This window comes from Sorex fumeus, unplaced genomic scaffold (genome assembly GCF_029834395.1).
Source record: "Sorex fumeus unplaced genomic scaffold, SorFum_2.1 ptg000015l, whole genome shotgun sequence".
Classification (NCBI taxonomy): Eukaryota; Metazoa; Chordata; class Mammalia; order Eulipotyphla; family Soricidae; genus Sorex; species Sorex fumeus.
In genome coordinates, this window is record NW_026606072.1 from 11736918 (window position 1) to 12313633 (window position 576716).

Consider the following 576716-nt stretch of genomic DNA (forward strand, 5'->3'; position numbering starts at 1 on the left):
TTAAGAAGCTTCTGCACCTCAAAAGATACAGTGACCAGAATACAAAGACAATCTACAGAATGGGAAAGGATATTCATCCAGTACCCATCCAATAAGCTGTTGATATCATGATATACAAAGTACTGGTTGAATTCTACAAGAAGAAAACATCCAACCCCATCAAAAAATGGGGCAATGAAATTAACAGAAACTTTCCCAAAGAGGAAATCCGAATGGCTAAAAGGCACATTAGAAAATGCTCTACATCACTAATCATCGGGGAGATGCAGATCAAAACAACAATGAGATATCTTCTCACACCACAGAGACTGGCCCACATCCAAAAGAACAAAAGCAACCTGTGTTGGCATGGATGTGGCGAGAAAGGGACTCTCCTTCACTGCTGGTGGGAATGCCGACTGGTTCAGCCCTTTGGGAAAACAGTATGGATGATTCTCAAAAAATTAGAAATTGAGCTCCCATTTGACCCAGCAATACCAGTCCTGGTAATATATCCCAGAGAGGCAAAAAAAGTACAGTTGAAATGACATCTGCACTTCTATGTTCATTGATGTACTATTCACAATAGCCAAAATCTGGAGAAAAACTGAGTGCCCGAGAACAGATAATTTGTTAAAGAAACTTTGGTACATCTACACAATGGAGTACTATGCAGCTATTAGAAATGATGAAGTCATGAAATTTACATTCTAGTGGTACTATAGTGGAAAGTATAATGCTAAGTGAAATGAGTCAGAAAGGGAGGGATAGACATATAAAGGTTGCATTCATCTGGGAAATATAAAATAACAAAATAGGAGAAGACTAACACCCAAGATTAGCTGAGATAAGTACCAGGAGGTTCACTCCGTGACTTGGAAGCCAGCCACACATGTTAAGGGAAAAGGCAGCTCAGATAGAGAAGGGAGTACCAAATAAATGGTGTTGGGAGGATCCTCCCAGGATGAGAGATGCATGCTGAAAGTAGACTATAGACTGAACATGATTTCCATGCAATGCCTCTTTTGAAAACCACAGCACCCAAAAGGAGAGAGAAAACAAAAGGGAATACCCCGCCACAGGGGTGGAGTGGGATGTGAGGGATGGGGGCGGGGCTGGGAGGGATACTGGGAACATTGGAGGTGGAGAATGGGCACTGGTGGAGGGATGGGTACTCAATCATTGTATAACTGAAACCCAAGCACAAAAAATTGTAAGTCTACAACTGTGCCTCATGGTGTTTCACTAACAAAAATTTTTTAAAAATTAAAAAAAATAGAAGTTATGAGGTTTCTACCAAAAGAGAAGGCCTTTTTCCTTTTTCCTATGGCAGGCCTTTTTCCTTCGTGTAGAACCTCTTTAGAACGCACACTGTAGAATCTTCTCTCTCAAAATACTTGCCTGCAAGTTATTTCAAAAATGCCTCTGGAGTCAAACAAGTTTTAGAAGTCCTGCCTATCATCTTACTTTGTACATCAGAATGAGTGTAAAGATGATAAGGACTCTGAAAATTTCTGTGGTAAATAAACCCAATTCCTTTTTTTTTTTTTGAACCCAGGACTGGGAGGTAGCACCTTGGTCCTCAGCACTGCTGTGGCACCCAGGTATCCCTAGCACCATCAGGTCTGAGGGGCATTGAATCCTCAAACCTTTGTATTCAACCACCTGCCCCACTGGCCAAGATTGCTAACAGGGCTCCCAGGCCTCCTGAACAGTTCTTGGGAGGCCACCATTTTTTTTCTTTAACCAAATATTTAGCAAGATTATTTGGTTCAGGGCTGGGTTTTTGTTTTGTTCTATTTTTAGCTTTGGGGCCACATCCGTCAATGCCTGGGGGTTACTCCTGGCTCTAAACTCAGGAATTACTCCAAGAAGTGTTCAGGCGACCATATGGGATCCTGGGGATTGAATCAAGGTTAGCCATGTGCAAGGCAAAAGCCCTACCTGCTGTTCTATTTCTCCAGCCCCAGGTAAGAATGTTTGATCTTTGAATTCTTTCTCACAAAACACTGTATTCCTGAATAACATGAGAAAGAATGTTATGAAGATCCATTAACTTTTTTTTAACTTTATTAATCACTGTGAGATATATCTTTATTAAGCTGTTCATGATTGGATTTCAGTCATACAATATTCCAACACCCATCCCTTCACCAGTGTACATTTCCCAGTACCAATGTCCCCAGGTTCCCTCCCATCACCACCCTTCCCCGTACCCCCCCCCCCCCGCCTGACTTTCTGGCAGGCACTTTTCTTCTCTGTCTCTCTGTCTCTCTTGCTCTCTCAAAAAGCAATTCACTCATTATACTGAAGAGAATGAAGAGGATAAACTACTTTAAATACAGACACACAAAATAAATTCTATTCGTTACATTATTAAATCTACAGAAGTGATAGTCTCCCTTCATATGAACTAAGCCTCTTCTATAAAGCTCCATCATAATGAGGTATGGAACACTTTTCCCCCATAAAGATCATCATTATAGGTCTAGAGAAGTAGAGGGGAGAGTTTGGTACTTACTGGTAAGTCAACTTTAGAAACAGAAAAAGTAAAGCATCTATCTTTCAGCAAGACTGTCCCCTTTGTACAGTTCAACAAAACTCAAGGCAGTGATGAAAATGTGGTTAATGGTTTCCATATTGGACAATATATCTTTATTCCTTTCTATACTTTAATCCATGACATGTTAGGCAAAGGCCCAGATCATCTATATTGTAATATGGAAACTGAAAAAAAAAGCAGCTTTATGTTAGGATTGTAGGATTTTGGAGGAGGAAAAATTTTCTCTTTAGTTGAACTAAAGCACACTGTAGAATATTCTCACGTAACCTTTCAGTATCTGTACTGCATACCATAATACCCAAAAGAGAGAGAGAGAGAGAGAGAGAGACAGAGAGAGACAGAGAGAGACAGAGAGAGAGAGAGAGAGAGAGAGAGAGAGAGAAGAAAAGTGTCTGTCATAGAGGCAGACTAAGGGGTGGCAGGAGGAAAACTGAAAACATTGGTGGTGGGAAATGCACACTGGTGGAGGGATGGGTATTGAATCACGTGTGACTGAATCTCAATCATAAATAGCTTTGTAATTGCGTAGCACAGTAATTGAATTTAAAAAAGACTTACGATAGTAAAACCCTTACACACATATGCTGGCTCATTTTCTTGTCATTATTAAGGTCTTTGTATAATATTCCTGAAGGGAGCTGCCAAAATGCAAATACAGGGCAAAGAATCAGTACAGAGGTTAAGACGCTTGCATTGCAAGTGGCCTGTTTCGATTCTCTGTGCCACAACTAGTTCCCTAAGCATGACCAGGAGTGATCCTTGGGCACAGAGAGAAGACTAAGCCCTGAGCATACTATGTGTGCCCTTCTCCAAAATATAAGAAAATACGTTGTAGATAAAATTATGTAGTTGCATTATCAAGTGAAGAACGCTATTGCACTAGATTTATGAACTCCATGATAGGGGACAGGTTTATGCGGAATATGAACAAATTATCAACAGTAAAGAGAACTGATCATGTAAGAGCTTAATGCAGTGAGAATGACTGAGTAGCTAGTTGAGAAACAGGAAGTGTTGGAGGCAGGAGGGTTAGTGTAAAGGTATTTTTGGATGGGAGGGGAAAGAAAATGAGAAAGATAAAAGGTTCTGGGAACAATTTTTGGATCATTTGGAAACTATTGTAACTTCAAAAAATTTTGTATTCTCCTCCCATTAAGTAAACCTTAAGGTCAGAAATCACAAAATTCTATTTATCTTATTCTCCCATCCTCAAACCTTAAGTATATGGCACTAAATACTTCATGCTATTTGCACTCCTCACAAGGCTATGAAGATGGGGCTTCTGGGTTTTAACCTAAAATGAAAGCATAAACTTCAGCAGAAGAAGATGGTTTGAAGTTTCAGAAAATTCTGTACAGTTCTACTACAGCTTCAGAATTGAGGAAGAAGGCCATTTACCTTTCTCAGAATACGTATATTTTAGTAAGTGAATCCATTTATTAATAAAGAATGATTAGGGGCTTGGAGAGATTATCATTGGAGTTAAAGTTTTATAACAAGTTTCATGGCAGCTCTAACTTGGCAACGCCTACATACTGATAGAAGTAGTTCACACACACATACACATAAACAAATATATATACATATACACACATGTGTATATGTATGTTTATTGGATCGATATAAAATTTAAGCAGAGGCTCTAGAGAATAAGAGAAAAAAGAGAAAGAAGAGGAGAGCACTACTTGTATATGCATGAAAGAAATAGATCCTGTATTTACTTCAAACTAGAACTAGAAATAATATTGTATAGGTTATTATTAGAGGTTTCATTCCACACAATAGCAAAATATCATTAAAATTTACTTTCTTTACCCAAGATTAAAAGCCAATAAATATATATTATTGAAGCCAAAGCAAGAAGAAATATCCAGAAACTAATATGTACAGAACTCAGGCAAGGAATTTCAATTAACTCCCTGCCAAGGTAAATACAGATTAATCAAGAAAGTCTAGAGTTCTTTTCAGGATAATTTTTTAGAGCAAGATTAACATCTTTGAAGTCCTCTAGCAAAGTTTCTTCAAAGTCAAGGAATGAACCAGAAAAACAACTGTTTTCTAAGGTCTCTGCCATGTGCACTGTCATTGTTAAAATTCAGTTTGTAGAAATGAGAATTTATGAGGTAGAATCAACCATAAGTAATAGCTGCATCTCAAGCCCTCCATTAAACCATGTCAGTTCCTTTCCACTGTGTGTATTTATTATAGGAAGGTCCCAGTGATATGGGAGCTTAATATTCTTTCTACTATCAATCTGCACCTATATTCGGTTGATGAATCACTTTAATATATACTAAAGAGTTGAAAAATAAAAATCAATCTATGCCAATCAATAGAGCTATGGGAAGAATTCCTATTTCTGCTTTGTTAGACTACAAAGGGAAATTCACTTGTGTTCTAAAACCGTATTAACATACTGAAAGTAGACTGTAGACTGAACATGATTGCCACTCAATGACTCTTTTGCAAACCTCAGCACCCAATATGAGAGAGAGAGAGAGAGAGAGAGAGAGAGAGAGAGAGAGAGAGCAAAAGGGAATGCCCTGCCACAGAGACGGGATGGAATGAGGGACTGGTGGGGAGGGAGGGATACTGGGATCATTGGTGGTGGAGAATGGGCACTGGTGGAGGGATGGGTACTCGAGCATTGTATAACTGAAACCCAAGCACAAAAATTTGTAAGTCCACAACTGTACCTCATGATATTTCACTAATAAAAATTAAAAATAAAATAAAACTGTATTAAATAGAAAAACTCATAATGTAGAAGCTAACTAAGCTCAGAATGAATCACAATCACTGCCCACCACTTATAACTGAAAGCAAAGTGAGCCTGGGGTTCCCCGTCTATTACATCGTGAAATCCCAGAAAAGTCAGAGAACTTATCCAGCCCACAAAGATGTTATGGCTGAAAAGAAATTTGGAAGCCAGATATCAGGACTGTGTGCCTTCCACCTCTCATATCCCTATTCTTAGCTTTCCTTGAGGCACCTGGCTCTGAAGAAGCACCCTGAGAAGAACTCCAAAATGTTCTGATTTGGCAGATAGCCTGAACAGATGGTCTGACCAGAAGCATCTTCCCCTGACTCTGACCTCCACAGACTTGGAAACCTCTGACTTGAGCCCCTCACTGAGATGAGTCTTAGAAGATTTACTTTTGAAAGTGGGAAGGGAGTAGAATGTATTATGCTTAATGGTATCAGCAGATGTTGGCAATTAACATGATCACAAAAATCAGATCATCTGGTCTCAATACTTAAGAGCTTGCTTCAAAGGACAGATAGAGGTTTATTCGGGAAAGACAAGGTTAAGACTAGAGAAATTCCAAGGCAGCACAGTTTATCTCAGGGTATCCCAGCATTCGTTTCTTGAAAAAGGGCTAGAGAGATAGTGCGGCAGGCGAGGCACTTGCCTTGCACATGGCTGACCTGGTTTCAGTTCCTAGCACACCACATATTCTAGGAGTGATCTCGAGAGCAGAACCAAAAGTAATACCTGAGCACCACAAGGTGTGACCCGAAAACAAAAAGAAAAAAAAAAAGATCATTCACAACTACATCACTTTTGAGCTTCTAAAACATCACTGACTCCTGACTATTTTTCTGCATAAGAGGGATTTACTGCATAAGAAAAATAATAGCCTTCATAATAAGTTTTCATTGATACTATTATATATGAGGAGAAACACCGTTTTTGAAAGTTGACATCTATACTACCTCTTTAGGTTATCTATGGTAAGATCCATTTCCTTAAGCAAAAGCTAAAAATTTCGTCCCATTCTTAAGAGTAAACCTTTACCTGTATTAAAAGAAATTCTCACTCCTCTATAGTAGCCAAAGTTCTCACATTTTGTTGTGATAGTGTTGCTCCCCTAATAACAATCTCCAAACTAAAATAGCACTGCCTCACTCTTCAAAGCCTGGAGTCTGGATACTTCCCTAGGATACCTAAAATACTCTCTTTTTAGTGCTCTATGGGTTGGATCCTCTCATCCTCCAACTTGCTAACTATCCCCTGAATTTTCCTGGCAATCATTTTCTAAAATGCTTCACTACTTAGGAGATGGGTAATTAAGACCTGTGGATGTCTCTCATAAACTGCCCATACCTTTTCTTGACTCCAGCGATACAACTTCCATTATGTCTGTACTCTGCGAAGTCTGAAACGATGGCATCACACAGTCCTGGGCTTCGCTCATCCCCTCCATGGTGTAAGGGCTGCATTTAGCCTGCAAGCAAGTCAGACCCCTAGCATTTTCCATCCCCATCTGCCTTGTCTCAGTTGCATGGGTCAAAAGAAATGCAGTGCTAGCCACCAAGTCTGCTTTATTTTTCTAGTAACCACATTTGCATAGTAAAGGGGTGAAATGAGTGAGATAAGGGGCCGATTTTATGGAACCTGGCGAGATAATACAGCAGGTAAAGTGCTTTCCACATGCTGCTGACCTGATTTTGATCACCAGCACCCCTTATGGCTCCCTAAGGAACAATTTACTTCTGTCCCTGTGTTCAAGGTTTACTCCTGGTGGGGTTCAGGAATGATTCCTAAGCACAGAGTCAGGGCTAAGCCCTGACCACGACGGGATGTGGCCCAAAAACGAACAAGTAAAAAAAAATAAAAAGATTTAGTCCAAAATATCCAAGTGTAATCAAAATGTCAAGAATTTTTCACCTTTTTTCTCTACTAACTTTTAAAATCCAGTATATATTTGACCCTTACAACTTACAAGTTTGAGGCATATGTGTGTGTGTGTGTGTGTGTGTGTGTGTGTACTGCACTGTAGCACTGTCCTCCCGTTGTTCATCAATTTGCTTGAGCGGACACCAGTAACGTCTCACAACAAATTGTGAGACTTGTTGTTACTGTTTTTGGCATATCAAAACGTCACAGGTAGCTTGCCAGGCTTTGCCGTGCAGGCGAGATACTCTCGGTAACTTGCCAGGCTCTCCAAGAGGGGAGGAGGAATCAAACCCGGGTAGGCTGCATGCAAGGTAAACACCCTACCCCCTACCCGCTGTGCTATTGCTCCACCCCATATGTGTGTGTGTGTGTGTGTGTATATTTGTATTCACGGTCACGGTCCTCCCGTTGTTCATCAATTTGCTCGAGCAGGCGCAGTAATGTCTCCATCATGAGACTTGTTGTTACTGTGTCTGGCATATCGAATACGTCACAGGTAGCTTGCCAGGCTCTGCCGTGCGGGCGAGATACTCTCGGTAACTTGCCGGGCTCTCTGGAGGGGCGGAGGAATCAAACTCAGGTCAGCTATGTTGGCCGCTTGTAAGGCAAACGCCCTACCACTGTGCTATCGCTCCAGCCCGTGTGTGTGTGTGTGTGTGTGTATATATATATATATATATATATATATATATATAGAGAGAGAGAGAGAGAGAGAGAGAGAGAGTTTGTTTGTTTAAAGTGTTGGTCTGTAAGTTTCATAAAATTTCCAAACTTAAATGTTTTCCAGTGACTGAATTGGTGTCAGTATTTGAGTCTCAGTTCTGTCTGCTGCAGCCTCCCTCAGGAAGGGCTCCTTCTCAATTTCCCATCCCTTCAGATTTAAATGCTGCTGTTGCACTTCTCCCTGCCTTAGTGAAATTCCAAAGATGCTTGTAAAATGTTCTTCTTTGAATCCCATAGCGTTTTCTCCCACCAGTGGTCCCCCTGACCATTTCCTTTCACATTTCCTTTCATATGTCAGACTGGTGCCCTCCCTTCCTCTCACTTTGGAAAACCTTAGTGCTTGTGATGTCCCAGCCTCCACTTCTCGTCACAGGAAGTTGACATCTAAACTCGAGTGACCTTAATTCCTTTCCATTCCAGCCATGCACATCCAAGGCTACCTTTAGCTTTTATCATAAACTACTGAACTATTCCACATCTCCAAACACCACCATTTGTTCTTGGGGCTTTCCTTCCTTTGACTTCAGTGCCCAGAGATGCTCTTTTCTCCCGATTCACTGCCCTAAGTCCAGCCTTACAAATCAGTTGTCGCCCCTGAGCACAGAACCAAGAATAGTCACTGAGTATGGCTAGTGTTGTCCAACCCCTCCCCACATGCCCCAAATATGGTCTATGTGCTGAGGGTTCCAACTCATTAAATTATTAGAACCTCAGACCTGGTGCTGAACCTACAAAAAGAGAGTAGCCAGGCAGCCTTGAATTGGTGCAGATCTGGGTTCCAGGACATCTACAGGTAGAAAGCAGATAGGGCTATGAGTGAATTTTTTTCACAACAGAATCAGAGAACTGGTCCACTGGGCTGAGCTGAGCCTTGTAGTGAGACGTGTGGATGGGGGAGTGGGGATGGATGGGGTAATGTGGGGAATGAGTGAGGGGCGTCACTGAGACAAAGGTGGAGGGAAATGGAACACTGGAGGAATGTTTTGGAGCACTGTAGTCATAAAAGCCTATCATTGACAGTATTGTAAAACTGAATCATGATGACTTAAAAAAACACTTAGAATAGATAAATAAAAATAGGTGCTTCAAGTGCTTCCAGAACTATCGATTCAACATCTCCCTCCATATTAGGGACCACAGCTGTCCAAACTGGATGGGGTCTGCTAGGAAAAGAGCTATAATAGACCTGTTACAGAACATAAGCACAGGTATGTTCCACTCAATGACCAATTACTTGAGACAGACCTGATGCAAAAAAAAACAAGAGTTTTGTTCAGACGCTAGCACGCTGAGAGGCTGGCAGTTTGTTTTGTTTTGTTCTTTAATTTTTATAAGTGAGACACCATGAGATACAGTTGTAGACTTACAAATTTTTGTGCTTGGGTTTCAATCATACAATGTTCGAGTACCCATCCCTCCACCAGTGCCCATTTTCCACCACCACTGATCCCACCCCGCATCCTCCCTATCCGCCCCCGCCCGCCTCTGTGGCAGGGCATTCCTTTTTTTTCTCTCTCTCCTTTTGGGTGCTGTGGTTTGCAAAAGAGGCATTGGGGGGCAATCATGGTCTATAGTCTACTTTCAGCATGCATCTCCCATCCTGGGAGGATTCTCCCAACACCCTTTATTTGGTGCAACCTTCTCTATCTGAGCTACCTTTTCCCTGGCTGGCCTCCAAGCCATGGAGTAAACCTCCTGTTATTTATCTCAGCTATTCTTGGATGTTAGTCTTCTATTTTGTTCAGCAGTGAAGGAGGGTCCCTTTCTCACCACATCTGCGCCAACACAGGTTGCTTTTGTTCTTTTGGATGTGGGCCAGTCTCTCTGGTGTGAAATGATATCTCATTGTTGTTTTGATCTGCATCTCCCTGATGATTAATGATGTAGATCATTTTCTCATGTGCCTTTTTGCCATTCAGATTTCTTCTTTGAGAAAGTTTCTGTTCATTTCATCGCCCCATTTTTTGATGGGGTTGGATGTTTTCTTCTTGTGGAGTTCAACCAATACTTTGATATTCTTGATATCAATCCCTTGTTGGATATGTATTGGGTGAATATCCTTTCCCATTCTGTAGATTGTCTTTGTATTTTGGTCACTGTTTCTTTTGAGGTGCAGAGGCTTCTTAGTTTAAGATAGTCCCATTTGTCTATCTCTGTTTTCACTTGCTTGGCCAGTGGCATGACATCTAGTGGCAAGATACTATTACCTTCAATGTCATGGAGAGTTTTGCCAACTTTGTCTTCAATGTACCTTATGGATTCTAGTCTGATGTTGAGGTCTTTAATCCATTTTCATCTTACTTCTGTACATGGTGTTAGGCAGAAGAGGCTGACAGAGTTTTGATCTCAACAAATCTATCTTACTCTCAGGTTAAAGGCTAGTGGGTTACAAAGGAAAACAAAGAAGAAACTTATAGCAATGGGTAAGACCTTCTGAGGGTCCTGTTGTCATCAGTGGCTTATGAGTCCTGTGGTCTATTCTCTGAAAAACTTCATGTCAGCATAGGTAAGCAACCATTCATCGATGGGGTCTGCTAGAGGATCTTTCTAGAGGATCTAGTGACCATTCATGCCATCCCTGGCCCCATCCATAACTGGACCAGGTTTAACATCATACAATGCTTAAAGGCATCTTTTAGGGTAGAGAGAACAACTAGGGTAGAATTCAAGAGATGATAAGAAGCACACATGTGGGGCTGGAGCAATAGCACAGCAGGTAGGGTGTTTGCCTTGCATGCGGCTGACCTGAGTTCAATTCCCAGCATCCCATTGGTTTCCTGAACACCGCCAGGAGTGATTCCTGAGTAAAAAGCTAGGAGTAACCCCTGAGCATTGCTGGCTGTGACCCAAAAAGCAAAAAAAAAAAAAATCACATATGTGAAAAGCAAGATGGAATGACTAACACTCACTCACTGACATGTCTATTATGGAATGGTTAGTCTTTGCCCCAAAATGGATATGCTAGAATCGTAATACCCAGCACTTCAGAAGGTGGTCCAACTTGGAAATATTTGAGTCACTGCACATGAATTAGATGAAGATGTGAACTTACTGCAGTAGGGTGAGGACCTAATTCAACTGGCCAGTTGCCATAAAACAAGGAAACATTTGAATACAAACACCTGAGAGAACTGCATAGACAACTGCAGGTCTGCCACAGGCCCGGGAAGCACCAACAATAGCCTGAGTGGAACCTTTCGCGGCCTCCTGATACCTCATCTCAGACTCTGACTATAGAACTATGAGCCATTTATCCTGTGTGACAGAAAAGCAAACGGTACTTCAGGGCTTCATGACTCAGACTCCTGAAGAAGCAGAAAGGCAAGACACCGAAGCTCCCTCCTATCTAGGCAGCGTCAGCCCGATCCACAGCAAAGAAAGAAGCGGTCCATTGGATGCGGCTGGAGAAAAACAACGATGCTCAGCCTCTCGGGGAAAGACGGGATGCAGCCAGTCTTCCCAGACGCAAGTGGGAGGCAAAAAGAGATATTTCTGCTGCAGGCTGAAAATAGGGGTCAGGCTTCCAGGAATTAGAGCCAAGCAAGCTAATAGGGGCATTCTTAAGAGCCTGGTGCTTTTGCAAGAACCAGCCTCAGGAACATGAGACTGATTAACTTGGGCACAAGGTCATTTGAAATCACAAACAGAGTCAGAGCCACAGTGAAACTGCAGCTAAGAATGCTGGAATCTCTGGAGGGGGAAAATGCTCACTCAGAACATCTGGAATAGTGGAGGTCGGGAGGATTTACTCATATCTGAATGATGGTGATAAGATACACAGTCAAGGGGCTGGAGCCATAGTACGGTAGGTAGGGCACTAGCCTTGCATGCGGCCCACTTGGGTTCAATTCCCAGCATCCCATATGGTCCCCTGTGAACTGCCAGGAATAACCCTTGTGCATCGCCAGTTGTGACCCAAAAACGAAAAAAAAAAAAAAGACACACTGTCAAGACTATGTTTTTTCCAAGTCTATGGAGGAACTGCTCTCATGAAGAGGAGCAAACTTGCTTCAATAACTTGATTGTAGGTTGAAAACCATAGATTTATAACTGAAAGAGCAGTTTAATGGAGAATTAGAAAAGACTGTTCTCTGAATGGGAAAAAAAAAAACTAGTTCCTTAACAATTCACTGACTATCCTCCTGTTGTTCATCGATTTGCTCGAGCTGGCCCAGTAACGTCTCCATTTTGAGAGTTGTTGTTACTGTGTTTGGCATATTGAATACTCTCTCGGTAGCTTGCCAGACTCACGTAGAGGGGCGGAGGAATCAAATCTGGATCAGCTGGGCTGACTGCGTGCAAGGCAAACACCCTACCGCTGTGCTATAGGACACCAACAATTCACTGAAGGAGGAAGAAATATTCAAGACATTGAATCCCTACCATGCCCTGGTCTTTCCTCTCAGGATCCTTCAATGCAGCTGTGCAGTGATGCCTTTGGGTAGTCGAGTCACCTATCAGCTCACCCCCACCATCTCTGTCCACTTCCCTTGCCCTGCAATCTGTATTGGGAAAAAGTCACCTTCTCTTTTGTCTAAAACATGGCCCATAGATTCTAAAGCACTGTCATACCAGTATATAACCTTTATCTCAGAGCCATCACCTTTTAGTAGACAAAAAGTAAAGGAATAACGTATATTACTGTCATCTCTAATCAAGACTAAAGTTCTCGGGGAGGGGGGATGCTTCTTTAACTCAATCCTTCATGGACCACAGGTGAAGGAAGTCAGGGAGTTTGATCCATCTCTGTCTCTGGAGAAGTGGCCTTATTTTATTTGCTGCTAGACCTTGTCCCAGCCCATTCATATTTAATAAGCATTAAGCCAGGCCCTGTGCGCCTTCCAAGGGTCTACATTTTCAAGGCAAAGCTCTCCTCCACCCTCCCAGCCATGAAGGTCTGTCTATTCCTCCTATGACTGTTCACTTAAAATTAATCGTTTTCTCTTGAATTCCCCAGCAACTTTGCCACAAAACCCAAAACCAAACTACAGCACACTTTAGCATACAGGCCACGGTTGCTGGGATTAAGGGGTTTCCAAGGTGGCCAAGCAAATAGCAAATTCTGTGTGTGTGTGTCTGTGTGTGTGTTTTAAGCCATACCCAGTGGCACTTAGAGATCACTCCTGACCAGGCTGAGCAGACTGTATATGGTGAGGAGGAATTTAACTCAGGTCAGCTGCTACAAGGCAAGTAGCTGCTATATTATAACTCTAAGCCACAACAAGCCACTTTTAGCTGAACATTAAAAATTCCTGTTCTTGGGGACTGGAGTGATAGCACAGCGGGTAGGGTGTTTGCTTGCACACAACCAACCAGGGTTCGATTCCCAGCATCCCATATGGTCTCCCAGCACCGCCAGGAGTAATTCCTGAGTGCATGAGCCAGAAGTAACCCCTGTGCACTGCCGAGTGTGACCCAAAAAGAAAAAAAAATTCCTGTTCTTGGGACCACACTGATAGTACAGCGGGTAAGGCAGTTAGTTACCTTACACATGGCCAACCCAGGTTCAATCCCCGGCATCCCATATGGACCCACCCCAAGCACTGCCAGGTAAGGAGTAATTCCTGAGTGCAGAGCCAGGAGTAACCCCTGAGCATCTCTGGGTGTGACCCAAAATGCCAAAAGAAAGAAAAGAAAAGCCCCTGTTCTTGGGGGTAGGGGCGATGATAGAATACATACCTCGCATGCGAGACCTTGGGTTTGATCTTCCACTCCACCAAAGAGAAAATAGCAGTAAATCCTGTGCTTCCCTTGCCGGTCCATACCCTGTTCCGCTGGGGCAAATGTCCTGTAGGAGCCCGGGTCGGCCCCTACTCCACCACCCCGCAGGGAAAGGCGTGCAATGAGGATGCTGTGCGCACTTGTTGTTCCCGCCTCCAGGGAGACTTAGGAAGGTTCCTCTAAATTAAGCCCAAGCCTTTCCTAACATATTTTTCTGCTGCTAATTACTGAGCTAAGTTTTTTGTCCCAATACTATTCAGATCTGGTTTATACTGGTTGCTTTCAGGTGTTGTGTTTTGTTTTTTAAATTCTGATCATTTTTCTTGATTTTTAAAAGCCAATTAGTGTGATTTGTTCCTTTTTTATTTTATTTTTTAAAGTTTACTGCTGCATTTGGCTCAAGTGGCTGCTTATAAATAAACCTACTCTGATTCACCTACTCTGTGTGGTTTAGATCGTGTTTTGACAAATCCTGACAAAGTAAAAAAGGAATATGAAGCAACTAACTGCCTCCACTTCAGACTTAACTTAAATTTTATTCTTGCTAATAATAATCAACCAGGTTAGAAACACTTACAAGAAAATTTTCCTGATTTCTTTTCTAAATTCAATAAATGTATCACGCCCTTTTGAAAGTAAACATACTCTGTGTAAGTTGAATTTATAATTTAGTAAGTTAATAACAAATTTATTCTTTTTACTAGAAAATAACATTGGAACTTATAAATATTTCACACATACCTGAACCCCTATTTCATTTTTCATTTCATTTCATCATCCTGTTAATCGTCGATTGCCTCGAGCAGGCCCCAGTAACGTCTCTTTCATCCTAGCCCTGAGATTATATTCACGGCTCTTTAGGAGAATGAGACCCATCATTGTTACTGGTATTTGGCATATTTGGTAGGCCACGGGGAGTTTGCCAGACTCTGCCCTGTGGGCAGGCTACATTCGAAAGCCTGCAAGTTTGTCCAAAGTAGGAATGAGATAATAAGATGTCATAAAGAAAAGTTCTGATAAGATGTCGCGCGGCCGCGAATGCGGGATCTGGATTTTATAGTCTCTGAGTCTTGGCCGCTGATGGGATTACACGGCGCCAGGGGGCCAGGTGGTGGGTGTGACCCCCGCCTACTGGAATTTGGAGGATCTGGGTGGAAGATGCTCGACTCCAATTCGAGTAGGCTTGGAGGTCTCGGCCCCGGAACCCGCGTGGCTTTGTCCCTCTGCCGGTACCTTCAGGTGTGCGGAGAGTGGTCTCAGCATGGTGGTGGCTGGTCCTGGAGGTCTCCGGCTGCCGTAGCCCTGGCCGGGGCGGGGAGGAAAGCTCAACCCCTATAGTGCCCTTAAATTCATTTCACAATAAATTTTAAAAATCAAGGGATAGGAGCGGTAACATTTTTGCCCATGATGAACACAATGCGTTGTATCAGAAGGTGTTGTTCTGAGATTTCATTTCTTCTATAACTTTCCCTGCTCCCTCCCACATCCCTCAGACCAAGAATTCCCTTATATGCTTTAATAACCTCCCAAAAGAATGCTTTCCACGTGAGTAGAGGGAACAGATTTTGTAAAAGTAACACCAAGTATTGGATGTACAAATTTTTGAACCCTGGCTCATTTCTAGTCACAAAACTTTACATAAGTTATTTAGTCTCTCCGAGACTGCTTTCCCCATCCATAGCTTGAGATTTAAAAAGTGTCTCCCAAATTCATGTTTTTTTCTTTTTGGGTCACACCTGGTGATGCGCAGGGGTTACTCCTGACTCTGCACTCAGGAATTACTCCTGGCGGTGCTCGGGGGACCAGATGGGATGCTGGGAATCGAACCCTGGTCGGCCGTGTGCAAGGCAAACAACCTACCCGTTGTGCTATCACTCCAGCCCCTCTCCCAAATTCTTAAATAGGCATACAAACAGCACTGTACTTTAGGTTGGTTTGCCTTTCTGTTGTCAGGGATATTTTTCAACTGTGGAGGGGTAGAATTTCATGGGCAGATTTTTGTTAAGTAGGGATTGATGAGGATAGGATGTACCTTTGCATACTGCATATCCTAGGCCTTAGGCTAAAGAGATCAGAACAAGGGCAAAAGCACAAATGTCAATTTAACTTCCCACCCTTTTCCCCTCAAACCATGGAAGCCCCCTCCCGGAACCAGAAAAAAGCATTCTCGTTACCAGAGATTTGGGGGGCTAAAAAGCCTGTCGAACATTAGCCAGGTTCTTCTTCACATTCACTTCTCGTAGTTCAAACCTTTGACATTTCTTCACAAATGTGCTGCTTCTTTATGTAAAAGGTATAATAATTCCCTTCTCCGGTCACAGCTTTGGTTCTTCCATCTCTTGCAAATATTCCAATGGAGGTGTAAAAACTTATTAAAATGTGTCTGCTCTCCTTGTCTTAATCTCTTTGTCAGTTTAATTTTCAGACCAGCCTTGGACACGAAAAGGAAAACTTTTCCTTCTTTAAAACGGGAATTCTTAAGCTTTTCCCCCCTCTTGGTCCTTTTCAGCTAAGAAATTTTTATGCAACCCGGGTATATGGGTATATGAATTAGGTGTACAAGTCAAACTTTTTTTTTAATGTAGGAGTACTGTGATTTATTCAGCCATTGATTAAACTGCAAGTCAGACATTTTACTGATAACAAATCATAAATTTATCTTTACACAAAAAATTCTTTTCAGTTACATGACCCCATCTGGCCATTGTTTTAAGTGTCTGAAAAATTATTTGAGGTCTAGAATACACAGAACACAGGTAAAAGCCTCCAGGATCTATAAGACAATGTGTCATATACAGGCTGTTTTCATTCAGAGCTATAACTACACAAAGAATCTTAGTAAAGAAGTCTAGAATTTCTTCCTCTCCCTTTTCTTCCCCCCCTCCACCAGCCCCCCTCTCTCTCCCCTACTCTCAACTCAGGATCAAATCCACATCTTCCTGGTTTAATCTATTTCCAGGCCCCACTCGTGATTAAGCTGGTTTTTGTCCTTGAAAGTACAAACCTCACTCACAGGAGAATCAGTAAAAGTACATTCAGGTGTCTGTTCTAAAATCACGGCAGTTTGATGCAGCCCTGTGGCTACCTTTCTAGAGCTGGCCGAGTTCTCTGAGCAGCAGACAGCCTAGTTCAGGACTTCTTAGACCTTTTCCTCTGGAAAGCTTTTTCCTCCTGAGAACTGCAATGCATGTAAGAATGGCCAGAAATACTTTTGACTTGTGGCGCATTTGATTTTGAATTGGGTTTTGGTCGTTGTGCATTCAGAAACCTTTTTCTGGGGTCAGAGAAACAGTATAACAGGTAGAACACTTGCCTCGCATGAAGCCAATCCAGGTTTGATCCCCAGCATCTCTTATCGTCCCCCACCCACCCCCACCCCCAGGAGTGATTCCTGAGTATAGAACCAGGCAGGAGTAAGCCCTGAGCATCGCTAAGTGTGGGCCAAATTTAAAAGAGAAAAAAACAGAAATCCTTTTCTGTGGCCAAGGTTTTCGCACCCAGTCCCATGGTTCCAGAATCTGAGTTGATTTGGATTGAGCTGCGATGGACTTGCTTCTGACCTGGGTGAAATGTTCACCATTTATTCTCAGACACAGACAACAAAGACTGCCATTCCACTCAAATCTCATACCCTCAGACATCAGTAGTGTTCTGCCAGCATCTCAGCTCCTCTAAATGGTACCATTTCTCCCTGAATCCTCCCTCCACTGGCCGCCAGCAGCTTTGTGAAGATAGCAGGAAGCGGGCTCCTCTGCACACCCTTGCAGACTGTCACACTGCTGAGAAGGCCAGATGGGATCCTCCCAGCCCTGAGACCCACGGCTCCCGGGGGACTTACCAACACTGATGGGACAAGTCTAGAAAGTAGGAGAGACCCTCCCGGTACCAGGAAGTCTTAGCCTTGGGGAGTCGGACCTGCTGCAGGGAAGCCTGAGACCCAGATTTGCACTCCTGCCAGGTGTTCCCAATGCAAAGCAAGCTTGGAATTCACTAAACCACACGGATACAAAACAAGAGAACCAGAGGCCACGGGCAGTGAGCCACATGGCCCCAGGGTCTATTACTTGCTTTGACAGTGTTCAGATGGGGCAAGCCTGAGAACACCCCTACTTCCAGCCTCTGTTATCACAAAAGCAGGTTTTATGTCTGAGCTGGCGAATGCCTAAGAATCACATCAAAGGTTTTCATACAAAACTCAGATGCTTAAGAAGGTAAACTTTATTGTATGGTTTAAGTAGATGGGTCCAGATCCCTTCCCAATGTCCAGGCTTTTACCCATGTGTGACATCACTTGTACTGTCCCTTAATGCCCAGTTCAGTGTATGACATGCTAAGTCTTGTACCTTGCCATCTGCTCACCTCCACTGTCTGCTGGCCCATCTTGTCCCTACGCTGTTGTCCGTCTGTCCTGTTCTCTGTCCAGTGTACACATTCCTAGTTTGAAAGCTACAGCTGGCACCTGTCACCTGTGTCCCCTGGTGGGGTTGGTGGCTCTGTACCCATTACCTCTCTTAGTCTCCCATAGCCGCCTGCTCATGGCTGAGTGCCCTGTTGTCCTGCTATCTGTCTCAGGATAGGTGACCGCGCAGAGTGTGGCCTAGCTGGGGGCTTCCTTTTATCTCCTGCTGTCTCCCACCCTAGCCATCCCATTACCTATCTTAACTGGCTGCCTTTGCAGGGACCCACTGGGATTAACTAGGTACCTGTTGCTGCTTCTCCCTTCTATCCTCCAGCCTCTCACCTCCTTTCCTATTGCTCTTGCTCATTGTCCTCTGCCTGCAAGACCAAACTATTTATTTTTTGGGATTTTGGGGTCATACCCAGTGGTACTCAGGAGTTACTCCTGGCTCTGCACTCAGGAATTACTCCTGGTGGTTCTCCGGGGAAACATAGGCTACATACAATGCAAACACTCTACCCACTCTTCTATTGCTCCAGCCACCCCAAACACTTCTTTTCTAAAATATCTCCTTATTCCTGGACCACCAAGGGCTCACTGGTCACTTCCCCAAGGCAGAAGCCCCTTCAAGCCTCAGTCTTCTCTCATCTGGAGGCCTCCCGGACTGTCCTCTCTCCAGATTTCTTCTCTCCACTCATCTCCCAAGATGAGTCTTTGCAGGGCGGGAGCCACTGCTTCCCTGAGGTGGTCCTAGACCACGTATATCTTGAGAAGGTCCCAAACCAGTGCTGCCACGGCCTGTCCCAGGATGAGTGGGGTTAAGCCTGGCTTCCAGGACAGCCACCACATCCAGGGAAAAAGTTGAGGTGGTCAGTGCAGGCAGGCCTGCTCTACTTGGGCGAGGAGAGCGGTACCCTGGAGAGGCATGGACAGGGAGGACAACCCTGGCTCCCTCGCAGATGCTGTGCTAGAGACCAACTTCCCCAAAGCCTCATCCACCTTGGGATCTTCTGGTGCACAGAGGATGTCCAGGGTCCTCCGCACCCCCCTGAAATGTGACTTCTCTCCTACAGGCACTAAGTAAGTCCACAAACATGGACCCTCTCCCAAGCAAAGAAACAAAGATAAACAGTGTTTTTCCAAGATTCAAAACAGAACATAGTCAGAGCAACAGTACAGCTTGCCTTGGATGCTGCCAACCCAAGTTCAACTCTGGCACCCCATAGGGTTTGCTGAACTTCCCCAACTCCCCCACTTCTTCATCAAGGAGTGATCCCTAAGCTCCGGGCCAGGAGTAAGCTCTGAGACCTGGCGGATAGGACCCCCAAACAAACAAACAGAAAGAAAGAAACCCAAGCCAGAAAACATGTTCCCTCCTAAGAAGGTGGTAGCATCGCCACCTCCAGAGAGTGCTAAACTGGGTAGGGCAACCATAGGAGTAAGGGCTTGAAATGAGAACAAGTGAACAGATGTGGGGAGGAGTTCAGGGCATGTCTGGAAGGAGGGAATGCCTGTTTAGTCTTGGCAATGAAGCGTCCTGGAGTCAGAAGAGACATACACCTGGTCCTTGCTCACTGGGTTCTCATTGCCCTGAGACCTGAAGCTATTAAAATCCGAGCTGAGAAACAAGCATGTGTTGATTATTTCAAAATGAGCTCTTATGATCCCTCTTTTACTGGTCTGCATTTTTCTGGAGTATCAGCTCCAAACATCTCTGATGGGTTCAAGTCCTAGGAAGAAGGAGAAAGAGCCCTTTTCTCCCACACAGCCAGCAGGGGCAATCTGATACTGAGCACCTGTGATGAACGTGCTCATTTCCCTTCTCTCAGAATTCAGCAATTGGCACTTGTGAGCTCCTCGATCGGTTAAACTACTTAGAAGACCGGTTTCTTCTCATAGTTCTGACTTTTCTCTTATTTGGGGGTAGGGGGCACACCCAGCAGTGCTCAGGGGTTTACTCCTAGCTTTGCACTCAGGAATCACTCCAGGTGGTCCTCAGGGGACTGTATGGGATTCTGGGTCAAACCTGGGTCATCCATGTGCAAGGCAAATACCCTACCTGCTATATCACTTTTGTAGGAAAACATGGCTTTGCCCGTCCTCCCTGGCCTCTGGGAGCTTGTGTTTGTTGATGCCCCCTCAACCTGTCAACTTCCTTGTCTCCTGATCAGATCTGACTTGTAAATATTGTCTTTCTCTTCTTCTTACTTTCCTTTGTATGACTATTTCAGAGCAATTGCTTTTGTATGGATACAGGAAGACAGTTACAAAGACAAGCCTATGGCTTGGGAGTTGACTGACTCCAGATAATATTGCCTCCTGAACATCTCTCTTGACTTAAGCCTCAGTTGCCCTCACTTTCTAGGTCCCCCAAAGCAGGGTTCCAACGAGGGACTGAATGGACCCAGGGCAGGCAGTGAGCTAGATACCCTGACATCGAAATGGGCTGGCCAGAGTGGCATAATGCTTAACTAAATTAAGAGCTTGGTCATGGACAAATTCTGTCATATCCAAAAGTAATAACTATATTTGGGCCCTGCAGGGGTTAGGAATAATTGATCCGGCCTGAGCACAGTGGTCTGAGTCTGTAGCAAGATGTTCCCAGTAGAGTCACCCTACAAGTCTAAAAGTATCTATTTCTGTGTCCATACAGAATGGTAAATATAAGGAAGGAGAATTAAAGGTGTTAATCAAGTTACAGGTCTAAGGAGAGGAGAAACACCTTAAAGGCTGTTTTTTCCCTTGTGGGCTGCAGGTGGTCAGGAAGACAAACATTTTGATTGCTCTTCCCATGGGGAGGCGTGGTTGGGGGGATAGTGGTGAGAGAAAAGAAAAAGAGCAACTTTGGGGAGGAAGGAGGAAAGAGTGATAGAAATGGTGACAGGTACACGTAGATTGGAGGAGTCAGAGCAAGACGGAGGAAGAGAGAAGGGACACAGAGAGAGAGACAGAGAGTAGATTGAGTGAGACAGAGAGTTTGAGAATGATTGAGGAAGAGACAGAGGCAGACAAAGAGAAGAGACACAGAGTTAGAAGAGAGGGTAGCAAGTTGGAGAGAAGGCTGAGAGGAGAGAAGAGTGGCTGGGGAGAGTGGAGCGGAGTAACGGAGAGCGTTGTAGAGCAAGTTAGAGAGAGGGTTGGAGACAGCTGGGAGAGATGAGAGATTGAATAAACGGTAACCAGATTGGCCCTTGTTCTTTCTTTGTCCATCCAAGGCAACAGCCATCCCGGGTGGGGAACCAGCTCGAGAGCACTGAACGCGGGCAGGCAGAGAGAGCCGCCTGGAGAGCCCACGAACATCCTTTAACATGTTATCCCTGAGCAAAGGAGTTTTCACAACCCAAGAGTGAGGAAATTTCACAACTTTGGCCACACTCTCTGACTTCTCAAAACTCCAGGCTGGTTCTCTATAGTCACACAGATTGATGAATTTTAGTTCTCCCCAAGACTTAGGATAAAACAGCATCAATTTATCCATTGAAAATTTACCTATAGAGGAGTAAAATTAGAGATTCCTAACCCCTGTTCATGTGTGCTGCTTTAGCTCCCTCCGTGGGCCTGAGATGTGGCTCAGCAGTAGAGCATGGCCAACGCCCTGGGTCTGATCTCTGGTTCCATATGCCTCCCCGGACACGTACAAGAGCGACATCTGAGCTCCTAGCCAGCTGCAGCCCCAAAACAAAACACCTCTGTGAGGACAGATTTACTACAATCAAATTACACAAAAACTTTATAAAAGCCATGCCAGCCCCCAGAGTGAAGTGTTGCTACATTCCGACCTGCCAGTTCCCCTGGCTCCCTCTCCAGGAAGCCCTCCTGAGCTCTTTCAGCATGGCTGAGCCTGTCTGTCTGTCTGTCTGTCTGTCTGTCTGTCTGTCTCTATCTCTCATAGACTTGCACACACCTCCTTAATAGCCCTTTCTATACCAGTCTTTTAATTTATGTTTTATATCTCACTCCAGACTTTGAGCTGGATATTTCACCTACTATGCAACAATTGTTAGGCAAGAAATGCAGAGATGATGGTCTGTGTGAGCTGAGAAGCATGCTGGTTGGGACGGGAATGGTAGCCATTCTGAGTAACGGCAGTAAGGAGCCCTCTGAGAGGTGAGGCCTTCTCCAGTGTGGACAACATGTTGCCGTTGAAGGGAGGAGCCTCTAGAAGCTTAATGACGGGGTTTAATATCTAGAAAGATTATTCTGGCAGAGGCATGGGAGATGAAGTGAAGAGAGAAACTTCTAGTGAGGCCCGAGGGCAGGCTTAACTCCCTTCCTTCTTCCTCCAGATAACACAAACCATTTCCACAGGTGTCCTGGTGTCACCAGAGAGCAGTGAAGTGCCTTTCATTCAGCCTGTGGGGCTGGACTCAGACAAATGAGCCCGCAAAGGCAAGTGTCCCCATGCACTTTTGGTCATTATCTGGATACGAAACTCTGGAAACAAAAAACTGTGCTCTACTGAAAACATCCTACATGAATGTTGAAGCAAGAGTACAGAGGGGTGATTGCATTGCATGAAACTGACCATGTTCTGTCCCTGGCCCTCTAGGAGTGATTCCTGAGTGTAGAGCTAGGAATAACTCCTGAGCACTGCCAGGTGTGGTCCCCAAAACAAGCAAACAAAAGTCCTATATGAGTTCTCCATTTTTCTTAACAATACCAGGTTCTGTCTGATTGTTAAAAGTGGTCATTTTTTCCCTGTAGCATCTATTCTCATATCCTCATGTTTTGTCCAGTGTCTCTGATACTGTAAACCAGTTCTTCCCAAAGTGGTGAGAGCATCCCCAGGAGTGCTGGGAATCCTGGGGTACCATAGAAGTCTTAGGTGTAATTGGGAGACATTTTCTGTTTATTAGTTTAAGGTGATAGATTTCCTAGGTGGCGCTGAGTAATTTTTTTTTTCTGAAAATGGGGTAGTAGACTAACCAAGTTTGGAAACTTTTCTAAACTATGGCCACAAAATTGATATTCTATTTCTGATGCTCCAGGAATCTTGGACTACAACAAAATACAACAAAATTCTTTGGAAAGAATTTCAGAAGATCCAGAAATGCTTATTCAGTTTTGGAGCTATAAAACGTTCCACTCTTCCTTCCTTCCTTCCTTCCTTCCTTCCTTCCTTCCTTCCTTCCTTCCCTCCATCCTTCCTTCCTTTTCCAGAAATTATAATTGAATTGATATGCAATTTCTCCTTTTTTCCTGAAAAAAAAAACTAATTTCCCCAGAGGTGTTTTGAACCCTTTCCTATTTTGAATCTCTATTATTTTTAATCTCTATCTATTTTGAAGCTAAAATAGATCTGGCCTTTCTATTTAATCTCACACTGCAACTTGGAAAAGCAAGAATCAAGCCTCTCTGGAGAATGGATGTTGAGCTTTCTACTCACATGGGCTGAAAAAGAAAAGATCATCTCCTGTCCACAATGAGGAACTCAAGAAAGCAGTATCTGTCTCCTGACATGTGCGGCCTCTTATGAGGGGTGGGGGTGGGTGCTGCTGCTCCCATCAGCCCTGCTGTCACTCTGGTGTTTCTGTTCAGCTTTCCCTCCCTCTCAAGCAGGTGTCTGTGCACGGCACTGCCTGTCCCCGTGGGGCACACACAGCCATAAGGAGACTGTCAGTGAAACAAGATCTGTTCATTTAACTAGTGGCAGCTCTGTGCCACAGTTTCAGGTAGGAATAAATGATATCCCTCCGTTCATTCAACAGCCCCATTTTACACATGGAAAGAATAGGAACTCCCTCTGGCAGAAGGAAAACTGGAGCGCAGAGAGTTTATTCCACTTATTTAAAGTATGCAAGAAGTCAGCAGTCTGGCCCCAAATACACCTACTCACCACCAACTTCCCATGAGCAGAAACGAGCTAAGCAAATCCTGAGCAGGTTCTTCCAAGTTCAAATGGGTGTGAACTGATTCACTGGCAAAATTACGCGTTAGAGCAAATATGGGTAAGTTCAAGCTTCCATTTGACCTGCATAATAAAAATATGTGCATTAATGTATCTATATTTCTAAATGTATCTATATTTCTGTTGGAAAAAAATCCCCCTGGGAGAATAAGATGGGACTTTTCGAGGAACAACTGTGTCAGCCATTGAGAGCCTATTTCTCATAGACTCTGCAGACCAGCAAATTCTTTGTAGTTGTTTTCCAATGGCAGAAGCTCAGAGTCTTCCCTACTTCTAAGAATCTACTATATTTATTTTAAATCAAGATTCATATGTACATTACTATCCAAGGGGCACTGCCTTGGTCTTTTAAAATGCTATAGACGTCTCTCCATTTCTGCACTGTTATCTCACTGATGTGCCTGTTTTCCTGGCCTCCATGTGCCTTTTATACGGCTCATCCTTGCACACTGGTATGAGTAGATTACATGGTGCCAGGTCCAGCATAGATCTCCAAAATAGAACAGCGAAAATTTAAAACCAAACTCAGAGCCACAGTATGTTCTTGGGCAAATTGGGTCACACGCCTAGTTGATCCAATGATTGTAAACTTCAAGGCACTTAAGGAGAACTGAATCTCAGAAGGTTTGTTCAATTTTCCCAAAGTTGGGAAGGGTTTGGAAGGAAGATATGTTGGGGTCTTTGGAAGAGAGTGGGAAAACACTGGTGATGGATATAGTCTTGAAATTATGTGCATGAGAAATCATTATTAATAGCATTGTAAAACAGAATCTAAACTTCAAAGTATTTTAAACTGACCACAAGTATCATATCCAAGAAGAGTCAACTCACACCCAAATCTCTGGGAGAAGAGAAATTACTGTGGTCAAGTGCCAGCTTCGCTTTCCTGAATCAGAACTGTATGTGCAAGGGCCAGAGAGATGGTGCAGCAGGTAGGGCACTTGCCTTGCATGCAGCTGACCCACATTCAATCCGTGATCCACATTCAACCTGGGCATCCCAGATGATTCCTCTAGTACCACTGGGAGTAGTTCCTCAGTGCAGACCAAGTTGTGGCTCCAAACAAAAATAATAACAACAACAAAACAACAGAATTGTATGTGCAACAGTTGAGAATTTTATCTAGTTTTTAATCCAGTAAAGAGTTTTATCTACTAATCAGTGTCCTGTGCATAGTAGGTGCTTAATAACTGCCTGTTGAATCTACTCTAAGAGATATTTCAAATCCCATTATTCACTTATACCAACATTTCATCTCTCAAAGAATCCAGAGTTGTCATTAAAATCATTAATCTAGTGGAATTTTTTTCTCCCTAGTTTAATCACCAAAAGAATTCTTGTGTCTCTCACTAGTAAACTGTGCACCTAAGCTAGCAGACATGGATTGTGGGTATCATGTAAGCAAGCACTCCATAATAGAAACCAGGGACAGATAAGAAAAACCAAAATGCAGGATTGATTCTAGCCAAAAGTTTGAAAGCCTCTGTGCCCTCCCATAAGAAACTATCACTCTTAGGACTGGAGCAATAATACAGCAGGGAGGGTGTTTGCCTTGCACGCAGCTGACCTGGGTTCAATTCCCAGAATCCCGTATGGTCCCCTGAGCACTACAAAGAGTAATTCCTGAGTGCATTAGCCAGTAGTAACCCCTGTGCACCTCCAGGCATGACCCAAAAAGAAAAAAACAAAGAAAGCAACTATCACTCTTAGCATCATGTGGCAGGTCCTGGCAATTTCTGCCTGTGAAATATGGCCAGTTATTGCACTGATGGCCCCTTTCAGATTCACCAGGTCTCTGGGCTCCTTTTCATGTGCCTTTACAGTTCCTCCCATCAAGAGAGGAGGTTTTTGTACCTTCGTTTGATTCTCAGTACCACAAAAATAAAAAGGTCATGGCACTTCTCTAAATCTTTGTAATATTGCTGTTGCTTCTGTTGTTCATTTGGGATGGGGCCACACCTGACTGTGCTTATGCCAGGCTTACTCCTGGCTCTGTGCTCAAGGATCTCTACTGGCGGGCTTAGGAAGTTCTATTGGGTGCTGGGGACAGAACGCAGGTCAGCCAGGTGCAAGACATGTGCCTCGCCCACCGCACTATCTCTCTAGCATCAACTTCTCTAAATCTTACACAGGCATAAAAATGATAGACTGAGGCATGTTAAACTAAGTGAGCAAAACAATCGATTTGAGTCAGCCACAGCCTAATGGGAAGTGGTTTGGAGCTCTGTGCTGGCAGAAGCCAAGAGCAAAGATTTATACTGAGACGACACTTCTGTAGAGCAAGAAAATGATTGATGGGCAGCAGCTTAAAGCTTAGCTGGATGCTTATGACCGGCTGTCCTTAGGGCATGGATTTCATGCCTTGAAGTCACTGCAGGCTTGTGTTTCAAGGTGCTTACACAGGCCCCCTCCATCTCATTGAATTATATAGGGATGGGGGAAGTGTGATTATACTGAAAGAACTTATCTGTAAATTATTTCGATGTGTATGTTCACCACTCAAGGTCTGCCCCTGAACCTTCATGACTAGATGGTATTTGCAGCAAGCACAGCAAGTACAGGATTTGCAGCAGCTGCAGCAGAAGTAATGGAGCCTATGCTAGTAAAAATCAGAGCAAAAATCAGTCAGTATAGAAAAGACACCTGTTGCTGTAAGGACACCAGCTTATTAAAAAGTCCTCAGCAGTCAGCAGCTCACAAGCAGCCTCTACAGTTTTTCTGACAGATTCTGAAGGAATGACAGTGGCATGTGACTCACCTCGGATCACAGTGATACCGTAGTTTTAAAGGGAATCCGTATTCACCCCCTGCAGTACCCAATAGCCACACACTTGGTGGCTTAAAATAATCAGCATCTTCTTTTCTCTCACAGTTAGGAGGCCGGAAGTCTAGAGTTAGCGCGTCTGGCCCCAAGTGGTGGCATCTGCAAGGCTCTGCTCCCTCTGGCAGATGAAGGGGAAATTTTGTTTTTGTTCCTTTAAGTTTCTGGACGCCGTTGTCCTTGCTCGTCATGTGACTGTGCCACTCCATCCTTGCCTCCAAAATCAGATCCCTCCTGTCTGTCTCTTCTGCTTCTTTCTTCTTCTTTTTTATTGCCCACGATGTGATTCATTATCACTTATTATTCTATTCGGGATGCACCAGGTGGTGCTTGGGGGTGCTCCTGGGAGTGCTCAGGGGGCCAATCAGTGCCAAAGCTCGAACCCAGGATTCCTGCATGCAACGCATGCACTCCGGCCTTTTGAGGAGTTATCGCCCAGCCTCTATCGTTTATTCCTATTTATCTCCCCATGCCCCATTTTTGTGGTTGTTGTGATGCCTGACGCTCATACATTTGGGTACAATATGGCACCCACGTGTAGTTCTGGGGATCTCGATCTTCCTTCTTCTTGTAGGGATATGTGAGGTTGCCTTTAGGGACTCCCCTGTGTATCTAAGATAATATCCCCATCTGAAAAATTCCTTAATTTAAGCCCCTCTTCTGCCTCATAGCCACCTTTCTGCCATAAAAGGCTCTAGGGGTTTAGAACGCCTACTGAGGCAGCATTATTCAGCCTACCACAGATGATTAAGGTAATTAAAGAATGTGTGTAAGAGGGGCTAACACTTAATCAATAAGCTGATGCTTGGGGGGCATTAAGTGGATTTCTTATGGTTCTAGTTAGAGAGTAGGTAAATCAGGTGTTTTTAAGAGTCTAAGTTAAAAACTCTGACTTCTAGTTAAAAACTCTGCCTCAACCCTATGCTGTGACAAATGGCTCATAATCTTTTACAAATTGTTGCAATTTTTCAAGTTTTATTCGTGCATCTTATAATAATTTCCTCCCCCCAAACTATCCATTTGGAGTCTTCTAGGGAAACAAGAAAGGAGTCAAATTTAGCACATTGGAATTCTTAACCAATGCTAATCCAGTAACATTAGGGACCTCGCAAACCAAAACATAAAGTATTTCTGGGAGAAGGAGAGCTAGAGCTATCATAAAACACTACCAAAATAGCAGCTATAAGTCTGTACAAAACATGCTCAATGAGCACATGCTCTGTGTAGAACACTTACAGTATCAGAGAAGGTTAGAAATAATCACCTGTTGTCATTTAAAGGTAAATGACTCACGCAGGGCTCACAGAGCACATTCTGTGCAGTCCATGATCACTGTCATGACAATTGTAGACAAGGTACAGTCTTTGTGCCTAGGAATTCTTGCGTCTTGGATGTGCGATTCACATTTTGAGTTGAGAGAAACATGGCGAACTGGCCCAGTGCTGGTGAAGGACAAGTTGATAGGCAACATTCAGAGTTCTTAAAGTCCACCCATCAAAACCTTTACATGATCAAAACTTTGCAACTATGTGTCTCACATGCCCAATATGAAAAGGCAACTAGAGAACATTACTCAGCTCATTAGTGGTGACAGAGGAATCTAAGAACCCCTCAACCCAAAGAAGGAAAGGTACCAGTGAATTAATAACTGATGGGGAACAAAGAAGAATGGAGAAGAATGGAGGAGAAGAGAGGGAAGATCATCTGGCAGTGAAATAAGGGCTGATCCCAGTACATCATCTTTCTGGAGGTCGCCTCTGTGAGAAAGTAAATGTTCTGGAATGGAACAAGAGTCAGGGAATGTTGCAGGAATTAGTGTACAAGGGTGGAGGGAAGGGGAGGTTGTTTTCAAAAGTGAGAAGATTGGTTTCCTTGGCAGCATTTTATAGGATAGTCTTAAGGAAAAGTCAAGACTCTTAAGAGAACTTGAAAAACTCTTGTCTTAGAAATTGTGGGGTCAGTGGGCTATTGAACCTGAAAGGGTGTTTACACCTCTACCATCCACATGTGTCAACTCAAAGGTGGAATGGTTATAATTAGCCTTTTTCAAGTAATCTTTACTTTCTTTTGTCCTCTTCCAAATCCATTTTGAAGGGGAACTTGCCTCTCCAGAACAACTGTCAAATATCCTTGAGAAAATCTTGGTCAATAACAAATTCTCTTGAAATATAGCACAGCGGGTAGGGCGTTCGCCTTACAAGCAGCCAACATGGCCGACCCGAGTTCGATTCCTCCGCCCCTCTCGGAGAGCCCGGCAAGCTACCGAGAGTATTGGATATGCCAGACACAGTAACAACAAAGTCTCCAATGGAGACGTTACTGGGCCCGCTCGAGCAAATCGACGATCAACGGGAGGGCCTTTACCTTTACCTATAAAAAAATAAAAAACCACCCCTTCCCTTCCTGGCTGCAGATGGAAGTACCTACTCTTCTGGATTTTTCTCTTAATCTGGATCTCAAAGATTTCAGACTTATTCTCAAGTGAAAATAGGAAAAATTTATTTTACTGGTTATGTACTGGCCTGCTCCAGCATTGAGGTAGACACAAGGGAGCAGACCATTACATATAACCAAAAGTTCTTATTTGACAACAGTTGTAGACAATGATGGAGTAATTCTGACCAGTGGTAGAGCTCACTTCAATCCTGAACTCAGCTTTCTTGTAGTAGCTATGCTCTGGGCACTGGGGGTGCCTCATTTCTCTAATGACTACTGGTCCTATATTATCATGGTTTCCATATCAGTTTAAAGTTTTCAGTCAAATGACAACTAATCTTACAGTGTTTTCTGGCCAGAATTATATGACCATTTTAACTTTAAAAAAATTATATTACCTTTTAACAGTCACATTAGAATTTTTCTGCAGACATTTCTAGCAGTAAACAGAACCTCCTTAGATTTTAATGTAGCCTCTGGATCATAGAAAAGAGGATGCAGGGCTGGAGCAATAGCACAGCAGGTAGGGTGTTTGCCTTGCACGCAGCCAACCCAGGTTCTAATCCCAGCATCCCATATGGTCCCCTGAGCACCGCCAGGGGTAATTCCTGAGTGCAGAGCCAGGAATAACCCCTGAGCATCGCCGGGTGTGACCCAAAAAGCAAAAAAATAAAAAGAGGATGCAATCCATTCACCAACGTTAATTGACATGACAATTTATAGAACTGTGTTGGTGAGGATTCTGAGGCTGCGAACAGGCTCAGTGAAAAAGAATGCTACAATCAATCAGCTAGGTTGCAAAAGTCATACAAAATTGAGTCATATTAAAGTCAGCCTCACCGGAGTACTCTACATAGGCCCGATATTTCAAGTCCATCTCAGATCTATGGCCGACCTCCTATGATTTCAGATATTTCTCGGTCTGGAAGGAAAACATTATCTTGACAGTAATCCCTCCCTCCTGAAAATGAAATATTTAATTTATATCAAGTTAGGGCTTTTTGAAGGAAAAACCCTACACAAATCCAAAGCAATGCACCATCACTATCTAGATCACCTGCCCCTTATGGCATTGAAATTTTTGGGCTAAGTGCTAGGATCTGAGGTAGAAATAGATGGTTATCATGAGGCTAAAAAATTGATCAATAAGAATATTACATAAGTTTAATCTACAACTGAAGGGTTTTACATGCTCTATAATATTGTCTGGTCAAGCCTGCTCATTGCAGTGCAGTATTACATACTGTAGTTAAAATTTAGAAACAACTTGAGTTCCCACTGATGGATCAAAGAATAAAGTAATTGTGATGTATAGGTAGCTACACATATATATACATATATACACACAATTAAATACTATTCAGTCATAAAAAAGGAAAATTTTGCTATTTGCAATAACCTGAATAGATCTTCAAAACATTATCCTAAGTCAAATTTAAGTTAGAGAAAGATACATAGAACATATATTATTTTACTTATAATCATATATGTGTAATGTATTTTAGATGTGTAATCCAAAAATCAATAATAATACAACAATAAAAACAATAACAAAATCAAGCTCATTTATAGAACAGGTGGGTAATTATCACAAAATGGATGGGGTCTCGTGAAAGGGGTTGTAAAAATGGGTTAAGGTGGTGCCTGGTGAGTAAAAATAATAAGACTTTTGCATACTTAAAAGTTGGTAGTAGAGTGTCATCTTACAAGTTTTCGTGAAGTTTTTGGAAGATAAAATTGCAATTGTATTAACAGGTGTTAATTAGACTTATATGATAACTATCTCAAAATATGTACAAATATTAAGTCATGTCAGTCACTTGATACTAATTTTTATGTTAATTAGGTCTCAATTAAAAATAAAAAATTTTCAACCAGTGGCGTTCCATCATGATAAAAGATCTGCTCCTTAGGGGGAAAAATGAAGAGAAAGGATCAGGGGTAGAGCCCAGCATTAGAAGACTCGCTTGCCATGTGTGAGGCTCCAGATTCAATTCCCAGCACCACCTGGTGCCCTGAGCACCTGCAGGGTCCGTCCCCACGCACAGAGCCAGAAGTAGCTCCCCAGCACCACAGAATGAGGCACAAAACCCACCAACAAGTAAATAAGAATAACTAGCAAATGTTGCCCTATGTCCTGCTTCAGGGGATTGTCCACACTAAAAACCTGAAACTTCTGGAAGGAAAAGGACAGCTCCACTGAGAGGTCAGAGGCACAGCACCCTCTCTCCCCTGCTGAGGTAGTTGCATAGGCAGCGAAACAGATGTCACGACTCTGCCGAATCCCCAGGCCCTATTTTTTATATAATTTTTATTCTACTCTACCATATGAATAAGCAACAAATTTTAGGATCTAGTAAGAACAGGGATGAAAGTGAAGTTTGGCTATAGTCTAGGAGTGATTTCAGAGGCCCTGAACAGGGCAGGACTAAGGAGCTAAGATCCAGAAGAATAGAGAATAGGAGTCACACAGATGTGGAGTATTGGAAATTGTGGAAAGAGCCAAATTTCTACTTTTCTTCTTCATTTATTTATTTATTTGTTTTGGGGGCCACACCCAGCAATGCTCAGGGGTTACTCCTGGCTCTGCACTCAGGAATTACTCCTGGTTGTGCTCAGAGGACCATATGAGGTGCCTGGGATTGAAGTCAGTTCGGCTGCCTGCAAGGCAAACACTCTGGGCTTCTGCTTTTCTTTTCCTTTTTTAAAAAATATTTCTCCATCTCTCACTTTCTGATTCCAAGTTGGCTGCACACTTTGCTTTTGCTAACAGAACTTCTGCAAACCTGAAGTAAATGCAAGAACAGAGGCTCCCCAGAGGGTTCCCTCTCTAGCTGCTCGCGGGGACCATCACGGTCATGGTCCTCCCGTTGTTCATCCATTTGCTCAAGTGGGCCCAGTAACGTCTCCATCGTGAGACTTGTTGTTACTGTGTTTGGCATATTGAATATGTCACGGGTAGCTTGCCAGGCTCTGCCATGCAGGCGAGATACTCTGGTAGCTTGCCAGGCTTTCCAAGAGGGGCGGAGGAATCGAACTTGGGTTGGCCATATTGACCGCTTGTAAGGCAAATGCCCTACTGCTGTGCTATCGCTCGGGGACCATGTAGCCATCAAATGTCAAGCCCTCTGGGCTGACCTGCTATTGACAACATATAGCCTATTGCCCCCATTGTATAAGTACCACCAGAACCTCCAGCTGAGACTTATTGGTCCAACTCAGATCAGCCGAGACCACCAGGCCCAGAAGAACCACCCAGGCAATGTGCAGACTGGTGAGCTACCTAAGAGGTTGTTGGTTTAAGACAGTGTTTCTCAATATTTTCCCAGTCATGTCCTCCCCGGACAGGCTGTTTCCTTCCTTTGCTCATACCCATCATTCTGCTGACCACTGGATGCCATGACATAGTTCTCATTTACTCAATATTCACCCTTGGAATATCCTGAGCATCCACAGGGGACATATCATTGATTCCTTGGGGAGTTGGGTTGTCACTTGTTGCCTTGGCAGTGGGGGAGATTAAGATACTTGCCTTGCCTGTGGTTCACCCTGGTTCAATCCTTGACTCGACATATAGGTCCCCAGAGCATTTCCAGTTATGGCCCCAAATCATCCTCCCCCACAAAAATTCAAGGTTTGTAAGCTCAATGACTCTCTCCTAAGATCCACCCATTGCATGCAAATGTGTCCTGTTGTCCTGTTTGCACCATTTTGTGAGATTTAGAGTCTAGGAAACAGGCATAAGAAATATCCCGTATTAAAATGGGGAGTCACGGAGTCTGCACCAGGGTGCAATCAGGGTGCCCCAGAGGGGGCGGGCGAGAACCCTCCCCACCCCAAGGGACCCAGGCCCGGCAGCTGACCTCCACTACCCAACCGCTGCCACGCTCCAGGCCACTTTCCAGACTGTGCGGCCTCGACACATCATAAGACACCTCCTATCCATTTTCCATAATTACCACACTATGCGTGATGGAGTTCAGACAGTAGGCAACAAATCATAGAGAAATCATAGAGAAATATATCAGAGAGCCTGGCAAGCTACCGAGAGTATCCTGCCCACACTGGCAAAGTCTGGCAAGCTCCCTGTGGCGTATTCAATATGCCAAAATCATAACTATAACAGGTCTCATTCCCCTGACCCTGAAAGAGCCTCCAATCATTGGGAAAGACGAGTAAGGAGAGACTACTAAAATCTCAGGGCTGGGACTAATAGAAATGTTACTGGCGCCCACTCGAGTAAAACGACGGACAGTGGGATGACAGTGATACAGTGATAAACTGGGCACACTGGTGCTGGGAAATATACACTGGTGGAGGGATGGGTGTTGGAAAATCATGTGACAGAAACCTAATCAATAATGACTTTGTAATGGTCTATCTCACAGTGATTCAACAAACGAACAAATAATAAAAATAAATACTACCAAAAAAAAAGAAAAAAGAGAGAGATTTCCAGTATTCTGACCACTGCTAATGCCACAAGTAATGAAATTCATTTCAGCTGTCTCCAAGAAACTGTGGCAGGTTAAATTGCTCATTCTTTTTCCTTTACATTTTTATTTATTTTTTAAATTGAATCAGTGAAATACACACAAATAAATTGCTCATTATGAGAACAAGTGAGGTGTGGCTCAGTGGTGAGTCCATGCCTCATGTGTGATTGTGTGTGTGTGTGTGTGTGTGTGTGTGTGTTTGTACGTGTGTGTGAGAGAGAGAGGCTGGGGAGGGTTGGGTTGGATCCCCAGCACCAGTCAAAAAAAAAAAGAGTTTTTAAATAATCTCAGACCTTCACTGTTTTTGATATAAAAATCAATACAGACCCCCTTAGTGTTAATGGAGTTCACACAGGGGACATTGCTCATATCTGTAAACGTTCATTTCTTTGCAAATTATCCTGGAAAAGTACACTATGTGCCTGTTCCTAGGAGTGACATCTCTGCACGTCACTCTTTCCTTTGAAGGACACAATTAAAGGCATGAGGATAAATCTGTTTTTAAAAGCACTAAATAAGAAGGAAACCGTGGGTCGGGTGTATTAAGAACACAGTGCTCTCACAGCCAAAGAAAGACTCAGCCGAGTTCCCACTTCCTGCTTCTATCGCTAGTCCAGCACTCAGCAAAATAGGACGCTGACCAGTCTTCTGCACAAACTTCATCCCAAGGGAGAATCATCAGACTCAGAAATGAATTAAGTCAAAAACTTAAGTGTCTATTGCAACCAATCAAGAAACGCATCAGTTCTTTCTCCACTGCAAAAAGCAAACAGAATTTTACAGGCACCCTAATCTGTTAGCACAATTCAAAAAGTCCACTTGTGGGAAACATACACATTTGTTCCGCACACTTAGCAATTTCCTCCAGGAAGCTGTGGATATACACTGAACTCATTCTTGGGTTTGTCAGATGAGCCACTGCTCTTACGGTGATTGGGTTGTTGGGAGGAGATGATGAGGTGGGAAATATGTCGAGCATCTCAGAAGACCCTTTAAAACATCAGTCAAATGCCGGTCAAGATGGCCTGAAGATGGATGAGCACAAACTTGCCCTTGGCTGAGTTAGCCCTGGACTGAGCTTCCAGCAAATATTCTTAAACTATCTTTAGGGAGATGTTCAGAGACCAAATTAATTTGCCCCCAAGGCCCAGGTTCTGTGTGACATGACCCTTCCATATGCTCTGCCAGTTACCTTTCCAAGCATATACAGAATGGTGAGTTTTCAACTTGATCACTTACCTTCTGCAGCTAGGGAGCTTTTTAAAAGGCAAATAAAATTTTAAAAAAACCTTATTTCTACAGGTTCACCCCAGGCAATTAAGTTAGAATCTCTTGCATGGATCCTGGAAGAAAAACCACGTTAGAACATAACATTAAAGTCTAGCTCTGAACATACAAATATCAAATGAAATGGCCTTGAACCAAATCTATTTAATTCTAAAATTAAGGTGGGTTCTGATCTATTTTTTAACTTAGCCTGAACTGGAGGTCAGAGCTCTCATTCACTTATTCAGTGCATTTTACTACTACTACTACTACTACTACTACTACTACTACTATTCACCTAGAAAACATCAGACACTATGCCACTATGCTCGGGGAGCTGTGAGGACCTGGGTTTCATTGGACAGGGATGGTGGGGAGGGGGAGACCTCTTTTTCTTCTCTCACAGACCTCAGTCCTTGGCCTCCTCATCCTCAATCTTACACTCAGAGTCACACAGCCCTTGAGGTTAGGCGAGATTTCATCACTTGCCTTCATTTATCAAAGATAGATGGAAAATGATAAAGAAATTTTTTAATGAATCCTGTGAGTGACTGAGTAGCTTTTCCTCTTCTGATTGAACATAGAGATTTCCAGAAAGAACAGGAAAAAACAACTGACATTCCTAACCCTCCAAATTGCATGGAAATTCGGAAGTGACACATTCTCAGCCAGTTTCAAGCCAGAGAACAGAATGACAAAATAGGCCTCTGGCAGCATCTCCATGGAGGAAGTCTGTGCTAGAGCAGAACCTTCTACAGAAAAACATCTGTTCAGAGCACATACCCGGGAGCACATGCATGACCAGGGCTGGAGGGGGCACCAAGACCTCTCCGGAATATCGGAGGAGGTACTGCTCTTATAAAATGACAGGTAACTGTCTTCGGCCACATCAGGGTGTATCATTTGCACCTTTCTTTCTCATTAGCATGCAAGCATCCTCCATAATATGAGTTAAACAGGGCTGTTGTAAGGCACTTGCCTTGTTTGCAATCAACTTGAATAATTTCATCTCCAGAACCACAAATGGTTCCATGAGCACCACCAGGAGTAATACCTGATCACAGAGCCAGGAGTAAGCCCTGAGCACTCACAAAACAAAATAAGTAAGTAAATAAGTTTTAAAAATATATATTATGATATTATGTGTATACACACATATATATGTATGTATATATATATATATGTCATATATATGTCATATATATATCCCATATAGACAGGCCTTTTTTTCCCTGGGAAAGCTGAATCCTATAGTATACTATTTATGTTTTTCTTTCTATTAAACACAACCATGCTGCACTCTGTTCTGTGCTATTCATAAAGGGAAAACTGGACTTGATTAATAGTTCCAGTATGACAGCAGGGTGAGCTTAGAAAAGCCATTTAATCTGTTTGTTTACTTGCCTTGATAAGTAAAATACAGGACAATGGGACTGTCGCACTGTCCTCCCATTGTTCATCAATTTGCTCGAGCGGGCACCAGTAACGTCTCCATTGTGAGACTTGTTGTTACTGTGGTTGGCATATTGAATACACCATGAGGAGCTTGCCAGGCTCTTCCGTGCAGGCAAGATACTCTCGGTAGTTTGCCAGGCTCTCCAAGAGGGACGGAGGAATCAAACCCCGGTTGGCCACGTGCATGGCAAGCGTCCTACAGGACAAAAACCTCAGGATTGTTGTAGAGATTGAATGAAATGACCCAATTGAGCTTTGAATTCAGTGTCTGGCCCACAGGAGCTCTCAGCAAGTCCTCAAAGCAAACCCACACTCCAAAGGGGACAAAAACCAGCCACTTCAAACATCCAGTTTCCTGTGGCAGGGCCCTACAAGAGTCTCCTTATTTAAGACACAAAAAAGGGAAATCCCTGCATTTAATAAAGGATGGGCTGGAGCGATAGCACAGTGGGTAGGGCGTTTGCCTTGCATGCAGCCAACATGACCGGCCCGAGTTTGATTCTCCGCCCCTCTCAGAGAGCCCAGCAAGCTACCGAGAGTATCTCGCCCACACAGCAAAGCCTGGCAAGCTACCCATGACATATTCGATATGCCAAACACAGTAGCAAGTCTCACAATGTTACTGGGCCCGCTCGTGCAAATTGATGAATAACGAGAGGATAGTGATAGTGATCGTGAATAAAGGATATCTCTCAGATCAGCACCAATATGACAGGTACTGGGCAGGTGTTGGAAATATCCAGATGCTGACACGCCGAAACCCAGCTACCAACACACTGCCAAGGTGTCCCGTGTCCACAGTATCTTGTGGCTGCAGATCATCTGATCAACGGTAAGCCAAGTTTTGAGAAAACTCAAGTAGACAAATGGAGAAACATATGACTTCCTCTGCGTTAGATAATGCGCTTTTATTTCCAAATGTATTTTTCAGCACCATGCCTACCGAAAGGAAGTACAGTAGATGAAACAGGAGAAGTGAAATGGTGTGGCAAAGTCTGCATCAAAGGCAAGGAAGATAAAGATATGGAAGAGGGCACCCCCCTCAGGGCTTTCTGGGTTCAAGGACTAGCTCAAGAACTGGCCTCAAACTGGGGGTTATGGGGGCATCTTAAGTGGCATGTGCTCTACTTAGAGGAAACCATCCAGTCTTTGAAATCATCAGAGTGGGTCTTTGAAGCATGGGCAAAACACTTGGAACACCCAGGAAGAGACTTTTGTCAGCTCACCCTGTCACCAGAAAGCAAGTTCCTCAGATGAATGTAACCACTTGAACTTGCTTGGCAGGCGGAGTGTGGAAGCAAACTTGGACAAGGGAAGCATTTTTCTCTTCATCTTTAATCTTAACCTTTTCTTCTGTTGGCACCAACTAAAGGAATGGGTAAATTTAGACTGTGCTTCCTCCTGACATCTCTTAGTCAGTTGGCCACATCTCAAGCCCTAATGTAACAGAACAGAAGTCAACTTCAGAAATGGATAGGTCATATCAAAATAACACATAGGTGCTCAAATAGTTTGCCATATTCTGGTTGTCTGAAAGTGAAAACAAAAGGGAAAATAGTAGAGTGGCATATTGCACTGCACTGTAGCTCTGTCCTCCTGTTGTTCATCGATTTGCTCGAATGGGTACCAGTAACGTCTCCATTGTGAGACTTGTTACTGTTTTTGGCATATCAAATACACCACGGGGAGCTTGCCAGGCTCTGCTGTGTGGGCGGGATACTCTTGGTAGCTTGCCGGGCTCTCCGAGAGGGACGGAGGAATTGAACCCAGGTTGGCTGCATGCAAGGCAAATGCTCTACCCACTGTGCTATCGCTCCAACCCAGTGGGATCACGATCACGATCACGATCCTCCCGTTGTTCATCAATTTGCTCAAGCGGGCCCAGTAACATCTCCATCATGAGACCTGTTGTTACTGTGTTTGGCATATCGAGTACGTCACGGGGAGCTTGCCTGGCTTGAAGAAATAAAAAGTTCTCAAGTCTTGGGCCAGAGGAGCTTGCCTTACTTGGAACTGACTGAGTTCAATCTCTTGCACATATGGTTCCCAGAGCACCACCAGGAGTGATTCCTGAGCTCAGAGTTAGGGGAAAGCCTTGAGGCCTTCCAGGTGTAGCACAAACCTCACCCCCCTTTCAAAAAGTATTCAAGTCTAGTATTAGCAGAACCACTGTAAGTGGTGAATTAATTTTAAGAAATCAGGACTATACATTGTGAAAACAGACACATTCTCTGACTGACATGTTATTTTGTTTTGTTTTGTTTGAGGGTGAGCCTCTGCGGTGATCAGGCCTTACTCCAGGCTCTGTACTTAGGGATCACTCTTGGAGGGCTCAGGGGACCATATGTGATGCTAGTGATCAAACCCAGGTTAGCTGCGTGAAAGGCAAGCATCCTATACATTGTACTCTCACTCTGGCCCCTGAACATGTTATTTTAATTTAAAATGCAGATATGGACATCAATTTTCCAAAACTTTTCATCGAAGCTTCCCATTGTTCTTACAATTGAAAAAAAATTAAGATGAACAGTTTGTGGCAGGTCCCGGCTCTCTACTCAAATCTGTTCTCTGCTCCATATGTAAGACGGTGGCCTGCCCCAGATAGTAATCCCCAGGCTCTCCCACAGCCTGGCAGCATCAGCAATGGAGGTTTGGTCAATAGAACATTTGCAGAAATGATGGATGCCATTTCTGATCAATGCTTTAAGCTTGGGGGTGTTTCTCCTTTCTCATCCTGATTTCAGAGTCCATGGTAACTGGTTTTTATAACTTGCTTTTAGATATCTGGCCATAGGGTTGGCAGGTCAATATGACAAATGAAACAAAACAAAACTCTGGATTCCTGAACGACTGCACTGACTCCCTCTAACCTTGAGGGATCACCTTAGATTCCTACCTAGAACAACAAACAAGCAAATCCAACCCCATCTTCTTTAAGCTCTCTGATGCTTGGGAGGGCTTCCTGCTCGCAGCTCTCATAGCCCAATCTCACAATCGATATGGTCCAGTTTCAACTTGTTAATAAGGACTGAAACAGAGATAACTAGAAGAAACCATCTGGGTATAGAATCAGTCTCATTTATGTTACTTTCTGTCCATTTTGTATAATGCCTCACCACACCTCATTTGACATTTGTAAAAGCCCTTGTTTTTTATTTGAGACTTTACAAAGCATTTGATTCTGTTTCCATAGCAAACAGTTCACGCTCATGCTCTCATCCCATTGCGAGGTATTTAAGTTCTGTTCTTACAAAATAACATTGCTAGTATAAACACAAGAGGGAATACACTGACACTGGGTATGTCAGTGAGCCCCGAGCTACATTCCAAACTCTCCTCAAAACAGAAATTTTAAACAACTACCAGGTCTGAAACTCCCCCTGTGCCATCTGCCCTTCTGGGCTCTGCAGAGCTCCTTCAGATGTTAGCTGCAAGTCAGCAGGGCAGCTGTACCTGTGCAGTTTGGCCAAAGGTTGGTTAATGCTATGGTGTTGGGGGTGCACCATCACCCAAAGGCTTCCCAAGCTTGCTCAATGGGTTATAGTGTACAAAGCCCCATAAAGGTACTTGCATTCCACAGTTCAAAGCACGTCCCAAGGGCAGCCAAGATACTCACCACAGTCACAGAATCACAGAACAAAGGGGCATGGGTAGAGGGGGTTGGGATCTATGATGAATATGTTTTATTCACTGTCTTCCACACCTGGTAACATACACCTGGGATGGTAGAAACACACACAACAGATGGCAGGAGTAACTCACAAGCTGAAAATTCTCAGGGGCGCCAAGACTTGGTACGATTTGCAAGGGGAAAGGAGATTCCCTGCTCTTCCAGGAAAACCAATGAAGTGGATGGCAGTAAGGAGAGTTGCTCCTCAATTTGAGAAACATCAGGTGCAAGATGAACTGCTTTTACCTTCCAAGTTCCAATTTGGGATAAGAATGACATGCTCCAGGGAAATCTGGGTGGTGCTGACTAAACGTTCCATAACACCCACGACTCATCATCTGCTACAGTTGAACTGGGGAAATGATCTGAATCCTTCTGGCTAATGGACTGTGTTACTTCCAGTGAAAGCTAGTGCCATTCTTGTCACTGATAAAATCTCACTCTTCTGCTTTTGCAGTAATCTTGAAATTACAGGAACCAGATGGTGCAGCTACAAGATAAAGGAAGATCACCCAACTTAGACTCAACTTTACATGAGTGGGCATTTACACTCTGCTACCTCACACTACCAAGAATTCAGAATTACTCTCACCCCTGGACAGAGATATGACTCTACTTACTGATTGGAAGGATACCACTCAGTGGAAAAAATACACAAGGACACTAGAGACATCCTAACAGTCAGGAATCTGCATCTGATTCTTCAGAATCAGAATACAATGACTCTTTCACTGCATGGAGTTCTTTGAAAAAAATTCCAGGACTAGAAAGTTAGTATCATGTCAGAATAATTAAATTTTATGAAAGGAACTTTTTTTTCTTCCAAGAGTTCTTTGATAAGATATGCACATCCCAAGCCCCCATCAAAGACTTGAGGCAACAACATCAAAAAAGAAAATGAAAAAAAAAATCATCATTTTTCATATGGATAAATACATCCGCAACTCTAGAGCCTTGTGTTTATGTGTATGTATGTGTGTGTGCAGGGGTGGGTTGGGGTGTCAGGTCCTTTATAGGCAGAAGACACAACATATCTATTTTATTTTGTTCTGATAAATGGTAAGTGCCTCAGTCAAGACCATTGAACAGGGGCTGGAGTGATATCACAGCGGGTAGGGCGCTTGCCTTGCACACTGCCAACGCGGGTTCAATTCCCAGCATCCCATATGGTCCCCTGAGTACCGCCAGGAGTAATTCCTGAGTACAGAGCCAGGAGTAACCCTTGTGCATTGCCTGGTGTGACCCAAAAAGCAAAAAAAAAAAGACTATTGAACACTGACTCCATTTATAGAACACCCACCACACCATTACACCATTAGAGAGGAAGAGGAGGGTAGCCAGCCTTCAAATCAATAGAGTAGGAGTAGAAAACCTCTGAATGCACCACTGACCCACTGAGGGAAGCCTCGGCTCATTCCAACACCCTTCTCCAAAAGACGTTCTCTGAAGTCTGCTGATTCTCTAGGGGGGAAGACTATGGCAGACCCTGCACACTCCAGTTCCAGACACACCCTTGTCATTCTGAGCAGGGCCTCTGCATGGCAGGCTACATGAACAGGCCTAAGTGGGCTCTCCCTGCGATGCCTTCTTGACTCTTGGTGGGTAGGGATGGTGAGCATCAACTCAATTACCATGATCATTAGAACTGAAAAAAAGAGTAGATAAAGACGTCTGACTATATTGTGTCATCATGATAGGATAAGTTATTCCATTCTAAGACAGTGACACTAAAAACACATTTGGAAACATTTGTAAGTCCTCTACCTCAACACTATATCATCACTACATCATGTGACATCCTATTAAATCTGCACAATCCCCACCCAGCCTGGCAAGCCTGGTTAAAAGAAAACTGAGTAATGGCAATGCACATAGGTTACCAGAGCTCTGCAATTAAAGGAAAGGAGGTCCTTGAGGGGGCCTGTGCTGGCAAGGAGGAGATTCCTTAAGCAGACAAGGTGATGCCAACCACAGAAAAGATACAAATGATGCAACTCACATTCCGAATCAGCAGTGTGCATTCTTTTCTACCATGTGGCAGAATAATTGGTTCCAGAAGCTCAATCCCTAATATCACAGATTGTGTTTTCCCTCTCTTTAGATTATGAGATATGCCAGTGTCCCTTCTTTCAAAGAAAATCATCAAAATGTCTAACCATGGGTCCAGCACAGGGATGGAGAACAAAGCACAAAGGGCCACGCAGTGTAGGCAATGATCAGTCCAAATTAATGGCAGCCCCCAGCCCCCAGACAGCCCCCATCAGCTGCCTCTCCCACAACTCCAGTACCGCACTGGTATCCCTCTGGGCTGCTTTACCCTATTTAAGCACACTCCCTTTTCAAACGCTTATTTCAACCCACTAAAAAATGGAAATAGCAAATACAGTTCCCAAGTGAGAGGGAAACATGTCCAGTGCTTTTCCTCAGTCTCTTGTGAGAACCCCTGGCATCCTCAGCTCTCTGTGGCCCGGGGATGGATGACTGAAGCGATAAGGATTCAGCAGCCCTAAGGCTTCTGAGAAGTGTGTGTGTGTGGGGGGGGGGGGGGGGGCGGAGGGGAGGCGCATATTGAGTCCAAATCTTTCCTGGTCCTCACAATCCAATCTCTAGGCCATTTCTCAAGTCTTTTTAAATAGTTTGGTCATAAGATATCTCCTGAGACTTATCCAAAGTGTTGTGTTGCCAGCACTGATGTTCCATCTTTTAGAAGCGCTTTCTCTCTCCTCTCAGACATTACATTCTGGGAAGAGTTCACACACATTTAATCCACAGTCCCCCCACAAGCATGCAGGTGGGACCAACTGCAAGAAAAGTGAGGCAGGATAGTGTACGTACAGTGAGAGATAAGGAAATAGAGGGAAACTGAGGCAGGAGAGACTGGGGAGGAGGAAAGGGACATATTCATTCTTAGAAGTCAGGAGTAGATGCAGACAGAGGGTGCACTGTGCACTGCTGGGCATAATTGTGACCCTACCTTGGGTAGGCATTCCTCAAGTCCCAGGTGGAGAACCGGGTGACATTTCCCACATTTTCCCTCCTCAATTCCCCTCTTTGACTATATTTTTTCCTACTCCATAGTAATATGTTACATGTGTGCTATGAGTACTGAAAGTCAGCATCTTGGAGACTGGAAAATTGAATGACTACACCATGGGAGCTGTACTATGCCCAGCATATTGTGGAACTAGATCTAGATATAACTGAGTGTGAAGATGGACCAGAAAATTTCCCAGCCTAAGAAACTATCAAGTTTTTTCACAGCATTAAGAGATGATTTTTCATCGCATCAATGAACACTATCCTGAAACAAGCACATTTGTTTGTGACTATGAGTTGTACTCAATATTGAGGAGTGCAGTGGAAATGGTATAACTCAGACACTACGAGCGGCTTTGCCACTGGATAAATACTGAAAAATATATTTTCTTGGCTATCAAAATATTCATACATTTGACCACTTAATTTCTACCTGGAGACTAAATTCTTTGGCAATTTAACACCAGCAGAAAAAAGTATAGTAGAACTATATTTGATACTGGAAAATAAAAGCAATAACAATGTCAATGAGAAAAAATGGTTTTACAGGTTTATGATTAATTTTATTATAATGTACGACATGTCAATTAAAATGGGATTTTATGGGAAATGTGTGAATGCTTTGCATTAAAAGAAAAAACTTTTTTTTCCATAGTTTTTATGAGTAACTGGGCTAGAACTGCAAAAATCTGTATGTAGATATACAGGAAACAAAAAGATAATACTCAAAAGACAAAATTAGATGCATTAGAGTAATGAGTTATTTTGAACATAACACTATTAAAGGTAGGGTTACTCAATATCCAGCTGGTAAGGGGTTAATATCCAAGATATATAAGGCATTGGTAGAACTTCACAATATGAAAGTTTATTATTTTCTATTAGAATATAGGTAGAAAAAAATCCACCCCCATCAAAAAAATGGGCAGAAAAAATGAACAGAAACTTTCTCAAAGAAGAAATTAAAATTCCCAAAAGATTTATGGAAAAATGCTCTACATTGCTAATCATCAGAGAAATGCAAATCAAAACAACAAGGTATCATCTCAAACCACAGAGACTGGCACACATCAAGAACAAGAACATTCCGTGCTGATACAGATTCAGGGAGAAAGGAATCTCCATTATTGGCTGGAATGCGAACTCTCCCGAAAAGCTTCTACATATCTCCCTAATACCAAAAGCAAACAAAGGCACCACCAACAAAGAAAACTATAGGCCAATATCCTTGATGAACACGGATGCGATGATCCTCAACAAAATATTAGCAAATAGAATTCCACAACTCATCAAAAAGATCATACACTACAACCAAGTGGGATTCATCCCGGGGATGCAAGGATGGTTTAACATTCGGAAATCAATCAACATAATCCATCATATTAACAAAAGTAAAGATAGAAACCATATGATCATGTCAATAGATGCAGAGAAAGCTTTTGAGAAGATTCAGCACCGTTTATGATGAAAACTCTCAGCAAAATGGGTTTTGAAGGAACTTTCTTCAAGATAGTCAAAACCATCTATGACAAGCCCATGGCAAGCATTATCCTCAATGGGGAAAAAATAAGGGTCTTTCCTCTAAGATCAGGGACAACACAAGGATGCTCACTATCACCACTTCTGTTTAACATAGTACTGGAGGTACTTGCAATTGTGATTAGGCAAGAAAAAGACATTAAAGGCATCCAGATAGAAAATGAAGAAATCAAGCTCTCACTATTCGCAGATGATATGATACTATATGTCGAGAATCCTAAATCCTCTACCAAGAAACTCCTAGAAACAATAGACTTGTACAGTAAAGTCGCACACTATAAAATCAATGCCCAAAAATCCATGGCCTTTCTATACACAAATGAGAGAGGAAATGACATAAAAAAATAATCCCAGTCACAATCGTACCCCAGAAAATGAAATACCTTAGAGTCAGTCTAACTAAAGAGGTAAAGGACCTCTACAATGAAAACTACGAAACGCTACTCCATGAAATAAAAGAGGACACGAGGAAATGGAAACATATCCCCTGCTCATGGATAGGAAGAATTAACATTGTCAAAATGGCAATACTCCCGAAAGCATTATACAGATTCAACGTGATCCCTATAAGGATACCCATGAAATTCTTCAAAGAAATAGATCAAGCACTCCTGAAATTTATATGGAACAACACCCACGAATAGCTAAAGCAATTCTTGGGAAAAAGACATGGGGAGGCATCACCCTCCCCAACCTCAAACTCTACTACAAAGCGGTAATAATTAAAACAGCATGGTACTGGAACAAAGGAAGGGCTGCAGACCAATGGAACAGGGTGGAATATCCCTACACACAACCCAAAATGTATGAACATCTAATCTTTGATAAGGGAGCAAGAAGTGTGAAGTGGAGCAAGGAAATCCTCTTTAACAAATGGTGCTGGCATAACTGGAGTTATACACTTTTTCACTATAGAAAAATGTTTATGTTAATTTTTAGTGTCACTTAAAAACTACTACTTAGGGACCATGATTTACAAAGCCCATGGCATAGTTTCAGGCATACAACGCTCTCACTCTGTACCACCAACAGTCTCAGCGTCCCTCTTGCACCCCTCCCCCAATGTTATATGGTCTACTTCCACCCACCCACATTAAGTTTTCTATTACAGTTTTGGTCACATGTTTACAGTACTAATACATTTGGTTTTGGTCAACATGGTCACCTTATCTTTCCAATTCCAAAGTGTTCAAGACCCTCAACCAATTTCCTTTTTTAAATTTCATTTTAAAAAGTTGTTTACAATAATTTGTTACATTTAATATTCCAACACCAATCCCACCACCATTACACCTACTCACCACCATATATTGAATATTTCCACCCCGACCCAACCTTGCCCCCAAAGCAGGACCTACATAATTTTGTATTGCGTGTTATGAATAATCCACTAAAAAAGATCCCAAAAAGTTTCCTTAGAGGAAAGTGTGTGAAGATTATTATATCTCACCCTGGAGCCAGTAAGCATTTGTAAGAGAAATTACCAACATACACAAATGTCGCAGCTACATACTCCAGGAATTCTAAAATTTTAAACGCAGTCACACAGCTGAGGCTAATTTATTTATTTTTGTTTCTTTTTGTGTTTTTTGACTGGATGGTGACTTTGGGGTCGGGATTCATCTCTGTGGCATGTCCTTTGGTGTTACTCTCCTCTAAGAGTTTTATTTGTCATCTCTGGATCATAGCCATTAAAGAGCTTAGATGGTGCCAGAGGCAGTTCCTGGGCATAACTGCCAGACGACCAGAACCACAGGGAGATGGGGGAGGTCGCCCATTCCCGACTCTGTGTGAGCCTGGGGGGTTCAGTCACAAGTCCCGCATACCTGGTTTTTCCAGCAGATTCACTCAGGGATGAGGCTTTCCAAGCCTGTGGAGAGTGACCTTGAGCACTGTGGCACTTGAGTTCTGGAGGTTTTCAGCTGCTGGAACTCAGCTGGGGCAGGGAGGGAACTCACCCAACCCACTCTGGGTTACCACAGATTAGACAGCCTGGCTCAGGGTCTGAGGGATCTTCATAACCAATATCCTTATATCATCTCCAACTGTCATTCCTACCACCCAAAATGCCTGCGTTGGCATCTCAGCTCTGAAAACCAGGGCTAAGGGTTTGTCATCATTTGTTAACTTCCATTCCCTTCTCTTGTTTCTCCATATACTTCAGACAAGGGTTGCTTTTTGAAATTGTTAAGTCTGTCATCATATACATTCTAAATACCCTACTGTCTGTCTAAGCGAGCAATTTCTGAGATGTTTGGATTCGTTGGTCATTCCTGGCAGCACTCAGGGGACCATGGGACGCAGATCAAACCCGGATTTTTACATGCAAAGCAAGCACTCCAGTCCTTTGAACTCTCTCCTCAGTCCTTATTTTTCCCAATGTTTTTGTCAGATTTTCCTTTGCATATCTTGAAGTTCTTGTTGTATTTATAATTGTGTTATAAAGTCAAAGTCTACTTGGCTTTATAATATTCATATTTAGCATGTTTTAACCTTACATTCTGCTTTCTTACCTTTCCCTTATGTGATCAAATATCTTTCCTCCTTAGTAGTTGTTTTGACAGGGTCATATTAAGTCAGAAAATAACTACTTGCCCTTAACTTGAATTATCTTAAATGATGTTGAATTTTAAATTAACGATGATTTTCTTACAACAATTTGATGACTTCATCACAACATCCTGTAGAACTCTTGTTAGTTTTAAGTCTACTGTCATTCTGTCACTACCTTAGAAATAATAGGTCTCTTCTTCCTTATTTTCAGGTTAAAGACATTTTGTCTTTGATGTTCTGCATGATATGCATTTTTAGATTTATTTGTTTTCCTGAATCACAAGATAGACATTTTTTCAGTCACAAAATTCTCAACCATCATTTCCATACATATTTCCCCTTTTTAATTTATCACTTTAGGTATTTGTAGGACATTCTCATTTTAAGTTCCATGATTCTTAACATTTTTCCTATCTTGAGAATATGATTAGAAAATTAGAAATTAGAATTTTAGAAAATTAGAATCAGTTCTAATTTTCAGTTCCCTAATTTTTGTGTTCTATTCTTTATGGTCCTTAATAATTTTTAAACAATTTATCTTATATCTATTGAATGATTTTGTTGTAGGTGTTTTAGTTTGGTTAATGAAATGATTTGAAATATCTGTAGATCCTATTTACTTCATCATACAAGCATATATTTTTTAAAATTTATTTTTAACATTTTTCAACTAAAATAACATTAGTTAATATATTAAGTAGGTTTTTGGAGTAAAATTTCTATGTCAACATTTCTATATACTACATAATGCTCATCACCATGATCTATAATTTAAAATTGTGTGGTGATATTCCGTGATATTCAGTGGATATGAGGAATTTGGAGTTACTTGATTTGATGGCCTAAGTTGTTTGTCTGACACATGTTTATATGAGAGCAAATCCATCTTATGAATTTTTAGGAAAGATATTTGCTTTTTTCTGGTCCCTGGTCAAAACTGGTCTTCTAGGAAGGCTGTCCAAAAAAAGTAAAATAATAAAATGTGTGCTAAAAATGGAACCATATATGCAAATTAACATTTTCTAGAAACTACAGTCAAAAAGTAAAAAGAACTGGTGAGATTAGTTTTAGTTTCAATGAACACTATTTAACATATCAGAAATACTATTTTGACATGTCATCAACATAACAATTATGATCGAGATGGCTTATCTTTTTATTGTACTAAGACTGCAAAATCCTTTTTATTTGTATTCTTATTTTAAAGTTGGAGCATATCTAAATTTAGATGGTCATAATTCCTGGGCTCAACAATGGCATGTGGCTCCTAGCTATCATATTGGACAGATTCAGGTTTTGCTGGTGCATGGTTTGAGGAATACATGTTTTTAAAAACAATGCTTTCACTAGGGCTGTATCCCTTTACAAGTTTTAGATTTATGATATTTTAGCACTTTTGAGGCAATGTTTCTTATTCCTGTGTGGATATTAAATCACACCCTCCTAGATTTAATGAAACTAGCAACTCCTCTGCTACTCCCACCCTACCCAAGGGCAACTGCAGTTATACTTCATGTGCTTTCAACACAGTCTCTTCCAGGGACCTGGTAATATCACTTATTTTTTTTGTAGGGCTCTGAGGGAAAGGATTTTCAAGTTACCCAGTTCACTGCATTATAAAAATAAAAGTCCTGAAAGGATTCAGTCTTAATGGTCAAACAGAACTCACATAGTTTTAAGTGAAGTGAGTGTTAAACATAAAACAACCATTAAACCTACATGTTAGCAAAAATATAAAGTCTTCCTAAGGACAATTCAAAGGATATTACCAACACTATAGTAGAAAACAAATGTTTTAGATGCTAAGAATATACAATGAATACCTTTATAAAAATTAATTTAGAAAGACAATATGAATTGACAAAAACATCTTGAATTAGTTTTAAAATTATAAAGGTGTATTCTGATTATCCTTATGCTAATAAACTATCTTAATAAAAAGAATTTTAAAGAAAAATATAAATTGTCAAATTAACAAAGATGTGTACAAGTCTAAATTGCTCAATAACTATAAGAGAAAATGTTTTAAGTTATTTAATCATATTTTAAAACACCCCAGGGACACATCTGACCTGGGTTCAATCCCCAGCATCCATGCACTCATCCTGGAGTGATCCCTAAGTGCAGACCCAGGAGTAAGTCCTGAGCACTGCTGGGTGTGACCCAAAAGAACAAAAACCCCAAAACCCAACACTCTAGGCTCTAGTTAACAGTGTAAATTCTTAGATATTTTCAATAATTTCAATTCATGAAACATATAGTCACTCTCTCCCTGCAAATAGCCTTATATGAAAAGATCTATTGTCATCAACACCTGTTCCTGCCTGTTTCTCCAGGAGAATATAAGCTCCAAGGGGCAGGCAACTGTGTAGGTCACATTGATCATTGTGTGTCTCCTTGCTAGACCTACTTGAAGGACATTTTCTGAATTCATGCATTGCTAAATAAAACATCAAGGGCGTCTACTGAAAAACCACTAAAATACCCAACACTTAATAATAAAGTGGTTTGGTACAAAATAATTCCACAAAGCCATCTTAAATGTCAGCATGCACTAATTTGTGAATAAAATGGAAACAAAATTTTTATTTTCATTAGCAACAAATGCAAATATTTTAGGATAAAATTTAAAAGAAATAGCAGAAATTATAAAAAGATAACTACATTCTGTCTAAAGGACAATAGAATGAGGAGACATATATTCCCTGAAAGTGGAAGTTCATATTTTACCCTCCCCCCAAAAATCAATGTTCTACGAATTAATCCACAGACTAAATTTAATTTCAAATAAAAACTATTTTTAAAAACAAACAAATTAGGGGTTGGGGTGAGAGTATAACTGGTAGGGCATTTGCCTTGCATGCGGTTAACCCAGATTCAATCCCCAGTACCACATATGGTCCCCAAAGCATACCAGGAGTGATCTCTGAGCAAAGAGCCAGGAGTAAGCCTTAAGCACCACTGACTGTGACCCAAAACAAACCAAAAAATTTTTAAATGAAGAGACAAATTAAAAAGCATTATGAGTTAAAACTGCAACATGAAAATTCAGTAAATAGATATATGGAAAAGAAACCCAAATACATAGATAGAAAATGGTCAAGCATAGTACTGTCCAAAAATGCCAGTATAACTAAATGCATATACAACAGGATCCTAGTTTTGTAATTGTTGTTTCTTAAAAATAAAATCTTTCACAAATACATTTTGATGTTAGAAAAGCTACTTTAGGATTAAAGGATTATGAGTGTTTGATGCTGCTTCTTTATCTTTTCCTCTACTTTCTAATGTTTCAATAATGAATACTGCTACTTATACAACCAGGAATGAAGAAAAGGTGCACACACACATAAGAAAGTGTCCACACAGGCCACAAGTCCTGCAGGGGCTGGGCATGTTCTGAACTGGACGCCTTATCTTGGGTGGCCCCACACAACAGGCAGACACAGCTCAGTGGCAGGAAATACCGATTATCCTGTCAACGCTCAAGAGTTTCAAAACTGTGCCTCGCTGATTCCAGATGTTCTCGAAATCCAAAGTGCACTTAGGAATCTTGATGGAGCACCAGAAGGGAACAAAACAGACGGAGTGCCAATCCAACTGAGCATTACTTTAGTTTCATTTTATTTGAAAAGAAATTTACATCAAGTCAGTATTTACGCACATAACTTTATTTTCCATTTTAGTGCATATCCGCTAAGCAAGAATGATGTCTTCTCCTTCTTCTTGAAGGACTGGTGGCTTTCCTCTCAGGTCTTCAACAGAATGCGTCAAGGGCATTAAGCTAGCAAGGGCACATGCACTGTCCATGCATCTGCCCACCCCACACTTGACCTCTGTCACTTCACTGGGAAACCACCCACGAATCCTAAGGATTCATCCTGAGTCAAGATGCCAGGGCCAAGAATATAATACCAACAGCACACGAGTAGGAAGTAACAATCACTGATGACTGCTAAAGACATGTGCTGAGTGCACCCCATATTTTAAATAGCTCATGTCATCTTTCCAAAAACCCCCTCAGGGAAAGACTGACACCATCTCTGCTCACCCAGAGGAGAATCAGAGGTATGGAAAGAACACTCTGCTGGAATCACAGAACCAGAGCCAATGTACAGGGAAGCAGGAGATTGATTATCAGAGGACACAAAAGAGAAATAAGATCAGGAACAAAAGGCAAGTGTGCAGCTCAGGTGCACAGTCACCTATCCTTCAGAGAAATGAAATGAGAACAAGGCTGTATAAGCAGTAGTGGAAGTGTGAACCCACTGGGCAGCAAACCAAACTAAACAGATAAGAGGACAAGAATTAAAAATGTTTAAGAAAGCAAGAGAGGAAGTCAGACTAAGGCCATCATGGACAGACTGCAAGACCAGCAGGTAAAGGGATGCAGACCTGCATGGCATGGGCAGGGCTGAACACAGAAATCAAGAAATAGGGGTCAAGAAATCACAGAAATAGGGGTATGGTGCAGCCAGCGGGTCAATCTGTACCTGTGAGGCGAGTGCATCAGCAGCCTGATGGCACCATCAGACTTTTAATACCCCCAAATTGCTTTTGTGCCTTTGGTCAGACCCCAAAAACTTGGGACAAAGTTTACCAAGAAAGTAAACGGCCAAAAGTTAGGTATGTGGGAGACACACCCACAAACCACCTCCGGCTCAGCTATATAATTGGAGGCATGGCCTCTGTGGTTCCTGATTGAACTGCTTAATGGCCATGATGCCAGAAACTCAGAAACTAATCTCGGAATCCAAAGACTTTTGGCAGAAATGCATCCTGTTCCTGCAGTAGGTTACTGATGCTGGGCCACTCCAGGTGGGAATACGTTTCATGCCTTGGCCTGTTCCCCTTAGTGGCTCAGTGACCACCATCCTCCAGAGGACACTGGACAGTCAGGTTTGGGCCTACAGTGACGAGACATGCGGGGCCTCACCAGATGGGGGTGGAACCGGCCCTTTCTTCCCCATCCCAGAGAGACCCTGAGTCACTACTCATGGCCTCTCTGGCTCCTGATCAAGCTAATTAATGGCCATGATCCCAGAGACTCAGAAACAAACCTTGAAACCCAGCGACTTTTGGCAGAAATGCAGCTGGACCGCATACAAGGTGGCCACCGTCTCAGAGCTTATTGGAAAGCCAGGTATGATCCAGCAGTGATGGGGCAACTGCAGTATCATGGGAAGGGGGCTGGTACCGGCTCATAATTCACGCCCTACTGAGGTCACGAGTTGCCCCCCGCGAACAGCTTTCCAGCACGGCCATAGCTCCAGAGGCAAAAGGACTTAGTCCAGAGCCCAGCAGCTTGCGGCATAAAAGTGAATGGACCATGCGTTCAACTATGGTGCCATGCCTCCCTAGGAGGGAAAGGGTGTTGCTCCCTTCCACCTTTTTCCCCCACAACAGCAAGGTGGCCACCGCCTCAGAGCTTATAGGAAAGCCAGGTATGAGCCGGTGGTGACGGAGCAACTGCAGTCTCATGGGAAGGGGGGTGGTACCAGCTCGTCCTTCACGCCCTACCGCAGTCACAAGTTGCCCCCCACGAGCGGCTCTCTGGCACTGCCATAACACCAGACGCACAGACACCAATCTCGTAATTATCTTGCTCTTTGAAGAAATCCAAAATTGTGAGGCCGCTATTGCGGCCACACGAGATTATATGATTCTCATAACCAGTTATAGAAAATAAAGTACTTCACAATGCCTTTTCAGCAATTCTGATTGTTGGGGGGGGGGAAATTCTAAACAATAATGGTGCATTTTTTGTCAAAAAAAATGAATGTAATCAATGTAGAGAAGAGTTAAGTGGAAATCATCTGCCTCACAGGCATTGGGAGGGGTGGGAGGGGGGTATATTGGGGTTCTTGGTGGTGAAAAATGAGTACTGGTGAAGGGAGAGGTGTTTGATCATTGTATAACGGAGACTTAAACCTGAAAGCTTAGTAACTTTTCCCACAGTGATTCAATAAATAAATATAAGAAGAAAAAACATAAATAAACTATTAAAAAAAAAAGTAAGGTGGAGTTCATGCCCAATTCAATCAGCTAATCAGTGGCTGAATAAATAGCAGTACTCCTACATGAAAAAAAAAATTACAGAAAGGTCCACAGAGTGGAGGCAGTGTGTGCAGGTCAGATACCAGAATGTGAAACAAAGAAATCAATGGGTTCATCAGCCAAGTGGAAGAAATGGAAGTGCAGGAGTGGAAATACCTCTACTCTGGAAAAGCAAGAAGCAGATAGAGAAGGCACTGAGTTGTGAAGGAATTGAATCATTTCCTTTTAACTGTTATTGTAACTCTTGTGTGATGTCTTCCTGGCAACGCTGCCATACTAATTAAGAAATATGAACCCTCCCTCAGTGTCTAAACTTAAAGAGAACAGAATGAAAACACAACAGCTGCTGTCATTGTCCAGCAGGAAACCAAGTCAGTTTGGATGCTTGGTGAGTCTTGATTTTCTCTCAATCCTCTGGGTTTTTAGGAATTCTTGCTGAGAACAAGGTCTGATTACAGTGAAAACTATGCCACTTGAAAAAGAAGAACTTGGGTTTTTCTCTTGCACTATTGTCACAGCCATGATTAAAGGTCACCTTTGGAAAAACTTCCAGGGTGTTGAGATCATGTGCTCAGTGAACAGTGGCCATGAGGAACTCTCTCCCTCCAGCTCAAAAATAATCCATCACTCGCCATATGATAGATGACCACACACTGAAGCCCTCTGGGGACTAGCCCTTGCTTACATTTTCATAACCTTCATCTCAGAATGAATTCCCTATATTGACATCTTGGCAGCTCTAATCCTACTCAGATATGCCAAAAGTCTATGTAAGAGGATTAAGAATTAAATGACTTGCCTCCCCCTTGATGAAGAGCTTAGTCATGGATCATGGTTTATCTACCAACTAACACTTTCATGTTCAGGTGAGGCAAGGGAAGAAGCATAAATTGAATCATGAAATAATGATCAAGTTTGAAATAAGACAAGAAGACAGCTGGTTCACTGGAGAAGAGCTTTCAGTTCAAACCAGGGTAGAATAGGAGGCAGATACTGGTGACTTGAAAACCAAAGGACAAGGGAATGGGAGCAAAGATCATATAATCTTAATAAGATTTGAAAAAATGGCTGGAGCAATAGTACAGAGGGTAGGGCGTTTGCCTTGCACGTGGCCCACTCGACCAACCCAGGTTCAATTCCTCCACCCCTCTCGGAGTAGCTAGCCTGGCAAGCTACCAAGAGTATCACGCCCACACGGCAAAGCCTGACAAGCTACCTGTGACGTATTCGATATGCCAAACACAGTAACAAGTCTCACAATGTTACTGGGCCTGCTCGAGCAAATTGATGAACAACGGGAGGACAGTGACAGTGAGATAAAAACGAAGCGAAATTATTGTGCTAAGGTAGATGACCACAAGTTGTCGGGCTTGAAAATGAGCAAATAACAGTATCAAATACTTAGTGTTTAAGAGACTCTCCGAAATTTCCTATAGGGAACTTGTCCACTATTTATGCCATATCCTCCAATCAACATCCTTTTCAACAGATCTGATTGCTGACCATGTCGAATATTCTCAAGCACCCACAGGTTGGTTCCTCTCCCCCAGCTTCGTGCATGTCATTCTCCTCACCCATCAACCTTGCCCTTATTTCATCACCTGGATCAAGTCTTTTCCATTTTTTGCTGGATACAAAAATCCACATTTCAATTTGGTTTTCTTGTCCAGAAGGTAGAACAATCCACTAGGCATTTATCCACTCAAACATAATGATGATGATCATAATAGTTGACATTTATGGAGCACTTTGATAAATGTTAGACACTGCCCTAAGTGCTTTACTCAAATGACCTCACTTAAATCTTATGCACCCTTATGAAAATAGTATTTCTATGACATATGCTGAGGCAACAAAGGCAGAGGGAGGTTAAGTAGTCTGTCAAATGTTACAGAACTAGAAGGCAACGGCTGTATTTCAAGCTCAAGGAGTTGGGTGCCAAAGCCTTCATTCTTACGTGCCGCCATGCAGTGATATTTAGTGGTGCTGATGCTAAATGGTATAAAGATGCAGTAAGAGCAGGAGCTCTCGGGACATCGCCTACCTGCTCCAACACTCCCACAGCAAACTAAATCCCCCTCATTGATTACAGTTACACGACCAGTGGTTTGTGTTTACACTACTTCCTGATTACCTGAAAGCAAGATGTACGGACTGATAAAGACTCTCCCTTCCTATACCCCCAAACATACTTGTTATTACCAGCCAGGTGTCCAAGCAATGATTACAAGTGTGCATGATCATTTGTCACAAAAATCAGGAACTCAACTAGGATAACCAACATTCCATTGGTCCTGACAGTTCTGGTTGCTCTGGTATTGGTAGTGACTGTTCCACAAGTATGATTTGGGCTATAAATCAGTTGCCCACCCAACACTTACCCCATACCAGCCAGGGGGGGAAAGCATTAGTGATTCCCTGTCTTTTCCTCCTATGACCACTTCTCTGATTCATGTTACAACTGTGCTGTACTTGAAATAAGGGAGAAGGCTTTTAATACCAGGCACAACTTCTGAGCTTCTCTCTAGTAGTTCTGAAATGGTAAGTACATTAACTCAAGACTACAAAACATTAACCCAGTTACAAAACAGAGAAAAAAGATACTAACAGCGTTCGTTAATTGTAACAAAATACCAAACACCATAGAGAAGATGGGGGATCTGGGAATTTAAACTTATACATTCCTTTTGTTTTAAATTTTTTATTAAAGAACTGTGATTTACAAAGATGTTGATAGTTGAGTTTTAGGCATATAATATTTTAACACTAACCTCACTGTAAGTGTCTACTTCCCCCCACTAGTGTCTCCATATTCCCTCCCCACCTCAAACCCTGCCCCATCCTACATCATAAAGGGCAGACACATTATAAAGTTTTAGTGGTTGCAGCTTAGATCTCATGTTTTCAGTTTTTGTTGAGTTTGTGATTTGGACTCTGGCTCTAAGTGCCACTACCCACATCACTAGTTTAACTGAAGTCCTGATGCCTGTTCACCATTACTTCCTGTCCTCTTCTTCCCTCTTGATTTCTTTCTTTCTCTGTCCTTCTCTCTGGGGTCAAGAGTGATTTAGGAATCCCCCTTTACTACGTTTCCTCATGCCACAGATTAGTGAGATCACCCTGTGTTTGTCTTTCTTCTCCTTTTTTTCTTCCCTCAACATATCTTCCAGTTCGATCAGGTTGTGGCAAATTGCATGTTTTCATTGTTTCTTGCAGTTGCATAGTATTCCATTGTAAATTTCTCCCTAATAGTTCTGGAGGCTGCAAAGTTCAAGATTAAGATGCTGGGAGATTTAGTTTGTGGTGAGGAATTTCTTCTTGATTTTCAGCCATGTGACCTCCTGTGACAGTGAGGGATGACACAGGCATGCCCTGGTGTTGTGTCCTTTTTTCTTTTCTTTTTGGTTTGGGGGCCATACCTGGGAGAAGCAGGGCTTACTGCTACCTCTGTTAGCAGTTCTAGGGGGACTCTTCAGTGCAGAGGAGCAAATGTGAGCCCCCCATCTTCCTTTTCTTATAGGGAGACTCATCCATAATGGGACCTCACTTTTAACTTCACTAACCCCGCCCCCGCCCCCACCAATGGGCTGCCTGGATACTATTGCTTAGTAGGTGAGGGCTTTGACAAATAGATTTGAGGTGACACAAACTTTCAATCTCTAACACACACACACACACACACACACACTCTCTCTCTCTCTCTCTCTCTCTCTCTCTCTCTCTCTCTCTCTCTCTCTCAACCCATTCTGATTCCATCCCAAGTGGCGTGTAGTTGAGTTTCACTTCACTCAGTCACTTGGGAGGTGGCTTACCCTGGCCAACCTCTATGAAGGAGTCACACCCTCTACACCCTCTATGTTTACAGAGAGGGTGTAGCCTGCTACACCCTCTCATATCCACACAATGTGCACATACACACAAAACTTGTTTTTTCACACCTTTGCCCTCTTAAGAGTATTCCCTCAGAGCAATCCCTAGCAGAAAAGACCTGAAATTTCCACCAGGGCTCAGCTCCTCTTCCTCTTCCTCCCAACCCCAGTCAGCCCTTCCTCACTGAGCTTTGCGAATACAAAGGGACCTTCTCAGATCTTCCATGAACCAACATGAAGCCTCTTCTGTGTTTGTATGACTGTACATTCTTTCTGTCACCAGAAAGTCCTTATTCCCAAGCAGCTGTGGGGATAAAATTTTTCCCTGTCTATCAAATTTGAATCCACAGTGGCACTTTCCCAATTTGATGTGTATATGTCTTTGGAAATGAGTATTTCAATATTTCAATCCAGGTTCTTCTGTTATGGCTTACTCTCCAGCGAAAGTGCTCGCTCAGACCTAAGGAACCCTGCTATCCCCCCCCCCCCCAATCTCCAACTCTCCACTCCCAGGGGGGCGTCATACTGAGCAGGTCACGCATCAGAAATGGTCACACCCCTGAAGCTGCTGAGGCCGGTCCTGGTCTTAGAGGGAGGTAGAACTAGGGCTTACCTCTGCACAGCAGGAAGCCCCCCTTCTTCCTGTCCACCCTGAGGCCGCAGCCTGAGGGGTCTGTGCATACTGGAAAATCGGTTCCTCTACTCTGCTCTACCCTAGCCTCAAGGGGTCCAGTTCTCTGGGATCTGGTGGGCACCCATAAAGCAAGAGACGGCTTCCCTGTGGCACTGAGTCGGGCCCTGAGCCACACGGTCTGCAGGGCTTGTCTCAGGGAAGTGCTCTAACCCACCAGCATCCTGGCCCAGCGTGGGGCTGTGAGTACCCTGCTCCCCACCTCCCTGACTTCCTCCTGCCACATCCTGATAAGATTTTCTCCTGAGCTGTGGCCCTCTGCAGGGGGATGATGGCAGGAAGCACAAAAATCCCAATTTATCTTTCCTGCCCAGCCCAGCCAACGGGACATGGAGTTGGAAGCTGAGCATCCAAGCTTGGCGCGCCCACTTACTTGCTGTGTGGCAACGAGTCCATCACGTCTCCTCTCATGCTTCCATTTCTTCTCTGGAAGGGAGGGCCACAGTGAGACAAAGAGGAGCGACTCCGGGAAAGCACAGGGCATGCAGACCCACGGCTCACTACAGAGAGCCACTTCCCCGCCAACCCACTTCTGGCTGCCCCGTCCCTGGCCGGACGTCACCTGCTCTGCCCTGGAAGGTGCAGTGACTCCAGAGCGAGCCCGGGCTGGATATCGGCAAAGATGCTTTTCAGAAATTTGACTTTGCAATTTTTAACTACTGTCTTTTGGTTCTTCGAACCCCACACCCGGAATTGCTGGCCCACAGACCCTCCAGATGGCAGTCTCCTGCCTTGATGGCTCAGTCTAGTTCTTTTTTGGTTTTGTTTTCTTGTTTTGGGGCCACACATGGTGATACTCGGTGGTTACTACTGGCTCTACACTCAGAAATTACTCCTGAGTGAGGAACCATATGGGATGCTTGGGATGGAACCCGGGTGGACCAGGTGCAAAGCAGAGCTCACCTGCACTCAGGCTGGAGCTGTGGAGGATGGAGGGCTCGGGGTCAGGGGATTGACAGAGTGCACAGCTCTGATACCAATTTCCCGAGAGCCCTGCGATGCTGCCTGTGTTTTTATTCTGGGCGGGTTGGAAGGTTTGAAGGACACTATTGCCATTTATTTATATGAGTAAAACCTCAAGCAGCCCCATCCCCAGAAAGTAACCAAATTATGCAGAAAGGCAGAGGCCTATTGGACCTTTGGCTCCACCTCAGCACTGAGAGTGGCCATGCCAAGGGCACATGCCCTGTGGGGCAGGCCTCAGCCACGGGAGGAAGGCCTGGTCCTCTTGCTGGCACTGTTTGGTAGATGAGCATGCGAGGCAATCAGGGAGGCTTGGGCAAGCCCCTGGTGCTTCCAGACAACTCACAAGCACACAAATCCCTGCAGAGAGCATGGGTGAGTATGGAGAAAAGGGACACTAGTGGGAAGGCTGCATGACTGGCACAGTGGGGCAGGGCTGAGACGCTGCGTGGCATGGAGAGGAGAGGTGTTGTTCTGGGGCATGGCAGCAGGGTGTGTGTGTGTGTGTGTGTGTGTGTGTGTGTGTGTGTGTGTGTGCAGGGGAGCTGGTGGTGAGAGCAATGGGTGGCAGATGGGTGGCCTAGTGAAGAGAATGGCTAGATGTGACCAGGTTAATTTTATATTGTTTAACAAATCACCACAAACTTAAGAGCTTAAAACATGACACTATTATCTTTCAGCTCTGGAAGCTGGATGTCCCAGTCAAGGCTTTGGCAACATCGTCTTCCTCCCAGATAGCCTAGGGAGCTCTAAGACCAAACATGCCTTTCCAGTACTCCCTCCATTCCTTGGCTCATGGCCTCTTCATCTCTAAAATCAACATCACATTGTTTTCACCCGTTATCCTTCATCATGTCTCCCGTCACAGCTGGGAGAGCTCCTCTGCATCTGAAGACTTGTGTGATTACATTGAGACTTGTCTTATAAAGGGTACTCTCCCATTTTAAGATCTTTTCCTAAACAAATATGAAAAATTCATTTGACCATGAAATGTAAAACAATCAAAGTTTATAGGGTAAGGTATCTTGGGGAGTAGAAGGGGATGGGCTGTAATCCTAGTGGCTATCACTGTGAGGAAAAACAGTGGAATCAAATTTGGGTCTGATTCCAGAGTCCATGCTCCTTTCCAGAAGACAGCTTAAAACAGCAGCTAAGTTGAATGTGGTTGTGTCTTCTGGAGGCCAAATCAGAAGGGTATATAAATTTAATGCAGCTGCAGGCAGCCCGAATTCAATTTACATTTTAAATTAAATTAAATGGTGCTGGTCACTTTTGTTTATTGTTATTCATTTTTGCATTCCCCTGAAACTTGGCAAAACCTAGTCCTTCTGTTCAACTGCAATACCTTGTGATAATGCATGAACATCCACTTGTGGCTCCTCTTATTTAATCTAACTGAAAAATAAGACAGAAACCAGAGAACAGTGTTAAGATCGGCAATACATTGCTCATAGACTTGGACACACATTTCAAGTAAGAGCAAGATTAGTAAATGAACCTTGAACATACAACTTCCTTGCAAGAAGCCTGATGACTACTGAGGGGCTGTGATCACTGAATCACTTGGACTTTCTTTGGGCTGTGATCACTGAATCACCTCTGCAGTAGCAGATGCTCCTGTCTATGGAGATTTAGTACCTAAAGTATGGGCTGAGTCAATCCACACATCTTGAGTGCATAGGGAAATCTCAGTCCTACTCTCTCTCCCAACTTATCTCCTTGTTATCACCCCTTCCATGGACTGCCTAGCTCCAACTCCCTAAGTTCGATTAGCCTATCACACACTCTCACAGGGTAAGGTCACAGTTCCATTTTTACATTTATTTGTAGGCTTTTGATGGATGCTTTCCTAGAGTGAGAGTGAAAGCTCAAAATAAAACAACCAAACAATAGCCTTGTGTGTTCTTTTTTTTTAAGCTTTGGATCTGGGCAAACAGTGCCTGTCAGGTACACACTGAACAATTTGTTCAATGAAAGTTGACCAATGATATTTTTCACAAACACCTGGAATGGATGATATAAGCTATTAGTGTTACAAATGAGGGAAATGCACACACTGGAGAGTTAAATTACTTAAGTTGCAAATATCAGACTCACCTTCTTTTTCTCTAGTTATAAAACTCATTGTCATCTACACATAATTGATCATTAAATTCTTTTTTTTTTTTTCATTAAATTCTTAAATGTCACACAATCCTCTGTGGTAATACCACAACAGTGGATCAGAAGTACCATCCCCACAGAGCTGAAAGCAGGTGAGATGATCCGATGGGATGTCTGGATCTTGAAGGAGTAGCTCGGGCACTACTATCGAGAAAAACTTTCCCACCTAAAAAGCGACAGGGGAGTAGAGGGGGTAGGAGAAGTTACTGGCACCCACTTGAGCAAATCGATGAGTAACGGGAAGTCAAGTGATCAAGTGACCTAAAAAGCAATTGACCTACTCCAGAAGTATAACTAATAGATTTTCAATCTTAGTAATTCTCCACCATGTAATTGTTTCCAGTGTGGAGGGTCACATCTGGCTGTGCTCAGGGGCCACTGGGGCCATGTCAACAGTGCCGGAGGGCAGAAGGCAGCCATACCAGGGATCAAACCCAAAGCCTCACATGTACCAGGCATGTACTCTTTACCACTTGAGCAAATTTCTTTTTTCTGCTTTTCAGGGTTGGGAGGAGCACACCCAGTGATGTTCAGGGCTGACTCCTGGTCCTGTGCTCAGGGATCACTCCTGGAAGTGCTTCGGGATTATAATGGATCAATCATGGGTCAGCCACATGTAAAACAAGCACATTACACGCTGTACTATTTCACTGGCTCCCTCATTTGAGGGCATTTCCAGTAATTTTAAGGAAATGTTAAGAGGCACACAATTTATGTACTAGGATATTTAACACAACAAATTCCACATAACAGCTAAAGCCTTATGATCGTAATGCAGATGCAAAATATGTACTTTTAAAGAGCAGGTATACGACCTGAGAAAGTGGGTAAATAAGAATCTGAGTAACAGGGAAGTAAACTACTACAAAGCACTAGCATGGTTTCCATTTCGGTGGTGTGTATTTCTATCTACAGTGAGAAAAATGTTGCAAATTATTAGTCATCTGTAAGTAGTACAATTATGGGCAACTTATATTTCCTTCTACATACTGTATTGTCAGCTGTCTACCATGAACATATATTGCTCCTATAATGAAGAAAAATACCATTAAATTGCCATGCAGTTAATCGAAAACATTATCAGTTTTTCAATCATAATTTCTAAATGGTTTAGAAACAAACTGCTAGTCTTTTGAGATATTTTCCTTCTAATGTTGCTCCTTTGGGTTATTTATAAAAGGGTAAAGGCCCTCCCGTTGATCGTCGATTTGCTCGAGCGGGCCCAGTAACGTCTCCATTGGAGACTTTGTTGTTACTGTGTTTGGCATATCGAATACTCTCGGTAGCTTGCCGGGCTCTCCGAGAGGGGCGGAGGAATTGAACTCGGGTCGGCCATATTGGCTGCTTGTAAGGCGAACGCCCTACCGCTGTGCTATCGCTCCAGCCCAGGGTTATTTATAGATGGGTTATTTATAGGTTATTTATAGGGTTATTTATAGATGGTGAATACTTCAGACTTCCTATTTTAGGTCAAGCTTTGGGCTTGGAAGGTGTCAGTTCAGTCCTTAACAGGAAAACAACTGGATCAAAAACAATGACCTTTCTTTACATTTAAGTAATTTAGTTTATGCAATGATTTTTCTTGGACTTGAAGGGAGAACTTTGTTAGCAGGCTCAGCATATTCTCTGAAACATGAAGACAGGTGCAAATGCAGAGTCATACATAGCAAGAGTTACTTACTGGAGCAGAAGTGTAGGAATATCAGTCTGGGGATCAGTCTGAAGGAGATCCCCTTGCTTTTTTTATATATAACTTCAAGAAATCCTGGTAATTTCCTGTGAAATTCAAAGAAGGACCCCTGAAAAACTAAGAATTGGGCTTCCATCTGACCTGTTATTGGCACTTATCCCAAGGGCCCAGATATTCTATTCAAAAGACAACTGCACTCCTATGTTTACTGCAGTACTATTCACAGTACCAGAAATCTGGAAACCACGTGGGTGTCCAGAAATAGGTGACTAGATGAAGAAACTGGTAATATATGTACAATGGAATACTACTAGGGTGTAAGAGAAAATCATATAATTTGCCTTTATGTGGAAGGACTGGAGAGTATCATACCGAGTGAAGTTAGTCAAAAGAACTGGGAGGGACAGATACACAATGACGTGTAGGATCTAAAGAGACATAGTAAGGAAATTAAAAATGACCAAAGGCAACAGAATATCAGAACTGGTCTATGATACTATGAGATTACCAAAGGTAGGAAGCTGCAGCTGGACGCAGGAGAGTAGGGAGCAACCCTGAGACAATGCTGGTGGAATGAGGACAGTCTGGTGGAGGGTGTGCAGGTGCAATGTTGCAGACATGAAACCCTTGTTAATGAATAGCACTGTAAATTACGGTGCATCAAATTCAATTTAAAAAAAATTTTATGTACAAATTCAATGCAATCCTTATAAGGATACCCATGACATTCTTCAAAGGAATGGACCAAACACTCCTGCTGAAATTTATATGGAACAATAAGCCCCCACGAACAGCTAAAGCAATTCTTGGGAGAAAGAAAATGGGAGGAATCAGCCTGCCTAACTTCAAGCTCTACTATAAAACAGTAATAATAAAAACAGCATGGTACTGGAACAAAGGCAGAGCTACAGACCAATGGAACAGAGTTGAATATACTGACATCTCCTCCCAAGCATATGATCATCTAATCTTCGATAAGGGGGCAAGAAAAGTGAAATGGAGCAGGGAAAGCCTCTTTAATAAATTGTGCTGGCAAAACTGGACGACTACATGCAAAAAACTGGGCTCAGATCTCTGCCTAGCGCCATGCACAAAAGTAAGATCAAAGTGGATTTATGAGCTCAACATCAGACCGGAATCCATAAAGTTCACTGAAGACAAAGTTGGCAAAACTCTCCATGATATTGAAGCTAATGGTATCTTCAAAGATATCATGCCACTGGCCAAGCAAGTGAAAACAGAGATAGACAAATGGGACTATCTTAAACTAAGAAGCTTCTGCACCTCCAAAGAAACAGTGACCAAAATACAAAGACAGTCTACAGAATGGGAAAGGATATTCGCCAAATACACATTCGACAAGGGGTTGATATCAATGATATACAAGATACTGGTTGAACTCCACAAGAAGAAAGCACCCCATCAAAAAATGGGGCAATGAGCTCTGGAAAGAAAGATGGCGGCCGAACGGGAGCCTTGTGGAAAGCGGGTTTGAGCCGGGCTCGGGGGAGCGGCGGGGACCTCATGGGAAGGGGGGCTTTGTGGGCCGTCCCCCACGCCCCACCAAGGTCGCCAGCTGCCCCCCACGAGCGGCTCTCCGGCACGGCCACGGCCCCGGAGGCACAGGGACTTAGCACAGAGAACCAGCCGCTTGGAGCAGAAAAGCAAATGGACTTGTGTTGATCCGCGCCACCAAGCCTGCCCGGAGGGGGAAGGGAGTTGACCAGCCCGCCTGCTCCTCTCTGGAAAGATAGATGGCGGCGGCACGGGAGCCTTGTGGAAAGCGGGTTTGAGCCGGGCTTGGGGGAGCGGCGGGGACCTCATGGGAAGGGGGGCTTTGTGGGCCGTCCCCCACGCCCCACCAAGGTCGCCAGCTGCCCCCCACGAGCGGCTCTCCGGCACGGCCACGGCCCCGGAGGCACAAGGACTTAGCACAGAGAACCAGCCGCTTGGAGCAGAAAAGCAAATGGACTTGTGTTGATCCGCGCCACCAAGCCTGCCCGGAGGGGGAAGGGCGTTGACCGGCCCGCCCGCTCCTCTCTGGAAAGAAAGATGGCGGCCGCACGGGAGCCTTGTGGAAAGCGGGTTTGAGCCGGGCTCGGGGGAGCGGCAGGGACCTCATGGGAAGGGGGGCTTTGTGGGCCGTCCCCCACGCCCCACCAAGGTCGCCTGCTGCCCCCCACGAGCGGCTCTCCGGCACGGCCACGGCCCCGGAGGCACAAGGACTTAGCACAGAGAACCAGCCGCTTGGAGCAGAAAAGCAAATGGACTTGTGTTGATCCGCGCCACCAAGCCTGCCCGGAGGGGGAAGGGCGTTGACCGGCCCGCCCGCTCCTCTCTGGAAAGAAAGATGGCGGCCGCACGGGAGCCTTGTGGAAAGCGGGTTTGAGCCGGGCTCGGGGGAGCGGCAGGGACCTCATGGGAAGGGGGGCTTTGTGGGCCGTCCCCCACGCCCCACCAAGGTCGCCTGCTGCCCCCCACGAGCGGCTCTCCGGCACGGCCACGGCCCCGGAGGCACAAGGACTTAGCACAGAGAACCAGCCGCTTGGAGCAGAAAAGCAAATGGACTTGTGTTGATCCGCGCCTCCAAGCCTGCCCGGAGGGGGAAGGGCGTTGACCAGCCCGCCTGCTCCTCTCTGGAAAGAAAGATGGCGGCCGCACGGGAGCCTTGTGGAAAGCGGGTTTGAGCCGGGCTCGGGGGAGCGGCGGGGACCTCATGGGAAGGGGGGCTTTGTGGGCCGTCCCCCACGCCCCACCAAGGTCGCCAGCTGCCCCCCACGAGCGGCTCTCCGGCACGGCCACGGCCCCGGAGGCACAAGGACTTAGCACAGAGAACCAGCCGCTTGGAGCAGAAAAGCAAATGGACTTGTGTTGATCCGCGCCACCAAGCCTGCCCGGAGGGGGAAGGGCGTTGACCAGCCCGCCCGCTCCTCTCTGGAAAGAAAGATGGCGGCCGCACGGGAGCCTTGTGGAAAGCGGGTTTGAGCCGGGCTCGGGGGAGCGGCGGGGACCTCATGGGAAGGGGGGCTTTGTGGGCCGTCCCCCACGCCCCACCAAGGTCGCCAGCTGCCCCCCACGAGCGGCTCTCCGGCACGGCCACGGCCCCGGAGGCACAAGGACTTAGCACAGAGAACCAGCCGCTTGGAGCAGAAAAGCAAATGGACTTGTGTTGATCCGCGCCACCAAGCCTGCCCGGAGGGGGAAGGGCGTTGACCAGCCCGCCCGCTCCTCTCTGGAAAGAAAGATGGCGGCCGCACGGGAGCCTTGTGGAAAGCGGGTTTGAGCCGGGCTCGGGGGAGCGGCGGGGACCTCATGGGAAGGGGGGCTTTGTGGGCCGTCCCCCACGCCCCACCAAGGTCGCCAGCTGCCCCCCACGAGCGGCTCTCCGGCACGGCCACGGCCCCGGAGGCACAAGGACTTAGCACAGAGAACCAGCCGCTTGGAGCAGAAAAGCAAACGGACTTGTGTTGATCCGTGCCACCAAGCCTGCCCGGAGGGGGAAGGGCGTTGACCAGCCCGCCTGCTCCTCTCTGGAAAGAAAGATGGCGGCCGCACGGGAGCCTTGTGGAAAGCGGGTTTGAGCCGGGCTCGGGGGAGCGGCGGGGACCTCATGGGAAGGGGGGCTTTGTGGGCCGTCCCCCACGCCCCACCAAGGTCGCCAGCTGCCCCCCACGAGCGGCTCTCCGGCACGGCCACGGCCCCGGAGGCACAAGGACTTAGCACAGAGAACCAGCCGCTTGGAGCAGAAAAGCAAATGGACTTGTGTTGATCCGCGCCACCAAGCCTGCCCGGAGGGGGAAGGGCGTTGACCAGCCCGCCTGCTCCTCTCTGGAAAGAAAGATGGCGGCCGCACGGGAGCCTTGTGGAAAGCGGGTTTGAGCCGGGCTCGGGGGAGCGGCGGGGACCTCATGGGAAGGGGGGCTTTGTGGGCCGTCCCCCACGCCCCACCAAGGTCGCCAGCTGCCCCCCACGAGCGGCTCTCCGGCACGGCCACGGCCCCGGAGGCACAAGGACTTAGCACAGAGAACCAGCCGCTTGGAGCAGAAAAGCAAATGGACTTGTGTTGATCCGCGCCTCCAAGCCTGCCCGGAGGGGGAAGGGCGTTGACCAGCCCGCCGGCTCCTCTCTGGAAAGAAAGATGGCGGCCGCACGGGAGCCTTGTGGAAAGCGGGTTTGAGCCGGGCTCGGGGGAGCGGCGGGGACCTCATGGGAAGGGGGGCTTTGTGGGCCGTCCCCCACGCCCCACCAAGGTCGCCAGCTGCCCCCCACGAGCGGCTCTCCGGCACGGCCACGGCCCCGGAGGCACAAGGACTTAGCACAGAGAACCAGCCGCTTGGAGCAGAAAAGCAAATGGACTTGTGTTGATCCGCGCCACCAAGCCTGCCCGGAGGGGGAAGGGCGTTGACCAGCCCGCCTGCTCCTCTCTGGAAAGAAAGATGGCGGCCGAACGGGAGCCTTGTGGAAAGCGGGTTTGAGCCGGGCTCGGGGGAGCGGCGGGGACCTCATGGGAAGGGGGGCTTTGTGGGCCGTCCCCCACGCCCCACCAAGGTCGCCAGCTGCCCCCCACGAGCGGCTCTCCGGCACGGCCACGGCCCCGGAGGCACAGGGACTTAGCACAGAGAACCAGCCGCTTGGAGCAGAAAAGCAAATGGACTTGTGTTGATCTGCGCCACCAAGCCTGCCCGGAGGGGGAAGGGCGTTGACCAGCCCGCCTGCTCCTCTCTGGAAAGATAGATGGCGGCCGCACGGGAGCCTTGTGGAAAGCGGGTTTGAGCCGGGCTTGGGGGAGCGGCGGGGACCTCATGGGAAGGGGGGCTTTGTGGGCCGTCCCCCACGCCCCACCAAGGTCGCCAGCTGCCCCCCACGAGCGGCTCTCCGGCACGGCCACGGCCCCGGAGGCACAAGGACTTAGCACAGAGAACCAGCCGCTTGGAGCAGAAAAGCAAATGGACTTGTGTTGATCCGTGCCACCAAGCCTGCCCGGAGGGGGAAGGGCGTTGACCAGCCCGCCTGCTCCTCTCTGGAAAGAAAGATGGCGGCCGCACGGGAGCCTTGTGGAAAGCGGGTTTGAGCCGGGCTCGGGGGAGCGGCGGGGACCTCATGGGAAGGGGGGCTTTGTGGGCCGTCCCCCACGCCCCACCAAGGTCGCCAGCTGCCCCCCACGAGCGGCTCTCCGGCACGGCCACGACTCCAGGGCACAGAAACCAATCTCTTAACTAGCTAACTTTTAATAGAAATTCTTCCAGGGTCAATAAGTAAAATAGCAGAAATTCAAAACCGCGGCCGCGCTACCCTATTTTATTCTTAAACCAAGTTGTAGAAAGCAAATCATTTCACAACGCTGTTTCAGCATGTCTGATTGGGGGGTGGGGGGTCGTAAGCTCTAAACAATAGTTGTGCATCTTCTATCGAAATAATCTATCTAGTCAAAGTAGATAGAGTATTAACTAGAACTCATCTGCCTCACAATAATTGGGAGGGGTGGGAGGTGGGGGTCTATTGGGGTTCGGGGTTAAAAATGAGTATTGGTAAAGGGAAATGTGTTCGGTATCTACATGACTGAGACCTAAACCCGAAAGCTCTGTAACTTTTCCCACAGTGATTCAATAAATAAATAAATTATATAAAAAAAAAAAAAAAGGGGCAATGAAATGAACAGAAACTTTCACAAAGAAGAAATCTGAATAGCAAAAAGGCACATGAGAAAATGCTCTACATCACTAATCATCAGAGAGATGCAGATAAAAACAACAATGAGGTATCATTTCACACCAGAGACTGGCCCACATCCACAAGAACAAAAGCAACCGGTGCTGGAGCTGATGTGGTGAGAAAGGGACACTCCTTCACTGCTGGTGGGAATGCCAAGTGGTCCAACCCTTTTGGAAAACAGTATGGACGATTCTCAAAAAATTAGAATTTGATCTCCCATTTGACCCAGCAATACCACTCCTGGGAATATACCCTAGAGAGGCAAAAAAGTATAGTCGAAGTGACTTCTGCACTTGTTTGTTCACTGCAGCACTCTTTACAATAGCCAGAATCTGGAAAAAACCTGAGTGCCCGAGAACAGATGACTGGTTAAAGAAACTTTGGTACATTTACACAATGGAGTACTATGTAGCTGTTAGAAAAGATGAAGTCATGAAACTTACATACAAGTGGTACTATATGGAAAGTATCATGTTAAGTGAAATGAGTCAGAAAGAGCAGGATAGACACAGAAAGACTGCATTTATCTGGGGAACATAAAGCAACAAAATGGGAGACTAAGACCCAGGAGTGGCCGAGATTAGTACCAGAAATTTTGCTCCATGACTTGGAGGCCAGCCAAACGTGCTAGGTGAAAAGGAAGTTCAGATAGAGAAGATAGCACCAAATAAAGGGTGTTGTGAGGATCCTCCCATGGTGGGAGAAGCATGTCGAAAGTAGACTATGGACTGAACATGTTTGCCACTCAATGCCTCTCTTGCAAAACACAGGACCCAAAAGAAAAGAGAGAGAACAAGGGGGAATGCCCTGCCACAGAGGCAGGGTGGGATGGGGGGGATGGGGAGTGGGAGAGATGCTGGGACCCGTGGTGGTGGAGGATGGGCGCTGGTGGAGGGATGGGCACTTGATCATTGTATAACTGAAACCCAAGCACAAAAATCTGTAAGTCTACAACTGTACCTCATGGTGTTTCACTAATAAAATAAATAAATAAATAAAAACGAAATATGCAAATATATCCTTAGGTCAGAATATAATTAAATGGTTCAGCTTTTATGTCAAGAAAAATAAAGAAACAAGCATCAAAAAAAACTAAAGGCATTTTATTGAGTTATGTTGGAGAATATGCCAAGAACTTAGAGCTGAGAGTCTTACCTTACGAGGATGTTTCCTCACTGTTCTGATGGGGCTGGAATAGATTTCATTCTGTTCTCTTATTCCATTCCTGCTCTGAAATTCTATCACTAGAAAAGTGAAGCCTTCTTAAAAGCCTGGGGACCGGAGAGCAGCAGGGAGGTGTTTGCCTTGCACAGGGTTGATTCAGGTTAGCTCCTGGGCACTCCACATGACCCTGATCACTCCATATGCTCAGAAGTGATCTCTGAGCAGAGACAGGAGTAAGCCCTGAGTACTGCCAGGAGTGGCCAAAAATGAATAACAACAAAAACCCCCACAATAGCCTACCCTCTGGAGGGAAGCAAACACTGGTGGAGGGCGAGGTGATGGGAGCTGGAATGTGAAATATGTAATATGTATGAAACCCTGTCACTGATAATTTTGTGAACCACGAGTCCTAAAACTAAAACTTTAAATAGTCCACCCTCATCTGTGTAAACTCAAAAGGGGCACACACACAGCGGTGGTGGCTCTATCTCTCCCGCCGCCCGCTTTCGGTAGTCTCACCCTTCTTCCCCCACCCCGGGGAGGTCGATGGCGATGGGCAGGCAAAGGAAGGAAACGAGGGCCAGGCTGGTTGCTGTTAGTCGTAGTTTATTCCAATCCTCTCTCCATCCACACCAGTCTCTCTCCTCTGCCTCTGCCTCCTGCTTCTTCCTCCCCCATGCTACTTCATTCTCCTCCATCCCCCTTCATCCTCCTCCTCTGGGGTCTAGGTTCTGATCTTTCTTTCTCTTCCTTCTGATCCCCTTCTGATCCCCTCTTACAGTACAGTTAAATCCCAAAGCATGAGGGGTTGGGGTAATAATTACACATAGGTGTGGTCACAGTCAATAGGGGTAGAACTCTTTCCCTCAGGGAAAGCCACTCCTAGGACAGATCCTGGCTCAGCAGGATGACCCACCCTAGAGCAGAATCCTGGGGGTGTGTTTCTCCTCTCCTTGTCCGACAAGCATATAGGCATATAATATAAATCATTTTGTATGGATACAGTGAAAAATACCTTAAACTTATAAAATTGCCCTCCTAGGGCCATCTCGATCTCAGACTACAGTGCTCAGGCCAGATAGTCTTTCCCACCCCTAGCAGGATCCTAGTCTCATCGTTACTTTGGATCCTGACAGCATTTGTCTATGATCAAACTCTTAACTTATAGTTAAGAATCGTGGCACTTTGGCCTGGCCCATTTCGATGCCAGGGTAGCTCACTGCTTGCCCTGGGTCCATTCAGTCCCTTGTCGGGACCCTGCTTTGGGGGTGTTAGGAACTAAGGACAACTGAGGTTTAAGTCGAGAAAGCAGATGCCCGGGAGTGAATAATATTCAAAGCCAATCAAATCCTAAGTTACAAAGCATAACGTTAACAGTCTTCCTATATCTATACAAAAAGGATATTGCTTTAAAGTAAACTGTTCATAAGGAATAAGGAGAGGAGAAAGGCAATATTTCACTCACACATATAAAATCATAGATTTCTGGGAAACTGATCTTACAAATTAACAAAGTCTGATTAAGGGGAAAGCTGATTAACTGGGTGGGGAGGAGAGCATAGGGAAGACTGTTCACAGATAAACACAATGGAATGGAAGTGCCTCAGGAGCACTGTGATGGGTGTAACCAGATAAACCTAAGCTCCTTGTGGAAGAAGGACAAAGCAATGTCATCCTACACGCATCTACATAGCACAAACTCTAAAATAATACTCTGAAAGGAAGCAGCTTTATCAAAAAAAAATTAATTTTCTATTACTTAAAAAGTCTGGGTTAAAAAAAAGAAAAAGGAAAAAAAAAAACAAGAAGTCTGGGTCTCTATATCACCATACTCAAAGCTTCAGTGATTCTACCTAGTAAATATGATAAAATATTGAATTTTTGCTTACCTGATTCAACACTCCTCAGTGTATTATATTGCGAATAAAGAAGACTGAAAAGAAAAGGCTGTTTCACAGTATTGATTTCACCGTCAGAGACTGCCTGGGACATCAGGCTATCAAGTCAAAAAAGAAAGGACTGAACTGCCTTTTTGCCTGAAAGGAACATGCAATTCTTTGTGATTACCTCTAGTTCTGTCAATAGACTTTCCTTTCCTAGTTGGCTGTCAATAAATACACTTCTGAATGCAGTGCACAATTTATGAGCTACAATTTACCTGTCCATCAGAAAGTTTTGCTCTTATTGCTTAAGTTGCTCTGTTCATCAGAGAAAGAAGTTCTGCTCTGAGGCTAGTCTTGAGGCCATTGTGGAAATGAACCCTTTCCTTTGAAATGAGACACTGGTTTTGCTTCAGATTCGTTTTTTGAGGGAAACAAAAGTTTACATCAGGTCAGCTCAGTCTCAGCTCGATTTTCCTCCTGCTATAACCCCTTGCAACAACAAAACTAACACGCAGACTCTAAGCCATCAGGCCAATTTCCAACTTGAAAACTATCTGCCTCATGGCAGACAGATCTATACGTGCTTCAAGCCTCACTGGCCTCGGACCTGTTCTGGCCATTACCTGCATTCTATTTCAGTCCTATTGGGAAATTAAAGTGGCACAAAAATCAATATTTCACTTTGAAGGGAAAAGAGCTAAATTATCAGACATCTATACATTCCTTGGACTAGACAGTTCTTTAAAACACACTTGGCTAAATAAATTCCACAGTCCCAAATGAGGTAGGCACAGGCATTAACTGGAACAAGTGCCAAGTCTTGCTAGATTAGTCTTTGGCTAATCTCTCTCCAGCTGTTAAATGAAGGAAGAATTCAAGAGAAAATATATTCAGTGATTATCAGGTTTAAACTTTATCCGAGCACTGTAGACCATAAAGATTCTTCTCTCCTGTCACAGGTTGGACTCCCCAAAATTAAAACTCAAACAAAGTGGGCAGCATTATAGCCTATTCCCAGGAAGTTTGGGGGCTCACCTCAAGGCTCTAAAGCGCAATAGCAGACAGAAGGACGAGGCTACAGAAAACGTAGAAGCAGCTCCACAGCCAGAGGACCAGGTCAAGGGGCTCACACTGAATGAAATACCAAGTCCTTCTCAACGTGCAAGGTTTGGATAGAACGTAGTTTTGTCTTAAGGGGGAAAAGGAGACTTTAAACTGCTATTTTAAGGGCCCAAGCATCGTACAGCAGGCCGTGTGTTTGCCTTGCACATGACTAACTTAGGTCCAATCCGAACTTCCTACATGATCCCCCAAGCACCACCACGAGTAGGTCCTGGCACAGAGTCAGGAACAATCCCTGAGCACCACTGTGGTCCAAAACCAAAGCCAAGAACACCTTGCTACTTCACGTATCACAGTCCTCCCTATACAGATTCCAAAAGCAAAGCTTCATTTCCGGGGAATACTTTTCTCTCTTTATGAGCTGAACAGCTAATTGTTTCATATCCTAAATACAGTAAAATAAAGCGCTGTAAATTCTAGCAGGTTTCTGTTCAGAGCTAAGAACAGTCCCTGAGCACTGCCAGGCATGGCCCCAAACTCAAAATTAAGCAAATAAAAATTATTTTTTAATTCTAATATGAGCTTTGAGTATTACTCTAAAGAAATATTTTAAAGCTTTTTTTTTGGGGGGGGGGACAGGGTACTCTTTACACAATAAAACTCTTCAGGAATTAGAAATACTCTTTGTCTTGATAATGCTAGTGATGTTTCACTGGCACAGGAAAGAAACTAGAAATCACTAGGCGCCTCCTCATAGGATTATTTTACTGTAACTAATAAAAAATCGGAGCAAGTTTGAGAATTTCTGATGACACTAATGGGAATGGTGCCTCAAATGAAAATAAGTTAACAACAATAAAAAGCCATTCTTTCAAAATCGCCCTTTATCGGAGTAAAGCTTCTGATCTTTAAATGAAAAGAGAAATTAAAAAAGATGTGCTACCTGCAGCACTGGCACCCACAACAGCAGCAACACCTGAGTGAAGGAAACTTCACCTTTGTTTCTTTCTGTGTGTGTGTGTGTGTGTGTGTGTGTGCGCGCGCACACACACACACGCGCGTGGGGGGGGGGGAGGGAAGGAAGTTATCAGGGGAGGGGTAGGGAGGGAAAAAATCAAACAGATCAGTCAGAGGTGAGGTATCTTTGGAAAATTTAATCTGGACCATATTTTCTTTCTCTTACTGACAGCATCGAGTATTTCCACACTCTCCGGGTGCCACAGCCCACCAACGTCTCCCGCAGTTACACACTGCACCCAGCGTTCCACAGAAAGAGCAGACATTAGCCGTCCTTGCTTCTGAACGTGTCCTTAAGAATGCTGTAAAGGTTTCTTAAAATGAATGGCAAGTACAACAAAGTAAGGCTTTATTTTCTCCTCCCCCTCTTTTTGGTATTCCACACCGGAGGAATAAGGAAGACATGTCACGTGAGCGTCATACCCCGGGGACAGATGCTGGGTCCACCAGGGGTACCCGTGTCACTGAGGTCCAGTGGTCATAAGGAAGAAGACCTGTAAGTACTGGCCAGCCCGCCACTGCCCTGCATAGCACAGGGAGGTTCTGTGGGGTCACCGGCTGCTTCCCGGTGAGCACAGTGTTCCTGGTCAGCGGGACTGACAGCAGGACCGGGGCAAAGCACGGCCAGAAGTCTTCTGGCTGGCACTCCAGCAGCACAGGCTCGCCTCGGCGGGCCTTACAATGTGCACTGACAGGAAGACTACATGTAATTACTGAAAATGACGTGAGGAAAAAAAGTCCCTTTACTAATTCCCATATCAAATTACTAGAATGAAGATAAAAGCCCGTGATAAAACACATTTCTATGTCAGATTAAAGCTACTTCCTTAAAAGAGAACCTAGGTATCTGTCCCAATCTATTTCTGCCTGGTGCACGGATTTCTTTAAATGTACCATCTGAATAGCATTGTGTTTCCACCTTGTCGACGCATTGCTTTAAAAAAAAAAAGCAGCCAAACTTAACTAATTTGGGCTGCAGAAAAACATCTCAGACATGAACCCTTATCTTCTCAAGTATTAAGAGCACATGATTAAAAGGTAATTGAATGGTTTCTTTGCTTAACAGGAAACTATGCAGCTACTGCTGTCAAATCTCTCTCTCTAGTAAACACAGGGCCCCTAATAAATACAAAATTAAATCCTTCTGAGGAGCAGCTTGGTGGTTTTAATTATGTGGGATTTACATTTACTTGTTGAATTTTGTTGTACCAAAAAAAAGTGTTCTTTACTTCTTCATTTTCCTACAGAAGAGATTTCTTGAGCGTCTCAGCAGGCTCTCACACAGACGACAGGCTGGATTCCTCAGATGTTTCTGGAATGGGAGGCGGCTGCATGCCTGGGCTCTCAGAAGCCCTGCAGAAACTCCTGCAGCTGGGTGACAATCTCCGTGTCCACCGTCTCCATGAGGGACTGAAAACCTTGCTCTCCCAGGAGCTCCTGCTGGGCCTTGAGCTTCTCATAGATGAACTGCTGCAGCGACACTGTGTGCACGGGGTCCTTCAGGGCCAGCTGTGGGGTAGAGAGTCACACTGTCAGGCCAGAGAAACAAGACCCTTTTGACCTGTGCCGAGGAAAAGTCTGTGCAGCTTTATAACAAAGCGGCTTCTCCCTCAGCTCCTGCAAAGATTCTTAAAAAAATGAATAAGTAAAATGTGTGAAAGGGGTGTCAAAGAAAAGCTCAGGCAATTAATCCTAGCTCATTTCCCTAGGGCTTCTGAGCATGATTGGTCTGATCAGCCCACTTCTCAGTGGCTGAGAGTTCGTCTGCACAGAAGCATCAGCGCCTGTTGAATGGCTCCCAAAAGGAGTAGAACACGCAGAAAAGCACGTAGACATCGTTGCCCAGTCTTCACCTTATGAAGCCCCATGCCCCACTGTGGCAGCTCAGAGGGCAGCTGGCTCCTGAGGACAGGCTATCAGTTATAATGGACAGTCCCTGTGAAAGCCAGTCACACTCTGTAAGGGAGGGGCACTCTGTAAATTACTATCCCTGTGCTACTTACACCAGTAAATGAACCACACTTTGTGTGTGTGTGTTAGTTACACCCTATAAACTAAGCATACTCTACAAGCCAGTTATCCTCTGTATGCTATGTTGTGTATGTTTTCTGGTTAAAAAAGAAAAGAAAGCAAATAATAACAAAGCCGACAGACATGGCATTTTGGGGGGAAATATGTAACTTTATGTAAACCCGTAATTCTACTACCTAAAAAAGTCAACTACAGGCTGGTTCCTCAAACCCGTGTTCTTGCTGGCCTGTCTCTATTTCTTTTTCTTATTTTCCACCTGTGTTCACTCTTGTACAGGTATTTCCTACTATTGCCACCCCCCCCCATATCTTTAAGTATGTTTCATTCAATAAAAACTATCTTGCTTCACTAAAAAAGAAAAAAAATTAAATCAATACAATAGAAAACATTCTAGCCTCTTTAGACTATTCTATGCCTATGAATTGCACTTATACACAAAAAACCCCTAAATATACCATTAGGACTATTTTGCATTTGTGTAACTGCACCAAAAATTCTACATCAACACATTTAACAATTCTATGCAAGATGCAGTTCAGTGGTAGAGCACCTGGCTGGCATGTGTGTGAGGCTGTGAGCTTGACCCATGGTACTGCTGTTGTGATTCCCAGCATAAGTGTGTAATCTCCAGCCAAGAACTGGATCCCCCCAACCCCCTGCAAGCAAAGCAACTGGGAGGGCCCTGGCACCAGCGACATGCCATCTCCAGACACTGTACCAATGAGCACAATAAGAAAAGAACGACAGGAAAGAATTTTATTTATGCTATCATCTTTTTCTGTTTTAGGAATGTTGAAGCAATCATGCAAAGTTGAAATCCAACATCAACATATTACTGTTCCATGGTATTACATATAAAGACTTTCTCTACATTTCAGATTCCTTGGAAGATGTGTCACGAGGATAATTAGATTAAAAAGAACAATTATGACTCTTCATTCTTATTGTCAAGGTGTTATCACAATCTATACCAGTTGAAAAGTTGTAAGTTTTCACATTACAATGGTTACAACTGGTATTGTTAATATTAAAATGCATTACAACTAAATAACGAGTAGCACTCTACTGCTTTGCATTACCTGGTTAACTTTCTGGCACTGGCACCATTCGGTCCCCTAACCACTACTGGGGGTGACCTCTGAGAAAGATCCTGAACCCCAACGGGAATGGCCCCAAAACAAACCAAAAAGGGTACCAAGGTTAACTATTTTTCACTAATATTTGGGCGTGATTTTAGTTATATGTCGTAGTGAGGTCTCCACCCTCTTTAATACAATAAGTAATATCTGTTATTGCTCTGTATTGCTTGAGAGAGTATGTCCATTTTCATCTTCGACTTCTGTGCACTTTGTAGATGTCTTAAGACTTGTGGAAGCAGAGCCTTCATCTGCAGTTCTTGGTATTGTTCTTTCTTATCATCCCAGGAAATAATATTGAAATTACTCTTGCCTTAGATTTATCATGTGTATCTGGAATGGTTCTGTACAGGATCTGATTTCAGATTCATACCACGTCTGTCTCTGCCTCTCAGTTATAATTTATAATTATGTTTATTGTTTTAAAATCCATTTACTTTGGGCTGGAGCGACAGCACAGCAGGTAGGGTGTTTGCCTTGCATGTGGCCAACCCGAGTTCGATTCCTCCGCCCCTTTTGGAGAGTCCTGAAAGCTACCGAGAGTATCTCTCCCGCACCACAAAGCCTGGCAAGCTACCCGTGACATATTCGATACCAAACACAGTAACAGTGTCTCACAATGGAGACGTAACTGGGCCCACCTGAACAGCTGGAGGACAGTGCTACAGTGCAAAGCGGTGCTATGTACTTCGTTCAAACTGCAAACGTGGTTCAGCTATTTTGTCTACTTAGAATAAAATTAAGTATCAGTAAGAAAAGAGACTTTCTGTGTGGCCATATTGGACACTAAACCACATGCACATAAGGTCTTACAAGTGTTCAGCTTTATGTACAGTTCAGTGGCAAGAAACAGCTTAGCAATTGGCTTTTAATCTAGGCTTTCTGATATGAACCTTTTGCTCTCCATCAAATTATTGCATATACACTTTCTCACTTCAGTTCATTCTAGTTAAACCTTCCCTTGTAAGATGCACTGAATCTCTATAAAGCAACTAGAGAGTGATGTGCAGTCTAAGCAAATGCCCAAAGCAATTACTCCAAGCCCAGATCAGAGACTTCTTCGTGTTTGTTTTAGTATGGAATGTTCCTCACTGGAGTGATGAAATAGAAATCAAACTATTTATTAAACTCCCTACATTTATTAAATTCCCATCACAGGCAAGGCCACCGAGAGGCAAGGGCTATGCAATTCACTGACGTTTCCTTTAAAGTAACAAGGACAAGGCAGAAGATACAGTACAGGAGGGAAGGTGCTTGTTTCCACATGCCTGACTGGGGTCCAATCCCCAGCACAGTTGATGGTTCCCTCAGCTCTGCCAAGAGCGAGCCCAGAATTCAGAGAGGAGTATGCCCTGAGCACTGCAGGCGTGTCCTAAAACAAATACAAACAATGGGGACAAAGGAAGAAAGATGGCCTTGGGGATCCTTCTAGAATAGGGAGAACAGTGCCTGTCATGCTGACAGCACATTGGGAACACTTGAGAAACCTAAAAATGTTAATGGAACTGTCTTACTTCTGGTATTCTGATTAAACTAGTTTCAGGCACCAGATATTTTAAAGCTTCCTTGGGTTATTCTGTTAACTGAGTGGGAGAAACACTACTAGAGAAAAATTTTAGAAAAGCCAGTTTTAAGAACTAAGGTCTCAAGTGAATCCAAGAAAAACCTCTGCGGATTTTATATGATAGCACAGCGGGCAGAGCATTGCCTTGCATGCGGCTGACCCGGGTTCAATTTCTCCACCCCTCTCGGAGAGACCAGCAAGCTACCGAGAGTATCTCGCCCGCACGGCAAAGCCTGGCAAGCTACACGTGACGTATTCGATATGCCAAACACAGTAACAAGTGTCACAATTTGTTGTGAGACATTACTGGTGCCCACTCGAGCAAATCGATGAACAACGAGAGGACAGTGCTACAGTGCTACAATAAATTTTTAAAAAGTAAATCTAACACATGACACTCAAAAAAAAAAAAGGCAAGGAAAGAAGGAAAGAAGGGGCAAGGAGGGAAGGCACATAACTGATACGCTTTTAAAAACTATAGAACATTCCACTTGTAAAGAGCAGACAAGAAAACAGTATGAAGTAGGTTTCTTTCCCAGAAAAGGGGGGAGTCAATTTGAAACCTTTCTTCCATGGCTATATCTACTTCTCTGCAGTGTCCTCCCCCGCCTCCCGGGAGAAGGAGGGGAGTTGGGGCCACACCTGGAGGTTCTCAGGGCTTATTCCTGGCCCAGTGTACAGGGATCACTCCTGGTGGGCTCTGGGAACCACATGTGCTGCCAGGGATCAAACTCAAGTTGGTGGCACGCAAGGCAAGTGCCCTGTCAACTGTACTGTCTCTCGCCAGTTTTAAGCCAGCTGGCTACTTTTGCATTTTATTAGAACACAATCCATCTGGACAAAGTGTTTCCATTAATCAGCAATGAACTTCATGCGTAATTCATGACATTTTATTATAGAAACTTATCTCAAATACTGTATATTCACTCCCTATAGCTGACTGTGGCCCACCAGAGGAAGGACTTAGCAATCAGGTGAATAAGGGAGTGTTCATTCAGATCCATCTCACAGTGGGCCCAGAGGTTTGATGAATCCCGGGGGATTACGTCCCCAGTTCGTGAAAGCATATTTGTAAAAGACATGCTTAGCGCCATGCAGTATCTATCTCCACTCTGTCCCTGAATATGGAGTGAAAACTATTCGAGTGGGAAACTTTGAAAGGAAGTCACTGGAACTGCTGCTGCTTAAAGAAATGATAAACAAAGGCAAAACTGCCTTCCTGCCCCAGTTACAGAGACCAGTATTATCACATGGTCATGATTTCTTACCATATCCAGTCAGTGCAGACGGATTATGGAGAATAACAGCAGATAATCATATGCTTAACCTGGTGATGACTCAAACTGCAGCAACTGTACCAGATGTGGCTTCACTGCTTGAGATAATTAATACTTCCCCTGGTACCTGGTATGCAGTTCTTAATCTGGCAAATGCCTTTCTCTATCCCTGTGAATAAAACTTATCACTAGCAGTGTGCTTTCAGAAGGGAAGACCAGCAGTTCACTACCATCACCCAACCTCAGAGAGCTCTAGCCTTGTGCCATTTTCAGTTCTCAGAGTCCGTGAATTTTCCCCCCGCACAAGGAACCATACTGGTCAGTTACAAACTGCTAATATCAATGTCTGTAAGCATACCTTCGTGAATGCGCAAAAATACACAAAAATTATGTATCTCTTACAAATGAAAGGGTTAATTCAGCAGAGGAGAATTGCTTTTCATTTCACATTTGCAGAGTTGGGGATGCAGGGCTCAATCCCAGTGGTGCTCAGGGTAAACATGATGCTAAAGATCAAACTCAGGGTTCCCGTGTATAACGCACACACTCCAGTCCTCTGACTTATCTTCCCAACCTCCAAGGACTTATCAAATGGCTAGGATGACCCATTTTGTGGCTATTAGTCAACCTCATTTTCCAGACACCTCTGTCATTGCCCAAGGGGTCCACGATGACAGGGATGGAGGTTATACATGAGCTCAGCTCAGCACATGGGCTTCCATTTGAGTGAAAACACAAGTAGCATCACTCATTAATAATTCTACTACTCCACTAGCAAAATAATCGCTTTCTGTCCCCATACAGGTCTTAGGTGAAAAGGCATGCTTCCAATAGGAGACATAATAATAATCCCATCCCACTAAACGAACGATAAGAATGTCACCTGGAGGGCTGGAGTGATAGTACAGCCGGTAAGGCACGTGCCTTGCAAACAGTCCAGCCAAGTCGGGTTTGATCCCTGGCATCTATATGGTCCTCTGAGCCCGCCAGGAGTTATCCCTGTGCACAGAGTCAGAGGAAGTCCTGAGAACCACTGGGAATGGCCCAAAAAATGAATAAACACAAAGAATGTCAACAGATCTTGGTATCTTGAAATAAAAACTAAAACAACAGTTCTGCTTTACACATAGGTCCCTTGGATTTGAGTCCCAGTATGGTGCCTAAGCTCCTCCAGGAGCAACTCTGAACGAAGAGCCTGGAAGTAAGCCATGAGCATCACCGCCATGGCCCAAAAGGAGAAACAAGAGAAAAGAAAACGGAACGGACAGTCCAAAATAAAGGTATAGAAAAGTATGTCTGAAAGAGATCCTTAAGGTAGTAGACTGAATATTACTAGGCTCTGCGATTAAATTTAGCAGAAAACAAGAATATCCCAATCTAGGCAAGCTTAGTGTAGGTCCAGATCCTACAACAATAAAGGTCTATGCGACTCCACTGAGCAAAACATATACAGCTGAGGTGTTTGCTTAAGGCAAAAGGCATAGAGAAGGGGTATGAAAGAAGCTATCATTACATGACTACTTACAGAACCAAGGACTGTGACTGTCATGAGCTTTATTTTAGTATCTTAGTGGTTCTGTTTCCTCACAGAAAGCTCATTAAAAAACTTATGTTTTTAAGATATAATTTTAAAGAAACGCATTTTATACTCATTAATTTTAGTAAATTTCTACTTCCCAATTTACTCTGAAACTTATTAATGTCTTCATTTTTTTTCTAGATTTTGTTTATATTTTACTCACACCTTGTGAATTCTGAGTCCACAGTTTTATTTCTTACTTGATATTAAATTGTCTTAAGGCTATGAATAATTTAATTGAACCCATGTTTCTATGTGTAATAATATCACTGTGTTATAGCATCTAGTTTAAAATGACATTTCTTCTTTAATATGTAGTTTTTAAAACTTCACATTACTGATATGTTTTTCGATCTTTGTTTACTTTCTACTTTTACATCACTGTAGTAAAAAAGAATCACCTGTCCTATTTCTACTCTGGAAAATTAAGGGCTTCTCCAGTGAGTCAAGAATATGCTTCATTTTTATAAATGCTTCATGAGCATATTATAAATATGTATTCTATTTATGGGGTAATTTTTATATACAGCCATAAAAATGACTAAAATACTTAGATCTGTCACTATACACCCATGAAGAGATGATCTGAAACCCCAGTAAATAAGCAGACTGAAGAGCTCCCACAGACTAGCCCTGAGCCTACTCAGATGTCATGGGATGATGTGGCACCAGAGAATAGAGACACCCAAGAAGATAGAATAAACATTATTGTTGTCAGTTCTTTTTATTTGGGGATGGTAGTGTTTGGGGCTACACTGGCAGTGCTCAGGTGACCATAGGCGGAAGACAGAATCGAAGTTGGCTATGTGCAAGACAAACACCTAAAACCAGGTCTTTCTGTCTAGCCAGGAGGCACATCTTTTGAATACCAATAAAATATGCTGCCTTGGGACCAGAGCGATATTACAGTGGGGAGAGCATTTGCCTTGCATGTGGCTGACCCAGGTTTAATCCCCAGCATCCCACATGGTCCCCTGCATACCACCAGGAGTAATCCCTGAGCATCGCTGGGTATAATCCAAAAAAGCCAAAGGAAAAAAAAAGCTGCCTTTTGAAATGATCTTTTATGTTTCATGAAAGCATTTTTACCAATAATTTAGCAATAAGTATTAAATTTCTAGTAACGTGGCTATCTTTTTACACTTAAAAAATCAATTCTAAGGTATAACTAAATAAATAAGAAACTCGACTTCCATTTATCTTACCAAAATCAAAATGACTGTATAACAAATTATAATAGGATATTTAGGGGTATGCAACAAATAGTATTAATATGCAGCTATTGATGCATATTATTTAAAAAAGCCTGTTGGTCAGATATTTAGGTATTCATTAATATCTCAATTCCTCTATTTGCTTCCAGGAATACTAATACTCACATCAGCATATTCTGAGAAAATAAACCAAATGTGTGCCATAATACATCCATCCGATTACATGTGGTTACCAAATGACTGAGAATGGAAGGAGGACAAAAAGGAACACCAAGATGAAAACAAGGAAGATTTATATTCGCAATCTAAATGTCATCACTGGATATGCTCTCTGGGTTTTCTGAATAGCATTTATTGCTGCCTGGAGTCTTTATTAAAGGGGCAGAGAAATCTGAACCCTACAAGTGTGAGCCTTCTATAGAAAACACCTGCTCCTTATTGCACCAATCAACTCTGTGGTTCCAAGATGTGAGATCACAAGCAAATTTTATGAGAATCTAAAGTCTCTTGATTAAACGCTGTGTAAGGTCAAACTATTGGGTGAAGGACTGAAAAGTGTAAGGACTATAAATAGAAAATGCTGAAAGAGAACCATAAACAAGAAGGCATAATAATGTCAGCCAGTGCCTTCAAGCTATTGCAAAAGCTGGGATTATAATTCCACCCAAAAGATTGCAAACCAACAATAATTTCTAAAAATTACAGGATAGCAACTGGAGAGCCCTGGGTTTGAACCCCTAGCAATGCCCACTATGGCCCTGATGGCCCCAGCACTGCTGCATCTAACCACAAAACCATCCGTCCTATTGGTCCAGTATCCCTGAAAGTGGCCCGAGTCGAGTGCCCTGAGCACGGCTTAGGACCCTTCTTCCCCCAAAGACAATATACCGGAAATGAACAAAAGAATAAAACTTTTCACTCTGACCATCTCCTGATAGGAGAAAAATATGTTGAAAAGACTGCAATATTTTAACACTTGCATTATCTACTTTTGGAAAAGGAAATTCTAATTCTGTGTCTGTTTCACTGAAATTACAACCTGTTTGAAGCTATTTAACCTGGATAATCTTATAATTAACAGAGCTGCAACCATAGTTTTACTTTTCATGTAACAAAACATACTCAAAGGGAACACCATATCCCTAAGATATGGGTCTAAAGCATGGACATACTAGGCATGAAAGGGATGATTCTCACACCATGTCTATCATACACATATAAGACCCTCTACAACCTGCTTGTTTTGGCATACAGTAGGCAGAAGGCACCTAACACAAGTTTCCTAAGTGACACCCACACAGATACCCACTGTTCAGTCTAATAAAAATTAATAACTACTCCTGTGTATTGTAAAATGATAAACAGCAACCTTGGCACCTACCCGCTAAATGCCAATGCTACTGCCTTGAGCTGTGACAAAAATTTCTCCAGACAATGCCATAAATCCTCTGGTGGGCTTAGGACACGCAATTCAAAGTGCTCTTTTATAAAAAATCTATTGTTTATATGTGAGAGTAAATCTAATTCTACTGAATTTACTCAACGATCTAAAGTCATTTTAATTAGAGTTAAGAAACATCCATTTATTTGTTGCAGTTTCTTCCAGCTCAGTAAGTGGTGGGGAAAAAATTCTAAGTTGAAAGAAAGTTATAAATAACTCCTGTATAGTTTCTATAACAAAAGAATTCCTCTTTTATATTTACTTTAAAGTGCTTCAAGCGGGTAGCTCCATAAAAGTCAGAGGACTTATTAATCTGATCTTTACATAAACAAGCAGAACTGAGATACGAAGTGCATATAAAACGGCACTCAAAGACTGTCACAGACCAATTCACATAAAAATAAAAAATGGCTATGATATAAAGAATCCAAACCATTAATTTGTAAACTCTTTATAGCTAATAAAAACCTTCCCAGCCAAAAGAAATATCTGTGAACATATCAGCATATGTATGAGCACTGTAGCACTGTCCTCCCGTTGTTCATCGATCTGCTCGAGCAGGCACCAGCAACGTCTCCATTGTGAGACTTCTTGTTACTGTTTTTGGCATACTGAATACGCCACGGGGAGCTTGCCAGGCTCTGCTGTGTGGGAGGGATACTCTCAGTAGCTTGCCGGGTTCTCTGAGAGGGGCGGAAGAATCGAACCTGGGCTGGCCTCATGCCAGGCAAACACCCTACCCACTGTGCTATCGCTCCAGCCCTACATGTATGAGAATTAAACTATATTAAAATGGGTTTAAATTAACCTAAATAGACATTTTCTTTCTGACAATTTGACTGAATTAAAGTCATACACCTTATCTTTTCCAATACATACAGAGTAAGTCATGTACAACGAGCTATGTTTTGTTTTTTTCCATAGATACAGCTAGGGAAGACCATAAAGAAGCAAATGCTTTCAAAGCACTGCTCAAAAGAATAAGCTGTAATATTATTAGACTTAAGCGAATATCACAAATGGAAAATAAACCTGTATTCTTGGCATTAAAACAGTCAACCTGTACCTGACTTTCAAACAATACTTTTCCTTCTGTTTTCCAACAAGCATAAATGTTTTATTTTAAACTGAGGTTGTCAACAATTCTTTAGAACTGTTTAATTTGTGTGATAAATTACATGAAATGATTTTCAAGCAAGATATTCAAGTGTGCTATAAATTACATGAAACAATTTTTAAGCGAATCATGCTAACTTTATTAAAATATTGAAATGTTTAGGCTAATTCAATTCAGACAAGCGAGTCAACAAACTACAGCTTTTAGTTCTAAACTAAACTCATGCAAATCTGGCCACGTATCCAGTAATGGTGGCATCTGAAAACAGTAGAGGCTAGACTGGCCACAGACAGAGTTTAGCTATGCATCTTTAAGCTGATACCCATTTATTAAAAAAAAAATTCTATCTGGATGAAAGGTTTAAATCAAATAGTAATAAATCTAGGAAACCACACTTTTTTTCTTTTTTCTTTTAGAAACCACACTCTTAAAGAGTGGGGTAAATCATTTCAAGCAAGATAAAAAACTTGAAAACTGAGAAAATAAAAATATGCTGCTGACACAGTATGATTTGAAAATAACAGACTATCACTGAAAATCCAAGCACAAAACAACTTCTTAAAGAGCAGTGCAAATGTTCAAAGACTGATGGCATCCTCAACTGTTAGCAGGACATCATTAAGAAAGGGAATCTAATGGGGGAGTCCCACTAGCAGTTGGAAAACGCTATCAAGAATCAGAGTGGAAGCCATAATTTACAAAACTGAATAAGGGAATCACAAAACAGAGAAATTCTTCTAAACCATAATATGCAAGAGATGCTCCTGGGGCTAGAGTGATAGCACAGCGGGTAGGTGCCTGGCACACAGCAGACCCAAGTTCGATTCCCATATGGTCCCCTGAGCACCGCCAGGGATAAATCCTGAGTGAAGAACCAGGAGTGACCCCTGTTCATTGCTGACTGTGACCCAAAAAGCAAAAAAAGAAAAGAAAAGAAATGCTCCTAAAATAACATATCAAGACAAACAAACAAACAAAAAAACACCTATGCTTTTTGGCACACTTCATGTAAGATTCTTGGATTTCAAGTTGATGAACTGAGCCAAAGTGGTTCACTGACTGTCTCTGATGAATTTATTCTGTAATTAACTGCCCAAACCATGTATAAGTCAAATACACATTGCAATATACTGCATGGTTCCCAGGTGTGCACTCTTCTTTGCAGCAACAAGTCAACAAATTATTAAAAAGCAAAGCACTTAGAAAACAGCAAGTTGAAGTCAACATATACATGAAAGATACTAGGCTGATTTTTTTTTAATCACTAAAGAACTTATTCACCCTACTGATTGATGATAACTAGTGCAACCATAAGAAAACAGGCAATTTTCGTTAGTTTTGGGGCCATTCTCATTGGTGCTCAGGCATCACTCCTGGCTATGCTCAGGGGATCACATGTAATGCTGGAGGATTGAACCCGGGCCGGCCGCATGCAAGGAAAGAGCCCAGCTGCTATACTATCTCTCCAGACCCAGCGATGTGAATAGATTCTGTGAACTAGAATCAGGAGTCATACAGCACGAGGAAGTGTTCTACTAACATCAAGAAGAATCTTTCCCTTTCTCTCAATGGTAATGAATCTTACTGAAAGAATAACACATGGAATGAAAGACAGTTATTCATTATTCTTGGAAAATATAATGTCACAGAAGTTAAATAAACAAGAAGGCATTTCTAATGGAAAAAATGAGAACAAGTCATCCATCAAAGGAATATAAACAAGTGTCTGAAAAATGCACAGCATTACTATGTAGCAGGAGAGAATATATTAAACAAGTTACTACTTTACCTACTATATTGCCCAGGATCTGGCATAAAAATGCATTACTGCCTAGACATAGAACTTCAAAACTGTACCACTTTTCTGGGAAGTGAAAACGTTTCATTAAAAAAAAAATGCCAAATTCCCCTCCCCCTGTCTGCATAATCACATTGAAATATCTGCCATTCTTCTACACTCAAAAGGCTTGCGCAGGACTCAACTCAAAACTCTAGCTTATTTATTTTAGAACAACTGTTACCGCAGAGAATATTTACAATTGACACTAAATGTTTAAAAGACAGATTCAAGAATGAAGGCTTAAAAAAATTACTAATTTATACTTTTTCACCAAGAAAAATTAAGGGGTGGGACACAGCTCAAAGTACTATGTATGCTCGCACACAGGGGTTCAATCCTGGCACCAGAGGGTCCTGCAAGCACTGTGCTAGGGAGGGAAACAGGAAGAGGAGGGGGAGGAAAAAGAGTGAGAGAGGGGAAAAAAGTGTGTATCAGTGTGTGAGAAAGAAAAAAAAAAGGCAAAAAAAAGAATGCATAATATTACTAATTGGTGAACAACATTTAGATGACTATTACAAAATCAAATAAAACATGAAAATACACACATACAGAGATACCTAACTGCAATATAATAGTAAAGACAGTGGGAAAGGGCATTTAATATCATGTGCTTATTTTGTGTTTTAAATGAGATTATTTTACCATTAAAAAAAACACTTCAAGATCATAATTTCCTCAGAACAATCCTTAGACACTGCTAAGGACAATTCATTTAAAAACACTTTATTATGTTTACCTCAAAAGACGGATTTCTTATAAAAAGACATTTAGCAGTATTGATAACTTTTTGTTTGTTTGTTTGTTTTTTTAGCAGTATTGATAGCTTTTTGAGAAAAAGAATGAAGCAAAAGGAAACTCAGGAATAAAAGCGGGGAAAACCAGCAAGAAGACAGTCCAATGTTCACTGGCATGTTATCTGAGCTGTGTGCAAGAGCTCATGATCAATGTCAGTACACTGACTCAGCACCACTTCGCTTGAGTTTCCAGGAAAACAGCATTCTGGACTCCTCCTGAAGATTTTTAGTAAAAGCAAGTAAATAATAAAGAAACAGCGAGGATAACCGCTTTCTAACATTAAAAAATTCAGATATCAGCTATTTATCTAACTCAAGTTAAAAAAAAAAAACAAAAACCAGAACTCTCAAGGGCATTTTCAATAGAATTTTCTTTTTCAGTGTCTTTTGATTACTATGATACAGCCTACTGTGAAGGATCTTAACCTCTGTATCTCAAACTATTTTTTGATTAACATTTTCCCTCCATCGCAGGAAGCATTGCTATCACAGGAGGATGCCTAGTTATCAACTTGTGTCTTTATTACATCTCAGCTGGATCATCTCAATTCATTATTTCCTGTCCTCTTGAATTGCTTTAATGCCGCTTGTAACTGCAGCTTCTAAGAACAGAATTAACCACTGCAACAGTGCACTTCTAAAACTGGGGGCAAAAACACTGATGGAGGGTCATTTGTGCAGAAAGTTAAAGACAACTTAAAATTTTGAAATAGTTTTAAGTCAGTTAATCTGCCCTTTTGTGTTTTAGCATTTCATGGAAATAAAGATGCATTATTAGCAGCAGCTTAACAGTCAGTCAAGAAAAAAGGTAGAACGTATAGAGAAAAACAAGAAAATACTTCTATTTTAAAAGATTGGCTTCGTATGAAACCAATGTATTGAATTTTTTAAAAGAAAATGTAGGAACATATGCTAGAAGACAGATTGTAATGATAGAAATACACACTAATGGGCTAGAGTGATAGCAGAGCAGGCAGGGCGGTTGCCTTGTACACAGCTGACCCAGGTGAGCAGAGAGCCAGTAGGAAGCCCTGAGCAGCGCTGGGTGTGGCCACAAAACAAACAAAAAAGAAATATACACCAGCAGAGGAAATAGCAATGATAAAGACCAACAATCTACATATGGTGAACACTGGAAAATGTTATACTGCATGAATACAAAAGAAAGAGAGTGGGGAGCACAGGAATGAGGACACAATAATCTGAGCCTTTGATAATCAGTCTTGGCTGGGGCAAATAAACAATATAAGTGAAAACCACTTCAATAATGTAACAGCTTCCTTTGCAAACGAAAAACAATTATTTTTAATTATAATTTTCAAACTTGGGCTAGAGCGATAGCACAGCGGTAGGGCGTTTGCCTTGCACGCAGCCAACATGGCCGACCCGAGTTCGATTCCTCCGCCCCTCTCGGAGAGCCCGGCAAGCTACCGAGAGTATCTCGCCCGCACGGCAGAGCCTGGCAATCTATCCGTGGCGTATTCAATATGCCAAGCACAGTAACAACAAGTCTCATGACGGAGACGTTACTGGGCCCGCTCGAGCAAATCGATGATCAACGGGAGGACCGTGACGGTGAATTTTCAAACTTACTTAACACTATCATTTAAGAGGTAAGTTTTTATGATCAGGTAAAAACTAACTTCTAGACTTAGTGAAAACTATAGTGGTTAAGAGAAGTAAAGGGAAGCAGGAATGGAAGTAGAAAGGTCTTTATGGTGGCGTAATGGCACTGGAACCCTGCGGGTGGAGATGGTGAGTATACATACATATCTATATATAAAAAGTGTGCTGCTAAATAGCTGTAATTCCATAATATCATAAACCAATGATATATCAGTAAGTCAATAAAAAGAAGTTGCTTGCACTATCTCTAATCACAAGCTTGCAATCAATCTATCATTTCTTCGTAATCAATCTCTCTCTACCCCCCATTCCTTAGGTTACCCAAATTTTGATTTTCCCCCTAACGTTAGATTTAGTAGAAATTAGATAATAACGTACCTTGATGGAGACTTATTGTTTGTAGTAAAGTTCTCCAAACTTCTTGATCTTGTGAGTTTACAGCTTTCATTAAGTCTGGCTAAAATTGGGCCACTATTTCTCTAAATATTTCTTTTGCTACCCTTTTCTTGGGCTGGAGCAATAGCACACCGGTAGGGCGTTTGCCTTGCGTGCAGCCAGCCCGGCCGAGCTGGGTTTGATTCCTCTGCCCCTCTCGGAGAGCCTGGCAAGCTACCGAGAGTATCTTGCCCGCATGGCAAAGCCTGGCAAGCTCCCCGTGATGTATTCAATATGCCAAACACAGTGACAACAAGTCTCACAATGGAGACATTACTGGGCCCGCTCGAGCAAATCGATGAATAACGGGAGGACCGTGACCCTTTTCTTATTAGGGGAATTGGGAATTCAGATTTCTAATAGTTGTTCTTCTCCCATCCCCAGCACTTTTGTTTCACTACTTCATTCTAGATTAAAATTACTGCCAAGAGTAGTATTTCTTTCTACGAAATCTTAAATACAAAAATCTCATCCAGATATTTCACTCTTATCCTTAAAAGTTGGAGTATTTCCCATGTATCTATATAACATTCTTTTTTCTAGCTTTTTAGCATACGAAGTAGAGCTCTAAAAAAACTTCTAAAATAACTCTTCTACAGATTTTGTCATACGTACCGTTTCTTGATTACTTTCAAATGAATTTCTCCCCTCAGCATGGACTGTTGTTTTCTGTTGCTTTGTATGTCTGAAGTTTTCTATCAGATGCCAAGTACTGCAAATATTGTCTTTTGAATTGCAAAAGTTTCTTATTTTATAATCTTGAGTTTTGTGTTGGGATATGATTATGAGGATACTTGGTAACATTTTGATTCTTTCAGATTTTGTTTACAAATTTTGGCAAGCTCCGGGGACTGTAGCGATAGCCCAGTGGCAGGAGTTAGCCTTGCACTGGCCAACCTAGGTTTCATCCCTGGTATCCACTATGGTTCTCTGAGCCTGCCAGGAATGATTCCTGTGCACAGAGCCAAGAGTCAGCCCTGAGCACTGCTGGGTGTGGCTGCCAACCCCCAAATTTGATAAGATCAGAGTGATGCCTAATCTTAGTTTTGTTCTAGTGCTGAAGCTATAGTTCTTTATCTGTCACTGTCCTCCCGTTGTTCATAGATTTCCTTGAGTGGGCCCAGTAACATCTCCATTGTGAGACTTGTTGTTACTATTTTTGGCATATCGAATACGTCACGGGGAGCTTGCCAGGCTTTGCCGTGCAGGCGAGATACTCTCGGTAGCTTGCCGGGCTGTCCGAGAGGGGTGGAGGAATCAAACCCAGGTTGGCCAGGTCGGTCGCGTGCAAGGCAAATGCCCTACCCAATGTGCTATTGCTCCAGCCCCAGTTCTTTATCTAATACTTGGTTAATTTTCAGTTTTCCAAAGGGGATTACTCCAGTTTCTACTCAGCTATAAGAATGACTCCCTCAAAGAATCCCTGTAGATTCTTTATCTGGCCTGGGATAACTTCTGGACACCGACTGTGCTTTCTAAACACTTGAAGGCTCATAGGAGACCCATTAAAGATTCTCAGGCTTTTCTGAGGAGAGCAGTCCCTTCTCTGGCAACTCAAGTCAGTTTGCCCGTCTCAGACTCTCAACTTTATCTCCTCAAATCAGAGACCACTGGTTCCTTGTCGCATTTCCTGGAAACATTCTGTAGGCAGTACAATGCACCCCCTCTTCCTAATCTGCACATAGTCTCAAGGTGGTTATAAATACCTCCCTGAGGTCCCAGATGCGGTGGGTGCTGTCTCCCGCCTTCTCCAGATGGAATCCCAGTGACCATGAGCTTCTACAAGCATGGCTCTCGCATGCGGGTACCAGGACTATTTTCCGAACCGCAATGAGGCCACCCCGGCTCCCAGGCAACCTCTGATTCCAGAAGTCACGCCCACAACCCGCCCCCAGCAACATCTTACAGCACACAGCTGACATTTTCTGATATGCAAAGTGATCAATGGAAAGTAAATGATCTGGCATTTGTCCCTGAATATCAGGCTTTAATGGTGGTGGGAAAATCTGAGAAAAAGATAATGCCCAACCGAAATACATCTGGACTGTGTATTTAACTATGGTGCTATGTGGCCCTGGGAGGGGAAGGGTGTCTGTCCCTCCACCTGTCCCCCTTTGCGGCGGCAACATGGTGGCCTGCATCTTTTAGAGCCTAATGAGCAGCCAGGTATGAGACTGCACTGATGAGGCATGTGGGGCTTCATGGGATGGGAGGTGGAATTGGCCCTGCTCCCCGCCATGACAATGCTCTGGGTTGCCACCCTCAAACACCTCCTCCGACTTCTGACTGACCATGAACCCAGAGGCACACATACCAATCTCGAAACCCAGGGGCTTCTGGCAGTAATCCCTCTAGGTTTATTACTAAAATATCAGAAATTCAAGTTCACATGGCCGCTACTGTGGCCACATGACATCATATGCTCTTCCTAATCAGTAAGAGGAAACAAATTTTCTAATGATGTCTTTGTGGCAGGTCTGAATGTTGGGGAAAATTCCAAATAACAATGTTGGATCTTTTGTCATAATATTGAATGTGATCAATGTAGAGAGAGAGAGTAAAGTGGAAATCTGCCACACAGGCGGGGGGGTGGGTGGGATGGGGTGTATACTGGGGTTCTTGGTGGTGGAAAATGTGCACTGGTGAAGGGACGGGTATTTGATCATTGTATGACGGACTGAAACTTGAACTGAAAGGCTTTGTGACTGTTCTCACAGTGATTCAATAAATAAATTTAAAAAAATTAAAAATAAATAAAATAAATACCCGAGTTCAATTCCTCCGCCCCTCTCGGAGAGCCCGGCAAGCTACCGAGAGTATCTCGCCCGCACGGCAGAGCCTGGCAAGCTACCCGTGATGTTTTCGATATGCCAAACACAGTAACAACAGAGTCTCCAATGGAGACATTACTGGGCCCGCTCGAGCAAATCGATGAACAACGGGAGGACCGTGACCGTGACCTCCCTGAGGCAAGTCCACAGTTTAAATCCTAGCTGAAGAATTTCTGCTAAATAACTATAATACAGCCTCCAATATTAACCCCCCACATCTCAGTCTTCTGAACTAATGATATGGGTGCCATCAAACCCAAATAAATATGTAATTCTATTTTATTTTATGGGGCGGGGGGGCTGGATATGGAGATCATCCCAGTGGTGCTGATGGTATGTATACTCCAGGGTGAGATGCTCGGGTCAGCTATCTACAAAGCAAATGCCTTAACCCTTCGTCTATCTCTCCAAATCCCTATTTTCATTATTATACACTATTAAGTATAATCTTATTTATTGAGCACTGATACTTGCATATACTAAAACTTTTAAGAGAAAGTATGGCACACATCCTAAAATTTTCTACATGCACTATATTTTCAGCCTGTAGTAGTCATTTATACCAATTAGAACAAAATATTGACATCCAATTAAAATACTGCTTTGCTTGCTGATTACAAAGTTTTCTCAAAAAAGATGACCTACAGGTTGCACTGGCAAAGCAACACAAAGTTTACAAAGACCAAAATTCACATGTAACTACTTTAATGAATAAGCAATTTAATTCTTAATACTTTTATTTCCTTGACTTAATACAAAGTCCACTAGAGGAAGTGACTGTCAGAAGTAGGATAATTCCTGCTGACTGGTCAGCTGCAGAGTCATTTAGAAAGACTGTGCCTGTCTGATGCTATTTCTTTTTTCCCACTGGTATCAACAAGCTTCAAGATGAGAAAAGGACCAGTAATAATAGCTGATTTACTTTGAGAATAAAAACAAGAGACTACTCTTAAGTCTTAAGGCGAGGGAAATATACCCCTAACTTAAACCTCACCCATCTGCAGACAAGTTTTCAAAGACCAAACGGAACCAATACAGAGCAAGTCTCCATTTAAGGCAAAACCAAATTCAATTGTCTGCTTCTATATATTCACTTGGCAGATATTCTTAGAGTGCTTGGGAAATGACAAATGAAAGCAAATACTCATATTTAAAAAAGTAGAGTATGTAACACATGAATTTTTAAATTTTTATAGGGACTTGAAATGCAGTTTGACATTTCTCACACATGCAAAGTCCTGGGTTCAATTCCTGGCACGGCAAAATGTGAATTTTTTTCCATAAAGCTTTATGGAATTCGATCTGTATATCACTGCCTCAAGTCCCGTACACACACACACACACACACACACACACCCATGATGGGTACTGCTAGCATACCACAGTAGATTTGTATTGCTAAGGTTACATAAAACAAGTGAGACATGCAGTTAAACATAGCAGAGAAGATGCTACAGAAGTCCACGCGAAGCAACTATTCCTTTAACTGGGTATAGGCAGAAATGCTGATAAAGGAAGTGAAAAGGTGCCTCGTGAGGAAAATGGCAAATGAATAGGCAGAGAGCGCAGAAAGAAGACAAAGGGAGGGGCGAGAGCTATAGTACAGCAGGTAGGGCATCTGCTTGCACACAGCAAACTCGGGTTCGATCCCTGGCATCCCATGTGGTCCCCTGCATACCGCCAGGAATAATATCCTGAGTGCGGAGCCAGGAATAGCCCCTCAGCATTGCTGGGTGTGACCAAAAAACAAAAACACAAAACGAAACAAAAAACCAAAGAAGATAAAGGAAGATCCCAGGTGGAAGCACTAGTATGAGCTCTGTGACAGGCAAAAAGACGTGGTATGGAGAGATAAGTAGTTTAGTTTAGCTAGACTGTAGAAGACAGAATGGGAAAAGACAAAGACAAGCCTGAAGGGTTAGGGTAAGACTGAATAGATCTGTGAAAGATGATCTAGCAGGCCGACAGATAATACAGGGAATAAGGCCTTGCAACAATTTGGGTTTGATCCCCAGCATCACATATGGTCCCTGAAACACTGCCAGAAATAATCTCTGAGCATGACCATGCACACCCCAAAACCACACCAAAGCAAATAAACCAGCAACAAAATAGGATTAAGCACAAAACTATAACAGTAGCGGTTCTCAATACTGGATGTACCACTCTGCCCACCGTCCGAAAGGAATTTGAAGAAACACGTAACGGCTGGCTTTCAGACCAGAAGTTGAGTACGTTGAAAGCAGAAAGAAAAGGTGATAGTTTGTTCAATGGTAAAAACAAAGGAAAATAAAAAAATAAGTAAAATGTAGGTTATATAATGGAAAAGTGTCCATAAAAATATGGGCATATTATGCCACGAATATAGACACAAAGCAGATTCCTCAGGAGAAAAGGGATGGTTAGTCAGAAGAGGCTTTCTCCCAAATCTGGAAACAACCCGAGAAGAGGCAAACGGTTAAAGAAACTTGGATACATCTATACAATGGAATACTATACAGTTGTTCGGAAAGATGAAATCATAAAATCTGCTTGTAAGTGATGGTCACAAAGATATGCTAAGTGAAATGAGTCAGAAAAAGAGGAACAGAGATAGAAGGACTGTACTCATTTGTGGAATACAAAATAACATGAGATTGACACCAAAGGGCAGAAGACACAAGGGCCAAGAATATCGTTCCAGAGTTGGAAGCCTGCCTTATGAGCTGGGGGAGAAGGCAGCTGGAATAGAGAAGGGATCACTAAGACAATGATGGTTGGAGGGATCAGTTGGGATGGGAGATGTGTGCTGAAAGAAGATAAAGGACAAAACATTATAGCCTCTCAGTATCTATAATGCAAACGATAAAGCCCCAAAATATAGAGTATGGAGGAAATTTTCTGCCAAGGAGACGGGGGAGGGGGAGGACGTGTGTCTGGGGGAGGGGGGGAGAATACTTGGGGACATCGTTGGTGGTTGAAAATGTGCACTGGTGGAGGGATGCGTGTTTGATCACTGTATGACTGAAACTCAAACATGAAAACTGGTTTTTGTTTTTGCTTTATGGGTCACACTTGGAGATAATCAGGAATTACTCCTGGCGGTACTCAGGGGCCCATATGGGATACCAGGGATTGAACCCAGGTCATCCACATGCAAGGCAAATGCCCTGCCCACCGTACTATCACTCTAGTCCCCAAATATGAAAGCTTTGTAATTATATCTCACAGTGATTCCATTTTTTTTTAAAGAGGCTTTGTAAGAAAAGGATTTTAGAGGAGGGTCAGTTACAAATTAGGAAGAAGCAGAGGTGTGCCACAAAGGAGAGCCAAAAATTTAAATGAAATGGGGCAATTTGAGAAAAAGCTAAGAAGCTCTTTAAATTCAATGAGCAAAAAAGTTATTTTATTATTATTATTTTTGGTTCTGTGGCCACAGTCAAAGGTACTCAGGGCTTACTTCTGTCTCAGCTCAGGGATAACTCCTGGAGGGACTTGGGACCAAATGGGGGGCCAGGCACCAAACACGGTCACCCATGTGCAAAGCAAGCGTTCGGCCCTCTGTATTGTCCAGCTCCCCCAAAGAGTATTTTACACATTTTTCAAAATTGTTGGTGGTGGTGATTTAGGGGTTGAGCAGGGTGGGAAACCACATCCAGCAGTACTCAGGCTACAGGCTTACGAGTGATTCCTGGTGGTGCTTAGGGAAGCATAGACGGTGCCAGGGATCAAACCCAAGTTGGCGGCACTCAAGGCAAGTGCCTTATTCTTGCAGTATCTCTCCAGCCCTAAATAATTCTGTAGTTTGGTTTGATTATTCAATGTCATTCAGTGTCATTCAATGTCAAGGGTTCTCAAGGGGTAGTTCAGAAACTGCTGACCTGCATTATACTTTGTGAAAGAAGATAGCCTCTGATGCATCATTTTGAGACTACTAGTACTAAGAAAACACCCTCACTAAGAGCACACACACACACACACACACACACACACACACACACACACACACACACACACAGTAATCTTGTTAGTGGTGAACAAATACAATTATTTCTACTCGGTCCACTGAGTTTTTAGACAAATGGGAGCAGGTGGGCAAGCAAATCATTCTAATGATTCTCAGTGATGAACATCATTCAGGTAAAATTTATACTCCCCCCCCCCCCCATTTCAAGTCACTGTCACAAAGGGTATAACCACATTTTTTTTACTAAAATTTTTCAAAACATTATAAAATGTTTTTAATAGAAAGCAGGGTAACTTCCTTTCCAACAATGTACTCTACTTCAAAATTGTTTTTATGACAGGCTGGGTGTGGGGAGGGGGGTGATGGCTCGACCATATCTGGAAATGTCCAAGCGTTCTTTCTGGCTCTGTGCTAAGGAGTGATTCCTGGCGGTGCTTACGGGACAAAATGTGGTGTTAAAGATTCAAACTAGAGTCAGCAGGACAAAAGGCAAGTTCCTCAACCCCTGTAATATATCTTTCTCGCCTACCCAACAATGTCTTCTAGCTCTAGTTAGTAAAAAGACAGAGGAAAGCTAAAACTTGGACGAATAGTTTTCAGGGAGTGTGGATAAAAAGAAAAAAATGGTGGGGAGGGTGTGGGAGGAGAAAGTGAAAACAAGGCATTCTACTTGTTTTCAGAAGGGGATGTATCAGTTGATACTGGGGCAATTCCACACAACCTTTTTGCCTCTGTCTGACCAAGGCATGCTAAGGACTTACCAGAAATACCATTAAGACAAGATCTGGTTATTTATGAAACAAATGCAACCCAACCTAAGATCAGTCAATCTCCTTGGATAAGCCAGAGCTAAAGCAGAAGACACAGAGACTGGCTTATGAAGGTCAGGACCCACAGTGTTTGGCAGGGTTAGAAAACCAGTCCAGTTAGGCTGCAGGCTGGTTTATACAAGGTTCAAGTTAAGTTTTTAAAAAGTCAAATGTAAATATTCATGTCTGCAAAAATCTAAAGATATTACTATAAACCAACAAAAATGAAACCCACAAACCTCATTCACTGCTGATGGGAATGTTGTCTGCTTCAGCTTTTATGGAAAACAGTTTAGAAGCATCTTTAAAAATTAACAGGATTCATTATGACCCAATGATCCCAGTTCCTGAAATCTATCCCAAGAACACAAAAACAGTAATTCAAAGGGATGTGTGCACACCAATGTGCATTGCAGCACTTTCACCTCCTGATGGACCCCATCATCTTAGGACTAAGTTCACTGAGATATTAACCCGCCAAAAGATTTAGATATTCTGGTCTTTGTGACCGAAATCACTTGGCTTCCTCAAAGTCAGGATGGGCTACCTCCACCATCCTCCCTGTACTTACAGAAGCCCCAGCAGTCACTCGCACAAACCACTTCTGGCACCACCATGTAAGCTCATCTACTGGTCATGCTCCAACGACTCATAAATAAATCTCAAAAAAGATCAACCAGTCACCAAAAGTACCTGGATATCCGCTTCTGGCTGAAATATCTGCGGCACCCTGGGGGTGGATAGGTCAGCTCAGTGCCCGACCAGAGCCCCCCAGCAGCTGCTCGCTTCTATACTCCAAAATTGCCACCATGCCTCCCTCCAAACTCCATCAACTCAGAACTGAGTTCACTGAGAAATTAACGTGATAGAAATTTAGACTACTGGCTCAAGACGTTAGTGAAATCTCTGGACAAGAACAGTGATGGAAATAGGTCAAGGGACAAACATCATAACCTTTCAGTGCCTGTATTACAAACCATAATGCCCAAATGAAAAGAGAGAAAGGAGGAAGAAAAGTGCCTACCAGAGGCAGGCTGGAAGGAAGGGGCTGGTGGGGGTGGCGGCGGAACAGAAATGGGGACAGTGGTGGGAAATGTGCACTGGTGAAGGGATGGGTGTTGGAACACTGTATGACTGAAAACCGATCATGAACAACTTCGCAACTGTGTTTCTCAGTGATTCAATTAAAAAAAAAAGACATTCTGATAAGGGTCTGACATATATGTAAGGAAAAATTTACTACAAAGATCTATGAAATTTTTTTAAAAACAAGGCAATTTCAATAAATCTGAAGTTTAGCATTTTACGATAAACAAGGCTTTGGGGTCATGTGTTTTCAGTAAAGAATATGCTCTGCTAAAAAATTTACTGAGAATCAAGAGTCTAATTCAACATCTTGTACAAGTAATATAATTAAACTGTGTTTTAGGAGCATTTTCCAAATTTTGAAAATTTGGTTAGCTTACATTAATTAATTCAAGGAACAAATAGGTAGGTTCATTGATAGATGGACAGATGGACTAACATTTTCAAATCTACATAATATAAAAAACAGTGATTTTCCCCGAACTTAGAAACTACTTTAGTAACTTACCATTTTTTTCCTCTTATCCTGTTCTGTGGGTGGTTCTTCCTCGCCTGTTACTTTTGGTTCCTCCAGATGAGACATCAACATACAGCTACAATTTTTAAAAAAGTTTGAGATAAATTTAAAATGCCCATAACATACTAAAAATAAGCCCTCAAAATCACCGAGTTCAGTAATACATTGATGAAACAAAATGTGAGGAATAAATTAGGTAAACATTCAATAAAAAATTTAACCATGAAAAGACTTCTTTCAAAAGTTTTACCGCCAACATGATACAAAATCAATACACATAAATCTTTTGCATTTGAGTACATAATGAGCTGGAGGACACAGAAATTAAGAAAACAATCCCATTTTGAACTGAATCAAAAAAGATAAAACATATGGAAGCAAACCAGGCATTTTGAAATGGAAGATTTATACACGGAAGACAAAACTGGGACTGGAGCCACGGTACCACAGAGAGGAAACGTGCCCTGCATGCATACGGCTGGCCTGGGTTTGACTGACAGGAGTGATTTTTGAGCACCCTGGGTGTACCACACACACACACACACACACACACACACACACACACACACACACACGAGAATACATTCTGTGGTCATGCTGAAAAAATTAACATAAAAATTGGCACATTTATAGTACAGTCTATAGAAACAATACAGTTCATATCAAAACACGAATGGCAATTACCAAGGAAATAGAGGGGAAAAATTCTAAATTGATATGGAACTAGAAAAAGACCAGGCATAGACGAAAGAATATGCTTTAGTTGAATAAATCAGAGAGCGGAATTAAACCCTTGCACCTAAACTATGATTAAAAAAAAAAATCAGACCATAAAATGGACATAAAAAGGTTTTTAAAAAATGGTGCTGGCACATTCAAAAGAACAAAAGCAACCAGTGCTGGTGTGGATGTGGGGAAAAGGGGACACTCTTTCACTATTGGTGGGAATGCCCACTAGTCCAAACTTTCTGGAAAACAATATGGACAGTCCTTCAAATACTATAAATTGAGCTTCCATATGACCCCGCAATACCACTTCTGGGAATATATCCCAAGGATGCAAAAAAAAGCACAGTAGAAATGACGTCTGTATCTATATGTTCATTACAGCACTGTTCACAATAGCCAAAATCTGGAAACAACCCAAGTGCCCTAGAACAGATGACTGGTTAAACAAACTTTGGTACATCTACACAATGGAATACTATGCAGCTGTCAGGAGAGATGAAGTCATGAACTTTGCTTATAAATGGATTGACATGGAGAGTATCAGGCTAAGTGAAGTGGGTCAGAAAGAGAGGGACAGACATAGAAGAACTGCACTCATTTGTGGAGTATAAAACAACATAACCTGAGGCTAACTTCTAAGGACAGTAGATACGTGGGACAGATAGTTTGCTCCATAGCTGGAAGCCTGCCTCATGAGCAAAGGGGAAAAGGCAGCTGGAATAGAGAAGGGATCACTAAGAAAAAGATGGCTGGAGGAATCAGTCGGGATGGGAGATGTGTGCAGAAAGTGGATAAAGGACCAAACATGATAGCCTCTCAGTGTCTGTATTGCAAACCATAATGCCCAAAAGTAGAGAGAGATTATGGGGAATCATGTCTGTCATGGAGGCAGGGGGAGGAGGGGCGGGGAACGCCACGGATATTGGTGGTGGGGAATGTGCACTGGTGGAGGGATGGGTGTTTGATCATTGTGTGATTGTAACCCAAACATGGAAGCTTGTAACTATCTCACGGTGATTTAATAAAATTAATTAAAAAAAAAGGAAATTAAAAAAATGGTGCTGGGAGAACTAGACATCCTATGAAAGAAAGAAGGAAAGAAGTAGGGAGAGGGGAAAAGAAGGAGGAGAACTAATCACCAACACCACGCAAAATAATTGAAGACTTGAACACTAGACCAAAAACTATAAAATACATTAAAAAAAAAGAAAACAGAGAAAATATTCCGGGATCTTAACATTAAACTTGGAGAGTCAACTTCAAAGCAAGGTAAGCAAAAACAAAACTATAAACAAACAAGGTGGCATTAAACTAAGAAATGTGTAGATAACAAAAGAAACTATCATAAAATCAAAAGGGAAACCTAGCAACTGGAAGAAAATATTTGTTCATCACAGATGAGACAAGGGATAAAGAAACTGGCATGTGACTGACCAGCACCATTTATTGAAAAAGCTTTCTTTGTTCCACTGCATATGTTTAGCTCCTTTATAGAAGACAGACCTGTGGATCTGTCTCTGGACTTTAAAATTCTCTACCACTAATCTGAGAGCCCATAGCCTCTACTGTTGTAATTACTACAGCTTTATATATATGGAGACGGTGGTCCGATCCCGTTCGAAATTTTGGGACAACAGCAACATCAGTCAGGCAAAACCGTCGATTGAATATGATGTGGTCTATTTCGTTGTGGAATCGTCCACCGGGAGACTCCCATGTCCATCGTTTAGATTCTGCCTTCTGGAACTGTGAGTTACCATGAATGGTCTTGGTCGACATGATGAACTCAGACAGTCTCTCACCCTGTTGGTTCCATTCTAGGCCATGGGTCCCGATGTGAAGTTCTTCAGCTGATCTTCTCGGTCCTATCTTGGCATTAAAATCACCCACAATGATCTTGTAGAAGGTGTGGTCTTCTTTATAGAACTTCTCTAGCTCCATGTAGAACTTCTCGATTTCTCTTTCATCATAATGAGATGTTGGTGCGTAGACAACGAAGATAGAAACTGCAGGCAGTGAGCCACATCTATTCAAATGTAAACGTCCGATTCGGGTTGTTAGGCATTCGAATGAATCAATGCTCTTGGCCAAGTTTGTGTTGACAAGGACACCGACGCCTCCGACACCTCTTTTATCGCATGTTCCGAGGAACAATTCTTCTCCAGTGTCGAAAACGGCATGTTGAGATTCGTGCCTTCTTGTCTCGGTCAGACCAATGATGTCGTACTTGATCATTCGCGCTTGTACCATCAGGTCCTCGATGGATGCATCTGATGCTAGCGTACGTGCATTGAAAGTACAGACGATCATTTTTGTCTTCCTTCGTTGTGGCAGCCTAGGTCGGCCTTGAGATTTTGTCGGCCTCTCCTTTCTCATCCTTCTCAGTGCTGCCATGTCGGTGAAGCCTTCAGGGTCAGGTGAATGAGACCAGTTGTAGTTACTGGTTTTGGCATATCGAATACACAGCGGATAGCTTGCCAGGCTCTTCGTGCGGGCGGAATACTCTCGGTAGCTTGCCAGTCTTTCCGAGAGGTATAGAGGCTTTTGGGGTGACCTCTAATTACCCTTGTAGGTGTTACCATATTTGAACCCTATCAAATATGGTACGACAATTCCAGAAGACGGGTATTTAGTGTCTTATGATGTGTTGCGCGGCCGCGGCCGCGCGGGTCCGGAAAGCGTCCTGGAGTGTGGCGACGGCTGGGTAGTGGAAGTAGTGTGCAAAATTCTACTTCACAGAGCGGGGAGAAAGGGCTGCAAAGTTCAAAAAGAGAACTCCCAGAATGACCACCAACTGGGAACTCTTTGGTACTATTGCGGCAACATGGGAAGATGCCATTGTTGACAACATTGACGAGGAATACGATTGACTGGTTCAGCACCTCCATGAATGTGCGAGGAACGCCAAGAGAGAGATAGCCACAAAAAGTCGCCTATCTTCGAAAACTCTTGAGCTAATTCGCCAGCGTGGTTTGGCGCATGCCTCAGGCAACCGCAAGCTAACGTCCGAGCTTGCAAAGCAGTGCAGAGATGCGATCAAGGAAGACCTCAAAGAGAGAAGAGCAAAAGTACTGGTAGATGCGGCAGAAGCCGGGAAAAGTATTCATAACGCCCGCCTGTCTTTCGCCAACTATAAGACCAAGATGACTGCCCTCCGACGTCCTGATGGATCCATCACATCCTCCAGAACGGCAATAGAGAAGATTATCCATGACTTCTACTCAAATCTCTTCGATAGCCATGTCCACTTGCCGACATACCAAATTCCACAGGATGGATATGTCGTTCCCAACGTTCTCCCTTCCGAAATCCGACACGCCATTTCGTCGGTAAAGAAGCAAACAGCACCCGGCCCAGACAAGGTCAGACCTGAACACCTGAAGAACCTGGCGTCAGTACTCATCAATACACTGGCTCGGCTCTTCACTCGCTACCTGTCTGAATGCAAGGTTCCGTCCCAATGGAAAACCAGCAGGACCGTACTACTGTTCAAGAAGGGAGACATCCATGACATTGGCAACTATCGCCCGATCTGCCTATTGTCTGTCATCTATAAGTTGTTCACTCGAGTCATCCTGAATAGGATTGGCAGAACACTAGATTAAGGACAACCATGTGAGCAAGCAGGGTTCCGCAAAGGATTCAGCACCATCGACCATATCCACACGGTAACCAAGCTCATTGAGGTTTCTCGGGAGTTCAAGATGCCGCTCTGCTTAACGTTCATTGATTTAAAGAAGGCCTTTGATTCTGTTGAGACGGAAGCGGTCATTGAAGCCCTAGCCAATCAGGGCATTCAAGCCCAATACATCAGGATCCTCCGTGAGCTGTATTGCGGATTCACTACCAGGATCTCACCATTCTACAAAGAAGTGATCATTGACATCAAGAGAGGGGTTCGACAGGGGGATACCATTTCACCGAAACTCTTCAGTGCCACCCTCGAGAACATCATGCGACGACTGGAATGGGAAGGAATGGGAGTGAAGATAGATGGTCGGCAACTACACCACCTCCGCTTTGCTGATGACATTGTTTTAATAACACCAAACATCAGCCAAGCGGCACAAATGCTGGCCGACTTTGACCGTGAGTGTGGAAAGGTAGGACTACAGCTGAATCTTACGAAGACAATGTTTATGAGAAACAGCCTTGTTCCTGACGCCCCATTCGCTCTCAATGGAACGACCATCTCCGAATGCAACAGCTATGTCTACCTAGGTCGAGAGGTCAACATGACAAATGACCTGGCACCCGAGCTGCGCAGGAGGAAGAGAGCGGCTTGGAACGCCTTCAAGAACGTCGAAGAAATAGCTAAGAGGACGAAGAACCTCCGGCTCCGGGCACATCTCTTTGATTCCACTGTTCTTCCTCCATTAACATATGCCTCAGAGACCTGGGCCCTACGCAAACAAGATGAGAACGCCATTCAGGTCTCCCAAAGAAGAATAGAAAGAGCTATGCTTGGAATATCACGTTTCACTCAAATGAGAGAACGAATCCGGAGTTCTGACATCCCTCGATGATCAAGGATCAGGGACGCTGTCTCATTTGCCAAGGTGTCGAAAATCAGATGGGCTGGTCACGTAATGACATTTAAAGACGACCGTTGGACTAGAGCTGTTACTGATTGGATTCCACGGGATGTCAAGAGACCGCCTGGCCGCCCACCTAACAGATGGTCAGACTTCTTTGTCAAGATCATGAACGATCGGTTTGAGGCCCTCCATGTTCCCGGAGCGAAGAGATGCCATTGGGCTACACTAGCACTTGACAGGGACAAATGGAGACGTTACTGGCGCCCGCTCGAGCAAATCGACGACTAACGGGAAGTTAAGTGATAAGTGATAAGTGATATATATGATTCAAATCGGGGAAGTAGAAGCCTCCCAATGTTTTCCCTAGAATTCTGGAGTTTGGCTATTCCAGGACTTTTATTATTCCACGTAAATTTCAACAGCACTTGATCTTTGTATTTAAAAATGCCATGGGTATTCTTATCATAGGTACTGCAATGAATATAGTGCTTTGGGCAAGACTATCATTCTAACAGCATTAATCTTTCCAATTCATGAACTGGGGATGTGTTTCCATTTCCTTGTGCCCTCTCTTATTTAAATATTTTTAAAGGTTTTTTTTTATATATATATATATGATTTTTTAACCTTAATTTTATTAGTGAAACACCATGAGGTCCAGTTGTAGACTTACCGATTTTTGTGATTGGGTTTCAGTTATACAATGATCCAGTACCCATCCCTCCACCAGCGCCCATTCTCCACCACCAATGATCCCAGTATCTCTCCCACACACCCCCCACGCCCTATCCCATCCCGCCTCTGTGTCAGGGCATTCCCTTTTGTTCTCTCTCTCCTTTTGGTTCCTGTGGTTTGCAAGAGAGGCATTGAGTGGCAATCATGTTCGGTCTATAGTCTACTTTCAGCATGCTTCTCCCATCCTGGGAGGATCCTCCCAACACCCTTTACTTGGTGTTCCCTTCTCTATCTGAGCTGCCTTTTTCCCTATCATGTGAGGCTGGCTCCAAGCCATGGAGTGAACCTCCTGGTACTTACCTTGACTATTCTTGGGTGTTGGTTTCCTATTTTTTTACTTTATATTCCCCTTAACCTCTTTTTTTAAGGTGCCTCCCAGTACTTCCTTTACTGAGGCACAGTTGTGAAGGGTATTTGTTTTTTAATTTCTTTCTCTTCTATTGTAGCATTTGCATATTTGAAAGCCAAATATATGCAAATTTTTGCATATATCTGGCTTTGTAAGCTGCCACTTACTATTCAGGTCTATTATTTCTAGAAACTTTTTTTGGTGGATTCTGGGATTTTCTAAGTAGATTATCATTCTGCAGAGAGAGAGAGAGAGAGAGAGAGAGAGAGAGAGAGAGAGAGTTTAACCTCCTCCTATCAGATCTGAATGCCCTTCATACCTCATTCTTCCCCAACTGCTATGGCAAGGTCTTCCAGTATTACGCTGAATAGAAGTGATGAAAGTGGTGGGCAACCTCATCTCCTGCCTGATCTTAGAGGAAAGGCTTTCTCCTTTTCACCACTGAGTATAATGTTTGCTGTGGGTTTATGATAAAAGGCTTTGACTATGCTGAGTTCTTTCCACGCCCATTTTATTGAATGTTCAAATCCCTTCCTAGCACCATACAACACAAAAACCAAACCAAATAGATTAAAGACATGCTCTCAGACCTGAATCTGTAAATCACACTGAGGAAAACACAGAACACTTGTGACACTGAAGTCAAAGATATTGTCAATGATTCAAAACCTCTGGTTTAAAAAATAAAAAACATCTGAAAAATAAACTAATGGGGCTTTATCAAAGTGTTTCTGCTACTGCAAAGAAAACAATGGCCAAAATTAAATAAATAAAAACAAAAACCATCCCACAGGATATCTGCCCACCACCTGTCGAAAAGTGTTGATATATATAAGGCACTAGTAGAACTCTGGGGGGGACGTTTTTTTTTTTTTTTGTAACAACCCTATTAAAAAATGGAGGTGCCGGAGTGATAGTATAGTGGGTAGGGCGTGTGCCTTGCACACGGCCACCAGGGTTCAATCCATGGTTCCCCAAGTACCGCCAGAAGTAATTACTGAGTGCAGAGCTAAGAGTAATCCCTAAGCATCACTGGGTGTGCCCAAAAGAAGGGAGGGAAATGAAGTGAGAAATGAAGATAAATTGCTTTAAGAAGACATACAGATGGCCAAAAGATAGCACTGCACTGTATCACTGTCCTCCCGTTGTTCATCAATTTGCTGAGTGGGCACCAGTAACGTCTCCATTATGAGACTTGTTGTTACTGTTTTTGGCATATCAAATACACCACGGGGGGCTTGTCAGGCTCTGCTATGTGGGCGGGATACTCTCAGTAGCTTGCCGGGCTCTCCAAGAGGGACAGAGGAATCGAACCCGGGTCGGCCGCACGCAAGGCAACACCCTATCTGCTGTGCTATCGCTTCAGTCTGGCCAAAAGGCACATCAAAAAATGTCCTCTATCAACTTATCATCAAGGAAATGCAAATCAAAACAACAATGTGCTATCACCTCCCACCAGAGAATGGCATTCAACACAAATAACAAAAACTACCAGTATTGGCATGATGTGAGGAAAAGAGACTCTCATTCACTGTTGGTGGGAATACTGACTGGTCCAACGTTTTTGGAAAACAATGTGGGCGCTTCAAAAAACTTGGAATTGAGCTTCCGTATGTCCCAGTAATTCCCTTTCTGGGCACTCCTCGAGGCCAGGGTCCAGAAACTCAATTTAAAGAAGACATCTACACTCTTATATTCATTGAAGAACTATTCACAATTGCCAAGTATTGGAAACAATCCAAATGTTCAAGATCAGATAAACAAATAAACTGGTACATATACACAATGGAATACTACTCAGATGTTAAGAAAAAATGAAATCTGCTGCCAGGTGAATAGAGCTGGACAGTATTATACTGAATTAGTTAGAAGGAGAGAGACAGACACAGAATAAACTCTCATCTGTGGGAATGAAGAAGTAGAAGAGGGGAGTAACAAATGCCCAAAGGCAGAAGAAAGGGAGAACTTGTCTTCAGTGGGGGCGGGGAGGGTGGCTAAGGGACTCTGATACAATAATGGGGGGAAGCAAATACCTAGATGGAGGGTGTGGTGATGAAATAGTTCATACATAAAACCGTAATAATCACAGCTTGTAAATCCTGGTGCTGAAAGTTTAAAAAAAATTACATTCTGGCATACTAAATGGAATACTAATTTTCCATTAAAAAAGATGAAATTATACCTTTGGAGATAAAAGTTAATGGATCTTGAGACAATTATATTAAGTAAAATAAGCAAGGAAATGAAATACAATTACTAAATAGTTTCACTCAGATATAAATAAACAAATAAAAACTAAGTTATATGAATAAGTAAATGACTTAGCAAACAAACAACAAAACTTTTGTTAGAGGGATGGCAGTGGAATTTTGGTTGTGGGTATATATATGTATACATACACACACACACACACACACACACACACACACACAGAGAAATGTAAAGCTAAGCCCTTGTAATACACTAAAATTATACCCCAGCGAAAAATCAACTTTTAAAAAGGACCACAATTAGGGCTGGGGTGATAGCACTGTGCGTAGGGTGTTTGCCTTGCATGCGGCCAACCCGGGTTCGATTCCCATATGGTCCCCCGAGCACCACCAGGAGTAATTCCTGAGTGCAGAGCCAGGAGTAACCCCTGTGTATCACCAGAGTAACCCCTGTGCATCACCAAAAAGCAAAAAATTTAAAAAAATTTTTAAAAAGGGGGTCCCAACAAAAATAATTAAAGCAAGCTAATGAAGACTTTAAATCAGGGGCTGGAGCAGTAGTAGAGTAGGTAGACCCAGGTTTGATCCCCAGCACAACATATGATCTCCCAACCTAGAGTGATCGCTGAGCACAGAGCCAGGAACAGGTCCTGAGCACTGTTGGGGGTAGCCTAAAAACCCATTTAAAACCCCTGAAAACTAACACGGACTTCCATACCAAGCGATAGCACGGGGGGCTGGAGCAACAGCACAGCAGGTAGGGTGTTTGCCTTGCACGTGGCCGACCTGGCCAACCCCGGTTCGATTCCTCCGCCCCTCTCGGAGAGCCGGCAAGCTACCGAGAGTATCCTGCCTGCATGGCAAGGCCTGGCAAGCTACCCGTGCCTATTCGATATGCCAAACACAGTAACAGTGAGTCTCACAATGGAGACGTTACGGGCCTGCTTGAACAAATCAATGAACAATGGGAAGACAGTGCTACAGTGCTTCATAATAGTAGCGATGATTTAAATAACTTCATTGATAGGGCAAGAGGGATGATAACGCACATGCTTTGCATACAGGAGGGCCAGGTTCACCCCCAGGCACACTGTTCCCTAAACACCACTGGGCATGGTGATTCTCAGGGGGGTTCAGAAGTAGCCCCTGAATAGCTGGGGGTGGCCGCCAAAAATAAAAGTAAGCAACACCACCCCAAAACTGTTTCTTATGTAACAATAACTCTGCTCTGCTCCAAAAAACATTACCAAGCCAAGGAGAACTACTGCTGGCAGCATTTGCATTATTTTACTTGAACCGCACCACTGCATTTCACCATTAGCAGAGATAATAGAAACACAGCTTCCGAGTCAGACCACACAGGTCCCAGGGAGACAAGGAAAGAATATTGTCTCTTGAATCAAGTGAACAGAACAAACCTAATTCAGAATTTCCTAATTCAGAATAGTAGAATTTAGTCCTTTCTTTAGAGTCAGACTTTCCTAATAAAAACTACTATGACAACGGAAGCATGGTTTCTCACACTTTAGGGCAAGTACAAATGAAGGACAGTCCCGGTCTTGGTTTTAAGTGTAATTCTGAATTTAGAGGTAGGACAGGGGTCAGTGTTTGAAAGTTGCTCAAGCTCATTCTTACAGGAGACATACATGAGCATCCATCACCATTTCAGAACTAATTTATTCTGGAACCGGTGCTTCTAAGTCCGTCAGCACAAAGTGATGGGGTCACAAAGGAAGACATTGGAAGCTCTTAAAACAATAGTCCAGTCCTACATGGAAAGTATCATGTTAGGCGAAATGAGTCAGAAAGAACGGGATAGACACAGAAAGACTGCATTCATCTGGGGAACATAAAGTAACAAAATAGGAGGCTAACACCCAGGAGTGGCCAAGATTAGTACCAGGAATTTTGCTCCATGACTTGGAGGCCAGACACATTGCTAGGGGAAAAGGCAGCTCAGATAGAGAAGGGAGCACCAAATAAAGGGTGTTGGGAGGATCCTCCCAGGGTGGGAGAAGCATGCTGAAAGTAGACTATAGACCAAACATGATTGCCGCTCAGTGCCTCTCCTGCAAACCACAGGACCCAAAAGGAGAGAGAGAGAACAAAAGGGACTGCCCTGCCACAGAGGCAGGGTGGGATGCTGGGACCCGTGGTGGTGGAGGATGGGTACTTGATCACTGTATAACTGAAACCCAAGCACAAAAATTTGTAAGTCTATAACTGTACCTCATGGTGTTTCACTAATAAAAAACAAAAACAAAACAAAAAACCAATAGTCCAATCCCTCACTGCTCGGCCTTGGTCTCTTGCAACTTCAGTGCTTCTATCCACCCTAAAAGAGGGTGGAGTACGTATATTATGTTTAATGGACTTGACACAAAATAAGAAAATCATATTGTTCCTTCATCCCAAGAGCCATCTGATAATGGCAAATGTCTAGCAAAGTCTAGATCTCAGTTCGTGTTTTGTTAATTTATTCTGTTTGCTTGGGACTATACACCAGGCAGTACTCACGGCTTACTCCTTACTTCTGCATTCAGGGGTCACTCCTGGGGATGCCAAGATCAAATCTGGGTGAGCGGCATGGAAGGCAAAGGCCCTATTAGCAGTAACGTCACTCTGGCCCCCGAGTTTGTATTTTAGAAATGAGTTTCTTCACACTAGCTATTTAATGACTGCTACAGGTTTGAACTCTAAGTAATAAATCTGGATCTCTGAATCTTGACTTTGTATCAAATTCTTTTACTGCATCACAAAATCTGTCAACTTATTTGTATAAAAAAAACAAACAAAATTCAAAAACACCCTCTCGTCTGTTTTCCCTAAGCTAACAAGAGATGTTATACTAAAGTCAATTCTAGAAACAAATATTCACATATATTTTCCCAGTGACCAAGATTTACCTAGAATAAACATTTGTTTTTAAAATATATATCAACATCCATATCTTAATTTTAATTACTGCAATATACTGCACAAAATTATTGCAATATATATGTGTATATGTATATATGTTTTGCAATTCTACAGATTACATTAATTTGCACCTCAGTATGTATTCTCTATGTAGAAAGTGTGGGGAAATTAATTTTGCTTGTTTTGCAATTTATTATTTCAATCTGAAGAGTCATGTAACAAAGGAAGAAGAAAAGAAATGCATGGCAAATAAAAATTGAATTTTATTTACTTGAAATAAGACTACTTCATTTATAGCCAATTTGTTTTATACTCTAGCAATGAAAACAACAACAACAACACAATTTATGAGTCCTTCTCTCACATATTTTATTGCCTCCAAAACTACTAAGTAAATTCCATTCAATAAAAACTATCTTGCTTCATTTAAAAAAATTAAAAAGGAAAGCAAGGAATCTAGTACTAAGATGAGCAATACCCAAATGCTGACTATCTACTAATCTTAGAAGACAAGTTTTTCCAATAGAGAATCAGATCATCCATTGTCAAAGCAAATAAATATTTACTTTCCATTTACTATACAAACTGTTACTAAATTTCAAAATGCCTGCGAGAATAAGGTAATAAAGGCATACTAAAGTTCCAGACTAACTGTTAGAATAAGAATGATTTTTTCCTAAAAACCTTTCGTAGCCACCCCCCACCCCCATCAATCCCTGCCAGTCCTTCCCCCCCAGTCTCCCATCACGTCGTCAGTCATCCTGGTGGCACAATGGCACAAGCTGCACATGGACCCTGCACACCCTGTGGGGCCGGATTCAATACTCAGAGTGAACATGAATCACCTCAGGTGCGTGTTTACTGCGCTGGTTCCACGGCCCGATTCCTACACATTCTGATGGAACGAGTGGGACTGGGCATGAGAAAGCCACTTTTTAAAGCGAACACTCCCGGTCAGTGCACTGTCACTAGCTAGGAGCCTTTCTACTCCTCCCAATCATCTTCCACACACAGTTCAGGCCTACGCTAAAAAACCGCCAAGGGGTTTCCACTGATCACGTAACAGTCCAAAATTCCTGGCATTTTACATTGAGTTACTTGTCTATTTGGCTCCTATTTACTACATACTCCCAGAAGCTGTCTCTGTTCCCCAGAACATTTCCTTGCCTGTAGCTGGGTGGCACTGATCCCATTTCCCCTTTTGGCTCTGAGCTCTTTCAGCTGATTCCTCACATAGCACAATGCCTAGAATAAACACGACTAAATGAAAAAAATCATCTGTCACCAAGACTCTCAAATTGTGGTCAGTTTCATATGTCGACCTGATTAGATGACAGGGTGCCCAGAGATACATACTATTATGGGTGATCTTCTAAGAGAAATTCTGCATGAGATCAACATATGATACCAATAGGAAATAAAGCACTTTTGTTTTGCCCTGAGGCCTCAAAGATTTGAATTTTGAAAAGAGATGGGGTAGGAGGGAATTTACTCTCTCTGGAAGACTGTTTCCAAGGAAATATTGGTTTTGTCTGACTCAGATTTGTAACAAAATAAAAACCACTGGCTCTTGCCATCTACAGATAATGGAACTTTAAGCTCTATAATCACATAAGTTAATTCTTTATCATAAGTATGTAGTGCTTAAAGTATAAGGACTATAGAGTCTGGCAAATTCCCTGTGTTGTACCCAATATGCCAAATACCAGTAACAATGATGGGTCTCATTTTCCTAAAGAGCCTTGAATATAATCTCAGGGCTACGATGAAGGAGACGTTACTGGGGCCTGCTCGAGGCAATCGACGATTAACAGGATGATTTGTGATAGTCCTTAATAATTTTCTTTCTCTAGAGAACTCTAATAGACTACCTGTGCAGGTGGAAGAGAGAGAGAGAGAGAGAGAGAGAGAGAGAGAGAGAGAGAGAATTGTCTCTCTTTGTTCTAATTAAATCTATATAGAGACTATGAGAATCAAACAGAACCAAAAACACTAACTTTCTTTGCGTACTTAGGAAAAGGATATTGAAATTAAATTAGTTATGTATATATACCTACCTTATATTTCTTATGGGTATGTTTCTGAAAATCCATTTTATACCCTGAAGTATCATGGACTATAATTTACGGGGACTCTATGAAATTCACAGCATTACAGAATGGGAAGACTTAGCAGAGAATTCATTAGACGTCTCTTTAAAATTGATGCTGAGAAAGTTAGGTACTGGTTTCTCCACTATGTCTTCATATGCCAAGCAATGTATGAACAAGTGTGGAGACGAACTCACCAGTCCTCTGTTCCAGCTGCCTGTGCATGCATTCTAATGCCAGAGTCAGTTCTTTCTAGTCTATGTCCCTATCATGATCTCGTCTCCTCTATTAGCTTCTTTTAGGTCCAAAATTTTGCCTTCCAAACAAAAACTTTTTCTTCATCACTACTAAGTGCCCCATATTGAGTCTAATTCACTGGTTCTAGTGCACTTTATACTCTTTAAAATTATGACTGTTTGATAATTTTTAAACTTGATTTCTAACAATTTCCCTCCTCATCCCTTTAGTTCTGTTCTATTCACTGTATCTTAACACTACATCTTAAGGTAAAAGCATTGCTTTTATTCATTATTTATTTTCAATTTATTATTTTATTTTATTATTATTTTATTTATTCATTTATTTTTTATTCATTTAATGTTTTCAATGCGCTATAGATATCCCCTTCCCCAGCTCAGTATGTCAATATCAGCATTTCGAATAACCTGATTTCATTCTGTTTTGAAATTAAATACCACGTGATATCTATAATGTAGATGTAATATCTGAAAAAGTGCTGGTAAAGCCAGGGAGATGGCTCAAAGAGCTGGAACATATGGTTTCATTTCTTAGCACTGCCAAATATGGTTCCAAAACAAAAATAAAAGGTGCCCGTGATGAATTACTCAGGAAAATACAACAACCCTTCTCCATTTAACTCCATAACTGTCTTTGTTAGTTGAAAAAACAATCTGCATGATTTTAAACATAGAGGCAAGGTGGGATGGGGGAATGGAGGGTGGGAGGGATACTGGGATCCGTGGTGGTGGAAAATGGGCACTGGTATAGGGATGGGTATTTGATCATTGTGTAATTGAAATCCAAGCACAAAAATTTACAACTGTACCTCATGGTCTACAACTGTACCTCATGGTGTTTCAACTAATAAAATTTTTTTAAAAAATCGCAATTAATATGCTAAGTACATTTCAAATGGTTTTAAAAATATAATGTCAAATTGCTCATAAAATGATTAGACCAAAGTAGTCCAATTCAAAATTTGACTATAACAAAACTAATTTAAAAATAAAACACTAAACATGAGCCAAATGACAATTCTTTCAAAAAAGACAAAACTTTAGAATTTCCACATAGTACTTCTATGGTGACAGTGATCAAGAATCATGTAGGATGTATTCAATTACCCCTCTCAAGTCCAAGTGCAATTAATTTCAATGATTCACCTACTCTTTATAAGTTCTTGTTTCAGGATCTTCTGTCATGACATCGTGCAGACCCTCCACCGAGATGTTTATAATCCCACAGAATTTATCTTGGATAACACTGGAATGAAAGAGCAAAAAAACATTAAACTGGGACTCTTGGCAGATATTTCTCATGGCCCCTCACTCCCCGCCACACACACACACACACACACACACACACACACTCACTCACACAATCAATTATCCTCTTGAACATGAAGAAAAATTTTAGTTTTGAAATACAAAAAAAACTTTCATATTTTGTTAAAGCAGGATTGTATGTTGCATATAACAATATGCTTCACGAGATTGCTAGTATGTTTAAGTATCAGAAGAACAGACCAAATAGAAAAGAGATACTTTAATCTTCTCTACCTTAATAGTTCTGTGTGTAAATTTCATATCTCAAAAAATAGACAAAAGTACTGGGAGATTAAAAAAAATCAATCTTCTTCTAAAAACATTGTAAAGAAAATGAAAAAAACATTCATTGGGAGAAAATATATATAAAACATATCTGAAAAGGACATGGACACTGAATATATAACAAAATCTGAGGGCTGGAGAGACAGTACAGTGTGAGGGCTCTTGCCTTGCACACAGATAACTTGCATCTGAAGGGGACGGAGGGAAGCATATGCGTATCTAAAAAGATGTCTAAAATCATTAGAAAAATTAAAACCACAGTAGGATTTCTTTTTGTGGGCCTCACCTGGTGATGCTTGGGGCTTTCTCTTATCCCTGTGCTCAGGGATCACTCCTGTTTGAACACAGGGGACCACACAGGGTGCTGGGGATCAAACCCAGGTTTCCAGATCGTACAAGGCAAGCATCCTATCTGCTGTACTTTCTCTGCCCCACACCTTCCCCCCCCTTTCTTTTTCATGTATGTGTCTACATTCAAGGATCACTGTAGGCAGGGCTTGGGGGACCATATGACGTACTGGGGATTGAACCTGCGTCAGCAGCATGTAAAGCAAGTACCTGCTGTACTACCTCTACAAACAACACAGTAGGATTTTAATAAAATATAAAATTACTGGGGCTGGAGCAATAGCACAGTGAGTAGGGTGTTTGCCTTGCACGCGGCTGACCCAGGTTCGATTCCCAGCATCCCATATGGTCCCCTGAGTACTACCAGAAGGAATTCCTGAGTGCATGAACCAGGAGCAACTCCTGAGGAGTTGACCCAAAAAAGGGTGTGACCCAAAAAAGAAAAAATAAAATAAAATAACTAGGGTGAACAATGTCAAGTACTGGCAAAAATGAAAAATTAATGAACCTCTCCTAGCAAGGATTAAAAAAAAAATTTAAAAAATGGCACTTTATTTTTGAGAACACATGGCAATTTCTTAGCCTAAAAAACTCTATAATGAAACAATTCCAATTGTTTATTTAACCAAATAATTGTTTATTTAATTAAATAAATTGCTTATTTAACCAAAATTAAAACATGTATTTAAGTCTATATGTGAGCATTTATGGCTTTATCCATAATAATAGAAAATTACAAATGACCCATATGTACACCAGTAAATGAATGGATTAAAAGAAGTAGGACACAAGTTACTGGAATGGAGGCCAGCAATAAATTCCAACAAAGTACAGACATACATGTAAAAATCTGGATAAATGTTTAAAAAAAAAGAAAGCAATTATGCTAAGAGAAATGAGATTCAAAGGCTACCAAATAGCATTATTTTCTGAAGAAGAAAAATACTTGGTGGTTGCCAGGCAAAGGAAACTTTGAGGCACTAAGAATGTTTTATACTTTGAGCTAGGCCATAGTTATATACTGTCAAAACTACAGGCTTAAAAGAGTTTTGCTAAGTTTTGCTATGTTATCAAATATAAACCTGATACCAAAAACAGACATACAGCACACCACTGGTGCACTAAACTATCCTATTAAATCTGAAACTAACAAATAAATCTTAACTCTTGCTGTAGAGAACTTAAAAGGGGATATACTGTGTTTCCCATACTGCACTGATACAATGTTCAACAAGTGTTCCCAAGGTTCACCCCCCACCCCATCATTCATAAAGTTAAAATCTTCTGTCAGTACGTTCTAATGCAATCCTCTTTTGGAGAACTGTGTCACCATATAGGAAAAATAATAACAAGGAGATGTCACTGTCTATAATATTCTATTGCAGGGTATAGATGGATAGATGCTTTCTTTACATAAAAACTTAAAAATTTCTAAGGGAAGAACCACAATCTGTCTTATTTAACTCACTGAGAAATATCCTAAGAAAAAATAACTAGAAGAACAATAAATAACTGAATAAATATTTATTTTCTCCCTGCTACTATTGCGAGGGGCTGGAGCGATAGCACAGCGGGTAGGGCGTTCGCCTTACAAGCGGCCAACATGGCCGACCCGAGTTCGATTCCTCCGCCCCTCTCGGAGAGCCCGGCAAGCTACCGAGAGTATTGGATATGCCAGACACAGTAACAACAAAGTCTCCAGTGGAGACGTTACTGGGCCCGCTCGAGCAAATCGACGATCAACGGGAGGGCCTTTACCTTTACCTTTACTATTGCGAGGGTGACTATATACTCTCCCCAAAGACCAGGGGGTAGGAGACAGTTGGTTCTGGGGATCAAACCCAGAGTTGCACATGTGCTTGCCCTGAAAGCTAAGACACTGCACTAAGTTTACCCACTAACTGTGATCCGACTGAAGCTAGCTCATTTCTCCTTGTATATAAAACACAGGCTGAACTGGTGGGCTGGTATCTGGTAACAGTCATTTTCCCTTCCCACTGCAGAGCAAGAAATGCAACCCAAATTAATCATAGCATGCTAAGGCAGCAGGCTTGTAATTCTTTTTTTAAAACAGCAGCCACTGATTGCCAATAGTGTAAGAAAAAAGCTCTGTGAACTAGTGCTCTGTCCTGGGTCTCTGGGTCAGTATTCTCTAGGGATAAAATGCACACCCAGCTGCTCTCTCTACTTGAGGCATCAACCCCACACATTCTAGGAAAAACAGAAACATCATGAGAAATCAACGGAACTTCTAATTTGTGTGTATTCTCAAAAAGCTGATCATGGATTTTCCTAACACATATCTGGCAACCTGACTATGACTATGTTCTGACTATGTGGGCGAATGTTTAATTACAAGGAAGTGAAGAAGGCATGCATTTAATTCTAGGTTTCCTTTCAAATTATCATATAGATTTGTCAGTGCTGTGATGCGAAGTTCATCTCTGCAATATTCAAAAAAAATGAATTAGAAATATGCGGAATGACTAAATGATAAAGATATTTGAGCACTGGGTCCCAACACAGACATGCATGTTCATGAGCTAGACTTTCGAAGCTGAGAAGAGATTTTTGATAACCAAGCTATAGAACAGATAGCATAAAAAACTCCCACCAAAAGGACCATTTTTTTTTTTTTGCTTTTTGGGTCACACCCGGCAATGCTTAGGGGTTACTCCTGCCTCTGCACTCAGGGATTACTCCTGGTGGTGCTCGGTGGGACCATATGGGATGCTGGGAATCGAACCCGGGTCGACCGCGTGTAAGGCAAACGCCCTATACGCTGTGCTATCACCCCAGCCCAAAAGGACCACTTTTGCATAAAGAATAAGACTGTTTCAATGATCTTGCTGGAATCAAAATAAAGTTTGACAGATTTATGAGAGAAATCGGATGAGATCAGGAGCCTGACTGTGATTTAAAGGAAGTTCACAGACAGAATCACTAAACTGACCAAACTAAGTCAAGAAAATTAAGAGCAGGTTTTCCCCCTCTGGAGAAGCCCATGTTCTCTTTCTGTCCCCTCACGTTTCTCTAAATTTCTTTCAGTAAAAACTATTCTGCAAAGAAAGAAAGGAAGAGTAAAGAACAGCTAATGATATTCAGAAAAGCAAAGGAAGAAAAAAAAACAGGGGATGTAGGTCTGACCTCTACTCAGTCTGTGCCATGCTATTCAGGAAGAAACACTATTGTTCTGGCCCAAGCTTACTCAGCTTATAAATCAGTCAGGTGACCAGCACAGGAAAATGCTGCCATGTGATCAGGAGGCTCACTGCTCCCCTCCATACCCTCCCCTACCTTCAGCTTTATTTCTGCTCCATCCGGGAAGTGAGTCAACCTCAGTCAGTATTTTTTTTTCTTTAATGGAATGTTGGAATATGGCACTGGACGCACAAATGCAAGTGGCAGAGATCAAGTTGGGGGTCTGATGGCTAATTCATAGCCTGGGAAAAGTCTGCTCACCTATTCAGTGCTCCAGAACGTAAGGAACAGACTTCAAGAACACAGAGGCGGAAACTGACTATGGCCCAAACCGAAAAGGAGGAGAGCAATTTAGAACAAAAGAGTGGAAAGGGAGAAGTGAAGAGAAAGAGCAGGATGGGAGGGATCAATAAAAGTCCCAGGAATTATCTTTTTTTTTCTTCCTGCTACATCCAGCAGAGCTCAGGGCTTACTCATGACTCTGTGCTAAGGGCTCACATTCCTGGTGGCTCCAGGGAACACTACAAGGTGTCCTGAAATTGAACTCAGGTTGGCTGCATGCAAGGCAAACACTCTGCTGCACAATTATTCCAGCCCCCCAATACCTAATATTATCTTAAGAGCACTGAACTTCAAACCCCTTAAATGATGCACCTCAACTACTTCTCATTAAGTCTTCAGTTTAGGGAAAGTACACTCCCATAGGAATGACAATATAACACGGATACTGATCATTAAAAGGATCCGTTTTCATGGAAAACTGACACAGTATTAAGAAGTCACTGTTTTTCTCCTTTTGTATTTGTAAAAGGTCCCTTCAAAACAGATTCTCTGAAGGCGGTGAGTGGGGCTGGGAACAGGGGCGGGGACGTTGGGCTCACAGCTCAGGGTCTACTCTTGGCTCAGTGCCCGGCAGGACCATGCAGTAACAGGGATCAGACCGAGGGCTGCTGCATGCAGAGTATGCATTCCAGGTGCACTTGAGCCATCTCCCTTTAATTAATTAATGATAATTAAAAAATATTATCATTGGGGCTGGAGCGACAGCACAGCGGGTAGGGCGTTTGCCTTGCACGCGGCCAACCCGGGTTCGATTCCCAGCATCCCATATGGCCCCCGAGCACCGCCAGGAGTAATTCCTGAGTGCATAAGCCAGGAGTAACCCCTGAGAATCACCGTGTGTGACCCAAAAAGAAAAAAAAATTATCATTAACACGACAGAAAAGCTCTTTTCTCTCGTCTTTTCCTCATCCCTGCCCCTCCCCCTTCCTGTCAAGCTGGAGAAGGGTGTGCACAGAGGTGGTGGGGGACTAGGTGGTGCCTGGGTGGGCATACATGGGCATGCACTCAGGCGCTATCTCCCTGCCCCACCTTTTTTTCTTTTTTTTTAATTTCACTTTCTGACTCTGATGTGCTTATTACGCCTTCAACCCTTTCACAATGATTTTTCTGGTCCTCAATAAGCAACCTGAACACCTGAGGCACTGCTGGCATGTTTTCTCATTGTAGACAGCCTCCTAAGAACCTTAGATCTCATGGCATTAACTCCTCAGAGCTGGCCTGGGCACACACAACACTTACAATGGTGAGCACATATTCCCAATGCCTGAGTTATCAAGTCTCTTAAAAAAAAGAATCCCTAACAGGCATTGTTTATTTCTTCAGCCAAATGTCTTTTCCAAACAGTCTGTGTCACCCATTAATCATCTCCTTTTTAATGTAGTATTGCCTATAGTACAAGCTTTTGCTTGAAAACCACATAAAGAAAACGTTTCTTCTTATTCCATTCTAAATGTCATCATTGTTAAGGAGTTAATATGTTTGCCTTGCATGCTGCCCTAGTTTTAATCCCTGGCACCACACAAGGTCCACAAGTACTACCAGGGGTCACTCCGAAGGAGCCAGGAATGGCCCCTGAGAACCAGAAGGTGTGGCCTCAAAGCCACGCCCACTCCCCACCCCCATGAAGAAAGGTGCCCATGCCATAACCTAACATCTGTGAATTCTCCCTCACCCGCTCCCCTTCTGCTGAGCACCAGGGTCGTCCCCCTTACTTCTAAAGTAACTCATTTGGAAAGTAACTTACTTTCTTACAAAATAACTTACTTCCAAAGTATAACTGTTCACTTACCTTCTCTGCTACTACCCAGGATACTCAGACCTCTCCCCTGAATTAAGGATTCAGAAACACACCCAACTAATCCTGTCTCCAGACTTACTGCTCCTTCCGAAAAAGAGTGTAGTTTGTAAAGGACAAATGTAATATCAAAAAAGCCCTTAATATCCTTCACTGACTCCCTGATGCCCTTGGGAAATACATAAAATATGAATACCTTGGATCATCTGGTATTTCCTTTTATCTGCAAATATCACTCACCATCCAAACTTCAGTTATACTGAACTTCAGTTTTCTGAAACTCAATTTTCTTTCTTTCTTCAATCTTCTCATATTTTATTTCTAACCTACTTCTTTGCTCTCTGGGCTGCGCTAGTTTCTGTTTTTCCCTCTATGATTCAGTCTCTCCCGCTTCCACACATTCTACCTGACAGCACCTCCAAGTATGGTCCTTATCATACTCTACAATAACCACATATCTCCCTCTAGATTTCAAATTTTGCTGAGATGAAGAGCCATGTCTATATGCCCACAATTACAATCCTAAGCAACAGGACAGCAAGAAATTCGACGCAGGCACTCTGAAATAAGGCTGACTTAAAAAGCGTCACACGTTGTGAAAATATTGAACAGTTACTTAAACTATTCTGTCTAGGTTCTGTTGCCTATAAAGCATAGCTAGTATTACCCTACTAAGCGTTTTAAAGTATTAAATGTGATAAGTGAAGTATTTAGTAGAGTACTTCAGACACAGAAAGTTCAGCTTTTATTATTACCTAATACAATACTTATCAAAGAAAGTATTTTCTGAATGAATACACTATTCACAAATTATCTTTAAACATTTTATTAGTACTAAGCTCATACCATTCATCGTATTTTCAAATAAATTTTCTAGTTCTCTAAGGAGATTTTAATTTTGTTATGTCCATGTTATTGAAGTTTTCTTATAGCCAAAATTTAGTTGAATTATAAAGAAGAATGTTCAAAGAGTATGACCTGTGCCTCACGTTCAGGAACAATTTGTTTATGAAGCCGAATCTGTTCCAAAGCAGGGCTTTCTAGAGAACTTGGGCAAGTGTTACAAACTGAGGCCATCACATTATACCTTGCTGACTGATAAAAGCTGTAGTATTCAAGCCTATTTTCCCCTGAGTTTTCTGGAGCCTTTAGCTTTTGTTTAAATTGAACAACTTTGTAGATCAAAAAAATAATTAAAACACAAGCTAAGATGAAAAAAGCCAACAAAATGTCAAAAGCCTCATTCAACTTTTCAACTTCTTGCGTACAAACAGTTTTCCCTGACACTGGCGCCGCATCGATCGGTAAAGCACTGTTTTTTTCCAAGTTCCAGTTAACAGAAGTAAGCTGTATTTGCACAGGTAATACTGCTGTAGTTTCTAATGGCTTAGCAATGGTATTCTCTTGAGAAAACGTACTGGCAGGTGAAGTGCGAACTCCTTCCCAGAAAGTGACACTCTCAATGTTTTCCACATGTTTCCCACTTGTGGTTACTTTATGCCAGGCCATCATAAACGCAGTGGTCTTTGTGAAGAATGTGAAGAGATTTTACAGCCCAAGCTCTGGGTACATTTGTTGAAGATGTATCACAATTTGTAAACTCAGTCCACTTAATAAAATGCAATGCTCAGCCGCTCATTGAATGGGGTGGGGTTCTGACAACAGAAGTTTAATGTAATGGCTGAAGATGTTAGCAAGTCGAGAAGGCCCAATACTTTGCAGTTACATTTCCAAGAATTAGAATTTGCCTGAAGATGAGTCAATGAAGACAATGGCTTAAGGACCCTTGGATGTAAGTCTGTAAGATTATTAAATGACAGATTAAGGATCTTCAAAGATTTTCCCATGTTTTCAAAGGTATTATTATCAATGCTGAGTATTTTTCTATCCATGTAAAGGCAAATTAAATTCTTTAACAACTATGTTACTGCACTTAAATTTTTTAAAGCACTGTGACTTAAGACCAGATGTTTAACACTGGTAACTCTACAAGACCTCTTCCAACTTATGTTTTTAACTCTTGAATTTTTCAGGAGGAGATAACTCCAAGCTGACAAATCTTTTAAATGATTTTCAGACAGTCCTTTAAGATTATTATATATTTCAAAAGCATTTGATAGTAAGTTACTAGCTTCTAGATAACAAACAATCCAGATTTCCAAGCTGCTGAAAGCCTGAGTCTGATATCCTTCAACATTTTAGTGTTTGATAAATCAAGTATCTGAAAAGCAATCATATCAACAAAGCAATATCATTCCCCAAGACAGTGAAATGATTCCTTTGTACGTTAAAGCATAGACTAAAACTAAATTATTAAATGCTTCTCTTGCAAGAAAACTAGATTAGATTATAAATATAAATTTAACATTAGAAAGTTCCTCATAGATTCCAGAATGTAAGTTGTATAAAACTATTATTTAGATATAGAAAATATAGGCGCCTCTACTAACAGAGGCTTTTGGATATACACAGACAACGAAGCCCTCATAATTCACTTTAATTTATGAAATATATTATTCTACTCTAATTCAGAAAAAGTATACTTTAAAAAGCAAAATTCTTAGATATACCTGAAAGGCCTAAATTAGGACAATAATTTGTCTCCCAGTTCAAAGCTGGTGAATGGACTGACATACAAATATCTCTTTATGATATAATAGCACCAGACACAGACAACATACAGAAACAGTTGTAGGCAGGGCAGAGAAAAATGTAATCCATGCATAACCCTGTCTTTGTTTTTTTGTTGTTCGTAGCAGAACTGGTTACAAAAGAGAAGGTGTAACTTTAAACCAACAAGTTATTAAAATTTAAGTTTTAGTATACGAGATTTCTATATTCTATTTTCATTAGGAGCAGCAAACTATGCTCCCATGATCACATAAAATAAGAGTTTGGGCCATGTTCTACAATTATTAACACCTCCAGGCCATTAACCCACTGTTTAACAAAAAGATAACTCAAATTTAATGATACGCAAAATAAAATGTTTGCTAAGTTAATTAAAAAATAAAGCAGACCACAGCAGTAAAGACAACAGATGAGGCTCTACGGATGGCAGCTTTTGGATAGATGTCCCTTTATTAACCTAAATCCCTATTTTAATTAAATAACATTTATAATTATTGAAAACACAAACTCATAACAGATAAAACTCTCTAAAGTTTTTCATAAAACCAACTTATTTTTTGTTTTAGCTGAAAGTTCATATTGAAATTATCTTACCAAGAACAGGAAATTCAAATTATTAACACTCGGCTGATTCAAGTAAAGGTTTTCTTTCTAAATCTGCAGAGCGACATTTCTAAACTCCATCTCTTTCTGTGGCACTGTTGACCTCCACCCATCCACCTTTTTTTTTAAAGTCACAGTTTGCTCAGGAAACACCGCTCTTCACATTGGTTCCTCCACAGTCAGTGTGTAAAACAGAGGTTGCCATGGATACAGGAAACTGAGAGACAGGAAGCAATTTTATCTGTGTTTCAAAAGTATTGTTGTAAGGAAATCTCAGGAACCTATTTTCGCAAAATGCAGTTAATTTGAGTTTTCCTAATACACACACAAAATTATCATTAATTAAAAAAATAAGTGTATCTTTTAAAACAAAATCTGAAATTTTGAAATATTAAGAATAAACAAATACTATAAGCCCCAGCAACAGATAACTACTAAGTAGGAAAAGCAAGTTGAAATAGATATTGTTGAGTAATAGAATAATAATACACAAAAAACATAGTTTTGAATATACATTAGGGACTTCAACCTTATTCCTTACTAAAAATTAGCAATAGAGTGAGCAATTTCAAATTGTAAACACAATGTTGTTATTGTCCCCTGTGGTACTCTTTTTAATTAAAAAATCTGGACCTAAAAAATATAGATCTGGGCTTAGAGGCCAGCCGGGCATTCTGGGGGAAAGGGCGGCTGAGATAGAGAAGGGAGCACCAAATAAAGGGTGTTTGGAGGATCCTCCCAGGAGGGGAGATGCATGTTGAAAGTAGACTATGGACTGAACATGTTTGCCACTCAATGCCTCTTTTGCAGACCACAACACCCAAAAGGAGAGAGAGAACACAGGGGATTGCCCTGCCACAGAGGCAGGGGGGGATGGGGGGATGGGGGTGGGGGTGGGGGATATTATCCATGGTGGTGGAAAATGGGCACTGGTGGAGGGATGGGTGTTTGATCATTGTATAATCGAAACCCAAGCACAAAAATTTGTAAATCTACAACTGTACCTCATGGTGTTTCACTAATAAAAATTTTAAAAAAATATATAGATCTTTACCAATATATTACTTCAATATACTGCATTGAAGTGGGTGATAAAATGACATAAACTTGTTTACGAATTATTGACATTGGTATTTAGCAAGAAAAGTCGGGAAAAGCAAAAGAGGCACTGAAATTAGTCTGAATCATCAAGAAATGAATTTTTCCTGTGTATAAAATTTTAAGAATAGGATTACATTACATACTGCTTAGGCAGTATGTAATTCTAACTGCTTAAATTTTCTAATCTTAATTAATATTACTAATACATTAGCAATATTGCTAACACATTAGCAATAAACTTAAAATGTAAGTAATAAAATATAATGCATCATATATTATCTTGATAATGGGGCAACTTTATTTCACCTCAAAATAACTATTTCAGAAATTAATGTAAACATTTTCCATATAAAATGTCTTTACAAATACAGCACTTCCTAGGACAATAACAAATCATAAATGAAGGGTTTTGAACTGCTAAACCCCCCATCTGAATCTGAGTGGCAGGGTATAAAAGAATTTTAGGCAAAAGCTAAGCAATTATATAGAAGAGAATAGTTCACTGTTTAGAGTGAACAGTGGAAGCCTCCCCCAAAAAAGATTTTCATCTAGCAATCCTAGGGGAAGCTGGTATAGTTCTGGGCTGCTTGAGGCGGAAGCTTCTGCTTTCAGAGATTAGTTAGTCCTGGGAGGGGTGCAAGCAGGAGGCGTGTTGGCCTATTCTGGGGAGGAAGTACATTATATATAAAATGTTTGGAGCCAATCCCATGAAAAAGATAATATATAAACTAATTTGGATAACATAAAATGTTCTGAGTCTTTCAGGTAAAGAAAATAAATTATATTAAAACAATTTAAGCTTATCCTGGGAAGGGAATAGTGGGGTTAATTCTAGAAACCTGGGTGGCAGATGCATAGGCTAGATATTGCTGGGCTAAATTTGAGAGCCAGGATTCCTTGGTCAGTTCTAGGAACCGAGAGGCAGGATGGAGCGCTGGCGAGACCTCTCGTCTCCTGGGCACAACTGACTGAATAGCAAGAATCCTCTCAGCCTGTCAGGCCTCTGAACTGGGAACTTAAACAAGACATCTATTTAGGGGAGTTCTGCGAAACCTTTTCAATAAATGCTCATTGGGTAGCATCTTGATCACATGTAAATTGTAAATCATATGATTTACAATTCTCACAACTACCCTTTTGACTAGCTATTATTAAACTGACAATTTTATCACTAAAGATACTGGAAAACGACCCCTATTGGGGGGGAAAATGATATAAATTGGAGGTAAAGATGAAATGGAAGAAAAATTTCTTAAGTCCATTAGGTCAGTACTTCATGAACATAGAACATGGAATGAAGCATGTCTCGGAGCTTTCTCATTACATCACACAACTTAAGGAATTGCATGGAGTTCAGGACACACTACCCAAACTACAATGGCTTCATGCATTAAATGTTTTGAGCTGAAGGAATCTGAGAAAGCAGCAGGAGGAAGGGCACTCAAAGATGAGCTTCTCTTTGATGACCTCAAAGGGAATCAGGTCATAAACCCATCATGGGACAGGTGCCTGCCCTATGACAAGAGAAAAGAAACACCCTTTTCTCCAAAGACAAAAGTCATGCTAAAAAGAATTTAAACTTGTAAAGGCAAAATTATCAAAAGGAAGCTTAATTTTCATCTAAGCCAAGGACTCAAGAAAATATAGGAAAATCTTTTCCTTCTTTACAGCTTGGAAAAATACACAGAAAAGATTCCATAAAATCAGAATAAAATTATGTGTAAATAAAAAATTACAAAATCGTTGAAACATTAATTTTGCCCTCTGTTCCAATCTCCAAAGCAGAAAAACTTTTTATTAGATCTTACAAATAAAAAATTTCAAAAAACTACACCACGGGAAAATGATACAACAGAATGAATCTCCTATTTTTTCATAAAATAAAACTGAGGACTAATGTGATGACAACAACCAGACTAATGATTACAATTACCAGAGGCTGAGAGTGAATACATGCCATACACCTGACCTGGTCAATCTACACAATGTTCCTCGAGCATCATGGGGTGCAGCCCAAACCCCCACATACCCTCCCTCCCATAGGTTGCCCAGGTACACCCAGCACTGAAGAACGAAGAAGCCAATGAACCGCCAGCCTCTTTGGCCAGCAATGACAGTGGGGATCAGGCTTCCTAAGCACTTGGGAGCACACAACCCCCACCAGATATAAAATATATACCGACTTTATAGGTTGATATCCAATAAAACTTTGATATCCAGAAATTCTTAATTCAGTTTTCTATTCATCTAGGAGTTGCTGCTCTTTAGAGTCAACCAATCACTGCCAAACCACAGTAACCGACACTTTAACAATAATCTTGTCTTAAAATAATCTAATACTTTAGGTATCAACACATTCTGGGACTCGAACTCCGGTCGACCATGTGCAAGGCAAATGCCCTACCTGCTGTGCTATCGCTCCAGCCCCCAAACATTTTTTCTTGATCTACAACAGATCTGGAAGATAAGGAACTTATCACAGATGAATGCTAACAAGAGTAGCAAAGTGCAGGTCTCTGAATGTACATTTAACAATAATATTAAATAACACATTTGGCAAACTCAAGAGAAGTCAATAAAAGCCGTTTCATGAGATAAAATTACCTGCCAATTTCTTAACGAGGAGGTGGAAGGAACTACATTAAAATTTAAATTCATTAAACTACATTAAAACTAAATTCATCAAGAAAAATGAACACCAAGTCAGTGTATCTGTATGAAAAAAGTATTGGTAGATAGCATCTGCCTTCAAAGTTGGCACTGGTTACATCTGGAGGGACTGAATGGAGGATGGTCTTACAGCAAAGGAGGGAAAGCTCAGGAAAGTCTAAGTGGGAACCTTTACACAGTCAGTCAAAATGTTTGCTACAAAGCAATAGGAATAACTGTCAGAAGCTAGAATTAATGACTGAAAGTAACACATATTATTTATTAAGTGATCATATGAATTCACCATTTCAACAGATATCACATATATATTTATTCTCTAAATTATCCTCAAAATAACCCACAGGTGCCTTTTTGGATCAATGCCCCACTTTTGAAACATGAAAAAACTGAGGTGCTAAAATTTTAAAGCAATCTTATTCGATGATAGTTCTTTGTTAGTGATTTTTTTTTTTTTGGCATGGGGTAGGTTATGTGTGGGAGGACTGGGATGACAACTGCTGATACTCAGGGGTTCCTCCTGGCTCTGCATTCAGGAATTACTCCTGGTGGCGCTCAGGAAACCATACTGAATGCCAGGGACTGAACCCAGGTCAGCTGAACCCAGGTCAGCCATATGCACGGCAAGTGCCTTACCTGCTGTACTCTCACTTGGCCCCTATCAGAGTCGTCCCCCCTCCTGCCTTTTTGGGGTCACACCTGGCGATGCCCAGGGGTTATTCCTGGCTCTGCACTCAGGAATCACTCCTGGAGGTGTTCAGGATACCATATGGGATGCTGGGAATTGAATCCAGGTCAGCCGCATGCAAGGCAAACGCCTTACCCGCTGACAAATCCCTCCAGCCCCGAAAGTATTTTTAAAATAAGCTTAAAGTCATGTATTAGCTAGATCAGTGATAGGGCACAAAACCATATCTGTGAGGAAAGCACTGCATGAAGTCCCAAATTCACAAGCATTCAGGAAGTTCTTAGGGGATCAGGTAAAAAATAAACAACTGCTGCAAGATAACCACAATACAATGAACAATAATTTGCCTCAAAGGTGAAGTGGAATGTATTCTCAACACACAAAGTGCGTCCTACCACATACCAGGGACAAAAAACCTGCAGAACGTTTATTTATAGGGCTGACATCAGGAAGAGAGAGAGCATTTAAATTCTACGGCATGTTCTAAGGGTAAAGGAATTTGTATATGGAAGGGAAAACCAAAACTTTTTCCATAAGTTCTAAAACCGCAGCACTCTGCACAAGTGAGACTGGGGAAGGGAGTGTGTCTGGCTCTTCAAAAAAATTGCCAGAAGTTCAAATATGCATAAAAATGGGGGATGAGAGAGACAATGCATATATGGTGCCTTCACCCTGCACTCTCTAGGGGCTAATGCACCGAATATGGTTCCCTAGCACTGCTAGCTAGATGACTCACACATCCCCTCCAAAACATTTTATAAATTATACAACCGTAAAAGAAATCACCAAGGAAGCGTTCAGCATAAGAGAAGGAACACATGGAGGGTGCGGGATCCCAGAGGAAAAAAAAAAAAGAAAAAACAGGTTCCAAAAAGAGCCGAGATCACCGGCAAGTTCCAGATGGAGTAGGCGCCGCATCCCGCCTCCCCCACATGGAACCCCGGTGACCAGAAGCCTCTACAAACACAGCTCGAGTATGCGGGAACGAGGACTTTTTCTCAAAACCTCTCTATATACAAAGTGATCAATGAGAAGTAAACCACCCAATCTTTCTCCCTGAAAATCAGAGTTAAGTTTGGAGCACAGCCACAGCCCCAGAAACACAAGGACTTAATGCAGAACCCAGCAGCTTAGAGCAGAAAAGTGAACGGAGGATGAGTTAACCCAGGCCATCATCTCTGCCCAGAGGCGAAAGGGTGTTGCCCCATTCGCCCTCTCTTCTCTGGAAAGAAGGATGGCGGCCGCATGGGAGCCTTGTGGACAGCAGGTATGAGCCGGGGGTGTGGGGGGCGACTAAAACCTCACGAGAAGGGGGGGCGTTCCGGTCCGTCCTTCACGCCCTACTGAGGTCAACAGTTGCCCCCCTCGAGCGGCTCCCCAGTACGGCCACAGTCCCAGAAGCACAAGGACTTAATGCAGAACCCAGCAGCTTGGAGCAGAAAAGTGAAAGGACTATGCGTTAATCCAGGCAATCATTTCTGCTCAGAGGGGAAAGGGTGTTGCTCCCTTCCGCCCTCCTCCCTCCGGAAAGAAAGATGGCGGCCACATGGGAGCCTTGTGGACAGCAGGTATGAGCCGGGGGTGTGGGGGCGACTAAAACCTCATGGGAAGAGGGGCGTTCCGGTCCGTCCTTCACGCCCTACCGAGGTCACCAGTCGCCCCCCACGAGCGGCTCTCCAGCACAGCCACGGCCCCAGAAGCACAAGGACTTAATGCAGAACCCAGCAGCTTGGAGCAGAAAAGTGAACGGACTATGCATTGATCCAGGCCATCAAGTCTGCCGGAGGGGAAAGGGTGTTGTCCCATTCGCCCTCTCTTCTCTGGAAAGAAGGATGGCGGCCACATGGGAGCCTTGTGGACAGCAGGTATGAGCCGGGGGTGTGGGGGCGACTAAAACCTCATGGGAAGGGGGGCGTTCTGGTCCGTCCTTCACGCCCTACCGAGGTCACCAGTTGCCCCCCACGAGCGGCTCTCCAGCACGGCCACAGCCCCAGAAGCACAAGGGCTTAATGCAGAACCCAGCAGCTTGGAGCAGAAAAGTGAAAGGACTATGCGTTAATCCAGGCAATCATTTCTGCCCAGAGGGGAAAGGGTGTTGCTCCCTTCCGCCCTCCTCCCTCTGGAAAGAAAGATGGCGGCCGCATGGGAGCCTTGTGGACAGCAGGTATGAGCCGGGGGTGTGGGGGCGACTAAAACCTCATGGGAAGGGGGCGTTCCGGTCCGTCCTTCACGCCCTACCGAGGTCACCAGTTGCCCCCCACGAGCGGCTCTCCAGCACAGCCACGGCCCCAGAAGCACAAGGACTTAATGCAGAACCCAGCAGCTTGGAGCAGAAAAGTGAACGGACTATGCATTGATCCAGGCCATCAAGTCTGCCGGAGGGGAAAGGGTGTTGTCCCATTCGCCCTCTCCTCTCTGGAAAGAAAGATGGCGGCCACATGGGAGCCTTGTGGACAGCAGGTATGAGCCGGGAGTGTGGGGGCGACTAAAACCTCATGGGAAGGGGGGCGTTTCGCTCCGCCCTTCACGCCCTACCGAGGCCACCAGTTGCCCCCACGAGCAGCTCTCCAGCACGGCCACAGCCCCAGAAGCACAATGACCTAATGCAGAACCCAGCAGCTTGGAGCAGAAAAGTGAAAGGACTATGCGTTAATCCAGGCAATCATTTCTGCCCAGAGGGGAAAGGGTGTTGCTCCCTTCCGCCCTCCTCCCTCTGGAAAGAAAGATGGCAGCCACATGGGAGCCTTGTGGACAGCAGGTATGAGCTGGGGGAGTGGGGGCGACTAAAACCTCATGGGTCGGGGGGCGTTCCAGTCCGTCCTTCACGCCCTACCAAGGTCACCAGTCACCCCCCGCGAGCGGCTCTCCAGCACGGCCATGGCCCCAGAAGCACAAGGACTTAATGCAGAACCCAGCAGCTTGGAGCAGAAAAGTGAACGGACTATGCGTTGATCCAGCCCATCAAGTCTGCCGGAGGGGAAAGGGTGTTGCCCCATTCGCCCTCTCCTCTCTGGAAAGAAAGATGGCGGCCACATGGGAGCCTTGTGGACAGCAGGTATGAGCCGGGAGTGTGGGGGTGACTAAAACCTCATGGGAAGGGGGGCGTTTCGCTCCGCCCTTCACGCCCTACCGAGGCCACCAGTTGCCCCCTGCGAGCGGCTGTCCAGCACGGCCACGACTCCAGAACACAGAAACCAATTTCTTAACTATCTGACTTTCAGTAGAAATACTTCCAGGGTCAATAGGTAAAATAGCAGAAATCCAAAACCAACATTTAATTCTTGAACCCAGCTGTAGAAAGCAAATTACTTCACAATGCTTTTTCAGCATGTCTGATGGGGGGGGGGGGGGGAGGTAAACTCTAAATAATAGTGGTGAATCTTTTATTGAAACAATGAATCTAATCAAAGCAGATAGAGTGTTAACTAGAATTCATCTGCCTCACAGGGACGGGGAGGGGTGGGGGGTGGAGTTTTATTGGGGTTCTTCAGGGTAAAAAATAAGTATTGGTAAAGGGAAATGTGTTTGATATTTGCATGACTGAGACATAAACCTGAAAGCTTTGTAACCTTTCCCACAGTGATTCAATAAATAAATTAAAAAAAATCATGAAAATAAAATAAAAACAATTAAAAAAAAAAAAAGAAATCACCAAGCCTAAGAACTAATCACCTCTTATCCAAACTGCTTTATGGAAAAAGCAGTGAACAAGCAATCTGGCATCAACTGTCCATTCTCTTAAACCGGACCTATTTGTACCCTATTATTAAGTTTAAACAAAATTCAATTTAGAAACATCCACCAGTTCGAATTAGGCACCTGTGTATGGGAATAAAATCAGCTTACAATCCATAATATGAAACAAAAAATACACGTACACAGCCTAGGCCCCAAATAAGGTACTACAGGATTTTTTTTTCACCCAGTTAAATTGAAGTGATCAAAACCCGAAATTACTACAAACTGCATCACACTATACGCAAAAGAAAACATTCCCAACTAAATATAAAGAAAGCGGGGGTGGCCTTTGGGAGCCGCGTCCAGCAATACTTAGGGCTTACTTCTGGCTCTGGACTCAGGTTTCGCTAGGGATGATACTGGGGTCAACCACATGCAAGGCAAGACATACTGTCACTCTGGCCCTCTAACAATTCTTCTGCATCATTTAAGGGCATTATCTCATTCTTAGGCACAGAAAGTAATTTGGTTAGTGATTACTCAGTGAACAGTAGCTAAAGGATTTGAAGGTGAAGCTGGGACATAATTCGGGCTGAGAAGGGAGTTCAGAGGGCTAGAGGGCAGGCCTGCATGCGGAGGGGGCCACAAATTCCATCCCTGGCACCACATGGCCTCCCCAGTCCCTCCAGATGTGGCCCTGGTGGTTCCCACTTGACCCAAGGAGCATCTTAACAGACTCAAGCACCGAACCATCCCACACACAGTAAGGAGTGATCCCTGATCTTAGGACATGGATTGGGAGTCCCCGCATCGTGAAATAAAGTGTACGATCTGTCAAGTTTCTGGAACCAGAAGTCGTGGGTTAGACAGAACAGTGTTTAATGGTTTCCCCTAATGGTGAGTCTTCAGGCCCGGCAGTTCGGAAGAGGAGCGAGGAGGTTCTACTGCCACCTAGTGGTAGAAGCCAGGGATGTCGCCTCACAGCCTCGAACGCCCAGGGCAGTTCTCATGACAAATAATCATCTGGAGCAAAAGTTCCCAGTTCTATGTTTGAGAAAAGATACTTTCGGAGAGTATACTTTCGCATTTGAAAAACAAAGACACAAACAAGCAAAAAAAAACCCCACTAAAATAAGCGAAAAATCAATTCTTTTCCAAATTAGCTGAATTTAAAAAAACTATCACCATGATTTTCTAGATCTACTATTTCAGTCAAGTGGAAAAGTTACACTGCAAAACATAAAAAGAAACAGAAGCAAGATATTATCATTACAAGGAAAATTAGTCAGGAAATATCACTATGGAGGTGTGGGGGGGAGTTTCTCCCTACTCTAACAAGTACATAGTTGTAAAAAGAAGAAAGGCGTAAAAGGAAGGTGATCAAACACCTGACTGGCCAACCTCCACTCACTAGGGCAGCATTCCCCAACCTTTTTATCCCTTTAAACAGCACCTGTCCTGCACATCAGTCACATCCAAGGCTGCAGGTCAGTGGCTTTCATCTTTTCTGAGGTGTGGCACGGTAAGGGGAAAGATGGTTGGAGGGGCTGCACTAGAACACCTGAAAAGAACATCCTGAAGTCACGAGCCCCTGACTACGTGGCACGCTTGTGGGGCAATTCACTTTTTGGATTACTTTTCCAAGCATTCCATTGTCCATATGTAAATCTATGCTTCTTTAATCGCTAATCCATTAGAGACATTATAAAATTCAGTCAGGCCAGTGAACCAGACCAAAGACTTCTGCATAAACTGTAGGGCTTGCTCTGCATACGGAAGGCCTTGGTCCATCCCCACCACCACATGGTGTCCACAACACAAGCACTGTCAGGTGTGACCCAAAGAAACAAAACCTAAACCATAAATCAGATTCTTCACATTTTGATTACCGCCTTCTTGATAACTTAAAAATGACACGAATTCACTACTATCCAAAAAATTTTTACAAAAATTCACGACATAATAAAATTAAACTCTTATTCCCATAGCAAACTTCTCTCTTCCTAACATTTAAATCTGAATTTTTAATGTTTAAGAGAATTTCCAGTCTAAATAACATTATGCCTTCAGTTTATGTATAAGTTTATATACGTATTCATTTTCCTTATGGACGATAAATACTCACAGCTTTTATATATAAAGCCCTAATACAGTATTATCATTATTCCAACAGTATCAAGTCTGAAGGTTGGTTTTATGCCTTTAATATTAAAATACCCCCCAATATATAAAAACAAAGAAAATAAACATTCCTTTAAAAAGTTCAAATCAGGGGGCTGGAGCAATAGCATAGCAGGTAGGGTGTTTGCCTTGCACGTGTCTGACCCAGGTTCGATTCCCAGCATCCCATATGGTCCCCCAAGCACCGCTAGGAGTACTTCCTGAGTGCAGAGCCAGGAGTAACCCCTGAGCATTGCTGGGTGTGACCAGCAATAAAAAAAAGCAAAGAAAAAAAAGAAAAAGTTCAAATGAAAGTATTTTCTGGGCTAGAGCGATAGCACAGTGGGTAGGGTGTTTGCCTTTCATGCAGGTGACCCGGGTTCGATTCCCAGCATCCCATATGGTCCCCTGAACAACGCCAGGCGTTATTCCTGAGTAACTTCTGTAGGATGTTTGCCTTGCACGCAGCCAGCCCGGCTGAGCCGGGTTCGATTCCTCCTCCCCTCTTGGAGAGCCCGGCAAGCTACCGATAGTATCTCGCCCGCACGGCAGAGCCTGGCAAGCTACGCGTGATGTATTCGATATGCCAAACACAGTAACAACAAGTCTCACAATGGCGACGTTACTGGGCCCGCTCGAGCAAATCGATGAACAACGGGAGGACAGTGCTACAGTGCTACAACTTCTGTGCATTGTCAAGTATGACTCAGAAAGCAAAAAAAAAAAAAAAAAGGTATTTTTTTGCTTTGTAGAAATGATAGTTCTGGATTAGATAGTATGGGGGTTAAACTGCTTGCCTTTCAAATGACCAGCCCTGATTCAATACCCAGTACTATTTATGGTTGCCCCAACACTTCTAGGTGTGATTCCTGAGCAGAGGCAGGAGTAAGCCATGAACACAGCTGGGGAAAACCAAAAATAAAAAAAAACAATAAATAATAAAATAAAGTAGAAATTAAATGAACAAAATTTACAAAGTGTAGGACTTCCATCTATAAAGAAAAAACACTTTTTTAGTCATTAATCTGAAATAAATAATAAAACTAGGCAGCACAGGGGCCAGAGCAACAGTCTGGTGGGAAAGACACTTGCCTTGCACATGGCTGGCCTGCATGCAGTCCACAATCCCACATATGGTCCCCAAGTTCTGCCAGAAATGATCCCTGAGCACGGGCCAGGAGAAAGCCCTGCGCACAGCTGGGTGTGGTCCCAAAACTAAGCACCACAACAAAACAAAACCCCCACAAAAAAACAAAAAAACCTCAGCATGTATGTAGCATATGTTTTGGTTACCAGGAGGATAGTTCATGAAATGATATTTCCATTAAATGTCATATATTTAGTGTGTCTATAAGTAATAAAATCTGGTTCTTATAAAAAGTGAAAATTCAGACCAAAAAAAATAATGAGGTGAATACAATGACACAAATTGCAATGTTGCCACTCTCAGTCACATCTTTCTGTATGTAGACTTGCCACATCATCATCTACTAACAAAATCAGAATGCATGTACAAGCAAACAGTACTGTCCAGAGCATAGGGGAATTTCAATGGCAAAAAAACAGTACTAATTTTTTTTGGATGCTTTAAAAAATGCAATTTTAAAAAAACCACTGGCTTACCTATTATCTGATGGCAGAAGAGAAAGTAGAGCCAATGCTGAAAGTTTTCTTCTTTCGGGCTGGGTAATATTGTCCATACGATCAACCCACATTTCAATCATATTTCCTAAAAGTTGGTCCATCTGAAAAATAGAAAAAGGGGAGGGCTCTTAAAATATTTTCAATGTTATTTATTTTTTAAACAAATATTGTTAAAGGCTAAAGCCATGTAAGGTCTGACTGAAGTTCAATTCCAGGGTTGGAAAGGTAGAGCAGGTTCAAGGTGCTTGTCCTGCATGAGAACAACCCCAATTCAACCCCCATCCCTTCAAGCACAGTCAGGAATTACCCTTGAACAAAGGACTGCCAGGTATGTTTCCCTCTGAAACCAAAAAGTTCTATCCTATCAAACAAAGACCTGATTACCTGAATTTGGGGCAAACTCTGGTAGCAGGAATAACTGAGAAAAGTCAGAAAATGACTCCAACTAATCTGGAGAGCCAGCTAACTTGATTTCATGAGATTCCCTTATTTTTCCTGAAACTGTTGAAAAAGTTCTCTAAAACTTAGTCAAAAAAAGCTAATAGAATGCATTTGATTTTGATAAACTATATTTAGAAACTTTAACTTTTAATGATACCTTTGCAGCCAAAACTTTATATAAGTCACTATGCTTTTGATGACAGAATCAAGCATTTCTCACCCTAGAAATTTAAAAATTGCTTTGACTTATTTAGCACCAAGTCCTACAGTTTGAATAGTTGTTCCTAGCTATTCTAAGCTCCTAAATGTACCTTCTAATTGTGCTACTCCAAAGTTCAAAGGATCTGTTTAGAAAACTGAAAAACAAAAAGTTTCATCGTATAATCTATTCAACAAATATAATATTCATTAAGCTACTATTACTCTATTAATTAGCAGGAACTTAGCAGTGCTCAAGATTTACTCTTGGCTCTGTGCCAGGGATTGAACCGAAATCAGCTACATATAATAGACAAGCACTTTAGGGGCTGGAGCAATAGTACAGAAGGTAGGGTATTTGCCTTGCACACGTCTGACCCGGGTTCAATTCCAAGCATCCCATATGGTCCCCTGAGCACCGCCAGGAGTAATTCCTGAGCACACGAGCCAGAAGTAAACCCTGTGCATCACCGGGTGTTGTGACCCAAAAAGAAAAAAAATGACAAGCACATTAACTCCAAATTGCAGTATTTTAAGTTTGTTATAATGTAGCTGACTTAAAATGATTATGACTTAAGAAATGAATAAAAAGACAGAACAGGAAAGCTGGGGATATAGTTCAGCAATAGAGTACTTTCTTAGCATGTGTGAAGCCCTGATTCTCAAACCCCAGCACGGGTGGAGGGGAGGGGGTTAGTGTGCGGTGGGATGAGGGGGTAGGGAAGAAGGGAGGGTTGAGAGATTTGTTTTTTCCCCCAGGCAGACTGTAATACACATAGTGAAAGTAATGGATAATTTAACTTTGCTAGTATCAGAACAGACAGCAGAAGCAAGTTGTCCAATCAGATTATTACTTTTTTTTGTCTTTTTGGGTCACATCCAGCTATACTCAGGGGTTACTCCTGGCTCTGCACTCAGGAATTACTCCTGGTGGTGCTCAGAGGACCATACAGGATGTTGGGAATCAAATCCAGGTCTGTCGTGTGCAAGGCAAATGCTTTAACCACTATACTACTGCTCCCGTCCCAGAAAACTGCTTTTTTTTTTTGCTTTTTGGGTCATACCCAGCAATGCACAGGGGTTACCCCTGTCTCCGCACTCAGGAATTACCCCTGGCAGTGCTCAGGGGACCATATGGGATGCTGGGAATCAAACCCGGGTCAACAGCATGCAGAAAACTGAATTCTAATCCAAAACAATAGCGTAATATTCTTAAAATTTTTTCTGAATATCAACACCATGAAATAGAACACTAAAACAATATGGGAATGACAAGAAGAAAGAGGCATACCAGAGAACTGGGGATTACCTCCTCTAGCCTACAGAGAACTGTGAAATTATTTCCCTTCCATGTCTACCATTAATTTCCTATCAAAATAAATATGTCAACAAGAAAGGAAAGAGCAGGAATGTGTTTCATGGTCATAAGACAGAGCTAATGAGCACTCCAAATTGTTAACAGGGACAGCAGTTTAGATTAGTTAAGTTTGGAAAATACGACAAGAGGGGCCAGAGAACAGTACAGTGGATAAGATGTTTGCCTCGCATGTGGCCATTCCGGGTTCAATCTCAGGCATCCCATATGGTTCCCCAGGCACTGCCAGGAGTAATTCCTGAGTGAAGGCCAGGAATAAACCCTGAGCATCGCCAGGTTCACACCATCCTGCCCCCCAAAAGGAAACACAAGAGAATCCTATAACCAGTGGGGACCACAGGCCCAAATGGAATCATGGTGAGTGGAGAAAGAGCCAGTATGTTCATGTGTTCATAGTGATAAGATTCTCACACGACAGGATTTTAGAATGGGCTGGACTGCTAAATGAATCTGCATAAACAAATAATTTCAGCTCAGTAGAAATTTTGTAAGAGCTGTAAGCTACAAAAAGCACTAGAAAATCACCAAAAATAACTAGTAAGTTTTAGAAGAGAAAGGTTGGAACTTAAAAAAGCAAAGAAAGAAAAAATGAAAAACGAGAAAAGGTTAAATATCAAGGACTTGGTTGCTGCAACACTACTTTCTGTTTCTGCAAAAATATGTAAATCATTCATTTCCATCGTTAAATTCTTAAGTATTCTTTTTGACACAGTTTTTCCAATTTCTTTTCCAGTTTGTTCATTGTGAATAGAAATAACTGATTTAAAAATAAATTTTTGCTTTTGTATTCTGCTTTGCTAAAGTGATTTATTAGATATATCTTTTGGGGGGTGAAATAATTTAAAGCTATATCCAATATGGTCCTTGCTCTCGGAGAACCCAGCAGGCTACCCAGAGTATCCTGCCCACACAGCAGAGTCTGGCAAGCTCCCTGTGGTGTATTCGATATGCCAAAACACAGTAACTAGGATGGGTCTCATTCCCCTGACCCTGAGAGAGCCTCCAATGTGGCACTTGCTAAAATCTCAAGGCTAGGACGAATGGAGACATTACTGGTGCCTGCTCAGGAAATCGATGGACAAAGGGATGACAGTGATACAGTGATATCTAACATACAATGGAAGTGAATGATTTATAAAACGAAAATCATAAAAAATTGATGAAAAGACAAAAGCAGGTGGAAATATTTATCTTCATTCTAGGTTCACGGATTGAAGAGTTTAATGTCATTAAGATGTTCATACTAACCAAAGTGATCTAAAGATATACTAGAACCTCTATTAAAATCTCATTTACATGTTTTTGCAAAAACAGAAAATCTCAAGAGAACAGACAGAATGTCTTTCAAAATAAGGGAAAAGGCAGGGGCCATAGTACAGCAGGTACGGCACATGCTTTGCACATGGCTGACCTGGTTTCAATCCCAAGCACCCTACAAGGTCCCCGGTGCACCACCAGAGTGGTGGTCCCCAAGCTCAGAATTAGGAGTATTCCCTGGGCACCAATGGGCTGTGGCCCCAAAACTAAAAAAATTAAGAAAGGAAAAAGTCAGAAAACTCATACTTCCTGATTTCATCCTTTTCTACAAGGATAAGTAATCAAAGCAATGTGATAATCACATAAAGAGTTATATATAGTCTGGTGATACTGAAACAGATCCTTTACATACATGGTTAAATAATTTTTAACAAAGGTGTCAAGACAATTCAATGAGGAAAGAGACATTTTTCCCACACATGCCAATGGGAAAGCTGAACAGACACACACACAAAAGGATGACCTTGGACCTCCTACCATCATATACATGCACTATTAAAAAATCAACACAAAATCTATCGAAGGTCTAAATGAAAAATCTAAAACTCGAACCACTCCATGTGAGTCCCTAAAACACAGACACAAACACAAATACAAAAAGACAATGTATTCTGTAACAATTTCTTAGCAATGGCACAAAAGGCTGAACTACTAAAAGAAAAAAATTGACAACTGAAATTCTTGAATATTTAAAAAAAACTTTGCAGCACCAAATATGTCAACAGAGTAAAAGTACAGCCCACAGAATAGGAGAAAGTATGATCATGTTTCTGATAAGTTAACATCCAAAATAAGTTCTAAAGTTAAAAAAAAACTAATTCAAAAACGAGTAAAGAACTTGAATAAACATTTCTCCTAAGAAGATACACAAATGGCTTAAGAGCATGAAAGCACACTCAATACCACTAATCATTAGGGAAATGCAAATTTAAATTACAATGCTACACCAACTGATACTCTTTAGGCCTTAGGCCGTGCACTATGAAAAAAAAAGAAATGATATCTGTACACCCTTTATAAGAGCAGTTGTACTCATAGTAACTACATGTGGAAGCAACCTAAGTAACCATTCCTTTTTTTGTTTTGTTTTTGGGCCACTTTGGCTCATGCTCAGGGGTACTCATGGGTGGCTGTGCTTGAAAGACCAGATAGGGTGCTGCGGATCAAACCCAGGTTGGCTGCGTGCAAGGAAAGTACCCGACCAGCGTTACCATCTCTAGGGTTCCTAAATAGCCCTTTCTTAGGTAAACAATCAGCGGCATCATCTACTATATGGCAAATACATCACAGTCACAGTCCTCCCGTTGTTCATCAATTTGCTCGAGCAGGCCCAGTAACGTCTCCATCATGAGACTTGTTGTTACTATGTTTGGCATATCGAGTACGTCACGGGGAGCTTGCCAGGCTCTGCCGTGCGGGCGAGATACTCTCGGTAGCTTGCCGGGCTCTCCGAGAGGGGCGGAGGAATCGAACTCGGGTCGGCCATGTTGGCCGTGTGCAAGGCAAATGCCCTACCGCTGTGCTATCGCTCCAGCCCATGGTAAATACATACAAAAATATAATTCAGAACTGAAAAAGAAAGGAAAACCTGACATTCTCCAGCATGAATCTTCAGGACAGTATACCAAGTGGCATGTTAATTATAAAATTACATGCACAGCGGGTAGAGCGTGTGCCTTGCACATGGCCAATCTGGCAGACCCGACTTCAATTCCTCTGCCCCTCTCAGAGAGCCCAGCAAGCTACTTAGAGTATCTTACCCGCACAGCAAAGCCTGGCAAGTTCCCCATGATGTATTCAATATGCCAAACACAGTATCAACAAGTCTCACAATGTTATTGAGCCCGCTCAAGCAAATTGAGGAACAATGGGAGGACAGCGCTACAGTGCTACCATATATAACATTCACTGAATGTGGAATGTAGAATAGAAGCTTGTAGAAGAGAGGAAAGGAGGAGTTACTGTTTACTAGTATAGAGGTTGATTTTTCCAAGACAAAGCACTCTGAAGATAGTAGCCAGGAAAATGGCTCAAAGGGCTACCAGCGCATATGCTGCAGACAGGGACATGAATTCTGATCCTCAGTGCCACAGGATTACCACCACTGCAGGATGTGCCCACAAAACAAAATAACTCTGGAGATAGATGGTGGTGATGACTGAATAATATTATCAACACATTAAAAGTACTGAGCTAAAGGGGTATGGTGACACCAGCAGGTCAATCTTACCTGTGAGGCGAGCGCATCAGCAGTCTGATGGAGCCGTCAGACTTCCAGATACCCCAAAATTGCTGCTGTGCCTTTGGCCAGACCCCAAAAACTTGGGGCAAAGTTTACCAAGAAAGTAAATGGCCAAATGTTAGGTATGTGGGAGACACACCCACAAACCACCTCGGGCTCAGCTATATAATTGGAGGCATGGCCTCTCTGGTTCCTGACTGAACTGCTTAACGGCCATGATCCCAGAGACTCAGAAACAAATCTCAAACCCCAGCGGCTTTTGGCAGAAATGCATCCAGACCCATCTCTAGCAAGTGTTTCCAGCATACAGTGGAGAAGTGCCACTACCAGGATGTGCCGGATGGCACTGGGATATGTCCTGAGAGAGCAATCAGGCTACTGAGATGTATACCAGCCCCCTCACTTAAGACTGTGCACACCTGAACAAGTTACTAAATTTAGCCTTAGATTTCTCAGGTGTGAGATTAAGAGAAAAATACTATTATCTCACCGGTTTGCTATGAAGACTTAAAATGGTAAAGGTAAAGGTAAAGGCCCTCCCATTGATCGTCGATTTGCTCTAGCGGGCCCAGTAACGTCTCCATTGGAGACTTTGTTGTTACTGTGTCTGGCATATCGAATACTCTCGGTAGCTTGCTGGGCTCTCCGAGAGGGGCGGAGGAATCGAACTCGGGTCGGCCGCTTGTAAGGCGAACGCCCTACCCACTGTGCTATGGCTCCATTACCATTAAATATATTGTTATGAAAATAATTCAGAAAATTTTTTCTAAATTCAACTGAAGCAACTCTTTCGGCTATTTAACATGATCCCATCAGTTAAATTTAATCAATAAATGAAAGATCTCACTTAAGGCTAAAATCTCTGATTATTATAATTCTAAAATAGCATTTCAAACTTAATACTTCCCTATTCTGGTTTTCCTTCAAGGGGAAATATTTATATTTGTTTACACAACTAACCACAAACTTTCATTTACAAACCAGTCTACATTTTGGAAGTTATAACAAGTTATTGACTTAAAAATGTAAAAAAAAAAAAAAAAAAAAAGGCATTTTAAAAGAATGACCCAATAACCCAATCACTTAAGAACCTACTGCATATTTATTCCAAGGGCTGGTTTTTTTTACAGGCCATTCTTTGTAAATAAAACTTTACTGGAAAAGTCATTTACACACGAAATATGATGGTGGGTCAGAGAGACAGCAGAGCGTACAGAGGTTTAAGGCACTTGCCCTGGATGCAGTCAATTCATCATCGAAACTGCACCTAGGAGTGATCCCTGAGCAAAGAATCAAAGCTCTGCTGTGTGTGGCCCAACCTTCCCTACCTCACACCAAACTACGGTGGAGACTCACTGCATGGCATGAAAAGTTCATCAAAAGGAGTGAAATAGAGTCATGTAAAAGTATTTCATGTGAAATATTCCGGTTTCATTTTTTAAAATAGTAATACTTACAAACATGACTATCAACAGAAGTGATAACTAGGAAGTGAAGAGGAAGAAAGGTCCACGGGACAGTGGTGGAGGGACTTTGACTCAATGGCAAAAAGATTGGTGTAGCAGCACTATAACTGTGAGACAATTCCAATATTCTGGTAAACTATACCTCAAAATTTTTTTTTCAATTCCAAACACGAACAATCATTAAAATTTTATTCCATGACTATCCAGGATAAAATTCTCGATTCTGACAGCAAAATGTAATGGTTCAACTGCCATTCAGATTCTCTTTTCTTGTCTTTTCCCTGTTGAGTCAGCCCAGAGAAGGACACTCTGAAGACCCTCTGCCCCCAGAATTTCTCATCTCCAGAATTCCTGGAACCCACAACACAAGACTGCCTCCTGCTTTGGTGCTAGCTAGCCAACCCCCGCCTCAAGCCTCCTTTACTTCAATATAAACCCACCCTCAGCCACAAGATGGTGGCTTTCATTAGCCTCTCTAGAGGCCTGTAAGATCCACCCCGGGAGCACCCTCTTTCTATAAACCTCTTTCAGCCTAATTCTCCTCTCAGACTATGTTTCTTCCTCTCCACAACCCATTCCCAGACATTTCACTCCCCAGTTTAGGTATATTTAATTACTACATATACAAAACATAGATATTTAAATACTGTGAAAGTCTTTTACAGACTCGTTAAGTTCATCAAACGATTTCCAATATTTATATGGATAAAGATTTCTTTTCATTTAGGTGAACTAATTCTTACCTCCTGATTAAATTTATGCGCCATCTCATTAAGTAGTGAAGAAAAAAAGCTAGCGTTCTGTAGCAGGACTCGACCCATAACTCCAAGGTATGTTGACATCACTACAGGATATCTCTGTGCAATTAAAATATAGCACATGCAAAATTGTGTCAAGGAAAAAGTCCAATTTTTAAACAATACATAACAAAGTGAGAATCAACAGAACCATGGAATAATAATAATCTCCTTCATACCACTCTTCCTTTAAAGAAGTGCTTATATTTTCCTGAATTCTGACTTTATCAAGTATCTATGTACATATAGTACATATATTTATATACTCTCGCATATACAGAGAGAAAAACAGAGACAAATATTTAATATTTAAGTTCTTCTACTATGTGATATTTGTATGGAAGAATTATACATTAAATACCAAGGTATAGCAGAAGAATTTAAAATAATATTTATATGGATCTATTTAAGAGTACACTTTGAAAATAACCAGTAGCCTCATGTAAAAACTAGAATTATTCTTGCCATTCCTCTACTTCAAATTCTTGTGTAAAAATATGCAAGCATAAGTTAAAGAAATGACTTATCAATGGATCAGTACTTTTTATGTAGAAAAGGCAAGGCTGTAACTACTCTGAAATTTGCTTAATTTACTTCAAAACTGTCTAATAATTTTAAAAGCTTTCCATATACCTCTAACAAAGAAGAACTAATTTTCTAATTAAGCTGAACAGTTAGAACTAGAACTTAGAATCTAATACTATCCTAAGAATACTTACCTCCCCTTCAATAATGCCTCTAAAAACACAGGGTAGAATAGGTTGAAACATTTGCGGACCTAATACTGGGTTTACTTTGAGGGTATTTTCCACAACCTAGAAATCAAAAAGACACAGGGAATACTAAATAACACAAATAACTTTTATGCAAGCCATAGATATAACATATTAAATATCACACACAAATTTGAGAATATATACTAGATAGCACATCAATCAAGCACTGAACACACTTTTACAAGATAATCCATTAAAACAGGAACCTGAAGTAAAATTTCTAAATTTAGACACAACTATACATCTTACATAGAATTAAACTGAACCATACTCTAATAATAAAGGTAATGCTTTAGTGAGATTCTTATCTTTGCATTATAAACAATAAAAATTTACAAATGTTACATTAATAAAGGCAGTTCCCTAGAGCTGTAAAGGGGAAAAAGATAAACAACCCAAAACTGACAGAAAACATGTAAGTTGTGGTTTTCAAAAGTGAGAGCTGGGGCTGGAGCGATAGTATAGCAGGTAGGGCATTTGCCTTGCATGTGGCCAATACAAGTTCAATTCCCAGCATCCCATATGGTCCCCTGAGACCCGACAGGAGTAATTCCTGAGTGCAGAGCCAGGAGTAACCCCTGTGCATCATCAGGTATGACCCAAAAAGAAAAAAAAATGTGAAAGTCAGAAACTACCCTTTCTCCTGAAGTCCAAACATAAAGCTACATCTAACTTTATCAATAAATTAGAGGGAAAAAATGGGTATGTTAAACATATATTATATATATATTTTTTTAAATGAGAAAAACTTTCATGTGTAAAGTATTACTCAATCATGAGCATAAGCTGTTACAGGTAAAAATTCTGAAATATAAGTCACATTTATATGAGATTGGTTTCCCTTTCAACGAAGATAGAGACCATAAGTTTCAAAGTGGAATGGGATCTTCTTGCTTGTATAAGTTTGCTTATTTTTTAAGGGAAAGATGATGGAGCTGCAATGAGACCCAAGAATAACTCTAACACACCACTTTAGTAGAAATGAAAACCAACACCATTTGAGAATGGTGTTGGTTTTCATTTTGGGTTTAAGGTAGATAGATCTAGGTTTTCTTGTAAACTTCCAGTAATGCTTCCCAAGATTAACCACCAGAATTCATGATTGAGACACAGTATTTACTGTGCAGGATTATTCCCTGCTCAGTAAACTTTCAGCATCTCTGGTCTCTGCTCATTAAATGCTAAAAGCATAACACTATGACAATCAAATATGCCTCCACTGCATTTTCAAACATTGCCAATGTCACCAATAGCACCCCTGAATGACAATATTCTATAATTCTGAGCAAAAAGGAAATTTCCAATGTACTGTGAACCAAACACTGTGCTCTCCGAGATACAGATATTCTCTCAGATCTTTTAGCATCAAAAAATACAATTTCTAATTGTAAACAAAAGGAGATTCATAAGGGAATTAAATCTCTGCATCAAAGTGTTTTTTTAATTAGATTCAAAATAAAGACTAGGAAGACGTAACAGGGCAGTATTTTATCCATGATTTGGGAGTAAGGCTATCTGCTTGGTAAACATGTGGTCAACCCAATTCCCTTCTAAAATTCTCCAAAGAAGCTAGGGAGACAGCTCAGGGGGACATCCCTTGCATGCTTAAGGGCCCGAGTGTGAACCCCAGCACCACATGCCCTTCACCCCTTCACGGCACTGCCAGGTGGCCCCGCTAGTCAACTATCACAGAGAGTGGTCACAAGAACACGACTTAGGAGGAATTCCCACCCCCCAATTCCACTAAAATGCTAAGAGTTTAAAGACAGACAGGCATAATTGTAGGATAATACTGTTTTGTCCTTCCTCGGGTGGTTTAGGTTTATCAGGTCACACCCATTTCAATGCTCCCATTCTTTTGTTTATTGGTAACCACTTCTCTATGCTCTCTTCTCCAAACAGTTAATCAGCTTATTCCCCTAATGAGTTTCTGTTAATTTGTAAGGTCAGATCTTTCTATGACACTGAACTTATATTGTAAGTTAATATTGCCTTTCTCCTCTCCTTTGTCTTTTGAATAGTTTACTTTAAGGCAATGTTCTTTTGTTAAGACACAAGAAGACAATATTATGCTTCTGTATCGCCCCAGCTGGAGCGATAGCACAGCGGTAGGGCATTTGCCTTGCACGCAGCCAACATGGCCGACCCCAGTTCGATTCCTCCGCCCCTCTCGGAGAGCCCGGCAAGTACCGAGAGTATCTTGCCCGCGCGGCAAAGCCTGGTAAGCTGGGCACTTGATCATTGTATAACTGAAACCCAAGCACAAAATTTGTAAGCCTATAACTGTACCTCATGGTTTTTCACTAATAAAAAAAGAAAAAAAAACACTATATTTTATCCACTGTGTAGAAAATACAATAAATTCTGATAAATGTAAAAAAATAAAAAAAGCCTGGTAAGCTACCCGTGGTGTATTCATTATGCCAAACACAGTAACAACAAGTCTCAAGATGGAGACGTTACTGGGCCCGCTCGAGCAAATCGATGAACAATGGGAGGGCCTTTACCCTTTACCTTTATGTCTTTTGAATAGTTTACTTTAAGGCAATGTTCTTTTGTTAAGACACAAGAAGACAATTAATATTATGCTTTTGTAACTTGGAATTTAATTGGCTTCAGATACTATTCATTCCCGGGCATCTGCTACTTCAACTTAAGCCTCAGTTGCCCTCAAAAAAGCAGGGTCCCAACGAGGGACTGGATGGAACCAGGGCAAACAGTAAGCTATGTGTTACCCTGGCATCGAGATGGGCCTGGCCAAAGTGCCACAATTCTTAACTATAAGAGTTTGATCATGGACAAATGCTGTCATGATCCAAAAGTAACAACGAGAATAGGACCCTGCTAGGGATAAAAAGACTAATCTGGCCTGAGCACTGTAGTCTGAGATCAGGATGACCCCAGGAGAGCAATTCTATAAACTTAATGCACCTCTTACTGTGTCCATACAAAATAATTAATATTATGGATGCTTATATGTTTGTTGAACAAGGAGAGGAAAAACACAACCATGGGATTCCACCCTTGGGTGGGTGGTCCTGTTGAAAGAGAATTTGTCCTACAACCATATGCAAAAAATGGGCTTAGACCTCGACCTAACACTATGCACAAAAGCAAGATCAAAATGAATTAAAGATCTCGGGCCGCATGGGAGCCTTGTGGAGAGCAGGTCTGAGCCGGGGGTGGGGGTGCGACTGAAACTTCATGGGGGGACAGGCGTTCCGGCCCATCCTTTACGCCCTACCAAGGTCACCAGTTGCCCCCCACGAGCAGCTCTCCGGCACGGCCACGGCCCCAGAAGCACAGAAACCAATCTCTTAATTATCTGACTCTCAGTAGAAATACTTCCAGGGTTAATAAATAAAATAGCAGAAATCCAAAACTGCGTGGCCGACATCATTTAATTCTTGAACCCAGCTGTAGAAAGCAAATCATTTCACAATGCTTTTTCAGCATGGCTGATGGGGGGGGGGGGGGGAATAAAGTCTAAATAATAATGGTGCAACTTTTATCGAAACAATGAAGCTAGTCAAAGTAGATAGAGTGTTAACTAGAATTCATCTGCCCCACAGGCATGGGGGGTGGGGGGTTATTGGGGTCCTTCGTGGTGAAAAATAAGTATTGGTAAAGGGAAATGTGATTGATATTTGCATGACCGAGACCTAAACCTGAAAGCTTTGTAACTTTCCCCACAGTGATTCAATAAATAAATTTAAAAAAAAAAACACAAAAAAGATCTCAACATCAGGCAAAAATCCATAAGGTACATCGTTTATTTGTAACTACTTCTCTATGCTCTCTTCAAGGTCAGCAAAACCCTCCACGATATTGAGGCTAATAGTATCTTTAAAGACGACACTCCACTGACCAAGCAAGTGGAAACAGAGATAAACAAATGGGACTGTCACTGTCACTCTCCTCCCGTTGTTCGTCTATTTGCTAGAGCGGGCTCAGTAATGTCTCCATTGTGACAACTGTTACTGTATTTGGCATATCGAATACGTCACGGGGAGCTTGCCAGGCTCTGCCGTGCGGGCGAGATACTCTCGGTAGTTTGCCAGGCTCTGCGAGAGGGGCGGAGGAATCGAACTCGGGTTGGCCATGTTGGCCACTTGCAAGGCAAACACCATAACCACTGTGCTATCGCTCCAGCCCTAAACAAGTGGGACTATCTTAAATTAAGAAGCTTCTGCACCTCAAAAGATATAGTGACCAGAATACAAAGACAATCTACATAATGGGAAAGGATATTTACCCAATACCCATCTGACAAGGGGTTGATATCAAGGATATACAAAGCACTGGTTGAACTCTACAAGAAGAAAACATCCAACCCCATCAAAAAATGCGGTGATCAAATGAACAGAAACTTTTCCAAAGAAGAAATCTGAATGGCTAAAAGGCACATGAGAAAATGTTCTACATCATTAATCATCAGGGAGATGCAGATCAAAACAACAATGAGGTATCATCTCACACCACAAAGACTGGCCCACATCCGAAAGAACAAAAGCTACCAGTGTTGTCATGAATGTGGCAAGAAAGGGACCCTCCTTCACTGCTGGTAGGAATGCCGACTGGTTCAGCCCTTTTGGAAAACAGTATGGACTATTCTCAAAAAATTAGAAATTGAGCTCCCATTTGATCCAGCAATACCTCTCCTGGGAATATATCCCGGAGAGGCAAAAAAGTACAGTCAAAATGACATCTACATTTCTATGTTCATTGTTGCACTGTTCAAATAGGCAGAATCTGGAAAAAACCCGAGTGTCCGAAAACAGATGACTGGTTAAAGAAACTTTGGTACATCCACACAATGGAGTACTATGCAGTTGTTAGAAAAGATGAAGTCATAAAATTTACATACAAATGGTACTACATGGAAAGTATCATGCTAAGTGAAATGAGCCAGAAAGAGAGGGACAGACATAGAAAGATTGCATTCATCTGGGGGATATAAAGTAACAAAATCGGAGACTAACACCCAAGAATAGCGGAGATAAGTACCAGGAGGTTCACTCCATGGCTTGGAGGCCAGCTGCACATGCTACGGTAAAGGGCAGCTCAAACAGAAAAGGGAGCACCAAATAAAGGGTGTTGGGAGGATCTTCCCAAGATGAGAGATGCATGCTGAAAGTGGACTACATACCGAACATGATTGCCACTCAATGCTTCTTTTGCAAACCACAGCACACAAGAAGGACAGAGAAAACCAAAGGGAATGCCCTGTCACAGGGGTGGAGTGGGATAGGGGGGTGGGGGGTGGGGGGTGGAATACTGGGAGCATTGGAGGTAGAGAATGCGCATTGGTGGAGAGACGGGTATTCAATCATTGTATAACTGAAACCCAAGCACAAAAATTTGTATGTCTACAACTGTACCTCATAGTGTTTCACTAATAAAAATGAGAGAGAGAGAGAGAGAGAGAGAGAGAGAGAGAGAGAGAGAGAGAGAGAATCTGTCCTAGAAGCAGCATCCCCTGAGGGGAAGAACTTTACCCCTATTGATTATTGTGACCAAACCTATGTGTAAGCCCACCCCTCATGGTTTGGGGATTTAACTAGACTGTAAGAGTAGGCTGGGGAGAGAAGATCGAGATTGAGATCCAGAGCCGGAGCCAGGAGAGAGGGGTTCCAGATTGGGGCCCGGGAGAGAAGAGAGAGAGAGAGAGACAGGAGTGAATGATCAATCCACCACTTGGCCCTCACTTCCTCTGTTGTCTGCCCCAGGGCCCGGGCCACCCCAAGGAGGGGGGGATCGGCCGGGGGGTGGGGGGGGGTGGGGGGGGGGGGCCCAAGAACTGGGCAGCCAGGGGAAGAACCGCTGAAGCCACCCCCTGGCCGCAGTTTTTTTACAATAACTGTGAAAAAAATTAAACACAGAATAAAGGATGAATACAGGAACTTACAAGAAAAAATTCTCAAGAGGTAACTAGCTTCAGATTTCTCTTCTTTTTTTTTTTTGGCTTCAGATTCGAACTGAAACCTAAGTGTGCAATGAAAAAAACTAAAAAGCATCTCAATTTGTATCATGTTTCTCTTCACCCCGTGCCCCTCACCCCCCCAAAAAAAAACCTCCAGAAATAAGCACAATCACACTGTTGAAAAGCAGGGGAAAGCATAGCTAAGACTGAATAAAATATTTAAGAAACATTGTTAGATATACAACTATGTATATATGGGCAACTGACCTTCTCTCATACCTGAATCAGTCAAGTAGGCTGGGTTTCAGAGTTTCCAAACTAAAGAGTTTGTACAAACTCAGTTGTACAAATTACAATGAATGAAAGAACCCTACAGCAAAGCACATCATTATCAAATCCCAGAACATCAGGAATAGGAAAAAAATTAAAAGTTTCAGAAAAGAACAGCAAGAATGCAGAAGTGGGTTTAGCAGTGGAAGAAACTGTTTCAAGAAAATTAAAATACCTGGTGGGAGCGATAGCACAATGGGTAGGGTGTTTTCTTTGCATGTGGCCAACCTGAGTTTGATCCCGGGCATCCAGTATGGACCACCCATGCACCCCCAGGAGTAATTCCTGAGTGCAGAGCCAGGAGTGACCCTTGAGCATAGCCTAGTATGTCCCCACAAAAAAGTTATTTAAAAATGCCTAATGGACTAGTGTATTTAAATATATCAAATAGAGACAACTGCAAAGAACTTAGTACATATCAAAAATCACACGATGGCCGGAGAAATAGTACAAGGGTTAAGGAGCACAAGGCATATGCCAATTCAATTCCTGGCACTGCATAAGGTTCCCCAAGCACCACCAGGAATGATCCCTGCGCTCAAAGCTGGGAGTAAGCCCTAAGAACTGCCATGTCCAACCCCCGAACAATCAAAGTTACAATGAAAATTTAGCTCAGTAATTACACAGATTTATGCCAAAGAACAAAAGCAATCGCAACTACAGATCCCACCTTTGAATAGGAATGCAGTAATTATAGTGTAAACATTGAATAGTGATGTAGTTAAATACTGAAAACTACTTAGAGAATGAACAATAGAAGGTGTGTGAAGGGAGTCAGTGATCATCCTCCACAAGGGTAAGGGAAACCAGCAGCCAGATAACAGATAACAGATAACACATAAATGGCACTCCAAGACAGGCAGGCATATACAATCAGCAGCCAGTGGCTGCTTCTGCGCACGCACTTCATTCATACAAACATGTAAACAAAACACCGATCCAAAGCCCCGGCCCTCAATATGGATCAGCAATACAGAACAGCTTACTGTGATACATTTTCTTCATATTCGAAAGTACTATTATATTATCACTTCAAAGCTAAAATGGGGCCTTGGTATTTAATAATGTTAAAAACTATACCTAAGAAAGAAGAAAGCAATTTTCAAAAAGGTGTATGCAAAAAACAATTCTGGGGCCATACTACGGCCACACGACACATCAGAAGACACTCCCTACCCATTTTCCATAATTACCACACCATATTTGATGGGGAAGATGCTTGCCTTGCATGTGGTCGACCTGGTTTGATCCCTTCCATTTCCATGTGGTCCCCAAAGCCCATCAGGAGTGATCCTTGAGCACAGAGCCAGGAGTAAGCCATGAGCCAAACAAACAAACAGAAAACAATAATTCTGCTGACGCCAAAGATATCGTAGGAAAAAATGCCCGCCTTACACAACAGACCAGAATTAATCTTGGCAACTACACATGATCTCCTGAGCACACCAGAAGTAAGCCATGAGCACAGATAACAATCCCCTAGTAATAGTAATGATAATAATTCTGCCATCAGAGTAGGAAGTAAAGGCTGTGGAAAAGAATCAAGAGGCTTCTGGAAGATGATTGGAGGCTGGAGTTCACACAGAAACCCAGAATTCAGCCCTCTCATTACAAGTTTGAAGCAGACGTGAGTACTTCAAGATATGACCCCAAATGAAAAACCAAAAAAGAAAAGGAAAAATCAGAGTGTAGAACTGATTAAGATGATACAGAAAACGAACTGAGTTTACTAACAACAAGGAAGTCTTAGAAAATACACCCAGTCTTCGTGTTCAGTCCCACACCAAGTGTGGTGGTGCTTTTGATAAGAATGCTAACAGAATCTCACTCATAGCTTACCCTGACGGAGGGGGTGGATTATCACACAACTGAATTCATTTGGCCTCGTTTTACTTTCAGGCTCAAACTGTGCCATCATTTGGAGTGAGAACTCCTTCCAACTGAGTAATGGAACCTCATTCACTTTGTCCAGGAACAAAGCGGTCTCCCAAGTTTCCCTGGTTTACCGCTAGTCTAAAGTCCAGGGTCAAAGATGCAGAAAGTGTTCAGAGACCACTACTTAGGCTGTCTAGTGCTTTGCTGTCACTGTAAAAATACTTATTTTTGCTAAGTATTTTTCTCTCCATATACAGTGAATGTGGTATTTGGTAAATATTACAAAATCAGCAAATTTAACTTAAAAATTACAATATCTTGTATCACTTCCTTGACTTTTTTACATCTTTCTTTCATTATCTTTCTTTCAATACCTTTGTATTGTCGAGCTTACCAGGAATATACAAGTCAAGCGCTAAATATGAAAACTACTTGAGGGGCCAGAGCAATAGTACACTGGGCAAGGTGCGTGCCTTCCCTGCAGCTGACCAGGGTTCAATCCCCAGCATCCCATATGGTCTCTAGAACCCGCCAGGGGTGATTCCTGCGTGGAGAGCCAGGAGTAATCCCTGAGCATCGCCGGATCTGGCCGAAATAAGGAAAAAGTAAATAAATAACATAAAATAAAATCCCTGGACATTTTTGTCAGGCATCTATGCCACCTACACTGTATTTCATCTTTATGATCAACTTTTACTATACTTTGAATCATACACAACACAGATAAACACCCTCAAAGATCCATCCTTTTTCTCCGCCTCTTCATTCACTAGGTAACAACTCTTCCTAGCTGATCTTTCCACTGCTGTTTTACTCTTTAGAAATAAGACAATTCTAAGGACCGTTTTTCATTTATAGTCTCAAAATCACTTTAAATCTGTATCCAGAACTTGTCTTCATTCTTTTCTAAAGCTATACAGTTCTCACTTGATTTTCGACTGCCGATAACTAATTTTTTATGAGCATTTTGCTATTACAGATTCAACTTCAGCACAGGGTTTTAATTTATCCCCTTTCTGAATACATCCACCACAGACGGAGCTTTAAGATCCCTGCCAATGGGTCCGGAGCACCGGACAGCGGGCCTTGTACTATTCCACTTGCCTGCACACAGCTGACCCAGGTTTGATCCTCGGTAAATCCATGTGGTTTCCCAAGCCCTGCTACCTGTGATTGCTGAGCACTGCTGGGTGTAGCTCTCCAAAATAAAATAAAATAAAATCCCTATCACAACTGCAGACTTTTCATTTGTGACGGACATGCAAATAATTCTCTTATTTTGCATTTATTTGATATATAATGGAAAAGAGCATTCCTGAAGTCCAAATTACTACGTTTATATCCCAGTTACAATACTTACTAGCTGTGTGACCTTGGACAAAGTATTTACCACTTTGTAATTTAATTCTGATCTGTAAAAATGGGGAAAAGAACAGTACCATCGTCACAGGTTTATGTGAGGATTAAATTAATTCGATATTGTATACTAAAAACATGTGGCAGGTAATTTTACTTATAAATATTAAAATATTTTATCTTAAAGTATTATCACAGTGAATGAAAGCAACTTAGCTCACCACTGCTTGATAAGATCATGATAAAAAATAGTATTTCTAAACTCAAAATGGTGTATCAACAAACTTCAAATTTTTAAGAAATCTCAACAATTTAAATTTGAGTATTTTTAGAACAGTATTATTTCATCTAGGTAATGTGTTCCTAGTCATGGACTACAATAAAGCTATTTTTGCTCTTAACCATTTGCTCCTAAATCAGGTCTACTTGCTCTCTATCCAATTTTCATAACATTGCAATTTTCTGCTTCAGAGAACAAAGAAGCTACTTACAGATACTGTCAGGATAAGTTTAATAGTGACATTTAGTCAAAAACATATCATAGATGTGATATACCATACTATGTTAAGGAATAGTATCTAGAGGAATTGAAAATGAAAATAATGAGCTAATATAAACTATTATTACAGTTTCAGAATTCTGAGAATAGAAAAACGTCAAAAATTTCAGCATTCTCTCAACTTTTAACTATAGGCTTACAAGCCCTATTGTCCTAAAGCCATCCTTTACATAAAACCAAGTAATTTATTCATCATACTTAGTATTCTCAGCCACTTACTTAGTAATAAAATCCAGTTTCCGAGATTTCAAATCAATATAAAGTTTTAGTGGTGGCCATGTTCATATGAAAATACAGTCATATGTTTCTAGCTTGCCAACTTTAATATATTTATATCCTATTTAAACGACCTTTTGGCATACTAAGAAGAAAGTGGTTGAATCTATACTTATGTTAAATGTTACAAATATCATACTATGTAGCTGAACGGCAGCAGATTTTTGCCAAATCATCCAGTCAAAATATTAAGTACATATGAAGGACAAATAGTGACACTGCCTTTTTTTTACTTTAAAGGCAAATAGATATTTTTCTAAAATATATATATATCTCAGATATTTACTATATAAATTTTCCATAGTAAGATGTTTTTTGTTCTTCAGAATGTGCTAAATAAGTACAGTTGGTGATAAAGATAAAAGAGTAATGGTCCATACTTGTCAAATCATCTCCTAAACATCAGAACTGTAATATTATATTCTTTAAGTAATCAGTTCTTGAGAAAAGCGGTCAAAGGACAAGGTAAAAAAAAGTAACTCATTTTGTAATTTATTGTAAAATAAATACCTTACAGTCAAAGATCAGGACAACCAAATGATCTGGCCTCTGAAAGGTGGCCTGCACCAGCCTCCCTGCCACCAGATCACCGTGAAATTACATAATTAGATAAAAATTACTTTTGCTATTTATGTTAGCTGATTACATGCTTGTCGTTGTTTTAAGTGCATTATATATACACAATTATGTAATCTTCACTGTAGCATTAAGTAAAAGACACGGTTTTAATCCCATTTTACAGATGGAAAGCAAGGAGCAAAGAGTTACCTGCTCACTTCACACAGCAGAGACAAAACCTGATTCTGGCAGCTGAACTTTCAGTCTACAATTTTCTGGCCAAACCACAGAGCTTCTAATTATTTTTTCAAGAGAACTATTAAAAACAGGACAAAGTAATCTTCTTTTAAAAAATATCACTTTTTAAATGAATTTCATAGTGGCCACTCCATATGACTCAGAACAAGCTGTTTTTATAATGACTTTACTGGCTAGAGCGATAGCACAGCGGTAGGGCGTTCGCCTTGCACACAGCTAAATATGGTTGACCCGAGTTCGATTCCTCCACCCCTCTCCAAGAGCCCAGCAAGCTACCGAGAGTATTTCGCCCGTATGGCAGAGCCTGGCAAGCTCCCCGTGACGTATTCGATATGCCAGACACAGTAACAACAAGTCTCATGATGGAGACGTTACTAGGCCCACTCGAGCAAATTGATGAACAACAGGAGGACCGTGACTAATAATATTGCAGAAGAACAGGGAAAAAATAGTTTGAATTCTAACGTTTTCTTGGGCTTGCAAAAATAAACAACAACCTCTTTTTCATTTGGAGTGTACCAATTATAACAGAGGACTTCAAATAAGACACGATTATTATTATTGTTACAGATTATTAAAAATCACGTAGCATAACTGCTTATGTGATATGCTCATCTTATACCAAAAGGTATATTTGTACTGTGTGCACAAAGCAAGTTCAAGCAGCTGAACTGTGTGCGCAAAGCAAGGTGTAGGTCAAGCGGAGAACAGGATTCCAAATGCACAGACGACTGTCATTTGTATGTTCCAGATGTCATTTTTAGCGGAACTCTGTGTGATCTTTAACATAAAAATTATGGATTTCCTGATGGTCAGCCTCTCAAGATTCAATTAGAATGAAACAAAAACTGAACAGATTAATCACAAGCTAAGAAATTAAAACAGGGCTACTTTAGGCAGATGCCAGGCATGTATGTGGTAGATCCCAAGTTCAATTCTGGTACTGCACAAACTGTGTCCCAACTGTGGCTTTAGTGACCACCAGTACCACCAGGCCTGCACAGCACTGCAACGCAGGGCCGGAGCCTGAACACTCAGACCCTTAAGACTGGGCCAAATGGGGATGGAGCGATAGCACAGCCGGTAGCGCGTTTGCCTTGCACGCAGCCGACCCGGGTTCAATTCCCAGCATCCCATGTGGTTCTCCCGAGCACCGCCAGGAGTAATTCCTGAGTGCAGAGCCCTGAAGCACACCTGAAGGGCAAGTGTACTACTTGCTGTACTCTCTGTCCCCTTGAGACTATTAGTAAGTTCTACAAAAACTCCAAAGATGATCTATTACCTTTATCAATCTCTTTCAAAAGGATGAAAAAAGGGGAATTCTTTCTAAACACTTTTTATACGATTAACATATCTTGATACTAAAAGCAGAGACATCATAAAAGGCCTATAAAAGTTTCCTGATGGCTATAAAAACAAAAATCTGCAATAAAACCGTAGTAAAACAAAGTCAACAATGTATTTAAAAGTATGTATTACAACCAAACTGGATTTATTCCAGAAATTCAACACATACAAATCAATTAATGTAATACATCAACAAAATAAAAAAGTAAAAATCATGTGAATAGTATCTCTAGACACAAAGAAGCTCTGGACAAGATTCAGTATCTAAGTGTGACAAAAACTCTGCAAAATGTGGACTAAAGTAACATACTCCAACGCAGAAAAGACTATACACAACAAAACCACACCATACTCTGGAGAAAATCTGAGACACTTTTCTCTAAAATCAAGCAAAGACAAAGATGTCCATTCTTAACACTGTAACTCAAAAATAGGGCTGTAGAAGTTCCAGTGGCACGATTCAAAATAGGACTGAAGGAACTTGTTAGCACACAGTATTTATAAGGCAGTATGGGCGAAATAGGACTGAAGTTCTGGTCAAAACCATTAAACGGGGGGCTGGAGCGATAGCACAGTGGGCAGGGCATTTGCCTTGCACAAGGCCAACCCGGGTTCGATTCCCAGCATCCCATATGGTCCCCTTAGCACTGCCAGTAGTGACTCCTGAGTACAGAGCCAGGAGTAGCCCCTGTGCATCACCGGGTGTGACCCAAAAAGCAAAAAAATTAAAATTAAAAAAAAAAGAAAACAATCCCATCAAAAACAATGAAGGAGACAGGACGGAATCCCATGCATGCCTAGCATGCCCCAGACTAGGTTCAATTCCCAGCACCCACATGGTGCCCCTAGCATCATCAGTTGCAACCCCGAGGAGCCCCAACACCTCTGGTAGTGGTCCTGGAGGCAGCCAGCACACAAGCAGTGGCCCAGGTATGTCAGCACCACCAGGTCTGACTGTGCTGCTAACCCACTTGAATGAGAGCTGCTGGGTGAGCCCCATGCTTCCTAAGCACTGCTTCAGAGTCCCCCCAAAGTAAATATGTACCTAAAACTGAATAAAAGAGGCAAACAACCTGTACTACACAAGGTAAAGTCATTATTAAAGGAAACAGGACACAAAGAAATGAAAAGACATGGATTAGAAGATGTAATGTTACAATGACCATTCTACCCAAAGAATCACACAGATTCAATTCACTCGCTATCAAAGTCCCAATGACAGATAGTACAGGAGGTAAGATACCTTGCATGCAGCCAATCCTGGTTTAATTCCTGACACTACTAGGTTTTCCAAGCGCTGCTGGGGTCACTCCTGCTTGTTAGGAGTGCATCCCTGGGCGTGACCCAAAAAGCGGGCAGGGCACATCACCACAATTCCACTCAGAAACAATTATCACTAAAGCAGCTACTAGTCTTCTAGACAGATGAAGTTCCTCAATGTAATTATATACAGCCACACCCGTTTAGTAAGGGCTTAAGTGCAGGACAAGTTCATATAAGCATTTTTGTAAACAAAACGTCTAACACTACTTGAAAGTTTTTGAACTAGGAGAATACTCTGAAGTGACAGACAAGTAGCAGTAGATAAGGTCTCAAATATCCGAGGACTTAATAAGCCACAGAAGCTAAACAAATGGTACAGCTTGGGTAGGGTGCTTGCCTCATCTTGGAAGACCTGGTTGAATCCCCAGCACTCCATAAGGTCACTGAGCACCACAAAGTGGCGACCCCTGAGTACAGAGCCAGGAGTAAGCCCTAAGCAACATCTGGTATAGTTATCCCTGGTGGAGGTGGGGTGGGGGTGGGGAGGTGCAGACTGTCACTACCTCAGAGACAATCTGCTTCTTTGCTTTTATTCCCGACTGTAAAAAAGAAAATAAGGAACCTATGAAGTGTAACAAAAGACTTCTGCCATGGTTCTACTCTATTTCATCCTTTTGAGTTGGCAACATTATTTTTCAAAAATAAAATAAAGAAGAAGAAACTGGAGTACACTGAACACTGAAGCAAGTACATAGTCTGATAAATGGACTTTCTTGGGAAATTAGAATCAACCCAAAATCTTTTTTATTTCAACTCCTACCAAAGTAGTTTCTAAATTGTAAGATTCTTGTCAAGTCTAAAGAAAATATTCTAATACAATAACATTAATCTTAAATATCACTCTAATCATAAGAAAGTAAAATTTATTTTAGGTATGGAATATCATTCATTGTCCTCAGAAAAATAAGTACTGAGACTTAAAGTCCCCATGGAGAGCCACAACAGTTTTTCACAAATTTTATTCCACAAAAATGATTTTTTGTTATTCCACTAGCCATTAAGTTTTAACAAAGAATACACTAAAAACTACTGTGGGTCTGCTATGGGGTGGTTGGGGAAATGGAGACAATGGTGGAGGGAAGGTGACAATAGTGGTGGGATTTGTGTTCTAATATTGAATGCCTATAACATGATCATGAACGACTTCATAAACCAAAATGTTTAAGTGGTGGCAGGAACGGCATATCGTGTTGATGTGGACCAGGAGATGACTCAGTGACTGAAGCACCTACCTTCCTTGCAAGAATTAAGCATGGAGTTAAATTTCTATTGCTGCCACATGCGCTGAGCTCAAACACAGTAGTTCTATCACCTACGCCCCCTGGCACCCTAAGCAATTTCCAACTACACTCTAGAAAGGTGTGCGCAAGCACAGCAACTAAAGGGTACAATCTTCAGTGAGAACTGCAACTGAAAAATGAGAAAGGAAAAAAAGTATATGTGTACTGTGGAGAGGAGAGTAATTCCTATGGGCTGTGTGAGCACAACAAAGGCACCACCACGAAAGGCAAATCAAAATGAATTAAAGACCTCGACATTAGACCAGAACCCATAAATTACACTAAGCAAAACAGAGGTAGTACCACTTTGCGACACTGAATCTAGAGGCATCTTCAAGGATCCATAGCTAAGAAAAGACTACCACTAAAAACCTTCTACTACTACTACTAAAAAGTTTCTGCATCACAAAAGATAGAAGAATCAGAATAAAAGGAAACTCCCACAGACTGAAGAGAATATTTGCCCATCATTCGTCTGACAAAAGGTTACATCCAAGATATGAAAAGCAAAGTTAGACCTCTACAAGAAAAAACAACCCATCAAAAAACGAGGAGAAAAGATAAACTGAAACTTTCTCAAAGAAGACATACAAATGGACAAAAAATAAACGGAAAAAAAAGCTCTCCATCACTTATCATCAGGGAAATGCAAATCAAAACAACAATGAGATATTACCTCACACTAGTGAAGTGGGCTCTCACCACAAAGAACATAACAACCACAGTTAGCATGGAGGGGAGAGGGCAAAAAAGAGACCCTCATTCGCTGCTAGTAGAAATGCAACTGTTCCAGCCTTCTGGGAACACAAAACTCTCAAAATCTAGGAATTGAGCTTTCATGACTCAGCAATGCCACTTTTTTTTTTTTGCTTTTTGGGTCACACCCGGCGATACTCAGGGGTTACTCCTGGCAGTGCTCGGGGAACCATATGGGATGCTAGGAATCGAACCTGGGTCGGCCGCGTGCAAGGCAAACACCCCACCTGCTGTGCTATCTCTCTAGCCCCAGCAATTCCACTGCTTGACATATTCCCCGAGGATCCCAAAATACTATTTAGAAAAGACACGTGCTCCTATGTTCACTGCAGCACTCTTTACGATAGCCCAAACCTGGAAATAACCAGTGGACCAGAAGAGCTAACTGGATGAAGAAACTATGGTACATATACACAATGGAATACCATTCAACAACAAGAAAAGATGAAATAATGCAATTTGCTGCTACACAGGTGGATTTGGAGAGTGCCATGCTAAGTGAAACTTGTCACAAGAGAGGAGACAGACAGAATTATCTCGGATACCAGATATAAAGAAAAACAGCAGGGGAATAACAAATGCCCAAAGGCAACAGGAACTGAGAACTGGTCTTTAGTAGGAAGCTTACGAGGAGGGTGCAGGAGATACTGGGGCAGCAGTGGAGAGACACAGGCACTTTGGTGGAAGGGTTGGTGCTGGGATGATCTTATGAAAGAAACTCTATGATAGCAGTATTGTAAAACAGTTTCTAAAATAAGATTTAAAAGAGAAAAGCACTTAGGCTGAAGATGCAACTACCATAATCTGGTGTGTAACCACTGGGGAGTAGCACCACGAAGTACGCAAGTACCACAACCAAGTATGGATATAACCCTGATCACCACAATGTCACCGCAGGGAAGGGAGGGAGGAAGGACTGCAGCTGTTACCCAGCAATGTGCCTTGTTCTCTCTCAGTGACAGAAGTTAGGCAGCTCTGGCAATCTTGCTTCCTTTCTGACTGACACCACCAAGGTCAGATACCAGTACCCTAGTCTTTTCCTAACATATGAATAGCTTTCAGTTTCCATTCGTCTACTCAGAAAACAACTCCTATCTCTTTACCAAGTGAATTCTTTCACATGAGCTCCAGAATAGAGGTCTCTAAACCTTGTACCACTTGGAGATTTCTGGATGACCTTTACCAAAACAAACAAACAAACAAACAAACAAAAACACCCTACTCAGATCAGTCTGCTTACTGTCTCTCCACATTAAAAAGCTCTCGTTCCACTTTTCTCCCTCCCAGAGGGCTGCTCGTCCTGTGGTTCCATGTCAAGCCGTGGGCAGGCATCTCTGTTCCGCAGGATGGGTTTTGTTAAAGTTGTCAAGAGTAAGGCATACTTCAAGAGATACCAAGTGAAATTTCGAAGCCCGTGAGAGGGCTCTTTAGGAGAAAGAGCCTTGAATATAATCTCAGGGCTAGGATGAAGGAGACGTTACTGGGGCCTGCTCGAGGCAATCGACGATTAACAGGATGATTTGTGATTTGTGAGAGGGCAAAACTGATTACTATGCTCAGAAATGCCAGGTAATCCAGGATAAAAATAAATACACCAAAATACAAAATGATTGGTCATGTCACCAACAGGGACATCATTTGCCAGATTGCTTATGCTCATATAGAAGGAGATATAATAGTTTGTGCAGCATATGCTCATGATCTTCCAAAGTACGGTGTGAAGGTTGGCTTGACAAATTACGCTGCAGCATATTGTACTGGTCTGCTGCTGGCCCGCAGGCTCCTCAATAGATTTGGCATGGACAGAATTTATAAAGGCCAAGTGGAGGTCACTGGAGATGAATATAATGTGGAAAGCATTGATGGACAACCTGGTGCCTTCACCTGCTACTTGGACGCAGGACTTGCCAGAACTACTACTGGAAACAAAGTTTTTGGGGCCTGGAAAGCAGCTGCGGATGGAGGCTTGTCTACTCCTCATAGTACCAAACGATTCCCTGGCTATGACTCGGAAAGTAAGGAATTCAATGCTGAAGTACGTCGGAAACACTATCATGGGGCAGAACGTCGCAGAGTATATGTATTACCGAATGGAAGATGAAGATGCCTACAAGAAACAGTTTTCTCAATACATAAAGAACATAACTCCAGATATGATGGAGAATATGTATACGAAAGCTCATGTGGCTATACGAACCAATCCTGTTTATGAGAAGAAACCTAAAAGAGAAGTTAACAAGAAGAGGTGGAACCGTCCCAAAATGTCTCTTGCCCAGAAGAAAGATCGGGTAGCCAAGAAGAAAGCAAGTTTTCTCAGAGCTCAGGAGCGGGCTGCTGAGAGCTAAAATCAACCATGATTGTTTAATGGAGATTTTGCAAAGACAGTAACAAATCTATCAACCAAGACAAAAACAAAAAATAAATGAAAATCTCTCATTCCACGTTTCTTTGAGGGGAGGCAAGTGGGGAGGGGGGCGTGTTCAGGGCTTATTCCTGGCTTTGCGCTCAGGGATCACTCCTGGTGGGCTTGGGGGACCATATGGGGTGCCATTAATTGTACCCAGGTTGGCCACAGGCAAGGCAAGCACTCTCCCACTTTACTATCTCTCTTGCCCATCATTTCACTTTTTAACATTAAGTCCTTGTTAAGGGGTTGAAGTACGTATCAGAAAAATATATTGAAGTCCTCATCTCTGCTACCTGGGAATACACCTTTATTCCGAGAGATCTTCGTATAATGCAAAAGAAGTTTTTAGGAGGGCTAGAAGCACATGGCCCCACATGTGGCCTCATCCGGTGTGATTCCCAGCGCCACATGGTCCTGTGGGCACCACCGAATGCAGCCTTTGAGCCCCAGAGAGCCACAGGGTTCAGCTGTCTTAGGCTTCTGCATCGAATCACAGACCAGTTGGCCAAGAATTGCTGGAAGGGGGTTCTTCCTAGAGGCCATCTCCACCAAAAACAGATAAAGTTCATATGTCTGCCTTCTAATCTGCTACGACTAGTCCTTATAGAAAAGAACAGAAGAGAATATCATGTGGCAACGGCTGTAACCACCAGAAACTAAGAGAATGACATAGCATACATTCTTCCCTGGAGTCAAGAGAGAGAACATGGCCCTCCTAGCATCTTGATTTCATATTTCTTGTCTCTAAACACCTGAGAAAATCTGTAATTACTACAGATAGTAACAAATTTCTGTTAAATCGTCAAGGTTAGGGCATTTAGTAAAATTAGGTGACCCTTGGTAAAAGAATACTGTTCTTAATGATAACTTCATACACCATTCTGCTTCTTATCACTTTACAACATTTTAATCATTTGGCATATGACACTCAGAAACTTACAATTTGTTTTTCTTCCTTTATCGCGGCAAACTTGGGCTTACATCACTGAATTTCAGGGGTACTTTTTTCATATTTCTTTTTAAAAGTAAATTGTTAAATCAGACCTATAACCAAAGCAGCACAATTCCTTCCACCACTCTTATCCCCCATCCGCAACTATTTTAGGGGCGCAACACCAGGCAACACTCAGAATTTATTCCTGGCTCAGAGAGTTCATGCATCACTCTAAAAAGGACTCAGATGAACATGCTGGGTGCTCAAGTAGAACCACGCCGATCGATTTATTTTTTCTCTTATTTTGTTATACCTCAATCAAGTGAGATCATACAGTGTTCATCTTTCTCTTCCTTACTGTTTAACATGACATCCACCAGCTCGATCCATGTCAAAGCAAAAGACAAGATATCATCTTTTCATAAAGCTGAGTAGTATTCCACTGTGTGTGTGTGTAGTGTTTTATTTGGGGGATGGGGCTGGGAGGCAAGAACCTTAGGCCACACCTGGCAGTACTCAGGGGATCATGTAATGCTAGGAATCAAATGTGTCTGCTATATGCAAAGCTATAAGCCACTTCTTTTTTTTTCCTTTTTGGGTCACACCCGGAGATACACAGGGGACCATATGGGACGCTGAGAATCGAACCCGGGTCGGCCACATGCAAGGCAAATGCCCTACCCAGTGTGCTATCGCTCCAGCCCCTATAAACCACTTCTTAATCCACTTATCTGTCACTGGGTATTAGGATTGCTTCCATATGTATATATTGTAAACACAGTGTGATGCAGTGAACTCACATTATCTTTCTGAATCAGTGTTTTAATATTCTTCAGAAAGAGAACTTAAGGTAGACCTACGGGGTCCAATGTTAAAGGTACTGTCAATATCATGAATCAACCTCTGTATTCATTTCCAAAGAGGCTGGACTAATTTTCATTCCCACCAACAATGACTAAGGACGCCTTTAATTCGCCAAATGTCTGCCAACATTGTTGTTTCGGATCTTATTTCTATATAAATGAGACCTTATTTCTAAAAAAATGCAAACTGTTCATTGTGATCTGCAGTTCTTGAAGAACTAATGGTGAGCATTTTTCATATGCTTATTAGCCAACTGCATGTTTTCCTTGGAAATTTTTCATAAAGCTGAGTAGTATTCCACTGTGTGTGTGTGTGTGTATAGTGTTTTATTTGGGGGATGGGGCTGGGAGGCAATAAGCAATTCATCTCTACTGTACAAATGAATATTTTGGGGTAGGTTTATTTCATTTTGATTGCTTGTTTTTTTTGGTTAACTCCTTATACACCTTAGATATTAGACCTTCAGTGGATGTATAATGTTCAAATATTTTCTCCAACTCAAGTCACTAAATGTTGACTTGACCATTAACCCGACCATTACCAAACTACCCTCCCAATATGTTGAACTCACTAATTTTGTTTCAGCATATTTAATATTAATTCCTTTGAAGGTTGCAAGAATTGGCAAATAAAAAATACTATGTCTTCCCCACACCCTTTACCCACTTGGTATTCTGTGAACAAACATTTTGACTCTACTGGCAGAGAACAAAATACTTTTATTTTATTTAGAATATAAACAATGTTACAATTTTCTTGCAACACATACTACACTGTTGTAATTAAAATAGATATCCTTGGGGCTGGAGAGATAGCACAGTGGGTAGAGCATTTGCCTTGCACGCGGCCGACACAAGTTCGATTCCCAGCATCCCATAGGGTCCCCTGAGCACCGCCAGGAGTAATTCCCGAGTTCAGAGCCAGGAGAAACCCCTGTGCATTGCCAGGTGTGACCCAAAAAGCAAAAAAAAAAAAAGATATCCTAATCAGTTCTTACAGCAATATGAAAACGTAACCCAAAAGTTAGGGGGAAAAATGTTTTTGCCTTGGGGCCACAACTGGCTGTGCTAAGGGCTTACCTCAGGCTGTGTCTCAGAAATTACTCCTGGAAGACCAGATGTGATGCCGGGGGCTGAATTGCAGCCAGCTGCATGCAAATCAGGGACCTTACCATTCTTTTCCCTCCCTCCCTCCTTCCCTTCCTCCCTCCCTCCCTCCCTCCCTCTCTCTCTCTCACACACACACATGTAGGATAACACTCTTTTGTCCTTCCTTAGGTAGCTTAGGTTTGTCAGGTCACAGCCATCTAAGGACACTGAACTTGTATTGTAAGCAATGTCCTTTCTGTGTGGACACAGGAAGACAGTTAATATTATGCTTTGTAACTTGGGAGTTGATTGACTCTGAACAATATTTACTCCTGGGCAACTGATTTCTTGACTCAGTTGCCCTTAGTTCCTAGCACCACAAAAGCAGGGTCCCGACGAGGGACTGAATGGACCCAGGGAAAGCTGTGAGCTACCCTGGCATCGAAATGGGCCAGGCCAAAGAGCCACGATACTCAACTGTAAGTTGAGGGCATGATCATGGACAAATGCTGTCATGATCCAAAAGTAAGTAACAACGAGACTAGGACCCTGCTGGAGCTAGGAAGATTAACCTGGCTTGAGGACTGCGGAATGTATAGTGAGATGTTCTCAGGAAGAACCAAACTAAATTTATATCTCTTACTGTGCTCATACAGAATGACATTGCTAGAAATATTAGAAGTAGATATATCACAACTATTTAAGTAGATTAATAACTGAGGGAAGAACACACCCTTGTTGGGATCCCACCCTTGAGCAGATCTCCTAGTAATCTGAAGTAATCTCTGTAGATGAGATTTTATCCTTGAGTTAATCTCCTGGAGGAGTGGTCTTACCTCTCTTTGTTGATTCGTCAGTATTCAACCCACCTTTATGTTACCGCCTTATGTGACTGCTATATAAACTAAGATGTAAGCTCGGAAAGGGAGTCAGAAGCGAGAGAGCTCTGGCTCCAGAGATCCAGAGTCAGAGCCAGAAGGAGAGAGGTTCCAAGATTGGGGCCCAGGAGAGAAGGAGGCAGAGAAAGACAGGAGTGAAGAGGAATGGAATAAACTACTATTGATATAGACCAGGCTGGCCCTCGTTTCTTCTTCCGTCTGCCCTTGGCCAACAGCCGTTCTGATCCAGGCCACACACAGCGGCTCAAGAGCACCGAACGCAGGCGGTGAGACAGTGCCGTCCAGTGAGCCCGTGAACATACAACCTTCGGCGTGATAAGATTTTACACACACACACACACACACACACACACACACACACACACACACACACCATGAGATAATGACCCACAATTCCACTCCTGGGAATATGCCCCAAGGGCTCAAAAGCATATTGCAGAAATGATATCAACACCCCTATGTTCATTGCAACACTATTCAAAATAGCAAAAATATGGAAACAACTCAAGTGTCCAAAAACAAATGACTGGATGAAGAAGTTATGGCACATATACAGAGTGGAATATTACTTGGCTGGAAGAAAAGATGAAGTCATGCAATTTGCTGTTACATGGGTGGATCTGGAGAGCATTATGTTAAGGAAAGTGAGGAAGAGGAAGAGACTCAGAATGGTCTCTCTCATATGTGGGATATAAAGAAACTTCATAGGGAAATATCAAAATGCCCAAAGACAATAGAACTGAAGAGCAGGAGAACTAGTCTTCAGCAGGAAGCTAGACACTGGAGCGCACGCGTGCATGTGTGTGTGTGTGTGTGTGTGTGTGTGTGTGTGTGTGTGTGTGTGTGTTGGGGGGAGGGGAAATTTCTGGGGGGGAGAAGGGGGAAACAGGAAGAAAAATGCCTGCCCCCTTCCCAGGCAGGCTGGGTGTGGGGGGAAACTTGGGGAGAGTGGTGGAAGACAGCAGACACTCATAAAATGATTGGTACTAAAACACTGTACATCTGAAGCTCAATCATAAATATCTTTATAATTTTATAATTTACAGTGCTTCAATAAAAATAAATTTTTTAAAAAAGAAAAAAAGATGCACTTAAGAGATACACCTTTTCCCAAAGTCCATACATACATGTATAAATACACATATAAATGTAAAAATATAACTTAACAAATATTTATACATATATTCTTATATAGGGCTGGAGTGATAGCACAGTGGTAGAGCATTTGCCTTGCACGCGGCCGACCCAACCAACCCGGGTTCAATTCCTCCGCCCCTCTCGAAGAGCCTGACAAGCTACCAAGAGTATCTCACCCACAAAGCAAAGCCTGGCAAGCTCCCCGTGACGTATTCGATTTGCCAAACACAGTAACAAGAAGTCTCACAATGGAGACGTTACTGGGCCCGCTTGAGCAAATCAATGACCAACAGGAGGACAGTGATACAGTGATATTCTTATATATGAATGTATAACTCTTACTATTAATAGTATATCTAAATGGTGACTTAAATCAGAGACAAATGGTTCAGAGGTATTAAATTGAAATCTACTAAAAGAACTAAAAGAATTTAGATCTACTCTAGAATTAGTCAACAACAAATCACCCCTATTTTAACAATCATTCCAATCAAATAGAAATGAAGGTCTAATTTCACAAAATATAGACAAAATTAACAAAATTCAACGTTCATTTAACATTAAAAATATCTTGGCTTCTCTCTGGAGTAGATTCTCCTTGAACACATTCTCTCTTCCTTTCTTCCCTTTTTTCCTCTCTTCTCCTCTCTCTCTCCACCCTCTCCCCTCTTCTTTGACCCCTTATATTTCTCTAAATAAAATATTTTATTACCAAAAAAGGTAATAGTACCTTAAGAACTTGAACTTGACCTTCTGTAGTGATTTCCTTTAGAAGTTCACAAAAGGATTGGCACAGACCTAGTGCATATGTCTGAAATTTAATGAGTCAAAATATGTGTATTAGTATATCAGCAATATCAAAAGAAGATAAAAATCACATCTGGAACTCAAAATCTACTTGAAAATTATACTAAGAATCTAGTCAGAGTTTCTATAGAAACTATCAGAATGGGATTCATAGCACAATGGGTAAGGTGCTTGGTTGCCTTATATGTGGCCAAGAGTGTTCTATCCCGGGCATCACATTTGTTTTCCCAAGCATCATCAGGAGTAATTCCTGAGTGAAGAGCCAGGAGTGATCCCTGAGCATTAGGAGTGTGGCCCAAAAATAAAACACAAAAAACAGGAGAGAAAGAGAATTAAGAAAACAATTCTTAGGAAAAAAAATCAACTGCAAATTTTATATAGATAGATTTGTTTATAACATATTTTCTACATCATATAAATTGATTCACAGACCTATACCATATCTGCCTTGCAATGAACAATGTTTCCCAAGATTTTCACCCTTAAAAAGACTGACCTTCTGAATTCTGAGGTTTGATCTGAAATTGGAAACAAGCAAAATAAACACACATTTTATGACATGCAAAAAATAACATACCTGTAAAAATTCTGTTGATGATAAAAAGATATAACCATTGATGATCTTTAAGCAAGTTCTTAGATTTTCTGAAGCAAGTTCTGTCAAAATAAACGTTTTAGATATTTTGGTATACCTCAAATTAGTTTAAATGTCCTATCTTTATTTAAAGCAAAATTGCAGGGCTGGAGCAATAGCACAGCAGGTAGGGTGTTGGCTTTGCACGTGACCGACCTGGGTTTGATTCCCAGCATCCTGTATGGTCCTCCAGCACTGCCAGGACTAACTCCTGAGTGCAGAGCCAGGAGTAACCCCTGTGAATCGCCAGGTGTGACCCAAAAAGAAAAAGAAAAAAAATAATAAAGCAAAATTACATACCCCTTTGTTTCCATTTTTTTCCCTGAGAGCTATTTAGACTAGTGCCTTTCAACCTTTTTATACCTGAAGACAGCACATATTAATTAAGTGGCAGTTGAAAACTACTGCTTTATACTATTAGTAAATGAACTAATTAAAACCTGACATTGCCTGCTACTTAATACTTACCCACACACCTCCCACTAGTTCAAACAATTCAGAAAATACCAAATTCTTTTTGTCCGTTCAGAAAAAAACGACTCATTCTTACATTTCAAACTAAAGTTCCAATGTAGCATGAAAAACCAAAATTGAATCATTTTACCATCCCATTTTAACATCTATCTTAATTGGGTTTCCTTTATGACTATTTACTGAATGACTGCTATTCTGCACTAGATAAGTGTGCTACCTATGGAAAAATGTTCCAATCATACTTCAAAAAATTACACTGCTAAGTATCTATCTCTGGGCTACCTAACAAAATGTGTTCCCTACATAAACCCTAACAAAAATTTCCTTAAAACATACTTATGAGTCAGCGAGATGGTGAAGGGATGAAGCACAGGCTTGGCATATGGGAGGCTGGGCTTAATCCCTGGTAGTCAAAGTGTTGCTCTAAAAACATTAGGCTCCATGATCTCACTGCTCAGACACACATATAAGCTTCAACAAATAATAAGTGATTTCCTTGTACATAATAGTCCCAATTTGTTAGTTCCTTAGCTAATAAAAATATATATACAGCACACCTGTGAACAACTGACAACACAGCATCACTTGCAAAAGAAACTGAACAGGGACCAGAGAAAGAGTAGAGCAGGTGCTTGCCTTGCATGGGGCTGATCCAGGCTCGAGCCCCGGAATCTCTTATGGTTGCTGGAGCACTGCTAGGAGTGATTCCTGAGTGCAGAGCCAAGATTAACCCTGAGTACTGCCAGGTGTGGCCCCAAACCACACACACACACCCCCCCCCCCAAAAAGAGGAAAAAAATATGAACAAAATCATGGTATACATGGTATACAGTAGTCTTACATAGTCCTTTAAATACTTTTTTTTTCAATCTTTTCTCTTTTTGTTTGGTTCTACAACTTTTGGACCTGATATGCAACAAAAAAATCTACCAGATAAATTGAAAGCTCTGTCTTTATTTTCCCAAAACAATACTTATGTTTGTAGGTAATACTTTAGTATTAATTGTTAAAAATATTTTAAAAGCAGAAATGGTTCTAAAAAGTTTAAGATTCTAAAAAGAAAAAGCTACAGGGGTAAGACACTATAGCTGGTAAGGCACTTGACTTGTACAGGGTTGACCCAGGTTTGATTCCTGGCATTTCATATAGTTTCCTGAGCACCCTAGGAGTGATCCTGAACGCAGCCAGGAGTGACCCTGAGCATTGTCATGTATGCCCCACCCCCAAACAAAAACAAAAAAATCTACAAATGATTAAAATGTTATTCAAGTTTTGGGCTGAATATCAGTGACTTCAACAAAAATAGGAGGCAAAATTTAGTCAGCAAATACTGCCATCAACTATGGCTACATTCAAAAATGTTATGCCATTATACATACCAAGAAGTGGTGACATATTCTGAAATAAACGAAGCAGTTCTGGTGTAATACATGAGCTATTTTCCAAAGTCACTAACCTAAAAAGAAAAACCAGATGATTAAGTCACTTTCCATGCCCATTAAAACTATAAACAGACAAAAAAAATAAATATAAACAAATGCCAATTACAAGTCAATCTCAGGGTACTGGAAATCCAAAACAGGGTCAAAGAGACAGCTCAATGACTAAGCATGTGTTTTGCATACTGGAGGTCTAGATTTGATCCCCAGTACTATATAGTTCCCCAAGCATTGCAATCACAAAGCCAAGAGTAATCCCACAACTACCACACACAGCTCAGAACCCAAACAAATGAAAAAATAAATGATAATTATAAGATAGAAATAAAATATAAATTGGGTGTAGTTTATCACAGAAGTATTCCTCTGATAAACCTCCCAATACATCCCGGAACCGCGCGGCCGCGGCCGCGACATCTTATCAGAACTTTTTTTTATGACATCTTATTGTCTCATTCCTACTTTGGACAAACTTGCAGGCTATCGAATGTAGCCTGCCCACAGGGCAGAGTCTGGCAAACTCCCCGTGGCGTACCCAATATGCCAAATACCAGTAACAATGATGGGTCTCATTCTCCTAAAGAGCCTTGAATATAATCTCAGGTCTAGGATGAATGAGACGTTACTGGGGCCTGCTCGAGACAACCGACGACATCCCTAAGAAGTAAAAGGTGGAAACAAGATTCAAAATAGCTACTGGAAAACAGGAATTTCTCAAACTGTAATAGTCATTACCGAAACTCTTATCTAATTGTACATAAAATTAAACTTCCTTGGAGCCAGAGAGCTAGTAAAAAGGGTAAGGCACTGCCTTGAATCCCCAGCACATGTGGTCCCCAGTACTCCCAGGGGTGATAGAGCTCTGCCAGCTGTGGCCCAAAAATCAAGAGAAATATAACATAAAGATATAATTAACATCCCAAATAATATGTTGAAACCTTTCTCCGGAGAAACAAACATCAAAGAACATCTATTACCCCAGTCTATCTTTACACCTACTCATCAATCAGAGTTTCTCACATGATGAGACAACTAAGGTAACAGAAATCTGAAAAGAAGGAGAATAAAAGTTAGTCTTTATTCACAAAAGGTATGACTAAAAGGAAAATGAGATAAAGAATTCCCAAGTTAAACAAATTACTCAGAAAGTTCCACAAGCTTGCTGAAGATATCAAAGTCAGGCTGAGTCTTGAACAACGAGGGGTTAGAAGAATGAATACTTGAGTGCATCAGAAAAATCAACATCTAACTTGACTCCCTCAAAACTCAACTATTAACAATGTTTACAGCAAGAATCACCAGTAACTAGTGCATCATCACAGGTTTGTATGTTTGCAATATTATCTTCTTACAATTAAGTCTGCGAGTGAAAAGAAAATGCTCTTAAGAAAATGAGAAGGACAAGAAAATATATATATATTGCAGGATTATTATGAATATATATTGCAGGATTGTCATATATAACAGAATACATATAACTGGGCTGGAGTGATAGCACAGCGGTAGGGTGTTCGCTTTACAAGCGGCCAACATGGACGACCCGAGTTCGATTCCTCCGCCCCTCTCGGAGAGCCCGGCAAGCTACCGAGAGTATTCGATATGCCAAACACAGTAACAACAAAGTCTCCAATGGAGACGTTACTGGGCCCGCTCGAGCAAATCTACGATCAACGGGAGGGCCTTTACCTTTATATATAACTGAAGTTTTCATCATCTATTTATCAAAAATTCACATACAATGGAACGATGCAGCTAAAATCCATGTTGCTCAAGGGCCAATTATTGAAAAGATCAATTTAATGTCTATACACCAATATTCATCAATATCTAACTGAATACTATTAGTCATACAAATATCTACCATCATGAAGACATTAATTCTCACTATATTGTTACAGAAAATCAAAAAACAATTCCGAATTCATAAAAGGTTTTTCCCTTGTAAACAAATGAAGCTCATTCTAGAAAGATTTGGATAGCAAATGAGAAGAACAGATAAGAAATTTCTCAATAAAACAAAACAAAACAAGAATAAAACAAAAAGGTTACAGCTGTTGCCACATTTATGCAGCCCAACTTCACAGCTTCACAACTTATCTCAGAAGAGATGTGTTTGTGTACTTCACAGGTACAAAAACTTGGGTGCCTTCGAGAACACGATGGGCCGAATCCCCACCTGTCCAAGCTCCAGCAGCCACGTTCACACCCCACGACTGGTGCCAGACACATAGCAAACTTCACTGCCTCACAACTGATCTCTGAAGAGACACTATGCCAACGAAACTCTCAGTTATACAGATCCTGAAGCTCCTGGAGTCAGCTGTGCTCGGCACCCCCAAATTCCACAATACTGACAACCCAGTAGGAGCACAGCAAATTACACAGGAAAGTAGCATAGAGGCCAACATAGCTCAGTAAGCAGAAACAGTAACACAGGAGGCTCAACTCGCAACAAACAGCCCAGGAAATCCTCAGAAAACGGTTTTCATAGCCCATTAATAAGCAAGAAAAATAACAATTTTTCACAAACTTACCGGACTATTTTCTTGATGATTCTACTTGCCATTTCATTGTAACAAGCAACATAAAATAAATTACTTTATGCCTGCCATGGGGGAAGGCTTGGAAGACAGGTTAGAAAACTGGATACAGTAGTGGAGGGAAAGTCAAACTGTTGGTGGGATTAGTGTTGGAACACTGAATGCCTGAAACTACTGTATAATAAACAACTCTGTAAACCACAGTGTTGAAAATTTAAAAACCTTAAAAAGTGTGAGGATACTTGTTTTTTAATACAACTAACTAGAAAACCACTGTCATACCACGAAAGTTTAAAGTATCAGAAACAGACCTCCTCATGTCAGGCTAGAGATGCGACACCAAGATGACTAAAGAGAGAAGTTTGGTGTGTGACACAGACCCTCCACCACATGCTAAATACAGATAAAATTCTAGGACTGAAAAATATTCTAAGATAACATGAGAACACTTTTATGGCTTCAGGTTAAAGAAAGTTCAATATAAGAACAATAAAATTAAAAATTACTCTATATTAAAAGATGACTCAAGAGGTCAAAAACATTCACATACTGGGAAACTGTTTGCAATGTACTACTGATAAAGACAGAATATCCAGAGATGGAGAGAATCTACAGTGGTTAGTATGTTTGCCATATATGCAGCCAACCTGGGTTCAATCCCTGCCACCCCCTCCCTGAGTGATCCTTGAGCACAGAGCCAGGAATGAGGGCCTATAGGTGTATTTTGCACCAAAGACAATTTCTAAGAATCAAAAAACATATTATTCCCAGATACCTAAACAAAAAGGAGAGGGAGGAAAAAAAGAAAGGAAAAAAGGGAGGAAGAGGAGCCTGGAACCAAGAAAAGGGAAGGAGAAAGAAGTGAAGAATGATGGAGAGGAGGGGAAAAAGATGCGAAAGGGAAGAGTGAAAGAGGAGACGTACATTACTTTCTCTGACTGATTCCTACACACTGTTATTTGAATTCTGACCATTTATACACTGGGCTTTCAAGCCTTTCCTACATCATAAACTACATCTTAAATAAAAAGTTTTAGTAAGCACTATAAAAAACTGCTACTAATATATGATAAGCTCAATGGAGCAAAGGGATATTCTAATGTTCATGTGTATTCAGCTGCCATAAAACACTCATTTCTTTTTTTCCTTCTTAACACGATGTATCGCTTAACACTGGAGCGATAGCACAGAGGGTAAGTTGTTGCCTTGCACGCAGCTGACCAGGGTTCAATTCCTCCAACCCTCTCGAGCAGCCCAGCAAGCTACCAAGAGTATCTCACTCACATGACAAAGCCTGGCAAGCTACCTGCGATGTATTCAATATGCCAAAAAAACAGTAACAACAAGTGTCACAATTTGTTATGAGATGTTACTGGTGCTCGCTCGAGCAAATCGACAAACAAGGGAGGACAGTGCAGTGCAGGACTCCTAATACGCAGTGTAATACTACGTATTACTGAGTAAAATATTAAAAATATTAAATCAAGCATTTGGTGCTGAGGTTTTTTTTTTTAATATTATAGCTCTTACTTCATTGCCATTTATTGCAAATACTTTTTTTTTATGACCCTTGCTAAACTTAAAAACTGATCTATTTGAATTAATTTCAAATCTGGAAAGCATTTTAGAAATCAGCCAGAGTTCCAGAACAACTTTTTCAATTTGGGCTTATCTCCTCTGAGTCTTTTTTTTTTTTGTCTTTTTTTTTTAATTTATTTTTTTGTAATGGATCCCCACGAGGTGTAGTTACAGACTTACAAACTTTCATGGCTACGTTCCAGTCATACAATGATGGAGTACCCATCCCTCCACCAGTGCCCATCCCCCACCACCAATGATCCCAGTGTGCCTCCCCCCACCCCCACCTCATCCCCCCACCCTGCCTCGCATCTGTGACAGGGCAGGTGCTGGGGTATTTTAATCTCAGTATTTAGTATGTGGTAAGAAGTTAAAAATGCAATGTCCTTCAAAACATCTAATTTAAATACTGAAAACTTTAAGTCAATTTTTAGTTTTGAAAAGTTATAAAGATTCCCACTGAATATTTCAAATTCCTGAGGATAAAATGCTGCTAATTTAAAGTTTATATTTTCCTTTTAACACTGACTGCTCGTAAGTCTACACTGAGTTAGAGCTATCCAGAAAAGATATTACTCAGTTCAGGGAAGCAGATTTTATGCTCCTTTTCATAAACGGTGAAATTTCAAGCCCTTGTTGCATGTCCTCTGATTTATTGGAATGTAAGAAGGGGAAGGCCAGGGAGGCGGGAGGATAAGATCCATGGTATTAAATTGTTCCTCTTACCATAATTCTAAACCATCTTCCAGAAGATAAACATGTGGAGGCTGGGAAACATCTGTACTCAGTTGAATAACTGGGAGCAGGAAAGGATACAGGTTCTTGCTGTCTGCTCCTAATCCCTATGGGAAGTATAAATAAAACTTAACATAAGACACTCTAAGGTCCCACCCCTCACCAGAAAGTCACCTATCATGTAAAAAGTCCTAAAGCAACTTACGAAAAATAAATCAGATTTCTTTTAAGGATGACCTAATCATTACGCATGATGAATGTCTGTTTATAACTGGAGAACAGGTAGCAAAAAAGTATCGTGCAACTGCTTAACAGTGGCAAACTAGACAGGCCGAGGCTACACATCCCTCTGTTCGTTTCAGGAAATGCTTCAACACAAATAGTTATTTGCCTCTCTTGGACTACTGAGGAGTAATGATATTTTCACTTGTTTTGGGGACAGCTGAGGGGACTTCTCCTATGAGTATTCAGGAGACCAAGATCCCAGAAAGTCTTAGTAATGCAAGGAGTGGAGCATGTGGTGCTCAGGGGCCTCCAGGGATGCCTGTGTTCAAGGGATCAAAATGGGGCTGCAAACATGCAGGTATGCCCCTACACTATCCTTCTAACCATGAGTATTTCAAATTATCTTACCCATTAGTTTTAAATGAGCCCACCTAAGTGTTCACCAATAAAATAAATCATAGTATACCCATATTCTACAATACTGAGTATCCATTTAAAAATCAGCCATGGAATAAAGACATTCTCAAAATTAATTATGCATTAGATTTAGCAGTGTAAAAAAACTTCCCGTGCTACAGAAATGTCAGTATCTACTTACTTGCATATACAGGTATATGCATAGAAGGATTTCTTAGAAGGTAACAGAGAAAAGTATTTAAACCACTTTAAATATGAGAAGAAAAGGACGATGTCAATGGAATAAAAGCAGTTTTTTTTTAACCTATCTGTAATCATTTTTAAAATGCGTGATGTTTTTAAATAAAGTTTTGCTACGTTTTTAAATGAGTAAAGAAGACAAAGATAAAGGAAGAGGGATTTTATCTAAAGTTCTAGTTTGCATAATTACTATCTTATGGAAGTTGTCTCAGTGTATCACTTAAATATAAATAGAAAGAAAAAAAAGAAGAAAATGTTCATTTTCATAGTAATCTCTAGAATTGACACACAAAAAGGAAACTAATAAATTATCAAATGTCTAATCAGTTAGGAAATAATTCAAAATGTCAATAAAGTTAGTGGGAAATTATAATGTCAGAAAACACACATGTATATGAGACTGGAGAAACAGTACAGCAGTAGGGAGCTTGTTTTGCACATGGTCAACCCAGTTTTGGCCCACAATGCTATATGTCCCCCAAGACCCACAGAGTGATCCTTGAGTGCAGTCAGGAATAAGCCCAAGTGCGCGCATGCATGCATGCATATACACGCATACACACGGACACACAGACACACACAGAGTCCTTTGACTACACATAGTTCTATCAGTGGGCCATAGATACTTCAGTGGAAATCCATAAAGATTATCCATTAACATGATCCTCTCTATAACTATAACTAAAATTCAACTGAACGATCTTATTAAAGATTTTTCCAAAGGAAGAAAACTGTAAGACTATCACACTTAATGCATATTAGACCTTTAAATTCAGTTAAATATTACTCTTTACAGCTCATATTGAAAGAAACAAAAAGGAAGAGCATTAGGAAAAATAAGCAAAGTCCTACTGATTACTAAGTAGACTAAAATTTCCTTAAAAATGAGATGGCTTGGGGCTGGAGCGATAGCACAGCGGGTAGGGCGTTTGCCTTGCACGTGGCCGGCCCGGGTTCGATTCCCAATATCCCATATGGTCCCCGAGCATTGCCAGGAGTAATTACTGAGTGCATAAGCCAGGAGTAACCCCTGTACATTGCTGAGTGTGACCCAAAAACAAAAAAATCAAAATAAATAAATAAATTTTAAAAAAGAGCGAGAGAAAGAGATGGCTCAAAAAAGACTGGTCCACACACAGTGCAAGGGGACTCCCAGACTGATCTCTGGCACCATATGATCCCCGCCATCCCCAGCACAATCGGGTTTGTGGCCTAAAAACCATAAAGAAAATTAAAATCTACTTGCTTAGTACACATCCCACTACACAATATACTAGACTTAGCAATAAAGAATTAGTTTAATATTAGACTTTTGTTCAAAGTCTTGTATGATTCATTCTGCAATTTAGCCCTGTAAAGAATGTATCCAATTCAAGACATACAACATTTAGTAAATTTGAACATTCTTTCAGTTCAATTGTATAGTATTGCTATACAATAGAAATCGCAAAGTTCACATTACTATAAAAACTGTTAGGAAATGTTTACATCACAGGGGTCATACTGTAATACTAAATTTATTAATACATTCAAGGCATATGGGGAAATCTGGTGAAATCTGGTATAGTACAAGTGATCTTCTTGTACGATACCAAACAACTAACTGTATATGTGGGAGAAGAAATGACTGCATTCTCTGAAATACGCTTTTCTTGGGATCCGGGCTGTGGCTCTCTTTTTATTCACATTACATGCCCATGTTAAATATGTTCAAATTTATTATCTCCAATGCTAACCCCTGAACTACAGACACTTCTAAGAATTCTAGAACATATCAAACAGAAGGCATCTCAAACTCATTTAACTCACTGTGCTCCCCCTAAAATTTTATTTTCCAGCATTTCCTAAATTCATATGACTTGAAGATTATCTAGCAATAAATTATATCACAGCAACTCCCTGGTTTCCTTTTTTTTTTTAATCATACCCTCCTCCCAAGTTTAAATAATATTTAATTCTCTCTGTAGCAGTTTTAAATTTTTTCCCTTCCTTCCATGGCTTTAGACTCAGGGTTCTCATTTTCTCTTTCTACCAACCTTGGTTTTACCCCACACCAAACCAGAGTTCTCACTGGTGCTCTGACCATCTCTTTTAAATAAAAGTAACATTTTTTAGTCTGAACTTCAAAGGATGTTCTTTTTGTCTTACAGACTAGGCCTCTAGACACAAGCTCTATACTCTATGCCCCAGATATATCAAATAACTCACACAAATCACTATGCTAACATCCAAAGAGCTGACAGATGTAACACACTGCATTTACTACTCTTCCTTGAATCCACCAAAAAAATGTTTTTAAAGACCTAAAACCAAAAGTACAGAGACAACATAAGAAAAACTGAAACTGGAATCTGATAGTAGGCAGGTAGGGTGCTTGCCCTGCATGTGGCTAACTTGGGTCAGATCCCTGGCACTCAAGGCCTACCAGGAGTGATCCCTAAACACAGAGCTGGGAGTCAGATTATGAGCACAGCTGGGTGTAGCCCCAAAACAAAGCAAAGCAAATTCATTTTTCAAGCTCAAAATGTCACGGTCACCGTCCTCCCGTTGCTCATCGATTTGGTCGAGCAGGTCCAGTAACGTCTCCATCGTGAGACTTGTTGTTACTGTGTTTGGCATATTGAATACGTCATGGTAGCTTGCCAGGCTTTGCCGTGTGGGCGAGATACTCTCGGTAGCTTGCCGGGATTTCCGAGAGGGGCGGAGGAATCGAACAAGCTCAAAATACAACTGGAAAATGACTTAGCAGAAACAAAAGATTAAAATTCAAAGCAAGCAGTTAAAAAAAAAAAGAGCAAGAAGCAACTAGATTTTTTATTTTGGAGACTCAAAGAACTCAGATACAAGGAATTTTGGAGGCAAGGTTGGAAAAGAGACATTTAAATGGCAGTCGGTGGGCTGGGAATGTGGCTCAGTTGCAGAGCACAAACCTAGAATGCGAGAGGACCTGGATTTAATCCTTAGCAACAGGAAGGAAAAAAAGGCTGGTGACAAAATTTTATCCATGTGCACAAGCAGTTAATCCTGAACTAACATGAAACTGGAATGTCTTCCAATAAGAAAAAAAATGGTCTCACACAGAGAAAAATCAGGTCATGAAGAACACTGACACTTCATAAAATAAGAATGCGTAGAACTAGCTAGCAGGAGACTAAAGGAGGTTCCTCTTGGGAGGGTGGGCTGGGGGTGGAATCTTAAAATACCAACAAGGAGATTTCCCCCATGAAATAGCGCTGCTAGATGTCCCTAAGAGACAGAATAAAATACAATTAGGACGCTTTCCAATAATGGCCAATACTTCTCACCAGCTTTAAAATTAACAGTGCCTAAGATGATAAACAAAATGTTGACGGTTATTGAAGTAACTCTTTGTTCTACTATGGTATAGGCTTTAATTCTGTTTCAAAAGAAAAAGAAGCAAACAAGAACTAACAGATCTGATTAAAATATCTAATATGAAAAAAACAGAAAACAACACACTGAGAAACAGACCATCTAGAGAGATAACAGCTTGGAAATATATATTAATATCTTTTTGAAAAAAGCTCCAGCCTCCGGCTGGAGCAATCGCACAGTGGGTAAGGCATTTGCCTCACACATGGCCGACCCAGGTTTATTCCACCGTCCCTCTCAGAGACCCGGCAAGCTATCAAGAGTATCTCCCCCCACACAGCAGAGCCCGGCAAGCTCCCCAAGGCATATTCCATATGCGAAAAACAGTAACAACAAGTCTCACAATGGAGAGGTTACTGGACTCGCTCAAGCAAATCGATGAACAATGGGAGGACAGTGCTACAGACAGTGCTTGAAAAAAGCACTGTATTTCTAAAACAAAAATGAATTGCTATAAAATGATTATTCAAGAAACCAAGAACTCATAACCATTAAAAACTGCAGAGCTGGAGAATTGGTACAGCCGATCGGGTGCTTTCTCTGCACAAAGCCAACTGGGTTCAATACCTAGAATCCCACATGGTATGATCCTTGAGTACAGAGTCAGGAGTAAACCTTGATATGGCCAAAAAAACCCAAAAAATTTTAAAAGTACAGCACTTAAAATCAAAAGAAGCATTCGAAGATAAGGCGAAGCATTTATTTCCCAGAGTAGCAGAACAAACGGACAAAGAGTAAACTCCTAAGAAACAGAGAGAACTGTCCATTCCTCTAATATTTAAATAATAGAAGGTTTAGAAAGAGACAAAAGTAAAACATGAAAGCAAAGAAATAATATAAAGTTACTTAGAAGCAAAATACATGAGATTCCACTTTGAAATGCCCCCAAAATGTCAAGAATAATAGTATGAATATATATATATAACAGATGTACAGAGAAGATCATACAAAGGAGAAAAAGGAGAAAGAGATGACACATTTTAAAAATCAGGCGTTGAAAACAGAAAAGACATTATAGCAGGTAGGGTGCTTGCCTTGCATGCAGATGAGCCAAGCTGGATCCCTGGCACACATTCATTCCACAGGGCCCCCACCACGAGTGATCCCTGATTGGAGAGCCTGGAGTAAGCCCTGAGCACCTCTGGGTGTGGCCCCCAAACAAAGAAAAAGCATCAAGCATTAAGACAGGTCAGGATTCTCAAGAGGATTCTTAAGATAAAAGATAACAACAATTTGTCTCTGAAATTCTGAGGAAATTATTTAAAATCTTATAAAAATGGTTTTCAAATTCACATGCAAAAGCTTAAAAAATTGGCCTCAAGGTATCTCCTTTAAGGCAGTGCTGGGGGTGGAGCGGCGAGGGGCAACTCAGTGGTTCTTGCCTGGGGGCCATATCCAGTTGTGCTGAGGGTTCTGTGCTCGGGGATCACTCCTGGGCAGTGCCAGAGAGCAAACTTGGGTTGAATGCAAGCAAAGAAAGTTCCTTAGTTGCTGGACTAGCTCTCTGCCCTGCCCCCACCCCTTTTCCATGATTCTTGGCCAACTAGGCCAAATGATTAAACGCAAGGGCCAACGATGTTGCTAATCACTAGACTATTTGCCAGTGCCCCAAATATCTTTTGAAAAATACTGCTAGCATTCATGTGTTCCATTAGAAAGCAGACCCAAACTACAGAAACAGACAACAAACAGAAAGAATCTGGAAACAGTGAAAGGTTTTCTAGCAAAACTGTAAGAGCAGAATAAAACCAGTCTAGATTGTATAGTATATAAGAATTTTTTCAAATTTTTTTAATCCAGATTTCCAGACAATGAAAGTAACAAACTATCTGGTGTGTCTGAATAGAAGGAATGTTTAGAAAAGAATATGAATTTAATTTATACATGTATTCAATCATATACATATAAATTTATATATATTAATTATACATTATGTGTATATATATATATAAAAGTTTCAGACACAGAATTCTAAAATGACCACCAGAGACTCTTGATCCATGGTATTACATGGTGTTCCACAGTTATTAAACACTACTAATCCAGATATGACTGTGAAGAAATTTTCTGGACCTAATTAAGGTCTCAAATCTCGTACAGAGGAAAATTCTCCACACAGGCCAGACAGTACAGAAAATACACTTTCAGCTTGCTCTTCAAGCTCCTATTCTCCCTGAACAGGTACCACACTTTCCTGCCTCTACATTTCTTTGCTTATTGCCGCTCTGGTGAATCCTGTGTTCTCTTTCAAACATATACTTCTCATTTTCTCTCCCCTCAAGTCTCTAAATGACTTTCTTAGGAAGAAAGGGCGGGAGGGAGGAAGGCAGGGAGGAAGGGAGGCTTTCTTGCCTGCAGTGGTCAAGTTAAGTAGGACAAAATCATTCACACAACAAAGCAGGAGCTGGTTACATAAGGGGAAGTGAGAGATTCAAAGCCTTGGGATATGACATGCAAGAACTTCACTGCTTGTCTAAGTGGGAAGCGGTCATGTTCGGAAGGGAATGAGAGGACCCTCCGCTGACAGCCAGCAAGCAAACTGAGACCTCGGTCCTACAGACCTAAGAGCTAAATTCTGCCGACTAGCTGAATGAGCGTCCAAACTCTCTTCCACTGAGCCTCCAGGGGGATTTCAGCACAGCAAGCCCTGATGACAGAATATAGATGCGACACATGCAATTCTGACTTACAGAAATGTAGGTGCCTAAATGCTGATGAAAGTGACAAAGCAGATGCCTCGCATGTAAGCCCTGGATGGGCAAAGCACTACTTAAGCCTCATGAACGCTAGGTGGGCAGTGGCGATGCGAAGCCTGGTGGCACCCTAGCACTGGGAGGTATGGCCCCAGCAACAACAATGAGTGAACAAATTAACAAGTCTAAAATATATACACATGGTTGCCACTCAATGCCTCTCTTGCAAAACACAGGACCCAAAAGAAGAGAGAGAGAACAAGGGGGAATGCCCTGCCACATAGGCAGGATGGGACGGGGGGGATGGGGGGTGAGGGGGATGCTGGGACCCGTGGTGGTGGATGACGGGCACTGGTGGAGGGATGGGCACTTGATCATTGTGTAACTGAAACCCAAGCACAAAATTTGTAAGCCTATAACTGTACCTCATGGTGTTTCACTAATAAAAAAAGAAAAATAAATAAATAAAATGGAACTGAAATGGAAAAAATATATATATACACATGTGTGTGTCTATACACACATGTATACGTGTATATTTGTAGTGCCAGTAATCAAATCTAGGGCATCAAACCAAGTAGTTTTTAAAAAGTAGAAGTAGAAAGTGGATTAATGTAGGAAGGCCTGACTACCAAGGAAAGTATAAGCACTGTGCAACACACTGCATGATTAAATGAGGGTGCCATCGAAAGACAGCACGACATCGATTGAAAGAAACAGTCTCTAACCACATGAAAACTGGAGAGAAAATTACCTGAACAAGATGTATAAGCGTTGTCAAAATAGCACATCTCAACATATTATGCTCTTCACTCTGCTTCCAAAGAAGAGGCAAATATTGTACCAAGCATCCCACATATGGTCGTATCTATCATAACAGAAGAAGAGGAGGCAAAAAAATTCTATTAATAAGGAAGGCAATCTACTTTAAGAAATGCTGACAGAATACTATCAAGTCTCAGTCAGCAACTATCTATTATTCACTAGATAATGTCATTTTACCTGACACATATCATTTTAAGGAAAAATCAGATATTTAATTTAGAACACAGATCTCCATGGTAAATATTTTAAAGTTATTTAAACTACTGCCACATTTACAGCATGAAAGAAACTTTAGAAGTATGCAATAAGCAACTGAAATGAGTTGTTTCTTTAGTTTACTAGAAAATGTCATTATATCCTAGTTCTTTTTTAAATGAACCTAAGCTCACCTAGTGGGCAATTAAACTGTTTCATAAAAAGTCACTGTTTATTCATTTAACAACAGTATACTGGCAACTTCCAAGTATCACACCTTGAACTGGGAAAGATGTAAAGGTAGGCACTCAGACCCAAACAATGAAAACAGAAAGTGCGATCGCAAATTGCGGGGCAATGATAACACAGGAAAAGAACATTCTCCTTTCAAAGATGAACTGCTAACTGCATGACAGATCAAGCTACAGGAGTTTAAAAATAAAGCCTATAATGGTGCAGCAATGAGGCCTGGACTAAGGTACATGCCTTGCATAACACAGATCCCGGTTCCATTCCCAGCACCTCAGATCACTGAGCATTTCCAAATGCAACCCCAGAGGCTCCCAAGCACCTCCAGAGTGGCATGGGAAATCCCAGGCCATCCCCAGAATTGCAGGGCCCTCACGGCATTGCAACCTCAGGCCACTGCATTGAACAAATCCCCACCACCCTGGCAGGGTAAGAAAATAAAGATTTTTTTTTTTGCGGGAGTGGCGGGGGTCACACCCAGTGATGCTCAGGGGTTACTCCTGACTTTGCACCAAGGAGTTACTCCTGGTGGTGCTTGGGGGACCACATGGGATGCCAGGGATCGAACCTGGGTCAGTCACATGTAAGGCAAATGCCCTACCCACTGTACTATCGCTCCGGCTCCAAGATCTTTTGGTATTGAATAAATACAATACTTTTAAAAGAGCAGCACAAATGTTATATATATATAATATACAATATATAATATATATATATATATATATACACACACACACACACATATGTGGGCGGAGTGATAGCACAGCGGGTAGGGCACACGGCCAACCCGAGTTAGATTCCTCCGCCCCTCTCCGAGAGCCCAGCAAGCTACCTAGAGTATCCCTCGTACAGCAGAGCCTGGCAAGCTACCTTGGCATATTCGATATGCCAAAAACAGAAACAAGTCTCACAATGGAGACATTACTGTTGCACGCTCGAGCAAATCGATGAACAACGGGAAGACAGTGCACAGTATACTGCATTGTAGCACTGTGCTATATATACATGTATATACATAAAATGGATTATAGATAGGATAGCTAATAAAATCAAACTACCCAGTTATATTTAAAAATCATTTAAAAATTATTTTAAAAATTTAAGATTCATTTAAAAATCATAATATAAATCCCAATTTTAGCCTCTGGAAAAATATGCCATGTCAAAATTTCAAAAACATTTTAAAAATTACACATAAAATCACTGTTCAAAAACAAAAACAGAAACCTCTAACCCTTTCTAATACAGTTAAAAAAAATGGACAGGGACTGGAGAACACATGAGAACAAATCTTCGTTGTTAGGGATCAGGGCATCTAAAAGGAAAAAGATTCAATAGCACATGACTGGGGAGTCAGGCTCAAGTGTTGAAGCGCAGGCCTTGTAAGTGTGAAGACCTGAGTCTGATCTCTGGCACCATTTGGTGGCACCAGGAATGTCTCCCAGTACAACAAGAACATATAACACTGGGAACCTGGACATGATAGAGATCAGAGCAGCACTTCAATGTTAAGTTGCCCGAGTCTGATAACCATGGCAACTATAAAGAAAAAAAATCTAATATGTGAGAGCATAGTGTTTGAAATCAAAATTCAAATGATTTAACAATTGTACATCAGAAAGCAATATTTAAGATGGTTCACAATGCAGCCTAAGAGATAAAAATCAAATCTAACATATGAAAGATAGTTAAAGTATATATACATTTATGGAGGTGAACAATATTTAACATAGGAAAAAAGAGAATACCAAAAAGTGTCTTTTTATTGGGAGCAGGGAGTGGTTTGAACCCTACCTGGCACGCCAGGGGTCTGCAAGGATAAGCTAAATGCAACGCAAGCACCTTACTTCCTGTACTATAACTCTATTGTCCCTGAAAATGTTTTTCTGAACCACTTCATGAATTCTAAAAACAAACAGTACTACTGAATAATTCTAACTTACTGCAATTTACTGATAATCTAGCCTCCCAACCTGGCTATTTGTATTCTAAAATATTAGAGTGTTAAGTAACAAAAAAGCATTTAAATTAACAACCAGAAAGACAATACAGGGAGTTAAGCACTTGGCTTGTATGCAACCATGCGGCCAACCCTAAAACAACATATTTCTACCCCGAGAACCACTGAGGGCCACACCTGAGCACAGAGCCCTGAGTATAACCAAGTGTGGTCCACCTCCAAAGACCACCAACAATAAAAAATTAAATTTATGAAACAAGAAGTTCAAACACTTAGGGGGATTTTTCTGTTTTGTTTTGGGACAAACCCAGTGGTGCTTAAGGATTACTTCTGGCTCTGTACTCAGGGATCACTCCTGGAAAGCTCAGATAACCATATGGGATGCCAGAGACCAAACCAGGGTCAGCTTCGAGAAAAGCAAGTGCCCGATTCACTGTGCTATCCTTCCAAAATGACAGGACACTGAAAAGTTGATTTTTGAAAGCTACAGCACAGACACCAGTTTTTAATACATTACTGAAATCACAACCTGTGATTTCATTGAAAAACATGTCAGTGAATGTTTTAACTTTGAGGGTAAAAATATAAAAACAGTACACACGCTACATACTCTATTCAGCTCACTAACATTTTGTTTTACGACAAAATTACCTGCATATTAACTCTTTCAATCACGCAAGAAAGGACATGCAAAACATGCATCTTTGTGTCACATTCCGTAACTTGCTGCAGTAACTGAAAAAGCAGTGTGAACATGGTTTCCAAATACTGCGGATAAAAGAGAAAAAGTCTGAAATAAGAAATATAAGCATCTTCACATAAAATTTGATAGAAATGAAATTACATCAGGACAGCAAAACAATCAAAGGGTAACAATCAAAACTTTTATCATGACCTCCCAAAATTGCGTAAGTTCTCAACATTCACAAGTATTTTCTCTTCTCTGATAATCTTATTTAAATGTGTACACTTTAAAATTTAACTGTTCTAAAGTAACAAAATAGGAAACTAACACCCAAGTATGGCAGAGATTAGTACCAGGAATTTTACTCAATGACCCGGAGGACAACCACACATGTTAGGGGAAGGGGGAGCTCAGAAAGAGAAGGGAGCACCAAATAAAGGGTGTTGGGAGGATCCGCCCATGATGGGAGAGCATGCTGAGGGTTGACTGTCGACCAAGCATGATTGCCACTCAATGCCTCTTTTGCAGACCATGGCACTCAAAAGGAGAGAGAGGGAAATGCCCTGCCACAGAGGCAGGGTGGGATGGGGGCTGGGGGGGAGGGGATGCTGGGATCCGAGGTGGTGGGAAATGCGCACTGGTGGAGGGATGGGTGTTTGATCATTGTATAATCGAAACCCAAGCACAAAAATGTGTAAGTCTACAACTGTACCTCATGGTGCCTCACTATTAAAAAATAAATAATAAAAAAATAAATAAATAAAATAAAATTTAACTGTTCCATACAGAATACTGTTTTCTGAGGGAAATGTTCCAAATTTCATGTCTTTATATTTTACCTTAGTAACTTAACTATTAAGATGCCTTTTCACTGCTCTTCCCCAACATGTTTATCGCTGATCACAAAATGCTTTCCTTTGCAGTATCTATTCATTAGCAAAAGGAACACCAATCACAGCACACAGAGTGTAACTGTCTGATGTGACCCTTTAACATATGCTGCATGAACATGCAAAGTTTTGTAGATATACACTTGTTATTTTAACAATGACAAAATATCTCTTATTTGGAAATAGAAAGTATTTTGTCAAGCTCTTAACTGCAACTTACAAAATTTATAGCAGCAATTAACAAATCAAAGAATGCTAGATACTCAGATAAAACATTTAATCTTTCACATATTTGCTTTTTTATACAAGTTTCTAAAACACATTTCTTTCATCTAATAATATCTAAAAATTTTTAAAACTTTTTAAAATTGATTGAAGTACTGTGATTATAAGTGTACACAATTTCAACACCACCCTGTGATTCTTTTTAAAGAGAAATCTCTATTTTTTAAATTTCCTCTTCTATGCTGCCTCTAAGAACTAGACCTACTTAGGTCTATTTCAGTGGCAGGAGGGGGCAGGAGGGAACACCAGAATTGTAGTGGTGGGAAGTTGACAACGGTGGTGGGATTAGCTGGAATATTGTAAGCCTAAGATTTTGTAAATTATGGCTCTTTGATTGAATTTAAGATAGGAAAAAATGTAATAGAAATTTCCGGTCTGAGAGTGGGAATACTGGTTAAGGCATTTGCCTTGCATGTGACTAACCTGGGGTCAAACCCAGATGCCATATACTTCCCCAGCCCCCTAAGGAGTGATTCATGAATGCAGAGCCAAGAGAGGAAAAGAGGAAAGGAGGAAAAGAAAAGAGGAAGAAAGAAGTAGTAAAGAAGGAAGGAACAGTGAGAAAAAGGGAGAGGGATGGAGAAAAAAGAGAAGGAAGGAAGGAAGGAAGGAAGGAAGGAAGGAAGGAAGGAAGGAAGGAAGGAAGAGCGGGAGGGAGAGAGAAGGGGGAGGGAGGGAGGGAGGGGGAGAACAGACATTTCATATGAATCACCTTCTTCACACACTGCCCCAATCTTGCTGACATATTTAATAAGTGGTTACTGAATACCAATTATTTAAAAACATAAGCAAGATGCTGGTGGTTAAGTGAAGGGTGTAAAAACTTGGCATTCTGTTATTCAAAACTTATAATCTAATGAATATACATAAATACACAAACAACTGAGGAAGGGAACGTAAGTAGGGTAAAAACACAAATAAATTTAGTAAACTATGAGAAAAGAAAAATGTTGGTAATTAACTTCAATGTAGATAAGTGAAAGTAAGCAGAATCAGGGTAAATTATTATAAATGAAATTACCAATAAAAGTAATCCTTTTCAAAACTACATGCTCTTAAATTCAATTTTCACATGTAATCTATATAATTTCAATTTAAAGTAGTTTTAGTCATCAAAATACATCAACATAAATGTTATGAAATCTAAGAGTTTAAAAAATCTTACCGGTAGAAACTGGTCTGTTCTAAACTCGAAATCATCAACAGGTAAAGAACAGTTAAAGAATATTAAAACTATATCAGATCAGGATTAAAATATATATAGATATAAATAAAACATCAATCAAAAATGACATTTTAAACAATTTTAAATTAATTTCACAAGACAATTTTAAGTATTAAAATTGTTTCAATTATTTAAAAAAATTTAAAGGATATTTAACTTCAGAGTTGTAGCTGTTTCAATACGAACCTAAAAGAAAGTATATTATAGTTAACAATCTAGAATTAGTAACATCAGGAATATCAAGACAAAAAAGGAGTCTTCTCTTTCCTAATTTTGCCTAATATCAAAACACAAGAAAACATATGAAAAAATAATCCTGAATTAAGACTCTAAACATAACTTTTTGGGGACAAGCGGGTAAGTTTGTGCTGCAGACAGCAGTCCTCAGTGTTTATTCCTAATTGTGCTCGGGGAACCATATGAGTCCCAGGGATCACACCCAGCTCAGTTACTTGTAAGGTAAATGCCTTAAACTCTGTATTGACTTCTCATCAGTCCTAAACAGAACTTTATATATAGAGTACATTCAGACTAAGGACCAGAGAATCAGATCAACCTACAAATTTCTACCCTGCCTTCAGTTGCAGTCTCAGAAACCTCTTTAAAAAACAAGATCAATTTCATAGTCAACAGGTAACTGTCATATATCTGAAATATTGGAAGGATTCTAAAAATGCATGAGAGCAACAGAGAAATAAAACAGAAGAAACCATAAAACACTATTTCAAAAGAAGAGAGTATTTTAATCTTACAAAGGTAAAATTAGCCACACTTCTATTTTCTTTCTCAAAGAATCAAACCAATTGACTGTGTGGGGAGCTAGAGACAGTAGAGCGGGCATTTGCCTTGCACACATATGGCCCACCTGGGTTTGATCCCTGGTACCCCATTTGGTACCCCAAGTTTGCCGGGAATGATCCCTGAGCACCACCAGCTGTGACCCAAAAAGTTTTAAGAAAGAGAAAAAAAAAGGACTGTGTGAGATCTAGACTAACCTAGTGCCTGACCACTGCTACAGCCTTCCCCACAGCAGTGAGAGCAATTCACACGGCAGATCAGTGAGCTATGGTTCTGGGGGCCAGAAAAGCGAGGTTTTTTTAGTTTAGGGTTTTTTTTTGGGAGGCACACACCCAGCTGTGGTCCAGGTTTACTGCTGACTGTGTTCAGTGCTCACTGCTGGCGGGCCTCAGGAAATTATTTAGGGTGCCAAGGATTGAGCACAAGAGAAAGGAAGGGAGGGAGGAGGAAGGGAGGGAGAGAAAAAGGAAGGATCCTCCTTAGATTCTTCAAGGGGACAGGGAGGCACACTGACCTCAATGTGCGGGATGACGTGGTACAAGGAGTTAATCTGGGGCTCGCTCATGCAGAGCACTCATTTCAGCCCACTGAGCCCTCTCCCTGAACCTCTTATACTCTAATTTATCTAAAGCTCCTCATTCTTCCAATGAAGATATCTAAGACTGATCCTATGCTAGACAAAGGGAAGTTAATATGAAAAGTATCCTTAACACATCCTAAACACTGGTACTAATACTACTTGGTACTTTTAGGAAACCTGACTTTGACCAATAAAGCAATTGGTCAAGATTAGTCAACTTCACAATTTGATGTAGGTTCTCTGAAATAGATAAAACTATTTAATAAAATGATAAAAAATAAATAAATAGATAAAGCACCTTTAGTTTCTTCATTTACATTTAAGGAAAAAATTCTAAAGTTCATTTATTTCTCTTTTCTTTTTTAACTGAATAGAACTGACATACATTATTATATAATTTTAGCTCTGAAACTCATTTTTATAGACTATGAATACCAGATACTAAACCCAAAAATGATTAATGGAAATGTAACTAGTTTACTTTCTTTGTGTATGTGTTTTTTTTTTTGGGGGGGGGGCACACCCAGCAGTGTTCAGGGCTTACTGGCTCTGCACTCAGGAATCACTTGGGGGATCATGTGGGATGCTGGGACTCAAACCCGAGTTGGATGGGTGCAAGGTTAGTGCCTAATTGCTGAAGCACCGCAGCATTGTCCTCCTGTTGTTCATGGATTTGCTCCAGGGCTCCGTAATGTCTCCCTTGTGAGACTTCTAGTTACTTTGTTTGGCATATTGAATACTTCACGGGTAGCTTGCCAGGCTTTGCCGTGCAGGTGAGATACTCTCGGTAGCTTGCCAGGCTCTCAGAGAGGAGCGAAGGAATCAAACCTGGCTCGGCAGCCCGCGCAGGCAAGGCAAACGTCCTACCGCTGTGCTATCACTCCAGCCCTGCTATTGCTCCAGCCCTAACTACACGCAATATTATTGCTCTGGCCCCTTAACTAGCTTACTTTTTTTGTAATATTGGGGTAGCACAATATATATTAACTCCACTTCCTCAATAACATTTACTTAAAATAACTGAATCCAGAATTCATTATGCAAAAACACAGTCACAAAGATAGGTATATGGATGAGAGAAATATTCTCAGCAGTAGAGAATTTGCCTTTTATGAGTTGAATACCAGGTCTTGGGTATGGAAACTGAAGCAAAACAAAAACAGACAACAAAAGCCCTAACTCAAATTAGGTAAGTGTTCGGAAAACAAATTCAAACTGTAAGAAAGAACAACTGACCCATAAAAAGCACAAGAAATGTTATACTTTGCATAAAATTCCTTGCCCTGATTCCAATTGTATCTCCTCCCAGAGTGCAGTCCTGGTCAGATGACTAATATTCCTTTCCTAGCTCCATTTTGGGCATTATACTTAGACAATTCACTATTTCTGTATCAGCAGCCAATCTGCCTGCGAAAAAGGCCATTTCTTTACTTCACAGACACCGACTACATCACATCACACTCCAAACAATAATCTTTCAATGTACTACAGCTTACATTTTATTAACTTCTCAAAATGCTAAAAAGTGCACTCTAGCTTTTTGGTTTTTTTTTTTTTAAGATTCCTGGTTGTTTTATTGGAAGTTGCATACATACAAGTAAAAATTCTCTTATTTGTAATTTCGAAGACTGAAAGATACAATTATAATTCACTCAAAAACTTTACAGCCTAAAGGAATCTAATGTATCAGTCAATTGTTAATTAAGAAATCATCTGGAATAGTAAGAAAAGACACTTCCTCTCACACAGATTTGTTTATTCTAATTTAGTTTTGTAGTAGCATTCACAAATGGAAACTTGCCATAGGCACGTCTACTAAGTAATATGTCCTAAGAGGAACAGAAGGATGTATGTATTTTTTAATCAATTTTTCAATGAAGTATTGTTCTCACAAACTGAAACAAAAGCAATATAGTATGGCTTATATTCTCTTGATCTTAAAATATACTTTTTTAGAAGGAGGGCACTTAGGCCATACTTAGCGGTGCTCATTCCTGACAGTGCACTATAGAAAAAAAAAAGGCACACACATAAAACAGTTCTATTCGTCTTTGAAATGTACAATGCTTCTATAATAGATTTACCTTTCTATTTTTCCCCAACGCTTATAATATTATAAAAGTTAATTTATATTATTGTGACACACAAGTAAAACTGAGATCATATTGGTATAAGCTTTTGCTTAAAAAAAAGAGTAATTAGGTGATTTCAAATTTTTTAAGAGGGGAGAGTACATTGAAAATGATTTAAAAAGATTCTAGGAAAACTGATGTAAAGAAGGTTGGGAGGCTCACCTAACAGAACTTAGAAAACTATAACTAAATCTCACTTTTCAGACAATGGTACAATAAAAACAAAACCAAAGAGAAAATACATGTAAGTCACAAATATAGTAACTCGGCATATAATAAAATCACAGAGGAAAACACAATTTTTCCTACATATTTTGAAATTTTTTTAAAACCCTATTTAAGTAATTGCCCCATAAAATACAGTAGCAAACATACCGTTTTGAAAGAGTAACAACAAAGAACTGCTAAGTTTTCAGTAACATAAAATCAAGACTATTGCATAAATCACTATAAAGAAGTCGTCTCAATGAACCAACTCCAAAGGCTTGAAACAAAAAGTACGGCAGGTAAGGTACCCGCCTAGCATGTGCCAACCAAGGTTTGGTCTCAGATGCACATATAATTCTGAGAGCCCGTCCAGGAGTGATCCCTTAACACAGAGCTAATATTAAGCCCTGAGCACTCTCAACCGTGGCTCAGAAAACAAACAAAAAAGAATTTCTTCCCTCAAGGAGAAGAGAAAAAGAATCAACAGTGAGGATGAATCAGACTACTACGCTATCACATATATAAAAATGACAAATATCTATCATGAAGCAGACACGTAAGCTGAAAGAGGATTAAAAAGGTGTCTATTCTAAAAAAGAATAAATGATTTTAGAATAGGACAGGATTCATTTTTTCAATAACTTCACTATTAATGACAAGAGCAAGTAATAAAGATTTTTCCCTCAAAAAAATGCTAACAGTATTTCAAAAAATATAAAAACATTTCTAAGTTTTTTAACATAGATTAAAATTTAAAAGATGACTATTTCGAAACACTTAAGCAACGTACCACTAAGTCTTGATCTTGAAGTAAGCTGCAAATTGCCTCATATAACATGGGTCTTAAATCAGACTTGAATTTCACAGAAACCCACTGACCAATCAGCCATATCACCCTACGTCGTAGTGGCTTATATCTAAGTAGGGTAAAATAAAAAAATTAAAATGTTAAGTATTTTGTGAAGTTTGTTTCATTTTACGTTTCTTCTTTTACATCACAGAAATGCAATGTGAACTTTCAAAATAAAACTTTAAAAGCTACTTCTTTTTGTTTTTAATTTTTATTAGTGAAACACCATGAGGTACAGTTGTAGACTTACACGTTTTTGTGCTTGGGTTTCAGTTATACAATGATCTGAATATCCATCCCTCCACCAGTGCCCATTCTCCACCAACAATGATCCCAGTATCCCTCCCACCCCACCCCCCCCCCCCGCCCGCCCCACCCACCTCTGTGGCAGAGCATTCCCTTTTGCTCTCTCTCCTTTTGGGTGCAAAAGAGGCACTGAGTGGCAATCATGTTTGGTCTAGAGTCTACTTTCAGCATGCATCTCCCATCCTGGGAGGATCCTCTCAACACCCTTTACTTGGTGCTCCGTTCTCTCTCTGAGCTGCCTTTAAAAGCTACTTCTATACAAATAAAGTTATGATTTTTAATAAAAATGCTTCGGAAAGGCCCAGAGAGATAGTATAATGGGCTGGGTGCTTGTTTAACTTGCAATACACAGGGATCACTTTCTTCCACAGTCCTCGGATAAGTTTCCAACTGGCTTCCTTTATACATATGTTCTTTCAGGACTTCAGTGCCCTCCATTTTCCATTGCCTTTGCATAAATTTTTTTCTGCAAAATTCTTGTCTAATGGGCTGGAGCGATAGCACAGCGGGTAGGGCATTTGCCTTGCATGCAGCCAGCATGGCCGACCTAAGTTCGATTCCTTCGCCCCTCTCGGAGAGCCCGGCAAGCTACCGAGAGTATCTCACCCGCTTGGCAAAGCCTGGCAAGCTCCCCGTGATGTATTCGATATGCCAAACACAGTAACAACAAAGTCTCACGATGGAGACATTACTGGGCCCACTCAAGAAAACTGATGAACAACAGGAGTACAGTGCTACAGTGCTATTCTTGTCTAATATCAAATATTCTGGACATGTCTCAATCCACAATTGAAATAACCTAATATGTTGTTTACTTTTCAGTAAGATTTATAAGCCTTTCTCCTTTCTACAGGAACCATTATCAGCTAGGTCAAACAGAAATTTTTTATACGATAAACAATTTTAATCCCTTCTTCACTAGAAAAACAATGAGCCAAAATAAGTGTAGCATAATCACAAAATTATATACTTGCCTGTTGTGAACAACCTGTAATTCCGGAAGAAGTTGGTTTTTAAACCACTGATCAAAATCAACACTGTCAAACAGCTCATAAGCAGCTAATCCAACGGCATTATATACTAAGAAGAAGATTTAAGGGAAAAAAATTAAATTTTGCACATATGAAATTAAAAAGCTAAGGGTCCTTGTGTAAGAAAATTAAGTCTTAACATTTATTTTGTAGCATTTTTTAAAAGGATTATCTAAAATATATTACAGAAAAAAGACATTTTAGAAACATTATTTCATTTATTCTGTTTTTCCTAGATATTCCTTATTCCTTTTAAGGAGAAAACAATCCCCTTAAATAGAGACAAGCAGAATTATTAGTTATAAAACATTATCTGCTTTCAAGTGGAAGAAGTATTTTAAGAGCTGATCTCAGCTTACTTCTCATCTACTCTTAAGTGGTTGTTCTCAACCACTGCATCACAGTTAAACCAAAATGCTCAGAGTTCAAAGTTTCCCTATACTGGTCCCTTCCTTTCAACTTTCTGAATGTTTCTTGTTCCTAAAACCCTGTTCATTAGCCACCCTTCCCATCTTGCACTGATACATCTATTTGAACATAACACTTCTTTTCCTAACTGCACCAACACTTTGTTTTACACATTACCCCATATTTCAGTATTGATTATTCTTACTATATCTTGTAATAATTGCTTATTTTGTTACCTCTCACACCAGGAACTTCATGTATTTTAGGTACCCTTACATCCCAACTCTGAGTAAAGTGTGTCTGCTACAAAGAAAGTTACATTATGTACAAAAAAAATGTTTCTAAATTACTTTAGTTTAACATACCAGCATCTTTGATTAATAGTGCATTCACATCTTCCACATTAGTAGGCCCTGCAAAATAAGTATTAATAAAGGTAAATAAAAAACTGTTGAAAAAAATTTCATCTAAACTCAGTTTTCCAAATTCAATTCAATTAAGCACTACAGAGCTTTTGATAACAAGCACACAGATGAAAAGGGAAACCTGGGGCTGGAGAAATAGTACAGCGAGTAAGACATATGCCTTGCACGCAGACAACCCACCAGGGTTAATCCACATATGGTCGACCAAAGACCATCAGGAATGATCCTTGAGTGTAGAGCCAGAAGTACCCCCTGGGTATTGCCAGATGTGTCCCAAAAGCAAGCCCAAAACATTTAAGTTACTTATAAAAATAATTTGCAATTATATATTATAAAATTAATCAAATTAGAAATGTTTATTTGATGAATTTTGCATTTTAACCTCAAACTTTCGATTAAAGACAGTAAGGTCCAGTGACATGGCCCAGTGGTAGACGAGACACTGTACATAGTCCGATCTCTACCATTGCTCCCATCCTCCAAAAATAATTTAACGCAGAAAAATCTGACGGATAGCTCATTTTCCCCTTAGTCTGTAATTTAAGTGAAAACATCTTTTGAGAGAACAAAGGCATAGTGTATAAATTAGTCACTCCTTAACTACTACAGACAAGATGAGGAATTTGCCTCAAGAGGAGAGGGTCTTGTCATTATTTCCTTACATTTCCTACTAAATCCTTAATCGCATAGAATAGAATTCCTGCATCAACAATTCAGATACATATCGCCTCAGAACATCCCACTGCTTCCAACCGCTACAGCACTGGACACTTCTGACAAAACACTCTTGCTCTGGAAACACCCTCATTTTTACATCACTCTGATCTGCAATTTCTGCAGGTCTTCATTTCACTATATCCCAACAGTAAAATCCTCAGGCCTGACCGCCTTTCTTCTCTCGAGTCTTAATTGGGAAGTATATTGGGAAATATAATTCCAAAGTGTATCTCCTATCAAACCACTGCTAAAAACTGTTTGATCTATCACTATGTCTCAACAGTTCATCATCTTTTTTTTTTTAACTTTTTAACTGAATCATTGTGAGAGAGACCAATACAAAACTGTTCCTGATTGGATTTCAGTCATATAGTATTCCATCCCTTCACCAGTGTACATTTTCCCAGCACCAGTGTCCTCAGGATCCCTCCCATCATCCCCCATCCCCACCCCCCATGTAACCTCTCTCCTTCTCCCTCTCTCTCTGCCTCCCCCTCCCCCCCTCCCCACTTTCGGGTATTGTGGTTTGCAATACTGATACTGAAAGTATTATCAAGAATATCCCTTACCTACTTTTAACCCTCAGATCTTCTCCAGAGTGACCATTCCCAGCGATTATTGTCATACTGGTCTCTTCTCTATCTTACCTACTCTCAGCCCCCAACACACTGTAGTCAGTTCCAACCACTGACCAGTCCTCCTAACCCCTATCTTCCCTGGCCATGGATATTCTTCTTCTACTATATGTATTTTTTATATACCATGTATGAATACAGTCATTCTCTATCTGTTCCTTTCCTTCTGACTCATTTCACTCAGCATGATAATTCATCATCTTTGATCGCTTTCCTCTGTCCAGTACAGTCAATCAGCTGCCAACATCTGTCAATCAATACTAACTGAGTAAGCCAGGCATGGGAAGTAATAAGTGAACAAAACAGACGAGCACTTGCATGCTGAAAGTAGACTATAGACCAAACACGACTGCCACTCAATTCCTCTTTTGCAAACCACAGCACCCAAAAAGAGAGAGAGAGAGAACAAAAGGGACTGCCCTGCCACAGAGGCCGGGTGGGATGGGGGGGGGGGGGGTTAGGAGGAATGCTGGGAGCATTAGAGGTGGGAAATGGGCACTGGTGGAGGGATGGGTACTCGATCATTGTATAACTGAAACCCAAGCACAAAAATTTGTAATTGTACCTCATGGTGTTTCACTAATAAAAATTCAAAAAAATAATAATAAAACAGACAATCACCATCTTCTCCCTGCACTTTACTGCTCAGCAGAAAACTAAAAAATGAGGACTCACTGCTAATAATTAAATAATTATTGTGTACGAAGTGTGATGTTCAAGTGCTAAACACTCCAATTCATCACTCTCTCTTTAATCCATCACCGTTCTGCCACTATTACGAAGGTAACATTTATTAACCTAACCTTTGTTTCACTACTTTCCCACAAAATGCTCCACGTAAAATGTTTTCCCGAGCAATCTATTTAACTGCCTACTACTTTGCTTCCACTGATAGTAGTTTATCACAGCAAAATCACATTTAAAATCTATTTCAAAGTCTTCTTTTGGGAATGTCCTATTCTTGTTTTCTATCGCAACTGTCTCCATTACAGAAAAAAACGCATTCTGTGTTTCTCAGGCTCCTTTCCATTATGTAATTTAAGAAATAATGCATTATACAAAATAGGCACATAAAATAGTTAAATTAAAAAACTAGGTAAGTCAAAATAACACAAAATATACTTCACCTTGAAGTGTTTGCATCATTTCAAGAAGTACAGGAGTAAGAGTTTGATTATATTCATGGAATATATCTATAAATAGTACTTCAGTGCAAGGCTAAATAAGAAAAAACACAAATTTCAAATAAAAACAACAGTATACTAATTAATTTTATAACAAAGCAAAGAACATGCAGTCTTAATATTCTAAAATAATTTTCAATTTCTTAAAAAGTTTTCAATTTCTTTTAAGATTTCAATTTCTTAGAATATTTAAAAGAAATTTTTTTTCTTTTGGTTTTTGAGCCACATGTAGCATGTTCAGCACATTCTCCTGGATCTGTGAGATAGAAATATCACTTGTGATGGGCTCTGGGGACCATATGGAGTGTCAGGGACTGAACATAGGTCGACCACAGGCAAGCATCCTACCTGCTCTACTATCTTTCTGATCCATTATATATAGCTATTTTTAAAAAACATACTGGGAAATCAAATTATAATAATTCAAAACAAAGCTTATTTTACGATTCCAATCATTTTGACAAAACTCTAAGAAAAAACATTTTCATCATTGAATCCATTAAAATATACTTCCTTAGCAATGACAGACATATTAGCACTAGCAATTTATATGTTGAGTTCACATTTCACTGACATAATTTTTAAAAAATTTCTGAGGCAAATATTAGTTTACAAGAATGTACATGTTTATATTTTAGGGCTACAAATGTTAGAGAACACAACTATAGTGTTTCTTTTAATATACACAAATATAGGGGCTGAAACAATAGTACATTACAGACAGTAAAATACACGCTTTTGCCTTGCTTGCGGCCAACCAGGGTTCAATCCCTGGCATCACATACGGTCCCCAGAATCTGCCAGAAGGAATTCCTGAGCACACATCCAGGAATAACCTGAGTACCTCCAAGTGTGGTCCCAAAACAAAACATAAAAAGCAAATGATACACACACACAAACAGAAAACAGTGTCAGCAAGATAAAAATAATGACTAATTTTGGTTCCATAAAGTGCTGAATCAGTTTCATTATATAAAAAAATCATAACTAAAACTTTAAAGTCTTTTCATTCAAATGTAGTATTGTACATAGATATACTGAAATATGATGAAATAGTATACCATTTGAGAAACATTTAGATATTTACAGCAAAATAACCCAAAGTGGGATTAGTGACCCATTACATAAAACTACCTATGAATTAATAAGTAATAAAATAACTTTCGGGAACTAAGGTTATTTTATCACTTACTCTACTTTATAAAATGCTTAAAATTTTCTTTGAGAGGGTGAAAGCAATATTATAGTGGGTAGGCAACTTGTCCTGCAAGCAGCCAACCTGGGTCTGATCCCTAGTCCCTATAAGGTTCCCTGAGCCTTGCCAGAAGTGATCCCTGAGTGCAGAACCAGGAGTGAGCCCTAAGCACTGTCAAGAGAACCAAAATAATAAATAAATAAATAAATAAATACATCTATTTTAAAAATTTCACAGAGCATATTTGATTAACATTCCTCATATACTAGTAATATCAATAAATAGTCCTCAATACCAATAATATCAATATATAAGTATTTAAAAAGCCTTTCACGAATGGAGTTCAGTGGTAGAACACTTATCCTGCATGTGAGGCCCTGAGTTCAGTCCCTAGCAACACAAGAGATATTAAAATAAACACAAAAAACATTCTATTTCAGAGAATCACACTGTGAAAGGTGAAACAGCACCAGAAGAACAATTATATTACTAAAATAGTCAAGAGATTAAAAAAATATATATATCATTCTAGCAAGAGTGGTAATTTTCACTCGCAATAACATTTTCTATTTGTGTAACAACAATCATTTTCAATCAAATTAACTGCAAAAACAAACAAACAAAAAGTTTGTTAATCCAGTCAAAAATCCAGTTAGCTTTTAATAAAGGCCAAGGATCATAATGTATGTCCTTCTTTCAAATCTAGATTCCAGAGACCATAAATATTTTCCTACTAACACTGGAAATTTTTAACAGATCTTTTTTCTATTAAGAGTATAAACCCATTCAGGTACTCCCCATAAACTCCATTTCCCATAATACTTACCCTCAAGCTATATTTCCAAGAATCTCCTCCAGTTTCTTCCACTGCTGCAATTAAAAATGTGACAAATGATACTACCCAGAAATGCAACAGTGGTGCTTCAAATTTCATTTTTGAAAAGTTTAAATTTTAAATAGCACTGAAATAATATTTTTGTGCATGTTTTGTTTGTTTGCTTGCTTGCTCTTGGATATAGGACCAGTCAGTGGTGCTCTACATCTGCTCCCAACAAGGCTCAGAGGACAACACAGTATCACAGATCTAATCCAGAGCTCCTGCGTGCAAAGCTTATGCTCTCGCCTTTTAAGCCATCTCAAAACCCACATAAATTGTTTCAAATAATGAGCTGGGTTTGATTCCTCCTCCCCTCTTGGAGAGCCCGGCAAGCTACCGAGGGTATCTTGCCCCCATGGCAAAGCCTGGCAAGCTACCCATGACATATTCGATATGCCAAACACAGTATCAACAAGTCTCACAATGGAGACATTACTGGGCCCGCTCGCGTAAATCAATGAACAACAGGACAGTGCTACAGCGCTACTGTGCTACCACAGTCCAGGAAATGAAAGAAAATCTGAGACCAGAGAGAGTGCAGCTGGTGAAGATGCTTGCCTTGCATTCAGGTAACCTGGGTTTGATCCCCAATACTGCATCAGGCCCCCGGAGCCTAGAGGAGTGACTCCTGAGTGCAGACCTAGGAATGAGCCCTGAGCTGAGCTGGGTGTTATCCCAAAACCAAACCAAACCAAACAAAACCAAACAAAACATCATCAAGGGGCCAGGGAAACAGCACGGTACTCAGGGAGGCGAGCTACACATACGCAGGACCCCATTAGCTCTCCAGCACCACATGGCCTCCAGCACGGCAAGGGCCCAGCAGTGCCACACCTTCAGACCCTCGCACTGAATGGTGGCAATAAAAACAAAATACATGGGAGTGGACCCGTATCAATTGGGCCTTCACACACACACACACTGAGAAATAAACTTTAAACTTCATATAGATAATTCAATCTGCAATTCAGGAGGAACCCCTGAACACCACCAGGTATTTAGGACCAACCCCTCCCCACCCTAGCCCCTGCAAAAACAGCACTATCAAAATATTAGCCCTATGAATTAAGTAGATGGCAATATTTAGGGAATGGGAAATAATACTGCAAACACTGAAAACTGAAAACTTACTAAAGCCTTCTGGGTCTTCTTCCCACATTGTCAGTTCTTCTTCAGTTAAGAGAAAATAATGAGACACCAATCTTCTACAGATCTCAGTCAAAGTGGGAAATGTAAAGAATGCCATCTTAATTTTATGAGCCTCAAGAGTTTCCGGACTACTATCTAAAATAAATAAAAAAATAAATAAATGTTCTAAATTAAACATTCTAACCAAGTTGGATTATTTAAATTTAAATTTTGGTAAATGAAAATTTTATACATTTTATTTTTTACTCTAGAGAACTCAAAGATATTCTTCCTATTATTCATATGACATACACATTAGTCTTGCTTCTGTAAGACCACTATAACTAAACATTATACACTATATTATCATACCATCAAGTACCGCATTTTATTTTTCTCCTTCAAGACTTTATTCATCTCAGTATCCATACATATGAATAAATTCCAAATAATATAATAAGCAAATAAACCTTCTAAAACCTACATTATATATATGCATACATATGTACATAATCAGAGCAACCTATATTATATATATGCACATATATGTACATAATCAGAGTAAAATTTTAATTGCACAATATGATATAAAATGAGCTGTAGTCATTGGTGTAAAATTTGATTCTTCAGGTCCCCAGACATCAACAAATCTTCCACTATGCCATGAAAGACTGTTTATGCATATATGGTCTTTAATAGCTCACATTCCTCTTGTAAAGACTAATTCTAATCCTAGTTCAAGCGCCAGAAGTAATTCTTCATTTTTAAATATCATGAATTTCAAAAGATACGTTACTGTACCCTTAGATTAAAATAAGGAAATAAAAAAACTGAATTAAAACTATCAGTAAAGCATTTACCTTCAAAATTTTTTGATGGTTTATAAGCATAATTTTTGACAATCATCTTAATAAGATTCATGCATTGGACAATGAATCGTTCAAATGTAACACCGTCACCAACTTCTGTAAATACATAGCTTACAGAAAATTCCAATGATCTCTGAATTAGCGGAGTAAATGAAAAGGGATGCTGATCCAAGAAGTCCAAAAGCTATAAGAGAAAATTTTTCATGTATTTTCTCCAAATTTATCTCAAAATATAATCAACCACAAGCACATCTTACATTGTAACTCTGCTAATAAACACATAATGAATTCACACTTAGGAGAAAGTGCATGTACCTAGTTTTACATGCAAAATGCATGTAATATTTCTTGGGACTCACATATGATTCACATAATGTGAATTATAACAGATAATAACTCATAAAAAGAACTTTCTGTTATCTCTCATACAAGATGCAAAACAGACTTTATGTAACTTGAAAACTGTGAGTAAATCGGACATCAAGATTCAGAGTACAAAAGTTCAGGCTTTAAATGAAGTGCAGATAGCCTTGTGGACAGCAGGTATGAGCCGGGGGTGTGGGGGCGACTAAAACCTCATGGGAAGGGGGGCGTTCTGGTCCGTCCTTCACGCCCTACCGAGGTCACCAGTTGCCCCCCGCGAGCGGCTCTCCAGCACGGCCACGGCCCCAGAAGCACAAGGACTTAATGCAGAACCCAGCAGCTTGGAGCAGAAAAGTGAACGGACTATGCATTGATCCAGGCCATCAAGTCTGCCGGAGGGGAAAGGGTGTTGCCCCATTCGCCCTCTCCTCTCTGGAAAGAAAGATGGCGGCCACATGGGAGCCTTGTGGACAGCAGGTATGAGCCGGGAGTGTGGGGGCGACTAAAACCTCATGGGAAGGGGGGCGTTCCGGTCCGTCCTTCACGCCCTACCGAGGCCACCAGTTGCCCCCCGCGAGCGGCTCTCCAGCACGGCCAGGACTCCAGAACACAGAAACCAATTTCTTAACTATCTGACTTTCAGTAGAAATACTTCCAGGGTCAATAGGTAAAAGAGCAGAAATCCAAAACCAACATTTAATTCTTGAACCCAGCCGTAGAAAGCAAATCACTTCACAATGCTTTTTCAGCATGTCTGATTTGGGGGGGGGGGGGGGGGTAAACTCTAAATAATAGTGTTGAATCTTTTATTGAAACAATGAATCTAATCAAAGCAGATAGAGTGTTAACTAGAATTCATCTGCCTCACAGGGACGGGGAGGGTGGGGTTTTATTGGGGTTCTTCATGGTAAAAAATAAGTATTGGTAAAGGGAAATGTGTTTGATATTTGCATGACTGAGACATAAACCTGAAAGCTTTGTAACCTTTCCCACAGTGATTCAATAAATAAATAAAAAAAATAAAAATAAAATAAAAATAAAAAAAAGTAACATTAAAAAAAATAATAATAATAAATGAAGTGCAGATAAAAGAACACATCTCAACCTATTAAAGACCACATTATGAAATCATTATTAATATTATACTCAATAATGAAAACTACTTATTTGAGAGGTCAGGTAGACAGTAAAGTGAGTAGGACATTTGCCTTGCACAGGGCCGATCCATGTTCAGTCCCCCATGCCCCATATGGGGCTCCAAGTCCTCCAGGTGCCATCTCTCAGCTCAGAACCAAGAGTAGCCTGGAGCACTGCTGGGTGTGGCCCAAAAATAAACAAAAAATTCTTTCTTTAAAAGCAAAACCACTGTCTCCCCGCCTTCTCCAGATGGAATCCTGGTGACCATGAGCTTCTACAAGCATGGTTCTGGCATGCAAGTACCAGGACAATTTTCTGAACTGCAATGGAGCTGCCCCAGCTCCAGGCAACCTCTGATTCCGGAAGTCACACCCACAACCCGCCCCCAGCGCCATCTTACAGCACACAGCAGCGAACAAAAAAACCGGCTGGAGGGCCGCACAGCTCCCAAAAAATTCTCCAGGCCCCATTCAGAGCTGATATCACCGGGAGGTCCCAGATGGGGTAGGTGCTATCTCCCTGCCTTCTCCAGATGGAATCCTGGTGACCATGAGCTTTCTACAAGCATGGGTCTGGCATGCGGGTACCAGGACTATTTTCTGATATGCAAAGTGATCAATGGAAAGTAAATTATCTAGCATTTGTCCCTGAATATCAGGCTTGAATGGTGGTGGGAAAATCTGAGAAAAAGATAATGCCCAACCGAAATACATCTGGACTGTGTATTTAACTATGGTGCTATGTGGCCCTGGGAGGGGAAGGGTATCTGTCCCTCCACCTGTCCCTCTTTGCGGCGGCAACATGGTGGCCTGCATCTTTCAGAGCCTAATGAACAGGCAGGTATGAGACTGCATTGACGAGGCATGTGGGGCTTCATGGGATGGGGGTGGAATTGGCCCTGCTCCCCACCATGACAATGCTCCGAGTTGCCACCCTCAAATGCATCCTCTGGCTTCTGAACAACCATGATCCCCGAGGCACACATACCAATCTCGGAACCCAGGGGTTTCTGGCAGTAATCCCTCTAGGTTTATTACTAAAATATCAGAAATCCCAATTCGCATGGCCACTATTGTGGACATCATATGCTCTAGATAATCAACATTAGAAAACAAATTTTCTAATGATGTCTTTGTGGCAGGTCTGAATATTGAGGAAAATTCCAAATAACAATGCTGAGTCTTTTATTATAATATTGAATGTGATCAATGTAGACAGAGAGAGAGTAAAGTGAAAACCTGACACACAGGCAGGAGGTGGGTATACTGGGGTTCCTGGTGGTGGAAAATGTGCACTGGTGAAGGGACAGGTGTTTGATCATTGTATGGCCGACCGAGACTTGAACTGAAAGGCTTTGTGACTGTTCTCCCGGTGATTCAATAAATAAAAAAATTATAAAATTTAAAAAAGCAAAACCTAGGGCTGGAGCAATAGCACAGCTGGTAGGGCATTTGCCTTGCCCATGGTCGACCTGGATTTGATTCCCAGCATCCCATATGGTCCCCTGAGCACCACCAGAAGTAATTCCTGAGTGCAAAGTCAGGAGTAATCTCTGAGCATCGCTAGGTGTGACCCAAAAAGCAGAAATAAAATAAAATAAAATGAAATAAAATAAAAGCAAAACGTAGACAAGACTGTTCACTCTCCTCACTATTTACCTTAGCACTAAAGATCTTAGGCAATTAAACACCAAGAAATAAAAGGGACTCAGATCAGAAAAGGAGAAGTAAAACTATTGTTATTTGCAGATGATGTATTACACAAAAATGTTGCAATCATAAATACAAAGAGAAAAGATAAAATCTTATTTACAATTCCATCAAAAAGCACAATACAACCTTTTAATTTCATTCAAAAAGGTACTTGATACTGATGCCGATAATCAATCCTTCTGAATAGACTGACTTCTACATACTCTACGGCCTGCTACATCTGAGCTATTGTCTTGCAGAGCGCACTGCTCTCTGCAGTGGCACAACTCCAGTGAACTGAGGGGGAAAAAATGGCCTATACAGAAGTTAACTTCTCCAATATTTACTGGACTTGATTATTTTATTTACTATGCTATAAGGTGTGTAAATCTGATTATTATAAGCATTCCAAAGGCTTCAAGATAAAGACGTATTTCGTTAGGGCTAGCTTTCCCATAGAATGATAACATATTTTACACTGAAGTGAAAATACATACTTGTAAAATTTTCTAAATGAGTTAAATGTATCTCATGTGAAATAAACATACTTAAGAGCAAAAAAAACTTACCACTTTAGTAAAAAGAATGATGGTCTTTTCCAGTCTATCCCTACATATGTTATCTGTACCTATATTTCTACCTGTTAAAAACACATTTTAAATATTACAACTTTGCAATTTCTATATAAATTTATAATCATGATAATGTCAAAACTTTTTGTAAAATATCACATATCACATTATGAATTTATTACTATTCCCAATTCTAAACAAAAAAAAGTTTTAAAAACACAATACCAACATTCATACTTAAAAGACAGAAATCCTTAGTGCCAAATTTCACAAAATTAATCCTAAAATTGAGCTCATTTTAAAGTAAAATTTTTATCCATGTATCACCTCCAAATTCTAAATAATTAAAAAAAGTTAAAATACATTCCAAACAACACACACAAAAAGGAAACACTCAAAGATAATCATTCTTTTTCTTATGTCTTCTAACAATTTTTCTAATGATTTCCCAGCCATAACCAATTTTTTGTCTATTTGAAATACAAAGAACTAATCTGTTCTTAAATCCTTTTATCTTCTGATCCACCATCTTAGTTTCCTTCCCTAAAAGAACCTCCCTTTCTTCCCTGGAGATGGCCAAAGAAAAATGAGATTTTTTTAGGAAAACTATCAAATGAGTTCTCTACTTTCATCCAACTCCCCCCTCATTCTCTGCCTCTTCCTTCTCCTCTCTACTAACTAAACTGAAACTGAGTGACATAACACAGACACACACATACTCTTCCTATTTTCAGGGCAGTTTATTTCCTAAACACATACATGGCAAATAAGTAAGTGCACATGCCCATATATGGAAAAGAAGAGAGTACTAAACTGATCTCTGGTCAGATACAACACAAGTGTAAATTACTAAAAAAAATTTGGCTGTCTTGCAAGGCAAGCATCTCATTGCTATACTATCACTCTGGCCCCTAAAGATATCATATGAGATGGTGGATTATGAAGATTTAAAGGTAAGTCAGTGAGGTATAAGAAACACGGGATTTACCAGACGAAAGCTTCATTTAGAGCTGGGGAGAGAGTACAGGGGTTGAAGCACTGCCTGCATGCAGAAGACCCTGAATTAATACCATGCACCATCTGGTTTCAGGAGCGCCCACTGGAAGAGCAAGCCCTCACCCCACACAGGAGGAGAGGAAGGAAGGAAGAAAGAGAGGTTGGAAGGGAGGGAGGGAATAAAGGGAGCAAGAAAGGACCAGATGAGGCAGTTTATATTATGGAGATAACTTAAAAGAAGTAAGTCCTCACAAGAAGTCTCAACAATTTGGGAAATTCCTATTTGCTAAAACAGAGGACTACTATGAATGTCTACATAGAACAGAGACAGCAATCCAAACTCAAACAAACAAAAAAAAAGAGCAGACATACACTTTTCAAAAAGAGTATTCTAAGTACTTCAGAGAGTTCTGAAACAATGAAACTGAACCCCATCTTAAGGCAGGGACTTTATTAAGAAGTGTGACCTTTTGTCCTCTCCCCAGACTGGCAGGTGCGCGGCAGGGGAGTACTATAAGAAGAATTTTCCAATAAAAACTGCTGGCATGGAGGGAGTACTTACTGCATTCCAGAAACTGTTTTAAACGTTCAAATATTCCATGTAAAAAACCCTAGAAAAGAACAAATTTTAGGAGTCTCAGTTTATGCTGACATAAACGTTTTTCTTTTTACTCTTACAAAATACAAAAAAACTTATCACCTAATAAGCCAGTTAAAATTTTTAAAAATAAAAAAAAATCCACTATTAAGTCTTCCACAAGAAAAATAATTATATTTGATCTCTCTAATGTCTTATTTCAACCACTAAAATTGCTTTAAAACATCATTCATTATACATTGTATTCTTACTGTTCAATTTCTCTTCACAGTCCTTATATATAATTTGTCTTAAAATATGGCTTCTCCGACTACAATGTAAGTTTCTTAAGAAACAGAACTTTTACTTTATTGCTATGTTTTCCAGAATCCAGAAATAATACTTGGCAGAACAATAAGTACTCAATATATGAATTTATGACACCAATCATGTAAAGCAAAGGTTCTTAATCTCAAGTAAGAGATTAAACACAATAGCTTTCAGAAAAGACAAACATAAATGATTACCTTCTATATACAATGGATCCTTCCTTGAATACTGATTTTTAAGACATTATAAAAATTTATAAAAATATAAAGAAGTAGTAAAACAACTTCAATACAATTTATCGTTATTTTTGGTTTCCGGGCACACCCGGCAAGGCTTACTCCTGGCTCTGTGCTCAGGGATCACTCCAGACAGGGCTCAGTAGACAGGTCGGGGTGCTGGAAATTAAACCCCGGTCAGTCATATGCAAGGCAAGCACCACACATACTGTCATAGCCCTCCAGCCTTTTTTTTCCCTTCAGTTTAAGCAATGAGGCCTAAAAGATAATACAGGGGCTAAACTGCCTACGTACAGCTAGCCTGGGTTATATACTCAGCACCAGATGGTCTCCCAAGCAGTGGCAGGAGCAACTCCCAAGCACAGAGCCAAAATACTAACAGGCTGGACACACAAACCCACATGAAAGAATTTAAGCATAGGAGACTTCTGTGCACCAATAAATAAAGTGTAAAAATTTCCTAAGGATGCTTCATATCTTTTCCGCAAGGTTTCTGTTAATTCTTTTAGCGATCTGATGAAAAAATATATAATATCTATACCAATATATAAATACATAAAATCCAGTATTTCCATTTCTAGAAATGCAAAGTTATCTTAAAGAAACTATAAGAAAAGACTAAGATATGACATTCCAACAACATTTATCAGTTTAAAACTGAAAACAGGAACCAGAAAGAAAGTACAGTGGGTAAGGTGTTTTGCCATGCACACAGCCAACCTGGGTTTGATCTCTGGCACCACATATGGTCCAATAAGCGATGCCAAGAGTGATTCCTGAGCACAAAGTGAGGAGTAAGCCCTCAGCACAGCCAGCTGTGGCCCAAATCCCAATCCCCCACTACACAAAAAGAAATAAAAGCACATGTTCATCTAAAGATTAGAAAACAAATATAATAATTAACATGTTCAATAAATTCTGTTAATAGACAAACTAAAACTATGGTATAATTGGTTCTCATCTTCATAAAGTAATCCTTTATTAACTGTCACTTTTATTAGTCTAGCACTATTAATCACATGGAATACAAAAATCACTAGAAGTTAGCATAAAGCATTTTATTGATATGAAAAAATATTCAATATACTGAATTTAAAGAAAAACAAGGAAACGGCATACAGGTATCATTTATATAAAATTGAAAGTAAACATGAAAATATATGCCAAAAATTTCTTAAAAGTATAAATTTTAGCAATATCTTTAATGAGTTTTCAAATAATTCTATACTTCAGTTTTCTGTGTTTAATTGTTATCCTGTTTCTTTTTCCTATTTTGGGGTGGGGGGAGGCCCACACACATCAGTGCTCAGGGTTCACTCCTGGCTCTATGCTCACAGATTTATTCCTGGTGGGGACAAAGGGTCCATGTGGTATCAGGGATCAAATCCTGGTTGGTCAAGTGCATTATACTCTGTCCTATCACTATAGCCCCCATCCCTGTGTTCAATTTTTAAAAATAAGTGTACCAATTAGAATGGAAGTGATGACACATTGATAATGTTAGTGGTTTTCAAATAATTTAATAAGAGCATTATTTCAATCAATAGCTTTCGTTGTTGTAGCCACACACAGTGCAGCTTTGGGGGCTATACATAAAAAATGTATATGGTACAATACTGAGCAAATATCATAACTGGTTGGTTTTATTAATAAGGTTTGATCCCCAGTACCACATACAGTCCCCCGAGTCCTGACAGGCTTCATGATCCCTGAGCACAGAGCCAGGAGCAAGCCCTGAGCATCAATGAACATGGTACAAAAACAAACAGCATGGCAAAGCCTGGCAAACTACCCATGACGTATTTGATATGCCAAACACAGTAACCATTGTCACCATGAAGACATTACTAGGCTCGCTCAAGCAAATCGATGAACAATGGGAGGACAGTGACGGTGATAAGGCTTACATTAAAACTTTGTTCTCTGTATTCATGATTAAAAGACTCAATTCTCAAAAAAAAAAACAAATAAAAAACAAACAGCAACTATATATATATATATATAGAATATATATATGTATAGTTTAAAAAAATGTTCATGGCATTATACAGATCAATAAATATCACAACCCATTGGTTTTACCAATAAGGTTTATCCTCAGCATCAAATATGGTCCCCCAAACCCTGCCAGGCGTGAAGCTCTGAGTACAGAGCCAAGAGTAAGCCCTGAGCACTACTAAGTGAGGTCCCTCAAAACAAAACAAAATATTTCACTGGTACAAAGCATAATAGTTTTGAGTAGCACCAGGCAAAGTATCATCAGGTCAGACCCAAAATAAAGAAACATATAAAAGCAAAAGAAAATATCAAAGAGATAAATATCTATAATATATATGGTAATATTGCAATAGCATTCCAATTTATAGTATTTCAAATTCAGATCAAAAGCTGCTTATCTGGGGCTGGAGCGATAGCACAGCGGGTAGGGCATTTGCCTTGCACGCAGCCAACATGACTGACACAGGTTCAATTCCCCGCACCCCATATGGTCCCCTGAGCACCGCCAGGAGCAATTCTTGAGTGCAAGAGCCAGGAATAACCCCTGAGCATCGCAGGGTGTGACCCAAAAAGCAAAAAGCAAAAAAAAAAAGCTTCTTCTTTGTTTTGCTCTAGACCTGGAAGTAAAAGAGGGCTGCTCCTGGCACTGTGCTAGCAGTCACACTGATAGCACTCAGGTGACCACTTGGTACCAGGGATGAAACCCAGGCCTTGTGCATGCAAAACAACACTGTGGGCAGTGTTCGGCCCCCTGAGCTTTCTTTCCAGATCCACAGTGTACAAGGCTTCTTGAGAACTATCCTAAGTCTGCTTTCTCTCCACACAATAAGTTGCTTTGATGTAACAAATGAGGGAGGGAAAATATACATTTATGCATAGTAAACATATATAATGGTTTAAAAAAAAAGAGAGAACTTACTAAAAACTTTTAAATGAATTCCAAATATAAAAAATAAGCTTTAAAACATCCAAGAAAATAAATACCAAGCAGTTTCCCAAAATCAGAAAGAATAAATCACTTTCAACTTACCATTACTTCCATATTTTTATGAGGTTCCATAAATCCATTAACAGTTAACTTACGTAGCACTGCAAGGTAAAAATCAAGCATTATTTGCATCTAATTTTTTTAATATTTCATCCCATTAAATTCATAATCTTTAAAACACAGAATCACAAAGCCTTCTCAAGGTTTACAGTTAATATCCTTTAGCCCTGTCATTTTGAAAGTATTTTTTTAAATGCAACCACTGCAAATCATGGGGCTTAAATAAAATTTAAAAATTAAAATAAAATGTAATTTCTGATCATTAGATGGTTACTAAATGGAAAACCTGAATTACAGCAAGTTCTTATAATTCAAGTTACAAGTATTCTCACTTATCAACTACATATGTTTCTAAAATTGTACTTCACTTTTTTTTTTTGCTTTTTGGGTCACACTCGGCGATGCACAAGGGTTACTCCTGGCTCTGCACTCAGGAATTACCCCTGGCAATGCTCAGGGGACCATATGGGATGCTGGGAATCGAACCTGGGTCGGCGGCATGCAAGGCAAACGTCCTACCCGCTGTGCTATTGCTCCAGCCCCTCTACTTCACTTTTTATTTGCTAAATACTTCTTACCTGAAGTAACTCACTTAGATGAACTGAGAAAGCTTTATCTATTTCATAAACTTTACACTATGACTCAAGAGTCATAAAAGCTTCAATCTGGTTTAGGCTATTATTTATTAAAGTCCCCTAAAAGGGACATAAAATTAACTTCCATTATAAAATCTGAAGTTGACTGCAGTAACTCATGATAAGCATTGCATACTATGAATAAACTAATATATATCCAGGGACAAACAGAATAACAGATATAAAGTCAAACCTAAATTTGACTCTTATTATCTACATTATTTTAGGATACTTTTCCAAATCCCACTTTCCTCACCTGCAACATGTGATTAGGTTAAGTTTCGCTTCATAGAGTTAATGAAGAATTCAGTACTATAACACATGTAAATCAATACAATTCATTAATAACAGGATGACCAGCATTAAGAGATTGAAAATATAAGTATCTTCAGTACTTTAGAAAACTGTCAGTCACTGTCCTCCCGCTGTTCATCGATTTGCTCGAGTGGGTCAAGTAACACTGTGAGACTTGTTACTGTATTTGGCATATTGAATATGTACGGGCGGGCGAGATACTCTTGGTAGTTTGCCAGGCTCTCCAAGAGGGGCGGAGGAATTGAACCTGAGTCAGCCAGGCCGGCCACGTGCAAGGCAAACGCCCTACCCGCTGTGCTATGGCTCCAGCCCAATGATACTATAACAGAGGAAACTTGGGTCCAGATCAAGGGCCTTGCTATGTGTACTCTCCAACCATAGGAACTTCCGCTACTCTACCTAAGAGGCTCTGTCCTTTCTCTTCATTATCTAGTTAACTTGTACCGTGCTCTGGGTTCTGACTCGAACACTACTTTCAAGGCCTAGTTTTTCTTAACTATATTGTTGCTTTAATAACACTGTTAAGGTCCCTGTAACAAACTGTCTCCCCAGTGCAACGTTCCTACTTACAAGTCTACTGAAGGAAATAATGTATTTATCAATGTCTGAAAGGTACTAAATGCACACAGGTAAAAATTCAGATGTTACATATAAACAAAATTCAACCCAAAGTACTTCTTAAAGTATAGCCAGACAAACATTTATGGTAACAGAAAACAATTTTTTTGTATGTTTCTGTTTTGAGGACACAGCTGGTGGTGCTCAGACTATTTCTGACTCTATGCTCGGAGTCACATTTAGCGGTGTTTGGGGAACCACATGAAGTGCCGGAATCTGCAATGAGGTCTGCTGAGCGCAAGGCAAGCACCTTAACCGCTGTGCTCTCTCTCTCGCTTTCTCTGGTCCCAGAATAAGTACCTTAAAGGAAAATGCCTTGGGAAGACTTCCTGGCTTGTGTGCCTTAAAAATGCGAAATTTCTAAGACCTTGGGATAAGGAGGTACCTCAAAACTTACAAACAAGGTAATAGAAAACTTAGTCATTTCATCAAAAGTCAGGCTTCAAAATCAGCCAAATAAACTCAGAAAAAATTTCCTAATCATTAAATCAAGTACACAAGGTTTCTCATATATAATCTCTTCTCAGTTCTCTTAATTCCATCTGAATCAATATTTCTAAAACTTATCACTTTCTCACTCAGGGATATTAACAAGACTATCTCCGTACGGAATTTTATTCAACAACAGTTTTTTATAATCATTCAAATACTGTTCCACATAATCAACCAAAATGTGCTTGGCAGTCAGAAGTTTATGCATTCGCTGCCTGGATAAAATATAAATGACAAACGAGAGCACAGCCAAGAGCATATGATGGCACCCTAAAGTACTGGGTGAGTATGATTTCCTAAAATAGGTTTATAAATGAATTAGAAGGATGGAAAATAAGTTATAATGAAAGAGAAAGAAATGTGGTTTTAGATCAAACCAAGAAACAAACTGAAATTAGCAATCAGAAGAAAGGGAGAGAAACTAGGAGGAAAAAAAGAGTAAGAGGAATTCTCAGGATTCATTTATGAAAGAAAGTAACTCAGGTCCAGGAGAGTGAAATGAAATGCCTACAAACAAATCACAGGAAAGCACAGGCCAAGATGGCACCCCATCGAGCTCCTTCGGAAATTTTCCAGAGTCTTAGGGTAAACAAGAAAGACAGAAGTTTCAATTCTCTGAAAAAAAGAGAAAACAGCATTCAACTAAACCTTAGGGAGCCAACCGTCAAACAGCATAATCGAGATAAGAGGGAGTCTCAGAACAGAAACGTAAAGTAGAAGTGAAAAAAAAAAACAGTGGAAGTAGTTGAAAGGAATGTGTTCAGAGTCCTGAGACCCAGTAATGGGAATGTAACTAAAAACCTGGAACTACGGTGCGCTTTCATACATTACACATAGTGAGGAAAAGCTATTCTCACAAAAAAGCATTTGGGGACTCTTCTGAGGTATGTTGTCGAAAATGAATATATCAAGTTTAATAGTACCTTTCAATGATAGTAGAGTTCGTTCTAGTGAACTCAGAACTGCAGCTTCATTGCCAGAAGATACATGTTGAAGGAATGTGTCTGTATGGTGATTCCACAGAGAGCGGGCAAAATTATAAATTTCAGAAGCTAACTGCAAAGAAATACCAATAAATTTTTCATGATATAGATTTCACTAATTAGACCTACATAGCAAAACATTCTGGCTTTAAAAATGAGCATACATTTTCAATGAAAGTTGAAATAGCTAAGAGCCATTTATAGCAACATTTGAAACATTTTTCGTCACAATGCACAGTAGTAAGTACACTTAAAATCCTAGCTTTTTATAACAATATGTAGTGTAATGCCTGCAATGCAGTCTGATATCTCCCCTTTTTGTCCTTTTTTCTTCTGCTAATGAGCTGTAATACTCAGTTTGTGAAACAAAGATTTGCAGGCTGTCACTAAAGTACCTCAAACAAACATTACTCAGAAATACAAAGAGGTCAATTTCTATCTCCTGTTAGTTCTACCCCTAAGGTTTCAGGGCACTGAAAGCCACGAACATACAAAAAATATCATTTGCCAGGCAGCTTTTCTGACACCAACTATTCCTTAGAAACCTAGAAACCAGGCTCACAATTCAATCGGCTTAATCAATGGCTGAACAAATGGCAGTACTCCTACATTGTTTTAAAATTAATTAATTAATTAATTAATTAAAAGAAGCTGGGCTCATTCAGCACTGCAGTTAGCATCTACTTCCCAGGCTGAGAGAACTTCTAATGGTACTCTACAGCTTTTTTCAAAGAAATTCCAAGAACAATCATGGCCTACATGACTATTCATATTACATAAGTAGTACATGCACGTGCATCTGACTATTTATTATTTCTATACTTCAGAATCTTCAGTTTGTCTTGTGTGGTGCTCAGCAGCTATACCAGTTCAACGCTCAAGAGATCAAGCAGTACTGAGATCTAATGTGGTCCACACACAAGTGAAGCTTGCACTCCAGTCCTTTAAGCTTTCTTCCCAGTCTTCCGAAGAGTGGTTTTGTTTCTATTCTTGCTGGTTTTGGCTCTGGGGCCAGATTCAGATCAGTAGCATTCAGGGACTACTCTTGGCACTGTGCTCAAGGCTCACTCAAAGCAGTACCAGGGACTGAAGTAGGGTGAGTTGCAAACAAGGCAAGTACCTCAGCCCTTGTACTATGTCACTGGAGTTACCCCCCAAGCCCCCAAGTATAGTTTTAATTTGAAATATATCATTTGGTCCAATTACACTCTTTTTAATAAGGCAAGAAATTAGAAACCAGTTAGAAATGTAATCACACAAATTATATTCCAATGGAAAAACAAATCAAAATTTTTTCTATTACTCTAAGATATTAATTTTAATGATGAGTGCTTATATTACTTCCATTAATTTTAATAGAAAACAGTTTTTCTATATCCCTCTGGTGACTTTATGTAACTAGAGAGGTCACACAGGCACAACTTTCATTTCTGCTAATCTGAGTCTTAGCAGAAGATTCTGCCATCCTCCTGAAACACAAGGCAGGAGAGAAGGCTAAGTGACTACTATGACACAGACCATCTCCTAGTGACCATCACCTCGATCCACCTCCACTGTCAGGAGGCAGTTTCTCATGCTGGGTGCTGATTAGGTAGGGAGAAGGCTTTCTGCACCTTATACCTGAGAAGAGAGCCATAAAGCCTCTTACACTCTGGAAAAGACATCTCAGCAATAGGACACCCCACAATTTGTCATACAATCATACAGTCCCTAATGTTTGGCCATTCTTTTTGGTACATGAGATGACAGAAATGGCTAACATCTTTTCACTGTCCAAAATAGAAACGCTTTTTTCCTAAAAGTTTTATATTATACATACATACATACATACATACATACATACATACATATATAAAATTGGGGGGCTACAATCGGCTGTGCTCTGGCTCTGCACTTAGGCATGACTTCTGAAGGTGCTCAAGGGACCAAATGGGTAGCATGGATCAAACCCGGATTGGCCAAATACAAAGCAAGTGCCCTTCCCACTATACTACCTCTCTGTCCCTAGAATTTTCATTCATTCTTTTTTGTGTGTGGTGATGAGGATGGAACCCAAGTACCTCGCATGCAAGACATGCACTATACCACCTAGTCACATCCTAGATTCCAGAATTTTCTTTCCCCCAACCCCATTATTTTCTTAACTACAAAGTGGGACTTTCCCCACACCCTTAGATTGATACTGCTGTGAGTACGAATACAAGTTATTTTAAACAATGTCTCATCCAGGATCAGGGAGATGGTTAAGGAGGCACATGATTTGCAAATGGCAGCGTTGGGTTTCATCCCTGGTATATCACATGATTTTCTGAGCACAACAGGAAGAGGACCCCAAGCATGTGGGTGTCACCCTCCAACAAAATACACTCTCTCTCTCTCTCTCTCTCTCTCTCTCTCTCATCTATTAAACTCTACGGTAACACCAACCTCTTTTATGTACCGCTGGATAGAAATGTATACTTTTATTCTATTATATGACATAAAAAATACTCAATGTCAAATACAGCTGATATTAAATGTTTACTATCAGTTTCACATATATACACATGTAAAATATTTGTGACACACCCATTACTATTAATTAGCCTAAAATGTTTTGTTCTTTTGAGTTATAAAGATTTTATCATGGATCCTTTTATTTAACTTTCAAACCCTCCCCTACAACTATCTGTCAAACTCAATGAAGAAACAATGGTAACCATTCCCTCATACCTCAACAGAGAAAAAAAAATTAAGCTTGAGAAACAGAACTGATTGTAAGAATCTGGCACCAGTTAATGAAGAAAAAAAACATTAGCCCCACAAATCACCAGCATAATATTCTGAAATCATCTCAGATTTAAAAGAACATAACCATAGTAGTGACAAAGAGACAAACCTACTTTAACTGTTTTAATTTTTCAAATACTACTTCTATTACCAAGAGACTAACCTTTATAGAATTCACCACCTGCATACATCTTAAACATAAAATTCTCTTCACTCACTCTCAATACAAAGAACAAAACATAACACATAAATCCCCCGAAGACTGTACCAAAGGTTCTTTTATCCAGATTTGGATAAAAGAAACATTTCCAAGGCAAGAAAGATGGTGTAAGGGACAGAACACATGCTTTGCAAGCAGAAAACCAGATTCAATTCCCCATATTACATGCCCCTCCTGAGCACTTTCAGGAGCTATCTCGGAGCAGAGCCAGGAATAGAGCTCCCAAGCACAAATGATGTAGCTCAAAATTTGAAAAAAAATAAAACAATTTAAATAAAAGAAACAAAAGAAAAATATCAGGGTGAAACCAAAGTCATTAAAATAAAATTCTATTTTGCTTCCAAAAAACTGTCCCTTTCCATTTGTAATCTGACTTTCAAACAAAAGTCCCCAGGATAGGATATAGCTCAAATGGCTAGAACATCAGCTTTGCATACATACAAGAGCTGGGCTGAATCTCCCAAGCACTGCCAGGAGTGATCACCAAGCACTAAATCTCTAGGTGTGTGACCCAAAACAAACCCAAAACCAAAAAGTTTCCAAATTAGTTTGGCCTCCTTTTCAGTAAAAAAAAGCAACCAACATTCAGAGCCCCATGCCACCCCCGCCAAACCTAAAAAGTCCACCTTCTCCAAGTAAACGAACAGAAAGTGTCCCCCAACTGCAGATGAAGCTGCTATCATTCCTCCTCTGCACTGCTTCAATGTCCCCTATAAGGGAGTGCTACGAGCTTTGAGAAACACTACACTAAAACACGGGGAAAAGATCAGGAACTCAAATAAATGTTCCATTTTAATCCCTCTTAAGCAATTATCCAAGTTAGAAATTTTCTTTCCTTGTGTGTGTGTGTGTGTGTGTGTGTGTGGGCTGGAGCTATAGCACAGTGGTAGGGCGTTTGCCTTGCACGCAGCCAACATGGCCGACCTGAGTTCGAGTCCTCTGCCCCTCTCGGAGAGCCCGGCAAGCTACCGAGAGGATCTCGCCCGCACGCCAGAGCCTGGCAAGCTCCCCATGACGTATTCGATATGCCAGACACAGTAACAACAACGCTCACAATTTGTTGTGAGACTTTACTGGTACATGCTTGAGCAAATCGATGAACAAGGGGAGTACAGTGCTGCAGTGTGTGTGTGTGTGTCTGTGTGTGTGTTTGGACCACACCTCAGAGGCTTATTCGGGGCTCTGCAATCAGTGATCACTACTCTCACCACCATTTTTTTCAAAATAGCAACAGAAAAACACTTAAGAGTTCCAGCCCCGTTTTATTTTATATATATTAAAAAAAAAAAAAAGAAAACCACTTAATAGCAATATTAGGTTTTGCTCTATTCATTTTTCTTTCTGTGAGCCTAAAAAACAATAACATGAAAGCATAACTGACTGGAACAATAGTACAGTGGGTAGGGCATTTGCCTTGCCTGCAGCCAACCCAGGTTTGATCCCTGAACACTCCATGGAGGCTGCCAGGAGTGATCCCTGCACAGAGCCAGGAGATAGATCTAAGCACTACAGGGTGTGACCCAAAAACAAACCAAAAAAAAGGGGGGGGGGGGAGGTTTAAAAAAAAGAAAGTAACAAAGCATAACTTCAGGAACTGGAGAGATATACAGCGCAGTGAGTAGGGCTCTTGCCTTGGACCTGACCAACCTGTGTCCCATATGGTCTCCTGAGCCCACCAGTTCTGTTTCCTAAGAACAGAGCCAGAAGTAACCCCGACCGGTTTGGCCCCAAAACAACCGATTAAAAAAAAAAAAAAAGCAAATGTGCACGTGTGCACGCGCACACACACACAAAATATAACTTTAATTATGAGGCTCGAGAGACAGCTTGACGGGCTGAGCAAATGTTTTGTAAGCAAGAATCCCAAATGCACTCCCTAATACTTCATGGTCCCACAAACACCTCAAGTAGCAGCCCCCGTGAGGAATATACGAGGAACAACCCTTAAGTAGCACCTGGTGTGGCCAAAAAGAAATTTTTAAGAAGTATTACTTCAATTAGAAATACACAGAAATCAAGAAAACACAGTGCTATATAGTTTTGCTTAAAAATTAATAGTTTCCAGGCCAGTGAGATAAATCAGGGGTTGAAGTGCATATTCAGTTTGCCATGACTCTGGGTTCAATCCCCTGCACCAATCGGTCCCCCAAGCACTGCCAGGAGAGGATCTGGAGCACTGAGCTGGGAGTAGCACCTAAGCACACTGGGGTGTGGCCTAAAACAAAACAAAAAATTAATATTCTCCTCTGTTTCACATTACAGTTCTAGAGTCAAATACCTAAACAGGAATCAAAAAGTTCCAATTTATGATTGCCTTCAGCTGGTCTATGTAAAGACTTATCCCCATACACACAAATGGTGGAATGGGTTTGCTTTTGTAACTAATTTTGTATCCCCACACCCATACCATGAATGACTAGAAAGAAGCTGCAGGAACACTCCCCATTTAGCCCAATGCTAAGAGGAGGAGGACAATTCAAGAAAGGGACACTGGGGCTGGAGCAATAGCACAGAGGGTAGGGCGTTTGACTTGCACGGGGCCGACCCGGGTTTAATCCCCAGCATCCCATATGGTCCCCTGAGCACCACCAAGGGTAATTCCAAAGTGCAGAGCCAGGAGTAACCCCCCGTGCATCACCGGGTGTGATCCAAAAAGGAAAAAAAAAAGAGAGAGAAAGAAAGAAAAATAAAAGGAACACTGCCGGCTATCCTGCAACACAACACATGCCCAGCACCAGCTCCTATCTGCTCCAGAAAATGCCAAGTGGTGAATGCATACAGAGGCTCAGCTGGAAAAGAGAACGCAACACAGCACGTGGGAGGAATTAAAATGTTTCCTCCACATTTTCTTCTCAAAAAATGAAGGGGGGAGAACTCTTCGGTTAGACAATATGAAGATAGGCTTTATAACGAAAATGTTAAGAGACTGACTCATGGAAAGGTCTAATACTTGCGTTGTTAATCTCTAAACCAGAAGAAATAGCACCACCCACTGACTATTTCAACAGATTTTAACTGAGGAAACAGTCTTGACTCCTTGATTACAAAAGCAAACCCACTACACCAAGTTTTAGCTGTCTTTTTTTCACATTTCGAATTAAGTTTAAAGATTAAAAGACGTCTGAACTACTGCCCTCACCATTTTTCTCTCAGAAAAGTTAACACCAAGGAATTTCCAAATAAAGTCTTATGCATCACAAGCGAGTTATCAATATTACCCATAAAATCTTCACTGTCAAAACCTGAATGAAATCAATGGGACACACGGTAGAAAGGACAGGAATATACAAAACTTTTCAACATGTCAATGGCATGAGGAAAATTAGAAGAAAATTAGTACTGTTCTAAATGAAAAGCTAAGAGAGAGACAACTCAACAAGCAAGCACCATATGTGTTGCAAGCACCACCAGGAGCAGCCTCAAAGCTCCTAGTCAGGAGTAGCCCCTTGAGCACATGCAGGTGTGGTCCTGAAACAAAACACATAGCATAGCATAGCATTACATAACAGGACACAAGCAAATACTACCTGATTCATTTTCTAGAGCAAACAACACACCACTGAGATGAGAGCAATAGTACTGAGGATCAGGCTTACCTGATGCACTATCTTTCTAGTCTACAATATATAAATTCCAGATTCAAGTAAGAGGTATGTTAGTTTGGGGTTTGGTGGATCTTGAGGGCAGTTTTTGAGGGTAGGGGTGGGTTTCCTTGGGGTTAGGGTTCTAAGTCACATCCAGCAACATTCTGGGGTTACTTTCAGCTCTGTGCTTAGGGGCTGGCAATGCTTGAGGAACATGTAGAGCTGAGGATCAAGCTTCCTATCTATAAAGCATGTCCATTAAGATCCTAATTTTTGCTTTCTTATTTTTTTACTTTTGTTTTGAATTTTTCAAAGAATAAAATTTAAAAACACCTGTACATTCTTTATAATAACAGAAAGTGTACAGCTATAAGGTTAATTTTTAATCAAAGATAATAACATGTTATGTTAATTTCAGCTATAAAACATAGTTGATTTAATACCTGAATAAAATAGTCTGAAGAACCTGGCAGGCTACCAAAAGTATCCTGCCCACATGGCAGAGTCTGGCAAACTCCCCGTGGTGTCTTCAATATGCCAAAAACCAGTAACAACAATAGGTATCATTCTCCTGACCCTGAAAGAGCCTCGAATATGGCACTTTTTAAAATCTCAGGGCTAGGACGAAGGAGATGTTACTGGGGCCTGCTCGAGGTAATCGATGAACTACAGGATGACGGTGATACAGTGATGTTAGTTTCAGCTATAAAACATAGTTGATTTAATATCTGAATAAAATAAATAATCTTAACAGTAGGTCTAGTTAATATGCAACACCATACACAGTTATAAACTTTTTTCTAGTTATGAGAAAGTTTTTTGCTTTCTGTTGCTTAGGAATCACACAGCAGTGCTCAGAGGCTATACTTGGCTTGATGCTAGGGGTTGCTCCCACAGTGTTTCGAGGACCAAGCAGTGTTAGGGTTCAACCAGGCCATCTGCATGCCAAGCATGTGTGCCAGACCTCTAGCTATCTTCCCAACCCAAGCATTATATAAAAGAAAAGAATCTAACGTTTTCATCGTAGCCAGGGAACCACTGTTACACATGGTCCTCACAGCACCACTGAAAGTAACCACTAATGCTAGGTGTCGTAGAAGAGTACTAAAGAGCAACAAAACAAACAAAACAATAAATGGTATAAGTACAAGTTTAAACATCAATTTCCTTCCATCTGACTATGGAATGCATATACCAAGTTACCAAAATGTGGCAGGAACAATCTCCACCCAAACTGCCACTCAGCTGATTATTTTTGCTTCCAGTGAATAATATTACTAAATATCTAAACCACCTAGTATCTATATTTTGGGGGGTAGGTTTGGGACACATCAAGCAATGTTCAGGAGCTATTTCTGGCTCTGTGTTCAGGGGTGAGTCCTGGTGGGGCTTGGGGACCATACGTGGTCTCAAGAACAGAAGGAGGGTCTCAGCCACTGTAAGGCAAGTAAGTACCCCACCTCCATTACTATCCCTCCATCCTTGACATAATTTTTAAGTAGAAATAATGTCCATCTTTTCTCAAGCCTACTGTCGGCTCAGGGAGGGTTCACTAGGCTTACTTCCCATGTTATTAAGAGTTCTCTAATCCTGCCATAGCTCTATGACTGTCTTTAGCCAATGGTGCCTAGACAAAACTCTCATGTCATAAAACTAGTTAAATTAATAAACTGGAAGGATATATCCTTCTCTTCAACAGCTGCAAATCAGATAATCAGCATAGTAACTGGCAAAAATTAGGAAATTGTCAGACGGATAGATAGATGAGTATAAAAGAGAAAAGCATATATTAAAACTGCTTTAAAAGCAAGTTTTAGAGATTTTGGAGCTGAAGTTTTAAATTTTACTGCCCTTATTTCAGACCCCTTGTCCTAGTAGCCAAACAAAAATCCTTGTAAGCCACTCTGAAAAAAATACTCAAAGAAAGGAGAATGTACACTCAAAATCTCTTCTATTCAGAAAACAGCTTAGGGCGAAGGGCAGAGATCAAACCAGTCACACTGAATCTCTCCTCAAAGTTCCCACCAGAAAGTCTTTCATTCACTATCACAGCGCTGACATATACACACCCAAGCTCCCATCCAAGTTAGAAGCAGAACTGACCCTTTCTACATTATAGGAATCATTCTTTGTATAATATCTTTGTAGTCAATATAAACTTGGGCTAAACAAGAGAGAAGATGATGTAGAATCAGTACGGCATTTTGGTGTAGCAACCAAAATCACCCAAACAAAACTCGGGGGAGATGAGAAGAGTAAGATGTATTTAACCTATTTCAGATTTTACTTATAAATACACATTTACCAGAGCCAAAGCAATAGTACAGCAGGTAAAGCACTTGCTGTGCCCACAGTCAACCTGAATTCAATCCCAAAATCTACATATGGTTCACCAAAAACCCCCAGGAGAGGTCCTTGAGAAAAGGGCCAGAACTAAGTCCTGAGCAAAGCCAGATGTGCCCCCAGAACCATAAAGTAAATAACAAAATACTAATAAATACACATTCATCATTTAAATAAATTTTTCTAGACTATAATCTCCTGAAGAAAATTAGGAACTATACCATGTAAGTGGCACCCTGACATATATACCACGACATATACCATTTAAGTGGCAACCTGACATATATATGAAACACTTAAAATGTCAATGATTCTGGAATTTTTCTGGAAGTAAACATCACAAAATTATAAATTTGTAAGTAGTGAGCATAAAATTTTCAGCTCTCAAGTGAGTAACCTACTAACCAACCCCTCTCAAAGTTAAAAGTTCTTGTGCTATTGATTTGGAAAAAAAGAGCCTAATCCAGATGACTCTTCTGAAGACATCTGACTTGACTTCACCTTGCCTGAGGCTTAATAACCTCATCGTACAATACATATGTCACTTAGTAGGAATACGAGCCATCAACAGACCCTCAGTATGGGCAACAGTCTTGCTGGGTTTTAGCTATGACCGTAATTTCTTCCATGGCAGATATTAGATTACTAAATAGTCTATAAACTTTTCAGAGTTCATGTCCAATTATTCCCAACAACACTGAGACTATCTTTCATTTATCTCCCTCATATATACATATACATTTACAATATAGCTTATAGACATTAGCTATCAGTATCTGCTACTAACTCAGAAGAACTTTATAGCTTATAGACATTAGCTATCAGTATCTGCTACTAACTCAGAAGAACTTTAGACTAATTCCTGATTAACTGGTCTTCTATAAACTAGACTTCCAATAAACTAAATTTCTAAAGACTTTTAATAAACAATGGAAATTTTCCCTTTTAAGATATTCATACTGAAATGCTTCAAGATAAAGTAGGATCTGATCCAGCAAAGAGGAAAAAAAAAGACATAGCAACAACTTCAGAACAGCTAAATATGGTAAAAAGCTTTTATCGTCTGCTTTTCTCAACACGTACACCTAAAATTTTCTTCAATTTGATATATAACATAACTGGTTATATATCAAAACTGTAGAGCAAACAGGTCAAGAGCTCAAGTGTATGCCCAGAAAATACACGATAGGAAAACTAAACATACAAAGATCTTAGCTATTAAGGAGGAAAGATGATTCAGAAATATGTATCTGGGAACCAGAAAGCTCAATGGTTGAGCATATATTTTACATGCAGAAGGCCCAGATTGAATGTCCAGCACCACAAGGTTCCCTAAGCATTGCCAGGAGGGATCCTCAAGCTCGGAGCCAGGAGCACTGCTGATTACGACCCCCCTCTCCCAACACAAACACTCCCCACACAAACATCATATCTGAATTTAGGTTTTGCTCTAATATGTCCATCTCAAAATGCTAATGGTGCGTATATAGAGTACCTGAGAGTAATAAAGGCTATAAAGTTATATAATCAGACTTCAGACAAGAAAGGAAATTTTACATAATCACAAAGTTTAAGCATCTTCCTCATCGTGGGGTTGTATAAAGAAAAACTCTTCACTGGAAAATAGGTCTCCTCAGAATTGTTAGGCCCTATTTCTAAAATCAAATTAAATATTGCTTCTAAGAGATCTCTGAGGGCCAGGAAGGTAGCTAGAGTACATGCTTTCCATGCTGAGTCCAAGTTAGATAGGTCCTGGGAATCTAGTCGTCCCCCTAAGCACCACCAACAGAGAACCCCAATATTGAACCAGGGTTAGTCCCAAACACAGCTGTGTGTGGCCCAAAAACAGAAAAGAGAGTAGGGAGAGGAGAGAGGAGGTAGAAGGAAAGAGAAAAGGGGAGAGATAGGAGGGAGATTTTTATCACTTTTCAGATCTGAATGATCTCATTTATAGCAGTCCTCTACCTTTTTGGGTTAATATCACGTCTGAAAGAAATTATTTGGCTAATATGTTAATGATTACATCTTAAACCTGGAATTTGCTTACTTTCACAGATTTTAGATTTTGACTTTAACTGCATTTAACAGCAACTTCTCTACAGTCAGAATTATATATAAGCTTACTATTTTATAGGAAACAAGTTCCTTTCTGTGTCAAATCAAACTCAATTTTGTTGCCCCAAGACAATTTTCTCTCAACTGTTGATTTTGTAATTTGTCACTTGTGAAAAGAACTTAATTGACATTAATGTGGAAGGGAAGGAGACACCGAGCAGCAGGTAGCAGCCTTACACACACATGCACTGCTTTGCCATAGCAACCAGCTCAACGCGGGGCTCACAGTAATGTAGGGAACTAATTTAGTCTATAAAGATCATCTTGGCACTGAAGTAAACTTATTATTAAAGGGAAGAGTCTCCTACACTCTAAATTACGAATATAGAAGTTGCCATTTTATTCAACTGGCAGAATTGTGTTTTATAATAAAACTCACCAAACAAGCTACCTTGAACCACACATCTTATTCCCAACCCCTTCCTCAGTCATACTCTGCTTCATGTTTCCAGATTCAACTACCCCATTCCAAATCGGAGGCTAGGGTCAGGGAAGTAAGACAGGAGTTAAAGTAGGTTCCCTGGCACATCATCCCAGACCACCCTCATTGCAGACCTAGAGACTCTGAGCATTGCTGGCGTGATCCAAGAAATCCCCAGCACTAGAGGACAAAAAGCACCACTGCATCCTCAGGTCCTCGCATTCAACCTCCAGCCTGCACTGAAGGCACCAGTCCACACTGAACCTCCAGCCCACACTGCATCTCCAGCCCTCAGTGAATGTCTAGCCCGCACTACACCAAAAGTCTGCAATGAACCTCCAGTCCGCATTTAACTCCAGCCCACACTGAACATCTAGCTCTCAGCGAATCTTTGCTCTGCACTGAACCTTTAGTCCTCCTGATCAAAATCAACTAGGATAAGAGTTCCAGGAGGGGCCATCAGACATTCTGAGCATTGCTTGGCAAATCCAAAAACTAATAACTTTTTTAAAAAATATATGCCAAACTGAATTTTTTCGAGGTATCTTTTTGTTGTGATTATTACTATTAGTTTGGGAGGCGAACCAGCAATGCAAGGGTAAGACATGTGGTACTGGGGATAGAATCCAGGGCCTCATATAGGCAAAATTAGTGTTCTCTCACTTGAGCTGCATCCCTGACGACTTTTCCAATATTTTAAGCTTTTTATTATCCTCTGAAAATTCCTGCCTTTGAAATTGTTGCACTATGGCTCTGGCATACTTTGTGTTTGTTTGTTTGTTTGTTTTATGTAGGAGTACTGCAATTTATTCAGTCACTGATTAGCTGATTGAATTGTGCATGAACTCCACCTTACTTTTTTTATTTTTTCATTTTTTATGATTTTATTTATTGAATCACGGTGAGAGCAGTTACAAAGCTTTCGGGTTTAAGTCTCAGTCATACAATGAAACACCCGTACCTTCACCAGTGCCCATTCTCCACCACCAAAATCCCCAGTATGCCCCCATACCACAACCTCCCCCTACCTGTAGGGCAGATGATTTCCACATTACTCTCTCTCTCCTTTGTTTACATTCAACATTTTGACACCAGACCCACCATTATTATTTAGGATTTTACCCCAACATCAGATCTGCTGAAAAGGCATCATTGGACAATTTGTTTTCTATTGCTGGTTATGAATAACATATGATGTCGTGTGGGTGCAGTAGTGGCCACGCGATTTTGAAATTCCAAAATTTTAACACTAAAATCTGGAGGGGGCCATCTTGACAGCATTCAGCCGAAGAGAAGGACTACATGGAGGGCGGGATCCACAGATCCCGAAGGAAAAAAAAAAAAAACAGTTTCCAAAAAGAGCCGAGATCATCGGGAAGTCCGAGATGGGGTAGGTACCGCATCCCGCCTCCCCGAGATGGAACCCCGGTGACCAGAAACCTCTACAAGCACAGCTCGAGTATGCGGGAACTAGGACTTTTCCTCAAAACCGCTTACGCGGCCGCGCAACATCTCTCTATATACAAAGTGATCCATGGGAAGTAAACCACCTAACGTTTCTCTCTGAAAATCATAGTTAAGCTTGGAGCACGGCCACAGCCCCAGAAACACAAGGACTTAATGCATAACCCAGCAGCTTGGAGCAGAAAAGGGAACGGGCTATGTGTTAACCCAGGCCATCAAGTCTGCCAGAGGGGGAAGGGTGTTGGTTCCTTCCGCCCTCCTCCCTCTGGAAAGAAAGGTGGCGGCCACATGGGAGCCTTGTGGACAGCAGGTATGAGCCGGGGGTGTGGGGGCGACTAAAACCTCATGGGAAGGGGGGCGTTCCAGTCCATCCTTCACGCCCTACCGAGGTCACCAGTTGCCCCCCACGAGCGGCTCTCCAGCACGGCCACAGCCCCAGAAGCACAAGGACTTAATGCAGAACCCAGCAGCTTGGAGCAGAAAAGTGAACGGGCTATGCGTTAATCCAGGCCATCAAGTCTGCCAGAGGGGAAAGGGTGTTGCTCCCTTCCGCCCTCCTCCCTCTGGAAAGAAAGATGGCGGCCACATGGGAGCCTTGTGGACAGCAGGTATGAGCCGGGGGTGTGAGGGCGACTAAAACCTCATGGGAAGGGGGGCGTTCCGGTCTGCCCTTCACGCCCTACCGAGGCCACCAGTTGCCCCCCACGAGCGGCTCTCCAGCACGGCCACAGCCCCAGAAGCACAAGGACTTAATGCAGAACCCAGCAGCTTGGAGCAGAAAAGTGAACGGACTATGCGTTAATCCAGGCCATCATGTCTGCCCGGAGGGGAAAGGGTGTTGCCCCATTCGCCCTCTCTTCTCTGGAAAGAAGGATGGCGGCCGCATGGGAGCCTTGTGGACAGCAGGTATGAGCCGGGGGTGTGGGGGCGACTAAAACCTCATGGGAAGGGGGGCGTTCCGGTCCGCCCTTCACACCCTACCGAGGCCACCAGTTGCCCCCCACGAGCGGCTCTCCAGCAGGGCCACAGCCCCAGAAGCACAAGGACTTAATGCAGAACCCAGCAGCTTGGAGCAGAAAAGTGAACGGACTATGCGTTAATCCAGGCCATCAAAACTGCTGGAGGGGAAAGGGTATTGCCCCATTCGCCCTCTCCTCTCTGGAAAGAAAGACGGCGGCCACATGGGAGCCTTGTGGACAGCAGGCAAGAGCCGGGGGAGCGGGGGCGACTAAAACCTCATGGGAAGGGGGGCGTTCCGGTCCGACCTTCACGCCCTACCGAGGCCACCAGTTGCCCCCCACGAGTGGCTCTCCAGCACGGCCACAGCCCCAGAAGCACAAGGACTTAATGCAGAACCCAGCAGCTTGGAGCAGAAAAGTGAAAGGACTATGCGTTAATCCAGGCCATCATGTCTGTCCGGAGGGGAAAGGGTGTTGCCCCATTCGCCCTCTCCTCTCTGGAAAGAAAGATGGCGGCCGCATGGGAGCCTTGTGGACAGCAAGTATGACCGGGAGTGTGGGGGCGACTAAAACCTCATGGGAAGGGGGGCGTTCTGGTCCGTCCTTCACGCCCTACCGAGGTCACCAGTTACCCCCAACGAGTGGCTCTCCAGCACGGCCACAGCCCCAGAAGCACAAGGACTTAATGCAGAACCCAGCAGCTTGGAGCAGAAAAGTGAACGGACTATGCGTTAATCCAGGCCATCATGTCTGCCCGGAGGGGAAAGGGTGTTGGTCCCTTCCGCCCTCCTCCCTCTGGAAAGAAAGATGGCGGCCACATGGAAGCCTTGTGGACAGCAGGTATGAGCCGGGGGAGTGGGGGCGACTAAAACCTCATGGGAAGGGAGGCGTTTTGGTCCGCCCTTCACGCCCTATCGAGGCCACCAGTTGCCCCCCATGAGCGGCTCTCCAGCACGGCCAAGACTCCAGAGCACAGAAACCAATTTCTTAACTATCTGACTTTCAGTATAAATACTTCCAGAGTCAATAAGTAAAATAGCAGAAATCCAAAACCAACATTTAATTCTTGAACCCAGCTGTAGAAAGCAAATCACGTCACAATGCTTTGTCAGCATGTCTGATTTGGGGGGGGGGGGGGTAAACTCTAAATAATAGTGGTGAATCTTTTATTGAAACAATGAATCTAATCAAAGCAGATAGAGTGTTAACTAGAATTCATCTGCCCCACAGGGACTGGGAGGGGTGGGGGGTGGGGTTTTATTGGGGTTCTTCATGGTAAAAAAAAAGTATTGGTAAAGGGAAATGTGCTTGATATTTGTATGACTGAGACCTAAACCTGAAAGCTTTGTAACCTTTCCCACGGTGATTCAATAAATAAATAAATAAATAAATAAATAAATAAATAAATAAATCTGGAGGGATTTCTGCCAAAACCTGATGGGTTCCGAGATTTGTTCCTGAGTCTCTGGGATCATGGCCGTTAAGCAGCTTGATCAGGAGCCAGAAAGGCTATTAGTGGGCGGCAACTCGGGGTCTTGTTGGGGTGGGGAGGAAATGGCCGGCTCCACTGCCATCCTGTGAGGCCCCGCGTGTCTCCTCACTGCGGGCCCAAACCTGACTTTCCAATGGCCTCTGGTGGATGGTGGCCACCGAGCCGCCTAGGGGGAGCAGGCGGAGGGACAGCACCCTTTCCCCCCTGGGGTGGCCCGGCGACAGTAACCCACTGCGGGGTCCGGACACATTTCTGCCAAAAGCCGCTGGGTTTCGAGATTTGTTTCTGAGTCTCTGGGGTCATGGCCGTTAACCAGCTGGATCAGAAGCCAGAGAGGCCGTTCGTGGGCGATGACTCGGGTCTCTTTGGGGTGGAGAGGAAAGAGCTACGGCATACTTTGAAAGGGAAAGTGGAGGTAGGGCAGGTCACCCCAAGCAGTGCTAAGGGTTGAACCTGAACCACCTGCATGCTGAGAGGACCTGTGAGCTATCTCTCTGGCCAAGAACTGTAATTTACTCTATATGAAGAAACAGCTTCACACTATGAGAAAATCAAGCAAGAATGTTTAAGTGGTTAAGAAGCTAGCACTCAAGCAATAAAAAATAAGATCTGATTATATACAATTTCTAGACAATGCCTGGAATAAATAAAAGCTGTATCTGAAAAGCAAGTGAACACATCAGTAGAACACCGCTTGAGAAACAAAAGAATTAAGATGGGTACTCTTTATTGAAGACTAACTGTGGCTGGAGCAACAGCACAGCAGGTAGGGCATTTGCCTTCTACACATCCAAATGGTTTCAACCTCTGGCACCCAATATCCCCCAAGCACCGCCAGGAATGATTCCTGGGTGCAGAGTCTAGTAAGCTCTGAGCACAGCCAGGTGTGGTTAAAAAAAAAGGGGACTATAACCCAAATCTTCCAGACATTTGAGTTTGAAAAGTTTCCAATATGAAGAAAGCAACTGAAGGCTCACTGCTAGAGCACGTGTCTTGCATGGGTGAAGTCCCCGATTCAATCCCCAGCAATAAGGGAGGGCAAAACTCTGGGTCACCCCCAAAATACAAACATGTTAATTTAAAAAGGTTTATGTGCACCTATGTTGACTGCAGCACTTACTTCAATGGCCACAATATGGAAAATCCCAAATATCCAATAGCAGATGAATGAATAAAGAAGTTACAGTATAAATATAAGATAAAATACTATGCAACTATAAGAAAAGACAAAATCATGCTATTTACTTCAACTTGGATATAGCTAAAGCGTGTCATGCTCAGAGAGTGAGGAGGAGGATAAACAACAGATGACCTCACTTACCTATGATATGGAGAAACAAAACAAAGGAGAGAGTATGACACAGCAGAACTGCATGACAAGACTGAAATGGGTGTGCAGTGATGGAGGGTCTTTGGCACTTTGGTGATGGTGAAGTTCTAGTAACTTTGTACACCAAAGTCATAATCACTGACAGTATTATAACCATGTTACCTAATCTACAACAAAAGTTTTTAAAGGGAAGTCAAAGGGTCTGAGGTAGAGATAAAAGCTGAGGGAGAGGGCCGAAGAAGTACCGTGGGTGGGCATTTGCCTTGTAAGCGGCCAACCTGGATTCAATCCCTGGCATCCCATATAGTCCTCCAAGCACTGCTAGGAATAATTCCTGAGTCCAGAGCCAGGAGTACCCCTGAACATAGCTGGATGTGACACAAAAAGGGAAAAAGTGAAAAAAATAAAAAACGAAAAAAGTTGAGGGGGAAAAAATATCACCAAGAAATTCACAGAGCTGAGAAGACTATCCATTCCTTTAGTTCTAGTCAGATTATATGCAAGTGTCAAGGATGCTCAGGGTTCTACCACCTGGCTCTGTGCACAGGGATCGATCACTCCTAGCAGCGCTCAGGATACCATGCAATACAGGGACCAAACTAGGATTGGCACGCAAGGCAAAAACCTTAAGCCCTATACTATTCCTCCAGCCCAAAAAGTAACAAGGATTTAAAGTGCATCCTGGGACTACAGAAAAAGCTAAAACGGGGCAAAACCAAATTTAAGGCACAGATATGGCCCAAAGGGCTGAGGAGTACATACTTTGATTGCTAGCAGCTGGGGTTCAATCCCTAGCACTGCATGAACTCCTGAGCATATGATCTTCTTGTGTGACTCCCAGAGCAGAGTCCCCTGAGCCCTGCCAGCTGGGGTTAAAAAAAAAAAGCCAATCCCAGCTCTGCATGCTTGCCACCTCCCAGCACCACTGAATGTAACACTCTGATCCCCAGAACCATTGGGTCTACACAGCACAGCACTGTCAAAGACCTACACTGCTAGGATGAGTTAATACAGGAAGCTGCCCCCCAGGCCCATAAGCGACACTGGTGGTGGCACAGAGGGGCTGGCTAGGAGGTGGGAGAATAAGAACCTTCAACAAAACAATTTTCTCTTACACTCAACATTCCCCAGATAAACATAAAATTGGCTATTTCAACACACTAGGTTAAAAATAATGAAGTAATGTGGCACTGGTTTACACTCTGAATACACATGGAATGATCTGGGGAACTTATTTAAAATGCGCAGTTCCAATCTATATTCTCAAAGTGAGGATCCAAAGTCAGCAAGAACACTGGCAAAACGTACTTTGAGATCTGGAGCAACAGTACAGTGGGAAGAGGGCTTGCCTTGCCCAAGGCCTACCCAGGTTTGATGCCTGGCACCCCACACGGACCCCCAACATCACCAGGAGTGGTCCCTGAGCAGAACTAGAAATAAGCCATGAATACTGCTGGGAGTGGCCAAAAAACAAAAAGAAAGAAAAGGTTTGGGGTCTAAGAGAAAGTATGGCCAGTATGGCGCTTGCCTAGCACACAACTGACCTAGGTTCAGTTCCCGGCATCCCATAGCCAACCCAGACCGCCAGGAGTTATACCTGAGCACAAATTTAGGAGTAACCCCTCAGCACTGCCAGGAGTGGCCCCAAAACAAAAACAAAACACAAAAGGTTTTTCTTTGAATTCCTTCACTTCCCAGTGATCACTGTTACATTTTGCTGTTCGGGCTGTTCTGATGACCAGGGGTTGCAAGTATGCCTGACCATGGTGCTCACACACGTTTTTTATTTTTTGAGTGTTTGCCCAGGGTCACGTGCAGTTCCTACACTTGGTCACCGGGCTCACTGAGGTTTGCACTCCTTTATTACTTAGGTGCTCAACTAGTTAAGCCACACACACATTAATTGTCCTGTGGTCCACACATACACACAGACACACAGACACAGACACACACACACACACACACACACGTATTTTTCAACTGCAAGGCATACCGGGAATCACATTCCCTTTTGTGTTATCTACACTTGGCTATCATCTGCAAGCAGGGATCATAACAGAGTTAGCTCAGCATATGTGAGAAACGAGAAATTTGAACCTATGACTCTATATGTGCAAGGTAAACATTCTAAACCATTGCACTATTCTACAAGACAAAAGAGTAAAAAGGCACTAGAACACCCAGTAAAGGACTTCCCCCTCCTCACCATTTAATCAGATTCCTTCCTATATCTGCCTAAGTTTATCAATTAACAGGCATGTCAATTTTCACTTTCAATTTACCACTGCTTCGTGTATGAGCTTTATCACCTCATCCTAACTACTTTAATAGCTCCAGAACAGTAGCTCTGCCTTTAGACTCTTACCAACAAGAACAACTCACTTGCAGCCAATCAATCTCGTTGATCATATCACTTTCAAATGTGATCTATTATTCTAAAACTTTTGAGTTAAAAAGCACACATCATCTCTCAGTAAGATAGTTAAAGCATTTTATATTCATTTTATATGTTATACATTTATATACTATAGAACAGCTTTCTCAATCATATTAACTGAAATCACTTACATCATAAAAAAGTTTTCTATCAGCAGCCAGGCGTTTAGAGGCCAAAGTTTTAGTAACGTGATAGAAGGTAAGTAGTGCTCTGTGCTGTCGGAGATCATCTTGGACTTTCACAGATTCTATAAGAGTGGGTATCAATTCAGGCCACTGTCTGGGACAGTCCAACCGAGCAACTTTGGCAATGAGAACTGCAATCTGAGTTGCAATCTAAAGGAAAAAAGTTAATTTAAAACATACACACACAAAACCAAAGCAATATATCAGAAATACAATAATTGAAAGTTAACATCAAGTTAACTATATAATTTGACAACAGTAAATAAAATTTCACAAAATGACTACTTGAAATACTGGTTCTCAAGGTGAAGTCTAAAGATTGCAGGGGTACCTGTGACATTTTCAAAAGTGTTATGAGGGTCTCCATTCCCAGTAATGTAACAAGCAAAGTGAGATTTTCTTAACTTCTGCCCAAATAATGTGTTGCAAAGTGTAAATGAATAAACAAATAAGAACACTGGAATATTTTCTTTTAAATATTGAGAAAATAGATGGATATTCAAAACCACTAAAAGAACAAAGCCACTTATCTTACTAAATATTTTTCATCTGGGGAAACAACTATTTCTCATCCATTTCCTTTGTTTTGTTTTGGGGCTACACCCAGCTGTGCTCAGAGCTTACTCCTCAGTCTGCGCTCAGTCATCACTACTGGTGGCCCAAGCCAATCGCAGACAGTGCAAGTGCTCTACTGGCTGTACTATCACTACCATTTTACACTCAGTACATTCATTTTCCCAGATTCTTTATACGTTAAAAATTCTTAGTAAATTTAAATAATCAACATCTTTAGATAATTTATCTTTAATTTCTAGTATAGTATAGTATCAGCAGATGCATCTAAATCTAAGACCTCAGTTTCACCTAAGAGTAAAGATGAATCTTCTATTACTAGGTATAAAAGTATTATTTGCATAGATTTTCACTGCCCAAATGCTGGTGGACAGAACACTTAAGCACTGGTGTGCCCCTCTCCCCCAGCTTATCCAAGTCCCTACAACCACCTACTGTTCTAATGAAAGCAACTGTTACTCTCCATCCTCTGCTATTTCCTAAGGGAATGAACTAAAAGGGAGAGAATCGGGATAATTTTAAAAGGTTAAAATAAAGCTGCAATGGATACTGTGCTTTAATAGTCAAGTTAAAAGGATGAACAAGAACAGCACTGAGAGAGAGCATAACGAGTGCACATCTTGCATGCATGAGCATCACTGGACACAGAACCAGGAGCAGAACTTCGGCACTTGAGTGTGGCCCCAGGACCAAAATTATAAACAAAAAGAATTTAACTACAACAACTTAGAAAAACTTAAGAATTTTCATATCCATTAACAGAACATTTTATTCTTTGTAAATCTCACTATAAAAAAATTTAATTAAAACCTATTATCTAGCCTCCACAAAGAAATAAGAATTGGAAATCTGATAGGTGAAGGAAATAATCAAAAAACCTGAGTGGTGAGGGACCAGAGTGACAGTCAGCAGGTAGGGTGTTTCCCTTAATGCAGTCAACCTGGGTTTGATCGGGAGCCTGCAAGAAGAGATCCCTGAGTGCAGAGCAAGGAGTAAGCCCTGAGCACTGTGGGACTCCTGGTAGCATCAAATACATAACCTAGAAACCATATGCGAGATTCAAACAGCATCAACTGAGAGCAAGATAAGCACCTTAACCCCTGTACTATCTCTTGGCCAACATTCTGTGATTTTTATAAATTGGGGAAGGGATGGGGTGATAGCTCAAAAGGGTTGAGCACATGCCCTGTATGCACAAGGCCCTGGACTAAATCTTCGCGTCTCTCAGGAGAGCCTTGGTGGTCTCAGAGAATTCCTGACTTAGACAGCACACTGCCAAGTCTGGGTCCCTGAGATCCTTGCTTGGAAAGTCTATCCCTATAAAAAACAAACAAACAAATAAATAAAGACAATATGAACCATTAAAGTTAGCTTCTGTACCGTGTGACTCCAAATATATTTATATTTGCTTTCAACAGACACAAAAGTTGAAAAGGTTCAAAAAAATGAGAAAGTTCATCATTAACAGTAGTTTAACTACAATTCCTAACAACACCGGATTTCAAAAGAATAAAATTTAACAAAAAGAGGCCAGAGATCGTATGGGGTGGCAGGAACTTACCTTGCATGCGGCCAACCCTGGCTTAATTCCTGGGATGCCACATGGTGCTAAGTACTACCAGAAATGATCCCTGAACTTAGAGCCAGGAGTTAAGCCCTGTGCATCCCCAAAACCTCAACAAAGAATTATATTAAACAAGCAAAACAACTGAACATTATTCAGTAAGATTTTATTTTTAATGCCAAGAAATGAAAATAGGGCCAAAGAAATAATATAGCGGGTCAAGGGCTAGCCTGGTTGTATCCAGCCGATACAGGTTTGATCCCTAAACATCCCATATGGTGCCCTGAGCACCACCAGGAGTGATTCCCTTAATACACATCATTAAAGAGGTGGAAAGATGGGTGAGAAAGTACAGTACTTGGCTAACCAAGTTCCATCTCTGGCACTACCACTACATATGGTCTGTCCCCCAAACCTTGCCAGAAGTGGAATAATCACTAAATGAAGCCAGGAGAAAGTCCAAGGCATATTTCAATATGGCCCCAAAATGAATTTAAAAAGAAAGTAAGAAAGCAAGTCATAAAAGAACAGATAATTACTATGGATACTTAGCAGTTGGGCTGGAGCGATAGCACAGCGGTAGGGCATTTGCCTTGCACGCAGCCAGCCCGGCCGAGCCAGGTTCGATTCCTTCGACCCTCTCGGAGACTGGCAAGCTACCGAGAGTGTCTCACCCGCACGGCAAAGCCTGGCAAGCTACCCATGGTGTATTCCATATGCCAAACACAGTAACAAGAAGTCTCAAGATGGAGACGTTACTGGGCCCGCTCGAGCAAATCGATGAACAACGGGAGGACAGACTTAGCAGTTAACCCAATTATTCCTGACAGAGCCAGGAGTGATCCCTAAGCATGATTGATTGTAATCCCAAAACAAATAAATAGATGAAATTATTCTGGAAAAGTGGGCTGGAGCGATAGCACAGCGGGTAGGGCATTTGCCTTACAAGCGGTCAACATGGCCGACCCGAGTTTGATTCCTCCGCCCCTCTCGGAGAGCCCGGCAAGCTACCGAGAGTATTCGATATGCCAGACACAGTAACAACAAAGTCTCCAATGGAGACGTTACTGGGCCCGCTCGAGCAAATCGACGATCAACGGGAGGGCCTTTACCCTTTTACCTTTTTATTCTGGAAAAGTAGCAACTAAAGAAGAAAAGAGTTAGCACTAATTTTCTCACTAACCTGGTTAATTGGTTCATTGAAGTTGGTGATTAGCCCTGCACGCAATGTAGATTTCTCCTCCTCTGAGAGAGCACTGTAAAAAGACATATTCATTATGTAAGAGAGTGAGACCTAATAATGAAAGCAGGTCAGTACCACACCACTGTAAATGTTGACAATTAGAAAGTCTTACTGGGACCAAGGCTTAAGCAGAGCACTAGCTATGCACATGTGAATTCCTCAATTCCATGCCCAGAATCACCAAAAAAAAAAAAGAAGACTTAATTGAAGATTATATGAAAAGTCTTAGTATTTCAAATGCCTATATGAAAAAAAAAGGATCATCTATATTTTCATCTCAAAATGCTAGAAAAATGACAAATTAAAATTTTTAAATGAAATAATGTTAGGCTTTATAGTACAAAAACCAAAGACAAACAGGCCAATAGGATAAAAGAGCAAATCCATCCATACACTGCTTCTGCCTCACCTAGAGACACCATTTCCAGACCCACCACATACCGAAGTTTGCCGAGCAAAGCAACTTCTAACAAAACTCTATAAACATTTCCTTTATCCTTTTTTGTTTTGCGGGTCAGGAGAGCGTCTCCCAAACAAGGTTCAAGAGGCCAAGTGCCCCTCCGGGTGATTCATGGGCACCTGGGCCAAGCAGTTCGGTGAGAGTCCCAAGAACACAGTGCTTGGGGGACCACAAAGTGCTTGGGTGTGATGAAGGCAAAGCATGCATTCCAGCCCTTTGGGCCATCTCCCCAGCGACACTCCCCCAAATTCTGAGAATGTACATAACTTGAGTTATAAAAATTTTATAAAACAGTCCCAAAAGAATTATAAAAGAAAATAGATCTTACTAAAACAAAAACAAAAACAAAAAAAAGAACCTCTGTACAATATAGAACATTAAAGAAGTGAAAAGGTGACCCCTGAGCACCGAGTCAAGCGCAGCTAGGCATGGCCCCAAAACAAAACAAAACAGAACAAAGTAAGCAAAAATACAAGTCACAAAATAAGAGACAGTCACACTATGTCCATTTAGCAAAAGATTTATATGAATTTTCACAAATCGGTAAGATGCCCAATTTTTTTTTAGTTTCTGGGCAGCCCAGAGGGACTATTCGGGGGCGATGGGAATCAAACAGGGGTTGGCAAATGCAATCAAGCACTTTTAACTTCTGTATTATCTCTTAGGTTCCAATATAAATAATTTTTTGTGTACAAATGGCAGGACGTTTTAAGAAAGATATTCATATGACCAGTCAGTAACTGTTCATCAGTAAAACACACAATAAAACACAGCAGCGCAACTGAAATGACAGATTAAACCAAGCTGATATGAATGTTGAAAAATGCCAGCAAGCTCTGAATACATCACCACTGGGGGTGGTGAAACGAGTCAAAATCCAATGCAAGTCTATGTTTTACCTTTAGAAATATTCTCTAATCCTTCCGTAACTAGGCTATGCTTTCCAATTTTAATAGTTTATCATCAAACTGCTGAAATAATGCTTTCTTCTGTATGTTTTGCTTCATGCTTAAAATTTAGGTTTTCCTCTATGCCTAAAAGCCAAGTTCAAGAGAGTTTACAGGATTTTCATGAGCTGTCACTGTCCTCCCGTTGTTCATCGATTTTCTCAAGCGGCCCCAGTAACGTCTCCATCGTGAGACTTTGTTGTTACTGTGTCTGGCATATCAAATACGTCACGGGGAGCTTGCCAGGCTCTGCCGTGCGGGCGAGATACTCTCGGTAGCTTGCTGGGCTCTCTGAGAGGGGTGGAGGAATAGAACTCGGGTTGGCCATGTTGGCTGCATGCAAGGCAAACGCCCTACCCACTGTGCTATCGTTCCAGCCCACAGGATTTTCTAATTAGAATAATTAGCAAAATAAAGACTATACACACACACACACACACACACACACACACACACACACACACACACGTGCTGGAGTGATAGCACAGCAGATAGGGCGTTTGCCCCGCAAAGGGTCGACCCAGGTTTGATTCCTCTGTCCCTCTCGGAGAGCCCAGCAAACTACCAAGAGTATCCCACCCACATGGCAGAGCCTGACAAGCTCCCCGTGGCGTGTTCGATATGCCAAAAACAGTAACAAGTCTCACAATGGAGAAGTTACTGGTGCCCACTCGAGTAAATCGATAAGCAATGGGATGACAGTGCCACAGTGCTAACATATATATATTCATATATGTGTATATATGTGTGTATATATATATATATTAAATACACAGTAACCTGAAGAAAACTTCAGTAAAGTAAAATTTAGTAAAGAAAATTTAGTAATTCTTCAATAATAGTTCACCTTTAATTTTAGGCACGTTATTGTTAGATGAATTCAGATTATATCTCAAGCAGAAACTGGAATAAATCAGAATCCAGTTTTGCACTGTAGAGCATAATGATACTGCTTAATCTATTCTGTGAAAATCTTGGTTACAGGTGGAACTACTTAATACAAACTTTTCAAGTGCTTAAAATTTAAGTTTAATTTCTAATCTTTGCTCTTCTGTTCCCTTACTAAGTACATTCTTATTATCCTTGCTCCCTGAGTTCATTTCTCTCCTCTACACTTATCTCAGTAATAGACTAAAAGAGGAAGCTTGGAATTTAACTCCCAATACCACATGATATAGTCCTCAACTTTTCAAATTTAAACTAACTTCCAATTTTGTGTATGATTCGTAAAAGCACAATCTGAAGTATTTAATCATAATCTACCTGTGTGAAGAGTTGTAGATAACTATAATCCTCATCTGTCTGTCACTGTCACTGTCATCCCGTTGTTCATCAATTTGCTCAAGCGGGCACCAGTAACATCTCCATTGTGAGACTTGTTACTGTTTTTGGCATATAGAATACGCCACGGGGAGCTTGCCTGGCTCTGCCTTTCGGGCAGGATACTCACGATAGTTTGCCGGGCTGTCCGAGAGGAGCGGAGGAATCGAATCCAGGTCAGCTGTATGCAAGGCAAACGCCCTACCTGCTGTGTATCACTCCAGTCCAACTGAAAATATTCAGTTTAATATTATCAGTTTAATATACCTCATATAATAAATAATACACAATAGGTTTTGGGGGTATTTTTGTTTTTGGGCCAGCCACACCCAGCGATGCTAAGGGCTAACTCGTGACAGCGCTCAGACATCACTCCTGTTGGGCTTGGAAACCATATGGGGTGCTGGGGATTAAATCCAAGTTGGTCGTGGAAAAGGTAAGCACCCCAACTGCTGTACTATCACTCCAGCCCCAAATACAATAAATTTTAGGAGACATCAAAAACTCAATTTAACACGACAGTACAAAAAGTACATGATGGTAACCAGTTTCCAGTAATTCTTAATAATACACCATTTCTTATCACTAAATACATTTCTTCCAAAGTTGAGAATTCAAAAATAAGAGTTTGCTTCATACTATAGTATTTTTTTGAAGACAAGTATTTTATTTTTTAATTTTATTTTTTTACTTTATAAAATAATTCATAATGTTTGATTACATATAATATTCAAACACCATTTCACCACCATTATACCTCCCATCACCATATTTTGGGTGTTTCCATCCAGAACCCCAATCCCTGCCCCAAACAGAACCAAAATAATACAATATTTCCCTCTAAGGTTGGTTGCCTCCTACTATGAATCCCATCAAATTTGGTGCAGTACTCTTGAAGTATAGGTAGGGTGTGTCCTACGAAGTGATGTGTGGCTGCAAATGCGGCCACGCAGTCCAGGGAAAAGATGAACATCTTCCTAACTATGTATCTTGCTATTTCTGTGTATTTCTAACTGTGATTCAATTTAAAAATTATTTTTTTTCAATAATGTAGGAGTACTGCCATTTATTCAGCCATTGATTAAGCTGACTGAATTGGGCACGAACTTCACCATACTACAGTATCTTAAGTACAGTCTCAAAAGATTCCAGCTGCCTCCAGTTTTATTCAAGGGTAGTATCTTACTGCTATTTTGAATTACTAAACCATTAAAAAAAAATTTTTAAAGACCTACAGTGCCATCTACTGGAGATCAAGGAGTATGTTACTTCTTTGGCAAAGTTCACTATTTTCTATCAAATTCCAGGGTCAAGTGCATACTGACTTGTTTGTGATATATGTGACTATTCAGGTGCTTTATAAAACCTGAGAAAACAGGGAGATGAGACAGACATGAGGTGAAAAGGGACTAAGGATATGATGAAGGTAAACTGGCACTGACACTTCTGATAGCAGGTGCAGTATTATATCACTGTAAGGCTAGCAGATGACTATTAATTCTACTATAAATCATGATGCCTTAAAAATTTTTTATTCAAAAGTAATTTTTGAAAGAGAAATCAGTTACTGAACAATGTATTTAAAGGTTACTATAAATCTGAAGAGACAATATACACAAATGAATACTACCCAATTCTAACACAGAAGGAAGCAGTTATTGCAAAAAAAAACCCAGAAATTAGCAATCAACTGATTCAGAAATGACCTGGCGTTTCCTTCTCAATGTTTTTATTCAAGGTCCTAACCTCATACTTCTTTTGAAACATTGTTTAAAAAGACAATTTTTGGTATGACTCATTCACTCTGCATTTGTTTCGTGCCCACAAAATTAAAGATCCTTAGAAGCAAAAGCCTAACAGAAAATTCATAATCCCATCCTCACAAAAATAAACTCAAAAGCAAAGCAATAAAATGGCTAAATGGGTACTGATTTATAATTACCAATAAAGAAGATTTTTCTTCTTCAGTCTTTAAGGCACTTTTCTTCTATATAACGTCAAACGCTGCATGAATTTGCAAAGCACCCTAATTCAGAAGCCATGCTAATCTTCTCTGTATTGTTCCAGTAATAGTAATGTACTGCTGAAGTAAGCATCTTGACATTATTTTACATAAAAACAAAGTAGATACATTCTTACAGGTTCTTGAATTTAGACAATGATTACAGTAGGAGGAAAAGGGCAATGAAACTTACTGAGGTGCTACCCTTCTCCAGTAACGGTCGATTCCATTCTTAAAATACAGCACAGCCAGCCACCTGACATTTATATCCAGAGAGTGGTTTGTGAAAATATTCTGCAAATAAAAAGCAGTATTCAAATGGCCATGTAAAAAATTACATGCATAATTAATATACCTACAATAGGGCCTGAGAAACAGCTCTATGAGCTAAGCACAGACTTGGCATGTGGAAGATTCCATTTCTTTTTAATTATTTTTCTTTCTTTTTTGGGTCACACCCAGTGATGCTCAGGGGTTACTCCTAGCTTTGCACTCCTGGCTGTGCTCCTGGCTGTGCTCGGGGAACCATGTGGAATGCCAGGAATCGAACCCAGGTCGGCCACGCGCAAGACAAATGCCCTGCTCACCGTACTATTGCTCCGGCCCCAAGGAAGATTCCATTTAAATCCCCACTGCTCACATGTTCCCGGAGCAGCTGACAGGAGTATGTCCCAAACACATGGTCAAGCACTACGAGACATGACCCAAAAATACCAAAAAAATTTTGAACAAACAAAAATTACTGCAATCAGAGAGGTAGTTCAGTGGGAAGGACATCTGCCATGTATGCAGCCAATTCAGGTTCGATTCCCAGCACCCCATACCGTCCCCCAAATCCCTCCAGGAGTGATTCCTTGGAAGAGCCAGGAGTAAGTCCTGAGCACTGCTGGGTGAAATCCAAAAAACAAATAAACAACAACACAAAATTATCTTGTGTGTGAAAATCCCGATTCCAGAGACTGGAGAGATAGTATACATACAGTCAACCCCATTTCAATCCTCCCAATACCACATATAGTGCCCTGAGCAGAGTCAGCCCTGAGCACAGCTGGGTGTTGCCTCCCCCACCCAAATAACGGAATCTCAAAAATAAGGTGCAGAAGTTGTGTTCATTACAATGCAAATAGAGTCGTACATTAAAATGTAAAAACAGCAGTGTATCATAATCCCATATAAGAAAATCATGAGCTTACCAAAAAATTACAGAAGTTGTACAATATCTTATTTCAAGACAGCCCACCACAATAATCACATCTGTTACTGATACTTTATAGGTTTAGCCTCTCCATGCTAGACTGTGTAATGTCTTTGCCTTTACTCTAACACAGAGCCTAGACAGAAACTTTATAAATGTCGGCAGAGCAAACCTGAGACTACTGCACAAATAGACGGGTTGCAGCAGATCTGACTCAGCTATGCGAAGGGCACCAAGAAAAGTCAGTCTGCAGGGATCTATCTAAACAGAAACTACAGTAGTAGAGCATAAGCTTGAGATCAGTCACACAAATCTAGCAATCCGAAGACTAGACTAAACAGCCAAGGGGAAAATGAACAAATGCACCACCAACAAAAAGTATAGGAAGAAAGGAAGAATTAAACTTGGGTTTTTAAATACATTATAAAAATAATCTATTCCAGGCCAGGGTAACAGTACATAGGTAGGGCCTTGCATGTTGCTGACCCTGGTTTAATCACTGGTATCTCTTTGGTCACCAGAGCCTCACCAGGAGTACTCTCTGAACTCAGACCTAGGAGTAAGTTCTGAGAATGCAAGATGTGGCCCAAAAATATAACAAATAATTATTATTGAAAAGAAATGTTATTTGGAGGGAATTAAAAAAAATGAACAGGTGAGCAAGTCTCCTGGCTATTTTTTAATATTGATTATAGCACTGTCTTCCCATTGTTCATCAATTTGCTCGAGCGGGCAACAGTAATATCTCCATTGTGAGACTTGCTACTGTTTTTGGCAAACGCCCTACCCGCTGTTTTATCGTGCTATCGCTCCAGCCCTTAATTACTGTTAATTATAGTAACTAGTAATTTAGTTACTAATATTGATTATTATCTATATTACTATATTATCACAGTCACGGTCCTCCCGTTGTTCATCAATTTGCTCGGGCGGGCCCAGTAACGTCTCCATCATGAGACTTCTTGTTACTGTGTTTGGCACATCAAATATGATTTATATTGAATACATCACGGGTAGCTTGCCAGGCTCTGCCGTGCAGGCGAGATACTCTCGGTAGCTTGCCGGGCTCTCCGAGAGGGGTAGAGGAATCGAACTTAGGTCAGCCATGTTGGCCGCTTGTAAGGCAAATGCCCTACCGCTGTGCTATCACTCCTAGTTACTAAAATAAGAAATTCCAAGTATTTAATATAATGGTCTAAAAAAATTACAAGACTGACGAAGAAATTTTTTTTTTTTTTTGCTTTTTGGGTCACACCCAACAATGCACAGGGGTTACTCCTGGCTCTGCACTCAGGAATTACTCCCGGCGATGCTCAGGGGACTATATGGGATGCTGGGAATCGAACCCGGGTTGGCCACATGCAAGGCAAACGCCCTACCTGCTGTGCTATAGCTCCAGCCCAGAAATTTTTCTTAACACTTTTATTGGGCCAAAAATTTATAAACAAGATGCTGGAATTACCTAAAGAACAGGCCTTGGGGATTAGGAATAAGGTTCAGAGGTCAAGTGTGTGTATCCAGCCTTGTATGTTTGAGGTCCTAGGTTTGAGGCCCCATACCACCAAAAAATCTGCAAGTATTTCCTTTAGTATCTTTGAAAACAAAAAAAAATCAATGTTTTGGTGGCAAGAGAGACAGTATAGCGAGTAAGGAGCTTGCCTTCCATGCATATTACCCTATTTAATCTCCAGAAATAAGCTCTGATCACAACAGGAGTAGACGCCCCCACCCCCCAGCAAAAAAAAAAAAAGAAAATTTTTAAATCAGTATTTTGGCCCAGGCTTAATCCCCAACACAACACTGTCTCCTGAAAACTGCAGCTAAGCACCAAGTCAGGAGCTCCTGAGCACCACCAAGTATGATTCTCTCTAAACCAAAAAATGAAAGAAAAAAATCGATTTTGGGTGGCCAGGGATGTAACTCACCATCCCTCGTACATAGCAGGCTCTAGGGTTGATGGTTCATACATAGCAGGCTCTAGGGTTGATCGTTCTGGGACCACAAAAAAACAAAGTTTGACTACTGTCACTGAATAAAGGAGCAAGTTTTCATCTTATAGTCAGGATATCAAGTGTAACTTGAGATATTCAATTTCCCTCACAGTCATAATTGGTATTTTCTTAAATTTAACATATATATATATGGCAACTGCCAATATTTTTTTATTTTACAAAGTATGGTTAAAAAAATGGCAGCTTTAATAAAAAAAAAAACAGGGCTGGAGCGATAGAACAGCAGGTAGGGTGTTTGCCTTGTACACAGCCGACCCGGGTTCGATTCCCAACATCCCATATGGTCCCCTGAGCACCACCAAGAGTAATTCCTGAGTGCATGAGCCAGGAGTAACTCCTGTGCATTGCCAGGTGTGACCCAAAAAGCAAAAATAAATAAAATAAAACAACAACAAAAATGTGGGCCTGGCAGTACAGCAAGAAGCTTGTCATCACCAGCAATTCAGATTATTCCCCAATCCCCACCAGGAACGATCTATGAGCCCAGAGCCCAAAGTAAAGCCTGAGCACTTCTGGTCCAAAGTATGGACCAAAAGCCAAAACTTGAAAGCATATAAAATAAATAACCAGTATTTCCATCTGAGCAGATACTACCAATATGTTGCCCTGTTATTTATATATCAACAAACATTTCCTAAGTACCCTCAAAGTCAGGCCCTGAATACATAAAGACCACGTCAATACTCAGAACAGTTTCATAAAGCAAACCTCCAATACAAGGAGGCTGTGAAAAAAAACTAAAGTAAATAATATCTCAATTAATTAGCACTAGTAAATCATTTCAGATCCACTTACCAGCAACACTGAATAGAAACCTGGCTGTGTTTCCCATTGTTTCAACTGCTCCTCAGCTGGCTTTAGCACGGTGGTATCTTGACTGGTGGCCTGTGTTAAGACCTGAAGAACAACACTGCTGGCACTATTGAGATCCATGGAAACCTGACAAAAATAAATCAAAATATTTGAGTGTAATGTTACATTTAAAAAAATAGTAGCACAGCGGGTAGGGTGTCTGCCTTGCACGCAGCCAACATGGCCGACCCGAGTTCGATTCCTCCGCCCCTCTCGGAGAGCCCGGCAAGCTACCGAGAGTATTCGATATGCCAGACACAGTAACAACAAAGTCTCCAATGGAGACGTTACTGGGCCCGCTCGAGCAAATCGACGATCAACGGGAGGGCCTTTACCTTTACCTAATAAACTAGAGTAACAATGTTCTAAATTACTCCTATATTTAAACATCCTATTGATGTTTCAGATGGACTTCTATTTTGTTGCTGTTGTTGTTGTTGTTGTTGTTGTCTTGGGCCAGGGCTTACTCCTGGCTCCCCACTTGTGAAGCAGTCCAGCAGGGTCCAGGGGACCACCTGTGGTGCTGGGGCTCAAACACAGTTCAAGTACATGCAAGGCAAGCACCCCACCCACTCTGCATTGGCTCAGGCCCCAGAATTTCTTTTTTTCCTAGGAGTCACCCGTACTCTTACTTAAAATTCCCCTAATTTATAATCTGAATCTCCATAATCTAAACAAATGTTTTTAAAGTATTAATCACATCTTTATTATGTGACAGGGTAACAAAGATAGTTGAAAAAGGAATGTTTTGACTCAGTATTAATGTCTCATACCATCTTTTATTTTTTTGTTTTGGGGTCACACATGGCTGTATTCAGAGCTTACTCCTGGCTCTGTGCTCAGAACTTCCTCTTCGATCTGTGCTCAGGGATCCTTCTTGCCAATGCTCAGAGACATATGGGGTATCCAGATAGAATACAGGTTGGGCATATTCAAGACAGGAGTCCTACCTGCTGTACTACCTCTCAGTCCCTGTCTAACGTTTTATGGGTCATCAATAATATTTGTTCAGGCCCAGGACACAGCTCAAAGGGCTACAGCATGTAGTTTGCAAGTGGGAGGCCCTGGTTAGATCCCTGGCACCACCTAGTCCCTTGAGCAGTCTAGGGAGCAATCCCAAGCACCAAGCCAGGAGCAGACCCCAAGCACTGCCAGTTGTAGCACATAAAAATAAATAAAATAGTGTGTGTGTAAAACATTTTAAACAAAATACAGAAAACTATGGAGCCAGGAAGACAGCTGAAATGGCGAGCGTGCATGGTTTGCATGCAGGAGAACAGAGCCTGATGCCTAGCACTACAAGGACTTCTAACACCACCAGGAGCAATCCTAGGGCACCAAGCCGGATAGGAGACGAATTCCTGAGCACCACCACGTGTGTTTCCAAAACCAGAAAAGTGGCTGGAGCAACAGCACAGCGGGGAGGGCGTTTGTCTTGCACGCAGCCAACCTAGGTTCAATTCCCAGCAACCCATATGTTCCCCCAAGGACCTCCAGGAGTAATTCCTGAGTGCATGAACCAGGAGTAACTCCTGTGCATCGCTGAGTGTGACCCAAAAAGTAAAAAAAAAAAAGAAAAAGAAAAAGAAAAAACACAACACAAATATAAACACTAAATGATGAAGAAATGAAAGGTTGGACAGGTAATCCTATGCCAAATATCTGAAATTGGGGCTGGATACATAGGACAGAAGAGGTAGAATGTTTGCCTTGCATACAGCTGATCCATATGTAATCCCTGAGACCCATTTGGTCCCTAGCCAACTTTTTTTTTTATATATATATTTTTTATTTATTTGTTGAATCACCATGAGAACAGTAACAAAACCTTTCAGTTCAAGTCTCAGTCGGTCATACAATGATCAAACACCTGTCCCTTCACCAGTGCACATTTTCCACCACCATACCCAACCCTCCCACCCACCTCCCACCTGTGTGGCAGATTTCCCACTCTCTCTCTCTCTCTCTCTCTCTCTCTCTCTCTCTCCCTCCCTCCCTCCCTCCCTCCCTCCCTCCCTCTGTTGATCACATTCAATATTATGACAAAAGACCCACCACTGTTATTTGGAATTTTCCACACCATTCAGACCTGCCACAAAGAGATCATTAGAAAATTTGTTTTCTAATGTTGATTATGAAAAGCATATGATGTTGTGTGGCCACAATAGCAGCCACGCGAATTTGGAATTTTAATATTTTAGTAACAAACCTAGAGGGATTACTGCCAGAAGCCCCTGGGTTCTGAGATTAGTATGTGTCCCTCTGGGATCATTGTCGGTCAGAAGCCGGAGGAGGCATTTGAGGGTGGCAACCCAGAGCATTGTCATGGCGAGGAGCAGGGCCGACTCCACCCCCCATCCCATGAAGCCCCACGTGCCTCGTCAATGCAGTCACATACCTGGCTGTTCATTAGGCTCTAAAAAATGCAGGACACCATGTCGCCGCCATAGAGGGGGACAGGTGGAGGGACAGACACCCTTCCCCTCCCAGGGTGGCATAGCATCATAGTTAAATACACAGTCCAGATGCATTTCATTTGGGCATTATCTTTTGCTCAGATTTTTCCCACCACCATTCAAGCCTGATTTTCAGGGAGAAATGCTGGATGATTTACTTTCCATTGATCACTTTGCATATAAAGGAAATGTCACATGGCCGCATAAGCGGTCGCGTGGTTTGGAAAAAATGTCATGGTACCCGCGTGCCAGAGCCATGCTTGTAGAAGCTCATGGTCACCAGGATTCCATCTGGAGAAGGCGGGGAGACAGCACCTACCCAATCTGGGTCCTTAGCCAACTTTAGAGGTGATTTCTGAGTACAGAGCCAGAAGTAAGCCTATGTGTGGCTCTCTAAACAATCACAACAATAAAAACAACAAAATATCTGAAGCCATTCTAAAACACAATTTATTGAATTCCTTAGGACTGCTTATAAGCATCCCCAAAACTGTACAATTATATACTTACAAAGTATTTATAGCTATTACAATATAAAATATTTCTCCGCCCCTCTTGGAGAGCCCAGCAAGCTATTGAGAGTATCTCGCCCACGGAAAAGCCTGGCAAACTCCCCATGATGTATTCGATATGCCAAACACAGTAACAAGTTTCACAATGGAGACGTTACTGGGCCCACTTGAGCAAATCGATGAACAACTGGAAGACAGTGCTACAGTGCAGTGCTACAATATAAATAAATGAAAAATGCCAAAATTAAAATTGAAAACTAAAAATCAAAGTAAATCTAACTTCTTAACACAGAGTTGAATGTGAATTAGTTTTGTGGTACTAATTTCAAGAACAGGGGCTTGAGCAATGGGATGTACAGCGGTAGGATGTTTGCCTTCATGCGGCCGACCCAGGTTCAATTCTCAGCATCCCATATGGTCCCCCAAGCACCTCCAGGAGCAATTCCTGAGTGCAGAGCCAGGAGTAACCCCTGTGCATTGCCGGGTGTGACCCCCCCCAAAAAAAAAGTAAAAAGAGGGGATAGGGAGGGAGTACAGTGGGTAGGGCACTTGCTTTGCATGCAGTCAACCTGGGTTCAATCCACATCCCTTATGATCCCATATGTTCCTTGGAGCAGCCATGAAATAATTCCTGAGGGCAGAGCCAGGAGAAACCCCTGAGCATAACTGGTGTGACCCAAAACATACAAACATAAAAGAAGTGAAAAGAAGGGCATGAGAAATAGCTCAAAGGGATGAGCACAAGCTCTGCATGGAGAGGAATGGGTCTGATCCTCGCACCAGTTCCTGAAGCAAGAATGAAACCAGACATCAAACACTGCTGATGTGATCCAATAATGAAACAAAACAAAATAAAATATAGGATAAAGGAAATAGGTAACATGAAAGGCTGACTGCAAGTGATGTGCTGCTTTACACTGGGTGTTCAAAGATTTCTCTGAAGTGACATAGTGACATTTACAAAGCCCAGTTATGCAGAAATCTGAAAGCAGAGTTCTAGACAGGGAAAACAGGGGAAGGGGAATTTTGATATTAGAAACAAACTCAGGGCCAGAGGGACGTAACAGGGGGTAGGGCATCTGCATGAGACTGACCCAAGATGACCCAGGTTCTATCCCTAGCATCCCATGTGGTCCCCCGAGCACCTCCAGGAGTAATTCCTGAGCTTGAATGCAGAGCGGAGCAGCCTGCTCGGATTGGAACTGGGGCCTCCTCCACCCAGATCCCCCATCTTCTAGGCATTACACCCACCAACTGCCCCCAGCACCATGTAATCCCATCAACGGCCAAGACCCAGAGACTATATAAACCCCTTCTCCTGGAAGAGAACAGCACAGAGTCTCCTGCCTCCACGCCTGGCTGTCCTCACCGGGGGCCCCTTGGAGGAGGGTGGGCTGAGTTTCCCTCCCCACCTCGAGCAGAGCCTGGGCAGCTGAAGACCTCTGGTTCCAGCCACAGCCATGCTTAAAACCCCTCTCCACACATTCGGATGAGCCTCACGCATGAAGGAACCGGCAGAGGAATCCAGGTGTGAGGGACCCGGGGCGTAGATCTCCAAGTCTGCTCAGATTGGGACTCGGGCCTCCTCCACCCAGATCCTCCATCTTCCAGGCGTTACACCCACCAACTGCCCCCGCGCCATGTAATCCCATCAACGGCCAAGACCCAGAGACAATAAAACCCTGCTCTCGGAAGCACGCGGCCGCATTCACCCCTCTCATGACCTCGATGACCACTTCCTTATAGAATGGTGGATCCTGGTGGTGAATCCTTAATACAGCTCACAGAAGATTCTGATGTATTGAGTTTGAATACCCTGTTTGGCTAGGGCTTCGATGACTGCTCCAGTCTCAACAGAATCAAAGGCCTTCCTTAAATCAATGAACGTTAGACAGAGCGGAATCTTGAACTCCTGAGAAACTTAAATGAGAAACTTAAATGAGAAACTTAAATTTCGCTCTCAATGGAACGACCATCTCCGAATGCAACAGCTATGTGTACCTAGGTCGAGAAGTCAACGTGACAAATGACCTGGCACCCGAGCTGCACAGGAGGAAGAGAGCGGCTTGGAACGCCTTCAAGAACGTCGAAGAAATAGCTAAGAGGACGAAGAACCTCCGGCTCCGGGCACATCTCTTTGATTCCACTGTTCTTCCTGCATTAAAATATGCCTCAGAGACCTGGGCCCTACGCAAACAGGATGAAAACGCTATTCAGGTCTCTCAAAGAAGAATAGAAAGAGCTATGCTTGGAATATCACGTTTCACTCAAATGAGAGAAAGAATCTGGAGTTCCGACATCCGTTGATGATCAAGAATCAGGGACGCTGTCTCGTTTGCCAAGGTGTCAAAAATCAGATGGGCTGGTCACGTAATGAGATTTAAAGACGACCGCTGGACTAGAGCTGTTACCAACTGGATTCCACGGGATGTCAAAAGACTGCGTGGCCGCCCACCTACCAGATGGTCAGACTTCTTCATCAGGATCATGAACAATCGGTTTGAGGCTCTTCATGTTCCTAGAGTGAACAGACGCCACTGGGCTACACTAGCACTTGACAGGGACAAATGGAGACGTTACTGGCGCCCGCTCGAGCAAATCGCCGATTAACGGGAAGTCAAGTGATTAAGTGATATAAAGAATTTTTGTGAAACAAAATAAAAAATACAAAAGAAAGTTGGAAAGAGGTTACAGACAATTCACACAATGGAAAAGCAAATGATTAATAAATATCAGGAGAGATATTACCTCAATGATTACCAGTAATTAAAAGTCCATGCCCTTTTCCTCAAGTAACCTTTGTTGCTCTGTCAATATCAATTTCATTTCTGTCTGTAAAATCCATTCAGTATCTTTGTGTTGCATACCTGAGTAAAATCACTTATTACTTTTCTCCTGAGGCCAGAGCGAAAGTGCAGAGTGCACTGGGTAGTGCCCTTGCCTTGCATGCAGCTGGCTTACCTTGGTTCAATCACTGGCACCACATATGGTCCCCCAGGCACCACCAGAAGTGATTCCTGAGTACAGAGCCTGGACTAACTCTTGCAATCACTGTATGTGGCCCAAAAAACAAGCAAAAACATTATTGGAACAAGAGAGATAATCTAGAAGGTAAAGCACTTGCTGTGTTTGGGGCCAAACCATGTTCAACCGAACACTACATATGGTCTCCCAAGCTCAAAGCCAGGAGTAAACTGTGAGAACAGTTGGGTGGGGCCCCAAAACAAAAGCCAATAATTTAATAAACTGGATCACTGGAGGGAAGAATTGTAAACATATAAATATAATAAAAGAGACTAACTTAGGGGCTGGAACAATAGCACAGCGGGCAGGGCATTTGCCTTGCATAGGGCCGACATGGGTTCGATTCCCAGCATCCCATATGGTCCCCTGAGCACCGCCAGGAGCAATTCCTGAGTGCAAAGCCAGGAGTAACCCCTGTGCATCGCCAGGTGTGACCCAAAAAGCAAAAAAAAAAAAAAAAAAGGAGAGTTGAAGAGGTAAGAGTATGGGTAAGGTGGCTTGCCTTGCCTGCATCTGACCCTGTTTCATTCCCAGGACCCAGATAGTCTCCCAAGGACAGCCAGGACTCCTGAACACACAGTCAAGAGTAACCTCCCAAAGTCCAAAATAAATTCTGAGTTTCTTTAACTGATAACGAAATCGATGCAAACAAAACTGATGTATGCAAAGTTCATTGGAGGACAAAAAGCAATTCTGTAAGGATAAAACAAGACACATTTCTGAACATGAGTTTGGGCTATCTCTAGACAACAACAATGTGTCTGAAATGAAGACTGTTCTAGAGATTCTGGGCGGATGAGAGTTATGAAAAGAGATAATAATTGAATCATCATCTGAGACCACTCAAGGGGAGTTGGGAGAAGAAAAGACAATACCCCAAGTTAAACAAATATCTAAAGTGGCCAAAGATAAAGATAAACCAAGGAAGACGGATGTCAATATTGGACTGAAAGAGAATACAGTATCCCAGAAGCATGAGAATTACAAGTAAGAACAATCAGTCAAAAACAATGAACAACTTAAGAGACCCCATTCATGATCTCACTCACATGTGGGATATAAAGAAACACAAAACACAAAAGGAAATAACAAATGTCCAAAGGCAACAGATCCTGAGCACAGACTTACAGAAGTGAGCTTACCACGGGAGAGGTATCAGCCTGGGGAAGAGGAGGGCACTGGGGATGGAGGGAAGGGGGGAGGGGGCGGGGGCGAGTTTTAAGGGCAGAGACAGGTGGGAACCCTAAGACAATGGTGGAGGGAAGTAGACACTGATGGAGGGCGTGGTGATGGAACACTGTATGCAGAAAACCTTCCAAAAATAGTACTGTAAGTCACAGTGGCTCAAAGAAAATATATATTTTTTAAATAAAATAATAATAATAAATGGGTCTTTTAAAACAGAAAGAAAAATAAATACTCCATTAAATTCTATCTTAAGAGTCATAGATTCTATAAGAATTCTATATAATAAGAATTCTATAAGAGCTTAATGGTAAGCAGGAATCCACCCGTGACTGCTGTAAACTGTCACACTTCAATATATTGATGGGCCGAGCAGATCACTGAAAGAGCTGGAGCAATGCTTGGAATGTGCATGGTCCAGGGTCTGAAGTCCATCACCACACAGCCCTAGTGGAGAAGCCTAAACAAACAAACAAGCAAACAAATGGAAAATATTTTCCACTTCTAAATTCTGGAGAAAAAAAAATGGGCAGAAAGATGGCTCAGTGGGCCGTGTGCCTGCTTCGAAAGTAGGAGGCCCAGGATCACATGGTCACCAGGAATGACCCCATCCCCAGGAACAGACCAGGAGTAACCCTGAGCACTTCTGGGTGTGGCACAAAAACCAAACTAATAAAAATGATAGCACTGTAGCACTGTCCTCCCGTTGTTCATCGATTTGCTCAAGTGGGGCCCAGTAACGTCTCCATCGTGAGACTTGTTACTGTGTTTGGCACACTGAATACGTCACAGGTAGCCTGCTAGGCTTTGCCATGCGGGCAAGATACTCTCGGTAGCTTGCCAGGCTCTCCGAGAGGGGAGGAGGAATTGAACCCGGCTCGGCCGGGCCGGCTGCGCACAAGTAAAAGCCCTCATAAAAATAATAAGGTGGAGAAAACAAATACAGACTACTCTTATAACATGGGAGACAGAGCTTGGTGGCCAAGTATCTAGACTGGCAAGCACCCCCCCCAGAGTCAAATATATGTGAGAAGCATGGGGTGTGGCTACGCTACTTGGAACCTCTGACACCTCAACAAAGTGTGCCATCACCGAATACTACACCAAGGAGTGTGTGTGCGTGTATATGTGTGTGTGCACACACAGGCATGAACATACATTACAACTAAGAGATGTGCAGGCACTATGGCCAAGGGTGAGCGCAACTCAAGTGTGCAACCTTCAGCGAGCACCATAACCAAGGCTCCGCACAGCGAGGACGAACGCCAGTTTCAGGCAAACACCACAACCAGGCGCGTGTGCGCCTCTGATCACCGCAACAGACAGGAAAAACAGGGAGGGAAGGGGAGTTCAAAATCAGAGCAATAAAAAAGCGGGCGGGGGGGCATACGGGAAAGAGTCACATATGGAACCAAAACACAACACATGACGGGGAGTCTGGGCCTTTCCTTACTTTCGGGCGGGGAGGCGGAAGGAGAGCTATGACCGTCAGTGCTCAGGAGCCGAGCGACTCCTGAAGGTGCAAGGATTCGAACCAGTGCCACAGCCAGCGTCATGTGCAAGGCACCTCACCACTGTACTTTCTCTCTGTCCCAGAATGGGGAGTTTAAGATGAGAAACTGAGTGTACTGATAAATTAGCACCAGATTAGGATGGAAAAAAAAAAAAACTGTTACGGTTCTGGAATAAATTTTGTTCTACTAAATTAAGGCACTAATCTCTAACGAAAGGCTTAATAAGAGATGTTTTTCTTTTCTGCCAGGGTTGCAAGCCAGTGCTTTGTTGAATCTCATCTTCTGATATGAAGGTAAAGTGATCTTACTTTTTAGTTTTAGAGAAGGCTTTAAGCTACACCCTGCAGTGCTTACGGGTGAAAGTCCCATCAAGCAAATGCCTTAACTCCCGTTACTATCTCTCCAGCCCATGGGAGGTCAAGTTAAGAGCTTTTCAATGTGTGGGGATGTTGGGGAGGTGTTAAGATGAGGTGACGGCAATAGCTTCACATGCTATTGGAGGATGTTTTCAGTTTCTTGGTTTTGGAGGGGGGTCTCAGTGGGGATTTGGGTCACACCCAGGAGTCCTCAGGAGCTGCTCCTTGTTCTACACTCAGAACTGAGCCCTGGTTGTGCTTGAAGAACCAACCATAGGAGGTCATGAGGATTAATTAGGGGTCAACTGCGAGCAAAGCAAGTGCCTTAAGACCTATACCATCTCTCTAACCCCAGTGTGTTGGCTTAAAGAAGGTAAAAAATTTTTTCGCTTTTTGGGTCACACCTGGCAATGCACAGGGGTTACTCCTGGCTCTGGACTCAGGAGTTACTCCTGGCAGAGCTCAGGGGACCACATCGGATGCTGGGAATCGAACCCGGGTGGGCCACATGCAAGGTAAATGCCCTCCCCACTGTGCTATCTCTCCAGCCCCCTAAAGAAGGTAAATTTTTCAGGGGGCTGCTGAGTGATTTTTTTTTCTGAAAAGGGCAGAGTAGGCCAAGTAAGCTTGGGAAACGCCACATTAAAATAAGATCGGAGACAGAGAGATAGTCCATCAGGGAGGACACTTGCCTTGCATGCGGCCAACCCAGGTTTGAGCCCTGGCATCCCATAACAGTCCCCCAAGTACCATTAGGAGAAAGTTCTGAGTGCAAAGCCAGGAATCACTCCTGAGTATTGCTAGGTGTGGCCCCAAAACAAAATAAAATAAGGTCATTAAGAAAGGGTCTAATAGAGGGCCAGAGAGTACAGTTGCTAGGGAAAAACAAAAAACAAAACAAAACAAAAAGAACCTAACATAAAATGTCCAGTCTCCTAATAAGAGAATGAGACACTAGGGGGTTGTGAGCACAGAGTAGTTAGTTCCTTTGTAAGAGGCAGACCCCATAAGAAGGCACTATCTCTAAGCCAAGGAGAAAGCACATCTTGATTTTGGACTTTCAGCTTCCAGGACTGTGAAAGAAATCATCTCAATCTTAAACCACCTCTATAGCTTTTGTTTTCGTTTTTCTTTTTGTTTCAGAGCAGTAGCAAACTAATGCTTCAGGAAAATATTATCCCTAAGGAGAAAAAAACTCAGAACACAATTAGAGAAGAACAGACAGAATTAGACATTTTTTAAGATAAAAGAGTATGGTAGGAGCCTGAGAGTAGAGCAGGGAGAGCATCTGCCTTGCACACAGCCAACCAGGCTCCGATCGTTGGCACTCTACATGGTTCCCCGAGCCTGCCAGGAGTGATCCCTTAACAAAGCCAGGAATAAGCCTTGAGCACTGTCGGGTGCCGCCCAAATATCAAAAAAAAAAAAAAAAAGATACAGCAAGAAAAGCAGCTCCCATTAATGTTTTTTACTTCCTCTGTGAAGTATAAAGGAACATTATCCAACAAAAGTAAAAAGGGAAGTTAGTCTATTACCATAATAACTATCATGGGAAACAGGACTTGTGGTACTACAAACACATGGGATTATTAGGCTGCCTGTCCATTATTCAATAAATGTTTGTCGCAGAATTAATATCAAGTTTGTCATTCATGTATCAATTAGTTCAGTTTTGATATGGTGAACTGCAACAGCAACCAGCAAAAGTGCTGGATAAGTGTAAGAACCTGAGATGAAAAGAGAGGTGGTTTTTTCATGATTTTTGTGTTGTTCTGTGGCCACATCCAGTAGAGCTCAGGAGCTATTCCTGTCTCCGTGTTCAGCGACCTGGTCTTGGGGTGCTAGGGGAACATAAGCAGTGCTGGGCATGGGGTAGACTGGATGCCAAGGCAGAGCTCTGCCTAAGAACCCCTTATACTATCTCTCAAGTCCTAGCGGTATGAAAGCCACTTACCACTAGTTTCTTCAATCAACTAAAAGAGATTCAATAATTAGCATAAAATCACTCTGGATAAAATAAATGAGACTATAATTTTCTTTCTAACCTCAGTCTTGAACTTGAACTAACCAAAGTACTGTAGCTCAAGCTTCAATTTATCTTAACTAAAGAACTTGGTTCAGCCCATTTAAGATTAAAGCTGAGACTACATTTCTAATCAAGTTAAGTGATTCTGTTGCCGCAGTTGGAATAGCAAGGGTATAAAATACTGCACTGCACTGTCCTCTCATTGTTCATTGATTTGCTCGCGCAGGCCCAGTAACATCACCATCGTGAGACTTGTTGTTACTGTGTTTGGCATATCGAATACGTCACGGGGAGCTTGCCAGGCTTTGCCGTGAGGACGAGATACTCTTGGTAGCTTGCTGGGCTCTCCGAGAGGGGCGGAGGATTCGAACCTGGCTCGGCCGGGATGGCGGCTTACAAGGCAAATGCCCTACCGCTGTACTATGGCTCCAGCCCATAAAATATTAAAGTGCAACAGCATTGTAGATCCATCTGTAATCAGCCTGATACTAAGTCAAAAACACTCCAGACTCACCTGAATTACAAATCACTCTGAAATTAGCTGAGAGATCCCAATGGTGCAGAAAGGGGGCAAAAAATAATATTGCCATCAAGAACCTTTACTTAGAAGAAATAAGAATTACAACACACAAAGCTATACATACGCAAAACACGAGGGTTTAGAAAGAAAAAATCCAGGTTTGGAGAAACAGTACAGGAGTAAGGCACTTGCCTTGCTTGTGGCCAACCTTGGTTCAATCCCAAGCACTGCATATGATCCTCCCAAGCACTATCAGAAACAACCCCTACATACAAAGCCAGGAGGAAGCCGTAAGGATGTCATGTGTGACCTTCCCTTGCCAAAATAAAAAGTTAAAATCTATCTAACCAAGGACCAGGATATTACTCAGCAGTAGAATACTTGCCCTGCATGTATAGTGAGGTCTACGGTTCAATTCCTGACACAACACAGTACCTCAGGATACTAAGCCAGGACTATCACCAGGTTATAGTCCAGAAAACAAACTAAGTAAAAAATTCCACTTAGGGGCTGGAGCAATAGTATAATGGGTAAGGCACTTGCCTGGCAGGCAGCCGACCCATGTTCAATCCCCGGCACCACATATGGTCTCTCCAGACTCTCCATGAGGTATCCATGAGCACAGCCAGGTGTAGTTCCACACCTCCCAAAAGAATCCCTCTAATAAAACATACTTTTCCCAAAAGATTGATATTTTTACTTCTGAAAAAAACACATTTACCTCTACAAATATTTTCAACATGTTTTAATAGTCGTATGTCCACAGGGTTGTAATTGTGACTGTATCTGCACACATCTTAAGATCTTGGGGGCGGGAGGGCACATCCAGCAGTGCTCAGGGAATAACTCCCCGCTCTGCACTCAGGAATCACTCCTGGCAGTGTTCAAGGACGAATGGACTGGATCTAGGTCTGACATGTTCAAGGCAAACTCCCTATCCTCTGTACTCTCCCTCCGGTTCCAGAATCTGAAGATTTTTATATTAGCTGTTAATGATCTTTGCATAATCGCTTGCATCTTCAATTACACCACTAAGTTAATTCAGTGGTTAAAATGATCTTTGCTTTAGTGTAAAGACGAAAGAGATAGCTCAGCTGCCCCTGGGCTATGATAAAGGATGTAACAGAGGGTCACAAATCATTGCTAAAATTAAACCGTCTCTCCTATTTCCTCTTCTGGGTTGCAAGGAGGGGGGCAGGGAGATGACACTCCAGCCACCAATAGTGATTCTTCTTGAAATTTCACAGAAATCTTCCTCCTCCGTGATGTAAGAGAGGCGTGACACAATGAATGAAAGAATGACTATCTTCTTTTATATTGCAGTCATCAAGCCAAAGCGTGTCATTGAGAGTTTTTAATAAAATAAAATGTAAATGGAGACATGAACTCCCTAATCAAAAAAAAAAAAAAAGGAGGAAGGGGGATCCTGGCTGTGGGCAGCTCCTCCTCGCTCCCTTCTGAAGAATCATCTTCTAGGCTCCAGGGCACCATCTCGCAGCGAACTGAATCCACTGGCGCAGGGGCGGGAAGGGGTCTGTCCACTGCTGGCTCGGCACCAGTGAGACCCCAGCTCTTTCGTGGGGCGGCCTCAAGATGAGGCCTCAAGATGAGGCCTCCCTCCCCTCGACCACGACCGTTATCAGGAGGGGAAAAAAGAACGGCACCACGGCCTGCGATGCTCTTCCAAACGGTTCTGCTGAATCACAGACGCCCCCCAGGATACGACGGCGGGGCACGCTGGGCCTGGGCGCCTGGGCGCGGGCGGCCACACCGCGTCACACCGCGAGGCCCCTCTCCGGAAACGCAGCAACTCGCTCACTTTCCCCTCAGGGCGAGGCAGGGCCACGTTGTCCAGCGCGGCTCTCGCGGAAGGCGAGCGGGGTGCGCCACACGACGATGCTCTGAGGGTCGCGTCCTCTGCGGACCCGCGCCGGCCCTCCCCCAGGGCAAACGCAACCCCGGCCGCCACGGGCACCCGACGCTCTCCTCATCCGGGCGCCTCTTCTGCGACCCCCGATCCCTGCCGCAACCCCGGCCGGCTCCCGGGGGCTCGGGAGCACTCAGCCCGGAGCAAGATCTCCAGGCCGCCCCCGGCGCCGGCAGCCCCGCGTCCTCCTCACGCCTCCCCGAGCTCCGCTCCCCGGCCCACACCCGGCGTCCTTCCTTCCTGCCCCCCGCGCGCGCCGCGAAGCTCCCGGGCAGGGGCCTCACCGTCGGGTTCGCTCCGGAACGGCCCGGCTCTCCCGCTTCCGCTCCCCAGCACGATGCGGCGTCCGTCGGCCCCGCGCCCCGCGCTCTCCCCGCACGCCGCCCCGCCGCCTGCCGAGGCCGAGGCCGGTCCCTAGGAACGCGCCATGTTCCGCGTCGCTCCCGAATCGACGCGGGCGCGCGAATACTACGTCACGGCAAGCGCGCGTGGACGAGGCCACGGAAGAAGGCGATTGGCGAATGGCAGGACGCGGGGCGGGGCTTCCCCTTCGAAACCCGAGGCGCTAGCTGGCCGACTCGCAGCTCTGCGCCTGCGCCCCAGGAGAAGCCGGGAGCCCGGGCCAAGCGCGCGCGGTCACCATGGGAACCGCTGAACCGCCTCCTTCCACTCGGGAGATTGCCTCCTGGGTCGGTTTCATGCTGAATGTCTTGTTCTAGACACTAGCTGCTGAAGTATGTTGTTTGATTCATCTAATCAGAAAAGTCACTAAACTAAACTACATCGACTTATCGCTCTCCTGCACTTAATTTTTTTTTTAATTTTGCACTGAAGATTTTTTTTTTTAATTTTTATTAGTGAAGCACCATGAGGTACAGTTGTAGACTTATACATTTTTGTGCTTGGGTTTCAGTTATACAATGATTGAGTATCCATCCCTCCACCAGTGCCCATTCTCTACCACCACTGATCCCAGCATCCCTCCCATTGCCCACCCCCCCCCCATCCCACCCTGCCTCGGTGGCAGGGCACTCCCTTTTGTTCTCTCTCTCCTTTTGTGTGCTGTGGTTTGCAAAAGAGGCATTGATCCTACACTTAAATTTTAAGCTCTTAAGACTTGCCGGGAACATTGCTTCACACTCTTAACCATACTGAAAAGATTTAAAAGGTTCCAGAGCCGAAACAGTATACAGCGGGGTAGGGCACCTGTTAATACTGAGCCAAATCGGGCTCGATCCCCCGCATCCCTTAGGGTTCCCTGAACCCCGCCAGGAGTGATCTCCAGAGCCAGGAGTAAGCCCTGAGCACCAGTGAGTGTGATGCCCACCAAATAAATAAATAAATAAATAAACAGCTCATTTTGCCCCCATAATCTTAAATATAACTAAATTCTATGAAATATTCCCACTGTACCGGTTACTGTTCTAAGTGCTACCGTTCATGCTGAACTATAGACGTCTCCTATCATTAGTCACAGGCAGCAGTGCTCAGGGGACCAGGGATTGAATCCAGACTGCAGAGCATACACTCAAGCCCCTGGGGCCATCGCTTAAGGCTATCTTAAATTTACTTTATTACCACAACTCCCGAAGAATTCTGAAGAATTCTCCGGGCCCCACACAGAGCCTATATCAGCAGGAGGTCCCAGATGGGGTACATGCTGTCTCCCCGCCTTCTCCAGATGGAATCCCAGCGACCATGAGCTTCTACAAGCATGGCTCCCATATGTGGGCAACAGGACTATTCTTCCGAACCATGCAGCCTCAGAAGTGGCCATGCGACATTTCCTGATATGCAAAGTGAGCAATGGAAATAGATGATCTAGCGTCTGTCCCTGGAAGGCAGGCTTGAATGGTGTTGGGAAAATTTGAGCAGAATAATGGCCAATCAAAATGCATCTGGCCTGTGCATTTAACTACGTTGCTATCCTGCCCTGGGAGGGGAAGGGTGCTTGTCCCTCCGTCTGTCCCCTCCTTGTGGCAGCGGCATGGTGGCCTCCATCTTTTGGAGCCTAATGGACAGCCAGGTATTGGGCTGCATTGACAAGGCACACAGGGCCTCGTGGGATGGGGGGGGGAGGGAGAATCGGACCTGCTCCCTGCCCTGATAAGGCCCCCGGTTGCCACCCACAGACGCCTTCTCTGGCTCCTGAACAACCATGATCCCAGAGGCACACAAACCAATCTCAGAACCCAGGGGCTTTGGGCAATAATCCCTGTAGGCTTATTCATTCATTCATTCATTCATTCATCATCCTGTTATTTGTCGATTGCCTCGAGCAAGCCCCAGTAACGTCTCCTTCATCCTAGCCCTGAGATTATATTCAAGGCTCTTTAGGAGAATGAGACCCATCATTGTTACTGGTATTTGGCATATTGGGTACGCCACGGGGAGTTTGCCAGACTCTGCCGTGTGGGCAGGCTACATTCGGTAATCTGCCAGTTTGTCCAAAGTAGGAATGAGATAATAAGATGTCATAAAAAGATGTCCTGATAAGATGTCGCTGAGGTTCCACGGTTCCGGGAGCTGTTTTTTATAGTCTCTGAGTCTTGGCCGCTGATGGGATTACACGGCGCCAGGGGGCCAGGTGGTGGGTGTGACCCCCTCCACTGGAATTTGGAGGATCTGGGTGGAGGCTTATTACTAAAATATCAGAAATCCAAACTCGCTTGACCGCTAATGAGGCCACACGATATCATATGCTCTTTATAACCAGCAATAGAAAACATATTATCTAATGATGTCTTTTTGGCAGGTCCGAATGCTGGGGAAAATTCTAAATAATAATGTTGGGTATTTTGTCATAATATTGAATGTGATCTACATAGAGAGAGAGAGAGAGTAAAGTGGAAATTTGCCACGCAGGCGGGGGGTGGGGTGGGAAGAGGGTATACTGGGGTTCCTGGTGGTGGGAAATGTGCACTGGTGAAGGGACGGGTGTTTGGTCATTTTGTGACTGACCAAAACATAAATTCAAAGGCTTTGTGACTGTTCTCACAGTGAATCAATAAATAAAACTTGGGAAATATTACTTTATTGATGCTTCTCATTACTTTGTATGAAAAACATTATTTTCCTTGTTGTACAGATTTGAAAACAATTTTCTTAAGAATTAAGTTGTTGGGCTGGAGGGATAGTACAGTGGGTGGGCATTTGCCTTGAATGCAGACTACCCAGATTAGATCCCCAGAGAACCACCAGGAGTAATTCCTGAATGCAGAATCAGGAGTAATCCCTGAGCATGGCCAGGTGTGGCCCAAAAAGCAAAAATAAGAGAAGAAGAAGGAGGAGGAGGAGGAGGAGGAGGAGAGAAAGGAGAAGGAGAAGAAGGAGTGGGAGGAGAAAGAGGAGGAGGAGGAGGAAGAGGAGGAGGAGAGGAAGAAGAAGAAGATGATGATGAAGAGGAGGAGGAGAAGGAGAAGGAGGAAGAAGAAGAAGAAGAAGAAGAAGAAGAAGAAGAAGAAGAAGAAGAAGAAGAAGAAGGAGGAGGAGGAGGAGGAGGAGGAGGAGGAGGAGGAGGAGGAGGAGGAGGAGGAGGAGGAGGAGGGGAGGAGGAGGGAGGAGGAGGAGAAGGAGAAGAAGGAGAAGGAGAAGAAGAAGAAGGAGGAGGAAGAGGAGGAGGAGAGGAAGAAGAAAGAAGAAGATGAGGAGGAGGAGAAGGAGGAGGAGGAAGAAGAACAAGAACAAAAACAAGAAGAATGAGAAAAGAGCAAGAACAAGAAGAACAAGAACAAGGACAAGAACAAGGACAAGAACAAGAAGAACAAGATGAAAGAAAATAAATTAAGTTGTCCAGGACTAGAGACATAGTACAGTGTGCAAAGTGCTTGCCTTAAGGGACTAGGCCTGAGTTTGATCTCCATGGCACTCCAAGCACTGCCAGGAGCAACACCTTAGTACAGAGCCCGAAGTAACCCCTGAGCATTGCTGGATGTGGCCCAAAAATAATAAACAAACAAAAGTTGTCTAAATTAAAATTATGTTGGGGGAGTGGAAGACACATTCAGCAGTACTCAGCAGTGCTCAGGCTAGGATCACATTGTTTTATCCTTCCTGCATAGCCTCAGGTAGTTTAGGTATATTGGGTTGCTCCCATCACAGTGCTCCCATTCCTCTGTGTTTATTTGTAACTTCTTTCTTTGTGCTCTGTTGACTTGTAAATATTGTTTTTCTCTTCTCCCTAAGTCCTTTGAATAGTTTATTCAGAGCAATGTCTTTTTTGTGTGGACACAAGAAGACAGTATCTGCTATGCTTTTGTAATGTGAGTCTCAGTGATATTTTCCTCCTGGGCATCTGTTCTCTCACCTAAGCCTCAGCTACCCTTACTTCCTAGCGCCCCCAGAAGCAGGGTCCCGATGAGGAACTGGTTGGAACCAGGACAAAGGGTGGTAAGCTATGTGCTACCCTGGCATCAAGATGAACCTGGCCAAAGCGCCATTAACTTTAAGTTAAGTGCTTGGTCATGGACTAATGCTGTCATGAGCCAAAAAGTAATAACTAGATTCGGACCCTGGAGGGTTAGCAATGTTTAATCTGGCCTGAGGGCTGTAGTCTGAGTCTGTGGCAAGATGTTCCCAGGAGAGCTGTCCTACAAGCCTCAATGTTATCTCTTACTGCATCCATACAAAAATAACTAGTATTAAGATGCTGATTGAGTTTTTGAACTGAGGAAAGGAGAAAAACATCTTAGGAGGTATTTTGCCCTTGGGCAGTCAGGAAGGGATTTGGAATACCTCTCAGGTGGTGTTTCCTTTGAACCTTGTGGACCCTCAGGGAGGGCTCTTATGTTGATTTTGCTACCTGACTGGGTGCCATGTCAGCCCAGTGTGCTGGGGAGTTGGAGAGAGATGAGAGTGGGGAGAGAGTGAGAAAAAGCAGGGCTGTGAGATGGACCGTGGAGAGGCTAGCAAGGGGACAGAGGGGAGAAACAGGAAGAGACAGGAATGAGGGGAGTGTGAGACTAGAATGGGGGGCTCAAAGAGACTGGGGCAGGCGTGTGGGGAGAATAGAATAAATGGCAACTGACCAATCAACCGGCTTGGCCCTCGTTTCTTCCACCATCTGCCCCATGGCCCAGGCTGCCCTGGCTGGGGGAGCGGCCCCAGGGCCCCCAAATCCGGCCGGGCGAGGGGGAGCACTGCCAGGGTCTCTCTCTGGCTGCCCCTCGCAGATTTTATACACTCAGGGGACACTCGTGGCAGTGCTCACGGGAACATATGGTGTCAGGGATTTAACCCTGGATTCCAAGATAAAAATTCTAACCCCTTGAACTAGCTAGCCCTCTGGCCCCACATTCAAATTGATAAGCAGACTTTAAAATAGATACAATATTATGTTTTCTAATAGGAAGAATAAAAGGTATCCTTTCGGCCCCTGATGATATCTCTATGGCCCCTGAGATTAGGTGTGCTCCCACCCCAAAGCTATCCAAATACTAATCCAAAAATCTGTAATTGTGTTACATTGGGGGGGGGGGAATGTTCTGTGCTTGGGTTCCTACTGCTGGTGCTCAAGAACTACGCTGAGGATTGAATCTGGGCATCCTTTATGCAAACCATTAAACATAAGGTTCTTCAGAAGAGTGAGGATGAGAGCCAGAGAAATAGCATAGGGGTCAAGGCACTTACCTTGCACTTGGCCAGTCCTAGCTGTATCCCACCCATATACCCCCCCCCCCACACACACACACACATACACTCTCAGGAGTGATTTCTGAGCACGGAGCCAGGAGTATGCTCTAAGTACCACAATGTGTGGGCCCAACACCTCCCTATCCCACAAAGATTGAATGAGTGTCAGAGGGGAGAATAGGTTATCCTGGAAGCAGAGGTCAAGAGCACTTCATACACACATTTCTCTTCTCTTCACATATGCATTTGTCTTACTTTGTGCGGGTAAGGCATCTGCTTTGCAGGCAGCCGACCCGGACCCGGCACCCCTTGAGCCCTTCAGGAGTGAACCCTGAGAGCAGAGTCAGGAGTGAGCCCTGAGCACCAACGGGTATGGCCCCAAAACAGCCCCTTTCAAGAATTTCCTGTCTTTCTCTTAAAAAGAATCTCTATGCAGCAGTTACTCTGACAACGTTTTTGCTATATCCTAAATGGGTGCTTCTCTGTGCCCTCTTCGGACTGTACCTTCCCCCTTTTGATGTCGATGGGCCCCAGGGGTGACTTACGTAAAGCAGGGAGGAGAAAGTCAGTCACTTTCTCCCCATCTACCTCGGCCACCCGGGACCCAGGGTTACTGGGTTCTTGTCTCGCCTCGCATAAAGCAATTTCAGGAGTAAACGAGCAGTTAAATCACAGTTTTTATTTGGAGGTTTTGAAGGGAAGGAGGAAGAGAAAGTGAGAGAGCGTAGAGAGGAACCTACTCAAAAGAGAGCCCAGGCTTCTCCAAGGGCGGAGAGAGCCCCTACACACATTCCAGCATCATACATGAAAACACGAAAGTACACACCTCAAGAGGGGAGATGTGGGCGACACATGTGCTCAGGCAGCATATGCCTGCGCTTCCTTTGCTCAAGGTGGCCTTTATAGGGTTTCTCCATCTGCCCCCATGTGCTGTTGCTAGGGAGGTTACCTAGGGGGTTGGTAGTGGTGATATTCCTCTTTGAAATTCGGTCCCTGATTTTTGTTTCCGCAGGAGCTTCTGTTGGAGGGGGTTGGTCAGGTGTCCAAGGAATAGCTTTGGCATTTCTGGTTAAATCTCTCTCTGGTCCTTAATTGGTCCTATTTCTTCTGCTGTCATCCCTGCAGACGTCCAGCCTCCGCAGGGTCTGCCACAGACTGGTGGATCTAACTGGTGCGGGTCAGATCTCCATAAGGTCAGGGCTATTGCTTCACAGATTCACTGCCATTGCCTTGAGAAGGGGCCTTCCATAGCCTGCCTACATCACTTTTACCTCGCTTCCTTTCTTTGCCACCTCACCCCCGTTTTACCAGGAGGCTCCCAAATTTCCTGCCATAGCACCCCCTGACCCTTCTCTATTTATCGATTTTCTCCTGTGGTCCCTTGTAATATCCTGGAGCCCACATGGGGGCATATGGCCGGTTCGAAAATAGATAGTATCTGTTAAACTACGCCCCTCCCTCGCACCGCTTCCCGGCCAACAAGTAGAATTATTCCTACCCCTGTCGCATTACACGGCAGAGTCTGGCAAACCCCCCGTGGCGTACCCAATATGCCAAACACCAGTAACAAGGATGGGTCTCATTCTCCTAAAGAGCCTTGAATATAATCTCAGCGCTAGGATGAAGGAGACGTTACTGGGGCCTGTTCGAGGCAACCGAAGATTAACAGGATGACTTGTGATTTTGTGATTTGTGTAGCATTACAAGCCTTGAACTCGCTCCCTGGGGTTCCCAGCCAGAATCTGCTAGAAACCAGGAGCGAGCCACGTGACCGCGGCTCTGGACTTGAGAAAGACTACAATCCCCAGAATGCCGCGCGCGCCGGGAGTGCGGAAGTCGGGGCGAGCGGGCTGGGGCTCCGCCCCCTTCCTACGGAGTCCCGGGAGTCCCGGAGCGCCGCGGCGGGGAGGCGCGGGGTGGAGGGCCCGCACGTGGTGCCGCGACTCCCGATTTGGCTTCTCGCGCCCCTGCCGGGTCTGCGGGGCGCCCCGCAGCCCGCGGCGATGCCGAAGGCCAAGTCCGGGGCGAGCGTCCGCCGCCGCGAGCGACAGGAGCAGCGCCGGGAGCTGAGGAGCGCGGGAGGTGCGGGCTGCGGGGGGTTCGGGCGCTGCTGGGGCGCCGGGGCCCGCGTCTGGGCCGCGCTTGCTTTTGTTCGCTGGCGGGATGCTCTTCCCGGATGCGCTCCGCCCAGGCTTCTTCCTGAGTCTGGACTCGGGGTCACCCTGGAGGGCTCGGGGAGCCCGGTGCGGTGCCGCGGGGGCTCGGACCCGGGCGAGCAGCAACCCCGCCGTGCTGCCCCTCCGGCCGCCCCGCAGGTTCCGTTTTGGGACGCCGAGGCCAGTCGGGTGTCACCGTCGGGCTCCCGGGTCGCGGACCCGACCTGGGGTACCCGGGGCCGACCCCGAGCTGCCACCAAGCGCGACGTTCCCTGACTCTGGAGAAATCCCGCCCCGCGGGATGCAGGCCGTTTCTTGCTCTCTTGCAGGGCTTATGTTCAACACCGGGCTTGGGCAGCACATCTTGAAGAACCCCCTCATCGTTAACAGCATCATCGATAAGGTGGGTGTGGAAGAGGAGAGGGGCGCTGTCGATTTGGTTTTTGGTTCTGTTGTTTTGTTTCGTTCGGGGGCGACGCCCGGTGGTGTTCAGGGGTTGCAAGCCGTGAACTCACTCCCTGGGGTTCCCAGCCAGAATCTGCTAGAAACCAGGAGGGAGCCACGTGACAGCGGCTCTGGACTTGGGCTCAGGCTCTGGAGCTCTGATGCGCAAGGACCTCTCTGGGGACCCCAGGAAAGGGGATGCCGGAAAATATCCCGGGTGCCGGAGGTCCGACGGGGGTCAGTCTCATGCCAGGCAAGAGCCCTACCTGCTCTACCATCACTCCAGCCCCCTGCTAGTCCTTTTTCGACTTCTAACGTTTTCTGACTTCTTGCTGTTGTCCTCAGATTACAAGGAAGAGAGAGCTAGTGCATCTGCTGTTAACGAGATAATTTTATTAACCGCTTGGATCATTTTAGGAGTGTCCGAAAAAGTGGGATTAGAATAAGATATTTTACTTTTTGGAAGTGAGATGATTTTATTTAGGAAGCAGGAAGAAAAGGAGAGCGAGAAGTGAGAAGGGGCTTTCGTTATCCATAAAATAGAAGGAAGGAATTCCGCACTCTTAGGTTGGGATGCAGAGTGGGATGCCAGAACCGGATCTGTTAACTGAGTAGTACTGTCACTGTGGCATCAGTTTGCTCCAGGGGGCCCAGTAACATTGTGAGGCTCGTTGTTGCTGTGTTTGGCATATCGAATACGTCTCGGAGAGCTTGCCAGGCTTTGCCGTGAGGGCGAGATACTCTTGGTAGATTGCCGGACTCTCCTAGAGGGCTGGAGGAATGGAAGTCTGGTCTGCCCCGTCAGCGGCAGGCAAAGCAAATGCCCTACCCGCTGTGCTATCGCTCCAGCTCAGCAAAGATATTCAGGTATAAATGATGTGTTCCAATGTGCAAGAAAACCTCACGTGATTATGCAAGGAAAGCTCACGTGATCGTGCTTGTTTGTAGGCTGCCTTAAGACCAACTGATGTTGTGCTCGAAGTTGGACCCGGAACTGGCAATATGACTGTAAAGTTACTCGAAAAGGCTAAAAAGGTAAAACACTTAGTTTTTGATACCAGAAATAAGTATGTGAGCCAATTCACGTGGTTTACAAAATGTGAATTTGCTTTGTTACTTGTTATTTAACAATAATACTAAATGCTTTGCCAGGTGTATCTTAGAAAATTTGATATGGATCCGTGAGAACAGAAACCATATTAGATCCTTCCACATAGAAATTTTAATTCGATTTCTCTGTACATTGCCTTGAGAAGTGATCCCTGCTGTGTATCCTGGACCTTAGTGATGAGAAAAGTGATATACTCCTCCTCAGAACAGTTGTTTTTTTTGTTGTTGCTTTTGTTTTTGTACTATATCTGACAGTGATTTAATCAGATGTGGTCGGAGGCTAGTCTGGGCTCTGCTGAGGAGTTGTTCTTGGCAGTACTTAGGGAACCAAGCAGTACAGGGGATCCAGCCTGGGTCTCTCATGCAAAGCTTGTGCTCAACCTATTGAACGTATCTCTTCAGCTCAAAAATACATGTTTTCTGTGATTCTTAGTATATCTTTACGGTGTATTTTTTTCCCCCATCATCTCCTCAGTCGGAGCCGATGAGTGTGATGATAAGAAAAGATTAAACTTAAAAAGTAAAGTAAAGTAAAGGCCCTCCCGTTGATCATCGATTTGCTCGAGCGGGCCCAGTAACGTCTCCATTGGAGACTTTGTTGTTACTGTGTTTGGCATATCGAATACGTCACGGGGAGCTTGCCGGGCCCTGCCGTGAAAAAATTTATGGAGAGGAGGGCCATGGCAGAGAGTGTATTAAGATGCTTGCACTGGGTTTGATTCCTTACACCCTGTGCCCACCAGGAGTGACCACTGAATACAGAGCCAGGAAAATGGCCTGAGCACTGCCTGGTGTGGCCCAAAGCCAAAATAAATATTTTTAAAAACTTCATTTTTGTTTTTGGGTTCTGGGCTATACCTGCTGTGTAGGAGTGATCCCTGCTAGTGCTCGAGGGATCATGAGTAGTACCGAGAATTGGAACCAGTCTTGGCAGAATCCAGAGCAAGTATCTTACTAGCTCTCTGGCCTCCAAACTTGTATTTTTGGTATTTTCAAGTTGTTGTTTGAACTTGCTTCATTGTGTATTCAGGCACCGTGGTTTCCAGTACTTTCCGTAGTGATGCTCCAGGCATTCTGCGTTCTAGCACTGAACTTATCACCAGAGTGTCAGCATATTTCCACCATTGTTTCTAGGCTCCTCTTAGTTAGTTCTGTAGGTCAGCTCTGAGTCTTTCACCATTGTTTGTTTCTAAATTTAGGTAATTGCCTGTGAACTTGACCCAAGGCTTATAGCTGAACTGCACAAAAGAGTTCAGGGCACGTGAGTATGCATATTAGAGTTAAAGTTCATTTTAGTCTCATGGAACAGTAATTATTTTTTAATTACTTTTTTTTTTTTCAATCAGGCCTGTGGCCAGCAAACTTCAAGTAATGGTGGGTGATGTATTAAAAACTGATTTGCCATTCTTCGATGCTTGTGTGGCAAATTTGCCTTATCAGGTACGGTTTCAGATTATTTGGGGCATTATACTGAGCCATTACATTCAATACATATACTGTTGCACATATTTGGTATGTTAACTACTTTATTCTCTTACAGATCTCTTCTCCCTTTGTCTTCAAACTCTTGCTGCACCGACCTTTTTTCAGGTATGTGACAAAAAGACCAAAATTACTGCCCAGTCTTAGGAAGATAATAGACCATGAAACCACAGAACCAAAGAGGAAAGTCAGTTAAATTGAAATACTACTGAGAATTTGTTTAGTGAAAAGAATTGATTTATGTAGCAGTTTTTCTCTCTTTTTTCAGCTGAGTTACTTGGTGACGACATGGTGTGAATCTTGCTTCTGAGACCAGACTCTCACTAATTTTTCATCCTCGACATTAGTCTAGGTTAGACTCTTTACTACCCTATTTTTAGACAACTGTGACTTCCTGATTAGTTTCTAGTATGTCTATGTACATCTTTCATAGGCAAGTCAAGAACTATGTAGTGATTATAAAACAAGCTTACTCATGACCATTGGGCTTTTGTGTTTGGATTTTGCATCACAGTGGTGGTGCCAAGGGCTAACTCCTGGTCCTGTGGCCAGGGATCACTCCTGGCAGGGCTCAGGGGACCATACACAGTGCCAGGGATCAATTCAGAGTCTGTTTCATGTAAGGCAAGCGCTTTACCCCCTAGTTCTATCTATCCAGCCCACAATCATGGATGTTCAGAATGACACTTAATCACTTAACTTCCCGTTAGTCGTCAATTTGCTTGAGCAGGCGCCAGTAACGTCTCCATTTGTCCCTGTCGCGTGCTAGTGTAGCCCAATGGCATCTGTTCGCTCCGGGAACATAAAGGGCCTCAAACCGATCGTTCATGATCTTGACGAAGAAGTCTGACCATCTGGTAGGTTTTGACATTCCGTGGAATCCAGTCGGTAACAGCTCTAGTCCAGCGGTCGTCTTTAAATCTCATTACATGACCAGCCCATCTGATTTTCGACACCTTGGCAAATGAGACAGCGTCCCTGATCCTTGATCGTCGACGGATGTCAGAACTCCGGATTCGTTCTCTCATTTGAGTGAAACGTGATATTCCAAGCATAGTTCTTTCTATTCTTCTTTGGGAGACCTGAATAGTGTTCTGATCTTGTTTGCGTAGGGCCCAGGTCTCTGAGGCATATGTTAATGCAGCTGTCCTTGAAGGCTTCACCTGACCTTGAAGGCTTCACCGACATGGCAGCACTGAGAAGGATGAGAAAGGAGAGGCCGACAAAATCTCAAGGCCGACCTAGGCTGCCACAACGAAGGAAGACAAAAATGATTGTCTGTACTTTCAATGCACGTACGCTAGCATCAGGTGCATCCATCGAGGACCTGATGGTACAAGCGCGAATGATCAAGTACGACATCATTGGTCTGACCGAGACAAGAAGGCACGAATCTCACCATGCCGTTTTCGACACTGGAGAAGAATTGTTCCTCGGAACATGCGATAAAAGAGGTGTTGGAGGCATCGGTGTCCTTGTCAACACAAACTTGGCCAAGAGCATTGATTCATTCGAATGCCTAACAACCCGAATCGGACGTTTACATTTGAATAGATGTGGCTCACTGCCTGCAGTTTCTATCTTCGTTGTCTACGCACCAACATCTCATTATGATGAAAGAGAAATCGAGAAGTTCTACATGGGGCTGGAGAAGTTCTATAAAGAAGACCACACCTTCTACAAGATCATTGTGGGTGATTTTAATGCCAAGATAGGACCGAGAAGATCAGCTGAAGAACTTCACATCGGGACCCATGGCCTAGAATGGAACGAACAGGGTGAGAGACTGTCTGAGTTCATCATGTCAACCAGGACCATCCATGGTAACTCACAGAATGACACACGATAGATTATATCAGAGCACATTGGGTTCCATATGGTTATACTTTCACAAAACCTTTGCATGATTTATACAAATATACAAATGTTTGTGGCCTAGATTTTGTACTGTGACTCCTGGTCTAACGTTTAGAACTCGGGCCTGGAGGGATAGTATAATTACTCCTTTCCCACTCAAGAAAATACATTTATGATTGAAAGTAACCATTTTCTCTCTTTCTACTTTCTTTTCAGATGTGCTATACTTATGTTTCAGAGAGAATTTGCTCTCCGGCTAGTTGCAAAACCTGGAGATAAGTTATATTGCAGACTTTCGATTAATACACAGCTATTAGCTCGTGTAGACCATCTAATGAAAGTAAGTGATCATTATTGAAGTAGTGTCACAAAACTCATCTTTGAAGATCTGGCTTGCATTACACATGGAGAGCATTTGCTTATGAAGGTTATTCTTGACAAACTCTAACCTTTGTGATGAACAGGTTGGTAAGAATAACTTCAGACCTCCACCTAAGGTAGAGTCCAGTGTTGTGCGAATAGAGCCGAAGAATCCGCCTCCACCTATCAATTTTCAGGTGAGATTAAAATACTGAGCTTTTAGTAGCTGGAGAGATAGTACAGTGGGTAGGGCTCTTGCCTTGAACACCCAGCTTCAGTCCCCAGCATCCTGTGTCGCCCCAGAAGTAATTCCTGAGTGCAGAGCCAGGAGTAAGTTACCTCTGAGCATCATTGGGTGTAGCCCAAAAAAAACAAGAAAAAACATTCTGAAGCTTGAGATGAAGGTGGGCACCAAAGTGTTGAGCCTCTCCAGGGCAGCTTCCCTGTTCTGGTAATTAAACTCTGGGACGCTAAGATATCAGCTGGGGGAAGTTGACTGGGTAGAAGGTATTTCTCGATGCATTTCCCTCCTAGCCTACAAAAAATGAAGATGGGGGAGGTCATCCCAGAATATGTGCGTCTGAACATTGTGTGCACATATATGGCCAGCCAACGTAAAAATGAGCCTGAATGTCAAGCAGAAAAATGCTACTTAGGGTACATCCCTGTGGAGGAGTAGATGGAATAATTTGACACAAGATAGGTATAAAAACCAGAAATGATCATGGACGTTGTTCATGAAGCCTGACAGATTATCATTGCGTTTTGCTCTAATTGTGGCTAAGAAAAATAGGTATCTATTTGATTAAGACTTGGGAAATGAGGGACTGATGAGATAATGGAAAGGGTTGGGCATTTGACTTACAGGTCTGACCTAGGTTTGATCCCCACACCTCATATGGTCCCTAGAGCCCACCAGGAATGATCCCCGAGCACAGAGCCAGAAGTAAGTCCTGAGCACAGCCTGGTGGTGCCCCAACATCTGAATGCCATGTCATTTTTTCAGCAATGGAAGAATCTCATTTTTTTTTTTCCTGAGCTTTAAAATTGAGGGTAAACTATTCAGTGAGGACCCATGGGGAGAAATCTGAGGTAATTTGCATGGCCAGGGAGTTCCATCCCTGGGACTGCATGATACTCTGAGCACTGCAGGGTAGGGCCGGTGGCCTCTTACACACTGAAATGTGAGACCCGCACAACTGAATGGTCCCCAGGATCCGAGCACTACCTGAGGAGGGCTCCTCCTAAAAATATATATAAATGAAATGTGCACGTGTGTGTCAGCTGAATCAAGATCTGGAACATTGTGTTCACTCTAGAAGGTTCCTTCCAGTTTTATATATTAAAAGACAATAATTTCTAACAACCCTGGACGAGAATTTGGAATTTTGTAAGAAACGAGTCACCTTCTCTTTCAGGAATGGGATGGCCTTGTTAGGATCACCTTTGTTCGGAAGAATAAGACTCTGTCTGCTGCATTTAAGTAAGTATTTTACAAATTTGTAATGTGTAAAGGACGTTGTCATAGAAAGGACTGAGGTAATTGTTAGAATTTTCTTTTTCTGGATAGACACTTAAATATATTTAGGATTTAGAATCTAAATCATAAAGATAATCTCAGGCTAGACACGCTTGAAAAAAACTTTTGAACTAACTTTGGACTTTGGGTGGCAGGCGAGTTTAATGACAAAAGTTCCCGTTTGAGGGGGAGATTCGATTTTTCAGCCAAATAGGGGACACTGATCACACATCACCTGCCCGATTTCCCTTTGAAGAGACGGTGTGATGATGAACCTCTTCCACACTTGATTTATGATAGACATTTGGAACTTAAGTGTATAAGAGAATACTCAGTCCCTTGGTTGGAGCTGATGGCTTCAAAGCTGAGGGCCACCAGGCCATACTGGTGGTGCTGGTGAGAAGAGATGGCACATCAGCTCAGAATCGCATTCAGGGTGTTGTGCATGCTAAGGGTACACCAGCCCTCCAGCTCTCTCCCCAGCCCTTGATGTAATCTTGAATTTTAGAGTAGGTCATTTCTATTGTCTGGTACTGGAATAATATTGATAGCACGTTTTTAATCCTTCAGGTCAAGTGCAGTACAGCAGCTACTGGAAAAAAACTACAGAATTCACTGTTCGATCCATAACACTGTAAGCAGAAACTGTTTCCGTGATTTCAGTGATTTTGTTGTTTTAAAACGGCATTTTCTTTTGCCTCTCATTGGGAGATCCTAGTTGCATACATTCCATGGACTCTTTCAAAGGCATTTATTACAGCTAACCTAACAAACTGTCAGGTCAGTGCTGCTGTACATTGAACAACCTGTTTCTTCACTCTGTCCCCTTTCTGACAGTTGTCTTTAGCCATAGATTCGGCTGAGCAACAATTTTACTGAAAAAATTGGTGGAAGTGAGGAGTAGAGCGATAGTACAGTGGGTAAGGCACTTGCTTGCAGGCAGCTGACCAGACTAAAATTTGTGGCGTCCCATATGGTCCACCAGGAGTGATCCCCGAGTGCAGAGCCAGGAGTAAGTTCTGAGTACCTCCAAGTGTGGTCCAAAAACAAAATTAAAGGGAACCCCCCCCCCCCCCCCCGTTTTTAGGTCATACCTGTTAATGCTCTAAGGCTTCTCCTAGCTTTGTGCTTGCAGGTCACTCCCAGCAGAGCCCAGGGAACATGGGCAGAGGCTGGGGTGGAGCTGGGGGCGGGGGAACATGCAGAACATAGGGCCCAGCCTGAGTAGTCATTTTATTAGACCTCTAGAAATATGTAGCATATTCGCCTTAAAGTGATTTGAAACATTTGCCCCCCTCTGAGTTGAAATCATCCGTTCTTGTTGCTTACACAGTCATTACAAGTTTAGTTATCATCTCAGTAACTTTCTAAAATCTGGATGTTGGGAGGTGGAGTGATCGCACAGCGGGTAGGGCATTTGCCTTGCACGTGGCCAACTTGGGTTCGATTCCCAGCATCCCATATGGTCCCCTGAGTGCCGCCAGGAGTGATTCCTGAGTACAGAATCAGGAGTAACCCGTGTATCGCTGGGTGTGACCCAAAAAGCAAAATAAAAAAACCTGGATATTGAAATAATTATAGCAGATTTTTGGTTGTGACCCTCATGCTGTTATTTGTAGAATTTTTTTTAGCAAATTTTACATGATTATGCACCCATTATCATAAATAATGTGGTTCTTGGCAACGTCTTAATTTTTCCTTGAGTTTTGGGCCACTCCCAGTGGTGCTCAGGGCTTATTCCTGGCTCTGTGCTTGGGGATCACTCCTGGTGGGGCTTGAGGAACCATGTGTGATACTGGGAGCCGAGCAAGGCAACCAGCTGTGATTTTTTTTTTTTTTTTGACAGTGGTTGGAGGATTTTTGCCACAACTCACTGTGCTAGGCTCTAGTGCTCAGGGAACCATACGAGGTGCTGGGGACTGAACCCAGGTTGGCCACATGCGAGGCAAGTGCCCTGCCTCCTGTACTATCCAGCCCCCACTGGCTTTTATTTTTAAAGCAGAAACAACTACTTTAACTATTTTAGTTCTAATTATGTATTATGCTTGAGCGGGCCCAGTAACGTCTTCTTTATGAGACTTGTTATTGTGTTTGGCATATCGAATACGTCACGGGATTATGAAGTTATGTAATGAAGACTGAAACAAACTATTTCAGATTTTCTTTAACTTCTCAAGTAGTGCTTAGAGGACCAAGAGGCTACTCCTGAAGTATTTGGCCAGTCAGGCACAGTGGTTCTTTGCTGTTTGTGGACCACCAGGCTGTACCACCACGTCCTCAGGGGCTTCCAGTACTCGGCTGTCCTAGGTGGGGGGCCGGATAGGCGTGGCAAGCTGTGCATAGTCTTGGGAGCCCCAAGGTTGTAAAGCATGCACCATTCACCTGTTAGCTCTCCAGTACCTGAATTTTGGAATCTGGGGGGGCTTGGGGAGGGCAGGAGTGGGAGGAGGTGGTATCTGTGTCACACATGGTAAAGATTAGAGGCTACTCCCCGTTCTGTGCTGCGGGAGTGGGAGTCACTCTTGGTGGTGCTCAGAGGCCATTCCTGGCATATGCCGTGGACAAACAATATGGTTTTCTTTAAACAGGGATTTTATTTGTTTAAAGGGATCAAACTGAGCCAGGGTTGGCAGCATGCAAGCACTTGACCCTGTACTACATCTCTGGCCTCTATTGATCCAGTTCTCATTGGCACAAATAGGCTTTCACACTGTCAGAAACAGATTGATTGAAGGTGACTACGGCTTACTGAACCAGAAAAAAAAAAAAGAGTCAGGTGACTTCATTAAAGATGTTTTCATTTATTCTGAATCTTATATTGATAGATAATACCAGAAGATTTCAGCATAGCAGATAAAATACAGCAAATCCTAACCAGTACAGGTTTCAGTGACAAGCGGGCCCGTTCCATGGACATAGATGACTTCATTAGGTAAGTACATTTTCCTTTTTCTAAGTGTTTACAGTTCTTAATGGTGACACCTTCATATCAGAGACTTAAAGGCTTTTAAGCGGTTTAAGGTGCTACCAGGAGTTATTGCATAGCACTTCCATGGCATGGAATAGTATTTGGTGTAGAAGATGGAGGCTAGTTAGCTGCATCGGAATGAACATTTGAAGAACAACGAAGAACAGTCTGAGCCAGGAGATAGCCTTCGTGCCCGTTTGTGGGGGGTGTGTGTGGTCTTCCCATCAGCCCGTCCCCAGTGTCTGTTCATACTTAAGTTTTTGAGTTTTTCCTTTTGGTCTTTGGGCTGCACCTGGCAGTGCTCAGGGTCTTCTCCTGGTTCAGTATTCAGAGTACCTTGTGGTGCTAGGAACTGACCCTAGGCAAAGCATGCACTCCAGCCTTTGGAGCCATTTCCCTGGCCCTCAGACTTAGTCTTAATAGTGTACTGTCTCTTCAAAGTTGCCTAATAAGTACAAGAGACAATATGTATCATTGGATTTCTTTTAAAAAAATACAATAAGCTAGCGCTAAATATTAAGCATGAAAGAGTTTCACATTAAAGTAATTTTTCTGACTGAAGTAGTAGATACTTGTTTTTTAGATTGACACAGGTTTTATATATACTGCAAGTATCTTTAATTTTCTGGGCAATGCAGACAAGTTTGTTTTCATTAGGTGAGTCTTAAGAAAGCAGACTTCAGTTACACCAGTAATTATATTTTTTAATCACATAACACTTCCATTTCCTAACTAAAACAGTCAATTCATTTAAAATGTTTATTTTCTAGAGACTGAGTAAAACCTGAGGATAGTTCAAAGTCAACGATGTGACTTAGAAACCGGCAACACAGTTCAGTATAACAAAGAGTTTATATTTTACTGGCTGACCAGTTGTACTGCTGTTTCAAATGTCAGTACTAGAAACTGAAACTACTCATAAGTACCTAACTTCCAAAGGCCAGGAATGTGGCTTACCTATAAACTGAATGCCTTACATGCATGAGACGTGGGTTTGATCCTCTGGCATTGCATAAATAAATAAAAAGTACCTAGTTTCTTTTTGGACATTTTAACTCATTTTAGTCTCCTACAGCAAGCCTTCCTGAACATAATCTCAGATTCAACATTTTCCTTAGCTTCATCCTTACCAAATTTCAAGGTTTTAGGCATTTGCAGTTTGCGAACTGGTAATTAAGTACCTGAAGTAAAGAAGTAATGTCAGTGTTTAACTCGAACTTAAGAACTGAGAGAGTTAAAATGGGCCATTTATCTCTCTTGAATTCCAAGTCACTGCTGTTCTCTACAGTGCTGAAATGGAAGAATGTCAGTAACCTTAGACCTGGTGTAGTGGAGTCCTGAATAATTTTAGCCCAATTTATTCTAAGCCATACAGGCTCTGACAAAAAAAAGGTATCAAAATGCTTATTTTTGGGGCTGGAGCAATAGCACAGTGAGTGGGTAGGGCGTTTGCCTTGCACACGGCCGACCCAGGTTCGATTCCCAAGCACCGCCAGGAGTGATTACTGAGTGTATGAACCAGGCGTAACTCAAGTGCATTGCTGGGTATGACCCAAAAAAGCCAAAAATAAAAAAAAAAATTAAAAATGCTTATTTTATGTACTTCAAAAAAAGTGAAAACAAAAAAATGTTTTCACAAACATTTATCTTATTAACTGGAAAGTAAAGCTGCAATGAGTAGTATTAGGAGCAGGCAGACTTTGAGCTTGCTGATACGTTTGTGTTTGGGAGTTCACTGTTGAGGAACTAGGCTGTGTTCGTGGGATACAAAACTCGGCTCTTGTCTTCATACCATTTCAGATTGCTACACGGATTCAATGCAGAAGGTATTCATTTTTCATAAGTATCTGGAAACAGTCTTTCAAGTTCAAGAGAAGAAACTGGACTTACGTTTGGAGGCCAGACCTGGGTGCTCAGGGGACAATACAGTGCAAGATCAAAGCTGGGCCTCTGGATACAAAGCATTTGCCCTGCTCCTTTGAGCTATCTCCCGTGCCCTGGGTTTCTGTATTGTTAACAATTTGAGATGAACTGTTCTATTGCTTAAGAAACTGTTCTTACCTATTCTGGATTACTACTGTTGATCTAACATCTTAAGGAAATAAGTCAATTGTAAAAACCCGGTTATTTTTCATTTTCCTTTGTTTTTATAACATAGGGCAGGGTCCAATCTATATCTGACAGTCTTCAGTGTTGAAGAGCAGCAGACTCGCACAAGAATATACACTTAAACATGCTTATCTTCTGTTTTCAATGACATACATATGTATTACTGAGATGACCTCCTCAGGGCTTTCAGCTCTTTAGGCCTTTGTCCTTCAAACAGTAAGGTTAAAATTAATGCTTAACTTAATGAAATATTTTCAAAACCATTGTTATCCATGTATACAGTAAACATTTAATATATTGAATTTTGCTTCTTAGTCTTTTTATCCTCTACAGCTTCTGTTACTACCTATTCCTTTAGCGATCCTGTAGGATCATTGTCCATATGGTTCTGAGCTCTTGCCGCTGACATGGTGGATGAGGCCTATTCCTTTACAGGCATATTTCCTCATCTGTAACAATGCTTGTATGTTTTTTCTTAGGTAATCACTTTAACAAGATTTCAAAGTTTTGAAAATCAGAAGTTAAAATTTCTGCCCTTCAGTTTTTCTCTTTTTGTGTGTATGTGTGTGTGGGGGGAAGCAAGGGGGCACACCCAGCGGTGCTCGGGGATCACTCCTGGTACTCAGGAACCATATGGCATGCTGGGAATCAAACCCAGGTCAGCCATGTGCAAGGCAATCGCCCTGCCCTCTTTATGGTCTCCCCCTGCCCCTAGAATTTAAAACAGTAAACACAACCAGCCATTTCCCCATTGCTTTTGATTCCTAATAATTCATGACTTCTGAATAAAATTTCCATTATCTTTTCATACTATTGATACATATAAGCTACTTAAAAAAATACTAGGTTGAAAAAAAAATAAGTTTATTAAGTTGTTTCTTGGGGCACACCCAGTTGTGCTCAGGGACCAGTACACAGTACCAGAGTTGAAGGAGGACTGGGAGGGTTTGATGCCTCACTTCCTATATTGTACCATCCAGCCCCACTGTGAATGTCCCCTAATTATGACTAAGGAAATGAAATACTCTCAGCAGTTGGGTTTTCTTAGGTTCTTGGTTTGGGAGCCACACCTAATTCTAGCTGTGGGTGTGGAAGGGGCCATGTGCCCTGGGCACTGAACCCAGATATCCCTTACACAGAGCATGCATTAGCCCCACTGGGCTCTCCCCAGCCCCACTGTATCTTTTAATGGAACCTAAATCATTTTAGTATGGTATACTGAATTTGAAATATGCTTTCAAGTGATATTAAGATATTCCCGTATAAATAATGCATTCTTACTAATAGGAATATCAGTTTTTCAGTCTTGAGAATGTTTAATCCAGATCCAAAAATTTAATAGCTGCACTGAATGGCTTTTATTACACGTACAAATGTGTGTGTGTGTGTGTGTGTGAAAGAGAGAGAGAGAGAGAGACACACAGAGACAGAGATGGGGGGAGAGAAGGGGACACAAGGGCTATACCCGATGATACTAGGAGGTGGGGAGGGGAATGTTGTGCTAGGGATCAAACCCAGGGCCTCACGTAAACTATATTCACCTGAGCCATATCCCTGGCCCCTTGTTACATAAATATGAAATATAATTATGAGCAGGTTTTTTCCAATCTCACAAAGTTGTTTTGTACCATCTTTTCCTTTTATGAAAAATGTAATACTCTTCTATCTGAACTAAATTTTAGTCCCTTTCTGTTCCTTCCATATTCTCCATCTTGTAAAACTGAAGAACTGGAATATAATATAGAGATTTTTTCCGGTACTTACTTTTAATGTATCCTGACTATTGATAAAAATGAAGCCATTGTGGTATAAGGCGAGCATATTCGGATGAGAAGACCTTTCAGAAATACTACTCATCAAATTTAAATAAATTAAGACTTATCTTTGTGCTTTAAAATTAGCAAGTTCACATCTCTTTATTGCCATCTGCAGGTCAATCTCAAAGACTACCTTCTTTTAAATAGCCTCTGTAAGGTTAATAACAGTTCTTCATTCTACCTCTTCCTTTTGAAATCAATGTAAATAGAACCTATCTTATAGCTGCAAGATAACCTGAGTCCCTTCCAAACAAAGGCGATTGTAATGAAGTAATTTAGCTCTTAAATCTTAAGCCATAGATTTCATTTATTAATAAGAACACCGTGAAAATCTACATCTCTAGATTTCAAGTTTATAGAGGAGCTTTACATCATGGTGCTAGGATTTCCTACAGCTACCCTCTGGGTCTGTGAAGAGTGAAGAAGGGGATATGGCTCAGGTGACACTATTCATAGCTTCCTTTGGGCTCAGATGAATGAGCCAATAGTTCCCCCCAGTAAACCAAAACAAGGTATCCTCGAGAAACGTTTTGTTGTAATCTACTCCTGGACTCTGTCCTGGGAACTGAAGGAACAACTCCTAGAGAGATACATAATTCTTTTAACAAAATATTTACATTAAAACCAGCCAGTTTTCTTCCTTGGAATAGCAACCTGTAAAGTGCCACTATTTATAAAGCAGCATACTCTACACCAATTTATGTGTGAAAAACTGATTTTCACCAAATAATGATGAACTATACAATTGGTAATGAATGGGTGGAGCTTGGATTACATCTGCTTCGTGGCAAAAAAGCCAACTCTTGTAGCTTACTTCTTTTTTCAAGGGTGTTATGTACTGTCTACAATTGGCTTAAACTAACAGTTCTATTATGGACTACTTTCACTGTACATGTAATTGTTCATGCAGCAGAAGCCAATTTCCTTTCACAGTACACTTAAAAGGTATACTTTTGTGTGCTAATGGACACTTAAACAATGGTATTGGGAAAGATCAAATTGCACAATCAGTCTTGTTAATACCACACTGGAACACACACTGCATATTATTACCCTAAGATAAAACTCCTCTCAGAATTTCATTACTCTTTATTATACACCAACTAGTTTATAGTTTAGTTCTTTACAAAGAAAATGCTAAGAAAATTATAATCACGTTGTATGGTCTTAAAATCATAATTCCAGACTTCTTTACGTGTAAGATGGAATGGTCCAGCAGCTATGTCCACTGTCACAGACTTTAGTTCCATTCAATGATATGGCACATCCTGCAAAATTAACTAGTAACACACACACACACACAAAAAAGTCTCAAACACAGTATAAATGTACACACAATAAAGGTAATTTACAGTAACAAATAAGGAATGTAATTTATCCTGGCTGTGCTTCAGAAATTTAGGGTCAATAGCCTTAGTCAAGGCACAAAGCAGGAAGAGGTGAGCACAGCTTTCTCTAGAAGTGGGCAAGGTATGTACAATCACTGATGAGGTATGCATGCACGCAAAAGATTGAAAACTTCTCAGTCTTGCTACGAAAAATTGCATCAAGTTAAAAGGAAATGCTGTGGTTCCCCTACTCTTCACCTCTGGATCAGTTCCACAATCTTACTTCATTATATAGAAAATAAAATTGGCAAAGATTTCCAAAAGTAAATCACTATTTGGGTAAATGAAACAAAATACTTCAATATTCCCATATCTTGGTTGTGCCTCCTGGACTAGAAGCATTTTGCAGACAAATGAGTGTTTCACAAAATTGAAATGTCATTCAGGTGAAGGGACAAGACATTTCCCACCAACACTTAAAATTTCAAACTTTCCAATGGCCCTTACAGCTGACCCACTGTATGTTACAGGAGTGAGGGTTCTGGGGATCCTTTTGCAGCAAATGCCAATTCAAAGGGCACGGGGTCTCTTCGGGTTGATTTGTTTGCTGGCTTGTTCTTCCTCTTGTAGAGCTGCACGGAAAGATTTCACTTTATCTTGGGGGGGGAAAAAAGAACAGGGAATAAGTATTGCATGACATGCAAAGAGGAAGCAAGTTTAAGGGTCTCATTAGCTCGCTTCACAACATTCTGTTCCATGTGGTACATTTCAATTTTAATCTATTTGAAATCATTTTTCAAATGATTATATCATTAAATTAAATCATTAAATCAAATGAATGCACCATACTATTGATATATACGCATGTAAATATACACATATCAATCTATATACACAAAAACACACACAGTATATACAGTCACATGAGGACCACTTAATCATATTGATCTGCAAAACAGACATCACTTAGTATTCAGAAAATGTCTGCTTCCAATTCCTAGTTTACTTATTCAAGCTATCAAAGGTTAAAGCATTTCAATTTAAAAGAGATGTTGAGGTAATTCAGAGATAACAGAATGGGTAGGGCACTTAACCCATGCTGTGCAGAACCAGGGTTTGACCCCTGACAACATACTAGAACTCCAAGCCCTGCCAAGAGTGATCCCAGCAGTGCAGAACCAGGAGTCAATATGGCAGAGTGTAGCCCAAAAGCAAAAAAATAAAAAGATGTCATTTTTGTCTTAACAAGGACTGTGAAGGAATTACACAATTTGAGGATTTGCGATTTTCTGGACTAAAAGATTCTGTTTTAATACCCATTATGTACCAATTCATAATTATAGAAGGATAAGAAAATCATCTATTAAGATAATTAGCCTCCCTATAGTTTTTAGTAGGGGTGGTTTTTGCAACATGGGAAATGTTTGGTGTCTACAGAATTTTGTTTTTTTGGATCACAATGGCTATGGTCCAGACACTCCTGTTCTAAACTCAGGGACCACGGATGGCAGGGATTGGGAATAATGAGTGGTGGCAGGGAACAAATTTGGGTTGGACGCATGGACGCATGCGAGGCGAACACGCAACCCTCTCTCTCTCAGGCCCTACAGAACTTTCTTTTGTCAAAACTGAAAAAAACTGGAAAAAAAAAACCTGAAAAAACTGAGATGATATTACTGTTAGCCAGTTAACAGAGACCAAGATTCACTTTTTGTTTGGGGGAAGGTGGGGTGGGGAGGTGGGCACACCTTGCAGTGTGCAGCTGGGGCTTATTCTTGTTTCCGTGCTCAGGGATCACACCCGGCGGGCTGCAGGTGGGAACTGAGTCTCCTCTATGATACCAGGGGCTCAAACCTGCAAGCATCCTACCCACTCAAGCATCTCTTCAGCCCGAGACCAAGGTTCTTTGCATGCAGAAGTTATGGGTTGAATCCCTGGTACTCTATGAAATTCTGAGCATCAGTGGGAGTGACCCCCAAGAGTGACTCCAGGACGTATTGTACAACGCATAATGCTTATTCGCACACAAATGGACACAGCTAATTTATCACCACTGCCTACAAAATTATATATAAAATAAACATTTAACTTACATGGGTAAGTTAACTGAAAGATCACAAAAATATGGCATGTGGCTGTCATACGTCTTATTTTCTGAGGGGTGGGGGCCACACCAGGCTATGTTCAGGGCTTACTTCTGAACACCTTACCACAGTACTATCTCCCAGGACCCATTTGCTTCCTGTTTTAATAGAGAGGGCACTAATCTTGTAACTTTTCCTTGATTCATCTGGTTTTGAGGCAACACCCAGAGGTGCTCAGAAGCCCAAAAGAAATAATTCTGAGTACAAAGCCAGGATTAAGCCCTGAGCACTGCAGGGTGTGGCCCAAAATCTAGGGGGGAGGGGGTGAATCCTTGAACTGATCACATACAAATTTATTTGTTGTTATTTGTTTTGGCTCTATGCTCAGGTATCACCCTTGGTGGGATAGAGGTAACCAAAATGGGTGCTGGGGATCAAACCCAAGTCCAAGGCAAGCACTTCACCCTCTGTATTATCTCTTTATTCCACGAACAAAAATCACACTGACTTCAAACGGTAAAATGAAAAACTAATTACCCCGTAATTCAGTTAAAATATCTATTTTTTGCTCAAGAATAGCTTCAAGTTGTGTAGCATATGAATCGACATCATAGTCCACTTCTTCAGTCATCTCTAGGAGAGCTTTTTCATCTTCTAACCATCGAATGGATTCCTACAAGGACCAAAAAACATCCAATAATTTGCTAAGATATTTTTCCTATAAGACATAACAATTTACAATTATTTTGTATGTTAACGATACTCAAACATTAAATATTTTATTAGTATTAAATAGCTTAAAACTATAAAATAGTTACAAAGAGAATGTATCTTGGAATTTTGGGAAACACCAGGCCATGCATGGCATGGCTCTCGATGCTTGAGGTGCGCTACGTGATTCCAAGAATACAAAAGGGTTGGCCACACACAAGGCGAGTGCATCGGAAAGTACCGTCTTTCTAACACCAAAGCAAAATAAAGTAGTTATTTCCTGGGGCTAAGGAGAGAACTCTGTGATCCTATGCTCTTCATGGGCCAAAACCCGAGTTTGAAGCCTAACAACATGGTGTCTTTAGCACTGCCGGTGTAGCCCCAGAAGCCCCTGAAGAATGCAGGAAGGTTCCGGGGTCCCCAAAACCACAGGCCCCACACAGCCCTGCATCCTTAGGCCCTAGCATTAACCACCTTGAATACTCCTTGGAATGCTCCCCAGCCCGCACCCTCCCCCCAAATACAGTTCCTTAAATTCAAGCACAAACACAAAGGGTAAATAAAGCAATGGAACTTCATTGTTCTACTCTAACTCTACTACAGTAGGGATCTGAGGAATAAAACAAGTCACACAAACACTAAACAGTCAGTCTGCTTGGGATCTCCTTCTCCACCCTGCCCTACCACAGAGGACATAACCATTTGGCTCCACCTACCAGCTTTCCCAGAAAATGCAGAAAGCTTCCTGGCAGTGCAGGGGCACAAAAGATGAACCGGAGAGCCTCACAACCAATCAACAACCAGTACAATGGGAAACCAGTGCAAAACCCTGCAAGGAGTAAGCCCTGAGCACCACTGAGTGTGGCCCCAAAACAAAAAATAAAGAAAAACTCTTCTCAAGTCTCAAACCCTTTCTAAAAATGGACCACAAGCAAAAAGCCAAGGGAAGAATCTTTCCAGGAGAGTGCACAGAAAGGCTGGCTGTGACTGAAACTTCACCAGCACGGTCCTAAAAATACATACACACACAAAAATTCTGTTGTTGCTGTGCTGGGACCACACCTGCAAGCGCCTAGGATTTATTCTGGTTCTGCACTAAAGTCACTTGTAGCAGGGTTACGGAGTACCGGGGACTGAACCTGGGTTGGCCATGTGTGACGCAAGCACCTTACCCAGTGGACTATTAGGCCGCCCCCCCCCACAAATAGTTTTTTTACTTTACTACGATATTCAAAGAATTATTATTATTATTATTACTTGCTCTATGGGTCACAACCAGCGGTGCTCAGGAGTTACTACCCCTGGCTCTGCACTCAGGAATTATTCCTGGTGGTGTTTGAGGGGACCACAGGGGATGCCATGGATTGAGTCCAGGTTAGCTGCATGCAAGGCAAACGCCCTTCCTGCTGGACTATCGCTCTAGCCCCCATTAAGAAGTTCTAGCTACTCGTTTTTGTTGTCTTTTTTTGGTCACACCTGACAGTGCTCAGGGGACCAACTATGGTGCTTCAGGGAGCACCTTACTCGCTCAACTACTGTAATGAACCTGGGGGTTCGGGACAGAGGGAGTAGTTTAGGCGAGGGCCGGATAAGAGTGAACTCTGTCAAGAGTGAACTCTGGTGGTGTTTAGAAGGTCATGTGCAATGCCAGGGGTTCAAACTAAGAATGGACGCGTGCAAGGCAAACACCTTACCCCCTATGCTATCTCATCAGCCCCAGAGTTGTAATCAATTTACTTATGTAGAGACCTCCCCTTGAATTTTTGGTTCCAGTGTAGCCGAACTTGGAGACTGCTCCTGGCACACCAAGAATCAAACCGAGGGTCTCACACATACAAGGCCAGAACTCCGCCACTGAAGCACGACCCTGGCAATTTTTGCAAACAGTACCGTCTTCCTTTACCTGGAACACTGCCCTGTGATCTTCCACAACCTGTTCTTCCATTTCCACCATTTGAGACACAGCTTCATGGAAAGTAAACAACTGTGGAGAAACCTCTTCTTCCTTAAAACAGAAAGGTTTTTTTAAAAAATATTATTAGAAAATAACCAAGTTTTAATGGTAATCACCACTGAAACACAACATGGAACAAAGTTCACTTCTTCTTCGGGGTCAAAAATATTGAATACACTCAGTAAGGTAACAGAAACTTAAGCCTACGTATAAGAAGTGATTTTCACTCAGCACAGATTTCGCTGCAGAATTCTCTTAAAAAAGAATCTTTTGGTGCATTGTCTATCCTGGAGAAGCTCTATTTTTCAAACTGAGCTGTGTTCTTAGTTCCTATCCCCCCACCCCTATCTCAATCTGAAATGATTCTCAATTCTTCTGTTGTTCTTTTGCTCCACCCCAACTCCTTATTTCTCGAAATAACAATTTTATTTAAAAAAAAAACACCACTTTGTAATAGTGCAGCTTTTCAAAAATCTACCTGACGCAGGAGGCTGGAGGGACAGCAGAGTGGATAAGGCTCTTGCCTTGCACGCAGTCAAGCCATGTTCAATCCCTGATATCTCATATAGTCCCCCCAGCACTGTCAGGAGTGATTCCTGAAAGCAGAGCCTGGAGTAACCTGTGAGCATCAGCAGGTAAAACCCAAAACCAAACCAAAACAAAAAACAACAAAAACCATCTACTGAAGCTATAAATAAAACTATTTTCTCAGTATTGCTTACTTTTAACGACAATATAAATTATATAATTATCTCTTGTACCATCTCTCTAGTCCTAGGCACCCACTTTTTATCAGGACACTCAAGTTATCTCCCACATTCTCTCTGACACATATACTCAACATACCTTTACTCACTTTACCTGCTAACCACCAAGCTCAGATATCCTACTGCTTTCCTTTGCCTTGTGCTATAATGCAAATTCTCACTAGATCCTCACAGCCTACTCAAAATCTTTTTTTTTCCTGTGTAACTCTGAAAAAGAATTCTGAAGCACTACATTTTGCTTTAAGTTGACCACCTGTATTAATTTTCTCTCAGAGCATGTCTCTTATTTAATACGTAGGAGTCCACCCCCACCAAAGCTAGAGGGTTCTGGTCTTATCATTCTTAGCCTGTAGATGTGGGCCTGAGGTTTTAGTGCTTAGACTGGCAATGCAGTGTACTAAGGGATACAAAATCCCATTTTAGTCACTCTGTTAAGATTAAATTGTAGCATTTTTATATGTACATTTGCACCAATATTTGATAGTGGGTAATGCCAAATCAGCTCAATATAGTTTCCTGGGGTTGGTAGAATGGAAAAGAATCCAAACATGGAGAAGGCTCTAAGAACTCACGATGTCATGCTAAACCACTGAATTACTTCTGATAATCTGATCAACATATAAAATTAAGGTCCTGAAGAACAGCTGCATGAAATGCAAGGGCCAGTTAGCTCAATGGACTAGAGCATATGCTTTGCCATGTTTAGGGCTTGGCTTCAACTGTCACTGTGTCCTCCCGTTGTTCACTGATTTGCTCGAGCGGGCCCAGTAACATCTCCATTGTGACACTTGTTACTGTGTTTGACACATCAAATACATCACGGTTGGCTTGCCAGGCTTTGCCGTGCGGGCGAGATACTCTCAGTAGTTTGCCGGGCTCTCCGAGAGGGGCGGAGGAATCGAACTTGGGTTGGCTAGGTCGGCCCCGTGCAAGGCAAAAACCCTACCCGCTGTGCTATAGCTCCAGTCCTATGGACACTATATCCCAGAGTATACTCAGGAATAATCCCTGAGTACCACCAAGTGTGGTCGCCACAAAAACAAAAAATAAAAAGTGAAATAAGGACCTCAGAGACTAGTAGAAAATATTTGCTCACCACTCATCCGACAAAGGGTTAATATCCAAGATATGAAAAGCACTTATACTGGGTATCTACCCCAGGACATAAAAACATCATTCAAAAGGAAATACGCACACCACCATTATTCACTGTTGCACACAGTACAATAGTGAAGACATGGAATCAATCATCCAATGACAAATGAACTGACTATGAAGGTATGGTATACACATACAATAGAGTACTAGGCAGCTGCAAGGAATGATGAAATCATCTGGTTGGAACTAGAGGTAGCATGCTGATTGAAATATGTCAGAAGAAGAGAAATACAAAATGATCTCAACATATCTGTGGTATATAGAATACTGGATGAAGAAACTGTACTGTAGTGAAGGAGAGGATGCCTAGATCACCCTTGACCCCAATGTTCAGAGAGAAGGGCAGAGAAAGAAAGAAATCAAGACGGGGAGGAGAAGTGAAAAGGGAAGTTATAGAGGAGCAGGGGCCAGGGCTTCAGCTACACTGGGGATACGGGCGAGTGGGACAGCCATATAAGCAGAACACAGACCCAACAATGAAAACATCGGATTTAAGTTGCAATCACTGGAACTCTGAAATGTGCTTGTCAAGTGACAGGAAGGGGGTGGGGGTGGGGATAGATTATGGCAACAGTGGTGGAGGCATACTGCCATTTGTGGTGGTGTCTGAGTTGAAATATTATGACCTAAAACTCAACTACCAATAACTTGGCAAATCACTATTCATTACATTTAAAAATTCTTTTTAAAAAGGCATTTATAAAAGTCAGCAACAACAAAAAAACAACCACGCCGAAAACAAGTGAGAAGAGATGAACCAAGAGATAACACACAGGTGAACAACAGGTATATGGAAAAATGCTATCCATCACTGAAGATCAAGGACAAGCATATCCAAAAAATAAGACTGAAACACTACCTCACAGCAGTGAGACTGGCACACATCACAATGAATAAAACAACCAGTGTTGGAGTAGATTTGTGCTGGTAGGGAGGAAGTGAAGAACCCTCCTCTATTACTGGTGGGAATGTCAAATGGTCCAACCCTTCTGGTGAGCAACGTGGACACTTTTCAAAAACTATGATTTGATGACCCAGCAATTCCACTCTGGGCATCAACCCAAAGGGCCCAAAATCTCATCAGAAAAGACATTTGCACTCCTATGTTCATTGCAGCACTATTTACATTAGCCAAAATCTGTAAACAACCCGTGTCCAAAACCAGAACTGGATAAAGAAACTATGATACATACATATATACTTATATAGAATCATGCAATTTGCTAAGACTTGGATGGGAGTTATACTTGCATAGAGTCAGAAAGGAGCAGATAGAGAAATGAGCTGTCATATGCAGGCCATAAAGAAACACAGCAAGGGACTAACAAATGGACAATGACGAATAGAACTGAAAACTGGTCCACAGACTTGAGCGAGCCTACCATTTTGGGGGAGGACGACGATGCAGAAGAGGGTCAACTGAGTGGACTGAAGGTATGACGTTGGTGGAGGGTGTGGTGCTGAATGCTGTACACATGAAACCCTATCATTAACTGTATTGCAAATTATGATGCCTCAAATTAAAAAAAAAAACATTTTTAAAAAGAAGAAATGTAAAACCTACTATAGGAAGTATAGGGGCTGGAGCGATAGCACAGCGGTAGGGCGTCTGCCTTGCACGCAGCCAACATGGCCGACCCGAGTTCGATTCCTCCGCCCCACTCGGAGAGCCCGGCAAGCTACCGAGAGGATCTCGCCCGCACGGCAGAGCCTGGCAAGCTCCCCGTGACGTATTCGATATGCCAGACACAGTAACAAGTCTCATGATGGAGACGTTACTAGGCCCACTCAAGCAAATCGATGAACAACGGGAGGGCCTTTACCTTACCTTTTACTACAGGAAGTGACAATCTTAAGTTTAGGTTTTCCAATGGTGCAATGCAGGATTACTTTGGTAAATATTCTGAGAGCAACTACATTAACCTTTAACATTTTCAGTAAGGGCCAGAGAGGTGGCGCAAAGGGCTATGCACTGCAGGGTTTGGCCTAAAATAAAATACAAACCAAAGAAACTGCTAGGAAGCATAAAAAAAAGGAGTAACTTTAATGAATGATAGAATCAGTTGAGTAATTTTCAAATAATTAATTGCAGCTAGCAATAAACTTATGGCTCAAGTTTCAATCAGCACTTTTAATTTGTATGATTCTGGTCAAGTTATTTAATCTTTGAATGCTAACGAAGGGATAATCATTAGTATCTACCACATCCAGCTGTGAGGACTGTATCAGCTAAATAAAATATTTAGCAAATGCATACTATATATGTACTATATGCACTGTATAATACACCTATAGGAAGCACCTATAGATGATTACCTTTCATCATTATAAGAAATTGACACAGTAGGGTTATTTGTGAGAAGAGTAATAAAAAAGAGTGTGTATTTTTAAATAAAGTCAGGGGTCAGAGAAGGAACTCAGTAGGCCCACAGTGATACCCAAGCACAGAGCCAAGAGTACCCCCCTCCCCCAAACATCACCAGTTGTGTGTGTGCCTGAAAAACATCACCACCCCTTAAGAAAATGAAGCTAGTACTTTTTGTTTAGAGCGGGGTGAAGCGGGGGTCGAGTTGGGCCACACCCAGTGGTGCCTGCTTGGCGTTTCTTTCTGGCTTTTCATTCAGGGAACCATACAGAGCACTGAGGATCCAACCCAGGTCAGCTGCATGCAAGGCAAATGTGCCACCTACTTTACCTTGTCAGCCCCGAAGTTAATCTTAGCGTGTACTCTGATTGATATGCAACTATCCGACATCACTCACATTTTGCTCACAGAGAAGCTTCAGATCGTCTCTCTGAGGGGAACTGCCAACACCCCACTGTGCCTCTAAGTCATCGATCTGACTTGGTGGGTGGTGCATTACCGGACGAACATCACCGGCTGCAGTTGGATCCACAGTCAGTTCTTTCACCCTATAAACATGTAAGAAATATCTAATATTAGCGAATACTCTTGAAAAGGAACAAATACATTACAACTTATTCACATAAAGGTAATTCAATGAATACATTAAGATGGATGATGTCAGATTTGCAGATAAAACTTATCTACAATCTAAAAGTACTAAAGGTTAGCAGTACTCCTACATAAAAAAAAAATAAAAATACTAAAGGGACGGTAAACTAATTGTAGGGATCAACTTAGGTAGCTTTACAATTTTTCATATGTAATTACTGCACATAATAACAGAATTAAAAGTATGCAGTTTATTTCACAGTAAGTGACATTCAAATTATATTAGAGAAAATTAACAATGACCCAATTAATAAATGAATTATTGCTGGATTCTGAGAATGAATGCTGCAGCACTTTTAACTCAATCTTCAATAGCTACATGCTATTATTTCAAGCATAAAAATTATCATTTGAAGTTCCACCACTGAAAAAATATTTTCCCATTTAGTAGATGAAACTAGCTACGAAGATTCTAGCTATTTCCTTGCAGACAAGGAAATATATGTGTACAGAATAAAAGTAAACATGCAAAGATGACATCATCCTTAAAAACGTAGGAGGAAATAGGCCAATTTTCTAAAATCAATATTTTTAAAAGAAAATAAATAATAAAGTACATAAAATGAAGCTCAAGCTCATGCAGTAAGCCACCACCTGCCAAAACGAAAATGAAAAATGAAATGGCTCAGAACAAAAGAAGTATAAATGAAATATTTACATGTACAGCAAGTCAAAAGAAACTATTGAAATAAATATCTTATGTATAGAATGAAGTAGACCTGGTAATCGAAGGAGAAAAGTCGTCATACTCATAAGAAGGAGAGAGATCAGGGCGACTGCCACTACCCTGTGAGAAGGGAATGTCTGATGGACTAATTCCAAACTCCTTTACTCTGCAGCAGCACCAAACAGCAACAAATCAAAAGAAAATGCTCTTGTAAAGACAGTAATACACACTTAAAATCTGCACTTAGTACCACTTTTGTCTAGCAAAGGATATAAACTACTCTGGAGGTTTTTGAAATCTCACTGTACTTCTAATTTCCTTGATTCAGTACGACTGCCCCAAATAAACTCCCCTTTTCTGATGATCCTTCTAACTAGATGATTGATCACCTAAATTCGAACAATCTCTTCTCAACTGCAGAGTATTCAATATAATTACCCTGCGTGATAAATACAATGAATACGTTATCTACTAGCACTAATAAATCTTCAATAACAGTTTTTGTTAAAACAGATCACGAGAGAATTAAGTCTTAAGGGCACTCCACTGTTTGTAATAAATGAAGTTTTCCTCAGCATGTAGAAATGTCATTAGCTATGAAGATTTGTTGGTACAAATTCTGAAACTAGTTAATAAATTTTCTCTTTCGAGACTCAGATGTAAGACCATAGTTGAGAAAATGGAAATCTAAATTGCTTTTGCTAACCGTCCTTCTAGTGAAAATAAAATGATGGCTTTTCTAACCTGTATATATATTTTTAATTGTTGGGTCATACGTGGCAGTGCTCAGGAGGTTACTATTGGCTCTGCGCTCAGAAATTTCTCCTGCTATTGCTCAGGGGAACATATGGGATGCTGAGATCAAACCCAGGTCAGGCATAAGCAAGGCAAGCACGCTGCTCACTCTACTCTCTCCAGCCACCATATCTGTGATTCTTTATAGCACTTTTGGGATCAAACCTTTATCCCGCAAGCTACTGAAAGCACCTCTCCTTCACAGCCAAGCCTGGTAAGCTCCCCGTGAGGTATCTGATGTGCCAAAAACAGTAACAACAAGTCTCACAATTTGTTGTGAGACATTACTGGTGCCCACTCGAGCAGATCGATGAACAACGGGAGAAAAGTGCTACAGCGCTACTTAATGATTAATTACCTCATGCATGTCAAATATTAAGTTATTTTAGACTTCATATTATTTATTCCTAACAACAATTTTATATCGTCTCCATTTTACAGATGACAAACTGTCTCAGAAAAGTTATTCTAGCAAATCCGAAGTATGAGGCATAACTAGTTAAAAAGTAGCTTTAGGTGCAAAAGCCATGGTACAGCGGGTACAGTGCTAGCCTCATCTGCAACTGACCTAGATTCAATCTTCAGCAGTCTGTCCACATAATCCCCTGAATCCGAGAGAACTCAGCAGTGAAGCCCGAGTGCAGAGCCAGGAGTAAACCCTGAGAACTACGGGGTATGGCCCCCAAACAAAGTAACTAGCTTTGGGGCTGGAGAGTACAGGATGACCGTGCTTGCTTTGCATGTGGCCCACGTAGTGTGATTCCCAGAACCATGTGATAGCCTGAGCGTCACTGAGTCCAGGAGAGGCCCCTGAGCGCCTCTGAGGCTGGCCCTGGAGAGCTGCCTGACTGCTGAGGTGGCTCTGATAATCCCCTGTGCCCCAAGACCTTTGCTTGAATTGTCTGCCTGCTGTCTGAGAGGCACTGGCAGCGACCCTAGGGTATTCCTAAGCACCATTTGGGAGGTCTCTCCAGAAAAATATGAGAAACGATGTACTTAGTTTTATTAACTACTCAAATAATTCAAAATTTGTACCCAAAGCTAAGTTCCATATTTTCTGAACTAGTATTTTTAGTGGTAAAACACTGATAAAGTTTAAAAAAAAAAGGTTTTCATGTAAATTAAATGAGTAAATTTCTACTACTTACAATCTTTCTTTTACCTACTGATAATAACTATCAAAGATTCATTCTAAATTCACTTGTCCTGGGGCTGGAGAGATAGCACAGCGGGTAAGGCGTTTGCCTTGCACGCGGCAGACCCAGGTTTGATTCCCAGCATCCCATATGGTCCCCTGAGCACCGCCAGGAGTAACTCCTGAGTGCAAAGCCAGGAGTAACCCCTGTGCATCGCCAGGTGTGACCCAAAAAGCAAAAAAAAGAAAAAAAATTCACTTGTCCTTTATTGTCTCTTTGGAAAGCTAATAATTCCCAAACATACAACAAATAGATTTCAAAATACCTAGTTAACTGTTAAGAATTAACCTAACCTATCTTTTCATATCTATCTGCATCAACTCTAATTTTACCACCATTTCTCAATTTAGATGCCGTAATTCACATTTCTCCCTCTATTCAAATGCTCATGCCAGAGAGAGATCACTAGCTTAGAACACACGCTCTGCATACGGAAGGTCTGGCCCAAAGTGACCCTTAAGCAGTAAGCTGGAAGTAGACCCTGTGCACAACCCAGTGTGGTCCCCAAATCTCAAGAAAAAAAAAATAATAAAGGCCCTAAGGCCAAACTCAAATAGCATTATATACAGAAATTACTCTTTAAATGGGGATTATATTCCTATCAAAAAGGTTAAATGTTTTATTTGTGTTGGTATGAAAAAAAGAATCATTTATAACCAGTCATGCTGCAAGTGATAATATATATGTGAGTGATATACACAATAATAATAGATGATAATATTTCACTTAGACCCAAATGGACTACAGGAAAGATCAGATACAGCATTTTAACTTTAATTTTACTTCCTTTGCAGAACATTTTTATTTGTCTTAATGTTCATGGTGATGTCTTACACAGTAAGGTGGTCCTCTCGTATCTAGTGAAAGTTTTTGAAGTAAACAAAATGAATGATAAACCTCACATATCAAAACTACTTATTAGAACTATTTTAAAAATATTTCTAAGAATAAGTTCTAAGTTAAAAAATAATTTAGTTTAAATATAAAATATTTAAAAATAACTGAAAAAATGTTACAGCGTTCGTAATCTAAAAGCTTGTGACTCACCAATCTAAAGAATTTAATTTAGAAAATAAGGTTCTATTATAAAGGTTAGAATATATATGTTAGTCTTTTTGGACACTCAGCAGTGCTCAGGAGCTATTCCCTGGCTTGATGCTGGGGTTTCTCCTGGTGACGCTCAGAGGACATTTGGTAAGAGTCAGAGCATGTTGCTCCGCCCCTGAACTCTCTTCGGTCCCACAAAATAAAGTTGCCTATTTATTTTAAAGAAGTCAATGTATTTGAGAGGCGAGGAAAAAGAGATCTGGTGGGACTCAGAGGATATTCCTGGCTCTGTGTTCAGGAGGGAGCTGGAAGCACTTGGGTGACCATACGCTGTACTGGGGGCTGCGGGGTGAGCAGGGCAGGCAAGTGAGCCACCCCCATGCCAGGAGCTCAACCCTAAACTAACCATCCAGCTGAAAGTCAACGTATTTTTAACTCTTTTTACACAGGGCTCATCTTCCCAACAGTCCAACAGTTTTCACTGTTAAAAAGAATCTTTTAACTTTAAGTAAACGACACAAAAGAATAGAGTATGATTCTATTTATATAAAGCTCACATATAGCTACCTATATTTTCCCAAGATATATTAGTGAGTAATAGAACTTTTTAAAAGAGAGAAAGAGAAATAAAAAAAACTATTCTGGAAAAGTCACAACAATGGTTATGTTGGGGTACAGACTAATGGGTCTTGGCATTTGATTCAGAATTTGCAATCTAGAGAAGACACTGGGACCTTCTGAGCAGAAATGGGGAAAGATAACACATGATCTGAGAAAAGGCATTTTTATTTTGTCAGTATTCAATTCACTTGTGATTTAAAACAATTTTTTTCCTTGCATTTTAGATTTTAAAAACCTCCATAGTTAAGTAAAACAAAATATAGGACAAATACTGTGTTGACGAAATTAAGAGACCTCCAACTAGAAATGGAACATCAACAAGAAATTTTGTCTCTAGATCAAAAATAAGGAATATAGTGATAACAGAAATATACGTCCATCACAATTCAGTTTAGCAGGCATTTCATGTTCAAGGAATAAACTGGTTTAATAATTTATAATGTTTTTATCTATTCACTTATAATAATTCAGTCATGCACTGAAGTCTTTAACACTAACATGAGCAATAAAAAATTATAATACATACGTATGGAATATCAGAACATGCTACTATTTTTCAGACTCTATATCCCCCGTATTATCAGAAATAATGTTGAGCATATAAACAATGAAAGGATTGGTCTCAATACTAATTTTAGAAGCTTGAAATAGGAAGAATTTGTATGCTTAAATGTATTAAAATGTTATGCTATATACCTTAGTGAAATAGAAAAATATAATCAGGACAGACCAATTCTACTAGTGATAAAGACAATTCTCTACCAAAATTAAATTTACTATTTACTTTTTAGAGCCTAATAAAATGTTATCTCATTGAATAACATGCATTTTTTTTGAAAATTGAAAGAACACTTTAATAAAATTAACCTATCAGGTATTATGTTATAAACTGCTCTACTCGCCTCAAATTTAAAAATGAATAACCAATTTTCATACCTATTTGCATATCTTAATGTATTAAGGGTATTTTCACAGGATGCCATTCCTGGAGAGATTGTGGCAATCTATTGGGGGGAAACGCAAAGGCAAAGAAAATGTGATGAATAATGAAGATAGTTACACTGACATATAGCTCATTAAGGACTCATCTTAATATGGTTATTATCTGAATTAAAAAAAAAATCAACAATACTTGGACTCTGAGATTAGATGTCCATAATCTGATATAAACTCCAGTTAAAATAAAACTCTCTGAAAGCACCATAAAATGGTCCAAATTAGGCAGAAAACGCAGAAGGAAATATCTATGCGAACTTCCCCCTTTCTTTCTATTAAGGTATTTTGTTTGCTTATTTTTAAATAAGGGCAAACAAATCCCTTACTGTTGTTATCTAGAAACATTAAAGGACAGAGCCTGGAGTTGGGAACCATAATAGCTGGAAAGTGAAATCTGACCCAGGAGAGAGAATCAAAGAGTGAGAAACCCAAATTATATAGCAAAACTGTCCCTATCTCCAGCTGATCCTTGAGCCAGTAAAAAATACTGTTTACTCCAAGCAACAAAGTTAGCTAAAACTGAACTCAACTAAGATTTCAATTTTATTCACTATGGAGAGAAGGGAGAAAAAATTCAGCTATATTAAATTCTACTAAAAGAAGAAATATTCATTAATTTTAGGAAAATAAAACTAGCATCTAATAAGATAATAATATAATCCAAAATTGTTAGACATATGAGGGAAAGGTATGACTATAATTGAGGAAGAAAAAAAAAAAGGAAGCCAAATAGAAAATCTATATGCTAAAATTACTAAATGGAACATATTATAATTGCAATGTAATTCTAACACTGTCAGGGATCACATATTAAGTATCACTGTTATCTCTCATGATAGAATTTAAATAACTCATTAATATATGATTTTTTAATATGTTATAGCTATTCATTGAATAACAAAACAAAACAAATAAAAACAAACTTACCATGCAGGTTCGAGAGTTTTCACCTATGAAAGAATCTCTTAACACCTGAGTAAGTTTACTTGCTCGGAATGGAGTATGAGGTTTATTTCTGCCTAAGGCTCTGATGCACTCCTGAAAATTAAGAAAGCAAACATCGCTGATGATACTTTTTACAAAAGAATAATGAACATATTTGTAGAGATTTTACTGTAACTCCCAAAACTGAATTCTGATCAGTTTTGAAAAATTTACTAACAATTTTATACTGAAGTTAAGTTCTAACTCAAGAACATGAAAACACAAAAACAAAAAAACTCTAACACCTACTTTTATTTTCCAAAATGTTTTTGGAGCAGTGATCAGAACTAAAATAGTTAAAAAGTTTAACTTCTAAAGCAACATTCCAGAAGAAAAAGCCTTGCTTTTGAGTAGTTTTGCCAACCTGTGACTTTTTTTTTTTCCTTTTTGGGTCACACCCGGCGATGCTCAGGGGTTACTCCTGGCTCTGCACTCAGGAATTACCCCTGGCGGTGCTCAGGGGACCATATGGGATACTGGGAATCGAACCTGGGTTGGCCGCGTGCAAGGCAAACGCCCTACCCGCCGTGCTATCGCTCCAGCCCCACCCTGTGGCTTTCTAATCAAGGAAGAAGGTATTACATAAAATGACTTTTTTGAAGTCATTCCACATTTTTCTGAAAAATGACTTCTTGGCTCAATTTTTGTAGTTCCTTGTCCTAAATGTGAATAATCATGTCCCTTGAGAATCTCCTGTAAGTAGTTTTAGAACTACTCTGCCAATTAACAATTCTTTTATACACACTGAAAAGAATAGACAATATAAAGATGATTTCTGGATATAATACAAATCTCTAAGAGCAAGTAGAAACTAAACTACACAAAACAAGTGCCTAGCAGTTTGAGTAAACAAAGTCACACACACACACACAAAAAGATATTTTTATGATCAATTTTGTCTTATTTACCTTGAGTGCTAAAAGGCTTTTATTAATTTCAGCACCTTCAAGCCTCGTCTGCCTGTCCGCACTGGAAGTATCAGCTCCTCTTTCATTTCCAGCCAAGTCAATGAGAGAGAATTTGCCATGTAGTTTTCCTTTCCTTCTAAGAATAATCTGAAACACTGCATGGCTCCGAGATGAATGTGCATTTGCAGATGTTTGACCAGATGTCCTACAATGTGATTAATGTTATTTTAATACAAAAACATCAATTTATGTATTCGAATCACAGATTTTCAGAAGAAATGCCAGCCAGTTTTCATCATTTAACATATCTATGTTTCATATATGTATACCTACATGTATAAATACATATATATGTGTGTGTGTATGTATACACACAGTTTTTTTACTGGTTTGGTTTTTGGGCCACACCTTACTATGCTATAGCCTTACTCCTAGATCTGTGCTGAAGGGTCTCGTTTGCCAATACTGACAGGACCACATGTAGTGCCAAGGATCAAACTGCAGCTGGCCACATATAAGGCAAATGCTTTAACTCCTGTAATACTGCTCTGGCCCCCACTAAACATATTTCTAACATACTGATAGTGTATTATCAATATATTACATATCCCTCAAAGTTACAAGAAACAAAAGCTTTTATGAACAACGCCTTTCAATCGCAAGATGTACTAAAATAACATACTTGCTTTGTTATGCTATACCCAATATGTCCAAAATATATTACGGAATGAAGTTTCTCTTTCTTTTTTTTGGTGGGTTCACAACCTAACAGTACTCAGTGGTTCCTCCTGGCTCTGTGCACAGTGCCAAGGACTGAAACTGGGTGTTCTGCGTGCAAGGCATGCACTCAGGACACTCAACTGTTTCTATGGCCGAGTTCCCATTCTTTTCTTTCTTTAAAAAAAAGTTATGGATTTGGGGGGAAAGAGGTGAGGGGAGAGAAGTGTGGGAAAGTTGGGCAACTCCCAACAGTGCTCAGGGGACCACACGCAGTGCCAGGGACCTAAAGGGAGTCAACATCAGGTAAGGCAAGTGTCGAAACCCCTCTACTTTCTCTGGCCCGTTTCCCTCCCTGGAAGAAACGTACCTGCAACTGTTGCCTATATCAATGAGTTTCAGAACATCTTCGACACATTTAACTTCCCGCTCCTGCAGTCCCACCACTTGAACCTGCTGTTTTCCATCTTCAAGTACTCTTAATTTTGTTTTCCTGTTTAGCAAGTCAAACACCTATAAAATGAAAACTCAAATTAGGAAACTAACTTGAAGAAATAAAGTTCTATAAAAATGAATAACCCAGAGAGTAGATTGTTCCAGTGAAATGTTACTATAAATAAAATCATGTTAAAAACTGAAATTGAAAAGATTCCATAGGCATTAAAGACACTATAAATTAATAAAGAAATAAATACATGTAAAAATTATGTGATTATGATCACTGCACAATAATGTAAATATATTTAAGCAGATCTTGTATACTTCATAAAAAAATTAAACGGCAAATTTTGCTATATGCTTTATAACCACTTCTTTAAAAATTTAACAATTTTCATTTACCTTTCCACTATAAATTTCAAAAAATGTTGCATATACTTGAAGTTCTAACTTCTTATAGTTTGGCTTCTTCAGCATTAAAAAGACATCTCGAGCTGTAAAGAATTTTACACAGAGGAAATACATTAAGGAGTGACAATAATGTTTTTAAGAAGAAATTCAGGGGCCAGAGAGATAACCTAGTGGGCAGGACACTTGCTTTACACATGTCCAATCTGGATTCAATTCCTGGTACCCCAGATGGTCTCCCAAACCCCACCAGGAGTGATACCTGAGCACTGCTGGGTTTGGCCTAACATGCCCCCAAGCCTCAAGCAAACCAAATTCCCAATTGCTCTTCGGCATAAACTCCACTGAGATACATGCCTAGCTTTAAATCCTCAACTGTTAGATTAATGCTGTTCTTTATCTAGATTGTTATTTTCAATAACAAAAACGAAGACTAAACATTAGTTTTACTTCTAAGTATTAGTATTTTAATAGTACTTTTGAAGTATTAATAGTATTTTAAATAACAAATAGTATTATTTATTACACATGCAATAGTACTTTTTTACATTTAAGGTTTAAATGTCACTCTTCTTCATATTCACTAAGAGAAGGCCACTTTAATTTTTTTTGCAGTGTCCCAAGTTTGAACCCAGGGCTTCACGCACACACAAGATATGCATATCACTGCTAAGCCACACCCCCAGTCAGAACACTCTCACAAGAGCGAAACAGAAGCTTTCCACCTATCAGTTGTTCAACAACTTTTAAGCTCTGACAACAGCTTAAAATGACATAAACATAAATTCTGTCCCTAAAAATTACATCAGCCTGATAACCAAAAACTGACAACGTAAAGTATGCATAGCATTGTAAATACCCTTTAATACTACAACATTTCCAAATTTCTTTCTTTTTTTTTTTTTTTTTGCTTTTTGGTTCATACCCGGCGATGCACAGGAGTTACTCCTGGTTCATGCACTCAGGAATCACTCCTGGCGGTGCTTGGGGGACCACATGGGATGCTGGGAATTGAACCTCGGTTGGCTGCGTGCAAAGCCAATGCCCCACCTGCTGTGCTACTGCTCCAGCCCCTCCAATTCTTACTTCGAAAACACCTCAATACTTGAGAATTCATACACGATGTGCAAAAAGAAGTTACCTGCTAATGCATAGATTCCTTTAGAGCAATCTTGGTTCTTTCCTGAAAAGTCGCCTCCCATAGTCTATATGTTAAAAAGAAAACAAAGAGCAGACATTTCCCAGTAATGATTTATTTTAAAATTCTGATATCAAAATAAAGCTAATTGAGAAAAACAAACTGTGGTGTCACACTAGGACATAATACTTACATGAGTCTTTCCGCTTCCAGTCTGCCCATAAGCAAAGCACGTAGCCATTCCCCTTTCAAAAATAGTTTCCACTAGCGGTCTAGCTGTAAATCTTAAAACGAAATGCGTTTGTTATGAGCAATCATCACTTAAATCAAACAATGAAAGTAGTAACAAATCCCATGTCATCACCATTTTCAAATTTTATTAATGTAATATACCAAGAATCAATGAACTCAACTCTGACAGTAACAGCCACATAAAACAAACATAAATCCTCCCTTCAAAGAATCAGGAGTTTCAGCAAATTAAAAAAAAATTCTGTAATGGGAGGAGAGACAGCTAAAAGGACATGCTTTGTACAGGAAGCTCTGTCCTGATATCCTGGGTCCTCTATATGGTCCATCTGAGCACCTCTGAGCACCTAGCTGGAAACGGCCTCTGAGCACCACTGCATGTGGCTAAGAAGGCCACAACAAAGAGAATTTCAAGAGCGGAAAGCTACAGGGGTCGGGGGTGACATGCCACAGGAAAGAAATTAAGATCTAACATTAAAAAAAAAGGACTGGTTCCTTGAAAGAGGATGCATGAGTAGATCAAGGTCATACTTTTAAAATACTACTGTGCTGCCAGTTTTCTTTTCTCTTTGGCCACACCCAGCTATGTTCAGGACTCATCCTGACAGTGCTCAAGGTACCCATAAAGTTCCAAGGTGCTACGGATCAATCACAGGTCAGTTATGTGTAAAGGAACTTGCTGCACTACCTCTACAGCCAATTTAAAAAAAAAAGGGCAGTAATGCTTGAGAGGACGTGGTACCAGGGATAAACCTGGGCCTTCTAGGGTCCAGAGCAAGTACAGTGGGCAGGTTATTTACCTTGCATACGGCCAACCTGGGCTTGATCCCTGAGCACTACCAGGAGTGAACCCTGAGCACCACCAGATGTGACCCAAACACTCCCTGCATCATCCCCTGCCAAAACCCCTGGGCTTTCCGCATGCAAAGAACACATTCAGTTGACTGAGCTATCTTACCAGTTAGTAGTTTTGTGTTGATGATAGTTTATATTGATGGGCTGGAGTGATAGCACAGTGGGTAGGGCGTTGGCCTTGCACGCGGCCCACCCGGGTTCGATTCCTCTGCCCCTTTCGGAAAGCCCGGCAAGCTACCGAGAGGATCTCGCCCACATGGCAAAGCCTGGCAAGCTACCTGGGACGTATCTGATACGCCAAAAACAGTAACAACAAGTCTCACAATTTGTTGTGAGATGTTACTGGTGCCCACTCGCACATATTGATGAACGGGAGGACAGTGCCACAGCGCTATAGTTTATATTGATGGCTTTTAATGCCAGAATCTGGCATGAGTTTTTAAACATGCTAGCATAATTCACTATTGAAATTAAAATTAAAAACATAGTGGGGGACAAGAACTTCATTTAAGTAAGCTCTTAAGAAACACTCTGGGGGTCCAGGGACCACTCTCATCAAAATCCTGGCAACGCCAGCTGGCAGTTCAATATGCAGGACAGAGAATGCTGTGCTGTTCCATTCCCACAGTGCTCGGCATTACCTGGACTACCCCAGCAGTGCTCAGGACCTCCAGGGCTACACATTATGATGCTACGGGAGACCAGGCTGTGCTGAGGACTAAACTGGGGTCAGCTGTACGCAAGGCCTGGGCCTTAACCTCTGTGCCATCTCTCTGACACCCAGAACAAGGCTTTTTAATGTAAGATTCAAAACAATCTACATGGAACACAAAGGTCTCCTCATTTTTTAAGACAAAACAGGAGAATATACAATGAAAGTAGCAAAAAAGTTCTGATTTAAGTAGCAAAATTAAAAATAAAAATTATCAAAATTTCTCTGATCAAAGAGAAATGATTAATTAGAAAACTATTAAATCTACAGATTAAGGAGGACAAGTGAGATTTTTAATAATCTTCAATCTTCAGGATCCTTAAATATTCTGTTTTCCAGTCACGATTGTAGAAGAATTAAAAAAAAAGAGCACTCAAGTAACTGCCAAGGTAGTTCTAACAAACAAAACAGTTTGTAATCTGCTAAAACTGATCTGGAACAAAGTTTCTAAGTGAATGTTTTACAAATTATCTATGAACATGTGTATCTGGAATAAAAACATGAGATTTCAATGTTTGATAAATGCAATCTGAATTGTTTTCAAGTTCACTCTGTAACCTACTTAAGAATTCCATGTAATAATCTATCTCAAAACTTGAGATGATGAAAATGCAAGATTTACAGAATATTTTCCCTAAATGCATAAATGCCAAATAAAGGCTTACAAAGTTTGTAAATGTTAATTTATTTTTCTGTTTGGGGGTTACACCCGGCAATGCTCAGGGCTTACTCCTGGCTTTGTGCTCAGGGAGATCACTCCTGACTGGCCCGAGGGACCATATGGGATACCAGGAATCAAACCTGGGTCAACCACGTGCAAGGTCTTACCCACTATCGTATCTCTCTGGCCCCTAAATAAAGGTTTAGACAAATTAATAATAAGTATAATTAACATTTTCATATTTTTTCACTAGTACAGAGATAAAAAGATAACCCCCCCCCCCTTGTGACAGACATAGAAAGATTACACTCATCTGGGGAACATAAAGTAACAAAATAGGAGACTAACACCCAAGAATAGCAGAGTACCAGGTTTTAAGTACCAGGAGGTTTACTCCATGGCTTGGAGGTCGGCCGCACACGCTGGGGAAAAAGGCAGCTCAGATAGAGAAGGGAGGACCTAATGCAGGGTGTTGGGAGGATCCTCCCAAGATGGGAGATGCGTACTGAGAGTAGATTCTAGACCGAACATGTTTGCCACTCAAAGCCTCTATTGCAGACCACAACACTCAAAAGGAGAGAGAGAACACAAGGGATTGCCCTGCCACAGAGGCAGGATGAGATGGGAGGGATGGGGGTGGGAGGGATATTATCCATGGTGGTGGAAAATGGGCACTGGTGGAGAGATGGGTATTTGATCAATGTATAACTGAAACCCAAGCACAAAAATTTGTAAATCTACAACTGTACCTCATGGTGTTTCACAAATAAAAATCTTAAAAAAAAAAATTCCCCTTGTTATGAAAGTGTTAACCTTTTTTGAAACTTTCCATCCAATGCATGTAGTATATGAGATAAATAAAAAAATAAGTAATAAAAAATTTAATTTGGAGAACATTATAGAAAACAACTGTTAATTTTCATTAAAGTGGTTTGCAATTACATTTATTCTTTGTTTAAACTAAGAAAAGCACATTACACCTCTGGACATTAAATCATTTTAAGCTTTAGTGGGCTGAACACATAGTGTCAGAATTGAAAATTCTGATTAAAAGTGAATTTACCTACCTGTAAACCATTTCATTAGGAGCTGAATCATCAAAGGCATAATCAAAGCGAAATGTTTGGTTTTCCAGGTACCGTGTTAAATCGACTTTTTGTTTTGGTTCATGTACCATCACAACATCTTTACTAGGGATTGTAATTACATCAAGATCTTTCATTTGAGTTTCTAAAAGGATAAGTGAAAATCAATGACCCCAAATTTTCACAGCATTTGAATTAATGCACAAATATTATTTTAAGTAGTATGAATTAAAAGTTCTGTAAAAATAAATATCCGATGCCATACAGTAAGACATGATTCTTTAACAACAATGTAGGAAAAAAATCATAAACCAACAAATCTAACTAAAGAAATCTATAAAAGGTGTATGTGCAGAGGTATGTATTGAGATAACTTATATAGGTATGTAAAAAATAAAATTTATATTTTGCTCTTCTAAATCAATCTGACTTCTTATAACCAAAATCAATTACAAGTAGAGGGGCTAGAGCAATAGCACAGCGGGTAGGGCGTTTGCCTTGCATGTGGCCAACCAGGGTTCGATTCCCAGCACCCCATATGGTCCCCTGAGCACCCCCAAAAAAAGCAAACTTACAAAAACATTACAAGTAGGGCAGAACCAATCATACCTTTTTTATTGAGTGGCCGTTTTCTTACACAAACACATATCCTATGTTCATCAATCTAGAAATAAAATTTACTTCACTGGTTATCAATGTTATGCAATACTTGACTATATTATGCAATACTTGACTATACTATATCGAATACTCTCGATATGCCAAACACAGTAACAACAAAGTCTCCAATGGAGACGTTACTGGGCCCGCTCGAGCAAATCGACGATCAACGGGAGGGCCTTTACCTTTACCTTTACTTGAGTATACTATGCAATACTCCCTACAAAATTTTTAGAAATCTTAAAATTTTATGCATGGCATAAATGTTAGTTTAAATAACAATTATTTTGCACAAATTCTAATAGCTGTGAGTATAATGATTTCTAAAAAAGTCTGACTATAATGAAAACAGTGATTTCCGACATTGGCAAGTCATTAGGAAATAAACTTTTGGGGGACACTACTCTTCTTAGTAGCATTAGATTCATATAAGACTGAGATGAACTGTTACAAATTAAAGTCAAACTTCCTATTAAATATTTTATTTTCAGATTGATTATATGCAAAGTTTCAGACAAAGAATTTTAGGCAAAACATGTTTCATACCAGGACTTGCATATAAACTTACACAGCATTTGCATGTAAACTAATCACACATTCTCTAATATACTTTAACACATCTCTAGACTTATAACACAAGGTAAATACTATGGAAATACTTGTTATACTGTAATTTTTTAGAGAATAAAGATAAGAAAAAGTCTACAGAATTGACCTTTCAACAATATGGGTCTGAACTAGAGCTTTGGTTTACTGCTGTCCTAATAACTATCACTTCTAACTATCACTTATTATTAAAAGCCATAATGACATGACATTTATTTTAAAAAATAACAAACATTGCACACTGCAATGATGCTGGGATAAGTTGCCCAAGCAAAACAAGAAATAATCTTGTAACTAAGATCAAATTATAAACTGATGGTCAGGAAACGGGGTCTTCTGACATCACTCCTTCAAAATTGCTGCTCTGCTCTATCAAAGACTGAGAGGATTAAGGTCAGAGCAGTAGTGCAACGGGAAAGGCACTTGCCTTGTACATGGTCTGCCCAAATTCAATACGCCGCCCCGCCCCAGGCCCCCGCAAAACCAGCAGTAATTCCTGAGTGCAGAGTCAGGAGTAACCCCTGAGCACTACCAAGTGTGGCCAAAAAACCCCACAAAAAAATAAAGTGTAAAATCTACATAGTTAAAGATATTAATGTCATCAAACGTTTTATTCAGAGGATAAGAAGTTCCTAAGTATTGGTTTATAAAAATCTTACCGGATCTGCTGTTGTTAATGGTCTATAATCCAAACTTCCTCTAAAATCTCTGATCATACACATAATTTCATAATTGGGGTTTGTTGCATCAACATCCTATGAGACAAAGAGAATTCATCATTTATCATACTGATAATCATGTCGTTTTGTTTGGACAATATCTGTTTTGTCAAATATCTGTTTTGACAACTAAACTAACTGACTACAACAGTTGTTATAGCCAAGCCCAAATTAATACTAGAGATGTGACCTAATTTTGTTTCAGAGTTCAGGATAAATAACATGCCGTTAGTAATTTTTTATTAAAAATACAAATTATGCTAGCCTACAAGCATTCTGGTAGTTCCAAACCAACTCTCATTAAAATTAACCTTGACAACTTTCAAAACTCATCTTTCATACATATATTTTAATTACCCCAGAAAAGGAAACAGAGGAATAAAATATCACTTATCTTAAACAATGACAAATAACTATGGAAAAGATAAACTTTAGAAAAAGTTATTAAATCAGATTCTTCTTCCTAACTTATTTTCTTTCCAATTTTTAATACTCAGTATTAAAAATTAAAAATACTCAGTTTTTTTCCCAAAGAAATTTACCTTGGATATACAATTAAATTTTGAAAGACTTACTAACATTTGCTTAAATGTTAGTAATAATAGCTCTAAAAAATAATATAACTATTTGCTTCAATTCAGAAGCAAAATATAAAGGAAAAAATTAAAAGATCACAAAGAAATGTGAAACTATTTTGGAGTACCCAAAGAAAACAGCAGAGGGCGTCTGTGCTAAATAGCTGTGATGTTTTGTGTATTATTTCAAAACCATAAACTGATTTATTCAGACTGAATACTAAACTAGGTCTATGATTCTACTTAAAACTTTAATGACTAATATTTAAATATACGCTTAAATAAACAGTACTACAAAGAAAATAAGTTCTACGAATACAATACAATAAGATATAGAAATTAAATGTGTGACAAGAATTTATAATATGTAAAGCTATGAAGAGAGATGAAAGATCTAGCTCCTCCTACTACTAACCAGGTTTGCAACCAATTAAACGAACACAGAGGGTAGAGGTCTGCTTACAATAGCTAGTATAAATCAAAACACATGTTTCCTCTTTCTTTACAATATTCTAAATTTACTGATCATGGAAAACAATAATAAAATTTATGGTGTAACCGTATACTTAATTCTTCCAAATACATTTTTGGATCTATATACAAAGCTAAAACCTTATTTTTCTCAAATGGTGTAATGTGAAACAAAATTAAAAATTGTTATACACCAGTGCATTATTTAAAACGGAACCAACTTTAGAGCTTTAGAACCCACTAAAATACGACAAGTTTGTGTAGTAAAAACGTGCCAGGAAAACATCTGTTTGTTTGGGGTCCACACCCAACTGTGTTCACAGTCTACGCCTGGCTCTGTATTCAGAGACCACTCCTGGCATGGCTCAGGGGACCATACGGGATGCCAGGGATCAAACCCACATTGGTTGCATGCAAAGCAAGTGCCCACCCACTCTAGTATCTCTACCCAAGAAAACTTCTTTTTTCCTTTCTTTTTGTTCCTGGGCCACACCCGGAGATGCACCTGTGGCTCTGCACACAGGGATCACTCCAGGCTGGGCGTGGGGAACTACATGGAATGCTGGAGACTGAATCCGGGTTGATTATGTGCATCACAAACACAATACCCGGTGGAGTCTAGCCCCCGAAAATGTATGTTCATAATTTACTTTTTAAACAGAGCTATATCTTGTGATGCTTGGCTTGACGGTGCTCTCTTTAGGTCCGGAAGTTCTTTGGAGGCATCAAAACTACACTGGCATTACTTCTGGGCCATGCAGTAACCAGGACTGAAATTTAATTTTGAGAAGTCTGGGCCACATCTAGATGTGCTCAGGAAACACTGGTGTTGCCAAGCACCAAATCCAGAACTGGCTATGTGTAAGGCAAGAATGTGATCCCTGTCCTAAAATAAGTTTTTAGTTAGTGCATAAATAAAATACATTCCTGTGACAAACCTGGGCTCTTTTTTCTCGGAGTTCTTGCTGTTGTAGTCTCCTTTTTTCTCGTTTTTCTTGTAATTTTTCTACTTCTTTTACACAATTAGATTTTCTACGTGCTAAAAAAAGAGACAAAGATGAGCTGTAGAAGTTATCATTTGTACAGTACTTAACTTAAACACAAAAATTTAATGTGTAATTTCACCATACACTCCAAATGAAAAAATACACAATGATAAAGCATGCCTATAACCACTATGAGCTGCTTTGACAAAACTAGGAATGGGACGATATACAAATAAGAGTCGGGAAAAAAAAATGACTCTGACATACAGATACATGTCATCTCTTGGTCTATAATCACAAATTTTTGAACAGGGGGGTGTGGAGGGACACCAAATATAAAAACTGCCTTAAAGTATCTGTCAAATTATTATTTGGCCCAAATTTTTAATTCAAAGCAACAGAAACCCTAATATAATTTAGTATTTGTTTTCCTTTCAAATAAAAATTGAAAACAACTAATTAAAAAAAATCTTTTCGAACAGTGATAAAATAAAATTAGCATTTATATTGTTCATTTGTGAATTTATACCGATGACCAAGAGAGAATACATGTATGTCTAAAATGATTGAATCCTTGATACATAATTTACATACAAGGGGGTCCAAATTCCTTTTTTGCAGCTTGAACTGGAGATATATCTGAAACACTACCATTCTGTTGTGCAGAGGAAGACTGTTCAGGAAGCTGACTAGGCCGTGCACGTGCAGAACCAATGACTGCAAAGGAATAAAAAATTTTAAACTTAAAAGACCAAAAATATAGTAAAGGTAAACCTTGGAAAAAAGAAAGACATAACAAAGAACTAAAATGTACATGATGTGTCAGGCGGTGGGATGTGACTCGGTGATAAAGCACATGCCTTGCACTGTGTGAGGCCAAGGGCTCAATCCTAGCACTGCAAAAGGTAAAATGCCAAGTCTCTATATTTAATTGTGTGTTAAGTGGAATATATTAATTAATTCTGCTCAATTAACTGACAAGTTAAAAGAGGTGATCAAAATCATGTGCAGATTTGGGTCTCATGAATGTAACCCTTGCTATAAAATACAACCTAAATAATTGATATAATAACCAAAGACAAACTTTACTTATAACAATCATTGAAAGTTAATGTACAAGGGTGTCGAAGTGACAGCACGGCAGGTAAGGCACTTGCACACAGCCAATTCCAGTCCCACAGCCTTGCATATGGTCCCCCTGAGCCCACCAGGAGTTATCTGTGAGCACTGAGCCAAGGGAAAGCTCTGAACGAACCAGGTGTGGTGCAAAATACAAAAATAAAACAAAACAACAAGCAAACAAAGTAACTAAGTGTGCAAGGGGTCAGTCAGCCCGATGTACTTAGAGAGGGGCCCCTTTCAGATCCTTTGCAGTGACATCCAAGTGCACCCAAGGATGGGCTACCTATGTTTACAGGGTGCAGTTTGCCTGTCATCCTGAGTAGGACAGAGAGAGCACCACAAGAGTCGCCCCAGGATTAGCGGAATTCAATAAACCTCAACCCTGATCACTGCTCCACAAGAAAGGCACAAAATATGAATTTAGAGGCCAGAGAGAGAGTGTAAGTGGGAAGGGCAATTGCCTTGCACGTGGCTGACCAAAGTTCAATTCCTGACTCCCCCATGTGGTCCCCAAGCCATATGAAGTGATCCTGGAGCACTGCCAGGTGGGGCCATAAAATGGAGATTTTAACTGCATCCTGGTGTTGAAAAAATTTACAAAATTCAGGCACCAGAGAGTTATTACAGAGATTAAGGTGATGCTTTCGTTCCATGTGACTGACCCTGACTTAATGTCCAGTAGCACATGGACCACAAACACCTCCAGAAGTAGTCCTCGAGACCTCCCCCCACCCCCGCCTCAAATGCACCACACCAGGACTGGCCTGGAAATCTCCAGCAACCCATAGACAGAGTAGCCCTGTATCCTCTAAGCCCTAGCATTGAACTGCTGGCACAGTTGGATGAGGATCCTCGGAAAGGACCCTTGGGCCTTCGGGAGCCCAACATGGTGCACCTCCCCAAAAAGGGGAAAAATTTGTATAATTTAGCATAAAAGAAAAAAATTTATATAATTCAGAAAGTAGTACTGAAAGCAGAAATTTTACTAAAGAAATTCAACTCTTGAGGCCAGAGCGATAGAACAGCAGGTAAATTGCTAGCCTTGCACATGCCCAATCCAGGTGTGATCCCGGGCACCCCATGTGGTCCTCCAAGAACCACAAGAACAACTCCTGAGTGAAGGGCCAGGAGTAACCCCTGACACTGCTGAATGTGGCCCCCAATAAAGTGCTTCAACTCTCCACATTCCAAATCCCTCTTTCTGTTTCTCAACTATGCAGTTTTCTTTCCTTCTTCTTTTTCTTTCTTTTTTAAATCACAGTGAGATACAGTTACAAAGCTGTTCATGATAAAACGCTATAAAGTGGAAAACAAGTTAAATATATACCATATTTTTCAAAGAAATGTAAGTTTTTACAAACTCAAAGGACAGTGCTCAACACAGATTTTCAATCATAATTTCTAGTATCTATATCTTACCCCACTAGGAAATAATATTAGAAAATTAATTAATAAATGAGGAAAAAAGAATCGTGAGCTCAACTGTGAAAAAGAAATAAGCAGGGTCAAAAACAGGACAGGGGACAGGGCACCTGCCATGTACGAGGCAGATCCAGGTTCGAACCCTGGCATCACATATAGTCCCGAGTGTGTCTAGGAAGGATCTCTGAGCAGCACTGGGTATGGCTCAAAACAAAAACCACAACCCAAAAAGTGTGCGCATGCGTGCGCGCGCGCGTGTGGTATGTGTGGGGGAGGGGATAAATTAACTACTCACTACACTTTCTTACGTGAAAATATATTGAAAACCTGTGATTAACGATTCCTGTGGGCCTACTGTTTCAACTTTTCTTGACTTCAGTTTCCCACAATCCCTCACCTATGAAGTCAGCCAAAAAATCATGCAAAATGTTACGATTAAACTTACATTTGTGAGATCAATTACGTGACTTCTTCATTCCCTTTCAATAATTATGCCCTCAAATATGGAAAATTACAGGAAAATCAGATACATAAAAAATTCCATATAGTGTAGTTTTTTATTTTCATCATACTTAAAAAAAATATTACTGATATTTGTTTTGTTTTGTGTTCACACCTGGTGGTGCTAAAAAGACCGTATGTTGTGCAAGGGATCAAAATTACTGACACTATTTTATCAGGAAATAAAGAAGATATTTTAAAAATTACTAATATAAAGTTTAAATAATTGTCAGCAATAATATTTACTTTATTTTACTTAAAATTTCCCTACAAGGCCATATCAGAAACGAATGGGAAAATACGTAACTTTTTACCTTACCTCGATTATCTCTTGGAGGAGGGTCATTTTTAACGGAAGCCACAGTCCGTCGATTCTATAAAATGAACATTTATATTCTCTCTTTACACACATAACCCTCAATTTGGTTGCTTTAAATAAAAGTAGGGAAGACATAATAACAAAACTAAATGGAGAAACCCATTAATTTTCCAAGTTTACGGTTTTCAACACTGCACTTTCTTACACATAAGTCCTTTCTTACACATATGTGCTACCAACTCCAAAGGCATTTATTTTGAACACAGGAACCAAGCACTGCTCAGACTTTGATCAATTTAATCATTACCACAGCCCTATGAGGTTATTATTATTGCCATTCTAGTTTCATAAAGAAACCTAAACAAAGAAGAAATTCCTCTAAAGTTTGTACTTTTAATTATCATCATGTCAAAAAAGAAAAATTTCATCTTTGCATGTCAGGAGATAATTTTTATTCGGAGTTCTTTCTCTGGGGAGGAGGGTGCTCAGGGGCTGTAGGAGTGCCAACGAGGGTCTCAGTTCAGTGTGAAGGCCTGAGGGTCAAATACTGCTGGAGCCGTGCAGTGCTAGGGATCCCCTGGGCACCCCAGTGTTACTGGGGGCCTGCAGGTACAACCAGCAGTACTTGGAGACCCGGTGGCAGCGAGAATTAAATCTGGGTTGGGCACATGCTAGGCAAGTGCCCTAACCCTTGTATTATCTCCCAGCTCCAATAATCAGTTAAGGCCAGAGTTTTAGCAGTGTGTGTACGTTTGGGCAGTTTTTTGGGCCACACCTGGCAGTGATTAGAGGCTATTTATCCCTGGCTCTGTACTCAGGAAAGACACTAGGCAATGCTGAGAATCATTGCATGGCCAGGGCCTGAAATGGGGTCTGTCAGCAGCATGAAGGCAAGCACCCTCTCTCTGTATGATCTCTCCAGTCATCTACTGGAGATTATCAATAAAAAGTTGTTTTAGACAAATTACAGCTCACTGTAAAACTGATCAAGAAAAATGCACAAAATGTGCACTATCATGTTAAAAAGCTTTGTTAGACTTTTGTCATTTGAAAAACAAAATACAGTAGTTTTCAATACAAGCTGTACATTCTAATTAGATTAGTACTGTTAAAGCGGTACCGAGGCTTGAATAACCATAATAGAGCTATCTCTGGAAAACATGCTTTAAGGAGGCCCAAGTTGGATCCTGGGCACCACATGGTCCCAACCCAGAGCCAGAAGGATCCCCCGAGCAGAGTCATGGGTCTTCCCACTTCTACAAAACAGTAACAACAAAAAATGCGATGGATATTCTTATAATATCCTATCTCCTTATACAAAAATCTGAGTATCTCTAACGAGTAAGTGCAGGAATGAGCAGTTAAAAACATAAAATCTCTATGGGGCTGGAGATATTATCCAGGTACAATTCCCAGCACCACATGGTCTCCTGAGCATCACCTGGTGCATCTTTGGAAGCTCCCAACAACCAAAGGTGACCTGAGTACCCCGCACTGTATGGACAGAGCCCTCGGGCTGAATCAACAACCTGCCTGGTCAAGAAACATAAATGGGGCCTCCAGAGCTCCTGAGCACTGCTTGGGAGCCTCCCCCCAACTGAACCCTCCAAAATAAGTTCTCCAGGTAATTTTAAAGCACAGTGTAGTTGCTAGTGATATACTCTAAGAAAATAAACTATAAATACTCTCAATTTGAAATGGTAACTAATGACCACTAAGCAGGGCTCTCTGTCTTTAAATCATATGAACTGAAATCTATTTCTATGCATAGTTTACAAGCAGAAAGTGAGTGACAGTCAAGACTTTTTATACTATATTTGGATACTTATATATATGCTTCTCTAGCAGAAAAGTGAATTACAGGATTAAAGTCAAGTCATTTCTCTCTGTAAATAAAAATGTAGAAAACCAACAAATGCTTCTTGAACACAAAGAACGACAGATTCAACAACACTGAAGGGCCATCTGGTTTTGAAAGAGTTGTGTCATTAATACAGCTTAATGGTGAAAGTTTCAGTACAAAGGAAGAGGGATTTTTCTTTAAAAATACTAAGAATAGTACCAGAGATAGTACATGGCAAGGAATGAAGGAGATCGCCTTACACATGGCCCCAATTCAATTCTCTGCACTGCATATGGTCCCCTGTGTACCACCAGCAGTGATCTGGAGCACAGAGCCAGGAGAAAGCCTGCGTACTCCAGGTAAGGCCCCCAAACCAAAAACAGACTGAATGGGCCACAGAGATAGGATAGCCAGGAAAGTGTCTGCCTTACACGCAGCTTACCTGAGTTCTATCCCAAGTATTATAGATAGTCCCTCAAGCCCTACCAGGAGTGATATCTGATCAGAGAGACAGGAGTGAACCCTGCGCACTGCTGGGTGTGACACAAAACCAAAGGCAACATTAAAAAAACAATAATTTTTAATGTGCTCTACTTTGTAAAAACAAAAACGTAAGGAAGGATACTGCAATGGCTTACTCTTTACTGTTGATAAGGAATTTATGGTAGACACTATAAATTCTTATACATAAAACTACGAGTTCTATAGCTGACTAGACCACAAATTTATTATTAACAAGTCATTCTTTCAATACCAAATTCATAGACTGTTAATGGATGCTGACAAGCTAATAGTTTTGACAGGTTATCTCTTAACAAGTTATCAGTATCAGGAAAAATCTTAACCAGACAAGAAATTTTTAGATTCTCATCTCATTAACTGTGCATTAGACAACCTCAATATTTGGAAAAGTCTATGGGACTAAGCTAGTGCGTGTTTTGTAGACTGAGTGCAATTTCTAGCACCACAAAAAATTTACATTCAGTTTCCTGTCCCTAGCGCAATCTGGGAATAACCCGGTAACTACCAGCTATGGCCCAAAAAGCCAAAAAAGGTAAGTTTGTGTTTATATAAATGCAGAAGAATGAAACAAGAATTAGGTTGTTTGCTATTTGTTTGGGGTCACGCTCAGCAGTGGTGAGGGCTACTCCTGGATCAGTGTTCAGAGCACCAGGTGGTTCCAGGAATCGAACACATATAGGCTGCCTCGTATAAACAAAGCATATGTTCTAGCCCACTGAGTTAATTCTCCAGTGCCAAATTAATGGAGCTTTTTTCTAGAACAAACGAACAAACAAACTAAGAAGGTGGGAATGAATAACTCAGCTGTTGTGTAGGTCATGAGGCAACGACTTTGATTCTTAGTGCTGCCCAACATGCTGAACGCAAACCCAGCCCAGCAACACTGCTGCTCAATTGCACAACAAAGTGTATGACCTCTGACACAGTGCAACTAAGTCCGAAGCCCCAGTGAGCACCACAATCAAATGTGTGAACACTGCAACCGAGTATATAACTTTTGGCAAGCCCACCAACCAAGGGAGCATGACTGCTGGTCATCAAAACGACAAAAGGCAAGGGAAGGAAGATAAAATAAAAAAGTAAACAACTTGGGCTGGGGCAATAGCACAGTGAGTAGGGTGTTTGCCTTGCACGTGGCCGACCCAGGTTCGATACCCAGCATCCCATATGGTCCCCTGAGCACCACCAGGGTAATTCCTGACTGCAGAGCCAGGAATAACCCTTGTGCATCGCCGGGTGTGACCCAAAAAGCAAAATATAAATAAATAAAATAAACAGCTACTTAGAACAATCTTCCAAGTCCTCATATTTTAAACCAGAAGACAAATACACAACTCTTAGTTTTCATCACTAACCTTTACAATTTTGTTTACTTTGGCTGAGGATGCTGGAGGAGGAGGTGTTTCTGGACTGGGTTCAATTTCTTCATCTGGTACAAGGTCAGGGTTAAGTGAAAAGATACTCTCCAAGTCAATCTGTTTTTTAAAATTGCATATATTTTTAGAGTGTATGTCAACAGGAATTATTTTCCAAATAAAAGTATAGAGAATAAATGTCAAAGAATTTCAGCTCAATGTGTTGTCTTAAAAATAGAAATATTTAGAATTAGAACATACATTTGAAGAATCTTAAGCATTTTGTGATCTTGATTATATAGGTGATAATATAAATATGCAAGAGAAATCTGCCTTTAAATGAAATTTTTTATTCACAAAATGATAAATATGTGTCATATTAAAAAGTATATACTCTTCTGCTGTTTTATAATCAGAATTTTCCCCAGCCCCTCCCCATTCCCAATGCAAAATGTAAATCAGAGGACTAGACACAAAACCTAGTGTTCATACCTCTTTGCCTTTCGTATCTCCATTTTCTATCCACTCAACAGTTACACTTTCATTATCTTCATTTAAAGATGTTACCATTGCTTGATGTATTCGGCCTAGGGGGGAACAAAACACATATTTTTTAAGTGACATGAATTAAGGTACTCCTTAACACGTCAAAAAAAAAAACCAACATGTGGTCTGGAGAAATAATACAGAGGGTAAGGTGCTTGACTTGCACATGGTCAACCCAGTTTGATCCCTGGTACCCGAGTCCTGCCAGGAGTCATCCCTGAGCACAGAAACAGGAGTTAAGACCTGAGCACCACTGGATGTGGCACAAAACACGAAACCACAATAAAAAAATCCAACTTTATACTTTGCAAACCTTACTAAAACTAGGCTAGTGCATTTCTTAGAAGCTTTTTATTTTCTTTGTGGGTCCCACCTGGCATTGCACAGGGGTTACTCCTGGCGGTGCTCAGGGGACCATATGGGATGCTGGGAATCAAACTACCTGGGTCGGCCACATGCAAGGCAAATGCCCCACCTGCTGTGCTATTGCTCCAGCCCCCTTAGAAGCATTTCTTGGTGCATTTCTATACACTCTCAGGATTAGGGAAAGAATCATAGATCACCTCACTATATTGTTAAGACTTGGAAATTTTAAAAAACTGAATTAGACTAAAAGTTTGTTTTCATCTTGTAAGATAAATGATATGATAGTATAAACTGCCTGAGATTCTATTCTGATAAGTGATTGCAACTGTTAGAAAGTTTCCTTAATGGAACTGGAGAGAGAAAACAATGGGTAGGGCACTTGCCTTGCATGCAATCAACCTGAGCTGGTCCCTGAAACCCTCATGAGGAGTGATCCCTGAGTACAGGGCCACAAGTCAGCCCTGAGTACCAGTAGGTGTGGCCCAAAATAAAAAGCAAATTTCCTATGAATCAACAATGACTATACAACATAAAAGAAAAATTGAGACAAGCACTATTATACTGATTTTTTTAAATGTGAATTTTTTGTTTCAGCTTTTTGTTTTGGGGCCATCCCCAGTGGTGCTCAGGGCTTACTCCAGGCTTTACACTCAAGAAATACTCATAGTCGTGCTCAGGAGACCATCTAGGACACCAGAGATCGAACCTGTGTTGGTCAAGTGCAGGGCAAACAACCTACCCACTTTTACCCATCAGGCCCCTTAAATCCACATTTTAAAACCAAAATAAAAAATGTAGCAGTTTGGGAAATTCAAAACGTTTGGGAAATTCCTATTAAAAATGTCTCTTTCGTACCGTATTCATTCAAAATTTTTGTCCCTTTTTTCTATCTGTAAGAAAAGGACATTTAAGAACAATTTAATTAATCAATTTAAGAATTAGATAGATCTTAATAGGTCACTGTGACTCCTGCCCCCACCTTTTGTTTTCGGGCTCCTCTGGCAGTTCCCCAAATTTGCTCCTGACGGTGCTTGGTGAACCATGCCTCAAGAATTCAAAGCTTATGCCTGAGTTCTTTAGGCATTCTCTCTAGGCCTCCTCTCCCTGTTTTTCTCTCTGTGTGTGTGTGTGTGTGTGTGTGTGTGTGTGTGTACGCGCGCGCGTGTGTATGACACACAACCTCCTGCACACATGTAAAACAGGACCTCTACCAAGGAGTCACATCCCAACCCACTGTTTTTAATTATTCCATAATTCCCCTATGTTTACCTTCAATTATTTAATTCCTTTTGGGGGTCACTTAGGCTACTGTGCAATTTTCTACTACTATGAACACTGGAATAAATAATACTGCACCTTTGCCACTGTACATTTGTCATATTACTTCTTTGGGACAAACTCTAGAAGGAGAAACAGGTTATAAACATAAGTAGGAGAGGGATGGGGACAACTCGCAAACAGTGCTCTGGGAGACCAGAGCCCAGTTACTCAAGCAACTCTGCCACTGGTTCCAGATGAGGGTCTGAGGATGCTGAGAGGTAAGGTCTCCCCAGGTCCCAGTTTTGGGGAACTGGGTTTGGGGGCCATACCCAGCAGTGCCGAGAAGTTATTCCTGGTCCTGCGCTGAAAGGACCCCTACACAGTGTGAAAATTCAACTAGGGCCGACCTCGTAAAAGGCAGGGTCTAACCCCATCTTCTCTTGGACACACAGATCGAAGTGGCACGCAAGAGGCCCTGGGCCACTCCCAGCAATACTCAGCTGAAGTGGTTTTACGCGTGGTCCTGTAACGAGGGAGGCTTTCCGGACCACCCAGGCAGTGGTGGGAGTGGTGGGTGGGGCTTCAGTCCCACACAATGCCTGCCAGGCCAGGTGGTGGATGAAAGCCTGGCACAATACGCGCCATAGCCACTGTACTACCTCCTAAACTCCCAAACTGTTGAACCTATGTTTTCATCTTGCCCATCTAGATTATTACTTAGGGGACTGTTAGAGATCTGCATCTTCAACATTATCTAATAAAATGATGAACATGAATTTTCATGTGCATATTCTAAACAAAATCCTTAGAACACATATAATTACGTTGGGATAATGTATAGCTCTTGAAATATTGTTTTTAAAATTCCCACAGTAAAACAATGTGACTGTAACAAAGCATTTAATTTCCTCACAGAAAACATGGCATTAATAGTTTTGTATGAAGTGACTGTTTTTCACTTGTCTATGGGCTTATATGAAGATTTGAAGGAAGGGAAAGGAGATGACTCAGAGGCTAGAGCACCTGGCTTGCGCGAACAAGGCCACGAGTCTGCTCTTCGGTGCTACTGCGTGTGCCGAGAGCAATCCTGACAGCTCTGCTAGCCCCAGAATGGCAAGGAATTTCTGGTCCCACCAGAGAAGTATGTTAGGCACAACCAGAGGGTGCGTTGCCCGCGAGCACATGTGCCGAAACTGCAATGAGAAGGAGTGTGAATGATCTCCACCCCACCCCGACCATCACAACATCAAAAGGCGGAAGGAAAAAAAAATAAAGACCAAATATTTGAAGGAGGAATAAGCAAAAATCCTGTTTTGAGCTTCTATTATTAAAAGGTGTAAATACTCTTACACAATACACAGGTGATTCCCCAGCCCAGCTCGTCACTGCAGCGTCTGGACCATGGGGTTGTGATGTGAGGGTCACAAATACTCCTGTATTCGAGGATCACTACTGGCAGCGCTTGGGGACAGAATGAGGTGCCAAGGATTGAACCAGGGTCAGTTGTGTGCAAGGCTCGCTCTGTACTATCTCTGTACTATCACCCTGAACTATCTCTTTGACTTCCTATATGACTACTTTCCACAACTACATAGCGTTCTACAAAAAAGAACTATCGTGCATGATGTTAATTTAAGAGGGTATAGATATCCTTTGCGTGTGAGAGGTTCTAAGCGTGACTCTCGGGACCACTATGCATAGCAACAGTAATGTCCAAGCACTAACCCTTCCCAGGCCTGAACCAGTGGGCTGAGAACTGCCGCAGAGGGCCCTTATATATCAGACAGATTGCAATTTAACTAATCCTTTACTAGGATAATTTAAATAGTCTGTTTGACATAAAGATGTTACATGGAGTAGCTGTAGTATCTCTTAAGTATGCTTTTTTAAAAAAGCAAGATACTTATCTGTATTTCTAAATTCCACCTTCCCTTTTTGTTGTGTTGCAATAAGCAAGGGTACTGCATATTTTATAGCATTTACATACACCTGGTTGCCATATGCTGGAGACTGCATTTAGTATGTGACACAGTGACAGGGCTCAAACTCAGGGCCTCATGCCTGAAAGATTCCAGTTTACCACTGGGGTATTCCTTGCTCCCCCCACCCAAAAAAAGAGAAAAAAAGAAGAAGAAATAAGGGGGCTGGAGCAATACTACAGTGGGTAAGGAGTTTGCCTTACATGTGGCTGATCTGGGTTCGATTCCCAGCAACCCATATGGTCCCAAGCACCACCAGGAGTTATTCCTGAGTGTAGAGCCAGGGATAACTTTACCCCTGTGCACTGCCAGGTATGACCCAAAAAGAAAAAAAAAATATATATATACATTTTTTTTTAAGAAGGCTAGGGATGCAGCTCAGCAGCAGAATATCCAAATGAGGTCCTAGGTTCAATCCTTGGCATCATAAATACACAAAACTTTAACTTTTCTTAACATACCCTTAAAGATTGTTTTTAAAGTTTAATAAATGGTTCACTGAGATTCTCAAATACCTCATTGCTAACTGTAATAAAAAGAGGGCCTGGTATATATGAATATTTTCAAAGGAAAAAATCATTATAGGAAAGTTTTTTTATCTTGACAACTAGTAGGCTACTAGTGGTAGAACAATGAGATGCTTTATCTAAAATCTACTGTTAATAAGGGTCATAGACACAAACAACACAGAGGAAGATCAGTATTAAAAACATTCTTTTGGGGCCAAGAAATACCAAAGTGGACAGGAGATTTGCCTTGCATGTGGCAAACCCAGGTTCAATCCCCAGCATCCCACACAGTCCCCCAAGCCCCCCTAAGCAAGATCCCGGAGTGCAGAGCCAGGAGGAGTAAACCCCGAGTACCACAGGGTGTGGCCACAAAATAAAAACAAAATTCTGTCATAGTTAGCGGAAGGATATGGAGCAGCAGGTAAATTTAACTAGACATTTTAAATCTCACCAGGACAAAACACCTAGTCAAAATAGTTCATGGGACGGCTGGGGTAGGAGATAGGAGCAGATAAAAGGCCCCAGGCTTGACCTCTCCTCCACCCATAGAGCAGACAGCAGAGGTTCTCACCCATGCACACTGTCTATGGCCAGAGATTAAGGAAAGCCAAGGGGGCAGGTGTACAGTCCTACATATGCCCAGCAAGAGGTTACAGTGCCCGAGTCCCAGCAAGGGACAGGGGTTACAGGGTTTCAATTTCAAATTTGGAACGAATGTGCACACTGGGCAGAGAACAGTGTAGAGACAAGACCAGGCCATCATATGCTAGAAGCAGGGAGACAGTGAGTAACAGAACTAGGGCACTGTAACCTGGGCGTGGATGGACAGTCAGTGATGGACACTGGGAGGGTCCTGGCTCTGTCCACTTAAACTTTGTAATAAATTTTGCCTCCTTATAAGTTTTGTATGCAAACTGCTCAGTCAAGAACCCATGAGCTGAAAAATAAATCCATAAACTCAGAAGTAAATCCACTTCTGCAGTAACACTTTCACAGAGAGAATCTTCCATCAATCATGGCCCTCCAAATATCATCCCATTTTCTCCGGCTTGAGAAAACATCTGTATTCTATCTTCACTAACTCCCTGCACTTTGATTATCTGATGCATATTTACCTTCTTGTGAATTCCATCACATATACTACCATATTAGAAAAATAACAGAATGTAAATACCTCCAGTTTAAGAGCCCTTTAGGGCTAGAGTGATGCTTAATGGGCCGAGTACATGCTTTGCATGTAGGATTTAGGTTTTACCCCCAGGCACTGCATAGTTCCCCAAGCACAGCCAGGAGTAACCAAAGTAAAAGAGCCCGAGGTAGCTCCTGGGTAGCTAGGTATAGCCCCAAAACAACAACAACAAAAACCCCTAAAGACAATAACTTTGAAACCCTACGTGTCATCTTCTCAGTGATCAACCCTTTCACCTTTACCAGAGATAAGCACTATCATGACATGATAATAATGCCAGCTTTATTGTTCTGGCTCTTAAGTAGATGACTTTCCCATAAGACTTCTTTTGAATTACAATGTTTCAAAAGATGCATTTATATTGTTATATAATACCTAGAGTTGCTTTTCTTATATATGCCAAAATTTATTCTGTTGAGTGACATCTGAATTATGTCTTTAAAATCTTAACTGTCACTATTTATTTTAAAAGCAGTAAAAACTTCCTTTGGGTTAATTTTAATAGTTCTGTACTACAAGTTTTCTGTCAAATCTCTAAAACCATGCCTTCATTTGCAAGACAAAGACAGCCTAATTCCCAATAGAATCTGGGTCTTGCCCTGTAAAATAAACCCTAGGGTCATTCAGTCCTTGATTTTTTTTTCTTTTTGGGTCACACCCAGCGATGCACAGGGGTTACTCCTGGCTCTGCACTCAGAAGTTAAATTGATAATTTCTATTAGATTTATATGACATTTTGGGCATAAAGTTGTTCATAATCATACTGAGGATCTATAATGACGATCACATTTTCTTTCTTTTAATTTTAAACTTTATTTTCATAAGGTTGTTCACATTAATTGATTACATTCAATATTTCAACACCAATCCCACTACCACTATACCTTCCCACCACCATTATTACGAATTTCCCCACCACCATTCAAGTCTGCCTGTCACAGGCAGATGCTAGATAATTTATTTTCTATTGCTTATTATGAATATCAGGAGAGGACGCATGGCTGTGCGTCCTAGAATTCTAAAACTGTAAATGATCGGGGTCCGGAGACATCTCTGTAGGGAGCTAATCCATTTTGAGATTCATTTGGACAATCACATTTTCTTTCCCAATTTTTCAACCTTTTTCCTTGAACAATTTCACCTGACTTGTTAACTTTTTCTTTTCTAAGAATAACACTTAGGGGGCTGGGAAAAGTGATTTAAGGGTGAAGTTCTTCCCTTGTAGGAATGAAGCTAGTTTGATCCTGGTACCCCACATCTAAATCTGATTAGAGTTACAAATTACCAAGCATTTGTGAGCACTGCAACCAACGACTGTGAACCTCTCAGCTATCCCAAAGACAGAAAGGAAAAGAATGGGGATAATGGTTGGTGTTTTTTTTTTGAGCCTTTAAATACTTAATGCTTTTATTAAAATTTCAATTGTTCAACTTAAATTTGACATTCCCTCAAAAAAGAAAGCTTTGGTGGAGTCAGGAATTGGATACAGAGTTTGATACACACACACACAGTTAATAGCTTTACTGAGCCACATTCCCAGCACCCCCCTTAAATTCTGAAGCTGGAAAGGACTGGTAGAGTACAGCTCCTTAAAATTCCCCTCCTCCCAACACACACACACACACACACACACACACACACACACACACACCCCCCCCCAAATACTTGGGATATTTAGCTCATTCATCTTGATCTTTTCTTTCTTCTGAGCAATTAAACTATGCATTTCTGGGCTGGAGAGATAGTACAGCGGGTAGGGCGTTTGCCTTGCACGTGGCCAACCCGGGTTCAATCCCCAGCACCCAATATGGTCCCCTGAGCACTACCAGGAGTAACTCCTGAGTGCAGAGCCAGGTGTGACCCAAAAAGCAAAAATAAATAAACTATGCATTTCTGTTTTAACAACATTTCACAAATTTCTATATGTAATATTCTATCTATTGTTCAAAATCCTTTCAATTTGGAAGGTAATTATTTTAAAAACTTTTACAGTGATTGTAAGGTTTGCTCAGGATAGTAGATGGCGGATGAAATAGTGGCATTTCCAGAAGAATCAAAGATCACCTTGCCCCTAACATGAAGACAGGACTCACATATGGCCCACCTGGACAGGAAGCCGCCTCCATGCTTTACCATATCCACACCCTAGAGGTAACAGGCCAGACCAAGCACACCGGTTCCACTGGTCTGTTCCCTTCTCCCCTTCACCCTCCGCCAAGACAACTTAAAAGCCCCCTTAGTCTGTCCCCAACTCCATCAGAGGCTTGCAGAGTTTCATCCAGGAGCACACCTCAATAAACTTGTCATATTTCCTTCATTTTATTGTCTTTGTCCGTTCTCAAATCTATCAGAGGCCACACCCAACACTACTCAGAGGCAAAAGGTCACTCCCAGCACCACTCTGGGTGTGGCAGAATTCGGGGGGCCATGTGGTACCAGGGATGAACTCAGGGTCTTAAAACATGCTGTCATGTGAACACATTACTTAGAACTATTCCCCCTTATTCTAATTTTCTTTATAAATCTTTGATTCATGAGTTAAGCTAGAAGTGTTTTTAAATTCTAAACACCTGTAAGTATTCTAGATATCCAAATAATTTTCTCAAGATGATACACTTAACCAATCTGAACAAACCAAAGCCACAAATAACTGTTTCTACGGTATACAGTGACTAAGTATGATCTGTATTTCTATCTTATTTGCAATGTACTCAATACCTTAGAAAAGAAGTATTTCCTACAAATCTAGTTCAAGGAAATAAATCAGAAAATTCTCAGCATCTTTAAAGAGGAGCCATACTCATTTTTTTAGTCCCTAATTAGCACTTTAGGAATCAAACTTTTGCCCTCGTTGGTTGCTTATTTGTTCTTCAATATTTCATTTCTACTGGGTGTTGATGTCTTGTGGTTATATGCACCCCCCCCCCCGCCCCCCACCTTCTGGCTCAGGCTTGCTCTTGTGGCTACTCCTGGATCTGGCCTCAGGGGTCATTCTAACAACTGAAAGGCTGCATGCATGTAAGGCAAGTGCCTTAATCTCTCTTCTATCTCTTTGCTCACTACATGCCTTTTTAGTTTTCTCTTTTGTATCTAGAACAAAAGGTTGCCAACACATAGGCTATACTATACTATTTTGACCAAAAGTCCTATTCCATTTCTTAGGTTATAAATCGTTTTCAATGAAAATGGGAGTCAGATTTGAAAACTGTAATTTTGCCTAATTAGATAAAATCAACAACACTGGAGCCAAAGAGATAACTGAAAGAACTGAGCCCAAGTAAGAACTGAGCCCAAGTTTGATCCGCATGACTATATAATACCCTGAGAATTACTGGGAACCACCTACAAAGTACAAAGCCTGGAGGAGCCTCAAAGTAACACCAAGTTCAGTTCCCAAACCAAATAATTAGAACACAATTGATGTAGATTAACTTGACTTCAAAACTACATTCCTGGCTTCTTACATTTCTTCGTCTCTCTCTCTCTCTCTCTCTCTCTCTCTCTCTCTCTCTCTCTCTCTCTCTCTCTCTCTCTCTCTCTCTTCATGCTTACTCCTGGCTCTGTCCTCAGGAGATCCAAATGAGAGGATAGGGATCAAACCTATCGACCATGTGCCAGGCAAGGGCTCTACTTACTATACTATATCTCCCACCCCACCCCCTTGTATTTTGATGAAGATACTTTTTTTCTTTCTGAGTCACACCCAGCAACGCACAGGGGTTACTCCTGGCTCATGCACTCAGGAACTACTCCCGGCAGTGCTCGGGGGACCATATGGGATGCTGGGAATCGAACCCAGGTTGGTTGCGTGCAAGGCAAACACCCTACCCGCTGTGCTATCACTACTCTGATACATGGGAGTGTAAGAGTAAAAATGTTTACATATTTTAGGAATACAAAATAAAACAAGAACCCACCCCTGCCAAAGTTCCAATATCCTTCAACAATCGGCCACTGTTCCCTTTCCCACTCTCAATCTCAGTTCTCTGGTCAGAATTTAAGGGGTTGTGTTTCCACTGGACATTTCCTTTTGCTTTATTTCTTTATATGCCAAATAAGAAAACTTGATTATTTATGGCTCAGCATTGCTCCCAGAGAGTACAGGACTGCATTCATCAAAGAAAAGCTGGAGAATTGCAAGGCCAGAGATAGAAATCTGCCAGAAAGCACAAGTGCCAGACCAGGAAACTTATTTCTAACTCTAGAGAAAGTGGGGCAATACCAGACTCCCAAGTGGCTCCAGGGAGTTCGGTACAAACCTTCCCTGGCTACCATCACCAACCTGCAGGACAACTTCTCACAAAATAACTGCATCGGTCCTCAGCTGGAACACCAGTCATGTGTGGCACAGGCACAGAAATTGAAGCCTTTTTCTTTATTTCCTTTTGTATCTTTTGTATCACACCTTGCAGATAGAAGGTTACTCCTGGAACAGCACTTGGGAATCATGCATTTCACTTCTTTTGAGGAAAAGGAAAAGGTTTCATCTTTATTTCAACGTATTTGTTAAGATAAATTACAGTGTAGAAGAACACCATTTGTTGAATGTAAAACATTTTTTACTGTACAAGTGAAAAACATTGGCAAAGAGCTTGGGGAACTACTGACAAATCCTGTAGAATGTCTTCCCAATCATTATTTTTCCAGCGGAATTAATACCTCTTGGGTTTTAAAATTCAAACTTTATATTCAATGCAAAATATTTTAGCTAATATTTATATAAGATTTATATTTGTATGTGTCAAAACAAGGATCCACTGGAATGTAGGTGGTCTGGGTTTGATCCCAAGCATCACTTGGTTTGTTGAACAATGAACTGGGCGCACTATTATATACTAAACAAATAAACCATTATAACATACTAAATATTTCAAAACATAACCTGCACTTTGAAACTTTTCGGAGAGTCCACAACCAGAAGTGCTCAGTTGACCATATGGGGTTCCAGGGTTGAACCTGTATAAGCCTTCTCCAAGTAACGTACCCTCCATACTATCAGTTTAATCCCTATTTATGAATCACTTGTTTAATTCATGTAAGAAGTAATTTGGCGTGGGGATATAACTCTGTGTAGATTATATCCTCACACGTAAGGGTTGGATGCTTCTGGACATTCTAAATGTTAAAATTAAGATAGCTTCCTCAAGATGGGTATTTGTTCTCTTTAACTTGCCATAAAAGCCTATATTTACTGAACTATCAAAACCAACCTTCACATGTTGACAATTGCCTTTTGGTCTCTGAAAACAGAATTCTATTATGTTTCCTAGTTCACAGCTGAATCCACAGCAGCTGTGAAGTTAAGAAATGCCAGCTAACTAATTAGGTTGGCATAAACCCTGTCTAGCATATAGTGTAATTTGGTTGCAAAAGCAGAAGACAAGCGTCAATATAAAAGTCAAGAACATCAATGAAGTATTATCATATGTATTTACAAGTCTGAATATTTAAAATGCTAACACATGTATCTTATCAAATAGATTTGATGCTAGAACACTAGGAAAAATATGAAAAAATCAATATTTTTTGAGAATCACAGTCTTGTTTGGGGGCCACACCCAGTTGGGCTCAGGGAGTTTCTGGCTCTGCACTCAAGAATCACAACTGGCAGACTTGGAGACCAAATGGAACACCAGGAATCAAACCCAGGTCAGCCACGTGCAAGTGCCCTATACACTATACTACCTTTCTTGCCCCAAAAGATCTTTTCTTAAAAACTGTAGTTGCTTCTGATGTATCCAGAATGATAATTTTTTTTTCCTTCTATTGCCTAACCAGAGTTGAAATACACATATGCATACATGACGTTTTCCAGAAAGCATGCATCAGTTTCCAGTTTAAGTTATTTCTATAAATTTTCTTACTCTTCTTAAATGTGAAGATCTGAATACATTTATTAACAGTAGCATAACTAAAATGATTAGCTTATAGTAATCAAATGTGTTTGTCTAAAGTTTGATCAATTTATGAACCACTGACACAATACAGCAGGTAAGGCGCTTGCCTTGCATGTGGTTGACCCAGGTCTGATCGCCAGCACCTCTCAAGGTTCCCCTGAATACTCCCAGGAGTGATCCCGAGTGCAGAAAAAGAAGTAAGTCCTGAACACCCCTGGGTGTGGCCCAAAATTAAAAAAAATTATTAGCTAAAAGTACTTTTTCACAAACTCAAGTAACCAGCAGTCACAAGTCAGTTATATATACAGAGTATGTCACAAAAATTAAAAAAAAAAAAACTTGTGTTCTAATTTATTTATCTCCAGTGTATCTGTTATTTTACTTTGTTTGGTGATGAAGTAACATGGTTATGACAGCATCATGCTATGGTGTACATCTTTCCTGCCTCTCCATCACCAAAGTGAACAAGACCCTTCACAACAGTCCTAGCGTCACTTCAAAGTCCATCTCTTCCTTCCCCTACTGTGTGCATGTATATCTGTATACATCTATATATACACCTATATGCATTAGATAAAGTCTCTAGTAATCAACCGATTTTCCACCAGATACCACTGCATAATTTGAAATAACCTAGTGGTTATCTGTTTGGCAGTGCCAGAGATCAAATCCAGAGTCACACACACAAAGCAACGACTGAGAGCCACATCCATGGTTTTACCGAGTTCTTTAGAAAGTAGAAACAAAAGCTTATTTTCTCATATTTTCTCAAGCCAGGTCAAAGATATGCAGGCATAAACATCCACTCTTTAAGACTGCCAAAATGATGCTGTTGTGCAGGGCCATATCCCATGGTCTGGGGAGCAGGAGAGGTGGGTGGCTGCCATTCAGGTGCCAGAGATCAAACCTGGGTCGTCAGTCATGAGCACGGCAAGCAACTAATCTGCTGTCCTATCTATCTGGGCCCAAGTCTTTGCACTTCAAAGCATCATTCTGAGGGACAAAGTGATAGCAAAGCAGGCAGCGCACTTGTCTTGTACACGGCCAACTTAGGCTAAATCTCCAGCACCCCTGAGCACCACCAGGAGTGATCCCTGAGTGCAAAGCCAGGAAGTTACGTCGTGAACACATCAGAGTGTGACCAGAAACCAAACAAAATGCAAAGACTTAATATAACAGTTGCTAAAAAAATCAGAAATACTAGAAAATGAAAACTGTGAGCTACACAATACTACCCTACATAGTTCTTGTTTTGCCAATTACATCTCTCCAGCAGTAAGTATGCCTATTTCTACTGGCCATGGCCATGATTTTTCTGTCCTCATATGTATCTGTCTGAGGACAGAAAAAATCTGATTTGAGATTTCATAACAGCAGATCCAGAAGTCAGAGCACCAAACTGTGACAGCCAGGTTTTGTATTTCTTTCTGTTCTTTGTCTTTTGGGGGTCATACCCAGCTGTGCTCAGGGCTTACTCCTGATTCTGTGCACAGGGGGTCGAGGAGGGATTGAACCAGGGTCAGCTGCATGCAAAGCAAGCACGCTACTCACTGTACTAGCACTCCGGTCCCCAGGTTTAGGTTTAATTATTTCATCCAAGCAGTAATGAAAAGAATCCTTAATAAGGACGATGTAAGCGCCACACCTCCTTCAACAGCCTTGGCAGAACAGGGAGCCATCAGGGAAGAAAACAAATAGTGCCTCAGCTGACACTGCTAACAGTGCTGTTGCTGTTTAGTCGGCCCCTGGGGAACATGACTTAGCCAAACAGAGAGACCTTTTTGTTTTGGCATATCACATTCAAGATGCTTTTGTTCGTAATTAAAATTTAGAGTTCTCAGATTTCTCTTCTTAGATTTTGAACACAAAGCTGCATTTTGGTCACTAAAACAACAAAGAAAATAGTACAGCCAGTAGTTTTCACAAAGAAAATACCATTTTTAAACAGCTGCATATAAATAGAATTTTTCAACTTATCTAATCTGGTCCTTCTCTTTATTTATTTATTTGCTTTTTGGGTCACACCAGCATTGCACAGGGGTTAGTCCTGGCTCATGCACTCAGGAATGACTCCTGGCGGTGCTCGGGGGACCATACATGGAATGCTGGGAATCGAACCCGGGTCGGCCATGTGCAAGGCAAACGCCCTACCTGCTGTGCTATCCTCTAGCCCCCTGGTACTTCTCTTTAAAAGGGATGCAAAGATTTAATAGTGCTCCGTTTTTCTGGGGTAACAGAAACTTAGATCTCCTAACAGAGTTTCTGTGATGAATGAAATGAGGGACAAACAGACAATTCGGGCAAAATTATCATTCAGAAGGACGTGTTGTGTAGCTTTTCTGAAAAGTTCCATTCTGAATCTGCACAAAGATAATAAAAGAGCCATGATAATTTAAAGTACCAAGTAAGCAATTTTTTTAAAATTATTAGTCTATATATTCGGAATGGGAGTGCAAAAGGAATGAAAAAAAAACCTAGACAAGCTTACTAGGGACCAGGGTGGTAGAGCACTTACCTTACATTTGTGAGGCCCTGGGTACAACCCCTAACATACTACCACCACAACAAGGCCACTAGCAAAAAAGAACATGAAGATAAATTTCTAAAAATCTAAGTTATATATCATCATGAGTCAGCCAAAACACCCAACAGGATAAATTTCGTAAAGCTAACCTATTCCAGCATTTTATCTAAATAACTACCAAGACATTTTAGTTAAAAGATCATTCTTCACATCTACATTCCCAACATAACAATATCCTAAAGACTTGTTAAAGAACTGTGGCCGGAGCGATAGCACAGCAGGTAGGGCGTTTGCCTTGCACGCGGCCGACCCAGGTTTGACTCCTAGCATCCCATATGGTCCTCTGAGCACCGCCAGGAGTAATTCCTGAGTGCAAAGCCAGGAGTAACCCCTGTGCATTGCCGGATGTAACCCAAAAAGCAAATAAATAAATAAGTATTTGTTAAAGAATTAACGATAGCTATGTAGAAAGTAAAAAAAAAATCATCTGTAATGTTGAAATAACAGGATAGTCCAAGGTTTTGCCTTGACAGATGTTCTGCTGGACACAAACAATATTATCTAATCATTCCCTCACTTCAATTCTTATTTACTCAGAAAGGAATTTCAGACCAGGCCCAGAGCGATAGTACAGTGGGTAGAGTGCTCGCTTTGCACGCGGCCAACTGGCACTCAATCTTTGGCACCTCCCGTAGTCCATGACGCCCAACCGGTGTGATCCCTGAGAGACTGCTGAGTGGGAAGTCAGGAGCAAACCCTGAGCATGGCCAGGTATGACCCCCAAACAAAACAAAACAAAACAAAACAAACTCTATACCAACATAGCATCAGGTAGGTATCTTCTTTGCTTATGGTTTTAAAAAAATCTTAACTAGAGGCAGAAAACTTTCAGCATGTTTTGCAGTAATTTTCAAGAGCAGTAACCGATACAATGTAAACTTGTGTGTGTGTAACAAACAAAACTTGAAATTTAAGAACCTCAGAGAATTTAAGTAGATTAAGTGTAAGGTGCCAACAAGTCAATGAGGAGGGCAAAAGCTAGGACCAGAATCTTTCAAAAGACCTCTCACCGATAAAGAGCCTAAGCATAAAAGCAATCTGAATAGTCCGCTGAGATGATTCTTGCCATGTAATACTGAGAAAGGAAACTTGTCAGTGTCCACAGAAACAGCAAAACCGGTGGCCACAAAGAAGAAAAGCACTACTATTAAAAAGCCAGTGGGACTTCCTGGGCTAGACGCCGGTTTGAGGGCCACAGCTCAGGGACTACTCCCTGAAGTGCTTGGGGAACCATGTGGTGTCCGAAGTTGAATCTTGATTTACAGCATGAAAAGCAGATGGTTAGTCCATCAAGCTATCTATCTGGACCTCCCTGAGCCCTTTAAAGAGTGTCATAAACACATCACAGGTTGATTTCAAAAACCCTTTTACTCCTAAAGTTAAATTGTCAATAGCAAAGGGAAGCATCTGAAGATTCCTATTCAAGCCAAATAATTAAAACAGCTACACTTAAAACATTCAAAATGAAACAGCACAGGACTGCTGATATAGCTGAGCACATGAGAGAGACCACATGGCCTTCAAAGCACACTAGTTTCAGTGCAGCTGGCTGTGCTCCTTATAAATGTTTTAATGGTGAGAGTGATAGACAATAATAATAAATGAAATATTAACTGAATATGTTGAGGCTGTGGCCATACTAGCACAATGTTAAGCCAATCATCACTGAAAATGAATTAGTTTACCTTCAAGGTACAGTGACATCCAAACATATTCCAAAACCTCAAGTAGATGCCTGAAACCTCCACCCCACAAACAGTCATACATATGTAACATACACACATTCTACCCTATCTATGTACATATCTATGATAAAGCCTTACTAACAAATGGCACGGCAAAAAATTAACAGTAAAAAATAGGACAATGATAACAATATACAATAAAAATTTGTGAATGAAAGTAGTTTCTCAAAAACTTGTAATATTTTCCAGAATGCAGGTTAATGACACCGTGGAAAGCAATGTGCAGTTAAGGGGGAATCCCCATCACTCAAACGTATCACTGCATTTATAGGGTTGCGAACAGCAGTTCTGATTCAGAATGTTTACCCGTCACTCTTTGGCTGTGGAACTGATTGTTTCTTTACGAAACGCACAGGCTGGAGTCCCAACAACCAACGTGATGGCATTTGGAGATGGAGCCTTCGGGATGCAATCAGAATTAAATGGTCATTAAGAACGGGATTCTCATGATGGATGAGGTTTATAAGCAGATTTACTAAAGGAAAGAGAGAGGTGCTCTCACTCCACCGCGTGAAAAGGCAGTCAAAAAGTCTAACACAGGGCACGTGGAATGATGCTTCATTTGGTAGCGTGCCTGCCTGCCTTGCCCCTGGCATCACCAACCTGCCCAATGCAATGCCAAAGGTCCTACCTGCGGAATACCTGGCACAACAAAATTTCACAGCCGAGAGTGAACCCCAGCAAGTACTGCAACCACAGCACGAGACCCTTATTATAGCGGCAACAACAGGAAGGGGAAGAGATATTTCTAGAGGCAGGAGGAAAAGGCTGAGATGGTGAAATATGGTAGACTTAAAACTGAGATCAGAGAGCTATAAGGGAATAGTGCTCTATCACTATCACACATTGTTCATCGATTTGCTCAAGTGGGCACCAGTAATGTCTCCATCTGTCCTTGTCACATGCTAGTGTAGCCTGATGGCATATCGGGGGTCTTTCAGGGTCAGGGGAATGAGGACCATCATTGTTACTGTTTTTGGCATATCGAGTACGCCATGGGTAGTTTGCCAGGCTCTGCCGTGTGGGCGGGATACTCTCAGTAGCTTGCCGGGCTCTCCGGCAAGTGCTCTATAGGAGAAAGAAAATGTTACTGAAAGCTCACCAAAAGGAAGGGAAGAAATCAAAGAACCGAGAGGCCAAGATATTGGAAATATATCTACGAATGCTGAATTGCTAAAAAATGTGATAAGAATAACTGAGTCAAGAGCAAAAAGAAAAAAAAAGCTATTAAGGAAATTTAATGTCTGAAATTTCTCTTGGGAAACTAGGTATATGTTTTTTCTATTAGCTAATATAAGAAATGTGGGGAAAAAAATAGAATCTGAATATAAGGGTAATGGATTCCATTTATTGATGAGTTGAACTGGAGATGCTTACAAGAAACACGTGGAAATCTCTAGAAAGCAAATCTAATACTCAAAGATTACCTCTAAAGAAGCACTTTAAGTTTTAAAATTACAAACACAAAGTGTAAGCTTCCAAATATTCTTTATTCCCTTAATTTTAAAATTCTTAAGAAACTTTTGTTTTAGGGTCACACCCAGCAATGCTCAGGGATTACTCCTGCCTCTGCACTTGTTACTCCTGGTGGTGCTTGGGGGAGAGAGGGAGGTCATATTGGATACTGGGGATCGAACTAAGGCTGGCAGTATAGTACAAAACAGCAGAATAGTATATAGTACAATATATAATACGTAATATACAGTGAAATATAGCAGTAGGAGAGTGGGTCAGGTTTTTGCCTTGCACACAGCCAACCTGGGTTCGATCCCTGACATCTGATATGGTTCCCTGAGCACTCTAGAAATGACTCCTGAGCACAGGGCCAGGAGTAAGACCTAAGTACTGCCAGGTCTGGCAAAAAAAAAGGAGGATATTTTCAAAAAAGAGAAAGGAGAAAATATATCTGCAAAGCTCTCAACCATGATAGTGACAAAAAAAAAGAAAAAAGTGCAAAAAAGGAAAGCACTGAAACACAGCCAACAAAATAAAAAAATATTGAGTAAAAATTATGCTGTGAAAGAAGCTCCTGCCCCCGCACCTGGCTGCCCTCACCGGGGCCCCTTGGAGGGGAGCGGGTTGAGCTTTCCTCCCCGCCCCGACCAGGGCTCCAGCAGCCAAAGACCTCCAGGACCAGCCACCACCATGCTGAGACCACTCTCCGCACACATGAAGGTATTGGCAGAGGGACAAAGCCACGCGGGTTCCGGGGCCGAGATCTCCAAGCCTACTCGGATTGGGGCCGGGCATCCTCCACCCAGATCCTCCAAATTCCAGTAGGCAGGGGTCACACCCACCAACTGGCCCCCTGGCACCGTGCAATCCCATCAACGGCCAAGACCCAGAGACTATAAAAACCAGCTTCCGGAACCGCACGGCCGCAAACGCCACTTATTATGACATCTTAATATCTCATTCCTACTTTGGACAAACTGGCTGGCTACCGAATGTAGCCTGCCCACACGGCAGAGTCTGGCAAACTCCCCGTGGCGTACCCAATATGCCAAATACTAGTAACAAGGATGGGTCTCATTCTCCTAAAGAGCCTTGAATATAATCTCAGGGCTAGGATGAAGGAGACATTACTGGGGCCTGCTTGAGGCAATCGACGAATAACAGGATGGTCGTGATTCGTGATTCGTGAAAGAAGCTAGTCTCTAAAGGTCACATATCATAGTTCCATTTATATGGAAAGTCCCAAACAGGCAAATTCATAAAACAGAAAGTTGTTCTTCCATACAATAGCTAGATGAGGAGTGAATGCAGATTAACTGTCAATGGATATGGGCATCTTTGTGATTAAAAAAAATGTTCTGAATAACAGAAGGAACAGTTTAAGTGTGTGAATTGACTTAAAATCATAAATTTTATGCTGATTCAGAGAGACAGTATGGTGGGCAGGGTGCATGCCTTGCACATGGAATGATCAGGACTAAATCCTGGAACCCTACCTATGGTCCTACATGAGGACAGCCAGAAGTGATTCTTGAGCGCAGAGCCAGGAGTAAGTCCTGAGCACTACTGAGTGAGGCCCTCTACCACACACAGATCCTCCCGCCCAAAATCACTCAATTTTACACTTCAAAAGGGTAAATTTTATGACATGTACATTACACCTCCATTTTAAAAAGAGTAGGTCACAGTAACTAAAAAGAAAAATCAGGAAAACAGAAGATCAATTATACAACTCTGGGAAACACCAAATGATACAAGGAACATTAAGAATTCAAGAAGTTGGAAAAGAACTAAGATAACATGGTACAATTAAATCCAAAGAAACAAGTTTTAAAAATAAAAGTCACAGGGCCAAATAGTATAGTGGATACAGCTAACCACTGGGTTCCATCCCCGGCACCCCATACAGTCCCTGAGCACCACCAGAAGTAATTCCTTAGTGTCAAGTCAGGAATAACCACTGAGTATCACTGGGTGTGGCACCGAAACAAAAAATCAAAGAAAATCATATAAGAAGTGCAACTGACACCCCCCCAATAAAAAAATTTCTTTCACTAAGTTCAAATTTCAATAACTAAATTTTCACAAAATTTACTATTCTGTTGAGATACAGTTAACATAACATACAATTCAATCATTAATAAATATATTAATAAGTAATAGCAGGGGGCAGAGAGGGGGTTGGTTACACCCATAGGTGCTCAGGGGTTACTTCTGGCTCTGTTCTCAGGAATTATTCCTGTTGGTGCAAAAGAGAGCATTTGGGATGCCAGAACCCAGAAACAAAGCATGTTATACAGTGTGGAAAAGAGTTTGGGAAAACATACACAAGTTATAGATAGGAAGGTGAATGGACACTCCCGAAAGAAATCACAATAGAAACACCTAACAAAATTACAATGCTCAGGGCTTACTCCTGACTCTATGCTGAAGGGTTACTTCTGGCAAGAATCGGGGGGCCATATGGGGTACTAACACAAGTTGGCCCTATGCAAGGCAAGCACCTTACCTGCTGTACTATCACCCTGGCCCCTGTATTGTTATTATTTTTAGTAAAGATAAAATTATGTTATAACACTAACTGCAGGGAAAAGATTTATTTGCAGATATTTAATTATACTACAGTATCCATATATATGCATTTGCTTAACTTATACAGATACACAAAACACCACCTGTAGGGGCAAAGTGTATATTTACAGCTATCTATTTCACACATTTGCTTGAAAATATAAAACAAATACTTCTACACAAATATGCAAAATCCTGGTAACACTGGTCTATCTCTTGGGAGAAGAATCAAGTGGCTAAGGGGCAAGAGTATGACAAAGACTTTTTTTTGCAACTTAATTATTAACCATGGGACTGTATTGCTATTCAAAACAGGTAATTAAATTTAAAAAGAATGTTAAAAGTGTACATTAAAAGCAACACTAAACTTTTCATTCCATACTCTTGCGTAAACTTTTAAGACAGAGTAATTAAAAAAAAAAAAAAAGAAAAACCAAAAAACATAGCAGAGCCAGACATTCACTTAATCATTTCAGCAAATAATGCATTAAGGATATAGAAATCCTGTCCTGGAAACGGTGATACAGTGAAAGGGACTGTGACCGGAGACAATTAAACAGAACACAATCCCATGAGTGACCAGACAGAGTAAACAGAGACCTGGAGAATATAAAGCAGAACTCCGGAGTCCAGCCTAGTCTAGGTATCAAGGAAAAATGGAGGGGCTGGAGAGAGCACAGCAAGTCAGGTATTTGTCTTCTGCACAGCCAACCAGGGATTGATTCTCAGCACCCCATATGGTCCCTCAACTCTGCTAAGAGTGATCCTGAGGGGTTGGAGAGAGAGTACAGTAGGTTGGGAACTTGCCCTGCACATAGTCAACCCAGGTTTGATTCCTGGCACCCCATATGGTCCTGGAAGCATCTTCAGAGTAACTCTTGAGTGCCAGAAGTGACCTCTGGGCATCCCCAGGTGTAGACCCCAAACAAAAACAAACAAAAACAGAAGAGTGATTAGAGTGATTCCTGAGCACAGAGCCAAGAGTAAGTCTTGAGTACCACTGGGTGGGGGCCTCCCTCCCTCCCAAAAAAAACACAATAAAAGAAGAATGGAATGTTTGGTTTAGTTTTGAGGCTACGACTGGCAGTGTTCAGGTTTACTTCTGGCTCTGGGATCAGGGACTTCTGATGAGGCTCAGGGGGCCATACGTTTGGAGGCTCAAACCCGGGCCAGCGGCAAGTAAGGCAGGCAGGCACTGTACCTACGCCCTCTGTACTATTTCCCAGCCCCAAGAATGGAACATTTAACAGAGGGGGAAAAAGGAACAGCAGGAATTACTTAGGCCAAGTAGAAGTAGGGTGTTCTAAGAAAAGAATTCAGGACTGCCTACAGCACACCTCAAGTGGCAAGAAATAAAATGGAGGATCTGGGGATGTGGCTGGTGGTAGAGTGCTCCCTTCAGGAACGGAGCCACAAAGCTACCCCCCCCCCCCCAAAAAAAAACACTACACTGCTGAGTACCATCTCTCATTCCACCACCAACCAAACTGGTGTGAGCACCCAACCAAGGGGTGATGCCAGTTAACCACACAATGTCAACAAAGGTAAGGAAAGTAGAACACAAAGTGAGACTGCGAGATCAGACTGTTCAGGTTCTAGACCTGGGAACCATCGAAAAGCTAAAAGTGGCCCCAAAGTTTAAGCAGGTGGGGATATACACATCTGAAAGTTTACTCAAAGCGTAATCTACCAAAAGTGAAAAAATTTGGTGCAACAGTGTAAGATGAACCAAGATGCTACCCTGATCAAAACTTATGGAAAGACGAAAAAAGAATTCCAAGTTTAAGAGATACTTAAGCAGTTAATTATGAGAGATTAAGAAAGAACAAAAAGGGGCTGGAAAAATAAAGCAGAGGGTAAGGGTGCTTGCCATGCACGCAGCCAATTGGAGTTTGACTCCCCAGCACCACATATGTTCTCCTGAGCCCCTCCAGGAGTGATGCCTGAGTGTAGAGCCAGGAAAAAGAGCCAGGGCACACAGCAGAGTGCCCGCCCCCTCCCCCCAATAAATCTTATTTAAATTAAAAAAAATTTCTTCAAACAGGAGATAATAAAGATGAAATTCAAGGTCACCAATACTACCTTCTATTTGCTTTTGTTGGGTTTTTGTGGGGGAGGGGGGAAGGGCTGGGGATAGAGCTCACAAGAAGTGCTCAGAGGTGGCTGCTCCCAACTTGGTGCTCAGGGGTCAATCCCGGTGGTGCCAAGAGCAACATGTGGGGCCTGGGACTGAAACTGGGCCTCAGTTTCAGAGATAGCCCACCGACGATCTCTCTGGCCCTGACATCCATATTTGTGATTTGGGCAACAGGGTGAATCAAAGAAATGAGAAATACTTGAAGGGAGGGTCAGGATGATAGGCTTGGTTTTGCACATTTAATTTAAATATTTTTGGACAGATTCTACTGGAGAGATCTCCAGTGATTATACCTACAGTACATGTCTGAAGTCAGCCTGGGTTGCAGAGAAGCATTCAGTTTGCCCAGAGAGAGAATAATGTGAAATGTAGGGCAGTACAGTGGGTAGGGCACTTACCTTGCCCACGGCCAACATAGGTCCAACCCCAGGCATCCCATATGGTCCCCCAAGCACCGCTAGGAGTAATTCCCTGAGTGCAGAGCTGGGAGTAGTCCCTGAGCATTGGCGAGTATTACCCAAAAAGTAAAAACAAACTAAAATAATGTGAAAAGTAGTATCTGTATTGCAAACCATAATGTCCAAAACTGGGGGTGGGGGGAAGGAGAAAAGAGAGAGAGGAGAGGAGGGAGAGAGACAGAGACAGATAGACAGAGACAGAGACACACAGAGAGAGAGAGAGCCTGCCATAGAGACATGCTGGGATGGTGGGTGGGGGCAGCAGGGAAACTGGGGCACTGGTGGGAAACGTACACTGGTGGAGGGATGGGTGCTGGGACATTGTATGACTGACCAATCCTGAATAGCCTTGTAACTATGTATCTCACGGTGATTCAATTAAAAAAAAAAAGTGAAGGGTTAGATTAAGGTCCCGAAAAACACCCATGTTTAAAAATGGACAGAGAGGTGCCAGGGTAATAGTACAGAGGGTAGAGCATTTGCCTTGCATATGGCAAATCTAAATTCAATCTCCAGTACCCCAAATGGTCCCCTGAGACCTGTCAGGCATGATCCCTGCGCACAGAGCACAGAGCAAGTCTGAGTGTGATTCAAAACCTATCAAACAAAAAGAGAAAGGTCCTAGAAATACACACACATGTGTCATGGCATTAAATTCAAAATGTCCATGGCTAACGTAAAGAAGCGAGGCTAAGGTTACCAAGCATGAAGAATCCCCACATGTAATCCTCACATGCACTATAACATAATTTGAAAACTCAGCAAACCCTAAATCTGTCGTACTGACTCCGAGCACAACTGAAATAAGCAAAAAGTTACTTTAACTGCAACCCACGTGTGGTTGATTCTTTTTCATAAATACTGTACATTCTAACCATCAAACTGATTATTTATTTCAAGGGTGGCTTTGACTTTAAGTCCTACAGTCTGTACACCTTCTTTCTGCTGTGTTAGCACAGCAATGTCAGGTTCAGAGCGAAGGTGAAGGTGAAGGCCCTCCCGTTGATCGTCGATTTGCTCGAGCGGGCCCAGTAACATCTCCATTGGAGACTTTGTTGTTACTGTGTTTGGCATATCGAATACTCTCGGTAGCTTGCCGGGCCCTCCGAGAGGGGCGGAGGAATCGAACTCGGGTCGGCCATGTTGGCCGCTTGTAAGGCAAACGCCCTAGGTTCAGAGCAAAATGGAAAATCCAGCAGCACTCCTGTACTCCCTGCCCCTGTATAACCATCTCCCACACTATCAAAATCCTCACTGGGCACCCTTGTTAGAACAGAGGAACCTAGACTGATGGACTCATCATTAACATTCAGTCCAATTTTCATTAGGGCTCACACCTGATCCGACATTAGTGGACTCTGAAGTCTACTAAATGCGAGTATGTACTCTGACAAACATACAGCAAGTACCATACAAAATAATTTCTGTAGCACTGTCCTCCCGGGAGGTTGTTCATAGATTTGCCCGAGCGGGCCCAGTAACATTGTGAGACTTATGAGTGTATTTGGCATACTGAATACATCACGGGTAGCTTGCCAGGCTTTGCTGTGTGGGAGAGATATGCTCGGTAGCTTGCTGGGCTCTCCGAGAAGGGCGGAGGAATTAACTCGGGTCAGCTGGGTCAGCCGCATGCAAGGCAAACACCCTACCCACTGTGCTTTCGCTCTAGCCCACAAAATAATCTCACAGCCCTGAAAATTCTCTTTGCTCTACTACTCCCACGCCCCTTTTAGGTTTTGTATTGCAAATAAAGTTAAGAGATTCTAAACACTAAAATGACATTCAGAATCTTGTGGATAAAAATGGAAGGAAAAAAGGAAGAATAGAACAAGCATAAGAGCAGAGAAAAAGTATAGAGCAGGGGCTGGAGCGACAGTACAGCGGGTAGGGTGTTTGCCTTGCCTGTGAGCGACCTGGGTTTGATCCCCAGCATCCCAAATGGTCCCCTGAGCACCACCAGGAGTAATTCCTGAGTGAAAAGCCAGGAGCAACTCCTGTGCATCGCTGGGTGTGACGCCAAAAAAAAAAAAAGTATAAGCGCAGCTCTAATTCAAAACTCAAAACATGAGGGGGAACAACAGTGAAAAAAAGAATCAAAACACTTCATCCACTAAAGGAATGGCACCAGATATACAGATATACCCCTTCCCATCCTTTTAACTATATAACTGAATCTTCTTAGGATAACAAAGCAATTAGTTATGTAGCTTAGATAAGTCTGATGTGCATATAAGCATCTACTGGCACTGACTCATACCTTAGACTGGACTTTTCAATACATTAGTGGCAAAAAAGAACTTGAGTTAAATACTCGTTGATACTGAATAGTACACAGGTCCTAGTCTATATTTAAAAAAAAATAAGATTACTGGACCTGAGCGCTCGTTCTGCATATAAGGTGTTTTTGTCTTGCGTGTGGTCAACCCGGGTTTGATTCATGCCATCATCCCATATGGTCCCCCAAGTTCACCAGGAGTGATTCCCGAGCATTTACCCAGGAGTAACCCCGGAACATCATTGGGTGTGACTACAAAAACCTAAAAAATAGGGGCTGGAGCGATAGCACAGCGGGTAGGGCGTTTGCCTTGCACGCAGCCAACATGGCCGACCCAGGTTCGATTCCCAGCACCCCATATGGTCCCCTGAGCACCGCCAGGAGCAATTCCTGAGTGCATGAGCCAGGAGTAGCCCCTGTGCATTGCCGGGTGTGACCCAAAAAGCAAAAGCAAAAAAAAAAAAACCTAAAAAATAAAATTCAAAATATATGAAACAAAGAGATTTATAAACTGCAAGTTTTTCTCAGAAGTTCACACCTTTCTGCTCTTTAATAAGCACAAATATACTATCAGTTCCTTTTGATGTTCTCCATCTAGATCCTTAAGATCCTTAGTCATTGCTCCTAGACTGATGCTATCTTATCTGTGCTAGCTTTCTTTTTCAGGACAACTCTCCTTCCATTACTCATCAAGAGCAACTCCTATTACTGCTTTTCAGAAGATCAAGTCCTACAGTAGCCTCCGAGTGTCCTAGAAATTAATTCCAAGTAGTATCTTACTTTACCTTTGTTCAAAGTCTTCAATGTGAACACCTGCAATTACCCCTGCCTTCCCTATATTCCTCATCACCCTCTTGTCTGCCTGATTCAAATGGCCATTTATTCAACAGCCCTCCAGTTTTCTTGCCATGAATCTCTCTCCGATGTTGTGCATGGAGTCTGAAATGCCTCTTTCCCTGCAAGGAAATCTACTGGTCATCTCGCTCCATTTAAATATTTTTTTTTAAATGTAGGTGTACTGCTATTTATTCAGCCACTGATTAGGCTGATTGAACTGGGCATGAACTCCACTCCATTTAAATTTTAATAAATGTGGGACCCAACAAAGTCTTGTCTGATTACTGTTATAAGTTACTTTTTTTCTAAAACAGATCACAACCCTAGGCTACCTCATGAAATGACCAGTGTATGGAGGCAATTTGAATAATGACTGACTCCTAGACGTCACACATGATCAACTTAAACAGAATCTCAGGCCAAGGAAATACCTCAATGGTAAAGCATATGCTTAGCATGTATGAGGCCCCAGGTTTGGTCTGCAGTTATCCAATCGTCCCCACCAAAAAAATCAAAGTAGGTAAGTCAGAAGAACCTCTAGGCAAAGCACCCAGATATTAACAGTAGGAGGTAGGGTAGTATTAATAGTAGTAGGCAGGATATTTCTTTTGTTGTTTGGTTAAGTTTTCCCCAAAGCCTCATCAATAATTCTAAGGAGCAGTAAGTAAGGGTTTCAAAGTACTACACACTGACCCTCCTGCTCTTAAAACAAATCTCACTGAGGCTGAGAGAAAGTACAGGGGTTAATGCTCTTGTCTGAAGTCCATCCAGGATCAATCTCTAGCACCGCATGATCCCCCAAGCACCACTGAATATGGCCCCAAAACAAAAAATAGAAAAACCTTTCTATAACTACATTTATCCAGTATGTTCTCTAAATATATCCATACTCTGGGGGCTGGAGCCATAGCACAGCGGGTAGGGCGTTTGCCTTGCACGCAGCTGACCCGGGTTTGATTCCCAGCATCCCGTATTATCCCCCGAGCACCGCCAGGAGTGATTCCTGAGTGCATGAGCCAGGAGTAACCCCTGTGCAACACTGGGTATGACACAAAAAGCAAAAATAATAATAATTTTTTAAAAAATCCACACTCAACACCTCTAAAATAGACTTACCACAAAACCTTGACCAATACATATAATGAAAATACCTAACATGGTCTTTCTTTGGGCTTAAATCCTTGCAATGCAGTTAATATACAAAGCACAGGATTCTTGTGTAAAAGGGGAGTATCACGATCTATCATAATACTGTTACCATGAAAATCAAAGAAAAAAATGGATACTATATATTTAGCATAGCATTTTGCTTATAAAAGGCACAAATTTTAAATCCCTTGAGGTATTCAAGAATAACAGCTGAATTCACTTCTCAAGAAAGAAATAATTGTTTTGTTGTTGTTTTTGGGTCACACCCGGCGATGCTCAGGGGTTACTCCTGGCTCTGCACTCAGGAATTACTCCTGGTGGTGCTCGGGGGGCCATATGGGATCCCGAGGATCAAGCCCAGGTCAGCTGCACACAAGGCAAATGCTCTACCAGCTGTACTATTGCTCTGGCCCCAAGAAAGAAACAGATTTCAAGTAGCAGCAACATGAATGATATCAGTTAACTGGTGAGGCTAAGGAGGGAGCTTACTAATCCACAAGTTAAAAAGGGTTTTTTGACATTTTTTAAATCTGTAGTGAAATAGCAAATATTACCTAAAATCTCCTCCTGGTCCTGCCCTTCCTCTAAAACATTCTATCTAAGTGACATCTTGTTAAAATGGCAGATCAATTAAAACATCGAGAAAAAGTACTTAAAAGTAAAATATGGCTTAGGGTAGGTGTCTTATAACAGTCTCTTGGACACACTGCACAGAGATATTGCTCCCAAATCACACAGAAGAACCAGCAGCAGGTTGTTTTCCATTCCACGGTCTCTGGTATATATCCACACTGTATTTAGAATAAACTGCTGGCAGGGACTGGCCTACCAAAATTTTATATATGAACACACCTTCTTTCTTGAGATCTTAGAGCAAAAACTGAAAGTCAGGGAGCTGAAATTCAAGTAGGTGTTAGAGAACGGAAAACAGGGCAGTAAAGGCAAATAATGCCAATTGCAGGTGAGTGCAGAGATTACCAGGACTGATGGTGGTGCTGCTTTAAGACTTCTGAGGCTGAACATCAACATGCTTAGGAAAGCACACCATGAGGAATAACTGATATGAATGGATCAGCTATGACCTGAGGCAGTGAGAGAGAAGGCATGAGACAAGTATTTTTCCATTTGAAAGACACCTACCCTTAAGAATCAACTAAAGAGGGGCTGGAGAGATAGCATGGAGGGTAAGACGTTTGCCTTGCACGAAGCAGACCCGGGTTCGATTCCCAGCATCCCATATGGTCCTCTGAGCACGGCCAGGAGTAACTCCTGAGTGAAGAGCCAGGAGTAACCCCTGTGCATCACCAGAGCCTAAAATGGGAAGTGATGATGTAGACAAAGGATGACATCCAGCTATCAGCACTAAAGCAAATTTGTTTTTTGAGGACAGTGACTATTCCTTTTTTTGGACATCTCCAACATCCATCAGAATGCTCAACATGTATTAGGCTATTGTTAGAGTCACCGTCACTATCACTGTCCTCCCATTGTTCATCGATTTGCTCAAGCGGGCCCAGTAACATTGTGAGACTTGCTAGTGTGTTTGGCATATCGAATACGTCATGGGTAGCTTCCCAGGCTTTGCCGTGCGGACGAGATACTCTTGGTAGCTTGCCGAACTCTCCAAGAGGGGCGGAAGAATCGAACTGGGGTTGGTCCAGTTGGCCTTGTGCAAGGCAAACGCCCTACCCGCTGCGCTAGTATATGTAATAAAATCTGCAATAGGAAAACAAATTGAGAACACAATATTTTGTAATATGCCATCATCATTCAAAGTCTATATATCAAACTATCCTCACACTCATATTCAATTTGCCAGGACAGTATTGACAATGATAGTGAACAGGAAAGTAGTATCAAAAATAAGCCCAAAGCTAGATTCAGAGGTTTGACTTTTTAAAGGGATACCTTCTTTCCCTTTTGGGAAACTAACAAAAGCTAACTTTGGGTTAAGGAACAATGAAACATTATCCCACTTGATACTGTTTTCCCTAGTCAAAATCCCAATGACCACAAACTTTAATTTATTTAGTTCCCCACAATAAGTATATTGCACAGGGGCAGGGGCAGACAGACAGTGCAATGGTTAAGGCACTTGTCTTGCATACAGCTGACTCCAGGCTGATTCCTATCACCCCATATGGTCCCCCACGTGTCACCAAGAATGATCCCCGAGTACAGAGCCAGGAGAAAATCCTGAACACTGCTCGATGTGGCACCAAGTCCTCTCCCCTGCCAGATAAAATACACTGCACCACAGTTAATAAGCCCTTAATTGTTTAGTATAGTGGGATTCTATGCCTATTTCACTTAGGTTCTATGATACCATTAGCATTAGCGCTGTAGCACTGTCCTCCCACTGCTCAAGCAGGCACCAGTAACATCTCCATTGTGAGGCTTGTTACTGTTTTTGGCATATCGAATATGCCACAGGGAGCTTGCCAGACTCTGCCATACGGGCGGGATACTCTTGGTAGCTTGCTGGGCTCTCCAAGAGGGACAGAGAAATTGAACCTGGGTTGGCCTCCTGCAAGGCAAATGCCTTACCCACTGTGCTATCGCTCCAGCCCTTAGTATTACTTGGACCAAAAGAGCAGATGTGTGATTAAAGGAAAAACAACCTATATTTGCTCTACAACCGATACAAGAAGAAAATTAGTTTTATCAAGGGCCTAAAAAATTACTTCTGCACAGAACAGGAGCTCAAAAAGAAAAAAAAAAGGAAAACTCACCATAAAAAATATGATCATTGTTTTAAAAACAAAGTGGATGCCTGAATCGAATAAGCTTTGCAAAAGATTAACGTAATACTAATGTCAAGCATACTTAGGAGTACAAACAGAAGATACAGTATTATCTCTCAAGAACATGATTATAGATTTTCCATTCACTCCTTCTATTTGAACAACTAGTGGTTTAACTGTCTCTGCTATTTCTCAATTTTGTTTAATTTGAACCCATTGCTGTTCCCTAGAGTTCTCACATTTTTTTGCCCTAAGAATCAAGTGGTTGAGCAATGACTATATATATTTCTTGCTGTCCATGGTACTTCTGGAAGCCTCCAGTGACCACTGAAAAGAACCTAAAAGTCTTAGGTTGCTAAATTTTAACTCCTGTGGATAATAAACTCTCAGAATTAAACTTGCTCTCACCAAACTGGAAAGTTTAAGCAATTTTATCAATGGCAAGATTTCTGAACCTCTGCTAGGAGTAAGATTTTTTTTTGTTTTTTTTTTTAAATTCTTGAGCCAGAGAGATAGTACAGCAGGTAAGGCACTTGCCTTGCATGCTGCCGACCCCAGATTTGATGCCTGACATCCCATTCTTAGTGCACAGCAAGGAATAACCCCTGAGCCTAGCCAGATGGAAGAAAAGAAGAGGAAGGGAAAATCCAAGTACATTGAGGATGGAGCAACGTACAACGGGTAGGGTGTTTGCCTTGCACACAGTCAGCCCAGGTTCGATCGCTGGCAACCCATATAGTCCCCTGAGCCCTACTAGGAGTGATTCCTGAGTGCAGAACCAGGAGTAAACCCCAAGCGCTGCTGGGCATAGCCTAAAACAGAAAAGGGGAAAAAATCAAGTATAAAAAGTTTATAACTCATACCACCATCCACAAACATTTATCAGCACCTGAAGAAATAAGAATTTGGTCCATGCCATGTTAGGTGACCCTGGCAAATAATTCAACCTCAAATTCTTTACCTAGAGAACTGTCATCTGTCATCTTTCTATCTTACTAAACTCATAAGGTTTCTGTAAGGAACTCATTAGGTAAAATGTCTAGGGAACAGTGATGGCCTAACAAACATACTGAACCATTTTATCATTCTAGTTACCATGCAAAAGTAAATTACTAATCCGCATATCCATTCCACCCACTCCATAATCAAAGTAACTTAAACTGTATGTACCCAAAGAAAACTTGCATTGCTGTGTGGTTACTTTTTATACCTAAATTCAGTTTATCCTCTAGCATGCATAGATAAACTAGCAGAAGAATAAATGTAACAAAGTAGTAAGTTATATTAATTACATTTTTTCCTGAACATTTCCCACCCTAAATATCTACACTGCTGATGTTTTAGTGACATTTCAAAACATTCAACTTGCTATGGGTTTTATATATTTCATTACAGCACTCTTTTCACGAATGTTTAATTAAGGAAAGAACATTTTTCCTCCCATAATTTTGGTTTTTGTGACCTTTTAGCTGCTTTATATCGTATCATTCCTATCTGGATCTATAACACTACTTTCCTACAGTCTTTCCATGATTGAGAAACAATTTCCTACATCTTAACAGAGTTGTAGAAAATTGTATATGGCTCCCAAATGACAGGCTTCTTCCTTTATTGTCAATTATTATTATTATTATTATTAACTACAACTACTACTACTACTACAACAACTACTACTAGTAGTAGCAGTATTTTAGATTTTGGCTGTGCCCAGGGCTTGCTCCTGGCACCGTGATCAGGGAACGATTTGGGGCACCAAGGGATCAAATCCAGGGACTGGCTGTATGCAGGGCAACTGCAATACCCACTGTACTACCTCTCGAGCAGTCGCTGCTATCTGAGAATAGTAAGGTTTCTGTACTTTGCAGGACAGGGTCCTGGATGCGACTGACAAACTTTAATAACTCACAATGACTTGGGACTTTGTTTCCACGTTATGAAAGAACTAAAAATTAACTCCAAGGATTTTTTCTGGTTGAAATAATCTACAATTAAATATGAGATGTCAAAAAACATTTCCATCTGAGCAGCAGCTTCTAAATATTCACAACATTCCTCATCCCTCCCCCAATCCTCAGAGGGTAGTACTTATATTATAGGACAAATAAGAAACGTTTTAACAATGACTAATTTTTCACCCTCCCAGTAAAGACCATCTGGCTATAGAAGAAAGAGTAAGACTGGTCTTTAGTAAACGCATTCTAAAAAGGATATGCTTCAGAAAAATAACAGGAAGACACATGGAAGAAAATACATCATACATGAGCTCCCATTTGCAGAAACCGGTCCAATTCCAGACGAGGCCATCCACTGTGGCTAGAAGTAACCTCCGAAGTCCAAACTTAAGCTGTCACTTCTAACCTTAGCATAGCAGAAGTGAGATTAGCATTAGATCATTTGCTCTCAGCCAACTCTTGGGATCGTAAACTAAAATTGGATTTAACTGGATGGTCTTGCTCATGGGAGGCGAAAACAGGGAGGTGGAGGCAGCGCATGCATAAGCACAGATGGAAAGGTTTCCTGTAAGATTTCATGTTTATTTAAAATAACTCTTGAAAACCAAAAATCCAATAACGAATATGTCACTCAAAACCTAAATGCAAGAAACTTCACTGGGGGGCTGGAACTTCACTACGTGGGTAGGGCATTTGCCTCGCACACGACCGGCCCGGGTTCAATTCCCAGCATTCCATGTGGTCCCCTAAGCACTGCCAGGAGTGATTCCTGAGTGCAGAGCCAGGAGTAAGCCCTGAGCATTACCGGGTATGACCCAAAAAGAAAAAAAGAAAACACAAACCACTTCACTGGGCTCATGGAGGGGATACACAGATAATTCAGGGACTCTAAGAATCTCTTAGTACTTATTTCGATTCTGCAACATTGGGGCTTCCATGGGAGTGGGGGTCGGCAGCCTGCCATCTCTTAACTGCATTCTCCATACCAACTTTCTTCAGCAGAATTTGAAAACATTTAGGAAAATGTACTCAAATATAAAATGTAAAGAAATAATGCTGTCAAAAAAGTATAGTCGAAGTGACACCTGCACTTGTTTGTTCATTGCAGCACTCTTTACAATCGCTAGAATCTGGAAAAAACCCGAGTGCTCGAGGACAGATGACTGGTTAAAGAAACTTTGGTACATCTACACAATGGAGTACTATGCAGCTGTTAGAAAAGATGAAGTCATGAAATTCATATACAAATGGTACTACATGGAAAGTATCATGCTAAGCAAAATGAGTCAGAAAGAAAGGGACAGACATAGAAAGATTGCATTCATCTGGGGAACATAAAGTAACAAGATAGGAGACTACACCCAAGAATAGCCGAGATAAGTACCAGGAGGATTACTCCATGGCTTTGAGGACAGCCGCACATGCTAGGGGAAAAGGCAGCTCAGACAGAGAAGGGAGCACCAAATAAAGGGTGTTGGGAGGTTCCTCTCAGGATGGAAAATGCGTGATGAGAGCAGACTATAGACTGAACAAGATTGCCACTCAATGTCTCTTTTGCAAACCACAGCACTGAAAAGGAGAGAGATAGCAAAAGGGACTGGTGGGGGTGGAGAATGGGCACTGGTGGAGGGATGGGTGTTCGATCATTATATAACTGAAACCCAAGCACAAAACTTTGTAAGTCTACAACTGTACCTCATGGTGTTTCACTAATAAAAAAATTAAGAAAAAAATAAATAAAAATATTTTAAAAAAAAGAAATAATGCTGTCTTGGGGCTGGGGGAACGGCTCAAAGGGCATTGCTGGACCTAGTGTCACCAGGAATGCCCAGGGGCTCCAAGGCTCTTGTAGGAGCACCCTTCCTCACTCTCAAACTGTCTTACAAGTTATAAAGAATGACTCGCTCAGCTTTAGAGACCCAAAGGTTGTTGTTGGGCTACCTGTAAATAGTAAACTTTACTGGGATTAGTCCTTAGCAACCTCGTGAAAGAATGTTTCATCAACATATGAGATTAGTAATAGAAAAACATGCTTCAAAAAAGGGTAAGAATCACCATTAGAAGCATGCAGAAAAGTATCAAACCATCAACTGACAGTAGACACTTCCTAACTTATGCAATTTCCATGGTCTCTGGCATTAGTTTAGTACTCATCCAACCACAAAGTTAATTATTTGACACCAATCCATGTTTTACTTAACACATACCTGCTACAGAAGCGGGAGGAAACAAGACACTTTTTTTTTTTTTTTGCTTTATGGGTCACGCCTGGCTCTGCACAGGGGTTACTCCTGGCTCTGCACTCAGGAGTTACTCTTGGTGGTGCTCAGGGGACCACATATGGGAAGCTGGGAATCGAACCCGGGTCGGCGGCATGCAGTGCTATCTCTCCAGCCCCAAGACAGCTTCTTTCAGTCCAAGAGGGAAAGCTAGAGGGAAACGTTCCTGAACATCACTTCCTTCCTATAATATGAACTGCCCCCACCTGAAACAAATGGGTATTCCTTTCAAGTTCTCCATACCTGCCACAACTCCATCATTAACCCGAGGCTCATAAATAGGACCACAGGTTAGGATGATAGACAGTGTAATGATGCCCACTATTTCTTACCGGCAAACTCATTTGAAGTGAGATTTTAAAAAACTAACACTCCTGTAAGAACACAAGTGTCAGGGTCTCTGGTCCATACAAGAAAGTGAAAGCGGAAAGACCCTAGAACCTCCGAAGGACTAAAACTGTTTCAAACACGGTAAGTTTCAACGAAGTACATCAGCCATAAGTGACTTGATCCTGCCCTGACACTCTCCCAATCGAGCTCACTCACATTCACAGGTGAAGCTTGGAAATGAAAATGGAAAAACTCACACTTTCACTGCACCCAGCCTCAACGCCCAATACGTCTTACTTCTGGAAATGGTCTACAGTAAACTGACGTTCCCAAAGAAAGAAAGCGCTGTTTGAAAAAGTAACCGGCGGACTTCCTCCTAGTACTGCTATCGATTACTTCAAAAGCGCGCAGCAGTAATAATCTACCTGTGTAATAAGGCACCTCGTATTTTCGCATACAGGTCAAGGATGCTCCCGTTGAAAACACGAACTCAAACACAACGAAGGGGAGACGCCGTTGACTATCCAGGCTCCTCCGGAAAGTCACAGATACAGAAAGGAAGTCAACACACCGTTTCCTGATTCGGCCAGACTCGGTGGACACCCAAAGGGGGTTTGAATGGGCGAGCCCGCGCTCAGAGGCTCGTGACCCAACCGCGAACCAAAGGTCGGGGCTTAAGGGCGATGGTGCAACGGCCCCTGCACGCCTCCGGGTGTGCGTCCACGGCCGGTGCTTTCGACTTTCGGCTCGGAAGGGAACCGTTCGGCTTCCGCCCTCTGCGCGCCCCCTCCTTGACAATAGCCACGCCAGGCCCGTCCGGCTGGACCGCCCGCCCGGAACCCGGGCAGAGAGACCCGGAGCCCGAGGCCGCCCGTGCACGCGGCGCAGGTCGCCCGGCCGCACCTCGCCGCGCCCCGAGGGTGCGGGACTAGCAACATCCGGCATCCGGCCCCCAGCCCCGCGCCCCGCCCCCGCAGCCGCGCGCCCAGCTCTCCGGGGCTCAGCCCTGGCCGCCCCGTGCAGCCGCATCACCCCCGAGCCGGGCGCCAGCGTCGACCCCCGCCCCCACCCACACAGACACACGCACACGCACACACACACGCACACATCCCTCGGCTCCCCCACCCTCACCCAGGGCCGAGCCCGACCCTCTCCGCATCCTCCCGAGCGCCGGAGGGACCAGCCCGGGGCAGGGCCCCCCCCCCGCGGCGCGCCGCACCCCGCCCCGCCCCGCCCCGCCCTCCTCCCCGCGGCGGCCTCTGCCCAGCCGCCGCTCCGGACGCTCTTCCCGCTCTCCCCGTTCCCCACCCCCCCCTCAACCCCCACCCCGCCCCGCCCCGCCCCGCGCCGGGGGATGCGGCCCCGGAAGACGGAGAGGCCCGAGCTGGGCAGGCGCCAGGCCGCGACCGGCGGGAGGATGCGGGGCGCTGCGGGAGCCGGGGGCGCCCGGGGCCGGCGACGGCGCGGCCCTCCCCCCCCCCCCCCGGCGGACCCCCGCGCCGACGACCTCCGCTCGCTCGCCCGCCCGCACGCACACACACACACGCCACGCGCGCGCGCACACACACACGCGCACACACACACACGCACACAAAAGCGCCACGGCCGCCCCCCCCCCCCACGCCCCGCGCCCGGGCCCGGCTCACCATCGCTCCGCTTGATCTCCACGTAGATGCCGATCTGGATCTTGCCGAAGTTGGCCGCTGCCATCGCCTCATCGGGAGCGGCGGCGGCGGCGGGCCGAGGGAGGGGGCCGACGCGGCGGGAAAGGCGGGGAGGGGGCGGGCGCGGGGGGGGCGCGGGGGAAGGGGGGGCGGTTGCCCGCGGCCGCGCCGGCCCGGGCGACAGCGCGGACGCGAGCGGGGCGCGGGGAGCGGGCGGAGGGGCGGCCCCCCGCCCCGCAGGCACACGCACTCGCGCACCAGGCCCGCGGAGCCGCGGGAGGAGGCGCCCGCCGCGCTGTCGGGCCCGAAGCGGCGGCCGGGGCTCTGAGGCGGCGCGGGGAGAGTGGGAGGGCCCGCGCCGCCCGCCCCGGAGCCGACGCTGGGGAGGCGGGGCGCCGCCGCGCGCCTGCGCACAGCAGCGCCGCCCGCCGCGCCGCCCCGAGGAGGCCCCGCCCCTTGCCGCGCCGAGCCGAGCCGAGCCGAGCGGAGCCGCGCCGAGCCGAGCCGAGCCGAGCCGAGCCGAGCCGAGCGGAGCCGCGCCGAGCCGCGCCGAGCCGCGCCGAGCCGAGCCGAGCCGAGCCGAGCCGAGCCGCGCCGAGCCGCGCCGCGCCGCACCGAGCCGCGCCGAGCCGAGCCGAGCCGAGCCGCGCCGCGCCGCGCCGCGCCGAGCCGAGCCGAGCCGAGCCGAGCCGAGCCGAGCCGAGCCGAGCCGAGCCGAGCCGAGCCGGGCCGGGCGGCGGCCAGGGCCGGCCCAGCCCCGGCAGCCGCGGCGCCCGACGAGTCGCTGTCGCATTTGATTTCGGCGCGCGCGGCCTGGAAGAGGCGGGACCCCGCGCGGCGCGCGCGGCGGCTTTGCAGTCCCTCTGGCTTCCAGCCGGCGCTCCGGGTGTGGCGCGAACGCGGAAAGGGGCCCCTGTGGTTTTCCCAGCTGGTTCTTGGGGGTGTGGGGCGGCGCTCCCATCTGAGCGTGTCATCTGTGATGCATGCCCCTTAGAGGTGGCTGGTGACCGTCCTTTACACAGGCCTGACCCGGGGTTCCCATCCCATTACGGAAAACAGAAAGAAACGCCTTGGAGCTACTGTACCCCGACTCCTGAGTCGGGGTGAAAGTCCGCTTCTGTCTGGCCTCCAGGTCAAGGCCACTGGAGTAGAGACGCTGCGCTGCGGGCCACCTGGACTGTTTGGTGCGTGATGCACCGCAGGCCGGTGTCCTGCCTTGGCTGCAGAGACCAGGACCGTTTGTCCTCGCCCCTAACGCCAGTGACTGGCTCAAGAACAGAGAGCCGGCTGACACAGAAGATGGAATAAGCCCTGTGTCCTCTTTCCGGAGTCACCTGACTAGTTTGACCACCGGAGCAGTATGCAGAGCAGGACTCTAGGTTCTCGCAGAGCAGGAAGACCGTGTGGACAGGGACCATGGAAACTGTGTTTACAGCTCCGCATAAAAACCTCCAAGCATGAGACTTCTGATTCTAGTCTTGGTATTTCATTTCGTACGGAAGTATACTCAGCAGCCTCCTCTATCTCTTAATCACTGTTAAAGCCCTGTAACACACACACACACACACACACACACACACACACACACACACACACCCCTTTGAAATTGTCCTCAGAGCATTTTGTAAAAAGCGGATGACCACCACACTCACACAGAGCCCTACTCGTCAGTCTTGATTACCAAAGGCAGGCGACCATGAATGGCTAGAGTCCCAAAGAACTCACACAGTTAGAGGACAGTCAGGGATGGGTCTCTAAAGGATAAAGCCACATAATGGATACAGTCAATTAGGAGCTGTGGTCAGTATAGCAGGTTACAGAAGCTAGTTAATGGTTAAACTGGTATGCCATTGCAGAGGAACAATGGGAACTGGAAGTGGTGATTCCTGATCTGAGAAGTTTATTAGGCTGCATCTGACTGGTGGAGAGTCCCAGACCTACTGCCTGGCTGGGAGGGGAATTAAAATGGAGTTCCTTATTTCAGGAATCCTTAGCTCAAAACTTAAGTCTTGAAGCCCTACATAAAGACATGTGTTGAACGTGCACATGCGTTGAAGTTTTCTACAGGCCTGAAGTTAGCCACAGGCCTGATGTTTTCTACCTAATGTAAATACTAAATCAAGTAGGTTAAAAGTTGGTAAGGAACTCTGGTTTCACTCTTAACTTGAACTTTTATGAAAGCATATTTCAATAGAAAAAGGTTTCTTAATTTTTGCTGTTGTTTAAATCTGGGGTTAGTCCCTGAGGTGCTGGAGGGTTGATCCACGTCCTGGGGGACCAAACCTTGGCCCCCATGTTTAAACAAGAGCTCCAACCTTGAGCCATCTCCCTTACTCAGGAGCTTAGTTTCTTAATTGCATTCTAAAGCAGGAATCATTTCTATGAACAAAACACTTGAGTAGATAACTGAGAAAGTAACTTCAGCTTTTACATTCCAGAAATGACAGTAAGAGCATTGCTTCAGAACCTTTATTCTTTATTTCAAGATGGTTTGGGAGGGCTGACAAGACAGTACAGGGCTTAAGGCACTTGGCTCGCTTGTGCCAACGCTGAGCGCTACGGGTGTGGCCCCCAAACAAACAAACAACAACAAATAGTTTGAGGGCTGAAGAAATTTTGATCCCTAACACCACAAGGTTCCCTGAACTCCACAAGGGTATGCCTTCTCCCAATGTTTTTTAAGTTTGATCAAGTGAAAATTTGAGATGTTTTGTTTTGTTTTGTTGAAAGGGCCATAGCCAGTGATGCCTGTCCTTATATCTGGCTCAGTACTCTGAGCTGTTGTGGGTATTCGGTGTGACCATGTGGTGCCAAGATTAGAATCTGGGTCTTCTGCTGGCAAAGCATAGGCTCCAGCCCTCTGTGCCATCTCCCTGACCCTGATATTTACTTTTTCCCCCACCCCCAAGATTTACCTTTTAAAAATTGTTGTTATAGGGCTGGAGACATAGCACAGCGGGTAGGGCGTTTGCCTTGCACGCGGCCGACCCTGGTTCGATTCCCAGCATCCCATATGGTCCCCTGAGCACCGCCAGGAGTAACTCCTGAGTGCAGAGCCAGGAGTAACCCCTGTGCATCGCCAGGTGTGACCCAAAAAGCAAAAAAAAAAAAAAATTAAAAATAAAATAAAATAAAAATTGTTATATTAAGAGTTTTATCCAAATAGTTTGGTGCTCTTGCCTGCTAGAACTCATTCTCTGATGTTTCTATGACATAGGTATAAAACATCTATTTGCTTGCAAATTCCTTAATGAATGCAAGGAAATCAAGTTACACAGCTATTAAAATTTAAATTGCTTCATAAAATATTGTTTTATCATGGTTGTTGACACATACCTTGTATCCAGTGGCTTGTATAATTAGAAAGCCTAAGCCTTTAATCCATATACAAAGGTAGTTTTAAACTATGCATATCTCCTTGACCCATTAAAAAAATGCATGTGACATGCTACTTACCAATTGTAAAAACCTTTCATTTATAGTTCATACTTAAAGGACTTATTTTGTGGGGGTGGGGGATAACATCCCAGCACATATGTTTACCAAAACTTATATTTTAGTCTGCAATTTTGCATCCAGGGGCCATAAAGATAGCTCAACGGACTGATTGCATGCCCGGGTTTGGTTCCTGGTACCACATGATGCCCTGAACACTTGTTGGAGAGATTCCTTGAGCACAGAACCAGGAACATGGAGCCAGAAATAGCAAAAAGAATGCCGACCTTAACTAGCAATGCAATTTGACTGAGTTCTAACTCAGATTATACACGTTTGTCTATTTCTTCTTACCTATTTCTATTCATTTTTTCACCGATTCTCAATTATTTTCACAAAATTTGTGAACCTGGTATCAAGTGGGAAAAAAATGGGTAGGTTAATAGAAATTTCCTTTATTATCCACTTTCTGACCTGAACATTTTTGGAGATATTGAATTATCTGTGATTCCTACTGTTTACCTAGAATTAATTATCATTAGTGTGATTTCATGATAAATTATTTTAGTTCTTAAACATTAACAACTGGAAGATATAAATTCCAGTTTTACCCTTTCTGAAATATCTAGCCTTTTCTTCTTCTTTGGGATTGTCTCCTCTGCAAATGTATTCAGGTTTCTTTTTCTTGGAAAGAAAAAGTAAAGAGTTCTGTTGAGCCCCCCCCCCGCCCTTTAAATTTCTACTTATATTCTGTCCTATTCTCTGTTTCCCTTGCCTCTCAATACTCAAATGATTTGAGTGGATAGATTTCCTACCCACTGCTTTGATCCCCATCATCATTCATTTTCTAACTCATAAATCTAGATTCAGTCTCTTATGAATTACATTTTTAAAAGTCAACAATTACCTTTTAATTACCTTATTCAAAGGACACTGTCATCTTTATTGGCCTTGACTTCTTTGAAGAGTGATTTATCTGCTCTCCCCAACGACACCTTCCTATTCCAGCCTCTCAGTTTCTCCTAATAGAGAGGTTGATTTGCCCTCTTTTTATCTCTATTTAAAACTTCCCATTTTGCGAAGCACATTAATGTATCTCTTCTCTCTTTTTAGCAAGTCCCTATATCAACCTTAATCAGGCTATAAAGATGGTCCTACCTAGGTAATTCTCAACCAATCACGACCACAAGAAACACAAAAGAAAGTTTGTTTTGTTTTGATTTTTTTTTAACAAAAACTGAAGCACAAGTTGTATTTCAAATCTAATAGGTTAAAATCTCCAATGTGGTCTGTTTTTCAGAAACTCATCAGGAGATGCTGAATCAATGTAAACCTGTTTGAGAACTGTTTAGTATCTCTAAATTCCCATTGTTTAGTATTTTCTGTACATTGGTAATAGTTAGGCAGGGCTAGAGAGATAGGACAGCAAGTAGGGCACTAGTCTTTTGCGTAGCTGGCCTGGGTTCAATTTCCAGCACCCTATATGGTCCCATGAGAACTTCCAAGAGTAATTCCTGAGTGCAGAACCAGGAGTTGCCCCTGAGCATCACCGGGTATGGACCCAAAATAAAACAACAACAACAACAACAACAAAAAATTGGTTATGGGGCCAGAGTAATTGTACAGCGGGTCGGACATTTGCCTTGCTCGCAGTTAACCCCTGGTTCGATCACCGTCGTTCCATGTTTCCTCAAACACGGCCAGGAGTAATTCCTGAGTGCAGCCAGAAGTAACCTCTGAGCATCACCAGGTCTGACCAGAAAAAAAAAATTAGCAAAAAAAATCCTCCCAAAATTGGTTAGCCATCTGACACTGAAAAAAGAAAGAGGAATTCTTTCTCTAATCCAATGCCTTTTTTTTCTATGTGAAGCAAAGTAACACTAACACTGTAGCACTGTAGTCTTTTTTAAAGGGAAAGAGAGAGAAAGAGAGAGAGAGAGAGAGAGAGAGAGAGAGAGAGAGAGAGAGAGGAAACAGAAATGTTTCTGAATAAGCAATGACAAAACTTTCATTGAAAACCGACAGCATAATAAATTCTAGGTATTCTTGCCAGTGTTCATCTGTGTTGCATTTCTTGGGAGAAAAGGGGTTGTGATTAAATGGCCCCAGAATGAAATGCAACAACCTTCACACACTTTCCTCTTATTGTGGTGGAAAGATGCTTGCTGGTTGGTTGGGTGTTTGAATATTATCTGTAATGAGCTACTGTGAACTACTTTATGAAAATAAAATGCATAAAATCATTTTTAAAAAGGGGGGTTATGAGTAGAAAAGTTTAAGAAGTCTTGTCAGGTTCAGTCTACTTTACTGTTTATTATGCCTTCACTCACTTTAGCCATACTGAGCATCTTTCTACCCATTAAAGAGGCCAAACTCTTCCTAAATAAAGGGTTGGGGCTCAGAAGAAAATGAAGGAGAAGAAGGAGGAGGAGGAGAAGGAGGAGGAGAAGGAGGAGGAGAAGGAGGAGGAGGAGAAGGAGGAGGAGGAGGAGGAGGAGGAGAAGAAGAAGAAGAAGAAGAAGAAGAAGAAGAAGAAGAAGAAGAAGAAGAAGAAGAAGGGGAAGAAGGGAAAGAAGGGGGAGGAGAAGGAGAAGAGAAGGAGAAGAGGAGGAGAAGGAAGAGAAGGAGGAGGAGGAAGAGGAGGAGGAGGGAGGGAGGGAGGGAGAAGAGAGTGTGAAAGGGGGAGGGAGGGGGAAGGGGAGGGAGGGGGAGAAGAAAAGTGCCTGCCATAAAGGCAGACTGGGGCAGGGGTGGTGGTAGTGGCAGCAGGATTTCCCCCTGAGGGCATTGACTGCGGAAAATGTACACTGATGAAGGAATGAGCATCGGAGCATTCTATGACTGAAACCCAATTGTGAACAACTTTGTAAAGTGCATCTCATGATGATTCAATAAACATTTAAATTATAAAATAAAATTTAAAAAAATTTTAAAGGGTTGGGACTCTTGCTCAGCTTTTCCTAGGATTACTTCTTTTCACTCAAATATCACTTCCTAAACAAAACTTTCACTGACCCTCCCTCAGAAACTAGTAATGCAGCCCCATTTTGTGCTCTGTCAGGTTACTCTAACTAACCACGTTTCTTCCTGATTTGTTTCTTTCTTTCCCGCTTCCAAGTAAGCTCCTTGGAGGTAGGTATCTTGTCTAATGTTCTGTGTTCTATTTTAAGTGCAACCACACCTGGAATACAGAGGTACGGCAGTTACTATTGAATAAACAAAGAAAATGTTTGTATAGTTCCTCCTATATTCCGTCAAATACCTTGGCTTTGTTCTGACAGTCCTTTCCCTAAAGATCTAAAATTGGTGGTGTATTTCCTAATTTACATGACTTAGAAAATCAGCATTTAATGTTTCAGTCTCTAAGTCTCAAATTTTCTATCAGGGATAAATCGTTACATGAGTTTATATACTCAAAAAAATTGGTCGGATTTTTGTTTGTTTGTTTGTTTGCTTTTAGTACAGAAGAATACCAGGAATGTTGCTCAGGGATAGTATTGCACAGTGAGGTCCTAGTTTTGATTCCTGGTACCACCAGAAGAACCCAAACCAAACCAATAAAACAATAATGAAAAGGATAGAAGAGTTGGCACTGGGCAGAAGTCAGTAGTACAGCAAATGCTTTGCATGTGTGAGGACCTGGGATAATGCAGAAGAATATAAAGTCAAATGGAAAGGAAGAGCCCCCTTACTTCCAGATCCTTGCACTGAAAGGTGACATCCGTAATACTGTTAGATTATATCTTCTGTGCCTCTTATTGAGCCCCAAACCTCATCACTCATGCAAGGTAAGTGCTCTCCTACTGACTCACATCCCTGAAACCCTTTCACACTACTTTAATTCAGTAATCCCCAAACTCTATGGGGTACAAGATTTATGTGACTTGATTGTTATGCATATTCTAGCTTCCTGTCACCAGATAATGTGATAAAATAAATCTAGTTTATTAGACCAGTAGTAGATCTAGTATGATCATTATATCTAGTTTAAAATTCAGAAAGATATATGTTTTAGTGCTATAAATGACTTTGTCACTAATATGATGATACTTTGAAAAAAACTACACTTCTGGTGCTACTCAACCCCATGGGACTAGGTCTTGGCAGTGCTTGTGACCTCTATTTTGGTACTCTCAACATTATACAGCAGATATATTTTACACCATCTTTGGTCAAGAAGAACACATTGTGATTTTTATATTAGTCTTGTTCAGACATTATTTTTCTTTTCCCTGTGAATGTCTGGATCTCTAACCAAATTCTTAGCCATGATATATTGACGTCAAGCTCTCTTACAGGTCTCAGGATTTGACTGAGATACTTGTGTATATTCTCAGCCCAGTTTTCCTTGATTTCTGTGGACTAGTTGTTTCCAGGCTTCCCTTGTGCTCATCAATGTCATGACACTAAATCCATACCTTAGTCTAAGTCTCCATAACATATTTCCACCCACATTCTTGCCTTCCTACTTATACACACGTGGTGCAATAGCAAACAATACCAACAACTGGCAGTTAAATGAAAATTGTGTGGTACCAGCTCTGAAAACAAAAGAAAGTCAACTAGAACTAAGCAATCAGAGAAGATTCTCTGCCACTAAGTTGTTTTGTTCTGTTGTCGTTTTTTTATTTATTTTTGTTGCTGTGTTTTTGCTTTGTTGTGCATCACAACCAGAGGTGCTCAGGAACAATTCCTGGCTCTCTGCTTAGGGAACAACACCCAGTGCCAGGGGTTAGAACCAAGTCTTAACCCCTGTAGCTCTTGGGCTGGTTAGCACTGTAGCACTGTCATCCCGTTGTTCATCAATTTGCTTGAGCAGGCACCAGTAACGTCTCCATTGAGTCACCACTGTGAGACTTGTTGTTACTGTTTTTGACATATCAAATATGTCATGGGGAGCTTGCCAGGCTTTGTTGTTCAGGTGGAATACTCTCGGTAGCTTGCCGGGCTCTCCAAGAGGGGCAGAGGAATCAATCTATCTATCTATCTATCTATCTATCTATCTATCTATCTCTATATATATAGTGTTTTGTTTATATATATATTTTATGTTGTTTCTAAGCATTGAAGACACCCATTTTTCATATGAAATAATGATCAAAGGGTTTGACTTTAGGGTTGTCATGGAAAATGACTGAACTTCAGATTGACAGCAAAAATTAAAAAAAGCAATGATGGTAAGTTAAAAAAATGATGGTAAGTAAAAAAGCAATGAATGTAAGTAAAGTAAAACCAAGTAAGAAGGAGTAGAAGCAGTTTGCTGCAACTAATTCTAAAAAGAAAATAACTGGAGTGTTTCCATACCTGTGGCATGTATAAGAATTGCTGTTGGAGAGATAATGAGTGCTTTGACCAAAAGGGTAATAGGTAAGAAAGTGGGTGAAACAATCTGCAGGAAAGAAACACAAATACACCACCAGCTGATCTCAGAGAATTCATAAAAATGTGGCTTATGAGGGGTTCAAAGAAGAGTCTCTTAATCCTTTAGAAGTTTTAGAAAGGTTTAGGAGGAGTATTGGCATGGTCAATTTGTAAGAATTATCACATAATTATCAGTAACTATCCTGAAATTAAAAAGTAAAAAAGTTTTTTTTTAAATTAATTAATTTATTTTGAATACCCATCCCTTCACCAGTGACCATTTCCCACCACCATGGATCCCAGTATCCCTCCCACCCCCATCCCCCCATCCTTTCCTGCCTCTGTGGCAGGGCATTACCCTCTGTTCTCTCTCTCCTTTTGGGTGTTGTGGTTTGCAAAAGAGTTAAGCCTGATTTTCAGGGAGAAACGTTGGATGATTTACTTTCCATTGATCACTTTGTATATAAGGAGATGTCGCATGGCCACTTACGCTGCTGCGCAGTTTGGAGCAAATGTCCTGGTTCCTGCATGCCCGAGCTATGCTTGTAGAGGCTCATAGTCACCGGGGTTCCATCTGGAGAAGGCGGGATGCAGCACCTACCCCATCTGGGACTTCCTGGTGATATCGGCTCTGTTTGGGACCTGGAGAAAGGAAAAAAGCTTTTGAGAAACGGGGAATGTTGGCCACCGTCCAGATCACATGGCTGCTTCTCCCAAAAGGGAGCATAACATGAGGACCCTATAACCTGCCACTGGACTCCGTGCCAGGCTGTTTCACAAAGGGCGCCCAAGAGGGGGGCAGGTGAGAGCTCTCCCTGCCTCAAGGGACCCAACTCCGGCAGCCAAAAACCTCCATAATCCAACCACCGCCATGCTCAAGGCTGCTCCCCACGTGCTCAGGCCGAGCCTCACATGTGAATGAACATATTCCTGGACGGTGTGGCTGCACCACACATCATAGAACACTCCCTACCCATTTTCTGTAATTAACACAACACATTTGATGGGGTTCAGACGGTAGGCGGCAAATCATACATATGCATATATACATGTTTTCAGATAGATATATATATTTATACACCAAAGCTCACATCACCCAAACTTTAACAACATGTTAGTGATATTCTATAGAATGTCTTAACGGCTCCTGCCAAGATAGAACAATCTTCACACTGTTTCCTATATGAACACGTTTTTGTAAGCATGTTCAGCAGTTCTTCATAGCAGACAATACAAAATATATTCTTTTGTTTGTGTTTTGGGGCAGAAATTGGGGCTTGGGGTGGAAATATCCTGAAATTGGTGGTGGAAAGGTGTAGTGGGTAGGATTGGTGTTTGAATATTGAATGCAATCAAACATTGTGAACTAACTTATAAAATTAAAACATTTTTTAAAAAATGTGGAGTTCATGCCCTGAATTCATTCGGCTTAATCAATGGCTGAACAAATAGCAGTGCTCCTACATTATTAAAAAAAAGAGAGAAAAAGAAAAGAAACAGGCAATGTGTACACATACTGAGTGATATTCAGATGTATTAAGGAGTTATTAATGTTACTGGTTATGATAATAATATTGTGCTTACATACACACATACTTCAGAAACTTTATCAAAGGGGAGAGAACTTAGCTGCTTTTGAATCTTTAATAGTGGTGGACTTTTTAGTCTTAACAAATTTAAAGGTGATATGAGAACGTCACAGGCATGGAGGCTGCAATTTAACTCAAGTGGTAGAATATATACCTTGATGTACAAAGAAGTCCTGGGTTTGATACCAGCAACACGTTGTCCCCTGAGTCCTTCCAGGAGTGACCTCTACAGTTAACAGCAAAGATAATGTTTTAAAAAGAGTGTCGTGGATCATGGAATATGGAAGATTTTAAAAATCACAGGGATTCTATGAAACTGTAGTAAAAACTGCTATGATCATCAGTTATATTTGGCAAGGTGTGACCATCGGACAGAGTTTCAGTCAATGGAATATTATGATTGATGTGCTCCAAAGTTATCAAATTGTGTTCCTCATCTTCCAGATGAAGGGCAGAACTCTTCATAAAATGTAGAACCAAAAGCTGGGAAACGTCTGGGTCACAGAAAGAGTAGGTTGAGATGAATTTTGATGCATCATGAAGTAGACAAAAGCACTTTTTAAAAATGTGGTCCTCTCCAAGGGGTTGATATCAAGGATATACAAAGTACTGGTTGAACTCCACAAGAAGAAAACATCCAACCCCATCAAAAAATGGGACAATGAAATGAACAGAAATTTTCTCAAAGAAGAAATGGCAAAAAAGCACATGAGAAAATGCTCTACATCATTAATCATCAGGGAGATGCAGATCAAAACCACAATGAGATAATGAGATACCATCTCACACCTCAGAGACTGGCCCACATTCAAAAGAACAAAAGCAACCGATGCTGGCTTGGATGTGGCGAGAAAGGGACCCTCCTTCACTGTTGGTGGGAATGCCGACTAATTCAGCCCTTTTGGAAAACAGTATGGACGTTTCTCAAAAAATTAGAAATTGAGCTCCCATTTGACCCAGTAATACCACTCCTGGGAATATATCCCAGAGAGGCAAAAATGTATAGTCGAAGTGACATCTGCACTTGTTTGTTCATTGCAGCACTCTTTACAATAGCCAGAAACTGGAAGAAACCTGAGTGCCCAAGAACAGATGACTGGTTAAAGAAACTTTGGTACATCTACACAATGGCGTACTATGTAGCTGTTAGAAAAGATGAAGTCATGAAATTTACATACAAGTGGTACAATATGGAAAGTATCATGCTAAGCGAAATGAGTCAGAAGAAGAGGGAGAGACATAGAAAGATTACATTCATCTGGAGGATATAAAGTAACAAAATATGAGATTAATACCCAAGAATAGCTGAGATCAACACCAGGAGGATTACTCCATAGCTTAGAGGCCAGCCGGGTATTCTAGGGGAAAGGGCAGTTCAGATAGAGAAGGGAGCACCAAATAAAGGGTGTTTGGAGGATCCTCCCAGGAGGGGAGATGCATGTTGAAAGTAGACTATGGACTGAACATGTTTGCCACTCAATGCCTCTTTTGCAGACCACAACACCCAAAAGGAGAGAGAGAACAAAAGGGAATGCCCTGCCACAGAGGCAGGGTGGGATGGGGGGGATGGGGGTGGGAGGGATACTGGGATCCATGGTGGTGGAAGATGGGCACTGGTGGAGGGATGGGTATTTGATCATTGTATAATCAAAACCCAAGCACAAAAATTTGTAAATCTACAACTGTACCTCATGGTGTTTCACTAATAAAAATTTTTTAAAAAATGTGGTCCTCTCAATCATTGCCCAGGAGGCCTAGGGGCCCCTCCAGAAATATTTGACCAACTGGACCAACAATTAAATGAGCAGGGTTAATAATATGGTGCTTCCTATGTTCTCTGGTACCAGTGCTGGGGTTACCCAGCCACTCTGCAGTTCTGGGACCCTCCAGGGCTGCACCTCCAGGCATTGCTTGGAGGGCCATAGGATCAGGTCAGCTAAAGGCAAAATCGTGTCTTAACCATTGTGCTATCTCTCTGTTTCCAAAAAGCACATTTTAGGGGATGGAACGATGGTACAGTGGATAGGGCATTTGCCTTGCACTCGAGTGGCTAACTAGGTTCAATCCTCAGCATCCCATATAGTCCCCAGCACTGCCAAGAGTAATTCCTGAGGGTAGAGCCAGGAATAACCCCTGAGCATCACCGGGTGTCACACACACACACACACACTCACACACTCACACACACACACACACGCAACCTAACAAAAACCTGCATGAAGCACATTTTTTAAAAGTTTTTTTCGTATGTTTTTGTTGGAGGCCATACCCAGAGATGCTCAAGGATTACTCCAGCTTTTACTCTCAGGAATTACTCCTAGCAGTGCTCAGTAGACCATACAAAATACTGAGGATCGAACCAAGTTTGGCCTTGTACAAGACAAATGTCCTACTAACTATATTATAGCTTTGGCCCCAAGTGTTTTATTTTTATTGCAGTTTAGGTGACATGATTATAATGGTATTAATAGTTATGGCTTTCGTACAAAGTTACAAGAAGCACATTTATTGGGATAAGCCACTAACTTTTGGGGATTATTTATTATGGGAGCTAGTCTACCATGACCAGTGTACAAGTCACCGTCACACTTTTAGGCTGTTAAATGAAAGTGATAGGTCAATTGCAACCAACATAATTCTCACACATTAGTTTTCTAAAAAACAGAGTCTGAAATATAGATTAGGACATAGAAAATTTACTGGGAGGGGACCTAACCTTACTACAGCAGGTAGAACATTTACCTTGCATGAAACTAACCTGGGTTCAATCCCCAGCATCCATATATGGTCTCCTAAACACTGCCAGGGGTAATTCCTGAGTGCAGGGTCAGGAATAATCCCTAAACATTGCCAGTTGTCCTCTCTCCCAAAACTACCCTAAAGTGAAAACTATCGGGGAATTGGCTTTGGGGTAATTGGCAGCATTGAAAGAAGCAGGAGGAGGCAGAAGTTGAACTGAGAGACTGTGTAACAAAGACCTTTGTCAGTTCCATGTATAGGCCAGAACTGTTCCCTCTAAATTGCTTCAGGTTAAGATGAATGGGTATTATAATCCCTCAGACATCTATCTGTATATGGGTACCCTTGGCAGGAGAGATGGGAGTATTGTGGACCTCAGATGAGGGAGATCCCTCTTATGGGAAATTCCTATAAAGGAATTCAAGTGGTTAAACCTTTATTAGCCTACATGTCTGCAATTAGGAAAATAAAGGCCCTCACCTTAAAGGTGTATCTGGTTAGTGTATCACGCATCCACTTCAGGAATATTTCAGAGACTGGTTTGCAAGTAGCAATAGACTTTTACTGAATAGATTAAAGAACTGTTATTTTTCAGAAAAACAATTCCCTACTGAGTCCCAGTCATAGCAAAGTCTGTATTACAGGCCTAAGAGTTAGAGAAAATAATTAATATCAAGATACAAGAAGATGGGAGATAGAAGAATCAAGAGAATCTTTCCTTAGGTTCTATCTGAGAGGAAACCCCCACTAAAGATAAACGCCTGAAATAAAATATAGATACCAATTTTTTCTCCTCCAATGGTTTACTGAATATCTATTTGATGATAATAGTCAAGTTTCTTAAAAATCAATAAGAGGTGCCAAGGATATAGTGGAATGTGCATTTTCCTTGCATGAGGCTGACCTGGTTTCAATCTTCAGTATCACATATAAGGTTTTTTTTTGGCTTTTTGGGTCACACCCGGCAATGCTCAGGGGTTACTTCTGGCTTTGCACTCAGGAATTACTCCTGGCGGTGCTCGGTGGACCATATGGAATGCTGAGAATCAAATCCAGGTTGGCTGCGTGCAAGGCAAATGCCCTACCTGCTGTACTATCTCTCTAGCCCCAAACATAAGTTCTTAATATATTTTTATTTTACTTTTTGTTTTGTGCCATACCCAGCAATGCTCAGGGCTTACTCTTGACTCTGTGCTCAAGAATTACTCCTGGCAGGCTCAGAAGACCATATGGGATGCCAAAGATCAAACCAAACCTGGGTTGGCCGTGTGCAAGGCAAATGCCCTACCTGCTGTGCTAACTCTCTGACCCCGATCACGATCACTATCATCCTGTTGTTCATCGATTGCCTCAAGCAGGCACCAGTAATGTCTCCTTCGCCCTAGCCCTGAGATTTTAAAAAGTGCCATAGTCAAGGCTCTCTCAGGGTTAGGAGAATGAGACCCATCATTGTTACTGGAATATGGCATATTGGGTACACCACGGGGAGTTTACCAGACTCTGCCGTGTGGGCAGGTTACATTCGGTAGCCTGCCAGGTTGTCCAAAGTAAGAATGAGATAAGATATTTTTAATAATATGATGATTTTTAAAAATAAGATGTTTTCAATAATAAAATGATTTGTGGCCACGCGCTTCCAGGAGCTGGGTTTTATAGTCTCTGGGTCTTGGCTGTTGATGGGATTACACGGCGCCGAGGCTAAAACCCAGCTCCGAAAGAGAACAGCACAGAATCTCCTGCCCCTGTGCCTGGCTGTCCTCGCCGGGGCCCCTTGGAGGGGAGCAGGTTGAGTTTCCCTCCCCACCCCAAGCAGAGCTCCGGCAGCCGAAGACCTCCAGAACCAGCCACAACCATACTGAGACCACTCTCCACACGCATGAAGGTACCGGCAGAGGAACAAAGGCATGAGGGTCCCGGGGCTGAGATCTCCAAGCCTGATCGGATAGGACCTGAGTATGCTCCACCCAGATCCTCCATCTTCCAGTAGGCAGGGGTTACACCCATCTCTGACCCCAATACATTTTTATTTAAAAAATATTTTTCTTTTTAAAAATGATACCTAGGAGCTGGAGCAACAGCACAGAAGATAGGGCCTTGCATGCGACCCAATCGGGTTCGATTCGTAGCATCACATACGGTCCCCTAAGCACCACCAGGGGTGATTTCTGAGTGCAGAACCAGGAGTAACCCCTGTGCATCGCCAGGTGTGACCCAAAAACAAGGTAAAGGTAAAGGCCCTCCCGTTGTTCATCGATTTGCTCGAGCGGGCCCAGTAACGTCTCCATTGGAGATTTTGTTGTTACTGTGTCTGGCATATCGAATACATCACGGGTGGCTTGCCAGGCTCTGCCGTGTGGGCAAGATACTCTCGGTAGCTTGCCGGGCTCTCTGAGAGGGGTGGAGGAATTGAACTCGGGTGGATTACCAAGCTATTCATGATTTGGTTTCAAGCATATAATGTTCCAACACTAATTCCTTCACTAGGGTGTGCTTCCCTTCACCAATGTCTCTATTTCTCTTCCACCCACCATAAATATATTTTTAAATAAACTAATTTTTCTCTAAAGTAATCTTTATTACATATATGGCTACAGAACCAAAACTGTCCAAAGACAAACAGTTGGAGCTTTAGTCTAATATTTTGTCAGTTTTTTATTTCTTCGTTTTGTCTGTGGGCAACACCTGGCAGGCATTCAGGTCTGGCTCTGTATTCAGGGATCATTTCTGGCTAGGCTCTGGGGACTGTATGCAGTGTCAGGGATGGATTGAACCACAGTGAGCCTCAAGCAAGCAAGAACCCTGTCCACTCTACTATCTCTCCAGTCCAATTTCATGTTTTAAAATTACAACTTGAGCTGAAGAGATAGCTCAGTTGATTGCGTTGCATGCTGTGCACACAAGAGGCCTGGTTTTATCCTTGGCACCACCAGGAGTGGCATCCAACACTTTCTGAGTTCTGTTTGCTTCACAGAACCTGAATTAGTGAGAGGTAGATTGATGAAGGGCAATACTGCTTCAGGGACAATTTTGTAAACAACTTTTTTAATGGAGTAATTACCCTTTTTCTGTGAAGCTATTAACATACCATCCAAATGGTATAACTAATGCAATTAATATTTGTACACTTACCCCTTTTTGTTATTATACAATAATTAGTAGCAATATTGTACTCACTGTTAGGGCTATGATCTTTTACACTTGCAAATATTTTAAATATATTTTGTTTCTTGGGCTGGAGCCATAGCACAGCAGGTAGGGCGTTTGCCTTGCACGCAGCCAACATGGCCGACCTGAGTTCGATTCCTCTGCCCCTCTCAGAGAGCCCGGCAAGCTACCAAGAGTATCTTGCCCACACGACAAAGCCTGGCAAGCTCCCCGTGATGTAGTCAATATGCCAAACACAGTAGCAAGTCTTACAGTGTTACTGGACCTGCTCGAGCAAATCTATGAACAACGGGAGGACAGTGACAGTGATTTTGTTTCTTATTAAACTACGTGTTTGAATTATACTCAATCCTAATTTCATGATCACCTTACTAATTTGTATAATGACATTTGGGTAACCTTTGCTAACTTTTAAGACAAATGGAGAAGAAGCAGGGGTTTGCCAAGAGAAAGCTCCCCTGAGTGTTTAGCGCAACAGGAACATCCTCAGGTCAACTCCATGGGCGTTCAGTTGATCTAGTGCATGTTTTTATTGGAGTTCTAACTTCAAAGGAAATTTCCTGTAGCCTCATAGATACTGACTTCTTTCAGAAGGTGGTAATATGAAGCAATATGAACTTTCTAACACAGTTTCAATGAATTGTGCTCGAGAACAAACAGTTCCTGTTAGAAACATTTGTCCCCTATCATGTAGCCCAGCAAGTTGTCCTGGAAGAACTAAGCCCCAGAACTTCAGGTTTCTTTTTTATAAATTTTTTATCCTAGGGAAAAGCACTCTCTACAATAACTATCATATCAAAACAGAAATCACAGGCCTCTGCTGTGAACTAAGGCGTCATAATTCCTAGGAGTCTTTGTATATTGAAATACAAATGAATATCACTTAAAAAAAGAGTGGTGTAAGGCAACTCAGAAAAATACATAATCAGTTTTTTCCTATTGGATGTAGCACTGTAGCACTGTCCTCCCATTGTTCATCAATTTGCTCGAGCGGGCACCAGTAATGTCTCCATTGTGAGACTTGTTGTTACTGTTTTTGGCATATTGAATATGTCATGGGGAGCTTGCCAGGCTCTGCAGTGTGGGCGGCAAACTCTCGGTAGCTTGCCAAGCTCTTGGAGAGGGACAAAGGAATCAAACTCGGGTCGGCCAGGTGCAAGGCAAATGACCTACCTGCTGTGCTATTGCTCCAGCCTGCTATTGGATAATAAAGACTAAATAATTCTTTTGAGATTGCTGCCAAGTAATTTTTTTTATTTTGAAATTGGAAAATATTCTTTTTTAAAAAATTTTTATTAGTGGAACACCATGAGGTACACTTGTAGATTTACAAATTTTTGTGCTTGGGTTTCGATTATACAATGATCAAGTACCCATCCCTCCACCAGTGCCCATTTTCCACCACCATGGATCCCAGTATCCCTCCCACCCCCATCCCCCACATCCCACCCTGCCTCTGTGGCAGGGCATTCCCTTTTGTTCTCTCTCTCCTTTTGGGTGTTGTGGTCTGCAAAAGAGGCATTGAGTGGCAAACATGTTCAGTCCATAGTCTACTTTCAACATGTATCTCCCCTCCTGGGAAGATCTTCCAAACACCCTTTATTTGGTGCTCCCTTCTCTGTCTGAGCTGCCCTTTCCCCTCGAGTGCCCAGCTGGCCTCTAAGCCATGGAGTAATCCTCCTGGTACTGATTGTGGCTATTCTTGGGTATTAATCTCCTATGGAAAATATTCTTATTTACCCATTCAACACCATGTTTTCTGTTTTTTTTTTTTTTGGAGCAGAAAGGGGTATGAAGTTGGGCCACACTGGATAGGATTCAGGGATATCTCCTGACTCTGTGCTCAGGAATAATTCCTGATGATGGTGCCAGAGAGTGAACTGGGGTTGGGTGTGTACAAGGCACGTGCCTTAACCTGATTCTATCTCTTTGACCCCCAACACATCTTTATCAAATGCCTGTTATGTGCCAGGCATTATTGTAGGTGTGTATGATACATGATTCTTTTGCTACAGAGGTAGTGCATCTTACTGGGAAGTGATAGGGTATATAAAGTGTTTTTATAAAAACGAATTTTAAAAAATAGACAAATAGGTAAGTGATTTAACATAGTAGATTTGTAGGGGGAAATCACCTACAAGAGGACCAGGAGTTCTGGTTGGGCAAATAGTTTATAGGATTAAGTAAGTAATCAGGACAAGACCCAATGAGATAGGGTTTTGAATGGAGACCAGAGAGGGCTTGATGAATCTGAACTCTGTAATTGTGGGCAAAGAATATTGCAGCCAAAGGAAGCAGCCATACAAAAGCCTGTCTGGTTGCTTTAAAGAAAAGCAGGAGTGAACAGAAGGAAAAAATCAAGCTGTCATTCAGAACAAGGCCAATCTCAAGTTGTCTTGAGATAAGCTGAGAGGCCAATCCTTTCTTCTGCGTAGACATTGTGTTCTCTCACTGGAAGTGGGCAACCCTGGAATGGACATCACCTTCCACGTGATAATTCTCTGTAGGACTGAAGTGTGGTGGGCTATAGATCACCCCCAGCAGTCTTCTACAAAGGGAAGAATCACCTTAGTATGTCGAAGGCTACCCTATTCCCATCTGAGCCCCATGATGGAGGCTCTAACTCCAAACAGCCAGAATAGGGGAAAGGAGAAAAGGAAGATGTCCTGGTAGTTGCATGCACTGTTCTGACTCAGTTTATTGCCAGAATCAGATCACGGTCTCATAACCAGTTTTGAGGAAATCTAGGTTATGTGGCCTTTACTCTTGGTGGCCTGGGACCAGCAATGAGGCAAACAAAAAGGATATTGATACACTACTAACAGTTTCTGCTATGAGAGCATACTTTCCATTTTTGCAGAAAAGAGAGTGTGGCTTCACTGCATGAAAGAATAAGTCCTTTATTATCAGTCCTTTTAGCTCATTCAAGATTGTGTGTCTTAGGGAATAAAGAGGAAGCAAAGAAACAATATTCTCTTGAAGAGCTCACAGAAAAGAACAGTTTAGGGAAGAAGAGTTAGAGCAGATATGCAGATGAGGAGAGAAAACCTGGGAAGTTTGGAAATGAATGTGAACAAATTTGGATGTATAGGTTGGTGGGCTGAAATCAGTCAGGTGGCATTATGCAGTATTAATGATTTTGTAAGAATTATACTGAAAATGCACTGTTGTGGTACCTCTTAAAACACTACAACTCAATGATTCAGTTTTAAAATATTTTTATATAATTAAACTGTAGTTTACAAAGCTTTTTTGAGAGTTGCGTTTTAAGCACATAATATTTCAACACCAATCCCACTACTAGTGTCAATTTCACTCTACCAGTATTTCCATATTCCCTTCCAACTCCCGACCTCTGTCCCATGCCCTGTCTGTCAACTTGACAGATATATTACAAAGTTCCAGTGGTTGCAGCTTAGATTTTTTGTTTTCAGTTTTGTTGAGTCCGTGTTTTGGACTATGGCTCTACCACTCTCCCATATCATCAGTATAACTGAAGCCCTGATGCCAGTTTACCCATTACTTCTCTTCTTTCCCATCCCCCCGCCCCCTTGATTTCTTTCCCTCTCTGTCCTTCTCTCTAAACACTGGGGGCAAGGGAGAGAGAGAGACATCAATGATTCATTTGTTAACATTTCTTTTCTACCAGATTATGAGAGCTCTTCTTTCATTTTTGAGTCTACATCACCATGTACCTTGTCTAGCATAAAATAGGCAACTGAAATATGCAGACAACTGAGATAAATAGAGAGAAACACCACAAAGGTGGTAACGCAAGATATTCCTTGCATTGAACACAAAAGGAACAGAGATTATCCAGAATCAGACCGAGAGAGAGAGAGAGAGAGAGACTCCCTTCGTACAGCAGTGATGCTGAAGCACGTTCAACATTTCAGGGGCCAATCTAGGTTTTATTACAAGAGGCAGAACCTGGATGAAATCTATGCTTTGGTGTGATAGAAGGTGGATGAGGATGGTCATCTGACGGGGAAGACAGACATGACTGGAATGGGGAGAAGAGAGGAGAGTTGGCATGTAGGTTTGTGTTGTTGGCCAACATGGGGGAACCAAGATGCTCCAGACAGATGTGGACCTCAGCTAGGAGGACAACAAAGAAAACTCCTCTCTCACCTCAAGATCTGATCACTTGATCACTTTATCACTTGACTTCCCGTTAATCATCGATTTGCTGGAGCGGGCACCAGTAACGTCTCCATTTGTCCCTGTCAAGTGCTAGTGTAGCCCAATGGCGTCTGTTCACTCTAGAAACATGAAGAGCCTCAAACCGATTGTTCATGATCCTGATGAAGAAGTCTGACCACCTGGTAGGTGGGTGGCCACGCAGACGTGGAATCCAGTCGGTAACAGCTCTAGTCCAGCGGTCGTCTTTAAATCTCATTACGTGACCAGCCCATCTGATTTTTGACACCTTGGCAAATGAGACAGCATCCCTGATTCTTGATCGTCGACGGAGGTCAGAACTCTGGATTCTTTCTCTTGTTTGAGTGAAACGTGATATTCCAAGCAGAGCTCTTTCAATTCCTCTTTGGGAGACCTGAATAGCGTTCTCATCCTATTTGCGTAGGGCCCAGGTCTCTGAGGCATATGTTAACGCAAGAAGAAGAGTGGAATCAAAGAGATGTGCCCGAAGCCAGAGGTTCTTCATTCTCTTAGTTATTTCTTCTACACTCTTGAAGGCATTCCAAGCCGCTCTCTTCCTCCTGCGCGGCTCGGGTTCCAGGTCATTTGTCATGTTGACTTCTCGACCCAGGCACACATAGCTATTGCATTCGGAGATGGTCATTCTGTTGAGAGCGAATGGGGCGTCAGGAACAAGGCTGTTTCTCATAAACATTGTCTTCGTAAGATTCAGCTGTAGTCCTACCTTTCCACACTCACGGTCAAAGTCGGCCAGCATTTGTGCCTCTTGGCTAAAATGGTTGGTGTTATTAAAACAATGTCATCAGTAAAGCGGAGGTGGTGTAGTTGCCGACCATCTATCTTCAGTCCCATTCCTTCCCATTCCAGTCGTCGCATGATGTTCTTGAGGGTGGCACTGAAGAGTTTCGGTGAAATGGTATCACCCTGCTGAACCCCTCTCTTGACATCAATGATTACTTCTTTGTAGAATGGTGAGATCCTGGTAGTGAATCTGTAATACAGCTCATGGAGGATCTTGATGTATTGAGCTTGAATACCCTGATTGGCTAGGGCTTCAATGACTGCTTCTGTCTCAACAGCATCAAAGGCCTTCTTTAAATTAATGAACGTTAGACAGAGCGGCATCTTGAACTCCTGAGAAACCTCAATGAGCTTGGTTATTGTGTGGATATGGTTGATGGCGCTGAATCCTTTATGTAACCCAGCTTGCTTGGATGGTTGTCCTCCATCTAGTGTTCTGCCAATCCTATTTAGGACGACTCGAGTGAACAATTTGTAGATGACAGACAATAGGCAGACCGGGCGATAGTTGCCAATGTCATGGATGTCTCCCTTCTTGTACAGTAGTACAGTCCTGCTGGTTTTCCACTGGGACGACCCCTTGCATTCAGACAGGTAGCGTGTGAAGAGCCGAGCCAGCATATTGATGAGTACTGACGGCAGGTTCTTCAGGTGTTCAGGTCTGACCTTGTCTGAGCCGGGTACCATATTTGATAGGGTTCAAATATGGTAACACCTACAAGGGCGATTAGAGGTCGCCCCAAATGCCTCTATCCCTCTCGGAAAGCCTGGCAATCTACCGAGAGTATTCCGCCTGCACGGCAGAGCCTCGCAAGCTATCCGTTGTGTATTCGATATGCCAAAACCAGTAATTACCTCAAGATCTGAATGGTACTAAATAGGATAGTGTCTTAGAGAATATAAACCAAATTCGCCCCCACGGCAGGGCCTGGCAAGCTCCCCGTGACATATTAGATATGCCAAACACAGTAACAACAAAAAGTCTCCAATGGAGACGTTACTTGGCCCGCTCGAGCAAATCGATGATCAACGGGAGGGCCTTTACTTTACTTTACTCTTGAAAAAAAAGGTACACTTTGGATGAGCACCAAGTTAATATAAAATCTCAAAATAGAAGGTATTTCTTCACGTTTTTTGAAAGACATTTTCTTTAGAAAATGAATAAAAATCTCTTTAAATTTCTATTTTTGAGAGGTATAGTGGGCTAATCAGGAAAAAGTTATGTACTAAGTATTAAAATTAATTTATCAAACAAATTAATGTTAGCTAGGACTTTCACTTTTGGGTGCAAGAATCTAACTCTGGCTAGTTTAAAAATTAAAAGAGTTTTCTGGAGAGAAAAATACAGCAGTAGGGCACTTTCCTTGCACCAGCTGACTCAGGTTTGATCCCCAGCAATCAGATCGTTCCTCAAATCTCACAGGAACATTCCCTGAGATCATCAGATGTGTCCCCAAACTAAAAGAATTAAAAGAAGATGGATTTATTCGATCACGATCACAACCATCCTGTTATTCGTCGATTGCCTAGAGCAGGCCCCAGTAACATCTCCTTCGTCCTAGCCCTGAGATTTTTAAAAAAGTGCCATATTCAAGGCTCTTTCAGAGTTAGGAGAATGAGACCCATCATTGTTACTGGTATTTGGCATATTGGGTACGCCACAAGGAGTTTGCCAGACTCTGCTGTGTGGGCAGGTTACATTCGGTAGCCTGCCAGTTTGTCCAAAGTAGGAATGAGATAATAAGATGTCGCATTCGCGGCCGCGCGCTTCTGGAAGCTGGGTTTTATAGTCTCTGAGTCTTGGCTGTTGATGGGATTACACGGTGCCAGGGGGCCAGTTGGTAGATGTGACCCCCGCCTACTGGAATTTGGAGGATCTGGGTGGAGGATGCTCAGCCCCGATCCGAGTAGGCTTGGAGATCTCAGTCCTGGGACCCGCATGCCTTTGTTCCTCTGCTGGTACCTTCATGTGTGCGGAGAGTGGTCTCAGCGTGGTGGTGTGGCTGGTTCTGAGGTCTTCGGCTGCCGAGTCCTGGTCGGGGCGGGGAGGGAAACTCAACCAGCTCCCCTCCAAGGGGCCCCGGTGAGGACAGCCAGCCGTGGGGGCAGGAGACTCTGCACTGTTCTCTTCTGGTATTTATTGTAAAGAGTAATTAATTCTAAGGAGATCAGAACTGCGAAAGTGTAACCACTTAGCAGGAGTACAAAAGAAAATGCAGCTTCTTCTTTGGACCACTGTCTCTGCCCCTCTCTCCACATCTGCTTCTCAACATAGAGCAGTTTTCTTGTTTGTGAGGCAGATGTCAGAAGGGAGAGTTTTCAAGTTAGCTTTTATAGTGTCAGCTCATGCCTTGCAAAGTAGAGGCTGGATCCCTGGTACTATGCGTTTGCCTTCTCAACAGCTGAGGGTGTTCCCAGTAGCTAACAACCATCAAAAGAATCCCAGTGAAGAGGCCAGTGGATCCCTTTAGGTTTAGTTCTTACTCTCAGTGCATCAATTATAGCTGCAGGTCAGCACAAGATTATTGGAATATTGCAAGATCTGAGCAATCCTATAGATCAGACAATGGGGTAGGGCAGTTTCTGGGAAAGAGTTGTTGGGCAGACAAAAGAGTATATAGGAGTAGACCCAACAGACATTGCTGTGTTGGTCTCAGAAAAGGGGAATAAAACAAATTATTTTGTTTCCCAGTGCATATAAAAATATGCATATACTGTACTATGGTCTGTTAAATGTGTAATAGAGTTATATTTAAAAACATATTAATTGTGAAATAGATACAGGAAGTCAGTACATGTTATTTGGATTTTGATGCCAAATAGACTTGTTCTATGCAGGGTTCCCACAAACATTCAGTTTGTAAAAAAACATAATGTCTTTAAGTACAATAAAATAAGGTGTGCTTGAATAGGTTTAATGAAGTCTTAGATAAGTTAAGAAATGACCTATTCATAATAAAATGCAAAGGTTGTTCAAGGTTCAACAACAGTCTCTGGAGTAAAATACGAAATCACAGAATAATCTCATCATTCCTCTAAGAAGTGATTGGTTGCAATCTTGGCATGAGACAGGGTAGAATTTCTCATGTCCTAATCATATTATTACAACATCATGCTGGCTAGAGTGAAGGCACTGTCTTCATTGTTGCATCTAAAAAAAATGTTTAATTAAGATTTTCCTTTCCTTGACTGACACATTAAAGGTGGTTTCAGAAATAATAAACTATAGATTATAGTTCCAACTACATTATTTAGCCGTAAAGGAGAATTCAGATGGCTTTTTTTATAATACCTACCTCTTTCTAAGAATTTGGTGACAACTGTAGTAGATTTGCGAGTTCAATGCCTGTGTTTAACTAAAACATCTTCATGCTCCTTACTCTTTCTCTTTTATATTCTTTGCCAAAAAGAAAAATGTTTTTTAAAAGGTGCAAAAGATTGCCAGCCCAAAAGTTACCATGGTAGAAAGAAAACGTGAAAATATTGAATACTGAAGTACAGAAATCTGTTCTTCGTTTCTAAAAGGAAGAGAAATAATGATCACAGTCCTACAATTTTTTTCTCTCTGTAAAATGCTACCATTCTCGTTTTGGCTGCTATACAAAATATCAGAGTCTTTTATCTTACAAACAAGATACATTTCTTTCTCACAGTTCTGAAGCCTGGAAAGTTTACAAACAGACAATGGCAGATTTGGTATCTGGTGAGAGTCACTATCTGACAATTGTGTTTTGTTTCCCCATAATCTCACATGTTCCAATGTTCAAGGGAACTAACTCTCTTGGACCTTCTTAAAAGGTTCCTAATCCCATTCAGGCAGGTTCTGCCTTCTTGACTTAATCCTAAAGATCACACCTTCAAATGCCATTAGTTGGGAGGCTAGGTTTACAACATATGAATTTTGGATGAACACAAACATTCAGGTCACAGTAGATACTAACTAATGAATAGTTTTTAATCAATAAACACATATACACACAAACACACTTTATAAAATTTGAGTATAGAAGTAGATAGAAGTGAGAATGAAGACTATTTTTAGATTCTTTCTTCAATATCTCCAAATCTAAATATTTCAATTTACTGTTTATAGCTGGGACCCTAAAGCAACTGTAAGAACCAGGAAACCAGGTCTCAACAATGCCAGCGTTCTCTGCTCTTTCTAGTGTTGTGTGGGTTGAGGGTGAAGGAAGCATACACAAACCTCCTCCACTGTGTGTTGGGCTGATGTGCTTATTTTTCTTCCTTAGCAACCATGTTTCTTGTCTTCAGATATTATCACTTTCTGGGAGTATGTATGATTTATGCCATCAGCTCTTTTAATCAAGAACCAGTGTTTGGGGGCCGTATAGTAACATGGTTAGGGTGCTTGCCTTGCATATAGCCAACCTGGGTTCAATTCCTGGCATCCCATAGGGTCACCAGAGTGTCTCAAGGAGTGATCCCTGAGTGCAGAGATAAAAGTAGGAGTAAGTCATAAGTCATTAATTTCTGGGTGTGACTCCAAAATAAAAACAAAAACAAAAGAATCAGTCTTGTTATTCATTTATTTGGTTTGTACTTGGAGGTTCAAAGTTTGAGATAATGGTTTTTTTAATCAAACCCAAGAACACAAACATTCACTGCCCACTATAATAATTTCTAAATGTGAGTTCTGTGAATTTTGGTTAATTAAAATTGTTTTCTATTTCTCCTTTTCAGAAGTTTTATAATTAAAAATATTATGCATTTTGTAAGATATGTGTTGTGGAAATAATTTTAAAAATAAATTGAGATAAAGTAAATGTTCTCTAAGCTTCTGGGTAATTACTCCATCTAAGGTTTGGGGTCCAGATAACATTCTAAAACTCTTTCAGAGTGAGGGGCAGATGACCCAAAGGAAACAAGACCATTACATTCCACAATACTACACAAAGACAGGGAGACAGAGTCCCAAACAAAACTAGAATTCACTTGTTCGGACCTGCCCAGTATTAGTCACTTGTCAGCCTGATTATATAGTAATCAGAAGGTTTGCAGTCACAAATTACATAGTACTAAGAAATCCTTCAAATGGATTTGTTCCTAAATTCATGGCTTTTCTTCTGTTATTATTCTTGCAACATTTATGTTGGTGTTTAAATTAATACTTTACTATGCTCTCTAACTCCTTTTTAAACTTGTTCCTTCAAATTCTTCTAATGCACATATTTAGTTAGGAGTTTGTGTATGGAACAAAGTAGATTTTATAAATGTTGTTAAATAAATGAATATAAATGGAACAGAATTATAAACTGTTTTGATATAAGATTTCTTAACATATTTTGTGTTTGGACTTTGTCAACAGTCTAATGATAAGGGAATCTTAATTTAAATATGAAATCAAATACATATGATGATGATGAAATAAAATACATTAAAATATTTAAAAAACTAAAATAAAATATATGAATATCTTTATGAAGATGCTAAATTACATGATCATTAATTTCTGTAATTTTGATGTAGTGGTCAATGTAATGTTAATCGTCGATTGCCTCGAGCAGGCCCCAGTAACGTCTCTTTCATCCTAGCCCTGAGATTATATTCACGGCTCTTTAGGAGAATGAGACCCATCATTGTTACTGGTATTTGGCATATTTGGTAGGCCACGGGGAGTTTGCCAGACTCTGCCCTGTGGGCAGGCTACATTCGATAGCCTGCAAGTTTGTCCAAAGTAGGAATGAGATAATAAGATGTCGCGGCCGCGCGGTTCCGGGATCTGGATTTTATAGTCTCTGAGTCTTGGCCGCTGATGGGATTACACGGCGCCAGGGGGCCAGGTGGTGGGTGTGACCCCCGCCTACTGGAATTTGGAGGATCTGGGTGGAAGATGCTCGACTCCAAATCGAGTAGGCTTGGAGGTCTCGGCCCCGGAACCCGCGTGGCTTTGTCCCTCTGCCAGTACCTTCAGGTGTGCGGAGAGTGGTCTCAGCATGGTGGTGGCTGGTCCTGGAGGTCTTCGGCTGCCGTAGCCCTGGTCGGGGCGGGGAGGAAAGCTCAACCCGCTCCCCTCCAAGGGACTCCGGGAAGGAACACCCAGGCGCGGGGGCCGTGTAATCCCATCAGCGGCCAAGACTCAGAGACTATAAAATCCAGATCCCGGACGAGAAAAGTGCAGTCTCTGCCCCCGCGCCTGGGTCAATGTAATGATAATTTAAAATTTCTGTAACAATTACTTCACGAAGAAGTCTGACCATCTGGTAGGTGGGCGGCCACGCGGTCTTTTGACATCCCGTGGAATCCAGTCGGTAACAGCTCTAGTCCAGCGGTCGTCTTTAAATCTCATTACGTGACCAGCCCATCTGATTTTCGACACCTTGGCAAATGAGACAGCGTCCCTGATTCTTGATCGTCGACGGATGTCGGAACTCCGGATTCTTTCTCTCATTTGAGTGAAACGTGATATTCCAAGCATAGCTCTTTCTATTCTTCTTTGGGAGACCCGAATAGCGTTCTCATCTTGTTTGCGTAGGGCCCAGGTCTCTGAGGCATATGTTAATGCAGGAAGAACACTGGAATCAAAGAGATGTGCCCGGAGCCGGAGGTTCTTCGTCCTCTTAGCTATTTCTTCGACGTTCTTGAAGGCGTTCCAAGACGCTCTCTTCCTCCTGCGCAGCTCGGGTGCCAGGTCATTTGTCATGTTGACCTCTCGACCTAGGTACACATAGCTGTTGCATTTGGAGATGGTCGTTCCATTGAGAGCGAATGGGGCGTCAGGAATGAGGCTGTTTCTCATAAACATTGTCTTCATAAGATTCAGCTGTAGTCCTACCTTTCCACACTCACGGTCAAAGTCGGCCAGCATTTGTGCCGCTTGGCTGATGTTTGGTGTTACTAAAACAATGTCATCAGCAAAGCGGAGGTGGTGTAATTGCCGACCATCTATCTTCACTCCCATTCCTTCCCATTCCAGTCGTCGCATGGGAAGAAGAAGATCATGAACGATCAGTTTGAGGCTCTTCATGTTCCCAGAGCGAACAGATGCCATTGGGCTACACTAGCACGCGACAGGGACAAATGGAGACGTTACTGGCGCCCACTCGAGCAAATCAACGACTAACGGGAAGTTAAGTGATTAAGTGATTAAGTGATAACAATTACACTGTCATCTCAAAATATTTGAAATTTTTATTGATGGCAGTGTCTGTCCCCAGTATCTCCCTAAGACATCCATAAAAATTGACCCTCCAGGCTTTTATTTTTTAAATATTTACTCTTCATCTTCTGCAGACTTTTTTTTGCGGGGGGTGGGGCGTGGTGTGTTGTTGGGGCCACATCTGGCATACTCAAGATTTAGTCGTGGCTCTACACTCATGAATTATTCCTGAAGGTGCTTGGGAGACCATATGGGAGGCCGGGGATTGTACTTTGATTGGCTGCATGCAAGGTAGCTGCTCTATCTGCTGTACTATCACTCAGGCCCCATGAAATAGGTTCTTCATTCCCACCCCATCCAAAACAAGTAACACTTTATGTAAGTCAAGAAATAGTTGCCACTTCTCCCTTCATTCTGTGCATTTTCTGTAGGTGGGAGTCCTTCCTATCATACTATACATCATGACTGTGAAGGTATTTTAAAGATATGATTAACACTCGAGCCAGTAGACTTTGAAGGAAGCAGCTGCTCTCCACACTGCTGGTGGGTTTTATAGTTGAAGACCTTAAGAGAAAAGATTGAGATTCTTGAGGAGGAAAGAATTCTGCCTTTAGTCTGTTTTTGGATCCAAGACAGCAACATGAACTCTTCCCGGGGCCTCTTGCCTGAAAGTTGCTTAGTGAATTTCAGACTTGCTAGTCTCCAAGATCATGGGGTATTGCTGGAAGCTATGGTGGGCTGTCTACTTTCGCCACTTACAGGGTTATAGGGCGATTAGGCAAACTGTTAAGAAGAAAGTTTTCCTTTCTACTAAGAATCTGCATCAAAAATCCAACACTAGAACTGAAGAGGTATTAATGCTTCAGCCACCCTTGTATCAGTGCCCAGGACCACGTAGATCCTTGAGCATCACTGGGCGCAGCCCCAGAGACTCCCCCAAGCAACACTGTGGTGGAACACTTGCTTTACAGATATCAGATTGTGCAGATATTTTTCAGAACATAAAATAATATGTAGAAAAAATTACACTTAATTTAGAAAAAGTCAAGTAAGCTATCTACTGTTTGATTCCTGGCATTATTCCTTATGACAAGATGATGCTGACAACATTGCCAACCCTGGTGCACTACAAATAGGTGTGTGACCCCCGGTGAGTACCATTAACAAAAGCATGTGAACCCCACAACCAAGTGGGTGAGTCCCCAGTTATAGCAATAACAGCCGAAATAATAGGGAGAAGGGAAGAAAATCTAGTAGTTCATAAATTAAATCTTACTCGAAGTATTCCCTCCTAAGTGAACATTCTCCAAGGGAGAATCCATTTATTCCTTTTGGACTTAATCCTTGTATAAATCCTTGAAACTGCAAAATGAACTTTTTGCTCAGTGAATTTTTAATGAATCTGACTAAGATATAAAACTTAACCAGTGACAGTTACCTAGAAAATAAATCATTGTGTCAACACAGATAATTATATTCAATGTTAGTTGTTGTTTTACCTAAAATTGTTACTTTAAACTGTTTTGAAAAGAAATAAGGGCTTTTTATATGAAAACATGTACTCTGCCACTAATCTACGCCCCCAGCCCCCAATAGCCCATCTTTATTGATCAAAGACCATGCTAGTGAATGCTCATATCCTTTGATTGTGTCTACTATCTCCCACTTCAGTTTGGATGAAAAGTTGACTTTAAATACACGTAATTTTGCCAAGGAAATAATTTGATTTTAAAGCGAGATTATCAACACATTGAAGAGGCATTTAAACTTGTTTCCCTGAGAGCAAAAGCTGTAACACTTTAGGAGGTATTGCCAGTGAGTAACTGCTATGACTAAGCCTTCACAGATGTTTGCTTTCATTGGCTATTATTTTAGACTCATACTATCAGTAGGAAACAGAAGTGTGATTCTCTTTTGACCCTCAATTTCAGCAGAAAATATACACTGGAAGAGCATATGGTTAGGGAGGAAATAGGATTTGGAAAAGCCAGTAGTAGCAATATTGTCAACATGCTCAACTAAAAATATTTTCCTATTTAAAGAAAGTCCTGAGCCTTTATTTAATACTACAATAAAATTGTAGAACATCTTTTGGTTTATAGAGGACAAAAATGGTCGTCCATTTTCCACAGAATTCAGAATTTAACATAAAATAGCATATATAAAAATTATAATGTTTACAAAAAGACAGGTGAAGTGTCTATTAAGTTTTTTTTAATGAGTGCACTTTGTTTTATTTATTTTTTTGTCTTGGGCCACACCTAGTGATGCTTAGAGATTACTCCTGGCCCTGCACTCAGGCATCACTCCTGGTGGTGCTTGGGGGACCAGATGGGATACCAGGTATCAAACCCAGGTCTGCTGAGTGCAAGGCAAACACCCTCCCAGCTGTACTATTGCCCTGGCCCCTTTACTAAGTTTTTAAAGAGTGAAATGAATTACATTTTACATTTTGTATTGAAGCAAATGAATCTTCATTACTAAACCTAATGGTTATCTTTAACCATCATTAACATGTTTTATAAATATTTCTATTAATTTATTATTAAATATTTTAAAATTTTGTTTCCAAGGATTGAACCAAAGCCCAAAGCCGTACACGTGCATTTTACCACTGATTCACTTTATTGGCAATTTAATAATTTCTTTTTATTGTCACTTGAATTTGTCTTTAAGATAAGAATTTTTTGAATGACAATGAGATATCATTTTATACCAGTGAGAATGGTGTATATAAAAAAGAAGGCGAAAGGAACTCTCATTCACTGCTGGCAGGACTTAACCTCCTTAGAAAGTGGTTTGCAAACTTCTAAAAAAAAATTAAGAATAAAGCTTCTTTTTGACCTTCAAGAAGGTGAAAACTTTAGTTCAAGAGGATATATGTGCACCTGTGTTCATTGCTATGTTATTTACAGAAGCCCAAATCTAGAAACAACCCAAATGAGCAGATGAAGAAATTGTGATATATATACATATAAATATCATATATATTATACACACACAGAATACTACTCAGCTATGAGAAAAGAGGAAATTTTGCAATTGACTGTACCTTATACGGAATTGGAGGAAGTCATGTAAATGAAATGACTCAGAAAGAGACAAAGACCAGATGATCTGACTCATATATGATATATAAAGAAATGAAACAAGGGATTAGACAATCCCCAATGAAAATAACCCTGAAATAAATTCAAGAGGACTGTGATCAGGGCCAGAGTGATGATACAGCAGGTAGAGAGTTTGCCTTGCACGTAGCCGACCTGGGTTCAATCCCCGGCATCCCATATGATCCTCCAAGCACTGCCAGGAGTAATTCCTGAATGTATAGTCAGGAGAAACCCCTGATCCCTGAGCATTTCTGGGTGTGACCCAAAGAGAGAGAGAGAGAGAGAGATAGACAGAGAGAGACAGAGAGAGAGACAGAGAGAGACAGAGAGAGAGACAGAGACAGAGACAGAGAAACAGAGAGACAGAGAGACAGAGAGAGAGACAGAGAGAGACAGAGACAGAGAGACACAGAGAGAGACAGAGAGAGAGAGAACTGTGATCTGAAAATACTAGGGGGAGCAGGAGAGAAGGGACATAATGGTGGAGGGACCTGGTGGTAGGCATGGTGTGGCACTGCAAGTAAAGAAAGGAAAAGAAAAAGCATCATATTGAAGATCTTGGGCATTTTGGAGGTAGTGGAGGTGTGGAATGTTGGCACTGCTATAACTGTGTAAAACTTAAGTCAGAAGTCTCGAACCACCTAACCACAAACTGGACAGTCTGCAGGCTCAGAGAGGTTGAAAACTACTGGCCTACCACCTTGGTAAGAGCTACTGGTTTATGGACCAATATTCAGGACAGGTGCTGAATTTCAAGTGTAAAGAAGCAGAAAACACTGACTTTAGTCACAAACTTTAAAAATTGAGGGGTACTCAATAGGAGAGAGAGAACAAAAGGGAATGCCCGGCCACAGAGGCAGGGTGGGGTGGGGGGGATGGGGGGTGGGAGCGATACTGGGATCCGTGGTGGTGGGAAATGGGCACTGGTGGAGGGATGGGTATTTGATCATGGTATAATTGAAACCCAAGCACAAAAATTTGTAAGTCTACAACTGTACCTCATGGTGTCTCACTAATAAAAATTAAAAAAATAAAATTAAAGGTAAAGGTAAAGGCCCTCCCGTTGATCGTCGATTTGCTCAAGTGGGCCCAGTAACGTCTCCATTGGAGACTTTGTTGTTACTGTGTCTGGCACATCGAATACTCTCGGTAGCTTGCCGGGCTCTCTGAGAGGGGCGGAGGAATCGAACTCGGGTCGGCCAAGTTGGCTGCGTGCAAGGCAGACGCCCTACCCGCTGTGCTATCGCTCCAGCCTCCCCCAAAAAATAAAATTAAAAAAATAAAATTAAATTAAAATTCAAAAAAAAGTTGAGGGGTACTGGTCAGATAGAACTCATGCTTTGTATGTCACAGTCCTGGGTTTGACACCTGGTACCACATAGTTACCCAGATTGCCAAGACTGACATTCTGAGCACTGAGCCAGGAGTAGCCGTTGGTGTAGTCCCAAAACAAAAAAGAATAAAAATGAAAAAGAATTTTTCTTGGGGTTAGGGAGATACCTCAGGAATCAGGAGCACATATGCCTTTCATGTGAAGGCCCCAAGTTCAATCCCTGGAGGTCTCCAAATACATCTCTGTGTGACCGTGATGTTCCCAGTACTGTAGGACCCACCTGCAGTACTTGTTGATCCCTAACATTGAATGACTCTGCCTAGTACCGTCAGGAGAGACACTGGATTCCCTGGGCACAAAGTCCCCCCAAAATAAAATACATTTTAATGTCAAAACATTATAACAGTTTTTTATTACAATCTAACTCATTTTTTATAACCCAGCATACAAAAAAATACTTTAAATAATAAAAACAAAGTACTATACAAGTGGTACTACATGGAAAGTATCATGCTAAGCGAAATGAGTCAGAAAGAGAGGGCTAGACATAAAAAGACTACATTCATCTGGGGGACATAAAGTAACAAAATAGAAGATTAATACCCAAGAATAGCTGAGATCAGTACCAGGAGGATTACTCCATGACTTAGAGGCCAGCCGGGCATTCTAGGGGAAAGGGCAGCTCAGATAGAGAAGGGAACAACAAATAAAGGGTGTTTGGAGGATCCTCCCAGGAGGGGAGATGCATGTTGAAAGTAGACTATGGACTGAACATGATTGCCAATCAATTCCTCTTTTGCAAACCACAGCACCCAAAAGGAGAGAGAGAACAAAAGGGAATGCCCTGCCACAGAGGCAGGGTGGGATGGGGAGGATGGGTGTGGGAGGGATACTGGGATCCATGGTGGTGGAAAATGGGCACTGGTGGAGGGATGGGTACTTGATCATTGTATAATTGAAACCCAAGCACAAAAATTTGTAAGTCTACAAATGTACCTTGTGGTGTTTCACTAATAAAAATTAATAAAAAATAAATAAAAACAAAGTACTCTCTTATGTTTAGTTTTTTGAATCTACTCAAAGTCACTTGAATTTGCTTTTCTTTTTCTTGATTTTATCTGAAGTTCATGGGCTGGAGCGATAGCACAGCGGGTAGAGTGTTCGCCTTACAAGCAGCCAACATGGCCGACCCGAGTTCGATTCCTCTGCCCCTCTCGGAGAGCCCGGCAAGCTACCGAGAGTATTTGATATGCCAGACACAGTAACAACAAAGTCTCCAATGGAGACGTTACTGGGCCCGCTCGAGCAAATCGACGGTCAACGGGAGGGCCTTTACCTTTACCTTTACCTTATCTGAAGTTCATATGCATGCTCAAGCTCCAAAGAGAGTTGTAAATATGTCCATATTCAATCAAAAGAAAGAAGTTTCTGAAAGAAATTACTGTACTTTAAATGTTTTTCTGAATATAAACATTTGTATGCATTCCACATTCATGCTAATTTCTTAGTACAAAAAGCCTGTGAAGCTAAATATCATGAGAACATACATCTATTTCTATCTGTATCTATGTCACATATGGCATAAATGACAAATTTTTTCCCTTATCTGTTACATCAGCATTTAAATCTGTACTTCTATTTATGTTTCCCAGAGTGCTATGCAAACAGGATTATTATTTCAGGGAAATTAATGTAAAAAGAGTTAAGGGGTTTAAGTGATAGTAGAGCTTCGGGGGAGTCATGTTCAGACAATTAGCTTTTCAGAAATAGATTCTGGGTAGTTGTCACAACCAGGTTAATAGGATATATTTCTAAGGTCGTATGCTCCACTTGTCATGAATCTTCCTAGATTCCTCTCTCATACAAAATAGGCAGCAATCAGGAGTTTAAATAGTTTAGTAGAAAGGCAGAAACTTTGAACTGGAGACATACAACAGGGGTTAAGGCACTAACGGTGCATGAGAATGACCCTGGTCAGTTCCCTGCACCACATAGTCTCCAAAGTGTGCAAAAAAGGTGACCTCTGAGCACCCTTGCATGTGATCCAACCATACAACACAGAAAAGTATGGACTTTGGGGTCATATATGCTTTAGTTTGGAGCCCAGATCTGTCTGGTGTTCTCTGTCTCTGAGTAAAAGGTAAAAGGTAAAAGGCCCTCCCGGTTGATCATTGATTGGCTTGAGCGGGCCCAGTAACGTCTCCATTGGAGACTTTGTTGTTACTGTGTCTGGCATATCGAATATGTCACGGGGAGCTTGCCAGGCTCTGCCGTGCGGGCGAGATACTCTCGGTAGCTTGCGGGGCTCTCCGAGAGGGGCGGAGGAATCGAACTCGGGTCAGTCATGTTGGCCGCTTGTAAGGCAAACGCCCTTCCCGCTGTGCTATCGCTCCAGCCCTGTCTCTGAGTAAGTAGCTTAATATGGTGAGCCTCCACTTGCCACCTTGCAGATGGAGATAGTAAAAATGCAGTTCATCACCAGACTGCATGCTTTGCCATAGCTATACACTTAGTAGTGCCCTCCAGGTAGAAGATTTGCAAGTAAAAGGAAATACAATTACAAGGAACAAAAATCCTAATGAATTCAGTAAAGTTCCCATCCCACATCCCTCCCACTAAACAAAGAATGTATTGTCAACCTCCACAGGTAATCCACAGACTCAAAGTCTGGAATGCTGCTGTGGCTTCTGTGGAACCAGGAAGCCTTTTCTGTCTCTTCACTGATCTTCTAATTTTCTGTCTCTGTACAAATGGTCTTCCTTGACTCCTGACCCTTGTGGAGTAATTCAAGGCTAGCCTGTAGCTCCAAAATGTGCCTGCTTCCAGATCAGCTACATAAACATGATGCCTTCCTCTTAATTCTGAACTCCCAGAACAGCGACTCAAGCTGACCCAGTTGGAGTCAGGTGTTCACAGTTCAAGAAATAGTTGCCAGGTCTGCAAGAATTATATAACACAAAACTGGCTTCTGGGAAATAACTCAGGGGCCAAAATCCAGAGGAGAGGTTCTAGAAGGCAGACAACCCCCTGTAAGGGTCCCATTGACCTAAGTAGTGAGCCTTCATTCTCGAGAGGTTTGTCCAAATTATGGGAAAAGTTCATGGGTATTAATGGTGAGTTGTAAATAGTTAAAAATTTAAGACTTTGTCTCTTCGTGTGCTTCATTTTTTTTTTTAATCTGAAGCAGCCTCACCTACTGGTGGTCAGGAGTTACATCTGGATCCGTGAGCAGATCTCCCTCTCTCCTGGAGTTATGCAGGGGGATCATATTCAGTGTTAGGGATTAATCCCAGTTCTTCTGATGCTTTGAGTCATGTGCTTATGCTCATTGAGTATTCTCTCTGGCCCAAGACATTACGCTTTGAAGATGTCCTAAGGTGCAGAGCTCAGAGTCTGTTCCTGAGGTGCCAATAATATCAATTCCACATGTCACAGATAACTAATGTCCATCTTGTATTTCCCCCTCTTAAATCTGGCTTGACTTTAGAAGGGTTTAGGTTCAGGTAACAGAACACTATGATTTTGGGGATGCTTAAAAATTTGGGGGAGCTTTGGGGCTGGAGCAATAGTACAGCAGGTAGGGTGTTTTCCTTGCACACAGCTGACCTGGGTTCGATTACCAGCATCCCATATGGTCCCCTGAGTACCACCAGGAGTAATTCCTGAGTGCAGAGCCAGGAGTAATCCCTGTGTACCGCTGGGTGTGACCCAAAAAGAGAAAAAAAAGTTTGGGAGAGCTTTAATGGGTAGGGAGATGGCTCAAAGGGCTGAGGTGCATCTTTGCATGTAGGAATCCTGGGTTTGACATTCCGGAACAATCCTGGGCACCACAGCCCCTGCCAAGCACTGTCTGGATTGACCCCAGAGCATAGCACTGGAAATAAACCCCAAGCACCACTGGGTGTGACCTCCAAACAGAAATAAAAATGAAACCTTGCAATTTTTATAAGTATAAGTTTTTCTTTTTCCCCTCACATGCTAGCAATTGAGACTTAAACTTACTTCTGGAGTATATAGGGATTTTTTTGGAGGGGGTGGGAGAGTAAAGCAGAAGAAACATTACCAAGCAAATCAAGTTCTTTCTCACTGTCCTTGGGGAAATTTTTAATGAGGTGAGAAGAAAGAGGAAGGAGTAAATCAGGAACAGATGCATGCAACAGGGCAACTTTGTCTGGGAAAATAAATTGGGTACACTTTTGAAAGATCTTTGTCTCCATTAGTGATGTTTCCTTTAGAGTACAGCTAGGGGTGGGCAACATTGACATGGTGTTAAGACTAATGGGTATGGATGGTGGAAAATGTGGTGTCACTGTAAAAATGACAAGTTTCATATCTTTGGGAAGTTAGCATATAAGGAAGATGCCTCTTTGAATCACCTGTGATAAAATCCTATGGCAGAAATTTGGGATGTCAGTCTTGAACTGAATAGAAGCAAAATCTCTGTTCTCTTGAACTTTCTTTGCCAATTTATTCAAGAATCTAGGATGTGGAAATGTTTGGATCATTTTTGGAGGCAGAATTGAGCTGGTGTCCAAGTAGAGGAAAAAGATAAATGCTCTTAGGGTGATACCTTTTGATTCTAACTGCCATTTAGAACAGCAAGCACAAGAATTTTCTGGGTCCTCACCCCATTTTTCGCTCTCCGTCCCCCCATTATTCTAAACTTAGGGAATTGGAAAGAGGAAATGGGATTTTCTCCTGGGGCCAGAGTGGTGGTAGGAAGATTTGGCAGTGCCCAGGAGAGTGACTGTGCCAGGCGCAAAGCATTGTCACGGAGGTGACAGCAAGTGGGAACATGTAGAAGTCTACATGAGCATGTTCTCCTGGGCACACTGGAGTATATTTGGGAACACAGAGGACGCTGGAAGATACTAGAGCTAGTTTTCAGCAATTCGGTGGCAATGGCCTTTGCAAATTGGCATGACTTTATTTAGTAATCAGGCTGGCACAGGGACTTCTGGGCCTCCCTCATGGACTTTTTGACTGTTTGCTGACATTTTATACTCTAACCATATTGTGGCAGTGAAAACACTTCATGCTGATTCTATGTTGAGCTTTGAACTGTGCACTGTCAGACTTCTCTAGTGAAAAATAATATTTTAGTGACTTTGCTTTGGGAATAGTATGAAGATTCCTTCTCAGAGTTAGGCATGCTAAGAAAGCATAGGAACATTTCTAGGGTTGTTAAAATAAAAAGGTGGGGTGAGGAGGGGAAGATAATTATGAAATGGCAATTGATGAAAAAGATAAAAATGAAAGCAAGGAAAATTGAAATATATTACTTACACCTCAGTGAAACTGTCTGTAGTTAATCAAAAGGGAATTAAAATCACCAGGACCTGAAAAGCCCCCAATATTTTGAAGAATGGGGATTTGGAGGAAGTCACAAGATTACAAGAAATGTAAATTTCTGTGATTATTCAAATAGAAAGGACAGGCTTAAGAAGTCCATGAAGTTGGAGATAGCTATAAATTAAGACTCACCCAGCACTTAGTGTCTTAATCTTGGACAAGGCATCCATACACTGTTCCTGTGACAAGTCACCTGGGTCATGGTCTGGAAGGAGTGAAATAGTTCCCTCTGCTTGGGTAAATGAGACTGTAATTCCAGAGAGATAAAGAATTAATGAAGTGATAAACCAAAAATCTATAGTTGGTAAATTTAAGAATTATACTTGTAATCAAGTCACTTCTATATATTTGTACTTTAATCTCATAAGGACTTCTAAATATAAAGATTTGGTGTTTTAGATATATAGTCTTTAAGTGGGACCCTACAGTGGGTAGGGTGCTTGCTTTGCATGTGGCTGACACAGGCTTGATACCTGGCACTTGATATGGTCCCCCTGAGCTCAGAGCCAGGAGTAAGGCTAGGGTAAGTCACTGAATGTGATCCCCTAAAAAAGACCAAAAAAATTGTCTCTGAGAAGGATTCTATTTTCCTGACTTATCGGGTGACTTAACTGCGATTATAATTTAATATTTTCAAGAGAATCTAATCAATTAAACATGTAGTTAAATATTTACAGAGTTTGAGCTGCCAAGGGTGATAGAAATTTAAATATTAAATTAAAAAGTAATCTAAATGCTTGTTCTAATGTAATGTAAGCATTTATAAAATATAGAGACATCATTTACAGCTATGTTTTAAAATAATGAGAAAACACATCTTTGTTTTTTGTTCTGTTTTAGGACCACACCTGGCTCTGCACTCAAGAATTACTCCTGGTGGTCCTCAGGAGACCATATAAGAATGACAGGGATTGAACCAGGGTTGGCCACGTGCAAGGCAAATGTTTAACCACTGTACTGTAGTCTGATCCCTGGAAAACATGTCTTAAAATTATATTTTAATAAAAACATATCAATGAAATCTGCCTATTGTCTGTCATCTACAAGTTGTTCACTCGAGTCATCCTGAATAGGATTGGCAGAACACTAGATGAAGGACAACCATGTGAGCAAGCAGGGTTCCGCAAAGGATTCAGCACCATCGACCATATCCACACGATAACCAAGCTCATTGAGGTTTCTCGGGAGTTCAAGATGCCGCTCTGCTTAACGTTCATTGATTTAAAGAAGGCCTTTGATTCTGTTGAGACGGAAGCGGTCATTGAAGCCCTAGCCAATCAGGGCATTCAAGCCCAATACATCAGGATCCTCCGTGAGCTGTATTGCAGATTCACTACCAGGATCTCACCATTCTACAAAGAAGTGATCGTTGATGTCAAGAGAGGGGTGCGGCAGGGTGATACCATTTCACCGAAACTCTTCAGTGCCACCCTCGAGAACATCATGCGACGACTGGAATGGGAAGGAATGGGAGTGAAGATAGATGGTCGGCAACTACACCACCTCCGCTTTGCTGATGACATTGTTTTAATAACACCAAACATCAGCCAAGCGGCACAAATGCTGGCCGACTTTGACCGTGAGCGTGGAAAGGTAGGACTACAGCTTAATCTTACGAAGACAATGTTTATGAGAAACAGCCTTGTTCCTGACGCCCCATTCGCTCTCAATGGAATGACCATCTCCGAATGCAACAGCTATGTGTACCTAGGTCGAGAGGTCAACATGACAAATGACCTGGCACCCGAGCTGCGCAGGAGGAAGAGAGCGGCTTGGAACGCCTTCAAGAACGTCGAAGAAATAGCTAAGAGGACGAAGAACCTCCGGCTCTGGGCACATCTCTTTGATTCCACTGTTCTTCCTGCATTAACATATGCCTCAGAGACCTGGGCCCTACGCAAACAAGACGAGAACGCCATTCAGGTCTCCCAAAGAAGAATAGAAAGAGCTATGCTTGGAATATCACGTTTCACTCAAATGAGAGAACGAATCCGGAGTTCTGACATCCGTCGACGATCAAGGATCAGGGACGCTGTCTCATTTGCCAAGGTGTCGAAAATCAGATGGGCTGGTCACGTAATGAGATTTAAAGACGACCGTTGGACTAGAGCTGTTACTGATTGGATTCCACGGGATGTCAAGAGACCGCGTGGCCGCCCACCTACCAGATGGTCAGACTTCTTTGTCAAGATCATGAACGATCGGTTTGAGGCCCTCCATGTTCCCAGAGCGAAGAGATGCCATTGGGCTACACTAGCACGCGACAGGGACAAATGGAGATGTTACTGGCGCCCGCTCGAGCAAATCGACGACTAACGGGAAGTTAAGTGATTAAGTGATCAATGAAATAGAAACAAACATGAATAAACTTTTCTGTACACCAAGGCTCTCGTAGATAATGAGGACCTTACATGGGTGGTGTTGATACTGCCCTCTTATTTGTGGTTTTGAGCCAGTTTCTTAATCTCTCTGTTCCTCTTTCCTCATTCTGGGATGGGAATAATAGGACTACTTCATGAGGTTGTTTTGACACTAAGTGAGACAACGCAAAGTGCCTGCAATAGTATTGGGCATATACTCTGTGCTCAATAATAGAATATTATCTGATGATGATGAATTTTAAAATTAAAAACTCTCAGTGGACAGTAAATAACTCTAGCCCACATGTTTGCTGTGGCTTTAAAAGTTCTGTTAAGGGCTCAGGAGATGGAAGGGATAAAAATACACTACTTGTCCCACTTGAGCTTTCACCTGATTCTTTTTCAAAGAAGTTACTTGGTTTTGGTAGCAACTATTATAAAACTTTTTTTCACTTGTATAGTTTGAAATCTCAGCATATTAAATTTTCTTTTAAAAAATCCCAGAAAGACAGCAGTTATATCTCTCTGCAAGATGGTGATGGAATAAACCTGTGAGACATAAATGAAAGAATATTAGACTCACGTGTAAAGGTAAGACTGATGTTATGGGGACCAGGGAGATAAGTACAGCATAACAGGTACTTGCTTGACATGCATCCAACCTGGGTTCAATTGCAGACTCTGCACCTGGAATGATCCTTGAACTCAGAGCCAGGAGTAAGCCCTGTGCACTGCTGAGTAAGCCCTGAGCATTGCTGAGTAAACCCTGAAGCACTGCTGGGTGTAGACTTACCACTACACCTGTCCCTCCCCCGCCTGCTTACTCCCCCTGCCCCCCAAAAAAAAGAGTATTGCTGCTATGTTCATTGGATGGCACCAATTTGGTTAAGGTATTTTATTATTACAGTCAATTGTATGGAAAGTCAAGTATGGAAATTGTATTTGTGTCCAATGCCAAATTCTGTTCAGATTTAATATGTTGCCTGGATTAGTTGTATTTGGGGTTCAGTTTCCCTTATACCTGAAGGATACAGAGAGTGAGCAGAAGAAAACTTGAGTAATAAAGAGTCACATCCTACATTCTATCCACATCAGAAAATCCTCGTGTGTTAGCAAAGATTGGAGCCCAGAGGAAAAGGAAGATCGCTGACTGCCAGATCTTAAATGGCATCATGCGCTTTGCTCTGTCTGTAAGGATGAAGACTAAACACTACAATTCATGTGGAAACCCCATTAAGCTCAAAGACAGTGAGAATGTATAAATAAATTAGCATAAATCTGTAGGTAAAAGACACACGGAATTCAGGAATTACCATTCTTTCCATTGACTGTTCCTTCTTTTAAATTAGAGTCAGTCTGTTACTGGAAAATCATAGACTCAGATGACACTTCATTGTTTCAAGCTCCCATCGCCTTCTAACACTACTTCGCAACAAGACCCATTTGAATTTGTTTTTCAAAAAGACTCTCCTGAAAGAGACTTTATGAATTCCCTGATTATACTTCCATAGCTGTCAGTCTACCATATCAGGAAATCTTTTGCTGGTGTCTCTTAGGAAATCCTCTTAAAATTAATGAGTAACTCATTCTTGCTCCTGAGTAGGAGGCAAAGATAATGGAATATGAGTCTGCTGAACCAAAGGTGAATGGAGCCTCAATTTGTAAATTGATGTCTTGAAGTGGGGAGGCAACTTGTGCAGATGAGTCATGTACTTTAGGGAGAGGTGGTTGGTTCTCGCCCACCCACTTTGTTGTTAGGATAGTGAAATGGAACTGTGCCAGCCAGAAATACTGTAAAACACTCAGAACTCCAGCTTGCTTCAGAAACCTTTGGGAATTTGGTAGCTGTTATGAAGTTGATATATATCATATTTTTCCCCCATCTGCCTTAAAGAGGGCTGGAGCGATAGTTCATTGGGTAGGGTGTTTGCCTTGCATGCGGACGATCTGGGTTCGATTCCTCTGTCCCTCTTGGAGATCCCAGCAAACTACCGAGACTATCCCGCCCCCATGGCAGAGCTTGGCAAGCTCCCGTGGCGTATTCAATATGCCAAAAGCAGTAACAACAAATCTCACAATGGATACATTACTGGTGCCCGATTGAGCAAATCGATGAACAGTGACCTAACATTTTTAAAATGTGGCTTGAAATAGAATGACTTAATAAAAACTCAGGTTGCTAATTCAGGATTGGGGCAGGTGGGGCTCTCTTAGAATATCTGAAGTGATCTAGTATGACCACATCATGACCCTCAGTGCCATGGAAAATACAAATATGCTTCATGTCTTTTGGAATGGCAGCTACTCGAGTGAAAAAAAAAGAGGTCAGATGGAAAATAGAGATGGAAAAATCAAGTTAAATTCTGATGAGATTACTTGGTAATTTGGCTAGTGGTTAAGTGTTATGGTGATTTAAACTCTAGAGCAAGGGTCCAAGAGGATAATTGCCATTTGAAGTTGAGGAATGATAGAACCAAATTAGGAAAATATGGGAGCAGAAATATGTTCAAGTAAAGAACCCTAGAAGAAGGTTAAGAGATTGCGGATCTGAGTAGCAGCTATCCAAGCAGGATTTGGGGTGAAGTGAGGCTAGAAGATAGCCAAGAACCAAGTAGCATTAGGAGAGCTCCAGAGAAGCCACAAATTCAAATTTTAAGTCTAGGACACAGGGAAAAGTCCCAAATAGCAGCAAATCAACAAAGATCTAAACAGAAGCAGAAGATGGCTCTCCAGGGCACTGGAGAGCTGGGATAGTGGGTACGGCATTTGCCTTGCAAATAGTCAGCCTGGGTTTGATCCCTGGCGCTTCATATCACTTCTGAGCCTAGCAGGAGTGACCCATGAGTATGGAGCCAGGATTAATTGCTGAGCACTGCTAAGTGTGGCCCGAAAAACAAAACAAAACAGAAGAGGACTGCCCCAGTCATAATATACTAATATGTGCAAAGTATTAAGAGACCCCTTTTTCCAAGGAAATGGGTTTTAATATTTATAGTATTTTACTGCAAGTATCAGTGACAAATATTGTCACGTTGGGCCCAAGTTGGGGCAAAACCTACATGACAACACCCAGGGCTTTCAGAGTGGGGATGTCAGTGCATCGTTGTCTTAAATCTAGGCCCCCACTCCAGACCCATTGGTTTAGAATTTCTGGGGTAAGCTCCTGAAATAAGTATATTATTCCTAAAATAAAAACTTGTATATACCGTTTTCAAAAGTTGCATCTGCTGATTATAATTAAATACAAATATCCATGAAAAGGACCTGACGATGCTGTAAGTGTCCAGTTACAAATTTCATCCCTGGCGACGGCTCCACATCATCGAGTAGAAGCACACCACAACAAGTGTGGCCCTAGAGCCCCACAGCCACTACTGCAATAACAACAAAGGAAAAAATATACATGGGGCAAACTATGAAAACTCACCTTTCTCGTAGCTTTCGAGCACTGACTTTCTAGGGTTGAGCTCTCCTTAACTTGTGCATAATGTATGTGCACGTGTTTCCTCTCTCAATGTCTCATAGAGGGTAAGGTAAAGGTAAAGGCCCTCCCGTTGATCGTCGATTTGCTCGAGCGGGCCCAGTAACGTCTCCATTGGAGACTTTGTTGTTACTGTGTCTGGCATATCGAATACTCTCGGTAGCTTGCCGGGCTCTCCGAGAGGGGCGGAGGAATCGAACTCGGGTCAGCCATGTTGGCTGCTTGTAAGGCGAACGCCCTACCCATAAAGTATTTGCAAAGTCTCCCTATGCATTCTGTATGCCCTTCATTATGTGAAGAAGAGTTTGTGACTGCCAGGAACTGAGCCTATTGGTTGGGGAGATGAAAAAGTGAGTGAGAAGAGGTATGTAACTCTTAGGGGTCGATGTTTGTCAGGATCCTGGCAGGAAACAGATGGCACATAGCACACTCAAGCAGGGGCACTGAGAAGGGGTTAATTAATGGACTGTTTACTAAGGGGAGAACAGGCTTTAAGGAAGAGAGCAAAGAAGCAGAAGTACCCCAAAGCTAATAATAACCGGGAGTTGTTACTTCCCATAGCCTCACAGGGCTCAGATTAGGGACTGCTTCTGGAGCCTAAGGAGAGGGTTCGCCTCGCAGGAGCTGTGCTGACAATTCAGCCTGCAGTCATCTGCAGAGGGCAAGCGACTTGGTCTCATTTCTCTTCTCTTCTGTCTACTTCTTTCCAAAGGCTCCCTACTGGCATCACCCAAATGAGAACCATAAGATAAATGGAACTCGTTAGTTCATGCGTTTAGGTCAGCCTTCCAGGCTGTGAAGCAAATAGAGGAAGGGATTGGAGGGTCAGTTGGAGGATATCCAGCATGAGCAGTTTCTGAAAGCAGACATCCTAGGAGGCAAGAGGAGAGGTGGGAGGAACTGCCAGGAGAGAGACACAGGGACAAATTTGTTGGGATAGGTACTGAAACCAGAAGAGCCTCGAGCTGGTGATGGTGGTGGTGGTGGTGGTGGTGGTGGTGATGATGTGTGTGTGTGTGTGTGTGTTTGTGTGTGTGTGTGTGTGTGTGTGTGTGTGTTAGGGAGAAGGTAGGGAGAAGTATTGGGCAAAAGAGTTTAAAGAAAAAAAAGAAATAGTCTATAAAATGGAAACTGAATGTTCTTTAATGGTCTAAAAGACACCCATATAAAGATGGACTCTTTTTCAATATTTTTCAAATTCTCTGAATTGTTAGAATGGTGGTACCCCCCCACTTATATTCAGAGATATTTACACAAGGAGATTCATAATGATATATTTGTTTGTTTTTTGAGCTCCACCTAAGTGTTCAGGGGACCATATATGGTGCCAGAGATCAAATCTGGATTGAAAACAAGCAAGGCAATGACTTATCTGTTGTACTACATTTCCAGCCCATAATGGCATATTCTTAGATGCAGAGAGACAGGATTGGACAAAAGTATAGCAAAGTGTTAATAAATTCATTCTCAAGAAAATGGAATTAGGGTGATTTTAATTCCGATTTTGGATTTTATAGCATTTGGTAAACTTTTGATGATAAACATGCTTTTTCTTTTTTAATAGTTACTCAGACTTGAGTGTCGACTTTTCCTCTTTTTGGTTATACTTTTGATAGGTGATCCCTGCCCTTCTAGTAGATTTGTAGATCATACATATCCTGAAAATTCCTACAGTTTATTTTATCACATATTTCTTTCTTGAGACTGAGAGATATTCATGACCAATTGCATCATTGGTAGCACTTATTAGCTGTCTAACATTTTCTGTCAACACGTTAGAAATAAATTTAAAAATTTTTTTCACTGAATCACCATGATTCAATGCTTTCAGTTACAAAGCTTTCATGTTTGAGTTTCAATCATACAATGATCAACCACCCATCACTCCACCAGTGCACATTTTCTACCACCAAAGTCCCCTGTTCTTCCTTCCCCATCCCACTCCTCCTCTTGCCTCAATGGCAAACAGTTTCCCCCATACTCTCTTTCTACTTTTGGGCATTATGGTTCGCAATACAGATACTGAGAGGCTGTCATGTTTGGTCCTTTATCTACTTTCAACACACATCTCCTATCCCAAACAATCCTTCCAACCATTATTGACTTAGCAATCCCTTCTCTATTCCAGCTGCCTTCTCCCCCAGCTCATGAGACAAGCTTCCAACCATGGAACAATATTCCTGACCCAGTCTCTACTATCCTTGGGTGTCAGTCTCATATTATGTTATTTTATATTCTACAGATGAGTGCAGTCATTGCATGTCTGTCCCTCTCCTTCTGACTCATTTCACTTAGCATGATACTCTCCATGTCCATTCACTTATAAGAAAGTTTCATGACTTCATCTTTCCTAACAGTTGCATAGTACTCCATTGTGTAGATATACCAAAGTTTCTTTACCAGTTGTCTGTTCTCAGGAACTCGGGTAGAAACAGAATTCTTTTTTAATTAATCCCATTTTGTTAAAATTGTCTGGCCTCTTTGTTACCTAGGACTGGAATTTATTTACTTATTTATTTTATTGTAAGGTTAGGAGTTTTTTTGAACATAACCAATAGGGAAAAAAATAACCAATAGTTAAAACACTTACATTTATAAAATACTTAAAAAAAAAAGGAAGGAGCTAAAGAGACAGTACTGGTAGTGACCTTACCTTGCATCTGGTCAACCTGGTTAGATTCCCAGCATCCCATGTGGTCCCCCAAATCTGCCAATACTAAGCCCTGAGACTTGAAAACAAAACAGAATAATAGAAAAATGGGGGTGGGAATAGGAATGGGAAGTTATTCTGATCACCACAGGGCTGTTCCAGCCTTTCTGGTATTTTCTTGAGGGGGAAAGAAAGGGAAGCAGCTTAGTAGGTAAGATACTGGGGTGATGATGGTATTAGCATGCCCCAGGCATTCACTCTAGTGAGAGGGCTCACCAGTCACCTAGGTCATGGTAGAATAGAGATTGAAAACTGTCCTTTAGCTGTGCAAAGGACCCAGCTATCCTTTACCTCCTAAAGGTTGTGACCTGCTGAAAAGTCCTCCTGAGAGAAGCCTGCAATCTTATCTGGTGGCAAAAACCCAAGAGTCAACAAGTCTTCCTTTGGTGTGACTGAATAAGCCTACTTTTTGTGTATTCTTGACAACAGAGTGAAAACACCCATTGCCCTCCACTCTGTCTTTTATGCAGTTTATACCCAATATTGGAGCTTCCCAGGCCACTCTGATGTTTTTCCTCATTATGCTAAACAGTCCAGGACCTGGGGCCCTTCTTGGTCATTCAATAACCATTTTGGTTTTCTCTGAACTCTCTTCACATTCTTTTCATCCTATTGAACTCAGAAGGCTGAATCATTCCCCAGATCCTGTTACAGCTCTGATCAAAGGAGAGCAGTAAGGCAATCACCTCATAATATAGACATGCTGTTCATTTGCCACAGTTTTCTGCTTGCATTAAAACTTTTTAAATTTTAATTTTTTGATTCAATTCTATGTTTATAATCTGAAAAGTTGTTCATGGTTGAGTTTTAAGCATATAGTGTTTCAGCATAGTCCCAACACCAGTGTCAATCTGCCTTCACCAGTGTCGCCAGGTTCTCTCCCACCACCCAGCCTGTCTCCTTGGCATATACACTTTTTAAGCTTGTTTGTTGTAGTTTGGATCTTCTACTTTCAGAGCGATTGACTCTCTGGTTTGTATATAGAGCTATACCACTCCTCTGCATCACCAATGTACCCAAGGCTCTTGACCCCTCCCCTCTGTTGCTTCCTATCTGCTTCTTATTGCTACCCACTATGATTTATTTACCTCTCTATTCTTCTCCTTAATATGAAGGACAGATTCCTTCTAGGGCCAAAGGTGTTTGAGTTATTTCCCCTTTAATACTGTGCATTCTCTTACTTAGTTGTTCTATAAACCAGAGATAAGTGTGATCTCCTGTGTTTACTTTTTTCCTTCTGAATTCCAGCCAAACCTGGTTTGATCGCCAACATCTCGTATGGTACCCTAAGCCCTGTCAGGAGTCCCTTACTTCTCAGCAGGGAGGCAGGAACAGCCTCTGAGCATCACCAGGTATGTCCTCCACCCCAAATTAAAGATTATTGCACAAAGCTTACTTTAAATCAATCATCTTATCCCATCAATGCATTGTGACTATTCTTTCACTTTACTTCACTCAGAGCTAACTCTTTAGTTTTAATTATTGATGCACTATAATTCACCCACACATAATTTTGTTTATGAGCACAGGGATTTTCTGCACATTTACTTTCATAATGGCACTACAGTGAACATCTCTCTCCACTTCTCATGGTAGTGCTCACAATACTTTTTTTTCTTTTACTTCAGGGAACACATTTACTTATATTTCTTAGGCTTCCCTTCAAGTGGATTGGGTCTCATGATCAAATTCTGGGAATAGGACATGGGTCAAAGAGATGTTTTCCTCTTCTAGACCTGGTCAATAAAAGTCTCCCCATCATCCTCCATATGATCACTCTTTTCTTATCTTCCAACTTTCTAGATAGGAGTCCAAGGACCTCTAGAAAGGTGGGGTCACCAGTCAGACCACTCAATAGCTTTGTGAATTTGGCCCCCTCATAAGTTGCAGTGGATTATAATATGAACAAAAAATACATATTTATCGCAATTTATTTGTTGTTGTGATTTAGAGGGTCAGTTTTTACTTCAGTTAGCCTACCCTAAATAATATATCTTTGTGTATTTGCACATATGTTTTTAAGATGAATACTGAAAAACCAGATTTATCTACTGGCTTAGGTTTTTTTTTAAATTCTGGCATTTAAAATCTTGATTTTTCTTTTAAAGTAACCATTTTGGGGGGAACTGAGCAATAGTACAGTGGGTAGGGCATTTGTCTTGCATGTGGCCAATCCAGGTTCGATCCCCGGCATCCAGTATGGTCCCCTGAGCACCACCAGGTGTAATTTCTGAGTACAGCCAGGTGTAACACTGAATATAACTGAGTATGATCCAAAAAAGGAAAAATAAATAAATTTTAAAAAATGGCCATTTTTCATCAATTTGTTTTCCAAAAGCTATGCATCAACCTACATCCTTCTAATGGTGAACAAAAGTGGTTAAGGTGAATAATATATAATTTGAATTAATTTTATTAAAGAGATATGAAAGGGCAATTAAAAAGCAATTTGGTTGCAGCCCTCTTTACAATAGCCAGAAACTGGAAGAAACCTGAATGCCCAAGAACAGATGACTGGTTAAAGAAACTTTGGTACATCTACACAATGGAGTACTATGTAGCTCTTAGAAAAGATGAAGTCACGAAATTTACATACAAGTGGTACAATATGGAAAGTATCATGCTAAGCGAAATGAGTCAGAAAGAGAGGGATAGACATAGAAAGATTGCATTCATCTGGGGGATATAAAGTAACAAAGTATGAGATTAATACCCAAGAATAGCTGAGATCAGCACCAGGAGGATTACTCCAAAACTTAGAGGCCAGCCGGGTATCCTAGAGGAAAGGGCTATTCAGATAGAGAAGGGAGCACCAAATAAAGGATGTTTGGAGGATCCTCCCAGGAGGGGAGATGCATGTCGAAAGTAGACTATGGACTGAACATGTTTGCCACTCAATGCCTCTTTTGCAGACCACAACACCCAAAAGGAGAGAGAGAACACAGGGGATTGCCCTGCCACAGAGACGGGGGGATGGGGGGATGGGGGTGGGAGGGGTATTATCCATGGTGGTGGAAAATGGGCACTGGTGGAGGGATGGGTATCTGATCATTGTATAATTGAAACCAAAGCACAAAAAATTGTAAATCTACAACTTTAAAAAAAATAAAATAAAATAAAGGGAAAAAAAAAAGCAATTTGGAAGTAAAACCCAAAGTTATTTAATGACAATAACATAAAAAGTTTAAATAGTAAATATAAGCATTATTATTGCCTGAGATAATATTGATGGATCTGAATCTTGATGGATCTGAATGGGTTCCCAATATTAATGGATCTGAATGGGTATCTAGACTTTATTTTAAAGGTCTCTAGGTATTTCTGATGCCTACTTGGAAATCACTAGCTTGATGTGTTATGGACTACAAGTAGTTAAATGTTAGATGGTCAGTGGTGTCCCACACAAAATATGATGGGGCCACATGTACCAACACAAGAGTCTTTCAAGTTTGAACTCAATCAAAAAGTTGTACTTGGGTTATTTTTCTGTCTTTGTTTTATTTTATTTTTTACTCTGTGTGGTGACTATACTTAGCTATGCTCTTGGTGGGACTCAGGAAGACATATGCAATGCTAGTGAGAGAACCTGGATTGGCTGCATGCAAGACAAGTACTTACCTTACCTGCTGTACTCTGTCTCTGGCCCTTTTTTTCTGGGGGGGGGTCACACCCGGCAATGCACAGGGATTACTCCTGGCTCATGCACTCAGGAATTACCCCTGGTTGTGCCCAGGGGACCATATGGGATGCTAGGAATCGAACCCAGGTCGGCCATGTGCAAGGCAAATGCCCTACCCACTGTGCTATCACTTCACCCCCCCTTGTAATTTTTATATGACTTAAAATTTATTTAAATTCTTATTTAAAGCAGGCTTTTCCAATCATTATAGCACAAATAGGAGAATAAAATATCAGAACCCAAAATATCCTCAGAGTATGAGGATCTATAGGACAGAGTGGAAAGAGAGACAATTCCAACATAACTGTTCACTGTAAACATTCTACAGAACTGTCCTGCAGATCGATTTTTTGTCAAAGATTTTGTACCATTTCTTTCAAAATTAAAATTAAAAAAATCAAAACAGGAATACTTTCCTACAATTGGCATTGGCCAATATAATTCAAGAAAGTAACCATTTTTACAGAGAAGAGATGAATTAGCATAAACTATCAAAAGTAAATAAAGGAGAGAGACCAGAGTATATTCCATTCCCTACACTATATCTGCCACAGATTTGTTAAATCCTAGCTTTAAAAAATGGATGCTAAAATTAGAATATATACATACATCTATCTGTATACATATGTTAAAATGGACTATAAAATGGATTATATTACAATCTACTATGGGTCTTATTTCTTAATGTAGAGAGAATTCTCAATGAATTCTAATCTTTAATGAGATCCAAGGGTAATATTCATAGGTGTTACTTTACAGAAATGGAGCACAGGCAAGGTCAACTGGAACTGCAGAGCTAACTGGAATTCAGTGCAGGCATCCTGACCAGTCACACAGGTCAAATTCATGCCAAGGACATTACATTTTACTTAAACTGTAAGGAAGATCTGGTGGCAAATAGTAACACCTAGTCCAAGGCAGATTAAATTCAAGGACACCCATTTATTAGTGATTGACTTCTAGAAGGAGTTGTATTGTAGGGAAAGATGGGGCACTAAGAGAATAAGAGGACAATCAGAAAGGCTGATTTGAGACTAAGTTTCTGAGCTAGTATCAGTTTCAATTTTTTAAAATTTTTAAATTTTTTGATGAAGAACTTTCTAAAATTGAATCACAGTGAGACACAGATACAAAGCTTTTGTGATCGAGTTTCAGTCATATAATGTTCCAACACCCATCCCTCCACCAGTGTATGTTCTCCACCACCAATATCTCCCATACTCCCATATCCCTCCTGCCACCCCACCTCTCTCTCTCTCTCTCTCTCCCCCCCCACCCCCTTCCCTTCCCACTCTCCCCTCCCCGCTGGGGATGATGGATTGTAATACAGATACCAAGAGGCCATCATGTTTGATCCTTTACCTGTTTTCTGTATGCATCTCCCATAGAGTCCCAGGGTAGTAACAGTTTTGAACTCAGAAATAGAAAAGGGTATTTCAGAGGGCACTAAGGGACAGAGTACTGTAGGAATACATTTAGCGTCTCATTATTCATTTTAGGTAACATTTCCTTCAGTTGTCCAACAAGTATTTACTCAGTATCTTCTCAGTACTTGTGATTGCGTTATGGAGGATACAATAGTAACAGGACAGACTTGATGCTTATTCTCATTTAACATTTTTCTTGGAATATGTGGGAAGCACACCTGTCAATGCTCAGAGCTTACTCCTGGCTCTGTGCTCAGGGATCACTCCTGATAGCAGACCTATATGGATTGCCAGGGATTGAAACCAGGTTGGTCCAGGTTGAACCCAGGTTGCAAGGCAAACCCCCTATTGGCTGTTCTATCACTGTTGCTCTAGTCCCTACTCTCATGTCACTTTGGAAATGATGATCAAACCATTTAATGACTGGAATGTATGTGGGTATTGACAGAATAGGCACCAAATATATCATATGTTTGTGTTTAACTATCACTGTGAAGGTGTATTAGTTTTAATCATATATTTTATTATAAATAAATGGTTATTTTCTATACATATTAATGTAACAGTTTTGAAAGTTTGGGGGCACAGTTTTAGTTTTTGAGTCCTGAAGGTTATTTATAACTGTGCAGATACTGTATAAAATAAACATGTATTTAAATTCTCTCTTTGATTACCAAACCCCAATTTTTTCACGAGTTTCATGATTTTCTCCCACTCTGCTATGTGTTTTTAAAAGCCAACAATCTGATGCTTTCCCAAGAAGTGTCCCCACAAATCACCTGATGACAGTGATTATTTGACAGAAAGTACAACTTTCTGAGAAGATGAACCTCCAGTAGAATCTGTCAAAAAATTGTAGAGTAATGAAAAGGGCTTTCATTACTTGCTAGGAAAAACCTCAAGAGATTTTCATAACAGGAAATTTGAAGGCTACTGTGTGTGTTATAGTCATAATTTAAAACCTAATGGAGAACTCATTCATACTTTGGGTTTCGTTTAGTAAATTTATGTTTAAGAACCACTCGTGTATTGTTAGAGAAGGCAGTAGATGAAGCAATGACTCTTATGGGCAATTAATGCATATACTAAGTACTTCGTATCTATGGTCTTCTTTCCTTGAAAAGCAATTCTAGGAACTGGAGCGAAAGTGCAGCAAGTAAGGTGTTTGCCTTGCTGACCCAGGTTCAATCCCCAGCATCCCATATGGTCCCCCAAGCACCACCAGGAGTAATTCCTGAGTGCAGAGACAGGAGTAAGCATTGCCGGGTGTGACCCAAAAGGCAAAAATAAATAAATAAATAAACAAATAAACAATGCTATAAACCAGGTACTATTACCATCCCCAATTTAAGTTACAAGTAGAACACACAAAATTCTGAACCAAGAATCTGTGAAAGCCCAAACTCGGCATTCTGAAGTTTGATATTGGGCACCAGAATGAATGGACCATCTTCCAAAGTCTTCTTCTAGTTGTTTTCCTTCTTGGACCTAGGAACAATGCCTAGAGCTTCCCTTGTTAGTTATGCAAACAGTCAAGCTAGTTACACAATAAAAGAGAGAAGGCCAATTCTGGCACTAATTTTAGGGCAAGCCACAGATGTCTTCGATGTTTTCATTGTACATGAGAACAGAGCCCGTGATCTGACAGCTGCTGGCAGCCTGATTAAATATGCAGAATAGCAAGGCGGCTTTATCTCAGCACCTAATTACAGCTGGCACCGAGGAAATTTATTTTACGAAGGAGGAGACCGTCAAATGGTATAAATGCAATACATAATCAAATATGATTGCCTTATTCCCTTTTCTCAAGGAAGTCCAATTCCAGTGTGCTTCTTGAAAAAGCATTCATTAAATAATGTCCCTCTCAATCTATACAACCCAAATTTTGGTTTAGAAATTATTTTAATATTAGACTACATAATTAATATTAAGTATATTGGAATGACTCAATGGCTTTATAGTTTTGAACTTTCACTTTTCTTTCTTTTTTAAAAAATGTAAATATATCTATCTCTCAATTCCAAAATCTGATGTAATTATGACATTCTAGGTTTGGGTTTTTTTTTTTTTTGCTTTTAGGGTCACACCCGGTGATGCATAGGGGTTATTCCTGGCTCATGCACTTAGGAATTACTCCTGGGGGTGCTCAGGGGATCATATGGGATGCTGGGGATCGAACCTGGGTCGGCCACGTGCAAGGTGAATGCCCTACCCACTGTACTATTGCTCCAGTCAAAGTTTTGGGGTTTTTTGTTGCTGTTGGTTTGGGGCTGTATCCAGCAAAGCTCAGGGGTTACTCCTGGCTCTGCAGTCAGAAATTACTCCTGGCATTACTCCAGGGACCTTGTGAGCTCAGGAGACCATATGAGATGCCATGGATCAAATCCGGGTTGCCTGCATACAAAGCAAAAGCAACAGCCCTATCCTCTGTACAATCAATCCTTCAGTTTTCAACATTCCAGGTTTTTAAATCCTTATAACCAATGCAACAAAGCCAAATTTTAATGAATATATTTTAAATTATCAAAATAGTTTCATATTTGTAATGGCAGAAAGGTTACAATAATGCTGGTCTTGCAGCTGCCACCTTCAACTGCCCATTGACATGAGCATAGGAGGTTCTTCATCACATATTCGGCTAAAGACACAGGCGAGGGTGAAATGAAAGGGCACTCACAGGGGCCTTCAAGAGTGGGTTTGGTGCTCAGCAGGGGAACTGCCAGCGGGAGCATTCAAACTGCTTGCTCCTGGGACTGTCCCACTCCAGAGAGTCACCTCCTGATTCCAGACCTTCCGGGACCCTCTGGATCCAGTGACTGAGCAAGGCAGGGGTAGAAGGCCCAGGCATTCGAGCCTGGTAAGGGACTTTGTGGGCAGCAAACCTGACTCCAGAGCTCTCCCTCTTCTCAGCCTTTCTTCCTCCCTTCCTTTCAGTGTGTATCTCTCAAAAACAATTAACACTGTCCATTCCACCACAGCACCTCTCTCTAGGAGTCCCGTCTGTGACACATGAATCACTTTATGTGTATGTGATTGATGTTTCAGCTTTCATTTGAGAGTGGTACATATATACTGAGTGATGACCAGAGATGACTTTCAGTATCAACTTGTCACATTAAAATTTATCCAATAATTGGGGCAAAGGAGACAGCTCAAGTACATACCTAGCACACGTGAAGCACTGGATTCAATCTTCAGTACTGCATGTCAACTTGAGGACTTTTGGTGGTGCTTCTGATGGTGCCTGGGTACTACTGGCAGGAGCCCCTACTAAAAAAAATCATCATTAGTTATGTATCAAATGCTTCCTCTGCTCAAAATATTGAAGGCCTCTACCAAAACAACATGCCCTGTCTGCTTTACTTATTTTACTGTTTTTTTTAATTTTAATTTTATTTTTTATTTTGGAGCTATACACTCAGGGATCACTCCTGGTAGGCTCAGGAAAGCATATGGGGTGCTGGGGATAGAACCAAGGTTTGCTGCTTTCAAGGCAACTATCTTATCCCCTGTACTATTGCTCTGGCCCTTTACCTTACTGATTTTAATTTGTATATTTGAAAATCTAAGAACCTGTCCCCTTAAGCTGTTTTTACCATTACATTTCAAAGAGAAATGCTCTATTCTTTCTACTTTTCTGCATGCTACTTTATCCTCTGTGTTTGTTTCCTATAATACTGAGATGTACCCCATGGTCCTTTCCTTGGGCTTCATTCTTCTCCTTGACTCACTTTCCCCAGATGGTCTCATCACATGGCTTCAACATTTAGTGATATATTTATTTTTTTCCAGTTTTTTAGCTTACAAAGCAATTCTCAGAGCCTCTTTGTTTCTTAAAACAAGAACATCCTAAATGGAATGTTTTGCCTCTGTACTTTTTCTCCCAAATACCCAAAGGTAAAATAACCAACAGCTTGAGCAGTCTTTAAATAATTTTCGATCACAACCACTCACCGTTGATCTTAGCCTGAGATTTGGAAACAATTCTTGCCTTCTTCCTTTCTCTAATGCTCCATATATATCCAAGATTTCCCACAATTTTTGACTATCCCTTTTAAACAGTTTGAGTCATTTTATGTTTTTACTTGTGTGACTTGAAGTTTTCAATATTCTCTCTCTCTCTCTCTCTCTCTCTCTCTCTCTCTTTCTCTCTCTCTCTCTCTCACTCAGTTTCTCTCCTCTTTCTTTATGTCTTGGACCACACCACTGCTACTCAGAGGCTACTCAAGTTCAGATCTTGGGAATCAATTCCAGAGGCCCTTGAAGGACTTTCTGTGATGCTGGGGATGAACCAAACCTCGAACAAGCAAAGCATTGGCTCCAATTCATTGCCCCTCCAATAGTGTCTTACAAACCATCTCCTTGCAGTCATTCCTTTGTCACCTACCATCTGATCTTGCTGTGTTACTCATTAAATTCTTCCCATGAATAAGAGTTCAGCCCATATGGCCCTTCATGCCAGGAACCTAGTCTCTCAAGTCTCTGTCATTTATTCCTCAAAGTGTCTACCTTGAGTCTTGAGCCTGGATGTATCAGAGCAATGCTCTGGGTGGCATGTGATTCCTTCTCCTTCCTGCATCCTCTCTTCAAATCTTTCTCAGAACTGGAGAGATAGCACAGGGTTTCATGCACTGGTCTTGCACAGAGCCAACTTTGGTTCAATCCTTGGCACCGCATATGGTCTCCTAAATACAACCAGAACTGACCCAGAGAGTCAGGAGTAATCCCTGAGCATTGCCAGATGTGTCCCAACACGGCTACCCTCTGACTGTGAAATCTTATTTCTTTTTCAAAACTGAACTCCTACTGAGAACCCCTTTGGAAAGGGTCTTCCAGATTTTCACAGAATCCTTGGGACACACACATACACACACACACACACACACACACATATATAAAGGCATATATCATATTGTGAAGAAGTTTGTTCTCAGTAGGAAAAGCTTCTTTGAATATGGCCTATATCTAACTGGAGTGTATATATATATATATGTATATATATGTATATAACAATATGCAGCATGGTACTGATCACAAAATAGACTTCCTAATATTCTTTTTCTAATATAAAATATAATTACTTTTCAATGAATTATGGTAACAGTAGATTTCTGAAGTGTGCATGAAGTTATTAATATTTTGCCACATAGATCCTCATCAAATTTTAGCTTACTTTTCTCTTTTTTCAAATTAAGTTTTTATTTAAACACTATGATCAGCATATTTTAGAAGAGGAAATTATCAGTAGCGAATGCAAACACATATAAGTAATGTTTATGTTGGCTGCTATTTGAAATGATCTGTAAAGGTGATTGACAGAGGTCTGAGGAGAAAGCTTAAATGGTAACGCACATGATAAAGCATGTGTGAGGCTCTCAGGCATTTCCCAGCACTGTAAGGCCTCCCTTCCTTCTCTGGGTGTGAAGCTGGCTACCCCCAGCACAACTGGGCTGAATGCCAGGTAGGCCCTGACCATTATTGGCCTACGTCAGACCGAGAGTAGTTCTGGATCCAGCATTGCTAGACGTGACTTCTGCAAAATGTTCAATAGAACTATAACAACTGATATAAACTGCTACTGATATAAAAATTAAAATCAAGAGAAATACATTTGCATATAAATATGAAATTATGTCAAGGTAATTTAAGAAGTTAAGGCCAAGGTAGATGTGACTAATGTGAGTAGGTGTACTGTTTTTCATGGAATAATCAGCACGGGTTTTGCCTCTCCAAACTGATTGTCAACATATGGGTAAATAACAATCTGCTGACTTTGAAAAATTAGTTAAAATCCATTTCACATAATTCATGTAAGCACAGCAGGCAATGGCCCATAATTGAAGGATTAGTTTTGGGCCTTAGGGTGCTTTTTAAAATTCACAGGCTGATAGAATTGTTACACCCCATATGGACCCAGAATATTCTCATCAGGGAGTTTCCAGATCTTGCTTTTTCTCCTACAGAATATTCCCTGTCCTCTGTAGACCAGAAGACAGAAAAGTTCTTCCATCCATCAGCACAACAGCCGGAGATCTCGCCTGGTGATACGGTAAGCAGGAGACTGTGCCTTAGAAGAATCTGAATCAGGACTGAAATGAAAGAAATCTGTAAAAACCACTTAAGTCTCTTCTCATTTTTCTGCTATCAAAGGCACACCGCAACTTTTCCTCGACTCATATATGAACCTTGTGTCCTGCTAAAATTGCTCTGCACACAGGAGTCTTTTGAGATCCAAATGGCTTGCCAGCATGAAGCTGGAGGCTGCCCTGTGACTGGTATCTCTTACATCTTTTTTTTCTGACTTTGTTTCTCTCTTTACCTCCACCTGTCGGCATCAATCTATTGCCATTTCCTTTAAACTCCTATATCTGCTTTTAAGCTCCAGTTACTGCTTTCCTTGCCTGCTTGTCTTATTTTTGTGGTGGCCTCTCTGAATCTCTCAGCAGGGACCTTTTCAACCTCATCTTTCCCTGATTGAATCCTAACCTGAACAGTTTGGTGAAGCAGGAGAACAGAAACTCTTGCTTGTAAACGACGTGGTGCTTTCTGCTTCTGGGTAGGAGTGGGGGTGTTTGATGGACTCTTCCCACTGGTATGAAATGCCTGAACAAAGCAGTGATTTGGCAAGTCTGAAGTCACACACTGGTGCTCATAGCAACTTGCTTCTACTAGCAGCATGAGGATTAGAAAACACTTCCTTGCCAGGTGGCTTTGATTCAGCGAGAAGAGACAGAGCAGAGTCTGGATTCCCTTTGCCGAGGATTTATAGTATCGGATAATTGTCACACCCTTTGTTTTAGAGGGGAAAAACATACACACATACATAAAAATGTTTCTTGATCACTTTATTAGTGTTTATACTATTATTGGTAAGAGTGTTTGAATAGCAAGTAAAGTTTATAAATCGCCTCTCAGATGTTTGTAAAAGAAACTAAAACACAGTTTAAAAGAATCAAGCCCTGCAGGTATTTGACTTATAGCTGGATCAGAAATGCATTTTATGTTTTTGAAAAGGAATAGCTAGATAAATTTTTAATTACTCTGATCCTACTAACTTCTAAGGCTAAAAAGTGGAAAAAGTTATGCTGGGTGTGTGTGTATGAAATAGAGTTGTGTCTACTAGGAATGAATTTTTAAGAGAAAAATCAACAAAACAGCCAAGCACATGTGGATGTGTGACTTCATTTAGTTGGAGAAGAAACACTAAGCTTTACACTGATCTGAAAGGTTTTCCCCCAGGAGAAATTCTCTCTCTTTTCTTGGAATGGCTAGAGAACTGAAAGTCTAGTTTGTTCTCTGGTACTTATGCTGTCCTCTAATATGATCTTTTTAAGAAATAGGGGATTTTTTTGTTTGTTGTGTTTTTGTTGTTGTTGTTGTTTGCTTCTTTTGGTTTTGGAGTCATTCCTGGCGTGCTCAGGGCTTATTCCTGACTTTGCACTCAGGGATAACTCCTGGCAGTGCTCAGGGGGCCAGATGTGGTGCCAAGGCTCAAACAAAAGTCAGCCACGTGCAAGGCAAGTGCCCTATCTGCTGTACTATCACTCTGGCCCCCTAAGAAATGTTGTATATCTTCATTGTAACAGTGATTTTTTTTCTTTTTTTGGGTCACATCCAGCGATGAACAGAGGTCACTCCCGGTTCACACACTCAGGAACTACTCCTGGCCATGCTCGGGGGACCATATGGGATGCTGGGAATCGAACCAGGGTCATGCAAGGCAAACGCTCTACCTGCTGTACTATCACTCCAGCCCCAACAGTGATCTTTTTAATGCATCTGATTTACCTAGGTTTTCTGTTCTTTCTCATTGTCTGTGATAGTTCTGATTTATGACTATTGCATTGGTCTAATTATTAATAGTGTCCCCATTTAGCCTCAAAAGTGTTTGGGCTTGAATGATAACTTACAAGGTCAGCTTAATCTTACGCCAACTAAACTGAAAGTTTCTGTATTAGTTAAGGTCCTAGCATGAAACAGCACACTCTACTGGGATTTGGAACAGAACTTGAAGAATTTACCTTAAGTGTGGGTAAGGTTAAGAACTTTGAAAAAAGATAAAGGAGGTAGTGATGCTACCTGAGTCCATTCGAGAGGCAGAGGTTCAGGGAAAAGAGAATCGTAAAACAGTGCTGGTCTTGAACAAATCCTTGCAGAAAGACCAGGCGAAGAAAGCAATTTCTGACAACCCTGTTCTCGCATCATTGGTCTTCTGGAGGCATTCTGTTGGCTAACTGCAAATGGAAGCCAGAAGGCAGAGGAGCCTAGTGAGAAAGCCAGAAGCTATTCACGTTCCTGGGAGAAAGATCAGAGAACGTTAGAGAATGGATTGAAGGGACCAGGGAGTCAGGAGGCATCAGGAAACAGGACGCAGTCTCTAAGTGGAGTCTCCTTGTCTTCAAATCAACTAAAAAACATCTGTGAGCTGTGGATACGAAACACTGCAGGAAAGATTAATGTGAGCCAGACTTGTAAGCTGTTTCATAGAATATACTCTACTGGGGGCCATGAAAATAAACATTAATATTAAACGATAAAACTGAAGTTAAACAACACTGAGTACAGCAATATAAAAGAGTCAACTTATGGTATATGTGATTATCAGATAAATGATATAACTTTTAGATGTTAAATGAATTCTGTTGGGGTCCTGGCCAGTCGATCCCGACACACTGGAGTATGATCCCCCTGGTCGCCGGATTTACTCCCTATAGGAGAGGGAGTGGGAAGGGGAGAAGCCTCTGCCCTGGCCCCCCGTGCACCTCGGACTGGCGCCGCCACTGAGAAAGACCTACTCGGAGAGGGGGAAGCTTGTGGTCAAGCAGCAATTCATTTCTTAGCTCTCACACAGGCGTTTTTATACATGCATTTCGGGGGCAATCCACGTGTATCACATTTACCTTGTCAGACTCAATACAGATGTTAGTTAATGATTTGCATCTCCCGCTTTCAGGACCAGGTGTATTAGCTCAGGCAGATGGTAACTATTACATCCCTCATCCTCAACCACAGTGCCTACGTGTGTGGAGTGCTGGAGCAAGCCCCTGAGCCCCTGTAAACAGGGCTAGCTCTTTCTTTCAGGGGCAGGAGATTTAGTCAAAGTCTCAGACTGGCTACCGAGACCCCCAACAGAATTCAAAGAATTAAAAGATCACAAAGAGCAGAAAGAACTTGAAAATGGATTCGTGGGGAGTATGGTGCCGCCAGCAGGTCAATCTGTACCTGTGAGGTGAGTGCATCAGCGGCCTGATGGCACCGTCAGACTTTCAGATACCCCAAAATTGCTGCTGTGCCTTTGGCTAGACCCCAAAAACTTGGGGCAAAGTTTACCAAGAAAGTAAATGGCCAAAAGTTAGGTATGTGGGAGACACACCCACAAACCACTTCCGGCTCAGCTATATAATTGGAGGCATGGCCTCTCTGGTTCCTGATCGAACTGCTTAATGGCCATGATCCCAGAGACTCAGAAACAAATCTCAGAATACAAAGTCTTTTGGCAGAAATGAGTCCTGTTCCTGCAGTAGGTTACTGGCGCTGGGCCACTCCAGGTGGGAATAGGTTTCATGCCTTGGCCTGTTCCCCCTGGTGGCCTGGTGACCACCATCCTCCAGAGGCCACTGGACAGTCAGGTTTGGACCTGCAGTGATGAGACACACGGGACCTCACCATATGGGGGTGGAGCCAACTCTTTCTCCCCATTCCAACGAGACCCAGAGTCACCGCCTACAAATGGCCTCTCTGGCTCCTGATCAAGCTGATTAATGGCCATGATACTGGAGACTCAGAAACAAATCTTGAAACCCAGTGGCTTTTGGCAGAAATGCATCTGGACTGCATACAAGGTGGCCACCACCTCAGAGCTTATTGGAAAGCCAGGTATGAACCAGCGGTGAAGGGGTAACTGCAGTCTCATGGGAGGGGGGGTGGGACCGGCACGTCTTTCATGCCCTACCGAGGTCACGAGTTACCCCCCACAAGTGACTCTCTGGCACAGCCATAACACCAGACACACAGAAACCAATCTTGTAATTATGTGGCTCTTTGCAAAAATCCAAAATCATGGCCACGTGACATTATATGATTCTCATAACCAGCTATAGAAAACAAAATATTTCACAATGTCTTTTCAGCAATTCTGATTGTTTTGGGGGAAATTCTAAACAATAATGGTGCATCTTTTGTCGAAATAATGAATTTAATCAATGTAGAGAAGAGTTAAGTAGAAATCATCTGCCTCACAGGCATTGGGAGGGGTGGGAGGGGGGTATATTGGGGTTCTTAGTGGTGAAAAATGAGTACTGGTGAAGGGAAAGGTGTTTGATCATTGCATGACCAAGACTTAAACCTGAAAGCTTAGTAACTTTTCCCACAGTGATTCAATAAATAAAGATAAGAAGAAAAATAAATAAATAAATAAAACTATCAAAAAATAAAAAGAAGATGGATTTGTGGCACAGGTGAGCGGCACAGATGTCAGAGTTAACTCAACCTGATCAGAAAAGTAGAGGTAAGCTTTCCAGAATAATGGAATGAACAAAAGCACAAACTTAAAACCCAACCTTGCCAGTAGGTGACTTGAAACTCTTCTGAGATTTTTAAAAATTTTATTATTATTATTTCAGAGATTGCCACCGAAAATATCTACAGAGTATTAATTGGGTGAGAAGCCGTGCATTGGTTCTTTTGTTTGTTTTTGTTTTGGGGCACTTCTGTTTCTGCACTCATGAGTCATTCCTGGTGGTGCTCAAGGAATATGGGATGCTAAGGATTGAATTTGGGTCGGCTGCTTCCACAGCAGAGCCCTGCCCACAGTAATATGCTCCTGCTGAAAAGTGTGCTTGTGAGCAGTCATTTATTCATTACTTCAACAAACATTTGTTGAATACTAGGAATAGAATTGGAATTGCTCCGGATCTACTGGTGCCAAGTAAGACACGGCTCTCTCCACAGAGGAAAAAGAACAAAAAAGGATGAAGTGAATAATTCTTTACTCCTGAGATTATTGAAGAGTGCACAGAGTAAATGGCCACATAGAAGATGATCTGAAGGAAAAAGCACAAGTTGGGGCAATCAAGAAAGCCTTCCTGGAGGAAGTAACACAGCAGAGAACAGAAGGATGAACAGAATTCTACTGTACTAAATCCCAAAATATACTACCATATATTTTACTGTATATCAACTATTTTATGTTTATTTCTTTCTATCCTGCTGCAGTCCTAAAAGGAAGTAAGATAGCTGGTTTAACACAGAATAGAATTAGATAAATAGGAGGTGAACTTCTTTACCTTTCATATAAACTATCATATTTGATCTCACAACAGCCTTCCAAGATTGTAGTTTTACTTTAATTTATTGATAAGCTTCAGACATGAAAATGCCCTACCGAAGTATTCAGTCTTGATCGGATCATGCAGGGAAACGAAATCAGGTTGGTTGGGCACAAGTGTCTGTGACCTTCCAATTGTGTTTCTGGCACAGGGTTTGTGCTTATAGACTTAGCTCCCTTTCACAGAGCTTGTGGCCTGAAGGTGCTTTACTGAGTGGGAAAGGATAGTCATGTGTTTTGAAGGACTAAAGAACTGAGAAAGGTGGTCCAAGCAGAAGAAGTCACACAGTCAAAGGAAGAAGAGTGTGAAAAGAGAATATGGAAGAATAGTACAGTCTCTGCCTTGTTTCACCACACATTCTAAAAGCAGAAAATTTCTATTTGGTATGAAATCATAGGTACTTAGGCAGCAGGGGGCGGGGAGGTTGTCTGGGAAGGATATTGCCATTAACTTCTATGGGAAAACTTTTGAGTGTTTTCAGATTCCTCCAAATATCCTATCACAAACATACCAAACAGGAACATCTCACTTCGGATAACAGGGAAACCCTGCAATAGCTTGTTATGATAAGAAGTATTAGGAGAAACCATTAAGAGATGGAGCTGGAGGGTTGTTCACTTATTCTTATGACCATGGCCCCAGGTAAACCACAGGGCATCTGCACACCCAAATTTGCTGTTACTTTACCTGAAGGTGGTGTAGGCTATGGAAGGCGTTTCAGCAGGGAGTGACATGACCACCTGTGAATTTAGAAACACACCCAGGGAAAGCAGTGGGGCCAAGTTTGGATTAGAACAGGGTTGGAGGCAGGGAGGAGGGTTTTGAAGGTTTGCTGCAGCCAGGAGATAAGAAGATGGAGGGAGGGGCCAGAAGATAGTACAGGTCCCCTAAGCACCACCAGGGGTGATCTCTGAGTGCAGAGCCAGGAGTGGGCCCTGGGCAACAGGGGTGTGCCCCCAAAGAAAAACAAACAAAAAAGATAAAGAGATAGGATAGCGGGGCAACCCAGGAGTCATCTGAGCAGAGCCATTCCACAGATATGGGAACCTGCACTTGGGCATACAGGAGACAACTACCTGCTGGTCTGCTAGCTCGGTGCTGCTGCTTGAGTAGGTGATTCTGCAGAAATTATTTGGGAGTTTGGGGGTGTTAGGGTAACAATTTGCCAAATGTACCTAATAAGGAAAAGGGGCTTAGATTTTTTTCACCTTCCTATTCTGTCTAGTTGTTTATTGTAGACTTTAAAAAAGTATGGTAGTCTCATGGGAAGGGGGGCGTTCCGGTCTGTCCTTCACGCCCTACTGAGGTCACCAGTTGCCCCCCGCGAGCGGCTCTCCAGCACGGCCACGGCCCCAGAAGCACAAGGACTTAATGCAGAACCCGGCAGCTTGGAGCAGAAAAGTGAATGGACTATGCGTTAATCCAGGCCATCAGGTCTGTCCAGAGGGGAAAGGGTGTTGCCCCAGTCGCTTTCTCCTCTCTGGAAAGAAAGATGGCGGCCGCATGGGAGCCTTGTGGACAGCAGGTATGAGCCGGGGTAGTGGGGTCGACTAAAACCTCATGGGAAGGGGGGCGTTTCGGTGCGCCCTTCACGCCCTACCGAGGCCACCAGTTGCCCCCCACTAGCGGCTCTCCAGCACGGCCACGTCTCCAGTGCACAGAAACCAATTTCTTAACTATCTGACTTTCAGTAGAAATACTTCCAGGTTCAATAAGTAAAATAGCAGAAATCCAAAACCAACATTTAATTCTTGAACCCAGCTGTAGAAAGCAAATCACTTCACAATGCTTTTTCAGCATGTCTGATTTGGGGGGGGGGGGGGTAAACTCTAAATAATAGTGGTGAATCTTTTATTGAAACAATGAATCTAATCAAAGCAGATAGAGTGTTAACTAGAATTCATCTGCCCCACAGGGACTGGGAGGGGTGGGGGGTGGGGTTTTATTGGGGTTCTTCATGGTGAAAAATAAGTTTTGGTAAAGGGAAATGTGTTTGATATTTGCATGACTGAGACCTAAACCTGAAAGCTTTGTAACCTTTCCCACGGTGATTCAATAAAGAAATAAAAAAAAAAAAAGTATGGTAGTCCCATGGAAAATGCCAGCCATTAAGAAAAGTGAAATGCATTTGTCTGTTTTAGTAAGCTTTAGATTTTAATTCCAAAATTAATATACATGCATAACATTTAGAAAATATGGCAAGCAAAACATTTTTTCTTTTTGGGGGCCACACCCAGCTGCTCTCAGGGCTCACCCCTGGCTCTGCACTCAGGGATCTCCACTCCTGATGGGTTCAAGGGACCATATTGGGTACTGGGGATCAAACTTGGGTCAGTTAAGTGCAAGGCAAATGCCCTGCTTGCTGTACTATCCCTCTGGCCCCAAAACTTTTTGGGTACCCAAACACAATCCTACATTTAACATATTTGAATAGATACATCCAGCTTTTTTTCCCAAGCATGCTTTATGTACAAATACATGTATATTTTTCTTAAGCACTTGTACATATACATATATGTGTATGTATATATATGTATGTAAGTACATATAAAATACCAAAACCTATTTTTTTTGGCTTTTTGGGTCACACCCGGTGATGCACAGGGGTTACTCCTGGCTTTGCACTCAGGAATCACTCCTGGTAGTGCTCAGGGGACCATATGGGATGCTGGGAATTGAACCCGGGTTGCCCGTGTGCAAGGCAAATGTCCTACCCACTGTGCTATCACTCCAGTCCCCCCAAAACCTCTTTTTGCTCAGGACTTAACTCTGACTCTGCACTCTAGGGTCACTTTTGGCAGTCTCAGCGGACTGTATGGGATGCTGAGAATTAAACCTGGGTTTGCTATGTCTGAGGCAAGTGCCTTATCTGCTGTACTATCCAGCCCATTTTCTTCTAAAATCTTGAATCACTTTCTCATGATTAAATATATAATTAATATCTTTTATTTATATGATGAAATCAGGTTTGAACATTTTTTTTAATAAAATGATTTTACAAAGAACACATGATAATTTACTCTGAAAAAAAATACGCTAGAATTATCAGGTATGAGAACAGACTGATATAAACATGTATTGGAGGAAAATAATTCCAAAGGAAATTGGTGTAGTCATTATAAAGGATTGTGAACTATCTGTGAGTTAAGTCAGTGTCCATTTTCAGCAAGGAAAGAGATAACAATTCCTAATGGGATTCCTTTGCTTTAACAAAATTTTCATGTCTCCCCAAGGAGCATAAAAATTTTGAACTCTTCAAAATGATCTAAAAATTGATTAACCTTGTGAATAATTGCGATCATAGTTAAACCCAACTACTAAAACCCAGCCCTTCCTTTTGATTGTGGACTATGGATTTTTTGCATACATCTCTGAAATGTTTTGCTTAATTTCGAAGCAACTCTAGGAGTATTCTGTTCCTTTTAGAAAGCATAGTATAAGCTCTTTTTGATCAATCATTGTTTTTTTCCTCAGAATTCTTCGTAACCACATTCTGTGTTAGGAGGCCCTGGTCAGGCCTAAGTTGTGAAACACCTGACATTTGTTTTTCATAATGTTTGACTTGGAAGATATATTTCAGATTTGTCTACTCAAGGTTAGATCCTTTATACTAGCTCAAAAGCAACATAGGAGACCAGTGATAAAAAAGTGGTTTCTGTCCAGAAAATGGAATGCATGGATTTCAGTCAAGTGTTTGGAAAATCAGCAATAGCTCTGAACTTGAAGAAAGCTTGGCTGAATATTACTAGCTTTTTTTTTTTCTTTTTTTTTTTTCTTTTTGGGTCACAGCCAGCAATACTCAGGGGTTACTCCTGGCTCTGCACTCAGTAATTATTCCTGGCGGTGCTTGGGGGACCATATGGGATGCTGGGAATCGAACCCGGGTCAGACACGTGCAAGGCAAATGCCCTACCTGCTGTGCTATTGCTCCAGCCCCAGAATATTACTAGCTTTTGCATCTCTTTTTCTACTGCATATATATTCCATTCTAAAATAAAACAAATATGTAATATAATCTAACCCACCCATGATTTTAAAAGATTGTAGCCTAAGAGTCACATAAGAAACTAAATGAAAATAATCTACAACAATTGAACATGCATGGTAATCAGATACTTGTACTTATGCATTGTATCTGTGACAGTTACAGATAAAGACTGATACTGGGTTGATGACTCAAATAACATGAGGCATCTCCACTGATGTGATTTTTGAAAGTGATAAAAACAACCCCAAATAAAGTTATGTCAAACAATGTATAATATTTCTTGCATTTATAAGGAGGTCCTTTTCTTATGAAATTCTGTGTTCTTAAAGCCAGTTAAAATATTTTGTGTCTTAAATATAAAATTAAGTTTCTTTCTAGACTCTGATAATTATAAGCAGGGTTTTCAGCTCTATGAATGACATTCAAAGCTCATCTCTGACAGCTTTAAAAGGAGGCAGCTCTTTTTTGTTTGACTGACCTACATATTATTGTACATCAGCAATCCCAGGACCCCCCACCAGGCATGTGCAATTCAAAAACACCCACAAAGTTAAAAATATCTACTTAATGGGATAAATCATATATATATATATATATATATATATATATATATATATATATATCTTGGAGAGCCCAGCAAGCTACTGAGAGTATCCTGCCTGCACGGGCAGAGCCTGGCAAGCTCCCCGTGGCATATTTGATATGCCAAAACCAGTAACTATAACAGGTCTCATTCCCCTGACCCTGAAAGAGCCTCCAATCATTGGGAAAGATGAGTAAGGAGAGGCTGCTAAAATCTAAGGGCTGAGATTAATAGACGTTATTGGCGCCTGCTTGAGTAAATCGATGAACAATGGAACGACAGTGATACAGTGATACTTAATGAGATTGGAGATATTTCTCCAATCTTCACCTGAGCCTTTGGTCAACATAGGCAGAGGTCCAAGCATAGATAACTTGATGAAAAAAAGTTGCATCATAAATCTGATTGTAATAGATTATGATTCTTTTTTCACTTATAAAGATTAACCTCTAAGATGGAGAGAACACTAAGTCATAGAACTAAGATCATAATCAAAAACAAATTGTGACTAAAAATTGTGATATGTAAAATTTAAAATTTTAGGTAAAATCATCATGTAATAAAATTTTTAATTTGAATCATATCCGCAGCTTTCAATTTGAAACATAAAAAAAGTTCTAGGCCACTTCCAGTGGTACTTAGGGGACCATATGATGTCAGATACTGAACCTGGGCCTCCTGAATGCAAAAAATTGTGTTCAACCCATTGAATTTTCTCTCTGGCCCTCTTGAATATTTGTAGCTTCTTCTTCATTTTTTTTAAGAATAGGGGAGACACCCATTAGTATTCTTTGGGCACCAAGGCTTCACCCTCAATCAGGTCTCTCTCAGCCAGGGATTGAATTCAAGACACCACACGCAAGACATGTGGCCACATTTGCTCAGATGCCACAAGCACTTGGCTATGTGGGCACAAGCAACACAGGGCTTGGACAGCATATGCACCAAGGAGAAACTTTTTTTGTCTAAAGATGGAATCCCCTGGGGCTGGGGTAATAGTACAGCAGGTATCTAATATGGTTCTCCAAGCCACACCAGGAGTAGTTCCTGAATCCATGAGTAACACCTAAGCAATGCCTGGTCTACCCAAAAAACCAAAAAAAGAAAAAAACCCCAAACTCCAAAGATGGAACCCCTACTCTGGGTCAGGCATTGAGCTAGGTGCTATGCTACACTTATTAAGAATAAATTCTATTTTTCATGGAGTAAATAATACATTGGGATGAAAAAAGAGAAATAAACAGAATATTGACAAAGTTGAAAGTACAGATGATCATTTTTGTCTTCCTTCGTTGTGGCAGCCTAGTTCGGCCTTGAGATTTTGTCGGCCTCTCCTTTCTCATCCTTCTCAGTGCTGCCATGTCGGTGAAGCCTTCAGGGTCAGGTGAATGAGACCAGTTGTAGTTACTGGTTTTGGCATATCGAATACAGAACGGATAGCTTGCCAGGCTCTTCCGTGCGGGCGGAATACTCTCGGTAGCTTGCCAGTCTTTCCGAGAGGGATAGAGGCTTTTGGGGCGACCTCTAATCACCTGGTGGTACAAGCGCGAATGATCAAGTACGACATCATTGGTCTGACCGAGACAAGAAGGCACAAATCTCACCATGCCGTTTTCGACACTGGAGAAGAATAGTTCCTTGGAACATGCGATAAAAGAGGTGTTGGAGGCATCGGTGGGTGTCCTTGTCAACACAAACTTGGCCAAGAGCATTGATTCATTCGAATGCCTAACAACCCGAATCAGACGTTTACATTTGAATAGATGTGGCTCACTGCCTGCAGTTTCTATCTTCGTTGTCTATGCACCAACATCTCATTATGATGAAAGAGAAATCGAGAAGTTCTACATGGAGCTAGAGAAGTTCTATAAAGAAGACCACACCTTCTACAAGATCATTGTGGGAGATTTTAATGCCAAGATAAGACCGAGAAGATCAGCTGAAGAACTTCACATCGGGACCCATGGCCTAGAATGGAACGAACAGGGTGAGAGACTGTCTGAGTTCATCATGTCGACCAAGACCATTCATGGTAACTCACAGTTCCAGAAGGCAGAATCTAAACGTTGGACATGGGAGTCTCCCGGTGGACGATTCCACAACGAAATAGACCACATCATATTCAATCGACGGTTTTGCCTGACCAATGTCGCTGTTGTCCCAAAATTTCGAACGGGATCAGACCACCGTCTCCTTCGTGCAAAATTCTACTTCACAGAGCGGGGAGAAAGGGCTGCAAAGATCAAAAAGAGAACTCCCAGAATGACCACCAACTGGGAACTCTTTGGTACTATTGCGGCAACATGGGAAGATGCCATTGTTGACAACATTGATGAGGAATACGATCGACTGGTTCAGCATCTCCATGAATGTGCGAGGAACGCCGAGAGAGAGATAGCCACAAAAAATCGCCTATCTTTGAAAACTCTTGAGCTAATTCGCCAGCGTGGTTTGGCGCATGCCTCAGGCAACTGCAAGCTAACGTCCGAGCTCGCAAACCAGTGCAGAGATGCGATCAAGGAAGACCTCAAAGAGAGAAGAGCAGAAGTGCTGGTAGATGCAGCAGAAGCCAGGAAAAGTATTTGTAACGCCCACCTGTCCTTCGCCAACTACAAGACCAAGATGACTGCCCTCCGACGTCCTGATGGATCCATCACATCCTCCAGAACGGCAATGGAGAAGATTATCCATGACTTCTACTCAAATCTCTTCGGTAGCCATGTCCACTTGCCGACATACCAAATTCCACAGGATGGATATGTCGTTCCCAATGTTCTCCCTTCCGAAATCCAACACGCCATTTCGTCGGTAAAGAAACAAACAGCACCCGGCCCAGACAAGGTCAGACCTGAACACCTGAAGAACCTGCCGTCAGTACTCATCAATACACTGGCTCGGCTCTTCACTCGCTACCTGTCTGAATGCAAGGTTCCGTCCCAATGGAAAACCAGCAGGACTGTACTACTGTTCAAGCAGGGAGACATCCATGACATTGGCAACTATCGCCCGATCTGCCTATTGTCTGTCATCTACAAGTTGTTCACTCGAGTCATCCTAAATAGGATTGGCAGAACACTAGATGAAGGACAACCATGCGAGCAAGCAGGGTTCCGCAAAGGATTCAGCACCATCGACCATATCCACATGATAAACAAGCTCATTGAGGTTTCTCGGGAGTTCAAGATGCCGCTCTGTTTAATGTTCATTGATTTAAAGAAGGCCTTTGATTCTGTTGAGATGGAAGCGGTCATTGAAGCCCTAGCCAATCAGGGCATTCAAGCCCAATACATCAGGATCCTCCGTGAGCTGTATTGCGGATTCACTACCAGGATCTCACCATTCTACAAAGAAGTGATCGTTGATGTCAAGAGAGGGGTGCGGCAGGGTGATACCATTTCACCGAAACTCTTCAGTGCCTCCCTCGAGAACATCATGCGATGACTGGAATGGGAAGGAATGGGAGTGAAGATAGATGGTCGGCAACTAAACCACCTCCGCTTTGCTGATGACATTGTTTTAATAACACCAAACATCAGCCAAGCGGCACAAATGCTGGCCGACTTTGACCGTGAGTGTGGAAAGGTAGGACTACAGCTGAATCTTACAAAGACAATGTTTATGAGAAACAGCCTCATTCCTGATGCCCCATTCGCTCTCAACGGAACGACCATCTCTGAATGCAACAGCTATGTGTACCTAGGTAGAGAGTTCAACATGACAAATGACCTGGCACCTGAGCTGCGCAGGAGGAAGAGAGCGGCTTGGAACGCCTTCAAAAACGTCAAAGAAATAGCTAAGAGGACGAAGCACCTCCAGCTCCGGGCACATCTCTTTGATTCCACTCTTCTTCTTGCGTTAACATATGCCTCAGAGACCTGGGCCCTACGCTCAGGTCTCCCAAAGAAGAATAGAAAGAGCTATGCTTGGAATATCACGTTTCACTCAAATGAGAGAAAGAATCCAGAGTTCTGACATCCGTCGACGATCAAGAATCAGGGACGCTGTCTCATTTTTTTTTTTTAATTTTGAGAACTTCTATTTATTTATTTATTTATTTATTTATTTTTTTCCCCCTTTATTTTATTTTATTTTTTTACAGTTGTAAATTTATAATTTTTTGTGCTTTGGTTTCAATTATACAATGATCAGATACCCATCCCTCCACCAGTGCCCATTTTCCACCACCATGGATAATATCCCTCCCACCCCCATCCCCCTATCCCCCCTGTCTCTGTGGCAGGGCAATCCCCTGTGTTCTCTCTCTCCTTTTGGGTGTTGTGGTCTGCAAAAGAGGCATTGAGTGGCAAACATGTTCAGTCCATAGTCTACTTTCGACATGCATCTCCCCTCCTGGGAGGATCCTCCAAACATCCTTTATTTGGTGCTCCCTTCTCTATCTGAACTGCCCTTTCCTCTAGGATACCCGGCTGGCCTCTAAGTTATGGAGTAATTCTCCTGGTGCTGATCTCAGCTATTCTTGGGTATTAATCTCATACTTTGTTACTTTATATCCCCCAGATGAATGCAATCTTTCTATGTCTATCCCTCTCTTTCTGACTCATTTCGCTTAGCATGATACTTTCCATGTAGTACCACTTGTATGTAAATTTCATGACTTCATCTTTTCTAACAGCTACATAGTACTCCATTGTGTAGATGTACCAAAGTTTCTTTAACCAGTCATCTGTTCTTGGGCATTCAGGTTTCTTCCAGTTTCTGGCTATTGTAAAGAGTGCTGCAATGAACAAACAAGTGCAGATGTCACTTTGACTATACATTTTTGCCTCTCTGGGATATATTCCCAGGAGTGGTATTGCTGGGTCAAATGGGAGCTCAATTTCTAATTTTTTGAGAATCGTCCATACTGTTTTCCAGAAGGGCTGAACCAGTGGACATTCCCACCAACAGTGAAGGAGTGTCCCTTTCTCGCCACATCCATGCCAGCATCGGTTGCTTTTGTTCTTTTGAATGTGGGCCAGTCTCTGAGGTGTGAGATGGTATCTCATTGTGGTTTTGATCTGCATCTCCCTGATGATTAATGATGTAGAGCATTTTCTCATGTGCTTTTTTGCCATTCGGATTTCTTCTTTGAGAAAGTTTCTGTTCATTTCATTGCCCCATTTTTGGATGGGGTTGGATGTTTTCTTCTTGTGGAGTTTAACCAGTATTTTGTATATCCTGGATATCAACCCCTTGTCAGATGTGTATTCGGTGAATATCCTTTCCCATTCTGTAGACTGTCTTTGTATTTTGGTCACTGTTTCTTTGGAGGTGCAGAAGCTTCTTAGTTTAAGATAGTCCCATTTATCTATCTCTGTTTTCACTTGACGCTGTCTCATTTGCCAAGGTGTCGAAAATCAGATGGGCTGGTCATGTAATGAGATTTAAAGACGACCTTTGGACTAGAGCTGTTACTGATTGGATTCCATGGGATGTCAAGAGGCTGCGTGGCCGCCCACCTACCAGATGGTCAGACTTCTTCGTCAAGATCATGAACGATCGGTTTGAGGCCCTTCATGTTCCCGGAGCGAACAGATGCCATTGGGCTACACTAGTACGCGACAGGGACAAATGGAGACGTTACTGGCGCCCGCTCGAGCAAATCGACGACTAGCGGGAAGTTAAGTGATTAAGTGATAAGTGATTGACAAAGTTATTGAGCCCCATAAAGAACTGTGGGCGGCTTAATCAGTGTTGTGGAAGAGGTTTCTTCAGAAGAGGGGACATCTAATGTGACACAGATCTAACCAGATTCAAGGGGTGTGTTTAGGGGCAGAAATCATAGTCATTCTATATTGGGGGGGGGATTTCTGGGTCACACCTGATGATGCTCAGGGTTGTTCCTGGCTCTGCACTAAGGAATCCATCCTGGCAGTGCTCGGGGGACTATATGGGATGCTAGGGATCAAACTTGGTTTGGCCGTGTGCAAGGCAAATGCCCTACGCATTGTACTATGACTCTGGTCCCATAGTCATTCTGCATGGAGGTAAAAGTGTATTTAAGTCTTGGCGGCAAGAGAAACCTCAGGTTTTAAATAGCTCAAACGACCAATATATGGTCAAAATATGTACTTGTATGCCATGCAACACAGTTTGTGTCTAGTCTGAGAGGCAGGTTTTTGTTTATTTGTTTGTTTGGCCACACCTGATAGTGCTCAAAGTTTACACCTGGATCTGCACTCAGGGTTTACTCCTGGCAGGGCTCAGGGGACCATATGGGGTAACCAGCTCCAATCTGGCTAGACCACATGCAAGGCCCGCCCTATCACTGTACTGTCTCTCTGGCTCCTGGGAAGCAGGTTTTGAGCCAGAGGGTAAGAAAAATCTAATTTGAAGTTTTAAAGGTGTCTAGAACTCCAGGTGGAAAGTCTGTTAGGCATGCAGTTTGAAAGCTGGTGACCTCTTCTGCAAAAGCACTGGCAATAAAAATGGAGAGAAATGGAGTGATTAAGAGACATGAAAAGAATTGATAGAACTAGCTCATAGATTGCATAAGAAGGAGAGAAAAATCAAAGCTGATATTCAAGTGTCTCAATAGAAATTTGGCTGGTTTAGGTGCTTTGCGGGGTAGTGCTGTTCACTGAGTAGTGGACTGGTCAGGAGAAGGGAAGATGATGAGACCATTGCTGAATGTGAGGGTCCTGAAGCACAAGCAATGAATCTATAACCAAGAAAAGATTAAATAAAGGGCTTGGGTCTATATGCTGATGGGATCTGGAGATTTGAAAATAAACTGAATATAATTTTTTTGGGGGGGAGGGTGGCCACACCCAGTGATACTCAGGGGTTATTCCTGGCTCTATACTCAGAAATTACCCCCGGTGTTGCTCAAGGACCCATATGGGATGCTGGGGATCAAACTGGGATTGGATTAGAGCACTGTACTATCATTCCTGCCCCTTAATTCTTTATTTTTTTGAGCCTGAGAAATATTTAGAGGAAATGAATAAAGCTTACCAAAACAGAACATATTATGTAAGAAAGTCACAGAAGTGAGGACAAAACACCGAGGAAACCTCAACATTAAGAGATACTGTTTTTGTTAGTTACCTCTAGTCAACAACCTGGTCTCTGAGACTTCATGAAGACCGGTGCTCACAGACAGTGGTATCCCTCTCGGGCTGTTACCCAGAAATGATGAGGCAAGGAGGGTGACAAAAATGAAGAGGGAAAGGAAAAGCAGTTTCTATAAATTTTGACCCCATCCCATTTGCCTGAGTTCACAGGCATTTCTCCTCAGAGCTCATCAATGATAAGTCATTCTTGGAGTGCCAAAGGTTCCTAGGAGTCACCTTCGGCTTTTGAGTCAGTCACAAGGTAAGAGTCAGTATCACGCTGAAGGAAACTCATGCTGAAGTTTGTTTGAAAGGTCAACTGACACTTGAGGTGGAGGAAGGGTCTTCACTGCAGAACAGATATTAATACTTAACATCCCCTCTGGCTGTTTTCTTTCAGGACCCCTCAGACTCCTGTTTCCTAGGCTTAATTTTTTGTTTGTTGTTGTTGTTATTATTTTTTTGTGGCGGGGGGGGCACATCTAGTGATGCTCAGGGCTCACTCCTAGCTCTGTGCTCAGAAATCACTGCTGGCATGACTCAGGGACCATATGAGGTACTAGGGATTAACCCCAGGTCAGAGTGCAAAGTGAGCACCCTACCTGCTATACTATCACTTTCCAGCCATCTGGGCATGATTTTCGAAAGAGAAGCCAGGGATTATTTTTGAGAAAGGACAGAATTAAACTTAAGCAGATAGTCATTCATGCTGTATAAAAATCCTTCCCAGAAGGTCAACTAATCCTTTTCCTTAGAAACTGCAGAACTCCTTACAATGATTGCTGTCATCTCATAAGAGCTTTGTGGGACATTCACTTTCTTGGAGGAGGAAGTTGATACTGTTAGCGAAATGTGTATCACAAGTGCTGATTTCTTTTCTTTTTTTTATTTTATTAAAACATTTTTTTTAATAGTGAGACATCATGAGGTACAGTTGCAGACTTACACATTTTTGTGCTTGGGTTTCTATTATACAATGATCAAATACTAATTTCAGGTGTTTGGGTTATAGTGGTGAATGTTTCCATATGTGATCTTCCTAAAATATTTGTAAAAATATTATGATCTGGAGTTACTGACCTGAGTGTTAAGCTGTAAAGACAATAAATCGTGTAGTAGATATTGTCATTCAGCAATTAGCAGGCACTTCATGAGACTTCTCATTATTTTGTGTCCCCCCTTTCTCATCTTCACCATTTACTCTTCTCCTATGGGTCCAAATTCTCTTATCTGTCATTATATTTGAGTCTAAGTTGATCAAGAGTTGAATTTTTCCACACTCTTTTCTCTCTGCACATTATAGGTTGCTCTTGACTTTGATCCTGAGCTGGTAGTCTGATATATCTTCTTTTTTTCCTTTTGGGTCACACCCGACGATGCACAGGGATTACTCCTGGCTTTGCACTCAGGAATTACTTCTAGCGGTGCTCAGGGGACCATATGGGATGCTGGGAATCGAACCCGGGTTGGCCGCCTACAATGCAAACACCCTACCCCGTGTGCTATTGCTCCAGCCCCAGTCTGATGTATCTTTTGCAGACAAAATAAACACTTTCTACTTTTTCAGGGATTCTGGAACCTTCTCAGTTATCAATTTAGGTGAGATGACCTCAACAAATAGCTGTTTTGTTGACCTTTCTGAACATGTGAGAATATCATTTCTAAGCCCAGCAGGCTTCTGGCCACAAGTGTGTTCTTGGAAACGGAATCATAACACACCCTTTGACAGTGTTTTCCCAGGTGAATTATGTAATAGTTAAGGATTAAATTTTTTTGGTTGAGGATATTTGGCCAAATAACCAACAATAATCTTAAAGAGATAATGCATATTTCCAAAATAGTAAAGATAATAAATTGTTTTCTAGCTCTATAAAATAGATCTGCAGAATGTGGGCTGAAAACCAAACCAAACAAATGATTAATATCCTGGTGATGAAAAAAATACATGAAACAGGGGCCAGAGCAATAGTACAGTGGATAGGATGTTTCTCTTGCATGTGGCTGACCCGGGTTTGATCCCCAGGACCCCAAATAGTCTCCCAAGTCCACCAGGAGCGATATCCCTTAGCTCAAAGCAAGGAATAAGCCCTGAGCACTGCTGGGTGTGGATCAAAGCCAAACAAAAAACCAAACCCCCAAAACCCCCATCCACAAAACATTTAACTAACAACAGTTTCAACAATTTTGCTTCTTTCTCAGAATAGAAAAACTTTTTGGTAGCAGTTTGGAAAGCTCAGATTTCTTTATGATATCTGTCTAGGGAAATCGAACTAATCTTTGTTTTATTTCCCTCTTGTAAAAAAAAAATTCCCCATTAGCAAGCATATGCCTGCAAAACCCTTCTATTGATCTTGTGAGTGTAGCACTGTAGCACTGTTCTCCTGTTGTTCATGGAGTTGCTCCAGCGGGCCCAGTAACGTCTCTTTTGTGAGACTTGTTACTGTGTTTGGCATATCAAATATGTCACGGGTAGCTTGCCAGGTTTTGCCGTGCAGGCAAGACACTCTCAGTAGCTTGCCAGGCTCTCCGAAAGGGGCGGAGGAATCGAACCTGGGTCAGCTGGGTCAGCTGCGTGCAGGGCAAACGTACTACCGATGCGCTATCGCACAGCACATATTGTAAGTGCATTTTACAAAAATATCTTCGCGTGTTTCCTTTTTGTCCCACAGCCTGACAGTGCTGCAGCAGGATTCTTGAAAGACGTGCAGGAAGTCAGGAATGGGAGATGAGTGTATCAGTGCTTGGAGAAGGAAGGTGAGCCTCCTCTGGTAGCACATTGAACATGGGGCCGTCGGGAGAGGATTTGGTGTCATCCTTTATTTTTTGACCTTTTCTTACCCTTTCCAGGGACATATTATAAAAAGTGAAGACTTTCTGGATCCTATGTGAAAGAAAGAAAGACGGAAGTTAGCATAGTGGGTAGGGAACTTGCTCTCATGCAGCCGACCTGGGATGCCCATGCACCTCCAGGAGTGATCCCAGAGCTCAGAGCCAGTAGTGTCTCCTGAGCATCGCTGGGTGTGGCCCCCAAACAAACAAACAAACAAACAAAAATAGTTTGTGTCATAATAAAATCATAGTTTGTCCCTCTTCCTCTTGAAAACTAGATAATTTCTGAAAAAGAAACCATCTACCCCCATCATACCCATCCTTAATTTCCCCCAGTACCTTCTGGTGACATCAGTCCAATGTATCCTAATTCAATGTCCAGTCACAGAATCTGATAGGGGACATTTTTCAACTCACCTGACATATCCTGGTGGATGTTTCTTATCTTCTTTGACATTTAATCATGTCATAGGAGAGTTTTGCTTTCCATCCTCAACTCCTCTCCTGCAGGTTTATCTATTCCTCTTGCATCTCCTATCTCCATTCTGGAGAGAGATCGACCTTAATAATAACTATTGGACACTGAGCACTTAGCATGTCAGGGACAATGTCAAGTAGCCTGTTTCTATCATTGCATTGAATTCTCATATCCGTTAGGGAGTTTTAATTTTGCTTTAAGTATGGAAACTACAACTAAGCAAAGTTCTTTAGTTTACCCTAGATCACACAGTTAGTGAGTGGTGGGGCTGGGTTTCTAACTTAAATCTATACATGCTTGTCACCACCACGCACTGGGGTCTTCTTTTTCAGCTATTGTCCTTGTCTGGGTACCGTTGAGTTCTCATGAGAGACCTCGGGCTTCTGAGAAATTCCTTCCTCCTGTGCCAGGGCATTTTGGGACCTTCCCTCATATTCTTCTCTTCATGCAGTCTTCACACTCATTCAACACATTTTATCAAATGGTTATTTTGTATGAGAAAGGCCACTTTGAAGCCAGTGCCCCGACAAAGGAAATGAAAGGTTCCTCAGAAATAACATTCTAATCTGGATAGTTAGAGAAGAAACTTAAAAAGCACTTGCTCCCTTCTATTCTTGGATGGGTTTTGGTCTGTAGCTGGTGGAGAAATTCTTCATCCCCATTTAGACTCTCTGAGGGAGTGGTTCATTCCAGTGCAGCCCAGCCTCATTCTGCCCATAGCAGGTTCCCCCACCCCAGGCTCCGCTCCCAAGACTTGCACCCACGCTGGACAGCTGTGGGGCCCGACAGGGCCTGCATGTGTGTCCCCAGACAGGACATGTTCTCATCTTTGGTGAAAAGTCTATCGGCTGTTTTGCTGCTTTAGTCACATTCTTTAGCTAAATCTTTTGGGTCTTACTAAGACCTTCTGTGCCTGAAACTGGGAGTGGCTTTGGAAATTGTCGCCAATGATTTAGATTTCAAAGATCTGAGCTTCTACACCAATTCACAGTTCTACATCGCTAAGACGTTTTTCTCTTTGTTTATTTTTTTCTTTTCTATGTGCAAGCTCAATGTGGTCTCTATGTATTCAAAATGACCCCAAATCAGGTACCCTTCATTTGGGATATAGATCCCTGAAAACATAGGTGCTTCTGTCTGCGTATTCAGATAGTGAGTGAGAAGGGGGCAAGGAATGTCAAATTCACAGCTTTATTTCTTCATTCCTTCTCTCTAGACGCTGTCCTTGCTCTCTCCCTCCCCTCATATCCTGGCTTTTGGGTTGCACTTGGCGAAGCTTAGGGGGTTACTTCTGGCTCTGCACTAAGAAACTACTCACAGTGGTGTGCGGGGGACCATGTGGGATGCCAAGGCTCAAACCCGGGTTGGTCACATGCAAGGCAAATGCTGTTCCCATTGCACTATTGCTCTTCCCCATTCATATCAGAGATGAAACTCTGGGCCTCATACATGTAAAGCATGTAATATGAAGAACATGGTCACCACTGAGCTATATCCCTGGCCTTTTCCTCCCTTTAGACATCTGTGCCTCCTTGCTTTCCAGTTGGCAAGAATAAGCATTATCCCAGTTTGGAGCTAACCTCTCAGTGCTATTTCCTGAGAATGTGTTTCCTCCATTTCGTTTTTGTTTTGACAGCCTCCCAAGTGAAGCTCAGTAAGTCCAGGAGCTCCTCTTGGTGATTTTGGGCCAATAGAGCTGGTGGCTCAATGTGAGGGTCTGAGGGTGCAGTGCTGCTTAGGTTGTACAGTGACAGGGATTACTCAAGTCACCCCAGTGGTTCTCAGAGACTTCTAGGGTCACATCTGGCAGCACTCAGGGACCTCCAGAGTTGCATCCAGTGATGCTCAGGGACCATATGGTGCAGCAGATCAGTCACATGTTTTCACTCTTGTACCATCTTTCTGACCCTGAGAATGCTTTTAGTTCTTTATCAGTGATAAAAATATCTCACACCAAATAGTCCAGGGATCACAGACATAGGTCATGGACAAATGTGTTTACTGTTGCCATGTGGCTAGTGCACCATCTTTCCTTCACCTCCAGTAAAGTGGGAAAGCAGCAGCCGTGAGATCCTTTCCCCTAAATGTCTGTGTGTAATCATTCCATCATAAGTAACTAACTTTTTAAAATCCAGTTTTCTTCATGCTGGTTTTAAAACAAATATGAATAAGCATGCCATGAGATATGCTCAGTATTCAAGTAAATTTAGAGAAATGTGGGTTAAACTAAGCAAAGTCATTTTTTTTAGCTGAATTCTATCCACAGCCTTTACCACGTGAATGTGATTATAACAAAGGAGGTTGTTATGTGTAGCATTTCCTAGTTATCCAAACACAGAATCTCTATTTTTCTTAACAAGTCTATTAATAGCTCCTAAGACAGAGTTCCGACAATCGTAGAATAGCGAATACCAAAGATCCTTGTCAAAACTCTGAAGGTGCTTGTAAAAAGTATGTGGGTTGTCCTGGAGAGGTAATGCAAGTGGCCGCCGTCATGTCATCTGGGAACAGGTGACTGAAATGAACTCTAGTCACTTGGCTGAGTCTGGGGCACTATTCTCCTGGCTTTGAATTCCTATTCCGTGATCACTGTGTAGCCTCGGGCTAGGTGGTGCTCTTTTCTCCTTTTAGTTAATTTTTAAATTTTTCATGTTATTTTATTTATTTGAGGCAAAACCTGCCTGTACTCTGGGCTTACTTCTGGGTTTGTGCACAGGGATCACTCCTGGTGGGGCTTGGGGTATCATATGCTAAGTTAGGGATCAAGCCTGGGTTGACCATGAGCAAGGCTCTGCCTGTGTACTCTCTCTAACCCCTTCTTTGTAGTTTATAATCCTCACCTCTCAGGAATATGGTGGGCATCAGAGATAATGTTTATTTAATTTATTTATTAATTTTTCAATTTAGGTAACACTTCATTTAATCCTCACTACTTTCAATATCAGCACGATGACAATCAATTACCATATTTTACCATATTAAAAATAACTTAGGCTCACAATGATTTATTCATTTATAAAATATTTTAGCTCTGCTATAAATGAAATGTTAAGAAATATGTTACAACTGGCGTCTTCTGTCAGAGATAATATTTATGAGGCCCAATCAAGACTAGAGAGATAGTATGAAAGATAAGGCACTAATCCTGCATATTCAATTCTGATTTGATTTCCAGTATTGAACATGGTCTCTCAAAGCACTATCAGATATGATTACTGGGTATAGAGCCACGAGTAGTCCCTGAGCACTGCTGGGGCTACTGTAGCACCCCCAAATAAGAACCCAGCAACCTCCCTAACCACCCTAACTCCCTCACACCCTCACTCAGCCTCCACAGCAAAAAACTGTGAAAGACTTTGTGTATTTTAGATACTTCTTGGCTTTAAAGGAAGAAAGATTTTCCTCCTTAACAAAGCTGATTTTGTTCTTGACCTAAATCTTCTCAGAACTTTTCACCTCTTAAGAAAGGTGGCTTTCATCAGACATGACTGCTAAATATTGGGCAGGGTGAGAGGGAGATGGCAGAGAACTGAAAGGAAACATGCTGAAGAATATTTTGGTATTAAAATTTCCTGGGCAATTTAAAAGAGGTGTTTGATGCAGAACTCTCATAAGCATGGTTGTGTGAAGGATGAACTGCTGTATAGTGACTTGGATTTTGTTGAAATGGAGTCACTTCAGAGGGAGGACGGATCACTCAGAGATGGCTGGCCTCTGCTCCATCAGCAATGAAGGCAGAGAGACAGGTGGTTATCACAGATTTGGTTATCTACCCCATGATGCAGAACATACTCTGAAAACTTTCACACTTTCAAAGTAAAGTTCTTTATGATCTGCTGGGTGCTGTGGCTTAGGTTGCTGAATTCTTAGGTTTGGAAAGCACTAAACATTTTATTTGTTTTTAGTTCTGGACCCACACTCAGCTGTGCTCAAGGTTTATTCCTGGCTCTGTGCTCAGGGATCACTCGTAGAGGGGCTCAGGGTACCATATGTGGTGCTGGAGTTTGAACCTGGATTGGCCACAGGGCAAACATTTGTCCAACCCTGGAAAGACTGATTTTTTTAAAAAATTTCTTTTTCTAAGTGATTATAGAATATCTCATTTCCTAAAGATACCATTTATTTTATTGAGATATAAGTGTTATCAAACATTCTATTCATTTCTATTCATTTCAGATATATAACAACAACCTGATATTTGTATGTGAAATGACAAGAAGTCTAGTTAACGTCTATCATGCACATAGTGAAAATAGTTTGTTTTTTTTTTTTGGGTGTGTGTGTGTGTATGTGTGAATGTTGTCTAGTAGTGTTAGGGAACCCTGGGGACACTCCTGTGATACTTACCCTTGTAATGCCAGGCCTGGCAATTCTGGGGAATTTGTATCTTTTGATCCGGATTCCAGATCTTCTGATAAAAGTGAGACTAAATGGTAATATTTTATCTTATTTCCTTTCTTTCTATTCCTTTGCTTATTTTGGATTTTGGGTCTACACTGGCTGTACTCAGGACTACACCTGGCTTAGAGCTTATGCTTGTTTCCGCTGGAGCAAGCTAAGGAGTACCTGAGCTAAGTGCTTGGGGGACCATAGAATGTTGGGGACTGAACCTGGGCCTGCTGCATGCAAAGCTTGTGCTTAGCTCATTGAGCTCTCTCTCCAGCTCTAGACTTTATTTTTTAGAGTTCTGGAGCGATAGCACAGTGGTAGGGCATCTGCCTTGCACGCAGCCAACATGGCCAACCCGAGTTCGATTCCTCCGCCCCTCTCAGAGAGCCCAGCAAGCTACCGAGAGTATCTCGCCCGCGCGGCAGAGCCTGGCAAGCTCCCCGTGACGTATTCGATATGCCAGACACAGTAACAACAAAGTCTCCAATGGAGACGTTAGTGGGCCCGCTCGAGCAAATCGATGATCAACGGGAGGGCCTTTACTTTTACTTTTACTTATTTAGTTTTGTAGAAAAGTTTCCCAGAGGGGCTTGAGTGATAGCGCAGCGTATAGGGTGTTTTCCTTGCATGCAACCAACCCAGCATCCCATATGGTCCCCCAGCACCACCAGAAGTAATTCCTGAGTGCAGAACCAGGAATAATCCCTGTGCATTGCTGGGTGTTACCCAAGAAGCAAAAAAAAAAAAAAAGTTGCCCAGAAAATGTAAAGATTTCTCATATGCCTATATGACACCCTGCAGTTTTTTCTGTTATTATCAACTTACATTAGTATGATGTAGTTGTGATAATAAATCAATATTGATAAATTATATTAATAGTAAACCTGATCCATAGTTGACCCTAGGGTTCTCTCTATATTCTCTCTATGTAGCACAAACAGTTTTATGGGTTCTGAGAGATAGATGATGCCATGTGTCCATCACTATAGTATCATACAGAATATTTTCCCATTTTCCACCTACCTATCCCCAACCTCTTGGCAACCTCTGATATGATGGGAGTGGAGGGAGCTGGGACACAACAGTTGTGCTCAGGGCATAGCCTTGGTTCTCTGCTCAGGGGTCAGTCTTGGTGGAGCTTAGGGGCCATATGTGATGTTGGGGATCAAACTAGCATTGACTGCATGCAGGGAATGCACCTTACTCTCTGTACTATCTTCCTAGCCTCTTTGATCTGCATGGGGGTCGTCGTCCCCGCCCCCCCTCCCCGCCACCTTATCTTTATAGTTTTGCCTTTTCCACAGTGGCATATAGTTGTCCAGATTCTAATCTTCAGGACGACTCTGTAGTTAGGTACCTTATTGTCCTGATCAAAAAGGAGAAACACTAAGCACGGTGACTTGAGGGAGTTGACTCCCACACCCCGAGAGTGCGAAGTCCAGGGTGAGCGCCAGACAGCAGCAAGGGCAGTGGCTGGTCTCAGAGAGGGACTCCTTGCTGGGAACCTGCACTTGCTGACCCAAGACCTTTCAGTGCAGACACTTTAATTTTGAAAGGTGTCCGGAGGGAGGAAGACTGCACATCTTCAAAGGGCTGGTGTCTGATGTGAGCCGAGTCTTAGAGGTGACCTCAGAGACGAATCGAGTGCCCCATAATTAAGGAGGAAGGCCAGTCCCTGCCAGGCTGACTCAGAAGGCTTACTGACTCATCCTATTTGTCCTCCCTGCTGCTATTTATGGGCTTCCCAGTTGCTGATATTTGTTGATTAAATGCTCACACAACCAGTCTTGCCCGAAGCAGTGTCGCTTCTTGGGTGTTGGGAATTAATAGGGTGACAGGTGTTATGGGCGAGTCATTTTTCAAGACTCGATAGTAGCTGAGTCTTGCCGAAAGCTTTCAAATGCTTAAAATACAAGGACTCTTCGAGGGTGTGGGAGCCCAGACTCTGTCTGCGGGGCTGCCGAGTGCTGGTTTTAGCACAGGTCCTGGTCAGAACTATAACCAGCACTGGTCAGTGGTGGAGAAACAAAACAGAGGGTAGCGTGCTTGCCTTGAATGCAGCCAACCCAGATTCGATCCCATATAGTCCCCTGAACACTGAACAAGAGTAGTTACTAAGTGCAGAGCCAAGAGTAACCTCTGAGCATCGCCGGGTGTGGCCCCCAAACAAAACAACAACAACAAAACATAGATGAAGTGGTTGAGATCAGGAAATGAGAGGGATGAAACAGTGAGCGGAAAGACTGCAGGCTGTGTTTGGCTCAGAGAAAGACAGTAACAACAACACCATTCCTCACAGGCCTTTAGTCTACTTCCTGTGGAAGATAGATTGGTGCTGCTTAGCAGAGCCATGAGAGAAGACGAACAAAGTGGTTCTCTTTGTTTTATTTGGGGGGGTGTGTGCTTGAGGATTGCTCATTTTGGGGGGTTGTGTGGTACTAGGGATCAAACCTGGGTCTCCTCCAGACCATCAGGCTCTTTCTCCTACAGTGAAAGGATTCTAGACTGAGGCACAGGCAGGGTGAAGGGAACATTGGAGCTAGACACTATAGTTGTTGGACCCACGGTCACCCTCAGGTCTAATGAGGCCCAGTGTGTGTGTGTGTGTGTGTGTGTGTGTGTGTGTGTGTGTGTAGGATGCTATAGTTTAACAGAAGACCGACTGTTTTTCAGGGTTCTTTAGCAAAGCAGTGGTACCCTGAGGAGGGAGCCAGAGACTCCAGAACCCACCTGCATATTTTTTTTTCCATCTTCTTTCTTCCTGCTGGCGATTCCCACCAGTAAAATTCCCAAATAAGTTATTGGCTCAGGGAACTCCAAGAATGCAATTTACCAGGCAGGGTCTGCACCCAGGGCTGGAGAAGGCAAAGGCAGAGAGTAGATCTGGAGAGTTGCCCACGAAACACCTTCCACTCTGCAGAGGACATTTCCCAGGCACAGCTTGCTGAAATCTGGCTCTGTCTGTTTGAATTAATATTAAAGGATAATATTCATTTGAAACATAGTGAGTGTGTAGTTTAAACTTCATATACCCCTGCCCAGTATCAGTGAAAATTTCTTTCGTGTGTATGGTGGGGAGATGTGCTACTCTGGGCATCTACTCCTGTACTGTTGCTTAGAGGATTGTTACCTAAGGTGCTTGGGGGACCATGCCCTGTCAAAGATCAAACCTGGGCAATTGGGTCAGAACTATAGTACAAGAGCAGGGTGCTTGGTTTGCACATAGTCGAACTGGGTTCCATCCCTGGCACCCCATATGGTTCCTTGTGACCACCAGAAGTGATCCCTAAGCACAGTCAGAAGTAAGCCCTGAGCACCACCAGGTATGACTACACAAACGAAACAATGAAAACTAAAAATATCCCAAATCCCTCCTCCCCCCACAAAGCTCCGAAACTCCCAAACCTGGGCAATTGGCATGCAAAGCATATGGTCTAGCCTTGTGAGCCATCGCCCTATGGGGCCTTGGAAATTCTTAAAAAGAGACTTTTTAGAAGTGTGTGGTAGTTGTTAAACCCCATTGAAAGTTACTCTTGAAGTAGTTGGTTTATGGGTGATGAATGTGGCATTGGAATTATGTACGTGGGAAACCATCATTACCAGTATTGTAAATCACAGAGCCGCAATCAATAAAAAAGTAAAAAAGAAGTCATTCTTAAAGATAAGATTAGACTTTTTGTGGTGAATTTAATGTAGTACTAAAGATGTTGATTGATTAAAGGAATATAAAGTCTAAATTATGTTATAAATCAGTTACTTTAATACAAAAGAACAGAGGAAAAAAGACTTCTTAGGGAAAAAGACAAAGAGATACATTAAAATAGAGTGTATGTGGGAGTCTTAAAGAATAGAGGGTCTCAGTTTGTGTCAAGGTTCAATATTTTACCATTTTCCTAGTTTACATACAGCATAAAGTTATCTATTAATTCATTCAACAACAGTTGGCTGTGTGCCTTTCTTACTTTCTAATTTATTTTACTGATTTATTTATTTTCCAAGTGACACACCCTGGTCTCAAGCACCCGGTCACTCAAGCAGAGCTGGGTGAGGTGCTGGTGTGTCTACCATGGGGCCATGCATGGGGCCCACACCGGCATGAGGTTCTGGGGATTGAAATCAGGGTCTTACTCATATGACGTCTGTGCTCTACCACTGTTCTGGCTCCCTGGCCCCCATCTGTCTCTAGTAAAAGAATTGCTCTCTGGGACACCAGTCTCCACTGGTGGATCTGATAATAGATGGTGAAAAAAGGCCTCTCTGTGGAGGTATCATTTGAGCAAAAGCAAGGAGGGACGGTGCTATGAAAGCCTGGGGAAGAAGAGCAGGGAGACTGCAAATTCAAGGACCCTAAAATTTGCTTCATGAACAGCCGGGGAAAGAGTGTAGGAGTAGAGATTGAGGGAGGGCTCAGAGATCTATTTACCTGGGTCCAGTTAGGCATGGTCAGAAAGTGGAATTTTTTTCTGAGAGTGATGGGTAGCACTGAGAAAGTTCGGAGAGGTTGAATCAGGTGACAGAACTTAGTTTAACAAAATGAATCACGGGACTGGAGTGATAATACAGCAGGTAGGGCGCTTGCCTTGCACAGGGCCAACCCAGGTTCAATCCCTGGCATCCCGTCTGGTCTCCCTAGGTAGCTAGAAATGATGCATGAGCACAGACCTAGGAGTAAACCCTGAGTACCACTGGATATGGCCCCAAATCAAAATAAAAACAAAACAAAAATATATCACTCCAGCTACTACTTGAAGAATTGATTCCAGGAAACCTGTTAAAGCAAGAAAGCAGGTTAGAAGACTTATTTGCCTGCCCCCGTGCTCCCCCCCCCGAATTATTACTATCATTAGTTTTTGGATTTTTTTGCCACACCTTGTGGTGGTCTGGGCTTACTTCTGGCTCTGTGCTCAGGGATCATCTTGGTGAGGCTCAGGGGATTGTGTGTGGGGGACTGGGGACCAAAACTGATTGGGTCACATGCAAATCAAGTGCCTTACCCATATCTCTTCAGCCTCAAAGAGGCTTTTACCATGGTCTACCTATATCACACCGTAACAGTGGTCAGGAGAGGTGGGTAAAGTGGCTGGTGTTTATTTCATGTATACACATATTCGCACTTTTTTGGTTTCATTTTGCTTGTGGCAATCACTCAAAGGTTCTCAGAAGCTATTGCTGAATTTGTACTCAGAAGTCACTCCTAGCTGTGCTTGGGGGATCACATGCGGTGCTGGGGTTTGAGGCAAGATTGGCAGTGTGCAACTCTCTCTGAACTGTCTCTTCATCCTGTATTGTCTCTCAGGCCTCTTATACTGATTTTATTTATTTTAATTATTTTGTTTGTTTTGGAACCGTACTAGGCAACACTCAGGGGTTACTCTGGATTCTGTGCTCAGGGATCACTCCTGGTGGTCTCAGGGAACTATAGTACATGCTGGGGATTGAACCCAGGATGGTCGCGTGCAAGGCAAACACCCAACTCACCCTGCTATCTCTCTGATTTCAATTTGTTTTAACTGTTTAATCAAAATGACAGTTTTATGACTGCTTGTATTTTAGGGGTACAATTTTATGCCTTTCAAAGTACATGTTCCCACACCAAAATGCCCTCTTTCCTCTCCACAGGCCTTGGGGGCCTTCCCCCTTCTCTCCCAGTCTGGGGGCTGAGTCCAGGGGCCTGTTCCCCTGCTTTGCATCTCTATATGCCACATATGTATCTTTTTAATCAGGAATGAGTGAGTTTACTTTCTAAATAAAGATTTTTCTGTTGTGGAAGGATTCTAGGGAACTTACATCAAATTAAAAAGAGTTTAATCAGACTGTTGTCTAACTGAGCTGGTCTCAAATTTAATCAGGGAACAAATTAAAAAGACAAATTTCTCATCCTCGTACCCCAAAGATTCTGATTCTATGAAGCATAGAAATTATCTTATTGTAACCCAGACTCTGAGAGTTATGTTAAGTATTTAGCAGCATCCCCTAGTGATGACTATTTGAATCGCAGATGAAACACATGCAATGTACAGTATTTTGAATTTTTCCTATTTATTTGTTGTATGGAAAGTTGCCATCGTTTACTTTGCAATAGACTTAGTTTTTATGAGAATGGCCCCATGAGGTGGAACCTCCTCTAGTGATTATCTGGGGAGAACTCTCAGAAGTATTAAGATAAAAAATAATTGAAACTTTGTGGGTAGTAATTAGCCCACTATTACAGAGTTGGGGAAAAGTAATAGGTCCAGCCAACAACCCAGATGATTATTAGGGTGCTAGTTTAGATTAGAATAATTGAGTCTGTGGAAAAAAACAGATAGTGGCATTCTTCAATATCATAAACAACAACACTCAGACGGCAGATCTCATACCAGCAGGGGGCAAAAAAATAACATCGTCTTTAGAGGTGTGTGTTTTGTTTGTTGGTGGTGTTCAGATTTATTCCGGGCCTTGTTCTCAGGGATCACTTCTGGTGGGGTTTGTGGGACCATATATGTTGTCACATATGGTGATGCACAGGGGTTACTCCTGGCTCTGCACTCAGGAGTTACTCTTTGCAGTGCCTGGGGGACCATATGGGATGCTGGAGATCAAACCAGGGTCAGCCGCATGCAAGGCAAACACTCTCCCTGCTGTACTATAGCTCCAGCCCCTCAAAGCAATTTTTGTTGAATGAAGCTTGCTTAGAAAGATGAGATAGGAGAGCATGAGAATAATACCTAAAGATAGTAGAAATGAGGACTGGTCCAGAGTAGGAAGCGTCCCACAAGTTGTGGGGGAGGGCAGTTAGGACAGAGAAGGAACCACTGCGACAATGATAATCAGAAGTGATCACTCTGGACAAAAACTGAGTGCTGAAAGGAGGTAAAGTGATATATGTGATAACCTTTCAACAAGAGTATGGAAAACCATAGTGCCTAAAAGAAGAGAGGGAGAGAGAAGAACAAAAACAAGAAAAGAATGAAGAAGGAAGGAGATGGAAGAAAAAGAGGAGAAGAGGAGGAAGAGAAGGAGGAGGAGGAAGAGGAGGAGAAAGAGAATGAGGAGGAGGAGAAAGAAAAAGAGGAGGAGAAGGAGGAGAAAGAGGAGGAGCAGGAGGAGGAAAAGGGGAAAAATGTCTTCTATAGAGGCAGGCTGGCGGCAGGCAGAAGGAAAACTGGGACACTGGTGGTGGGAAATGTACACTGGTGAAAGGATGAGTGTTGGAACATTGTAGAACTGAAATCATGCACAATTTTATAACTGTATCTCATGGGCTTCACTATATATATATATATTTTTTTTTTTTTGAGAGGAGAGAAATAAGGGAAATATGTTCAAGAGAGAACACAGGCTTCTCCAGATTGAAAACAGGCAAGCTAAGAAATAGAGACAAGCACGAGAGATAGTTGTCCGAGGTAAAACATGGGCTTGAAGAGCAAGCCAGGAAATTTCTCTTCTAGGGCTCCATAAAGAGCCCACCCTGTCACTGCTGAGCCCTTACTTGACTGCTGAGCAATCCCTCCCCCCCCCCGGATAAACCAGAGAGTATGACAAGGGGCAGTGCAGTGCCTGAAAGCTCCAGCAACTGAGAAAATATTCAAGGGGAAGTCAGCAAGGGAGGCCAAGTTTCCATCAGGATGGCTGGCGGAATGCTTCTTCACAGTCATCGTTTTTTTGTTGGCTTGTAGCTCTGTCAGAGGTTATTCTTACATTTCTCTATGAGCACTATTTGCTACCCCAACTAGAAGCATTAAGATTAGAATAATTGAATCTGTGGAGATATGTCTTCTTTCAACAAAAGCTAAGGCTTGATTAGAAGGTCATTGAGTAATTTTTTTTTTTTTGAGTGTGGGCCGGAGCGATAGCATAGCTGGTAGGGCGTTTGCCTTGCATGCAGCCAACATGGGTTTGATTCTTCTGCTCCTCTTGGAGAGCCTGGCAAGCTACCGAGAGTATTCCGCCTGCTTGGCAAAGCCTGGCAAGCTCCCCATGATGTATTCAATATGCCAACAACCGTAATAACAAGTCTCACGATGGAGACGTTACTGGTGCCCCGCTCAAGCAAATTGATGAACAATGGGAGGACAGTGCTACAGTACAGTGTGTGTGTGTGTGTGTGTGTGTGTGTGTGTGTGTGTGTGTGTGTGGGCGTACACCAGTTGTGCTCAGAGGCTATTTATGGCTCTGTGCTCAGGCAGGAACCCTGGCAGTTCTCACTGGACCATGTGTGGTGCCTGGGAATGGAATTAGGGTTGTAGTTGCGACGCCCCCAAGAGGAAAGTGCCTCTCACTTCTGAACTCCTCCCTCAGCTCTTGTTTCTTACATTTTCAAGAAAGTTTTTTTCTTGTACAATTCTACTAGTGTCTTGTATATCCTGGATATTAATACCTTATCAGATGGGTATTGGGTAAATATTCTTTCCTATTCTGTGGGCTCTTTCTGTTTTTTGGTCACTGTTTCTTTTGAAGCGCAGAAGCTTCTTAGTTTGATGTAGTCCCACTTGTTTATGTTTGCTTCCACTTGCATGGTCAGTGCTGTTTCATCCTTCACTGTCACTGTCACTGTCCTCCCGTTGTTCATCGATTTTCTCAAGCAGGCCCAGTAACATCTCCATCGTGAGACTTTGTTGTTACTGTGTTTGGCATATCGAATACGTCACGGGGAGCTTGCCAGTCTCTGCCATGCAGGCGAGATACTCTCGGTAGCTTGCCGGGCTCTCCGAGAGGGGCAGAGGAATCAAATTTGGGTTGGCCATGTTGGCTGTGTGCAAGGCAAATGCCTTACCCGCTGTGCTATCACTCCAGCCCTGTTTCATCCTTAAAGATGTTTTTAGCTTCAATGTCCTGGAGAGTTCTGCCTACATTTTCCTCTATGTACCTTATGGATTCATGTCTGATATTGAGGTCTTCAATCCACTTTTGTCTTCAATCTCACTTTTGTGCCTGGTATTAGACAGAGGTCAGCATTCATTTTTTTTTGCAGGTAGGTATCCAGTTTTCCCAGCACCACTTGTTGAAGAGGCTTTCCTTGTTCCACTTCACATTTCTTGCTCCTTTGTCAAAGATTAAGTGGTCATATATATGGGGGTCTGTGACAGAATATTCAACTCTGATCCATTGGTTTGCAGGTCTGTTTCTAGTCCAGTATCATACTGTCTTAATTACTACTGCTTTGTAGTACAGTTTGAAGTTGGGGAGGGTGATGCCACCCATCTACTTTTTCCCAAGGGTTGTTTTGTTTTAGCTATTTGTGGGGGTTTATTGTTACATATGAATTTCAGGAGTGTTTTGTCTATTTCTTTGAAAAATGTCATAGGTATCCTGATAGGGACCACACTGGATTTGTATAGTGCTTTGGGCAGTATTACCATTTTGATAATGTTAATCCTCCCTATCCATGAGCAGGGGATGTCTTTCCATTTCCTAGTGTCCTCTTTTATTTCTTGAAGTAGTATTTTGTAATTTTCCTTGTATAGGTCCTTTACCTTTTTGGTTAAGTTGATTCTGAGGTACTTGATTTTCTGAGGTACTATGGTGGACAGGATTGTTTTTTAAATATATCTTTATTCTCTTTTGTTATTTGTATATAAGAAAGCCATGGACTTTTAGGTGTTGATTTTGTAACCTGCCACTTTAATAAACTGACCTATTGTTTCTAGGAGTTTTTCCTGTAGAATCTTTAGGGTTTTCTAAGTATAGTATCATATCATCTGCAAATAGTGATAGTTTGACCTCTTCCTTTCCTGTCTGTAGTTCCTTGATACCTTTCTCTTGCCGAACTGCAATGGCCAGGACTTCCAATACTATATTGAATAGGAGTGGCAAAAGTGGGCAACCTTATCTTGTGCCCAATCTTACAGGGAAGGCTTTTAGTTTTTCCCATTGAGAATGATACTTGCTGTGGGCTTGTGGTAAATGGCTTTGCAACCCCATCTAAAATGGGGAGAAGAAATGAACAGGAGTTTCCTCAAAAAAGAAATACAAATGGCCAAAAGGCACATGAAAAAATGCTCCACATCGCTAGCCATTAGGGAGATGCAAATCAAAACAACATTGAGATATCATCTCACTCCACAGAGACTGGCACACATTGAAAAGAACAAAAGCAACCAGTGCTGGCGTGGATGTGGGGAAAAAAGGGACACTCTTTCACTGTTGGTGGAAATGCCCACTAGTCCAGCCTTTCTGGAAAACAATATGGACAGTCCTTCAAAAACTAGAAATTGAGCTTCTATATGACCCCACAATACCACTTCTGGAAATATATCCCGAGGATGCAAAAAAAGCACAGTAGAAATGACATCTGTACCTATATGTTCATTGCAGCACTGTTCACAATAGCCAAAATCTGGAAACAACCCAAGTGCCCTAGAACAGATGACTGGTTAAAGAAACTTTGGTATATCTACACAATGGAATACTATGCAGCTATCAGGAGAGATGAATTCATGAACATTGCTTAGAAATGGATAGACATGGAGAGTATCATGCTAAGTGAAATGAGTCAGAAAGAGAGGGAACAGACATAGAAGGACTGCACTCATTTGTAGAGTATAAAACAACATAACAGGAGGCTGACACCTAAGGATAGTAGATACACGGGACAGATAGATTGCTCCATAGCTGGAAGCCTGCCTCATGAGCAAAGGGGAGAAGGCAGCTGGAATAGAGAAGGGATCACTAAGAAAAAGATGGCCAGAGGAATCAGTCGGGATGGGAGATGTGTGCAGAAAGTAGATAAAGGACCAAGCATGATAACCTCTCGGGGACTGTATTGCAAACAACAATGCCCCAAAGTAGAGAGAGATTATGGGGAATCATGTCTGCCTTGGAGGCAGGGAAAGGGTGGGAAAGGGGGGGTATACTGGGGATATTGTTGGTGGGGAATGTGCACTGGTGGAGGGATGGGTGTTTGATCATTGCGTGATTGTAACCCAAACATGGAAGCTTGTAACTATCTCGCGGTTATTCAATAAATTAAAAAAAATAAATAAAAAAGAAAGTGACTGAGGTTTGTGCAGTGATTGTTCTAAGATAACAGGAAGGGATGGATGCTCCTCTGATGATACCATAGTATTCAAAGGTTAGAATGCTTTCCAAAACCATACAGCCCTTAGTTTCAGCTTGCTCTCCCCTGCTCCATTCTACAGATGTTCCCTTACAATCTGCACATACACAGGTGCACAAATACATCCAGTCTCTAGGTCTTCTTCATTTTACAAATTCCATCCTCTCTCCCCATCTGATGGGTAAAATGTAAAGTTCCTTATTTAAAAATAATAAATAAAAGGAAAGCCTCAGCTTTGCAAACTTCTCCAAAAAAAATTAAGCATTATTAATTTGTGTCATCTCCTCTTTGTGTTTTGTTTTTATTCCTTTTTTGTGTGTGCAGGGCATTAATCAGGACTTTCTACATGGAAAACGTGATTCTACTAGTAATCTGGATTCCTGGCCCATCCTGCCTTATATTTGTAGGTTAAGCCTCTGACTGGGGAACAAAAGGGTTATATCTGTTACAGGAGAAGAATTTGAAGAAACAGACAACAAACTGAAAGATGAACTTGTAGAGAACTAACAAAGGGAGTGAGACTTGCGGATGTGGGCACGTGCTTTTCCACTTAGAAACAAACCCAGCAAGTGACTGTCATTTTCCCTTGTTGATTGTGAGCTCAGCTCATCAGAGTTACATTCGTCTGCCCTCTGCTGGTGCCTCTGAGCAGGCTCCTGAACGTCCAAAGAAGGGCTTAAGCTTTCCAGGCTGCTTGCTGGCAATGCCAACACTTCAAGGGATGTTTCAGCTGCTCTTCAGTAAATACAGTAGGTGGAGACACACACTGAAAAACCGTAACACAACTGACTGTTGTCATTTGGATTTTAGAAGATTGCTAGGTATCCAGAGTTGCCATACTTGCTTTGCTGTGATTCATGTTTCATGTAAGTTGGAAAGATTTTAAGTAGTTACGGTTTCTATTTCTTGTTGACACCGTCCCCTTCCCATTCATTAAAATTCTTTGAAGACATTTGGGGTGAGATGGGTGAGCTACGGTTAGTGAGATATAGATCCTATCCTTAAAACTCACCCTAATTGGGAAAGAAGTCATAATTGGACAAAATTACACGTCAGTGACAGAAACAGAGTTTAGTGATATGTAATTACATGTCGTTTACACAAAAATTGATTATTAGTTTTATTATATAAATATTCACTTAATCACTTAATCACTTAACTTCCCGTTAGTCGTCGATTTGCTCGAGCGGGCGCCAGTAACGTCTCCATTTGTCCCTGTCGCGTGCTAGTGTAGCCCAATGGCATCTCTTCGCTCCGGGAACATGGAGGGCCTCAAACCGATCGTTCATGACCTTGACAAAGAAGTCTGACCATCTGGTAGGTGGGCGGCCACGCGGTCTCTTGACATCCCGTGGAATCCAATCAGTAACAGCTCTAGTCCAACGGTCGTCTTTAAATCTCATTACGTGACCAGCCCATCTGATTTTCGACACCTTGGCAAATGAGACAGCGTCCCTGATCCTTGATCGTCGACGGATGTCAGAACTCCGGATTCGTTCTCTCATTTGAGTGAAACGTGATATTCCAAGCATAGCTCTTTCTATTCTTCTTTGGGAGACCTGAATGGCGTTCTCATCTTGTTTGCGTAGGGCCCAGGTCTCTGAGGCATATGTTAATGCAGGAAGAACAGTGGAATCAAAGAGATGTGCCCGGAGCCGGAGGTTCTTCGTCCTCTTAGCTATTTCTTCGACGTTCTTGAAGGCGTTCCAAGCCGCTCTCTTCCTCCTGCGCAGCTCGGGTGCCAGGTCATTTGTCATGTTGACCTCTCGACCTAGGTACACATAGCTGTTGCATTCGGAGATGGTCGTTCCATTGAGAGCGAATGGGGCGTCAGGAACAAGGCTGTTTCTCATAAACATTGTCTTCGTAAGATTCAGCTGTAGTCCTACCTTTCCACACTCACGGTCAAAGTCAGCCAGCATTTGTGCCGCTTGGCTGATGTTTGGTGTTATTAAAACAATGTCATCAGCAAAGCGGAGGTGGTGTAGTTGCCGACCATCTATCTTCACTCCCATTCCTTCCCATTCCAGTCATCGCATGATGTTCTCGAGGGTGGCACTGAAGAGTTTTGGTGAAATGGTATCACCCTGCCGCACCCCTCTCTTGACATCAACGATCACTTCTTTGTAGAATGGTGAGATCCTGGTAGTGAATCCGCAATACAGCTCACGGAGGATCCTGATGTATTGGGCTTGAATGCCCTGATTGGCTAGGGCTTCAATGACCGCTTCCGTCTCAACAGAATCAAAGGCCTTCTTTAAATCAATGAACGTTAAGCAGAGCGGCATCTTGAACTCCCGAGAAACCTCAATGAGTTTGGTTATCGTGTGGATATGGTCGATGGTGCTGAATCCTTTGCGGAACCCTGCTTGCTCACATGGTTGTCCTTCATCTAGTGTTCTGCCAATCCTATTCAGGATGACTCGAGTGAACAACTTGTAGATGACAGACAATAGGCAGATCGGGCGATAGTTGCCAATGTCATGGATGTCTCCCTTCTTGAACAGTAGTACGGTCCTGCTGGTTTTCCATTGAGATGGAACCTTGCATTCAGACAGGTAGCGAGTGAAGAGCCGAGCCAGTGTATTGATGAGTACTGATGGCAGGTTCTTCAGGTGTTCAGGTCTGACCTTGTCTGGGCCGGGTGCTGTTTGCTTCTTTACTGACGAAATGGCGTGTCGGATTTCGGAAGGGAGAACGTTGGGAACGACATACCCATCCTGTGGAATTTGGTATGTCGGCAAGTGGACATGGCTATCGAAGAGATTTGAGTAGAAGACATGGATAATCTTCTCCATTGCCGTTCTGGAGGATGTGATGGATCCATCAGGACGTCGGAGGGCAGTTATCTTGGTCTTATAGTTGGCGAAGGACAGGCGGGCGTTACGAATACTTTTCCTGGCTTCTGCCGCATCTACCAGTACTTCTGCTCTTCTCTCTTTGAGGTCTTCCTTGATCGCATCTCTGCACTGCTTTGCAAGCTCGGACGTTAGCTTGCGGTTGCCTGAGGCATGCGCCAAACCACGCTGGCGAATTAGCTCAAGAGTTTTCGAAGATAGGCGACTTTTTGTGGCTATCTCTCTCGGCGTTCCTCGCACATTCATGGAGGTGCTGAACCAGTCGATCGTATTCCTCGTCAATGTTGTCAACAATGGCATCTTCCCATGTTGCCGCAATAGTACCAAAGAGTTCCCAGTTGGTGGTCAATCTGGGAGTTCTCTTTTTGAACTTTGCAGCCCTTTCTCCCCGCTCTGTGAAGTAGAATTTTGCACGAAGGAGACGGTGGTCCGATCCCGTTCGAAATTTTGGGACAACAGCGACATCAGTCAGGCAAAACCGTCGATTGAATATGATGTGGTCTATTTCGTTGTGGAATCGTCCACCGGGAGACTCCCATGTCCATCGTTTAGATTCTGCCTTCTGGAACTGTGAGTTACCATGAATGGTCTTGGTCGACATGATGAACTCAGACAGTCTCTCACCCTGTTCGTTCCATTCTAGGCCATGGGTTCCGATGTGAAGTTCTTCAGCTGATCTTCTCAGTCCTATCTTGGCATTAAAATCACCCACAATGATCTTGTAAAAGGTGTGGTCTTCTTTATAGAACTTCTCTAGCTCCATGTAGAACTTCTCGATTTCTCTTTCATCATAATGAGATGTTGGTGCGTAGACAACGAAGATAGAAACTGCAGGCAGTGAGCCACATCTATTCAAATGTAAACGTCCGATTCGGGTTGTTAGGCATTCAAATGAATCAATGCTCTTGGCCAAGTTTGTGTTGACAAGGACACTGACGCCTCCAACACCTCTTTTATCGCATGTTCCGAGGAACAATTCTTCTCCAGTGTCGAAAACGGCATGGTGAGATTCGTTTTCCGGACCCGCGCGGCAGCTCCGGCCGAGACCCACGCACAACTGAAGACCCACAGAACAAGGTAAGCGGAACTCTCTGAGACCTTGGACTCCAGGCTCGGCGGACCCAGGGACAGAGCTTCTCTGCTTGCTCCCACCACCACAGGTGACAAAGGGATTCTAATCAGGAGCCCCACCCTACCCTGCCCTGTCTGCTTCCATCAACCACCCAGGGATCGAATTGTGCACAGGAGACCCACCCTACCCAGATAAATATCCCACTGGCAGACTTCCACTCTCGACACTACTTCCACTACCCAGCCGTCGCCACACTCCAGGACGCTTTCCGGACCCGCGCGGCCGCAAGCGGCCGCGCGACACATCATAAGACACTAAATACCCGTCTTCTGGAATTGTCGTACCATATTTGATAGGGTTCAAATATGGTAACACCTACAAGGGTGATTAGAGGTCACCCCAAAAGCCTCTATCCCTCTCGGAAAGACTGGCAAGCTACCGAGAGTATTCCGCCCGCACGGAAGAGCCTGGCAAGCTATCCGCTGTGTATTCGATATGCCAAAACCAGTAACTACAACTGGTCTCATTCACCTGACCCTGAAGGCTTCACCGACATGGCAGCACTGAGAAGGATGAGAAAGGAGAGGCCGACAAAATCTCAAGGCCGACCTAGGCTGCCACAACGAAGGAAGACAAAAATGATCGTCTGTACTTTCAATGCACGTACGCTAGCATCAGATGCATCCATCGAGGACCTGATGGTACAAGCGCGAATGATCAAGTACGACATCATTGGTCTGACCGAGACAAGAAGACACGAATATAAATATTATCTACTAGAATTAAACCTTAATAATTGGTTTATTATATAAAGGTAAAGGCCCTCCCATTGATCGTCGATTTGCTCGAGCGGGCCCAGTAACGTCTCCATTGGAGACTTTGTTGTTACTGTGTTTGGCATATCGAATACTCTCGGTAGCTTGCCAGGCTCTCCGAGAGGGACGGAGGAATCGAACTCGGGTCGGCCATGTTGGCCGCTTGTAAGGCGAACGCCCTACCCGCTGTGCTATATATTATTTCATAAATGAAATTCATTCATGTACATATTTAAGGCACAGAGTGACTGTGCTTCAGGGTCTACACTAGGTCTGTACACATTCTATTTAATAATTATAGCAAGTGTATCTTTTCACATAAGAGGGAAGAGAAGTTCACAAGGAGTAGGTCACTTGTTCTAGTTCAGGTAGCTATAAATAGCAAGATGGAATTCATTTTCCTGATTCCATCTGTGTTTGAGTTCACTTCAGCAGCCTGTTACCATGTGCCAAACTCCATGTAATGAACTAGAGGTGACTGGAAGTGGCCTTAGCCATAGGGTTATAGTGTTGTAAGGGATTGGGCAGATGGAAAAATGATTAGACTGATGCCATGTGCAATAATGGAGTATATACAAATGGCCTGAGCCAGGTAGCCTGGACTCTTCATTTTTCATAACTCTTCATGCAGCCTATAACTTGTCCATGATTGACTTGATCAGACAACTCTGCCAAGGCAACTATTTATTAGTTAATGCTGGCTTTGGGGAGGCATTCTACCATAATCCTACCCATAGGAGAGGTGACTCAAGATAACCTTGGTGTTTTCAGTCTGAGATATTCCACAATAGAAACAGAGCACCATTAGAAAGAAAGAAAATAAATTGACCTGCGGGGAAGGAGCCAGAGTTATGAACCCCTGCCTCACCCTCCATCTATTTCCCTCTGAGCAGGAACCCCTAGTGAATGGAGTTTTGATAAGCCAGAGAGCCACAGAGGGCATTAGTGTCCTCAGTTGAGAAAGATGGAGGGTGACTGGTGCATAGGCTACTCCTTTCCCCTGTTTACTATGTCCATGAAATGCAGGTTATAAGCAAAGGATTTAGAGGGACAGAGGTCAACCTCCCTATTCCTCCTTAGATGAGAGTGTGTTGAATACATGTGATCTTCTCTAATTCCAGTGATGTTTTATTTATTTTCATGGAATCACCATGAGTTACAAAGCTATTCATGACTGAGTTTCAGGTGTACAGCATTTGAACACTAATATAGTCACCAGAGTTCATTTCCATCAACCAGTGTCCCCAGGTTCCCTCCCACCTCCTGCCAGCCTCTATAGCAGGCACTTCTTCCTTTATCTATTTTCTTCTTCAGCATTTTGGTTTACATTATTACTGAAATGCAGCATATAAGCAATGTAAACTTTGTTTTAAACTATTACTGAAAGAGTACCTTGTATATTACTTTTCTTCCTTTCAGCACCCATCCAGTCCTCTCCTGACTGACCACTTCCCTCTATCACTGTTACAGTGGTCCCTTCCTCGTCCTGTTTGCCCTTTTCCCACTGCTTCAAGCTTCCCACTAAGCATCAATTCTGACCTTTCTTTACTTCTTTCTTTCTTTCTTTCTTTCTTTCTTTCTTTCTTTCTTTCTTTCTTTCTTTCCTTCCTTCCTTCCTTCCTTCCTTCCTTCCTTCCTTCTTTCTTTCTTTCTTTCTTTCTTTCTTTCTTTCTTTCTTTCTTTCTTTCTTTCTTTCTATTGAATCACCACGAGATAGTTACAAGCTTTCATGTTTGGGTTACAATCACACAATGATCAAACACCCATCCCTCCACCCAGTGCACACTCCCCACCACCAATATCCCCCGAATACCCCCCTTTCCCGCCCTCCCCCTGCCTCCATGGCAGACATTGATTCCCCATAATCTTTCTCTACTTTTGGGCATTGTGGTTTGCAATACAGACCCTGAGATGTTATCATGTTTGGTCCTTTATCTACTTTCTGCATACATCTTCCATCCCGACTGATTCCTCCAGCCATCTTAGTGATCCCTTAGTGATCCCTTCTCTATTCCAGCTGCCTTCTCCCCTTTGCTCATGAGGCAGGCTTCCAGCTATGGAGCAATCTACCTGTCCCGTGTATCTACTATCCTTAGGTAATTCTGACCTTTATTTCTATTGTCTTTGGGTATTAGTTATTTCTTTACTATTTTTTGTAACCTGCAATTGAATGAGATCTTTCTGTATCTGTCCTTCACCCTCTGATTTCTTTTACTCAGCATAATGCTCTCCAGATCCAGCTCCAGCCATGTATCAGCAAATTTCATGACTTCATATTTTCTAATAGCGAAGTAATATTCAGTTTTGTGGATGTACCATAGCTTCTTTGTCTACTCATCTGTTCTTGGACACTTAGGTTGCTTGCAGATTTCAACTATTGTGATTAGTACTGCGAGAATGTAGAAGTACAGATATATTTTCTGCATTGTGGTTTTCTGCCCTTAGCGGATATTCCCAGGAGTGTGATTATTGAGTTTTATGGAAGCTCAATTCTTAGTTTTCGACGATGCTGTTTTATTTTTTAAGTTATCCCTTTCCCTGATAGCTTATTTTTTGGGTGGGTTGTTTGTTTTGGAGCTACATCTGGTGGTGCTCAGGGCTTAATCTTGGCTCTGTGCTCAGGCATCCATATGTGGTTCTGGAGAACGAGCCTGTGTCAACCACGTGGAAGGCAACCCCTTTATCTGATATTTTATTGCTTTAGTTCTGCTAGCTGCTTCTTGAGTCATGGGCCTGGTTCTTCCATGGTTCTAGGTCAACAGAATCCTAGGCAGGCTGATGAGCCTCCTTGGTTGGTCCTTGGGAAACCTCTGAGGACTTGGCAATGGAATGAGGAGTCCTTTAGGGAGGATAGGCTGGGAAACTTGGGCTGTCTACAAAGGGAGAAAAGAGGGATAGAAGAGAATGCTGGAAGTGCCAAGGGTAGAGCAAAGCTCTTAGCAGAGGACTTTTATACTGATCGGGGTTTATTGGGCAGTTTGAAATACTTTATGTGGAGAGACACTGTTTCCTTTTCTCCCTTAGTCCTGGAGCTCAGTGTTGGTACCAAACACCATTTTTTGCTGTTAGCATCTTTGTAAATAGGCAGTTTTCATATAAGATAAATTTGAAGTTAGGAATAAAGAGAAAAATAAAATGAGAGAGAGAGAGATTGTCCAGATTGCTCTGGATGAATTGCTTCTGAGGCTCACCTCTGATCTGGTCAGGATTCTTATTTATAGGTGGTAGGAAAATGGGGAGGAACAACCTGCGACAGAGGAGCAGAGTGGGCTGTGGGTTGAAAAAGAACTTAAAAAACATGACTATTAAAATCATATCTTATGGAGTGGAGTGATAGGGGCTAGAGTGATAGCACAGCAGGTAGGGCATTTGCCTTGCACGTGGCTGACCCGGATTCGATTCCCAACATCCCATATGGTCCCCCGAGCACTGCCAGGAGTAATTCCTGAGTGCAGAGCCAGGAGTAACCCCTGAGCATCACCGGGTGTGACCCAAAAAGCAAAATAAATAAATAAATAAATAAATAAAATAAATCATACCTTGATTTCTGTCATTGACACAGTATTTACTGACCATATTGTCTTGGAACTATTACAATTCAATATCATGTAAGCCAATGGCCAATAACATCTCTTTTTTAATATGCCGTGAAGTGCCTGGAAAGGAGTGGATTGGTCAATTGAGGGAAATTAGATCATAACGCCTTTAGAAAATGACCTCATTCCCTTCACTCCCTTCAAGATGTAGTATCTACCTTGATCAGCATCATGGATTCAAAGAAGGAAGGAAAAGGGAGGCTGATGGAAAAAACGGAGCAGAGAGAAGAGAAACATAATTTATTTATTTATATTTTTAAATACTTTTTAATGAACCACTGTGAGATACAATTACAGACTTACAAACTTTCATGATTGTGTTTCAGTCATATATCAAAGTCCCATTCCTCCACCACCAATGTTCCCAGTATCCCTCCTGCCACCTCAACTCCATTCCTTCTCCTCTCACCTCTGTGGCAGATACATTTCCTTTTGCTCTCTCTCTCCTTTAGGGTGTTGTGGTTTGCAATACAGGTACTAAGCAGCCATCATGTTTGGTCCACAGTTTACTTTCAGCATGATTCTACCATCCCAAGTGAGCCCTCCAAGCATCATTCACTTGGTGGTCCCTTCTCTATCCCAGCTGCCTTTTATGAGAAACAGATTTGATAGAAGGAGCAAACCCTTCTAGGAAGAATTTCATTCTCATGAAATTCCCTGAGGGAATAAAGTCTTCTGAGAAGTGTAAAACACAATTTCTCCTTTCCTCATGTTTTGTTTTTATTGTATTTCCCATGGAAAAATCTGTTAATTCTGTTTTAAAAACAAAATAGATATATTTTTCTTATGTACTCTTTAATTATATGGCAACAACTATCATTTCCTCTTCATAATTTTCAGAATATTTTTGAAGACAATGACATAGTCTGACTCTTTTAGAACAAAACAATTCAATTTAAAAATCACTGAATGACAGCAATCAAAGTTCTGAAGTGATGCTCTTCGTTACAACACTTGTTCAGAATGTCATTAGAAAACCAACATATAGCAGGTTGTTATGGCAACTGTAATACAAGAGTTTATAACATCACTGTAATTAATGTTATCCAAACGTTATTAATCTTTCAACATCACTCACATTCTCTGAAGGAACAGCAGTTCTGGTTCTCCTAGGATTTTTCAATAATGTAACCTATTGCAGCTTTCTTCACATTTTATTTTATTTTCATACAGAGCTTACTTTAGTGAAATTAGCTATTGTTACTCCTTTACACACACTATTCAAGCTTAAAAATAAATGAAGTAAATTAAGGAGAGAAGGGATTAAGCCAAAAAACAGAATTAAGTCTAAAGATGAAAAGAGTTATATAAAAGTGGACAAGCTAAGAATTTATTAAAATGTTTTGTATACAAATTTGTAGTATTGACTCACATTTGCATATTACTTTATACTTTTAAAAGCAGCTCTACGCATATTATTTAAAATAACAACCAAGAGACTACAAGTAATGTTTTTTGGTGCCTACAAACTGACAGTGAATGCTTGCTTTGCAAACATAAATATTTTAGATTTCTCAGCTATCTGAAAAATAGGTGTAGTTTAAAAATGCCCTTAAAACTCAAAACTAAGAACAACAGCAGCAGCAACAACAAAAACCAAACTGAAAACCCAATTAAAATCTCTACAAAGACAATCTTTATAAACTACCAACAAACATATGAGAGGTTCAGCATCACTAATCCTTAGAGTAAAGCAAATCAGAACTACCATGAGCTATCACCTCACATATATTAAGATATCAACTATCAAAATAAGGAAAAAGAAAAAAAAGAAACTAGCAGAAGTATAACAAGTGTTTGGGAGGGTGAGGAGAAATTAGAAGCCCTGTTGTAATTCTGGTAGGCATGTAAAATGCAGCCACATGAAAGACGTTATGACAGTTGCACAAAAATAGAGTTAACATTTGATCCGGCTATACCAATTCTATGTATATATATATATATTGAATTGGGATAGCCAGATATATAAAAAAAAATATATATATATATATGTGTATACATATATATGTATAGTAGGAGGGAGACTGTCCTTCCATTGTTCATCGATTTGCTCCAGAGGGCCCAGTAATGTCTCCATTGTGAGACTTTGTTGTTACTGTGTTTGGCATATCGAATATGCCACGAGTAGATTGCCAAGCTTTGCTGTGAGGGCGAGATACTCTTGGTAGCTTTCCGGGTGCTCCGAGAGGGGAGAAGGAATCGAACCTGGCTCAGCCGGGCTGGCTGCGCGCAAAGCAAACGTCCTACCACTCTGCTATCGCTACATATATATATATATATATATATATATATATATATATATATATATTTGAAAACATGGTCTTAAAGAGTTATTTGCACACTCATCACAAGAGCCCTGAGATGGAAATGACCCAAATATTTGTGGGCAGAGGAATGGATAAGTTAATTATTCATTCATTTCATGGTCTATACACAGATGAATATTACTCATCTCTAAACAGGAAGGAAATTTTGTCACATTTTACAATGTGGAGGACATTATGATAAGTAAAATAAGCCAGACACAAAAGAATGAATACCATACGATTTCACTTAGGAATCTAAAATCATCAAACTCATAAAAAATCAAAAGTTAAATGATGACTACGAGATACCAGGGTAGGGGGAAGTAGGGAGCAAATGCTATCAGTATTGCAAGATGAAAGAGTTCTGGAGATCTGTACAATACTGTAAGTATGCTTAGTGCTACTGAATAGTACAAATGGCTAAAAGGGTAAATTTTACCTTATGTGGATTCTTTTCCCACAAAAATTCGAATAAACACTCTTTCCTTTTAAAAAGGTGAGATAAAATATCTCCTATTGAATGTGGATTGGATTTAATAATTTGCTTCCAACGAATAATATGAAAGAAATCACAGATGTGGATTCCAAGATGAGGTCATGGAAGACATTACTTCTCCTGTCTTATTCCTTGTGGATTTTCCATGGGGGGACGCAGACCCTGCAGTCTGTCATCTTCAAATGACTGTAACTCTGGTTGTTATCTGACTGCAACTTCAAAAGAAACCCTGAACAAGATAACCCCCAGCTATTTTGATGCACAGAACTGGTTCACAGAAACTGAGTATAATATGTGCTTTGCTTAAGTGACTTAGTTTTAAATAATCACACAGAGATATATAGTGGATACAATAAATATCTCTCCTTAATCTGAAATGATGAAGTTTTCTGGTGTGTTGGGAATGCTGCTCAAGCTTTTTATATTAATTCATGACTTTGATGATGTATTTCCAGTCTATTCTGAACACTAGAGCCTATTCGGGATCTCGAAATCAGATGAGTGCCTTGTATGAATTACCTGCAAGCCAGTCTTTAGAATGCTATCTGGGATCTGGATGACCTCTAACCTGAAGGCTGCTGGATTTCTTTGAGTTCCTTTATCCTCTCTTTTCTAAGGTATCAGAATAAATAGGAGCACCCACGAGGCATTCTCATTCAAAGTTCAATCACATATGAACCAGTGAGTTTAGATATCAGAGGTCACATCCCAGTATCATACTATATTCAAAGAAAGTTTTTATTCACCTTTGTGGAAAAAAGTGAAAGGGCATAATACCAATACATTTGAGAAGCATCCAAAAGGCCAACAAGAAAGAAAAGCTCAACATCATCTCAAGTGAATATATGAGGATCCATCCAGCAATTTCATTTGGGAATAGTTTTTCCTCTGTTGGACTACATAAAATGTATCCTTCCCTCTTAGCTGTAAATTCTAGAGAGTGAGCCGACTTCATTCGCTCTGGGACTCTGTCTGCCTGAGGATTACACACATCTTAGGAATGAAAAAGTGCCTATGGATATTATCTTTGAGTGTTTTGAAAATATTCTTTTTGAATGAATGAACTGGTGTCAACTGCCCATATTTATGAACTTGTTGGCTAGAAGTAAGAAACTTCCTCAGATTTTAAAGTTTGAATAAAAGCATTTTATAAAAGTTTTATATATATTCAGAGATAAAATTGAAAAAAATACAATGCAGTCTCAGACTCTGTGTATTTTCAAGTTCACTTATGAAGAATGAGGTAACCCATGGCTACAAACCCAGATTTTTCTGCTTCTGAAACTCATTCACTTTATACCACACTAAGGCATGTAGTCTTCAATGTAGAGAGGAGAAAGCTGTTTCTGGGAGAAGTTCAGTAACTATTCCACGACTTTACTTTTGCATGGCATCCAAATTCAGATCTAAGTCTTAGTCCAACACTCTTGGGGATTGGTGTCAGGGATGGAACTGGTGCTCTCTGTGCAGAAGTCCTCTAGTCTTCTGAGCCCTCTGCTTAGCTCCTGGTTTCCTCCCTTCCTTTCCATTTTTTGGGTTTCTTTTATTAAATTTTATTGCTTTTGTCATTGATTATAGTATAGACTTTCAGGGACTCCAATAAATTCCTGGCACCTTACTGCTTTTATGTTCAGATAATGCATTTTGTAAAACTTTTGAGGTTAAAAACTTGAGTAAGAAAATATCACAGCATCTGAGGAATTATGAAGCACATATTTTAGAACTGAATTCTTAGGATTTTAGTCAATTATTTAGAATTTTATTTTTAATAAAAATTGTCCCCCCCCCCCTTTTGATGTTGTGATGTCTGGGATCACACACTAAGTTGTGGTGCTCATGCAATAGGTGCTCTCTATGTGTTCCCTGGTTGGCTGTGGTTCTCACTGCCCAGATCCTTCTTGGCAATGTGGGGTGGTGTAGAGATCACACTCTGGCTTCATGCCTTTTATGCAGACACTCTTCACCTAAACCACATCCCTGGACGCTGAGAATCTCAAGTTTTAAATAAGATGTGGAGTTATTTTTTCCATTAAATTACTAAACTTTTGAGAAAACAAAACAATACTTGTAAGAAAAAAAGAAGCATAAATAATGTTTTGTTTTCAGAGCCCTTTAATGCATACAGTGATGTCTTCATTCAGAGCCAGTATTCAGTATTGGTTATAAATTAAACATGGTCACATCTATATTATAAGCATGAACATTCTGCAGCTAACATGTCAAAGGTGATTTCAAAGATAGGTTGGGTGCAAATAATGGATTTATACATTTGTTCCTTGGAAGGTAACTGCAAAACTGATGACATTTTTTGGTCTTCTTCAATCTCTCAGCATCTTCATAACATGGGCCTCCCAGGAATAAGGGCTCTTCAATCATCCTTTGACTGTCCCATTCACCCCTAAACTCTTGCTCCATAGAAATTAGCCTTTTCCTCCAATTTTAACTCTCAGTTACCCTAAATATAGGCAATCATACATTTCCCCATCTATGAAATGTAGTTCATTTCTAATTGATAAAGAAAAGAATATATATATACATATATATATATATATATCTGACCTGAGTTAGATTATTCCTCTGCCCCTCTCGGAGAGCTCGGCAAGCTACCAAGAGTATCTCGCCCACACGGCAGAGCCTGGCAAGCTCCCCGTGACATATTCGATATGCCAAACACAGTAACAACAAAAAATCTCCAATGGAGACGTTACTGGGCCTGCTCGAGCAAATCGATGAACAACGGGAGGACAGTGACAGTGATATATATATATATATAATATATATAATATATATATAATATATATATGTTTCTTCTTGTTATTTTTGGAAAGGTCCCTTATTCAGAACATCACTTTGAAAGTACAGGAGAGAGAGAGACTGAAATGGAAAGATCTCCATTTTGCAACTCCTAATGAAAAATTAGATACTAAAATTACTAAGCAAAAAATTGTTGTGGAGCAGTGCATTTTACCACACTATCAAAGAAACTTTCTATAGATAATGTGCTATCTACAAAGGGTAAAGTAGGCCATTAAAAAGGTGGAGTATCAGGCTCCATAATCAAGAGGTCAATTTTTTTTTTGTTTTAATGGTGGTGAACTAACAATACATGCCCCTGGTAACATGCAATGTAAGGTGCACAATGTCCTTCATGGAGCTAGAAAGTTTTCTCCAGTTCCTAAGCAAAGCCTTAACTATAATATACAGTTTATAAGAAACTCAGGGGACAGAAAATGAATTGAGCAACAACTAGCAAGAAACAATCAGACAAATCTAGAATGTACTTCCATCTATAAGACAAGTGACTCTTTCCCCCCTCCCAAAATAATGTCATTATAATAAAAATGGGATTTGGGAGGGATTGCTCTAAATAAAAAGAAATCAGAAGACCTTAGTAATAATAAAATAGAACCGTGATTACATCCTGGTTAAAAAGAAACTGCACCAGATATCATTATGTTGACTGGAGAAATTGAGTATGTTAAGGATTTAGACAATATCAAGGAATTATCATTCACTGATTATGTATGTACTCTTCTTATTAACTCACTGCTTCAGCACCAAATCACCCTCAGCATTTGCTCTACTACAGGATGTTGTTAGCGTTTCTCTGTGCACGAAGAGCAGCATTCATCGTTGTCTATAGAGGGCACTGAAAGGAAGTGACCAGAGGAACATATTCTCCCAGTTTTGGAATGCTGCACCTGTGTTGATCTGGTTTTGTTTCTGATTTTGCTCCAGTTGTCCAGCTGGTCAGTGATACATGAGTGTCTGGGGACATCTGGGATTATCCTGCCCCAACTGTGTGCCAGGGCACACAGCCTCTTGCACATCAGTCCAGAATCTGTGACATCCTTGGTGTAAGTTTTCAGCAAGTGCCTGATGTGCTCACAAGAATGATCTGCTCTGCGTGCTCCTCTCCAGCCTGTACTAGTGGAGCCTCAGAGGGTAGTTTTCTGCTTGTTGCAATGGAGAACAGCTCTCGTGTCAGAAACCCAGTAGACTTTACTGTCTACAGGATGCAACCACAGCTTTTCCAGTGATATCGAGGTTTGAGCCCCTTTCCCAAGATGCTAAGTTCTAGCACATTCTTTAGACTTACATCTTTATAATAACTCTTTAGTTGTTTATTTGATATCAATACTTGATATTAAAACTTTCCTTTAAGATAATCTCGTGTGGGGCTGGAATGATGGCATAGCGGGTAGGGCGTTTGCCTTGCATGCAACCTGACCGGGGTTCAATTCCCAGCATCCCATGTGGTCCCCTGGGCACTGCCAGGAGTAATTCCTGAGTGCATGAGCCAGGAGTAACCCCTGTGCATTGCTGGGTGTGACCCAAAAAGCAAAAAAAAAAAATCCCGTGAGAGGGTCCTAAGAGATAGTAGAGACATTAAAGCATTTGTCTTGTATTCAGCTGACCTCAGTTCAATCTCAGGCACTGCATTTTCAGTCAAGCACTAAAAAATGTAAGGTACCAATGATCTTCTAATAAGTTTCTATTCTAAATAAATTGGCCAAGAGTTGGATTATATATGCTGCAAGTAAAAGCTCTAAGGGATACCTCTGTTGCCTACTTTGTGGTGTCACCTTCATTGCTCTACCATCTGTAGAGCACATCCTAATTTGTTCTCATAATTCCAGAGTAATAGCATCTGCTTAAACTCACCTTGCCCTCAGTTGACTTTCAGACTCATATTTTATCCAATCTATAGTTTTCCATGTTTAAAAACTCCATAGTCTATAGGGCTGGAGCAATCGTACAGAGGGTACAGTATTTGCCTTGCATGCAACTGACCCGGGTTATATCCCTGACATTCCATATGGTCCCATGAGTGCTGCCAAGAATTCCTGAGTGCAGAGCCAGGAGTAACGCCAAGCATTACCAGGTGTGGCCCAGAAACCAAACCAACCAGCCAACGAATTCCACCCCCACCCCCTGCAAAAACCCTTTTATATTCTTGTTAGTGATGCCTTGAGTTTTTTTTATACTCTAGTGAATGAAAAAAATGGTGGGGAGTGGGAATCTAGCACAAAGAAAAGTGAAGCATAAGAGTCACGCATTTGAGGCCCTGAACTCAATCCCAGGCATTATATACCTGCCTGCTCCACCCCAGCGCACCGCTGGGTATAATCCTGAAGATCTTCAAGGATTGCAAACTTACTAGGGAGGGCCCTATTTAGAATAAAAGAAAAGATGAAATAGAGGGGGCAGGTATGAAGCTTGCTCTAAAATGTAATTCTATGTATAAAACAATTCATTTTTGTTAATATTAAAAATGTAACTTATAGAGCTGAAGCTTAAGAAAAGATGATGTAAAAGGAAATTTTTGAAAACTTAATCAGCAATAAGAATATGGATTAAAAAAGTGAGCTAACATTTGGTAGCCATGTTAACAATCAAGATCTAAGAGAGACCTAAGGGTGTGTTGGCAGCTCACCAGGAATAGATTCCTTTCATTGACTTAAGAGAAATGATCAGTGGCATTCATCATTTTGTTATCTGTGATTTTTAGCAGTAAAGTCTTTTAGAAGCCTTAAAACAGAACTGCAAGCATGTTTAGGGCAAGAAGGCAGAACAAAAGAAGTTTCAGGAATGTATTATCTTATAGTGAAGGAGAGAAACTCAAATGGAGAAACTGAGATGGAATGGACATGGGTGGAGTAAACCAGAAACTGTCGTGGGGTCCACAGATACAGTTGAGAGGATTTGGGTTCAATGATTCGGTTTGCTCCTTCTGTCAACTACAGGCAGCTCCTGTCCCAAGGCTTTGTCTTTATTCAGATCTGTTCCAGTTCCTATTGTTCAAACTCAAAGTTGCTTTTTTTTCTTCCCCAAGTCAATAACCCTATTTTATGCTTCTTTCCTAGATTGTCTTATCTCTTTCATAGATTCACACAGCATTTCCTGAACCTTCTCTTTATCCCGAAAATGATTTTCATCTCTTGATTCCTATTTTGTTTTTTTAAATTTTTTAATTAAAAAATTTCTTTTGCAATTTTTAAACATTTTATTTTCATAAAGTAGTTCGCACCACTCAACATCTTATTATGACATCTTATTATCTCATTCTTACTTTGGACAAACTGGCAGGCTACCGAATATAACCTGCCCACACAGCAGAGTCTGGCAAACTCCCCGTGGCGTACCCAATATGCAAATACCAGTAACAATGATGGGTCTCATTCTCCTAACCCTGAAAGAGCCTTGAAACTCAGGGCTAGGACGAAGGAGACGTTACTGGGGCCTGCTTGAGGCAATCGACGATGAAAGTAGTTCACAATAGTTCACAACAGAGAGAATTCAAATACTCATCCCACCAGCAAGCATCTTTCTACCACAATAAGAGGGAAGTATACGAAGGTTGTTGTATTTCACTCTGGAGCAAATTAAGCCCGTATATAAGAGAATACAATTCTGAATCCTTTTTTTCTCTCTTTTATGATGCCTCTTTGGCATTCACTTAATTTCCCTGGAAGGTTCATAGTTTTGGACCTACTTTATACCTGCAGGTGTTCTTGGTTGCCCATATTGAATGTTCTTTTGGGTTATTCTGATTTCTTACAGGTGATAATTGTTGCACCAATAGTAGGAATCATAAAAGTAAAAAATACCAACTGGGTCAGTTTTGTCTTTTTAATTTTTAACTTTCAGAGCATTCCCCCCATATACATACTAGCATACATATACTATATTTTTATTTAGTGGATGATTTTTCTCCCTCCCTTCCTCCCTTCCTCCCTCCCTCCCTCCTTCCTTCCTTCCTTCCTTCCTTCCTTCCTTCCTTCCTTCCTTCCTTCCATGAAAATGGGGTCATATTATATTCCTCCTGTTTTCTCCATTAGTTGAGTATTGACCATGTCATTACATTACTTCATTTCCCCCTTAACAGAACTGCATCCATGTCGTTGTATGAATACATATACTCTATTTTTTCAAATTTGTGTTTAGATTGCTTTTAATTTTTTAAAATTTAAACCATGCTGCTATAAATAACCTTGTGCATGATTCTTTTTGCCCTGTGTCTTTCTGTAAGATAATAGCAACATTGACAGTTGAAAGGCTCTATATGATTTAGATGATGATAGGTATTATTGTTTTGATAGATATTGTTATTTTGCTCCCCTCTACAAATGATCACAATTACAGTTACCAAATATAGGTCAGAGTATTATCCTACCCTAAATTAGTGCTAACCTTATCTGAGCTCTCAATACAGGGTTCCAACTACTTATCTTTCGTTGGGTTTCTACTCAATTTCTACCCAATTACTAGCTTCTATAGATTTCTGAGGTTCCCCCTCCCACCACGCCCCATTTGATGCTGCCTCCAATGTCAGGATCTGTCCTAACATTCTCTGCCACATTCAGTATGATGATAGTCTTTATCCTCTTGTAGTTACTTAATGATCCTGGAATTGCTGTTAAAGTTTCATCCACTGCACCTGCACTGGGAAAAATGGGGAACAAATGACACCACTTTATTTCTTTTTCCCCCCATGTTGGATAACATTGGGTTGTTCTTGTTCCTCTCACAGGGAGCTTAGGTTTTTTGAGTTACTCCCACAACAGTGCCCCTGAGGCACACCCAATTTTGTCAGGCACTAATAATCCTATATTGCTTTTCTCTTTCCTATATGTCATTTGCATGGCTTTGCAATGTCCTTTTTGTATGGACACAGGAAGACTCTTGATGCTATGCTTTGTAACATGGGAGTTAATTGATTACAAATAATTTTTACTCCTGGGTATCCATCATACTTACCTGACTTAGGCCTCAGTTGCCCTTACTACCTAACACCCACCAAGTAGGGTGCTGACGAAGGGACTGTATGGACCCAGGGCCAGCTGTAAGCTACCCTGGCATTGAAAGGAGACAAGCTAAGCACCATAAGCATAAGTTAAAACTATGGTCATGGAACAAACTCTGTCATGACCCAAGGAACAAGGAACCTGCTGGAGTTAGGAAATACTAACCTGGACTGTGTTTGTGGCCGTGCTACACATCATAAGACACTCCCTACCCTTTTTCCAGAATTATCACACCATATTTGATAGGGTTTAGATAGCAGGCAACAAATCATCGAAGCACAGCGGGTAGGGCGTTCGCCTTACAAGCGGCCAACATGGCCGACCCGAGTTCGATTCCTCCGCCCCTCTTGGAGAGCCCGGCAAGCTACTGAGAGTATTCGATATGCCAGACACAGTAACAACAAAGTCTCCAATGGAGACGTTACTGGGCCCGCTCGAGCAAATCGACGATCAACGGGAGGGCCTTTACCTTTAATATATATATATATATATATATATATATATATATATATATATACCTCTCAGAGAACCTGGCAAGCTACCTAGAGTATCGCGCCCTCACAGCAGCGCTTGGCAAGCTCCTCATGGCATATTTGATATGCCAAAAACAGTAACAATAACAGGTCTCATTCCCATTACCCTGAAAGAGCCTCCAATACGGCAGTGTTGGGAAAGATGATAAAGGAGAAGCTGCTAAAATCTCAGGGCTGGGATGAATGGGGATGTTACTTGCGCCAACTTGAGTAAATTGATAAACAGGATGACAGCGATAGAGTAATACAGTGAACCTGGCCTGGGAACTTTTGGTCTGGAATATATAGCGAGATGTCCCCAGGAAGAGCCAACCTTTAGCTTAATATATCTCTTACTGTGTTCATACAAAGTGAAATTGCTAGAAATATTATAAGAAGTAAATTTATTATGATTGTTTAAATGTATTACTAGATGAAGAAAGGAAAAAGCGATATACCCTGAATAGAATCCCGTCCTTGAGTGGATAGTAATCTGGAGTGCTAACCCTTAAGATGAGATTTGGTCCTTGAGTTAACCTCCTAAAGAAGTGACTTTACCTCTGTTTGTTGTTATGACAATGTTCAACCCCACCTATGTGTACTCCAACCCTTTATGATTCCTATATAAATGTGCTGTGAGGGGAAAGAGGGGAAGATGAGAACTGAGACTTAGGGACTTTGTGACTTTGTGACTTTGAGGTCTTTGAGGACCAGAGGGTCTTTGATAATGAGAAATAGGACCAGATGATGATGATGACTAGAAGTAAAAGACTATGAGCCTAAGAAAAGACAAAGAAGAAAATGTAATGAAGTAGAGGACTTTGAGGTCTACGAGGAGATTAGGATGATGGAACTATGATGACTGGGACTATGACCAAACTATGACTATGATTGCACCACAAGGTGAGAGATTGCACTACGTTGGGGTAGAGAGAGAAATAAACTGTCTATAAATCAGCTTGGGGCACAGTTCCACTGTTTCTCTGTTCCCCCTGTCCCTCATCCATCAGTTGCTGTGGGCCGGTCAGGGGAACAGCTCTCGGGCACTGAATGCTTGAGTCCCCTATGTGTCAATTTCTTTTTCTTGGAACTCACATCCCCAGGAAATTGAAGCTTCTCAGAAATTTCCAGAATACTCTCCCCCTCATATTGCTCAGCCATAACTGGGCCCTATGAGCATTTCTAGCTGCAAACAGAAATTGGGATATGTAGTATCTGGCAAAGCGGATCAAGATTGTCAGGAAAATGTGTACCAACACTGATCTACTACCTGAACCTGTGCCTGCTCCCACATAGAATAAAAGGAAGGTTCAGTTAGTATGGAGGAAGGGAAGAAAGCATTTTGAGTAGTACTGGTAATCCTCAATATTTGCCAACAAAATACACTTGTTCAATACATCTTTGCTGAATGCATGCTTAGCATAAGAATAGATCAGCAGCTTGCCATCATGCTCTCGAGCAAATGTAAATCACAGATTTATCAATTAATTATTCAGATTCAGTTTGGTTCTCAGTTATAAGTGCTGGATATCTACATCCAGAACTGTGTGCGATGGGGTCCGTGGAGAGCACATACCAGGTTGAAATTTTGTTCTCATTTGAATTCAAATGAGGGGCAGATGTTATGCATCAAACAAGTGACAGATTGCAGTTTTAATTTAAAGAGTAAGTAAAATTTTGTTTGTAATGTGCTTCTACTTACTGGAGAAGAAAATACAAGTGATGTCACCCGAGTACCTTCTGGATTGAAGTAGTATATTTGTAATGAGGAAGAAGAGAACAAGCCTAGACAAATAGGTCCTGGGAGAGAATGGTGAAGTTAGAGGTGATAGGGCTGCTTCTGTAGATTAGAGATAGCAGAATGGGTGATAGTGAGAGGATGACAACAGTGGTGGCAGCAGAGGAAAAAGTTGAAAGAAGAAAATAATCATGGTAAGAGAGGCCAGGACAAAAGAGAGGGAGGGAAGAGACCGGTGGGTAATGGTTTAGGGCAGAGAATCTGTTCTTCCTTCACCAGAACTAGAACTTGATTTTTGGTTTATCTTGTAACCTGGTCTAATGCCATATCAGATGTGTTTGAGAGTTAGTTTATGAACTCATAGTTCCCAGAACTATGGTCTCAACTTTCAGCCTTTGTGTCTCTTGGTTCATTATTGTCTTCTTTTTCTCCTTCTCTGCTTCCTCCTCATCCTCTTTGACTTCGTCTTCCTTTTACTCCTCCTTCTTCCATCGAATCAAATGTCTGAGGCTCACTTTAGTGCCAGGATCTGCACCACCCAGTGGGATTTCTTACTTTCTCCAACAGCTTTTCTTAGCAGTGTATTCATGGCCTGGGTCAATAGTAATGGATGATGGTGATGTCAGTGTGAGTTGACTTTCTGGAGTTTGAGTCAACCTGAGATACTGAACGTAGCCTATTGTTTTTTGTTTTAGAATAGAATGGATAGTCCTGGAGACCCTGAGCACCTTCACTACCACCAAAATGCCATGTCTCTATGTTAATTCTAGTGCATTTTTTTTTTTTGCTTCTTTGGGCCACACTCGAGCTCGAGCGGGCCCAGTAACGTCTCCATTGGAGACTTTGTTGTTACTGTGTCTGGCACATTGAATACTCTCGGTAGCTTGCCAGACTCTCCGAGAGGGGCGGAGGAATCGAACTCAGGTCGGCCATGTTGGCCGCTTGTAAGGCAAACGCCCTACCCGCTGTGCTATCGCTCCAGCCCACCCCATCTTTTTTACCTTTACCTTTGGGCCACACCCGGCAATGCACAGGGGTTACTCCTGGCTCTTCACTCAGGAATCAGTCCTGGTAGTGCTCAGGGAATCATATGGGATGCTGGGAATCAAACCCAGGTCAGCTGCGTTCAAGGCAAATGCCCTACCCGCTGTGCTATTGCTCCAGCCCCCCCCCTTTTTTTTCTAGTGCACTTCTTTAACAAATACATTTAATTTAGCAGCTGCTTATTAATGGCACACATTTGGGAAAATGTGTGGATAATGATGTTATTGTGTGAATGTCAGAGGAAGATTACCCAAACCTACATAACAGCCAGGCTGAAGCACAAAGCCTGTAGTCACCAGCGAAGTGTTTATAATTTGCTTTGAAATGCCATTGTGATACCTGATTGAAGTTCTTTTTATTTTTAATTTTTTTATTAGTGAAACGCCATGATGTACAGTTGTAGACTTACAAACTTTTGTGCTTGGGTTTCAGTTATACAATGATCGAGTACTCATCCCTTCACCAGTGCCCATTCTCCACCACTAATGAACCCAGTAGCCCTCCCATCCCCCACCTTCTCCCCCCCGCCCCCCCAACACTGCCCCACCTATGGCAGGGCATTCCCTTTTGCTCTCTCTTTTCTTTAGGGTGTTGTAGTTTTCAATAGAGGTATTGAGTGAACATTGTGTTCGGTCTATAGTCTACTTTCAGCACGCATCTCGCATATCAAGCGAGTTCTCCAAACACCATTTACTTGGTGTTCCCTTCTTTATCTAAGCTGCCTTTTCCCCCAGCATCTGATGCCAGCTTCCAAGCTGTGAAGCAGACCTCCAGGTACTTATCTCAACTATTCTTGGGTGTTCGTCTCCCCATCTGTTACTTTATATTCCCCAGATGAGTGCAAACTTTCTACATCTGTCCCTCTCTTTCTGACTCATTTCACTTAGCATGATACTTTCCATGTAGAATCACTTGTATGCAAATTTCATGATTTCATCTTTTCTAACAGCTGCATAGTATTCCATTGTGTAGATGTACCAAAATTTCTTTAACCAGTCATTTGTACTCCATCACTCGGGTTTTTTCCAGATTTTGGCTATTCTGAACAGTGCAGCAATGAACATACAAGTGCAGATGTCATTTTGGCTATACTTTTTTGCCTCTCCGGAATATATTCCCAGGAGTGGTATTGCTGGGTCAAATGGGAGCTCAATGTTTAATTTTTTGAGAATCATCCATACTGTTTTCCAAAAGGGCTGAACCTGTCAGCATTCCCACAAGCAGTGAAGGAGAGTTCCTTTCTCTCTCCATAGGCGCCAATACCAGTTGCTTTTGTTCTTTTGGATGTGGGCTAGTCTCTGTGGTGTGAGGTGATTTCTTATTGTTGTTTTGATCTGCATCTCCCTAATGATTAATGATGTAGAGCATTTTCTCATGTGCCTTTTAGCCATTCAGATTTCTTCTTTGAGAGAGTTTCTGTTCATTTCATCACCCCATTTTTTGATGGGGTTGGATGTTTTCTTCTTGTGGAATTCAACCAGTACTTTGTATATCCTTGATCACGATCACGATCACAATCATCCTGTTGTTCGTCAATTGTCTCGAGCAGGCACCAGTAACGTCTCCTTCTTCCTAGCCCTGAGATTTTAAAAGAGCCATTTCAATGCTCTTTCAGGGTTAGGAGAATGAGACCCATCATTGTTACTGGTATTTGGCATATTGAGTACGACACGGGAAATTTGCCAGACTCTGCTGTGCGGGCAGGATACTTTTGGTAGCCTGCCAGGTTCTCCTTGATATGAACCTCTTATCGGATGGGTATTGGGTGAATATCTTTCCCATTTTGTAGATTGTCTCTGTATTTTGGTCACTATATCTTTTGCGGTACAGAAGCATCTTAGTTTAATATAGTCCCATTTGTTTATCTCTGTTTCTATTTGGTTGGTCAGTGGCATGTCATCTTTGAATATACCATTAGACTCAATATCCTGGAGGGTTTTGCCAACCTTGTCTTCAGTGTATCTTATGGATTCTGGTCTGATGTTGAGGTCTTTAATCCTTTTTGATCTGACCTTTGTGCATGGTGTTAAGTCGAGGTCTAATTTTTTATAATACGAGGTGCTCATAATTTTGCACATGGTTGTCCAGTTATGCCAGCACCATTTGTTAAAGAGGATTTCCTTTGCTCCACTTCACATTTCTTTCTCCCTAATCAAAGATTGGATGTTTATACATTTGGGATTGTGTGTAGGGATATTCCACCTGTTCCATTGGTCTGTGACTCTGCTTTTGTTCCAGTACCATGCTGTTTTAATTATTACCGCTTTGTAGTAGAGTTCGAGGTTGGGGAGGGTGATGACTCCCATTGTCTTTTTCCCAAGAATTGCTTTAGCTATTCTTTGGCATTTGTTGTTCCAAATGAATTTTAGAAGTGCTTGGTCTATTTTTTTTGAAGAATTTCATGGGTATCCTTATAGGGATAGCATTGAATCTGTATAGTGCCTTAGGGAGTATTGCCATACTGACAATATTAATTCTTCCTATCCATGAGCAGGGGATATGTTTCCATTTCCTCATGTCCTCTTTTATTTTGTGGAGTAGTGTTTTGTAGTTTTTTTTTGTAAAAGTCCTTTACCTCCTTAGGTAAGCTGATTCCGAGGTACTTGATTTTCTGGGGCACGATTGTGAATGGGATTGCTTTTTTCATGTCTCTTTCCTCTGTCTCATTATTTGCATATAGGAAGGCCATGGATTTTTGGGTATTGATTTTGTAGCCTGCGACTTTACTGTACAAGTCTATTGGTTTTAGGAGTTTCTTGGTAGAGGCTTTAGGATTCTCTAGATATAGTATCATGTCATCTGCACATAGTGAGAGCTTGATTTCTTCCTTTCCTATCTGGATGCCCTTAATATCTTTTTCTTGCCAAACTGCTATTGCAAGTACTTTCAGTACTATATTGAACAGAAGTGGTGAGAGTGGGCACTCTTGTCTTGTCCTTGATCTTAGAGAAAAGGTCCTTAGTTTTTCCCCATTGAGGATAATGCTTGCCATGGGTTTGTCGAAGATGGCTTTGACTATCTTGAGGAAATTTCCTTCTCAGCCCATTTTGGTGAGTGTTTTCATCATAAACGGGTGTTGGATCTTGTTGAATGCTTTTTCTGCATCTATTGATATGATAATATGGTTTTTTATCTTTACTTTTGTTGATATGATGGATTATGTTGATTGATTTCCAAATATTAAACCATCCTTACATTCCTGGGATGAATCCCACTTAGTTGTAGTGTATGATCTCTTTGATGAGTAGTTGAATTCTGTTTGCTAATATTTTGTTGAGAATCTTCACATCTGTGTTCATCAGAGATATTGGCCCGTAATTTTCTTTGTTAGTGGTGACTTTGTTTGCTTTTGGAATTAGAGAGATATGTGCCTCATAGAAACTGTTTGGGAGAGTTTATGTTTTTTCAATTTTCTGGAAAAGCTTGAGGAGAACTGGCAACAGGTCTTCTTTAAATGTTTGAAAGAATTTGCTAGTGAATCCATCTGGACTTGGGCTTTTGTTTTTGGGAAGACTTTTGATTACGGTTTCAATTTCCTTGATATTAATGGGTCTATTCAGGTATTCCAAGTCTTCTTGGTTCAATCTTGGGAGATTATCCATTCTTCTAGGTTCTCTTGTTTCATGGCATGCAGACTCTCAAAATAGTCTCTGATCATCTTTTGAATTTCATTGGTTTCTGTTGTGATGTCCCCTTTTTCATTTCTAATTTGGTTTATTAGGATTTTCTCTCTTTTTCTTTGTGAGTCTTGCTAGTGGTTTATCTATCTTGTTTATTTTCTCAAAGAACCAGCTCTTGATTTCATTGACCTTTTGGATAATTTTTGGGTTTCCATGTCATTAATTTCTGTTCTAAGTTTGTTTCTTTCCTTCGGCAGGATTTGGGTTCCTTTTGTTGGTCTTTTTTTAAGATCTTGAGCAGTGAAGTTACATTATCTATGTAGGCCCTTTCTTCCTTCCTGAGGAATGCTTGCAAAGCTATAAATTTTCCTCTTAACATGGCTTTAGCTGCGTCCCATAGGTTCTGGTAACTGGTGTCTTCATTCTCAGTTGTTTCCAGGTATCTTTTGATTTCTTCCTTGACTTTCTTCCTGAATATCATTGTTCAATATTGAGTTGTTTAATTTTCAGGTGTTTTATTTGGTTCTCCGCATCTTTGTGTGATTCACTTCTATCTTCAGCACAATGTGGTCTGAAAAGAGAGTTGATACAATTTCTATCTTCCTAATTCTATTGAGGTATGTTTTGCGAACCAGCACGTGGTCTATTTTAGAAAATGTTTGTGTGCACTGGAAAAGAATGTGTATTCTTTCTTTTTGGGGTGTAAAGCACTGTATAGGTCTATAAGCCCTCTCTCTTCTATTTCTTCCTTCAAAGCCAGTGTGTTTCCTCGCTGAGTTTTGTACTTGTTGGTTTATCCAGAGGTGATAAGGTGATGTTGAAGTCTCTGGCTACTATTGTATTGTTTGCATGTACTCCTTAAAATCTGTTAACAGTTGTTTTAAGTATTTAGCTGTTCCCTCATTAGGTGTGTATACATTGAAGAGTGTGATTTCTTATTGTTGTAGATATCCCTTGAGAAATAGAAAATGGCCTTCACTGTCCCTTCTAATCTTTTTCAACCTGAAATTTATTTTGTCGGATACTAGTATGGTCACCCCACCTTTTGTGAGGGAGTTGTTTGCTTGCAGGATTCTTTTCCATTCTTTGCCTTTGAATCTGTGTTTGCTATGTCTGGTCAGATGAGTTTCTTCTAGGCAGCATAATGTTGGTTTCAGTTTCTGGATCCATTTTGCCACTCTGCGTCTTTTGATTGGTGCATTTAGACCATTGACATTGAGAGAGATTATTGTCATGGGGTTTTGTGCCATCTTTCTGTAAGGGTTTGTTTTGCTTATGGATGTTTTCGTTCTTGAATTACAGGAGCCCTTTTAGTCCTTCTTTTAGGTTTGGTTTTGAGACTATGAAGTTCCTGAGCTGTTATTTATCTGTAAAATGGTGTATCATTCCATCGAGTTTGAGTGAGAGTTTAGCTGGATAAAGTATTCATGGTGAGGCATTCATTTCATTGAGTTTTTTCCATTATATCCCCCCATTGTCTTCGGGTTGGAGGGTTTCCTCTGATAGGTCTGCTGTGAATCTAAGAAGTGCTCCTTTGTATGTGATTTCCTTCTTTGACCCTGCTGCTTGCAGTATTGTGTTTCTATCCACAGCATCCATCATTCTGATTGTGATATCCCTTTGAGAGTTTATATTAGGGTCTCTTTTAGCTGGCATTCTTTTGGCTCCTTGGATCTGGATTTCCACATTCTCTAACTCTGGGAACTTTTCAGCAATGATTTCTTTAACTGTGGCTTTTTCATTGGAATTGCTTCCCTGTTCTTTTGGTACTTTGATGATTCTAATGCTGTTCCTGTTAGAGTTGTCCCCTAACTCTCTGATTCGCCTTAGAGTTATTTTGAGGTCTTTTCCAATTATTTGTTATTGTCTGTATGATTTCTGCTGCTCACATTCAAGCTCACTAATTCTGTCTTCAGCTGTAGTAATTCTACTGCTGAGGGCACCCACTGAGTTTTTAATGTCATCTACATGAATCCTTTATTTGTGACATTTCTTTTTGTAGCTTTGTTATTTTTGCTCTCATTTTTTCCTGTATTTTCTCGGCAATACATTCCACTGTTTCTTTCATTTCTTCCTTTAATTTTCTGGATGTCTGCTCCATTGATTCTTTGAATTCCTTGAACATCCTCAGCATTTCATCTTGAAATTCTTTATTGGAGAGATCATATTTGTGGGTAACCCCTGTTGAGGATTCAGGAATCTTTTCTTCATCCTCTCCTCATAGTGGAGGTTTGCGCTGTTTCTTCATGCTGTTTTGGTTGTATAGAGGTAAAACCTTCAATTCCACTAGCACTGTTCCCTCGTATTGCGGGAAAGGATTCTGAATAAGGTTGGCTGATGGTGGTCACCCTTTTCCCCTTTTAAAATATGTTCTTCCTCTCAACATTATTCTGTGGTTTATGATAGGCACTGAGTGAAGCCTTGGAGGAGGTGCTCTTCTTTTATATTGGGCTTGTACAACTTCTTGGGTACATTGGTCTTTTGTTGGAATAGGAGTAGGCTGGTGGATTATTGTATTGTGTTTGAGGCAGCCAGGACGGTTTCCACAGAATTAGGCGATGAAGGTTGGGATTTGAGTCGAGAGTGGTAGGAGTGGGAAATATAACTGCGGCCATGTGAGTGGCCCCCGCCTCACAGAAGGCCACACCTACTATTGAGCCCCCTACAGTGGAGGCCACACACCCAGCCAATCCAGATGCTAGTCCACGGACCTATTGGGGGAGGCAGCGACTAGTAGGCTGGCACTTGCTGCAGAAGTGGAGGCAGGTGCGGTGCCCCAGGCCGGATCCTGGTGGCTAGCGTCCGGGGTGGGTAAGGGTGGGGGGGCACGCAGAAGCAGGTACAGACCTGTTTGGGGGGGCAGGACTAGTTGGACTGGCACTCGCTGCAGAAGTGGAGGCAGGTGCCCCAGGCCAGGGTCCCTGAGGGCTGGCATTTAGGGCCGTGGGTCTGGGTGGGGAGGGGGTGCGCTGGAGCAGGTACAGACCTGTTGGGAGGGAGGTGGCAACTCTTCATTTTGTTTTTACATGAGTTGAAGTCAGGTTAACGTGAATGTTAAATTTGGACTTGAAACTATCACTTGATCACTTGACTTCCCGTTAATCGTCAATTTGCTCGAGTGGGCGCCAGTAACGTCTCCATTTGTCCCTGTTGCGTGCTAGTGTAGCCCAATGGCGTCTGTTCGCTCTAGGAACACGAAGAGCCTCAAACTGATTGTTCATGATCTTGATGAAGAAGTCTGACCATCTGGTAGGTGGGCGGCCATGTGGTCTTTTGACATCCCGTGGAATCCAGTCGGTAACAGCTCTAGTCCAGCGGTCGTCTTTAAATCTCATTATGTGACCAGCCCATCTGATTTTTGATGCCTCGGCAAATGAGACAGTGTCCCTGATTCTTGATCGTCGATGGAGGTCGGAACTCCGGATTCTTTCTCTCATTTGAGTGAAATGTGATATTCCAAGCATAGCTCTTTCAATTCCTCTTTGGGAGACCTGAATAGTGTTCCCATTCTGTTTGCATAGGCCCAGGTCTCTGAGGCATATGTTAATGCAGGAAGAACAGTGGAATCAAAGAGATGTGCCCGGAGCCAGAGGTTCTTCCTCTTCTTAGCTATTTCTTCAATGCTCTTGAAGGCATTCCAAGCTGCTCTCTTCCTCCTGTGCAGCTTGGGTGCCAGGTCATTTGTCATGTTGACTTCTCAACCTAGGTACACATAGCTGTTGCATTCGGAGATGGTTGTTCCATTGGGAGCGAATGGGGATTCAGGAACGAGGCTGTTTCTCATAAACATTGTCTTCGTAAGATTCAGCTGTAGTCCAACCTTTCCACACTCACAGTCAAAGTCGGCCAGCATTTGTGCCGCTTGGCTGATGTTTGGTGTTATTAAAACGATGTCATAGGCAAAGCAGAGGTGGTGTAATTGCCGACCATCTATGTTCACTCCCATTCCTTCCCATTCCAGTCATGGCATGATGTTCTCGAGGGTGGCACTGAAGAGTTTCGGTGAAATGGTATCACCCTGCCGAACCTCTCTCTTGACATCAATGATTACTTCTTTGTAGAATGGTGAGATCCTGGTAGTGAATCCGTAATACAGCTCACAGAGGATCTTGATGTATTGAGCTTGAATGCCCTGATTGGCTAGGGCTTCAATGACCGCTTCCTTCTCAACAGAATCAAAGGCCTTCTTTAAATCAATGAACGTTAAACAGAGTGGCATCTTGAACTCCCGAGAAACCTCAATGAGCTTGGTTATCGTGTGGATATGGTCGATGGTGCTGAATCCTTTGCGGAACCCTGCTTGCTCGCATGGTTGTCCTTCATCTAGTGTTCTGCCAATCCTATTTAGGATGACTCGAGTGAACAACTTGTAGATGACAGACAATAGGCAGATAGGGCGATAGTTGCCAATGTCATGGATGTCTCCCTTCTTGAACAGTAGTACGGTCCTGCTGGTTTTCCATTGGGACGGAACCTTGCATTCAGACAGGTAGCGTGTGAACAGCCGAGCCAGCATATTGATGAATACTGATGGTAGGTTCTTCAGGTGTTCAGGTCTGACCTTGTCTGGGCCGGGTGCTGTTCGTTTCTTTACTGACTAAATGGCGTGTCGGATTTTGGAAGGGAGAACATTGGGAACAAGATATCTGTCCTGTGGAATTTGGTATGTCGGCAAGTGGACATGGCTATCGAAGAGATTTGAGTAGAAGTCTTGGATAATCTTCGCTTTTGAAACTATAGCTCCCTTAAAAAGCTATACATGGAAATGTATAACTCTCATTGATCAACTCTAACTAATGATATAGCTCTTAATTTTTTTATTGTAACACTGTGATTTATCGTTGTTCATAATACATTTGTTTCAGGCACTAAATTTTCCAACAGCAATCCCACCAACAGTGAGCCCTTTCTTCCACCAATGTCCCCATTTTTCTACTCCACCCAGTCTTCCCGCTTGCATCTACAGATTTACTTCATATTGTTTGTTGCATCACAAAGGCAAATGGAATATCAAATCTTAGGTCAATAAGAGTCCATTTGTGATAACTGTTATATCTCGCAATGAAGTTACTAAAGTCATTGCCTGAGGATCTACTATGCAGATTAGCACTAGATAAGCCTTCTGGGTTATTGTTTAGGCTCCATGAACTTGGTTTCATTTATGAAACTTTCTAATCAGATTTTCTGTTATTCAGGTGGGCTAACAGAACTAAGAAATTTTGAGGTGTCTAGGAGCTAGAGATCTGGAACAATTTGATGGTTAGGCAGTTTGATAAGCTTCAGTTATGGAGCTGAGTCATTTCTAATTCAGATGGCTGCAGGCTGCTGTGCCTTCAGGCAGAAAGGGGAACCTCTCTTCTCCATTCTGAGAAGACTCCAGAGTTCTTTGCTCAGACCAGTCTACCTGAGATGATTTGGCAGTATCATGTTTTTTTTTTTGACATATGACACTGAACCACTTCTCTGTAGGCAAGATGGCAGGTATGGGAAAGATAACTCTTGAAATGAGATTTTTTTGGTTTGTTTTTAAGCCTTCTTAGCAATGTTTAGGAGAAAGGGGACACTCTTGGAGATAATTGGCCAACAGATTCTGTTGACTCAATGCTTGGATCTGGTAATACTTTCTGGTTAGAACCAGTAGTGCTGGGTCCCCAGACCCCCAATGATGCTCAGGGCCCCAGGACTATACTGAGCAGTACACAGGGGGAGGCATGGAATAGGGTCTTGCATATGTGTAGCATGAATTGAGCTAGCACCCTAATTTAAAAACAACCCATCCTCACCCCCAGCCTAGGAAGATGTTCCAGAGAGTTGGAGAACATGCTTTTCATGTGGGAACTTGAGTTTTGATTCTTGGTACCGTGAGGCTTCCCTGGAGAACCATGGGATGTGGCCCCCCAAACCAAACATAAATAATAATAAAATGCCTCCCTATAAAACAAAACATGAAAACAACACCATCCACACCCCAAAAGAAACCAATCAGTGGGCAGAACCCTTTACAGCCAAAGGAGTTGGAGAAGAGAGGAATTAGTTCTTTGAGAACATCAATTATTTTCAAGATCGTGAGGACAGCTACTTGGCCTTCTCTCTTTCTGCTCTGACTCTGAGAACCCTCCCACCTCCCATTCTCTGTCCCTGCCCCAGGAATATACAATGAGTTAACACGGAGAAAATATTACTGCATTCTTAGCCTTCACATCCCTAATAAAGCCCATATTTTAAAGCAGTTAAGGAAGTTTGCACAGAATCCAACCTTAAAAGCAAATTAAATACATAAAAAACTAAGCCAGACAGCAAAGTTTAGTTACCTGAGAAACAACTACTAAATTTATCTCTACAGTCAGGAACATAAGATAAATACTTTAAAAAACTCAGTCTGCTTTTGCTTTCATTTTTACTTTAGGCTTTATTAAATAATACCACTGGAAAGAAATGTACTTGTATAATTTAAAGCTATCCTGATCAGAATATGCTACAATAACTCTACTATGTAAAAAAATGTGTTTTTTTGCTATGACAAGGAAGCTTTTCTGTCTGTCATTTTCAGTACAGTGATTTAGGTTACATGGTATTACTGCTTTTCTGTGTTAAGTATAAGGAATCCAAGTCAAAGTCAGGGATATTAGTGTCCTTGAGACTTATGAAGGTGGTGAAGGTGGTCAGTGGGATGCTTTTTACTTCATCTTCCTTTGAGTTTTAGTTTCTTCTTTTCACCTTCACTTGTGTTGCTGCTGAGAAGAGTAGCCATCTTCCTTTGACTTTGTGGCTTTGCTCTTCTCTTAGCCTGCCCAATAACTTGCCTGAGCCTATTCCTTTGGTTGATCTCCTGAGTGCTCCTTTATTCAACTTCTAGCCCTTGGGGAGTTACATGCCCCCCCCCCCCCCCCAAGTGTTCTCAGTGTCACAGGAGCTGGGTGAAATAAGAGAAAGATAAAAGAGAAGCTTCCTTTGGAAAGTGGGTAAATCCTTATTTGCATAAAAATTCTGCACCATTTATTTCCATAGCGTGATTTTGTGAATATATCATTCAGCAAAAGAGATAGGAGGTATGCAAAGCTAATGAATCCTAGAGACTCTCACCTCTGCTGGGAGCCAGGTCCTTTTCATAGTCCTGTTCAGTCCAAATCAGAATGGTAGCATTTTCCTCTTTGGGGATTTTCCAGAAAAAAAGCAATCATCTCAATCACTGTCATTCAAAAAATATGAGATCTGAGGATGTTTGTTATAAGCATTATACCAGCTGGGCCAAGCAAATGTAGCTGGCACGCCACGCAAGCATGATGCGTGATTGTGATCAGAACACAACTTATTTTTCCCCCCTCTTATATTGCTTCTTTAAACTTGTTCACTGGGGAGTAATCTCCTAGTTGTTGTTGAATACCCAGGATTTCTCTATTCAGATTTAAGTAATATATACCCAAGAGTTCCTTTAAGTTCTAATGAGAGATCTGCTTTACTGCTGGAATATTCAGGTTCCTGTTATCAAATCTTTGAACCTGCTGGAAATTCTCCCCACTTTTCCTCACAGACTGGTTTCTTCTCCCCAGAAGAACTCAACTGGGAAAGTGTTTGATCCACTTTTCATCTTCTCATACTGAGTCCTGCTTTTTTTGCTAGAAGTGGGAACTCAGTAAGGGAGGGGGAGACTTGGACACAACAAAATTCTTACTTGACTTTTAGCTCCTTACCTTCTTTGCCCAATGTGTGACTGAGATTAAGATCTTTGGGCAGACCTGACAGATGCTTATTAATGAGTGTTTTCTCTTCTCTGTAGGCTTTTCAGAGCTGGCCATGTTAGGTATCTCTCTTTTGGCTCTCTTTACTCAGAAAGAAGCATTTTTCTCTTGGATGATTTCTTGTGACAATTCCCCCTAATTTCTGGACATTTAGTACTAAGTCTCATCTTGAGGTCTCTTGACCTCCCTGTTGGGCAAAAACCTATATTGATTCTTGTCTATTCTTGGCTACATTTGATGATGATAAACACTCATCTAAGCCTAGACAAATTCTGGGAGATCAGATTCATCTGTCTCATTGCTAATGAACTCTCTTGGAACTAGCACTGAAGCAGTAGGTTAGTCAGCTCTTCTCTGCTCTCAGTCCCCTGGGGGAAAGGATCTGGGTGTGAGACTCCAACCGAGAGTGCAAGCTAGCTTAACCAGAATCAGGTATCATCCTATGTATGTGTCAACCAATTCAGACAACACTCCAAACTTTCTGATGGGTTCGTTCTTTCAAAGACATCCTCACTTCCCTGAAGTGAAGATTATACTTCCCACCTCTCTCCTGAAGGAGTAACTGGGACTCAAAGCCAGATAATTTTTCTTGAAATGACCTAATAATATGATTGAATCACTGTCTCTCCTCATTTATTTCTATGAGATAGGTTTCAAGACTTTTGGGTGGACTTTGTATTAGGATCACCAGAGAAACAGAATCAATTGAACATATTAGGGTACACACACACACACACACACACACACACACACACACACACACACACATAAACTCAATCTAGCAGGCTCATATTAACTTTAGCTCCCTTCACTTGAGATCAAAAAACTTTGTGATCTGATTTTTCTCACAGCACTCTCTTATTTATTTTTTCACTTTTGGGTTATACTCAGCAATATTCAGGAGTATGTCCTGGCTCTTCACTCAGGAATCATTTCTGGCAGTGCCCAAGTAACCATATGGTATGCCAGGGATCAAACCTGGGTTGGCCATATGTAGGGCAAGTGCCTTATCCAATGTATTGTCTCCAGTCCCTATAATAAAATTCTATTATGTTTAATCTAGCCTTGGCATCTATCTCTCTAAAGAACCAGACAAACATAACAGGATTTATTTATTTGTACCTATTCCCCCAAGTAATGTATAAGGGCATTTTGCTTCATCTCTGTCAATTTGGTAGTTACAAAACCTTTACCACTTTGAAAACTGACGGGGTTGAAAGTGAAACCCCAGATCCTTATGCAGCAGAATGAGCTTCATTTTGGATCAGAATCTGGAATATATTTTTTCCTTTGAAATTTTATTATAAGAGCAGCCCAGACTGTTATGTGTTTATTGTTAGTATAGCACTCTATTTCAGGTACTATATTGTGGGATTGTGTGAAATGGTTTGAAGTTCTGCTTACCTTGATGATATTATTTTGGGATAAAAGTATTTGAAATTCTGAATAGTTGGTTTATCACCACATAAACGCATTGTTAGATAGGTGGCGTATGTTATTATATTTTGTCTATCAATGTGGTATGGTTTTTACTGTGGATAGTCCCACAATGAAATTGACCACATCATATTCAATGGACGGTTTTGCCTGACCAATGTTGCTGTTGTCCCAAAATTCCAAATGAGATCAGGCCACCATCTCCTTTGTGTAAAATTCTACTTAATGAAGCAGGGTGAAAGGGCTGCAAAGTTTAAGAAGAGACCTCCAGAATGACCACCAACTGGGAGCTCTTTGGCACTATCTCAGCAACATGGGAAAATGCCATTGTTGATAACATTGACAAGGAATACATTGAATGATTCAGCACCTCCATGACTGTGTGAGGAACAGCAAGAGTGCGAAAGTCACAAACAGATGCCTGTCTTTGGAAACTCTCGAGCTCATTCACCAAAATGGTTTGGTGCAAGCCTCAGGCAATCATAAGCGAACATCTGAGCTTGCAAAGCTGTGCAGAAAAGTGATAAAGGAAGACCTCAAAGAGAGAAGAGCGGCAAAATTGGTCAATGTGGCAGAAGCCCGGAAAAGTATTTGCAACGCTCGCCTGTCCTTCGCCAACTACAAGACCAAGATGACTGCCCTCTGACGTCCTGGTGGATCTATCACATCTTCCAGAAGGGCAATGGAGAAGATTATCCACGACTTCTACTCAGATCTCTTCGATAGTCACATCCACCTGCCCACATCAAATTCTGCAGGATGGATATCTCATTCCCAACATTCTCCCTTCCGAAATCCGACATGACATTTCATTGGTAAAGAAGTGAACAGCACCTGGCCCAGACAAGGTCAGACCTGAACACCTGAAGAACCTGCCTTCAGTACTCATCAGTACGCTGGCTCAGCTCTTCACACGCTACCTGTCTAAATGCAAGTTTTCGTTCTAGTGGAAAACCAGCAAGACCGTTCTGTTGTACAAGAAGGGAGACATCCATGACATTGGCAACTGTGGCCCAACCTGCGTGTTGTCCATTGTCTAGTAGTTGTTCACTTGAGTCATCCTGAATAGGATAGGCAGAACACTAAATGAAGGACAACCATGTGAGCAAGCCGGGTTCTGAAAAGGATTCAGCATGATCGACCATATTCACACAGTGATCAAGCTCATGGATGTTTCACAAGAGTTCAAAATAACGCTTTGTCCAATGTTCATCAATTTAAAGAAGGCCTTTGATTCAGTTGAGACTGAAGTGGTCATTGAAGCCCTAGCCAAACAGGGCATTCAAACTCAGTATATCAGGATCCTCCGCGAGCTGTATTATGGATTCACAACCAGGATCTCACCATTCTACAAGGAAGTGATCATTGATGTAAGGAAAGGGGATCAGCAGGGTGATACCATTTCACTGAAACTCTTCCGTGCCACCCTCGAGAACGTCATGCAATGACTGGAATGGGAAGAAATGGGAGTGAAGATAGACCTCTTCGCTGATGACATCATTCTAATAACACCAAACATTAGCCAAGTGGCACAAATGCTGGCTGACTTCGACTGTGAGTGTGGAAAAGTCATACTGCACAGACTGCAGCTAAATCTCAACAAGACAATGTTCATGAAAAATGAACTAGTTCCTGATGTTCCATTTGCTCTCAACAAAACAAACATCTCTGAATGTGTTGTATAAAACATAAAGAGGTAATAATGATCATAGATTACTAAATTAAAAATGGAGTGTGATCATTGAGACAACAATTAGCAACAATTTGATATGCCAGAGATTTTCTAGTTAGGCTAAAAAGTATTGTCTTTAAACAAACGAATTTGAGTTGTAGCCAATATGTAAAACAGATAATAGGCAGTGTTGCTCCAGCTGAAGCAGAGATGGAGCCGTGCTCAATTCCCTTCACCCTGCATGATAACCTCTGAGAAGGGCCTCCATGGACCTCTGGAACGTGGTTTGAAACCACCCTTATTCATCAGTGTCTGCCTTGAGCAATCCAATATTCATGCTGAAACATATTTAGGTGCAAGAATACCTAAAGGCTAATGGATCAAGAAGTTGTATTATATATATTGTCATATATGTGTCATATATACGACAAAGTAATGCAACTGATATAGATATAAAGGACACATATATGTACGCATATATGTACATATATATATGACAGAATCATGCAATTTGCCATGACATGGATGGAACTAAAGGATATCATGGCGAGTAAAGTCAGAAGGAAAAGAATAAAAACAGAATGATCTCTTTCATGGGGAGACTTAAATACACGCAACAAGGTAGTAACAAGGACCAAAATCAACACAAAGGAAAAATTAATACACAGAACTGAGTTGTAGAGTTGAGGAGGGGCCGTTTGAAAGGGAACCTTGAAGGAGGGAGGTGAGTACACTGGTGATGGGTATGGTATCTTATCATGAAACCACAATGACAGTGTTATAAATCATAGTACCTCAATCCATCAGGGTGAAAAAAAACATATTTAACACCCGAAGGACAGTAGTCAGAAATGATAATATTTGAAATGTGTTGTACTTTCTCAACTCTTCTTAAATCAGGTTCTAGCTTCACCCTTTCCTCTACATTTTCATTTATGACTCTTCCCTTCTCTGGCTTGTTACTCAAGAGATACATAGATCTATGTAGGTTGTGCTCTCTCAAGTTTCTAGGATATCTGTTTGCTGTTGGATTTGAGCAATTGGAGGCAAGGCAGGAAAGAAGAACCAGGGAGGAGACAAAGAATTTCTATTACTACTTTCTTTCTCTCTCCTCCTATTCACCACCCCCCTGTCATCCTTGCCATGACCCATTGGTGATGCCTCTGGTAGGGATCTCACCTCCTTTTTGGTTGTAACTCCCTTAGACTAATCTATGGGTCAGGCCTCCAATGATAGCAGGGACCAAATATGAGAAAGATATATGAGATAAAAATCTTAAAACTGAGGACACTTTTTCCTTTAACTTAAGGTTTCCCTGCAGAGAATCAGGAGAGTAAAAGTACCTCTTTTCTACTTTTAGCTGTGGAATACCCAGCTCCCTAAAGAGACATTCTGGCATCATAGAAAATTTACTGTTTTTATGAACCTTTGTTAGTTACAAAACAAGACTGTCTTGAGGATAATTTTAGTTGGAAGTTGAACTTCCCTTTAATGCAACAGTGGAGGGGTGCCCCAGAAATAGGATGGTCGAATGCTACCTTTCAGCAATTCCCTAACAAGGAATCATGATGAGCCCCAAGTGCTATGGTCTTAAAATATTCTTAGAATAGTCTTAGAATATTCTGCTTTTATTCCCTTCCTGGTTTATATACACGATATATATTATTTTGATCTTTTAATTCTGGAAAATTTTAAAATGCCAATGTACTCAGGAACAGCTCAAGATGTTGAATTTTTTGGAAGGTAGGAAGGGATTGTCCTTCCAGGCCAAAGAAATCTAGATGAAAGGCAAACATCACAGTCACTAAAGGAGGAAGGGCTGTGTCCCTCTTTTACAGAGAATCCCTATTCTTGAACGTCTTTTGTGAATGTGACTGAAAAGGCCATGTCCCTTGTCTGTGATTCTGTGAAATGAACTTCTCATTGTCTTTTTTTAAGATAACTCAGGACCTGAAAGGCCCAGAGTTTCTCAATAGCTAGTCCTGACTTTGATAGTGGGAGGTTCTTTAAAATTCCAGAAGTTCTAGTCTTGGAACAAGACTTCATTTTATACATTTAGCTGGTGAGAATTAGAGTAAAGATTCTCTTAATTTTGGTAGAAGGGTCAAACCTAAACTACTGGACTCAGTTTTGCTTGCCCACTATTGCCCTGCTCTATTCCTGAACCAAGGAGAACTATGCTTGGGGCTGGATAAGATGCTTTTTTGTTTTTATTGCAGCTTCTAGGATCTGGAAAGCTCCTGTGTACCAGGATTTGGGATGAGTCCATTTACCTCAGCTTCCCTGCTGACTTTCACTTTCTGTTTCCACGCCTGTTTAGAGTTCCGCTTTGCTTATTAGTGATTACTTCAGTTCTCTGTCAAAACCAGAGTCCTACCCTGAGTTCAGTTTTCTGTCCCTGTCACCTTCGTCCACTCTTTCTCTAGTTGCCTGAAGTCACATTTCAATCAGCCTTCCCAGCTCATTCCCAGATCAAACTGCCAAACTATACACCTAGAAATCCACACACTTTTCCTGAAGTTACTTGTGAGGCTCTGATCCTCAAATCATATTCTGGGTATTTGTAATGTAAGCTTCTGGATTCCATTTTTTTTTGTTGCTACACCCAACTATGTTCAGGATGTAACTCCTGCCTCAGCAATTAGGGATCACACCCGGCAAAATTCACAGGACCATATGCAGTGCTGGGGATCAAACCCGGATCAGCTGTGTGTGAGACAAGTGCTTTACCCATTGTACCATCTCTCAGCCCTGGACATCACTTTTAGGAGCTCATTCTATAACTTAATCACCTCCTTCTTAGATCCTACCTTAGTCACGGATCCTTCTAAACTGAAATTACATTATCAGCTATTGTCACTCCTTTCCTGATAACTGAGTTTTGATACTCAGGTAGTCAGAAAAAGATGTGATACCCACCTTGATGTTCATTGACATAAATTTTTACAGGTATACATAATCTATATTATAAATATCTTCAATGTTTTCTGATTGAAAGGGATTACCATAAAAGATTCAAGCAGAGAACTTGAAAATCGCCCCTATTAAACATAGCCCTTTGGCCAAAATTATCTATTTATTGTGATATGATTCTACCAGAACTTCATCGCCCCCCCTTCCCAGTTTTTGAACCACACCTGGTTGTGCTCAGGGCTTACTTCCTGCTCTGTCCTGGCTTTGTGCTCAGGAATCACTCCTGGTAGGGCTCAGGGGACCATATGTAATACAGGGAATTGAACCTGGGTTGGTAAGCACCTTACTCTCCGTACAATTTCTCTGGCTGGCACTCCCGTTAATTTGGAAGTATAAGCTTATATAAACAAATATACGTTTAACATAACTTCGACTACATTTCCCCCTATAAACTGCTTCATTTTTGCTGTATTATTTGCTGTTGGACCTCATCCCACCCCCATTTTAATCTGCATTCACTTTGGCTTAACTTCAGAGTACTCTGTGATTTAAGTACGAAACAATAACTCTTCCTCTCTTTTTATAGTCTTCTGCAGTGTGGGGGGGCATATTTATTAAATTATTTATAGTGATGGGTTCTACAGAAATAGATATTTTTTATTGAGACCATCAAACCCCTCAGTGCCTTAATGATTCTGCTGATTAAGTGGAAAACACGCAGAGGCATGTCAACCTGTCAAGCAAAAGAAAATGCTCTCTCTCACTAACATAAATGGATTTTATAAAGGGCCGATCTCGCACTGCATGAAGTTATGGGGTTTCATGCTCTAAAGGCCAGGCAGGCATTACTTCACACAGTTCTTGTAGAATGTTGAACTTTTAAGACGAAGAACCAAATTTTAAATCTGTCATAAATCTGAGTCTGGCTTTCAGAAGGCAAGAATGCTATTTTTAGTGTGTCTGGATTGCAGTCTTTCCCTTTGGTAGTTGATGATGACTGCACAGTAAGAATGAAAAATGAAACTTCTGGAGATTGGATAGCTAAGGAGATTGAAAATAACACCCAGACAGCAGAGCCTTTGGGTCACTAATTTGAATTCAGCTCAGCTCGGTGATGACTACAAATTGTTCTGTCTGATGGCAGTGAGGCTTGCAGAAAATACATTCCTCATCCTTATCTATGTTAATTATGTCTCCATGCACATTTTGGACAGGCTGGCTGGTTTTAGATTGTAATCCCCTGGAGGGCAGGGACCATATCTACATAATGCACTTTTATACATCCTTACATATATAAGTATCCAGGAGACAATTTTGATTAGGAGAAGTGCTTTTTTTTTTTTTTAAATAGGTGAACTGGGTGGCATGAAATTGTGACGACCAAGCATTTCTGTGAAATGTGAGAAGAGTGACAGCCTTCCAGCTTCTTCTGGGTGGCCTTGGAAATAGTTTAGTCCCACAAAATGACAAATAGTCTCCTTTTATAGTCCTGTCAGCATGTACTACTGCTCAAATCCTGAAATTTAAAAGCGTATCTCCTTTCTTCTTGTCTAATTAGCACGCATCTACCGGGGGCTGGTTCCACACCCGCGTTTTCCTCTGTCCTCCTTGCCCACTTCAGCACACTTTGATCAGAATATGCTTTGTGAATTCCATTTGTTTTGCCTGTGTTAAATATTGTCCAACACTGTTATTGATCTTTTTGTAACTGTGTCCTAGTTTTTGATATAAAGGCAAATTTTCTGAAGTTAAAGATCACATCTTACATCTTTTTTATAACTCCTCCAGCTACTAGCAGAGTGATTATAATGACAGATACAGCACTTGTAAATATTATTGATAACATTGGTAAATATAGAACAAAATCTTAAATAGTCTGTGTGTTTTTTTTAAAGTTAGCTGTTATGAGGATTTATTTCTCACCCACTGTCTTACCAGCAACAGTGGAGGAGAAGGTTTGGAGACCTCATACCTAGTCTTTCATGTTTTAATTAGGAAGACACTGTTCACATTCCCTTGTTTGGACTTGTTCTTATAGCCTGTCTGACTTGGGACCAGGAAACAGTTTCTATGAGATTTGGAAGAGAGAACTGCATATAGAGAAAATTCAGGCTATATATATATACATATATATATATGCATATATCTGGATATCTTTCTATAAATACCTATAGATGCATATTCTAGACATATAGAATCTATAGTTATCTGCAAATTATCAGCCATAGCCTCTTTCAAAGATATGCCAAAGGACTGGGGTGGTGTTTATTTTTGATGGCTGGACATTTCTTACTGGTTATATTTTTCCAAGACTAGGTAACAAAGAGCCTTGGAATTTATTTGGCTTACCCAGGAAAAGGTAATTCTATGTAATGCTCCTTCCTTAGGAGTTTCCATAAAACATAATAAAGTTGCTGTTATCCTTCTAAGTGTTATAAGATCTTTTGAAATTTTTTGCCTGCTCGCTCTCTCTCTTTTTCCCCTTAGTGAGAAAATATTCACAAATGCAATTACTCCTATGACTTATTCAGAGGAAGTTTTAAATTTGATTTTATTTCCTTTGCTTCCTTGCTATTCATTTTATTAGGCATCGTAAGTTGGAGAAAAGGTTATAAATTCCCTTTAGTGTGATTAAAAAGAAGCCTGTCTAGAATGACATAAATGTGATGGTCATTCATGATTCCTTTGAGCTTTATGACTCTTCCAAGAAAATAAAAAATCTATGTTGCAAATCTATAGAAGAAACAAAGTTGGCAAGAAACGCCTAATGCAATTTTCTAGCAAGTATATTTCAATATAGAAAAAAAGAATACAGAGGTACATATGCTCTTTTTAAAAAAAAGATAAATTGGAAAGCAGCTTTAGTTTTTTCTGCAATTTCTGCACCAGGAACATATATATGAATATTTATGTATATATACACATATACATGTATATTTGTATATATTTTTCTTTTTGGAGGGGTTCCAGACCTAACAATGCTCAGGAGTTACTCCTGGTTCCGCACTCAGGAATCACTCCTAGAGGGTTCTGGGGACTGTCTGGAGTAGCAGAGGTCAAACCCAGGTTGACTGCATGCAAGGCATACACCCTACTTACTGCCTTGGGTATGCAGCTCCTGGAGCAACTGTATTTTAAGAGAGATCATCTGATTATTTGTGTCTTGGCAACATCTCAACATTTTCAACAGGTGGTACATACCATTAAAAACAACGACAGAAACCTGGTTGCTGTAAGTGAGAGTAAGAAAAGGCACGATTGAATACTTCAGTATGCAATTAGATTTTCTGCATAATTAGTCATAAATTGAGCATCCAAACATAGATGCATGCGTAATTAATTAGGACTTATTTAAAAGCACTCGGGTTGTGACACTTTGTTCTTCATTTCCTGCAAATCAAATTACTGAAGTTTTCATTTCATTTCAAAGTAATTTTCCCTGCTTTATTTTTTTAAATTTCAACTGAGCTATAAGGTTGATTACACATAAATAACTGAAGCCAAAGGTAAATACCAGAGAGGTAAGGGTAGGGAGGGGGAAGAACTGAAGACATATGAGAGTGGGAAGTGCTTCTGAGGCTAGGGAGGGAGAGCTGAGGTTGGACTTGCAAGGTTAGCAATGGAAGAGTTTCAGTGTTTTTTTTTTTTTTTTTTTTTTGAGTTTCAGTCATGACATGATTTATTTTTGACATACTTATTCTTTTTAAAGTTTCAAGTTTAGGAGAGTTTCAGTGTTTTTGATTGGGTTATCTTGTTTAAGAGAAGATACTGCACCAAGAGAACAAATACAGATGAAGAAAATCTAGTGATTGTGTGATAAAGGATCTTTAGATGATGCCAACACTGCCAGCCTTTAAAACATGTTTAGATTAAATATTCTGTAGACAAAAGAATATTTTATTTTCAGCAGGATTAGATGATGTGGATTCTAGACTGTGTTTTCTAACATTGATCATTTAAAGAAAATTGACATGTACTGCTTGGACATGTGGTTTGTCCACATTGATGTCTTTCCTTTAATGCTCTGTGATGACACTCCCATAACAATGGTGTTTTCAAGGACTTTTAATTGTTGACAAGACATGTTTTTGTTAAGATCGGTCATGAATGTTAAGTGATTTTTACTTCCTAGCTTTCTCCAGACCGGTACTTCTTAGCGTTTCTCAATAAGTACTGCTAGTCATGTAAACACTGAATTAATTTTTAGCAAAGAATCAATAGCTTCAGAAGTCTGGGGCCATATTCCAACTTCATCCCTTCATGAAATAATATTTCATGTCTATTTTAACATAAAAATGACTGTTTAAATCACAAGCTATAGGAAACAACTTTTTTCTATCTAATTCAGTGGTTAAATGAGTGAGATTCTTTTCCAATGAGTATCTCCATTAAGGAGAACAAGGATGCTGGACCACTAGCCTAGCATACTCTGTTGTTGCCTGTATAAATCCACTCTCGGAGCTGTAAAAACTCCACTCGCGTGGACTGTGAAAACTACTTCACTTGGGGATTACACATGAAAGGATGTTCGCAGGCTTCTGGGCAGCTCCCTCCTGTCGCCCACCTTCAGTGCTCTTAAACCACTTCATCACCCCGGATAGCTGTTGCCCCGGATGGACAAAGGAAGAATGAGGGACAAGCTGGTTGCTGATTAGTTGCTGTTTATTCAACCTCTCATCTCTCCCAACTCTCCAATCCTCTCTCTAACTCGTTCTACAACACTCTCCGTGACTCCTCTCCAATCTCCCCAGCCACTCTCACTCTCAGCTCTCAGCCTTCTCTCTAACTTGGCATCTCTCGCAATCTCCTGTCCTCTTCTGTCTCTGTCTCTCTGTAACCACCCGTCTATCTCTCTTTCCTCTCTCTACCCCCGCAGCAACCTTCTTTCTCCTCCTAACAGCTTCTCTTCTTTTCACCACGCCTCCCCAACCATGCCTCCCCATGGGAAGCATGATCAACACGTTTTTTTTACATTCTTCCAGGCCACTGCAGCCCACAAGGGCAAAACAGCCCTTAAGGTATGTTTCTCTTCTCCTTAGACCTGCAACTTGATTAACATCTTTAATTCTCCTTCCTTATATTTACCATTCTGTATGGACACAGTAATAGACACTTTTAGGCTTGTAGGGTGACTCTCCTGGGGAAATCTCACCACAGACTCAGACTACAGTGCTCAGGCTGGATCAATCATTCCTAACACCAGCAGGGTCCAAATCTAGTTATTACTTTTTGGATCATAGCAGAATTTGACCATGACCAAGCTCTTACAGATGAGCATTATGGCACACTGGCCAGGCCCATTTCAATGCCAGGGTAGCTCATAGCTCACCACTTGCCCTGGGTCCATCCAGTCTTTGTCTGGACCCTGCTTTTGGGGATCTAGAAAGTAAGGGCAACTGAGGCTTAAGTCAAGAGAGCAGATGTCCAGGAGGTATATTATCTGGAGTCAATCAACTCCCAAGCCACAGGCTTGTCTTTTTAACTGTCTTCCTGTATCCTTACAAAAAGCAATTGCTCTGAAATAACTAACCATGCAAAGGACATTAAGGAGAAGAGAAAGACAATATTTACAAATCAGAGTCTGATCAGGAGACAAAGGTAATTGATAGTTTGGGGGGCAATCAACAAACATAAGCTCCCAGTGACCAAGGAGGAAGGGCAAATCAACATTATCTTACAGTTGCCCAGTTTGTTTTTTTCTCTCTTAATATTTCAAGAATCCAAACTAATAAATGTCAGGGCATAAACATCTGCAGAATATTCAGGCTCTATGTTGTTGCCCCCTTGACAAGATTCAGGTTTTCACAGATTTTCAGACAACTGTGGCCGAAATATTACTAATTGTATCTTTTCACTGAGAGTTAAAAGTTTTTCCTGTGCTGTGGCCAGCTAGATGCATCCAGCCCACTTTTTACCACCTTGTTGAAGAGTGAGAAAATCAGGAGACAGACACTTTTGGATAAGTCTTTTTGGATGAACTCAGTGTCCACTGTTGGAGTCAGACTATAACAGTCTTGATGTATTGTATTGCTTCCACAGATTTGATATAATTTATATATATCCACTTCCACTGTCCTCCGTTGTTCATCGATTTGCTTGAGCAGGCACCGTTAACATCTCCATTGTGAAACTTGTTATTTTTTGGCATATCGAATAGTCACAGGTAGCTTGCCAGGCTTTGTCATGTGGGCGGAATACTCTCAGTAGCTTGCTGAGCTCTCCGAAAGGGGCAGAGGAATCAAACTTGGGTCGGCTACATGCAAGGCAAATGCCCTACCTGCTATGCTATTGCTCTGGCCCTATCCATCTATCTATCTATCTATCTATCTATCTATCTATCTATCTATCTATCTATCTATCTCAGAGCCTGGTAGGCTACCTGTGACGTGTTCAATACGCCAAAAACAGTAACAATAATGGGTCTCATTCCCCTAACCCTGAAAAAGCCTCCAACATGGCAGTGTTGGGAAAGACAAGTAAGAAGAGGCTGCTAAAATCTCAGGGCTGGGACGAATGAAGACATTACTGCTGCCTACTTGAGTAATAGATGAATAATGGGATGACAGTGATACAGATACACACACACACACATCTCCATATCCTTCCTTTTCCATTCAATAGCAGGTTCAGATAAAAAAGATTCTTTGTCAGGAAAAAATTATATGAATACAATTAAGCACTTTGGAAATAAATACAGTACTTATTCACTATAAATCACGACCATCCTGTTGTTCGTCGATTGCCTCGAGCAGGGCCCAGTAACATCTCCTTCGTCCTAGCCCTGAGATTTATTTTTTTTAAAGTGTCATATTCAAGGCTCTTTAAGGGTTAGGAGAATGAGCCCCATCATTGTTACTGGTATTTGGCATATTGGGTACACCACGGGGAGTTTGCCAGACTCTGCCGTGTGGGCAGGTTACATTCAGTAACCTGCCAGTTTGTCCAAAGTAAGAATGAGATAAAAAGATGTTGCGGGGCAGGAGACTCTGTGCTGTTCTCTTCCGGGAGCTGGATTTTATAGACTTTGGGTCTTGGCCGTTGCTGGGATTACATGGAGCCAGGAGGCCAGTTGGTGGGTGTGACCCCTGCCTACTGGAATATGGAATATGGAATATTCACTATAAATAAAAAAGCAAAAACAATTACAGAGAAAATTTCTTTACGTTTCTGCTTTGAATTGTGTAGTGAAAAGTACTGGATTACCCTTAGCTCCTTAATAATAAAACAGAAGTGGCCATTGATGGGGCTGTATTTTCTGAACATTACCCTTCTGTTCATACTTCTTCAGTCCTTTCTATTGTATAGAATTCACCAACAATTTCTCTTATTATGGGCTATGAGGCATTGCTTCCGCCTCCATTTTGACTCAGAGAAAAGTTCCCAAGTGATTTTCTTCTACTGCTATCTTGGCGAGAGAATAAGTTTCTCTTCCCATCCTCAGCCAATCTCTTGGTTTCCAAATCCAATTCTCTACCTTCAGTTCTGGAGTATATGACATGGAACTCTCATGTCATTTCCTCAATCGCTGTGTCAGCTTACCTTGAGCTGAGTCCTTTCTCTACTTCCAAAGACAGAACATTTTCTCTTAGAGGACTTCTGAGTTGTTGGATTTCAAGTTAGGCTTATCTTCTGCTCCCTGTTCTTCCTATCCCTTCTTCTACCCAGTCTTTAAATTACACATAGACCTCCTAGTCCTGTTCTTGAGTTGTTTTTCTTTCCACTTGGCTAGGAAAAAAATAGCGTCAAAGGAACAAAAGGTCATATATCCAGATTAAGATTTTAAGGTCTAACCTGCCATATACATATTGTTCTCAAATTTCTTCTATGAATATTAAGGTCATGTTAAAAGGGACCTTGAGGGAAGCCTCAAGCAAATATTTGTTTTAAAATACTTTTCATGTTCTCACCATTAGCCTGCATTTTTCTTTATCTGGAGCTTCTCTGGGCTGGAGTGAAAGCACAGTGGGTAGGGCGTTTCCCTTGCATGCAGCCAACATGACCGACCTGAGTTCGGTTCCTCTGCCCCTCTCAGAGAGCCCGACAAGCTACCGAAAGTATCTCGCCCGCATGGCAAAGCCTGGCAAGATACCCGTGATGTATTCGATATGCCAAACACAGTAACAATGGACACAATGGAGACGTTACTGGGCCCGCTCGAGCAAATTGATGAACAACAGGAGGACAGCACAGGACAGTGGAGCTACTCTTAATGTCTAGAGATTTATTTTGAAGGTCTACAGGGTTCTGGAAAAAAAAAGGTCTTTAATTGTTTTGGGCAGAATTGGCAGGCAAGAATTGTACCACTGAGTCATCAATGCCTAACATCTTTTTGGCAGAATTGGAAGAAGTTTTTTTCTCATCCTCATTTTTTTTTTTTAAAAAAGGAAGATCTCTATGTGACAGTATCCCACTTTCCCAGAATTTAGCTGAAAATTTGCTTCTATGAATAGAGGCCCTATATTGGCAAAGGGTCTTAAAATCATAATGAAGGACCAGAGACCCAGTACAAAGGTAAAATCACATGCTTAATCATAATGCCCAAGAGTTAAAAGAGTAAGAAGGAAGATGTCTGCCACAGAGGCAGGGGGTGGGATGAGGTGGGGTTAGCAGGTGGGGTAGTGCGGACATTGTTGGTGGAAAATGTGCACTGGTTGGGTGATGGGTGTATGATCGTTGTTTGACTGAAGCTCAATCATGAAAACTTTGTAACTCAGTTAAAAACATTGTATATCAATTAAAACGAATTTTAATTCAAATTAAACTTGTGATTCATTTAAAAATATTTTTAAAAAATCACATGCTTGAGAAGCACCTTCTCCATCAAATGCTAATGAGAAGTTTTTCCCCTTTCCCCCTGGACAAGCATTACTTGGAGGAAGACTTCTGAGTCAACAGGAGAAATTGCTTTGAGAACAGCTTTCAAGTCTCCTGAGTGGTGGCAGTTCAGTGCTGGTTTTCTCATCTCCAAAGTTAGGACCTTGGATATCTGGAACTGGACAAGGGCGAGGTAGCATCAAGGTTTTGCTTTAATAATAAAAGGCCTTCACACCCTGTTGATTCAAATCAAAGAGATTCACATCCATTTTCACATCTCACTGATTATTTTGTATATGGCGCTGCATGTTCATTTAGGCTCAAAATTGCATTCATATATTTTCAGCTTTCCATGATCTCTTTTGCTCCATTGGCTCTTCTGAAATATTTCCAATTATTTGGGTGCCCAATTGTTCGTGAAGTGGTCGCTCAGTTTGTGCCGAAAAGGGATTTTTAGAAAAAAAAAAAAGGATTTATCATTCTCATCATCATTTTGTATATGCTGATTTCTAAAAAGACTTGACCATCTAAGCTCATTGAAATATTAAATTACCTCTTCTTTTTAGGCTTTGAAGTACACTTTATTTCAAGTGTTTCTGTAATCTTTCTTTTGAGGTTGATGAGGTGTTTCTTATCAATGAGTTGCAGCAAGAATATATCTAGTCCAGGGGCTAGACTAATAGCACAGCGGGTCAGGTGTTTGCCTTGCACGTGGCCGACCCGGGTTCTATTCTCAGCATCCCATATAGTCCTCTGAGCACTGCCAGGAATAATTCCTGATTGCAGAGCCAGGAGTAACCCCTGTTCATCACCAAGTGTGACCCAAAAAGCAAAAAAGAATGTATCTAGTCCATTGCCGTGACCTATCCTGTATCCAGGGAGGTTGAAAGGAACAATTAGAAACAGGGACAAATAAACCTCAGTTTATAGGCCAAGTGATTCAACTAGTCTGACTATTATTCTTTAGTGATAGTGGCACCAATCAGAATTGAGGATGTCATTCCAGGTTGAGGGTCTGGAGATAATTTTTTCAACCTTCACTTACTGTGTTGGCCTGGAGTGATAGCACAGCAGTAGGGCGTTCACCTTAAAAGCGGCCAACATGGCCGACCCGAGTTCGATTCCTCCACCCCTCTCGGAGAGCCCGGCAAGCTACCGAGAGTATTCGATATGCCAGACACAGTAACAACAAAGTCTCCAATGGAGACGTTACTGGGCCCGCTCGAGCAAATCGACGATCAACGGGAGGGCCTTTACCTTTACCTTTTACTTACTGTGTTCTGACATTCTAAATTTCCTTAAACAGTAAACAGGGCTACCTGAAAATACCTCCTATGCTCTCTTTGTCTTAGAGGAATGCAGTGGTTAAAAATTTACCTCAGTTGATGTGTAACATCCTTGAATTTTTTAATTTGTGAGATGAATTCAAGCTAGACATAAGAGGATCACCCAACTGATAGCACTGACCTACAAATATCTAGCAAACTTTAAATCCTGAAGTGCTTTGGGTCACTGCCAAGAGATAAATCACTTTCGAAAATACAAACAACAAAAACAAAGACAAAAAACAAAAAAAAATCCCAGCAACCCCAAGATCCTACTATTTTGGACAAATTAGTTAAACAAAAACAAACAAACAAACAAAAAACAAAATCAAGCAATCAAACAACCCAAACAACCAAAATCCTTAATTATTCAGTGTTTATTCAGTCCCACTGACCAAATTTCTTCACTGGGGTTGATCCTCAGCTTTCTTCCCTAGGAACACTTTCATGATGTTCTAAGGTATATCTTGAGGGTGCCTGTTAGTGCTCTGGGAAAAATTATTGCAGGAGTCCCACGATACCAGAAGCAGAGAGGAGGCCTAACATTAAGGGATGGGGGAGAGAGGGGAGAACTATTACCAGGTTCTTCCTGGTAGCGGATGCTAAGAGAAAAGGAGCAGGCTGAGACTGGGAGAGCACTGTGAACCATGACCCAGGGAAGGCCTTCCGCCTCTTTCTATGGAATTTTCTATGGAACCTTCTTGGAACGCCAGTTTGGGAACCAGGAAACAATATCCAATTCTTTTTATTTATTTATTTATTTATTTAAAATTTTTATTAGTGAAATACCATGAGGTACAGTTGTAGACTTACAAATTTTTGTGCTTGGGTTTCAGTTATACAATGATCAAGTACCCATCCCTCCACCAGTGCCCATTCTCCACCACCACTAATCCCAGTATTCCTCCCACCCTCCATCCCCCCATCCCACCCCGCCTCTGTGGCAGGGCATTCCCTTTTGTTCTCTTTCTCCTTTTGGGTGCTGTGGTTTGCAAAAGAGGAATTGAGAGGCAATCATGTTCGGTCTATAGTGTACTTTCAGCATGCATCTCCCGTCCTGGGAGGATACTCCCAACACCCTTTATTTGGTGCTCCCTTCTCTATCTGAGCTGCCTTTACCCCTAGAGTGTGTGGCTGGCCTCCAAGCCATGGAGTAAACCTCCTGGTACTTATCTCAGCTATTCTTGGGTGTTAGTCTCCTATTTTGTTGCTTTATGTTCCCCAGATGAATGCAATCTTTCTATGTCTCTCTTTCTGACTCATTTCGGTTAGCACGATACTTTCCATGTAGTACCAGTTGTATGTAAATTTCATGACTTCATTTAAGATATTCTAACAGCTACATAGTACTCCATTGTGTAGATGTACCAAAGTTTTCTTTAACCAGTCATCTGTTCTTGGGCACTCTGGTTTTTTTCAGATTCTAGCTATTGTAAACAGTGCTGCAATGAACAAACAAGTGCAGATGTCACTTCGACTATACTTTTTGGCCTCTCCGGGGTATATTCCCAGGAATGGTATTGTTGGGTCAAATGGGAGCTCAATTTCTAATTTTTTGAGAATCCTCCATACTGTTTTCCAAAAGGGCTGAACCAGTTGGCATTCCCACCAGCAGTGAAGAAGAGTCCCTTTCTCGCCACTTCTGCGCCAACACTGGTTGCTTTTGTTCTTGTGAATGTGGGCCAGTCTCTGTGGTGTGAAATTATATCTCATTGTTGTTTTGATCTGCATCTCCCTGGTGATTAATGATGTAGATCATTTTCTCATGTGCCTTTTTGCCATTCGGATTTCTTCCTTGAGAAAATTTCTGTTCATTTCGTCACCCCATTTTTTGACAGGGTTGGATGTTTTCTTCTTGTGGAGTTCAACCAGTACTTTGTATATCCTTGATATCAACCCCTTGCTGGATGTGTATTTGGCGAATATCCTTTCTCATTCTGTAGGCTGTCTTTGTATTTTGGTCACTGTTTCTTTGGAGGTGCAGAAGCTTCTTAGTTTAAGATAGTTCCATTTGTCTATCTCTGTTTTCACTTGCTTGTCCAGTGGCATGACATCTTTGAAGATACCATTAGCTTCAATGTCATGGAGGGTTTTGCCAACTTTGTCTTCAATGTACCTTATGGTTTCTGGTCTGTTGTTGAGGTCTTTAACCATTTTGATCTTACTTTTGTACATGGTGTTAGGCAGAGATCTGAGCCCACTTTTTTGCACTTTTTTGCATGTAGCCATCCAGTTTTGCCAGCACAATTTGTTAAAGAGGCTTTCTTTGCTCCACTTCACTTTTCTTGCCCCCTTATCGAAGATTAGATGATCATATGCTTGGGGGGAGATGTCAGTATATTCAACCCTGTTCCATTGGTCTGCAGCTCTGCCTTTGTTTCAGTACCATGCTGTTTTATTACTGCTTTGTAGTAGAGTTTGAAGTTAGGGAGGTTGATTCCTCACATTTTCTTTTTCCGAAGAATTGCTTTAGCTATTCGTGGGGGCTTAACAATATCCAGTTGTTAGTGCTAATATTGTCTCCATGTCTGTCCTTTTAAGGACTTTTATGACTTTTGTGTCCTTTTATGACTACTGGGCTGGAGCGATAGCACAGCGGTAGGGCGTCCGCCTTACAAGCGGCCAACATGGCCGACCCGAGTTCGATTCCTCTGCCCCTCTCGGAGAGCCCGGCAAGCTACCGAGAGTATTCGATATGCCAGACACAGTAACAACAAAGTCTCCAATGGAGACGTTACTGGGCCCTCTTGAGCAAATCGACGATCAGCGGGAGGGCCTTTACCTTTACTTTTACCTTTACCTTTACCTTTACCTTTATGACTACTGAACATAAAAGCATGTTTTTAAAAAATTAAAAATCGCAGAGTTACAAAGTTCTCATGATTGGGTTTCAGTCATACAATGTTCCAACCCCGATTACTTCACCAGATACCAGTGTTTATTTCCCACCACCAATGTCTCCAGTTTCCCTCCCATCAATGCCCCCCCACCTTTCTCTATGGGAGACAGTTTCTCTCTCTCTCTCTCTCTCTCTCTCTCTCTCTCTCTCTCTCTCTCTCTCTTTCTTTCTCTCTTTTGTCCATCATGGTTTACAATACAGGTACTGAAAGATTATGTCAGTTTATCCCTTAACCTACTTTTGGCACACAGTTCTTGTTCATAGTGATCATTTCAAACTATCACTGTCATAGTCATCCCTTTTATGTCCTAAATGCCCACCTCCTCCCACCACTGGTGACAAGGTCCCAACTGTAGACCAGTCGTCCTGATCCTTGTTTCAGTCGTCCTGGCCCTTGTTTCTACTGTCTTTGGGTATACTGTGAAAAACATTTTCTCATACTGTGAAAAACATTTTTAATTAGACTCTGCTTATGCTTAAAGGTAAAGATAAAGGCCCTCCCGTTGTTCATCGATTTGCTCGAGTGGGCCCAGTAACGTCTCCATTGGAGATTTTGTTGTTACTGTGTTTGGCATATTGAATATGTCACGGGGAGTTTGCCAGGCTCTGCCGTGCAGGCGAGATACTCTCGGTAGCTTGCCGGGCTCTCCGAGAGGGGCAGAGGAATCGAACTCGGGTCGGCCATGTTGGCTGCGTGCAAGGCAAACGCCCTACCGCTGTGCTATTGCTCCAGCCCATAAAAGTGAAAAATTTAAGATTAGAGCAGCTTCCATTTTATTAAAAGATAAACCAAGACACACCAAACAGATTTAGTTTGAGAAAACCCAATTTGAATTGGGTGTAACCAAACCATACTGGCTAAGATACTCTGCTAGTATTCATAGGAAAGACCCAGATTGAGAAATTCAGAATTGAAGAGAGGAAAATATTTGATTGACTGTAGCTTAAAGTCTAGTTAATTGTTTGGGACTGGTTATACTTAGTGTTTTGATTGATTTGTGATCTTGAGGCATTAAAGGGTCTTGGATTTGGATTTGATTGTACAGGCTGCCATGATATTAGACCCATTTCAACCTAATAGCCCTTGTTTAATTAATTTAACAAACTATTGTACTCTAATGTGAATTTTAAAATTCCTTTTAAATTCTTCATCGCTTTATGCCTAACTTAGATTTTCACTATTTCTTAAGTATTACTCTGATTACCTTCAATCCGCAATGACTTCTTAGAACACCAATTATACTTTGTTTTGTAACATATATCTTTTTTTTAATGTAGGAGTACTGCTATTTATTCAGCCACTGATAAGCTGATTGAATTGTGCATGAACTCCACCTTACTTTTTTTTTTCAATTTTTAAAATTTTATTTATTGAATCACCATGAGAGCAGTTACAAAGCTTTCGGGTCTAAGTCTTGGTCACACAATGAAACACCCGTACCTTCAGCAGTGCCCATTTTCCACCACCAAAACTCCCAGTATACCCCTGTCCCACACCCTCCCCCTACCTGTGGGGCAGATGATTTCCACATTACGCTCTCTCTACTCTTTATCACATTCAATATTTTGACACCAGACCCACCATTATTATTTGAGACTTTACCCCAACACTCAGATCTGCTGAAAAGGCAACAATAGACAATTTGTGTTCTATTGCTGGTTATGAATAACATATGATGTCGTGTGGCTGCAGTAGGGCCATGTGATTTTGAAATTCCAAAATTTTAACACTTAAATCTGGAGGGATTTCTGCCAAAAACCACTGGGTTTCGAGATTAGCTCCTCAGTCTCTGGGATCATGGCCACTGAGCAGCTTGATCAGGAGCCAGAGAGGCCGTTTGTGGGCGATGACTTGGGGTCTTGTTGGGGTGGGGAGGACAGGCCCGTCTCCACCCCCATCCTGTGAGGCCCAAAAAGTTTTGTCACTGTGGGCCCAAGCCTGACTGTCCAATGGCCTCTGGAGGATGACAGCCACCAAGTCGCCAAGAGGGAGCAGGCGGAGGGACAACACCCTTTCTCCCCTGGGGTGGCCCAGCAACAGTAACCTACTGTGTGGTCCAGACGCATTTCTGCCAAAAGCTGCTGGGTTTTGAGATTTGTTTCTGAGTCTCTAGGATCAAGTCCGTTAAGCAGCTTGATCAGGAGCTAGAGAGGCTGTTCATGGGCGATGACGTGGGGTCTCGTTGGGGTGGGGAGGACAGGCCCGGCTCCCCCCCCCCCCATCCCGTGAGACCCAACAAGTTTTGTCACTGCAGGCTCAAGCCTGACTGTCCAATGGCCTCTGGAGGATGACGGCCACTGAGCCACCAAGGGGGAGCAGGCAGAGTGACAACACCCTTTCCTCCCTGGGGTGGCCCGATGGCAGTAACGTACTGTGGGGTCTGGACACATTTCTGTCAAAAGCCACTGAGTTTCGAGATTTCTTTCTGAGTCTCTGGGATCATGGCCATTGAGCAGCTTGATAAGGAGCCAGAGAGGCCACTCATGGGCGATGACTTGGGTTCTCATTGGGGTGGGGAGGACAGGACCGGCTCCACCCCCATTCCATGAGGCCCTGCATGTCTCATCACTGGGGGCCCAAACCTGACTGTCCAATGGCCTCTGGAGGATGGCGGCCACTGGGCCGCTGGGAGGAAAAGGCCAAGGCACGAAACCTATTCCCACCTGGGTTGGCCCAGCAATGGTAACCTACTGCACGGACCAGACGCATTTCTGCCAAAAGCCACTGGGTTTCGAGATTTGTTTCTGAGTCTCTGGGATCATGGCCGTTAAGCAGTTCAATCAGGAACCGGAGAGGCCTTGCCTCCAATTATATAGCTGAGCCGGAGGTGGTTTGTGGGTGTGTTTCCCACATACCTAACTTTGGGCTGTTTACTTTCTTGGTAAACTTTGCCCCAAGTTTTTGGGGTCTGGACAAAGGCACAGCAGCAATTTGGGGGTATGTGAAAGTCTGACGGTGCCATCAGGCTGCTGATGCACTCGCCTCACAGGTACAGATTGACCTGCTGGCGGCACCATACCCCCATGTAACATATATCTTGTTAAACTTCTCTATATGTTTAAGAGTTTCTAACACAGTGGTCAGTGTTCCCTGCATGTTAGTTATATTTGTAACTCAAATGTGTCTTTCATATAAAAAGTGCTTACTAAAGTCCTAAGTTTCTGGTTTGACAAGTTTTGGGACTGAAAATATCCATATATAATTTTCAGTTAACCATGCTAAATGAGAAAGTGCTATGTTATGGAAAAACAAATCAACAGCCAATATTAAAGATCTTGTAGGCAATTCTTTTAAAATTGAATCACCATGAGATACAGTTACAAACTTTCATGTTTGAGTTACAATCACACAATGATCGAACAACCATCCTTCCACCAGTGCACATTCCCCACCACCAATCTCCACAGTATATCCCCCCTTTCCCACCCTCCCCCTGCCTCCATGGCAGACAATTTCTCCCATACTCTCTCTCTACTTTTAGGTATTATGGTTTGCAATACGTATACTAAGAGATTATCATGTTTGGTCCTTTATCTACTTTCAGCACACATCTCCCATCCCGACCGATCCCTCCAACCATCATTGACTTAGTGATCCCTTCTCTATTCCAGCTGTCTTCTCCCCCAGCTCATGAGGCAGGTTTCTAACTATGGAGCAATCTTTTTTTTCCTTTTAGGGTCACAGCCAGCGATGCACAAGGCTTATTCCTGTCTTTGCACTCAGAAATTATTCCTGGCGGTGCTCAGGGGACCATATGGGATGCTGGGAATTGAACCTGGGTGGGATATGTACAAGGCAAACACCCTACCTGCTGTACTATCACTGCAGCCCCTAGAGCAATCTTCTGGCCCTTGTGTCTACTGTCCTTAGATATCAGTCTCATGTTTTGTTACTTTATCCTCCACAAATGAGTGCAGTCCTTCTATATCTGTCCCTCTGTTTCTGACACTTTTCACTTAGCAGGATGCTCTCCATGTCTATCCACTTATAAGCAAATTTCATGACTTCATCTCTCCTAACAGCTGCATAGTGTTCCATTGTGTAGATGTACCATAGTTTCTTTAACCAGTCGTCTGTTATTGGGCACTTGGATTTTTTCCACATTTTGGATATACAAGACACTAGGGGAACTGTACAAGAAAAAATCCTCCAACCCCATCAAAAAATGGGGAGAAGAAATGAGCAGAAGCTTCCTCAAAAAAGAAATAAAAATGACTGGAAGGCACATGACAAAATGCTCCACATTGCTAGTCATCAGGGAGATGCAAATCAAAACAACAATGAGATATCATCTCACACCACAGAGACTGGCACACATTAATAAGAACAGAAGCAACCAGTGCTGGCGTGGAGGCAGGGAAAAGGGGACTCTCTTTCACCGTTGGTAGGAATGCCGACTGGTCCAGCCTTTCTGGAAAACAATATGGACCGTCCTTCAAAAACTAGAAATTGAGCTTCCATATGACCCCAAAATACCACTTCTGGGAATATATCCCGAGGGCGCAATTGTTTGTACTTACAATCTCACAAAGTCTTCAGTAAGAACGTCTGATATGCAGTCCACTCCAACTGTTTTATACAGTAGGGTGTCTGCTTGGCCACCAGACTAACTGAAATGCTAATGACTAAGAAATGAATGAACAGGAAAACAGTAGGGAAGTGGAGAATTGCAGAATTCATCAAGGATTAAGTTACCATATGACAAAACCAGTGTTTTTAAAGGCATCTTAGAATCTCTGTGGTAAATTGTAGTTGTGTAGAACTTAATTTATTTTATAAAATGATTTATTCTGGGCACTAAACTTTCTGCATGGTAAGATTTGATTTCTTTTGTGCCACCCATAGCAGTTCCAAGGTACTACTCTTAACTCTGTGCTCAGGGGTCACTCCTAGGAGTTCTCGAGGAAACCTATTTGGTGCTGGGAATCAAACTAGCTTTGACTGCATGTAAGGCAAGTGCACATATACCTCTGGTCCTGATTAGCTTTTTCTTTAGCATAGAAATGTGTTTATCATAACCATTTGGAATAAAATAGTTTGAAAATACAATGACTTATATTTAACTTTAACAGAGCCTTTCATAACACATATTTTATTCATTTTTTGGTGAAGAACAGAGTTTGCATTGAAACTTATTTAGAAAGATGTGAGCGGAGAGAGAGAGGGGAATTACGTTTCAAGAGAGACCACAGTCACAGCAGGTTTGAGCCGGGGGTGGGGGCGGCAGGGACCTCATGGAAAGGGGCGCGTTCTGGTCCGTTCTTCACGCCCTACCGAGGTCACCAGTTGCCCCCCACGAGTGGCTCTCCGGCATGGCCACGGCCCCAGAAGCACAAGGACTTAGCACAGAAAATCAGCCGCTTGGAGCAGAAAAGTGAATGGACTATGTGTTAAACCGCACCAGCATGCCTGCCTGGAGGGGAAAGGGTGTTGCCCCAGTCGCCCTGGCCTCCCTGGAAAGAAAGATGGCGGCTGCACAGGAGCCTTGTGGACAGCAGGTTTGAGCCGGAGGTGGGGGCGGCAGGGACCTCATGGGAAGGGGGGCGTTCCGGTCCATCCTTCACGCCCTACCGAGGTCACCAGTTGCCCCCCACGAGCGGCTCTCCGGCACGGCCACGAATCCAGAGCACAGAAACCAATCTCTTAACTATCTAACTTTTAACAGAAATACTTCCAGGGTTAATAAGTAAAATAGCAGAAATCCAAAATTGCGTGGCCGCTATTGCGGCCACGCGACATCATTTAATTCTTAAACTCAGCTGTAGAAAGCAAATCATTTCACAATGCTTTTTCAGCATGTCTGATTTGGGGGGGGGTCGTAAACTCTAAATAATAATGGTGCTTCTTTTATTGAAACAATAAATCTAGTCAAAGTAGAAAAAAAAAGAGAGACCACAGTCAGCAAAGAAACATAGAGACAAGCAAGCGAGATACATGTTCAAGGGAGAACACAGGCTTGCCTTTTATAGAAGTTATTAATTATCTCTTAGTATTATTAGTTATTGTTTTATAATAAATTAACCAAAACTTGTATTTTGGCTTAAAATAACAAATATTTTACAGTTTCTTTGAGTCAGGAGTCTAGGCATGGCGTGGATGAGTGTTTGTAGACAAGGTCACTCATGAAGTTGTAGCAAAGCTGTCAGGTGAAGGTTTGATTGAGATGTGAGTGCAGCTCCATTGCCAAGGTCATTTATGTGCATGTTATTGGTAGGTACTGATGCCTTGTCACTTATTTCCATGGATTGCCTCATTACAAGTTGCAGGGTAAACCCAGGGCAAGTGATTCCAGAGTTCACACTTGCTGAGATGAAAGTTTTTATATAATCTAATTTTAGAAGTGATTTCTCAACACATTTTATATTTTATTATTTCGAAGTGAATCAGTAAGTCCAGCAAGGGGAAAGGATCAAACAAGGGTGTGAATACTAACAGTCTGCCAACTCATGCTTATTTCACTTTCCCTTTGGTTGGCTGATTAGAGCAGAGATGGAGAAAGAACATATCCCATGGGAATTTGAAGGGGCCCTAAGAAAGGTTAATCAGCCTTTGCATATAAAATTTTTGTGATAAGGAATACAGAGAGGATCTCAAGCTGTGCTCAAGAGTTCTGGGGGCTCCTCTCCTCTCGTGATTCTTGACCAGATGAGCTATTGGTGCAGGTCAAGGACCTGAGGATGTGTTGCTTCTTGGGCCCCGTGGTGCTGGGGATACCCCTGCCACCTGGCAGTACTGGGTTCTTAAGGTATTGCTAACCTGCATGTGGACTACTGTGCTCTTCTTCTACTGTGTTTCTGAGGAAACACAGAAGGTAACCATTGTGAAGAGCACTGCTTTAATTTGTTCTCTGGTCCTACATCTCATCTGTCAGGCTGCTGTCTCAGAAAACAGAAAGTGCCTCTGAAACAAGAGTACCCAGGGAAGAGAAGGCGGGGCAGGCAGGGCAGGGAGGCTCAAGAACTCTGCTTTCTGCACTGTGGCACACTTTCTGGACAAGCTGCTGGTTCCAAGGATCACTGGAACAGCAGGATCAGAACCCAGCACCTTCAATCCAAAACCACATTTCATTTCTTTCTAAATATAAAATTGAAGTAATTACCGATCAAACGTGCCACCACGATGAATAATGAAAAGCTAATAATTGTTTTCCTTCCCTTTTAAAGAAACACACCACACTCAGACGCCCATTTACAGATATTTTCAGTTAAAATGTCACATAATATTTGTTATATCAGCAGGAGAATGGAAATTGAGTTGGCAGTGAAGCATTGCAGTGACAACTGTTACCTTGGAAACTGTAGTAAGCAATCATAATTACAATTAGCAAGACTTGCACTAAATATACATAAATATTCGTGTGCCAGAGATGAGTGTCACAGCAGAGTAAATGGTGGAACCATCCTTTCTTTCTCTTTGATGTGTCCTTGTAGACAGTTAGGTTCTGGTAAAAATATTGCGGCTTCTTTGAATTTAGGTGAATATATTTCCTCCCACGCTGGGTTTGTGCTTTTAACATAATGATGCTTGACATATAGCAGATTGCATGGAAGCTTCAACGGCCCCTTAGTTGAAGTATGAGCATTCCTGAATGGACTTTTAAACAAAGTCCCATCTCTGAAGAAAATAGGCAATTGTAAATAACCAATGGTGTCATAGCACAATTATGAAGGTGCTCTTGAAGAGACTGCTACAACACAGAAGGAAAGCAAAAATGTGTATTTTAATCACTTACCACTTTCTAGACTTAAGGCTTCTTCTTTATAGGCCTGGAAGTGTCTTCTTTAATTCCAACTTCACTGTCAAATGGAAAGAAGTCAGAGGAAGAGTGAGGGATAGATTTTTTCTTACTCAGACATTTCAGGAGTGGCCTGTCCTTTGTAAATTCTTCTACAGAAGAGGCAGTTAAGTCAGGACTGTGTGCAAGTTCGTATCTCTGTGAACTTGTGGGAGCAAAGCTTTGAAGGTAAATAGATCTTCATTCTAGCAAAACCACTGTTACTTTCAGGGCCATGGGGCAGGCCCCAAACTGCCTTCTCTGAGCACAGTAGAGTTTTCAGTTTGGGTTGTCTGAGCGTGTGGGCTGCTTGGGGCTTTCTGGATATACATGTGTTGTGAGTGGTTGCCATGGTGTGAGAAGCAACAGGGGGATGAAATGCTGACATGCTTCCTTTGAGAGTAGAGGTCTTGACCTGAGCATCAAAGAAGTCTGCTAAAATGAATAGAAGCAAGGGACCCTGGCATAGATGCCAACATAATTGGAGGAGTTTCTGTTTACAGTAATGGTTTATGAGTGGAGAGCAGGGAGAGGGATGGTGGTGTCCAGGATGCTGCCCTCACTCTGAATCACATCAGTTCCTGCCAGCGTACTTCCCCTGGGACCCTATTCTTACTACAATGAAAGTTAAATAATACATTATGCCCCTCTTTGGCCAATGGGTTAAGAACTCATGACAGCTATTGTGATGATTCTGTTCTTTTAGATGTGAAGCTGCGGGGCCAGGCCCACTCTCACGTCTCCAGTCTTCAACACTCGTTTGCCTGCATAAAGGGTGACTTCATTGTGTAGCTTTCTCTTAAAGGGTGACCTCATTGTGTAGGTTTTCTCTATGCAATTACAACCACGTTGCAACCTGATAAGTGAAGGGTGAAATCTGTATCACACTTCACTGAGGGAAAGAGTCTTGTTTCAGTTAAATTGAGAATTTCATCCATTACACTCTGCTAATAAGAATTGTAGTTGCTGATCTGATGTTCCAATATTATACTTGGTTCTCTAGGAGAGGCAGAAGAGTTATGCCAGGGACTCTTCCCTTTAAAACACTTAAGACCTTGGGGCTGGAGTGTAGTATAACATGTAGGGCGTTTGTCTTGCATGTGGAAACTGAGTTTGATACCAGACACCTCATATGGTTTTCTGAGCCAACCAGAAGTGATCTTTGAGCATCATTAGATGTGGCACTCAAACTAAAATTAAATTAAATGTTATACTTATGATCAGATCTAATTGGGAGAAAGGGTTAGAACATCCAGTTAAGTACATGGTACTGACTGTCCTTAAGTGTCAAGGTGTTAGACCCTGCAGAATTCAGCAAAAGGGAGATTATTAAGGTTGAAATCATTGTAAAAGTTTCAAGAGAGGCACTTCATAAAGTCCATGCACGTTGGTAAACCTCTCAGAGACAGATGGTAGTGTGTGGAGTGGGGAGGGTCAGCTGGGCTGGAAGGTGCCCGGAGGAAGCCTGTTTTGGGGGAAACTAGAGCAACCCACCATTGTCATTGTCTTTACAGTTTATGGATCTCTGCTAATAAGATCCTAAAAGTGTTTCTAGGCTTCGTAAATTTCCTACTACTTACTGCTGGAAATCTCTACCCTGAGGATCCACAAGTTCCATTCTGAAACTGACTTCACCAATTTGACCTCTCAATAGCTCTTCTATATTGACTTCTCTATTGTTTTCTTTTTCCTTCCACCCTTCTTCTTTCTTACACCCACTTTCTGAATTTAGGGCTTCAGTGATTAACTAGAGAGCCCACAACTATGATAGTATATAATGAAACTTTTTCCTTAAGCACTTACCCCACTGAATCATCTGGAAACTAACACTAGACTGCTATTAAGGATCTTTAAGTGCTTTATCATTAAAAAAGTTATTTTTATTAGAGAAATACATGGCATGTGGAAAAGGAAAATCACATAAAGCAGAAGACCTTATGGTGAAAAGCAACAATCTTTCAGCCTTTATTTATCCATTCGCCAGAAGTTGCTACTTGTGTTTTGAGTTTAAGACTTTTAATGATTACCTTTACACCTCCAAGAATTGTATTTTCATTGATTGATTTTTAAAAACTTTAGGTAGTGTATGATAATTCTCAACCGCAAAATAACCTGACATAACTCACTTTTTGGTTTTGTTTGTGTTTGGTCACACGCAGCAGTGCTCAAGGCTTACTCCTGGCTCTGAGCTCAGGCATCACTCCTGATAGGCTCAAGGAACCATTTGAAATGCTAGGGATCGATCCTGTGTCCCTAGCATGCAAGACAAGTGCTTATACACTGTTCTATGGCTCCAGCTCCATAATTTAATCATTTTAAATATACATCCCTGTTTAACGCCTATTCAATCCCTATTCAATACATCACTATTCTGTCAGCTCTCTTTTTATTGTTAAGATAGTTAATAATTACATCTCAAAGTCAGAATGAACTCTTATGAACTCTAGCTTGGAAACAAACATCAGTATTGTACATACCTCAATATAGATTACTGTAAAGCTAAGTTGTATGTTACATCTGTGTTTCCTTCTTTATGAGACCAGTCTCTGGGACACTCAAAATACAGTGCTTGTAGTTTCAAGTCAGGTTTCCCTTTCCTTAAGTTGCAACAATTGCCTAAAATCATAGAGCTCTTTATAATGAACCACTTATTTCTCAAATATCTTTTTTTAAAATGTGGAGTACTGCTATTTATTCAGCCATTGATTAAGTTGATTGAATTGGGCATGAACTCAACATTTTTTTAAAAAAACTTAATATTTGTGAGGTAGACCATTACAAAGTTGTTCATAGTTGGGTTTCAGTCATAAAATGATCCAGCACCCATTCCTCCACCAGTGTATGTTTCTCACCTCCAATCTCCCCCCATTCCCCCACCCCCACTCCCAGCCTCTCTCTATGGGAGGCACTTTCCTTCTTGCCCTCTCTCTCCTTTTCTTTTTGTGCATCTGGTTTTCAATACAGGTGCTTAGAGGTCATGGTGTTTGTTCAGGGCATTTCGTAATTTTATCGAGACGGTAAGGCTGGAGTAGCTTTTCAATTGGGTGGCTGCTCTGGGGTGTGGATGAGACTGCCGAGTTTTCCAAAAGAACAGGGAGGTGGGGTGAGGTAGCCCATCCTGACCCTGAGAAAGCCTGAAGATTTCAGTCACAAAACCCGCATTCCTGAATTTTCAGCAGATTATATCTTGGTGAGGTCTGTCCTGAGACAGTGGAGTCAGGCCAGGGGTATGTCAGTGATTTTGGATTGTGGAAAGAAGTGGCTGCTGGGGGCTCTGCCTGGCCGGGCACAGGGTAAACTGCCCCCCACTCCGATTTACCCTGTCTGTTCAGCCATGCACAGGTCTGGGATTAGCTGTGGTTTTTGATATATCTTGAGATTAATGGGTCTCTGAAATAAGGCCAATAAATGAGCTTGTATAGCTGAGCTGGGGGTGGTTTTTGGGCGTGACTCCCACATACCTAATTTTTGGCCATCTAACTTAATGGTAAACTTGGCCCCAAGTTGTTGGGTCCTGCCAAAGTCACAGCGGCAATTTTGAGGGTATCAGGAAGTCTGAAGGCACCATCAGACTGCTGATGCACTCACCCTGCAGGTACAGGTTGACCTGCTGGTGGCACCATACCCCTGTCAAATATCTTTTGGTTGATGCTTTTGTTTCCCTTGCAGTTTCTAATGGACTCACACAGCCCATTCTTATTTAAAATAAAATGTCTAAGTATCCAACATAGATTTTCTCTGCTGTATGGAGGAAGATTTCCTGATCATTGTGTCAATGGGTGTGCTTAGCAGGCTTAGCTTTGAGAGAAGCAGGCTGGGAGCCCTTCCTGGTTTTAAAACAAGAACACATTTCTGGGCAAAAACAACCAACATAACAGCTTAACTTCTTCCTTTTTTATTTTTCTTAAGGAGGATATCTCCACTCTGAATTTTTGTTAGGAATGGTAAGTATTGGTTTGCTTTTAGAAAACGTAAGGCAGAAAGGGAAGATGACACTCTAGCAATAGAGCACTCATTTGTGTATCGACATTTAGAGACTCCTTCTGTTAGTACAACATTGCCCTCTATCTCCAAAGTGAGCTCTAAGTCTGAGCTCTACAGTGGATACTCAGGACAGAGTAGGATCTGCTACCTTTGTAAACTTCTCAATCATATATATATTTATTTTATTTTTTTTTTATAAAGTTGTTCACAACAGTTCATTTCAGATAATATTCAAACACCAATCTCACCACCATGTGCCTTCCCACCACCATAAGAGGAAAGTGTGTGAAGATTGTTGTATTTCAGTCTGCAGCCATTTAAGCCCTTGTATAAGAGATTACAAATATGTATGTTGACCCCAAACAAATGTGCACTACTTTTGATACATCAGTGAGCTATAGTATCATGGTCGCGCACTCCAGGATGTTCTGTGTCACTCTCCTCTGGAAGCTTTATTTCATATTCTTTGGATCTTGACCATTGACGAGATTATATGGTGCTGGAGGAAGTTTGTGGGTGTGACTGCCAGGCTACAGGAGAATTGTGGAGCTGGGTGAGAGGAGATCCAGTTCTATTCCAAGTGAGCTTGAGGATCTCAGTCACCAGTCCTGCATACCTGGGTTTTTCTGCAGGTTCCCTCATAGGTGAGGCTTCTCTGAGCCTGTGGAGAGTGGCCTTGGGCGTGGCTATGCGGTTGGGTTCTGGATGTTTTCTGCTGCTGGGGTTCTGCTGGGGTGAGGAGGGAAACTCATCCTTTCTTGCTCTGAATTGCCCTGGTGAAGACAGCCTGGAGTGGGGTCAGGACCTCAATAAGATAGTTTTGTCTGTGATTCTGTTTCTGTTTTATCTACCAACATTCTTTCAACTACTTCCTATCTTTCAGAAATGTGCTAAAATGTCTCACTATTGATTACCTACTTTCCACTCTAATTAGTAGTTTCAGAAAAAGAAGGGGGCTAAGGATGTGGCTTGAGAACTTGCCTGAACATATGAGGTCCTGATTTCAATAGCTGGTACTACAAAATAAAAGCAAAACAAGCCACTGCCACCACCAAAGATCAGTGAGTATTAAAATCATGCTTTGAAACAGAAGAATTAATAAATGTATTTATGACACTACCATATTTGCCCCTGTACACCCGAAACAGTGATGTCTTCCTATTAGTTTTTTATTGTTACAAATAACCACAAACTTAGTGTTTTGATACCATAGAATTTTATTCTCTGATAGTTCTGTAGACAAAAACTCTGAAATGAGTTTTTTCAATATATGAAATAATTTTATTTCTTGAAATGAGTTTTACAGAGTTAAAATCATGGTACAGATCAGAAGCTAGTTTTTTTCTGGAGATTCTGGGAGAGAATCAGCATTTTTTTGTGGGAACAAGGAACTGGAAGGGATTCTTCAGTTTCTGGTGGCTGATGGCATCTTTGGCTCATAGTTACAACATTCAACTTCATTGTCATATATCTTGCCTCCTCTTGTGGACCTCAAATAGAAACAATAGGTTACTCAAGCAACAAAATATTTTATTTAAAACAAACAAAAGCAAGGGATGGATTGGAAATAACATCTTATGGAATATTCACCTTCATGTCCCTGAATCAAAGGTCTGATCTTCAGCAGAGCCTTCGAAGGAACTCCTTCCTTCCACTGGCATGGAAAAGCAAGATTACTTCTTGTTGGAAATTCAGTGCACATTGGGTCATGCAGTTTTCTGATTACACATTCATAGTTACTCTCTCCTAGCCTCCTGTCCTCATTAAAATTAAAGGTTTTGTCTATCATTTTCACACTCTTCTGTAATTAATTCTCTCTTTGCCTTTCTCTTATAAGAACACTTGTGATTACATTTGCAGCCTGCCTAGATAATCTAGGATAATCCCTCTGTCTCAAGATCATTAATTTAATCACGTCTGCAAAGTCCCTTTTGCCATATAAGTAGCACTCATAGGTTCCGGAAATAAGGGCATGGATATCTTTGGGGGCCATTTTTCTGCCTACCATTAGTCTTCCTTGATTTCTCCCTTTATATTACCACACACATCCAGTTAGCAACCAAGTCCAATGGATTGTTTAGTCCATTGGTTTGCAACTCTGAATGCATGTTAAAATTACCTAGAGAGCTTTTAAAAATACCGTGATCCTGGCTCCATTTTGAGGCAAAGATAATTAGAAGTTCTGTGGCGTTACATCTTTTTGTTACTGAAAAAAATTCAAACGACAAACCGATGTTAATGTTGATAAAAATTAAATTTGTAGAAAAGTTGCAAGAAAGGTGTAAATAATTCATCTTTGACTCACTGATTATTTACATTTTACACCACTTTATAATTACCTATTTTTTTATCAAGTCTGAGTCCTTTGCACTTTTAGTAGGAATAAGGAAAATTTCTTTCACGAACAACAGTGAAAGAGACTGTATCATGATAAAAATCAGGAATTTAACAGGATGCAATATGGTTTGCTTTCTCAACAGGAATCTTCATATGATTATGTCCAGAACTGCAATTTTATTTTTTTACTGTTTTCATTTGCATGGACCATCTTGCTCACTTTAGTACTTTAGCTTGTCTAAATTATTTTGTATTGTATATAGCAGGTAGTGGGGTATTACTTTGTAATTAACAGAAAACCCTCTTGTAAGTGAGTTAAGATTACTTGTTGCAAATGACAAAGTTAACACTATTTTATTAGCTACAATTATTTTCACTATGTTACATTATCATTTTCTCTATTTTGTGTCATTTTAAACTATTTTGAATTTTAGGATTATATATGATATATATTACAAATGTTTGTTTTAGAAATGATCTTTGTATCTCTGAAAAATTTCCTACTCATGTCCATTAGGGTTATACTGAAAAAAAAACCCAGAAAATAGTATGGTGTTCCTCAAAACATAACAAGTAGAAATACAACATAATTCAACAAGCTTGCTTTTGAGTAGTTACCCAAAAGAACTGAAACAAGGGTTTTAAGCGTTGTTTGTATACTTATGTTCATAGCAGCACTATTCACAATAGCCAAAATATGGAAGGAATTGGAATGGCCAACAATGGATAAAAATGTGATGCTCTTCCATTCCCATGCGCTGGAGTACCCTGCAGCTTTAAAAGGAAATCGAATTATACCATTTCACTTATTTGAGTAATGTAAAGCCGTTAAGGTGCTTTCCAGGACCTGGCAGCAAAGGGGAATTGTTTCTTTATGTGTACAGAATTTTAGTTCTGAAGGAACTAGAGTTTTTGGAGACCATCTTCATAACTACGTAAATATACCTAATACTATTGAACTCTATACTCAAAAATGGCTAAAATGGTAACCAATGCTCTGTCATTTTTAAGACCACAATACAAATAATGTCTATATAAATAATTAATAAAACTCAAGATAAAAATTTGATTGAGCTATACAGGAATTGTAGAGTGTTGAGGGCATGCTTTGCATGTGGAGTCCTTGGTTAATTTCTGGTAGCCTATGGTCCCCAAAGCACTGCTGAGGAACAGGAATGGCCCCCAAGACCAGCAAGTGCAGCCCAGAAAGCAAAAAACAAAAGCAAATTGAACAAAATATGTGCAGAAAAACAATAGACATTTTAAAAAATCACATATAATTACCTACATTATGTATATCTCTAATTCTTCTTATCAGACCGTGTATTATCTCATTTTTTCTGGGTTTGTATTCAAAGAGGGCTGGAGCGATAGCACAGCGGTAGGGCGTTTGCCTTGCACGCAGCCAACATGGCCAACCCGAGTTCGATTCCTCTGCCCCTCTTGGAGAGCCCGGCAAGCTACCGAGAGTATCTCGCCCGCACGGCAGAGCCTGGCAAGCTCCCTGTGACATATTCGATATGCCAAACACAGTAACAACAAAGTCTCCAATGGAGACGTTACTGGGCCCACTCGAGCAAATCGACGAACAACGGGAGGGCCTTTACTTTACTTTACTTGTATTCAAAGAAATGAAAACAGTAATTTGATAAGATATGTGCACCTCCACAATCATTGATGTACCATTTTTAATAGATAAATGAGAAAAATAGTGTTTTTAATAGAGGACTTTATATACAGAAGATGTGATATATGTGTGTATACAAACACAGTAGCCTATTGTTCAGTTATGGAAAGAATGTAATCCTGCCATTTGTGACAAAATAATGGGCTTTGAGAGTATTTTCATACGTGAAATAAGAGAGAAAAATACCACTATATTTTCATGTATATGTGGAGTATAAAAGTTAAAAAATAAATGAAACTAAACTTAAATTATAAATACAGAAAACTGATGGGTGGATATCTGATGGGAGGAGAATTATAATCAATAATATGGTATTGCAAACTGAAAAATTTCTCAGGAGGCCAGGTGATAATATAGGGGTTAAGGTATTTGCCTGGAACTACATGTGGTCGGTCCCTTGAATATCACCAGGAGAGATCCCGAAACACAGAGCCCAGAGCACAGCCCTGAATACTCCCTCTGAGTATGCCTGCCTACCCAATCCCCGTAGAAAAGTGTTGCTAAGAAGTTAAATAGATTGATTTTGATTGATCACTTTACAGTGCACATAGATGTTGAAACAGTATGTTATAAATCTGAAAGTCAATTATGCTTTGATTAAAAAATAGTAATGCCATCAAATCCCTTTAAAAATTTATTTTTCTTCTATCAGACTTCCTTTTAGTGGAAGCTTTAAATGGCATCCTTTGTTTGCCACCCATTGAGTATACAAATCAAGAATTTTATGCATTAATAGTTTTAAAAATATCTCCCGGTAATTCTATTGTGCAGTGAAAATGGAGAATCAATGGGACGCTTTCCCACCCATCTCTTTCCTTCCTTCTAGTCTTATAGCACTAATTGTATCACTACTGGAGATAAACTCCACAGTCTTCTATTCTGACTTTCTTCTTTACTCTCACATTATAAATTCCTCTTCCTGGATTTTCTCAGACACTTCATCCAATTCATTCTAAATAAGCTGAGTAATTTCATAACTTTGTGTGTGTGTGTGTGTGTGTGTGTGTGTGTGTGTGTGTGTGTGTGGTGTGTTGAGCTGGAGCAATAGTACAGTGGTAGAATGTTTGCCATGCATGTGACCAACCAGGGTTTGACCCCTGGCATACCATATGGTTCCCTAAGCATAGAGCCAGAACTACCCCTGAGTACCACCAGGCTTGGCTCCCAAACTGAAAACCAAACCAAAAAACAGAAACATAGTTTGTGTCACATTTAGTACATTTAAAAAAAATTTAAAGTGAGATGTGAGGTGGAAGCTTTTCATAGTGGTGCAGGCCCCAAGCTGGCAGCAGCTCCAAAGTACTGATGTAATCTGCAAGGCAAATATTTGTACATTTCAAGTTAGAAGGCTCAGAGGGCATGGTCTCCCCAGCAGTGACCTCTAATCTCCCTCATCCTATCCCATTAGAACCACAAATTAACCTCTTTTTTGGAACTTTCTAGGGCAGACAGACAACCCCAACCATATTAGGCTAATAGCCCATTAGCTCCTACTCCAATCAACATTACCCCCTCCCAAAACCAAACCAAACCAAACCAAACACAGAAGCAACCGTGAGTGCAAGAATCCAAACAGCAAAGTTCACAATGGTAAAGCAATGCAGAAACCAACGAGGCTTAATGAATGAAGATGCTAGTCCAGATGGCCAACCAGTAATAATGTGCAATATAAACTTTTGACAAGGAATTTATGATGGAACTGTTAAGGATACATAAGGAGCTCAAAGAAAAAGTGGACCACATTGCTAATAAAATCTAAGAGGATATGAGAACAGAAATGAGGAAAATACCAACAGAAGTGACAGATCTGAAAAACCTGGTAGGTGAAATGAAAAACTCACTGGAAGACCCCAGGAGCAGATTAACAGCTGGTAAAGATGAAATCACTGAGCTCCAAGATGAGGTGCAGAGAATCTCCAGACCACAGCAGAAGTTGGGAAAGAGCCTCAAAATAAACCAACAAATGACAAGAGAACATTTTGGATGAATTAAAAAAGAATAACAAATGAATCATTGGGGTATCTCAGGGCTAGGAAGAACACCCTGATAAAGAAGCAACAATTAAAGCCATAATTGCTGAAAAATTCCCAGAGCTGTAGTGTGCATACACTCAGATCCAGGAGGCTCAAAAGGTATCAGCTAAAAGGAAGAATTAGGGAGATGAAAATCAAAACAACAGTGAGATATCATCTCATGCCACAGAGACTGGTGTACATAAAAATCAAGAGTAACCAGTGCTGGCACGGATGTGGGGAGAAACGGACTCTCCTTCAGTTTTGGTGGGAATGTCAACTGGTTCCGCCTTTTAGTAAAACAATATGGCCATTCCTCAAAAAGCTAGAAATTGAGATTTCATATGGTCCAGCAACACTGCTACTGGGAATAAACCCCAGGGGCCCCCAAAACACAAAGTAGAAATGCCATCTGCACTTCTACGCAGCACTATTCACAAAAACCAGAATCTGGAAACTACTAAGTGTCTGAGAACAGATAACTGGTTAAATAAACAATGGTACATCTATGCAGTGAATTACTATGCAGCTATCAGAAAACATGAAGCCATGAAATTTGCTTATAAAAGGATGGACATAGCTAGTATCATACTGAGTGAAATGAGTCAGGAGAGGGACATATGTAAGATGATTACACTTATTTGTGGGATATTAAAAGAACCATAAAATGAGAATAATACCCAAGAACAGTAGAAACAAGGGCCAGGGGGATTGGTCTAAGGTGTGAAACATGTTTCAAATGCTGGGGGAGAAGGCAGTTGGGATAGAGAAGGCACCACTATGACAAAAATAGTTGGAAATGATCACTCTGGATAAGAGAGAGAAAGAGAGAGAGAGAGAGAGAGATTAGGAAATCATGAAAAGCTTTGTAACTATGTATATCACAGTAATTAAATGATAAATAAATAAATTTAGATCATCAAAAGACAATTTATAATAAAAATTAAGGTAACCTGGTTTAAATGAGAGAAAAACCAATCTGGAGAGATAGCACAGCAGATAAGATGTTTGCTTTGCATGTAGCTGACCCAGGTTTGATACCCTGATATCTGGCACCCTGTATGATTTTCTGAACACACCAGGAATAATCCCTGAGCACAGAGCAAAGAGTAAATCTTGAGCATGGCCAGTACTTTCGTCTTTTTGTTGTTGTTGTTGCTCCCCCACCAAAAAAATTAGAAAAAAGTAGGTAACATGGTTTATAATGGCACTAGGATTTATGCTTTGGTCAGACAGTATTACTGCAACCCACATACCACCAAGGCGGCAATATCCCTTCCCTACTGTCCCTAAACCCCTTCTCTTTTTTCCCCTTCCTTTCAACCCTCACTCCCCATTAGGTAAATACAATTTAGTCAACAAAATCTATAATTTAACACAGTCAAGTCATCAATATCCTTTCTTTGCCAAGCTTTGGTATCTTACTCTGTATGACCTATTGCATTGCTCTGTCCTCCGGACTTCCTCCACTAACTCTCAGGGCTATTTGGGGTTTATCTTTCAGAACAAATTCAAAGGACTACCTCTTCTTAGGATCTTGAGTTAGAGAGGATATTCTCTTTCCTCTGAGTAGCTATGGCTTTCTCTCTATAAAGTAGAACTTTTTTAGTGACTAGTTAATGTGCTCTGTATTTTTTTTGACTTTTTGGGTCACACCAAGCGATGTTCAGGGCTTACTCCTGGCTCTGTACTCAGGAATCACTCCTGGTGTTGCTCAGAAGACCATATGCGATGCTGGGGAACAAACATGGGTTGGCCGCGTGCAGGGCAAACGCCTCACCCGCTCTACTATTGCTCCGGCCTTGCTGTGTATTTTTTACAAAAACATAAGGTCAGTTTAATGGAAACATAAAACCTCAAGCAGGTGAAGGAGAGAGCAGTATGATAACTCCCTTATCAGACAATTCAGGATTGACATCACTTGTCTGAAAACGTCTAGCCTTGCTTGAACACTTAGTGTCCCACATCACGTTTCTCCCTAATATTGTTTGGCAAGTAATACATCGTACAGATCTATGATATACAGAAGTCTCACTGAGGGTCGGGGTTGTGTCTTATGCATCCTTGTACTTGATATGACATTATTGGAAATCAATAAATAGTCCTAACATAATAGAATCTTACCTAGTAATAGCTGACACTTATCGAATGCTTATCATCTACCTGACCCTGTTCTAAGAGTTTTACATTCCAGTCTCACAGTGGGTAGAGGAAGTAGATCATGTTGTTTGCTTCATTTAACTTGTATTAGACTCAGAAGTTGAAGTTCAGAGAAGTGAAGCTATATGCAAGTTTACACAGCAAATATGTGGCAGAGTCTGAGATAGGGAATGACTCCCTGAAGTCTGTCTTCAGGATTCATACTACTCTGCCTCTCACAGAGGGACTAATAGCCTATGACTAATTGTATTACTTATCACTGTTTGTATTTTGTTCCTGGATGTGAATCATACCGATATTTTTTGTTTTACTAAATGTATGAGCAAATGGATGCCAGTGATCCCCCACGGGGCTTCCCAGGTGGCCCCTGTACCCTTAGGGGTCTGTACCTCTATTTTGGAGCTGGAGCTAACCCTGCCACCTACTTGATGTGTGACATTGAACAGGTCACTTAACCTTTCTTGTCTCTCATCTCCAACTTCTATCATTGGGCATTTACATAAGTTATGTTGCCATAGTAATAAAAAATTGTACTGACCTATCTCTCAGGAGTGAGTGTCATGGGGATTAACTAATTTACAGCTGTGAAGAGCTTTCAACACATGAACTGCTAAACATCAGTGAGATCATAAAGAGAATTTAAAACACCATCAGCTTGTGGAGCATACCCATTTGATGCTCATCATTATGTGTTTAACTTTTAGTATTACTACTCATAATAAACTTTTATGAGGTACTTCAGGTGGTTGAAGTATTTTTATGAGAGCTAATTAGTTGTTCCAACCATCTCTATGAGGTAGGTCAGTATTTTTATCATCCTTGTTTTGGAAATTACATTAAATTGGTCTATGCATAATTAAAAAATATCATGTTTCTAGTATCTGGAAGCATTCTGTGCCTGGATATAATTCTCATATATATACCATATCCAAAGAACCAATGATGGGGGCAAGGAGAGAGTGGATTTTGTTATAGGTTACATGGCTCCTGATTGTCTTATCAAATGTGTTGGTGTCTTGGGTGAAGTAAAAATGGGGAGGCAATAGCTTTTAGAGAGTGTTTCCCAGGGGACATATCTGGGGAGATTAGGATTGGTAAATTTTAACATGAGCGCCTGTATAGCATGAATACTAACATTCTTATCCTTCCACTAGGTGGTTATTAAGCTGTATCTGAGGCCCACTTGATCTTCATGATGTAGGAACTGGTCCCCACCATCCAAATTCTTGGAGAGATGTGGCCTTAAGCTGGAGTGAGAGATTGCTCTTTGCAGGAAAAGGAAGGCCATTTATTGTCTCTGTTCAGGTTTGTAGGCTCATCGTCTACTCTTGCACAAACCAATTTTAGGGAGAGACAAGAAATGAAATAAAATAACTTTGTTCAGGAAATATGAGTGACTTTTCCAGAGGTGGTCTGACAATATAGATCCCAAGTTGAAGTGTGGATCAATCCGAATATGGGAATTAGCCCTTCTCTGATCTATCCCACCTACCCCACCCTTCTTAGCTTTCTTTGATTGTTGTTGCAAAATAGTTTTACAGTTTTTTTCAAAAGTATTCCCACTTGGGGATTTCTATGTAGATTTGTCTGTTGCTAAAGTGTAGGGCCACATGTGCAAGGTTGCACCTGTCAGTACTCATGGAAATATGCGGGCTGGGAATAAACCCAGGTTGGGTGCATGCCTACTATTTCCCAGCCCCTCTTGCATATTCTTATCTTTTGTTTCTGTTGGGGCTTTTCCTCTTCTCTCAGGGTGACCAAACTTCTGGACCAGTGTTGTCAGCCTTCATTTCTGCATCACAATGTGTTTTTATAACCTTAATATGTTTGGATTGCTTTTTAAAAAATTTTTATTAGAGAAACACCATGAGGTACAGTTGTAAACTTACAAATTCTTGTGTTTGGGTTTCAATGATTGAGTACCCATCCCTCCATCAGTGCCCATTGTCCACCACCACTGATCCCAGCATCCCTCCCACACCCCATCCCCCCATCCCTCCCTGCCTCTGTGGCAGGGCATTCCCTTTTGTTTTCTCTCTCCTTTTGGGTGCTGGGGTTTGCAAAAGAGGCATTGAGTGGCAATCATGTTCGGTCTATAGTTTACTTTCAGCATGCATCTCCCATCCTGGGGGGATTCTCCCAACACCCTTTATTCGATGCTCCCTTCTCTATCTGAGCTGCCTTTTCCCCTAGCATGTGCGACTGGCTACCAAGCCACGTAGTAAACCAACCTCCTGGTACTTATCTCGACTATTCTTGGGTGTTTGTCTCCTGTTTTGTTACTTTATGTTCCCCAGATGAATGCAATCTTTCTATCTGTCCTCTTTCTGACTCATTTTGCTTAGCATGATACTTTCCATGTAGTACCACTTGTATGTAAATTTCATGACTTCATCTTTTCTAACAGCTACATAGTACTCCATTGTGTAAATGTACCAAAGTTTCTTTTTCTTTTTTAAAATTTTTATTAGTAATACACCATGAGGTACAGTTGTAGACTTAAAACTTTTTGTGCTTGGTTTCAGTTATACAATGATCAAATACCCATCCCTCCACCAGTGCCCATTTCCCACCACCACGGATCCCAGTGTCCCTCCCAACCCCCAATCCCCCCCTCCCACCCTGCCTCTGTGACAGAGCATTCCCTTTTGTTCTCTATCTCCTATTGGGTGTTGTGGTTTGCAAAAGAGGCAATGGGTGACAATCATGTTTGGTCTATAGTCTACTTTCAGCATGCTTCTCCCATCCTGGGAGGATCCTCCCAACACCCTTTATTTGGTGCTCCCTTCTCTATCTGAGCTGCCTTTTCCCCTAGCATGTGTGGCTGTCCTCCAAGCCATGGAATAAAATTCTTGGTACTAATCTTGGCCATTCTTGGGTGTTAGTCTCCTATTTTGTTACTTTATGTTCCCCAGATGAATGCAATCTTTCTATGTTTATCCCTTTCTTTCTGAGTCATTTTGCTTAACACGATACTTTCCATGTTATACCACTTGTATGTAAATTTCGTGACTTCGTCTTTTCTAACAGTTACATAGTACTCCATCCCAGAATACCCCCATCCCACCCCCTCCCCCTACCTGTAGGGCAGATGATTTCCAGATTACTCTCTCTACTTTGATTTCATTCAATATTTTGACACCAGACTCACCATTATTATTTAGGATTTTACCCCAACACTCAGATCTGCTGAAAAGGCTACAGTAGACAATTTGTTTTCTATTGCTGGTTAAGCATAACATATGATGTCAAGTGACTGCAGTAGTGGCCATGTGATTTTGAAATTCCAAAATTTTAACAATTAAATCTGGAGGGATTTCTTCCAAAATCTGCTAGGTTCCAAGATTTGTTAATGAGTCTCTGGGATCATGGCCGTTAAGGAGCTTGATCAGGAGCCAGAAAGTCCGTTCATGGGCGGCAACTCGGAGTCTCATTGGGATGGGGAAGAAAGGGCCGATTCACCCCCATCCTGTGAGGACCTGTGTGTATTGTCATTGAGGGCCGAAACCTGACTGTCCAATGGCCTCTGGAGGATGGCAACCACCGAGCTGCCTAGCGGGAGAAGGCAAAGGGACAACACCCTTCCCCCACCCTAGGGTGGCCCAGGGATGCATTTCTGCAAAAAGCAACTGAGTTCCGAGATTTGTTTCTGAGTCTCTGGGATCATGTCTGTTCATCAGTTTGATCAGGAGCCAGAAAGGCTGTTCATGGGCTATTACTTGGCGTCTTGTTGGGGTGGGGAGAAAGGGCCGACTCAACCCCCATCCTGTGAGGCCCCACATGTCTCGTCACTGTGGGCCCAGACTGTCCAGTTGCCTCTGGAGGATGGCGGTCTCCAAGCCACCAGGGGCAACAGGCCAAGGCACGAAAGCTATTCCCACCTGGGGTGGCCCAGCTCCAGTAACCTACTGCAGGGACCGGACACATTTTTGCCAAAAGCCGTTGGGTTTTGAGATTTGTTTCTGAGTCTCTGGATCATGGCCGTTAAGCAATTCTATCAGGAACCAGAGAGGCCATGCCTCTAATTATATAGCTGAGCCCAAGGTGGTTTGTGGGTGTGTCTCCCAATACCTAACTTTTGACCGTTTCCTTTCTTGGTAAACTTTGCCCCACGTTTGTGGGGTCTGGCCAAAGACACAGCAGCAATTTTGGGGTATCTGGAAGTCTGACGGCTCCATCAGACTGCTGATGCGCTCGCCTCACAGGTACAGATTGACCTGCTGGCAGCACCATATCCCCGCACATTTCTTCTTTAAGAAAATTTCTGTCCATTTCATCACCCCATTTTTTGATGTGGTTGGATGTTTTCTTCTTGTGGAGTTCAACCAGTACTTTGTATATCCTTGATATCAACCCCTTGCTGGATGGATATTGGGCAAATATTCTTTCCCATTCTGTAGACGGTCTTTGTATTTTGGTCACTGTTTCTTTTGAGGTGCAGAAGCTTCTTAGTTTAAGATAGTTCCATTTGTCTATCTCTGTTTTCACTTGCTTGTCCAGTGGCATGACATCTTTGAAGATACCATTAGCTTCAGTGTCAAGAAGGGTTTTGCCAACTTTGTCTTCAATGTATCTTATGGATTCTGGTCTGATGATGAGGACTTTAATCCATTTTTTCATAACTTTAATTAATGATTTATTTTTTCTTCTTATATTTATTTATTGAATCACTGTGGGAAAAGTTACAAAGCTTTCAGGTTTGAGTCTCAGTCATACAATGATCAAACACCTTTTCCTTCACCAGTACTCATTTTTCACCACCAAGAACCCCAATATACCCTCCTCCAACCCCTCCCAATGCCTGTGAGGCAGATGATTTCTACTTAACTCTTCTCTACATTGATTACATTCATTATCTTGACAAAAGATGCACTATTATTGTTTAGAATTTCCCCCCAACAATCAGAATCGCTGAAAAGGCATTGTGAAATACTTTGTTTTCTATTGCTGGTTTTGAGAATCATATAATGTCATGCGGCCACAAAAGCAATGGCACAACTTTGGATTTCTGGAAAGAGCCAGATAATTACAAAATTGGTTTCTGTGCATCTGGTGTTATGGCCGTGCTGGAGAGCCGCTCATGGGGGGCAACTCATGACCTCGGTAGGGCGTGAAGGGCAAGCCGGTACAACCCCCCTTCCCATGAGACTGCAGTTGCCCTGTCACCGCTGGCTCATACCTTGCTTTCCTATAAGCTCTGAGGCAGTGGCCACCTTGCTGCCCGGGGGTTAAAAGGTGGAAGGGAGCTACATCCTTTCCCTCCTGGGAGGCATGGCGCCGAAGTTTAACACATGGTCCATTTGCTTTTTTGCCACAAGCTGCTGGGCTCTGGATTAAGTCCTTTTGCCTCTGGAGCCTTGGCCATGCCGGAGAACCACTTGTGGGGGGCAACTCGTGACCTTGGTAGAGCTTGAAGGACGAGCCGGTTCGTCCCCCTTCCCATGAGACTGCAGTTGCCCCATCACCCCCAGCTCATACCTGACTTTCCAATAAGCTCTGAGGTGGTGGCCAACTTGTATGTGGTCCAGATGAATTTCTGCCAAAAGATGCTGGGTTTTGAGATTTGTTTCTGAGTCTCTGGGATCATGGCCATTAATCAGCTTGATCAGGAGCCAGAGAGGTCGTTTGTTCACAGTGACTCAGGGTCTAGTTGGGATGGGGAGGAAAGGGCCGATTCCATCCCCATCTGGTGAGGCTCCATGTGTCTCGTCACTCCAGACCCAAACCTGTCTGCCCAGTAGCCTCTGGAGGATGGCAGTCACTGGGCCACCAGGGGGAACAGGCCAAGGCATGAAACCTATTCCCACCTGGAGTGGCCCAGCACCAGTAACCTACTGCAGGGAGTGGACACATTTCTGCCAAAAGCCGCTGGGTTCCAAGATTCATTTCTGAGTCTCTGGGATGATGACCATCAAGCAATTCGATCAGGAACCAGAGAGGCCATGCCTCCAATTACATAGCTGAGCCAGAGATGGTTTTTGGGTTTGTCTCCCACATACCTAACTTTTGGCCATTTACTTTCTTGGTAAACTTTGCCCCAAGTTTTTGGGGTCTGGCCAAAGGCACAGCAGCAATTTTGGGGTATCTGAAAGTCTGACGGTGCCATCAGGCTGCTGATGCACTCGCCTCACAGGTACAGATTGACCTGCTGGCAGCACCATACCCCCCGAGGTCTTTAATCCATTTAGATCTTACTTTTGTACATGGTGTTAGGCAGAGATCTGAGCCCAAGTTTTTGCATGTAACTGTCCAGTTTTGCTAGCACAATTTGTTAAAGAGACTTTCCTTGCTCCACTTCACATTTCTTGCTCCTTTATCAAAGGTTAGATGATCATATGTCTGGGAGGAGATGTCTGTATATTCAGTCCTGTTCCATTGATCTGCAGCTCTTTGTTCCAGTACCATGCTGTTTTAATTATTACTGTTTTGTTGTAAAGTTTGAAGTTAGGGAGGTTGATTTTTCCCATTTTATTTTCCCCAAGAATTGCTTTATTGGGCTTATTGTTCCATATGAATTTCAGGAGTGTTTGCTACATTTCCTTGAAGAATGAATGTCATAGGTATTGTTATAGGGATCGCATTGAATTTGTACAATGCTTTGGGAAGTATGCCATTTTGACAATGTTAATTCTCCTGATCCATGAGCAGGGGATATCTTTCCATTTTCTCATGTCCTCTTTTAGTTCCTGAAGTAGCGTTTTGTTGTTGCTGTTTTTTTTTGTACAGTCCTTTGCTTCCTTAGTTAAGCTGATTCCTAGGTACTTGATTTTCTGGGGCACAATTGTGAATGGGGTTGTTTTTTCCATGTCACTTTCTTCTCTCTCACTATTTGCGTATAGGAAAGCCATGGACGTTTGGGTACTGATTTTATAGTCTGCAACTTTACTATACAAGTCTATTGTTTCTAGGAGTTTCTTGGTAGAGATTTTGGGTTCTCTAAATATAGTATTATATCATCTGCAAATCATGAGAGCTTGATATCTTCCTTTCCTACCTGAATGCCCTTAATATCTTTTTCTTGCCTAACTACTATTGCAAGTACTTCCAGTACTACGTTGAAGAGCAGTGGAGAGAATGGCATCCTTGTCTCATCCTTGATCTTCAAGGGAAGGTTCTCTGTTTTTCCCCATTGAGGACAATGTTTGCTGTAGGCTTGTGGTAGATGGCTTTAACTATATAGAGGAAAGTCCCCTCTTTCCCCATTTTGGTGAGGGTTTTCATCATAAACAGGTGCTGGATCTTGTCAAATGTTTTCTCTGCATCTATTGATATGACCATATGATTTTTATCTTTTCTTTTGTTGATATGATGGATTATGTTGATTGATTTCCGAGTGTTAAACCATCCTTGCATCCCCAGAATGAATCCCACTTGGTCATGGTGTATGATCTTTTTGATGAGTAGTTGAATTCTATTTGCTAGTATTTTGTTGAGAATCTTCGCATCCGTGTTCATCAGGGATATCAGCCTGTAGTTTTCTTTTCTTGTGGTTTCTTTGTTTCCTTGTGGTATTAGAGAGATATGGGCTTCATAGAAACTGTTTGGGAGAGTTTCTGTTTTTTCAATTTCCTGGAAATGCTTGAGAAGGACTGGCAGTAGGTCCTCTTCAAATGTTTGGAAAAATTCACTAGTGAATCCATCTGGAACTGGGCTTTTGTTTTGGGGAAGACTTTTTATTACAGTTTCAATTTCCTTGATGTTAATAGGTCTATTCAGATATTCTAGATATTCTTGATTCATCTTTGGGAGATGATATGAATCCAGGAATTTATCCATTTCTTCTAGGTTCTCTTGTTTCGTGGCATACAGACTTTCAAAGTAGTCTCTGATGATCTTTTTTTAAAAATTTTTATTAGTGAAACACCATGAGGTACAGTTGTAGACTTACAAATTTTTGTGCTTGGATTTCAACTATACAATGATCAAATACCCATCCCTCCACCAGTGTCCATTCTCCACCACCACGGGTCCCAGTATCCCTCCCACCCCCCATCCCTTGGTTTCCATTGTGCTATTCCCCTTCTCATTTCTGATTCAGTTTATTAGGGTTCTCTCTCTCTTTGTGAGTCTTGCTAGTGGTTTATCTATCTTGTTTATTTTCTTGAAGAACAAACTCTTGGCTTCATTGATCTTCAGATTGTTTTTTTTTTTTTTGATTTCCATGTCATTGATTTCTGCTCTACATTTTATGATCTCTTTCATTCTGCCTGGTTTGGGCTCCTTTGGTTGTTCCTTTTCTAAGATCTTGAGCTGTAAAGTCATGTTGTTTATGTGGGCCCTTTCCTTCCTTCCTGAGAAATGTTTAAAGAGCTATAAAATTCCCCTTAACACGGCTTTAGCTGTATCCCATAGGTTCTGGTAGCTCATGTCTTCATTCTCATTTGTTTCCAGGTATCTTTTAATTTCATCCTCGACTTCCTTCCTGACCCACTTATTGTTCAACATTGAGTTGTTTAATATCCAGGTGTTTTATTTGGTTCTCCGTGTCTGTATGTGATTCACTTCTATTTTCAGTGCATCGTGGTCTGAAAAGATTTTTGATACTATTTCTATCTTCCTGATTCTATTGAGGTATGTTTTGTGGCCTAGCACATGGTCTATTTTGGAAAATGTTCCATGCGCACTGGAGAAGAATGTGTATTCTTTCTTTTTGGGGTGTAAAGTACTGTATAGGTCTATAAGCCCTCTCTCTTCTGTTTCTTCCTTCAAAGCCAATGTTTCCTTGCTGAGTTTTGTTCTTGTTCATCTATCCAGAGGTGATAATGTGATGTTGAAGTCTCCAAGTACTATTGTATTCCTAGCAATGTCCTCATTAAAATCTGTTAGCAGTTGTTTTAAGTATTTAGCTGTTCCCTCATTTGGTGCATATACATTTAAGAGTGAGATTTCTTCCTGTTGTACATATCCCTTGATGAATAGAAAATGGCTTTCGTTGTTCCTTCTAATCTTTTTCAATCTGAAATTTATGTTGTCGGATACTAGTATGGCCACCCCAGCTTTTCTGAGGGAGCTGTTTGCTTGCAGGATTGTTTTCCATCCTTTAACTTTGAGTCTGTGTTTGCTCTGACTGTTGAGATGAATTTCTTGGAGGCAGCAGAATGTTGGGTTCTGTCTCTGAATCTATTTTGCCACTCTGTGGGTCTTAATTGGTGAATTTAGATCATTGACATTGAGAGAGATTATTATTGACGTTGAGAGAGATTATTTTTGGGGTTTTGTGTCATCTTTCTGTAAGGGTCTGTCTCTGAATCCATTTTGTTGTTGACTTTGAGAGAGATTATTATTGGGGTTTTGTGTCATCTTTCTGTAAGGTTCTGCCTCTGAGTCCATTTTGCCACTCTGTGGCTCTTAATTGGTGAATTTAGATCATTGACATTGAGAGAGATTATTATTGACATTGAGAGAGATTATTTTGGGGGTTTTGTGTCATCTTTCTGTAAGGGTCTGTTGTGCTTGTAGGGTTTGTCTTTTATAGTAGCCCCTTTAGCCCTTCTTTTAGGTTTGGTTTTGAATCTATGTAGTTCCTGATCTGCTGTTTATCCAGAAAATAGTGTACCATTCCATCAAGTTTGAGTGAGAGTTTAGCCGAATAGAGTATTCTTGGTGAAGCGTTCATTACAGTGAGTTTTTTCATCGTATCCTCCCATTGCCTTTGGGCTTGGAGGGTTTCCTCTGATAGGTCTGCTGTGAGACTAAGGGGTGATCCTTTGTATGTGATTTCCTTCTTTGACCTTGCTCCTTGGAATATTGTGTCTCTATCTGCGGCATCCATCATTCTAACTATGATATGTCTTGGAGTATTTTTGTTAGGGTCTCTTTTAGCTGGGAACCTTAGGGGTCCTTGACTCTGAATGGCTGTATTGTCCAGCTCTGGGAATTTTTCAGCAATGATTTCTTTAACTGTCGCTTTTTCATTGGGATTGTTTCCCTGAGCTTCTGATACTTTAATGCTTCTAATGTTGTTCTGCGGGGTTCCCCGCCAGGTCACTCTCCGGCCCGTGGAGGTGGCCCTAGGATCTGTAGGTGCAAGGAGGGACCAACTGAATGAAGACACAAGACACAAGAGACAGAGTACAGTTTAGAAACAGAGATAAAGAGACAGGACAGGACAGGACTTTATTCAGGGAAGCAGGGGTATTATATACTTTGCAACGCAGGAAACTATGCTTACATCACAGAAGGCAATTACATCACTAGGTCATATCATATATTGTTAGGAGAGTTACAAAAACTACATGTTCCATGTGCTTGATTAGTCAATGTCAGTTACTTCTTATTCTTGGGCTAGCTGTGACAAATGTTTTCTTTTAGACAACCATACATAGCTCATAGGCTGCGGTCAGAGCAGACGCAGTACCAGATTTGCGCTAGTCAGGACCCGCTTGTTCAGGGTCACATAGGCCAAGATAACCATACATAGCACAGGCACGTAGGCCCTTGGTCAGTTAAAGGGCCAGCTTCCCACATTGTTCCTCTTGGAATCATCTCCTAGGACTGATTCGCTCTAGAGCTATCTTGAGGTCTCTTGCCATTGTTTGTTGTTGCCTGTTGGCTTGGTGCAGCTGATCTTCCAGCTCACAGCTTACTGTCTTCAGCTCTGGTCATTCTACTGTTGAGGGCACAGACTGAGTTTTTTATTTCATCCATGGAATCTTTTATTTGTGACATTTCTTTGTGTAGCTTTCCAATTTCTGCTCTTATTTCTTTCCGTAATTTCTCAGTTGTTTCTCTCATGTTACTGGATATCTGTCTGACTGTTTCATTGAGTTCATTGAACATCTTCATTACTTCATATCTGAATTCTTTCTCAGAGAGGTTCTGTAGGTGAGTAGCACCTACTGAGGCTTCTGGACTCTTTTCAGCATCCTCCTCACGTGGTGGGGATTTGCGTTGTTTCTTCTTGTTGGTGTGGAGGTATGAGGCCTGAGATGTTACACTATATTTCTTGGTATGAATAAACTACCTGAGTCCGTGAGCGCTGGTTGGCCCCAAAGTAGGCCACACCCACTTTTACTGAAGCCACGCCCACTTCTGAAGAGGCCACACCCCCACGGGTTCCTGGTGTGTGTGTGTGGGTTTACCAACTGGGTGGGGAAGAAGACTGGCACAGCTGTTGGGGACAAGCAGGAAGAGGCTCAGAGAAGCTGGGCATCTCAGGGTCCTAGAGGATGCCTGGGCCGCATGCGAGGAGAAAGCCAGGTCCCGGGTTCTAATACTCTATTTTTGGATTATTTTGGACTGGAGACAAAATTACATATTTAAAAAACTTTTCTTTTATTGTGAATTACGGAGCTACAAAGCTATTTATTATATGGTTTCAGGTGTACAACGTTCCAACACAAAATCATTCACCAGTATCTAGTTCTCTTCATCAATGTCCCCAGTTTCCCTCTGCCCCTTGGCCTACCTCTATTGCAGGCACTGTTTTCCTTTTCTTTTTCCCTCTCCTACTTCTCCCTTTATGCACTGTGCTTCACAGTACTGTTATTGATAGGGTACCATGTATATTGCTTTACCCCTTTTCCGCACCTAGTCCTGGTCCAGAGTGACCACTTTCCTCTATCCTTGGCATAGTGGTCCCTTCCCTTCCCTATCCCACCTAACCCACCCTTCTTAGCTTTCTACGAAGGACCAGTTCCTTTTGCTTCTATTGCCTTTAGGTATTAGTTATTCCCCAAATATAATTCTTTATATCTGCATATGAGTGAGATCACTCTGTGTCTGTCCCTCTCCTGACTCATTTTAAACAGCATAATACTTTCCAGATTCATATCAACAAATTGCATGACATCATCTTTCCTTATAGCTGAGTAACATTCCATTAAAAGTGACTTCTTTAATAAATGTCTTTGTTTTATTCTGACAGAGAAACTCATTGCTGGGGTGGGTTGGGGCTATCTGCCCACCTGCTTCACTAATGTATAACATTGGCAAGTATAATTATTTGTAATAATTTTGAGATTTTTATATAAATTATGTGGCAACTCTTGTACTAGTTTCTTTTGTGAATTATTCTGGTGCATTTAAAGGTAAAAAGGGCTTGTTCTAGATACTTCACACAAGTTTAATGCAAGGAATTTGTTACAAATGTCTTGGATGGGCTATAAGAGCAAGTGGGAGGATTAAGTAGAGGCAAAATAACTAAAATGAAGAGGTAACAGCCAGAAACAGTACTTTGGGGGTCAGAGTCAGTTTAATTTACAGGATAGTCAGAACCAAAGAAAGGAACTCAAGTGAGCAGAGTCCGAGATTATCCCTTGCTGCTGGAGAGAAACCATATTGCATGAACCAGAATCATAAATCTTCCAGAGAGCAGTCAAAGTAAGAAGGAATAACTTAGCTTCTGTTCTCATTCTCTGCTCTCAGAAGTACTTCCTGATGATAGGAAGTCATAGGTGAGAGAGTCTGGGAAATGTGGGTGGTGGGTTGCTAGCTCCAACTTTTGGTAGCTAAATAGAAAAGGGTGGATGTATGACTGAGAGACAATTAGGAATTAACTTGTCCTTCATGTAAGGTCACTAAATTTCCCAGAGCTCAGGGAAATTCAGAAGCTTGTTGTAATGCCTTTGACTGGTAAATCTACCATTCAAGCTAAGTTTGTCAAGTCCAAGAACAGTGTGTGATCTCAGCACCACGTTTGATTTCTCCCAGTCTTCATGAACTTGCTTTTCTACTGGGGTGGTAAGGATGCTGGACTTTGCTCTCTTCAAGAGTGAAAATAAGATTAAATTAGATCATATCCCTAAAATAATTTGGTATTGCTAATGCTCCTGCCCACAAATGAAAGTATTATTATTTGTAAATAGTTTATATATAATGCAATCCAAAAATGTAAGCTCAAGATCAAGATGAGCTTTCTTTTCCTTTATAATGAGGTTGGATTGTGACAAAGTTCAATGTGAGTGGAGACTGTCCTCCAGTTGATGTTTGCCGTTCTTGTATTCCTATGGGGCTTAAAGAATCAAGTGAAAAATGACTGGAAGATTCCAGTTTGTCTTTACAGGCTTAAAAATGTGTGACTTTTAGCAGGGTGGAAGATGGTTCAGTGACTAAAACATGCCTGCCTTGTGAGCACGAGGCTTAGAGTTTGGTCTCCGGTGCTACATGTAATCTTGGCTTCTCTGCTGTCTGTGGTCTCTAACACTGACCACACTGCAGACAGAAGAGAGTGAGCACCACAAAGAAAGCAGTGGGGAACCCTAGCAAGCGCCACAGTTGAAAAAGAAGTGCAAGGGGGTGAGGAAGTTCACTCAGTGCTAGAGCACATGTTTGAGCTGCAGCCCTGTACAACTCTCTGGATACTTCAAGTGGTAGTACTGTTGGCCCCCAAGCATGACAGAGTTTGGATCCTTTTTTTTTTTTTGATTTTTGGGTCACACCTGGTGTTGCTCATGCACTCAGGAATTACTCCTAGCAGTGCTCGGGGGACCATAGGAGATGCTGGGAATTGAACCCAGGTCAGCTGCGTGCAAGGCAAATGCCCTACTTGCTGTGCTATCGCTCCAGCCCCTTGATTCCTATTTTTAAAAGGAATGTTCATGCAACATGGCCACAAGTGCAGTTACCTGGGGAACATGTATGTAAGCACCGCCACTGAAGTTTGTGACCCCACCCTAGCTTCAATCAAAATATTTGTGGGAAATACAACTAAAGAGACTGACACTTCCCACAAACACCACATCCAAATATGGGAGCACCATAACAAGTGTATACAACCCCCAGTCATCACAACATTTATAGAAGGAAAGAAATGGGGAGATTAATAATAAGGGAAAATATAATTGCCTGGATGGGAGAGATAGCCCAGAAGTTAAGGGGCTTTCCTTGTATGTGGCTGATCCTGGTTTGATCCTTGGTACAATATATGGTCACCTCAATACCTCAAAGAGTGACCTCTGACTACAGAGTAAGCCCTGAGCACTTGGTATAGTGTAGCCTCCTCCCCAAATATATAACTACATTTAAAACTGTTCCTTTTAGGGACCCTCTTTCACTGCTGGTGGGAATGTCGACTGGTTCAGCCCTTTTGGAAAACAATATAGACGATTCTCAAAAAGTTAGAAATTGATCTCCCATTTGACCCAGCAATACCACTCCTGGGAATATATCCCAGAGAGGCAAAAAAGTATAGTCGAAGTGACATCTGCACTTGTTTGTTCATTGCTGCACTCTTTACAATAGCCAGAATCTGGAAAAAACCTGAGTGCCCGAGAACAGATGACCGGCTAAAGTAACTTTGGTACATCTACACAATGGAGTACTATGTAGCTGTTAGAAAAGATGAAGTCTTGAAATTTGCATATTGAGAAAATTTGCAAAATTGAGATGGACTCTCTAGGCTTAAGGAAACAAATAAAAAAAAGTTAAACTTGTTAGAGACCTGTATTTTTGATAGAGTGACAGTTTCTCCCTGAGAAGCCTTCCTTTGATTTTGAAGAAATACCTTTGTACTGATGAGGATCCCAGATCCATGGCTAAACAAAACTGGTCAGTGGAGACTACACAGTGGACCAACAGTTTTGTCTCCTGTCACTGTTTCAAAGACACTGGTGGCATTCCACCACTGTTTATCTACATATATTGCATGGTTATCTTCCTTAACTATGAATGTCCACCTTTCTCCCTCACAAATGCGCTTGTTTTTTAAAAAGAACATCTCTAAAGACTGTTGTGACATTCTTATTCTACTTTATATAGGACCTCTACTTCCTCTTTCTGAAGCTTGCTCTAGATTTCCAATTTATAAGCTGACTTCTTGCCAATAAAGCCAATATTTTGGACAATATAAACTTGGGTGGATAACTGAGGCAAGTGATTTCACTCTCTGAGTCTCTGTTTCTCGACCAGGAAAATAGGGGTTCTTGTTCCATCTATATAGGATGTGAATTTGAGGATCAACAGTGATCATATTTGTTAATGTGTTTGGTAAAATTTGAAGTCTTATGACACCAAAGATTACTACCAAGTTGCCTTGCTGATTCCTGGATTGTATAAAAATGTGTTTCCCCCCACCCCAAACATTAAGATCCTTATGAACAAACAGGATTGTAGCATACTATCATGCATCATTTCCTAATGTCGTGAACTGTACTTAATGTTTATGCCTACCCTTTCCCATCAGAGACAGTGAAATCACTCTTACAGTCTGTTGTTTTCCCAAGTAACAACCTTATCATTTGTATTGCTTGGAGAAAGGCTCTGCTGGAATCACTTGTCCCAAATCCCTGCTTTTCATCAATCTCTTTTTGGCTGTACAACCCCATGGAGGGAGACAATATCCAAATTGCTTTGAATCCAATAACTCACCCTAGACAATAATAAAAACAATGACAGCAGAGCTAAACTGAAAACACTGAACGGTAGGTGATTCATGAGTTGGAAGTGAGCAACCGTTTGCTGGGATATTTGTACCACTTTTGATGTGTTTGTTTAAGATAGTGGGTGATGGCCTTTTCTTGTCTTGGACGTGGTCCAACTGTTTTCTCTCAGTGAGGTTCAGTCCCTTCAGTCACCTTTGCGCTGGCTCATCAAGGAGTAAACTCTACCTTTCCCTTCTCATGTCATTTCAGGGTTTGAGGCTGCCTGGGGCCAGCTGCATACTTTTAAATGGGGTTCATGGTTGACTCGCCCTCTTTTTGGACAGAATCCCAAATGAGCTGATCTTGATACATTTCCTTCTATTGGTTCTAAAATGATTAGAAGAGGGACTGTGTGATTTTAGATTTTCTGGGTATCTCGCTTCATATCAGTGAATGTTACATAGGAATGTTCTGTTCTGCAATGAAGAGTGAGTACACATTTGTATCTAACGGAGCTGGATGATGAGCAATAAAAGCCCTATTAAATTCCACCCTCAGTAATTTGTGGATTCAGAAGGAGCTAGGAGCAGACCAGTTTCACTTCAAACCCCTTAATGCCACAGATACTTCAAAAACACTTTGTGGGTAAACAATACAAGTCTCTATAATTAGTATGCTTACTAAAAGGCAACTATACCCAAAGGAAGCATTTCTGTTTGAATTTAATTGATTTAAAATTAGTGTTCCCTTTCTTCTGATGACTCCATTCTTGTTTACTGGGAAAACATTCGTAGCAAAACACATACTGTGTGTGTACCTGGGCATCGAGATTCTCACTGGCAAATACTCTCTGCCACAGTGCCTAGGTACATATTTGCCTCAGAGACCTAAATCATTCTGAAGGAGCAGTGTGAGTCTCCCAAGGAAATGATATCTTTACCTAACATGTATGAAGGGATGTTTATAATCACCACCCCGAACAGTCCTAAATGTGTTACTTGTCCTTTCAAGCTATGGAACAGGTAGGAAATAACAAAAAATTAGTCCGCTAAGGAAATGGTTACTATTATGTTGTATTGTTGGTTCTCCCCATTTTTCCTCAATTTGGGTAGGCACAGAGAGTAAGAGAAGACGGGGTGATTGGTTGTCTAATAAGGATTATTTGTCCAGAAACATATTGTTGAAATAACTTTATTGCTTTTTGATTGGAAAGAAGATTCTTCAGGGAATGCATAGCAACCACAAAAGTCTAAGGAATCGTGGTGGTAGCACATGATCACTTTAGATAAAGGTACTAATTGACCCACGGTTCCCATTCTTTTTTTTTTAATTTTTATAATTTATTTCTTTATTGAATCACTGTGGGAAAAGTTACAGAGCTTTCGGGTTTAGGTCTCAGTCATGTAAATATCAAACACATTTCCCTTTACCAATACTTATTTTTAACCGCGAACCCCAATAGAACCCCACCTCCCACCCCTCCCAATTCCTGTGAGGCAGATGAGTTCTAGTTAATACTCTATCTACTTTGACTAGATACATTGTTTCAATAGAAGATGCACCATTATTGGTTAGAGTTTACCACCCCCACCCCCCCCAATCAGACATGCTGAAACAGCGTTGTGAAATGATTTGCTTTCTACAGCTTGGTTTAAGAATAAAATGATGGTTTTGGATTTCTGCTGTTTTACTTATTAACCCTGGAAGTATTTCTATTAAAAGTTAGATAGTTAAGAGATTGGTTTCTGTGCTCTGGAGTCGTGGCCGTGCTGGAGAGCCACTCGTGGGGGGCAGCTGGTGACCTCGGTCGGGTGTGAAGGACGGCCCATTACGCCCCCCTTCCCATGAGGTCCCTGCCGCCCCCCGCCCCCGGCTCAAACCTGCTGTCCACAAGGCTCCCGTGCGGCCGCCATCTTTCTTTCCAGAGAGGAGCGGGCGAGCGGGACAACACCCTTTCCCCTACCACGGTTCCCATTCTTCAAACAGTTTAAACACAAGCACACATTTACGTGTATCTATACATAAATATAGATACACAAACACATATTTACAAATATGATGCCTGTTCATTGTGAAAATGTCAGTGTTAGTTTCAATACTCAGGTAATGTTATATCTTTCTTCTATGTAATCTAAAGTGTAATAGTTTAGTAAAAGATGATTATAAGGGGTCCAGAGATATAATACAGAGGTTAGGGTGCCTGCCTTGCATGAGGCTGTGCCTAGTTCAGTTCCCAGCAACATATGATCTTCTGAATTTTGAGCATCACTGGGTATAAACCTGGAGGTCCATGAACACTCTTGGAGTGGCCTCAGTAATCACCAGCACCATAAGACCCAAGCAGCACTTCCTCTCATTTCTTCCCATTGAACTACCACTTCCGTTGGCTGAGAATCTCCAGGAAGCTCAGCTCTCCTGAGTACCACTCAGGTGACCCTCGCTCCTAAAAGAGATGTTTACGTGAATATACTTTACACATGTCTTCAATTTGCTTTTTAAATTTATTATATTAAGTGTATATTGTGATGCTCCTTGCTCTGCATTTATATTAATTGCTGCATAAAATTTCCACAATTATTATATCGGTCCACTGTTAAACATTTTTTTCTTCAGAATTTTCCAAGTTCTAACTTTGTGCTGGAAGATGGAGTTTTTACTTCTGAGATAAATAACTATCAAAGGTCTATCTGAGTAAAGGCACATGGAGAGTTTTTAGGCTTTTGATCCATAATGTTAAATTTCCACATACTATCTTATTTTTTTCACCTGTTTAAGATAATGTGAATTTTCCTACGTATTTACCAACATTGGACATTTGAAAACATCTTTCAGGGGCTGGAGAGATAGTAAAGCAGGTAATGTGCTTACCTAGCAAGTGACTCACTTGGGTTTGATCTCTTGCACCACATATGGTCCCTAGGCACAGAGCCAAAAGTCTGAGCACCACAAGGTGTGCGCCCCCCCAACACTGTATGTGAACTAGAAAATGAGTAATCAACTACCCAAACCTAATACCACATTAAAAAGAGCTCTAATAAATTATTTTATTTATTTATTTATTTATTTATTTATTTATTTAAGTCAAATCACTGGGCTGGAGCGATAGCACAGTGGTAGGGCGTTTGCCTTACAAGCGGCCAACATGGCCGACCCAAGTTCGATTCCTCCGCCCCTCTCGGAGAGCCCAGCAAGCTATCGAGAGTATTTCGCCCGCACGGCAGAGCCTGGCAAGCTACCCATGATGTATTTGATATGCCAAACACAGTGACAAGTCTCATGATGGAGACGTTACTGGGCCAGCTCAAGAAAATCGATGAACAACGGGAGGACCGTGACCGTGACCGTAATCAAATCACTGTGAGATACAGTTACAAAGCCTTCATGATTGGGTTTCAGTCATATAATTATTGAACACCCATACCTCCACCAGAGTGCATTTTTCACCACCAGTGTCCCCAGTATCTTTCCCACCACCCCCACCCCATCTTACCCCCCTGCCTCTGCAACAGGCACCTTTCTTCTTACTCCCTCTCTACTTTTTGGCATCATGGTTTGCAATACAGATAGTGTGAGGCTATCATGTTTGGTCCATTATCTACTTTTAGCACACATCTCCCATCTGAGTGATCCCTCCGACTATCATTGACTTTGTGGTCCCTTCTCTATTCCAGCTGCCTTCTCCCCTAGCTCATGAGGCAGGCTTCCAACCATAGAACAATCTTCCTACCCTTGTCTCCACTCTCCTTGGGTTAGTCTCATATTATTCTAACAAATTCTTGATTGGTACCTAAATGGCCTGAATTATGTCTGCCCAAAGCCCTAAATCCCAATGTGGGACTGGAGGCAAGGCTTGTAGGGAGGACACTGAGGATCAATGAGGTTTTTAGGGTGGAACCCAGTCCAATAGGCTTGGTGTCTTTATGAATTGCAAAAGCACTCTCTCCCCACAGAGACAGAGGAACGTGACAACCTAAAAAGGAGGAGAAATAGCCTCGCAAGACACAGACTCCAGATGGAGCGATAGCACAGCGGTTAGGGCATTTGCCTTGCATGCAGCCGAGGTGGATTCGATTCCCAGCATCCCATAGGGTCCCCCAAGCCTCACCAGGAGTAATTCCTGAGTGCATGATCCAGAAGTAACCCCTGTGTATCACTGGGTATGACCCAAAAAGCAATAAATAAATAAATAAATATATAAATAATTAAAAAAAGACACAGACTCTCCTGGACCCAGATCTTGGACTTCTAGTCTCAGAACTGTGAAAAAGTACACTTAGGCTTTTGGTCCATAATGTTACATTTCTGTTGTTGAGGCTTGAGATCGTTTGTTATGGCAGCCTAAGCTGGCTAACACAGGAGCTTTGTAAATTTTTGGCAAAGCCCAGGGCCAGGAGTTAAACCAACTGATATTAAAAAGGCAAAAAACAGCAGAGTGGAAAATCTGACTTGGAGGCATTGAGATAATGGAAGTGGCACTAAGCTAGTGGGTTGTTATTAAGGTGGGCATGGGAAGAAGTGTAGCCTGCCACAAAATTGTTATTAGAGCTAAAAGAGCTTCTGCTTACACAGCAGGTAAGCTGAGAACTTATTATTATTCTAAAAAATTTCAGCCTTGATATCTGGTTCACTAGGTATAAGAAAGACTGTATAAACTAACATAACTTCCATATTTTATGAACATTATTCCCCCTACTCCAATTATGTATAAGCAAATTGGTGTTTAAAGAAATATATTTTATAGCAAAACTGATTGTAACTCTCTCTGTGGCCTTTGTCTCCTCTACTGTAGACTCTTGAGAAATTTGACAAAGATCAGTGGGTTTTAACAAGTGTGTACTGAGTTACTCCTAAGACTACATCCTCTCCTCTCTCAGCACTGGAGGTGGAGAGTGTTGCAGTGTGAACCTTTTCTTGGCTTTCATTTTTGTGTTTTGGGGGCAACACCTGGCTTATTGCTCGGGATTGGGTGCTTTGAATCAAAATGGGTTTTCCCACAAGCTAAGAATGTACTCTAGCTCTTTGATCCATCCCAGGCATGGTTTTTTTTTTTTTGCTTTAATAACACAGCTCTGAATTTTTCATTTGCTAAATATGATTTTATTTGTAGAAAACTTCTGTTGTGGATTGACTGTGGCTCCCCAAAATTCATATGCTGAGATTCTAACCTTTCATGTGTTAGAACTTGGAGGGTGGTACAGAGGTGGTGAGAGTGGAACCCTACTAAATAGGATTCATGCTCCCATAAAAGAAACCCCAGATATTAAAGGGGAAAGGCCTTGCATGCAATTGATCAACCCTGGTTCAGTCCTGACACTGAATGGTTCCCTGAGCAGGGAGCCAGAAGTTAATACTTAGCATTGCTGGGTGTGACCCCAACCTTCTCCTTCAATTACTAAAAGGAATCTCAAAGAGCTCTCCTGCTGTTTTTCCACTGTGTAGGGATACAAGAAGATGCAGGCTTGCAACCTGTAATTGGTCTCCCCAAAACTCAATTGAATGACACCATAGTCTTTATCATCTTCAAGTGTCCAAAAGAGAAAGAAATTTCTATCGCTTATAAACTACCCAATCTTTAGGGTGCTTTGTTAAAGAACCCTACACGGACTAGAAAAGGCTCTTTACCTAAAACATTTGAAAACATTCAAACAGAATGATCTTAGTCTCCCTTCTGACTGCAAGGAATTCAAGGAAAGACAGAATCCAGTTCTGATTTGTCATTCTCTGGACTAGTTGGTATCATGGTGTGTGTCCAAGAGCTGCATATACATTTTCCTTTTCATGAATTTGGAATAAGGAATAATCAAAGAAGACATACCTCCATTCAAGTGAGAAGGCAATAGCCTGGAGCCAACTATATCTTGGGATTTTATAGGTGTACAAACTCACCAAAGCTTAATGAAAAAGTACTTGGAAGGCAAAGAAGATGATCAAATTGCTTTTAGGCACCTTGCCTGATTACTTTTAGGTACCGAGTACATGTGCCAATTTGTGTGACTGATTTAATGGTTTCCTTTTATGACATTTTTAATTATCATAATTATAATAACTCACATTTATGTGTGCTATACAGTTTTTAAAAAGCGTTTTCAAATCCATGATCATAATTAGGTCTTTACAACAAATGTAGGGAGATTCACTTACTGAAGAGTAGTCTTTTTGCTGGGAAAGCTGTCTTCTTTGAGCACGTACCTTCCAGAAGGGAAAACTCTGGAGAAGCTAGGGGCTGTTGAATCAGCAAATACAGTGGAATCCACAAAGACAGAACAACTGTCACCTTGCTCCATGAAGCAGTAACTAATTTTAGCCTCGTTTATTAAATCATCACATTATTGAATTGCTTTGCTGAATAAAAGGTCACATACAACAAACCAGTCATGACTTTTGCCTCATTTCTGACACCATTGGTTGGTCCTTCCTTTTCTTATCAATATCATTCTTCACTTTTAATTTTTTCTGTTGCAAGGTTATTGATTGCTAGATCTTGAATTACACTAGTATTAGTGTTTTAGACATATAAAATTACTGCATCACATCTACCACAAAGTTTCAATATATGCCCACCACCGTTCCTAGATTCCTTTTGCCTGCCCTCACTCCTATTGGCAGCCTCTGCTCTTCTGGTAATATCTCAGTGTTTGTTTTCATTGGATGTTTTCTATTTCCTTGTTTGTTTCTGTTTTTTTTTTGGGGGGGGGTGAGGTGGGTATGTGGGAGACCACATTTGGCAATACTCAGAGGTTACTCCTGGTTTTGTACTCAAGAAATACTCCTGGTGCTCAGGGTATCATATGGGGTGTTGGGGATTGAACCAGAGTAGGCCTCATACAGGGTAAGTTCCTTACATGCTGTCCTATTATTGCTCTGGCCCAGTTTTATTATACTCCATGTATGAGTGAGACAACCTGTGTTTGTCTTTCTCCTTTTGACTGACTATGCTTAACATGGCATATGTCCCTGTAAGTTGTAGTGAACTGCAGGATTTCATCTTATCTCTCAGCTGAGTAATATTCCATTATGTATCTGTACCACAACTTCTTTATACACTCTTCTACTCAGCTGTTGGGTTGTTACAAATCTTGGCTATTGTAAATATCACTGCAATGAGCAGAGGTATACATACATCTTTAACATTACTGTTTTTGTGTTCTTGATCAGAAGAACACAAGAGGCCAAGGAGTAAAATTGCTGAGTCATTTTTTAAAAAAAATTATTTATGTTACTTCCTCCTCAGAAACTGCTTTGACCTTGGAAGGCTTTTCCCTCTATGAATTTTCAACTCAGTTCTTCCAGAAATCTTGGTGGTAAGCAGAGTAACTCAATCTTTCTGTTATTACTTGTATCTGGTTGTATAGTTGGCCCAAAGTTTTTATGTAACCTATAACTGTTAGTTATGGAGAATCAAACTTTTCTTTATTCCTGCTTGTTCTGTATATATATAGCTTATCCCCCTCTTAACCAACACTAGAACATAGACAGGATAATGGCTCCTATTTATTTATGTATTTATTGAAAAAAATATATGAGGCTACAAATTTGTTCACATTGCAATAGTTGGGAGGAGCAAGAGGCAGTCATTAGACTCTCTAGCTCCCAAATTATCTTTCCACTATACAGTAGAACACAATTTGATATCCTTCCCCCACTATACCCTTTAAAAATTTTGCCAAGCAGAGACAGTTTCAGTAAATTTCCTTCCCCCTATAAATTGCTCATTACTTTGCCATTTCATCAAGTGACTTGAGCTGCTCTTCAAGGTGCTTTAGCGTCAACATGAAATGTGTTTAGCATTAGATCTACTTCCCAGTTCTTCTCAAAGAACTGTCTCTTGAGCATAGAGGTGAATCCTGACAGCCATTTAGTGTATAAGGCATGCCCTTTCCTTTTCATGACTGCTTATTTGCTCCAAGTATTTCTGTCCTTGGCTAAGGTCTTAGAAACTGTTGAATCAAAGCAGAACGGAGTAAATGGTCTCGATTTGACATCTGGAACTGGAATGAATGCATCAGCTTTATGGACTATTTAAAGCAAGGACAATTAAACTGCCATGGCTCTCATGTTTGGACGTAGTATAAGGGACTAAAGAGAAAAAAGGCCAGGATCCAGCAGGCAGAAAGATGAGAAGCCAGGTGGTGCTGGAGATATAAAGGCAGGGGACAGCAAGAGTAGGGGCTGTGCCTGGTGTCATAACTGCCATTTTGTTCCTGGTGCTAATTCTTGGCACACTGCATTCCTGTTTCCCTATAGCTCCTGCCCTTGGATTATGTCAGATACTCTAGGGTTCATCACTGTATCACTGCCATCCTGTTATTCATAGATTTGCTCAAGCGGGCACCAGTAATATCTGCATTCGTCCTAGCCCTGAGATTTTAGCGCCCTCTCCTTACTTGTCCTTCCCAATGGTGCCTCATTGGAGGCTCTTTCAGGGTCAGGGGAATGAGACCCGTTATTGTTACTGTTTCTGGCATATCGAATATGCCACTGGAGCTTGCCAGGTTCTGCCGTGCAGGCAGGATACTCTTGGTAGCTTGCCCGGGTTCTCTGAGAAGAAGACCTAGACCATAAGAGGTCACTCAGCTGCGTATGCTGCCATGTGCTTCTGGGAGCTTTATTTTATAGTCTCTAGATCTTGGCCATAGATGGGATTACACAGTTGGTGGGTGTAGCTGTCTAGCTACTGGAAAATGGGGGATCTGGGTCGAGGAGGCCCAGTCCCGATCTAAGTAGCCTTGGAGATCTCAGCCCCGGGTCCCACACACCTGGGTTCCTCTGCCAGTTCCTTCATTTGTGAGGCTTGTCGGAGCATGTGGAAAGTGGCCTTGAGCATGGCTGTGGCTGGGTTACAGAGGTCTGCAGGTGCTGAGGTTTTGCTTGGGGCCAGGAGGGAAATTCAACCTATCCCCCTTCGAGGGGCCCCGGTGAAGACAGCCTGGTGCACGGGCAGAGACTCTAGGGTTCATGTTCCAGTAAATTCTTGTTTGTGGTTAAGTAAAGAGGTAAAAGAGCTCTATAATGAAAACTACATAACACTACTCCATGAAATAAAAGAGGACACGAGGAAATGGAAACATATCCTCTGCTCATGGATAGGAAGAATTAACATCGTCAAAATGGCAATAATCTCGAAAGCATTATATTGATTCAACGCGATCCCTATAAGGACACCCATGAAATTCTTCAAAGAAATAGATCAAGCACTCCTGAAATTCATATGGAACAACAAACACCCACAAATAGCTAAAGTAATTCTTGGGAAAAAGACGTGGGGAGGCATCACCCTTCCCAACCTCAAACTTCACTACAAAGCGGTAATAATTAAAACAGCATGGTACTGGAACAAAGGAAGGGCTGCAGACCAATGGAACAGGGTGGAATATCCGTACACACCACCCCAAATGTATGAACATCTAACCTTTGATAAGGGAGCAAGAAGTGTGAAGTGGAGCAAGGAAAGCCTCTTTAAGAAATGGTGCTGGCATAACTGGACAACCACATGCAAAAAAATGGGCTTAGACCTCGACCTAACACCATGCATAAAAGTCAGATCAAAATGGATTAAAGATCTCAACATCAGGCCAAAATCCATAAGGTACATTGAAGACAGGGTTGGCAATATCCTCCACGATATTGAAGTTAATGGTATCTTCAAAGACGACACTCCACTGACCAACCAAGTGGAAACAGACATAAACAAATGGGACTATCTTAAATTAAGAAGCTTCTGCACCTCAAAAGATACAATAACCAGAATACAAAGATAATCTACAGAATGGGAAAGGATATTTACCCAATATCCATCTGATAAAAGGTTGATATCAAGGATATACAAAGCATTGGTTGAACTCCACAAGAAGAAAACATCTAACTCCATCAAAAAATGGGGTGATGAAATGAACAGAAACTTTTCCAAAGAAGAAATCCAAATGTCAAAAAGGCACATGAGAAAATGCTCTACATCACTAATCATCAGGGAGATGCAGGTCAAAACAACAGTGAGATATCACCTCACACCACAGAGACTGGCCCACATCCCAAAGAACAAAAGCAACTGGTGTTGGCGTGGATGTGGGGAGAAAGCAATTCTCCTTCACTGCTAGTGGGAATGCCGACTGGTCCAGCCCTTTTGGATAACAGTATGGATGATTCTCAAAAAATTAGAAATTGAGCTCCCATTTGACCCAGCAATATCACTCCTGGAAATATATCCTGGAGAGTCAAAAAAGTATAGCCAAAATGGCATCTGCACTTCTATGTTCATTGCTGCACTGTTCACAATAGCCAAAATCTGGAAAAAACCCAAGTTCCCAACTGGTTAAAGAAACTTTGGTACATCTACACAATGGAGTACTATGCAGCTGTTACAAAAGATGAAGTCATGAAATTTACATACAAGTGGTACTACATGAAAAGTATCATGCTAAGTGAAATGAGTCAGAAAGAGAGGGACAGACATAGAAAGCTTGCATTCATCTGGGAAATATAAAGTAACAAAATGGAAGACCAACACCCAAGAATAATTAAGACAAGTACAGGAGGTTCATTCTGGGGCTTGGAGGCCGGCCACGCATTCTGGGGGAGAAGGCAGCTCAGATAGAGAGGGGAACACCAAGTAAAGGGTGTTGGGAGGATCCTCCCAGGATGGAAGATGCATGCTGAAAGTAGACTATTGACTGATCATGAAGGCCACTCAATGCCTCTTTTGCAAACCACAGCACCCAAAAGGAGAGAGAGAACAAAAGGGAATGCCCTGCCACGTGGTGTGGTGGGATTGGGGGGGGAGCGTGGGGGGTGGGAGGGATGCTGGGAGTATTTGACGTGGGGAATGGGCACTGGTGAAGGGATGGGTACTCAATCATTGTATAACTGAAACCCAAGCACAAAAATTTGTATGTCTACAACTGTACCTCATGGTGTTTCACTAATAAAAATTTAAAAAAAAAATGAGGGTTTCTGATACTTGCTATCCAAAGTGGATGTGGATGATCAGAAAATTATTTTCTAGATTATTTGGTCCAAGCATTTCTGTCCTTGTCTAGGTCTAGAAAATATTCTTCCCTGCATTCCCTGCAAACACCCTCCACTGCATGCTCTCCCCTCTCACACTGCCCCCCATTACCAGGTGCACAGTTAATGTGGCCTGAAGGTAGGACCCTCAGAGCTTCCAAGTGCCATCCCATCCACCCCCACCTGGCTTAATCCTGAAGCTTCCATAAAGGGCTGCGTCCCCACCTGCTACTTGGATCGCTTCTCTTCATTGACACCCATTTCATGATTCCCCTGCACTGCTACGGGCCCATTTCCTTTTTTTTTGCAGCCACCCTGTCATTCGTTGTTTGCTAATGACTAGTTGGCAGGCTGAGATAGGAGAAGTGGCAGCCAGGCTGGCCTTCAGACTGGAAAGAGCATGTTTTTGAGAGAATGAAAACATGATTTGGTAAGAAGCATGTTCCAGCACTGAATATTTCTCTTTCAAAGTCCTGCTGGGCTCCTTCTGTCTCTGGGTGCCTGTTCTACTTTGTCACTTCCTTCCGCCTCCTTTGCAGATGGAGTCTTGCAGGCCCACCTTATTTGGGGCATGCTCCTGGAAGGTACGTATGGGCTTTAGAAGCAACACGGACTTATTAGAGCTGATACAATCAGAAGAAAGCAATGTGCTGCTTAGAAATGCTAAACCAGCCCAGATTTTTCTAGAGAAAGACTGTAATTAGCAATAAATACCAGAGTCTCAACTCTGCACTTGAAAAGAATGTTTTGGAACCTGTAGAATAAACTTGCCCTTGTCTAGGATTTAATATTGATTCCAGAGAAGGACTTGACAACATTTTTTTTTCCACCTGTCTATTTGCCTGGGGAGTGGTTCACTCATCCTTCTCCCTCCAGAAAATCCTAAGAACTGCACAACTAGAACCAATTCTCTGAACGTAGGGCTTCCTCTGCTGCTGGAGAGCTTAATGTTCAAACTTTGGCAACAATGCTGTTTATTCATTTAGTATTCATCATGTTACAAGCAGACTTCAAAACCCCTGTCAAAATGTGGCTGTGTTTGTCTCTAAAGCTTCTCTGCCAGAAGAGGGCATTGCATCCTTGGTTTAAATTTCTCTCTTGCCCCGTTTAAAACAGTGAAAGCCAAAGACAGGAGAGCGAATGACTTTTTCAGATCCACACAGTTCTTTTTGTGTAAATAACAACACCACAACAATGAGTTCATCTGTCGAAGACAAATCGTTGGAAGAAGCACCTGAGAATGCAAAGCAAGCAGCTGGCATGAACTAACTGCAAGGGGCTTGGGGTCACATGGCTTCTGGCCGCCAACTATCTCAGGCTGCTTGCTAAGGTTTGAGATAAAGCCACAAACTTGCAGCCCCGGTCTCATGCTAGTGAGGAGCACTGGGTGACACATTTGTTTGTATTATGGGATTGCGGTTCTACTAGAAAGAACGCTTGACATTTTGATGAGTGCCTCAAGGGAGAAAAGGTACAAACTTCAGAACTTAGTTTTAATTATACTAAGGAGATTACATTATTCAAAAGCATCCCACTGGTAAGGTGCAACATTTCCTGAAACAGTTTAGTGGAAAATGCCACATTAATCAGTTCAATATTTCACTCAGAAAGCTTAATGATGGGAGAAGTTTAAAGTACCGTAGCACTATAATGTAGAAGGGAAGGGAGGAAAAAAAGAAAAAAGAATGTTCTCTTGGAGGAAAGGCTGAAATAGTTGTTAGTCCCTCTTGTGTCTTTCTCCATTAAAAACTGGCTGGCTGTGTTAGAAACTCAGGAGGGATCAACATGTAGGACCCCACTGTTCCTGAAATAGAAGAGCCTGGAACAGCCACAAACACAATTGTTAGAAGTATGTTAAGTTCAAGTGTCTCCTCTGTTGAGCTGTTCTCCTCTGTCCAAGCAGTTTACCTCTGCTCCTCACTAATCAGTCTGGGCTTGTTAGTCTCTTTCTCCTCCCTTGACCTCATCCTCGCTAAAGCTTTTTGTAAGCTTGTGATGTTCGAAGTTAAAGAGAGATGGGAAAAACTATGATTATGGAGCATCTTGTCTTCTCATTTCCATTTCTTTTCCCAATTATATTCTAGTGATCATCTCCAGTCTATCAAATTAGGGTGGAATGTTTTCTTTTCTTTCTTTCTTTCTTTCTTTGGGGGGTCCTTATGAAAATTGTGTATCTTTATTCTTATTGACATAACGTGGTTTACAACTGTGTTAATATTTTTGACTTAGGCAAATAATACTATTGTACCATCACTGCCATCAAGTGCCAATAGCCCCTTACCCCTGTCCTTATGTCACTTCTGATTTGCTTGCTTGTACCCCTCACCTCTGCCCCAAGTTGACAAATTCAGTTCTGACGTCCGGATCTAAGAGTTTGTCTTCACTGAGCATTATCTATTCCCTGCTTTGTTACTTTTTTAGTCCACGTAAGACTAAGAGCACCCACATTTGTCTTTCTCCTTTTACTTTATTGTGCTTCTCCTGACTCTCTCCAGCTGTTTATATGGTAGCAAATGGAATATTCCATCTTTTTTCAAAACTGAGTATATAGCTTTCCCATTGTGTATATATTCCATGATGTTTTCAACCACCCAGGGTTGTTGGAAATTTTATAAATCTACCAAATTTGGATGAGAATCTGATGAGCGCGCGCACGTGCACACACACATGCACACACACACACACACACACACACACACACACACACAGGTCTTGCTGAGATGAGGATTGAAAATTCAATTCAGATCTTAATATTTGTAAACATACAAGTGAGCCGTATGGTGAGTCAAATTAGAAAAACAATAAAAAATATAATAAATCAAGATTCACTATGCTCTCTGGGTAGCAGTCCAACAAATGAGCCAGGGGATTGTAATGACCTTTTGGGTGACCTAGTTCAGGGACAGGAATTATCACAATTAGTATTTGTTAATTTATTTTGGATCCATGTGTGTGTTTGTGTGTGTGTGTGTGTGTGTGTGTGTGTGTTTGGTTAGTTTAATTTCTGTTTAGAACTCAGCACAGAGAAGCCAAAGTGTCTTGGAATAAAAACCAAAAATCAATCAGAAAATAGCATAGCTAATTTGTTTAGAATGTACACCATGTGACATTTTCTCTGCTCTGTTTTCTTTTCTTGATTTCTTAGTAAATGTTAGAACAGATTTTGACTGTGTGTACATTGTAGGCTCCCTCCTGCTCTGTGTATCAGAGTCCTCTTTGTTTTTACTTTCAAAGCTCTCCTCTAAAAGTCTCCCTTCTACAAGTCACCTTGTTTCTTTCCCCAGGGTGGGTCACCATGGAGCATTACTCTGTGTATTTCCTTCTAACACACATTCTTTTACTCAAGTCCTCCATAGAAAGAGTCCAGCCTTAAGTCTCTATGTAATACAAACTTACTTTTTCTACTTCATGAACTCCCTGACTTTATATGGGACCACTATCCTATCCCCACCCATCCCCATCCACGTTCTTGTCTCTCTTTGACATACTAGAAAAATAATTTATGTATTTATTGAAAAAAACTGTAGTAAATATGAATTTTGTTTTGAGATGTGTACAGAAGCCCATGGGATTTAAACAACCTTCCTGAGAAACAGTAAATATGATTGCACCATTAAAATGATGAGGGGTGTCGTGAACCAGGGTGGCTTTCAATATACATGTGTGAAGCGACAGGAATGGGGTAGTCTTTCTCTTCAGGGGGTTCTGTCACTGCCTTGACAGTGATGGAAAGTCATCGCTGGACGTATGAATCTTTGTATTGCTTTATTGATTCACAGAATAGCAAGGTTTTGGGATTCTTCAAATCTGATTGAATGCAGAATATCTGACAAATTTGTTTTGGGATCCTCATTTATTTCTTCTTCTAAAACCCAATACATGAATAGGGATGCTGAGATCCATGAGATTTTTATTTATTTTCTTATAACCTTATAGCTTTTTTCTAGTTTTGAGATTCTGAATACTGTTTTATTCTTCAAAACATGGTTGATTTCTTCTGTGGATTTTAATAAATAATTGTCTAAATCCCATATTCATACTCTCAATCTTAAAAAAAGAGTAGAAAGGTTCAGAGTATCATACTTATCACAAAATTAGGAAACAGAATTCTAAGTTCTCAGTCGCCTAGGAATCAGTGGATACAGTATGCCAGACTATCATCAAACTAACTTGAAATCTGGAGTACTCATTAGCTATTATATAAAGAATCATCTTCCACACAAAAGCACGAGCTCTTCTTTGTTGGTTCAGAATATCAGGCTTTTTTGGGACACAATTCTAATATGGGAGGGGAAAATATAAAGGACATCTCTCTCACACTCTATGCAGAAGAGGGTCTGGGTATTGTCAGTTCTGTATCTGTTATTCCCAAGTCTCTGTCCTTCAATCTTTTATGACCTTATGAATCAACGTTGGTTCATGAACAGGACTGGAACTGGTGGCTGGCCTAATCTTCTCTTGGGCTGTTATTTTCTTGTTACTTTTTCATTTCTTATAATGTAACTTCCCTCTCTCCCCCGCACCATAAGAATAACTGTTTACCAAGACTTGTTATCTAGCTTATATTAGGCAGTATCCACTTATTCATTTTTTGTTTGCTTATTTTGATTTGGAGCCAAACCTGGGTATGCTCAGGGGATACTCCTGGATCTGCAATCATGAATCACTCCTGGATGTGCTTGGGATCCATATGGGATGCTGAGGATTGAACTCACATTGGTTGCTTGCAAGGCAAACACCTTACCCTTTTCATGTTCTCTCCAGCCCCATCCACTTATTATTAAAAATCAAATTTTAGTGTGTCCTTGCTTCCAATAATAACCCCATGACTTTAGCCTTCAAGTTTATCTAATGGGCTCACACTATGTATATTCTCCCATCTGGCTTCATGGGTTGTCCTTCTTTCTTTTCTTTAGCATATCAACTTATTCCATTGCTAGTTTCTCTAGACTCATATATTTGCTTCTCACACACTCTCTCCTAGTAGTTGTGAACAACCACTGTTCTTCATACTGGCATAAGCAAAAAAAGAAAGAATAGCTGAGAGTGCATTTATTATAAATTATATCCATTTAACACTAGAAAAATACTACTTTTATTTAATGTTCTTTTATTAGCATTATTTTATTTTATTTAACACCATTGGATAATTGTGATACTTCTGTGTCCCTCCAAAAATTTTGGAAATTACAAATTAGCAAACACTACATTGATGGGTCTTACTCTCATCATATTTCAGAATTTCCTGAAAATGTTTTAATTCTCAGTAGCCCAACCCACACCTCTGGAGATCTGATTCAACCCAGTCTGGGGCTTAACCTTTTAGAATAACTGCAGGAACCACTGCAGGGAAATATCAAGCAATGATGAGGTTTGAATACATATCATTATTGAGCAGAATACTTTGGAACTGGTTAATTTTGTCTTTTTTGATTTCTTTTCTAAGCTTTAATTACAAAATGTGCTTTATTACATGGGGTTTCTTAATACTGCCAAGCCATGATTAAAAAAAAAATTTTAAGAAGGAAAACATCATTTGAAAACAGAGAAATATTCACCAATGCCCTTTCTTTGAAATGTAAAATTCTCATCAGTAGTCTTTTCCTTTGTGACAGAATGATAACAGGAGTTTATATTTTATTTACAAAATGGTTCATCTGAATTTGGAGCTTCTATGGAAATTTAAAAAAAATACATGTTATGACCCAGTAGTTGCATTTCCTGGAATCTTTTTTGCATAAACATGCATATGTGTGAGGATTTTTATGGGAACATTGAGGGCGATGCAAGAAGCTAGACCAAATGGCAACTAAAACCAAAATGAGGAAAAATAAAAGTCATATAATCATACAATAGATTTAGAGAAAGTATATAACAGGATTCAATAGCCATTCATGATAAAAATGCCTCTCAATAAAATGTGGATAGAAGGAAACTTCCACAATATTGTAAAAAACATTTATCATGAACCTACAGCAAACATCACACTGAATGGTGAGAAATTAAAAGCCTCCCCTCTAGGACCTGGCTCAGGACAGAGTCGTCTACTCTCACCACTATTATTTCAACATAGTATTGGAAATCCTGACCATAGCAGGTAGGCAAGAGAGGCTTCCAGACTGGAAAAGAAGATGTCAAACTATCATTATTTGCAGATAATGTAGTACTATACCTGAAAGCCTTAAAGATTCTACAAAAAAAATACTTCTGGGAACAATAAGCTTGTACAGTAATGTGACAGGACATAAAATCAACACACAGAAATTCACAGCATTTCAATATGCAAGCAATGAAATAAAAGAGAAATTAAAAACATAATCCCATTCATAATTGTGCTCCTCCCACAATCATGCATCTGAGAATTAGCTTAACAAAAGAAGTGAAAGATTTATAACAAAGGAAACTCTAAATCATTACTAAAAGACAAATAATAGAAGGTACAAGATAATGGAAACTAATCCCCTGTTCAAGTAATTGTATTGAAAATATTAATATTGTCAAAATGTCGATCTTGTCATTAGCATTATAAAGTATCAATGCAGTCACTATAAAAATACTCATGACGCTTTAAAAAAGACATGTTGAAACTTACATGGAGTGATAGAACCTTCAGAAAGACTAAAGAAATCAGAGGGTAAATATATGGTAGGTTTTTCTTTCCCCAAACTTAATAAATTATAGTTCAAAGTTGTAGTAATTAAAACAGTGTGGAACTGAAATAAAGACAGACTCTCAGACCAAGGGAATAGAACTGAGAGCACAGAGACAGAACTCAATCCCCCTTTTCACACCAAGTTCAAAATTCAATTCAAAACATATTAAATGCCTTCATATCAGACCTCAAAATAAGTTATATTGAGGAAAATATAGGGAGAATTTTCATGACACTTAATCTAGAGGCATATTTAATGACTTGATGCTGTTGACCAAACAAACAAAAGTAACAAATGGCCTACATCAAAATAAGAAGATTCTGCACCACAAAAGAATCAATTACCAGAATAAAATGACATCCACAGACTGGCATATTATATTTACCTACTACTCTGGAGCGATAGCACAGCAGGTAGGGCATTCGCCTTACAAGCGGCCAACATGGCCAACCCGAGTTCGATTCCTCTGCCCCTCTCGGAGAGCCCGGCAAGCTACCGAGAGTATTCGATATGCCAGACACAGTAACAACAAAGTCTCCAATGGAGACGTTACTGGGCCCGCTCGAGCAAATCGACGATCAATGGGAGGGCCTTTACCTTTACTCATCTGACAAAGGGTTAGTCTCCAAGATATATAAATAAAGCACTGGTGGTACAAAACAAAATAAAATAAAAAACAATCAATTCCATCAAAAACTAAGGGTAAGAGATAAACAGAAACTTCCTCAAAGAAGACATACAGATGGCTAATGAAAAAAATTTTCTGTATCATTTGTCATCAAGGAAATGCAAATTGAAACAACAATGAGGTACCACCTCACACCAGTGACACTGCCACACATCACAACAAACAAGAGAGTAAGAAAGGGCTTCCATGTGTCACTATATCACATCACAGTAGTTTTAATAAGCAATGTGATTGGCCTAGAATGGAATGAACAGGGTGAGAGACTGTCTGAGTTTATCCTGTCGACCAAGACCACTATGGTAACTCACAGTTCCAGAAGGCCGAATCTAAACGTTGGACATGGGAGTCTCCCGGTGGACGGTTCCACAACGAAATTGACCACATCATATTCAATCAATGGTCTTGCCTGACCAATGTCGCTGTTGTCCCAAAATTCCAAATAGGATCGGACCACCATCTCCTTCATGCAAAATTCTACTTCACAGAGTGGGGAGAAAGGGCTGCAAAGTTTAAAAATAGAACTCCCAGAACGACCACCAACTGGGAGCTCTTTGGCACTATTGATGCAACATGTTCAGCACCTCCATGATTGTGTGAGGAACGCCAAGAGAGATATAGCCACACACACACACACACACACACACACACACACACAAAAGCCTGTCTTTGAGAACTCTTGAGCTTATTCGCCAACGTGGTTTGGCACATGTCTCAGGCAACCGCAAGCGAACGTCTGAGCTCACAAAGCAGTGGAGAGATGCGATAAATGAAGACCTCAAAGAGAGAAGAGCAGCAGTGCTGGTAGATGCGACAGAAGCCGGGAAAAGCATTTCTAACGCCCACCTGTCCTTCACCAACTACAAGACCAAGATGACTGCCCTCCTATGGATCTATCACATCTTCCAGAAGGACAATGGAGAAGATTATCCATGACTTCTACTCAGATCTCTTTGATAGCCACGTCCACCTGCCCACCTATCAAATTCCGCAGGATGGATACGTCCAGACCCTCTTCTGCATAAAGTGTGAGAGAGATGTCCTTTATATTTCCTTTCCGAAATCTGACATGCCATTTCGTAGGTAAAGAAACGAAGAGCTCCTGGCCCAGACAAGGTCAGACCTGAACACCTGAAGAACCTGCTGTCAGTACTCATCAATACACTGGCTCAGCTCTTCATGCACTACCTGTCTGAATGCAAGGTTCCATCCCAGTGGAAAACCAGCAGGACTGTACTACTGTACAAGAAGGGAGACATCCACGACATTGGCAACTATCACCTGATCTACCTATCATCTGTCATCTACAAGTTGTTCACTTGAGTCATCCTGAATAGGATTGGCAGAACACTAGATGAAGGACAACCATGCAAGCAAGCCGGGTTCCGCAAAGGATTCAGCACAATTGACCATATCCACACGATAACCAAGCTCATTAAGGTTTCTCGGGAGTTCAAGATTCCACTCTGTCTAACGTTCATTGATTTAAAGAAGGCCTTTGATTCTGTTGAGAAGGAAGCAGTCATTGAAGCCCTAGCCAATCAGGGCATTCAAACTCTATCAGGATCCTCCGTGAGCTGTATTACGAATTCACTACCAGGATCTCACCATTCTACAAAGAAGTGATCATCGATGTCAAGAGAGGGGTTTGGCAGGGTGATACCATTTCACCGAAACTCTTCATTGCCACCCTCGAGAACGTCATGAGACGACTGGAATGGGAAGGAATGGGAGTGAAGATAGATGGTCGGCAACTACACCACCTCTGCTTTGCTGATGACTTCGTCCTAATAACACCAAACATTTAGCCAATTGGCACAAATGCTGGCCGACTTTGACCTTGAGTGTGGAAATGTTGAACTTCAGCTGAATCTTACGAAGACAATGTTTATGAGAAATGATCTCATTCCTGACATTCCATTTGTTCTCAATGGGACGAACATCTCCGAATGCAACAGTTATGTGTACCTAGGTTGAGAAGTCAACATGACGAATGACCTGGCACCTGAGTTGCTCATGAGGAAGAGAGCGGGTTGGAATGCCTTCAAGAGCATCGAAGAGATAGCAAAAAGGACAAAGAACCTCCGGATCTGGGCACATCTCTTTGATTCCACTGTTCTTCCTGCATTAACATATGCCTCAGAGACCTGTGCCCTACGAAAATAAGATGAGAACGCTTTGCTTGGAGTATCACATTTCACTCAAATGAGAGAAAGAATCTGGAGTTCTGACTTCCATCAACGCTCAAGAATCAGGGATGCTGTTTCATTTGTCAAGGCGTCGAAAATCAGATGGGCTGAACACATAATGAAATTTGGAGACTACCACTGGACTAGAGCCATTACAGACTGGATTCCATGGGATGTCAAAAGACCGCATGGCCGCCCACCTACAAGGTGGTTAGACTTCTTCATCAAGACCCTGAATGATTGGTTTGAGGCTCTTCATGTTCCTAGAATGAGCAGATGCCATTGGGCTATACTAGCACGTGACAGGGATGAATGGAGATGTTACTGGTGCCCGCTCGAGCAAATCGATGATTAATGGAAAGTCAAGTGATCAAGTTATTAAAACCAAAAGGAAAGGATAAATACCAAAAGTGGAAACAAAGTTCCTTCTAGTTGTAGTCTCAGACTGAATTCTCCTTCTCACTGCTCCTACAAAGGGAAAAATGCTTTATGGGGCACAGTGACTAAGACTTGGCAGAACTGCATCACTCCTCCACACAGTCATTCCTTCTCCTACTCCATTCTCTCCCACTGGTTTGACCTCACAGTTGCCCATCTGGCAGCCTGAGCAGCAGTTTGGCCTGTGGTGGCCTGTGGTGAGGGTGATCTAGCACTGAGTATGGGCGGGGAGCAGGAAATGGCTCTGTTGAAATGGACTCTGTTGGGTCAAAGGATGGATGAGTATTCCAGAAATTAAACTCTAGGTCACAACTCAGAGCAGGGCAACACTTGCTGTTGCCTCATTGATGCAGGCTTCAGACACCAATTTCCCAGAGAATTAACAGAAAAGAGCCTCATCCATCAATCTTAGGTCATTGATTTCATTCTCCAGATATTCCATTGCCCAGTGGAATAGCCACTTTCCAAGGAATGTTCATTCTAGTTTACGTGGATCATTTAAATAAATTCTCACAGCTATCTGTGAAGTAAATAGTATTTGTTACATTTCTTAGATAAGAAAATTAGAGACACAAGGAGATTAAACAGTCTGCTTATCAGAAAAATAACAGCAAAATTGGGAATTGAATCTAAGTGCTCACACTTTCTTCATTCCAGACCCACTTCTCCCTCACCCTGCCCCCCGCCCCGCCCACCCCTTCATTCAAATTGTAGAGCTACTGAAGAAGATTAAAAAAGAAGCCACACTAATGAATGTATGGCTTCTTCCTTTAGGAGAAAAATGACTTAGAATTTAAGGTTAAGAAGATCATTATTTTGAATTAAGAATTAAAGGAATCTTTATTAAAATACATGCAGGCACATCCTCTTTCCTGAATTATAGTTTTGTTGTCATTTGTTTTGATAATAGAATTTTCCTGGTTCTACTGGAAACAGCCTCTCAAAAACGGCCAGCATGATTTAGCACATGTGAGAGAAGCTGTGCAGGACGGGGATAAAATTGGCAACTACAGCCAGACTTCGAGAGCTTGAATTTCATCTTCACTCCTCTGTGTGACCCAAGGCAAATGACTTAACTTCTCTGTGACTTGCCCAACCTGGAAATTCATTCTTCTATAAAAGTACCGTACCTGCCTCTTAGGGTTGTTAAGACAATCCAGTCAGGAGTATTGTTAAAGCACTTAGAGCAGTGGCTGGCATATGGTTAGTGCTACAGCTGAACTTGTTAAATAATTAAAATAACTAAGAATAAAGGAAAACACAACCAAACTATACAAATCTAACCCGCTGATTAATTTTTAAAAAGCGAATTAAAGAAGAAACACATCCATATTTCTTAAATTTCTCCTTTGGCATCTAGGAACAGCTCGTACTAAATGTGGCCTTTCGAATTTCCAGGTAAGTGAAAATCTCCCTCTAATTTAAGCAGATGATCATGAGTCTCAAGAAATAGATTCTAGGTCCACAGAGAACTGGGCTTAATAACAAACAGGAAAGAGGCCCCAAAGACAGCATGCTCTTAGCAAGGTCCTTGGGCTTCTGGGGTTTGGGGCTTGGGGACTCTGGAATTGGATGCTCGCTCAGAGTTGTTAATGTGGCTATTAGCCTCGAGACTTTCCTGCTGTTTCACACTCTACATGTCTATATTTTTCCTTTTTTTTACCCCTTTCCTCATTTCCTCTATATCTCATACTTTAGACCCTTTCCTTGTGTTTCTTTTGTGCTTCGCATTCTGAGAGCAGGCATTACAGTTTTAGTGTCTTTAGGGCATTAAAATCTATATTTCACTGTAACACACAGGAGCAAATCTTAAGATTTCTAGCTAGAATTCTTTGCAGCCTTTCCCCTATTGATGTTTGCAGTTTCATTTTGCTCTAATTGTCCCCCATGGTGCAAAGAGGCAGGAACTCAGCCTCCACCAGTGGATGCTGAACTGACACCACCTGGAAAATGGAATGGATTATGTGGGCAAAGATTACCTGCTTTTTAACACTGAGCAGGGGTGGGGAAAGAGCTGTAACGTCTAAATTTTGACTTCATTCATTGATCTTGCTACTGGCTTGCCTCTGCCGTGAATAAGTGGTTCCTTGAGAGGGAAGAAAGAGCGATGGCTACATGAAAGCAGTGTAGCCACACACAGTGAGTTTGCAAAAACCCTTCAGGATCTCTCAGGCTACGAAGGAGCTATAAAATGCAAAATAGCATCGTTAATAATAATACTTTTGTGGTCATAAAAGGAAACAAGTAAGATCCAGCTGCTGGTTCTCTGAGCTTTGCATCAGATTCCCCAAATCGCTCGGTTGCAGTGCCCTTTCTCTTTCTCCTTATTGCTCATCTTGTATTCTCAAACATGTATCCCTGCAATTGCCATAAGCAAATCATTGAACCCAGTGGAATAATCCTGTGAAGGTGAGGTCCGGGCAAACAGAGCTGTGACTGTAGAGACAGTCACACCCAAATGCACAGACATTCAAAGAGGAGAACTTGTAAATACAAAGTGCCATATCATAGCCAATACTTATTGGGAATAGCAATAGGCAAGCAGAGCCCGAAGCAGGTTGGGGACTGTTTATCGGAAGTCTAGGCAAAATTAACCAGGTCAGGAGAAAGTAGAGAGTTCTGAACTTAGTCTATGCAGCAGGACTCAGAGCACCGAGTCCTTTTTGCAGTGGAATTAGGATAAATACTAGTGAGGGGGTTGGCCTGTGGACTTAAGTTTGATGAAGTGTGCTGGAGTATTAACTAAGTTCTAATGGAAGGCAAAGAAAAAAGAGGTCCCTGAGAGAATGGCTATGCTTGCTGTGTTAGCAGAATCTGTTCTCCCTCACTGTCAGGCCCACAGAAGACATGCCCAGCATTCAGGGAGCAAGGTAAAAAACTTTGGGATGACAGGAAGGGATCAAGTGTGAACTAGCAGCTCGGAGCAATGCTGAGATCTCAGTTGTGACTTGCACAACTTACCTCTTGTGAAACCCAGATAAAGTTACAACTTTCTTGTGCCTCAGTTCTCTCTGTCAACATTCACCTCCTGATGGTACCTGAGAACTAAATGAATAATATTAGTTCAAAACAAGAGCACCTTCTGACCCAGAGAAGCATTTATTAGCGATTTTTATTCTTATTCCCATTTTGTTCAGTTGTATTCATTGTTTGGGCCTCCCAAACAGGGCTCAGGTGGGCCAAGGTCGGCCCTGGAGATTCTCTGGCTACCAGCTCAGATGGGCTGGAGTGATAGCACAGCGGGTAGGGTGTTTGCCTTGCACACAGCTGACCTGGGTTCGATTCCTCTGTCCCTCTCGGAGAGCCCAGCAAGCTACTGAAAGTATCCCACCCACATGGCAGAGCCTGACAAGCTCCCCGTGGCATATTCGATATGCCAAAAACTGTAACAAGTCTCACAATGGAGACGTTATTGGTGCCCGCTCGAGCAAGTCCATGATCAATGAAAGGACAGAGCTACAGTGTTGCCAGGCCAGATAGTTCAGTGCCTGGGCTCAGTTATCAGGTGTTGTTTGGGCCATCAGGGCCACACCCAGCATGGCTCAGGGTCTCCAGGGCTACACCCAGGGGTGCTTGGGTCCCTGCACATACCAGGCCTCTACCCCTGATCTTTAAAGTGCCTCCCTCGCCCCCTTAAATAGCCCTTCAGGCTATTTGAGCGTTGGTTTCTAGTGTCCCAACCAACCTATCATCTTATGAGATAAGAAACATGATATAAAACCATCTCTCTCTCTCTTTCAAATTAACTGTCTTGAGCTGCCCCTCTCAGCCAGTATTCACCTTCCCTGGTTCCATGCTGGGGTATTTAGGCACCTTGGCAAACTAGCACCTAGTCTGCTGCTAGAGGCAGAGCTTGGACCCACGGCTAGGAGCAAGGGCCCGCATTTTGCTCTGGACAATGCAGCCCCGCGTTGTAGACCTGTGACACAGCAAACTTGTAAAGCTGAAAGGTCTCTTGAGTCTTCTGGGGCCACACCCAGCGATACTCTGTGCTTAGGGATCACTCCTGGTGAGGTTTGAGTTCCATATGGGGTACTGGGGATCAAGCCCAGGTCAACTGTATGTGTGGCAAGTGTCCTGCCCACTGTACTATCTCTTCAACACAGATTTTTTTTTTATTTTTTTTTATTTTTTTTTTCTTTTTTTCCCCTTTATTTTATTTTATTTTTTTTAAAGTTGTAGATTTACAATTTTTTGTGCTTTGGTTTCAATTATACAATGATCAGATACCCATCCCTCCACCAGTGCCCATTTTCCACCACCATGGATAATATCCCTCCCACCCCCATCCCCCCATCCCCCCGTCTCTGTGGCAGGGCAATCCCCTGTGTTCTCTCTCTCCTTTTGGGTGTTGTGGTCTGCAAAAGAGGCATTGAGTGGCAAACATGTTCAGTCCATAGTCTACTTTCGACATGCATCTCCCCTCCTGGGAGGATCCTCCAAACATCCTTTATTTGGTGCTCCCTTCTCTATCTGAACTGCCCTTTCCTCTAGGATACCCGGCTGGCCTCTAAGTTATGGAGTAATCCTCCTGGTGCTGATCTCAGCTATTCTTGGGTATTAATCTCATACTTTGTTACTTTATATCCCCCAGATGAATGCAATCTTTCTATGTCTATCCCTCTCTTTCTGACTCATTTCGCTTAGCATGATACTTTCCATATTGTACCACTTGTATGTAAATTTCATGACTTCATCTTTTCTAAGAGCTACATAGTACTCCATTGTCAACACAGATTTTTAAGAAAATTCATCCATACAGCTGCTTTCTCAGAGCATGGCATTGATGCGAAATCCCTGTTCTTTGACTCTTCTTTTATTTTTTCTCTTTCTGGGTCACACCTGGCAGTGCACAGGGTTTACTTCTGGCTTTACACTCAGGAATTACTCCTGGCGGTTCTCAGGGGACCATATGGGATTCTGGGAATTGAACCCAGGTTGGCCACGTGCAAGGCAAACGCCCTACCTGCTATTCTATATAGCTCCAGCTGCAACTCTTTGATTTTATGTCTCTTTTTCAGGTTGATTTTACTGCAATTGTTTCATTGTTGTCACTGAGCCCTAATTTGTGGGGTGAGGCGGGGAACACATCTAACAGCATTCCATAATTAAATGACCAGAGAACAGTGTATGAGTCTCAACATTTTTTTCCCCCAGAAAACCTGTAGTCTATAGAAATTTGCCTACTTGTTCACAGTTCTGAATGTCTATAGTTTGTTTTTATGATAAAATAAAGTTCTGCCTTTCCAAGCACTTGCTACACTCTATTTTTAAGGGTTGCTTTGCCTGATAGTCATTTTTATGGGTTTCTGGGAGTGAGGGAATGTTTTGAGAGCTGTCAGCTAAGTGTCAAGTAGAGTGAGTGAACAGCACCCATCATTTCCTTGTGACCTTTATTTGATTATGGATTTGAAGAACTCTGCTTTCTCAAGAGAAGGTAAAGAGGAAAAATACTTTTAGGGAAGAGGAAACATCTTTATCAACTACAAATATTTTTGAATGCCTCAATAGACTTTGAGTCAGAGATATTTTAAATGTTTTACACTATAGGAGAATTTACATGGAGAAAGGTACACACGGTTACCTTCCTTGGCTAATGCTTTTTACATTTTACAAAACCTTAACGTTTCATAGGTCCTAGAGTTGCAGTTAATTGCTGTTGTATAATGGACCAACGCCAAACTTAATGCCCAAAACAATTGTCTTTAGATTATTATTTTATTTATATTGAAAAAATATTTTCTTGCAAGACTGTATAGTTTGAGCCTTTACATTTATATTACCAAATATAAATCAATATCCACCACCAAAGTACCAACAGCTCATTCCACCACCATCCATTGGACTTCACTTCCTCCACTTTTCAAACTCCCTCCTTCCTCCCACTCTGTTAACTTCAGTTCTGTGGTCAGAATCCAAAGGTTTGTTTTCATTTGATTTTGTGTGCTCCCTTGCTTCACATCTGTATATCCAGATATGAGTAAGATCATTTGATATTGTCCATTTCTGGTTTATTCTGCTTATCATGACTTCCTCCAGTTCCATCCCTGTTGTTGCTATGGTCAAGTTTATATATTTTCTTAAAGATGAATAGTAGTAAATCCTGCACACGCATCACAATTTGATTTGCTGCTCATCTGTCATTGGAGACTTGGATTGTTTTAGGATCTTAGTTACTGCAAATAGAACTGTGATTAACATGGGTGTGCATATTGCTGTTTGAATTACTATTTTGTGGTCTTTGGATAGTTGTGAAGGAGTAGTATTACTAGACCATATGGTAGCTGTATTTATTATTCTTTCAGTTCAACTTTATTAAAGTGAGTGCAAGTGATTCATTACCTTAGAAAAGTCAAAATTGGGATATTCCATTTGAGTTTATTTGTTCATTAATAGATCATTTGTTTAAGATACTGACCATCTTGCATCTGTCATCGCACTGATCTTCAGGTAAAGGTAAATTATTTATTTTATTTTCTGGCTTGTAGAGTGTCCATGAGCTCCCAACCCACAAACTGTAAAGGAATAAAGATAAAAGAGAGTCATTCCTTAGTAAAGTGTCTGGGATTGTTGCTAGATATCTTAATTTTGGGGGAGAATCTCCATGCTGTTTTTTCATAGGGGCTAAATCTATATCCTTACCAACAGTGAACGAGGGTTCATTTTTCTCTGCCCTCACCTCTCCTTCTCACACTCAAAAACATTGGTTATTTTTCATGACTGTGTGAACTGAGTGGGCTCAATTAGGAACTGCTTTTCCATGTGATATCATTCGGGGCTGCTGTATCTGATAGCTTAGCTGTCTCCAACATCCAAGATGCTTACTTTCCTCACTAGCAATAGATACTGGATGTTGATTGGCTTCTCAGAAGAGAGATGCCTTTGTCCTCCTCTCTGTAGCCTTTCCATGTATTTTGAGCTTATCACAGCAAAATACCTGGATTTCAACAGAACAAGCCTTAATGCACAGACCTTTAGCATGCTGCTGCTTTTATTTTTCTTGACTAAGTTTTCTTTTGGGTGAGGATTACAAAGATCCGAATGCTGAAAATTTATGTGGAGGTTTAGTAAATTAAAAGTCAGCCATACCCAGAAGTTCTTCTGAATTCTGACAAAATGGCAGTAGTTCTTCTGAATTCTGACAAAATGGCAGTAGTTCTGGAACTTTAGAATTAGTGGGTTCTTAGAAAATTTAGTGTTCAAAATTTCAGTTTTATTGAAAAAGAGACAAAAGTCCAGAGAAAGTGATTTACTTTCTCAATGGGACCCACCAAAGCTGTATTGTCAATTATAAAAATGATTCTGAGCCAGGCCTTGGGAAACTGCTACCTAATCTACTCCAGGCAGGTTCAGTCTCTGGCCCCACAGAGCTCAGTGCCTGCAATGCACATCTGCTACTTGGATCTCCAAAGGCCCAATGCCATATTTTTACCATTGTACTCCACTGCCTTTCCATTGTTAATTAAGTGTGTAATGACTATACTAAAGTTAGTTTCAGGTTCTAATTTATGAAAGAGTAGTTATATTTTAATGTACACTTTATGGTACATTGGAGTCCCTGAATAATCAATGTGTACTCCCTCTAATCCTGCCTAGTTTATAATAACTTGGAGAAAATTTTATTATTTTAAACAATTATCAGGATTTATAGTTCTTGAATCTTTGCTTTTGTGAAATATTTTTGTTCATGTCAACTATTTACATGAAGCCAAGTCCTTTGTCAGGAATACAGTGTCTAATTATAACATTGTTCCTGTGGGAAAATGTGATTTGCTTTTCAATGATCCACTTTATGACACGGTCTCCAGGAATGTGCTGTTCTACAACGCAAAGCAAGTAGAGACTGCATACTCCTGTAACTTCTTGCCAATTGCCTGGCACGATACGGCCAGTGTTTACAAAATAGTTCTAATTTTTTGTTGACATGTGAGGTCAGAGCTAGGAAATAGTGACAGAATTCATGAGTTGGAGTGAGGATGGACAGGGAACAAAATAGAAAATGAGAAAGTTCTGTGGTTTTCTCCTGCCATCCTGTCAGCAGCTAAGTCCAGTCTGTAGTTCACAATGACTCTCAGTCAGGAGTAAAATACTTTATAATGAGGAATGATCCTTGCAGTAAGGGGGCAGGGAGGTGTACTTAAGGGTGCTGAGGGATGTCCAGGCAGGCACTGGGTGGAGTGGGTGTAACGAGGGCCAAGGAAGGGCAGTGGGGTGAGTGAACCAAACTCAGGAGGACACCGGACGTGACCCTCCCTCCCCCAAGAGAGGTGGGCACCAGGCGATCTGGGAAAAGCCTCTTGGGTGGGGTCTGTGATACTGGGGCAGGACTTGTGGAGGAGTAGACACAACTGGAAGTATTGGGCAGAGGCTTGATGGAGGAACCTCTTGGCTAGAGGTTGATCTGGGGGAACAAGGTCATGGATTGCTAGATCAAAGCTTAATAATAGGCAGAGGCTCAGTTAGGTGGGCTGTGAAGTGGGATAGGGACTTGTGTGTGGCACCTGGGATCAAGGCCCAGGCTGCAGGGGTCTTTGAGAAGCCCTCCATCTTTCCCAACGCTTTTCTGAAGTAGGTGGCTCTATAATGGTGAAATAGCAAAAGTGGGACAAGCCTGGCAGTGGGGAAGCCTGCACCTTTTGTTTTTTGGAATGTGCTGGCAAAACTTCCACTTCTGAGAGTTTTTGTCAGTTGACTCAAAACACAGTCTAGTCAATGATTTCCATCTTTTCATATATGAGGAGTCTGAACATCATTCTGTGGGGTAGCCCCTAATAATCAGTGTGGTAGAACAGTGGTTTTCAACCTTTTGAGCCCGTAGACCATTTTGAAGACAAAAGTCCTGGTGGTTGAACATCCTTGGCATAGATCATGACTCATGATTAAAACTAAAGCTCCACTGAAAAACAACGGCTTGCAAAGGAAAGGACAATTCTCCCTTGCCTCTTAATTATGAATATGAGTTGTAAATATTTCCAGAGCTCAGAGGTCATGTCCTCTTATGGGAGCCCCACTAGCACTTTCTCTTTAGTTCTTGGTCTGCATCAAAATGTTTTGCAATGCTCTGATGACCTTCCTTAGTTAAGGCAGATTTAGCTGACCTTGCCTTCTGGAGTTCAGATGACTATACATAGGCCCCGCTAAGAGAGGACTGAAGAACTATATTCCTTCTCATACCTAGTTTCCATTAGCTTGTTTCTACTAAACATACCTTGGGGACAAATTAGATAAAAAAAAAAAAAACCCAAACCGAAGTTTTATACAGCACAGACAGGTCCTTGCTGTAGATTAGGTTCTAAAGGCAGCGTGTGAGGCAAATCCAAGTGATTACTTTGGAAACTGTTTGGAGGAGACTTACCTTGCTTCCAACCCCCTTTCACAGTAAGCCTGCTGAGTTGCTGATCCTAGTAGTTTGGAGTAGGTCACCGTTTCCTCCGCAGAATGCCAGTTTATCATTTGACCTCTCTGGAACACTTTGGAACATTTCTGCTTTCAGTCCCTCACCGCCTTCATTCTTCCACCACTGAACCTTCCCAGCCTTCAGTCCCTGGATTGGGACCGCCACTCAACCACAATTTTCAATGGTCTCTTTTCCTTTCATTTGTTGTGCCATCCAGGTCTTTATGTCTGCCTGATATTTATATTGTGTCCTATGTATGTTTCAGCCACTGTTCTAAGAGTTAAAATAATATTGCATATTTACTCCAGCGATAGCACAGCGGTAGGGCATTTGCCTTGCATGCAGCCAACAAGGCCGGCCCAAGTTCGATTCCTCCGCCCCTCTCGGAGAGCCTGGCAAGCTACCGAGAGTATCTTGTCCAAACAGCAGAGCCAGGCAAGCTACCCGTGACTTATTCGATATGCCAAAGACAGTAACAACAAGTCTCATGATGGAGACGTTACTGGGCCCGCTCGAGAAAATCAATGAACAATGGGAGGACCGTGACCGTGATTTACTCCTTACAACGATAGGTGTTATTATGATCCCCATTTTACAAATGAGGGAACTGAGGCATCCTATTATTAGTCAAATAATAACTTGCCTAAGATAGCATGGCTGGTTAATAACAGGATCGGGATTTAGACTGAGAAAGTATGATGCCAAAGTCTGTTCATTCAATCACTATGTTATACTTCACATTTGATGCAAATGCTATTTCTTGTATTTTTATATACCATGTCTATTTCTCACTTTGTTTATAATCTCCTTTAAAATACAATCTTCTTCCATAGCACTAAAGATTACGACTTGCATCAAAGAGTAAATATTTATGTACTCAAAAAATATTTGTTTCATGAGAAAATGAACAAAAGCAAAACACACATCCTTAAAAATGGTGTGATTCTCTGAAGATGTTTTGGGTTTGACAAAAGACCTTTCATTTCTCATGAACATAGTAATGACAGTTTGTAAAACATGTGAACATGAGTTGAACTTTGATAGCAGATATTATGCCCATTTTACAGCTAGAAAAATGGAGACAGACACAAAGAAGCTGACTTGCCTTGACAATCAGTAGTGAGCTGAGATCAGAGCTAAATGCTCAAATTTGTTGTCCTTTAATATATTCCACCTCAAATTTTGATCAACTCTAGTCAAATGTAACACAGGTCCTGATGGCTTGGCTCTGGGTTATCCATGAATGAAACCTAGATAGTTTCTTGTAAATGCAAATAAACAGGTATTATTGAGTGAATTAGAGCAAGGACACACTGCAATTACACATTAAACTCAGTCTTCGGGGAGGACAATATTCCCTGGAAGATCCTGGAAATAGGCTTTGGTGACTGTCATGATACATGGTGATAACTTAATTGATTATTCAAAAATTAAGTAGAAAACTAAGTGCTGAGAAATAGGTGAGGACTAAAAATTAGAGAAAATAATTTTAGGAAAAGGAAAAAAAAGATGGAGGGGCTCCAGTGAAAACATTGTGGGGAGGGCGCTTGCCTAGCACGTGCCTGACTTGTGTTCGATCCTGGACCCCCATATGGTCCTTCAAGTCCACCCATTGTGATCCCTGAGTGCAGAGCCAGGAGCAAGCCATGAGCATCACCAGGTGTGACCCTATAACAAACAGAACAACAAAATAATAGGATTTCAATATAGAAATGACTCCAGAATGGAACTCATAGAATTTTGTTTTTACTATGGTGGAAAAAGGTAAGAAGAAAATATTTGCTCTAACAAGTGAATATTCAAATGAAAGCCAGAATTTGAGCTGGCAGGCCTTGTTTGGAAACTCCTTTTGTTTATAATGTAGGGTTTTTTTCCCCTCTTTATGAAGCAGATGCTTATATAAGCATTACCAGTGTTGTCAATAATACTGTAACATTTGCCTTCCATCCTTTTGTTGCTCAGGGAACATGTTGGGTTTCGGCACATTTAGCTTTGCCATTTACTTCACAAATCGCAGCTGTGTAGTGCTACAACTAAGTCGATTTTACTGAGAATAAAAATTGAAGGGGAAAAAAATCTCCTAACAACCTTTCCAGTAATCATAGGGCTGAAATACTTTGGAGTTTTTTTTTCATAACTTGGTTTCAGTACAATGATGCTTCAGTAAGAATCTTCTTGCAAATTTAATTCAAAAGGGAAGGCTTTGTTGTTATTAAACACAATGGCAGTTTGTACATCTCCACATCATTATGTTGCTTCTCATTATGGTAATTCATTTGCTTCTGCTTTGTATGGATATCAAATAAAAATCACTCTCGCTCCTGGCAAGTGATTGTCATTATGGAGACACTCTGGGAGCCCAGCTAAGCGGTGCTTGGTGTCATAGCAAACACAATTAGCAAAATGGCATCCAGAGTGGCTTTATGGAGTTGCCCTGTGGTGGGTCTCTGTGATTTCATCTAGCAGGCCTGTAGGTTACTAGGCTTTGCCATGTGTCTTCTCTATTTTCATCCTTATGCTATTTTCTATTCAAGTATAATAGCCTGAGGACTCAGTGTGAATTTTACCTTATCTCTCCCCTCTCTCCCTGTCTCTCTGATGGGAAAATTTTCAGCACTTGCTGAGCTCTGAGTTACTTTGCCTTCCAAGGATCCCATTTTCAGGTCAGTGACAGCATCTCCAAATATCATTATGACTTTCTTTATCCCCCTCTTTTTATCCTTTCCTTTTTGTTGTTGTCTAGTATCACTCTAGAAAGGTCCCAAGTTTTTATGAATAAAAAATTAAAGCACTGTAAGGATCATTGTTAATTACCTTTAAATTCTACAAAAACAAATTATACACTTTTTTATGGTGGAAGCACTTGAGATGGGGCCTCTATTATGGCTCAGAGATCTCTGCCAAGTTAGTCTAGAGGGCACTAGTCACACCTCTGCCTATTTGAGACTAAATACAGATATGGTTCTTGGCTGAGCCAGAAAGAGAAAAAATGTCTGGATTTTGCTAGGGAGATTCTTTCATGCAGAGACACAAGATTGGGCCTATATTTCTGGTCCACTTATATCAATCATTTAGCTCTCCTTTCTTACCCTGGAAAACCTTTCCCGATGCCTCCAGACAGAAATGAAATGATGACTTTGCCTTCTATGCCGCTTGAAGCATAACTTATTGATTGTCAATGGCCACTCTACTTGTCTTTTTTTCCTTCTTATCTTCCACCTCTCTTTCTCAATGCTCATCTTTACTGTTTACTTCTGGATAGGAGATTTTGTATCTATGTGCTTTGGAAAAAATACCATTTTTGGCTCTAAGAGCTAATATATCATTGGGGCAAGTTCATCAGAATCTTTAATTTCTTCTCCAAATGATAGTTTAGGCGTAGGATGGAGAGAATTTGCTCTTGAGACCTAGGAAAAGTCTGCTGGGAGACTTTTCAGATAGTTTTTTTCTCCCTTCCTTCCTTCCTTCCTTCCTTCCTTCCTTCCTTCCTTCCTTCCTTCCTTCCTTCCTCCTTCCCTCCTTCCCTCCCCTCTCCCTTCCTTCCTTCCTTTCTCTTTCTTTCCTTCTTTCTTATTTTTATTGGGGGCACACCTGAAAGTGTGCCCCCCCAACAGGAAGACTCAGGGAACCAGGTATATGAAGTGCCAGGGAAGAGCAGATACTTGGGTTGGTACCAACTTGGGTTGGTCGCATGCAAGGCGCTTAAGCACTCTATCCGCTCACTATTTCTCTAGCCCTCCTCTTTTGTCTTTTAACTTTGCAGTGCCAGAAAAGGAGTTCAAGACCTCACACATACAAGGGAAGTGCTCTACTCCTGAGGTACATCCCTGACTCTAGGTTTTCTTTCTTATTACAAAAAAGACATATTAAGAGAAAACATTTGGGCGGGGGGAGTGTGTAAAGGTGTAATGCCTGAATCTGTGAAAGCAGCCCTGTGACAATGAGTCAGTCCTGAGCTTAATAATCAGCACACTTGGTGTGAATGTGGGGAGAAAGAGACTCTCTTTCATTGTTGGTGGGAATGCTGACTGGTCCAGCCTTTTTGGAAAACAATATGGGCATTCTTTCAAAAACTAGAAATTGAGCTTCCATATGATCCCACAAATACCACTTCCGGGAATATGTCCCAAAGATGCAAATAAAGCACAATAGAAATGACATCTGCATCTGTATGTTCATTGCAGCACTGTTTACAATAGCCAGAATCTGGAAACAACCTGAGACCCAAGAACAGATGACTGGTTAAAGAAACTTTGGTACATCTACACAATGGAGTACTATGCAGCTGTTATGAAAGATGAAGTCATGAAATTTGCTTATAAGTGGATGGTCATGGAGAGTATCATGCTAAGTGAAATGAATCAGAAAAAGAGGGACCAATATAGAATGAATGTATTCATTTGTGGAATATAAAATAGCATAATATCAGACTGACATTCAAGAACAGTAGACACACGGGCCAGGAATATTGCTCCATAGTTGGAAGCCTGCCTCATTAGCTGGGGGAGAAGGCAGCTGGAATAGAGAAGGGGTCACTAAGTCAATGATGGTTGGAGGGATAGTTTGGGATGGGAGATGTGTGCTGAAAGCAAATAAAGGACCAAGCATGATAGCCTCTCAGTGTCTGTATTGCAAACCATAATGCCCCCAGATAGAGAGAGAAAGTATGGGGGAAATTGTCTTCCACAGAGGCAAGGGGAAGGCTGGGAATGGGGGCAGGGATACTAAGGACATTTGTGGTGGAGAATGTGCACTGGTGGAGGGATGGGTGTTCCATCATTGTATGGCTGAAACTCAAACACGACAGCTTTGTAACTGTATCTCATGGTGATTCAGCAAAAAAGAAAGAAAAAAAAGTATCAGCATGCTTTAGGGCCAGAAGGATAGACCAGTGGGAAGTAATTTGACTTGCTCATGCCCCACCTAGGTTCAATTTCCAACACTGCATATGGTCCCTGGAGCACTGCCAGGAGTAAGCCCTGAGCAAATCAAATGTGGCTCAGAAAAGAACCAAGATGAATAAACATTCTGAAAGTGGCCAAGTGGAAAGATAGAATTAATCTTTTATAAAATGAGATTCTTTTTCAGGCCACAAGGACGGTGTTTAGAGGTGATTCCCAAAACCTTGCTAAAGGGCTGCTCCCAGAGGTACTGGGCTCCATGAGGCACTGGCTTGAACCAGTCTTCCTACATGAAAAGCATGTGCATTAGTCCTTTGAGTTATTTTCCTCACCCAAATAAGTTTTTTAGTAATTTAGCTCACCCTTCATGCAACTTTTTTCTACTTTTAAATTTCCTTTAGTGGAGATAATAATATTTAAAAAATTGAGTTATGTTTTATCCTATTTATAACCAATACATGATTACTACTTTGTACCTTTAGAAATGGACTTAGTGGAGATGTTGTATTCCATTTCTTGTCAAATTTCTTAGTTAGATGAGTTAGATGGTAATTGTTTGAATGTAGGTTTTCTTCATTTGTAATACACGGTGCTTAGCTTACCTGCTAAGCTTATCTGCTAAGGTACATAGCTTACCTGCTATGTACAGGTGCTGTACAAATGTTTGTTGGATAAACACTCCGCTAGTCATCAGACAATCTAGACTAGTGGCTGAGCACATTTTCATGTTAACCCAGACCTGTCAACAAGAAAAAAAAGACAATTGAAAGTTTTCTTGTGCATAAATGCAGAAGTAACAGGTCAAGATGAGCTCAATCCAGAAACACTTTGCTTTTATTCCTTCCGCAGAAACTACATTCCCCAAGTTGTTTAAAAACAAAAGTTTGTTATGGTTCTGCCAACATTTAAAGGAATCCTATGCTATTTTCCTCCTAAACAGTAAAATGGAAGGAGAATATAAAGGTTTTGGAAAAAATTATTAAGTGTACAAAATTTTGCTTATTTATGTTTGGACATCTCAAGTCGTACACCTATGCAAATTTAGGGCCAGGATGTAGTAGGGATATTGGGATGCACTGCCAGCATGATCCCAAACTGGGCTTGATTCCCGGTACACATACTCCTCTGAGCATCACCAGGATCTTCTGTGGAAGCCCGCAGCATTTGCGGGTCAGCCCTGGAATCCATCCTCAGCATCACAGGGCCGGAGCATCTCCATATTTTCAGGCCCTTGCACAGAACTGCCACCCAGCAAGGTCCTTCTCTCCCTGAAAGTAAAAATAAAAACGTTCCTCCAGATACATTCTTTTTAGGACAGGAAGGATAGGAAGTTTATTGGCGGTTACTTACAAACCCTGACTTTGTGTGTCTTCCTGCTTGGTGTCTGCACCAGTCGACAGGTCTGGAGACCAGGCAAGTTCTCTCCTTCTCTGCTACCATATCTTGGGGCTTTCTTTAAAATTAAAACAAAAAAATTAAAATTTTTTTTGTTAAATTTTTCATTTTTGAGAATTTTTATTTTAATCTGCTGCTTTGGGTTGGAATTTCCTTTTCATAGTGGCCTGGGTTCCCGTCTTGTTTATTGCATCATTGATATTCTGGGCCGTTTTGGATGAACTCGCCAGGAGAGATGAATGTGAGATGAAGGTAGACCTGCCATTTGCTTCTGGAGATAGCAGAAGTTTATGTGTCTGAGTTTTGTGTCTATATGCTGGCATCTCATTGCCCTCTTCTGTCTTCTCTCTCTCTCTCTCTCTCTCTCTCTCTCACTGTTAAAGTTTTGACCTTTAACAGGCACATAAACTCCTCCTGGTATCCTGTACTGGATTCTCTGAAGAGCAGGTGAAGCTCTCTCTTCTTTTGAGCACAGTCAGGACATGGTCAGGGCTTGGGAGACTAGGTTGAGGCAGGGCTGGCCTTCCCTTTCTCTACTGGTTCCCTTGCTCTCTCCTCTCAGTGAGTGATTGGAGAAACATGAGTGTTGCTGCGCAGATCTGGGCCTGATGCAGGGCTTCTGGGCTATGCATCTGTGCTCTTCATAAAGACTCTGGGCAAAGTAAAATAGTGTGTGAGGTCAACATATTACTTTGTGATGTGCCCATCAAGCCAGATGTCTGACATTTCCCCATCTTCGTTGGTTGGAAAACATGTGCATTTCCAAGGGAGAGAGTCTCGATGGCATGTTATTGGCAATGACTTAGAATCTGAAGTTCATTACCCACCAGTTGCCATCTTAACATCTTTAATTCTTAAAAAAAGCAAGTGAGTTCTTTTAATTTGGGAATCCCACAGAGCAGAGACTAGATCTTAAATGAAGGAATAGTTGCCAGAAACAACAAAGGAACAGGCAGGCGAGAGGAGGGCAGGATAAAGCTGAATTGTGTATATTATTGAGATTGTCAAGATGGTCCATGGCATGCAATTCCTGAGAGACACAGAGAATTCTTACAGTGACCACTGGCAGGATGGGCCATTGGGGCATCTGTTCTCCAGCTCCTGTTTCCTGTTGGTTGACTGTCATTGTGAGACCTGCTATTTCCTGGCTCACAAGGATGGTGCTTCTGAACAGGCTCTGGAGGCTGAAGAGGGAAGACCTGTAGTACAATGAGGCGGCAGCTGTCCATATGTCCATAGGAATTGGCTACTCCAGCCACACTGTAAAGCATAAAGGCACAGAGGATGTGGCTTGGGGCATCATAATGCCAGTTACATAACCAGCAAAGTGAATATAGGGGATCTTAATTTTGACCCTTAATTCTGGCCAAGAATTCATCTCTAGCTGTAAGGAATGGTGACTGTCTTGATTTCAGTCTCTCTTCTGGCTTTTCTGAAGATTTCATGATCAGTGTCTTTCTGATTCAACCAAGGTTGATTTTGATCTCTAAGATAAAAATTAAGAAATAAAAACATTTGAAGAAATTAGCTTTGATTGTAGCTGAGAATTTTGCTTTCTGTGGGCCTACTTTATGTATTTTTTTTTTTTTTTGCTTTTTGAGTCCACACCTGGCGACGCACAGGGATTACTCCTGGCTCTGCACTCAGGAATTACCCCTGGCAGTGCTCAGGAGACCATATGGGATTCTGGGAATGGAACCTGGGTTGGCCGCATGCAAGGCAAATGCCCTACCCGCTCCCGTCCCAAAGAAACAATAACTTTAAAAGGAATTCCTTCACAGTCCTATTTAAGTGCAGTAACTGTGTAATGAGGAAGGTGAGGTTTGTGGGTATGACAGAGGGAGATGGAGTCACTCCTTGGTGTGAGCTCTGGACTTCTCAGGATCATAAGCACTAATGTCTAACTTCTGTCGTGCAGTTAGATCAAAGTTAACATGTGGATGTTTTCAACATATGGATGTTTTCAGGGAATGATATCTGGCTAAGAAGGAGATATGTGCAGGGATGCTTGGAAGAGACAAAGATTTTTGCTTCAGAAAGGAGAGAGGGATGGGAAGAGAGAGAGAGAGAGAGAGAGAGAGAGAGAGAGAGAGAGAGAGAGAGAGAGAGAGAGAGGATGTTATTATTGGTGGGAATGCTGACTGGTCCAGCCTTTTACAGCCTTTTAGGAAAACACTATGGACATTCCTCCAAAAATTAGAAATTGAGCTTTCATGTGACCTATCAATACCACTCCTGGGAATATATCCCAGAGATGAAAACACACACACATACACACACACAGTTGAAATGACATCTGCACTTATATGTTTATTTGAGCACTGTTCATAATAGCCAGAATTTGGAAAAACCCCGAGTGCCCAAGAATAGATGACTGACTGAATGGTTAAAGAAACTTTGGTACATCTTCACAGTGGAATACAATGCAGCTGTTAGAGTAGACGAAATCATGAAATTTGTATATAAGTGGATGGATATGGAGAGTATCATGCTAAGTGAAATGAGTCAGAAAGATAGGGACAGACATAGAATGACTGCACTCATTTGTGGAATATAAAGTAGCATAATATGAGACTAACACCTAAGGATAGTAGAGACAAGGCCCAGGAGGAACATGCCATGGTTTGGAAGCTGGCCCCATGTACTGGGGGAAAGGGCAGTTGGAATGGAGAAGGGACCACTAAGTAAATGATAATTGGAGGGATGGCCCAGGGTGGGAGATATGTGCTGATAGTAGACCAAGGACCCAACATGATGGTCTATTAGTATCTGTATTGCACATTAGATATCTGTTTGCCCAAATTAGAGGGAGATTAAGAAAGAATGTACCTGTCACAGAGGCAGGAGTGGGATGGGGTGGGAGTGGTGGGAGGGAGACTGGGGACACTGGTGATGGAAGATGTGCACTGGTACAGGAATAGGTGCTTGAACATTGCATAACTGAAATGTGGTCATGAAAGTTTGTGACTATACTTCATGGTGATACAATAAAATTTATTTAAAAAGAGAGAGAGAATGTGTTTATATGTGTTTTCTTTTTTCAGATCATGTGAGTGTTAGTCCCACATGAAATTCTTCCAGTTGATTTCAGTTTCTAGTTCTCCACTCACAGAGTCTGTGAGAAAGGAAGTGTCACAGGAGAGCCATCGTCACGAGAGGACTTGGCTACCAACCAGTGGCTGTGGCACTGATTAAAAGTTATGCTGTTCTTTCATTACTTCTTTGTGTAAAAAATTTTTTCATTTCATTTCATTTCATCATCCTGTTAATCGTCGATTGCCTTGAGCAGGCCCCAGTAACGTCTCTTTCATCCTAGCCCTGAGATTATATTCACGGCTCTTTAGGAGAATGAGACCCATCAGTGTTACTGGTATTTGGCATATTTGGTAGGCCACGGGGAGTTTGCCAGACTCTGCCCTGTGGGCAGGCTACATTCTAATGACTTATCATTATTTCTTCTCTGAGATCTGCTCTCTCTCCCACTAAATATTTTTCTTACATGTTTTTTACAGACATCTTTGAAGCATACTACTATAACCTTGTATACACTTGCCTTAATTCCTTCAAGCTCTCATGGTTGCTTGTTAGATGAATTCAAAACTCCTTGGCATGAAATAATTAAGATCAGGAGGTCAGTAAACATGTTCTTCCACCATATGTCTTTGAATTCAGTACACTTGTTAGGAAATAATAAAATTTAGTGTTCTTTTTAAGGTAACTTTATCTCTCCAGAGCAGCTCCCTTATAGGAAGTGGCTCAAACAAACAGTCATCCACGTATATCTGGAAATCTTAATTTCTATATGGCAGAGGAAAAGAGAGATTGAGGATTATAAAAGGAACTTTTAAGTACTAGCCAGGAAGACCACACTCACAGGTCATTGACGAGACTAGATATATGGTTCCAGTCTAAGTGCAAAGGGGATCTGGAAAAAATTACATTCTTGGGTGTCCAGGAAAAGAAAAATGAAATTAAACTTTGGTGCTATATATAGTTGTATCTGCCATGGCGTTATCTAGCAATGGACAACTCAAACTTCAAGGAAACACACTGTGTGGTAATAGCTTTTCTGTGCCATTGAGGTTGGGAATAAAACTGTGGGTGGGAATAAATGATTCCCCTGCAGGCCGTGGATATTTGAACTCTCACTGTTGCTGATGGAAGAGAGAGTTTTGGAAACAGGGAGAAAAAAGAGTAATCTTCTCTATCTGAGTGAGAGGAATAGAAGCTCATAACAATGGGTGTAAAGCAGTCTAGAGAATCCCATTAAAATTTAGAATGAAAAATAAATGATGAATTGACCTCACCATTATATTAGAATTACCTGAGAGCAAGGCAGGAAGTCTGAACTTGGCTTTGGGGTCTGTGACCTCTAGGAATGACAATAAAATGGAAGAATAAATTATTCTCAGCACTAACTTCTATATATGCCAACTTTCATTGTATCTTAGGTCATCACCACTGGCGAATGGTCTTAGTTAGGCTTCTAAAGCTATCAGGGAGAGAGCAAAGCATGTTTGGATCAAGTCTTCAGAGTGAACAATCTGAGAGAATTCATTCTATGGTGACATGATGAGACATGAAAGCTCTAGCTTTGTAGCATTTGGATGATTTGGAGGAAGAGGGACAAATAATCACTAGCACTGATTTGTGAAACAAGTTCAATGTCTAAACAGGCCTAGAAATTACTTGGGTTAGGGGGAAAACTACAGAAACTTGTGACATTTAAGAGCCTAGGATCTTTATGGTGTGACATGAAAAGAAATATGACCTTATTTGACAACAGAGTTGGTGGAGTGGGACATTTAAGTTACAAATATAGTGAGCATTAGAAGGATGCTTCACAGCTTCCACTGACATACATTAGCCCTGACTTTTTTCCTCTGTAAACAGAAATTATACTTAGCAAAAAAGATAGAAAAGCACTTTGCAAGAAAAGTTAAATAATGTTATTCATCAGTGCTGCTGATAAATATTAACCACAACAATAACACCAACAGCAAACTTATTATGACAATAACGGACACTGTAAACTTCTTTGTTCTTGATAGTTTTTGAATGCTCTCCTCTTTTATTTTAATCTTTGTTTTGCTTTTAAAATTATCCAACTCATTTTAGTGTCAACTTTGGTTGCTGTATTCATCAACTTAGAAAGCCTGTAGCCTTGGACAAAAGTGTCACTCGATATGTTTGATATATTCAGCTCTGCATCAGTAATCTATTTGCAAAATTGTCCAATTTGAAAGTGACACAGTTGATTCACTTGACTTTTCTTTTTCTAGCACAGTAAAATTTGAAGGAATTCAGGAGGCACTGGGCACAAGTCACCAAGGAAAAAAGACAATAAAGGCATGTGTAAAGTTCTCAAAAGAAGATTGTTGTGTGTCATTAGCAGTTGAACTGAATGAAGAGTCACATAATGCTGAACTTTCCCAGACAAAAGACAATGATAGCTGGATGAATGGAATCTTTTAAAACTTTTTTTTATGCGACCTGTTTAAATTAGATTTTTTAAACTATTAAAATATGTTAATTTTGGTGGCAACGAAACTCTTCAGTGCCACCCTCGAGAACATCATGCGATGACTGGAATAGGAAGGAAAGGGAGTGAAGATAGATGGTCGGCAACTACACCACCTCAGCTTTGCTGATGACATCGTTCTAATAACACCAAACATCAGCCAAGTGGCACAAATGCTGACCAACTTCGACCGTGAGTGTGGAAAGGTCTGATTACAGTTGGATCTCACAAAGACAATGTTCATGAGAAACAGTCTTGTTCCTGACGTTCCATTCACTCTCAGTGGGACGAACATCTCTGAATGCACCAGCAACGTCTCCATTGTGAGACTTGCTGTTACTGTTTTTTTGGCAGATCGAATTTGCCACAGGGAGATTGCCAGGCTCTGCCGTGCGAGTGGGATACTCCTGGTAGCTTGCAGGTTTCTCCGAGAGGGAGAGAGGAATTGAACCTGCTGTGCTATTGCTCCAGCCCTACCATTATAGACAGAGAATTAATGAAGGGACTTCTTTTTAGTTTGCCACTGGATTTCTTAAGGATTAGAACTGACTGGAAAGTATAGCAGTTGGAATGTACTGCAAATACACATGAGCAGTGTTCTAAAATGGTGGTTGGGCCAATATATGTCTGAAGAATTATATAAACTAAGGAGTAAGCATTACATTCTGAAATATAAACACACAGAATTCATAACTTTTTAGATATTCAAGGAAAGTTAACAACTCTCAAAGCATTTTTTATGTTTTAGGGTTTATTTTTTTTATTTCATTGTTATAATCAGAAGACATTTTGAGTTTATACGCTAATGAGAATGTTTATGCTGAAAATTAAATGAAGATAAAAAGTGAGCTATTATATACTAGCTGAGCTGTTTGTGAATTTAGGTTAACCAGCAATGCTGCCAAAAAGAAAGACCAGTCCATCAATGCAGAGGTGGACTGGAGAATTTTGAGTATTTTTTTGATTCTGCCTCTGTATGTGTTCTTTGCTTGGATACAACACAAATCATTACCACTTCCTGTTTAAACAAATCTAGTTGACTTCTGTTTACCCTTCAGGTGGACTTTTCTCTTCCCCCAAATCTTGGTTTGGGGTCTTTTAAATGTATTGTCTTCTTTAGTTAATGTTGCTCTTTTCACATTTATGGAGGCTAAATTGAGGGAATGTAGCTGAATGATATAAACTATTTACACATTCATACTATAAATATTTAGTATGAAAGTGCTTTTAGCTAAAAGAAGGATTCTCCTGTCTCCTAGGTCCCAGCTGTTTCTAGCCTTTAGTAAAAATGTAACTTTTGCAATTCAAAAAAAGGTAAGATCAAAAATGTTCCCAGCAGTTTCATTACGCTTTATTCCCATCCCTTCAGAAATCAGCTTTGGAGTCTAACAGCAGTGGAGTTTCCAGATGGTCTGTATAATTCAAGTAAATCATGCATGCCATATAACATAACCTAAAAAGGATATTTGAAAGAGTTTTATGGACTC

General features: G+C 41.7%; 4 protein-coding genes, 2 non-coding genes and 1 pseudogene across 10 annotated transcripts; 3 read left to right on the top strand and 4 right to left on the bottom strand.

The window, feature by feature from the left end:
* Positions 1-73844: 73844 nt before the first annotated feature.
* Positions 73845-259038, bottom strand: IPO11 (importin 11). The gene is made up of 30 exons (XM_056112106.1): positions 258934-259038; positions 245073-245216; positions 241264-241364; positions 236282-236354; positions 232908-233111; positions 213583-213715; positions 210582-210640; positions 206973-207021; positions 205412-205482; positions 201643-201835; positions 200786-200938; positions 199604-199647; positions 197526-197616; positions 194987-195034; positions 194157-194262; positions 192817-192943; positions 188462-188495; positions 188250-188290; positions 185876-185992; positions 182750-182863; positions 175019-175134; positions 170115-170191; positions 168205-168284; positions 167551-167631; positions 143594-143689; positions 142821-142934; positions 135018-135139; positions 113738-113833; positions 98752-98836; positions 73845-75026 (listed from the first exon to the last, which is right to left on the bottom strand). Exons 2-30 carry the CDS (start codon positions 245208-245210, stop codon positions 74862-74864), a joined length of 2928 nt encoding a protein of 975 aa, XP_055968081.1. The 5' UTR covers positions 245211-245216; positions 258934-259038; the 3' UTR covers positions 73845-74861.
* On the bottom strand, positions 120712-122591 carry LRRC70 (leucine rich repeat containing 70). Its single transcript, XM_056112105.1, is given in 10 exon segments — positions 120712-121393; positions 121395-121508; positions 121510-122007; positions 122009-122056; positions 122058-122114; positions 122117-122160; positions 122163-122266; positions 122268-122460; positions 122463-122534; positions 122537-122591. Coding segments are annotated over 10 exon segments (1764 nt in total). The 3' UTR covers positions 120712-120814.
* On the top strand, positions 161098-161901 carry LOC130021361 (60S ribosomal protein L5-like; annotated as a pseudogene).
* On the bottom strand, positions 241059-241163 carry LOC130021479 (U6 spliceosomal RNA). The gene has a single exon (XR_008792178.1). It is a non-coding gene; the product is annotated as a U6 spliceosomal RNA (small nuclear RNA).
* A 7152-nt stretch (positions 259039-266190) lies between the features above and the next one.
* Positions 266191-278587, top strand: DIMT1 (DIM1 rRNA methyltransferase and ribosome maturation factor). Its single transcript, XM_056112181.1, has 12 exons — positions 266191-266362; positions 266766-266839; positions 267829-267915; positions 269190-269251; positions 269337-269430; positions 269531-269580; positions 271546-271669; positions 271794-271886; positions 273108-273172; positions 273779-273842; positions 276034-276140; positions 277977-278587. The coding sequence occupies exons 1-12, from the start codon at positions 266284-266286 to the stop codon at positions 278017-278019; spliced, it is 942 nt and encodes a 313-aa protein (XP_055968156.1). The 5' UTR covers positions 266191-266283; the 3' UTR covers positions 278020-278587.
* Positions 272099-272232, top strand: LOC130021485 (small nucleolar RNA SNORA36 family). Its single transcript, XR_008792182.1, has one exon. It is a non-coding gene; the product is annotated as a small nucleolar RNA SNORA36 family (small nucleolar RNA).
* A 2586-nt stretch (positions 278588-281173) lies between the features above and the next one.
* KIF2A (kinesin family member 2A) lies at positions 281174-351762 on the bottom strand. 5 transcript variants are annotated; one of them, XM_056112059.1, is made up of 21 exons: positions 351607-351762; positions 316191-316285; positions 315699-315818; positions 311979-312033; positions 309266-309331; positions 308567-308667; positions 306523-306618; positions 305207-305261; positions 304580-304742; positions 301229-301319; positions 301039-301102; positions 299892-299983; positions 299422-299564; positions 298335-298539; positions 297370-297480; positions 296383-296450; positions 291840-291953; positions 290867-291017; positions 286129-286230; positions 284052-284187; positions 281174-282086 (listed from the first exon to the last, which is right to left on the bottom strand). In XM_056112059.1, exons 1-21 carry the CDS (start codon positions 351668-351670, stop codon positions 282001-282003), a joined length of 2178 nt encoding a protein of 725 aa, XP_055968034.1. In that variant the 5' UTR covers positions 351671-351762; the 3' UTR covers positions 281174-282000. The 5 variants fall into 5 exon arrangements, with proteins under 5 accessions (XP_055968034.1, XP_055968033.1, XP_055968032.1 ...); XM_056112058.1 differs by having other exon boundaries at positions 291870-291953; positions 309209-309331; XM_056112057.1 differs by having other exon boundaries at positions 309209-309331.
* Positions 351763-576716: the final 224954 nt, after the last annotated feature.

What these genes read in the sequence shown, in the direction of transcription:
- IPO11 (XM_056112106.1), bottom strand. Translation starts at nt 245,210, where the DNA reads ATGGATCTCAATAGTGCCAGCAGTGTTGTTCTTCAGGTCTTAACACAG. An exon ending in CTTCTGCCATCAGATAATAG is followed by an intron (nt 113,834 to 135,017) that starts GTAAGCCAGTGG and finishes CTTTCATTCCAG; the next exon opens with TGTTATCCAAGATAAATTCT. An exon ending in AGGATAAGAGGAAAAAAATG is followed by an intron (nt 75,027 to 98,751) that starts GTAAGTTACTAA and finishes TCTACCCCACAG; the next exon opens with CTGGCCCTGAAGGACCCCGT.
- DIMT1 (XM_056112181.1), top strand. Translation starts at nt 266,284, where the DNA reads ATGCCGAAGGCCAAGTCCGGGGCGAGCGTCCGCCGCCGCGAGCGACAG. An exon ending in GTGTAGACCATCTAATGAAA is followed by an intron (nt 271,670 to 271,793) that starts GTAAGTGATCAT and finishes TGTGATGAACAG; the next exon opens with GTTGGTAAGAATAACTTCAG. An exon ending in CTCCACCTATCAATTTTCAG is followed by an intron (nt 271,887 to 273,107) that starts GTGAGATTAAAA and finishes CTTCTCTTTCAG; the next exon opens with GAATGGGATGGCCTTGTTAG.
- KIF2A (XM_056112057.1), bottom strand. Translation starts at nt 351,670, where the DNA reads ATGGCAGCGGCCAACTTCGGCAAGATCCAGATCGGCATCTACGTGGAG. An exon ending in TCCGAGAAAAAAGAGCCCAG is followed by an intron (nt 306,619 to 308,566) that starts GTTTGTCACAGG and finishes TTTGTCTCATAG; the next exon opens with GATGTTGATGCAACAAACCC. An exon ending in TATTTTAACTGAATTACGGG is followed by an intron (nt 282,087 to 284,051) that starts GTAATTAGTTTT and finishes TCCCCCCCCAAG; the next exon opens with ATAAAGTGAAATCTTTCCGT.